Source organism: Molothrus aeneus, chromosome 30, assembly GCF_037042795.1.
Source record: "Molothrus aeneus isolate 106 chromosome 30, BPBGC_Maene_1.0, whole genome shotgun sequence".
Lineage (NCBI taxonomy): Eukaryota > Metazoa > Chordata > Aves > Passeriformes > Icteridae > Molothrus > Molothrus aeneus.
In genome coordinates this window covers 778,068-1,327,922 of record NC_089675.1, presented here as the reverse complement: position 1 = coordinate 1,327,922, position 549,855 = coordinate 778,068, and the positions used below count along the sequence as shown (strand labels likewise).

The following is a 549,855-nucleotide window of genomic DNA, read 5'->3' as shown; positions in this document are numbered from 1 at the left end:
GCTCACGGTGGCACTGTCCCCATGGTGGCACTGTCCCCATGGTGGTGGCACTGTCCCTGCTATGGTGGCACTGTCCCCATGGTGGCACTGTTGTCCCCAGGGCGGTACTGGCAGGTGCTGGACGGGCCGGTGTCACAGCTCACGGTGGACACTCAGGGGGTGGCGCTGGGCTCCTACACCATGGAGGTCACCGTGTACCACGCCCGGGGCCAGCAGAAATTCATCCCCATCGGCCACTGCAGCAGCCAGTTCAGTGTCACCGGTGGGTGACACCGGGGGGACACCGGGGGGCACGGGGGGGGGTGACACGGGGGGCACGGGGTGGGAAATGGGGCTGGGGGTTTGGGGTGGGGGTGCAGGTGACACTGGGTGCGGGTGACATTGGGTGCGGGTGACATTGGGTGCAAGTGACACTGGGTGCCCGTGCTGCAAGTGACAGTGGATTTTGGGGGCTGTAGGTGACACCGAGTGCAGGTGACACCAGGCTTAGGTGACATTGTGTGCTGGCGCTGCAGGTGACACTGGGTTTTGGGGCTGTAGGTGACACTGGGTGTGGGTGACACGGGGTGCAGGTAACACTGCCTGTGGGTGACACTGGGTGCAAGTGACAGAGAGTACAGGTGACACTGGCTATAGGTGACACTGGGCACAGGTGACACTGACTGTAGGTGACAGTGCAGGTGACACTGGCTGTAGGTGACACTGGGCACAGGTGACACCGTGCACAGGTGACACCACACGCCACCACTCCCATCTCCCAGTCACTCCACTGCCCGTCCCCACACTGTCCCCACGCTGTCCCCACCCTCACCGTGTCCCCGTGCTGTCCCCACCCTCACCGTGTCCCCACACTGTCCCCACGCTGTCCCCACCCTTACCGTGTCCCCACACTGTCCCCAACTGTCTCCACCCTCTGCATGTCCCTGTGCTGTCCCCCCTCACACCCTCACCGTGTCCCCACGCTGTCCCCACACTGTCCCCACGCTGTCCCCACCCTCACCGTGTCCCCGTGCTGTCCCCGTGCTGTCCCCACGCTGTCCCCACCCTCACGGCGTCCCCGCGCTGTCCCCGCAGACCAGGTCCCGCTGTCGGTGGAGGTGTCGCAGCTGCAGGACCCGGCGGCGGTGGCGCTGACCGGGGGCGGTCGCTTCGTGCGGAACCGCGCGGTGGCGTTCGCGGTGCGGCTGCACGACCCGAGCCGGTACCTGCGCCACGCCGACATCTCCTACTCGTGGGACTTCGGGGACCAGAGCGGGACCCTCATCTCGCGCAGCGGCACCGTCACCCACACCTATCGCGACATCGGCACCTTCTCGGCCCGCCTGGTGCTCCAGGCCGCCATCCCGCTCAGCCCCTGCGGGCCCAGCACGGCCCCCGCCGCCGCCACCACCGGCACGGGCACCGATCCCGCGGCCACCACCGCCGCCACCCCCGGGGCACAGAGCACGGTGCCGGCGGCCAGCACGGGTAAGGGGAGCGGGAGGAGGGGTCGGTGTCACCGTGGGGTGCGGGACGGGTTGGTGCTGGCACAGCCCTGGTTTGTGGCGCCCTGGTGTCACCCCAGCCCTACAGAGCCACCACAGTCCATAGTGAGTGTCCCCAATGTCCCCTCACCCCAAACTGAGTGTCCCCAATGTCCCCCCAGCCCCACAGAGCCACCACAGTCCATAGTGAGTGTCCCCAGTGTCCCCCGACACAATACTGAGTGTCCCCAGTGTCCCCTCACCCAATACTGAGTGTCCCCAATGTCCCCCCACACCAGACTGAGTGTCCCCAATGTCCCCTCACCCTCCAGAGCCACCACAGTCCATAGTGAGTGTCCCCAATGTCCCCCCACACCAGACTCAGTGTCCTCAATGTCCCTCCACACCCCAGAGCCAGCCCACCCCATAATTTGTGTCCCCAATGTCCCCCCCCCAGCCCACAGAGCCCCCAGATCCCCCCAGCCCGCCTTGTGTCCCCCCAATGTCACCTGAGGGGACGCGGAGCACCCTGGACAATGGAGCTGGGGGGTCCTGGGGGTGACCCCAGCCCGGAATCGGGGGGTCCCGGGGGGTTCCACACCAGAGGTGACCCCAGCCCGGGCTCTGGGGGGGTCCCGGGGGTGACCCCAGCCCCGCTCTCCCCACAGCCCCCGCAGCCTCCGGGGAGCCGGTGGAGACCACGGGGGGCTCGGCAGTGGAACCCTTGGACCCCGTTGTCACCGACCCCTCTGTCCCCGTTGTCACCGATCCCGCTGTCCTCGCTGTCACCGATCCCGCTGTCCTTGCTGTCACCGGTCCCGCCGCCACCGCGCCCTCTGCGGTCGCTGTCACCGAGCTCTCGGTCCCCTCCGCCGCCGCCGGCACCGCGCCCGTCGCCTCCTCCGTGTCCCCCTCTGTCGCCAGCGCGGCCGGGGCCACCTCTGTCCCCTCCGTCCCCTCGGTGGAAGCGACAGCGGCTGCAGGTGGGTGCTGGCCCGGCCCGGGGCTGGGGACACATCGGGGATGTCCCCAAGGGCTCTGCTGTCCCCTTGTCCCCGCCCAGCGTTTCCCGTGTGTCCCTGCAGGTGCGGCGACAGACGGAGGCGCGGGTGATGTCACAGCTGCTGCGGCCACAGCTGGATCGGCCACAGCTGGACCGGCCACAGCTGGATCGGCCCTCGATGCCACCGCTGCGGCCACACTCGCTGCCACCGCAGATGCCACCATAGAAGCCACCGTGGGAGCCACCGCTGTGTCCCTGGCCGCCGCCACAGCTGGCGCCACAGCTGGCGCCACAGCTGGAGCCACATCTGGCACCACAGCCCAGCCCCTGGCCCTGGTGAAGCGCCAGGCGCCGCTTGGGGACGTGCCCTGTGTCCTGTACCGCTACGGCACCTTCGCCACCCAGCTGGAGATCGTCCGTGAGTCGGGGGTCCCGGGGGTCCCGGGGGGGTCCGGGGGGGTCCCCGAGGGTCCAACCGGGGCTTCCCCCCCCGCTGAGCCCCCCTTGCCCCCTCCCCAGAGGGCATCGAGAGCGTGGCCATCGTGCAGGTGGTGCCCGAGGGCGGCAGCGGCAGCAGCGTGGAGCTGACGGTGACGTGCGAGGGAGGGTGAGCGGGGACGGCGGGGACAAGGGAGGGGACGGCACCCCCAAACCCTCAGAATGACCCCAAATCGCCCCAAAAAAATGCCACCCAAAGCGCCAAAAAGCCGGGCCTGAAAATGACCCCAAATCCCCCCAAAAACTGCCCCCAAAGCCCCTCAAAACCGGGCCCGAAAATGACCCCAAATCCCCCCAAAAACTGCCCCCAAACCCCCTCAAAACCGGGCCTGAAAATGACCCCAAATCCCCCCAAAAACTGCCCCCAAACCCCCGACAAAGTTCCCATAAATGACCCCAAGTCCCCAAAAACGACCCTAGAACCCCTCAAAGCAGCTCCAGATCCCCAAAATAATCCCTAATTCCCCCAAAACGGCCCCCAAACCACCCGAAATCCTCAAAACCAACCCCCCCAAAACAGCCCCAAAAATGACCCCAAATCCCCCCCAAAAACGGTCCCAAAACTGCCCCAAATCCCCCTAAATGCCCCCAAAATGGCCCCAAATCCCCAAAAGCGACCCCAAAACTGTCCCAAATCCCCCCCAAAACGGCCACAAAACCCCCCTAAATCCTCAAAACCGATCCCAAATCCTCCCCAAAACTGCCCCCAAAACCGGGCCCAAAAATGACCCCAAATCCCCCTAAATGGCCCCAAATCCCCAAAAACGACCCCAAATCCCCCCAAAACTGCCCATAACCCCCAAAACTGTCCCAAATCCCCCCCAAAGCCCCAAAACCGGTCCCAAAAATGGCCCCAAATCCCCCTAAATGGCCCCAAAACGGCCGAAAAATGGCTCCAAAACGGCCCAAAACCGGCCCCAAAACGGCCCCAAAAACGGCCCCAAATCCCCCCAAAACTGCCCCCAAAACTGTCCCAAAACTGTCCCAAATCCCCCCCAAAGCCTCAAAACCGATCCCAAATCCCCCCCAAAGCCCCAAAAACGGTCCCAAAACCGGCCCCAAATCCCCCAAAACGGCCCCAAAACGGCCCCAAAACGGCCCCAAACCCGGCCCCAAATGCCCCAAACCGACGGCGGCGCGGCCGCAGGGTGCCCTCGGAGGTGTGCACGGTGGTGGCGGACGCCGAGTGTCGCACGGCGGAGGCGGAGTCGTGCTCGGCGGTGTCGCCGTCGCCGCCCGGCTGCGAGCTCGTGCTGCGCCAGGACTTCAACCGCAGCGGCCTCTTCTGCCTCAACGTGTCCCTGGCCAACGGCAACGGGCTGGCCGTGGCCACCACCCGCGTGGCCGTGGGAGGTGCGACACGGGGACAGGGCCAGGGGATGTCCCCAGGGTCCCCTGGGTGGGGCTGGGCGGTTCCTGTTCCGAGGAAGTGGCAGGGACAGGACAGGGGATGTCCACGGGTGTCCCTTGGGTGGGGCTGGGCGGTTCCTGGTCCCGGAGGTGACAGGGACACGGGGACAGGGCCAGGGGATGTCCCCAAGGTCCCCTGGGTGGTTCCTGTTCTGAGGAAGTGGCAGGGACACGGGGACAGGGGCTGGGGATGTCCACGGGTGTCCCTTGGGTGGGGCTGGGCTCTTCCTGTTCTGGGGAGTGGCAGGGACACGGGGACAGGGCCAAGGGATGTCCCCAATGTCCTCTGGGTGGGGCTGGGTGTCCCTGGCCCGGAGGGGTGGCAGGGACAGGGGGAAAAGGGTCCCCAAGGCCCCTTGGGTGGGGTTGGGCTGTTCCTGTTCTGGGGAGTGACAGGGACACGTGGACAGGGCTGGGGGATGTCCCCAATGTCCTCTGGGTGGTTCCGGCTCAGGGGAGTGACAGGGACATGGGGACAGGGTCCTGGGATGTCCTCAATGTCCCCTGGGTGGGGCTGGGATGTTCCTGGTCCCAGAGGTGACAGGGACATGGGGACAGGGTCCTGGGATGTCCTCAATGTCCCCTGGGTGGGGCTGGGATGTTCCTGGTCCCAGAGGTGACAGGGACATGGGGACAGGGTCCTGGGATGTCCTCAATGTCCCCTGGGTGGGGCTGGGATGTTCCTGGTCCCAGAGGTGACAGGGACATGGGGACAGGGGCTGGGATGTCCCCGGGTGTCCCCTGGGTGGGGCTGGGCGGTTCCTGGTCCTGGAGGTGACAGGGACAGGGTCCTGGGATGTCCCCAAGGCCCCCTGGGTGGTTCCAGCTCTGGGGAGTGACAGGGACATGGGGACAGGGGCTGGGATGTCCCCGGGTGTCCCCTGGGTGGGGCTGGGCTCTTCCTGCTCCGGGGAGGTGACAGGGACACGGGGACAGGGTCCCTGAGGGTCCCCTGGGTGGCACTGGGCGGTTCTTGCACCAGGGAGTGACAGGGACAGGGACCAGGGATGTCCCCAAGGTCCCGGGGATGTCCCCAAGCACCCCTGGTGGCACTGAGCTGTCCCAGCCCTGCCGGAGGTGACAGGGGCAGAAGGACAGGGGCAGGGGGATGTCCCCAAGGTCCCCTGGTGGCACTGGGCTGTCCCTGTCCCCAGGAGCTGCCCCGGCCGGCGGTCACACCACGCTGTTCGTGGGACTCGTGCTGGTGGCGGCCGCCCTGGGCACGGCCGCGTACACCTACAGGTGAGGGGACACTGGGGACACGGGGGACACTGGGGACACTGGGGACACTGGGGACACTGGGGGGACATCAGGGACACTGGGGACAATGGGGACACTGGGGACATTGGGGGGACACTGGGGACATTGGGGGGATTGGGGACACTGGGACATTGGGGACACTGGGGGGACATCAGGGACACTGGGGACATTGGGGGGACACTGGGGACACTGGGGGGATTGGGGACACTGGGGACATTGGGGGGACATTGGGGACACTGGGGGGACATCAGGGACACTGGGGACATTGGGGGAATAGGGACACTGGGGGGACACTAGGGACATTGGGGGGATTGGGGATACTGGGGACATTGGGGGGATTGGGGACATTGGGGACACTGGGGGTACATTGGGGGGATTGGGGGGATTGGGGACATCGGGGACACTGGGGGGACATTGGGGACACTCCCTATGGGGTTGGGAGCACTGTAGGGTTGGGGACACTTTTTATGGGGTTATTATGGGGTCGGGGACATCAGGGGCACTCCCAGTGGGGAGGAGGTGACACTGTGGGGTTGGGGACATCGGGGACACTCCCAGTGGGGTTGGGGACATCGGGGACACCCCTCGGCGAGGCGGTGACACCGCGTCCCCCTCCCCAGACGAGTCAAGTCCCCGTTGCTGTCCCCGGCGTCCCCTCCCGGCCGGTCCCGGCCGTGGCTGTCCCCAAATGTCCCCGCGGTGCGGCGGCTGCTGCAGCGCGCCCTGGGGGCGGCCCCGAGCGACGAGAGCAGCCCCCTCCTCCAGGGCCGCTCGGTCTAGGGACCCCCGCCCCAAAAACGGCCCCACAAAACCCCCCCGGAGCTGGGGACGGGGTTGGGGACACGCGCGGTGGCCTTGGTGACACCGGGATTAAAGCTGCCAAGTGCCCGAGGCTCTGGCTCTGTGTGATTTTGGGGGGATTTAGGGGGGTCTGGGTGGATTTTCGGGGGTTTTTGGGTGGTTTTGGGGAGGTCTGAGGGAATCCGGGGGGGTTTGGGGGGATTTTGGGGGGATTTTGGGGTATCTGGGGGAAATCCTGAAGGGGTCTGGGGGGATTTTGGGGTGGTTTTAGGGGGCTCTGAGGAGATCCAGGGAGGTTTTGGAGGGGTCTTGGATGGATTTTGGGGGGTCTGGGTGGATTTTGGGGGGGGTCTGAGGGGATCCGGGGGGAAATTGGGGGGATTTTGGGGCAGTTTTGGGGGGTTTTGGGAGGGTTTTGAGGCGTCCTGTGGGTGTTTTGGGGCTTTTTGGGGGGCACTGGGGGCGGCCCCGAGCGGCGAGAGCAGCCCCCTCCTCCAGGGCCGCTCGGTCCAGGGACCCCCGCCCCAAAAACGGCCCCACAAAACCCCCCCGGAGCTGGGGACGGGGTTGGGGACACGCGCGGTGGCCTTGGTGACACCGGGATTAAAGCTGCCAAGTGCCCGAGGCTCTGGCTCTGTGTGATTTTGGGGGGCTTTGGAGGGGTTTTGGGGGGATTTCGGGGGGTTTGGGGGGATTTTGGGTGGTTTTGGCGTATCTGGGGGTGTCCAGGAGGAGTTTTGGGGTGGTTTGGGGGGGTCTGGGTGGATTTTTGGGGGGGTTTCAGGTGGTTTATGGGGTTCTGAGGGAATCCAGGGGGGTTTGAGGGGATCTTAGGTGGATTTGGGGGTGCCTGGGGGTGTCCTGTGGGGGTTTTGGGGGATTTTGAGGAGGTCGAGAGATAATCTGGGGGGACTCGAGGGGGTTTTAGGGGGCTCTGAAGGGATCCAGGAGGGTCTGGGGGGATTTTGGGTGAGTTTTAGGGGGTCTGGGGTCATCCTGAGTGGATTTCGGGGGGTCTTGGAAGGTTCCAAGGGGGAATTTTGGGGGGATCCTGGGGGGTTTTGGGGTGTCCTGGGGGGGCCCTGAGCTCCCTCCTCCAGGGTCCCTCTGTCCGGAGACCCCCACTGCCAAAAGAGTGACCACACCCCCTAATTTACATATTAATTAAAGATCTCTTTGACCAAATCCTCCATTTTCTTGGTTTCTTAATGGCCACACCCTTGCATGACCACGCCCACACGTTTTACACATATCGATAGCCACGCCCCCTAATTTTAATATAATTAAATATTTATTTTGACCACCCTTCCAATTTCATATATGTTAATGACCGCACACATTCTGTGGCCACACCCCATATTTCCATATCCACAAATGACCACGCCCTCTAGTTTGCATAGTAATGTCATTAATTTTTGATGCGCCCTCTAATTTGCATATCCACCAATGGTCACGCCCCCTCAACTACTACTAGACACGTTTCCTATTTAAATAATCGTCCACGCCCCTTAATTTCCACATGGTTTATACATTATGCATGGACACGCCCACTGATTTACATACAGTTCTATAACCACGCCCTCTAATTACCATTTAAATGAAGTTCGTTTCCGCTCTTAGCCCCGCCCTCTAATTTCCATATCCCATATATGGCCACGCCTCAGTTTTGCCCAACCCTCCATTCTTTGGCCACGCCTCCATTTTTGGGCCACGCCCCCCATTCCGCCGCGCCGCCGCCGCCGCCTTTGCGTCACTTCCGGGGCGGCCCCGCGGCGCGCGCGCAAAGATGGCGACGCCCTATGTGACGGACGAGACCGGTGAGCGCAGGGGGGCCCTGCGGCCCGGGGGGGCTCCGAGGCCCTCCCGGGGCTGCCCCGAGACCCCCGCGACCCCCCCCAAACCCGCGCGGGGCTCGCGGGGGCGGGAGGGGCCTAAAGGGGGGGATGGGGGGGGCGAGACCCCCGTGAGGGGCCTGAGGGGGGGCGGGGACTGGGAGGGAGGGGGGGGCCGAGGGTTTTGGGGAGGGGTCCGTGAGGGGTTTGGGGTCCCCGAGGAGGATTCGTGGTCTCCGTGAGGGGTTTGGGGTTCCCGGGAGGGATTTGGGGTTCTGGGGTTTGGGGTTTTGGGGTCTCTCAGAGGGGAGTTGGATTTGGGGAGGGGGCGGGACCCCCGTGAGGGGCCTGGGTGGGGGGGGGAGTCCGGGGGTTGTGAGGGGAGGGGGACCGAGGGTTTTGGGGAGGGGTCCGTGAAGTTTTTGGGGTCCCTATGAGGGGTTTGGAGTCTGTGAGGGGGGGTCTTGGGACCCCCGTGAGGGTCTCGGGGTCGGGAAGGGCCCAAAGGGGCTTTGGGGGGGGGTCCTGGGACCCCCGTGAGGGGCCTGGGGATGTCCCGGGGTATTTGGGGAGGGGTCTTGGGGATCCCCGTGAGGGGTTTGGGATCCCCGTGAAGGGTTTGGGGTCCCCGTGAGGGTTTTGGGATCCCCGTGAGGGTTTTGGAGTCCCCGTGAGGGGTTTGGGATCTCTGAGGGAGGGTTGGGTTTTGGGGGGGTGTCCCAGGGTCCCCCTGGTGTCCGTGGGTGACCCCAGGGGTGTCCCCAAGGTGTCCCTGCAGTGTCCCCAGGGTGGCCCAGGGAGTCCTCGTGTCTACCCAGTGTCTGTGGGGATGTCCCCGTGGTGTCCGTGGATGTCCCCAGGATGTCCCCACATGCCCACGATGTCTTTGGGGATGTTCCCATGACCCATGGTGTCCCCACAGTGTCCCCATGCTGTCCCTGTGTCCCTGCAGTGTCCCCAAGTTCCCTGTGGTGTCTGTGGGGCTGTCCCCAGCTGTCCCCACAGTGTCCCCAGTGTGTCCCCAGCTGTCCCCACGGTGTCCCAAAGTCCCTGTCGTCTGTGGGGCTGTCCCCACAGTGTCCCTGCACTGTCCCAATGTCCCCATGGTGTCCCCAGCTGTCCCCACAGTGTCCCTGCACTGTCCCCAGCTGTCCCCACAGTGTCCCTGCGCTGTCCCCATGGTGTCCCCAGCTGTCCCCACAGTGTCCCTGCACTGTCCCCAGCTGTCCCCACAGTGTCCCTGCGCTGTCCCCATGGTGTCCCCACGCTGTCCCCAGGCAGGTACATCCCCTCCACGCAGCGCCCGGACGGGACCTGGCGGAAGCAGCGCCGGGTCAAGGAGGGCTACGTGCCCCAGGAGGAGGTGCCCGTGTGAGTGGGGGTCCTGGGGGGGTCTCAGGGTGTGGGGAGGGGTCCCAAAGGGTCCTGGCGGGGTCCCCAGGGTGTGGGGAGGGGTCCCAGAGGGTCCTGGGGGGGTCCCCAGGGTGTGGGGAGGGGTCCCAGGGGCTCCCCAGGGTGTGGGGAGGGGTTGGGTCTCACCCAGGCCTGGCTCTGGGTCCTCCCTTGGTCTCCCCAAACCCCTCCTGTCCCCCCCAGACCCCTCAAATCCCTTCCTGGACCCTCCCAAACCCCTCGAGGACCCCCCAGACTTCTCCTGTCTCCCCCAAACTCCCTCCTGTCCCCCCCATACCCCCCTGGATCCCCCATAACCCCTGCAGGACACCCCCAAACACCTCCAGGACCCCTCAAATCCCCTCCAGGACCCCCCTAAACCCCTCCTGTCCCCCCTAAACCCCTCAAATCCCTTCCTTGATGCCCCCAGACCCATCCACGATCCCCTCAAACCCTTCCAGGAGCTCCCCAGACCCCTCCAAGACCCCCCCCAAACCCATTAAATCCCCTCCAGGACCCCCTCAAACCCCTCCTGGATGCCCCCAGATCCCTCCAGAACCCCCAAACCCCTCTTGTTACTCTCAGACCCCTCCAGGACCCCCCCAGATCCCTCCAGGAACCCCCCCAAACCCCTCCTGTTACCCTCAGGACCCCCCCAAACCCCTCCTGTCACCCCCAAACCCCCTCAGGACCCCCCAGAACCCCCCAGACCCCTCCTGTTACCCTTAAACCCCTTCAGGACCCCCCCAAACCCCTCCTGTTACCCTCAAACCCCCTCAGGACCCCCCCAGATCCCTCCAGGAACCCCCCCAAACCCCTCCTGTTACCCCCACACCTCTCCAGAACCCCCCCAAACCCCTCCTGTTACCCCCAAACCCCCTCAGGACCCCCCAGATCCCTCCAGGACCCCCAGACCCCTCCTGTTATCCCCAAACCCCCTCAGGACCCCCCCAAACCCCTCCTGTCACCCTCAAACCCCCTCAGGACCCCCCCAGACCCCTCCAGGACCCCCCCAGACCCCTCCTGGATGCCCCCAGACCCCTCCAGAACCCCCCCCAACCCCTCCTGTTACCCCCAAACCCCATCAGGACCCCCCCAGACCCCTCCAGGACCCCCCCAGACCCCTCCAAGCCCCTCCCCAAAACCCCCTGACCATTTTTTTTTAATTTTTACTTTGATTTTTTTCCCCTTTTTCCCCCCCCTGTCCCGCCTCCAGCTACGAGAACAAATACGTGAAATTCTTCCGGAGCAAACCCGAGCTCCCGCCGGGTTTAAACCCCGAGCCCGCCCCTTCCCCGCCGGGCCGAGGGACCCCCGGGAGGCCCGAGGGGGGCTGCGACCCCTCCCCAACTTTATCCAAAAGCGCCCGCAGGAACCTGAAACGCAAAGAGAAAAGGAAACAGCAGCAGGAAAAAGATCGGGAAAACCACGGGGACGGACTGAGCCAAGAGCTGGAAAAAATCGGGCTGGGAGGAGGAGGAGACAGCGACAATGGAGGAGGAGGGACAGCGGGAGGGGAGAAAAACGTGGAAAACCCCGGGAATTCCGGCAAGAATTCAGGGAAAAATTCCAGCAAGAATTCCGGGAAAAATCCTGGAGATTCGGGGAAGAATCCGAGCAGCAATTCCGGGAAGAATTCAGCAGATTCTGGGAAGAATTCGAGCAAGAATTCAGCAGATTGCGGGAAGAATTCAGCGAATTCCGGCGAAAACGCCGCGATTCAATCGGGGAATAATTCCGGGAATAATCTGGGCAGCAACGTCGGGAATTCCGGGGGGAATTTGAGGAGCAATCCTGGGAATAATTTAGGGAGTAACCACCGGAATTCCGGTGGGAATTCCGGAAATACCCCGGGCAATAATGCCAACAATTCGGGGAGCGATTCGGGGAACAGCTGCGGGGATAGGGCGGGCACGGATGGCGGCGGGGGCGGCGCGGAGCGGGGCCGGCGCATGAAGAGCCTGCGGAAGAAGCTGCGCCAGGTGCAGGAGCTGCAGCTGCGGCTGGAGCGGGGCGCGCTGCCCGAGCCCAGCCGGGAGCAGCTGGAGAAGCTGGGCCGGAGGAGGGCGCTGGAGGAGGAACTCAGGGCGCTGGAGCTGGACTCGTAATCGGGCTGGGCTTTCTTTGGGGAGGGAGGGGTTTGGGGTTTGGTTTTGATTTTTTTAAAGGTTTTTTTTATTTATTTTGGATTTTTTTTTCGGGGTTTTTTTGGGTTTATTTTGGGTTTTAATTTGTTTTGATTTTTTATTTTGTTTTATTTTATTTTGTTTTATTTTGTTTTTATTTTATTTTATTTTTATTTTATTTTGTTTTTATTTTATTTTTATTTTATTTCCTTTTATTTTATTTTCTTTTTATTTTCTTTTTATTTTACTTCTTTTTATTTTATTTTCTTTTTATTTTCTTTTTATTTTATTTTCTTTTTATTTTATTTTCTTTTTATTTTATTTCTTTTTATTTTATTTCCTTTAATTTTATTTCCTTTTATTTCGTTTTATTTTATTTCCTTTTATTTTCTCTTATTTTATTTTATTTTTATTTTATTTTCTTTTAATTTTATTTCCTTTTTATTTTATTTTCTTTTAATTTTATTTTTTTTTCTTTTCTTTTTATTTTCTTTTGTTTTCTTTTAATTAAATTTTATTTTACTTTATTTCATTTTATTTTACTTTGTTTTATTTGATTTTACTTTATTTCATTTTGTTCCATTTTATTTCATTTTATTTTTGGTTTCATTTTATTTTATTTTTGTTTTATTTTGTTTGGTTTTATTTTATTTTTGTTTTATTTTATTTTACTTTATTTCATTTTGTTCCATTTTATTTCATTTTACTTTATTTTGGTTTCATTTTATTTTATATTGGTTTCATTTTATTTTATTTCACTTTTTTTCATTTTATTTTACTTTATTTTGTTTTACTTTATTTGTTTTCTATTTGATCTTATTTTGTTTTATTTGTTTTACTTTCTTTTGTTTTACTTCATTTATTTGCTTTATTTTACTTTATTTTATTTTGCTTTATTTTCTTTTGTTTAATTTTATTTCATTTATTATTTTATTTTGTTTTATGTTATTTTTCTGTTATTTTCTTTTAAATTTTAATTTTTTTCACTTTTCTTTTTGGTTTATTTTATTTTAATTTAATTTTTATTTTGTTTTATTTTTATTTTTGTTTTTTATTTCTTTTATTCTTTCATTTTATTTTACTGATTTATTTTTGTTTATTTTATTTCTTCTTTTGTTTTTTTTTGGTTTTTTTTTTTTTTGGTTTGGTTTGGTTTTCTTCTTTTCAATTTTTTATTTCAATTTTTTTTCTTTTTTTTTTCTCATTTCATTTCTTTTTCCCCCTTTTTCCCCTAATTTTATTCCATTTGATTTTCTTTTCATCTCCTTCATCCCGACTTCTCTCCCTCTTTTTAATGGGATTTAAAAATGGGGTGAAAAACCACAAAAACGGGGCCGTGCCCCCCCTCCCCCCCGTGCCCCCTCCCCCCTCTCTGTGTCGCCGCCCCCTCCCCAAATTTTCTCTTTTTTGTCTTTTTTTTTTGCTTTCATTTTTCAGAGCGGTGGAGGAATAAAAGAGCAGAGACCCAACGGGGGTCGGGGTCCTTGGGGGGTCCTTGGGGGGGATTTTGGGGGGGATTTGGGGGGTCCTGGGGGGCGTGGATTGAGGGGGAGGGCCAGGAGAGAGCCCAGACTGGGAGAACTGGGAGGAGGAACTGGGGGAACTGGGAAGGGGCACTGGGGGAACTGGTGGGCACTGGGAGGGGAGGAATGGGAGTGCTGGGAGGTGGCACTGGGAGGAACTGGGAGCACTGGGAGGAGGAGCTGGGGGCGCTAGGAGAACTGGGAGGAACTGGGAGCACTGGGAGGAGGAACTGGGAGCGCTGGGCCCCACCGCGGTGTCGGGACGTCGGCATTGCCCCTTTAATAAGCGTTGCCTCTTTAAGAGGCGTATCTCTAGCCATTTAAAGGGCGTGTCTATGCAAATTTAAAGGGCGTTGACAATACTTTAAGGGGCGTGGCCATGTCCACTTAAGGACAGTCTCATGCCAATGAAGGGGCGTGGCCATTGCCTTTTAAGGAGCGCGCCGCTCACGCGTGTTGCCCCACCCCGGAAGTGGGCGTGGCCAGCGCGGCGGCGGGCGGAAAGCGGAAGTGCGGCCGTGAGGGGACCCGGGGGGGGGCGGCGGTGCGACCCCCCCCCACCCCACGCCGGTACCGGCGTGGTGAGTCCCGAACCCCCCCGGAACCACCCCCGAAACCACCCGGAACCAGCCCCGAAACCACCCCCGAACCCTCCCGGTACCGGCGTGGTGAGTCCCGAACCCCCCGAAATCCTCCCGGTACCGGCGTGGTGAGTCCCGGACGCCCCGGAACCACCCCCGAACCCCCCGGTACCGGGACTCCGAGCGTCCGGGGGGTCCCAGGGCCGGTTCAGGGGTCCCGGTTCCGTTCAGGGGGGTCAGGAGGTCCCCGGGACCGGATTTCGGGTTTACCGGGGCCATCGCGGGGGTTGATCGGGGGATCCTCGGGTCCCGGGGCCGTTCTGAGGGTTCCGGGACCATTTTGGAGGGTCCCGGTGCCGTTCCGGGGGTCCCTCCAGGGCTCTCCGCTGTGTCCGGTGCCGGTCCCTGGGGTCCTGACCCCGTTCTCCCCTCGCTGTCCCAGGGATGGCCGTGACCTAAGCCCGGAGCGATGGAGCGGCCCCGGTACCGGGAGGCGGCGCCCGGGGGGAGCGGACCCGGACCCGGGGGAGGCCCCAGCGCCGCCTGGAACGGGACCTGCGGCCGCCCCCCCAATGCCACCGGTGCCACCAGCGCCACCGGTACCGGCACGGCGGGGGGCGAGGACGACGAGAGCGGCGAGCGCGACATTCCTGTCCCCGGGGCTGGCGGCGACCGCGGTCCCGGGAGTGTCCCCAACACCGGCAGTGTCCCCAACTCCACGAATGTCCCCGGTCCTGAGGGTGTCCCCAAATCCGGGAGTGTCCCCAACCCTGAGGGTGTCCCCAACCCCAGGAATGTCCCCAAACCTGGGACCCCCAGGAGTGTCCCCAACCCTGAGGGTGTCCCCAACTCTGGGAGTGTCTCCAGTCCCTGGAGTGTCCCCAACCCCGGGGGTGTCCCCAAATCCGGGAGTGTCCTCACTCCTGAAGGTGTCCCTAACACTGGGAGTGTCCCCAACCCTGAGGGTGTCACCAGCTCTGGTGGCGTCCCTGGTCCTTGGGGTGTCCCTGGTCCCGAGAATGTCCTCGGCTCCAGGAGTGTCCCCAGCCCTGAGGATGTCCCCAGCCCCAGGAGTGTCCCCAGCCACGGCAGTGTCTCCAACCCCGGGAGTGTCCCCAGCCCCGGCAGTGTCCCCAACCCCAGGAATGTCCCCAGCCCCAGCAGTGTCCCCAGCCCCGGCAGTGTCCCCTCCCCCGGGGGTCGCTGCGGCTGCCGGTGCCCCCCGGCCGCTCCCCCGAGCCCCTCCCGGGACCTCCCGTGCGGCCTCGGCTGCCGCCACCGGCGACCCCCGGAGGACCCCGGCGCCCCCCGGCGACAACGCCACGACGACCCCGGCGACGCCGCCAGGGGACAGCGAGGGTCCCTGCGGGTGGCCCGGGCGGGGGTCGCGCTCTGCCTGCGCCTCCTCGGGGCTCTCCTGGCGCTGCTCTTCCTCCTCCTCCTCCTCCTCCGCTCCTTCCTCCGCGGCGCCTCCGCGGGGCTCCGCCGCAGCCGGGAGCTGCTGGGCGAGCGGTTCCGGCGGCGGGCGAGCCGCGGAGGTGGCAGTGGCGACAGCGAGGAGGAGGTGACGCGCTTGGTGACAATGGCCGAGGTGGCCGAGGAGGAGCTGGACCCGTTCCGGGTGCTCGGCGTGGAGCCCACGGCCACGGACACCGAGCTGCGGAGGGCGTACCGGAGGCTGGCGGTGCTGGTGGGTGTCGGGGACGTCCCCCGGCAGGGCTGGGGACGCTTTGGGGACGTTTTGGGGACATCGAGGGCCGTGTCTTGGCAGGTGCACCCCGATAAAAGCCGCGACCCCCGGGCGGAGGCGGCGTTCAAGGTGCTGAGGGCGGGCTGGGAGCGGGTGAGCAGCCCCGAGAGGCGGCGCGAGTACCAGGCGTGAGTTTGGGGCGGAAATCCCAAAGTTTGGGGTGGGAATCCCAGGTTTTGGGGTGGGAATCCCAAATTTTGGGGTGGGAATCCCAGGTTTTGGGGTGAGAATCCCGTATTTTGGGTTGTAAATCTCATATTTTGGGGTGGGAATCCTTGTTTTGGGGTGAGCTGGGAGCGGGTGAGCAGGCCCGAGAGGCAGCGCGAGTAGCAGGCATGAGTTTGGGGTGGAAACACCAAACTTTGGGGTGGGAATCCTGGGGTTTGGGGTGTAAATCCCAGGTTTTGGGGTGGAAATCCCAAATTTTGGGGTGGAAATCCCAGGTTTTGGGGTGGAAATCCCAAATTTTGGGGTGGAAATCCTGGGTTTTGGGGCGGGAATCCCAAATTTTGGGGTGGGGATCCTGGGTGGGGGTTGTGGTTTCGGGGCTGCGGGACCTCCAGTTTTGGGTGCAGAATCCCAGGTTTTGGGGGTAGGAATCCTGGTTTGGGGTGGGAATCCTATTTTTTGGGGTGCCAGTCCCATTTTTCAGGGTGTCAATCCCATATTTTGGGTTCTAATTCCCATATTTTGGGTTGCAGGAAGCAGCTGGCGCAGGGGGAGTGGGCGCTGGGCACGTTCCTGGGGCTGTCATTCCCATTTTTTGGGGTTTTAAATCCCATTTTTTTGGTATAAATCCCATTTTTCAGGGTGCCAATCCCATATTTTGGGTGCCAATCCCATATTTTGGGCTCTAATTCCCCGTTTTTGGGTCGCAGGAAGCAGCTGGCGCAGGGGGAGCTGGCGCGGGCGCTGGGCGCGTTCCTGGGCCGGCTGCAGGAGGAGCTCAGGGACGCCATGGACGCCATGGGCTGCACCCGCTGCGGGGGACGGCACAGGTGGGGACACCGTGGGGACACCGTGGGGACACCATAGACACCAGGGACACAGTGGGACACTGCAGGGACAGTGGGGACAGTGCAGGACACTGTGGGACAGTTGGGACGCCATGGGCTGCACCCGCTGCGGGGGACGGCACAGGTGGGGACACTGTGGGGACAGCGGGGACACTGCAGGGACAATGGGGACACTATGGGACACTGCAGGGACAGTGGGGACAATGGGGACACTGCAGGGACAGTGGGGACAGTGCAGGACACTGTGGGACAGTTGGGACGCCATGGGCTGCACCCGCTGCGGGGGACGCCACAGGTGGGGACACTGTGGGGACACCATGGGGACACCTGGGACAATGGGGACGCTGGGGACAGTGAGGACAGCACTGGGGGGGACATCGTGTCCTGGGGGGCTTGGGTGACACCGTGTCCTGGAAGGTTGGGGTGACGTCGTGTCCTGGGGGTCTCACCGTGTCCCTGGGGGTGTCACAGTGTCCCCAATGTCCCCAGTGTCCCCAATGTCCCCACAGGCGGTTCCAGCTGGACAGGGACCCCTTTGCTGTGCCCTGGGGGTGTCCCCAATGTCCCCAGTGTCCCCAATGTCCCCAGTGTCCCCACAGGTGGTTCCAGCTGGACAGGGACCCTGTGCTGTGCCCTGGGGGTGTCCCCAATGTCCCCATGTCCCCAGTGTCCCCAATGTCCCCACAGGCGGTTCCAGCTGGACAGGGACCCCTTTGCTGTGCCCTGGGGGTGTCCCCAATGTCCCCGTGTCCCCACAGGCGGTTCCAGCTGGACAGGGACCCCTGTGCTGTGCCCTGGGGGTGTCCCCAGTGTCCCCAATGTCCCCACGTCCCCAATGTCCCCAATATCCCCAATGTCCCCGTGTCCCCACAGGCGGTTCCAGCTGGACAGGGACCCGCGCGGTGGCCGCTGGTGTGGCCCGTGCGGGGGGTGGCACGCGGCCGAAGAGGGTGACCTGTGGGCAGAGTCCAGCCTGCTGGGCCTCAAGGTCACCTACCTGGCCCGCATGGACGGCCACATCTACGACGTCACCGGTGAGGGGACACGCGGGGTGGCACACACAGAACGGGGGGTGACAGATCCCAGCGGGTCCCTGCGGTCACCATGGCCAGGGGACACCATGACCAGGGGTCTCTGGTGTCACCATCCCTGGGTCCCTCTGGTGTCGCCATCCCAGGGGTCTCTGGGGACACCATGAACACGAAGGTCTCTCTGATGTCACCATGACCAAGGGGACACCATGATCATCTCTGGGGGTGTCTGGTGTCACCATCCTGGGGACTTCTCTGGTGTCACCATGACCATCCCTGGGGTATCCCTGGTGCCACCATGACCAGGGGACACCATGACCATCCTGGGGACCTCTCTGGTGTCACCATGCCCAAGGGCACACCACGACTATGACTGGTGCCACCATGACCGAGTGTCCCCTGTCTGTCCCCAGAGTGGGCGGGCTGCCAGCGCGTGGCCATCTCCCCGGACAGCCACCGTGTCCCCTACCACCTGTCCTTCGGTGCCAGGACAGCCACGCCGGCCGGACGCCAGCGGTCAGTACTGGGGGGGTGTCCTGGGGTGTCCCCAAGGGTGTCCTGGAGTGTCCAGGGTCTGGATGCCAACGGTCAGTCCTGGGGGAGGAGGTTCCAAAGGTGCCCAGGTGTGCCCAGAGGGGTGCCCAGGTGTGCCCAGGTGTATCCAGCTGTGCCCAGGTACATCCAGCCGTGCCCCAACCCCTTTTTTCTCTCCCCCCAGGGCCCCCCCCAAGGGCAGCCCCCCGTCCCCCGCTGACCTCCAGGATTTCCTGGCCCGCGTTTTCCAGGGAAATCCGGGCCCGGAGGCCGGGGGGGCTTTCCCCGCCCCCCCCGGGGCTGCGGGACCCCCCCAAGGACCCCCCCAGCCCCAGGGGGGTCCCCCCAGGGGGGACACAAAGCACAAGAGGAGGAAGAAGGGGCGGCGGCCGCTGCCGCGCTGAGGAGACCCCCACCCCCCTAAAAAAACAAAAAAACAAAAAAAAAAGGGCTTGGAATAAAAAAAATCTATTTTTTTCCTTTTTTTGGTGTTTTCTAAAGAAAATCGAGTGGTGGTTTTTGTGTTAAAAATAAAACAAAGGGGGGGTGGAAATAGGGGTTGATTTGGGGGTCCCCAAGGCCCCGCAGGTGTCCCCAAAGCCCCGGGAATTCCGGGTCGCGCCACTTCCGGGCCGCGCCGGATAAAGAATGACGTCATTGACGCCCCAGTGGGCGCCGCCATGTTGGGGTTCCGGTGTGGCCTCAGAGCGCGGCGCCATCTTGAGTGTGGGCAGGGCCGCGCTGGCGGCGCTTCAGGCGCCGTTACCGGGGTTGCGGCGGGTTCGGAGCAGCCGGGACGGACCCGTGGGGTGGGGGCGTGTCCGGTTAGTCCGGAGATACGGTCGGGCCTGACGGAGAAGCGGCCACTCCCATCATGGCGGTCGCCACACCCATCATGGCGGTCGCCACACCCATCATGGCGGTCGCCACACCCATCATGGCGGTCGCCACACACATCATGGCGGCCGCCACCTCCATAAATGGCATTATTTTAATTATTCTAATTAGTTTAATTCTTTAATTGTTTAGGTTATTTTAATGATTAATAAAGGGGGGTTGTGGCACGGTAGCTGCGGGAAACAGGGGCTGTTCTGGAGACTCAAAGAGTTAAATAATAAAATCTACCTCTTTGGGAATATCAATAGTTTAATGAAGTGCGATAATTAAAAATAATTAATTACACCCGAGTCCCTCAATGACCCCGCTCCGGTCTCGGCCACACCTCCCGGAAGTCCGCGTTTCCCGCCCTCTCTTTCCATTGGCCGCCGCTCAGCATCTCCCTATTTCCATTGGTTCATCTGCACGTCAGTCAGCATCTCCCCGCCCCCAGCGCCCGACAGGCCAATCACCGGCGGGTACTACCGTCAGCGCTGACCAATGGCGAGCGGCGGGTTTGGGCGGGGCGGCGGAGGACGCGCGGCACTGATTGGTCGGGGCTGCCTGAGGGGCGGGGCCGGCGCGGGGGGTGTCAAGATGGCGGCGGAGCCGGTGGAGCTGCACAAGCTGAAGGTGCCGCTGGGAGCGGGGATGGGGCCGGGAAAACCGCGGGCGAACGGTGGGGACAGCGGGGACAGAGCCCTGCGAGCGGGACAGCCCCGGGGACAGCGGCTGGGACTGAGGGAGCGCACGGGGGAACGGCGGGAAACGGGCCGGGGGCTCTGGGGGGCCATGAGGGGGCTCTGAGGGTCTCTGAGGCCCTTAGGAGGCTCTGAGGGGGATCTGGGGGTGGTTTGAGGGGGATCTGGAGTCCTGAGGGGGGTTATGGGGGGTTGTATAGGGGGCTCTGGGGGTCTGAGGGGTCCTGAGGGGGATCTGGGGGGGCCCTGAGGGGGATCTGGAGAGATCCTGAGTGGGATCTGGAGAGATCCTGAGTGGGATCTGAGTGTCTGAGGGGGCCCTGGGGGGTCTGAGGGGTCCTGAGTGGGATTTGGAGGAATCTCAGGGAATTCCCGAGAGAGTCCTGGGTGGGGGCCCTGAGGGGATCCTGGGAGGAGGGTCCTGAGTGGGATCTGGAGGGGCCTTGAGGGGGCTCTGAGGGGGCCCTGGGAATGGTCTGGGGGGGATCTGGAGTGGGCTCTGGAGGGATCTGAGGGTCCCTGGGGGGGCCCTAGGTGGGGGTCCCTGGGGGGGTTTGAAGGGGGATCTGAGGGGGTCCTGGGTGGGGGTCCTGAGGGTCTGGGGGGGCCCTGGGGGGGTCCAGGGTGGGGAACCTGGGGCGGTTTGAAGAGGGATCTGAGGGGGTCCTGGGTGGGGGTCCTGGGTGGGATCTGGAGGGGCCTTGAGGGGGCTCTGAGGGACTGAGGGGGCCCTGGGAATGGTCTGGGGGGGATCTGGAGGGGGGATCTGGGGGGCCCTGAGGGGGTCCTGGGTGGGGGTCCTGAGGGATCCCATCCCATCCATCCTATAAATCTCATAAATCCCATAAATCCCATCCCATCCATCCCGTCCCATCCATTCTATCCCATCCCCTCCCATCCCATCCCATCCACACCATGGATCCCATCCCATCCCACCCCATGGATCCCATCCTATCCCATCCATCCCATCCCATCCCACCCCATGGATCCCATCCTATCCCATCCATCCCATCCCATCCCCTCCCATCCCACCCCATGGATCCCATCCTATCCCATCCCATCCCATCCCCTCCCATCCCATCCCACCCCATGGATCCCATCCCACCCCATGGATCCCATCCTATCCCATCCATCCCATCCCATCCCATCCCATCCCATCTCCTCCCATCCCCTCCCTTCCCACCCCATGGATCCCATCCCACCCCATGGATCCCATCCATCCCATCCCATCCCATCCACCCCATGGATCCCATCCCATCCACCCCATGGATCCCATCCCATCCCACCCCATGGATCCCATCCATCCCCTCCCATCCCATCCCATCCCATCCCATCCCATCCCATCCCATCCCATCCCATCCATCCCATAAATCCCATCCCATTCCCAGCTGGCCGAGCTGAAGCAGGAGTGCCTGGCGCGGGGGCTGGAAGCCAAAGGCAACAAGCAGGACCTGATCCACCGGCTCCAGGCCTACCTGGAGGAGCACGGTGGGTGCTCCCAAAAATCCCCGACCCCACAGAATTCCCAGCTGGAATTTCCACCCCCCAAAAAAATGAAAAAATCCTCATTTTCCTGCGATTCCCAAGGAATTTTTGCCGCCCTGACCTTTCCTTGCTTTTCTTTCCCAGCTGAGGAGGAGCCCAACGAGGAGGACGTGCTGGGAGAGGAGATTGAGGTGGGCATTTTTGGGATCATCCCGGTTTTCCGGGGGGTTTGGGCTGGGAATGAGGCGGCGTTCCGGAATTGAAATCATTTTCCCATTTTCCCTGCTTTTTTTTGGGGTTAAATCTGTTGGATTTGATGCCCGGGATGCTCCAGATCCCGGATTTTGGGATCTTGGATTTTGGGATTTTGGATTTTGGGTTTGATCCCACCCTGGGATGGAGAGTGCTGGCAAAAGGGGGGATCGGGAGGATTTTGGGAGATTTTGTGGAAATCTGGGGATTTTTCCTTGGGAATGACCACGGGCTGGGGTGGATTTTATGGATTTCCCATGGATTTTCCACGAATTTTATGCATTTCCCATGGATTTCTCATGGATTTTATGGGTTTTTTATGGATTTCCCATGGATTTTGTGAACGTTCCTTGAATTTCCCATGGATTTTCTAGGAGTTTTATGGATTTGCCACGAATTTTGCATGGATTTCATGGGTTTCCTATGGAGGGATTTCCCGTGGGTTTTCCATTAATTTTCCATGGATGTTATGAATTTCCCATGGATTTCCCATGGATTTCCCATGGATTTCCCATGGACTTTATGGGTTTCCCATGGATTTTCCATATTTTCCATGGATTTTCCATATTTCCCATGGATTTTCCATATTTCCCATGGATTTTATGGATTTCCCATGGATTTTCCATATTTCACATGGATTTCCCATGGATTTCCCATGGGTTTCCCATGGGTTTCCCATGGATTTCCCATGGATTTTATGGGTTTCCCATGGATTTCCCATGGATTTCCCATGGGTTTTCCATATTTCCCATGGATTTTATGGATTTCCCATGGATTTTCCATATTTCACATGGATTTTATGGATTTCCCATGGGTTTCCCATGGGTTTCCCATGGATTTCCCATGGATTTTATGGGTTTCCCATGGATTTCCCATGGATTTGCCATGGGTTTTCCATGGGTTTCCCATGGATTTTATGGATTTCCCATGGATTTTATGGGTTTCCCATGGGTTTCCCATGGGTTTCCCATGGATTTCCCATGGATTTTATGGGTTTCCCATGGATTTCCTATGGATTTTATGGATTTCCCATGGATTTTATGGGTTTCCCATGGGTTTCCCATGGATTTCCCACGGATTTGCAGGAGGAGGAGCCCAAGGCGCCGGAGCCGCCGGTGAAGGTGGAGGAGGCGCCGGTGAAGTCGCCGGACGTGTGAGGAGAATTCCTGGCAAAACCTGGGAATGAGGGGCCGGGAGAGGGGGATCAGGGGATTGTTGGGAATGGGGACAGACCCCAAATCCCTCCTGGAGAGGCCTCTGGAGCATCCCTGACCTTTTTCCCAAACTTTTTCCAGGATCCAGGAGAAGAAAGTGGTGAAAATCTCCTCAGAAATCTCCCAGATGGAGGTGAAATCCCCTGGAAAATCCCATTTTTCCCCTGGAAAATCCCAATTTTTTTTTGCTGGAAAATCCCAATTTCCTGGCTGTAAATTCCCAGTTTTCCCCTGGCAATTCCCAGAATTCCCTTTTTATCTTTCCCATTTCCCAGAGGATGCAGAAAAGGGCCGAGAGGTTCAACGTCCCCGTCAGCCTGGAGAGCAAAAAGGCGGCGAGGGCGGCACGGTGAGCCCGGAAATTTGGGAATTCTGGGGGGAAATTTGGGAATTTGGGGGGGAATTTGGGAATTCTGGGGCAGGAATTCAGGAATTCTGGGGGAGAAATTTGGGAATTCTGAGGAGGAAATTTGGGGATTTTGGGAGGAAATTTGGGGATTTTGGGGGGAATTTGGGAATTCTGGGAGAGAAATTCAAGAATTGTGGGGAAGAAATTTGGGAATTCTGGGGCAGAAATTTGGGAATTGTGGGGAAGAAATTTGGGAATTCTGGGGCAGAAATTTGGGAATTTTTTTGGAAAATTTGGGAATATTTGGGGGGAAATTTGGGAATATTTGGGGAGAAATTCAGGAATTCTGGGGGAGAAATTTGGGAATTCTGAGGAAGAAATTTGGGGATTTTGGGGGAGAAATTCAGGAATTGTGGGGCAGAAATTTGGGAATTCTGGGGGAGAAATTTGGGAATTTTTTGGGAAAATTTGGGAATATTTGGGGGGAAATTTGGGAATTCTGGGGGAGAGATTCAGGAATTCTGGGGCAGAAATTTGGGAATTCTGAGGAAGAAATTTGGGAATTTTGGGGGGAAAATTTGGGAATATTTGGGTGGAGAAATTTGGGAATTCATGGTGAGATCCCTGTCGGGGCGGGGCCGGGCTGGAATTCCCAGAGGATTCGGAATCCCTGGAATGTTCCAGGAGCATCCTGGGTGAGATTTTGTTGGGGTTTTGTGGAATTTGCCCTAATTCCCCGAATTCCAGCCCTAATTCCCTGATCCAGCCCTAATTCCCAAAATTCCAGCCCTAATTCCCATTTTTTTTTCATTCCCACAGGTTTGGCTTGGCCACAATTCCCACAAAAGGTGAGGAAAGGGAATTCCCGGAATTCTGGGAATTCCCTGGGATTTCAAATTCCCCTTTTCCCCACATTTCTGGGATTTGGGAATTTTGGGATTTGGTGGGAAAAAAAAAAACCCCAAATGGTCCCGTAAATTCCTGGGATTTCCCATCCCAAAAAACCCCAGGCTTGGGATTTTCCTGGAATTCCTGGGGATTCCCAGTTCCGGGCTGAAATCTGGGAATTTTGGCCAATTCCTGACGGGAATTTTCTTCTTTTTCCCAGGACTCTTGGCAGACTCCAAACCCACGGTGAGGAAATCTGGGATTCCCATGGAATTTTGGGGAATTTGGGTGGAATTTGGGGAATTTAGGTGGATTTTTGAGGGATTGACATGAAATTTTGGAAATTCCCACAGAATTTTGGGAATTTGGGTGGAATTTTGGAAATTCAGTTGGGAATTTTGGTGGAATTTTGGGGAGCTCAGGTGGAATTTTGGGAATTCACTTGGGATTTTTGATGGAATTTTGAGGAATTCCAATGGGAATTTTGGTGGAATTTTGGGGAATTCAGTTGGGAATTTTGGTGGAATTTTGGGGAATTACAATGGGAATTTTGGGAATTCAGTTGGGAATTTTGGTGGAATTTTGGGGAATTTCAATGGGAATTTTGGGAATTCACTTGGGAATTTTGGTGGAATTTTGGGGAATTCAGTTGGGAATTTTGGTGGAATTTTGGGGAATTCCAATGGGAATTTTGGGTTGCAATTCCCCAAAAAAAAACCTGGAGTTTTTCCAGGATCAGCCCCTCTGGAAAAGCCCCCAGAGCTGAGGAATTTTTGGGAATTTTATTCTGGAATTTTCCCCTTTGGAAGCCCCAGGGATCCCAAATCCCAAATTTCCTTTTTCCCAGATAAACCTGGAAAAGCTCAAGGAAAGGGCCCAGAGGTTCGGCCTCAACGTCTCCTCCCTCTCCAAGAAGGTGAGATTTGGGAATTTTGGGAATTCCAGGAATTTTGGGACTTCTGGGAATGCCAGGGCGCCCTCCCCACCTTGGGATTATCCCAAAATTCCCAAATTTTCCAGCCCTGCCGACTCCACCCTTCCCTGGCTTGGGGTTTTTGGGAATTTTGGGGTTTTGGGGATTTTGGGATTTAGGAATTTTGGGGTTTTGGGATTTTTGGGATTTGGGGATTGGGGTTTTTTGGGATTTGGGGTTTTTGGGAATTGGGTGGTTTTGGGAATTGGGGTATTTTGGGATTTGGGGTTTTTGGGAATTTTGGGTTTTTTGGGATTTGGGGATTGGGGTTTTTCAGGGATTTGGGAATTTGGGACTTGGGATTTGGGGTTTTTGGGAGTTGAGGTTTTTGGGAATTGGGTTTTTGGGGATTTTGGTTTTTTACAGGTTTGGGGTTTTTGGGAATTGGGGTTTTTTGGGAATTGGGGTTTTTGGGATTTGGGGTTTTTGGGAGGTGAGGTTTTTGGGAATTGGGTTTTTGGGGATTGGTTTTTTTTGGGAATTTTGATTTTTTGGGGGTTTGGATTTTTCAGGAATTGACATTTTTGGGAATTGGGGTTTTTTGGGAATTTTGGTTTTTTGGGGGTTTGGGGTTTCAGGAATTGGGGTTTTTGGGAATTGGGGTTTTTGGGATTTGGGGTTTTTGGGATTTGGGTTATCCAGGGATCACGGGAATATTTCCCTGCCCTGGAAGGGGCTCGGGAGGGACCCCAGGGATCCATTCCTGACATTCCTGACATTCCCAACATTCCCAACATTCCCAACATTCCCAATCCTGACCCCGTTCCCAGAGTGAGGAGGATGAGAAGCTGAAGAAGAGGAAGGAAAGGTTCGGGATCGTCACCGGGGCCGGCGCCGCCGAGGATTCCGAGGTGGGGCTGGGAATTCCCGGGATTTGGGGTTGGGAATTCCCGGGATTTGGGGTTTGGAATTGCTGAGATTTGGGGTTGGGAATTCCCGGGATTTGGGGTTGAGAATTCCCGGGATTTGGGGCTCGAAATTCCCGGGATTTGGGGTTGGGAATTCCTGGGATTTGGGGTTTGGAATTCCCGGGATTTGGGGTTGAGAATTCCCAAGATTTGGGGCTCGAAATTCCCGGGATTTGGGGTTGGGAATTGCTGAGATTTGGGGCTGGGAATTCCCGGGATTTGGGGCTGCGAATTCCTGGGATTTGGGGCTGGGAATTCCTGGGATTTGGGGCTGGGAATTCCCGGGATTTGGGGCTGGGAATTCCTGGGATTTGGGGTTTGGAATTCCCGGAATTTGGGGCTGGGAATCCCTGGGCTCACCCCAAAACCTCCTCCCAATTCCCAACCCTTGAGAGATCCAAGGATCTGGGGAGGTTTTCCATGGATTTTGGGGGGTTTTCCATGGATTTAGGGCCATTTTCCAGGGATTTGAGGGAATTTTCCGTGCATTTTGGGACTCTTTTCCCAGGGATTTTGGGACTTTTCTTCCAGGGATTTGGGGCTGTTTTTTCCAGGAATTTGGGACCAACTTCCCAGGAATTCAAGGCCATTTTTCCATGAATTTCAGGACAGTTTTCCCAGGGATTTTGGGGCTGTTTTTCCCAGGGATTTGGGGCCATTTTCCCAGGAATTTCAGGGCTCCTTTCCCAGGAATTTTGAGGTCTTTTTCCCAGGAATTCGGGGTTTGGAATTCCCTGTGTTTTGGACCATTTTTCCTCTGGAAACCCCCCCCCAAATCCCAGAATTTTCCCACATTTTGGAATCAGGAATTTCCCCATTCCCACCCCCTTCCCTCTCTTTCTTTTTCCCGGGATTCTCCTCATGGATTTCTGGAATTTTCCCTCTTTTTGGCCCTTCCCAAATCCAGGCAAAGAAGCGGAAAAGGGCGGAAAGGTTCGGGATCGTCTGAGCTGCTCCGGCCTCTCCTCAGGTCAGGATCCCCTTTGCCCTCATTCCCAATTTTCCATGGAATTCCCACCCCAAGGGAATTCCCCCTTTTTTCCCTTGGAGAATTTTGCTCCTCAGTTTTTTAATTTTTCCCCCCAAAAAATCGAAGAGAAAAAGGAGGAGCTGGGCTTGGGAGGGAGGGAATTCCCAAATCTGGGGCACAATTCCCAAAATGTTGGAGTTTTTCATGGATTTGGGGCTCATTTTCCAGGGATTTTGGGGCTGTTTTTCCATGGATTTGGGGCTCATTTTCCAGGGATTTGAGGCTCATTTTCCAGGGATTTTGGAGCCATTTTTCCCGGGATTTGGGGCTGTTTTTCCAGGGATTTTGGGGATGTTTTTCCATGGATTTAGGGCTGTTTTTCCATAGATTTGGGGCTCTTTTTCCATGGATTTGGGGCTCATTTTCCAGAGGTTTTAGAGCCATTTTTCCAAGGGTTTGGGGTTGTTTTTCCAGGCATTTGGGGTTGTTTATCTCAGGATTTTGGGAATGTTTTTCCAAGGATTTGGGGCTCTTTTTCCAGGGATTTGGGTCTCATTTTCCAGGGATTTTGGGGTTGATTTTCCAGGGATTTTGGAGCCATTTTCCCCAGGATTTTGGGGCCATTTTTCCATGGATTTGGGGCTCATTTTCCAGGGATTTTGGGGATGTTTTTCCAGGGATTTTGGGGTTGTTTTTCCCAGGAATTTGGGGCCGTTTTTCCAGGGATTTGGGGTTGTTTTTCCCAGGATTTTGGGAATGTTTTTCCAAGGATTTGGGGCTCATTTTCCAGGGATTTGGGTCTCATTTTCCAGGGATTTTGGGGATGTTTCCCAGGGATTTTGGAGCCATTTTTCCCAGGATTTGGGATTGTTTTTCCCAGGATTTTGGGGCTCATTTTCCCGGGATTTGGGGCTCATTTTCCATGGATTTGGGGAGATCCATGGAGCAGCTCCCATGGGAATCACGGCTATCCCCATCTCTGTGGGATTTTTGGGGAATTTCCCATGGAATCCAAGCAGGAATTCCAGGGATTTCTTGCATTTCCAGGTGGGCCTTGCCTGAACCCTTCCCCTGTTGAAGACTTTGAGCTCCCAGCATTTGGAATTTCGGGAATCTCATCCCGGAGCCGTGGGAGCGGCGGGGCCGGGGCCATTCCCGGAGTTCCGGGGCCATTCCCAGCCCAAGAGATTCTATTTTTTTGGGAATTCTCCTTTTCCATCCTCGGGGAACCTCAGAAATTCCCGGGATGCTCCTTCCCATCCTGAAAATCCTCCGTTTTTTCCCAGTTTTGCCCAGGTTTTGTATTCCCGGTTTTTTCTATTTTCCCGGTTTTTCCCCTCGGAAGGGTCGGGCGCTGCCCCTCGTCCCACATTTCCCAATAAAAATCTTCCCCTTTTCCAAGGAAATTCCCTTTTGTTTGCCAGGGGTTTGCACGTGGGGCTGGAACTGTGGGAATTCCCTCCTTTCCTGGAGTATTCCTGAGGTTTTCCAGGAATTCCTGGTCTTAAATCCAGGTTTTCCTGAGGTTTTCCTGGAATTCCTGCAGTTTTCCTGGTGTTAAATCCAGATTTTCCTGAGGTTTTCCGGGAATTCCTGGTGTTAAATCCAGGTTTGCTCAAGGTTTTCCTGGGATTTTCCAGGAATTCCGAGGTTTTCCCGGTGTTCCTGAGGTTTTCCAGGAATTCCTGCAGTTTTCCCGGTGTTAAATCCAGATTTTCCTGAGATTTTTTCAGGAATTCCCGGTGTTGAATCCAGGTTTTCCCAAGGTTTTCCAGGAATTCCTGGTCTTAAATCCAGGTTTGCTCAAGGTTTTCCTGAGATTTTCCAGGAATTCCTGCAGTTTTCTTGGTGTTATCCAGATTTTCCTGAGGTTTTCCAGGAATTCCTGGTGTTAAATCCAGGTTTTCCTGAGGTTTTCCCGGTGTTGAATCCAGGTTTTCCCGAGGTTTTCCAGGAATTCCTGGTGTTGAATCTCGGTTTTCCCGGTGTTGAATCCCGGTTTTCCCGAGGTTTTCCCTGTGTTGAATCCCAGTTTTTCCGAGGTTTTTTCCAGGAATTCCCGGTGTTGAATCCCGGTTTTCCCGAGGTTTTTTCCAGGAATTCCCGGTGTTGAATCCTGGTTTTCCTGAGGTTTTTTCCCGGAATTCCCGGTGTTAAATCCAGGAATTCCCGGTGTTGAATCCCGGTTTTCCTGAGGTTCTTTCCAGGAATTCCCGGTTTTCCCCTTTCCGTCCCCTCCGCGCCGCTGCCGCTCTCGGTGGCCCCGGGCCAGGCGGGTGGAGCGCGGCCAAGCCCCGCGGCCGCGCTCCCGGCGTTCATGGCGTTCATGGCGTTCATCGCGTTAATTACGTTAATTGCGTTAATTGCGTTCATCGCGTTCATCGCGTTCATTGCGTTCATCGCGTTCATTGCATTAATTGCGTTCATCGCGTTCACTGCGTTCATGGCGTTCATCGCGTTCACTGGGTTCACTGCGTTCATGGCGTTCACTGCGTTCAGAATGGACACTGGGGACACGGGCACTGGGGACAGGGCCAGGATGGACACTGGGGACAGGGCCAGGATGGACATTGGGGACATGGCCAGGATGGACATTGGGGACAGGGCCAGGATGGACATTGGGGACAGGGCCAGGATGGACACTGGGGACAGGGCCGGGATAGACAGTGGGGACACGGCCAGAATGGACACTGGGGACATGGCCAGGATGGACATTGGGGACAGGGCCAGGATGGACACTGAGGACACAGCCAGGATGGACACTGGGGACAGGGCCAGGATGGACACTGGGGACAGGGCCAGGATGGACATTGGGGACACGACCAGAATGGACATTGGGGACACAGCCAGAATGGACATTGGGGACACAGCCAGAATGGACACTGGGGACATGGCCAGGATGGACATTGGGGACACAGCCAGGATGGACATTGGGGACAGGGCCGGTGGCCGCAGGGCCACCAGCCTGACAGGCCTGATTGGAGCCACGTCCTTGTGTCCAGTCCCTGCTTGGACCCTGCGGGGTCCCTGCCCACCCTGTCCCCTCCCCTGCCTCAGTGTCCCCCCCCCTTAGTGACACCTCGCTGTCCCCTCGGCCCTAATTAGCCGGGGACATTCCTGGCATAGCTGCAGCCCCTAATGAGGCTCCATAAAGCAGCCCCGGGCCAGCTCCTAGGGCTGCTTGTAAAATCCCCCCTTAAAATCCCCCCTTAAAATCCTCCCCCATTAAAATCCCCCCTTAAAATCCCCCTTAAAATCTCCCATTAAAATCCCCCCTTAAAATCCTCCCCATTAAAATCCCCCCTTAAAATCCCCCTTAAAATCCCCCCTTAAAATCCTCCCCCATTAAAATCCCCCTTTAAAATCCCCCATTAAAATCCCCCTTAAACCCCCCCATTAAAATCCCCCCTTAAAGTCCCCCCACATTAAAATTCCCCCTTAAAATCCCCCTTAAAATCCCCCCTTAAACTCCCCCTTAAAATCCCCCCTTAAAGTCCTCCCCCTTTAAAATTCCCCTTTAAAAATCCCCCTTAAAAAAATCCCATTAAAATCCTCCCCTTAAAATCCCCCATTACAAATTAAAAATCCCCCCCATTAAAAATCCCCTTTTACAGCCAGGGGCTGTGCCAGGACCCCGAGTGTCCCCAGCCCTGTCCCAAATGTCCCCATGGATCAGCAGTGGTGGCATTGTCCCCGTGCCAGCCTGGGACTGTGTGTGGGGTGTCCCCTGTCCCCTCTGTCCCCCTGGTGTCACCCCAAGGTCCCCTCTGGAACCTTCCTGCCCCACGGAGGTGACAAAGGTGACAATGGGGGGGGGGGGGGACATGGCCTGAAAACCTCGGAACTCTCAGATTATTTCTCTATTTAAAAAAAAAAATTAATTTTAATTTTTTTGGAATTTTTTTTTTTATTCTTTCTTTTTTATATTTTTGCTGTTCAAGTGCTGAGTTCGGCCCCGCCCCCCCCTCCCCCGGGACCCCCCTCGGGACCCCCCCGGAGCGACAGAACGAGGGACAAAAACAACGGACGGACCAACAGAAAAGGAACCTAAGACGTCACGCACAGCCCGAGAGCGGGAAATAATTAGAATAATTAGAATAATTAGAATAATTAGAATATACTCGGGGGGGCCGCCACCCCGCCCCGCCACCCCCTGCCTGTGGCACCGGTCGGTCCCAGGCACTGGGACCAGTTAGAACCAGGTACTGGGACCAGTCAGAGCCGGGCACTGGGACCAGTTAGAGCCGGGTACTGGGACCAGTTAGAGCCGGGTACTGGGACCAGTTAGAGCCGGGTACTGGGACCAGTCAGAGCCGGGTACTGGGACCAGTCAGAGCCGGGTACTGGGACCAGTTAGAGCCGGGTACTGGGACCAGTTAGAGTTGGGCACTGGGACCAGTTAGAGCCGGGTACTGGGACCAGTTAAACCCGGGTACTGGGACCAGTCAGAGTTGGGTACTGGGACCAGTTAGAGCCGGGTACTGGGACCAGTCAGAGTTGGGCACTGGGAGCAGTTAGAGTTGGGCACTGGGACCAGTTAGAGTTGGGCACTGGGACCAGTTAGACCCGGGTACTGGGACCAGTTAGAACCGGGTACTGGGACCAGTTAGAGCTGGGTACTGGGACCAGTTAGAACCGGGTACTGGGACCAGTCAGAGCCGGGCACTGGGACCAGTTAGAGCCGGGTACTGGGACCAGTTAGAGCTGCGCACTGGGACCAGTCAGAGCCGGGTACTGGAACCAGTTAGAGCCGGGTACTGGGACCAGTTAGACCCGGATACTGGGACCAGTTAGAGCCGGGTACTGGAACCAGTTAGAGCCGGGTACTGGGACCAGTCAGAGTTGGGTACTGGGACCAGTTAGAGTTGGGCACTGGGACCAGTCAGAGCTGGGCACTGGGACCAGTTAGAGTTGGGCACTGGGACCAGTTAGAGCCGGGCACTGGGACCAGTTAGAGATGGGTACTGGGACCAGTCAGAGTTGGGTACTGGGACCAGTCAGAGTTGGGTACTGGGACCAGTTAGACCCGGGTACTGGGACCAGTTAGAGCTGGGCATTGGGACCAGTTAGACTCGGATACTGGGACCAGTTAAACCCGGGTACTGGGACCAGTTAGACTCGGATACTGGGACCAGTTAAACCCGGGTACTGGGACCAGTTAGACCCGGATACTGGGACCAGTTAAACCCGGGTACTGGGACCAGTTAGAGCCGGGTACTGGGACCAGTTAGAGATGGGTACTGGGACCAGTTAGAGCCCATACTGGGACCATTCAGTCCCGGGCACTGGGAGCAGTCAGAGCCAGTTACTGGGCCCAGTGCTGCCCCCTGTGGGGACTGGTGCAGTGTCCAGGGATAACTGGTCCCAGTTTCCAGCTCTGACTGCTCCCAGTGCCTGGAGCCGGTGGGTTCCAGTCTCCAGTCCTGAACTGGTCCCAGTGCCTGGGGCTCACTGGTCCCAGTGCCACCCTCCCCATCCTGTCCCCTTTGTGCCCCCTGCCCGTGGCAGCCCCGGCGCCTTGCGGGGTTTTTGGGGTGGGGCCCCGCGGGTTTGGGGCTCCAGGGCCCCTCCCGGTCCCTCCCGGTCCCTCCCAGCGGTTCTGGACCTTTCCTGGTGTGGTGTCCCCTGTCCCCCGCCAGCCCCGGAGCCCCCCAGGCACCGACGGGGGGACCCCGACCCCCGACCCCGGCCTGGCCACCACGAGGGGCTGGGGGTCCCCACGAGGGTCTGGTGACCACCTTGAGGGGCTCTGACCACCATGAGGGACTGGAGGTCCCCACGAGGGTCTGGAGGTCCCTATGAGGGTCTGGGGACCACCACGAGGGGTTGGGGGTCCCCACGAGGGTCTGGTGACCACCTTGAGGGTTTGGTGACCACCACAAGGGCCTGGAGGTCCCCATGAGGGGCTGGTGACCACCACAAGGGGCTGTGACCACCATGAGGGGCTGGAGGTCCCCATGAGGGTCTGGAAGTCCCCATGAGAGTTTGGTGACCACCATGAGGGGCTCTGACCCCCATGAGGGGCTGGAGGTCCCCACGAGGGGCTGTGACCACCACGAGGGGCTGTGACCACCACGAGAGGCTTTGCGGCCACCGGGCCGGGCTCTGCCCCTTTCTGGGGGCTCAGGGGGGGCTGCGGGACCTCTCCCCCTCCCCTTCCTGGCTGTCCCCATCCCCGTCCCCTCGCCCCTGCCCCTGCCGGCGCCACCAGGGCGGTGCCATCCCCGGCGGTGCCATCCCCGGCGGTGCCATCCCCGGCGGTGCCATCCCCGGGCGGTGCCATCCCCGGGCGGTGACACCGGCCTGGCACGAGGGGCCCCTTAAGTGCTGCGGCGCCAGGATGGGGGGGTCCGGGGGTGGGAGGGGGGGTCCGGGGTGGGGTGTGGGGGGGGTCCCTGGGCCCCGTGAGCGCTGCGGGGCTCGGCGGGGCTGTGGCGGAGCCGGCGACAAGTGCTAAAGACCCCGAGTGGCCCCGGTGTCCCCCTAAGTGCTGCGCGGCTGCGGGGCCGGCCGGAGCCCCCCGGGCCGGGGCCGCGTCCCCCTCGCTGCGGCTCCCGGGTTTAAGTGCTGGGGGGGCCGCGGGGGCTGCGGGGGCTTCTCCGCATTCCCGGAGCCTCCTCCGGCCGCGGCCGCAGCGCTCGGGGCCGAGAGGGAAGCGCGGGAGCCGCGGCGGAGACGCGCGGGGAGGTTGGGGGGGGGTTCGTTCTCACGTGAAACAAACACAAACAACAGGAAAAGAAAAACAACAAAAAAAAAAAAACCCAAAAAACAAAAGAATAACAAAAAAAAAAAAAAAAAACCAAAAAAAAGCAAAACCCTCCGAGGGCAGCGCGAGGCGAATGTGCGGCGTAAGCGGAATTTCGGCCCCAGCCGGAGCCTCCCAACAATTCTGGTGTCGCCTCCGGGTGACCCCCGGGCCGCCCTCACCCCCCGGCGGAGCCATGCGGCCCCGGGGCCGGTGCCAGGGCTGGAGGCAAAGCCCGGCCCGAGGCTCCGGCCCCTCCGGCCGCCCTTGCCCGGGGGTCCCCGGGGCTCTCCGGGGCTGGAGCGGCCCCTCCGGAGCCGGGCCCGGCTGCGAGGGGAAGGAGCGGGGCGAGCGCCGGCCGGGAGGGCGATTAATAAATAAATAAATTAAAGAAGGGAGGCGGATTCCTCCCGGTGCCGGGGGTCCCGCGGGGCCGCAGCGAGGTCCGGGGTCACCCCCCTTCGGTGTCACCAGCGGTGTCACCAGCGGTGTCCCCAGCGCCGCTCCAGGAGCACGGGGAGACGCGGGGTGCGCTCGCTCTTCCTCCTCCTCCTCCTCCTCCTCGTCGTCGTCCTCGTCGTGCTGCTGCTCTCCCCGCTGGGGCCGTGTCCCCGCGGTGTCCCCGTGTCGCCACCGCGGCCTGGGGGTCCCCCCCCTCCCCTTTCCCTTCTCCGTCCGGTCGCTTTTATTGCACAATGCGCGTGGGATCGCGGGGTCGCTGCTCCGTGCGGTTCTCCTCCTCCTCCTCCTCCTCCTCCTCCTCCACCTCCTCCTCCTCCTTCTCCTTCTCTCTCCTCCACCATCCAAACCGATTTCAACGCTTGGCCTTTGTCACTTTGCGCTTCCCGCCCCGCCCCGAACCAACAACAAAAAACAACAAAAAAATCAAAAAAAAAAAGCAAAAAAAAAAAGCAAAAAAAAAAATAAAAAAGAGCGGAAAAAATGCTGAGGAGCCCGCGGGGGGCAGCGGGGGCTCGCTGGGATGGGGGAGAGGCAGGCGGGGCAGGAGGGAGGCAGGGCGGCTCTAGGAGCAGCCGCAGCGATCCACGACCATGCCGGGGATCTTGCCGTAGATGATCTGCTGCTTGTCGTTGAAGTAGAGCATGTTGATGGGGGACATCTTGGTGGGCGTGCAGCAGGGCCCGGCCGAGCCGCGCGGGTTCGCCTGCTGCACCAGGTGCGTGTGCGGGTACTTCTGCATGAACATGTACTCGCACTGGCCCGAGCAGTAGTTGGCCTTGTAGCGCTTGGGGGCGATGATCCAGTCCCAGCCGAACGCCTCGAAGTCCACGGTGAGCGGGTAGCGGCAGCAGCGCGACTCCGTGGAGTGCTCGTCGCAGTCCAGCCCCAGGTTCCGCCGAGAGCGCTTGTTGTTCTCCAGGACGCGCAGCTCCATGAAGGGGTGCTGGGGACAGGGACACAGCCGGGAGGGGACACGGACAGGGCGAGGGGACAGGGACAGAGTGAGGAGGGGACAGGGACAGAGCGAGGGGACAGCGGGGAGGGGACATGGACAGAGCAAGGGGACAGGGACAGAGGGAGGGGACACAGACAGAGCGAGGGGACAGGGACACAGCCGGGAGGGGACAGGGACAGAGCGAGGGGACAGGGACAGAGCCAGGAGGGGACAGGGACACAGCCGGGAGGGGACACGGACAGAGCGAGGGGACAGCGGGGAGGGGACAGGGACAGAGCGAGGGGACAGGGACAGAGCCAGGAGGGGACAGGGACAGGGCGAGGGGACAGCCAGGAGGGGACAGCAAGGAGGGGACATGGACAGGGGTGAGGGGGCAGATGTGAGGGGACAGATGTGAGGGGACAGATGTGAGGGGACACGGACAGGGGCGAGGGGACATGGACAGAGCGAGGAGGGGACAGGGACAGCCAGGAGGGGACAGGGACAGGGGTGAGGGGACAGCAAGGAGGGGACAGGGACAGGGGTGAGGGGACAGCAATGGCCAGGAGGGGACGGGGGAACAGCCAGGAGGGGACAGACGTGAGAGGACATGGACAGGGGTGAGGGGACACAAGTGAGGGGACATGGGGACAGCGAGGAGGGGACAGGGGTGAGGGGACAGGGACAACCATGAGGGGACATGGACAGGGGTGAGGGGACACAGGGGACAGCAGGGAGGGGACAGCAGTGAGGGGATGGGGACAGCCAGGAGGAACAAGGACAGCCAGGAAGCGACACAGAGGACAGGGGTGAGGGGACAGGGACAGCCAGGAGGGGACACAGGGGACAACAGGGAGGGGACAGCAGTGAGGGGACAGGGACAGGGGTGAGGACACAGATGTGAGCGGACAGCGGTGAGGGGACAGACATGAGGGGACACAGGGGACAGTGATGAGGGGACAGCGGTGAGGGATACAGGACAGTGGGGAGGGGACACAGGGGACAATGGTGAGGACAATGGTGACACAGCAACCCCGCTGCACACTGCTCCACCCGGCCTGGCTGCGCTTTGCCTGGAGGTGCCACCAGCCCCGTGGAGGTGGCAGTGTCCCCACAGAGCTGCCACCAGCGCCATGGAGCTGCCATCAGTCTATCGAGGTGTCCCCAGCCCCGCAGAACTGTCACTGTCCCCACAGCCTGTGATCATCGTTCCCAAACTGCCACCACCCCTCTGGGGACACCCCAAACCCCCCTGTGTCGCCCTGGGCAGTGCCACCCCCCAATCCTCTGGGGACACCCCAAATCTGGGGGCAGTGCCACCCATCCAGTGCCCCTCTGGGGACACCCTGTGCCCCCCTGGCAGTGCCAGTGCCACCCACCAGCCCCTCTGGGGACACTCTGTGCCCCCCTGGCAGTGCCACCCACCAGCCCCTTTGGGGACACCCTAAATCTGGGGTCAGTGCCACACACCAGCCCCTTTGGGGACACCGTGTGTCCCCCCGGCAGTGCCACCCACCAGCCCCTCTGGGACACTCTGGGGACACCCTGAGACCCCCTGTTTGCGCTCCCCCGGCAGTGCCAGTGCCACCCACCAGCCCCTTTGGGGACACCCCGTGCCCCCCCGGCAGTGCCACCCACCAGCCCCTTTGGGGACACCCCAAATCTGGGGTCAGTGCCACCCACTAGCCCCTTTGGGGACACCCTGTGCCCCCCCGGCAGTGCCACCCACCAGCCCCTCGGCGCCGGGTCCCAGCGAGGTGACCGCCAGGTCGTTGCCGTTGGGGTCGAAGGCGTTGATCTCGATGCCCCAATTGTTGTGGGGCTGCTTGAACCAGTTCTGCAGGACGTGCTTGAAGTCGATGCTCTGCCAGTGGCCGGCGCGCGAGTTGAGCTCGATCTTGAGCGAGCGGATGCGGATGTGGCGGCTGCCCTCGTCCGTGACGGGCTTGAGGCGCAGGATCTGCAGGTACACGGTGGAGGTGTGCTGCACCGGCCGCAGGTACACCCAGAGCTGCGCCTTCACCACCTTGGTGAACATGATCTTGGGGCTGAAGTTGAAGAAGCAGCAGTGCGGGTTGCCCTCGATCTGCACCACCGGGTCGGCTGCGGGGTCAGGAGGGAGAGGAGGGGGTCAGGGGTGGGCTTGGGAGCCCCCAAAGCGGCCACTGGGACAGGCAGGACTCGAAGATGGGTCAAGGATGGGCTTGGGAACCCCCAAACCGTGCACCAGGAGAGCCGGGACTCGAGGATGGGTCAGGGATGGGCTTGGGAGCCCCCAAAGCGCGCACTGGGACAGGCGGGACTCGAGGAGGAAGAGGAGGGGTCAGGGATGGGGTTGGGAACCCCCAAACCGCGCACCAGGAGAGCCGGGACTCGAGGATGGATCAGGGATGGGCTTGGGAGCCCCCAAACCGCGCTCTGGGACAGGCGGGACTCGAGGAGGGAGAGGAGGGGTCAGGGATGGGCTTGAGAGCCCCCAAAGCGCGCACTGGGACAGGCGGGACTCGAGGAGGGGTCAGGGATGGGGTTGGGAGCCCCCAAACTGCACACCAGGACAGGCGGGACTCGCTGTGGGATCACCCCGGCCCCACACCGGGACCCCAGAGCCTCTCAGGGATCCCTCAGACCCAGACCGGGGGTCCCTGAGGTCCCTCCTGGGGATTCCCCAGACCTGCACCGGGACCAGAGACCCCCCAGAGCCACTCCGGGACCCCCGAGCCCCTCTCTGGGACCCCCAATCCTCACTCAGGGACTCGAGAACCTCTCAGGGATCCCCCAGAGCCACTCCGGGACCCCCGAGCCGCACTCTGGGATCCCCCCTGGCCCCGCACTGAGACCTGAGACCCACTCGGGGATCCCCCAGACCCACTCAGGGATCCCCCAGACCCACTCAGGGATCCCCCAGACCCTCTCCAGGATCCCTGAGCCCCTTTCTGGGACCCCCGAGCTGCACTCAAGACCCTCCTGGGAATCCCCCAGACCTGCACCAGGACCCCGGAGCCCCATGATGGGACCCCTGAACCCCTCTCTAGGACCCCCAAACCGCACTCTGGGACCCTTGAGCCACACTCTGAGACCCAAGACCCCCTCTGGGACCCCCCAGCACCACTCTGGGGCCCCCCCTGAACCCCTCTCTGGGACCCCCGAGACCCCCGAGCCACATCCTGGGACCCGAGAGCCTCCCGGGGATCCCCCAGACCTGCACCAGGACCCCTGAACCCCTCTCTGGGACCCCCAAACCGCCCTCTGGACACCCCCAGCCCCACTCCGGGGGTCCCCCCGAGCATCCCCCGGCTCCGGGGGTTCCCCCCCCCGGCCCGGCCCTACATCTGGGTCGAATTGAGGTGGGAATTTGCCCCCCCCCGCCCCGGTCAGGTTTAATCGCGCCCAGCTGCAGCCGGGGCCATTTGTGCGCCGGCCCCGCGGGGGTCGCGACACCGGGAATGTCGCAAATGGGGCTGGGGGGGCGGCGGGGACCCCCCAAATGGGGCTGGGGGGGGCGGCGGGGACCCCCCAAATGGGGCTGGGGGACGGGGGGAGTTTGACAACCGGGGGTGCGGGGCCGGTGGGTGCTGGGGGGACCTGGGGGGTTCCAGGTGGGGATTAGGGGGTTCCAGGTGAGGATTTGGGGGCTCCAGGTGGGGATTTGGGGAGTTCAGGTGGGGATTTGGGGGTTCCAGGTGAGGATTTGGGGGCTCCAGGTGGGGATTTGGGGAGTTCAGGTGGGGATTTTTGGGGTCTCCAGGTGGGGATTGGGGGGCTCCAGGTGGGGATTTGGGGGTTCCAGGTGGGGATTTGGGGGTATCCAGGTGACGATCTGGGGTGGCTCCAGGTGGGGATTTGGGGAGTTCAGGTGAGGATTTGGGGGCTCCAGATGGGAATTTTTGGGGGCTCCAGGTGGGAATCTGGGGGGGGGCTCCAGGTGGGGATTTTTGGGGTCTCCAGGTGAGAATCTGGGGGCTCCAGAGCCACCAAGGCCCCTCTTTGGTGACCCCTCTGTCCCGGGGGTCTCGCTGCCCATCCCGGGGGGGTCCGGCGGGGGCGGGGGGCGGTGCCGGGATGCTCCTGCGGTCTCCGTGGCAACGGGGGATAAAGGATAAAGGTTACCGGGACACCGGGCACAGCTGGGCCCGCGCGGGGCGGGGGCGGCCCCCGGACCCCCCCCCGCTCTTTGTTCCCGCATTCGGGGCCCCCCGAGCGCCGCCCGCGCCCCCCACCCCCCCACGAGGTGCTCGGTGCTGTCCCCGCGTCTGTCCCCGTGTCCCCGCGTCCGTCCCTGTGTCCCTGCGTCCGTCCCTGTGTCCCTGCATCCGTCCGTGTCCCCGCGTCTGTCCCTGTGTCCCCGCGTCCGTCCCTGTGTCCCCGCGTCTGTCCCTGTGTCCCCGCGTCTGTCCCTGTGTCCCTGCATCCGTCCCTGTGTCCCTGCGTCTGTCCCTGTGTCCCCATGTCCGTCCCCATGTCCTTGTGTCGCTGTCCTTGCGTCTGTCCCTGTGTCCCCATGTCCGTCCCCGTGTCCCTGCATCTATCCCCGTGTCCTTGTGTCGCTGTCCCCATGTCCGTCCTTGTGTCCCTGCGTCTGTCCTCGTGTCCCTGTGTCCATCCCTCTGTCCTTGTGTCGCTGTCCCTGCATCTGTCCCTGTGTCCCTGCGTCCGTCCCTCTGTCCTTGTGTCGCTGTCCCCACGTCCGTCCCTGTGTCCCCACGTCCGTCCCTGTGTCCTTGTGTTGCTGTCCCTGCGTCTGTCCCTGTGTCCCTGCGTCCATCCCTGTGTCCCCACGTCTGTCCCTGTGTCCCTGCGTCTGTCCCTGTGTCCTTGTGTCGCTGTCCCCGTGTCCATCCCTGTGTCCCCTCTGTCCTTGTGTCACTGTCCCCACGTCCGTCCCTGTGTCCCCGTGTCCGTCCCTCTGTCCTTGTGTCGCTGTCCCCATGTCCATCCCCATGTCCCCACGTCCGTCCCTCTGTCCTTGTGTCGCTGTCCCCATGTCCATCCCCATGTCCCCACGTCCATCCCTGTGTCCCCTCTGTCCTTGTGTCGCTGTCCCCACGTCCGTCCCTGTGTCCCCACGTCCGTCCCTGTGTCCCCATGTCCGTCCCTCTGTCCTTGTGTCGCTGTCCCCACGTCCGTCCCTGTGTCCCCGTGTCCGTCCCTCTGTCCTTGTGTCGCTGTCCCCATGTCCATCCCCATGTCCCCACGTCCATCCCTGTGTCCCCTCTGTCCTTGTGTCGCTGTCCCCACGTCCGTCCCTGTGTCCCCGTGTCCGTCCCTCTGTCCTTGTGTCGCTGTCCCCTCGTCTCGCTGACCTTGAGCGGCTCCCCCCGGACCCCCCCCCAAAGGGGCCTCATTAAGCTCCCCCCCTGTCCCCGGGGGTCGCGGGGGTCACGGGTGGCCCCTCGGGGTGGTGGGGGGGGGGGGGGTCGGAGCCAATTAACCCTCGCGGCGCCGGGAGGGGCTGGGGGGAACCCGAGAGCTTTATGGCCCATAAAGCGCCTTCCCCTCCTTCTGTTCAGGAACCATAAAAACCCCACAATTGCCCGGGGGGGGGCGAGGAGCGGAGACGGGGGGGAAAAAAAAAAGAAAAAAAAATCAAAATAATAACGGAGAGAAGCCCCCCCCCCCATTTCCCTCCCCTTCCCGGGGCGCATCCGGGCCCGCGGGACCCCCGAGGGAGGGGAGGGGGCTCTGTCCTTTATTTTGGGGGGCCCCCGAGCTGCCAAAGGGGCGGGGAGGGGGGGGCCCCGAGGCCCGGGGAGGAAAACCCCAGCGTGTCGTCAATTTTATGGGTAATAAAATTTCAAAGCCGCCCGAGTGCATTTAATGCCTGGGAAGGAAATTCGGGGAGGGGGCGGCAGCGCCTCACACCTCCCTCCCTTCCGCTGCCCCCCCCGCCGGGAGCAGGTGGAGAAATCCCGGGGGAAACTGAGGCACGGAGGGGGCGGAGCCGAGCCCGGCGCGGCCGAGTCCCCGCGTCCCCTCCCGGGACCCCCGGCTGCGCTGGCCTGGCCCCAGCAGGGCCCTGCTGCCACCCTGCTGTCACCGTCACCCTGCTGTCACCGTCACCCTGCTGTCACCGTCACCCTGTTTGTCACCGTCACCCTGCTGCCACCCTGCTGTCACCGTCACCCTGCTGTCACCGTCACCCTGTTTGTCACCCTGCTGTCACCGTCACCCTGCTGCCACCCTGCTGTCACCATCACCCTGTTTGTCACCGTCACCCTGCTGCCACCCTGCTGTCACCGTCACCCTGTTTGTCACCCTGCTGCCACCCTGCTGTCACTGTCACCCTGTTTGTCACCGTCACCCTGTTTGTCACCCTGCTGCCACCCTGCTGTCACTGTCACCCTGTTTGTCACCGTCACCCTGTTTGTCATCCTGCTGTCACCGTCACCCTGCTGTCACCGTCACCCTGTTTGTCACCGTCACCCTGTTTGTCACCCTGCTGTCACCGTCACCCTGCTGTCACCGTCACCCTGTTTGTCACCGTCACCCTGCTGTCACCCTGCTGTCACCCTGCTGTCACCCTCACCCTGCTGTCACCCTGCTGTGGCCTCGCTGTCACCCTGCTGTCACCCCGGTGTGACCCTGATGTCACCCTGGTGTCACCCTGCTACCCTGTTTGTCACCCTGATGTCACCATCACCCTGCTGTCACCCTGTTTGTCACCCTGGTATCACCCTGCTGTCACCCTGCTGTCACCCTGTTTGTCACCCTGATGTCACCATCACCCTGCTGTCACCCTGTTTGTCACCCTGGTATCACCCTGCTGTCACCCTGCTGTCACCCTGTTTGTCACCCTGATGTCACCATCACCCTGTTTGTCACCCTGTTTGTCATCCTGATTGTCACCCTGTTTGTCACCCTGCTGCCACCCTGTTTGTCAGCCTGTTTGTCACTTTACTGCCACCCTGTTTGTCGCCTTGCTGTCACCCTGCTGCCCTATTGTCACCCTGCTGCCACCCAGGTCACCGTGCCGCCTGCCCCGTGTCCCCAGTTTGCTCCCAGTGCCCAGTGGCGCTGCTGAGCGGTGACAGTGCCCGGTGACACTGCCCAGGTCCCCAGTGCCAGCTCCCAGCACGCTCCCGGTCCCTGCTGCCAACTCCCAGTCCCTGCTCCCAGTTCCAGTCTCAGCTCCCAGTTCCCAGTCCCAGTTCCCAGTCCCCACTTCCAGTCTGAGCTCCCAGTCCCCAGTGCCCTTTCTCAGTCCCCAGTCCCAGTCCCCAGTTCCAGTCCCAGTTCCCAGTCCTAGCTCCCAGTCCCAATCCTAATCCCAGTCCCAGTCTCAGTCCCAGTCCCCACTCCCCACTCCCCAATGTCCTCCCAGTCCCCAGTTCCAGTTCCCAGTCCCTGTCCCACTCTCAGTCCCAGTCCCCAGTGTCCTCCCAGTCCAAGTTCCCAGTCTCAGTTCCCAGTTCCTGGTCCCAGCTCCAGTCCCAGTCCCCAGTGTCAGCACCCAGTCCCCAACCCCAGTGCTCTGTGCCAGCTCCCAGTCCCCAGTCCCAGCTCCCAGTAACAACTCCCAGTAACAACTCCCAGCACTCAGGACCAGCTCCCAGTCCCCAGTCCCAGCTCCCAGTAACAACTCCCAGCACTCAGGACCAGCTCCCAGTCCCCAGTCCCAGTCCCAGTCCCAGTCCCAGTTCCCAGTCCTCTGTCCCCAGTTCGGAGTCCCAGCTCCTGGTCCCCAGTCCCAGCTCCCAGTGCCACCTCCCAGTCCCCAGTCCCAGTTCCCAGTCTCCTGTCCCCGGTACCAACTCCCAGTGCTCAGGGCCAGATCCCAGACCTGAGGTTTCAGTCCCAGCTCCCAGTCCCCAGTGCCACCTCCCCGGTGTCACCAGCCTGTCCCCAGTCCCAGTCCCAGTCCCCAGTGCCACCTCCCCGGTGTCACCAGCCTGTCCCCAGTCCCAGTCCCCAGTGCCACCTCCCCGGTGTCACCAGCCTGTCCCCAGTCCCAGTCCCAGTCCCCAGTGCCACCTCCCCAGTGTCACCAGCCTGTCCCCAGTCCCAGTCCCAGTCCCCAGTGCCACCTCCCCGGTGTCACCAGCCTGTCCCCAGTCCCAGTCCCAGTCCCCAGTGCCACCTCCCCGGTGTCACCAGCCTGTCCCCAGTCCCAGTCCCCAGTGCCGGCTCCGCTCCCCAGCACGGGGCCCCTCTCCCAGTCCCGGTGCCCTCTCCCAGTTCCCGGCGCTGTCCCCTCCTTGTCCCCTCCTTGTCCCCGTCCCCGCGCACACGAAGCGGCCCCGCGGGACCCGCACGGACCGGGGGGGACCTGAAGGGCTCGGAGGGGGCTCGGGGACCCCCGAGAGGGACCCAGGGACCCCCGGGGGAGGCTCAGGGACCCCCGAGAGGACTCGGGGAGCCCCGGGAGGGACTCGGGGAGCGCCGGGGGGGGCTCGGGGAGGACGGGGCGCCCCGCGGGGACAGCGGTGCCGAGTAGCGGGGAGGGCAGCGGGGGAGCGGGAGCGGAGCCGAGCGGAGGGGGGGGGTCCGGGCCGGGGCTGGGGGGCCGGTGGCGGGGAGGGGGGGTGGGGGGGAGTCCTGCGGCGAAGTTTGCAGCGGAACAAAGGGCGGCACTGACTTTCCTGGGCCATGCTGATGACGGTCTCGGTGGTGGCGTGGTACTCGTCCTCCTCCAGGTACTCGTCGTGCTGCAGCGAGTCCCCCTGGAAGTCGTGGAGGTCCAGGAGCTGCTGGAGCGGGGGGGCCTTGGGCAGCAGCTGCTTCACCACCTCCCGGGTGATGTTGGGCGCTTCCTTCAGCCGCAGCTTGCTCAGGATCTGCGACTTGATGCTCTCCAGGCGCAGCTCTTTGCTCTGCCGCCGCCACAGGCACACGGGGCAGGCGGGCTCGGAGGCGGGGGGCTGCTCCACCGACCCCCCCCCCGCCACCGCGGCCACCAGCGAGCCCAGCAGCCACCACAGCGGGGCCATGCCGGGGGGGGACAGCAAAAAATACATCGGGGGCTGCAGGGGGGGATGAGGGGGTGGAAAAAAACCCCCCACAAAACAAAAAAACAAAAAAACAAAAAAAAAAAGAGAAACAAGAGGGAGGGGATTAAAAAAAATTAATTAAAAAATAAAATAAAATAAATAAAAATAAAAGAAGCAAACCCTTCCCCACCGGGCCGCCCCCCCGCCCCGCTTCCACCGCAGCGCGCAAGGGGGGGGAAGGCGGTAACGGCGGCGGGGGCGGGGAAGCCCCGGGGGGGGCCGAAGGGGGGGGGGGGATGAAAAAAAGCGGCGGCAGCGGCGGCCCCGGGGTTTTATACCCCAAGAGAAGTGTGTCGTCAGCGGCCTTGATTGGCTGCGGGCGCACAAAAGAGGTTCTGGCAGGGGCTTGGCACCAGCCGCCGCCGGCCCCCCGAGCCCCGGGAACGGCCCCGCCGCCGCCCGGTGCGCTCGGGCACCCCCCGCCCGCCCCTCGGCTCGGGCTCGGGGGGGGCGGCCCGGGGGCGGCCCCGGCTCCCGGCGAGCGCGGCGGGGATGGACGCGAGCCCGGCAAGTGCGGCCCCCCCGAGACCCCCGGGCTGCCCCCCGAGAGCCCCGGCAGCCCCCGAGCCCCCCCGGGCCGGCCCCGCTGGAACCGGGCACGGGCTCCGCCACCGGAGCGCCCGGGAGGGACCGGGAGAGGTGGAGCCCGGTCTGGGGGTGCCCGACCGGGGGTTGGGGGGCTCGGAGACCCCCGGGGGGCTCCAGGGGATGGGGACCGGGTAAAAGTGCCCGGTGTGGAGCATCCCGGCACCGGGAAGCGCTGCGGGAGCACCGGGAGGTCCCAGGAGGGACCGGGAGCGGCGGAGCCCGGTCTGGGGGTGCCCGGCTGGGACTGGGGGGCTCGGAGACCCCCGGAGGGGCTGAAATTCTGGGGAGGGGGTGCAAAAGTGCCCGGTGTGGAGCATCCCGGCACCGGGAAGCGCCGCGGGAGCACCGCCCCATGGGGGACACGGAGACCCCAGCGCGGCCCGGGGCGCACCGGGACCCCCGGGGCTCACGGGGCTCCCGCCCCCAAGGCGGGGACGCTCGGCGGGGGCACAGGAGGAGCCAGCGGAGAAACGAGGGGACCCCGGCCCTGCGATCACCGTGGGGACCCCCGGCTGACCGGGGACCCCCCCCCTTTACCCGGTGCCCGCCCCATCAGAACCATGGAGAGGGGAAATCCCACCGGGGGGCTCTGGGTGGGGGGTCCCGGTGGGTTTTGGGTTTTGGGTTTTGGGTTTTAGGTTTTGGGGGGGTGGGGAGCGGCCCCGTTGCCCCTCCCCGGTCCCGGCGGGGTCGGTGCCGGTGCCGCAGCCCCGCGGGCAGCGCTCCCCCGTGCGGCCGGGGCGGGAACTGCAGCGGGGGCGCTTTGGGGACACGCGACAGCGACAGCGACACGGGACCCCCGACACCGCCACCGCCGCGGTGTCACCGCTGTCACAGTCCCGGCGCTGTCGCCTCCCGCTTTGTCCCCTCCCCGCCCGTGTCCCCGCGCTCCGCTGTGACCCCGGCGCGCGGGGCCGCGGCACCGAGCGGGTTAAGCGCGGCTGTGACGCGGCCCCGGCCCCGCCCCCGGGCTGGAGCTGTCAGCGGCCCCGGTAACGGCGGCGCGGGCGGGGGGCGGGCCCAGGGTCCCCCAGGGTCCCCCGGGGTCCCCGCGGTGTCCCCAGGGGTGGGGACGCGGCCTTGGGGGGGGTCGCGGTGCGGGGGTGGCGGGGGCGGGGGAAATTGGGGCCGTTTCGGGTCCGTTCCGGAGCGGCCGCGTCGCTCTGAGCCTTCCGGGGGGACAGCGGGGACCCCCCCGGCCCGAGCGGGACAGCGCCACCCCCCCGCGGGGACACTTGGGGACAGCCGCGTGTCCCCGCGGCCACAGCGCCGGGGCCGCCTTTGTGTCCCCACGTGCCCATGTCCCCACACCCCCGTGGCACCCTGTCCCCGCGTCCCCTTGTGCCCACGTGCGCATCACCGCCCTGTCCCCCGTGTCCCCCGTGTCCTCACATCTGCATGTCAGTGTCCCCACATCCTGCTGTCCCCAAATCCCCACGTCTCAGTGTCCCCAAAATCCCACTGTCCATGTCCCCCTGTGCCTGTGGCCCCAGACCCCTGTGTCCCCCTGTCCCCCTGTCCCCATGTCCTCACATCCCCATGTCAAGGTCCCCACATCCCTGTGTCCCCAAACTCCCACTCTCCATGTCCCCTGTGTCCCCCTGTCCCCACATCCCCGTGTCCCCAAAATCCCAATGTCCAAGTCCCCAGTGTCCCCCTGTCGCCACATCCCCGTGTCCCCAAAATCCCAATGTCCATGTCCCCAATGTCCCCCTGTCCCCACATCCCCGTGTCCCCAAACTCCCACTCTCCATGTCCCCAGTGTCCCCCTGTCCCCACATCCCTGTGTCCCCAAACTCCCACTCTCTATGTCCCCCTGTCCCCCTGTCCCCACATCCCCGTGTCCCCAAACTCCCACTCTCCATGTCCCCAGTGTCCCCCTGTCCCCACATCCCTGTGTCCCCAAACTCCCACTCTCCATGTCCCCAGTGTCCCCCTGTCCCCATTATTCGGGGTCACTCCGGACCCTTCCCGAGCGCGCCCCTGACCCCGCGGCTGCCCCCGCCAGGTGTCGCGGGTGTCGCGGCCGTGTCGCGGCGGTGTCGCGGCCATGGCGGGGCTGCTGCCGGCGCTGGTGGCGGTGTCGCAGAAGGCGGCGGAGGTGGCGCGGCGCTGCCGGGCGGAGGAGCCGCTGTTCCGGCTCCTGGTGGCCGAGAAGACGGGCCCGGAGCGCAGCGCCCGCTTCCAGCGCGACTTCAAGACCCTGGCGGATGTCCTGATCCAGGAGCTCATCAAACACGACCTGGGGACACAGGTGGGGACAGCCCGAGGGTGGCCCGAAAGGGGGGGTGGCACCTCCCGGGCTGTCCCCTGAGCCACCCCCCCCCCGGTGTCGCCGCAGTTCCCCGAGCTCCGGGGACACATCCACGGCGAGGAGAGCAGCGAGTTCAGGGACGCGCACGGTGAGCGGGGACAGAGGGGACAGAGGGGACAGGGGACAGGGAGGGCAGTGTGGGGACAGTGTGGGGACAGTGGGGACTGAGTAGGGACAGCGGGGTGGGGACACAGAGGGAACACACGTGGGGATGTGGGGCCAAGGCTGAGGAGGGAGGGAGGGAGTCCCCAAGTCCCAATGTCCCCATGTCCTCATGTCCCCACATTCCCATGGCTGAGTTGGGTGTCCCTGTGTGATTTGGGGTCCCTGGCAGGTGGCACGGTGACAGTGCGGGTCAGTGCCACCCCGGGTGTCCCTGTGCCATGTCCCTGTGTGATTTGGGGTCCTGGCAGGTGGCACGGTGACAGTGCGGGTCAGTGCCACCCCGGGGGACACGGTGCCATGTCCCTGTGTGATTTGGGGTCCCTGGCAGGTGGCACGGTGACAGTGCGGGTCGGTGCCACCCCGGGTGTCCCTGTGCCATGTCCCTGTGTGATTTGGGGTCCCTGGCAGGTGGCACGGTGACAGTGCGGGTCGGTGCCACCCCGGGGGACACGGTGGCCCTGCTGGTGGCCGTGCTGGGCCCCGAGCACACGAGGGCGGCCGAGCTGCTGGCAGAGGCCGTGCACCAGGAGGTGACACTTGGGGACACAGAGCTGGATGGCATCGACCCAGGAGTGTCCCCAGGGGACCTGGGGATCTGGATAGACCCCATTGGTGAGGGGATGGGGTGGGACTGGGGTGGGGACTGGGGTGGGGATGGGGACAGGGATGGGGATGGGGATGGGGACAAGGATGGGGACAGGATGGGGTTGATGGGATGGGATGGAGGGGACAGAAACAGAAACAGGGACGGGGAATGTTGTGGGGTGGGATGGAGATGGGGACGGGGACAGGGATGGGGACAAGGGCAGGGGATGGGACCGGATGGGATGGGACGGGAACAGAAACAGGGACAGGGATGGGGACAGGAACTGTGGAGTGGAATGGGGACAGGGACAGGGACAGGATGGGGTTGATGGGATGGGATGGGATGGGATGGAGGGGACAGAAACAGGGACAGGGATGGGGACAGGGACAAGGACAGGGGATGGGACCGGATGGGATGGGACGGGAACAGAAACAGGGACAGGGACTGTGGAGTGGAATGGGGACAGGGACAGGGACAGGATGGGGTTGATGGGATGGGATGGGATGGGAAGGAGGGGACACAAACAGGGCCAGGGACGGGGCCAGGGCCAGGCCAGGCTGGCACCCCCAGACCCCCTGGCACCCCCAGACTCCACCAACGAGTTCATCGGGGGGCGCGAGGACGTGGCCGCCGTCGACGGCGTCGCCCCCGGGGGGCTGCGCTCGGCCCTGGTGCTCGTGGGGGCCTTCGAGCGCCACAGCGGGGTCCCCGTGCTGGGGGTCATCAACGAGCCCTTCTACCAGAGGGACCCCCAGAGCCACAGGTAGGGCCAGGGCCCGCAGCCGGGACCCCCGGCACCCCTGGGACCCTGAGCCTGCAGCCCTGACAGCCCTGGGGGTCCCTGGCACCCTGTCCCCCACCCCTCAGCATCACTGGCACCCTGTCCCCCACCCCTCAGCATCACTGGCACCCCTGACCTTCGCCCCGGGGTTCCAACTGCCCCAGTCCCCTCACCCTGGGGTCCCCTTTCCCCCCATATTGGGGTCCCCATTCACCCCTTGCCCCGGGGTCCCTGTACCCCCTGATCCCCCACCCTAGGGTCCCCATTCCCCTCACCCCAGGGTCCCCAATCCCTCCAAATTGGGGTCCCAATTCCCCCATTCCCCTCACCCCAGGGTCCCCATTCTCCCCATCCTGGGGTCCCAATTCCCCCCACCCCGGGGGTCCCAATCCCCCATTTCCCCCCATATCAGGGTCTCCATTCCCCCCATATTGGGGTCCCCAATCCCCTCACCCTGGGGTCCCCATTTCCCCCATATTGGGGTTCCAACTCCCCCATTCCCCCCCACCCCAGGGTCCCAGCCCCCCAGGTCCCCCAGCACCCCATTCCCCCCATCCCGGGGTCCCCATTCCCCCATATCGGGGGTCCCAGCTCCCCATTCCCCCCATCCCCGGGTCCCCATTCCCCCCATCCTGGGGTCCCCATTCCCCCCATATCGGGGGTCCCAGCTCCCCATTCCCCCACCCCAGGGTCCCCATTTCCCCCATCCCCGGGTCCCCTTTCCCCCGCCCCAGGGTCCCCATTCCCCCCATATCGGGGTCCCCATTCCCCCCATATCGGGGTCCCCACCCCCCGCACTGTCCCCCTCCCGTCCCCCCATCTCCCCCCCGTGTCCCCCCTCGCTCTCTCCCCGCAGGTGGCAGGGTCGCTACCACTGGGGGGTGGCTCACGGTGACACCCGCCTGTGCTCGCTGTCCCCTCCCGTTCCCCGTGCGCGTCCCCGCGTGGTGCTGAGCCGGGCCGAGAGCGCGGCGGTGCGGGGGGCCCTGGCCTCGCTGGGCGGGGGTCCCCCCCTTTTCGCGGCCGGCGCCGGGTACAAACTGCTCTGCGTGGCGCTGGGGCTGGCGGACGCCTTCGTGCTGTCGCAGGCCACCACCTTCGCCTGGGACTCGTGCGCCCCGCACGCCGTGCTCAGGGCCCTGGGCGGGGGCGTGGTGGCCTTGGCGGGGGCGCTGCGGGCGGGGGGCGGCACCGGGGACCCCCCCGAGCTGCGCTACCACCGGCCCGGAGCGGGCGGGAGCGGCGCCGAGCGCTGGGCGAACCGCGAGGGGCTCGTGGCGTTCGTGCATCCCCCGGTGCTGCGGGCGGTGCTGGGGGCGCTGGGGGGGCTGCGGGAGCTGGGGGGCACAGGGGGCTTGGGGGGCAGTGAGGACACGGGGGGCAATGGGGACACGGGGGGCAGTGAGGACACGGGGGGCAATGGGGACACGGGGGGCAATGGGGACATGGGGGGCAATGGGGACATGGGGGGTTTGTGACACGGGGTGGGGGACAATGTGGGGGGGGGTCGAGGGGCTGGGACCCCGGGGTGGGGGTCAGGAGGGGTTGGGGGACACTGGGATGGGGGATTTGGGGGGCTGGGACCCCGAGTGTGAGGCCAGGGTGACAGGGACCCCTGGGTGTGGGGTCAGGAGGGGCTGGGACCCCAAGGGGGAGGGTCCGGGGTGTTTGGGACCCCAGGGTGAGGGGCTGGGGGTCCCGAGGACCTCGGGGTGCAGGACCAGGGTGACAGGGACCAAGGACAGGGGGACAGCGGGGACAGGGGGACAGCGGGGACAGGGGGACTCCGGGTGTGCGGTCAGGGGTCTCAGGGACCCCCGGGTGCGGGGTCGGTGGGATCTGGGATCCCGGTGCGGGTCAGGGGTCCCAGGGACCCCGGTGCGGGTCGCGCTGGGAGCTCCGAGTCCCGGGTCCCCTGTGTGGGACCCCCGGTGTCCCCAAATGTCCCCAAATGTCCCCCCCCAATAAAGGATCGCTCGCAGCCGTTGTTGTTCTGCCGGGCCGGGGGGGCGGTGCCGGTGCCGGTGCCGGTCCCGGGGCGGTCCCGGGGGGGCGGTGCCGGTGCCGGTCCCGGGGCGGTCCCGGGGCGGTCCCGGGGCTCTCCGGGCTCGCCCCCGTCACATGATCCGGAGCCCTCGGGAAGGGCGGCGGTGAGCGGGACCGGGAGCGGGTGGGGAACGGCACCGGAACCACCGGAAACGGGGGGGAAACGGGGGGGGAACGGGACCGAGACCGAGACCGAGACCGGGACCGGGACCACCGGGAGTGGGGGGGGGAACGGTACCGGGGACCGCCGGGACGGGCGGGACTGGGTGGGGTGAACGGCACCGGAACCGCGGGGAGTTGGGGAAAGTGGTACCGGGACCACCGGGACTGGGGACCGGGACCGGGACCACCGGGAGTGGGGGGGAGCGGTCCCCGGGACCACCGGGAACCGGAAGGGGAACGGCACCGGGAGCGGGGCAGGGGGAGAGCAACCCCGGGAACTCCGGGACCACCGGACCGGGGGATGAAGCAGAACCGGGACCGGGACTTGGGAGGGAGCGGCACCGGGAGTACCGGGACCGGGGGGAGTGAGGGGAGCGGGACCGGGAGCACCGGGCCGGGGTGGAGCGGTACCGGAGCCGGTACCGGTAGCGGGGCGGGGCCCGGCCCGGCGGTTCCGCGGGGAGCGGTACCGGTACCGGAGCCGGTACCGGAGCCGGTGCTGAGCGGCGGCTCCCGCAGCACGGCCGGGCCATGGCGATCGAGGGGGGCATGAAATGCGTGAAGTTCTTGGTTTTCTTCTTCAACTTCATCTTCTGGGTGAGTCCGGGGGGGGGGGGGGCACCGGGGGGGTCCCGGTACCGGCAGAACCGGGGGGGATCCTCCCGGTCACCCCCAATTTGGGGGTCCCGGGCAGTGGCGAGGGGGAGAGGGGAGGTTTGGGTGAAGCCACATCCTGTCCCCAAAGGGGGCACGGGGGACCCCAAAATGAGGGGGGAACCGGGGGAGGGGAACCGGGGGGACCCCCGGGGGGGGCGGGACGGGGCTTTGGGGAAGTCGGGGTGAGGAAAGAGCGGCGGGAGCCAACGGCCGGAGCGGGGGGGGACATTGGGGGACACCGGGGGGGACACTGGGGGACACCGCGGGGACATTGGGGGACACCGCGGGGACATTGAGGGACACGGGGCCCCTTCCCGGCCGGGCGCTGTCCCCACCGCGGCTGAGTCACCCCTGGAGTGGCGGGGCCCGCGGGGGGGGGGGGGGGGGACACGGTGACACGGCGGGACACGGTGCCAACCCCCCCCCCCCCCCCCCCCGCGCTGTTTGTGCGCACCGGGCACGGGGAGGGGTCCGCGGGTGGGGGGGGGGGTAGGGATGGACCCCCCCGGACCCCCCCGGGACCCCCGAGCGGGGTTGGCGGCGCCCCCCCCGCGCTCTCGCGTGGCCGGAAGGCCCAAACTTCCCTGAACTTCCCGCTGTGCCCCCCCCCCGCTGTCCCTTCCCCCGGGGGGGGCCCCGCTGGTGTCCCCCCCCTCCTCATTTTGTCCCCAAATTGGCGCCGAGGTGGAATTTGGGGAGGGGGTTGTGCAGGGGGGGGGGTCCCCGACGCTTTGTGCCCCCCCCGTGTCCCCTGGTGTCCCTCCCCATCTCGGTTTGTCCCCAAATTGCAGCGGAACGGCGCGGGGGGAATTTGGGGAGGGGGCGGTTGTGCGGGGGGGGGGGTCCCCAACTCTCTGTGCCCCCCCCCCCCCGCCGTGTCTCCTGGTGTCCCCCTCCCTGCTCATTCTGTCCCCAAATTGGCGCCGAGGGGGATTTTGGGTGGGGGGGTTCTGCCGTGGGGGGTCCCCAACTCTCTGTGCCCCCCCTGGTGTCCCCCTCCCTGCTCATTTTGTCCCCCAATTGGCGCCGGGGGGGATTTTGGGGGGATTTTGGGGAGGGGGGGGTTCTGCCAGGGGGGGTCCCCAACTCTCTGTGCCCCCCCTGGTGTCGCCCCCTCCTCATTTTGTCCCCAAATTGGCGCCGGGGGGGATTTTGGGGGGATTTTGGGGGGGGGGGGTTCTGCCAGGGGGGGTCCCCAACTCTCCGTGCCCCCCAGGTGTGCGGCGTGGCCCTGGTGGCCATCGGGATCTACGCGCTCGTGGCTCTCGGCAGGGCCCCGGTGGCTCCGGTGGGCGGCCCGGGCTGGACCCCCGCGGCCATCGTGGCCCTGGGCGTCGTCATCTTCTTCACCTCCTTCTTCGGCTGCTGCGGCGCCTGGAGGGAGAGCTACTGCATGGTCACCACGGTGAGGGGGGGCTGCGCCGGGGACAGCCCGGGGACACCCGGGGATACCCTCGGGGACAGCCTGGGACACCCCCGGGGACAGCTTGAGACACCCAGGGACCCCAGCCCCAGCCCCTCATGGTCACCACGGTGAGGGGGGGCTGCGCCGGGGACACCCCGGGGACACCCCAGGGGACAGCCCAGGGACACCCAGGGACACCTTGGGGACCCCCTCAGGGACTCCCCCGAGGGACATCCCCAGGAACACCCACAGGATACCCCCAGGGATCCCCAGGGACCCCAGCCCCAGCCCCTCATGGTCACCACGGTGAGGGGGGGCTGCGCCGGGGACACCCTGGGACACCCCAGGGATACCCAGGAACACCCCAGGGATACCCTCGGGGACACCCCAGGGACCCCCAAGGACCCCTGGGGGACAGACTGGGACACCCCAGGGACACACACACACACACACACACACACACACACACCCCCCAAGGGATCCCCAGGGACACCACAGGGACCTCTGGGGACACACTCGGGGACAGCCTGGGACACCCCAGAGACACCCCCAGGAACACCCCAGGGACCCCCAGGAACAACCCAGGAACACCCCAGGGACTCCCCCCAGGGCCATTCTTGGGGACACCCCAGGGACCCCCAGGAACGCCCCAGGGCCACCCCTGGGGACACCCCAGGACCTCCCCAGGGACACCCACAGGATATCCCCGGGGATCCCCAGGGACCCCAGCCCCTCATGGCCACCACGGTGAGGGGGGCCTGCCCTCAGGACCCCCCCAGGGACACCCCCAGGGACCCCAGCCCCAGGCTGGAATGGGGGAACCCCCCCAAACCCCCCTGTGACCCCCCCGTGCCCCCCCAGTTCGCCGTCCTGCTCAGCCTCATCTTCCTGGTGGAGGTCGCCGCCGCCATCACCTGTTACGTCTTCAAGCACAAGGTGGGGAGGGGGGGAGGGAGGGGGAGGGAGGGGTCCCCTCCCCTTCCCTCCCCTTCCCTCCCCTTCCCTCCCCTTCCCTCCCCTCCCCTCCCCTCCCCTCCCCTCCCCTTCCCTCCCCTTCCCTTCCCTTCCCTTCCCTTCCCTTCCCTTCCCTTCCCTTCCCTCCCCTCCCCTTCCCTTCCCTTCCCTTCCCTCCCCTCCCCTCCCCTCCCCCGGGGGTCCCTGCCCCCTCCGCCCCCCCCGGGGGTCCCTGCCCCCCCCGTGACGCCCCCGGTGCCCCCCAGGTGCACGGGCTGGTGGAGGAGGGGCTGGGGGAGGCCCTCAGGAGCTACGAGCGGGACCCGTCCTTGGCCGCTGCCCTGGATGAGATCCAGCACGAGGTGAGCAGGGTGTGGGCATGGGGGGGGGGTCACGGTTAATTTGGGGAGGGGGCTGCACCAGGACCACCCCCTCCACACCATTCCTGACCCTTTTTCCGCGCAGTTTTCCTGCTGTGGGGTGAACAATTACACGGATTGGGCCAGCGTGGGGCACTTTGGGGCCAACGATTCCGTGCCCAGCTCCTGCTGCCGCCGCCCCGGCCCCGCCTGCAACGTCCACCCCAGCCCGGCCACCGTGTTCAGCGAGGTGAGACCCCCCCCAATTCCTGACCCGGGCCCTGGGGGGGTCCCTGAGCCCCCCTGAGCCCCCCTGTGCCCCCATCCCAGGGCTGCCTGCCCAGCCTCGAGGCCTGGGTCAAGAGGAACGTGCTGGTGCTGGCGGCCGTGGCGCTGGGCATCGCCTTCTTCGAGGTGAGAGACCCCAAAACTGGGGCTGGGAACCCCCACATGGGGGACGAGGCACCCCCCAAATACGGGCTGAGAACCCCCTGAATGGGGGGCTGGGACCACCCTGAATGGGGGGGCTGGGACCACCCTGAATGGGGGCTTGGAGCCCCCCATGTCCCTGTCCCCATTGTCCCTGTCCCCCCATTGTCCCCGTCCCTGTCCCTACTGTCACCATCCCTGTCCCCCATGTCCCTGTCCCCATTGTCCCTGTCCCCCCCAAGTGTCCCTGTCCTCACTGTCACCATCTCTGTGCCCCCATGTCCCTGTCCCCATTGTCCCTGTCCCCCCAAGTGTCCCTGTCCCCACTGTCACCGTCCCTGTGCCCCCATGTCCCTGTCCCCATTGTCCCTGCCCCCATTGTCCCTGTCCCCACTGTCACCATCCCTGTGCCCCCATGTCCTTGTCCCCATTGTCCCTGTCCCCCCCAAGTGTCCCTGTCCCCACTGTCCTCGTCCCTGTCCTCACTGTCACATCCCTGTCCCCCCAGTTGTCACTGTCCCTGTCCCCCCCATTGTCCCTGTCCCCACTGTCCCTGTCCCCATCCCTGTCCCCATTGTCACCGTCCCTGTCCCCACTGTCCCCATCCCTGTTCCCCCCAGTTGTCCCCATTCCTGTCCCCACTGTCCCCATCCCTGTCCCCATTGTCCCCATTCCTGTCCCCGTTGTCCCCATCCCTGTCCCCGTTGTCACCGTCCCTGTCCCCCCAGGTCCTGGGCGTTCTCTTCTCCTGCTGCCTCATGCGGGGGATCCGCAGCGGCTACGAGGTCATGTAGCCCCCCCCCCCAAATTGCTGCCCCCCTCGGGGGTCCTGGGGGGCTCGGGGGGACCCCCGGGTTTGCAATAAAGAGGAAAAGCTTCTGGAGAGCCCAGAGGGACTGGGGGGTCGGGGGGGTCTCGGGTGGGCTTGGGGGGGGTCTCTGGTGAGTGGGGGGGTCCCTTTAGGGGTTGGGGGGTCTTTGGGGTGGGGGTCCCTCCTGGGTGGGACAGGGACCCTCCTGGGGATGGGGGTCTCTTATGGGATTGGGGGGGGTCTATCCTGGAGATTTGGGGTCCCCCACTGACCCCATGGGGTCAAGGGACTGGTCCTGGTGGCTCTGGGGGCTCCAAGTGTCACCTCCATGTCCCCAAATCCTCAGGTGCCACCTCAGTGTCCCCAAATCACCCTGAGCTGAGTGAAAACAGGGATGGGCGAGTTGGGGGGGCTCATTCCCCACCCTTGGGGGATTTATTTGGGTCTGGGGGCTCTCAGCGGCCGCCCTGGGCCAGCCTGGGCAGGATGAGGGCCAGGGCCAGGCCTGTGACACCCCAAGTGCCACCTCAGTGTCCCCAAATCCCCTTTTAACCATGAACAGAGCAAGGACGGGCGAGTTTGGGGCGTTTATTCCCCATTCCTTCGGGCGTTTATTCCCCATCGTTGGCGCGTTTATTCCCCAATCTCAGGGGGTTTAATTTGGGTCTGGGGGCTCTCAGCAGCCACCCTGGGCAGGATGAGGGCCCAAGTGCCAGCTCAATGTCCCCAAATCCCCTTTTAACCATGAACAGAGCAAGGACGGCTGAGTTTGGGGCGCTTATTCCCCATCCTTGGGGCGTTTATTCCCCATCCTTGGGGCGTTTATTCCCCAACCCTTGGGGCGTTTATTCCCCAATCTCAGGGGGTTTAATTTGGGTCTGGGGGCTCTCAATGGCCACCCTGGGTGGCTTGGGCAGGATGAGGGCCAGGGCCAGGTCCCCAAATCCCCTTTTAACCATGAACAGAGCAAGGATGGGCGAGTTTGGGGCATTTATTCCCCAATCCTTGGGGCGTTTATTCCCCATCCTTGGCGCGTTTATTCCCCAATCTCAGGGGGTTTAATTTGGGTCTGGGGGCTCTCAGCAGCCACCCTGGGCAGGATGAGGGCCCAAGTGCCAGCTCAATGTCTCCAAATCCCCTTTTAACCATGAACAGAGCAAGGACGGGTGAGTTTGGGGCGCTTATTCCCCATCCTTGGGGCGTTTATTCCCCATCCTTGGGGCGTTTATTCCCCAACCCTTGGGGCGTTTATTCCCCAATCTCAGGGGGGTTTATTTGGGTCTGGGGGCTCTCAGCGGCCGCCCTGGGTGGCTTGGGCAGGATGAGGGCCAGGGCCAGGTCCCCAAATCCCCTTTTAACCATGAACAGAGCAAGGACGGGCGAGTTTGGGGCGTTTATTCCCCAACCCTTGGGGCGTTTATTCCCCAATCTCAGGGGGTTTAATTTGGGTCTGGGGGCTCTCAGCGGCCGCCCTGGGCCGGCCTGGGCAGGATGAGGGCCAGGGCCAGGTCCACGAGGGCCGAGGGCAGGTAGGAGGCCGGCAGCCAGAGCAGTTTGGCGTCCCAGCCCGCGCTGTAGCGGCTGCGCGGGTGCCGCGCCCGCAGCGCGTGCTCCATGCAGCGCGTCACCTTGGCCAGGTCCGGGTCACACAGCAGCGACAGCAGCAAACGCTGCACGCGCAGGTCTGGGGGGACAAAAAAGGGACAGGGACGGGGGTCAGGGGGGTCTGGGGACAGCTGGGGGCTGTGGGGAGGTGGGGAAGGGGAAACTGAGGCAGGGAAGAGATGCTGAAGTTTGGGAGGTGGAAAAGGGTCAGGATAAGGGAGGTGAGGTAAAAAAGGGCCAGAAAAGGGGAAACTGAGGCAGGGAAGAGATGCTGAAGTTTGGGAGGTGGAAAAGGGTCAGGATAAGGGAAACTGAGGCAGGAATGGGATGATGGATTTTGGGAGGTGGAAAAGGGTCAGGAAAGGGGAAACTGAGGCAGGGATGAGATGCTGAACTTTGGGAGGTGGAAAACGGTCAAGAAAAGGGAGGTGAGGTAAAAAAGGGTCAGAAAAGGGGAAACTGAGGCAGGGGTGAGATGATGGATTTTGGGAGGTGAAAAAGGGTCAGGAAAAGGGAAACTGAGGCAGGGGTTGGATGCTGAATTTTGGGGTCTGTGAGGGGTGGAAAAGGGTCAGGATAAGGGAAACTGAGGCAGGGAAGAGATGCTGAAGTTTGGGGTTTGCGGGAGGTAAGAGAAGGGAAACTGAGGCAGGGAAAAGGGTCAGGACAGGGGAAACTGAGGCAGGGGTGAGATGATGAATTTTGGGGTTCAGGAAAAGGGAAACTGAGGCAGGGTGGGCCACTGCCCTTGGGAAAATGCAGGAAAAGAGAAACTGAGGCACGTGAGATAATGAATTTTGGGGTTTGGGAGGTGTAGGATAAGGGAAACTGAGGCAGGGGTGAGATGCTGCAATTCAAGGATTAGGGGGGTGCAGGAAAAGGGAAACTGAGGCAGGGGTGAGATGCTGCCCTTGGGGGTTCAGGATAAGGGAAACTGAGGCAGGGGTGGCAGCTGCCCTTGGGAGAATGCAGGAAAGGGAAACTGAGGCAGGGGTGGCAGCTGCCCTTGGGAGAATGCAGGAAAGGGAAACTGAGGCAGGGGTGGCAGCTGCCCTTGGGGTGCCAGGCCGTGCCCCGGGGTGCCAGGCTCACACTGGGGCAGGAAGTTCTCCCCGTAGCTGCTGCGCGTGGCCGGCTCCAGGCGCTCCCAGCGCTGCCGCAGCGACGCCTCCAGCGAGTCCAGGTCCGTCACGTTGGTCTTGAAGAACCCCGGCTCCACAATGCTGACCTTGACCCCAAAGTGCCGCATGTCCCGCCTGGGGAGGGGGCGCAGGGCGGTCACAGAGGGGCTACGGGGGGGTCAGAGGGGGAACAGGGGGGTTGCAGGGTGGTCAGGGGTGTTAGGGGGTGGTCAGAGGGGTCAGGGGGTGGTCAGGGGTGTTAGGGGGTGGTCAGAGGGGTCAGGGGGTGGCTGGAGAGGTCATGGCACAACCAGGAGGGCCCAGGCCATGCCCAGGGCTCTCAGTCCATACCCAGGGCTCTCAGTCCATACCCAGAGCTCTCAGTCCCTGCCCAGGGCTCTCAGTCCATGCCCAGGGCTCTCAGTCCCTGCCCAGGGCTCTCAGTCCATGCCCAGGGCTCTCAGTCCATGCCCGGGGCTCTCAGTCCCTGCCCAGGGCTCTCAGTCCATGCCCAGGGCTCTCAGTCCCTGCCCAGGGCTCTCAGTCCATGCCCAGGGCTCTCAGTCCAAACCCAGGGCTCTCAGTCCATGCCCAGGGCTCTCAGTCCATGCCCAGGGCTCTCAGTCCATACCCAGGGCTCTCAGTCCATGCCCAGGGCTCTCAGTCCATGCCCAGGGCTCTCAGTCCATACCCAGGGCTCTCAGTCCATGCCCAGGGCTCTCAGTCCATACCTAGAGCTCTCAGTCCATGCCCGGGGCTCTCAGTCCATACCCAGAGCTCTCAGTCCATACCCAGGGCTCTCAGTCCCTGCCCAGGGCTCTCAGCCCATGCCCAGAGGGCCCAGCCCATACCCAGGGCTCTCAGTCCATACCCAGAGCTCTCAGTCCCTGCCCAGGGTTCTTAGTCCATGCCCAGAGCTCTCAGTCCATACCCAGAGCTCTCAGTCCATGCCCAGGGCTCTCAGTCCCTGCCCAGAGCTCTCAGTCCCTGCCCAGAGCTCTCACTCCATACCCAGGGCTCTCAGTCCATGCCCAGAGGGCCCAGCCCATACCCAGGGCTCTCAGTCCATACCCAGAGCTCTCAGTCCCTGCCCAGGGTTCTCAGTCCATGCCCAGGGTTCTCAGTCCATGCCCAGGGCTCTCAGTCCATGCCCAGAGCTCTCAGCCCATGCCCAGAGGGCCCAGCCCACGCCCAGCCCACCTGAGGCTGTCCGAGAAGGCCTCGATGCAGTATTTGGAGATGCAGTAGCCGCCGCCGTTGGCCGAGATGCGGCCCAGGACGCTGGAGGTGTTGACCACGCGGCCCCGCGCCCGCTTCAGCAGCGGCAGCAGCTGCAGGGTCACCTCGATGGCCCCCAGGGCGTTCACAGCCAGCACCCGGCGGAAATCCTCGATGTCCATCCACTCCGTGGGGCCGATGGGGTTGGCAATGCCCGCGTTGTTCACCAGCCCAAACAGCCCTGGGGGGACACGGAGCATGGGGAGACCCCAAAGTGGCACCCCCAGTGTCCCCTGGCACCCCCAGAGTGTCCCCATGTGGGTCAATGGCCTGCATTCAGCAGCCCAAACAGCCCTGGGGGGACACGGAGCATGGGGAGACCCCAAAGTGGCACCCCCAGTGTCCCCTGGGACCCCCAGAGTGTCCCCATGTGGGTCAATGGCCTGCATTGTTCACCAGCCCCAACAGCCCTGGGGGACATGGAGGGTGGGGAGACCCCAAAGTGGCACCCCCAGAGTGACTCCTGGGACCCCCAGAGTGTCCCCACGTGGGTCAATGGCCCCCAGCCCAAACAGCCCTGGGGGGACACGGAGCATGGGGAGACCCCAAAGTGGCACCCCCAGTGTCCCCTGGCACCCCCAGAGTGTCCCCATGTGGGTCAATGGCCTGCATTCAGCAGCCCAAACAGCCCTGGGGGGACACGGAGCATGGGGAGACCCCAAAGTGGCACCCCCAGTGTCCCCTGGGACCCCCAGAGTGTCCCCATGTGGGTCAATGGCCTGCATTGTTCACCAGCCCCAACAGCCCTGGGGGACATGGAGGGTGGGGAGACCCCAAAGTGGCACCCCCAGAGTGACTCCTGGGACCCCCAGAGTGTCCCCACGTGGGTCAATGGCCCCCAGCCCAAACAGTCCTGGGGGGACACGGAGCATGGGAGACCCCAAAGTGGCACCCCCAGTGTCCCCTGGCACCCCCAGAGTGTCCCCATGTGCCCCACAGCCCCTCCCCATGTCCTTGTCCCCCAGTGTCCCCTGTGTCCCACAGCCCCTCCTCGGGTTCTTGTCACAGCCCCTCCTTGGGGTCTCCACACCCCCCCTGCCCCCGTGTCCCCTGTCCCCTCCTTTGGTTCTTGTCCCTCCACGTCCCCCTTGCCATACAGCCCCTCCCCAAGCCCCCAGACCCTTTTCCCCCCTCTCCCCAATCCCCCACCCCTTTTCCCCCCTCTCCCCAATCCCCCAGCCCCTTTTCCCCCCCTCTTCCCAATCCCCCACCCCTTTTCCCCCTCTCCCCAATCCCCCAGCCCCTTTCCCCCCCTCTCCCCAATCCCCCACCCCTTTTCCCCCCTCTCCCCAATCCCCCAGCCCCTTTTCCCCCCCTCTTCCCAATCCCCCAGCCCCTTTCCCCCCTCTCCCCAATCCCCCACCCCTTTTCCCCCCTCTCCCCCATCCCCTCCCCAATCCCCCTCCCCTTTTTCCTCCCCCCACCCCTCACCTTTCTCCCCCACCTCCCTGTGCACCCACTCGGCGGCGCGGCGGATGCTGTCGGAGCGGGTGACATCGAGCAGGACGGTGCGCAGGTGTCCCCCGGTGCTGTCCCCGCGCAGGCTCTCGGCGCCCTGCGGGGTCAGGCAGGCGGCCAGCACTCGGTAGCCCTGCCGGGCCAGCCGCCGGGCCAGCAGGCGGCCGAAGCCGCTGTCGCAGCCCGTGATGAACACGTGCTTGTCGGTGACCGAGGGCAGCGTGCGCCGGTCCCGCAGCAGCCAGAGCAGGGCCCAGAGCAGGGCCAGGAGCGCCAGGTACAGCAGCATGGCCTGGGGGGACAGGGGACATCAGGGACCCCTGCCAGAGACACCCCTGAGAGAGAGACCCCTACCCTGTGTGTCCCTGCACTGCCACCAGGGCCAGGAGTGCCAGGAACAGCAGCATGGCCTGGGGGGGACCAGGGACATGTGGGACCCCCACCAGGACCCCCGAGAGAGACCCCCACCCTATGTGACCCTGCCAGGGCCAGGTACAGCCGCATGGCCTGGGGGGGACAAGGGACACGTGTGACCCCCGCCAGGACCCCCCGAGGGGCTCAGTGGGACCCCCAGCCCCCCACCCTACCCTGAGCACGGGGGTCTCTCCCCCAACGGGGAGAGCCGGGCCTGGCTCCGGTCACCCGGGCTGGCTCCGGTCACTCGGGCCTGGCTCCGGTCACCCGGGCTGGCTCCGGTCACCCGGGCTGGCTCCGGTCACTCGGGCCTGGCTCCAGTCACCCGGCCTGGCTCCGGTCACCCGGGCTGGCTCCGGTCACTCGGGCCTGGCTCCGGTCACTCGGGACTGACCCGGGCTGGCTCCGCTCACTCGGGCCTGGCTCCTCCTCCTGTGTCCCCACGGCTGCCCGGGGGGTGGGGAGGGGTCCCCCCAAAGCCCCTCCCGGAGGGCCCCCAGCCCCGCCTTGTCCCGCTCCGGCCCGGGCCAGGCCCGGATTAGCGGGGCCGCGTCACGGCCCGGGCACGGGGGGGGCTCCGGGGGGGTCTCCTCGGGCCCGTCCCCCCCACCCGGGGCAGCGGCGACCCCCGAGACCCCCGGGAGCCCCGGGCCGGACCCTGCCCTGGCCGGGACCCCCGGCCCGGCTGTGCCCGGGTAGGGAGGGGACCCGCGGGGGGGGCGTGTGACACCCCCAGGGCCCCGGGCCCCCCTGCGGGACCCCCACGGGGGGAATTGGGGTGGCAGGACCCCCATGGGGGGAATTGGGGGGGCAGGGCCCCCATGGGGGGAATTGGGGGGGCAGGACCCCCATCGGGGGGGGTTTGGGGCGGCAGGACCCCCATGGGGGGAATTGGGGTGGCAGGACCCCCACCGGGGGGTTTGGGTTCTCAGGACCCCCACCGGGGGGGTTTGGGGTGGCAGGATCCCCATAGAGAGGATTTGGGGTGTCAGAAGCCCCATCCGGGCAGTTTGGGGTCTCAGGACCCCCAGCCGGGGGGTTTTGGGTTCTCAGGACCCCCACAGAGAGGATTTGGGGTGTCAGGACCTCCATCCAGAGGGATTTGGGGTCTCAGGACCTCCCTGGGGAGGGAGTGGGGTCTCAGGACCCCCCCCCATTGTTGGTTTGGGGGTTGGAGCCCCTTCCCCACCCTCGGATTTGGGGGGGACACCCGGGATTTGTCCTGTGACCCCTCCAGGACCCCCCAGCCCGGGATTTGAGGGTGACCCCGGGGGTCTGCCCTGTGTCCCCAGAGCCCCCCCGAAAGAGGAGACCCCCGATATGGGGGGGGGGGTGTAGAGAGGGAGGGGGGGGTCCCCAAGTCCATCTGGGGTCCCCAAATATCTCTGGGTTGCAGAGGGGGGGTCCCCATCTCCTTCCTGGGACAGAGGGGGGGTCCCCACGTCCCTCGGGGGTCCCCAAATATCTCTGGGTTGCAGAGGGGGGGTCCCCACGTCCCTCAAGGATGCAGAGGGGGGGTCCCCAAATCCCTCTGGGGGTCCCCAAGTCCCTCGGGGGTCCCCAGATATCTCCGGGGTGCAGAGGGGGGGGGGGTCCCCAAGTGCCTCAAGGATGCACAGGGGGGATCCCCAAGTCCCTCAGAGGGTCCCCAAGTCCCTCCGGGGGTCCCCACGTACCTCGGGGGGCAGAGGGGGGGTCCCCAGTCCCTCGGGGGGTCCCCAAATCCCTCGGGGGGGGCAGAGGAGCTGCGGGCGCTGCTCCGGCCGCGGCCTCGGGGCCGTGTGAGCCGGGGGGGGCGGGGAGCAGGGGAGGGGTCCCGGGGGATTTGGGGCGGGGGGGGGGCGGGGGGGGCAAGGCCGCTCCTCCCCGTGCCTGGCACGGCCAAAGATCCCCGGGGGTGGGGAGGGGGCGTTTGGGCACCTTCTGGGGGAAAATCAGCCCAAAATGGGGGAAATCACCCCAAAATGGGGCCCTGACTCCCCCTCAATGGGGGAAAATCATCCCAAAATGGGCCCTGACCCCCACACAATGGGGGAAAATCAGCCCAAAATGGGCCCTGACCCCCCCAGAATGGGGGAAAATCAGCCCAAAATGGGGGGAAATCACCCCAAAATGGGCCCTGAGCACCCCTTAATGGGGGAAAATCACCCCAAAATGGGCCCTGACTCCCCCTCAATGGGGGAAAATCACCCCAAAATGGGGGGAAATCACCCCAAAATGGGGCCCTGACCCCCGCCCCCCCCTCAATGGGGGAAAATCAGCCCAAAATGGGGGGAAATCACCCCAAAATGGGCCCTGATCCCCCCACAATGGGGAAAAATCACCCCAAAATGGGCCCTGACCCCCCCACTACAGGGAATTAAAGCCCTGACAACCCCAGATTTGGGGGAAATCACCCTAAAATGGGCCCCTGAGCCCCCCTACAATGGGGGAAAATCACCCCAAAACGAACCCTGCCCACCCCCCTAGCAGGGAATTCAATTCTGCCAGCCCCAGATTTGGGGGAAATCGCCCCAAAATGGGGCCCTGACCCCTCCCCCCCACCATGAGGGAATTAAAACCCTTCCCCTTCCCCCCCCCCCACGGGGGCACCCAAAAATGGCCCCTTTGTCCCCAATCAAAGCAGCCTCAGAGCCTCGTTAAGCAGTAAAGAGGATGAGGGGGCTTAGGGGGGGATTTGGGGGAGAGCGGGGGGGGGCTGTGCCAGGGTCCCCCCCTGGCCCGGCCTGACCCCCCCCCCTCCCCTTTATTCCACACCCCCCTTTTATTCCACACCCCCCCTTTTATTCCACACCCCCATTTTATTCCACACCCCCATTTTATTCCACACCCCCATTTTATTCCATCGCTCTCGATGCTGGGGGTGCCAAGGGCAGCGTGGTGGGACCCCCACCCCATTGTTCGGTCCTGGGGGGTCCCGGGGGGGTCCCGGGGGTCCCTCAGGAGCAGGAGGGCTGCAGCTGCCCCTTGTAGACGTACTCGAGGGCGGTGGCGATGGTCCTCATGTCCAGCTCGATGCTCCTGGCCCAGTTCTCCACGTCCCCGATCTCCTGAGGGATGGGGGGGTTTGGGGACTTTGGGGACTTTGGGGATTTTGGGGAGGGGGGGGTGTGGGACACCCATCCTGTTCCACTGAGAGCCTTGGGGTGCTCCCTGGGACCCCCCTGGGTGCTCCTCAGGGCAACACAGGACCCCCTGGGTGCTGCCTGAGACCCCCAAGATGCTCCCCAAGACCCCCAAAATGTTCCTCAAGACCCCCAAGATGTTCCTCAAGATCCCCCAGAACCGCCTGGGTGCTGCCTGAGACCCCCAAGATGCTCCCCAAGACCCCCTGGGACCCCCTGGGTGCTCCTCAAGACACCACAGGACACTCCAGGTGCTCCCCAAGACCCCCAAGATGCTCCCCAAGTCCACCAAAATGTTCCCCAAGACCCCCAAGATGTTCCTCAAGATCCCCCAGAACCCCCTGGGTGCTGCCCAAGAACCCCAAGATGTTCCCCAAGACCCCCAAGATGATCCCCAAAATCCCCAAAATGTTCCCCAAGACCCCCAAGATGTTCCCCAAGACCCCCAAGATGTTCCTCAAAACCCCTAAGGACCCCCTAGGTGCTGCCCAGGACCCCCAAGACGCTCCCCAAGACCCCCAAGATGTTCCTCAAGACCCTCTGGGTGGCCCTTGAGATCCCCTGGGTTTTGCCCGAGACCCCCAAAATGTTCCCCAAGCCCCCCAAGATGTTCCCCAAGACCTCCTGGATGCTCCTCAAGACCCCCCCCTCCATTTGACATCACCCCAAGACCCCCTGGGTGCTGCCCAAGACCTGCTCTGGGCTGGGTTTTGGGGTGGTTTTGGGGTGTCTTTTAGGGTGTTTTTTGGGGTGTATTTTGGGGTGTCTTTGGGGTGTGTTTTGGGCTATGTTTGGGCTGCATTTGGGGTGGGTTGGGCTGTGTTTTGGGGTGTGTTTGGCTGTGTTTGGGGTGTGTTTTGGGGTGATTTTGGGCTGTGTTTTGGGGTGGGTTTGGCTGTGTTTGGGGGTGTTTTTTAGGCTGTGTTTGGGCTGAGGTTTTGGGGTGATTTTGGGCTGTGTTTTGGGGTGTTTTTAGGGGGCTTTGTCCCCACCTTGAGGGCCTGGTTGAAGCTCTCCACCATGGCGATCCACTGGCTGCTCTGGGCTGGGTTTGGGGCTGGGTTTGGGGGTGTATTTTAGGCTCTATTTGGGCTGTGGTTTAGGGTGTTTTTGCAGTGTTTTTGCAGTGTGTTTGGGGTGTGTTTGGGCTGTGTTTTGTGGGTTTTTTGCCCACCTTGAGGGCCTGGTTGAAGCTCTCCACCATGGCGATCCACTGGCCGGTCTGGCGGGCGAACTGCGCCGCCTGCACCTGCAGCGTCTTCACCTCCTGGTCCAGCTTGCGCTGGTTCACGTAGGCCTGGGCCACCCTGGGGGGACAGGGGGGACATGGGGGTCCCCAGAGGGTCTGTGGGGGGCTGGAAGTTCCCAGGTGGGGTTTGGGGTCCCCAGGTGGGGTTTGGGTGCGGATGGTCCCATAAGGAATTGGGGTCTCCAGGAGGGGTACAAGACTTGGGTGGGGGTGGTCCCATAAGGAATTGGGGTCTCCAGGAGGGGTACAAGACTTGGGTGGGGGTGGTCCCATAAGGAATTGGGGGTGTCCAGGAGGACTCTGGGGTTTGGGTGGGGATGGTCCCAGAAGGAATTGGGGGTCCCCAGGAGGGGTCTGGGGTTTGGGGGCCGTGGTCCCATACGGAATGGGGGCCCTGGGGGGGTTTGGGGTCCCTGGGCAGGGTTTGGTGTTTGGGGAGGTGGTGTCCCATAAGGAATTTGGGGTCCCGGAGCTGGCGGGCTCACCCCACGTTCAGGTGATCCACCAGGGCCTCGGTGAGGCGGGTGGCGGCCGCGATGGCGTCCCTGCGGCGCCGCTCTGGGGGGGGACACGCGGGGACAGCGCCGTGAGGGCCGGCGGGACCCCCGCCCGGCCTGATGCAATCCGTGACGTCAGCATCGCCTCGCCTGACGTCAGCGTGATCCCGTTGGACGTCACCGCACGGAGCCGTGACCTCACGGTCCTCCCTCCCCCCCTCAGGGCCCCTCAGGCTTCCCGCCCTTTCCCCCCCTTTTGACGGACAGCCGCGCCAGCCAATGGGGCGCCGCGCTGCGCTGAGCGACAGCTACGGCAGCCAATGGGGCGCGGCGGGCGGGGTTCGTTGCCATGGGGACGGGGGCGGGGCTCACCCTGCAGTTCGCGCCGCTCGCTCTGGCGGGCCTGGTGCTCCTTCAGCAGCCGGGACAGCATGGCGGCCGCCGCGTCACGTGACACAAACACGCACTTTTATAATAACACAGGGCACGTGACCGCCGGGGCGCCCCGCCCCCTTCGCCGTGCGTCACCGGCACGTGACCGAGCCGAGCCACGTGACCTGAGGGGTGGGGCTATAGGGGATCCTATAGGGGATGGGGGGGATTGGGGGGTCCTATAGGGGCTATGGGGGATTAGGGGGGCTGTAGGGGGGACTAGGGGATCTATGGGGGCTATAGGGGGGATTGAGGGGGGCTATAGGGGATCGGGGGGGCTATAGGGGGACTAGGGGATCTATGGGGGCTATAGGGGATTGAGGGGGGCTATAGGGGGGGATTGAGGGGTCCTATGGGGGATTGAGGGGGGCTATAGGGGGTACTAGGGGATTTATGGGGGCTATAGGGGATTGAGGGGGGCGATAGGGGGGGATTGAGGGGTCCTATAGGGGATCGGGGGGGCTATAGGGGGACTAGGGGATCTATGGGGGCTATAGGGGATTGAGGGGGGCTATAGGGGGGGATTGGGGGATCCTATAGGGGCTATGGGGGATTGGGGGATCTATAGGGGACAGAGGAGGAGGAGGAGGAGGAGGATGAGGAAGGCGCAGCCCACACTGGGGGAGGGGCTCGGGCTCGGCCGCCCCCGCTCGGCCGCTCCCAGTCCCTCCCAGTTCATTCCCAGTTCATTCCCAGTTTATCCCAGTCCCTCCCAGTTCATTCCCAGTCCCTCCCAGCTCATTCCCAGTTTATCCCAGTTCATTCCCAGTTCATCCCAGCTCATTCCCAGTTTATCCCAGTCCCTCCCAGTTCATTCCCAGTCCCTCCCAGTCCATCCCAGTTCATTCCCAGTTCCCTCCCAGTCCATCCCAGTCCATCCCAGTTCATTCCCAGTCCCTCCCAGTCCCTCCCAGTTCATTCTCAGTTCCCTCCCAGTCCATCCCAGTTCATTCCCAGTTCCCTCCCAGTTCATTCCCAGTTCCCTCCCAGTTCATTCTCAGTTCCCTCCCAGTCCATCCCAGTTCATTCCCAGTTCCCTCCCAGTCCATCCCAGTTCATTCCCAGTCCCTCCCAGTTCATTCCCAGTTCCCTCCCAGTCCATCCCAGTTCGTTCCCAGTCCATCCCAGTTCATTCCCAGTTCCCTCCCAGTCCCTCCCAGTTCCCTCCCAGTCCATCCCAGTTCATTCCCAGTCCCTCCCAGTCCCTCCCAGTTCCCTCCCAGTTCGTTCCCAGTCCCTCCCAGTTCCCTCCCAGTCCCTCCCAGTTCCCTCCCAGTCCATCCCAGTTCGTTCCCAGTCGCTCCCAGTCCCTCCCAGTTCCCTCCCAGTTCATTCCCAGTCCATCCCAGTTCATTCCCAGTTCGTTTCCAGTCCATCCCAGTTCGTTCCCAGTCGCTCCCAGTGGGTGCCGCAGTTCCGGCCGCAGGAATTCGAGCGGGAACCGCGGCCAAAAATCACCCGGGAGGGGCAAAAAGAAACCCGGGGAAAATAAAATGGGGGAAAAAAAAATAAAATAATCCCGGAATGGGTAAAATAATCCAAAAATGGGGGAAATAACCCGGGAAAAATAACCTGGGAATGGGGGAAATGTCCTGGGAAGGGGGGAAAAATAAAATTTGGGGTGATCATCCTGAAATAAACCCCAAAAATAAATAAATCCAGAAATAAACCCCAAAATAAATCCTGAAAACAAACCCCAAAAATAAATCCTGACAATAAGTCCCGAAAATAAATCCCTGAAATAAACCCCCGAAATAAAACTCCAAAAATAAAAATTAAAATTAAATACATAAAAATAAAACTCCCCCTGAACAAACCCCAGAAATAAAACGCAAAATTAAAAAATTAAAATTAATAAAATTAAATGCCCCCAAAATAAACCCCTGAAATAAACCCCCAAAATAAAACTCTAAAAATAAAAATTAAAATAAAATAAATAAAAATAAAAATTAAAATAAAATAAATAAAAATAAAACTCCCCCCAAACAAACCCCAGAAACAAAACACAACATTAAAATTAAAATTAAAATGAATTAAATTAAAACCCCCCAAAATAAACCCCTGAAATAACCCCCCCAAAATAAAAATAAAATTAAAAAGAAATTAAAACCCCAAAAGAAACCCCTGAAATAAAACTCTAAAAATTAAAATAAAATAAATAAAAATAAAACTCCCCCCAAACGAACCCCAGAAATAAAACCCAACATTAAAATTAAAATAAATAAAATTAAAATCCCCCAAAAGAAACCCCTGAAATAAACCCCCAAAAATAAAAATAAAATTAAAAAGAAATTAAAATAAAACCCCATAAGAAACCCCAAAAATAAAAATGGGAAGAATTGGGATGGGGAGGCCCAAGGGGGGGTTTGGACCCCCCCGATCCCACTCGGACCCCCCCAAAATCCCCCCAAAATCCCGGGGGGGAGGGGCCGGGCAGGTTCACACGGCCCCGGGCGCTCCCAAAAAATCCCAAAAATCCCCCAAATCCCCGGGGGGGCTTTGAGAGGGGCTAAAAATAACCCAGAGCTGGAAAATGGCCCAAAATCCCATTTCCACCCCAAAAATAACCCGGGAGCTGGAAAATGGCCCAAAATCCCATTTCCACCCCAAAAATACTCCCTGCGCTATGGGGTCGGTGTCGGGGCCTGGGTTTGGGGTCAGTCCCAGGGTTTGGGGTCACTCCCTGGATTTGGGGTCACCCCCTGGATTTGGGGTCAGTGCCTGGATTTGGGGTCAGTGCCTGGGTTTGGGGTCACTCCCCGGATTTGGGGTCAGTGCCTGGATTTGGGGTCACTCCCTGGGTTTGGGGTCAGTCCCAGGGTTTGGGGTCAGTCCCAGGGTTTGGGGTCAGTGCCCGGATTTGGGGTCAGTCCCAGGGTTTGGGGTCACCCCGTGGGTTTGGGGTCACCCCGTGGGTTTGGGGTCAGCCCCTGGATTTGGGGTCACTCCAGGAATTTGGGGTCACTCCCCAGTTCCTGGGGCTGGGGTCAGTCCCGGGATTTGGGATCACTCTGGGGACTTGGGGTCACTCTCTGGATTTGGGGTCACTCCTGGTATTTGGGGTCCGCTCCTGGATTTGGATTCAGTCCCGGGATTTGGGGTCACTCCCTGGATTTGGGGTCACTCCTCGGGATTTGGGCTCAGTCCCTGGGTTTGGGGTCTCTCCCCGGGGTTTGGGGTCACTCCAGGAATCTGGGGTCACTCTGTGGGTTTGGGGTCACTCCGGGTATTTGGGGTCACTCTGTGGGTTTGGGGTCACTCCGGGTATTTGGGGTCACTCCGGGTATTTGGGGTCACTCCCGGGATTTGGGGTCACTCTGTGGGTTCGCGGTCCCTCCCGGTATTTGGGGTCACTCTGTGGGTTTGGGGTCAGTCCCGGTATTTGGGGTCCCTCCCGGGATTTGGGGTCACTCTGTGGGTTTGGGGTCACTCCGGGTATTTGGGGTCACTCCGGGTATTTGGGGTCACTCCCGGGATTTGGGGTCACTCTGTGGGTTTGGGGTCAGTCCCGGTATTTGGGGTCCCTCCCGGGATTTGGGGTCACTCTGTGGGTTCGGGGTCCCCTCCCCGCTATTTGGGGTCACTCTGTGGGTTCGCGGTCCCTCCCGCTATTTGGGGTCCCCTCCCCGCTCTTTGGGGTCCGGCCCCGCCCCCTCCCCGCCCCTCCCGGGCTCTCCGGGGCTTCCCCGGTTCCGCGGGGGCGGGGGCGGGGCCGGGGCGGAGCCGCCCCCCGGGAGCTGCGGGGGCTCCGGGCGCTCCGGGCGCTCCTCCCGCGGGCGGCGGCACCGGCAGCGCGGGGATGGCGAGCGGGGGCCGCCGGTGCCTCCCGGGGCCGCTACCGGGGCCGTTCCTGGGGCTACCGGGGCTACCGGGGCCGTTCCTGGGGCTACCGGGGCTCTGCCGGTGGCTGCTGTCGGTGTCCCTGTGGCTACCGGGGCTGTCCCTGCAGCCACCGGGGCTCTGCCGGTGGTTACCGGCGATGTCCCTGTGGTTACCGGCGATGTCCCTGTGGTTACCGGCGATGTTCCTGTGGTTACCGGCGGCCGCCGCGTTCAACCTGGACGGGGCCAGCCCGGTGCTGAAGGACGGGGACCGGGGCAGCCTCTTCGGAGCGGCCGTGGCGCTGCACCGGCAGCTGAGCCCCGAGCCCCGGGCGTGGTGAGCGGGGGAACCGGGAGGACCGGGAGGATCGGGGGGAACCGGGGGGATCGGGGGGATCGGGGGGAACCGGGAGGGACCGGGAGGGATCGGGGGGATCGGGGGGAACCGGGAGGGACCGGGAGGGATCGGGGGGATCGGGGGGATCGGGGGGAACCGGGGGAACCGAGGGGATCGGGGGGAACCGGGAGGGACCGGGAGGATCGGGGGGAACCGGGGGAACCGAGGGGATCGGGGGGAACCGGGAGGATCGGGGGGGACGCGACCCCCGGGATGAGCTGGGAGGGACCCCCGGGAATGGGGGAGAGCCTGGGTGGGGGGGGCGGGTTCGGTTGAGGGGATTTGGGGGGGATTTGGGGAGTTTTAGGGCCGGGGGGTTCCTATGGCCGGGATTTGGGGGATTTTGGGCAGTTCCAGGCTTGGGGGGGATCCTGTTGAGGGGATTTGGGGGGGATTTGGGGGATTTTGGGGTGGGGGAGTTCCTATTGCCGGGATTTGGGGGTTCGGGAGCGCCGAGAGCCGCGGGGCTGAGGGGGGACCGGGACCCCCGGAGCGACCCCAGCGCGAGGGGGCGGTGCCAAAGGGACAGGGACAGAAGGGACAGGGACAGAAGGGACAGACACAGGGACAGGAGGGACAGACACAGGGACAGGAGGGACAGACACAGGGACAGGGACAGAAGGGACAGGGACGGGGACAGAAGGGACAGGGTCAGGGACAGGGACAGGGACAGGGACGGGGACAGACACAGGGACAGGAGGGACAGACACAGGGACAGGGACAGTGTCGCTGCCAGGCCGCCTGCGCGGCCCGGGGTTATTCAGCATTCGCGGGGGATGGGGGCTCTGCTCTGGGGGGCTCGGGGGGGCTCTGGGGGGCGAGCGCTGCCCCGGAGCCCTCGGCTGCAGGGACCCCCCCGGCCGGGCCCCCCCGGGCCGTGCGGCAAACGCCCACCCGCGACTGCCGTGTCCCCGTGTCCGTCTGTCCCCCTGTCCCCATGTCCTCCTTGTCCCTATATCCTCCGTGTCCCCATGTCCTACTACCCCAGTGTCCCCAATGTCCCTGTGTCCCACTACCCCAATGTCCCCATGTCCCCCTGTCCCCCTGTCCCTCTGTCCCCGTGTCCCCGTGTCCCACTACCCCAGTGTCCCCATGTCCCCGTGTCCTCCGTGTCCCCCTGTCCTACTACCCCAGTGTCCCCAATGTCCCCGTGTCCCACTACCCCAATGTCCCCATGTCCCCCTGTCCCCCTGTCCCTCTGTCCCCGTGTCCCCGTGTCCCACTACCCCAGTGTCCCCATGTCCCCCTGTCCTCCGTGTCCCCCTGTCCTACTACCCCAGTGTCCCCAATGTCCCCATATCCCCCTGTCCCCCTGTCCCCCTGTCCCTCTGTCCCCCTGTCCCCATGTCCCACTACCCCAATGTCCCCCTGTCCTCCCCGTGTCCCCCTGTCCCCGTGTCCTCCTGTCCCCATGTCCCATTACCCCAATGTCCCCCTGTCCCCGTGTCCCCCTGTCCCCGTGTCCCCCTGTCCATTCCCCTGTCTCCCCGGTTCTCCCGGGCCGTTACCGGGGGGCTCTCACCCACGGGGACCCCCGGAGCGGGCGGCTCCCATTGCGCTGTCACCCGTCCACCCCCCCTGTCCCCGCCGTGCCCCGCCCGCCCGGTGTCGCCGCGGTGTCGCCGCTGTCGCCGCGGTGTCGCAGCGCTGCCGCCCGCGCCGCGTTCCTGGCACCGAGGGCGGCTTTGGCCGCCGGTGCCCGGTGCAGGTGGTGACGGAACCGGGCTGGGCTCGGTTCCCTGGCTGTCCCCGCTGTCCCCGGTGTCCCCGGGCCGCCCTTGTCGCGCTGTCCCGGCCCCGTGGGGCGCCGGTGTCTCGGTGTGCCCGGTCCTTTTTTGGCCATGTTGCTCCGCGGTTATTTTGAGGGAATTCCGGGTTATTTTTACCGCCGCTCCCTCCCCGCCACCCCCGTGGGCTCCGCCGCGTCCCCCCCCGCGCCACCGCCGCCCCCGGGCTCCCCCCAGGCCCCGCGGCCACCGGGGACGCGCCGGGGACACTGGCGGGGGTCCCGGGGGTGTCCCCCCTCCTGTCCCCTCCGTGTCCCCTCCGTGTCCCCTCAGTGTCCCCACAGCAGCTGCTCGGCCGGGCTGGCACCGCGCCGGGCACGGGGGTGGCACAGCTGCTCCCGGGGGGGGCACGGTGACCCTCGGGGACCCCTCCCCAAATCCTGACGGGGGTCCCGGGGGTGTCTGGGGGGTGTCCGGGCTGTCCCCTCCTGTCCCCTCCTTGTCCCCACAGCAGCTGCTGGGCACGGGGGTGGCACAGCCGCACCCGGGGGATACCGGGGGGCACTCAGTGACGCTCGGGGACCCCTCCCCAAACCCTGACGGGGGTCCCGGGGGTGTCTGGGGGGTGTCCTGGGGTGTCCCCTCCTGTCCCCTCCATGTCCCCACAGCAGGGCACGGGGTGTGCCGGGCACGGGGGTGGCACAGCCGCACCCAGGGTGGGCTTGGGGACCCTCGGGGACCCCTCCCCAAACCCTGACGGGGGTCGCTGCCCTGCCAGGCTGCTCGTGGGAGCCCCCCAGGCCCGGGCACTGCCCGGCCAGGCCGCCAACATCAGCGGGGCTCTGTTCGCCTGCCCGCTGAGCGCCGAGCCCGCGGACTGCTGGAGGGTCCCCATCGATGAGGGAGGTGAGCGGGGGTCCCGGGGGTCCCCGAGGGGGGGGCCGGGCCGGGCTGAGCCCTCACGGTGCCCGCAGAGGATCCCATGAGAGAGAGCAAAGAGAACCAATGGCTGGGGGTCAGCGTCGAGAGCCAAGGGCCCGGCGGCAAAGTCGTGGTGAGCACCGGGGTGGGGACGCCGGGATGGGGACACCGGGGTGGGGACACCGGGGTGGGGACACCGGGATGGGGACACTGGGATAGGGACACTGGAGTGGGGACACCGGGATGGGGACACCAGGGTGGGGACACCGGGGTGGGGACACTGGGATAGGGACACTGGGGTGGGGACACCGGGATGGGGACACTGGGGTGGGGACACCTGGGACATAACTGAACCCATAACTGGGATGGGGACACCGAGATGGGGACACCGGGATGTGGACACCGAGATGGGGACACCGAGATGGGGACACCGGGATGGGGACACCGGGGTGGGGACACTGGGATAGGGACACTGGGGTGGGGACACCGGGATGGGGACACTGGGGTGGGGACACCGGGATGGGGACACCGGGATGGGGACACCAGGGTGGGGACACCGGGGTGGGGACACCGGGATGGGGACAGTTCTATTTGCCCTTTCTACAATTTAAACACTTTTTCTGCTGACCCACCTCCTGCCTGCTGCTTGGCTCTAATCACACTTCGGGCCCGCCTTTTGCGGCTTTTCCCCCAAAACTCTCTAAATTTCTGTGAATTCCCACAACCGCGGGCGCCTCCGGGAGGGGCTCCCGGCTCTCGGTGACCGCCAGGTGTCCCCGCAGACCTGCGCGCACCGCTACGAGCTGCGGCACCGCGTGCGGCAGCCGCTGGAGACGCGGGACGTGATCGGGCGCTGCTTCGTGCTGAGCCAGGACCTGCGGGAGCGGGACGAGCTGGACGGCGGCGAGTGGAAATTCTGCGAGGGGAGAGCGCCGGGACACGAACGGTTCGGGTTCTGCCAGCAGGGCCTGGCGGCCGCCTTCAGCCCCGACCGGCGCTTCGTGCTGCTGGGGGCACCGGGGACCTACAACTGGAAGGGTGAGGGGCGCTGGGACCCCCGCCCTGGGGAGTTTGGGGGGGCTGGGACCCATAACTGGGAGGGTGAGGGGCACTGGGACCCCCGCCCTGGGGAGTTTGGGGGGTCTGGGACCCATAACTGGGAGGGTGAGGGGCGCTGGGACCCCCGCCCAGGGAGGGTTTGGAACCCATAAACTGGGAGGGTGAGGGGCACTGGGACCCCCGCCCTGGGAGGGTTTGGGGGGTGTGGGACCCATAACTGGGGGGATGAAGGGCGCTGGGACCACCCCAGAGGGGTTTGGAACCCATAACTGGGAGGGTGAGGGGCACTGGGACCCCCACCCATGGGGAGTCTGGGGGTCTGGGGGCTGTTCCTGCTGGGGGCACCTGGGACCTACAACTGGAAGGGTGAGGGGCGCTGGGACCCCCGCCCAGGGAGGGTTTGGGGGGTCTGGGGGCTGTTCCTGCTCGGGGCACCCGGGACCCATAACTGGGGGAATGAGGGGCCATGGGACCCCCGCCATGGGGGCGTTTGGGGGTCTGGGGGGTTTGGGACCCAAAACTGGGAGGGTGTGGGGGCTGTGGGTGCTCAGGCCGAGCATGAGGGTCCCTCGGTGTCCCCATTGTCCCCTGGGGAGGGGTCCCAACTCATCCAGACGCCCTTGGAACCCTCAGGTTCCACCCTGGTGTCCCCATTGTCCCCATTGTCCCCCCTGTCCCTGGGTCCCCATTATCCCCACTGTCCCCACTGTCCCCATTGTCCCTGGGTCCCCCAGGCACCGTTCGCCTGGAGCAGCTCCAGCAGAGCTCCCTGGACCCCTCGGTGTCCCCATTGTCCCCATTGTGCCCCTGTGTCCCGGGTCCCCATTGTCCCCATTATCCCCATTGTCCCCACTGTCCCCATTGTCCCCACTGTCCCCATTGTCCCCCAATGTCCCCATTATCCCCATTGCTCCCATTGTCCCCATGTCCCCATTGTCCCCCCATGTCCCTCCTGTCCCCAATGTCCCCACTGTCCCCATTGTCCCCCAATGTCCCCGGGTCCCCGGGTCCCCATTGTCCCCACTGTCCCCAATGTCCCCGCGGGTCCCCCAGGCACGGTTCGCCTGGAGCAGCTCCAGCAGAGCTCCCTGGACCCCTCGGTGTCCCCATTGTCCCCATTGTGCCCCGGGTCCCCATTGTCCCCATTATCCCCATTGTCCCCACTGTCCCCATTGTCCCCAATGTCCCCGCGGGTCCCCCAGGCACCGTTCGCCTGGAGCAGCTCCAGCAGAGCTCCCTGGACCCCTCGGTGTCCCCACTGTCCCCAATGTCCCCGCGGGTCCCCCAGGCACCGTTCGCCTGGAGCAGCTCCAGCAGAGCTCCCTGGACCTGCTGCGCCCGGACGCCGGCCCCTTCGAAGCGGGGGGGGAGAAGGAGCAGGACCCGGCCCTGATCCCCGTGCCCGCCCACAGCTACCTCGGTACGGGGGGTGCGGGTCCCCCTGACGCCCCCGGCCGTGCCCCCTCCCCAGGGCTGCTCTTTGTGACAAACATTGAGAGCGCCGCCCCCGACCTGCGGGTGTTCCGGACCCCCGAGCCCGGAGAGAGGGTGCCCGGCGCGGCCGCGGACGTGGGGCACAATTCCTACCTGGGTTCGTGCGTGCCACGCGTGTGCCAGGCGTGTGCCAGGCGTGTGTCGCCCGTGTGCCACCCGTGTGTGACCCCCCCGTGCCGTGTGTGACACTCCCGTCCCGCTCCCAAAGGGTCCTGTGGGCACATGCATGTGCCAGGCGTGTGCCAGGCATGTCCCATGTGTGACACTCCTGTCCCCGCTCCCAAAGGGTCCTGTGGGCACACGTGTGTGCCAGGCGTGTGTCACCCATGTGTCACCCGTGTCCCATATGTGACACTCCCGTCCTGCTCCTGAAAGGGTCCTGCGGGCACACGCGTGTGCCAGGCGTGTGTCACCCGTGTCCCGTGTGTGACACTCCCGTCCTGCTCCTGAAAGGGTCCTGTGGGCACACGCGTGTGCCAGGCGTGTGCCAGGCGTGTGTCACCCATGTCCCGTGTGTGACACTCCTGTCCCCGCTCCCAAAGGGTCCTGTGGGCACACGCGTGTGCCAGGCGTGTGTCACCCGTGTCCCATGTGTGACACTCCTGTCCCCGCCCCCGGAAGGCTCCTGCGGGCACACGCGTGTGCCAGGCGTGTGTCACCCGTGTCCCATGTGTGACACTCCTGTCCCCGCCCCCGGAAGGCTCCTGCGGGCACACGCGTGTGGCGCTGTCCCCACAGCACTCCTGTCACGCGTGTCCCCGCTCGGGGGGTGGCACCCTGGGCACGCCGAGCATCACCTCTGTCCGGTGGCACCGCGGACGCGGGTGGCACCTGCAGGGATGTGGCAGTGACACGCTCAGGTGTCACCTGTGCAGATGTGACAGACCCAGGTGTCACCTGCATACCCCTGACACACCCAGGTGCCACCTGTGCACCCCTGACACACCCAGGTGTCACCTGTGCAGATGTGACACACTCAGGTGTCACCTGTGCACGCTCGTGTCCCCATGGGGACACAGCTCCTGTCCCCTCCCGTGTCCCCCCCCTGCACACGCACGCGTGTGGCCGCATCACCCCCGCCCGCCCCGCATGGCCCCACCTCTCTCGTGTCACCACCCCCGTGTCACCAATGTCACCACCCCCGTGTCACCAATGTCACCACCCCCGTGTCACCGGCCCTGTCACCACCCCCGTGTCACCGGCCCTGTCACCAAGCCCTCTCCCCATCGCTGTGTCCTCCCCATCGCTGTCCCCGCGTTTCTGTCCCCACAATTCCTGTCCCTTCAAATCATCCCCGTGTCCCCAAACCCCCCCCCATGTCCCCGCCTGTCCCCCCCCAGTGTCCCCCCCGTGTCCCCCCCCGTGTCCCCGCCTGTCCCCGCCTGTCCCCGTTGCTGTTTTTGCATGGGGGGGGGGGGGGTGCATGGATTGTGGGGGAGGGGCTGGAGCCTGGCTGGGGGCTGGGGGGGCTCAGGGGGGGCTTTGGGGGGGGCTCGGGGGGGCTCACGGCCACCCCTGCACGTGGGGGGAGGGGGGGGGGGGCTCTGCTCGGCATTGGCTGCTCTGGCCCCCAAAATCTGCCCGTCCCCCCAAAATCTGCCATTTCCACCCAAAATCTGCCATTTCCACCCCAAAATCTGCCATTTCCACCCCAAAATCTGCCCTTCCCCCCAAAATCTGCCCTTCCCCCCCAAATCTGCCATTTCCACCCAAAATCTGCCATTTCCACCCAAAATCTGCCCTTCCCCCCAAATTCTGCCATTTCCACCCAAATTCTGCCATTTCCACCCAAATTCTGCCATTTCCACCCCAAAATCTGCCCTTCCCCCCAAAATCTGCCATTTCCACCCAAATCTGCCCTTCACCCCAAAATCTGCCATTTCCACCCAAAATTCTGCCATTTCCACCCAAATTCTGCCATTTCCACCCCAAAATCTGCCATTTCCACCCAAAATCTGCCCTTTTCTTCTAAAATTTGCCCCTTTTCTCCAAACAATCTGCCCTTCTGGCAATCCACGGGCTGTCCCCGTGTCCCCTGGGCTGTCCCCGTGTCCCCTGGGTGGTCTCGGTGGTGACAGGGCTGTCCCCGTGTCCCCTGACTGTCCCCGTGTCCCCTGGGCTGTCCCGGTGTCCCCTGACTGTCCCCGTGTCCCACAGGTTTCTCGGTGGTCCCAGGGCTGGGGTGACCGAGCTGTCCCCGTGTCCCCTGGGTGTCCCCTGGGTGTCCCCGTGTCCCCTGACTGTCCCCGTGTCCCCTGACTGTCCCCTGACTGTCCCCTGACTGTCCCCGTGTCCCCTGGGCTGTCCCCGTGTCCCGCAGGTTTCTCAGTGGTCCCAGGGCTGGGGTGACTGAGCTGTCCCCGTGTCCCTGGGTGTCCCCTGGCTGTCCCCTGACTGTCCCCCTGTCCCGCAGGTTTCTCGGTGGTCCCAGGGTCAGGGTGACCGAGCTGTCCCCGTGTCCCCTGGCTGTCCCCGTGTCCCCTGGCTGTCCCCTGACTGTCCCCGTGCCCCGCAGGTTTCTCGGTGGCCGCGGGCCCGGGGCTGACACGGCCGCACGAGCTGAGCTTTGTGTCGGGCGCGCCCCGGGCCAACCACAGCGGGGCCGTTGTGATCCTGCGCACGGACAGCGCCAACCGCCTGGTGCCCGAGGCCGTGCTGGGCGGGCACCAACTCAGCTCCGCCTTCGGCCACGCCCTGGCCCTGCTGGACCTCAACAGCGACGGGTGCGGGGACACCGGGGACACCTGGGGACACCTGGGGCACCTGGGGACACCTGGGGACACCTGGGGCATCTGGGGGACCTGGGGCATCTGGGGCATTTGGGGCATCTGGGGACACCTGGGGCATTTGGGGGACCTGGGGACACCTGGGGCATCTGGGGCACCGGGGGCACCTGGGGACACCTGGGGCATCTGGGGGACCTGGGGACACCTGGGGCATCTGGGGCATTTGGGGCATCTGGGGCACCTGGGGCATCTGGGGCATTTGGGGCATCTGGGGCACCGGGGGCACCTGGAACACCAGGGACACCTGGGGACACCTGGGGACACCTGGGGCATCAGGGACATCTGGAACACCAGGGACACCTGGGGACATCTGGGGCATCAGGGACATCTGGAACACCGGGGGCACCTGGGGCATCTGGGGACATCTGGGGCATCTGGGACACCTGTCACCTTTGTCACCGTGTCACCTGTGTTACCTGTGTCACCTATGTCACCTGTGTGTGTCAGCCCTGGCATCGGGACATGGCCACGTCACCCATGTCACCCGTGTGTCACCCGTGTGTCACCCGTGTCACCTGTGTTACCTGTGTCACCCATGTCACCTGTGTCACCCGGGTCACCTGTGTGTCACCCCTGTGTCACAGGTCGCACCCATGTCACCTGTGTGTGTGTGCCAGCCCTGTCACTTGATGTCACCCATGTCACCTGTGTGTGTGCCAGCCCTGTCACTTGATGTCACCCGTGTCACCTGTGTCCCCGTGGCTGTGGCCCCAAAAATCCCCTTCCCCACCCCCTGAACCCCCCAAATCCCATTCCCCACCCCCTAAACCCCCTCCCCACACCCTAAACCCCCCCAAATCCCATTCCCACCCCCTGAACCCCTTCCCCACCCCGAGGACCCCCCAAATCCCCTTCCCCACCCCTTGAATCTCCCCTAATCCCCTTCCCCACCCCCTAAACCCCCCCAAATCCCCCTCCCCACCCCCTGAACCCCTTCCCCACCCCAGAACCCCCCAAATCCCCTTCCCCACCCCCCGAACCCCCTCCCCACCCGTGTCCGGGCCGATCCATTCCCTTTGCGGGGGGGGGGGGGGTGGTGTGGCGGTGACATCTCCGCGTCCCCCCCGCTGTCCCCAGCTGGACGGACCTGGCCGTGGGCGCCCCCCACTTTTTCGAGCGGCAGGAGGAGCTGGGGGGGGCCGTGTACGTTTACATCAACCCGGGGGGGCTCTGGGCCGGCGCCACCCCCGAGCGCCTGAGCGGCCCCCGCGGCTCCGCCTTCGGCACCGCGCTCTGCTCGGCCGGGGACCTGGACCGGGACGGCTTCGAGGGTGCGGGATCGGGGGGCATTCGGGGCTTTTGGGGGGAATTCGGGGGATTTGGGGAGGTTTGAGGGGATTTAGGGGGGTTTGGGGGTCTGGGGAGGGACCTGGACCGGGACGGCTTCGAGGGTGAGGGATCGGGGGGGATTCGGGACTTTTGGGGGGAATTCGGGGGGTTTCGGGGAGGTTTTTGGGGGGTTTGGGGGTCTGGGGAGGGACCTGGACCGGGACGGCTTCGAGGGTGAGGGGATGGGGGGGGGGCTGGGGAGGGGGTTTTGGGGGGAATTCGGGGGGCTTTTGGGGGCAATTCGGGGGATTTCGGGGAGGTTTGAGGGGATTTGGGGGGTTTGGGGGGAATTCGGGGGAATTCGGGGGGTTTCAGAGAGGTTTGAGGGGATTTAGGGGGGTTTGGGGGCTCTGGGGATGGACCTGGACCGGGACGGCTTCGAGGGTGAGGGATCGGGGGGGATTCGGGGCTTTTGGGGGGAATTCGGGGGAATTCGGGGGGTTTCAGAGAGGTTTGAGGGGAATTCGGGGCTTTTGGGGGGAATTCGGGGGGTTTTGGGGAGGTTTTGGGGGGGTTTGGGGCTCTGGGGAGGGACCTGGACCGGGACGGCTTCGAGGGTGAGGGGATTCGGGGGGGATTCGGGGGCTTTTGGGGGGAATTTGGGGAATTTGGGGAGGTTTTGGGGAGGTTTCGGGGTCTGGGGAGGGACCTGGACCGGGACGGCTTCGAGGGTGAGGGGATTCGGGGGGTATTCGGGGGTTTTGGGGGGAATTCGGGGGAATTCGGGGAGGTTTTTGGGGGGTTTGGGGGTCTGGGGATGGACCTGAACCAGGACGGGTTTGAGGGTGAGGGGATCGGGGGGGATTCGGGGCTTTTGGGGGGAATTCGGGGGAATTTGGGGGGTTTCAGAGAGGTTTAAGGGGATTTGGGGGGGTTTGGGGGTCTGGGGAGGGACCTGGACTGGGACGGCTTCGGGGGTGAGGGGATCGGGGGGGATTCGGGAGTTTTGGGGGGAATTCGGGGGGTTTCGGGGAGGTTTTGGGGGGGTTTGGGGGAGGTTTCGGGGTCTGGGGAGGGACCTGAACCGGGACGGCTTCGAGGGTGAGGGATCGGGGGGCATTCGGGGCTTTTGGGGGGAATTCGGGGAAATTCGGGGGGTTTCAGAGAGGTTTGAGGGGAATTCGGGGCTTTTGGGGGGAATTCGGGGGGTTTCGGGGAGGTTTTTGGGGGGTTTGGGGGTCTGGGGAGGGACCTGGACCGGGACGGCTTCGAGGGTGAGGGATCGGGGGGGGGCTGGGGAGGGGGTTTTGGGGGGAATTCGGGGGAATTCGGGGGGTTTGAGGGGAATTTGGGGAGGTTTTGGGGGGGTTTGAGGGTCTAGGGAGGGACCTGGACCGGGACGGCTTCGAGGGTGCGGGGATCGGGGGGCATTCGGGGGTTTTGGGGGGAATTCGGGGGAATTTGGGGGGTTTCAGAGAGGTTTGAGGGGATGAGGGGGGGTCTGGGGAGAATTCTTGGGGTTTCGGGGAGGTTTGAGGGCATTTAGGGGGGTTTTGGGGAAATTCAGGGGCTGGAGAGGGGATTTGGGGGGTTTTGGGGGGATTTGGGGAGGTTTGGGGGGGATTTCAGGGGGTTTTGGGGGTCCAGGGCCAAACCAAAACCACGTCGGGTTCAAGGGGGCTGCAGGGGGGTTCGGGGGGGATTTGGGGCAGTTTGAGAGGATTTTGGGGGGGATTTGGGGTCTGGGGATGGACCAAACCCAGAATGGCTTTGAGGGTGAGGGGTTTCGGGGCTATTTGGGGGTTTCTGGGGGGATTTCAGGGCCTTTGGGGTCTCCAAGGGCAGGGCCTGGCAGAACCGCAGCCCTCGGCCACAGCAGAATTTGTGGTGCGGGGTTTTTTGGGGGGAGGAAATTCGGGGTTTTGTTGGGGTTTTTTTTGGGGATCCCCAAAACTTTGCCGCATGAACCCCCCCAAGGGCTTCCCTGGGGAGGGATCTGAGCCCCAAAAACCCCCAAATTTGCCCAAATTTCCCCCCCCCCCAGACCTGGCCGTGGGGGCTCCTTTTGACGGCGCGGGCAAAGTCTTCATTTACCACGGCAGCGCCCTGGGCATCGTCACCCGCCCGGCGCAGGTGAGGGGGGCCCGGGGGTCCTCAGGGGGGTCCCGGGGGGTTTGGGGAGGGGTCTGGGCTCAGCCAGAGCCGCCCCCACCCCCAGGTGCTGGATGGGGAGGCCGTGGGGGTCTCGGCCTTTGGGTACTCGCTCTCGGGGGGAATGGACGTGGATGGGAACCTGTACCCCGACCTGCTGGTGGGGTCCCTGTCGGACACCGTGGTGCTCTACAGGTGAGACCCCCGCCCCGTGACCCCCTCCCCACAATTCCTGAGGATCCCCCGCCCCAGAATCCCCTGATCCCTGAGGATCCCAAAGCCTTGGAGCAGCCCCCGGTTCCTGGGACCCCCAAATTCCCCCGATTCCTGAGGATCCCAAAGCCTTGGAGGAGCCCCCGGTTCCTGGGATACCCCCCCGGAATCCCCCAAAATCCCCCAATTTCTGGGGACCCCCGGAATCCCCCAATTCCTGAGGATCCCAAAGCCTTGGAGCAGCCCCCGGTTCCTGGGATACCCCCCTGGAATCCCCCAAAATCCCCCAATTTCTGGGGACCCCCGGAATCCCCCAATTCCTGACAATCCCAAACCCCCAGAGAGGCCCCCCCCCCCATTCCTGGATATCCCCGAAATCCCTGAGCCCCCCCCAAATCCCTGAGCCCCCCAAATCCCTGAACCCCCTCCCCAAATCCCTGAACCCTCCCAAATCCCTGAGCCCCTCCCCAAATCCCTGAACCGCCCCCAAATCCCTGAGCCCCCCAAATCCCTGAGCCCCCCACCCATCAATTCCCCCTCCCAGGGACCCCCAAATCCCCCAGGAGCCCCTCCCCGAATCCCCCCGCCCCTGGGGGGTCCCGCGGGTGCGCTCAGGGTTTGGGGGGGCTCCCCCCGGGACCCCCCTTTCCCCGTCCCCCGTCAGGGCGCGGCCGGTGGTTCACGTGTCCCGGGACGTGGCGGTGCTGCCGCCGCTCATCGACCTGGAGCGGAGCAACTGCCGCGACGGGCCCGGCGTCTGGTGCGTGACAGCGGCACCCCCGTGTCCCCCGGGTCACCCCCGGGTCACCCGTGTCCCCCCCGTGTCCCCCGTGTCCCCCCCGTGTCACCCGTGTCCCCCCCGTGTCACCCCCGGGTCACCCCCGTGTCACCCGTGTCCCCCCCGGGTCACCCCCGGGTCACCCCCGGGTCCACCCCGGGTCACCCTCCGTGTCCCCCGTGTCCCCCTTGGGTCCCCCTCTGTGTCCCCCGGGTCACCCCCGTGTCCCCCGTGTCACCCGGGTCCCCCTCCGTGTTCCCCGTGTCCCCCGGCTCCCCCGTGTCCCCTGGGTCACCCCCGTGTCCCCCCCGGGTCCCCCTCCATGTCCCCCGGCACCCCCGTGTCACCCGGGTCACCCCCGTGTCCCCCCTGGGTCACCCCCGTGTCACCCGGGTCACCCCCGTGTCCCCCCCGGGTCACCCCCGTGTCCCCCCCGGGTCCCCATCGTGTCCCCCTTTGTCCCCCTCCGTGTGCCCCGTGTGCCCCGTGTCCCCCTCCATGTCCCCCGGGTCCCCCGTGTCCCCCCAGTGCCCCCCCGTGTGTCCCCACTCCATGTCCTCCATGTCCCCCTCCGTGTCCCCCCTTTGTCCCCCCAGTGTCTCCCTCCATGTCCCCCGTGTCCCCCTTTGTCCCTCCCGGGTCCCCCCGTGTCCCCCTCCGTGTCCCCCCAGTGTCTCCCTCCATGTCCCCCGTGTCCCCCCGTGTCTCCCTCCGTGTCCCCCGTGTCCCCCTTTGTCCCCCAGTGTCTCCCTCCTTGTCCCCTGTGTCTCAAGTGTCCCCCTTGTGTCCCCATCGTGTTTCCCCCTCCATGTCCCCCTCCATGCCCCCCTTTGTCCCCTCCATGTCCCCCTTTGTCCCCCTTTGTCCCCTCCATGTCCCCCGTGTCTCAAGTCTCCTCTCGTATCGCCCCCGGATCCTCCCCGTGTCCCTCTCCGTGTCCCCCCCATTGTCCCCCTCTTCCCTCCCCGTGTCCCCCGTGTCCCCCTCCGTGTCCCCCGTGTCCCCCCTTTGTCCCCCAGTGTCTCCCTCCATGTCTCCCGTGTCCCCCCGTGTCCCCCTCTGTGTCCCCCGTGTTCCCCTCCATGTCCCCCGTGTCCCCCTTTGTCCCTCCCGGGTCCCCCCGTGTCCCCCGCCACCCGTGTCCTCTCCACGTGTCCCCACCCCCGTGTGTGCCCCCCCTGTGTCCCCCTCCATGTCCCTCCATGTCCCCTGTCCCTGTCCCGTTTTGGGGGTGTCGGGACCCCCCCGGTGACCCCGTCCCCCCCCCCAGCCTGGAGGTCCGGGCGTGTTTCAGCTTCAGCGAGAGCCCGGGCAGGGACAGCGCCCCCCCCCCGCTGGGTGAGTGACCCCCGGGACCCCCAAACCTGGGGGACCCCCCCAGTCCTGTGGATCCCCCCCAATTCCTGGGGACCCCCCCATTCCAGGGACCCCCCAAACCTGGGGGATGCCCCCGTTCCAGGGACACCCCAAGCCCTGGGGGACCCCTCAGTCATGGGTCCCCCCCCCCATCCCTGGGGTCCCCCCTGTTCCTGGGTCCCCCATCCTTTGGGACCCCTCCTCATCTTTGGGCCCCCAAATCCTTTGAGCCCCCCCATCCTTGGGACCCCTCCCCATCCTTGGGACCCCTCCCCATCCTTTGGGCCCCCAAATCCTTTGGACCCCCCCATCCTTGGGACCCCTCCCCATCCTTGGGACCCCTCCCCATCCTTGGGACCCCTCCCCATCATTTCGGGCCCCTCATCTTTTGGGACCCCCCCAAATCTCCGGGCCCCCAAATCCTTTGAGCCCCTCATCCTTGGGACCCTCCTCATCCTTTGGGACCCTCCCCATCTTTGGGACCCCAAATCCTTTGAGCCCCCCATCCTTGGGACCCCTCCCCATCCTTTGGGACCCTCCTCATCCTTTGGGACCCTCCCCATCTTTGGGCCCCCAAATCCTTTGGACTCCCCCATCCTTGGGACCCTCCTCATCCCTTGGGCCCTTCCTCATCCTTCAGACCCCTCCCCATCCTTTGGGATCCCCCATCTTTTGGGACCCCCCCAAATCCTTTGAGCCCCTCATCCTTGGGACCCTCCTCATCCTTTGGGACCCTCCCCATCCTTGGGACCCCTCCCCATCCTTGGGACCCCTCCCCATCATTTGGGGCCCCCCACCTCTGCCCCCCAGAGCTGCAGCTGGCGCTGGAGGCGGACTCGGAGCGGCGCCTTCGGGGGCAGCAGCCCCGGGGCTCCTTCCTGGAGCGGGGCCCGGCCGAGCCCGAGCACCGGATCCGGGCCCGCCTGGAGCTGCCGCGGCCGCGGGAGCGGCGCTGCGTGCCCGCCACCTTCCGGCTGCACGTGCGTGCTTCGGCCTCGGCCTCCTCCTCCTCCTCCTCCTCCTCATCCTTGTCCTCAGCCTCAGCCTCCTCCTCCTCTTCCTCCACCTTCCGGCTGCACGTGCGTGCTTCGGCCTCGGCCTCGGCCTCCTCCTCCTCCTCATCCCTCATCCTCGTCCTTGTCCTCTGCTGCATCCTCATCCTCAGCCTCCTCCTCCGCCACCTTCCGGCTGCACGTGCGTGCTTCGGCCTCGGCCTCCTCAGCCTCATCCTCAGCCTCCTCCTCAGCCTCTGCCGCATCCTCAGCCTCATTCTCCTCCTCATCCTCGTCCTCATCCTCATCCTCATCCTCATCTTCATCCTCATCCTCAGCCTCATCCTTCTCTTCCTCCACCTTCCAGCTGCACGTGCGTGCTTCGGCCTCAGCCTCAGCCTCAGCCTCTTCCTCCTCATCCCTCATCCTCGTCCTTGTCCTTGCTGCATCCTCATCCTCAGCCTCCTCCTCCTCCACCTTCCGCCTGCACGTGTGTGCTTCGGCCTCAGCCTCCTCATCCTCCCCATCCTCTGCTGCATCCTCATCCTCATTCTCCCCCTCATCCTCATCCTCCTCCTCATCCTCCTCCTCAGCCTCCTCCTCCTCTTCCTCCACCTTCCGCCTGCACCTGCGTGCTTCGGCCTTGGCCCCTCTGCCTCTTCCTCATCCTCAGCCTCAGCCTCATCTTCCTCTTTCTCCTCTTCCTCAGCCTCCTCCTCATCCTCACCTTCCTCAGCCTCGCCCTCCTCATCCTCCTCTTCCTCACCATCAGCCCTGTCCCCCATCCCCATCTCCTCCTCCTCCTCCTCCTCCTCTTCATCCCCGTTCCCCCCCTTGTCACCCCCCCCGCCCATTGTTCCCCCAGGTGTCCCCAGCGCCCCCCTGACCTTCCTCCCCTCCTCCTCCTCCTCCTCAGGACGACATCCGGGACAAGCTCCGCCCCATCGCTGTCACCTTGTCCTTCGCCATCGCGGGGACACCGCGGGGGCGGCGCCGGGGGGCCCGGGGGACAGCGCTGCCCCCGCTGAGCCCCGCGCTGAGCCCGCGCCAGCCCAGCACGCTGCGCACCGAGGTGACACTGCCACCCCTGGGTCACCCCTGTGTCACCCTGGGTCACTGTGTCACCCCCTGTGTCACCCCCTGTGTCACCCCCTGTGTCACCCCCTGTGTCACTGTGTCACCCCCTGTCCCCTGTGCCAGCCCAGCACGCTGCGCACCGAGGTGACACTGCCACCCCTGGGTCACCCCTGTGTCACCCTGGGTCACTGTGTCACCCTGTGTCACCCCCTGTGTCACCCCCTGTGTCACCCTGGGTCACTGTGCCACCCCCTGTGTCACCCCCTGTGTCACTGTGTCACCCCCTGTGTCACCCCCTGTGTCACCCTGGGTCACTGTGCCACCCCCTGTGTCACCCCCTGTGTCACCCCCTGTGTCACCCCCTGCGTCACCCTGGGTCACACCCTGTCCCCCACGCCAGCCCAGCACGCTGCGCACCGAGGTGGGGACACGGTGACACTGCCACCCCTGGGTCACCCCTGTGTCACCCTGGGTCACTGTGCCACCCCCTGTGTCACCCCCTGTGTCACCCCCTGTGTCACCCCCTGCGTCACCCTGGGTCACCTCCCGCCCCCGCGCCAGCCCAGCACGCTGCGCACCGAGGTGACACTGCCACCCCTGGGTCACACCTGTGTCACTCTGGGTCACTGGGTCACCCCCTGGGTCACCCACCTGTGTCACTGTGTCTCCTCTGTGTCCCCTCAGTGTCCCCGCAGTGTCCCCGCAGTGTCCCTGCAGTGTCCCCGCAATGTTCCCCCAGTGTCCCTCAGTGTCCCCTCAGTGTCCCCTCAGTGTCCCCTCAGTGTCCCCGCAATGTTCCCCCAGTGTCCCTCAGTGTCCCCTCAGTGTCCCCGCAGTGTCCCTGCAGTGTCCCCGCAATGTTCCCCCAGTGTCCCCTCAGTGTCCCCGCAGTGTCCCCGCAGTGTCCCCTCAGTGTCCCCTCAGTGTCCCTGCAGTGTCCCCTCAGTGTCCCCATGTCCCCTCAGTGTCCCCGCAGTGTCCCTGCAGTGTCCCCTCAGTGTCCCCATGTCCCCGCAGTGTCCCCTCAGTGTCCCCACAGTGTCCCCACAGTGTCCCCGCAGTGTCCCCGCAGTGTCCCCCTGTGTCTCCTCAGCGTCCCTGCAGTGTCCCCGCAGTGTCCCCGCAGTGTCCCCGCAGTGTCCCCTCAGTGTCCCCGCAGTGTCCCCGCAGTGTCCCCGCAGTGTCCCCCTGTGTCTCCTCAGCGTCCCTGCAGTGTCCCCGCAGTGTCCCCGCAGTGTCCCCTCAGTGTCCCCGCAGTGTCCCCGCAGTGTCCCCGCAGTGTCCCCATGTCCCCATGTCCCCCCAGGTGCATTTCCTGCGCCAGGGCTGCGGCGATGACCGAATCTGCCAGAGCCACCTGGAGCTGCACCCGCGATTCTGCGCCCGCCTTGGGGACAGCGACTTCCTGGCCCTGCCCAGGTGAGGGGACAGCGCCACCGGGGGGGGGGTGGCACTGCCACCCTGGGGTCACTGCCCTGGGGAGCCCTGAGAGCCCTGGGGTGTCCCCAAGGGAGTGACAGGGACGAGGGTGGCACTGCCACCTTCACCCTGAGAGCCCTGGGGTGTCCCCAAGGGAGTGACAGGGACGAGGGTGGCACTGCCACCTTCACCCTGAGGGGACTGGGGTGTCCCCAAGGCAGTGACAGGGATGAGGGTGGCACTGCCACCTTCACCCTGAGGGGACTGGGGTGTCCCCAAGGCAGTGACAGGGACGAGGGTGGCACTGCCACCTTCACCCTGAGGGGACTGGGGTGTCCCCAAGGCAGTGACAGGGACGAGGGTGGCACTGCCACCTTCACCCTGAGAGCCCTGGGGTGTCCCCAAGGGAGTGACAGGGACGAGGGTGGCACTGCCACCTTCACCCTGAGCACCCGGGGATGTCCCCAGGGGTCACAGGTGGCACTGCCACCTCTGTGTGAGGGCCCGGGGATGTCCCCAGGGGTCACAGGTGGCACTGCCACCTCTGTGTGAGGGCCCGGGGATGTCCCCAGGGGTCACAGGTGGCACTGCCACCTCTGTGTGAGGGCCCGGGGATGTCCCCAGGGGTCACAGGTGGCACTGCCACCTCACCCTGAGTGCCCGGGGATGTCCCCAGGGGTCACAGGTGGCTGTGCCCGCAGGGACGAGGATGGCGCTGCCATCTTGGCCATCAGTGACCAGAAGGACGTGGCCCTGGAGCTGCAGGTGACCAACGAGCCCTCGGACCCCGCGCAGCCGCACAGGGACGGGGACGACGCCCACCAGGCCCTGCTGGTGGCATCGCTGCCCCCAGAGCTGCCCTACGCCGCCATGCGGGCCGAGGAGAGCGCGGTGAGACGGGGACACGGGGACACTGGGGACAGGGGGGACACGGGGGACACTGGGGACACTGGGGACACTGGGGACACGGGGGACACTGGGGACACTGGGGACACTGGGGACACGGGGGACACTGGGGACACTGGGGATACAGGGGGGACACTGGGGACACTGGGGACACTGGGGACAGGGGGGACACTGGGGACACTGGGGACACAGGGGGGACACTGGGGACACTGGGGACACTGGGGACACGGGGGACACTGGGGACAGGGGGGACACTGGGGACACTGGGGATACAGGGGGGACACTGGGGACACTGGGGACACTGGGGACAGGGGGGACAGGGGGGACACTGGGGACACTGGGGACACTGGGGACACTGGGGGACACGGGGGACACTGGGACACTGGGGACAGGGGGGACACTGGGGACACTGGGGGGACACTGGGGGGACACTGGGGACACGGGGGACTTGGGGGACACTGGGGACACTGGGAACAGGGACAGGGATGGGGACAGGGACATGGAGGGACAGCAGGGGACAGCTGGGGACAGGGGACGGGGACACAGGGGACAGGGATGGGGACAGGAGGGGCGGGGGGGACGGTTCTGGGGCTGACCCTGGGGGGCCTTCAGGGACAACGGGGTCACACTGGGGGTGCCCTCAGAGTTGGGGTCACTCTGGGGTCACTCCGGGGTCACTCTGGGGTCACTCCAGGGTCACTCTGGGTCACTCTGGGGTCACTCTGGGTCACTCTGGTGTCACTCTGGGGTCACTCCGGGGTCACTCTGGGGTCACTCTGGGGTCTCTGGTGTCACTCTGGGTCACTCTGGGGTCACTCTGGGGTCACTGGGGTCACTCTGGGGTCTCTGGGGTCACTCCGGGGTCACTCTGGTGTCACCCCGGTGCCCCAGGGGGGCTCAGCCCTGTCCCCCCCTCCCCAGGACAAGGTTTTGTGCTTGGCCAACGCGAACGGCTCCAGGGTGGAGTGCGAGCTGGGGAACCCCCTCAAACGCGGGGCCCAGGTGGGCGCAGCCCCCTCCCCACCCCCCCCGCCCTCCCCGACCCCCGCCCACCCCCCAGCGCTCACCTGCCCCTCCCCAGGTGCGCTTCTTCCTCATCCTCAGCACCTCGGGCGTCTCCATCCACACCACGGAGCTGCAGGTGCTGCTGGAGCTGTCCACGTGAGCCGGGACCGGGGGCACCGAGACCCCCGGGACTGGGGGATGGAGACCCCGGGTGGGGCTGGAGACCCCCGGGATTGGGGATGGGACCCCCAAAGTGGGGCTGGAGACCCCCAAAGTGGGGCTGGAGACCCCCGGGATTGGGGGCTGGAGACCCCCGGGATTGGGGGATGGAGACCCCCGGAGTGGGGCTGGGGACCCCCAAAGTGGGGATGGAGACCCCCGGGATTGGGGCTGGAGACCCCCAAAGCGGGGATAGAGACCCCCAAAGTGGGGATGGAGACCCCGGGGATTGGGGGATGGAGACCCCCGGGATTGGGGGATGGAGACCCCCAAAGTGGGGATGGAGACCCCCAAAGTGGGGATGGAGACCCCCGGGGTGGGGCTGGGAACCCTCAAAGTGGGGCTGGGGACCCCCGGGATTGGGGATGGAGACCCCCGGGGTTTGGGGATCCCAGGATTGGGGGGATGGAGACCCTCGGGATTGGGGATGGAGACCCCCGGGATTGGGAGGCAGAACCCGGAGATGTTGAGGGTGAGAGCTTGGAGGAATTTGGGGTTTGGAACCCCCAGGATTTGGGGTTTGGAGCCCCCAGGATTTGGGGTTGGAGCCCCCAGGATTTGGGATGGAGACCCCTGGGTTTGGGGGCTGGAATCCCAGGGGATTTGGGATCAGACCCCCAGGATTTGGGATTCAGAGCCCCCAGGATCTGGGGGCTGGAATCCCAGGGGATTTGGGATCAAACCCCAGGATTTGGGTACCAGATCCCTGCAGGATTCGGGGACAAAACCCCGGCAGTTTCACCCCCCGGCCCCCCAACATTCAGGGTCGGGGGGCTGCGATTTGGGGTCCAACCCCCCCCGCACGGCCTTTGGGGTTTTTCCTTTTGGGGTTTCACCCTCCCGACCCCAAATGCCCCCCAGGACCAGCGAGCAGCCGGGGCTGGAGCCGGTGGTCGCCCGCGCCCGCGTGGTCATCGAGCTGCCCCTGGCCGTGACCGGGTCAGTGGGGTCGGGGTTTTGGGGTGCCCAGGGGCGGTTTTGGGGTCGGGACCGCCCCCCCCCTCACAGCAGGGATGTCCCCACAGCGTGGCCGTGCCCCCCAGGCTGTTTTTTGGGGGGCAGGTGCTGGGGGAGAGCGCGGTGAAGAGGGAGAGCCAGGTGGGCAGCGCCGTCCGCTTCGAGGTCACGGTGAGAGACCCCAAAATGGAGACCCCAAAACGGACCCTAAAACAGAGACCCCAAAATGGAGACCCCAAAATTACAGACCCCAAAACAGACCCTAAAACAGAGACCCCAAAATTAAAGACCCCAAAACAGACCCTAAAACAGAGACCCCAAAATTACAGACCCCAAAATTACAGACCCCAAAACGGACCCTAAAGCAGAGACCCCAAAATGGAGACCCCCCAAAATGGGTCCCAAAACGGAGACCACCCCACTGCCCCAGGATCCCAAAACCAAAATGGGGTCGGGTTCCATAAAGGGTTGGTTTTGGGGTCAGGGCTGTTTTTTGGCTCGGGGTTGATTTTGGGGTCGGGGTTGATTTTGGGGTCAGGGTTGATTTTGGGCTCGGGGCTGTTTCTGGGCTCAGGGTTGATTTTGGGTTCAGGGCTGTTTTTTGGGTGCTGTTTATGGGGTCATGGCTCCATGCAGGGGCTGTTCTTGGGGTTGGGGACTATTTTTGGGCTCGGGGCTGTTTTTGGGGTCCTGGCTGTTTCTGGGGTTGGGGCTGTTTTTGGGGTCATGGCTCCATGCAGGGGCTGTTTTTGGGCTTGGGGGCTGTTTTTGGGGTCCTGGCTGGTTTTGGCTATTTTTGGGGTTGGGGGCTGTTTTTGGGCTCAGAGTTGTTTTTGGGGTTGGGTGCTGTTTTTGGGGTCCTGGCTGTTTTTGGGGTTGGGTGCTGTTTTTGGGGTCATGGCTCCATGCAGGGGCCGTTTTTGGGGTTGGGTGCTGTTTTTGGGGTCATGGCTCCATGCAGGGGCTGTTTTTGGGCTCGGGGCTGGTTTTGGGCTCGGGGCTGTTTCTGGGGTCACTCCTGGGGTCCCGCCCGTGCCCCGCAGGTGTCGCAGCGGGGGCCGGTGCTGAGGAGCCCCGGCTCGGCCGCCCTGACCGTGCAGTGGCCGCTGGAGCTGCCCAATGGGAAGTGGCTCCTGTACCCCCTGAGCCTGGAGCTGGGCACCCCCCCCGTGCCCTGCAGCCCCCCGGGCAACCCCCTGCGCCTCGCCCTGGTGAGCCCGGGGGACAGCGGGGACAGCGGGGACAGCGGGGACAGGGGTGGCCAAAGGTGTCCAGGGGTGTCCAAGGGATGGCCAGGGGTGGCCAGGGGTGGCCAAAGGTGTCCAGGGGTGGCCAAAGGTGTCCAGGGGTGGCCAGGGGGTGGCCAGAGATGTCCTGGGGGTGTCCTGGGGGTGTCCAAAGGTGGCCAAAGGTGTCCAAGGGATGTCCAGGGGTGGCCAGGGGTGGCCAAAGGTGTCCAAGGGGTGTCCAGGGGTGGCCAAAGTGTCCAGGGGTGGCCAGGGGTGTCCTGGGGGTGTCCTGGGGTGTCCAAAGGTGGCCGGGGGTGGCCAGGGGTGCCCAGGCAGTGTCCAGGGGTGGCCAAAGGTGGCCAGGGGTGTCCAAAGGTGGCCAGGGGTGGCCGGGGATTGTCAAAGGTGGCCAAAGGTGTCCTGGGGTGTCTGGGAGGGGGGGACAAGGGTGTTCAGGGGTGCTCAGGGGTGTCCAGGGAGTGCCCAAGGATGTCCTGGGGTGCCCAGAGATGTCCAAGGGATGTCCAGGCATGGCCAAAGGTGTCCAGGGGTGTCCAAGGGATGTCCAAGGGTGTCCTGGGGGTGTCCTGGGGGTGTTCTGGGGTGTCCAGGGGGTGTCCAGGGGTAGCCAGGGGTGTCCTGGGGTTGCCAAAGGTGGCCAGAGGTGTCCAAGGGATGTCCAGGGGTGTCCAAAGGTGTCCAGGGGGTGTCCAGGGGGTGTCCTGGGGGTGTCCTGGGGTGTCCAGAGGTGCCCGGGGGTGCCCGGGGGTGCCCGGGGGTCCCTGTCCCACCCCCCCCACGCCCATCTTTGCCCCCCCAGGAGTCACCAGGCCGGGAGGGCCCCCCTGAGGAGCCCCCGGCCCGCTCGTGGTGGGTGCCCGCGGGGAGGAAGAGGAGGAACGTGACCCTGGTGAGGGGGGGCCCTGCCTATGGGGTTTGGGGTCCTCCTCCTTTGGGGGGCCTCTGTTCCCAGGATCCCCCTGTGGTCCCAGTGCCCCATTTTGGGCTGTCCCCATTCCCTGGGTGTCCCCTCCATCCCTCAAAAAGAGAAACCCCCACTCCTGGGGTGTCCCCCCCGCCATCCCTGGGATGTCCCCACACTGTCCCCCTACCCCCAAGGTGTCCCCTCACTGTCCCCTCACTGTCCCAGGACTGTGCTGCCGCCCGTTCCGGTGTCCCCCAATCCCCGGGATGTCCCCACACCCCCGGGGTGTCCCCACGCTGTCCCCTCGCTGTCCCCTCACTGTCCCCTGGCTGTCCCAGGACTGTGCCCGGGGCACGGCGCGCTGCCGCCCGTTCCGGTGCCCGCTGCCGTCGCTGGAGCGCTCGGAGCTGCGGGCGCGGGGCCGCCTCTGGAACGGGACCTTCCTGGAGGTCAGCGAGAGACCCCCGGGGTGGGTGGGGAGGGGGCTCAGCCCGGCCTGGACCCCTCCCCAAATCCCCAATTCCCCAATCCCCAAATCCCAAATTCCCCAAATCCCCAAATCCCCAAATCCCCAAATCCCCAATCCCCAAATCCCCAATTCCCCAATCCCAATTTCCCAATCCCCAATTCCCCAATTCCCCAAATCCCAAATTCCCCAAATCCCCAATTCCCCAATTCCCCAATTCCCCAATCCCCAAATCCCCAATCCCCAAATCCCAATTTCCCAATCCCCAATTCCCCAATTCCCCAAATCCCCAAATCCCCAATCCCCAAATCCCCAGTTTCCCAATCCCCAAATCCCAATTCCCCAAATCCCCAATTCCCCAATCCCCAAATCCCCAATCCCCAATTCCCCAATCCCCAAATCCCCAGTCCCCAAATCCCAAATTCCCCAAATCCCCAATCCCCAAATCCCCAATTCCCCAATCCCCAAATCCCCAATTCCCCAATCCCCAATCCCCAAATCCCAAATTCCCCAAATCCCCAATCCCCAATCCCCAGTTTCCCAATCCCCAAATCCCCAATTCCCCAAATCCCCATCCCAGGAGTTCCTGGACGTGGAGAACCTGGAGCTGATCGTGCGCGCCGGGGTCTCGGTCTCCTCCCCCCGCGGCAACGTCGTCATCAGGGACGCGGTGGCACAGGTGGGGACACCCCTGGGGACACCCCTGGGGACACCCCTGGGGACACCCCTGTACCCTCGGACACCCCTGGGGACACCTGGGGACACCCCTGGGGACACCCTCATGGACACCCCTGGGACCCCCTGGACACCCCCAGGATCTCCCCAGCGCCCCCCCCTCCGATGTCCCCAAGCCCCTCCAGTCCCCCTCGATGTCCCCATGGCCCCATTGATCCCCCGTGACCCCAGTGTCCCCTGGGTGACCCCTGTGACCCCAATGACCCCTGGGTGACCCCTGTGACCCCGCAGATGTCGGTGTCCCTGCACCTGGACCCGGGCGTGGCCGTCACCGCTGTCCCCTGGTGGGTGCTGCCCCTGGCGGTGCTGCTGGGGCTGCTGCTGCTGGCGCTGCTTGTGCTGGGGCTCTGGAAGGTGAGGGACCCCCCTGCTATCGCGATATGGCACGATACGGCACGGCATATCACGATATGGCACCATAGAGTGCGTCATATCGCGATATGGCACCACAGAGCACAGCACGTCGCGATAGGGCACGACACAGTGTGGCATATCACGATATACCCCTTGCTGTCCAGCGCCATATCGTGATATCTCATACTGTCTGGTGCCATATCACAATATATCCTCCACTCTCTGGTGCCATGTCACGATATATCCCATGCCCTCTGGTGCCATATTGCGATGTCCTGTGCTCTCCAGTGCCGTATCGCGATATCTCCCTTGCTGTCCAGTGCCATGTCACGATATCTCATGCTCTCTGGTGCCATGTCATGATATACCCCACACTGCCTGGTGCTGTATTGCGATATCTCACTGTGTCCAGTGTCATATCGTGATATCTCACTGTGTCCGGTGCCATATTGCGATATATCACTCTGTCCAGTGCCATATTGTGATATCTCACTCTGTCCAGTGCCATATTGCGATATATCTCAGTCTGTCCGGTGCCATATCGTGATATATCTCACTCTGTCCGGCGCCATATCGCGATATAGCCCACGGTCTGATGCCATATCGCGATATATCTCGCTGTCGGGTGCCATGTCGCGATATACCCCGCGCTGGCCGCTGCCATGTCGCGATATCTGCGTGCCCTGTCTCCCCCAGCTGGGTTTTTTCCGGCGGGCGGCGGCGGCCCCGCCCCCGGCCGTGCCGCGGTTCCGGGCCGTGCGCATCCCGCGGGAGCAGCGGCCGCAGGCCCGCGAGGGCCACACCGGGACCATCCTGCGGCCACAGTGGGCGGCCGGACCCACAGACAGGGACGGGGACGGCGCCGCGCCCGGGCCTGCCTGACGGACACCGCATGGACAGACGGACACACCTGTGGACAGACGGACACGGCACGGACATGGGGATGGACACGGCATGGACATGGGAGGGACCCACGGACAGGGACGGGGACGGCGCCGCACCCGGACCCGCCTGACGGACACCGCATGGACAGACGGACACACCTGTGGACAGACGGACACGGCACGGACACGGGGATGGACACGGCATGGACATGGGAGGGACTCACGGACAGGGACGGGGACGGCACCACGCCCGGACCCGCCTGATGGACACGGCATGGACAGACGGACACGGCTGGAGAGACGGACACGGCACGGACACGGGGATGGACACCGCATGGACATGGGAGGGACTCACGGACAGGGACGGGGATGGCGCCGCGCCCGGACCCGCCTGACGGACACGGCATGGACAGACGGACATGGCTGGAGAGATGGACACGGCTGGACAGACGGACACAGCACGGCTGGACAGATGGACATGGGAGAGACAGAGACAGCACTGCGCCCAGACCCGTCTGATGGACACCCACGGACAGACAGACATGGCATGGACAGATGGACACGGCATGGACACGGGGATGGACACGGGATGGACACGGGGATGGACAAATGGACATGGGGATGGACAAATGGACATGGGGATGGACATGGGGATGGACAAATGGACACAGGGGTGGACACAGGATGGACAAATGGACACGGGACATGGAGAAATGGACACGGGATGGACAGATGGAAACGGCACAGACACGGGGATGGACATGGGATGGACATGGGGATGGACAAATGGACATAGGGATGGACGTGGGGATGGACAAATGGACACAGGGGTGGACATGGGATGGACAAATGGACACGGGACATGGAGAAATGGACACAGGGATGGACACGGGGGTGGATGCGGGGATGGACAAATGGACACAGGGGTGGACACAGGATGGACACAGGACATGGACAAATGGACACAGAGATGGACCCAATATGGACACAGGGATAGGGACAGGGACAGGGACAGACCACGGACACCCAGATCCACCCAAGGGACATCCAAGGTGGACACAGGGTGGACTCGGGATGGTCACGTGATGCACTCAGGACGTGGGATAAGGGAGAAAGGACACGGACACGGACACAGGACAGGGGACAGGGGACACGGACACAGGACAAGGACAGGGATGATCCCTGGCTGTGCCCCATGGAGGCCCCATGGAGGCCCCGCCATGTCCTGGAGCTCCCAGGATGGGCAGTGGCCGGACAGAGCCATGGCCCCAGGGGTCAGTTCGGCCCCGGGGGTCACTTTGTCCCCACGGGTCACTTTTTGTCCCCAATAAAAGGCGCTGACCCCACATTGACCTCGAGTGCTTCTTCAGTGTCCAGGGATTGCCGCCATGATGGGTGTGGTGGCCATGATGGGTGTGGCAGCCGCCATGATGGTTTATGGCCGCCATGATGGGTGTGGCAGCCGCCATGATGGTTTAAGGCCGCCATGATGGGTGTGGCAGCCGCCATGATTGTTTATGGCCGCCATGGTGGGTGTGGCAGCCGCCATGACGGTTTAAGGCCGCCATGATGGGTGTGGCAGCCGCCATGATGGTTTAAGGCCGCCATTATGGGTGTGGCAGCCGCCATGACGGTTTAAGGCCGCCATTATGGGTGTGGCAGCCGCCATGATGGTTTAAGGCCGCCATTATGGGTATGGCGACCGCCATGATGAGTGAAGGAGGCCGCCATGTTGGTTGTGGCAGCTGCCATGATGGGAGTGGCTACTTCTCCGTCAGGCCCGGCCGTATCTCCCAGACTAACCGGACACGTCCTCACCTCACGAGTCCGGCCCGACCGCTCCGGACCCGCCACAACCCCGGTAACAGCGCCCGAAGCGCCACCAGCGCGGCCCTGCCCATACTCAAGATGGCGCCGCGCTCTGAGGCCTCGCCGGAACCTCCAACATGGCGGCGCCGGTGACGCCATTCTTCTTCCGGCGCGGGCCGGAAGTGGCGCGGCCATGGCGGCCGGGAGCTCCCGGGGCTGGTGAGGCCGGGGGGGGCCTTGGGGACACCGGGAGGGGCCTTGGGGACACGGGGGGGGGGGCTTTGGGGACACCAGAAGGGCTTTGGGGACACCGGGAGGGTCTTGAGGACGCCGGTGGTGGCGGCCTGGGCGGGGAGTCGGGATCGCGCCCGCGCCAGGCCCGGGTTTGGGGCTGGGGGCGCCGTGAGGGCCCCGCGCCCTCCTCGTGTCCTCTCAGTGTCACCTCAGTGTCTCCAGCCCCCTCCTGTCACCCCCGTGCCCCTCAGTGTCCCCAGACCGCCCGTGTCCCCTCTGTGTCCCCATCTTGTCCCCAGTCCCTTCTGGTGTCCCCTCTGCTGTCCCCAAGTGTCTCTCAGTGTCCCCCAGGGTGTGGTGGCACCCAGGGAGGTGACGCTGAGGGTCCTTTGTCCCTTCCCTGTCCCCTCCCCTGTGTCCCCAAGTGTGGTGTCACCCCTGGGGTGACACAGGTGACACTGAGGTGACACTGGGGTGACATTGCTGTGTCCCCAGATGCCACCATGGCCACCAGCCGCTCAGAGGACGAGGAGTCCCTGGCAGGGCCCAAGCGGGGCCCGGCCACCCCCGTAGGGACTGTCCCCAAACGGCGCAGCTCGTCCAGGTAAGGACACTGGGGACAGGGAGGGGACACAGGGGAGACGTGAGAGACGTGAGGGGGGGCTTGGGGACACTCCAGGGGGACCCTGTGCTCGCTCCCAGTCCATCCCAGTCCCTCCCAGTCCCTCCCAGTCCCTCCCAGTCCCTCCCAGTCCATCCCAGTCCCTCCCAGTCCCTCCCAGTCCATCCCAGTCCATCCCAGTCCCTCCCAGTCCCTCCCAGTCCATCCCAGTCCATCCCAGTCCCTCCCAGTCCCTCCCAGTCCATCCCAGTCCTTCCCAGTCCATCCCAGGTTCATCAAGAGGCGCAAGTTCGACCATGAGCTGGTGGAGTCCAGCCTGGCCAAGCCCCCCAGTCAATCCCAGTTAATCCCAGTTAACTCCAGTCTATCCCAGTTTAACCCAGTCCATCCCAGTCAATCCCAGCTCCCTCCCACTGGTTCCCAGTCCCTCCCAGTCCATCCCAGTTTGGTGTTTGGGTTCATCAAGAGGCGCAAGTTCGACCATGAGCTGGTCGAGTCCAGCCTGGCCAAGCCCCCAGTGCCCTCCCAGTTTAACCCAGTCAATCCCAGTTTAACCCAGTCAATCCCAGTGGCTCCTACTCCACTCCCAGTGGTTCCCAGTGGTTCCCAGTGTCTCCCAGTGTCTCCCAGTCCATCCCAGTTTGGTGTTTAGGTTCATCAAGAGGTGGAAATTCAACCATGAGCTGGTCGAGTCCAGCCTGGCCAAGTCCCCAGTCAATCCCAGTTAACTCCAGTGCCCTCCCAGTCCCTCCCAGTTAATCCCAGTTAACTCCAGTCAATCCCAGTCAATCCCAGTGGCTCCCAGTGGCTCCCAGTGGCTCCCAGTCCCTCCCAGTCCATCCCAGTTTGGTGTTTAGGTTCATCAAGAGGCGCAAGTTCGACGATGAGCTGGTCGAGTCCAGCCTGGCCAAGTCCTCGCGGGCCAAGGGGGGTCCCGAGCCCCCCCCCAGACCCGGGGGGGCCGCGGGGCCGGCGGGGGGGGGAGGGGCGGCCACCGAGCCCCCCCCGGGAGAGAGGAAAAAGGTGGGAAAAAGTGGGAATTTGGGGAAAAAAGGGGGGAATTTGGGAAAAAAGGGGGGAATTTGGGGGGAAATGGGGGAATTTGGGAAAAAAGGGGGGAATTTGGGGGGAAATAGGGGGAATTTGGGGGAAAAAGGGGGGATTTTGGGAAAAAAGGGGGGAATTTGGGGAAAAAGGGGGGAACTTGGGGGGGAAATAGGGGAATTTGGGGGGGAAAATGGGAATTTGGGGAAAAAAGGGAATTTGGGAAAAATGTGGGAATTTGGGGGGAAATAGGGGAATTTGGGGGAAAAAGGGGGAATTTGGGGGAAATGGGGGAATTTGGGGGGGAAAATGGGAATTTGGGGAAAAAAAGGGGGGAATTTGGGGGGAAAGGGGGGAATTTGGGGGAAAAATATGGGAATTTGGGGGAAAAATGGGAATTTAGGGGGAAAAATGGGAATTTGGGGGAAAAACATGGGAATTTGGGGGAAAAATGGGAATTTAGGGGGAAAAATGGGAATTTGGGGGAAAAACATGGGAATTTGGGGGAAAAATGGGAATTTAGGGGGAAAAATGGGAATTTGGGGGAAAAACATGGGAATTTGGGGGAAAAATGGGAATTTAGGGGGAAAAATGGGAATTTGGGGGGAAAAATATGGGAATTTGGGGGGAAAAATATGGGAATTTGGGGGGAAATCGGGGAATTTGGGGGGAAATCGGGGGAAAATGGAAATACGGGGGAAAAATATGGGAATTGGGGAAAATGAGAATATGGGAATTTGGGGGGAAAACTATGGGAATTTGGGGGAAAGATATGGAATTATGGGGAAAAAGGGGAGTTGGGGAAAATATGGGAATTTTGGGGGGGGGGAAATATGGGAATTGGGGAAAATGGGGATCTGGGGATTTGGGAAAAATGGGAATATGGGGGGAAAAAGGTGGGGAATTGGGGAAAAGATGGGGATTTGGGGGAAAATGGGGGGAATTGGGGGAAAAGGTGGGGATTTGGGAGATTTGGGGGAAAATGGGGGGAATTGGGGAAAAGATGGGGATTTGGGGGAAAATGGGGGGAATTGGGGGAAAAGGTGGGGATTTGGGAGATTTGGGGGAAAATGGGGGGAATTGGGGGAAAGATGGGGATTTGGGACTGGGGGAAAATGGGGATTTGGGGGAAAAGGGGGATTTGGGATCCCCTCCCTAAAGTCAGCCAGGGACATCCTGGGGACACTCGGGACCCCTCGGGTGCCCCTCAGGTGCCCCCCAGGTGCCCCCCAGGTGTCCCAGCCTGTGCCCCCCTCACTCACTCAGGGACATCCTGGGGACACTCGGGACCCCTCAGGTGCCCCCCAGGTGCCCCCCAGGTGCCACCCACCCCTGTCCCCCCCCCCAGGTGTCCCGGGCCGTGCCCCCCCCGGCCCCCCCCGGGCCCGGCCCCCCCCCGGCGCTGCCCAAGAGGCTCAAGAAGAGCAAACCCAGCCCCGCGCCCCGCGACCTGGGCAGGTGGAAGCCTGCGGATGATCTGCTGCTCATCAACGCCGTGCTGCAGGTGAGACACGCCTGGGGGGGGCTGCCGGGACCCCCGCCCGCCTGGGGGACCCCCCTCGAGTTGGGGAACCCCCCCTTGGTTGGGGGATTCTGGGGGGTTTTGGGGGGAACCCCTGGAACAATCGCTTAGGGCCCAATGGCACCTTGTGGTGCAGGTGAGGGCACACCTGGGGGGATCTGGGGAGGTTTTGCGGGTCTCTCCTCGCCTGGAGGGACTTGGGGGACCCCCTCCTCAATTGGGGGATCCCCACACACCTGGGGAACCCCCCTTAATTGGGACCCCCTTTAATTGGGGGATTTTGAGGGGGAACCCCAAGGAAAGGACCTGGGCAGGTGGGGGCTCATCAGTGCACACATGGGGGGGAGCTTGGGGAGGTTTTGGGGGTCTCTCCTCACCTGGAGGAACTTGGGGGACCCCCTCCTCAATTGGGGGATCCCCACACACCTGGGGAACCCCCTCTTAATTTGGGGACCCCCCCTTTAATTGGGGAATTTTGGGGGGATCCCCAGAACGGTCGCTTAGGGCCCAATGGCACCTTGTGGTGCAGGTGAGGGCACACCTGAGGGGATCTGGGGAGGTTTTGGGGTCTCTCCTCACCTGGAGGGACTTGAGGGACCCCCACCCACCTGGGGAACCCCCTCTTAATTGGGGACCCCCTTTAATTGGGGGGTTTTGGGGGGAACCCCAAAATGGTCACAATGGCTTCTTGCGCTGCAGGTGAGACACACCTGGGGGGCTTTGGGCTGTCCCCCTCCCCTGCAGGATTTCGGAGTGACCCCAGGACCCCTCCCCTCACCCCCTCCCCCCCTCACCTGTTGATTTTTGGGGTTCCCCCCCCCCCCAGACCAACGACCTGACCTCGGTGCACCTGGGGGTGAAGTTCAGCTGCCGCTTCACCCTGCGCGAGATCCAGGAGCGCTGGTACTCGCTGCTCTACGACCCCGTCATCTGCAAGTGAGGGCACTTGGGGGGTCCTGGGGGGCTTCAAGGGGTCCCACAGCTGTGGGGGGGTCCTGGGACTCAGGGGACACAGGTGACAGCAGGGGGACACAGGTGACAGCCCTGTGACACCCATGGGACACCCAGGAGCGCTGGCACTCGCTGCTCTATGATCCCGTCACTTGCAAGTGGGGACAATTTTGGGGGTCCTGGGGCGTCTTTAGGGGTCCTGGGGGGCTCCCACTGGTGTGGGGGAGTCATGGGACTCAGGAGACACAGGTGACACCTGTGTGACACCCATGGGACACCCATGGGACACCCGTGTGACACCCGTGTGACACCCAGGAGCGCTGGCACTCGCTGCTCTACAACCTCATCACTTACAAGTGGGGACAATTTGGGGGGTCCTGGGGGGTCCTGGGGGGCTTCAAGGGGTCCCACATGTGTGGTGGGGGGGTCCTGGGACTCAGGGGACACAGGTGACACCTGTGTGACACCCATGGGACACCCGTGTGACACTCGTGTGACACCCAGGAGCGCTGGCACTCGCTGCTCTACGACCCCCTCACTTGCAAGTGGGGACAATTTGGGGGGTCCTGGGGGGGCTTTGGGGGGTCCTGGGGGGACTTTGGGGGCCTCAGGGCGTCTCACAGGTGTGGCAGAGTCAGGGGACACAGGTGACACCCGTGTGACACCCGTGTGACACCCCTGGGGCACCCCTGGGGCACCCCTGGGGCACCCCTGGGACACCCATGGGACACCCAGGAGCTTTTGCTTTAGGACCCCAGGGGGGTCTCAAGTGTCCCCAAGGGGTCTTGGGTGTCCCCAGGGGGGTCTCAGGGGTTTGGGGACAGTCCCAGAGGTGTCCCCAAGTGTCCCTGTCGTGCCAGGCCATGTGCCAGCTGCACCCTGAGGGTCATAGGGGTGTCCCAATGTCCCCACTGTCCCCATGTCCCCATTGTCCCCACTGTCCCCATGTCCCCACTGTCCCCATGTCCCCATTGTCCCCACTGTCCCAATGTCCCCACTGTCCCCACTGTCCCCATGTCCCCAATGTCCCCATTGTCCCCACTGTCCCCAATGTCCTCGTTGTCCCCAGGCTCTCGTGCCAGGCCATGCGCCAGCTGCACCCTGAGGGTCACAGGGGTGTCCCCAATGTCCCCACTGTCCCCACTGTCCCCATGTCCCCAATGTCCCCATTGTCCCCACTGTCCCCATTGTCCCCATGTCCCCAGGCTCTCGTGCCAGGCCATGCGCCAGCTGCACCCCGAGGCCGTGGCCGCCATCCAGAGCAAGGTCCTGTTCAGCAAGGCCGAGGAGCAGCTGCTGACCCGCGTGCCATCGGTCAGTGTCCCCAAACGTCCCCAAACGTCCCCTAAGGTCACCCCATTGCTGCTGACCCGCGTGCCATCGGTCAGTGTTCCCTAATGTCCCCTAACGTCCCCAAACGTCCCCTAACGTCACCCCATCACGGCTGACCCACGTGTCATTGGTAGGGCCTGTCCCCTAATGTCCCCTTGACATGTCCCTGCTGTCCCCTGACGTGTCCCCAAATGTCCCCAGAGCCCCGTCCTGTCCCTGGACACCTTCCAGGAGCTGCTGCAGGCTGTGTTTGACCCTGCCAGGACCTGTCCCCTGCCCTGTCCCTGTGTCCCCTGCTGTCCCCTGACATGTCCCCAAATGTCCCCAAATGTCCCCAGAGCCCCGTCCTGTCCCTGGACACCTTCCAGGACCTGCTGCAGGCTGTGTTTGACCCTGCCAGGACCTGCCCCTGCCCTGCCCTGTGTTCCCTGCTGTCCCCTGACGTGTCCCCTGACATGTCCCCAAATGTCCCCAAATGTCCCCAGAGCCCCGTCCCCTCGCTGGACACCTTCCAGGAGCTGCTGCAGCGCCACCCCGCCGTGTTTTACCCTGCCAGGACCCCCAAGGCCCTGCAGCTGCACTGGCAGCTCCTGCGCCAGTACCACCTGCTGCAGGACCAGACAGGTGGGGAGGGCTCCTGGGGGGTCCCAGGGGGGTTTGGGGGGTCCTGGAGGGGATTTGGGGGGTCCCAGGGGGGATTTGAGGGGTCCCAGGGGGGATTTGGGGGGTCCCAGGGGGAGTTTTGGGGGTTTTGGGAGGTCCTGGAAGGTTCAGAGACCCCCAAAATGCAGCAGCTCCTGCACCTGTAGCACCTGGGGAGGGGTCCTGGAGGGGATTTGGGGGCTCCTGGGGGGATTAGGGGCTCCTGGAGGGGTTTTGGGGGGTCCCAAGGGGGATTTGAGGGGTCCCAGGGGGAGTTTTGGGGGATTTGGGGGGTCCTGGAAGGTTCAGAGACCCCCAAAGTGCAGCAGCTCCTGCACCTGTAGCACCTGGGGAGGGGTCCTGGGGGGGATTTGGGGGGTCCTGGGGGGATTTGGGGGGTCCTGGGGGGTTTGGGGGGTCCCAGGGGGGAATTGGGGGGTCCCAGGGGGGATTTGAGGGGTCCCAGGGGGAGTTTTGGGGGTTTTGGGAGGTCCTGGAAGGTTCAGGGACCCCCAAAGTGCAGCACAGGTGCTCCTGCACCTTTAGCACCTGGGGAGGGGTCCTGGAGGGGATTTGGGGGGTCCTGGGGGGATTTGGGGGGTCCTGGGGGAATTTGAGGGGTCCTGGAGGGGATTTGGGGGGTCCCAAGGGGGATTTGAGGGGTCCCAGGGGGAGTTTTGGGGGATTTGGGAGGTCCTGGAAGGTTCAGAGACCCCCAAAGTGCAGCAGCTCCTGCACCTGTAGCACCTGGGGAGGGGTCCTGGAGGGGATTTGGGGGGTCCTGGGGGGATTTGGGGGGTCCTGGAGGGGATTTGGGGGGTCCTGGGGGGTTTGGGGGGTCCCAGGGGGGAATTGGGGGGTCCCAGGGGGGATTTGAGGGGTCCCAGGGGGAGTTTTGGGGGTTTTGGGAGGTCCTGGAAGGTTCAGGGACCCCCAAAGTGCAGCACAGGTGCTCCTGCACCTTTAGCACCTGGGGAGGGGTCCTGGAGGGGATTTGGGGGGTCCTGGGGGGATTTGGGGGGTCCTGGGGGAATTTGAGGGGATTTGAGGGGTCCTGGAAGGGTTCTGAGAGGATTTGGGGGGTCCCAGAGGGGATTTGGGGGGTCCTGGAAGGTTCAAGAACCCCCAAAGTGCAGCGGCTCCTGCACCTGTAGCACCTGGGGAGGGGTCCTGGAAGGGTTTTGGGGGGTCCTGGGGGGATTTGGGGTGATTTAGGGGGTCCTGGAAGGGTTTTGGGGGGTCCCAAGGGGGATTTGGGGGGTCCTGGAAGGGTTTTGGGGGTCCTGGAAGGGTTTTGGGGGGTCCCAAGGGGGATTTGGGGGCTCCTGAAGGGGTTTTGGGGGGTTCTGAAGGGGATTTGGGGGCTCCTGAAGGGGTTTTGGGGTGATTTAGGGGGTCCTGGAAGGGTTTTGGGGGGTCCCAGGGGGGATTTGGGGAGGTTTGGGGCGGTCTCAGGGGGATTTGAGGGGTCCTGGAAGGGTTTTTTAGGGTGAATTTGGGAGAATTTGGGGGTCCTGAGGGGGGGGGGGTCCGAGGGGGATTTGGGGGTCCCAGGTGGGATTTTGGGGGGGTTTTGGGGGTCCCTGGGTGGGTTTGGGGGGGTCTGACCCTCCTGGCCCCGCAGTGCAGCCCCTCCCCAAGGGGGATCAGGTGGAATTTGGGGTTTTTTTGGGTTTTTGGGGTTTTTGGGGTTTTTTGGGGGGTCTGACCCCCCTGGCCCCGCAGTGCAGCCCCTCCCCAAGGGGGATCAGGTGGATTTTGGGTTTTTTTTGGGGTTTTTGGGGTTTTTTGGGGGGTCTGACCCCATTGGCCCCGCAGTGCAGCCCCTCCCCAAGGGGGATCAGGTCCTGAATTTCTCTGACGCCGAGGAGCTGCTGGACGATGGCAAACTCAGGTGGGGCTGGGGGGTTTGGGGTTTTTTGGGGTTTTTTGGGGTTTTTTGGGGTTTTTTGGGGTTTTTTGGGGCAAATTTGGGGAAATTTGGGGGGGGTTTGAGGGGTTTTGGGGGGGTTTGGGGGGTATTTTTTGGGGCTCTGAGGGGGATTTTGGGGGGGAATTTGGGGCATCTGGGGGGGCTTAGAGGGGTCTGGGGGTTCTGGGGGGATTTTGGGAGGGTCTGGGGGGGATTTGGGGGAGAATTTGGGGTCGATTCGGGGGGAATTGGGGAAAGTTTGGGGGATCTGGGCAGGCTTTGGGGGGTTTTGGGGGGGGTCTGAGGGGTTTTTGGGGGATTTGGGGTTTTTGGGGGATTTGGGGTTTTTGGGGGGATTTGGGGTTTTGGGGGATTTGGGGTTTTGGGGGAGGGATTTGGGGGTTTTGGGGCATTTGGGGTTTTTGGGGGATTTGGGGTTTTGGGGGATTTGGGGTTTTTGGGGGGGATTTGGGGTTTTTGGGGAGGTTTTTTGGGGTTTTTGGGGGATTTGGGGTTTTTTTTGGGGGATTTGGGGTTTTGGGGGATTTGGGGTTTTTGGGGGATTTGGGGTTTTGGGGGATTTGGGGTTTTTGGGGAGGTTTTTTGGGGTTTTTGGGGTTTTTGGGGTCTCTGGGTCACCTCTCCCCCCCCTGCAGGGACGTGCGGGACGAGGTCCTGGAGCACGGTGAGAGCCCGGAACCTTCCAGAACCTTCCAGAACCCGCCAGGCCTGTCCGTGTGTCTGTCCCAGAGCTGGCCCCGGACCCCTCTGTCTGTCTGTCTGTCTGTCCGTGCAGAGCTGACCCTGTCTGTCTGTCTGTCTGTCTGTCAGATCTGACCCTGTCTCTCTGTTTGTCTGTCTGTCTGTCCGTCCGGCAGAGCTGACCCTGTCTGTCTGTCTGTCTGTCTGTCCGTCCGGCAGAGCTGACCCTGTCTCTCTGTCTCTCTGTCTGTCTGTCTGTCTGTCTGTCAGATCTGACCCTGTCTGTCTCTCTGTCTGTCTGTCTGTCCGTCTGTCAGAGCTGACCCTGTCTCTCTGTCTGTCTGTCTGTCTGTCCGTCCGGCAGAGCTGACCGTTGCTGACCGGCGGCAGAAGCGCGAGATCCGGCAGCTGGAGCAGGAGCTGCACCGCTGGCAGGTGCTGGTGGACTCCATCACAGGTGGGCCTGGCCGTCCGTCCGTCCGTCCGTCTGTCCGTCTGTCTGTCCCCGGCTCCGTCTGTCCGTCCCTGAGTCCCCGTGTCCCTCCCTGGGCCCATTCTTGTGTCCGTCTGTCCATCCTTGGCTCTGGCTCTGTGTCCGTCCCTGGCTCCATCCGTGTGTCCAGCTGCCCGTCCGTCCGTCCATCTGTCCCCGTGTCCCTCTGTCCCCTCACTGTCCCCCCATTGTCCCCTGGCTGTCCCCAGGGATGAGCTCCCCGGATTTCGACAGTCAGACTCTGGCCGTGCTGCGGGGCCGGATGGTTCGGTACCTGATGCGCTCCCGCGAGGTGAGACCCCAAAAACATCCCCAAAACCACCCCAAAACATCCCCAAAAACACCCCAAAAACATCCCCAAAAATACCCCAAAAATACCCCCAAAACATCTGCAAAAATACCCCAAAACATCCCCCAAAATACCCCAAAAATACCCCAAAAACATCTGCAAAAATACCCCAAAGACATCCACAAAACCACCCCAAAACATCCCCAAAAACACCCCAAAAACATCCCCAAAAATACCCCAAAAACATCTGCAAAAATACCCCAAAAACATCCCCCAAAATACCCCAAAACATTCCCCCAAAAACATCCCCAAAAATACCCCAAAAACATCCCCCAAAATACCCCAAAAACATCCCCCAAAATGCCCCAAAAACATCCCCAAAATACCCCAAAAACATCCCCCAAAATGCCCCAAAAACATCCCAAAAATACCCCAAAATACCCCAAAAACATCCTCCAAAATACCCCAAAAACATCCTCCAAAATACCCCAAAAGCATCGTCCAAAATACCCCAAAAACATCCCCAAAATACCCCAAAAACACCCGCAAAATGCTCCAAAAATGTCCCCAAAAATACCCCAAAAACATATACAAAAATACCCCAAAACATCCCCCAAAATACCCCAAAACATCCCCAAAACATCCCCAAAAACACCCCAAAACATCCCCAAAAACACCCCAAGAACATTCCCCAAAATACCCCAAAACATTCCCCCAAAACATCCACAAAAATACCCCAAAATACCCCCAAAACCACCCCAAAGCATCCCCAAAATATCCCTAAATACCCCAAAAACATCCCAAAAATGTCCCCAAAACCCAAAAAACCACCCCGAAAACATCCCCAAAACCCTCAAAATAACCCAAAAAACCCCAAAAACCCCCAAAAAACCCCAAATCCCCCCAGATCTCCCTGGGATCCCTCCAAAAATCCTCAGCAGCTCCCCCTAAAAACCCCACAAAAACCCCAAAAAAACCTCCCCAAATTCCCTGTGAGGACACTCTCAAAACCCCCCAAAAAAACCCAAAAAACCCCAAAAAACCCCAAAAACCCCAAAAACCCCCCAAAAACCCCCAAAACCCCCCAAGAACACCCCAAAACCCCCCAAAAAACCCCAAAAACCCCAAAAAAAACCCCAAAATCCCCCACATCTCCCCAAATCCCCTGGGGATCCCTCCAAAAATCCTCAGCAGCTCCCCCTAAAAACCCCACAAAAACCCCAAAAACCTCCCCAAATTCCCTGTGAGGACACTCTCAAAACCCCAAAAAAACCCCCAAAATACCCCAAAAAACCCCAAAACCCCCCAAAAACCCCAAAAACCCCCCAAAAACCCCCAAAACCCCCCAAGAACACCCCAAAACCCTGCAAAAAACCCCAAAAACCCCCAAAAAAAACCCAAAAAACCCCAAATTCCCCCAGATCTCCCTGGGGATCCCTCCAAAAATCCTCAGCAGCTCCCCCTAAAAACCCCACAAAAACCCAAAAACACTCCCCAAATTCCCTGTGAGGACACTCTCAAAACCCCCCAAAAAACCCCAAAAACCCCCCAAAAAACCCCAAAAAAACCCCAAAAACCCCCCAAAAACCCCCAAAACCCCCCAAGAACACCCCAAAACCCTGCAAAAAACCCCAAAAACCCCCAAAAAAAACCCAAAAAACCCCAAATCCCCCCAGATCTCCCTGGGATCCCTCCAAAAATCCTCAGCAGCTCCCCCTAAAAACCCCACAAAAACCCAAAAACACTCCCCAAATTCCCTGTGAGGACACTCTCAAAACCCCCCAAAAAACCCCAAAAACCCCCCAAAAAACCCCAAAAAAACCCCAAAAACCCCCAAAAAACCCCCAAAACCCCCCAAGAACACCCCAAAACCCTGCAAAAAACCCCAAAAACCCCAAAAAAAAACCCAAAAAACCCCAAATTCCCCCAGATCTCCCTGGGGATCCCTCCAAAAATCCTCAGCAGCTCCCCCTAAAATCCCCACAAAAACCCCAAAAAAACCTCCCCAAATTCCCTGTGAGGACACTCTCAAAACCCCCCAAAAACCCCCCAAAAACCCCAAAAAAACCCCAAAAAACCCCAAAAAACCCCAAATCCCCGCAGATCACCCTGGGCAGAGCCACCAAGGACAACCAGATCGACGTGGACCTGGCTCTGGAGGGCCCGGCCTGGAAGATCTCCCGCAAGCAGGGTGGGTTTGGGGTTTTTGGGCTTTTTTGGGGTTTTTGGGGTTTTTTGGGGTTTTTTTGGGGTTTTTGGGGGGTTTTGAGAGTGTCCTCACAGGGAATTTGGGGAGGTTTTTTGGGGTTTTTGTGGGGTTTTTAGGGGGAGCTGCTGAGGATTTTTGGAGGGATCCCAGGGGATTTGGGTTTTTTGGGGGTTTTTTGGGGTTTTTTGGGGTTTTTTGGGGTGTTTTTTGGGGGTTTTTTGGGTTTTTGGGGTTTTTTGGGGTTTTTTTGGGGTTTTTTGGGTTTTTTGCGGGTTTTTGGGGTTTTTTTGGGGGTTTTTGGGGGGTTTTGAGAGTGTCCTCACAGGGAATTTGGGGAGTTTTTTGGGGTTTTTAGGGGGAGCTGCTGAGGATTTTTGGAGGGATCCCAGGGTGATCTGGGGGCATTTGGGGTTTTTTGGGTTTTTTGGGGTTTTTTGGGGTTTTTTTGGGGTATTTTGGGGTTTTTTTTGGGGTTTTGAGAGTGTCCTCACAGGGAATTTGGGGAGGTTTTTTGGGTTTTTGTGGGGTTTTTAGGGGGAGCTGCTGAGGATTTTTGGAGGGATCCCCAGGGATCTGGGGGGATTTGGGGTTTTTGTGGGTTTTTGGGGGTTTTTTGGGGTTTTTTGGGGGTTTTTGGGGTTTTTTGGGTTATTTTGAGGGTTTTGGGGATGTTTTCAGGGCGGTTTTTTGGGTTTTGGGGACATTTTTTGGGATGTTTTTGGGGTATTTAGGGATATTTTAGGGATGCTTTGGGGTGGTTTTGGGGGTTTTTGGGGTGTTTTTATGGGGTTTTCGAGGGGAGTTGCTGATGTGTTTGGAGGGATCTTGGGGTTTTTTGGGGGCATTTCGGGTTTTTGGGGGGATTTGGGGTTTTTTGGGGGGGCATTTGGGGTTTTTTGGGGGGGGCATTTGGGGTTTTTTGGGGGGGGCATTTGGGATTTTTTGGGGGGGGGATTTGGGGTTTTTTTGGGGGTCCTCACAGGGATTTTGGGGCGTTTTTGGGGTGTTTTTATGGGGTTTTCGAGGGGAGTTGCTGATGTGTTTGGCGGGATCTTGGGGTTTTTTTGGGGGTGATTTGGGGGGGATTTGGGGCTTTTTGGGTTTTTTGGGTGGGTTTTGAGGTCCCCCATGGGTTTGGGGATGTTTTGGGGGGACTCTCCAGGGTTTTTTAGGGGTTTCTGGGTATTTTGGGGTTTTTGAGGGGAGTTCCTGAGGTTTTCCAGAGGATCCCAGGGTCGGACCTTGGGGGAGTTTTTTAGGGAGGATTTGGGGTTTTTGGGGGGTTTTTTATGGGGTTTTTGAGGGGATCCCGGGGTGATCGGGGTTTTTTGGGGTTTTTTGGGGTTTTTTGGGATCCCCCAGGAGGTTTTGGGTTTTTTGGGATGCCCTGAAGGATTTTTTGGAGCCATTTTTGGGGCCCATTTCTATCCAAACCCCTCCCTTTCTCCACCACCAACCCCAAAACCCTCAGGGGTGGTCGGGAACCCTTTGGAATTTTTGGGAATTCCCGGAAATGCCCCGAAATTCCCGGAAATGCCCCGAAATTCCCGGAAATGCCCCGATTTCCCAGGGGTGATCAAGCTGAAGAACAACGGGGAATTCTTCATCGCCAACGAGGGCCGGCGGCCGATCTTCATCGACGGCCGCCCCGTGCTGGGCGGCAGCAAATGGAAACTCAGCAACAACTCCGTGGTCGAGGTGGCATCGGGGGGTCCTGGGGGGATTTGGGGGGTCCTGAAGGGGATTTGGGGGGTCCTGGTAAAAATTTGGGGGGGTTTGGGGGAGATTAGGGGGGGTTTGGGGGAGATTTGGGGGGAATTTGAGGCGTTTTGGGGAGTCCGCGAGGGGTCCTGGGGAGTTCCTAAGGGGTCTGAAGGGGGTTTTGAGGGGGATTTGGGGGTTCTGGAAGGATTTGGGGGTCCCCCAAAAGCTCCTGGGGAGGTTTTGAGGTGCCCTGGGGGGGATTTTGGGGGGGTCCCAGAAGGGTTTTGGGGGGTTTGGGCCGATCTTCATCGACGGCCGCCCCGTGCTGGGGGGCAGCAAATGGAAACTCAGCAACAACTCCGTGGTCGAGGTGGCATCGGGGGGTCCTGGGGGGATTTGGGGGGTCCTGGGGGGATTTGGGGGGTCCTGGTAAAAATTTGGGGGGGTTTGGGGGAGATTTGGGGGGAATTTGAGGCGTTTTGGGGAGTCCACGAGGGGTCCTGGGGGGGTTTTGGGGAGTTCCTCAGGGGTCTGAGGGGGTTTTGAGGGGGATTTGGGGGGTCCTGGAGGGGATTTGGGGGGTCCTGGGGGGGATTTGGGGGGTCCTGGTAAAAATCTGGGGGGTCCTGGAGGGGTTTGGGGCAGATTTGGGGGAGATTTGGGGGAGATTTGAGGCGTTTTGGGGAGTCCGCGAGGGGTTTTGGGGAGCTCCTAAGGGGTCTGAGGGGGGTTTTGAGGGGGATTTGGGGGTTTTGGAAGGATTTGGGGGGTCCTGGAGGGGATTGGGGGGGTCCTGGTAAAAATTTGGGGGGTCCTGGGGGGGTTTGAGGCAGATTTGGGGGAGATTTGGGGGGAATTTGAGGCGTTTTGGGGAGTCCGCGAGGGGTTTTGGGGAGTTCCTAAGGGGTCTGAGGGGGGTTTGAGGGGGATTTGGGGGGTCCTGGAGGGGATTTGGGGGGTCCTGGTAAAAATCTGGGGGGTCCTGGAGGGATTTGGGGCAGATTTGGGGGGAATTTGAGGCGTTTTGGGGAGTTCCTAAGGGGTCTGAGGGGGGTTTTGAGGGGGATTTGGGGGTTCTGGAAGGATTTGGGGGGTCCTGGGGGGCATTGGGGGGGTCCTGGTAAAAATTTGGGGGGTCCTGGGGGGTTTGGGGCAGATTTGGGGGAGATTTGAGGCGTTTTGGGGAGTCTGCGAGGGGTCCTGGGGGGAATTTGGGGAGTTCCTCAGGGGTCTGAGGGGGTTTTGAGGGGGATTTGGGGGGTCTTGGGGGGGATTTGGGGGGTCCTGGGGGGTTTGGGGGAGATTAGGGGGTGTTTGGGGGGAATTTGAGGCATTTTGGGGAGTTCCTAAGGGGTCTGAGGGGGGTTTTGAGGGGGATTTGGGGGTTCTGGAAGGATTTGGGGCGTCCTGGGGGGTTTGGGGAGGGGTCTCTGGGGTTTTGGGGAGGGGTCTCTGGGGTTTTTGGGGTCTCTGGGGTTTTGGGGAGGGGTCTCAGGATTTGGGGAGGGGTCTCTGGGGTTTTGGGGGTCCCGGGGGGGTTTTGGGGAGGGGTCTCTGGGGTTTTTGGGGGTCTGTGGGATTTTGGGGGTCCCGGGGGGGTTTTGGGGAGGGGTCTCTGGGGTTTTGGGGGTCTGTGGGATTTTGGGGGTCCTGGGGGGGGTTTGGGGGTCTCTGGGGTTTTGGGGTTTTGGGGTTTTGGGCAGGGTCTGACGCCCCCCTCCCCCCAGATCGCCAGCCTCCGCTTCGTGTTCCTGATCAACCAGGAGCTGATCGGGATCATCCGCAGCGAGGCCGCGCGCCTGGGCCAGCAGTGACACCAGTACGGACCAGTACGGACCAGTACGGACCAGTACGGAGCAGTGTGGGACTGGGACTGCCCCAGTGACCTCCCAGTCACACCAGTATGGGACTGGGACCCTCCCAGTGACCTCCCAGTAACACCAGTGTGGGACTGGGACTGTCCCAGTGACACCAGTTTGGGGCTGGGAACCTCCCAGTGCTCCCAGTTTGGGACTGGGACTGTCCCAATGACACCAGTTTGGAACTGGGATTGTCCCAGTAACACCAGTTTGGGACTGGGACCCTCCCAGTGACACCAGTGTGGGACTGGGACTGTCCCAGTGACACCAGTTTGGAACTGGGATTGTCCCAGTGCTCCCAGTATGGAACTGGGACTGCCCCAGTGACCTCCCAGTCACACCAGTATGGAACTGGGATCGTCCCAGTGACACCAGTAGGGCACCACTGACACCAATATGGGACTGGGAGCCTCCCAGTAACACCAGGGACACCAGTATGGCACCAGTATGGGACTGGGGGCCTCCCAGTATGACCAGTATAGCACCAGTGTGGGACTGGGACTGCCCCAGTGACCTCCCAGTAACACCAGTGTGGGACTGGGACTGTCCCAGTGACACCAGTTTGGGACTGGGACCCTCCCAGTGCTCCCAGTTTGGGACTGGGACCCTCCCAGTGCTCCCAGTTTGGGACTGGGACCTTCCCAGTAACACCAGTTTGGAACTGGGACCCTCCCAGTGCTCCCAGTTTGGGGCTGGGCTCCCCCCAGTGCTCCCAGTTTGGGGCTGGGCTCCCCCCACCCCAGCCCAATCATCAGGGGCTGAATTTCCTGGAATTGCCCCAAAATTCCCCTCCCAAATCCCAAATTTTGGCTCCTTCCCAAGGGAAGAAAAAAAAAGAAAAAAATTCCCAATTTTTAAAGCTCCAAAGTTTTTATTGGATTCGTTCTCAAGTTTTCGTTCATTGAAAGGGAAAAAATTCCCCAAAAAACAAAAAAATCCCAAAAGAAAACCCCAAACTTGGGAAAAGATGGAAAAAAAAAGGGAAATTGGGGGAAATTGAGGAATCTCCCAAAAATTCCCAAAAATCCCCAAAAATTTGGGGCTGGGATTGGGGTTTGGGGAGGGGGGGAGGAGGAAATTCCTGAAATAAATTCCAGAGAAAATCCAAAAATGCTGGAGTGTCGTGGGGAGAGGGGGACACCACAAATCCCAAAGGGAAAATCCCAAAAAATCCCAAATCCCAAAGGGAAATCCCAGATTCCAAAGGGAAATCCCAAAATCCCAAAGGGGAAACCCCAAATTTTGGGGGAAAATCCCAAATCCCAAAGGGAAATCCCAAATTCCCAAAGGGAAATCCCAAAATCCCAAAGGGGAAACCCCAAATTCCCAAAGGGGAAACCCCAAATTTTGGGGGAAAATCCCAAATCTCAAAGGGAAATCCCAAATTCCAAAGGAAAATCCCAAATTTTGGGGGGAAAATCCCAAATTCCAAAGGAAAATCCCAAATTCCAAAGGGGAGATCCCAAATCCCAGAGGGAAAATTCCCAAATTTTGGGGGGTCAGGAAGGAAGGGACCCCCCCCAGATTTTTGGGAGACCCCAAAATCCCAAATTTTCCCCCCCAAAATCCCAAATTTCCCCCGTTCCCATCCCGGCTCTTCCCTCGCTGCCAGCGCGAGGTCGGGGTTGGGATTTTGGGAATTTTTTTTGGGGGAAAAAAATTCCGGGATTGGGACAAAACCAAACCCCAAAAATCCCAGTGGGAAAAAGACGGGAAGAGGGGGGAAAAAAATGGGGGGAAAATGGGGGGAAAATGGGGGAAAAAATTGAAAAAAGGGGGAAAAAAAAGAGGAAAAAATGGGGGAAAAAAGGGGAAAAAAGGAAAAAATGGGGGAAAAAGGGGGGAAAAAAGGGGGAAAAAGGGGAAAAAGGGGGAATGGCAGCGAGTGGGGTCTGTAAACGTTCCTGGGGTGGATCCCAAATCCCCGTCCCCGGTTTTGGGGCTCTCAGGAATTGGCCCCCTCGGGGCGGCTCCTGCGGGGCCCCGGGCGGCTCCGGGCGGGTTTGGGGTCCCCGGAGGGTTTGGGGCTTTTGGGGTTTTGGGGGGGTTTGGGGCTTTTGGGGTTCTCGGGGGATTTGGGGTTTTTGGGGGATTTGGGGTTTTCAGGGGTTTTGGGCTCTCTGGGGTTTTGGGGGGTTTTGGGGTCTCTGGGGTTTTTGGGGTTCTCGGGGTTTTGGGGGTTCTCGGGGTTTTGGGGGGTTTTGGGGTTTTTGGGGTTCTCGGGGTTTTTGGGGGTCCCCGGGGGGCGCTGGGGGCACGGGCGGGGTCCGGCTGCTCCCGGGGGTTTCCGGCTCCGCTGGGGGGGCTGCGGGAAAAGGGGAAATGATCCCAAATCCCGGGAAATGATCCCAAATCCTGGGAAAGGATCCCAAACCCTGGGAAATGATCCCAAACCCCAAATCCTGGGAAATGATCCCAAACCCTGGGAAATGATCCCAAATCCCAATGCCAGAGAAAAGCCCTGAATTCCCAAATTCTGGGAAGGGTGGGAGAGAAAAGGGGGAGAACCTGGATCCTAAATCCCAGTGCCAGCCCCTCCCAACCCGACCCCGACCCCGACCCCGACCCCACCGTTCTGGGGGCTGGCCCTGGACCCCATTCCCAGCAATCCCAATCCTGAACCCCTGAGCCCAACCCCAGTCCTGATCCCATTCCTCGCATTCCCAAACCCCATCCCAAATCTCAGAACTCATGATCCCAATCCCAAATCCCTTCCCGATCCCATCCCATCCCAATCCCAAATCCCAAATCCCAAATCCCATCCCCATCCCCGCTGTCCCAGCCCCACCTGTGGGGTCGGGGGTGGCTCCGTTGGGGCCGCGCCGCCCTCGGGGGATCCCGGGGCCGATCCCGACGGGAATTCCGGGGCTCCCAGGGGGGATCCCGGGGCTGATCCCATTGTTGATCCCGTTGTGGATCCCATTATTGATCCCAATGTTGATCCCAATGTTGATCCCATTGTGGATCCCATTGCGGATCCCGTTGTTGATCCCAATGTTGATCCCATTGCTGATCCCGTTGTGGATCCCGTTGTTGATCCCATTCCTGGTCCCGTTGCTGATCCCGTTGTGGATCCGGGGCCGGAGCTGCAGCGGGAGCGGCTGGAATAGCTGGGCCTGGGGTGGGAAACTGCGGAGACAGACTGGGAATACTGGGAATACTGGGAACACTGGGAATGCTGGGAATGCTGGGAACACTGGGAATGGGGCTGGGAATGGGACTGGGAATACTGGGAACACTGGGAACACTGGGAATGCTGGGAATGCTGGGAACACTGGGAACACTGGGAATACTGGGAACACTGGGAATGGGGCTGGGAATGGGACTGGGAACACTGGGAATACTGGGAATACTGGGAATACTGGGAATACTGGGAACACTGGGAATACTGGGAATGGGGCTGGGAATGGGACTGGGAATACTGGGAATGGGATTAATGGGACTGGGATCAGTGGGAATGGCACTGGGGGCACTCGGAGCACTGGGGATGGGACTGGGAGCACTGGGAACACTGGGGATGGGGTTAATGGGAGCACTGGGAATGGGGTTAATGGGAATGGGGTTGGGAACTGGGAGCACTGGGGATGGGATTTATGGGACTGGGAACACTGGGAATGGGGTTAATGGGAGCACTGGGAGCACTGAGAGCACTGGGAGCACTGGGATTAATGGGAATGGGACTGGGGGCACTGGGAGCAGTGGGGTTAATGGGAACGGGGTTAATGGGAGCACTGGGAATGGGATTTATGGGAGCACTGGGGGCACTGGGAACACTGGGAGCACTGGGAATGGGATTTATGGGACTGGGAGCAGTGGGAGCAGTGGGAGCAGTGGGGTTAATGGGAACAGGGTTAATGGGAGCACTGGGGATGGGATTTATGGGAGCACTGGGAACACTGGGAATGGGATTTATGGGAGCACTGGGAATGGGATTTATGGGAGCACTGGGAACACTGGGGATGGGATTTATGGGAGCACTGGGGGCACTGGGAACGGGGCCGGGCTCCAAGACCCCAGACCCACCCTGGCCGGATCAGGAGAAATTCCCAAGGGATTTTCCTGGGAGTTTTCCCCGGAATTGCAGCCCCACCTTGCCCGAAGGCCAAGGACATTCCCAAGGGATTTTCCCAGGTTTTTCCCATGGGTTTTTCCCAGTTTTTTCCCGTTTTTTTCCCGGAATTCCAGCCCCACCTTGCCCGAAGGCCGGGGACTCTCCCAGGGCAGATTCCTGAGAGTTTTTCCCATGGGATTTTCCCAGGTTTTTCCCGGTTTTTTCCTGGAATTCCAGCCCCACCTTGCCCGAAGGCCAAGGACATTCCCAGGGCAGTTTTCCCAGGTTTTTCCCAGGTTTTTCCCATGGGATTTTCCCAGGTTTTTCCCAGGTTTTTCCCGGAATTCCAGCCCCACCTTGCCCAAAGGCCAAGGACATTCCCAAGGGATTTTCCCAGGTTTTTCCCATGGGATTTTCCCAGGTTTTTCCCAGGTTTTCCCCAGGTTTTTCCCAGGTTTTCCCGGAATTCCAGCCCCACCTTGCCCGAAGGCCAGGGACATTCCCAGAGCAGATTCCTGAGGGTTTTCCCATGGGATTTTCCCAGGTTTTTCCCGTTTTTTTCCTGGAATTCCAGCCCCACCTTGCCCGAAGGCTGGGGACTCTCCCAGGGCAGTTTTCCCAGGTTTTTCCCAGGTTTTTCCCAGGTTTTTCCCGGTTTTTCCCGGAATTCCAGCCCCACCTTGCCCGAAGGCGCCGATGCTGCCCCTCAGGGCCTCGAGGTCGCAGCCGAAGCGCCCGGCCCGGCCCAGCTCCTCATCGAACTTGCGCTCGCTGACAAAGTGCTGGGAATGGGAAATCCGGGAATTCCCGTGGGAATGGGAAATCCGGGAATTCCCGTGGGAATGGGAAATCCGGGAATCCCCGTGGGAATGGGAAATCCGGGAATTCCCGTGGGAATGGGGTTGGGAAAAGGGGAATTTCCGTGGGAATGGGAAATCCGGGAATCCCCGTGGGAATGGAAATCTGGGAATTCCCGTGGGAATGGGGTTGGGAAAAGGGGAATTCCCGTGGGAATGGGGCTGGGAACAATGGGAATCCCACTGGGAATGGGGCTGGGAACAGTCGGGAATTCCCACTGGGAATGGGGCAGGGAACAATGGGGATTCTCATCAGGAATGGGGCTGGGAACAATGGGGAATTCCCACTGGGAATGGAAATCCAGGAATCCCCGTGGGAATGGGAAATCCGGGAATCCCCGTGGGAATGGGAAATCCGGGAATCCCCGTGGGAATGGGGTTGGGAAAAGGGGAATTCCTGTGGGAATGGGGCTGGGAACAATGGGGATTCTCACTGGGAATGGGGCAGGGAACAATGGGAATTCTCATCAGGAATGGGGCTGGGAACAATGGGAATTCTCATTGGGAATGGGGCAGGGAACAATGGGGATTCTCATCAGGAATGGGGCTGGGAACAATGGGGAATTCCCACTGGGAATGGGGCTGGGAACAATGGGAATTCTCATCAGGAATGGGGCTGGGAACAATGGGAATTCTCATTGGGAATGGGGTTGGGAAAAGGGGAATTTCTATGGGAATGGGGCAGGGAACAATGGGAATCCCATTGGGAATGGGGTGAGTATTCCCATGGGATTGGGGTCAGGAATTCCCAAGGGATTGGGGTTGGAGTTTTAGTGGGATTGGGGTCAGGAATTCCCATGGGAATGGGGCTGAATTCCCATGGGATTTGGGGTCAGGATTTTTATGGGACTGGGGCAGGAATTCCCAGGAGATTGGGTTGGAACCCCCATAGGATGGGGCTGAATTCCAATGGGATTTGGGGCAGGAATCCCCACGGGATCTGGGGCAGGAATCCCCATGGGATTGGGGCAGGAATCCCAATGGGATTTGGGGCAGGAATCCCCATGGGATTGGGGCAGGAATTCCAATGGGATCTGGGGCAGGATTTTTATGGGATCTGGGGCAGGAATCCCAATGGGATCTGGGGCTGAATCCCAATGGGATCTGGGGCTGAATCCCAATGGGATTTAGGGCAGGAATCCCCACGGGATTGGGTCAGGAATCCCAATGGGATTTAGGGCAGGAATCCCAATGGGATCTGGGGCTGAATCCCAATGGGATTTAGGGCAGGAATCCCAATGGGATTTAGGGCAGGAATTCCAATGGGATTTGGGGCTGAATCCCAATGGGATCTGGGGCAGGAATCCCAATGGGATCTGGGGCAGGAATCCCCATGGGATTTAGGGCAGGAATCCCAATGGGATTTAGGGCAGGAATCCCAATGGGATTTGGGGCTGAATCCCAATGGGATTGGGGTCAGGAATCCCCACGGGATTTGGGGCAGGAATCCCAATGGGATTTAGGGCAGGAATCCCAATGGGATTGGGGCAGGAATCCCAATGGGATCTGGGGCTGAATCCCAATGGGATTTAGGGCAGGAATCCCAATGGGATTTAGGGCAGGAATCCCAATGGGATTGGGGTCAGGAATCCCCACGGGATTGGGTCAGGAATCCCAATGGGATTGGGGCAGGAATCCCAATGGGATTGGGGCAGGAATCCCCATGGGATTTAGGGCAGGAATTCCAATGGGATTTAGGGCAGGAATCCCAATGGGATTTAGGGCAGGAATCCCCATGGGATTTAGGGCAGGAATCCCAATGGGATTTAGGGCAGGAATCCCAATGGGATCTGGGGCTGAATCCCAATGGGATCTGGGGCTGAATCCCAATGGGATTTGGGGCAGGAATCCCCATGGGATTTAGGGCAGGAATCCCCATGGGATTTAGGGCAGGAATCCCAATGGGATTTAGGGCAGGAATCCCAATGGGATTTAGGGCAGGAATCCCAATGGGATTTGGGGCAGGAATCCCAATGGGATTTGGGGCAGGAATCCCCATGGGATTGGGGCTGAATCCCAATGGGATTTGGGGCAGGAATCCCCACGGGATTGGGGCAGGAATCCCAATGGGATTGGGGCTGAATCCCAATGGGATTGGGGTCAGGAATCCCCATGGGATTGGGGCAGGAATCCCAATGGGATTGGGGCTGAATCCCAATGGGATTTAGGGCAGGAATCCCAATGGGATTGGGGCAGGAATCCCAATGGGATCTGGGGCTGAATCCCAATGGGATCTGGGGCAGGAATCCCAATGGGATTGGGGCAGGAATCCCCACGGGATTGGGGCAGGAATCCCAATGGGATTGGGGCTGAATCCCAATGGGATTTAGGGCAGGAATCCCAATGGGATTTAGGGCAGGAATCCCCATGGGATTTAGGGCAGGAATCCCAATGGGATTGGGGCAGGAATCCCAATGGGATTTAGGGCAGGAATCCCAATGGGATTGGGTCAGGAATCCCAATGGGATTTAGGGCAGGAATCCCAATGGGATTGGGGCAGGAATCCCAATGGGATTTAGGGCAGGAATCCCAATGGGATTGGGGCAGGAATCCCCATGGGATTTAGGGCAGGAATCCCAATGGGATTGGGGCAGGAATCCCAATGGGATTGGGGCAGGAATCCCAATGGGATTGGGGTCAGGAATCCCAATGGGATTGGGGCAGGAATTCCAATGGGATTGGGGCAGGAATCCCAATGGGATTTAGGGCAGGAATCCCAATGGGATTGGGGCAGGAATCCCAATGGGATCTGGGGCTGAATCCCAATGGGATCTGGGGCTGAATCCCAATGGGATTGGGGCTGAATCCCAATGGGATTGGGGCTGAATCCCAATGGGATTGGGGCAGGAATCCCAGGGTTCCCAGCCCACCTTGATGTCCGCCCTCAGCTCCAGCAGCTGCTCCTCCGACATCCCCGGGGCCGCCTCCGTCAGCTCCCGCAGGGCCTCGGCCCGGCGCTGCCGCAGGGCCAGCAGATCCACTGGGAAAGGGGGAAAAATGGGATAAAAACTGGGATAAAAACTGGGAATTGGGGAAAAAATACCGGGAATTGGGGATAAAATACCGGGAATTGGGGATAAAATACCGGGAATTGGGGAAAAAACATCGGGAATTGGGGAAAAAACAGCAGGAATTGGGGATAAAACATCGGGAGTCCCAGCCCGGCGCTGCCGCAGGGCCAGCAGATCCACTGGGAAAATGGGATAAAAACTGGGAAATTGGGGAATAAACATCGGGAATTTGGGATAAAATACTGAGAACTGGGGAAAAAAACAGCAGAAATTTGGGATAAAACAGCAGAAATTTGGGATAAAACAGCAGAAATTTGGGATAAAATACTGGGAGTCCCAGCCCGGTGCTGCTGCAGGGACAGGAGATCCACTGGGAAAGGGGGGAAATGGGATAAAAACTGGGATAAAAACTTGAAAATTGGGGATAAAATACTAGGAATTAGGGGTCAAACATCGGTTATTTGGGATAAAACATCAGAAATTTGGGATAAAACATCAGGAATTGGGGAATGAAACATTGGGAATCCCAGCCCGGCGCTGCTGCAGGGCCGGGAGATCCACTGGGAAAGGGGGGAAAAAACGGGATAAAAACTGGGAAATTGGGATAAAAACTGGGAAATTTGGGATAAACATTGGGAATTTGGGATAAAATACCAGGAATTAGGGGTAAAACAGCAGAAATTTGGGATAAACAATCATGAATTGGGAATGAAACACCGGGAATCCCAGCCCGGCGCTGCCGCAGGGCCACTGGAAATGGGAATCAAAGTTGGGAATTTTGGGAATTTGGGGAAATCTCCTCACTCGCTTCTGCCTTGACTTTGTCCATCTCGGCCAGCAGAGCCACCTCCCGGTCCATGAGGCTGGAGAGGGGAAAAATGGGGAAAATGGGGGAAAAGTGGGAAAAAATGGGAAAAATGGGGAAGGGAAAGGAAGGGAAAGGAAGGGGAGGGAGCGCTCGGCGGGAATTCCGGGAATCGCCGCCAGGGGGCGCCCGGAGCCGCGGGAAAATCGGGAATCGGGGCAGGAGGAGGAATCGGGGCCCAAATCCCCCAAAATTCCCCCAAAATTCCCCAAATTCCCCCAAAATTCCCCCAAATTCCCCCAAATTGCGGTTTCCCGTCATCCCCCCCAGCCCAAAGCTCCCGGAATTGCCGAATTTGGGGAATTCCTGACCCAAAAGCTCCGAACCCCACCCTGACCCCGCGCAGGGAATTCCCAATCCCAAATTCCTGAAATTCCCAAATTCCTGATCCCAGCCCATCCCGAACCCCCAGAATTCCCATTTTCCCCCATTTTCACTCCCAGAATCCCCATTTTTTCTGGATTTTCCCCATTTTCAGCCCCAGAATTCCCTTTTTTTTCTGGATTTCCCCCATTTTTTCCTCCCAGAATCCCCATTTTTGCCCTATTTTCCCCATATTTCCCTACCAGCTCTGGATCTCTCCCAACACCCCCTTCACCCTGCACAGGGAATTCTCCATCCCAGCCCATCCTGAACCCCCAGAATCCCCAGAATCTCCAATCTCCCCAATTTTCCCCCCCAGAATTCCCATTTTTCCCCATTTTTCCCCATTTTCACTCCAGGAATTCCTATTTTTTCCCCATTTTCCCCATTTTCCCCATATTTCCCTACCAGCTCTGGATCTCTCCCAACACCCCCTTCACCTTGAGCAGGGAATTCTCCATCCCAGCCCATCCCGAACCCCCAGAATCCCCATTTTTCCCCCATTTTTTTGCCCAAGAATTCCTATTTTTGCCCCATTTTTCCCCATTTTTCCTGGATTTTCCCCATTTTTCCCCCCCAGAATCCCCATTTCCCCCCCATTTTTTCTGGATTTTCCCCATTTTTTGCCCCATTTTTTCCCCATTTTCCCCCCATTTTCACTCCCAGAATCCCCATTTTTCCCCCCAGAATCCCCATTTTTTCTGGATTTCCCCCATTTTTTGCCCCATTTTTCCCCATTTCCCCCACATTTCCCTACCAGCTCTGGATCTCCCCGAACACCCCTTTCACCCTGCGCAGGGAATTCTCCACCTCGTCCCTGAGCAGGGCCCTGAACCGCGCCAGGGCCACGGAGCAGCGCTGGAGATCCTTGAGAGAGCGCTCCAGGCTGGGGCCTGCGGGGAAATATGGGGGAATATGGGGGAAATATGGGGGGAATATGGGGGGAATGATGGGGGAAAAATGGGGGAATATGGGGGAAATGATGGGGGAAATGATGGGGAAATATGGGGGAAATAATGGGGGAATGATGGGGAAAATATGGGGGAAAATATGGGGGAAAATATGGGGGGAAATATGGGGAAATGATGGGGGAAATAATGGGGGAAAATGGGGAAATGTGGGGGAATAATGGGGAAAATATGGGGGAAAATATGGGGGAAAATATGGGGGGAAATATGGGGGGAAATATGGGGGAAAATGGGGGAAAATATGGGGGAATAATGGGGAAATATGGGGGAAATGATGGGGGAATAATGGGGAAAGAATGGGGGAAATAATGGGGGGAGAATGGGGGAAATAATGGGGGAATGATGGGGGAAAATATGGGGGAAATATGGGGGAAAATGGGACTGGAAAACATCCCCGAGGGCCCCACAACCTGGACCCCTTTTTTCCTGATTTTCCCCTGATTTTCCCCCATTTTCTCCTGATTTTTCCCCCCAAATTTTCCCCATTTTCCCCCTCCATAATTCCCATTTCCCCAATTTTCCCCCATTTTCCCCCCATTTTCCCCCTCCATAATTCCCATTTTCCCCAATTTTTCCCCATTTTTCCCCATTTTCTCCCATTTTTTCCCCATTTTCCCCCCATTTTCCCCCTCCATAATTCCCATTTTTCCCCATTTTTCCCCATTTTTCCCCATTTTCCCCATTTTTTCCCCATTTCCCCCATTTTTTCCCCATTTTTTCCCCAATTTTTCCCCATTTTTCCCCATTTTCCCCCTCCATAATTCCCTTTTTTTCCCCATTTCCCCCCAATTTTCCCAATTTCCCCATTTTTCCTTACCCAGTTTCCTCCCCCCGGGGGATCCGGGGCCGCTCCGGGGGCTCCGCGCTGGGGTTGGGGCAGGAGAAGCTGAAATTCCCTTGCCCAGGGCTGGCAAATCCCAAATTCCATCAAAATCCATCAGAATCCATCAAAATCCATCAAAATTCCATCAAAATCCATCAAAATTCCATCAAAATTCATCAAATTCCATCAAAATTCCATCAAAATCCATCCCCAGCTCCTGCACTTCCCCCAAAATTCCCACATTTCCCCCAAATTTCCCCCCAAAATTCCCAAATTTCTTCAGAATTCCCAGATTTCCCCAAGAATTCCCAAATTTCCCCCAGAATTCCCAAATTTCCCCAAGAATTCCCAAATTTCCCCCAGAATTCCCAAATTTCTCCCCAAAATTCCCAAATTTCCCCCAGAATTCCCAGAATTCCCAAATTTCCCCAGAATTCCCAGAATTTCCCCCCAGAATTCCCAAATTTCCCCCAGAATTCCCCCAAAAATCCCAGATTTCCCCCAAATAATCCCAAAATTCCCAAATTTCCCCCCAGAATTCCCAGATTTCCCAGCATTCCCAGAATTCCCCCAGAATTCCCAGCATTCCCAGAATTCCCGAATTTCCCAACACTCCCAACATTCCCAGCATTCCCAGATTCCCCAGCATTCCCAGCATTCCCAAATTTCCCCATCATTCATTCCCAGCATTCCCAGATTTCCCCCCAGCATTCCCAGCATTCCCAACATTCCCAGAATTCCCAACATTCCCAGCCTTCATTCCCAGCATTCCCAGATTTTCCCAGCATTCCCAAATTCCCCCAGCATTCCCAGCATTCCCAGAATTCCCGAATTCCCCCAGAATTCCCAGATTTCCCAGCATTCCCAGATTTCCCAGCCATTCCCAGCATTCCCAACATTCCCAGAATTCCCAGATTTCCCCAGCATTCCTGAATTTCCCAGCATTCATTCCCAGCATTCCCAGCATTCCCAGCATTCCCAGATTTCCCCCCAGAATTCCCGAATTTCCCCCCAGAATTCCCGAATTTCCCCAGAATTCCCGAATTTTCCCAGCATTCCCGACCTGCCCCGGGCTCCGGGAGCGACTCCATGGATGGGCAGCGCTGGCCATGGAATCCATTGATGGAAATTCCCGCATTTCCCGGCCTTTCCCAATTTTCCAGCTTTTCCAGCTTTTCCCAATTTCCCAGCTTTTCCAGCTTTTCCAGCTTTTCCGGCTTTTCCGGTTTCTCCTCCTGGCTGGGCTGGGCCTGGGGTTTGGGCTTTTTCTTCTTGTTCTGGGAAAAATTTGGGAGAAATTGGGGAAAAATTGGGGGGGAAATGGGAGCAAAAATGGGGGGAAATTGGGACAAATTGGGGGGAAAATGGGGGAAAATTTGGGAGAAAATTGGGGGGGAAATTGGGGAAAAATTCAGGGAAAATTGGGGGAAAATTGGAGGGAAATTGGGGAAAAATTTGGGGGGAAAATTGGGGGAAAATAGGGGGGAAAATTTGGGAAAAAATTGGGGGAGAATTGGGGGAAAATTGGGGAAAAAATTGGTGAAATTGGGGAGAAAATTAGGAAAAATTTGGGGGGAAATTTGGGGGAAATTGGGGGAAATTTTGGGAAAATTTGGGAGAAAATTGGGACAAATTGGGGAAAAATCGGGGGGGAAATGGGAGCAAAAATGGGGGGAAATTTGGGACAAATTGGGGGGAAAATGGGGGAAAATTTGGGGGAGAAATGGGGGGGAATTGGGGAAAAATTCAGGGAAAATTTGGGGGAAAATTGGGGGAAAATTGGGGAAAATTTGGGGGAAATTGGGGCAAAATGGGGGGAAATTGGGGGGGGAATTGGGGAAAAATTCAGGGAAAATTTGGGACAATTTGGGGGAAACTTGGGGAGAATTTGGAGGAAAAATTGGGGGGAAATTGGGGGGAAAATTCGGGGAAAATTTGGGTGAAAATTAGGGAGAAATTGGGGGAAAAATTGGGGAAATTGGGGAGAAATTGGAGGAAAAATTGGGGAAAATTTGGGGGGAAAATGGGGGGAGAATTGGGGAAAATTGGGGGAAAATTGGAGGAAAATTGGGAAAAATTTGGGGGGAAAATTGGGGGAAAATTTGGGATAAATTGGGGAGAAAATTGGGAAAAATTCGGGGGAAAATTTGGGGAAAATTGGGGGGAAAATTGGAGGAAAATTGGGAAAAATTTGGGGGGAAATATGGGGGGAAATTGGGGAAAATTTGGGAGAAAATTTTGGGGAAATTGGGGAGGAAATTGGGGAAATATTGGAGGAAAATTGGAGGAAATTTGGGGAGAAATATAGGGGAAAATTGGGGAGAAATTGGGGGAAAATTGGGGAGAAAAATGGGGAAAATTTGGGTGGAAATTGGGGGAAAATCTGGGGGAAAATTTGGGATAAATTTGGAGAAAAATTGGGGAAATTGGGGGAAAATCTGGGGGAAATTGGGGAGAATGTGGAGGAAAAACTGGGGAAAATTGGGGAGAAAATTGGAGGAAAATTGGGGGAAAATTGGGGGAAAATTGGGAAAAATTTGGGGGGAAAATTTGGGGGGAAAATTGGGGATTTGTTAATAATTTTGGGGGATTTTTGGGGATTTTTGGGAATTACCTTTTTCTTCCCAGTCACCGTCCATTCCTTGAGCACCTCACTGGCATTGCCTGGGAAAAAATGGGGAAAAAATGGGAAAAATTGGGAAAAATTGGGAAAAATTGGAAAAAATGGGAAAAAAGGGAAAAATTGGGAAAAATTGGGAAAAATTGGGAAGGAGGGAAGGAAAATAAAGAAGAATTCCTAAAATCCCCTCCCAAAAGCCCAAAATTCCCTCTCAGAATTCCCAGATTTTTTGGGAATTCCCAGATTTCTGACCTTCCATGAAGGCCTGCACAGTTTTACCCCAAAATCCCCTCAAAATCCCCCCTAAATCCCCTCAAAATCCCCTCAAAATTCCGTTTCCAAGTGCCCCCAAACCCCTGAATTTCATCCCCAAACCCCAGAATTCTCTCTCAACATTCCCAGAATTCCCAGATTTTTTGGGAATTCCCAGATTTCCCATCCTCCATGAAGACCTGCACGGTTTTACCCCAAAATCCCCTCAAAATCCCCTCAAAATCCCCTCAAAATCCCCTCAAAATCCCCCCAAAATCCCCCCAAAATCCCCTCAAAATCCCCCCAAAATCCCCTGAAAATCCCCCCAAAATCCCCTTTCCAAGCCCCCAAATTCCCTCCTGCTGCCCCCAAACCCCAAAATTCCCTCTCAGAATTCCCAGATTTTTTGGGAATTCCCAGATTTCCCATCCTCCATGAAGACCTGCACGGGTTTTATCCCAAAATCCCCCCAAAATCCCCCCAAAATTCCCTTTCCAAGTGCCCCCAAACCCCCGAATTTCGCCCCCAAACCCCTGAATTCCCTCGGGGCCCTCCCAGAATTCCCAGATTTTGGGGAATTCCCGGATTTTGGGGATCCCCACCCTCCATGAAGGCCTGCACAGGTTTTACCCCAAAATCCCCCCAAAATTCCCTTTTCAAGTGCCCCCAAACCCCCAAATTTTGCCCCCAAACCCCCGAATTTCGCCCCCAAACCCCCGAATTTTGCCCCCAAACCCCTGAATTCCCTCTGGGCATTTCCAGAATTCCCGGATTTTTTGGGAATTGCCAGATTTCCCATCCTCCATGAAGACCTGCACGGTTTTGTCCCCCAAAATCCCCTCAAAATCCCCCCAAAATCCCCTTTCCAAGTGCCCCCAAACCCCTGAATTTCACCCCCAAACCCCCAAATTTCACCCCCAAACCCCCAAATTTCGCCCCCAAACCCCTGAATTCCCTCGGGGCCCTCCCAGAATTCCCAGATTTTGGGGAATTCCCGGATTTTGGGGATCCCCACCCTCCATGAAGGCCTGCACTGCCCTGTCCACGGCGTTGTCGAAGTGCTGCAGCACCAGCACGATGTCGGCGTTGCTGCGGTCGGGAACCACGGCCCGCACGGCCTGCACCTGGGGAAAATGGGAATAAATGGGAAAAACTGGGAAAAACTGGGAATAAACAGGGGAAATCCATGGGAAAATCCATGGGGAGAAACAGGGAATAAACAGGGGGAAATCCATGGGAAAATCCATGGGGAGAAACAGGGAAAATCGGGGAGAAAATACGGGAAAAATCAGGGAAAAATCGGGGGGAAAACAGGGGGAAAACAGGGAAAAAACAGGGGAAAATCCATGGGGAAAAACAGGGAATAAACAGGGAATAAACAGGGAATAAATGGGGAAAATCCAGGGGAAAATCCATGGGAAAATCCATGGGGAGAAACAGGGAAAATCGGGGAGAAAATACAGGAAAAATCAGGGAAAAATCGGGGGGAAAACTGGGGGAAAACAGGGAATAAACAGGGAATAAACAGGGGAAAATCCGTGGGGAAAATCCAGGGGAAAATCCGTGGGAAAACTGGGAATAAACAGGGAAAATCCATGGGAAAATCCATAGGAAATATGGGAAAATCCATGGGGAGAAAATACGGGAAAAATCAGGGAAATATTGGGGGGAAAACAGGGAATAAACAGGGAATAAACAGGGGAAAATCCATGGGAAAAACAGGGAATAAACAGGGGGAAATCCATGGGAAAACTGGGAATAAACAGGGGGAAATCCATGGGAAAATCCATGGGGAGAAACAGGGAATAAACAGGGGGAAATCCAGGGGAAAATCCAGGGGAAAACTGGGAATAAACAGGGGGAAATCCATGGGGAGAAACTGGGAAAATCGGGGAGAAAATACGGGAAAAATCAGGGAAAAATCGGGGGGAAAACAGGGAATAAACAGGGAATAAACAGGGGAAAATCCATGGGAAAACAGGGAATAAACAGGGGGAAATCCAGGGGAAAATCCAGGGGAAAACTGGGAATAAACAGGGGGAAATCCATGGGGAGAAACAGGGAAAATCAGGGAGAAAATACGGGAAAAATCAGGGAAAAATCGGGGGGAAAACTGGGGGAAAACGGGGAATAAACAGGGAATAAACAGGGAATAAACAGGGGAAAATCCGTGGGAAAACTGGGAATAAACAGGGAAAATCCATGGGAAAATCCATAGGAAATATGGGAAAATCCATGGGGAAAATATACGGGAAAAATCAGGGAAATATCGGGGGGAAAACAGGGAATAAACAGGGAATAAACAGGGGAAAATCCATGGGAAAACTGGGAATAAACAGGGGAAAATCCATGGGGAGAAACAGGGAAAATCGGGGAGAAAATACGGGAAAAATCAGGGAAAAATCGGGGGGAAAACAGGGAATAAACTGGGAATAAACAGGGGAAAATCCATGGGGAAAACAGGGAATAAACAGGGAATAAACAGGGGAAAATCCAGGGGAAAAAACAGGGAAAAAACAGGGGAAAATCCAGGGGAAAATCCAGGGGAAAATCCACAGGAAAACTGGGAATAAACAGGGGGAAATCCATGGGAAAACAGGGAAAATCGGGGAGAAAATACGGGAAAAATCAGGGAAATATCGGGGGAAAACAGGGAATAAACAGGGAATAAACAGGGAATAAATGGGGAAAATCCAGGGGAAAATCCAGGGGAAAACTGGGAATAAACAGGGGGAAATCCATGGGAAAATCCATGGGGAGAAACAGGGAAAATCGGGGAGAAAATACGGGAAAAATCAGGGAAAAATCGGGGGGAAAACTGGGGGAAAACAGGGAATAAACAGGGAATAAACAGGGAATAAACAGGGGAAAATCCGTGGGAAAACTGGGAATAAACAGGGAAAATCCATGGGAAAATCCATAGGAAATATGGGAAAATCCATGGGGAGAATATACGGGAAAAATCAGGGAAATATCGGGGGGAAAACAGGGAATAAACAGGGAATAAACAGGGGAAAATCCATGGGGAAAACAGGGAATAAACAGGGAATAAATGGGGAAAATCCAGGGGAAAATCCATGGGAAAATCCATGGGGAAAAACAGGGAATAAACAGGGAATAAACAGGGAATAAACAGGGAATAAATGGGGAAAATCCAGGGGAAAATCCAGGGGAAAATCCATGGAGAGAAACAGGGAAAATCGGGGAGAAAATACGGGAAAAATCAGGGAAAAATCGGGGGGAAAACAGGGAATAAACAGGGAATAAACAGAGGGAAATCCAGGGGAAAACTGGGAATAAACAGGGGGAAAACAGGGAATAAATGGGGAAAATCCATGGGAAAATCCATGGGGAAAATCTGGGAATGGCTGGGAATGGTCAGGAATTGTTGGGAATGTTGGGAATTGCAGGAATGTTTGGAATGTTTGGAATGTTGGGAATGGTCGGGAATGCTGGGAATGCCGGGAATGTTGGGAATGTCGGGAATGCTGGGAATGTCGGGAATGTTGGGAATGTCGGGAATGCTGGGAATGCTGGGAATGGTCAGGAATGCTGGGAATGTTGGGAATGTTGGGAATGTCGGGAATGGTCAGGAATGTTGGGAATGCTGGGAATGCCGGGAATGCCGGGAATGCCGGGAATGTTGGGAATGCCGGGAATGGTCAGGAATTATCAGGAATGGTCAGGAATGCCGGGAATGTCGGGAATGCCGGGAATGCCGGGAATGTCAGGAATGCTGGGAATGCCGGGAATGTCGGGAATGCCGGGAATGCCGGGAATGCCGGGAATGCCGGGAATTCCGCACCTTCTCCCTCATGTTCTCGGAGGCTCCGCCCTGCGCCCGCACGGCCCCGGAGCGAGCGTCAGCCGGGAACGCCGAGGGACCTGGGGGATCGGGAATGCTGGGATGGATCCCAGAAACCCCGGAATGCTGGGAATGGATCCCAGAAACCCCAAAATCCTGGGAATGGATCCCACAAACCCCAAAATCCTGGGAATGCTGGGAATGGATGGATCCCAGAAACCCCAAAATCCTGGGAATGGATGGATCCCAGAAACCCCGGAACGCTGGGAATGGATCCCAGAAACCCCAAATCGCTGGGAATGCTGGGAATGGATCCCAGAAACCCCGGAATGCTGGGAATGGATGGATCCCAGAAACCCCGGAATGCTGGGAATGGATGAATCCCAGAAACCCCAAATCGCTGGGAATGGATCCCAGAAACCCCAAAATCCCGGGAATGCTGGGGATGGATCCCAGAAACCCCAAATCCCTGGGAATGGATCCCACAAACCCCAAAATCCTGGGAATGGATCCCAGAAACCCCAAAATCCTGGGGATGGATCCCAGAAACCCCAAATCCCTGGGAATGCTGGGAATGGATCCCAGAAACCCCAAATCCCTGGGAATGGATCCCACAAACCCCAAAATCCTGGGAATGCTGGGAATGGATCCCAGAAACCCCAAAATCCTGGGAATGCTGGGAATGAATGGATCCCACAAACCCCGGAATGCTGGGAATGGATGGATCCCACAAACCCCGGAATGCTGGGAATGGATCCCAGAAACCCCAAAATCCTGGGAATGGATCCCAGAAACCCCAAATCCCTGGGAATGGATCCCACAAACCCCAAAATCCTGGGAATGCTGGGAATGGATGGATCCCAGAAACCCCGGAATGCTGGGAATGGATGGATCCCACAAATCTGGGAACGCTGGGAACACTGGGAATGGATCCCACAAATCCCAAAATTCCTGGGAATGCTGGGAATGGATCCCACAAACCCCAAAATCCCTGGGAATGGATCCCACAAATCCCAGAATTCCCACAAATCCCAAAATCTCTGGGAACGCTGGGAATGGATTCCACAAATCCCAGAATTCCCACAAATCCCAGAATTCCCACAAATCCCAATCCTGGAATTCCCTGGCAATGCTGAGCCTCAATTCCCATAAATGCCAATCCCAAAATTCCCACAAATCCCAAAATTCCTGGGAATGCTGAGCCCAAATTCCCATAAATCCCAATCCGGGATTCCCACAAACCCCAATCCCAAAATTCCCTGGGAATGCTGAGCCTGAATTCCCAATTTTCTCCCCCTTTTCCCACATATCCCACCCCAAAATTCCCATTTCCACCCAAATCCCACAATTTCCCCCTAAAATCCCAAAATTTTCCCCTCAAAATCCTGGAATTTTCCACCCAAATTCCCAAATTTCTCCCCCCAGATCCCAAATTTCTCCCCCAAAATTCCAATCCCCCTCCAATTCCCAATTTTCCCTCAAAATCCCCAATTTTCCCCTTTTTTATCCCAATTTTCTCCCCTCAAAAATTCTCAATTTCCCCCCAAAAATTCCCAATTTTCCCCCCAAAATCCCCAATTTTTGCCCCCAAAATTCCCAATTTTTCCCCCTTTTTTCCTCCCCCAAATCCCAATTTTTTTTGGGATCATCCTTCAGGTTCCATCTGGCTGAGAAAATGGGAAAATGATCCCAGAAAATCCCAGGATTTTCCCCTGGGAAAGGGCTGGAATTGCCTCTCAATAATGAATGAAAGACAAATAAAGACAAACGAGGCCCTTCCCCCTCTGGAATTCACATTCCAGGGAAATCCTCCCCAGTGCCACAGAAAACCTGGAAAAAACTCCGGGAAAATGGGAAAAAATGGGGAAAATAGGGGGGAAAATATGGGGGAAAAATATGGGGGGAAATGGGGGGGAAATGGGGAAAATATGGGGGGAAAATATAGGGGAAAATGAGGGAAAATTGGGAAAAATATGGGGGAAATAATGGGGGAATAATGGGAAAAATATGGGGGAAATATGGGGAAAAATGGGGGGAATATGGGGGAAAATATGGGGGGGAAATGGGGGAAATATGGGGGAAATGTGGGGGAAAATGGGGGAAAATATGGGGGAAAATATGGGAAAAATGGGGGAAATGTGGGGGAAAATGGGGGAAAATATGGGGAAAATGAGGGGGAAATATGGGGGGAAAATATGGGGAAAATATGGGGAAAATATGGGGGGAAATGGGAAAAAATATGGGGGAAAATATGGGGGAAATATGGGGAAAACATGGGGGAAAAATATGGGGGGAAAATGGGGAAAAATATGGGGAATTTATGGGGGAAAATATGGGGGGGAAAATGGGGAGGAAATGGGAAAAAATATGGGGGGAAATATGGGGAAAATGGGGGGGAAATAGGGAAGAAAATGGGGAAAAATGGGGGAAAATATGGGGGAAAATATGGGGGAAATATGGGGGAAAATGGAAAATATGGGGAAAAATGGGGGGGAAAATGGGGGGGAAATAGGGAAGAAAATGAGGAAAAATTGGGAAAATATGGGGAAAAAATGGGGAAAAATATGGGGGAAAATGAGGGAAATGGGGAAAAATATGGGGGGGGAATGGGGGGAATATGGGGAAAAATATGGGGAAAATGGGGGGGAAATAGGGAAGAAAATGGGGAAAAAATTGGGAAAATATGGGAGGAAATGGGGGAAAATTCGGGAAAATATGGGGGAAATATGGGGGAAAATGGGGGGGAAATGGGGAAAAATATGGGGGGAAAATGGGAGTAAAAATGGGGAAAAAAGGGAAAATCCTTGGAAAAGAATGGGAAAAATATGGGGGAAAAATGGGGAAAATATGGGGGAAAATAGGGAAGAAAATGGGGAAATATGGGGGAAATATGGGGAAAAAATGGGGAAAAATATGGAGGAAAAAAAGGGAAAATCCCTGGAAAAAAAAGGGAAAATTCCCTGGGAATTGTAGGGCTCAAAAAGGGAATTTTTGGGGTTTTTTTGCCTGTAAATTCCTTTTTTTGGGGCAATTCTGGCTGAAAATTGGGGATTTTTAAAGGGAATTTTGGGGGGTTGATCCCAAAAAACCCCTGGAATTTCAGGGATCCCAAAAACCCCAAAATTTCCCATTTTCCCCTGAATTTTCCCCCAAAATCCCAGGAAAATGCCCCAAAACCCCAAATTTCCCCTTTTTCCTTCATTTTTCTCCTTTTTTCTTTCATTTCCCCCTTTGATCCCAATTTTTCCCCATTTTTCCCCCTTTTTATCCCAATTTTCCCCCTTTTATCCCAATTTTTCCTCCTTTTTATCCCAATTTTCCCCTCAATATTTCCCCATTTTTTCCCAATATTTTCCCCTTTTTTCCCCCCATTTTTCCCATTTTCCCCCCATTTTTTCCCATTTTTTCCCATTTTTCCTTCATTTCCCCCCTTCCATCTCCAAATTTTGGGATTTTTTGGGCTGAAATCCCCAATTTTGGGGTTTTTTGGAGCTCTTACCTTTGGGCTGCTGCTTCTTGGACATTTTTGGCTGCAATTCCAGAGGGTTTGGAGCAGAAATTTGGGAATTTTGGGGCTTTTTTGGGAAGATTTCCTGAGGAAAAAAAAAACAGAAAAAAATGAATTAAAAATGCAATTTTCAAAGGGGGAAAAGAATAAAAAATGGGGAAGGGAATAAAGGAGTGAAAATTAAAATGAATGGGATTTAAATGGATGAAAAATGGAATTAAAGGATTTAAAAAATGCTGGAATTACCTAAAAAAACTGGAATTAAAGGATAAAAAATGGAATTAAAAGGTTAAAAAATTGAATTAAAAGGTAAAAAAATGGAATTAAAAGGTAAAAAAATGGAATTAAAGGGTTAAAAAATGGAATTAAAAGGTTAAAAATGGAATTAAAAGGTAAAAAATGTTGGAATTAAAAAGAAAAGGAATTTTTAAAAACTCCTGGAATTAAAAAGAAAAATCCCAGGAATAAAAAGCACAGGAATTCAAACCCCTGGGAATTCAAAAGAAAAGGAATTGAAATAAAGAAATTAAAAAGAATTGGAATGAAACTGGAATTAAAAGTTAATGGATGCATTTATCCCAATTTTATCCCAATTTTATCCCAATTTTATCCCAATTTTCCCCCCAATTTTTTCCATTTTTTCTTCCCATTTTCCCCAATTTTTCCCCATTTTATTCTCCCACATTTTCCCTTTTTTCCCCATTTTATTCTCCCACATTTTTCCCTTTTTTCCCCCCATTTTCCCCTTTTTCCCCCCATTTTCCCCAGTTTTTTCCCATTTTTTCCCATTTTTTTTCCCATTTTTTCCCATTTTTTCCCATTTTTCCCCATTCCAAAGGAAAATTCCCTTGGAAAACCAAACAAAGAAAGGAAACAAAGAAAAAGGAAAAAAGAAAATTCCATTTTTGAATGGAAAACTGGGACATTCCCAACAAGTTTTTGAGCCAGGAAAAGCCAAGATTAATTAGGATTAATTAGGATTAATTAATTAAGAATGGAGCAGGGAAAAAATCTGGGAATTTTCCTTTTTTTAATGGAAAAATGTTGGAAAATTCCCAAAACTGGGGGGATTTGGGAGGCAGGATGAATTAGCAGAGATCCAGGGTTAATTAGGATTAATTAGGATTAATTAGAATTAATTAATGAAGAGATTCAAGCAGGAATTTCCTCCTGGGATGAGGCTGGAAGGGAAGAAAATAAGAAAATTCCATTTTTTTGATAGGAAATACCCAAAATATTCCCAAAAATTGGGGATTTGGGAGCCTGGGAAAACCAGGAATAATTAACAGAGAGCTGGGGTTAATTGGGATTTGTTAATTGGGATTTGTTAATTGGGGTTTTTTGACCTGAAAAGGGAATTTTTGGGATGCCAAGAAAGGGAAAATCTTGGGAATATTCCCAAAAAAACCTTGGAAATATCCTCAAAATAAAACAAAATCCTAAAAACCCTGAAATATCCCCAAAAACTCCTGGAATGTCTCTAAAATAAAGAAATATTCCCAAAATCCCTGGAATATTAAAACCCCCCAGATATTCCCCCCCTTTCCCAGGTTTTTTTTTATTTTCCCAGCTTGAAATTCCCAGGGAATTTTTGACCTTTTCCAGGTGAATTCCATGAATTATTCATCAACTCCAATTAAAGAATTCCCAATTTAGTTCCATCCCCAGCTCAAAATTCCCTTTTATTCCCATTTTTCTAATGGAAAAATTCCCTTTTTTTTTTTTTCCCTGCCTCCAACAGAATTTGGGGGATTTTTCCCCTTTTTTTCCCAACAATTCCTTTGATTTTCCCTTTTTTTTCATGGATTTGGGATTCCCATTATTTAATTATTGAATTATTTCGGGGATATTCTTGAGGTTTTTAGGGATATTTCTTTATTTTAGGGATATTCCAGGGGTTTTTTGGGGGATATTCCAGAGGGTTTTTAGGATATTGATTTATTTTTGGGATATTCTTGAGGGTTTTTAGGATATTTCTTTATTTTATGGATATTTCAGGGTTTTTTTGGGGAATATTTTAGGCCTTTTTGCGACCCCAAAACCTCCCCAGACCCCACAAAAATAAAACCCCTCAGAGTCCCCGAAAATGCCTCAGACCCCACAAAAAGAGCCCCAAAAATCCCCTAAAAGTCTTCAAATGCCCCAAAAACCCCTCAGAGAACAACTCAGACCCCACTAAATCCTCATCGGGACCTCCCAAATCCCCTCAGAGCCCTCAAAAACCCCTCAGACCTCCAAGATCCCCTCAGAAATCCCCTCAGAACCCCCTAAATCTCCTCAGCGCCCCCAAATCACCTCAGAACCCCCTAAATCCCCTCAACGCCCTCAAATCCCCTCAGAAATCCCCTCAGAACCCCCTAAATCCCCTCAACGTCCCCAAATCCCCTCAGAAATCACCTCAGAACCCCCTAAATCCCCTCAGCGTCCCCAAATCCCCTCACAAAACTCCTCAGAACCCCCTAAATCCCCTCAGCGTCCCCAAATCCCCTCACAAAACTCCTCAGAACCCCCTAAATCCTCTCAGTGCCCCCAAATCCCCTCACAAAACTCCTCAGCGCCCCCGAATCCCCTCACAAAACTCCTCAGTGTACCCAAATCCCCTCACAAATCCGCTCAGAACCCCCTAAATCCCCTCACAAATCCGCTCAGAACCCCCTAAATCCCCTCAATGCCCCCAAAACCCCTCACAACCACCTAAATCCCCTCAGCGCCTCCGAATCCCCTCACAAATCCTCCCAGATACCCCAAAACTCCCTCAAACTCCCCCTCACCCCCTCACAAAACCCCCAAATCCCCTCACCAAACCCCTCAGATCCCCCAAATCCCCTCACAAAACTCCTTCAGAACCCCCAAATCCCCTCACAAAACTCCTTCAGACGCCCCCCAAATCCTCTCAGCACCTCCAAATCCCCTCACAAATCCCCTCAGCGCCCCCGAATCTCCTCACAAATCCCCTCAGATCCCCCTAAATCCTCACCAGGATCCCCCAAATCCCCTCAGCGCCCCCGAATCTCCTCACAAAACCCCTCAGATCCCCCAAAACCCCCTCAAGTCCCCCTCATCCCCTCACAAAACCCCTCAAATCCCCTCATGAAACTCCTCAGATGCCCCGAATTCCCTCACAAAACTCCTCAGTGCCCCAAAATCCCCTCACAAAACCCCTCAGATCCCCCCAAACTCCCTCAGCGCCCCCAAATCCCCTCACAAAACTCCTCAGACTCCCCTAAATTCTCACCAGGGCCCCCTAAATCCCCTCAGCGCCCCCAAATCCCCTCACAAAACTCCTCAGAACCTCTCAAATCCCCTCACAAACCCCCTCAGATCCTCCCAAATCCCCTCGCAAAACTCCTCAGCGCCCCCAAATCCCCTCAGAACCCCCTAAATCCTCAGGACCCCTCAAATCCCCTCACAAAACCCCTCAGATCCCCCAAATCCCCTCACAAAACCCCTCAGACCCCCCCAAATCCCCTTAGCGCCCCCAAATCCCCTCACAAACCCCCTGAACTCGCCCTCAACCCCTCACAAATCCCCTCAGCCCCCCTAAATCCCCTCACAAAACCCCTCAGACCCCCCCCAAATCCTCCCCAGCCTCTCTAAATCCCCTCAGGCCCCTCAGCCTCCCCCTCCCATTCACGAGACCCAGCAGTTCTGCCCCCCCCGCCCCATCCCATCCCCTCCGGAGGCCCCTCCGCCCCCTCGGCCGGGCTCCCCCCGCTGCCCCCCGGCCCTCCGGGGCTCCCGGGGGTCCCGCACTCACCGAGGGCTCCCGGGAGGGTTCCGGGGGTCCCTCGCACCCCCCCCCCTCCCCTCCCCCCGCCTCACCCGCGACGTTCCGGGAGGGGGCCGCGGCCCGGCAGAGCCCTCAGAGCGCGCCAGCCAATCAGCGCGCAGATTTTAACCGCTAGCCAATCAGAGCGCGGCGCCCTCAGTGTTTTCACCAATCAGAGAGCGGAAAAGCTTCGTTTGTCCCGCCCCCTCCCGCCGCCATTCAGAGAGAGGAGGGGCGGGGGCGCGAGGGAGCCGCCAGCCAATGGTAGAGCGGTTTTGCCAATAAGCCCCGCCCGCTCATTTCAGATAACCAATCACCTTGATTTATTTCTAAACCACGCCCTTTATGGGTGGAGCGGCGGGCGCCGAACGTGGACGGAAACTGCCGAGAGCGGCGGAAACGCCCGAGCGCGCTCCGGGAACGGCCGAAGCCGCGCGCGGCGCGGAGATCGGGAGGTCACGGGTTCGAATCCTTCACCAGGAACGGCGACATTGAGGGGCGCTCTAAAAGTGGGGGGACACCCCAAAAATGGGGGCGAAGTCGGGGCGAAATGGGGAGACTGAACTGGTGAGACCACCCCTCAATTCGCCCCCAGCCTCAAAAACAACCCCCAAACCCCCTCCTCCATGAGCCCCCCCACTTCCCTCATAACGCCCGGGTTTTTGGGGTTCCCCCCATTTTTGGGGTCCAACTCCCCCAGTTTTTTGGAGTTTAATTCCCCATTTTCCGGATCCAGCTCCCCCCATTTTTAGGGTCTCATTCCTCAGTTTTAGTTCCCCAACCCCCCTCCCAGTTTTTGGGGTCCCATTCCTCATTTCTTAGGTCCTCAAGCCCCTCATTTGTGGGGTCGCAATCCCCCTATTTTTGGGATCCAGCTCCCCCCATTTTTAGTGTCTCATTCCCCACTTTTAGGTCCCCAAGCACCCCATTTTTGGGACCTAACCACCCCCATTTTTAAGGGTTCAATCCGCCCATTTTTTAGCGTTCAATCCCCCATTTTTAGGGTTTAATTCCCCCATTTTTTAGGGTTCAATCCCCCCATTTTTTAAGGTTCAATCCCCCCATTTTTTAGGGTTCAATCCCCCATTTTTCAGGGTTTAATCCCCCCATTTTTTAAGGTTCAATCCCCCCATTTTTTAGGGTTTAATTGCCCATTTTTTAGAGTTCAATCCCCCCATTTTTTAGGGTTTAATTCCCCATTTTTTAGGGTTTAATTGCCCATTTTTTAGAGTTCAATCCCCCCATTTTTTAGGGTTTAATTCCCCATTTTTTAGGGTTTAATTGCCCATTTTTTAGAGTTCAATCCCCCCATTTTTAGGGTTTAATTCCCCATTTTTTGGGGTTTCATTCCCCATTTTCCGGATCCGCCCCCCCCCCCCCATTCCCTCCCCCCTCCTCTCCCTCCCCTCCCTCCCCTCCCTCCCCTCCCCCTCCTCTGACAGCGCCTCCCCCGGGACCCCCGGGCACGCTCGGCTGGCCCGGCCGGGGGCGGGGGGGGGGGACATCAATCCTGGCATGGCAGCGACCGAGGGGGGGGGGCAGAGACATCGGGGGGGGTCCTGTCACATTTAGGGGGGGTCTTGACATATCTGGGGGGGGTCCTGTCACATTTGGGGCGGGTCCTGTCGCATTTAGGGCGGGTCCAGACACATTTAGGGGGGCTCAGACACATCCTGGGGGGGTCCAGACCCATTTGGGGCGGTCCAGACACATTTAGGGGGGCTCAGACACATCCTGGGAGGGGTCCAGACCCATTTGGGGGGGTCCAGACACATCTGAGGGGGCTCAGACCCATTTGGGGGTGGTCCAGACCCATTTGGGGGGGTTCAGACACATTTAGGAGGGGTCCAGACGCATCTCGGAGGGCTCAGACACATCTGGGGGGGCTCAGATACATTTGGGGGGGTTCTGTTCCTTTTGGGGGGTCCAGCCCCTCCAGACCCATTTTGGGGGGGGCGCACATTCATCTCCCAGCCCTTCAGAGCTTTTTGGGGGGGGGCTCAGAGCCTTTTGGGGGGGATCCCTACCCATTTTTGGGGGTCCCTAACCCCTTTTGGAAGGGTTTATCCCCATTTTGGGGGTCTCCATCCCCATTTTGGGGGTGTCCATCCCCATTTTGGGGGTGTCCATCCCCATTTTGGGGTCCCCCCAGCCCAGCCCGTCTCCTTCCCTCCCCTCCCCCCGCTCCCCTGCCCTCGCCCCCCCCCCCGCCATCGATCGGGAGCGAATCCCGGGATTTGGAAATGTCAGGATCGGCCTCGGATCGATCGGGGGGGGGGGGGGGGAGGGACCCTCCTCCTGCCCCTCCCCCCCCAACCCGGCCGGGGGGGGGTTGGGGCGATTTTGGGGCCATTTTGGGGCGATTTGGAGGCGATTTGGGGGGGGATTTTTGGGGGGGATTTTTGGGGGGATTTTGGGGTCCATCCCTTCCCCCCCTGCAATGGGGAACCCCCAAACCCTTCCCATCCTTTGAGGGGGGGTCCAGTCCCGTCCCCCCCCCCGTTACCCCGAAATGGGGCTGGGGGACCCCCGAAATGGGGCTGGGGGGACACAGGGGGGACACATCTGTGCATTTACACACCTGTGCATTTATACACCTGTGCACACTCACCTGTGCACACTCACACTCACACCCGTGCACACTCACACTCACCTGTGCACACTCAGCCCCTCCCCCCCGCTCTGTTCTGTTCAATGTCAGTGCTCGGTGGTCCCGCCCCCCCTGGCCACGGGAATTGGGATTGACAGTGCCTGAATCCCGAATAACCCATCCCGAATAACCCATCCCAAATAACCCATCCCGAATAACCCATCCCAAACAATCCATCCTTAATAACCCATCCTGAAACCCCAAATAACCCATCCTGAATAACCCATCCCAAATAACCCATCCTGAAACCCCAAATAACCCACCCCAAATAACCCATCCTGAAATAACCCATCCCAAACAATCCATTCCAAATAGCCCATCCTAAATAACCCATCCCAAATAGTCCATCCTGAAACCCCAAATAACCCATCCTAAATAACCCATCCCAAACAATCCATCCTGAAATCCCAAATAACCCATCCCAAACAATCCATTCCAAATAACCCATCCCAAATAACCCATCCTGAAATAACCCATCCCAAATAACCCATCCCAAATGAGCCATCCCAAAGAACGAATCCCAAATAACCAATCCTAAATAACCCAAGTGATCAATCCCAGATCCCAAAGAAGGAATTCCTAATAATTAATCCTAAAGAATTAATTTTAAATCCCGAACAAATGGGATTTAACCTGGTCCTGATCGTGAGGGAGGGGGGCAAAAATCCTAAATAAAACCCCCACCCTAATTGGAATTCCCAACACCTCCTGAATCCCAAAGAACCAATCCCAAATAATTAATCCCAAATAATTAATCCTAAATAATTAATCCTAAATAAATAATCTTAAGTACCAAATAAATGGGATTTAACCTGGTCTTGATTGCAGGGGCGGGGGGGGGCAAAAATCCTATTAAAAACCCCGAGCCCCCCCCCGCCCCCGCCCTAATTGGAATTCCCGACACTTCCCGAATCCCAAATCCCAAAGAACCAATCCCGAATCCCAAATTTACGGCTGTAGGATTGAACCCGACCCCATTAATCACCACGGGGAGGGGGGAGAAACCCTAAAAACCCCCCCGGGACCTCCCCGCCCTAACTGGGGCTGCGGGCAGAGCCTGAATCCCAAATCCCAGAGAAGGAATCCCAAAGAATGAATCCTAAAGAATGAATCCTAAAGAATGAATCCTAAATAAATGGGATTTAAATGCGGAGGGGGGGAGGAAATCCTAAAAACCCCCCCCCCACCCTAATTGGGGCTGCAGACACCTCCTGAATCCCAAATCCCAAATAAAGGAATCCCAAGGAATGAATCCTAAATAATGCATCCTAAATAATGAATCCTAAATAACAAATCCTAAATAATTAATCTTAAATCTCAAATAAATGGGATTTAACCGGGTTCTGATTGTGAGGGGGGGAATAAAATCCTAAAATCCCCCCCCGGGAGAGCCTCCCCGCCCTAATTGGGGCTGGATCGACACCTCCTGAATCCCAAATCCCAAATAAAGGAATCCTAAAGAAAGAATCCTAAATAATGAATCCCAAATAACAAATCCCTAATTAACGCGGGATTTAACCCAGCCCTGACCACGGTGGGGGAAATAAATCCTAAAAAAAACCCCCGGGGAGAGCCCCCCCCCCACCCTAATTGGAATTCCCGACACCTCCTGAATCCCAAATAACCCATCCCAAATAACCCATCCCAAATAACCCATCCCAAATCCTAAATAAATTTAAAAAATCCCAAATAAACGGCGCTGTCTGTGGGATTTAACCCGGTCCTGACTGCGGGGTGGGGGGAAAAAATCCTAAACACCCCCCCCCCGCCCTAACTGGGGCTGCGAACAACGCCTGAATCCCAAATCCCAAAGAATGAATCCTAAATAAGGAATCCTAAATGACGAATCCTAAATAAATGGGATTTAACCCAGCCCTGACCGCGCGGATGGGGGGGAAAATAAATCCTAAAAACCCCCCCGGGAGAGCCCCCCCCATCCCGCCCTAATTGGAATTCCCGGCACCTCCCGAATCCCAAATCGCAGGGAATGAATCCCGAGCAAACGAACCCTAAATGACAAATCCTAAATGCCAAATCCTAAATGATGGATCCCAAATTAACGGCGCTGTCCGTGGGTTTAACCCGACCCCATCCATCTCCCGGCCCGAGCGGGGGCGGGAATAAATCCTAAAAAAACCCCCCCGGGAGAGGCCCCCCCCGCCCTAATTGGAGCTGCGGACACCGCCTGAATCCCAAATCCCAGGGAAGGAATCCCAAAGAACGAATCCCAAATGAGGAATCCTAAATGAGGGATCCTAAAGAATGAATCCCAAATTAACGGGATTGAACCGCGGGCGGGGGCGGGAGGGGGGGGATAAATCCTAAAAGCTCCCAAGGGAAACCCCCCCCCCCCGCCCTAATTGGAATTCCCGGCACCTCCCGAATTCCAAATCCCAGAGAATGAATCCCAAAGAATGAATCCTAAATGAGGAATCCTAAATGAGGAATCCTAAATAAATGGGATTTAACCGCGGGTGGGAAATAAATCCTAAAAAACCCCCCCGGGAGAGCCCCCCCCGCCCTAATTGGGGATGGATCGGGGCTTCCGACACCCCCGGAATCCCAAATCCCAAAGAATGAATCCTAAATAAGGAATCCCAAATAAATGGGATTTAACCCGGTCCTGACCGCGGGGTGGGGGGGAAATAAATCCTAAAAAACCCCCCCATCCTAATTGGGGCTGCCGGCACCTCCCGAATCCCAAATCCTGAAGGGAATGAATCCCAAAGAATGAATCCCAAATAAGGAATCCCAAATGAGGAATCCTGAATAAACGGGATTTATCCACGGGAGAGGGCGGAAATCCTAAAAACCCCCCCGGGAGAGCCCCCCCGCCCTAATTGGAGCTGCCGACACCGCCTGAATCCCAAATGCCAGGGAATGAATCCCAAAGAACCCATCCCAAATAACCCATCCCAAATCCTAAATAATGAATCCCAAAGAACCCATCCCAAAGAACCCATCCCAAATAACCAATCCCAAATAACCAATCCCAAATAATGAATCCCAAATAACCCATCCCAAATAACCCATCCCAAATAACCCATCCCAAATAACCCATCCCAAATCCTAAATAACTAATCCCAAATAACCAATCCCAAATGTTTAATCCCGAATCCCAAATAAACGGGATTTAACCCAGCCCTGATGGCGGGCGGGAGGGAAAAATCCTAAAACCAGCGTGGCCCCCCCAGTGTCCCCCCAGTGTCACCCCATTGTCCCCCCAGTTTCACCCCATTGTCCCCTCATTGTCCCCCCATTGTCACCCCCAGTTTCACCCCATTGTCACCCCCAGTTTCACCCCATTGTCCCCTCAGTGCCCTGCCACTGTCCCCCAATGTCCCCCCATGGTCACCCCCCATTGTCCCCCCATTGCCCCCATTGTCACCCCCATTGTCACCCCCCATTGTCCCCTCATTGTCCCCCCATTGTCACCCCCATTGTCCCCCCAGTTTCACCCCATTGTCCCCTCAGTGCCCTGCCACTGTCCCCCAATGTCCCCCCATTGTCACCCCCCATTGTCCCCCCAGTGCCCCCCCAGTGTCCCCCCACTTTCACCCCAATGTCCCCTCATTGTCCCCCAAATATCCCCCCATTATCTCCCTGCTGCCCCCCCATTGTCCCCACAGTGTCCCCTCAATGTCCCCCCATTATCCCCCCCAGTGTCCCCCCATTGTCACCCCCCAGTGTCCCCCCATTGTCCCCCCAGTGTCCCCCCCATTTTCCCCCAAATTGTCGCCCCCATTTCCCCACATTTTCCCCCAGTGTCCCCCCAGTGTCCCCCCAGGGCTGTCACTCGCCCACCCAGTCCGTCACCCCCCCTTGGACCTGTCACCCCTGGATGTGTCACCCCCATGTCCCCCCCCCAGACCTGTCCCCCCCTCATCTGTCACCCCCATGTCCCCCCCCTCCATTTATCACCTCTGGACCTGTCACCCCCCCCTTGGATCTGCCACCCCCATCTCCCCTGTCCCCCATTTGTCACCCCCATTTGTCACCCCCCAAATCTGTCACCCCCCCATATCTGTCACCCCCCTCAGTTCTGTCACCCCCCCCGATTTGTCACCCCTGGATCTGGGGTGTCCTGGGGGGCCGCGGTGGCAGCTGGTGACCGGGCTGGGGACCGGGCTGGTGACAGAGCTGGTGACAGAGCTGGGGACGGCGGTGGTGGCGCTGTCCCCGCGGGGGGGGGACACGCGGCTGTTGCGTTATTCATGGGCTGGGCCCGGCCGCCACCGCTGGGGGGGGGGCAATGTCGCCTGTCCCCAACCCCCCCCCCCGCCACCGAGAGCGTCTGGGGGGGACAGAGGTGGCACAGGGAGGGGGGGACACCATTGTCACTTGTCCCCAAACCCCCCCTGTGGGGGACAGAGGTGGCACAGGGAGGGGGGGACACCATTGTCACTTGTCCCCAAACCCCCCCTGTGGGGGACAGAGGTGGCACAGGGAGAGGGGGACACCATTGTCACTTGTCCCCAAACCCCCCCTGTGTGTCCTGTGGGGGACAGAGGTGGCACAGGGAGCGGGGGACACCATTGTCACTTGTCCCCAAACCCCCCCTGTGGGGGACAGAGGTGGCAAAGGGGAGGGAAACTGAGGCACGGATGGGAGGGACCCACCCGGGAGGGGGTGAGACCCCCCCCACCCCCCCCCAAAGCCGGGTGCCACCAACCGAGGGAGCCCAAAGCTGTCCCCAAATCGGGTGACACAAAATGAGGGACCCCAAAAATGTCCCCAAACCCCTCAAACTCCGGTGCCACCAAATGAGGGACCCCAAAAATGGGACTGAGACCCCGGATCGGGTGACACCAATCGAGGGACCCCAAAACTGTCCCTGAACCCCCCAAACCCCAGCGCCACCGACCGAGGGACCCCAAAAATGGGACTGGGACCCCAAAAATGGGACTGGGGCCCCAAAACTCCGGGGCCACCGACAAAGGGACCCCAAAAATGGGACTGGGACCCCAAAACCGTCCCCAGACCCCCCCCCTCTGTCCCCTCTGTCCCCAACCCCGTCCCCGCCACCTCCCCCCCCCCCTAATTAGCGCTTCCCCCCCCCTCCCCGCTAATTAATTCCCTCATTAAGGCCGAGGCGGCGCGGGGGGGACGCGCGGGGGTGGCAGCGCTGTCCCCTCAATGTCCCCACCCCCCGGGAGGCGACATCGAGCTGGAATCGCGATAGAGCCGCGATTGTCGCGATTGTCCCCAAAGGGGGGACAGGGGAGGGGACAGAAATGGGCGTGGGAGGGGAGAAAATGGGGAAAAATCGGTGGGAAAAATTTTAAAAAAGGGTAAAAAATGGGTGGGGAAAATAGAAAATAAATAAAAATATATGGGAAGCATAGGAATGGGTAAAAAACACGTGAAAAACAGAAAATGGGTAAAAAAATAGGTGGGGAAAATGGAAAATGGGTAAAAAATAGGTGGGAAAATAGAAAATTAATAAAAATATATGGGAAGCATAGGAATGGGTAAAAAATAGGTGGGAAAATAGAAATGGGTAAAAAAAATAAATGGGAAGCACAGGAATGGGTAAAAAATGCATGGAAAAGAAAAAAATAGGTGGGAAAAATAGAGAATGGGGAAAGAAGGCTTGGGAAACAGAAAATTCATAAAAGAGCACATGGGAAACACAGAAAAACACCAAAAAAAATTCCATGTTTGAATGCACGGGAAAGGCAGGAAATGCACCTGAAATAGGCTGAAAATACACCCAAAATACACTGAAAATACACCTGAAATACACTGAAAATACACCTAAAATATACCTGAAATACACCCAAAATGCACTAAAAATACACCCAAAATATACCTGAAATACACCCAAAATACACTGAAAATACACTTGAAAATACACCTGAAATATACTGAAAATACACCTGAAATACACTGAAAATACACCTGAAATACACTGAAAATACACTGAAAATACACTGAAAATACACCTGAAAATACACCTGAAATACACTGAAAATACACCTGAAATACACTGAAAATACACTGAAAATACACCTGAAAATACACCTGAAATACACTGAAAATACACCTGAAATACACTGAAAATACACTGAAAATACACTGAAAATACACTGAAAATACACCTGAAATACACTGAAAATACACCCCAAATACACCCAAAATACACCCAAAATGTGCACACGCACACAGGGATGCACACGCGTGTGTTCAGGGCTGGAACATGCATGGAGCGAGCACACATGGAGCTCACACTCACACTCACACTCACACTCACACACTCAGAGCTCACACCCCCAGGATGTTCACACTCACCCAGAGCTCACACTCACACAATGCACATGGGATGCACGCGTGCACAGAGCTCACACACACGGGATCACACATGTGTACAGAGCTCACACACACACCACACGTGCACAGAGCTCACACACACACACGGGATCACACACGTGTACAGAGCTCACACACACGGGATCACACATGTGTACAGAGCTCACACACACACACACGCGGGATCACACACGTGTGCAGAGCTCACACACGTGCACAGAGCTCACACACAGGATCACACACGTGCACAGAGCTCACACACACACGCGGGATCACACACGTGTACAGAGCTCACACACGTGTACAGAGCTCACACACAGGATCACACACGTGTACAGAGCTCACACACGTGTACAGAGCTCACACACACACGCACACGGGATCACACACGTGTACAGAGCTCACACATGTGCACAGAGCTCACACACAGGATCACACACGTGTACAGAGCTCACACACGTGCACAGAGCTCACACACGTGTACAGAGCTCACACACAGGATCACACACGTGCACAGAGCTCACACACGTGTACAGAGCTCACACGCATGGCCTGAGCTCACACACAGGATCACACATGTGTACAGACCTCACACCCAGAACTCTCACAGGATGCACAGACACGCACAGAGCTCACACTCACACACGGAGCTCACACTCACACAGAGCTCACACTCACACACATGGAGCTCACACTCACACGGAGCTCACACTCACACAGAGCTCACACTCACACACATGGAGCTCACACTCATAGGGCACACACGGAGCTCACACTCACACACACGGAGCTCACACTCACACACCTGCCCGGGCCCTTCACTCTCACACCTGAAATACACCCAAAATACACCTGAAATACACCCAAAATGTGCACACGCACACAGGGATGCACACACGCACATCTGCACATCCACCTTGCACACTCACACCTGCACACACTCACACCTGCACACACTCACACCTGCACACACTCACACCTGCACACGCTCACACCTGGCCAGGCCCTGCACGCTCCCCATGGGCTCCCCCTGCAGACCCCCCCCCCCACACACGCGTGTGCAAACGCCCCCGGCCCCTCCAGCACGGGACCCCCGGTACCAGAGGGGTCCCCGAGCCCCGGGATGGCGCTGGGAGGGCCCCAAACCCCCCCGGTCCCCCGTCCCAGCCCTTGCACACCCAAACCCCCCCCGGTCCCCCACCCCAGCCCTTGCACACCCAAACCCCCCCCGGTCCCCCATCCCAGCCCTTGCACACCCAAACCCCTCCGGTCCCCCACCCCAGCCCTTGCACACCCAAACCCCCCCCGTTCCCCGTCCCAGCCCTTGCACACCCAAACCCCCCCCGTTCCCCGTCCCAGCCCTTGCACACCCAAACCCCCCCCGTTCCCCGTCCCAGCCCTTGCACACCCAAACCCCCCCCGTCCCAGCCCTTGCACACCCAACCCCCCCCGGTCCCCGTCCCGGCCCTTGCACACCCAAACCCCCCCCGGTCCCCCATCCCAGCCCTTGCACACCCAAACCCCTCCGGTCCCCCACCCCAGCCCTTGCACACCCCAACCCCCCCGTCCCCCGTCCCGGCCCTTGCACGCCCCCCTTGCACACTCACCCCCCCCGGGCCCCCCCGCCGCCGGCCCCTCCCCGCCCCCGCCGTGCCCGGGGCCGTCGGGCGGGGCGGGCGGAGCGGGGCTCGCTGCGGGCGCGGCGGCGGCACCGGCCGCAGGTACCGGGGGGGTCCGGCCTGGGGGGGCTCCGGGACCGCGGGGGGACCCCCGGGAGATGCCCCCGGTGCTGCCGCCCGGGGCCGAACCCGCGGGACACAGCGGGGACAATCCCGGGGGGGACAATCCTGGGGACCGATCCCGAGGGGACAATCCCGGGGAGAGAAACCGGGAGGGGACAATTCCCAGGGGAGAATCCCGGGGGACAATCCCGGGGGACAATCCCGGGGGTGCCGCTCCCCGCGCGTCACTCACGGGAACTTGGGGAGAAGTTGCCCCGCGCGTCGTGGCGGGGCCATCGCGGCTCCATCCCCGTTCATTCCCGGCTCCATCCCGGTTCCATCCCGGTTCATTCCCGGCTCCATCCCGGCTCCGGTCGTGGTTCCATCCCGGCTCCATCCCGGTTCATTCCCGGTTCATTCCCGGTTCATTCCCGGTTCATTCTCCGTTCATTCCCGGTTCCATCCCGGTTCCATCCCGGTTCATTCCCGGCTCCATCCCAGCTCCGGTCGTGGTTCTTTCACGGTTCCATCCCGGCTCCATCCCGGTTCCACCCCGCCCCGGTGCCGGTTCCATCCCGGTTCCGGTGGCGGCTCCATCCCGGCTCCGGTTACATCACCAGCTCCCACCCCGGCTCCGGTCCTGGCTGCCGCAGGAGCTCCGCTCTGACTCCGTGTCCGGCTGCGCTCCCAGCCCGTGCCCGCCTCCGCTCCCGGTACCGGCTCCGGCCCCTCCGCCAGCGCCGCTCGCGGCTCCGCCCGCGGCTCCGGCCCCAGCCCCGCCGCCGGTCCCGTCCTCGGCCGCAGCCCCAGCCCCGCTCCCGGTGCCGCCGCCGGCTCCGCCCGCAGCCCCGATCCCGTTCCCGGCCCCTGATCCCATTCCCGGCCCCGTCTCTGCTGTGGGTCCCCTCCCCGGCTCCGCCCGCAGCCCCGGCCCCATTCCCGATCCTATTCCCGGGCTCATCCCGGTTCCTGATCCCATTCCCGATCCCGTTCCTGATCCTATTCCCGGCTCCCCATCCCATTCCCAGCTCCTGATCCCATTCCCAGCCCCTGATCCCATTTCCCATTCCCGGCCCCGTCTCTGCTGTGGGTTCCAGCCCCGGCTCCGCCCGCAGCCCCGGCCCCATTCCCGATCCTATTCCTGACCCCATCCCCGACCCCATTCCCGCTCCCAGTCCCATCCTCGGCTCCATCCCCTCCCTGCGTTTCACCCCCGGCTCCACCCTCACCTGCAGCCGCTGTCCCCATCCCTGTCCCCATCCCTGTCCCTGTTCCCATTCCCAGCCCCATCCCTGTCCCCATCCCTGTCCCCATCCCTGTCCCCATTCCTGTCCCCACCAACTCCAGCCCCATCCCTGCTCTGTCCCCATCCCCATCCCCATCCCCACTGCCATTCCCCCCTCATCCCCATTCCCACTGCCACCAGCAGCCCCATCCCCATCCCCATCCTTGTCCCCATCCCCATCCTTGTCCCATTCCCATCCCTGTCCCCTCCCCATCCCTGTCCCCATCCCCATTCCTGTTCCCATCCCCATTCCTGTCCCCATTTCCAGCCCCATTCCCTGTCCCCATTCCCCATCCCCAGCCCCATCCCTGTCCCCATTCCCTGTCCCCATTCCCCATCCCCAGCCCCATCCCCGTCGCCATCCCCAGCCCCATTCCCTGTCCCCATTCCCCGGCCCCGTCCCCGTCCCCTCCGGCGCTCCGTGCTCTGCGGGCGGCCTCTCGCCGTCTCCTCCGCTCGCCACCATCGCTCCCAAGGGCGACGAGGACCTGCTGGCGCTGGCGGCGTCGCGGCTGAGCCGCAGGAAGCGGGTGGCCGGCGTGGCCATCGGCGTGGCCATGCTGCTGCTGCTGCTCGTGGCCATCCCGCTGCTGGTGCACGGCTCCAAGGCGGCCGCGCACTACGAGATGCTGGGCAGCTGCCGCATGGTCTGCGACCCCTACCCCGAGCTGCCCCCGGCCGCCTCCCCGCCGCCCTTCCCGCCCGCCGCTAAGGGCGAACCGGGCCGCAAGGGCCGCGCCGGTCTCCGCGGGCCGCCGGGGCCGCCGGGGCCGCGGGGACCCCCGGGAGAGCCGGGCCGGCCGGGCCCGCCGGGACCTCCGGGGCCGGGGCCGGGCGGGTACATCCCGTCCTTCTACAGCCCCAAAATCGCTTTTTACGCCGGCCTGAGGAAGCCGCACGAGGGCTACGAGGTGCTGCGCTTCGACGACGTCGTCACCAACGTGGGCAACTACTACGAGCCCTCGAGCGGCAAATTCACCTGCCCCCTGCCCGGCATCTACTTCTTCACCTACCACGTCCTGATGCGCGGCGGGGACGGCACCAGCATGTGGGCCGACCTGATGAAGAACGGGCAGGTAACGGGACCCCCCAGCCCGGGCTGCAGCCCCGGGTTTGCTTTGCAGCCCCGGGTTTGCTTTGCAGTCCCGGGTTTGGTTTTCAGCCCCGGTTTTCATGCCCGGGTTTGCTTTGCAGCCCCGATTTTCATCCCCGGTTTCGGTTTTCACCCCTGATTTTCACCCCCCGCTTTTGAGCCCTCGGTTCTCAGCCTCGGTTTTCTCCCCCTACTTTTCACCCCCGCCCGTTTTCGCCCCCCGGTTTTCACTGCCCGGTTTTCAGCCCCGGTTTTGGTTTTCAGCCCCAATTTTCATCCCCGGTTTCGGTTTTCACCCCCCGGTTTTCGCCCCCCGAGCCCCCAGCCCGGTTTTCAGCCTTCGGTTTTCAGCCCCGGTTTCGGTTTTCACCCCTGGTTTTCACTCTCCCATTTGCACCCCCCGCTTTTGAGCCCTCGGTTCTCAGCCTCGGTTTTCTCCCCCCACTTTTCAGCCCCCCACTTTTCGCCCCCCGAGCCCCCAGCCCGGTTTTCACCTCCTGCTTTTCACTCCCCGGTTTTCATCCCTGGTTTCGGTTTTCACCCCTGATTTTCACTCCCCGGTTTTCAGCCCCGGTTTCGGTTTTCACCCCTGATTTTCTCTCCCCCATTTGCACCCCCCGGTTTCCCCCTCCCTGATTTTCAGCCCTCCCTTCTCAGCCTCGGTTTTCTCCCCTCCAGTTTTCACTCCCCGGGTTCGGTTTTCACCCCTGATTTTCACTCCCTGCTTTGCAGCCCCGCGTTTTCTCCCTCCGGTTTTCAGCTCCGATTTTCAGCCCCCGGTTTTGACCCCTCCAAGCCCCCAGCCCGGTTTTGACCCCCCCAATTTTCACTCCCCGGTTTTCATCCCAGTTTTCACCCCCCGGTTTTCACTCCCCGGTTTCCATTCCCAGTTTTCAGCCCCGGTCTTGGTTTTCACCCTTGATTTTCACTCCCTGCTTTGCAGCCCCGGTTTTCCCCCCCGATTTTGAGACCCCGATTTTCAGCCCCCGGTTTTCACCCCCCGAGCCCCCAGCCCGGTTTTCACCCCCTGTTTTTCACTCCCCGGTTTCCATTCCCAGTTTTCACCCCTGATTTTCACTCCCTGCTTTGCAGCCCCGGTTTTCATCCCTGGTTTTCAGCCTCGGGGCTTTTAGTCCCGGTTTCCACTCCTCGGTTTTCACTCCCTGTTTTTTTAATCCTGGTTTTCACCCTCCAAGCCCCCAGCCCGGTTTTCACCCCCGGTTTTCACCCCCGGTTTTCACCCCCTGGTTTTCACTCCCCTGTTTTCACCCCCGGTTTTCACCCCCGATTTTCACCCCCTGTTTTCACTCCTGGTTTTCACCCCCGATTTTCACCCCCCCAGTTTTCACCCCTGGTTTTCACTCCCCTGTTTTCACCCCTGGTTTTCACCCCCTGGTTTTCACTCCCCTGTTTTCACCCCCGGTTTTCACTCCCCGATTTTCACCCCCCCAGTTTTCAGCCCTGGTTTTCCAGCAGCCTCGGGGTTGTTGTTTTGCCCCACGGCGGTTTTGCTGTTTTGTTTTGGGTGATTTTAGGTTCCCATCCGGGTTCGATCCGTTCGTGATTTCCCATCCTCGGTTCTGCTCCATCCCAAATCCCCACATCCCATTTCTCCCATCCAATCCCCTTCCCCAAATTCCCATCCTGCTTCCCCCATCCCTGATTTCTCCTTCCCAGTTCCTCCCCATTCTCACATCCCATTCCCTCCCAAATTCCCATCCAATCCCCCCCAGCCCCGATTCATCCCCCCCAGCAGCCCCATTCCCATTTTCTCCATCCCAAATCCCATCCCTGATTTCCCATTCCCATTTTCTCCATCCCAAATCCCATCCCTGATTTCCCATTCCCATTTTCTCCATCCCAAATCCCCACATCCCATTTCTCCCATCCAATCCCATTTTAAATTCCCATTCCCTGATTCCCCATCCCCAGTTCTGTTCCTTCCCAGTCCCACTCATCCAATTCCCTCCCAAATTCCCACCCTTTCCCCCCATTCCTGATTCCCCTGATCCCATTTCCCCCATCCAATCCCGCCCAAATTCCCGTTATTTCCCCCATTCCCTATTTTCCCATCCCCATCCCCAGATCCCATTTGCCCCATCCAATCCTGCCCAAATTCCCATTATTTCTCCCCATTCCTGTTTCCCCATTCCCAGATCCCAATTTCCCCTCAATCCTGCCCCAAATTCCCGTATTTCTGCCCCCAAATTCCCACCCTTTCCCCCCCAAATTCCCATATTCCCCCCCCCTCAAATTCCCACCTTTTTCTCCCCAAATTCCCACATTTTCCCCCTCAAATTCCCATATTTTTCCCCCCCAAATTCCCACCCTTTCCCCCCCAAATTCCCACATTTTCCCCCTCAAATTCCCACCCTTTTTCCCCCAAAATCCCCACATTTTTCCCCCAAATTCCCATTCCATTTTTCCCATCCCGGATTCCCGGGGGGGGACAGGAGCTGTGTCCCCCCCGCTCCCTTTGTTCGCTCATCCCAGACTTTTCCCATCCATTTATTCTGGAAAAATCCAAGAAAAACAAACAAGGATTGATGGGGGGGGGGGGTCCCTGGGGGGCTTGGGGGGTTCCGGGCTCGTGCTCAGCGCTGAGGGACCCCCCCCAAACCCCCAGAGCCCCCCTGGGAACGGGGAGGGGGGAAAACTGGGAATGGGAGGGGGGATTTGGGATTGGGGATGGGAAATCAGGGAAAGAATGGGAATTTGGGGAGGATTGGGTGGGATTGGGGAATCAGGGAACGGAGGAAAGAACGGGAAATTGGGGGGGATTTAGGGAGGGATTGGATGGGGGAAATGGGGTTTGGGAATCTGGGAGAGGAGGATGGGGAAAATGTGGGGGAAAAAAGGGAATTTGGGGGGGATTGGGGGGGATTTAGGGTGGGATTGGATGGGGAAATGGGATGGGGGATTGGGGATGGGGATTCTGGGAAAGAAGGGGAGTTTGGGGGGGATTGGAGGGGAAATGGGATTTGGGATTGGGAATAGGGATTCGGGGAAAGAACGGGAATTTGGGGGGCACTGGATGGGAATTTCGGGGATTGGATGCAGGAATTTGGGGCCTCCAGGGGGGACCAGGATTGGGGAATGAGGGAAGGAGCCAGAGGATGGGAACGGGGGGGTTGGACAGAGGGGACAATGAGGGGGGGGTGACAGCCCTGTCCCCCCGTGCAGGCCTTGGGGACAGCTGGGCCTTGGGGACACCCCCACCGTGACCGGGGGGTCCTGCTGGGCTCATTCCCCGTTCCCTCACCTCGGGGGTGCCGGTGACAGCTGGGGCAGGTGACAGCAGGGGCAGGTGACAGCTGTGTCCCCTGCCAGGTGGGGTCAGTGCCAGGTGTCGGTGCCAGGTGGGGTTGGTGACAGCCCTGTCCCCCACTGCCAGGTGGGGTCCCACTGATCTCAATGGGGTCCCCCAATGAGGGGGCAATGGGGTCCCACCTTGCAGGGCGTTGGTGCCAGGTGGGGTGGGTGACACACGGTGTCAGTGCCAGGTGTGGTGGGTGCCAGGGGTGTCAGTACCAGGGGTGTCGGTGCCAGGGGTGTCAGTGCCAGGTGTGGTGGGTGCCCAGGGGTGTTGGTGCCAGGTAGGGTGGGTGACACATGGTGTCGGTGCCAGGTGTGTTGGTGCCAGGGGTGTCAGTGCCATGTGGGGTGGGTGCCAGGTGTGGTCGGTGCCAGGTGTGGTCAGTGCCAGGTGTGTCAGTGCCAGGGGTGTCAGTGCCATGTGGGGTGTCAGTGCCAGGTGTGTCAGTGCCAGGTGTGTCAGTACCAGGGGTGTCAGTAACAGGGGTGTCAGTACCAGGGGTGTCAGTGCCAGGTGTGTCAGTGCCAGGTGTGTCAGTGCCAGGTGTGTCGGTGCCAGGGGTGTCAGTGCCAGGTGTGTCGGTGCCAGGTGTGTCGGTGCCAGGGGTGTCAGTGCCAGGTGTGTCGGTGCCAGGGGTGTCGGTGCCAGGTGTGTCAGTACCAGGGGTGTCAGTGCCAGGTGTGTCAGTACCAGGGGTGTCAGTACCAGGTGTGTCGGTGCCAGGGGTGTCGGTGCCAGGGGTGTCAGTACCAGGGGTGTCGGTGCCAGGTGTGTCAGTACCAGGGGTGTCAGTGCCAGGTGTGTCGGTGCCAGGTGTGTCGGTGCCAGGTGTGTCAGTGCCATGTGGGGTGTCGGTGCCAGGTGTGTCGGTGCCAGGGGTGTCGGTGCCAGGGGTGTCAGTGCCAGGTGTGTCAGTACCAGGGGTGTCAGTGCCATGTGGGGTGTCGGTGCCAGGTGTGTCGGTGCCAGCCCCGTCCCCTCCCCATGGCAGGTCCGTGCCAGCGCCATCGCCCAGGACGCCGACCAGAACTACGACTACGCCAGCAACAGCGTCATCCTGCACCTGGACGTGGGCGACGAGGTGTTCGTCAAACTGGACGGGGGCAAAGTGCACGGCGGCAACACCAACAAATACAGCACCTTCTCGGGCTTCATCATCTACCCCGACTGACCCGGGACCCCCCAAAATAACCGGGACCCCCCAAAAACCGGGACCCCCCAAATACAGCACCTTCTCGGGCTTCATCATCTACCCCGACTGACCCGGGACCCCAAAAACCGGGACCCCCCAAATACAGCACCTTCTCGGGCTTCATCATCTACCCCGACTGACCCGGGACCCCCCAAAAACCGGGACCACCCAAAAACCGGGACCCCCATGTCCAGCACCTTCTCCAGCTTCATCATTGACCCCGAGCGACCCCCGGGGACACCGGGACCCCCCGGGACCCCTGGGGACACCCCTGGAACCGGGACAGCCCCGGGAACCCCCCGGAACCAGGACCCGACTGACCCCAAACTCCAGCACCTTCTCCGGCTCCATCATTGACCCCGAGCGACCCCCGGGGACACCGGGACCCCCCTCAGGACCCCTCCCCCCCCGCCCCGGTAACCGGGACACGCCCCCGACCCGCAGTGACCCCCCCGGGACCCCCCCGGGACGGCCCCGCCCCCGCCGGTGACAGCGGTGACACCCCCGCCCCCCCCCCCGCGTGGCAGCGCCCCCGGGGGTGGCGGGGGGGTCCCAGTTTGTCCCAGTTTGTCCCAGTTTGTCCCAGTTTGTCCCCAATAAAAGGCGCCGGGGTTGGATCGCAGCAGCTCTGCCTCTGCTGGGGGTGGAGGGGACACGGAGGTGGCACAGGGGACACGGAGGTGGCACAGGGGACAGCCGAGGGGGGAGGGGGGGGACGCAGGGGTGACACAAGGGACAGCCAGCGAGGGGGGTGGTGGCACCTCCAGGCCGGCCAGAGATCTCCCCACGGCTTTTGTGTCACCCCCGGTGTCACACATTGTCACCTCCCGCCGTGCCGGCTGTCAGCGGGGACAGGGACAGGGACAGTGACAGGGACAGTGACAGTGACAGGGACAGGGACAGTGACAGGGACAGGGACAGGGACAGGGACAGTGACAGGGACAGGGACAGGGACAGTGACAGGGACAGACACCCCCCGGCTGTGCGGGGACAGCGCCACCCCCTGGGGACACGCTGGGCTGGCGGGGGGGTGGCAGCAGAGCCCGAGCCCGGTGGGACACAGGAACCCCCTGGCCCTGTCCCCAAATTCCAAATTGTCACCAGCGCGGCCCTGTCCCCAAATTGTCACCACCCTGACCCTGGCCTCCAATTGTCACCACCCTGGCCGTGTCCCCAAATTGTCACCACCCTGGCCGTGTCACCAGCCCTGTCCCTGTCCCCAGCTTGTCACCATCCCCACCCCATCCCCATCCCCTCCTGTCCCTGTCCCCATCCCCGTCCCCTCCTGTCCCCATCCCTGTCCCCATCCCCTCCTGTCCCCATCCCCTCCTGTCCCTGTCCCCATCCCTGTCCCCATCCCCTCCTGTCCGTGTCGCTGTCGCCACCTCGCGGCCGCTGCCGGGAGGACGCGGCTCGGGAAGGATTTGGGGAGGGGGCTCAGCCCCCCCAGGACCCCCCAAACACCCCCAGGGTCCCCCCCTGCCCCCCCAGAGGGAGGGACTCCATCCCCAAATGTCCCCAAATGTCCCCAAATGTCCCTGAATGTCCCCAAATGTTCCCAGAGCCCCGGCCAGAGACCCCCCCCCCCCCCAAACCCGGGGGTCTCCCAAACCCGGGACCCCCCCAAAAAAACCCCAGAGCCCCTCGGAGCCGTCTCTGCTTTATTCCAGGAATGGTACAAAACGAGGGGGGTCGGGATTTTGGGGAGGGGGCTGCACCCCCAAATCCCCCGGGCAGGGTTTTGGGGTGGGGGCTGCACCCCTAAATCCCCTGGGCAGGGTTTTGGGGTGGGGGCTGCAGCCCTAAATCCCCCGGGCAGGGTTTTGGGGTGGGGGCTGCACCCCCAAATCCCCCGGGCAGGGTTTTGGGGTGGGGCTGCACCCCCAAATCCCCCGGGCAGGGTTTTGGGGTGGGGGCTACGCCTTGGCCCCCCCCGGGACCCCCTGAGCCGCCGTCAGCTGCTGCAGCTTCTGCGTCATCATCTCCAGCACGGCTGGGGGGACAGGGTCAGGGGCCACCCCAAAAACGGGGGGACCCCAAAACTGGGGAGGGGTCAGGGGGGCATGGGGGGAACCCTGGGAGGGGGGAAAGGGGGACCCTAAAAATGGGGAGGGGTCCCAAAAACAGGGGAGGAAAGAAGGGGGACCCCAAACCCAGGGAAAGGGGGAAAAGGGGGGACCCCAAAACAAGGGGGAGGAAAAGGGGGACCCCAAAACCAGAGGGAGGAAAAGGGGGGACCCCAAAACAAGGGGGAGGAAAAGGGGGGACCCCAAAACAAGGGAGAGGAAAAGGGGGGACCCCAAACCCAGGGAAAGGGGGAAAAGGGGGGACCCCAAAACAAGGGGGAGGAAAAGGGGGGACCCCAAAACAAGGGGGAGGAAAAGGGGGACCCCAAAACCAGGGAAAGGGGGAAAAGGGGGGACCCCAAAACAAGGGGGAGGAAAAGGGGGATCCCAAACCCAGGGAAAGGGGGAAAAGGGGAACCCAGAATCTGGGAGGGGGAAAGGGGAACCCCAAACCCAGGGGAGGGGTTGTGGGTGGGGGGGTCCTGAAAGCGGGGAGGGGTCAGGAGGGAACTGGGACCAAGGAGAGCACCCCAAAAGTGAGGAGGGGGAAAGGGGACCCTGGGACTGGGGGGTCCCCAAAAATGGGGAGGGGGGGAAGGCCAGGGGGTGTTTGGGGAGGTCCTGAGGGTCGTGGGGTATTTTGGGGGGTCATGGGGTATTTGGGAGGGACCAAGGGGGTGTTTGGGTGGTCCTGGGGGTCTCAGAGGTATCTGGGGGTGTCCTGGGGGTGTCTGGGGGTGTTCCAGGGGTGTCTGGGGGGGTCTCAGGGGGTGTTTGGGGCACTCAAGGGGTTTTTGGGGGTGCTGGGGGGGCTATTCGGGAAGGAGCAGGGGATATTTGGGGGGGCTCAGGGGGTGTTTGGGGGTGTTTGGGGGAGTCCTGGGGTATTTGGGGGGCTCAGGGAGTGTTTGGGAAGGGGTCAGGGGGTATCTGGGGGGGCTCAGGGAGTGTTTGGGGGTATTTGGGGTGGCTCTGGGGGTATCTGGGGGTCTCAGGGGGTATCTGGGGGGGCTCAGGGGGTATTCGGGATGGGGCAGGGGGTATTTGGGGGGGCTCAGGGAGTGTTTGGGGGTATTTGGGGGGGCTCAGGGAGTGTTTGGGGGTATTTGGGGGGGCTCATGGGGTATTTGGGGGCCTTGGGGGGGGTCCCAGGGGTATCTGGGGTGGTCCTGGGGGAGTCCTGGGGTGTCTGGGGTGGCTCAGGGGGTGTTTGGGAAGGGGTCAGGGGGTGCTTGGGGTATCTGGGGGTGTTTGGGAAGGAGTCAGGGGGTCTCAGGGGGTCCCAGGGGGTGGCTCTGGGGGTCTCAGGGGGTGTTTGGGGGTCCCAGGGGTCTCAGGGGGTGTTTGGGGGTCCCCAGCCCAGGGGCACCCACCCTGTTTCATGGCGTGCTTCTCCTGCAGGGCCGGTTGGATTTTCTCCATCTGCCGCGTCAGGAATTCGATTTTGCGCTTGAAAAACGCCCGGGCGTCGTCGGCGGACTGGGAACGGGGAAAGGGGAAAAATTGGGGGAAATTGGGGAAAAACTGGGGGGAAATTGGGGGGAAAATTGGGGAAAAATTGGGGGGAAATTGGGGGAAATTGGGGGGAAACTGGGGGAAAATTGGGGGAAAATTGGGGGGAAATTGGGGGGAAATTGGGGGAAATTGGGGGGAAACTGGGGGAAAATTGGGGGAAAATTGGGGGGAAATTTGGGGGGAAAATGGGGGAAAATTGGGGGGAAAATGGGGGAAGATTTGGGGGAAATTGGGGAAAAATTGGGGAAAAATTGGGGGGAAATTGGGGGGAAATTGGGGGGGAAATTTTGGGAAAATTGGGGGAAAATTAGGGGAAAATTGGGGGAAAATGAAGGAAAGTGGGGTGGGAATGGGGGAAATTGGGGGAAAACAGGGAAAATTAGGGGAAATTGAGTGGGAAATGGGAGAAAACAGGGAAAACCAGGGGAAAATGGGGAAAATGAAGAAAAAGGGGAAAATAGGGTAGGGAAGGGGGAAAATGAGGTGGGAATGAGGGAAAATGGGATGGGAATGGGGTGAGAGGAAGAATCAGGGTGGGGATGGGGGGAGAGGGAGAAAATGAGGAAATGGGGGAAACAGGATGGGAAAAGGGGTGAAATAAGGGAAAAAATGGGGGGAAAATGGGTGGGAAATGGGGGGAAAAATGGGTGGGAAATGGGGGGAAAATGGGTGGGAAATGGGGGGAAATAAAGGAAAAAATGGGTGGGAAATGGGGGGAAAAATGGGTGGGAAATGGGGGGAAAAATGGGTGGGAAATGGGGGGAAATAAAGGAAAAAATGGGTGGGAAATGGGGGGAAAAATGGGTGGGAAATGGGGGGAAAAATGGGTGGGAAATGGGGGGAAATAAGGGAAAAAATCGGTGGGAAATGGGGGGAAAAATGGGGAAAAATGGGTGGGAAATGGGGTGGGAAAGTGGGGGGAAATAAGGGAAAAAATGGGTGGGAAATGGGCGAAAATAAAGGAAAAAATGGGGGAAAATGGGTGGGAAATGGGGGAAAAAAAGGAAAAAAATGGGGGGAAAAATGGGTGGGAAATGGGGTGGGAAATGGGGGAAGGGGGAAATGGGATGGACGGGTGGAAATGGGGGTCCCCAGCCCCCCCAAACGCCCCCTCCCCACCTTCTCCACGTAGTACCCGGTGCCCACGTCCACCAGGACTGTCCGTGTGTCCTGGAGCTTGCCTGGCACGTACATCTGGGGGGGTCATGGAAAACGGGGGGCACAGGGGGTACGGGGGGCACACAGGGGGGTACGGGGGGGTACGGGGGGCACACAGGGGGTACAGGGGGGCACACAGGGGGTACAGGGGGGTACAGGGGGGCACAGGGGGGCACACAGGGGGTACGGGGGGCACACAGGGGGCACACAGGGGGTACGGGGGGCACACAGGGGGTACAGGGGGCACACAGGGGGTACAGGGGGCACACAGGGGGCACAGGGGGGTACAGGGGGGCACAGGGGGCACACAGGGGGTACAGGGGGGTACAGGGGGGCACAGGGGGCACACAGGGGGTACAGGGGGCACACAGGGGGTACAGGGGGCACACAGGGGGCACAGGGGGGTACAGGGGGGCACAGGGGGCACACAGGGGGTACAGGGGGCACACAGGGGGTACACAGGGGGCACACAGGGGGTACAGGGGGGCACACAGGGGGTACAGGGGGGTACAGGGGGGCACAGGGGGTACAGGGGGCACACAGGGGGTACAGGGGGCACACAGGAGCAGCCAAAGGATACGGAGCTGGTGAGAGGCACCAGGAGATCTTTGCCTGTGGGACAGGGGGGGTCAGGATCCCTCAAAGAGCCCCAAAATCCCCTCCCCGGGGTCTGCTTGGCTTTGGGGACCCCGCTGGGGTTTGGGAACCACCCCTGGTTTGGGGGTCCCCATCAGGATTTGGGGTTTGGGAATCACCCCTGGTTTGGGGACCCTCATTAGGATTTGGGGCTCCCCATTAGGATTTGGGGTTTAGGAACCACCCCTGGGTTTGGGGTCCCCATTAGGATTTGGGGCTCCCCATAAAGATTTGGGGTTTAGGAATCACCCCTGGGTTTGGGGACCCTCATCAGGATTTGGGGTTTAGGAGCCAACCCTGGGTTTGGGGGTCCCCATTAGAATTTGGGGATCCTCATTAGGATTTGGGGCTCCCCATTAGGATTTGGGGTTTAGGAACCACCCCTGGGTTTGGGGTCCCCATCAGGATTTGGGGTTTGGGAACCACCCCTGGGTTTGGGGTCCCCATCAGGATTTGGGGCTCTCCCCCAGCTCCCTCTGGGTTTGGGGACCCGCCTTGAGTTGGGGACCCCCCCCTCCCCATCAAGATTTGGGGACCCTCCCCATGCTGGGGACCCCCCTTAGGTTTGGGGAACCCCCTCAGAATTTCCCCTCCCCCCCTCAGGATTCCCATCAAGATTTGGGGACCCTCCCCACCTTTGCCCCCCCCCAGTCAGGATTTGGGGGATCTCCCCCATAATTTAGGATCCCCCCCCTCTAATACTTGGGACCCCCCCCCGGATTTTGGGGAAAATTTGGGACACCCCAAATCCAAATTTGCACTCCCGAGAATTCACAGACCTCCCATAGGATTCACAGCTCCCCATCACAATTTGGGGGCTCCCCCCACATTTTAAACCCCCGGATCCAGATTTGGGGGATTTTGGGGAGCCCCCCCATGAGGATTTGGGGTTTTTTTGGGGTTCCCTCACCCTCGTTGCCTTTGTGCAGCACATTCAGGCACTCCTTGGCCTCCACGAACTTGGTCTGCACCACCTTGAGCTGCGCCAGGGACGAGGACAGGAACTCCACCTCCTGCGGGGATTTCGGGGGGTCCCGGGGGTTTGGGGGGGTCCCAGGACTGAGGGGAGACCCCCGGGGTCGGGAATGGTCCCAAAGGGATGAGGAGGAAGCGACGCTTTCTGGGGAGGGGGTCCCTGAAACTGGGGTGGGGGCCAAGGCCTGGGGGGCACCCAGAGCCTCCCCAACCCCAGAGCCCCCCAAATTCCCCTGCAGCCCCTCATGATCTGCCCCAGCTGCGACCCTCAGGACCCCCAAAACACCCCCAAAACTCCCCCAGCCCTCATCCGGCCGGGACCCCCCGACCCCCAGGCCTCAGGACCCCCCTCAGGACCCCCAAAACGCCCCCAACCCCCCCCAAGCCCTCCCAGCCTTGCTCCAGCCGGGACCCCCCGACCCCCAAACCTCCCTCAGGACCCCCAAAACGCCCCCAACCCCCCCCAAGCCCTCCCAGCCTTGCTCCAGCCAGGACCCCCCGACCCCCAAACCCCCCTCAGGACCCTCCCATCCCCGCATCTCCTCCACCCACGCTCCCCCCGCATCCCCTACCGGGACCCCTTCCCTCTCCACGACCCCCAAACCTTCCCCAAGCCCCTTCCCGAGTCCCCCCGGACCTGTTCCAGCTGCCCCTTGAGCAGCTCCAGCTGGGGCAGCCCCAATTCCCCCACGCTCACGGCCTGCGCCATCTTGGAGCGCCCGCCCTCAGCCGGGGCCGCGCCCGCCGCCACAGCGGCCCCTGGCGGCTCGGAGGACCGGGCCCCCCCCAGCCGTGAGGGCGCCCCCTGGCGGCTCGGAGGACCGGGCCCCCCCCAGCCGTGAGGGCGCCCCCTGGCGGCTCGGAGGACCGGGCCGGTGTCCTGAGACAGCGCCCCCTGGCGGCTCGGATTGGGGGGAGCCCAGGAAAAGATTTTTGGGGGGTCCAGGAGAAATTTGGGGGGCCCAGAAAGACTCAGGAGGGGTCAGTGCAGAGGCAGCAGCTTTATTGTTGCAAAACAGCCAAATAAAAACAAATTTTGTTAAAAACGTCGTTAAAATTTGGTTAAAATTAAGGCAATTCCAACCCTCCCCTCTCCCCTTCAGACAGCCCAAAAATCGCCGCGGGGTGTAAGCCCCTAAATTGTCACCAGAGGTAAATGGGGAGACCCCAAAAGTAACAAATGGGGGACTGCAAAGGCCACAGGTGGATCCCAAAAGTGATGGGAAGACCCCAAAACTCCCCCCAGGCAATGGGGGCACTCCACTGCACTGGAGTGCCCCTCACTATAAATATAAATAACGTGGAGGGACCCCAAAGATGCCAAAGGGACCCCAAACCCTCACTCCCGGCAATGGGGGAACCCCAAAGGGACCCCAAATCTTCACTCTAGGGCAGCTCTGGGTAATGGGGGAACCCCAAAGGTACCAAAGGGACCCCAAACCTTCACTCCAAGCAATGGGGGAACCCCAAACCCTCACTGTAAGTAATGGGGGAACCCCAAAGGGACCCTAAACCCTCACTCCAGGCAATGGGGGAACCCCAAAGGGACCCCCAACCCTCACTCCCGGCAATGGGGGAACCCCAAACCCTCACTGTAAGTAATGGGGGAACCCCAAACCCTCACTCCAGGCAATGGGGGAACCCCAAACCCTCACTGTAAGTAATGGGGGAACCCCAAAGGGACCCCAAACCCTCACTCCAGGCAATGGGGAAACCCCAAAGGGACCCCCAACCCTCACTCCCGGCAATGGGGGACCCCCAGAATCACCGAGGGCCCCCCCAGAGCGTGGCCCCCTCAGCAGAGGCTGACCGGGAGCCCGTAGGCCACGGGGGCGGCCCCGATGAGGGATTTGAGGCGCGGGGCCTGGCGGGCCTGGGCCAGCTGGGGCAGCAGGGGGGTCCCGGGGCCGCCCCCCAGCCACCCCCGCAGCAGCGCCTGCGCCAGCCGGTCCAGGTCCCGGTCCGTGACATCCCACAGGTTCCCCAGCACCAGCGGGCTGGAAACGGGCAGGGGAGACCCCAAAATGGGGATGTGAGAGCCCGGGGACAGAGAGAGACACGGCCCAGACAGAGAGAGGCCCCAAAACGGGGCTGTGAGCACAGGGAGAGCCCCCAAAAGTAAAGAGACACCCCAAATCACCAGAGCCCCAAATGCCCCCCCAAACTCAGCACCCAGAGCCCCCCATGAAAACCCAGAGCCCCCAAAACCCTCCAGAGCTCCCTAAACCCCCAAACCCCGAAACCTCCAACCCTCAATCCCCCAAATCCCAGACCCCCAATTCCAATCCCCCAAATCCCAAACCTGCAATCCCAAAACCACCAGCTCCCAATCCCCACCTCCAAACTCCCAATCCCCCAAGTACCAATCCCCAACTCCAACCCCCAAATTCCAAATCCCCAAACTCCAAATCCCCCCCAAACCTCAACCCCCAAACCCCCAATGCCCAATCCCCAAACCCCAATCCCCAAACCTCCAACCCTCAATCCCCCAAACCCCCATTGTCCAAATCCCCAAACCCCAAAGCCCAAACTCCAAATCCCCCAATCCTCAACCCCCAAATCCCCAATCCCCAATTCCAACCCCCAAACCCCCAATCCCCAAACCTCCAACCCTCAATCCCCCAAATCCCAAACCCCCATTGTCCAAACCCCAAATCCCCTCACCCCAAATCCCCAAACCCCAAATTCCAAATCCCCAAACCCCAAACTCCAAATCCCCCCCAAACCTCAACCCCCAAACCCCCAATGCCCAATCCCCAAACCCCAATCCCCAAACCTCCAACCCTCAATCCCCCAAACCCCCATTGTCCAAATCCCCAAACCCCAAAGCCCAAACTCCAAATCCCCCAATCCTCAACCCCCAAATCCCCAATCCCCAATTCCAACCCCCAAACCCCCAATCCCCAAACCTCCAACCCTCAATCCCCCAAATCCCAAACCCCCATTGTCCAAACCCCAAATCCCCTCACCCCAAATCCCCAAACCCCAAATTCCAAATCCCCAAACCCCAAACTCCAAATCCCCCAATCCTCAATCCCCAAACCCCCAACCCTCAATCCCCCAAATCCCAAACCCCCATTGTCCAAACCCCAAATCCCCAAACCCCAAACCCCAAACCCCTCACCCCAGACTCACCACCCGGCCAGGACGAACTTGAGGACGGTGCCCGAGGGCTCGAGCGGCCCCTGCGGGGCCAGGGCGGCGCTGGAGCAGCCGAAGAGCAGAACCACGGCCCGGCAGGGGAGGCGAGCGAGGCTCTGCCCGTCCAGGAGCCGCGCCCCCGCCCCGTGCCCGGCGTAGCTGCAGGAGCAGATCCCAAATCAGCCCCAAACCCAGCCCCAAACCCAGCCGTGCCAGGCTCTGCCCGTCCAGGAGCCACACCCCTGCCCCGTGCCCGGCGTAGCTGCAGGAGCAGATCCCAGATCAGCCAAAATCAGCCCAAAATCAGCCCCAAATCAGTCCCAAACCCAGCCCCAAACCCAGCCCCAAACCCAGCCTCAAATCAGCCCCAAATCAGCCCCAAATCAGCCCCAAACCCAGCCCCAAATCAGCCCCAAACCCAGCCCCAAATCAGCCCAAAATCAGCCTCAAATCAGCCCCAAATCAGCCCAAAATCAGCCCCAAATCTGACCCCAAAATCAGCCCCAAATCTGACCCCAAAATCAGCCCCAAATCAGCCCAAAATCAGCCCCAAATCTGACCCCAAAATCAGCCCCAAATCTGACCCCAAAATCAGCCCCAAATCAGCCCAAAATCAGCCCCAAACCCAGCCCCAAACCCAGCCCCAAACCCAGCCGTGCCAGGCTCTGCCCGGCCAGGAGCCGCGCCCCCGCCCCGTGCCCGGCGTAGCTGCAGGAACAGATCCCAGAACAGCCAAAATCAGCCCCAAATCAGCCCCAAATCTGACCCCAAATCAGCAAGGAACACTCAAAAAAAACCCCTTAAAAATACCCCAAAACCGACCCCAAAATCAGCCCCAAATCTGACCCCAAAATCAGCAAGGAACACTCAAAAAAAAACCCCTTAAAAATACCCCAAAACCGACCCCAAATCTGATCCCAAACCCAGCTGTGCCAGGCTCTGCCCACCCAGGAGCCGCGCCCCTGCCCCGTGCCTGGTGTAGCTGTGGGGATGGACCCCAAAATCAGCCCCAAATCAGCTCCAAACCGACCCCAAAATCAGCCCCAAATCTGACCCCAAAATCAGCAAGGAACACTCAAAAAAACCCCTTAAAAATACCCCAAAACCGACCCCAAAATCAGCCCCAAATCTGCCTCTAATCAGCCCCAAATCAGCCCTAAATTCCTCCTAATCCAACCCCAAATGTCCCTAAAATTCAACCCCAAATCCGGCCCCAAAATCCAACCTCAAATCTGGCCCCAAATCCAGTCCTGAATCAGCCCCAAATCCAACCCCAAATCAGCCCCAAATCCTCCCAATATCCAACCCCAAATCAGTCCCAAATCAGCCCCAAATTCCCCCATATCCAACCCCAAACGTCCCTAAAATTCAACCCCAAATCCGGCCCCAAATCGCCCCAAAATCCAACCTCAAATCTGGCCCCAAATCCAGTCCTGAATCAGCCCCAAATCCAACCCCAAATCAGCCCCAAATCCTCCCAATATCCAACCCCAAATCAGTCCCAAATCAGCCCCAAATTCCCCCATATCCAACCCCAAACGTCCCTAAAATTCAACCCCAAATCCGGCCCCAAATCGCCCCAAAATCCAACCTCAAATCTGGCCCCAAATCCAGTCCTGAATCAGCCCCAAATCCAACCCCAAATCCCCTCAATATCCAACCCCAAATCCCCCCCACATCAGCCCCAAATCCACCCCAAATCGGCCCCAAATTCCCCCATATCCAACCCCAAACGTCCCTAAAATTCAACCCCAAAATCCAACCCCAAATCCCAACCCCAAAGCCCCCCAAAATCCAACCCCAAATCTCCCCCACATCAGCCCCAAATCCACCCCGAATCGGCCCCAAATTCCCCCATATCCAACCCCAAATGTCCCTAAAATTCAACCCCAAATCCCAACCGCAAACCCCCCCAAAATCCAACCCCAAATCCCCCCAAAATCCAACCCCAAATCCCCCCAAAATCCAACCCCAAATCTCCCGCACATCAGCCCCAAATCGGCCCCAAATTCCCCCATATCCAACCCCAAACGTCCCTAAAATTCAACCCCAAAATCCAACCCCAAATCCCCCCAAAATCCAACCCCAAATCCCCCCCACATCAGCCCCAAATCGGCCCCAAATTCCCCCATATCCAACCCCAAACGTCCCTAAAATTCAACCCCAAAATCCAACCCCAAATCCCCCCAAAATCCAACCCCAAATCCCCCCAAAATCCCGCCCCAGACCCGGTTTTAGGGTTTCTCTCACATGTAGAGGTCGCGCTCCCCCAGCGCCTCCTGCAGCTGCTGCGGGGTCGGCGCCGCCCCCGAGACCCCGCGCCAGCCGGGCTCGCTGGGAAATGGGGGAAAAAACGGGGGGAAAAACGGCAAAAACGGGAAAATCGGGATGGGAGAAGGAAAACGGGGGGAAAGGGGGCAGGGTTTGGGGTGCAGGAACCAAAACTGGGGAAAAAGGGGCAGGGTTTGGGGTTCCCAGAGAGGTTTTGGGGTCCTTAGGGGGGGTTGTGGGGATTCTGGGAGGATTTTTGGGGTCCCAGGGATTTTTTGGGATCCCAGAGGTGGTTTTGGGGTCCCAGAGGTGGTTTTGGGGTCTTGGAGGGGAATTTTGGGATTCTGAAGGGATTTTTGGGGTCCTGGAGGGGATTTTTGGGGTTCTAGGGGGGTTTTTGGGGTCCTGGAGGGGATTTTTGGGATCCCAGAGATGTTTTTGGAATTTCAGGGAGGATTTTGGGGTCTCTGGGGGGATGTTGGGGTTCTGGAGAAGATTTTTGGGATCCCATGGGGTTTTTAGGGTCCTGGAGAGGATTTCTGGGATTCTAGGGGTTTTTTTGGGGTCCTGGAGGGGATTTTTGGGGTTCTAGGGGGGTTTTTGGGGTCCTGGAGGGGATTTTTGGGATCCCAGGGGGTTTTTAGGGTCCTGGAGGGGATTTTTGGGATCCCAGGGGGTTTTTAGGGTCCTGGAGGGGATTTTTGGGATCCCAGGGGGTTTTTAGGGTCCTGGAGGGGATTTTTGGGATCCCAGGGGGTTTTTAGGGTCCTGGAGGGGATTTCTGGGATCCCAGGGGTGGTTTTTGGGGTGGCACCTCTCGAACCAGGCCCGGAACCTCTCCTCGGTGCCGCCCAGGTCCCGCTGTGGGTTCAGGACGTAGAAGGCGTTTTTGGGGTTCACGCCCCGGCTCAGCACCGACCCCGAGTGCTGCAGGGGAAACGCCGGGGACTGAGGGACCCCAAAACGGGGGAACGGCTCCCAGGTGTGCCCCCTGTCCCCAGGTGTGTCCCCAATCCCAGGTGTGGCCCCTGTCCCCAGCTGTGTCCCTGTTCCCCAGCTGTGTCCCTGTTCCCCAGGTGTGTCCCCAGTCCCAGGTGTGTCCCCAGGTGTGCCCCCTGTCCCCAGGTGTGTCCCTATTCCCCAGGTGTGTCCCTGTCCCCAGATGTGCCTCCAATTCCAGGTGTGCCCCCAGATGTGTCCCCAGTCCCAGGTGTGCCCCCTGTCCCCAGGTGTGGCCCCTCTCCCCAGCTGTGTCCCTATTCCCCAGCTGTGTCCCTATCCCCAGATGTGCCTCCAATTCCAGGTGTGCCCCCAGATGTGTCCCCAGTCCCAGGTGTGCCCCCTGTCCCCAGGTGTGTCCCCAGGTGTGTCCCTGTTCCCCAGGTGTGTCCCCCGTTCCCAGGTGTGTGTCCCCAATCCCAGGTGTGTCCCAGCTGTCCCCAGGTGTGTGTCCCCAATCCCAGGTGTGTGTCCCCAATCCCAGGTGTGTGTCCCTGTCCCCAGCTGTGTCCCTGTCCCCAGGTGTCCCCAGGTGTGTGTCCCTGTCCCCAGGTGTGTCCCTGTACCTGCCGTGCCAGCCCGTAGCGCAGCAGGAAGCGCAGCCCCAGCAGGTGTGTGTCCCCAATCCCAGGTGTGTGTCCCAGCTGTCCCCAGGTGTGTGTCCCCAATCCCAGGTGTGTGTCCCTGTCCCAGGTGTGTGTCCCAGCTGTCCCCAGGTGTGTGTCCCTGTCCCAGGTGTGTCCCAGCTGTCCCCAGGTGTGTCCCTGTCCCCAGGTGTGTGTCCCTGTCCCCAGGTGTGTGTCCCTGTCCCAGGTGTGTCCCAGCTGTCCCCAGGTGTGTGTCCCTGTCCCCCAGGTGTGTCCCTGTACCTGCCGTGCCAGCCCGTAGCGCAGCAGGAAGCGCAGCCCCGGCAGCCGCGTCACCGGAACGTTCCGGAGGGTCCCGGAGCTCTCCCAGGGGAGCCGCTGCAGGTGCTGGGACAGGGACAGGGACAACGTGAGGGGCATGGAGAGGAGGAGGAGGAGGAGGAAGGGGAGGAAAAGAAGGAAGAGGAGGAGGAAGAAGAGGAAAGAGGAGAAAGGAGGAGGGAAGAGGAGGAGGAAGAGGAAGGAAAAAGGAGGAAGAAGAAGAGGGGGAAGAAGGAAAAGGAGGAGGGAAAAGGAGGAGGGAAAAGGAGAGGAGGGAAAAGGAGGAGAAAGGAAAGTGGGAGTAGGGAGAAGAGGAGGAAGAGAAGGAGGAAGAGGAGGAAAAGGAAGAGAAAGTGGGGAAAAGGAGGAGGAAGAGAAGAAGGGAAAGGGAAGCGGGAGTAGGGGGAAGAGGAGGAGGAGGGAAGGGAGCTGGGGATGAAGGCCGGGCTCTCACCCGGTCCAGCAGCAGCACCAGGGACCCCGCGCTGCCCCCGGGGCCCTCCCGGCGCCGCTCCAGGGCCTCGTCCAGCAGCAGCCGCGCCCGCAGCGGCCGGGCCGGACACAGCGCCAGGGCCAGGGCCCGGACATCGGCCGGGGACAGCACCGACAGCAGCACCTGGGGACGGACAGGGACAGTTCCCACAATCCGGGAGCAGAACCCAAAAATCCGGGAGCAGAACCCAAAAATCCACGATAAGAACCCCAAAATCCATGTTAAGAACCCAAAAATCCGGGATCAGAACCCCAAAATCCATGTTAAGAACCCCAAAATGTGGGATCAGAACCCCAAAATCCACGATAAGAACCCCAAAATCCATGATAAGAACCCCCGCTGGGCACAGGGCCAAGGCCAGAGCCCGGACATCAGCACTGCCAGCAGCACCTGGGGACGGAGGGGGACAGTTCCCAAAATCCGGGAGCAGAACCCAAAAATCTGGGAGCAGAACCCCAAAATCCACGATAAGAACCCCAAAATCCATGTTAAGAACCCCAAAATCCGGGACCAGCACCCCAAAATCCATGTTAAGAACCCCAAAATGTGGGATCAGAACCCCAAAATCCGGGACCAGCACCCCAAAATCCATGATAAGAACCCCAAAATGTGGGATCAGAACCCCAAAATGTGGGATCAGAACCCCAAAATCTGGGATCAGAACCCCCCTGGGCACAGGGCTGCGGCCAGAGCCCGGACATCGGCCGGACACAGCACTGCCAGCAGCACCTGGGGACGGGGAGGGACAGCTCCAGGGGGAATTCCCAAAAAACGGGATCAGAATCCCAAAATCTGGGATCAGCACCCCCAAAATCTGGGATAAGAACCCCAAAATCCAGGATCAGAATCCCAAAAATCCTGGGATCAGCACCTCCAAATTAAAGGCTTACCACCCCAAATCCCAACTCCCAATCCCAAACCCCAGCCCCTAAATGCCAGCTCCCAAATTCCAAACCCCAAATCCCAAATCCGAAACCCCAAACCCCAGCCCCATACCCGGAGCAGGGCGGGCTCGGGGCGCTCCCAGCCGCATTCCTGGAGCTCCTGGAGCAGCTGGGACAATTCCTGCTCATCCAGGGGGCAATTCCCGGGATCCCGGGGCAGCAGCAGCCCCCGCCAGCACCCCAAAACCTCCGAGTCCAGGCTCTGGATCAGGCTCTGGGGAAAGACATGGAATGGGAACGGGATCCCGACCCCAAAAACTCTGGGAATGCCACGGGAAATCCCACAGGAATCCCTAAAGGAATCCCAGCAAAAATCCCAAAGGAAATCCCAGCAGGAATCCTGAAAGGGATCCCAGGGTGGGTTACGGGGTGGGTCAGGCCCCATTCCCAAGGGTTTTCCTGATATTTGGGGATTCAGGAAAGTGGGAATCCCACAGGAATTCCAGTGTGAATCCCACAAAAAATCCTGGGGGGAATCATAGGAAAAATCCCATCCCAAAGGGAATCCTACAGGGAATCCCAGGGCGGGTGGGTCAGGCCCCATTCCCAAGGGTTTTCCTAACATCTGGGGGTTTGGAAAAGTGGGAATCCACAGGAAAAATTCCACAGGGAATCTCAGGGGAAATCCCACAGGAAATCAAGGAAATCCAACAGGAATCCCAGGGAAAATCCCACAGGGAATCAGGAAAATCCCATGGAATCTCAGGGGGATTTTCCAGGGAAAATCCCATCAGGGATCCCAGGGAAAATCCCACAGGGAATTAGGAAAATCCCACAGGGAATCTCAGGGGACTTTTCAGGGAATCCCAGGGCAAATCCCACAGGAATCCCAGGGGAGTTTTTCAGGGGGGCTTTCCAGGGAATCCCGGGGGGGGTTTTGGGGTGTTCCCAGCCCCGATCCCAAGGGTTTTTCCCGGTTTTTGGGGTCCCTGTCCCACCTGCATGCGCAGGTCCAGGCGGGATCGCCGCTCCCACCACTCCCGGCGCTCGGTGCAGGCGTTGGCCTCGCGCTGCTCCCGCTGGATCCGCTCGAATTCCCGCAGGATCCCGCTCAGGGGGGCCTGGAGAGGGACAGGAGGGGTTTGGGATCCCAATCCCTGGAATTGGGAGGGATTTGGGATCCCAATCCCGGGAATTGGGAGGGATTTGGGATCCCAATCCCGGGAATTGGGAGGGATTTGGGATCCCAATCCCGGGAATTGGGAGGGATTTGGGATCCCAATCCCGGGAATTGGGAGGGATTTGGGATCCCAGTCCCTGGAATTGGGAGGGATTTGGGATCCCAGTCCCTGGAATGGGGAGGGATTTGGGATCCCAATCCCTGGAATTGGGAGGGGTTTGGGATCCCAATCCCGGGAATTGGGAGGGATTTAGGATCCCAGTCCCTGGAACTGCACGTGTCTCCATCCCAGGAAAAGGATGAAGAGGAGGATGAGGAGGGTGAGGAAGAAAAGGATGGAGCCAGGATCCCATCCCTGGAACGGTCAGTGCCCCCCACCCCAGGAGAAGGATGAAGATGAAGATGAGGAGGATAAGGAGAAGGATGAAGATGAGGAGCGGGATGAATAGAAGGAGGATGAAGATGAGGATGAAGATGAGAATGAAGACAGGGACAAAGCTGAAGATGATAAGGAAGAACACGAGGATGAAGACGAGGATGACAAGGAGGATGAGGAGAGGGAGAAAGAGGAGGAGAAGGATGAAGATAAGGATGAAGATGAGGATTTGGAGGAGAAGGAGGAGGAGGATAAGGACATGGATGAAGATAAGGATGAGGACGAAGACAAGGATAAGGAAGACGAGGAAGAAGACGAGGATGAAGACGAGGAAGAAGACAAGGAAAAGGAAGAGGAAGAAGACGAGGAAGAAGACGAGGATGAAGATGAGGACGAAGATGACGAAGAAGATGAGGACGAAGATGAGGACGAAGATGAGGACGAAGATGAAGAAGACGAGGACGAAGATGAGGAAGAAGACGAGGAAAAGGAAGACGAGGACGAAGACGAGGACGAAGACGAGGACGAAGACGAGGAAGAGGACAAGGATGAGGACGAGGAAGAGGATGAGGAAGAGGATGAGGAAGAGGACGAGGACGAGGAAGAGGACGAGGAAGAGGACGAGGATGAAGATGAGGACGAGGAAGAGGACGAGGACGAAGACGAGGAAGAGGATGAGGAAGAGGACGAGGACGAGGATGAGGACGAGGAAGAGGACGAGGAAGAGGACGAGGATGAGGACGAGGATGAGGACGAGGATGAAGACGAGGATGAAGACGAGGATGAAGATGAGGACAAGGATGAGGACGAGGAAGAGGACGAAGACGAGGAAGAGGACGAGGATGAGGACGAGGAAAAGGACGAGGAAGAGGACGAGGAAGAGGACGAGGAAGAGGACGAGGAAGAGGACGAGGACGAGGACGAGGACGAGGATGAAGATGAGGAAGAGGAAGAGGACGAGGAGGCCCGCTGTGACCTGGCCGCGCGCGGTGGCGATGCGGACGCTGACGGGCTCCTGGCCGCGCTCCAGCCGGGTCAGCAGCAGCGCGTCCCCGAGGGCGCCGGGCGTGGCACTGACCAGGCACAGCTGGCACACGGTGACACCTGAGGGGACACCCCCAGCTCAGGAGACCCCCCAAAACTCCACCCCCATGGAATCCCCAAAAATGGAAAAAACTCCCAGACCAAAATTCCAACCATTCCCACCCCGTTCGAGGCCACCAAATAACCCAAACTGGGAATTTGGGATTTTAGGCCCAAACTGGGAATTCGGGATCTCCCAGCCTGGAATTCCCAAGCAGGGAATTTGGGATTTTATCCTCAAACTGGAAATTTGAGCTTTCCCAATCCCCAAACTGGAAATTTGGGATCTCCCAATCCCCAGACTGGGAATTTGGCATTTCCCAACCCCTGGATGGGGAATTTGGGATCTCCCAATCCCCAGACTGGGAATTTGGCATTTCCCAACCCCTGGATGGGGAATTTGGGATCTCTCAATCCCCACACTGGGAATTTGGGATCTCCCAATCCCCACGCTGGGAATTTGGGATCTCCCAATCCCCACGCTGGGAATTTGAGATTTTCCCAATGCCCACACTGGGGATTTGGGATCTCCCAGCCCGGAATCCCAGCACTGACCGCTGGGAATCTTCTGGAGCTGCTCCCGGAACCGCTCCCGCTCCGCCGGCCCCAAACCCGCGGAGCTGAACTGGAAAAGCTCCTCGAGCTCGGCCAGGTGGGACTGGGAATCCTGGGAATCCTGGGAATCCTGGGAATCCAGGGAGAGGCCCCGGAGCTGATCCGAGATGTCTCCTCCAGCTGCTGCTGCTGCTGCTTTCCTCTTCTTCCTGTGGGGTCATCCCAAAATTCCTTGGGATGGGGATTTCGGGATGGGGGATATGGGATACAGGAGAGGGATATGGGATTGGGATATGGGATGGGAATATGGGAGATGGGATGGGGATATGGGATGCAGGATATAGGATGGGGATGTGGGATGAGAGATATGGGATGTGGGATGGGAATATGGGAGATGGGATGTGGGTGTGGGATATGGGATATGGGATGTGGGACGTGGGATATAGGATATGGGATGGGGGATAAAGACATAGGATATGGGATGGGGGATATGGGATGGGAATATGGGAGATGCAATGTGGATATGGGATACAGGATATGGGATGGGGATGTGGGATGAGAGATATGGGATGGGATATGGGATATGGGATGGGGACATGGGATCTGGGATAAGCCCCATTCCCTGTTGGGATGCGGGATATGGGACGAGTCCCCTTCCTTATGGGGGAATCCCCAGTGGGAACATTGGGAATGGGGACATTGGGAATGGGGACATTGGGAATGGGAGCCAATGCCCTGGGGATGAAGGGAGGGGACACTGGAAGGGGACAGGGACATTGACACGGGGCACTGGAAGGGGCCATTGGACAGGGACGGGGACACTGGGAAAGGGAGGGGGACACTGGACAGGGACGGGGACACTGGACACGGACACTGGGAAGGGGACAGAGGACAGGGATACTGGAAAAGGGATGGGGACACTGGGAAAGGGACAAGGACACTGGACAGGGACACTGGGAAAGGGACAAGGACACTGGACAGGGACACTGGGCAGGGGACAGAGGACAGGGTGCCACCAGGAGGTGCCACCCTGGGACCCACCGTGCCCTGGCGTGGACGATGGCCAGCAGCTGGTGGCGCATGGTGACACCGAGGGACTCTGCCAGCAGCCCCGCGGTGGCCAGCGGGTCCCTGTCCCCGAGGGCCATGGCCAGCAGCTGGCACAGCTGGGCATAGACTGAGCCCGGGGGGAAGTGACCAACCCAGGCCAGCGCCTCGGCCAGCAGGGAGCGCACAGCGGCCAGAGAGGGGACAGCGGCCAGAGAGGGGGCACCTGGGGGACAGAGGGGACAGTGGTCAGCGGGGACAGAGGGGACAGTGGTCAGTGAGGGGACAGTGGTCAGTGAGGGGGCACCTGGGGGACAGAGGGGACAGTGGTCAGTGGGAACAGAGGGGACAGTGGTCAGTGAGGGGACAGAGGGGACAGTGGTCAGTGAGGGGACAGTGGTCAGTGAGGGGGCACCTGGGCGACAGAGGGGACAGTGGTCAGTGAGGGGACAGAGGGGACAGTGGTCAGTGAGGGGACAGTGGTCAGTGAGGGGGCACCTGGGGGACAGAGGGGACAGTGGTCAGTGAGGGGACAGAGGGGACAGTGGTCAGCGGGGACAGAGGGGACAGTGGTCAGTGAGGGGGCACCTGGGGGACAGAGGGGACAGTGGTCAGTGGGGACAGAGGGGACAGCGGCCAGAGAGGGGGCACCTGGGGGACAGAGGGGACAGCGGTCAGTGGGGACAGTGTCCAGTGAGGGGTCACCCAAGGGGACAGAGGGGACAATGGGGACAGTGGGGACAGTGGTCAGTGAGGGGTCACCTGGGAGGGGACAGAGGGGACAGTGGTCAGTGGGGACAGAAGGGACAGTGTCCAGTGAGGGGTCACCTGGGAGGGGGACAGAGGTCACCGTGGTCAGTGGGGACAGGAGGGGCCAGAACAAGAGGGAAAGAGTTTGAGGGCAAGAAAGGAAAAGTTTGGGAGGAAAAGTTTTGGGGAAGAAGGGAAAATCTGGGGGGAAAGGAAGAAAAATTTGGGGAAAGGAAGAAAAATTTGGGGAAAGGAAGAAAAATTTGGGGAAGGAAAAAGTTCAGGAGAGGGAAGTCCTGAGAAAAAGAAGGAAAACTCCTGGAAAAGGAGGGAAAACTCCTGAGAAAGGAAGGAAAACTCCTGGAAAAGGAAGGAAAACTCCTGGAAAAGTCAGGCCATGCCCAGCTGAGCCCCAAAATCCCAAAACTGCCCCAAAATTCCCCAAATCCTGCAAGTTCCAGGTGCTCACCAGGCTGGGCAGATGGGTGGGGTCCCTCTGGATTTGGGGCATCCCCCTTGTCCCCAATTCCTGGGATTTCCTCGCTGGCCCCACCTGGAAAAGATGGGGCAGGTTTGGGGTTAAAAAAGGCAATTTTGGGGTCACCACCAAGGCGAAACCCCCCCCCCCCCCCAAAAATCCCCCAAACTCACCTGGGGGCAGCGGGGGGAGCTCGAAGCTCATCTCTGCCTCCTCCTCCTCTTCCTCCTCCACGGCCCTCAGGGGGTCCCGCTCCTCAATCCCAGAAAATTCCCAGTTCCTTTTTTCCTCCAGAATTCCACTTTGGGGGTTCCCCCTCTCCTTCTTTTCCCGGGGACCCCCAGCCCGGCGGGGACCCCTGTTCTCCTTCTTTTCCTGAGTTTTTTTGGGTTTTCCCTTCTCCTTCTTTTCCGCATTTTCCATTTTGGGATCTCTCGTTTTTTCCGCGTTTTCCGCTTTGGGGTTTCCCCTTTTCCCCGCGTTTTCCTTTTTGGGATTTCCTGGTTTTTCCGCGTTTTCCACTTTGGGGTTTCCCCTTCTTTCCCTCTTTTCCAGAGCTGTTTGGGGGATGTCGTTTTCCTTCTTTTCCAGATTTTCCACGTGGTTGATTCCCCCTTTTTCCCTCTTTTTGGGGGTCCCCAGCTCCTTTCGGGGCCGCCCCCGCCGGGGCCGAGCCCCAATTCCTGGAGAATTCCCAGGGGATTTTTGGGGCTGAACCCTCCTCTTGGCACAGGAACTTTTCTGGGTGGTTTTGGGAGGATCTGGGGGAATTTGGGGCTCCTCGGGGTCGCTGTCACTGAATGTCACCTGAAAAAGGGAAAGGACAAAGGGGTTCAGCCCAAAATTTTCATCCCAAAATTTTTCCTCACACTCCCACTAAATTTCCCCCACCCCACTAAATTTTCCCACTAAAATTTTCCTTCCTTTGCCAAAATTTCCTATCCCCAAACCTTCTCTCCTCACGATTTCCCCCTCAAATTTCCATCCCAAATTTCCCTCCCAATTTCTGCCCCTCAAAGCTTTGCCCCCCAAATCTCCCATCCCAAATTTCCCTCCCCAAACTTTCCCTCCCTCCTGATTTCCCCCCCCAAACTTCCCTTCCCAAACTTTCCCTTCCTCCTGATTTTCCCCCCCAAATTTCCCATCCCAAATTTCCCTTCCCAAACTTCCCCCCCCTCAAATTTTCCCACCCATCCCTCCCCAAATTTCCCTTCCCAAACTTTGCCTCCTCCCAATTTCCCCATCCCAAATTTCCCATCCCAAATTTCCCTTCCCAAACTTTCCCCTCCTCCCAATTTCCCCATCCCAAATTTCCCTTCCCAAACTTTCCCCCCACCAAAATTTTCCCTCCTCCCGATTTCTCCCCATCCCAAATTTCCCATCCCAAATTTCCTTTCCCCAGACTTTTCCCCCCAGTCAAGCCCAAACTCACCCTGATGCGGGACTTGACCCTTCCTGGGATTTTGGGGGCCCTGCGGAGCCGGGAGCTGCCCCCGGGCGGGGAGGGCTCCTCGCTGAAGATGGTGAAGGGGGTCCTGGGCCCCCCCAGCAGCGCTTTTGGGGGCGCCCCCGATTTGGGGTGGGGGGTGCAGGGCCCCCCCGGCCGCAGGACGATGGGGGGAACCTCGGGGTCCGAGTCCCCAAGGGTGAAAACGTCCCCAGGTTTGGGGGGTTTCACTTTTGGCGTCTTCCCCGCCTTGGCTTTGGGGGCTTTGGCTTTTTGGGGTGCGGATTTGGGGGGAGCTTTGGGGGTTTTGTGGGGTTTGGAGGGGTCGGGCGTGGGTGGGGGACGGGGGGTCCAGGCCTGGGCCAGGACGTCGTCCATGGAGCGACCGAGGGCGGCGGCCGCGCGGCCGAGGGCGGCCACGGCTTTGGCCAGCAGCAGAGTGGCCACGGCCACCCCCAGGCCGGCCACGGGGGGACTCTGGGACCCCAGAAGGGTCAGTCCCCGCTCCAGCTCCTCGTCCCAAACGGGGCGGCACTGGGACGGACTGGCCAGGCTCTGGAGGGCCAGCGTGGAGTAGCCAGCGGCCACCAGCTCAGCCAGCGGGCCCGGGGGGCTGTCCCCAGGAGGGTCCCTGTCCCCAGGAGGGTCCCTGTCCCCAGGAGGGTCCCTGTCCCCAAGGGGGTCCCCATTCCTGATGGTGCCCCCATTGCTGGAGAGGTCCTGCAGACTCCTGTCCCCAAGGATGTCCCTGTCCCCAGGATTGTCCCCATGCCTGATGATGTCCCCATCCCCAGAGGGGTCTGACACACTCCTGTCCCTGTCCCTGATGTCCCCATTCCCAGGAATTCCCTTATCCTTGATGGTGTCCCCATTCCCAGAGGGGTCTGACACACTCCTGTCCCCATTCCTGACCATGTCCCCATTCCCAGAGGGGCCCTGCTGCCTCCTGTCCCCATTCCCAGGAGGAGTCCCCCTGTCCCTGCAGATGTCCCCATTCCCAGAGGGGTCTGACACACTCCTGTCCCCATTCCCAGAGGGGTCTGACACACTCCTGTCCCCATTCCTGACCATGTCCCCATTCCCAGAGGGGTCTGACACATTCCTGTCCCCATCCCCAGAGGGGTCTGACACACTCCTGTCCCTGTCCCTGATGTCCTCATTCCCAGGAATTCCCTTATCCTTGATGTCCCCATCCCCAGAGGGGTCTGACAGATCCCTGTCCCCATTCCTGACCATGTCCCCATTCCCAGACAGGTCTGACAGATCCCTGTCCCCATTCCTGACCATGTCCCCATCCCCAGAGGGGTCTGACAGATCCTTGTCCCCATTCCTGACCATGTCCCCATTCCCAGACGGGTCTGACAGATCCTTGTCCCCATCCCTGACAATGTCCCCTCTGCCAGGAGCCCCCCTGTCCCCGCAGATGTCCCCACGCCCCACGCCCTGCACTCTGCCCCACAGCTCCCGTGCCAGGCGGGTGCCGGCGCTGGCGCACCGGGGCAGCACCTTCCTCACCAGTGCCAGCGCCGGCGCCACCTCCCCGGCCAGCAGCCACGTCCTGGCCTGTGCCAGGAGCCAGCGCAGCCCCAGGGCCACCAGGGCTGGGTCGCAGCAGAAGGAGCAGGGACATCCCGAGGGGTGGTTCAGGAATTCCAGACTTTTCCAGGCTTTTCTTCCCTTCAGCTCCGGCGAGGCCGTGAGGGCGTCCGGCTGCTCCGGGAGCGCGGCCGGAGCCAGGAGGGCCAGGGAGGGACCCTGCAGGAATTCCTCGTCCTCCTCCCCGCCGGGAACGGGGTCAGGAACGGGATCCAGGGGGTTCCTCCTCTCCAGGTGGCCCTTCCGGAGATGGATCTTGGCCCGGCGCTGCCGAGGCTCCCGCCGGGGTTTGGGTTCTGGAATGGGAATTCAGGGAGGATTTGGAGTCATGCAGGGAATGATTCCCAGCAGGGTTTGGGTTCTGGAATGGGAATTCAGGGAATGGTTCCCATTGGGGTTTGGAGTCATGCAGGGAATGGGTCCCAGCAGGGTTTGGGTTCTGGAATGGGAATTCAGGGAATGGTTCCCATTGGGGTTTGGGTTCTGGAATGGGAATTCAGGGAGGATTTGGGGTTTGGAGTCATGCAGGGAATGGGTCCCATTGGGGTTTGGGTTCTGGAATGGGAATTCAGGGAGGATTTGGGGTTTGGAGTCATGCAGGGAATGGGTCCCAGCAGGGTTTGGGTTCTGGAATTCAGGGAGGATTTGGGGTTTGGAGTCATGCAGGGAATGGGTCCCAGCGGGGTTTGGGTTCTGGAATGGGAATTCAGGGAGGATTTGGGGTTTGGAGTCATGCAGGGAATGGGTCCCAGCAGGGTTTGGGTTCTGGAATGGGAATTCAGGGAGGATTTGGGGTTTGGAGTCATGCAGGGAATGGGTCCCAGCGGGGTTTGGGTTCTGGAATGGGAATTCAGGGAGGATTTGGGGTTTGGAGTCATGCAGGGAATGGGTCCCAGCGGGGTTTGGGTTCTGGAATGGGAATTCAGGGAGGATTTGGGGTTTGGAGTCATGCAGGGAATGGGTCCCAGCGGGGTTTGGGTTCTGGAATGGGAATTCAGGAAGGATTTGGGGTTTGGAGTCATGCAGGGAATGGGTCCCAGCGGGGTTTGGGTTCTGGAGGGGAAGGAAGGGAGGTTTGGGGTTCTCTTCCCAAAGGGATTGAACTCTGGAGGGGATAATTTGGGATTTTTCCAGCCCAAAGAGGGGTCTGGGAACCCGGATCCAACAGGTCCCAGATGGGTTTTAACTCTGTGAAGGAAGGAGGGGAAAATTTGGGATTTTCCAGTCCAAAGAAGGGTCCAAAAGTTTGGATCTTGTCCGAGCCTGATCCTTCCCTCGGCCCCAGCTGGGATCCCTGGAATTTCCCCCATTCCCAGACTGGGATCCCTGGAATTTCCCCCATTCCCAGACTGGGATTTCCCCCATTCCCAGACTGGGATTTCCCCATCCCAGTGCTCACCAGTCTGTGGCTGGAGCAGGAACTGGGCGTGCTGGAGGTGGGCCTGGCTCAGCTCCAGCTCCCCCTGCTGCAGCTCCAGCTGGGACTGCAGCACCAGGAACCGCGCGCACCTGCGGGAAAACGAGGCAAAAACGGGAAAAATGGGAAAAAATGGGGGGAAAAATGGGAAAAAAGACCCCTCAGAGCCCACCAGAGCTGGGAGGGAGGTGGGAATGAGCTCCTGCCCTGCCATTCCTAAAGGATCCTCATCCCAATGACCCCAATGATCCCGTTCCCAATCCCAATGACCCCAATGATGCCATTCCCAATCCCAGTGACCCCAATGATCCCATTTCCCAATCCCAATGACCCAAATGATCCCGTTCCCAATCCCAATGACCCCAATGGTGCCATTCCCAATCCCAGTGACCCAAATGATCCCGTTCCCAATCCAAATGATCCCAATGACCACGTTCCCAATCCCAATGACCACGTTCCCAATCCTGTTCCCAATGACCCCAATCCCATTCCCAGTGACCCCAATCCCATTCCCAGTGACCCCAATCCCATATTCCCACTGACCCCAATCCCGTTCCCAATGACCCCAATCCCATTCCCAGTGACCCCAATCCCATTCCCAGTGACCCCAGTGACCCCAATCCCATTTCCAGTGACCCCAATCCCATATTCCCAATGACCCCAATGACCCCAATCCCATTCCCAATGACCCCAATCCCATTCCCAATGACCCCAATCCCATTCCCAGTGCCCCCAGTCCCACACTCCCAGTGCCCCCAGCCCCATCACTGACCTGCGGGCCGCCTGCAGGTGCCCGGCCATGCTCAGCCCCTCAATCCCAATCCCATTCCCAGTGACCCCAGTGACCCCAATCCCATTCCCAGTGCCCCCAGCCCCATCACTGACCTGCGGGCCGCCTGCAGGTGCCCGGCCATGCTCAGCCCCTCAATCCCAATATCCCATTCCCAATGACCCCAATCCCATTCCCAATGACCCCAATCCCATTCCCAGTGCCCCCAGTCCCACACTCCCAGTGCCCCCAGCCCCATCACTGACCTGCGGGCCGCCTGCAGGTGCCCGGCCATGCTCAGCCCCTCGCTGCAGAAGGCCCTGGCCCTGGCCTGCACCTCGCACTGGCCCAGCAGCGTCGCCAGGCGCTGGCAGCAGCCCAGGGCGTCCCCCAGCACCTGCCACTTGTGCACCAGCGCCGGGCCTGGGGACAGCGGGGTGGCACTGGGGACACTGGGACAGCCCCGCCCTGGGGAGGGGCCCCGGGGACACGGAGCCATTCCCAGGGGACACGGAGAGCCTGGACCTTCCCGTGGAGCTCAGCCCGTTCCAAGAGATCCCAACCCTTCCTGAGCGACCCCAACCCATCCCAGAGGCTTCCGGAATCTCCCAGGGACCCCAAACCTATCCCATCCCACCTCATGGACCCCAATCCCATCTCTGGGACCCCAATCCCACCCCAGGGACCCCAATGCCACCCCAGTGACCCCAATCCCATTCCAGGGACCCCAATCCTGTCCCAGGGACCCCAATCCCACCCCAGTGACCCCAATCCCACCCCAGTGACCCCAATGCCATTCCAGGGACCCCAATCCCATTCCAGTGACCCCGATCCCACCCCAGTGACCCCGATCCCACCCCAGTGACCCCAATGCCATTCCAGTGACCCCGATCCCACCCCAGTGACCCCAATGCCACCTCAGGGACCCCACCCCACCCCAGTGACCCCGATCCCACCCCAGTGACCCCAATCTCACCCCAGTGACCCCCATCCCACCCCAGTGACCCCAATCCCACCCCAGTGACCCCAATGCCACCCCAGGGACCCCGATCCCACCCCAGTGACCCCGATCCCACCCCAGTGACCCTGATCCCACCCCAGTGACCCCGATCCCACCCCAGGGACCCCAATGCCCCCCAGCCCAGCCCAGCCCAGCACTGACCGCAGTCGGGGCCAGGCTCGTCGGGCGCGCGGCCGCGGGCGCTGCCCAGGACCTCGCTGCCCATCAGGGACACCAGGACGCTCCTCAGCAGCTTCTGCGCCTCCAGCAGGGCCACCTTGGGGCTGCTCCAGCCTGGAATTCCATGGGATCAGCACGGGGCGTCCCCAGCCCTTCAGCCTCCTCCTCTTCCTCACAGCAAAGCTCCCCCGAGTCCCAACTCGCCCTTCCTCTTCCTCCTCAGCCCAAATCCACTCTTCCTTCTCCTCTCTAAACTCCCTCCTTCTCCTTCTTCCTCATCCCAAACTCTCCCTTCCTCTTCCTCAAGACTCCTCTGTGTTTCCCTCCATCCCTAAATTCCCTTCCTCTTCCTCCTCATCCCTAAACTCCCTCCCCTCTTCCTCATCCTAAACTCTCTCCCTCTTCCTCCTCATCCCAAAACTCCCTCCCTCCTCTTCCTCCTCACTCCAAAACCCCTCCCTCCTTTTTCTCCTCCTCATCCCAAACCCCTCCCTCACTCTGTCCATCCCAAATTCCTTCCTCATCCCAAAACTCGTCTCTCTCCCTCTTCTTCATCCCTAAACTCCCTCCCCTCTTCCTCATCACCCCAAAACTCCCTCCCTCTTCCTCCTCCTCACCCCAAACCCCTCTCTCCCTCTGTCCACCCCAAATTCCCTCCTCATCCCAAACTCTCTTCCTCCTCTTCATCCCAAATTCCCTCCCTCATCCCAAAACTCTTTCCCTCTTCCTCCTCACCCCACTCTCTCCTTCTTCCTCCTCATCCCAAACCTTTTCCCTCTCCCTCCTCACCCCAAAACCCTCTCCCCTCTGATCCCAATGATCCCAATGATTCCGTTCCCAATCCATCCCAGTCCATCCCAAATTCCCTCCCTCATCCCAAAACTTTCCCTCTTCCTCCTCACCCCACTCTCTCCCTCTTCCTCATCATCCCAAACCTTTTCCCTCTTCCTCCTCATCCCAAAACTCTTTCCCTCTCCCTCCTCTCCCCAAAACCCTCTCTCCCTCTGTCCACCCCAAATTCCCTCCCTCATCCCAAACTCTCTTCCTCCTCTTCATCCCAAACTCCCTCCCTCTCCATCCTCACCCCAAAACCCTCTCCCCTCTGATCCCAATGATTCCGTTCCCAATCCATCCCAGTCCATCCCAAATTCCCTCCCTCATCCCAAAACTCTTTCCCTCTTCCTCCTCACCCCAAAACTCTCTCCCTCTTCCTCATCATCCCAAACCTTTTCCCTCTTCCCCCTCATCCCAAAACCCTTTCCCTGTTTCTCCCCACCCCAGACCCCTCCATCCTCTCCCTCCCCACCCCAACCCCTCTGTCCCCGTGTCCCCATCCCAGATTTTCCCCTTTTCCCCACCCTGCTGCCGGATCAGCTCCCGGAGCGGCGCCTCCAGGTGCGCCGGGGGCAGCTCCAGGAACGTGGCCACCACCTGCAGGGCCTGGGCCTGGGCCAGGAACCAGCCCCGGGTGGCCCTCTGGGCCTGGGGCTCCCTCAGGGCCTGCAGCAGCAGGGCCACGCCCTGATCCGCCTGGAAAAACGGGGAAAAACGGGGGAAAATGGGATTTGGGATGATGGAGGGCGATCCCATCCCCATCCCACCCATCCCAGTCCCCTTAATCCATGCCAATCCCATTCCCCCATCCCAGTCCCCTTCCAGCAGCAGGGTCATGCCCTGATCCGCCTGGAAAAACGGGGAAAAAATGGGAAAAAATGGGGAAAAATGGGATTTGGGATCGTGGCGGGTGATCCCATCCCCATCCCACCCATCCCAGTCCTCTTAATCCATCCCAGTCCTTTTATCACATTCCTCCATCCCAGTCCCCTTCCAGCAGCAGGGCCACGCCCTGATCCGCCTGGAAAATGGGAAAAAATGGGGAAAAATGGGAAAAAAAGGGGAAAAAATAGGAAAAAAAAGTGGGGGAAAATGGGGGAAAAATGGGGAAAAAGTGGGGAAAAAGCGGGGAAAAAGTGGGGGGAAAATGGGGGGAAATTGGGAGAAATGGGAGTTGGGATCACAGGGCGCGATCCCATCCCAATCCCACCCCATCCCAGTCCTTTTATCCCATCCCAATTCCCTTCCAGCAGCAGGACCACGCCCTGCCCTACCAGGATTTGGGATCACCAAATCCCCCACCCCAAAACTGCCAATGTTCTGGGTTTTTTTTTTTAGGAAAATCCCCATTTTTTGCCTTTTTCTGGAGGCAGCAGAGGTGGCTGCGCAGCAGGAGCCGGGAATGGCGCAGGAGCAGCCGGGAATCCTCGGAGCCCTCGTCCTCCCCCAGGCACAATTCCAGCTCCTCCAGGAAAACCTGGGAATGCCACGCCTGGATCGGCACCAGCACCCCCAAACCCCGTCCTGGGGGGGGATTTTCCCGGGATTTTTGGGATTTTTCCCAGGATTTCTGGGATTTTCCCCAGGATTTTTGGGATTCCCGCACTTTCCTGAGTATCCCAAACCCTCCCCCCTAACGACTGATTTTCTCAGGATTTTGGGAATCCTGGGATTCTCCCATCCTGAGGGTTATTCCCATATTTCCCTGGGCCTGGAAGGACATTCCCGGGTTTCCCTGGATTTCCCAGGATTTGGGAAGGACGTTCCTGGGTTTCCTGGCTGTACCTGGGCCAGGGCAGGACATTCCCAGGATTCCCAAGTTTCCCTGGATTTGGGCGGGACATTCCCAGGATTCCCAGGATTTGGGCAGGGCATTCCCAGGATTTGGGCAGGACATTCCCGGTTTTCCCAGGATTCCCAGGGCATTCCCGGTTTTCCCGGTTTTCCCAGGATTTGGGAAGGACATTCCCAGAATTCCCAGGACATTCCCAGGATTCCCAGTTTTCTCAGGACATTCCCAGTTTTCCCAGGACATTCCCGGTTTTCCCAGGACATTCCCAGGTTTCCCAGTTTTCCCAGGACATTCCCAGGCCATTCCCAGTTTTCCCAGGCCATTCCCGGTTTCCCCAGGCAATTCCCAGGCCATTCCCGTTTTTCCCAGGACATTCCCGTTTTTCCCAGGCCATTCCCAGCACATTCCCAGGCCATTCCCGTTTTTCCCAGGCCATTCCCAGGCCATTCCCGGTTTTCCCAGTTTTCCCCAGGCCATTCCCGGTTTCCCCAGCACATTCCCAGGCCATTCCCAGTTTCCCCAGGCCATTCCCAGCACATTCCCATTTTCCCCAGGCCATTCCCGTTTTCCCCAGGCCATTCCCAGGCCATTCCCGGTTTTCCCAGTTTCCCCAGGCCATTCCCGTTTTTCCCAGGCCATTCCCAGCACATTCCCAGGCCATTCCCAGTTTCCCCAGTACATTCCCAGGCCATTCCCATTTTCCCCAGGCCATTCCCGGTTTCCCCAGGCCATTCCCAGCACATTCCCAGTTTCCCCATTTTCCCCAGGCCATTCCCTGGATTTCCCTGGCAGTACCTGGGCCTGCCCGGGGCTCTGCAGCTGCAGGAGGACGCGGCTGATCTGGCTCAGGGCTTCGGCCGCCCCCAGGGCGTCCCCGAGCCTCCGGCACAGCGAGAGGAGCAGCAGGAAACTCTCCAGGGCCTGGAGGGGCTGGCGAGGGGGAACCCTCGGGTGAACCCCACAAACCGCCCAGGGGCGCGGCCACAACCGCCCCCTGCTCTTCCTCAGCCCAGATCCTGCCCCCCTTCCTCCTCCTCCTCATCCCGAATCCGCCCTTTCTCCTCCTCATCCTCAAACCCCCCCGTTCCTTCGTCTCCTCTTCGTCCCAAATTCCCTCCCCCTTCCTCTTCACCCCAAACTCTCGCCTTCCTCATCGCCAAGCTTCCTCCCACCTCTCCCTCCTCTTCATCGCTAAATTCCCTCCCTCCTCTTCCTCATCCCAAAACTCTCCTTCCTCCTCTTCCAAAATCCCTCCCTCCTCTTCATCCCAAACTCTTTCCCTCTTCCTCCTCTTCATCCCAAATTCCCTCCCTCTTCCTCTTCATCATCCCAAATTCCCTCCCTCTTCCTCTTCATCATCCCAAATTCCCTCCCTCTTCCTCTTCATCATCCCAAATTCCCTCCCTCTTCATCCCAAACTCTTTCCCATCCTCCTCTTCATCCTCCCAAACTTTTCTCCTCTTCCTCCTCATCCCAAACTCTCTCCTTCCTCCTCTTCATCCCAAATTCTCCTCCTCTTCATCTCAAACTCTTGTCTTTCTCTTCATCCTCCCAAACCTTTTCCCCTCTCCCTCCTCTTCATCCTAAACCCTCTCCCTCTTCGTCTTCATCCCAAATTTCCTGTCCTCCTCTGCATCACCCCAAAACTCTCCCTCCTCTTCATCATCCCAAACTCCCTCTTCATCCCAAATTCCCTCCCTCTTCATCCCAAACTCTTTCCCATCCTCCTCTTCATCATCCCAAACTTTTCTCCTCTTCCTCCTCATCCCAAACTCTCTCTTTCCTCCTCTCCCACATCTCCAAACTCTTCCCCTCGTCCTCTTCATCCCAGAACTCTCTTCTTCCTCCTCTCCATCCCAAATCCCCTCCCTCTTCTTCCTCCTCCTCTTCATCCTAAATCCCCTCCCTCTTCTTCCTCCTCTCCATCCCAAATCCCCTCCCTCTTCTTCCTCCTCTCCATCCCAAATCCCCTCCCTCTTCTTCCTCCTCTCCATCCCAAATCCCCTCCCTCTTCTTCCTCCTCTCCATCCCAAATCCCCTCCCTCTTCTTCCTCCTCTCCATCCCAAATCCCCTCCCTCTTCTTCCTCCTCTCCATCCTAATTCCCCTCCCTCTTCTTCCTCCTCTTCATCCCAAATCCCCTCCCTCTTCTTCCCCCTCTTCATCTCAAACTCTGCCTTCCTCTTCATCCTCCCAAACCTTCCCCCTCTTCCTCCTCATCCCAAACTCCCTCCCTCCTCTTTCCCCCCCAATTCCCTCCCTCCTCATCCCAAACTCTTCCTGCCTTCCTCCTCCTCATCCCAAACTCTCTCCTTCCTCCTCCTCCTCCTCCTCCTCCTCTTCCTCCCGCCCTGCCAGCCCTGCCACAGGGGCTCACCCTGTCCTGGAGCCGGTAGAGCGCGGCCAGGACCCGCAGGGAGCTCAGGGTCTGCTCGGGGCTGCGCACGGAGGGGACTCCGGGACCTTCCAGAAGCTTCTTCCACAGGGAAAAGGCTTCGTCCAAGGGTTTGGACAGAGCTGGGGGCGCACGGGGATCAGGGGGGATCAGGGGGGATCCACCCCAAAAAACAAAATCTGTTCCCAAAGTGGGATAATCCTGGGGGAGTCACTCCCACCCTGCCGGGGGCTTGTGCTTCCCACAAAACCTCGGTAGTGGCGCTGGAAGGGCTCTCCCCACTCCACCAGGGTTCCAAAAATCCCTTCCCAACCTTCCAGGATCCCAAAAAATCCCTTCCCACTCCACCAGGGTTCCAAAAACCCCTTCCCAACCTTCCAGGATCCCAAAAATCCCTTCCCAACCTTCCAGGATCCCAAAAAATCCCTTCCCAATCCACCTGGATCCCAAAAAACCCCTTCCCAATCCATCAGGGTTCCAAAATCCCTTCCCAATCCACCAGGGTCCCAAAAACCCCTTCCCAATCCACCAGGACCCCAAAAAATCCCTTCCCAACCTTCCAGGATCCCACAAAAACCCTTCCCACCCCTCCAGGGTCTTCACCCATCCCACCAAACCTCATCACTCATCCCAAAAATCCCCTTCCCACTCTTCCAGGATCCCAAAAAATCCCTTCCCACCCCTCCAGGACCCTCTTTCATCCCAAAAAATCCCCTTCCCAACCTGCCAGGATCCCATAAAATCAGAAGCCACCCATCCAGGGTCTTCATCCATCCCACAAAACCTCTTCCCTCATCCCAAAAACCCCTTCCCGCCCATCCAGGATCCTCATCCATCCCACAAACCCTCTTCCCTCATCCCAAAATCCCCTTCCCAACCTTCCAGGATCCCATAAAATCTCTTCCCACCCCTCCAGGACCCTCATCCATCCCACAAAACCTCTTCCCTCATCCCAAAATCCCCTTCCCGCCCCGCCAGGACCCCCATTGCCCCCATTGCCCCCCGGTCTCACCGCGGTCGGAGCTGAGGCTGCACCGGATCCCATCGGGCGCCCCCGGCCGCTGCCCCTCGGGCTCCTCCTGATCCCAGCCCGGCCCCGGAGCCCGGCCCCGCCCGCGCCGCTCCCGGGCCACGCTCTGGGAAAGGACAGGGAATGCCAGGAACCCCAAAAATCCCGGGAACGTCGCACCCAGGATTCGCCAAATCCCAAAAATCCCGGGAACGTCGCGCCCAGGATTCGCCAAATCCCAAAAATCCCGGGAACATCGCACCCAGGATTCGCCAAATCCCAAAAATCCCAGGAACGTCGCACCCAGGATTCGCCAAATCCCAAAAATCCCGGGAAAATTGCACCCAGGGAACCCCAGGAATCCCCAAAATCCTGAGGAGGGATTGGGAACTCCAGGATTCCCCAAAATCCTGGGAAAATCGCACCCAGGGAACGCCAGGAATCTCCAAAATCCCAAAAATCCTGGGAACATCGCACCCTGGGAACCCCAGGATTCCCCAAAATCCCAAAAATCCCGGGAAAATCGCACCCTGGGAACCCCAGGATTCCCCAAAATCCTGAGGAGGGATTGGGAACTCCAGGATTCCCCAAAATCCCGGGAAAATTGCACCCCAGGAAGGCTTTGGGGAACCCAGGGAATTCCAGGAATCCCCAAAATCCCAAAAATCCTGGGAAAATTGCACCCAGGGAACTCCAGGATTCCCCAAAATCCCAGGAAAATCATCCCTGGGAAATCCGTGTGTCCCAAAATCCTAAAAATCCTGGGAAGGGTTTGGGACGTGCAGGGAAGTCCAGGATTTTCCCCAAATCCCAGGAAAATTCACCTTTTCCAGGAGGGCCTCGAGGGTGCAGATGTGGAGCCAGAGCAGGGCCTGGGCGTGTTCATCCAGGAGCTGATCCCGGATTTGGGAATTGCAGATTTGGGAATTCTGGGACAACGACTCCAGCAGCCTCAGGGACTCCTGGATGGCATCCAGGGCCGAGCTGTGGGAACAGGGATTCCCAAAATCCCCGGAATCGACCCCAAAACCGTGGGAACAGCTCCCAAAATGCCAGGAATGGGAGAGGGGGATTGGGATGGAGGATTTGGGATAAGGGGAATGGGGTGAGAGGTTGGATGGAGGAATGGGATCAGGACTGGGATCAGGATCAGGACTGGGATGGAGGAATGGGATGGGGGTGAAGAGGGACTGGGATCAGGGGTGGGATCAGGACTGGGATCAGAATCAGGACTGGGATGGAGGATTGGGATCAGGATCAGGGTTGGGATCAGGTTTAGGATGAAGGATTGGGATCAGGATCAGGATCAGGGTTGGGATCAGGATCAGGATCAGGGTTGGGATCAGGATCGGGATCAGGACCCACCAGTCGGTGTGGGCACTGAAGCTGTGGCTGCACAGGGGCTGGATTGGAATCAGCACCAGGATTGGGATCAGGATCAGGATGGGGATCAGGATCAGGGTTAGGATCAGGATCAGGGTTAGGATGGAGGATTGGGATCAGGATCAGGGTTGGGATCAGGATTGGGATCAGGACCCACCAGTCGGTGTGGGCGCTGAAGCTGTGGCTGCACAGGGGCTGGGTTGGGATGGAGGATTGGGATCAGGATCAGGATTGGGATCAGGATCAGGGTTAGGATGGAGGATTGGGATCAGGATCAGGGTTGGGATCAGGATCAGGATCAGGGTTGGGATCAGGATTAGGATGGAGGATTGGGATCAGGATCAGGATCAGGGTTGGGATCAGGACCAGGATCAGGGTTGGGATCAGGACCAGGATCAGGACCAGGACCCACCAGTCGGTGGTGTGGGCGCTGAAGCTGTGGCTGCACAGGGGCTGGGTTGGGATCAGGACCAGGATGGGGATCAGGATCAGGACCAGGACTGGGATCAGGATTGGGATCAGGATCAGGATGGAGGATTGGGATCAGGATCAGGATCAGGATGGAGGATTGGGATCAGGATCAGGATTGGGATCAGGATCAGGGTTAGGATGGAGGATTGGGATCAGGATCAGGGTTGGGATCAGGATCAGGCTCAGCACCCACCAGTCGGTGTGGACACTGAAGCTGTGGCTGCACAGGGGCTGGATTGGGATGGAGCATTGGGATCAGGATCAGGGTTGGGATCAGGATCAGGGTTAGGATCAGGATCAGGGTTAGGATGGAGGATTGGGATCAGGATCAGGATGGGGATCAGGATCAGGGTTAGGATCAGGATCAGGGTTAGGATGGAGGATTGGGATCAGGATCAGGGTTGGGATCAGATTGGGATCAGGACCCACCAGTCGGTGTGGGCGCTGAAGCTGTGGCTGCACAGGGGCTGGGTTGGGATGGAGCATTGGGATCAGGATCAGGATCAGGGTTAGGATGGAGGATTGGGATCAGGATCAGGATTGGGATCAGGATCAGGGTTAGGATGGAGGATTGGGATCAGGATCAGGGTTGGGATCAGGATTGGGATCAGGACCCACCAGTCGGTGTGGGCGCTGAAGCTGTGGCTGCACAGGGGCTGGGTTGGGATGGAGGATTGGGATCAGGATCAGGATTGGGATCAGGATCAGGGTTAGGATGGAGGATTGGGATCAGGATCAGGGTTGGGATCAGGATTGAAATCAGGACCCACCAGTCGGTGTGGGCGCTGAAGCTGTGGCTGCACAGGACCTGTCCCAGCTCCAGCAGCGCCACCGCCCTGGGCAGGCTCCGGCCGGGGTCCGGCGCTCCCGGGGGGTCCCTACCGGGGTCCGGCGCTCCCGGGGGGTCCCGGCCGGGCCGTGGCTCCCGCGGTGCCGGGGGGTCCCAGGCGCCCTCGGGGTCCCAGAGCCCCAGCAGGTCGCACAGGACGTTGTAGCGCTCGGGCCCCGTGGGGCCCCGCAGGGATTTGTAGGCCTGGAGCTCGGCCAGCAGCAGGAGCAGCAGGGTGTCCCCACACAGGGGCCGGCAGTGGCACCGGGACTGGGACTCCAGGGCGTCCCGCAGGGTCCTGGCGTTGGGGTCACGGGAGCAAACAGTGGGGTTGGCATGGGGCGATGGCAGGGGAGGCAGCTCCAACCCATCCCAGGGGGCTCCTGATTCCCCCCTCCCAATCCCATCCCTCCTACTCCATTCTCCCATCCCATCCCATCCCAATCCCATCCCATCCCATCCCTCTTAGCCCATTCCAATCCCATTCCCCCATCCCAGCCCATCCCAATCCCCCCACTCCATTCTCCCCATCCCAATCCCCCCTTCCCGCTCCCTCATTCCAATCCCCCATCCCATTCCCTGATCCCAAACCACTAATCCCAAAACCCCATTCCCTGATCCCATACCCCCATTCCCTCATCCCCAGTTCCCCGATCCCAAATCCCCAAACTTCAAACCCAAATCCCCATTCCCTGATCCCCAATTCCCCGATCCCAAACCCTGATCCCAAATCCCCAAACCCAAATCCCCACTCCCTGATCCCATACCCCGATTCCAAACCCCGATCCCAAATCCCCAAACTCCAAACCCAAATCCCCATTCCCTGATCCCATACCCTCATTCCCTGATCCCCCACCCCATTCCCCAATCCCTGACCCCCGATCCCAAATCACCTCAGCCTCAGCTCCTCCGCTCCCTGCTTGGCCGCCTCCGTCTTGATCCTGGCCCAGAGCGCCACCAGCTCGGCCAGCAGGGAGCCGGGGTGGCCCGGGGTGGGCTGGGAACGTGTCCCCAGTGCCTGGGGATGTGTCCCCAGGGCCAGCAGCCACTGTGCCAGCGCGTCCAGCGCCCGCTCCGGGCGCCCCCGGCAGCGCCAGCTCTCCACCTGCAGCCGGAAGCACCTGTGGAGCTGCCAGAGAGGGGGAGTGCCGGGGTCTTTAGGGGTCCCAGTGTGCCAGGGATCCCAGTGTGCCCAGTGTGCCCAGGGATCCCAGTGTGCCCAGTGTGCCCAGGGATCCCAGTGTGCCCAGGGGTCCCAGTATCCCCAGTGATCCCAGTGTGCCCAGGGATCCCAGTGATCCCAGTGTGCCCAGTGATCCCAGTGTGCCCAGGGGTCCCAGTGTGCCAGTGATCCCAGTGTGCCCAGGGATCCCAGTGATCCCAGTGTGCCCAGGGGTCCCAGTGTGCCCACTATCCCCAGTGATCCCAGTCCTCCCAGTACCCCTCAGTGACCCCATTCCCCATCCCAGCACCCCCAAGTGATCCCAGTGCCCCCAGTGCCCCTGTACTCCACCCCAGCACCCCCAGTAGCCCATCCCAGTACACCCAGTACTCCCAGTACCGCCTTCATCCCAGTGCCTCCAGTACCCCCAATACCCCCATCCCAGTACCCCCAGTACTCGCAATGCCCCCAGTACCCATCCCAGTGCTCCCAGTACCCATCCCAGTGCTCCCAGTACCCATCCCAGTGCTCCCAGTGCCCATCCCAGTACCCATCCCAGTGCCCATCCCAGTGCCCTCCATCCCAGTGCTCCCAGTATCCATCCCAATGCTCCCAGTGCCTATCCCAGTGCTCCCAGTACCCATCCCAGTGCTCCCAGTACCCATCCCAGTGCTCCCAGTGCCCATCCCAGTACCCATCCCAGTGCCCATCCCAGTGCCCTCCATCCCAGTGCTCCCAGTATCCATCCCAATGCTCCCAGTGCCTATCCCAGTGCTCCCAGTACCCATCCCAGTGCTCCCAGTACCCATCCCAGTGCTCCCAGTGCCCATCCCAGTACCCATCCCAGTGCTCCCAGTGCCCTCCATCCCAGTGCTCCCAGTATCCATCCCAATGCTCCCAGTGCCTATCCCAGTGCTCCCAGTGCCCCCAGTGCCCATCCCAGTGCTCCCAGTACCCATCCCAGTGCCCCCAGTGCTCCCAGTGCCCATCCCAGTGCTCCCAGTACCCGCTCTGGGGTGACTCCAGCCCAGCTGTAGCCGTGCTCAGCCAGCACTGCCCGGCACAGGGGCTCGCACACGGCTCCGGCCGCTTCCGGAAGGTTCCGGCTCTGCAGGGCCTGGCCCAGGCGGGAGGTGACCACAGCTGTGCCCGGAGGGGACAAAGTGACCAACGGGACAGGGAGGGGACACTGCAGTGACCACTCCTTGTGAGGAACTGACCCCAACCCCCCCGGACACGGAGTGACCCCGTGGACAGCAGGGATGGGGACACAGAGCCCTGGGGTGGCACTGACCACTGGGGACACAGACACAGAGCCCTGGGGTGGCACTGACCACTGGGGATGGGGACACAGAGCCCTGGGGTGGCACTGACCACTGGGGACACAGGGGATGGGGACACACACAGGAGGTGGCACTGACCACTGGGGACACAGGGGATGGGGACAGGAGGTGGCACTGACCACTGGGGATGGGGACACAGAGCCCTGGGGTGGCACTGACCACTGGGGATGGGGACACAGAGCCCTGGGGTGGCACTGACCACTGGGGACATGGACACAGAGCCCTGGGGTGACACTGACCACTGGGGACACAGGGGATGGGGACACACACAGGAGGTGGCACTGACCACTGGGGACACATGGGGTGGCACTGACCGGTGACATCCAGGAATTTGCCCCTCTCGGCCTCGGGCAGCCCCTGCAGCCCCTCCAGCATCCAGGTGACGCTCTGGACACAGCTCGTGGTCACCTGGGACAGCTCCGGCCACTCCGAGGGCTGTGGGGACACCGCGGGTCAGCCGGGACCCCAGAGCCACAGGGGACACTGCAGGACAACCCCAAATTCCAACCCCACATCCCATGGGAGAAGCTTCCAGAACCCTCTCAGGACCCCTCAACCCCAAATTCCAACCCCACATCCCATGGGAAAGGCTCCCAGAGTGGCTCCACCCCAAAATTCCAGCCCCACATCCCACAGGAGAGGCTCCAAGCCCCGCAGGGATCCGGATCCGTGCCTGGGAGCGCTGGAATATTTCGTGGATGGCGTTGGAGAAGAGCTGGAGGCCTTGGAACAGCAGCTGCTTCACCATCACCTGCTCCCGGGTGGAGTCAGGAGGGACCTGGGAACGGGAACAACGGGATTTGGGAATGGGGAAAATGGGATTTGGGAATGAGGGGGCAGAGCTGGGAATGGGGAAAATGGGATTTGGGAATGAGGTGATGGAGCTGAGAATGGGGTCAGGGAATGGGACTGGGAAAATGAGATTTGGGAATGCTGGGGTAGAGCTGAGAATGGGGAAAGTGGGATTTGGGAATGGGGAAATGGGATTTGGGAATGGTGGGGTGGAGCTGGGAATGGGGTCAGGGAATGGAGCTGGGAATGGGGAAAATGGGATTTGGGAGTCCAGGAGCTTTAGGAGCTTCTGCTGAAGATGAGGATGGACCTAGGAAGGGCAGGGAAAAGGGAAAAGTGGGACTTGGGGTCCAGGAAAAAGGAAAAGTGGGATTTGGGGTCCAGGAAGGGCAGGGAAGGGGAAAAACAGGAAGAAGGGGTTCAGGAGCTCCAGGAGCTGCTGCTGGCATGGAGGAAAGTGGGACTTGGGACTCCCCAGGCTCCAGGAGCTGCTGGCAGGGCTGGGAGCAGCACAGGGTGACCCCGAGGGATCGATCCTGGAGCTCCTCTTCCTCCTCCTCCTCCTCCTCCTCACCTGGGCCAGCAGCCGCCGCAGCGCCCGCCCGTGGCCCTGGCAGAAGCCGCAGATGCCGGGGAGCTCCTGGAGGCCGAGGGGCAGCTCCCGGCTCCTCCTGAGCACCTCCCCGAGCTGCGCCAGCACGAACTGGGAGCTCTCCAGCAGCGCCCGCAGGACCCTTCCGGAACATTCCGCCGCCAGCGCCGCTCCCGCCCGCCTCAGGGCCGGCCCCACGGCACCCGCGCCCTTGGCCAGCAGAGCCCGGCTGAGCTGGATCCCGGCCTCCAGCAGCTCCAGAGGGGCTGCTAGGGAATTCCCGGCTGCCCCCAGGAACGTTCTGGAATCTTCCAGGGCCTCCAGAGCGTCGCGGGGCCGCCGGGCTTTGCAGAGGTGGCGGCAGCGCTCCAGGGTGAGCTCCAGGAAGCACAGGGAATCCTGGAGGCCTGGAGGCTGCGAGGATTCATCCCTCAGAGCGTCCAGCAGGAACTCCTGGAGCTGTCTGGCCACGAAGAGCGGGCACGGAGCCCTCTGAGCCTCGTAGAGAGCGGCGGCGGCCGCGGCGTGCTGGGCGGTCTGCGAGGTGAAGAAGGGCGGCTGGAAGGATTCCCGAGGCGAGGATTCCCCGTGATCCCGCGATTCCAGCAGCAGCAGGAAGCGCAGGGCACGGATCCTGGCGGTCAGCACCGCCCTGCCCTCCTCCCGTGGCCGTTCTGGCCCGGCCAGGGCGGCTGCAGCTTTCCAGAGCACCCCGAAAGCGCCGGAGGTGACGGCGGCCCAGTCGCCGCCGCCGCCGCGCCGCAGCCGCGCCCGCAGCAGCTCGGCCACGCTCCAGGCGCGAGGTCCCGCCCAGGCCGCGGCGTTCCGGAGCACGTGGAACAGGATCTTCTCCAGGTACAGCGCCGGGGGCTCGGGCTGCAGGCTCAGGTAGAGCTGGGCGGCCTCCAGGGCCAGCGCCAGCAGCTGGGAGCCGTGGGCCGGGCGCCCGCCGGGCCGGGCCAGCTCGGCCGCGCAGGAGCGCAGGGCGCGGTCACAGGCACGGACACGGCGGGACAGAGGGGCCGAGGGGGCCCGGAGGCTTTCCTGGGGGAAAAGAGGGGATTGGGGTCAGGGCAGAGACCCTCAGGGGCATTTCCTGGGAAAAGAGGGGATTGGGGTCAGGGCAGAGACCCCTGAGAGGCATTTCCTGGGGGAAAAGAGGGGATTGGGGTCAGGGCAGAGACCCTCAGGGGCATTTCCTGGGAAAAGAGGGGATTGGGGTCAGGGCAGAGACCCTTGAGATGCATTTCCTGGGAAAAGAGGGGATTTGGGTCAGGGCAGAGACCCTTGAGATGCATTTCCTGGGAAAAGAGGGATTTGGGATCAGAGCAGGGGTTGGTTCCTGGGAAAAAAGTGATTTGGGGTCAGAACAGAACCCCTCAGGTATTGTTTCCCAGGGAAAGAGGGGTTTGGGGTCAGGACAGAGCCCCTTGAGGGGCATTTCCTGGGAAAAGAAGGATTTGGGGTCAGGACAGAGCCCCTCAGGGGCATTGAAGGAGGCAGAACCAGCTCCAGTGGGATCCAGAGGTTTTCCTGGGTAAAGGAGTCAGACCCCAGCCCAGAATTCCCCACAGATCTCCCCAGAAGGATCCCAAGGTTGCTGTGAGGACAAGAGGGACCAGATCCCAGATCCCACCAGACCCTGAGGTTTTCCCGAGGAAAAGAGGGGTCAGAGCCCCAGATCCCGAGGTTTTCCTGAAGAAAGGAGGGATCTGAGCCCAGCCCTCCCCTGCTCACCCTGATCTTCTCCAGGCGCTCCTCGATGCCGGCCCAGCCGTCCGTGCTTCCATCCTTTCCGTCTTTCCCATCATTTTCATCCTTCCCGGCCATCCCGGGGGCTTCTCCTGAGGGGCTGGGGGAGGCAAGGGGAAGTGTGGGACCCCCAGAACTCCCAAACCCCCCAGATCCCCAAACCTGCAGAGCTCCCCCAGCCCCACTTCTTTGCCCCCTCAGTGCCCCAGAGCGCCCCCAGCCTCAATTCCTGACACCCCAGGAACCTCCAACCCCATCCTTTCTCCCCCCCCCCAAGCCCCCAGCCCCACTCCCCAGCCCCCTTAAGAGATCAGATCCCCCCCAGCCAAGTCTCACAGCTCCCGCCCCCACTTTCTGACACCCCCAGCCTCATTTCCACCCCCATAGAGGCCCGGACCCCCCCACTCCCTCAGGCCTCCCGCGGCCTCCACCCCCCCTCTCCTCACCCGCAGCTCTACCTCTGCCTCTCCCCCTCCTCGCCGGGCCCCTCCGGCCCTCCCCAGCTCCCTGAGGGCGTCTCAGCCCCCGAAATTCCCCCCCGGGACCCCCAAATTGCTCCAAAATCCCCCCCCGGGCCGCCCCCCGCTCACGCTGCGCTGCTGCTCCGCCGCCTTCCGCCTGTTCAAACCTCGGTCGCAGCCAATCAGCGCGCGGCACCGCCCCCCGGCGTCCAATCAGCGCGCCGGCCCGCGCGCGGGGCAGCACGGGAGTCGTAGTCCGCGCTCGGCCACGCGCGTTTTTTGTGCGCATGCGCGGGGCGCTGTTAGGCATGGGGGGCGTCAGTGCTGCGGGGACCCCCGGGATTTGGGGGACACAGCCCCCAGCCTCTGTCGCCCTCAAACCCCCACATTGCCCCTCAGCCTCTGTCACGCCCTGAAAGGACCCGAAAAAAACCCAGAAATTCCCTAAAAAAGCCCCTAATTTTCAAAGTGCCCTAAAACCCCCACCAAAACCTAAAAATAGCCTCAGAATATCCTTAAAATACACTAAAAATACTCTAGCTATAAAACCAACCCTGAAATACCCCTAAAAATCCCCAAAAGACCTTTAAAATTCCCTAAAAGTACCCTAAATAGTCCCAAAAGAGCTCTAAATGTACCTGAGGTGTAAGCCTAAGCCTAACCCTAGGCAGTAGATGCAGCCGAGGGCTGCATTGGCATTATTTTCAATAATGTCCCATATCATTATTGGGCGAGCTGTATCATCTCCACTGTTAAAAACACCAATTGCTTGTTTTCAACATTTTAAAAGTTTAACAGTAATAAGATGGTTATAAAAATAGTAATACAATTAGAGTAATGATAATTTGGGCAAGTTGAATTAGGACAATATGAGACAATAAAGACGAAGAGTTACGGACGTCCAGGTATCTTTTTCTGGGCAGCATAAGCCCGAAAAAGGACACACATTAACAAAGGATTAACCCTTAAAAACAACAGCCTGTTGCACATTCATGCACTTCATCCATGATGCATAAATTCCATTCAAACACAGGATTCTGTCTGGTCATTGTCAACTTCTTCCTCCAAATCCTAACAGCACCTTCGTGCCAGGAAGAAGTTCGTTTCTTCTGATAAGAGAGCAATAAATTCTTCTTCTCTGAAAGATTTAGGTGTCCTGTGGCTGCTGTCTCACTGCGAGTCCTTTCTTTTTAAAAAAAGTCTCCTACATAGCATTGTTTCTATTTTAACAATTTTTATAACCTAAAACTATATTTAACACACTACTTAAGAAAACTAATACAGCATTTCCTTCTAACACAACACATAGAACACTCATTTTAATATTTGCAAAAAGCCAATCATAAAATACATGCATTTTTCACAGCTTCATTGTCGTTCTGCTGCTTGGATTACCCAGTCCACAAATGTAGTAAATGGTTCAGACAAGTCTTAGCTAATCAGATTTTAGGCTTTTTCAAAACTTCCTGCAGGCTGAATTTGCAAAAAGAGCCATCTTTTTCATGTCATCTAATGCTGGTTTGGGTAAATTCACTCGATTATCACTCTGATCATCAGGAGGGTCACCAGTCAGCTTAGACATGACAAGGGTACGAAGGTCTGCATCGGTACTTTGTCTATAAGTGGCTTGTACCCCTGTGAGCAGTCTTTTCCATTTGAATTCCCACGTTGTGAGGCTGTGAGAATTACACCAGCAGGATTTTTACAGTCATTTGGTGTGTTTGTCCTTCCAGGGTGCTTTCCAGCAGTTGCTTAAAATATGGGCGGCAGATGCCACCGTCCCTTTTTGCTTTTTGCAATTCTTTTATCTCATGAGGTGGGACGGCCACCCGTGTTCTAGGACCACCGGCCGGCTGGCTGAATAGCACAGGCAGAGCGAAAGGATTTAGACTTTCTTCTTTGCAAATCTGGCCTCTGACTTCATGCCAGTCTGTTCATTGAAAATGATCAAAAGATTTTTGTGAGTTTTCTAATTTTGAGATTAATGCTGGCGAATTTTCAGGGTTTAGTATGTCTCATTTTGGGTCGAGAAATCTGTCCCAAACACTGGGGAGACTCTGGAGCTATTTGGGCACAGTTCTTTTTCGAAAATCTTTTGTGCTGGGATCAAAGGGTCGGCATTTTCAGGGGCGAAATAATTCTCTGTCTGTCCTGTATTTATTAAAGCAGCTGTCATATTCCATCCTCCTCCTCCTCGTTGCACGGTTTATGTGCGTGGATGCGGCTGTGCGGACGAATCGTGACACAAAGTAGTCCCGTTCGGTGCTATGAGTGCGGAAGGCGAAAACGCGGAGGGATATCAGGGGTCGGTTGTGCAGCCTCACGCGCTGCGGAGGGATCTGTCGGTGATGCAGCCGTGCCCTCCTCAAGGTCCGGCAGAGGCAGGGACGCGGAAGGATACACGCAAGGCGCTGCAGTTTTCGCCTGCTGTGGTGCCGTGTACAGACGCAGTGGTGGCAGAAGTGGCGTGACAGGGCACAGGGATGCCGGCTGTGGCCGGACAGCGGCACGCAGCGACTCGGAACCGGGACCGGGCTGCACCAAAGCTGCGGCGAAAGCAGTGGGGGGGTGGCGGCGGGGCCGTGGGGTAGAACTGCGCATGCGTACGGCTGATCCCGGAAGCTGCGCTGTGGTTCGATGAGTCGGCGCGGAGTGATATCGCTGTGCGGGGGTTGTAGCAACTGCGCATGCGTGGGTTCCGTCACTACGGCGGCGCGGGCGGTCATCATGGCGGCGGGCGGGCCGGGGCGTGCGGGAGGCGGCGGAGCTGCGGGAACAGGAACGGGGCCGGGGCTGCGGCCGTGGAAGGGAACGCCGGGACGTCCGTGGTTGCAGGAGGCGGCGGAGCCGTGCCATCCAGCAGCTCTGAAGCGGGAGGGTGCGGTGGGGAAGGCACGGCTCGGCCCGCCATGCAGCGGCGGCGGCAGGAGAGGGGAAGCGACCACGGGCGGCGCTGACGGGAGGCTGGGCTGGAGCGCCGCGGCGCCGGCACGGGGTGCCTTGGGTGGCTGGGGCGCCCCGGTAAGACAGTCATTAAAACACCCTAAAAATTATTGAAAAAGCCCTGAAAAAGCCCTAAAGGTATCCTAAAGATTTCCAGAGAATACCTAAAAAGCTCGTGCAAAAAAAAAAACCTAAAATATCCCTAAAAATCACCTGAAAGACCCTAAAAAACTGTTTAAGCCCTACCTGTAACACTGTGGCCTCCAAACATCATCTCTACCTATTAATGGGGGTAACTGCAAAACCCTCAAACACCACCACAATCACCAGCTTGAGTTGGTCTGGGCAGCACCAAATAAAATAAAATAAAAAGCTTTATAAATAGAAAAATTAAAAATTAAATAAAAAATAAAATTTAAAAAAATAAAATAAATGCTCTAAAATTGGGAAAATAAAAAACCAATGAAATAAAATAGAAAATTTAGAAAATAAAAAGCTTTAAAAATAGAAAAATTAAAACTAAAAATTAAAAAAAATTAAAAAATAAATGCTTTAGAAATAGAAAAAATTAAAATTAAATAAAAATGAAATAAAAAAAATAAAATAAATGCTTTAAAAATAGAAAAATCAAAACTAAAAATAAATAAAAAATAAAATTAATAAACTAAATGCTTTAAAAAAAATTAAAACTAAAAATTAAATAAAAAATAAAAAAAGCTTTAAAAATAGATCAAAACGAAAAATTAAATAAAAAATAAAATTAAAACAAATGCTTTAAAAATAAAAAAATCAAAACTAAAAATAAATAAAAAAACAAAATTAAAAAAATAAATGCTTTAAAAATAAAAAAATCAAAACTAAAAATTAAATAAAAAATAAAAAAGCTTTAAAAATAGATCAAAAATAAAAATTAAATAAAAAATAAAATTAAAACAAATGCTTTAAAAATAAAAAAATCAAAACTAAAAATAAATAAAAAACAACATTAAAAAAATAAAATAAATGCTTTAAAAAAAATCAAAACTAAAAATTAAATAAAAAATAAAAAAAGCTTTAAAAATAGATCAAAAATAAAAATTAAATAAAAAATAAAATTAAAACAAATGCTTTCAAAATAAAAAAATGAAAACCAAAAATAAATAAAAAACAAAATTAAAAAAATAAAATAAATGCTTTAAAAATAAAAAAATAAAAATAAAAATTAAATTAAATAAAAAAAATTTAAAAAATTAGAAAAATCAAAAAGTAAAATTAAATAAAAAGTAAAAAATAAAACAAATGCTTTAAAAATAAAAAAATCAAAACTAAAAATTAAATTTAAAAAAAGCTTTAAAAATAGAGAAAGCAAAAATAAAAATGAAATAAAAAATAAAATTAAAAAAATAAATGCTTTAAAAATAAAAAGATTAAAAATAAAAATGAAATAAAAAATAAAATTAAAAAAAAGGAAAATAAAAAATAAAAATTAAATAAAAAGTAAAAAATAAAATAAATGCTTTAAAAATAAAAAAACCTAAAAATTCTATTAAAAAATAAATGCTTTAGAAATAGATAAAGCAAAAATAATAATGAAATAAAAACTAAAAAATAAATAATTTAGAAATAAAAAATGAAAACTAAAAATGAAATAAAAAATAAAATTAAAACAAATAAATGCTTGAAAAATAAAAAAATTAAAAAGAAAACTTAAAAATAAAAATAAAAAATAAAATAAATGCTTTAAAAATAGAAAAATTAAAACTAAAAATGAAATAAAAAATAAAATTAAAACAATAAAAAAGCTTTAAAAATAGAAAAAACGAAAAATAAAAGATTAAAATAAAATAAAAAGCTTTAAAATTAGAAAAATTAAAAATAAAAATTAAATTAAAAAAATTAAAAAATTAAATTAATTAAAAATTCATAAAAAACAAAATAAAATCCATAAAGTGCTGTAAAGTACCGAAAAGTTCCATAAAAGGTAGGGCCGTAAAGCAGGACTGTCGTAAAAGTGCCGTAAAGCAAAACTGTCCTAAAAGATGCAGTTTTGCAACAGTCGCGCTTTACGGCCGCTTTTACGACAGCCGCGCTTTACGGCACTTATTGCGACAGTCGCGCTTTACGGCACCTTTTACGACAGTCGCGCTTTACGGCACCTTTTACGACAGTCGCGCTTTGCGGCACCTTTTGCGACAGTCGCGCTTTACGGCAGTTTTGCGACAGTCGCGCTTTACGGCCGCTTTTACGGCAGCCGCGCTTTGCTGCACCTTTTGCGACAGTCGCGCTTTACGGCACCTTTTGCGACAGTCGCGCTTTACGGCAGTTTTACGACAGTTTTGCTTTACGGCACCATTTGCGACAGTCGCGCTTTACGGCCGCTTTACGACATCCGCGGTTTACGGCAGTTTTACGACAGCCGCGCTTTACGGCCCCTTTTACGACAGTTTGCGCTTTACGGCCGCTTTACGACAGTTTTGCTTTACGGCCGCTTTTACGACAGTCGCGCTTTACGGCACCTTTTACGACAGCCGCGCTTTACGGCACCTTTTACGACAGGTTTGCTTTATGGCCGCTTTGCGACAGTCGCGCTTTACGGCCCCCTTTGCGACAGTCGCGCTTTACGGCAGTTTTACGACAGTCGCCTTTTACCGCAGTTTTACGACAGTCGCGCTTTACGGCACCGCCTTTTACGGCACTTTTACGGCACTTTACAGCACTTTACGATTTTTATTTTGTTTTTCATTTATTTTTAATTAATTTTATTTTTTTAATTTTAGTTTTTATTTTTCGTTGTTCTATTTTTAAACCTTTTTATTTTATTTTTTAATTTTATTTTTCAATTTAATTTTTATTTTTCATTTATTTTTTTTATCTTTTTATTTTTAAAGCATTTTTTAATTTTATTTTTTATTTCATTTTTATTTTGCATTTTTCTATTTTATTTTTTTGATTTATTTTTAAATTTTTTTCATTTAATTTTTATTTTTCATTTTTCTATTTTAAAGCTTTTTATTTTATTTTTAAATTTTTTTTAGTTTTTATTTTTCATTTTTCTATTTTTAAAGCTTTTTTTATTAAAATTTTTTAAAATGTAATTTTTATTTTTCATTTTTCTATTTTTAAAGCTTTTTATTTTATTTTTATAAATTTTTTATTTAATTTTTATTTTTAATTTTTCTATTTTAAAGCTTTTTATTTTATTTTTTAAATTTTATTTTTCATTTAATTTTTATTTTTCATTTTTCTATTTTAAAGCTTTTTGTTTTATTTTTTAATTTTTTTCATTTTATTTTTAATTTTTCTATTTTAAAGCTTTTTATTTTATTTTTTTAATTTTATTTTTTATTTCATTTTTATTTTTCATTTTTTATTTTTAAAGCTTTTTGTTTCATTTTTTATATTTTTATTTAATTTTTATTTTTCATTTTTCTATTTTTAAAGATTATTTTTAAAATTTTTATTTCAGTTTTTTCATTTTTTTCATTCTTTCATTTATTTTTAAAGCTTTTTTTTAATTTTTATTTTTCATTTTTCTATTTTTAAAGCTTTTTATTTATTTTAATAAATTTTTATTTAATTTTTATTTTTAATTTTTCTATTTTAAAGCTTTTTATTTTATTTTATAAATTTTATTTTTCATTTAATTTTTATTTTTCATTTTTCTATTTTAAAGCTTTTTGTTTTATTTTTTAATTTTTTTCATTTTATTTTTAATTTTTCTATTTTAAAGCTTTTTATTTTATTTTTTTAATTTTATTTTTTATTTCATTTTTATTTTTCATTTTTTTATTTTTAAAGCTTTTTGTTTCATTTTTTATATTTTTATTTAATTTTTATTTTTCATTTTTCTATTTTTAAAGCTTTTTATTTTATTTTTTAAATATTATTTTTTATTTCGTTTTTATTTTTCATTTTTCTATTTTTAAAGCATTTTTTGTTTTTTAAATTTTTTTAAATTTAATTTTTATTTTTCATTTTCTATTTTGGAAGCTTTTTATTTTATTTTTAAATTTTTTTTATTTTTCTATTTTTAAAGATTATTTTTAAAATTTTTTATTTCAGTTTTTTCATTTTCATTTTTTCATTTATTTTTAAAGCTTTTTTTAAATTTTTATTTTTAATTTTTCTATTTTTAAAGCTTTTTTTAATTTTTCATTTTTCATTTCATTTTTATTTCAGTTTTTAATTTTATTTTTCATTTATTTTTAAAGCTTATTTTAATTTTTATTTTTCATTTTTCTATTTTTAAAGCATTTATTTTTTTATTTAATTTTTATTTTAATTTTTTTTATTTTTAAAGCTTTTTGTTTCATTTTTAAATTTTTTTATTTCATTTTTATTTTTCATTTTTCTATTTTTAAAGCTTTTTATTTTATTTTTTTATTTTATTTTTATTTAATTTTTATTTTTCATTTTTCTATTTTAAAACTTTTTATTTTTTTAAATATTATTTTTTATTTAGTTTTTATTTTTCACTTTTCTATCTTTAAAGCATTTTTTTAAATTTAATTTTTATTTTTCATTTTTCTATTTTAAAGCTTTTTATTTTATATTTTAAATATTTTTTAATTTAGTTTTTATTTTTTATTTTTTTATTTTTAATGCTTTTTAAAATTTTTTTATTTTTATTTTTTCTATTTTTAAAGCTTTTTATTTTATTTTATTTGCTGCTGCCCAGACCAACTCAAGCCGCTGATTGTGTTTGAGGGTCTTGCATTACGGCACCACCTTTTATGGAACTTTTACAGCACTTTATGGGTTTTATTTTGTTTTTCATGTATTTTTAATTAATTTTATTTTATTTTTTTATTTTTATTTTTTCTATTTTTAAAGCTTTTTATTTTATTTGCTGCTGCCCAGACCAACTCAAGCCGCTGATTGTGTTTGAGGGTCTTGCATTACTGCACAACCTTTTATGGAACTTTTACAGCACTTTATGGTTTTTATTTTGTTTTTCATTAATTTTTAATTAATTTAATTTTAATTTTTATTTTATTTTTATTTTTTCTATTTTTAAAGCTTTTTATTTTATTTGGTGCTGCCCAGACCAGCTCCAGCCACTGATTGTGTTTGAGGGTCTTGCATTACTGCACCACCTTTTATGGAACTTTTACAGCACTTTATGGTTTTAATTTTGTTTTTCATTTATTTTTAATTTAATTTTTTTTTTATTTTAATTTTTTCTATTTTTAAAGCTTTTATTTTATTTTATTTGCTGCTGCCCAGACCAGCTCCAGCCGCTGACTGTGGTGCTGTTTGAGGCTCCCCAGGACGAGGGAAGAGACGAGACTCTGACTCCACCTTTCACAAGGCTGGGATCTGATAAATCACTGAATTTCTGTCACTTTTTAAATGCTGCTTGCAGTGAAAACATTGTCCATAAACCCTCCTCGATGGGCTTCAATTTCTCTGCTCCATTTCTTCCCTCCCACCCCACACTGCTGCTCTAAGATCCCTCAGCAGCTCAGTCTTTGTTTTGTGTTTTGTTTGACGTTTATGCCCACTTGCCCCAAAGCTCTGGGGGTTCTTTTTCAAATATGATATTGATTGTTTTCTTGGTTTAAAAAAAAAAAAACAAACCCTGAAATACACCCACACACACCCACACAAAAGCAGCAGGTCCAAAAGCAGCAGGTCTCCATGGCTCAGCCCTGAGTGGTGAAGGAAGAGCAACAGGAAGGGTGCTTTGGGTGCTGCAGAAAGTCTCTGCAAGGCTTAAAGGAGAATCCCATTCCCACAGATGGCTTTTGGGGTTTTTTTGTTTGTTTTTAATGGGTTATGGTGCTGGGGAAATCTGGAAAGAGTGCAAGTCCCCCATTCCAGTCTGGATGTCTTGCTTTAAGAAATGTGTTCTCTCAGCTCTTGGAGAGCACAGGTTTGGGTTCGTCCTCACACCCTCCAGTCTTGGTGGCTCTGTTGTGTTTTTATTTCCCTTTCCCTGCCCTCAGTGCCCCGATGGCTGCAGGGGATGTGATTCAGGCACTCATCACTGCTCTGCAGCTGCTTTACAGAGCTCCCACTGACTGGGTCTCACCCTCCTCTCACAGCCGTGCTGCACAGGGAGGCACACGGCAGGGCAGGGCTTTTAGCTGTTGTTTTATCTCCTGGTTTGATGTTGAACCCCAAGCCCTGCTCACCACGCCAGGCTGGGCTGCAGGGGAGCACATGGACAGCAACACAGTGGCTGCACCACAATCAATCAATCAATCTGATAGGAAAGGGGTTTAAGGTTCTAACAGTGCCACGGTGACTGAGCTGAGCCCAGCCTGGGCCTAGCTTAATCCCTGATCTGTGTAAAGCCCTCTCCTGTGCTTTCCTGAGGCTGGGACAGCTGCAGAGGTGGCTCTCCATGAGCACAGGATGGCAGCTGTGGGCTGACACTCGCTGAGCTGCCTCCCCAGCATGGGATGGGCTTGTGAGGGGTTTAAAAGAAAAAACATTACCATGTCTTTGTCATCTGCCATGCTCACTTAACATGGCTGTTGGTGCTTTGTAGTATTTTTTAAAATAAAACCCAAATGCTTTCCCTTTACAAGTAAATATGCTATGAAGAGGGCTTCAAAGGAAAGATGATTGGTTACTGTCCAACTGCTGCTAAATTCATTGCTTGGTGGTCCATCTACTGCATTTTTTAATGTCACTGATACCTGACACAGACCATTCCCAAGCTGTTTGATAATTATTTATCAGCCATCTGCATCAGCATCATCTGCATGACCAGTGATGGCCAAAAAGCAGGAAGGAGAGAAAGGGCTTAAGCTGCAGGCAGGAAAGGGAAGGCAGAAACCAAGCAGCAAACAATTGGCACCTGGGCTCCATTGAAGACTAAAAGTGGGAAAAAATGGCTTAATTGAAAAATCTGCCTATTGTGTGTGCAGTCTCCAAGGGGAAACAAACAAACCCATTCAAAGGAAGGGAAAAAAAAAGGCAAAGAATTAAAAAATCCTTGTGCTGTTATGCAGAATTGGGGGGTTTAACTCTTCCCAGTCTCAGGCAGAAATATTTTTATAACCAAACCATCTCCCTTTTTAAAGCATTTGGTTGGACTGAGTAATTTCTTAAGTCCTCCATCATCAGGACCCGTTTGGGTTTGGCAGCTCAAACACCTTGGCAAGGCCAGGACGAGTTCAGTGGTTCTCCCTGTCCTGAAAGAGAGGAGAAAAGGGAAGTTAAGCTCACTGCAGAATCAAATCCTCCTGCATTTCATCTCTTGGCTTGCATTGCTCACCATGGAGTTTTAGCCATAAAAAAAAGGGGAGGTGGCACCAAATCGAATTAAAAAGTGCCCTTTCCCAGTGCTTTTATTCCAGACATTCAAAGGAAGCTCATTTTTCTGCTAGCAGGGAACTGTTTCCTATTTTGATCCGTGTTAACTTGGGGTTTCCCTTGGCACCAAAATCAGGGGGTGAACCCAACCCTTGAAGGGCCCCATAAGATCCCAACTATCCAATCCCCAGCCCCCTCAGCATTGGCTTGCAGAACCTTCTCAGGGTTAATTTAGCAAACTTAAGGGTTTGGCAAGTTCAGGATCAAAACAGCCAAAAAAATTCGTGAAAAAGAAACTGAACTGAGGCTGGCTAAAAGCTGATGACTCATTACAACAGTTCAGTGAAAAGGAGGCAGAATTGACCCTGTGACTTGTTTTTAAAATTTTAAAAGTTTAACAGTAATTAAATGGTTATAAAAATAGTAATACAATTAGAGTAATAATAATTTGGACAAGTTAAATTAGGACAATATGAGACAATAGAGATAAAGAGTTACAGACGTCCAGGTACCTTTTTCTGGGCAGCATAAGCCAGAAAAAGGACCCCCGTTAACAAAGGATTAACCCTTAAAAACAACAGCCTGTTGCATATTCATACACTTCATACATGATGCATAAATCCCATTCAAACACAGGATTCTGTCTGGTCATCATCAGCTTCTTCCTCTGAATCCTAACAGTGCCTTCGAGCCAGGAAGAAGTTCGTTTCTTCTAATAAGAGAGCAATATTATTAGTTATAATATTGCCTTTTCTCTGAAAGATTTAGGTGTCCTGTGGCTGCTATCTCACTGCGAGTCCTTTCTTTAAAAAAAGTCTCCTACATAGCATCGTTTCTATTTTAACATTTTGTTATAACCTAAAACTATATTTAACACACTACTTAAGAGAATTAATACAGCATTACTTCCTAACACAACACGTACAATATTCATTTTAATATTTGCGAAAAGCCACTCACAAAATACGCATTTTTCACATTTTCAATACTCACCAAGCCATCTGGCCAGAGTTCTGTGCCCACCGAGGACACAGCAACCAGCAGGGACCTTCCTCCCATTCTCCAGCACAGGCGGCTTCCCTCCACACGCAGGGAGCTGCAGCCACTCAGGGAACGCCGACTTAGTCACAACAGGAGAGGCACAAGGATAATTTGGAACTCGTGGTGACCTCAATGCCGCCCAGACCCAGGAGAAAGCACTTTTCCGTCAGAAATACCCGAGCGGGGTATTTCCCGTACCGCCCTCCCTTCTCCCTACCCACGGCGCATGAGCACACCGCCGCCATCATTGGAAGGGCAAGTGAGTGCCGCCCTCAGCCGCCATCTTGGGTGTGGCGTAAAAAGTGACCTTTTTTTTTTCTCTCCCCTTTCCAGTTCTCACCCCCTGCACAGGCAGGAAAACTGCCTTGCGATCAAGTACAAAACCTGCCTGGCAAGCCCAGGATGCCAGCAGGCATTGCTCCTGGATTTCCTCTCCGCAATCTTTGGTACCGGCAGAAGCCACTCCCGGCCGAGCCGCCATCTTTGTTGTGGTACCCTTAAGCATCCCCCGCTCCTCACACAGGCATTTCTCTTACCGGCTGCCTCAACCCGGTCCCGACGCCGATCCCGCGCTCTCAGCGCCATTTTCTGCTTCTTTTCCCGGCGGGAGAAAACGGGTTGCGGGGTCAGCGGCACCGGAGCCCCGCGAACCGCGGCAGGGAGCGGCGGCGCCGCCTCTGCCGGAGTCCTGCCGCGGCCGCCATGTTGAGTGTGGCTGGAGCCCGACAGGTGATGGCAGATTGCCGGAGGCACTTGGCACTGTCAAAGTACCTGGAGTTGGCACAGGTGCCAGCTTGGCTCTGGCAGGCATATTTCGCAAAGTGCAATTTCAGCAGGCAGCCGGCCACTCCGGGCCACGGGCACAAACACCGGCCCTTTTCCCTGGCAAACAAAACTCACCAGCCCAGTGATGGCAGATTGCAGGAGGCACTTGGCACTGACTCCGCAGCCTGATTTTGCAGTGCTGGCAGCATGGGCTTGAGAGAATGCAGAATTTCAGGAGCTAGCCGGCCGCTCCGGGCCACAGGCCCCCGAACAACAACGGTCGCCCTTTCCCAGAAGAAGAAAACTCCTCAGTTTTCTGGGGAGTTTTCCACGTTCCTGGTGGCAGTTTGAAGGAGGCACTTGGCACTGTCAAGGGATGGGACAGACCTGGGCTGGGGAGGGGAGAAGGGCAGTGACGGATGGGGCAGGGCTGGGCTCCAAGCTCGAGTAGGGCTGAGAAGGCTGAGGGGAGGAGGTAAGGGTTAGGAGGGTGCACGCCATATCTCCCCGAAAAACACTGCAGTAAAATAAAATAAAATAAAACTCTGGCTGGCCTCGGAGTGTCGCCCGGTGTCGCGGTCCCCGTGTCCCCTCAGGGGTGGCACGGTGTCCCTCAGTGTCACTGCTCCCACGGCCCCGGGAGGAGGCGCCGGAGGCCGCGGGAGGCGACGGCCCCGGGCCGGGTGGAGCTTTTGAGGCTCCCAAAAAACAGAACCCAGAATTCAGGGAATAAAACTTAGTGAATAAAAGCGGTTTGTTTATATTTATATTTATTGAAGGGCCCTCGGGTACATTTCAGGCACACAATGCCCCTTGAGGGGCTACACCCCTTGAGGGGGCTACACCCAAAAATGGACCCTGGGTTTTCACACTTTTATAAGTTTGGTCCATTTGCATATTGGGATTAATGTTCCAATTACAGCTTCAGGTAATTTACCCCAAGTTTTCTGCCTCCAAATCACTTTTGTTTACATTTCTTTGAGGCAGCGAGGTGTCCTTGATTCCCGGCCTGGAGAGGAATTGTTGTGCCTGCCCAGAATGTGAGCGCAGTAACAAACACTGCACGTGGAGTTTAGAGTTCTACGCTAAGGAACTGCAGGATCACAAATATAATAAAAAGTAAATGAATAAAATCTAAACTCCTGAGGTGTCTGGGGTGTCACATCCCAGCTCCGATCCGGTGCCAGCTGCCCCTGGAGGAGGTGACAAAGCCAGGCCTGGGCTGAGGCAGCAAAGCCGGGCTTGAATCTGGGCTTTTCCTCGGATCCCACACGGGAGCTTTTGGGGCTCAGCAGGGTCCGAGGGCTCCCAAACGCCTCTGAAACTCTCGCTGTGCCTTTCCCACCCCAGCCTGGGTGACAATCCCAGGAATGTCACGGAGCTCTCAGGGCGGTCACACTCCGCTGACCGCACCGGGGAGGGGCCGGAGCCCGCTGGACGTTCCCAGGGGATATTCCACAATTCCAGGGCCGGGGAAGCTGCAGCTCCAGGGTTCGCTGGGGTTTACCTCAAATTCCCAGTAAAACCATAAAGCAGCCCCTGGACATGCAAGGTGGTGAGGAGAGGTGAACTTTGGGGGGAAAAAAAAATCCAAAATAAAATAGAAATCTGGCTTTAGTTCCCTTATTCCACACAGAATTTCATAGAGCAGAGGGGATCCAGCCCTGGCACAGGCAGTAATTAAGGACTTGGGTGGGTTATAAATGACATTTTTCTCATTTTCTGCTCCATAGGGGCTGGGGAGAGGTTCTGGATTTCTGGCTGAAGTCCCACAGCTCCCGTTCCCACCTCAAAATCCTCCCATTTAATTTAATTTAGGATCTATTCCCATCCCAAATTTTTTTTGTTTTATTTAGGATCTGTTCCCACCCCAGCATCCTCCCATTTAATTTAGATCCTATTCCCACCCCAACACTCTTGTATTTAACTTAGGATCTGTTCCCACCCCAAAATCCTCCCGTTTAATTTAATTTAAGACCCATTCCCACCCCAAAATCCTCCCATTTTATTTAGGATCTGTTCCCACCCCAAAATCCTCCCGTTTAATTTAATTTAGGATCCTCTCCAACCCCAGCATCCTCGTGTTTAATTTAGGACCTTGGGGTTAAAAAACCCCCCAAATTAATGCCAGCAGAGAGGTTTTTCTGATTAAATTACCCCTGGCCAGCTCCGCAGATCAATTTCAATTTCACTCTGCTTTTTGTTGGGTTTTTTTTTGGTTGGTTTTTTTTTTTTTTTTCTTTTTGAGGAGGGGGAGGGGGGAGAAAATGAGAAAATCAGCCTTGCAAATTCCTGTAATTATCCTTAAAATAAAAAAACCCCTCTGCAGCGGGAGGTCCCTGGAGTGCGGGGAGTAATTCCGGGTTCCTCTGCGAGGTTTGGATGAAATTTGGGAGCGGGGAGGCTCCAATTTTCCCTTTTTTCCCCCATAATTGCATTTGTGGGGCCGCAGATGGTGCCGGCTCCGCAGCCCCGCTGTAAAGAAGATAAATCGAGGTTGAGGAGGGACAGAAGTGACAGCGGCGCTCCCTCCGTGACGAGATCATCCATCAGCTCTAAATGTGTTTTATAAGAGGTTTTTTAAAATAGAATTTAAAATAGATTTTTATATATTTTTAAAATACATATAATATATTTTATTTATTTAATCTACTTAATCTATTTATTCTATTGACTATATTGACTATGTTAAATCTATTTAATATAGTTTAATATAGTTGATCTATTTAATATATTTCATATATTTACTATATTTCATCACTCCCTCCATGATGTCATCCAACAGCTTTAAATGTATTTTATTATAGATTGTTTAATATATTTTAAAATATAGTGAATCTATTGAATCAATTGAATCAATTGAATATATTTTAATATAGTTGATATATTGAATCTATTGAATCTATTTAATATATTTAATATATTTAATATATTTACTCGCTCCCTCCATGGCAAGCATCATCCATCAGCTTTAAATATATTTTATAATCTTTTTGAAAATACATTTTAACATATATTTAATCTGTTTATTATATTTAATCCACTTAATCTATTTTACTACACTTGATATGTTGAATATATTGAATATATTTATTATATTGAATATGTTTAATTGCTCCCTCCTTGATGAGCATCATCCATCAGCCCTTACAAGGCAGCTGGGACAAAAAGGAATTGCCCAGTAAAGGCCACCACGTCCCTGTCACAAAATGCACAAACAGCCACGGGGTCTGTCACTTTTATAAGTTCTGCTCCATTTGCATATTGGAGTTAATTATCCAATTACAGCTTTAGGTTATGCAGTCCCATCCTTGTTTTTCTGTCTTCAGCCCACGTTGTTTGTGCTCTTGGGGCTGGAATTTGGATTATTTGTCCTCGGTCCCCAGCTAGAGAAGGAATAGTTTTGTCTCCCTACTCTGTGTTTTTCATGTTTTATGGGTTTTACAGGTTTTGTGGGTTTTACATGTTTTATGGGTTTTACATGTTTTGTGGGTTTTACATGTTTTACAGGTTTTGTGGGTTTTACATGTTTTGTGGGTTTTACATGTTTTACATGTTTTGTGGGTTTTTCATGTTTTGTGGGTTTTACACGTTTTGTGGGTTTTTCATGTTTTGTGGGTTTTACATGTTTTACAGGTTTTGTTTTGCCAACCCTGCCTTCACCCCCAAGGATGGAATGAAAGGAGCAGCTCCCCACCAGTTTTTGGGGTCACCCTGAACCCCTCAGGTTTGTGGGGTGGCCCCGAACCCCTCAGGTTTGTGGGGTCGCTCCAAACCCCTCAGGTTTGTGGGGTCGCCCCGAGCCCCTCAGGTTTGTGGGGCCACTCCAAACCCCTCAGGTTTGTGGGGTGGCCCCGAACCCCTCAGGTTTGTGGGGTCGCCCCGAACCCCTCAGGTTTGTGGGGTTGCCCCGAGCCCCTCAGGTTTGTGGGGTCGCTCCAAACCCCTCAGGTTTGTGGGGTGGCCCCGAACCCCTCAGGTTTGTGGGGTCGCTCCAAACCCCTCAGGTTTGTGGGGTCGCCCCGAGCCCTCCGCCTGCTGGAAAAGCAGATGCCTTCTGCTGGATCTGCCCTTTGCTGTGTAAAGCTCCTTCCCACTTTGATGTCCCCCATAAATCCCCCATGTGTTTCCAATAAAGGGGTTTTTTATCGCTGGAGCTGTTAAGGCAGCGCTGGGGCCGACTTGGGCTGGCTCTGCTGGGGGAAGTTCCCTGCCCTGGGTTGGGTTTGGGGGTCCTGGGGGTGGGCAAGGGGCTGCAGGGGCCACTGGAGCCCTCCTGGGGCTGGGAGGAGGCTCTGGGGTGGGCCTGGTGCTGGTCCTGCAGCAGGAGGGGCTGGACCCTGGGATGGGATCACCACGGCCCCAAACCCCGTGGGATCACCATGGCCCCAAACCCAGGCTGGGATCCCAAACCCTGAACCCTGGGATGGGATCACCATGACTCCAAACCCCACAGGATCACCACAGCTCCAAGCCCCAACAGCCCCAAACCCCACGGGATCACCACAGCCCCAGACCCAGGCTGGGACCCCAATGGCCCCAAACCCCACGGGATCACCTGGGCTCCCACCCACCTCACCCGGGCTCCCACAAAGTCCACCACGAGTGGGCTACCAGCTGTGTCTCTGTGGCTCCCTGGGCCCTGCCCTGTCAGGAAGCAGGGGTGGAGCAGTTGTGGGGTTTTTAGTCCCCATTTAGGGCTGCTCGTTGCCAGGGCTGGCTAATCCGTGCCCAGCAGCAGCAGAGTTCTGAATCCTGACAGGCCATGGAAGGGTGGTGTGGTCCTGAGGCCTCCCTGCTGCTCCATTCCCCTGGGTCTTTATCAACCTGCCAGGGCCCAGGATCCCATTTATCCTTTATCAACCTGCCAGGGCCCAGGATCCCATTTATCCTTTATCAACCTGCCAGGGCCCAGGATCCTATTTATAACCCAACCCTATTTATAATGAATTGTGTAGGGCCTGGGCAGGGGCCACAGAGAGCAGTGATTTATGGACGTGGAAATAAACCCCACAATGCAGACCCTCCACACTCAGGGAAGAGCCCTCCAGCCACTCCAGCCCCATGGGGTGTTGTTCCAAAAACCCCAGAATGGTTTGGGGTGGAGGCAGCTCCCGAGCTCTTTTTTGGGGTTGGGATGGGAACCCAGAGCTTCCTTTATCAACCTGAAAAAGCCCAAGATTCTATTTTTAACCACAACTGGATTGTGCAGGGGCCACAGAGAGCAGTGATTTATGGACATGGAAAAAAACCCACAATGCAGACCCTCCAGGCTCAGGGAAGAGCCCTCCAGCCCCACAGGGAAGGACCTGGGTGTTGTTCCACAAACCCCAGAACAGTGTGGGGTGGAGGCAGTCCTGGGATCATTTTTGGGGTTGGGATGGGAACCCAGAGCTGCCTGAAAGAGCCCAGAGTCCTATCAATAACCTACCCCAAGTTGTGTAGGGCCTGGGCGGGGGCCACAGAGAGCAGTGATTTATGGACATGGAAAAAAACCCCACAATGCAGACCCTCCACACGGGGCTTTGTTCAAACCCTTCTCAAATATTTATGGGGAGATGGTTCTGGCAGGTGTCACCCCTGCTTTGCTGCTTGGTCCCTGCACGGCGGCGTTCCAGGGCTGGTGGTGGGACACGAGGACGTGGAGGTCCATGGATTGTCCCCTCTTATCCCCCAGTGGCATCTACAGAGTTTGGGCTCCTGAGTCTGGGATGAGCTCTGCTGACCGCTGGGTTCATGGCCAGAGGTTTTGTCTCACCACGCCCAAACCACACTTTGGGGTGGATGTAGGGTGGTGATGGGGGGGTGACACTCCTGGGTTAATTCGATGATCCTGGAGGGATTTTCCAACCTCAGCGATTCCACGATTGTCGCAGACGTCTTTTATGGAAAATCCTTTCCTTAGGATTTTTTCCTCCTGAGAAGCTGAGAGGCCTCAGGAGCAAAATGTAAACAATTTACATTGTTTCCTGTAATATTGTATATTATCTGTAAACAATTTACATTGTTTACAGATGGTTATCTGCTGCTGTGGAATGCAACAGGTCCATCTGGGATTGGTCTCATGTGGTTGTTTCTAATTAATGGCCAATCACAGTCAGCTGGCTCAGACTCTGTCCGAGATAGAAGCCTTTGTTATCATTCTTTGCTCTTCTATTCTTAGCCAGCCTTCTGATGAAACCTTTTCTTCTATTCTTTTAGTATAGTTTTAATGTAATATATACCATAAAATAATAAATCAGCCTTCTGAAACATGGAGTCAGATCCTCGTCTCTTCCCCCGCCCAAGGACCCCTGTGAACGCGGTCACGGGCGCTCCCGTTTGGGAATCAGTCTCTGCCTCTTGCATCTTGCAGCACGTTCCTCTGCCCACCAGGACGCTCCAACACCACCCCTAATCCCTTTCCACCACCAAGAGACACCAATCACCTCCATCTCCCCGCTCCCACCTCCAGCCTCTAATATTTTAATTGAGTGAATTGACCTGGAGTAGTCCATTGAACTCTGCCCGACCTTTTAAACAGCAGGTCAAGGATTTCGCTGCGCAGCGCTGACCTCCTCCCTTATCTGCTAATGCTGCTCCTCTCTCAATAAGCCGCCACCCGCCGACCCTCTGGGCTCGGGCCGCTCTTCTGGCTTCCTCACCAGTGGGCAGCCAGGCTCAGGTGCCCAGCCCTGGGACAGAGACCATGCTGTGGCTGTCCTGCAGCGTCCTCCCTCAGGGAAGGCCACCAGAGCGTCCGGAGCTGTGTCCTTGCCCTCTGCTGCAGGGGAGAAAGCAAAGACGGAGCTGCTGTGAGGGTTCTGTAGAGCTCCGGCCTCATCAGCCATGCTGGGGATATTTCAAGGATTTTTCGTTTCTCTGGAGTTGGGTTTCTCACAGCGTTGGGTGTGCTGGTGAAGCAGAGGGAGGTCACCCCTTTGGAGCAGATTGGGGCGCAGCCAGAAGGCCCTTCCCAAGGAAATGCTTGCTAGAAGAATCTAGAAGAACCATGCTGAGGGTTATAAAAGAAAAATCTAGAAGAATCACGCTGAGCATTATGAAACAGACCTTTTGGCATTGCATGGACCTGGGACATGGGACACCCACAACCACACCAGCTAATGATGGGCTAAACCAGCCTCTGCAGGTCCCTCACGCCCTGCACACCTCATCAGGCCTCTCCTGCGTCCAGGTGATGGACACAGCACCCAGCTGGACCTTTGCTGGGCTTGACATTCTAACCAGGTGACCTCCGAGGTCCCTTCCAACCATTCCAGGTTTGACATTCTAACCAGGTGACCTCCGAGGTCCCTTCCAACCATTCCAGGTTTGACATTCTAACCAGGTGACCTCCGAGGTCCCTTCCAGCCATTCCAGGTTTGACATTCTAACCAGGTGACCTCCGAGGTCCCTTCCAACCATTCCAGGTTTGACATTCTAACCAGGTGACCTCCGAGGTCCCTTCCAACCATTCCAGGTTTGACATTCTAACCAGGTGTCCTCCGAGGTCCCTTCCAACCATTCCACCACTCCAGGTGGCCCTCAGTGGAGGTCAGAGCCTGTTCCTCAGGCAGTGTCCGGCTGCGGCCACGCTCCCTCTGCCACCCATCCCAGCTGGTTTGTCCATCTGCCCGCTGAGCATTATTTTACTTTTACGGGGACGCGCAGGGGCCGGCAAACAACCGCCAAGATTTGTAAACCCATAAAACTCTGCCTGCTCCAATTCTGTCTGGGGTGAGAGCCCGTGTTGGGGAGCAGCCCCGGCTTACCCAGCCCTGCTAAATTAGCGCTGGGCTCTGCATTCCAGAGTATAAATATCTGCCATTGTAGTGCTGAGGAATGCAAGCGTGGTGGTGGTGGAGTCTAAAATTAAAGAGCTGGGGCTGAGGCATCTCGGGTTACCAGAAACAAGACTCCATTGTGCTCCCGTTGGGGCTCGGCCGTGCTGCGGGAAGGGGACTGGGAGCGTTTAGAAACTGCTGGGGTTAAGCACAAGGGGCAAACGAGCCTCTAATGACAAAATTTGGGGACGTCTCTGAGGTTAAAGCCCTGCTCTGGGTTGCGGGGAGCCCCATCAGGCTCCACGAGGAGGAGTCTCAGAATCTCTGAAAATTCACCCCATTTTCCAGGGGGATCCCCTCATCTGTGGGCATCCCATGCCCTTCTTCCGCTGCAGCTCTCCACGGCACTAAGCCAGGTTTAAATTAAGCCAGTTTAAGGCTCGGGGGAAGGGGCTGTGAGACCCCATCCCCGAGCTTGGCCCCACGCAGACGCAGGAGGAGCGCGGCCGTCGCTGCGCTCTGCTTCACACGCGGAGCTCCGACCCCGGCTGGTGTTTCCTGGGGCCGCTTGTGCCAAGGAATTTATTTTGGGCCCCCTGGAAAAAAAAAAAAGAAAAATAAAAACTGGGGAAAAAAAAAGGGTGGGGAGGGATTTTTGTGCTGGGGCTGCACAGATGTTGTTTGACCGCCCAGGGTTCCCCCCTGTGCTGCGGCATCCTCGGGGAAGCTCCACCCTGGTGAGTCCCACGGCTCTGTGGGACCAAATCCTCCGGGAGAAAATCCAGCTTTTCACTTCAGGTGGAAATATTCCATTGGCTGAAAATGAAAAGCAGGGTGAGGAACCAGGCAGGAGTCGGAGGGATGAAAGGAGTAAAAAAAAAAAAAAAAAAAAAAAAAGGCAGATTTGTGGTTATTTGCTGTTTTTTCCACTCTGTTTTTATTGGGATGCAATTCTTTGTGAATGGGGTCAAGCCAACAAAATTATTAATAAAATAAAATTGATTTATTCTAAAATAAAATCAGGTTTGCACTTGCGGTTCCTGGTTCTGAGGAGCTGCTGCAGCCACATGGGACACAGCTCAGCAGGCTGGAATTGGGAATTGGGATTGGGATTGGGAATTGGGATTGGGATTGGAATTGGAATTGGGAATTGGGATTGGAATTGGAATTGGGAATTGGGATTGGGAATTGGGATTGGGATTGGAATTGGGATTGGAATTGGAATTGGGATTGGGATTGGGATTGGGATGTGGAATTGGAATTGGAATTGGAATTGGGAATTGGAATTGGGATTGGGAATTGGGATTGGGATTGGGATTGGGGTGTGGAATTGGGATGCAGAGATCCTCAGGGATCTGCCTTTGCTGAGGGTTGGACTCCACCTCTGGTCCCAAATCCCTGAGGGTTGGTGGCAGCACAACGGGGCCCTCGTGGGTGGGAAAAGGGGGCCCAGCACCTCTTTAAATCCCACCCCACGAGCTGAGGCTTTGATTTTGGTCTCAGCCCCCCCAGGACCGTGAGACCATGAGGCAGAAAAAGCCCAGAAACCCCGGGAAATACGGAGCTGCTTCCTGTGGCCATCACAGCATCCCCTGAGCGATTCATTTATGGCCCCTAAAGCTCCTCTGAGTGGATTTGGCCTCTCCGGATAAATCTCCTCCCTTTCTGCCTTCGCAGGCAGCCCTGGGTCCGTGGCCAGTGCTCCTGAATGGGGAATTTTGGGGGGATTTGGGGGGATTTTGGGGGAAAATTAGGGGGAATTTGGGGAAAATTTGGGGAGAATTTGGGAGAAATTTGGGGGAGAATTTAGGGGAAATTTGGGGGAAATTTGGGGAGAACTTTGGGGGAATTTTTGGGGATTAAACCCGCAGCCAGAGCCAGCCCCAAGCTCCGTGCTGGTGGCTCACCCCCGGATTGTTCTCACATCCATGGGACTATTTTTGTTTTTAATTAAGGGGATGTGTTTGCCCCGGGGCGAGGGGGATCTCAGGGCTGAACTGAGAATTTCCTTGTACAAACGGGGTTGAACAAAGAGCTGCTCTCCCTGCTCCCCTTGCAGGAGCTCCTCGGCACGGACAGGGATTTTATTGGGTAAATAAAGCTGTGAATGGAGCTTCTGCTTTTTTTGGGGGGGGTGAGGAGGGTCCCTGGGGTGCTCTGGGGCTCGGGGATCACCTGTGGGGCTACCCAGGACCACTGAGCACGCTGAGGGTCACATCCTCACACAGAGAGAGGGAGGGAAACTGAGGCAGGCTCAGGGAGGAGCTGGGGTTAATTCCCTTCACACTGAGAAAGGGAAACTGAGGCAGGCTCAGGGATGGGTTAAATTGAAGCGGTGATGCCTTGGGAAGGCTGAACTAGAACAGAGACTGGACAGAGTTAAGGAATAAAGCGGGGATTTATTAAAAGGATCTCCCCAACGGATCCACCTCGGGCAGCGCAAAATCTGAAAAAACATAAAACCGATAAAGCTGAAACCTGAGGCATCGCAAGACGAATCTCAGAACTGCAGCCTAAAGCAGCGCAGAATCCGAAAAAATGCAAAATCTAAAATTCAATGCATGAGTGGGAGTGGGGCCGCTGAGCCCAGGGACCCTCCCCAGCCCCAGCCCCAGCCCAGCCCCAGTTTAGGCCTGGCTGGAGAAGCTCCCGTCAGCCCCGGGGGGTTTTAAGCACAACCAGATGTGGCAGCCGGAGCTGCTGTTAAACCCGGATTTGTTAAACCCGGAGCTGTTAAACCCGGAGCTGCTGTTAAACCCGGATCTGTTAAACCCGGAGCTGTTGTTAAACCCGGAGCTGTTAAACCCGGAGCTGCTGTTAAACCCGGATTTGTTAAACCCGGATCTGTTAAACCCGGAGCTGCTGTTAAACCCGGAGCTGTTTTAAACCCGGATCTGTTAAACCCGGAGCTGTTTTAAACCCGGAGCTGTTGTTAAACCCGGAGCTGTTTTAAACCCGGAGCTGTTTTAAACCCGGAGCTGTTTTAAACCCGGATCTGTTAAACTCGGAGCTGTTAAACCCGGATCTGTTTTAAACCCGGATCTGTTAAACCCGGAGCTGTTAAACTCAGAGCTGTTAAACCCGAAGCTGTTGTTAAACCCGGATCTGTTTTAAACCCGGATCTGTTAAACTCAGAGCTGTTAAACTCAGAGCTGTTTTAAACTCGGATCTGTTTTAAACCCGGATCTGTTAAACTCAGAGCTGTTAAACCCGGAGCTGTTTTAAACTCGGATCTGTTTTAAACCCGGATCTGTTAAACTCAGAGCTGTTAAACCCGAAGCTGTTGTTAAACCCGGATCTGTTTTAAACCCGGATCTGTTAAACTCAGAGCTGTTAAACCCGGAGCTGTTAAATTCCCCTTTGTGCTCCGGGCAGAGCCGGGGGGTCCCGGGGGTCCCCAGCAACCCCCGAGGGCACCAAAGCCTGGGGAGGGGACGGTGCCGCCCCTCGTGTGACAAACGCGGGGTCTGTTCTTGCTAAAACCGGTACTAAGCCTGGAAAATATTCCAGTTTTCAGGGGGGTGGATAATAAAATGATTAAATAAATTTAAAAAAAAAGGAAAATAAAATAATAAAAATCAATAAAATAATAATAAATAACAACAAACCAATAAAATAAAAATCAATGCTGATATAGAAAAAATTAAAAAATAAATATTAAAATAAATAATAAATAATGAATAAATAATAAAATAATAAAGATGTCCCATGTGATCCTTGGGGCAACTCTTTTATTTCTGCAGGGAAATATTCCTCGTGCCACATCCCCCAATTCCTGCTCATTTACCAGTGTCTAGTTTAATCAGAAGTGTGCAATATCACAAAATAGAAAACTTAATTTTTTTAGAATAGTAATATTTATATATTAATATATATTAAATATATAATTATATATTTTATAATATTAAAGATATAATTATACAATTACATATTATATATGTTGTATATATTAATATATAGTAATAATTATAAAACAAGACAGAAGTTTTAAAGCAGTACCTACTCCTTCTTCTTCACCTTCTTCTTCATAAATTTGAGTAGTAGAGTGTAATTAGATAAAAAAGCTCACAATGCAAGCAAAGTAATTTGTTTTTATGCTTATAGTAAAATAATTGAAGTGTCTCTTCTTAATTACAGTTTACCCTTTAAAAACTTTGTAGCAAGAGATAAATTTAATTTAATCACTTGTTAATAAAGCACTGTAAAATCCACAACTTTTTAAAAATATAAATTTATTAATGTAATATAAATAAATGATGTATTATATTACCTTATATGTAATATATTATATAATATATTACTTATATTACATTATATTATATTATATTACATTATATTATATTATATTATATTATATTATATTATATTATATTATATTATATTATATTATATATTAGATCATATATTTATATTAATATGTAATAAATATATAACATTATATTATATTACTCATATAAATATATACATTTTTATACATGTCATATAAATAAAAAATAATAAGCAAAAATACCATCTCTTCCACATTTAATCCCAACCCTAACCAAACAAAAACCCAGAACAAACAAACAAACAAACAAATGCAATACTGGGAGAAAGCAGCAAAGGTCCTGCAAATAAATCAGCAGCTCTCAGTAATTTTATGTAAGATTAATAAATCAGATAAATGGAAATAGCTCGGGCCTTGCAGGGCATAAATCACCCGGCACAGAGCTTTAAAATAATTTGTGGATTGACGTTGTCAGGCTGGAGGAGGGAGCTGGGGCCTGGGAAGAGTTTTAATCACTGCTGGGGGGTGGAGTCGTCAAAACCAAAAATTGTGAACAAAGATCCTCTGATTAGTTAAAATTAGAATTGCAATGATGTTTATTAGGTTTATTACAGCGGTGGGTGGCACGGGGCGGTCCCCAAAATGCACGACAAGGCTCTTTGCCCTCTGTTTAGTCCCTGCCGAAAAGATTTCTGGAATCAAGGTCTGATGTTTGGAGCAGAAGAGCAACAGCAGCTCCCACAGTGTCGTCTCCTCCTCCTCCTCCTTCTCCTTCTCCTTTTCTCCTTCTCCTTCTCCTTCTCCTTCTCCTCCTCCTCCTCCTCCTCCTTCTCCTTTTCTCCTTCTCCTTCTCCTCCTCCTCCTCCTCCTCCTCCTTCTCCTTCTCCTTCTTCTTCTCCTTCTCCTTCTCCTCCTCCTCCTCCTCCTCCTTCTCCTTTTCTCCTTCTCCTTCTCCTCCTCCTCCTCCTCCTCCTCCTCCTTCTCCTTTTCTCCTCCTCCTCCTTGTCTCCTCCTCCTCCTCCTCCTCCTTCTCCTTCTCCTTCTCCTTCTCCTTCTCCTCCTCCTCCTCCTCCTTCTCCTTCTCCTTCTTCTCCTCGTCCTCGTCCTCGTCCTCCTTCTCCTTCTCCTTCTCCTCCTCCTTCTCCTTCTCCTTCTCCTTCTCCTTCTCCTTCTCCTTCTCCTTCTCCTTCTCCTTCTCCTTCTCCTTCTCCTTCTCCTTCTCCTTCTCCTTCTCCTTCTCCTCCTCCTCCTTTTCCTCCTCCTCCTTCCCCTTCCCCTTCCCCTTCCCCTTCCCCTTCCCCTTCCCCTTCCCCTTCCCCTTCTCCTCCTCCTCCTCCTTTTCCTTCTCCTTCTTCTGGACCAAACTTATGAAAATAGGAAAACCCATGACCCCTTGTCAATTTTTTTTTTTTTGAGTTTTGCCTGCCCAAAATCCGCCCGAAGGCCCTTCAATAAACACAAACAAACCGCTTTTTTATTCCCGAAATTCTCTCTGGCCTCTGATTTTAGGGTGGCCCCAAAAAGGCACCCAGAGGGAGGCGTCACCCCTCCGTGAACCAGCAGCAGAAATCCCATGTGCACAGCCCTGGAATTATCATATTTTGGTTTGAAAGGCCAGAGTGAGCCGTGGAATTCCCGCTGCCCTGTGGGAGGAGAGAAACCCCGGAGCTCCTGAGGAGAAAGTGTCAGCACGGATTTCTGCTGATGGCTCCTATTGCTGGTCAAACGGGAATAATTAACGGATTGGGACTTTTGATTAGGGGTTTATTTTTTGGAGGAATCGTGGGGAGTGATTAGTGAAAATAAAACTGACCCCCTCAGTTCCCACCCAGCTTTTCCTTGGTTAATGAGGTGAGGCTGAACTCTCCAGGCAGAGCCAGAAATCCAAATTTCCCAGTTTAATAAAAGGCAGTTTGTACCTAGTGAAACCAGTAAATGTGGTTTTACAGCTGCTTTTATGGCTCTCTGGGATTAGTGCCACCAGATTCTGGTTTGGGGACAGCCAAAGTCAGAGTCCTGTGAGTTCTGGCTCTGCAGAATCTGCTGCTGGAGGCTAATTAATTCATTCATTAATTAATCGAGGTGACTGTGTCATCCAGGAGGGCCCAGGCAGAGATTTCTGCAGCTCCAACACCTGAAAAGGACAGATGGAATTCAAGGACAGGGAATTCTGCCCTTGAATTGAAAAATATTCAATATTCAAATGTTGAATTTTGAAAATTGAAAAATATTCCAATTCTGTCCCTGAAAAGAAAAATATTCCCTAATTACTCAGGGACGTGACAATGTTGGGATGAGGGAATGATGCCACGATGTGAATCCATCAGGGAAAAGCCTGGGCTGGTTAATTAAAACAGATCAGGGGTTCTGAGGGCAAAAGCGAGGCAGCTGCAAGGCATTCTTGGGGAAAATCCACCCAAAAAAGGGGGAATTTTAGGGCTGGAGAACCAGAATTTTTTTTTTTGCCTGGAGCTGCAGCCCAGCTGATCCCAAAGAGCAGAGTTTGCAGGGGATATGGGGTTTTCAGGGGAGGATATTGGGATTTTTTAGGAGTGGATATGGGGGTTTCAGGGGGTGGATATGGGGGTTTCAGGGGGTGGATATTGGGATTTTTTAGGAGTGGGTATGTGGGTTTCAGGGGCTGGATATGGGGTATTTGAGGGGTGGATGTGGGGGTTTCAGGGGGTGGATATGGGGATTTTTTACGGGTGGATATTGGGATTTTTTAGGAGTGGATATGTGGGTTTCAGGGGATGGATTTTGGGATTTTTTAGGAGTGGATATGTGGGTTTCAGGGGGTGGATATTGGGATTTTTTAGGAGTGGGTATGTGGGTTTCACGGGGTGGATATGGGGTATTTGAGGGGTGGATGTGGGGGTTTCAGGGGGTGGATATGGGGATTTTTTACGGGTGGATATTGGGATTTTTTTAGGGGTGGATATTGGGATTTTTTTAGGGGTGGATATGGGGGTTTCAGGGGGTGGATATGGGGTGTTTGAGGGGTGGATATGAGGTGTTTGAGGGGTGGATATGGGGGTTTCAGGGGGTGGATATGGGGTGTTTGAGGGGTGGATATGGGGTGTTTGAGGGGTGGATAATGCCCTGACAAACAGCTTGTCCCATGGCCACGTCCCCGGGACACACGATCCTTGGGGCAACTGCTTTATTTCTGCATGGTAAGCTAATAGCAGGAAAATATTCCAGGCATTTGGGATTTCGGCTCGGCAGCTGAGCAGGAGCCGGCCCCGAGCAGGGCTCCCTGCGGGGCTGGGCTGCAGCCTCGGGGCTGGGGTTGGGGTGCAGGGGCAGCGTGGGGGAAACAGGGGCAGGGGTCTTGGGGTGCAGGGTCAGGGGTGTTTGGGGTGCAGGGTCGGGGGTGTTGGGGTGCAGGGTCGGGGGTGTTTGGGGTGCAGGGTCGGGGGTGTTTGGGGTGCAGGGTCGGGGGTGTTGGGGTGCAGGGCTCAGGGATTTTGAGGTTCAGGGGGTGTTGGGGTGCCAGGGGTTGGGGTGCAGGGAAGACGGGAGATGGGGAGAGGGACATTGGGGAACAGAGGGTTAGGGGGATGGGGACAGGGTGAGGAGTGTTGGGGTGCAGGGGATTGGGGTACACGGATCCTGGGGTGCAGAGGATTGGGGTACACGAATGCCGGGATCCTGGGGTGCAGAGGATTGGGGTACACGGATATTGGGATCCTGGGGTGCAGGGGATTGGGGTACACGGATGCCGGGGTGCTGGGGTGCAGAGGATTGGGGTACACGGATCCGGGGCTCCAGGGGATTGGGGTACACGGATGCCGGGGTGCTGGGGTGCAGAGGATTGGGGTACACGGATCCGGGGCTCCAGGGGATTGGGGTACACGGATGCCGGGGTGCTGGGGTGCAGGGGATTGGGGTACACGGATCCGGGGGTGCAAGGGCTCGGGTTGCGCGGCTGCCGGGACGCTGGCGCTTGCGCTGGGACGCTGGGGGTCGGATCCGGGGTGCGCGGAGCCGCCGCGATCTCTGCCGGCCGCTGCCCCTCGCCATCCCCGCTCCGCCCCGCCGCGCCTCGGGGGCGGGCAGTGGGCGGTGGGCGGTGGGCGGTGGGCGGTGGGCGGTGGGAGGCGGGGGGCAGCCCCAGCCCAGGCCCTGGCCGCGGCCCCGGCCCCGGCCCCGGCCCCAGCCCCAGCCCCAGCCCGGCCCCAGCCCCCGCCGCCCGCCCGGGGCCGCCGCGCCGCCCCGCATTGTCCGGGCGGCAGCGCAGGATGCGGCGCCCGGCTCGGCCTCCCGGGCTGCGCTAAGGGCCCGCCGGCATGAGGAGGTGAGTGGGGGGCCGGGCTGGGCCGGGGGGATGCGGGGCGGCCCGGCCGAGCATCCCCCGCGCTGCCCGGGGCGCGGATCCCGCCCCGCCGCCGCTTTGGGGAGAAAGCGGCCGAGCCGGGCAGCGCGGAGGGGTCAGGGAGGGCTCCGAGGAACCCGAGCGCTGCCGGGGAACGGGGCAGCCCCTTCGGCCATCCCCTCCCTCCCTGCTTCCCCCAGAAAGGGCGCGGGAGCTGCGGGGGACGCGCTGGTGACATGCGGGGAGCGGGGTCCCGGGAGGTGTCGGCCCCGAGGGGAGCCGGGGCGCAGGGGTGACCCAATCCTGAGCCTAACCCTGACTGAAGCCCAGAGAGTGCGCACGGTGCCGTAGATTGTCCGTCTGTCCGTCCATCCATCCATCCATCCATCCATCCATCCATCCATCCATCCCTCCGTCCGTCCGTCCATCCATCATCCATCCATCCCTCCATCCCTCCATCCATCCCTCCGTCCATCCATCCATCCATCCATCCATCCATCCATCCATCCATCCATCCATCATCCATCCATCCATCCATCCATCCATCCATCCATCCATCCATCCCTCCATCCATCCATCCCTCCCTCCGTCCATCCATCCATCCCTCCATCCATCATCCATCCATCCCTCCATCCATCCCTCCATCCATCCATCCCTCCATCCATCCCTCCATCCATCCATCCCTCCATTCATCCCTCCATCCATCCATCCCTCCATCCATCCCTCCATCCATCCATCCCTCCATTCATCCCTCCATCCATCCATCCCTCCATCCATCCCTCCATCCATCCCTCCATCCATCCCTCCGTCCGTCCGTCCATCCATCCATCCCTCCATCCATCATCCATCCCTCCCTCCCTCCTGCCTTGCCCTCCTCCCTCCCTCCCTCCCTCCTTCCCTCACCCCCTGGAACAATGCCGGCTCCCACAGCCGCTGGCGCACGTCAAGCGCACGCCGGAGCGCTCGCCTTCAAAACAGTCGCGGCACTGAGGAGCTGAAGGGGATTTTGAAATGGAAGCTTTGCCCGAAATCTCCTTTTTTTTTTTTTTTTTTTTGGTTGTTTTCTTTTTTTTGTGGTTTTTTTTTTGGAAGTTGGCATTTTTTCACTCAGGGGAAAAGAAGATTTTAAACCCATCAGGAAGGGTTTAAAATCACTTTATGCTGTGTATTCCAGTTTAAATTCTCCTGGGTTTGGAGTCGCCATGTGCTGGTTCACATCACCCCTAGTTTTACCCCGGGATCCCAAAAATTCCCATTATCGTTGAAGGCATCCTGGTTTTGTGACAGATTTCGGGTGTGGAACAGAATTTTGGACAGAACTTGGGTGATTGATGAGGACGTGGCTCTGGGGGAGGCGCGGGGCTCTCTGGTGGCCCAGGATGGATTTCCCGGTGGGAATTGAGGAGGTTCCTGCCAGGGCTCCCCATGTGGGTGCCCTGGCGCCTGTTGGCTCTCGAGGTGCTCCTGAATTAAACATTTCGGCGGGGGCCGAGGCCTGGCAGTTGTTTATCACATTAAACATTTGTTTTAGCTCTCTCCAGCAGAAGTGTGTTGACATTTTCTCTTGGGGGACCGCGGGGATAATGAATGGCACGTACTGTATTGTGTTCCCTGGAAAGCCACGGGATCCTGCAATAACATAAACACCCAGGGCTGGATTCATCCCAGCTCCCCGGGGAATGGGCTCGGTGTTTACATCCACGCAGCTCTCATTTCCATCTGCTGCTGGTTATGAAAATATTAATTACTTATAAGTTGCTACTTGTTATAAATGCAGATTTATTTATTTTATTGCTGACAGCTGTGGTCTCACTCCCTGCTCTGTGTTTTGGCTGTTTTGGGGAGGGGAAGGAGAGAGCCAAGTGGGTTTTGGGGAAAATGAGGGAGCAGCCACAATTCCTGGAGTGGGGAATGGGGGAGCAGCCATCAATCAGCTCTGTCCCCTCATTCCTCTGGAGCAGGGAAGGGGAAACAGCCTCTGGCTGTCCCTGCTCGGAATTCCTGGAGCAGGGAAGGGTTTTGTGCTCCGCGCCTCTTCCCACTCAGAATTCCTGGAGCAGGGAAGGGGTTTCAGCTCCTCCATTTGGGAATTCCTGGAGCAGGGAAGGGGTTTCAGCTCCTCCATTTGGGAATTCCTGGAGCAGGGAAGGGGTTTCAGCTCCTCCATTTGGGAATTCCTGGAGCAGGGAAGGGGTTTCAGCTCCTCCATTTGGGAATTCCTGGAGCAGGGAAGGGGTTTCAGCTCCTCCATTTGGGAATTCCTGGAGCAGGGAAGGGGTTTCAGCTCCTCCATTTGGGAATTCCTGGAGCAGGGAAGGGGTTTCTGTGGCCGCCTTTGTTCTCCCGCCGAGCCCCGCTGCATTCTTGCCTTTTGCCATTATCATTTGGGTTAAACAGAGCGTTGTGTACCATATGGATCATGTTAACAATTGCTTATCTGGAGCCGGTGTTTTCTCCTCTCTCCCTCCTCCCTCCTCCCCTCCCTCCTTCCTATTCCCAGCCCTTTTTCCCCTCCCAAGGCCTGGGCTGGGGCTTTAGCAGCATCTTGGCTTTGGTGCTGGCTGCTCCTGGCGCCCACACCTGTGCTGTGTCCTGTCAAAGTTCCTTAATTTCCAGGGGAAAACGTGGAATAAAGGCTGAGAAATCTCCAGGGCAGATTTCCCCGGATGCTGTGGGATGCGGAGTTCAGTTGTTGAAGAGCCTAGGGATGAGCCCCCACCTGCTGCAGCTCCCTCTCTTCTCTTTATTTGGTAGCTGGGGTCTGACCCTGAGGCTGCTTTGCCTGTTCACACCGACTGACCCAAGCAGGGGCTGTGGTTTTCCCAAACCTCTGCTCCCAGGTCCGTACCAAAGCACCTGCCCAAGCTGCCTGAAGGTTCTGAGCCCTCTCCCCACATCCAACCTCCACTCCCAGCAGCCACGGGAGGAGAAAATCCTAAAGAGGTTTTTTTTGGGGTGGCCAGGGGGTCACTCCATTCTTTTGGCATCCTCCTAGTTGAGGGGATATTCCTGAGGGCAGGAAAGTCCCCATTGCTGGAGCAGCAGCCAGGCAGGGAATAAAGCTCTCCCCAGTGCCAGCCACGGAAATTCCCAGTTCTGAAAACCAATTTATCCCCTTACAAACTTTTGCCACTGTGAGTTGGTTGCCACAACTCCTGGAATGTTGTTTTTTTTTCCTTTGGAGTTGGCTTGGTCATGCCATGGGGGGATTCTCTCCTTTCTTCAGAGTCCTGAGAGGGATCCTGGATCTTTTTCTGCCCCAGGAACGCCATCCTTGGTGTGCAGAGGGTGCTGGGGCTGCAGGACCTGGAAGTCCTGTGAGCCCTGGAGTCCCGTGGAGCTCAGCTCTCCACAGCAAAGTTTATTTTGCTGCGTGCTGAGGGTGCTGTAAAACCTCTCCCGGCCTCGTGTCCCAGCAGCAGCTGCAGTTAAGGTCACTTAAATTGTCCCCACGGCCCAGGGCCTGCCTGGGTCACTTATCAGCAGCCCCAGATCTTTATGGTGGCTCTGATAAAGCCACTGAGGCCTTGGGGGAGAGCTGGAGGATGCCAAGGAGGGCTTTTCCTCCTGAGCACAGCTTGAGGAGGGCAAAGCAGAAATGTTCATGTCACTCTGGTGATGCCAGCGTGGTTGTGGCGAGGCCAGCATGGTTGTGGTGACGCCAGCGTGGTTGTGGTGATGCCAGCGTGGTTGTGGTGACACCAGCGTGGTTGTGGTGACGCCAGCGTGGTTGTGGTGATGCCAGCGTGGTTGTGGTGACACCAGCGTGGTCATGGTGACGCCAGCGTGGTCGTGGTGACGCCAGCGTGGTTGTGGTGATGCCCTGGGGCCCTGCCCTGGTCTGGGAATGCTGGGAGGGGTCCCTGGAGCAGGATTTTGGGGTGTCCCCTCGGGGTGCAATGTCAGAGTGCCCTCTCTGGGCAGGATGTAACCCCTTATCCCCAGGGTGGCGTGCTGGGCTGTCCTCCCTGGATCCAGATGTGGAGGTTTCCTCCCTGGATCCAGATGCTGGGCTGTCCTCCCTGGATCCAGATGTGGAGGTTTCCTCCCTGGATGCAGATGTGGAGGTTTCCTCCCTGGATCCAGATGTGGAGGTTTCCTCCCTGGTCAGGACTTTGAGGTGTCCTCCCTGGACTGGGATGCTGAGATTTCCTCCCTGGATTGAGATCCTGGGGTGTCCTCCCAGGCTGGGATGGCAAAATGGCCCTCTCCAGGTTGGGGTGCCCTCTCCAGGTTGGAAATGCCCTCTCCAGGTTGGAAATGCCCTCTCCAGGTTGGAAATGCCCTCTCCAGGTTGGAAATGCCCTCTCCAGGTTGGGGATGCCCTCTCCAGGTTGGGGTGCCCTCTCCAGGTTGGAAATGCCCTCTCCAGGTTGGGGTGCCCTCTCCAGGTTGGAAATGCCCTCTCCAGGGTGGAAATGCCCTCCTCAGAGTGGGCATCCCACTGCCATGCCAGGCTCCCTGAGCTGTGCTACCCAGGCCAGCCTTTTCCCTCCAGAGAGAAAAGAGCCAGAATTTTGGGGTTGTTTTCTTTTTCCCCTTTTTTCCCCCAGTGAAAACAAATGTCAGGACAGACTGCACTTCAAGCTTGTCTTTCCTACAAAAAAGCAGCCGAGTAATGGCTGGGTGAGGAGGCTCTGCCTGCCCTGCACAAGGCTCTGCTGTGCCACTCCTGAGAGGTGGCAGCAGCTCCAGCCTGGGGGGACTCAGGCACTGGGGAGGTTGCAGCTGGGTCTTCTCCCTGCGATTAAATTGGTGCCTTTTGGGGGCTGCCTAAAACCAGCTTTTTATTTTAGGGGATAACGAGCAGTTTATTTCTATTTGTTGAAGGGCTTTCAGGTAGATTTTGGGCAGGCAAAGCTTCCCCCTCAAGGGGCTACACCCGAAAATGGACTCTGGGTTTTCACACTTTTATAAGTTTGGTCCATTTGCATATTGGGGGTTAATGTTCCAATCACAGCCCCACGTAATGAAGTCATTTACCCCAAGTTTTCTGCCTCCAAATCACTTTTGTTTACATTTCTTTGAGGCAGCGAGGTGTCCTTGATTCCCAGCCTGGAGAGGAATTGTTGTGTCTGCCCCAAATGTGAAGGCAGCAGCTCACACTGCACATGGGGATCAGAGTTCTACACTAAAGAACTGCAGGATCACAAATGTATTAAAAATATAAAATCCGGATTCCCAAGGCATCGAATCTCCCCATTTCCCAAGGAGCAGCAGGACCTTTTTGGGCACTTTTTGTGCAGCAGCAGCTGAGGGATGCTCCCACCAGAACATCCTTTTCCTCCTTTTGCAGAGAATTGCAGAGCACTTTATGGTTACAACGAGCCCCTGGCCGGGTCATAATTAGCATAGACTCCATGATTCACAGAATAATTAAGAAGATTTAGCATAATTAGGATAATTAGCGGACTTCTGATCCACAGAAGGCTGATCAATAATAGTCTTTATCAAGAAACCCATTGCTTTTTGATATCTTAGTTCCCTACAGGTCGAACTGCTTGCTCCTTTAATTAAAACACCATCACCACTGGCTAATTAAGAAGCCACCCTTAGGTGAACAAATCTCCATAACACATTCTACGTGTTCACAACAATAGGTGCAGCAAGAAAAGAGCTATTTCTCATTCTCTCCTCTGACCTTCTCACAGACTTTTCCAGAGGGAATTTGGGAAAGTTCTGTTTCTCTGAGTGGCCAGAGAGCCGCTGCCGCGGCACTTGACTCTGGTGGCCGTGTCCCGCTGCTGCTGGAGCGGGATAATGCGGCTGTAATTGATGGTGAGAGGGCTAATGGCCGCAGAAATGCGTAATTAAAGGCCAGGGGTGAGGCGCAGCGAGGCCGGGCCACGCGCGGGGGTGGCGGAGGTTGAGTGTGCTCCGCAGGGCTCCAGGAGGGTGCCAGGGAGGGGCTCTGCTCCTGCCTCCTTCCCCCTGAGCACAGCTGCCAAAGGCAGAAGTGTTTGGTTCATTGCAGCGGTGCCGCCGTGGCCTCCCTTGTGGTGATGGCCGGGGGCCTTGCCCTGGCCTGGGGTACCGGGGGGGTGTCCCTGGAGCAGGATTTGGGGGTTTTGGGGATTTTGGGGATTTTGGGGTGTGTCCTTGGAGCAGCATTCCTCGTCCCGGAGTTCCCAGGCCATGGATCCTTTCCCAGGCCATGGGGGTCTGTCCTGGCAGTGACAGATGGGCCGGGCTCAGCTGCTGCCAGGAAGGACAGATGGACAGCGGCCCATCGATCACTCGCTGGTGTCCAGCTGCTCTGCACTTGATCTCTGAGTGACCAGAGTGACCGCGGAGCCTGGGACGAGCCCGGGATGGGCACAGCAGAGCCAGCCCAGACCCCTGTGCCATGCGTGCCCTGGCCCTGCCCTGGTGGCGGTGCCATCCTGGGATGTCGCCGCGGCTCCCCGTGGATTTTCCAAACACAAAAATCTTCTGGGGAAAACTCCGTGGTTGCCAAGGCACCCTGCCCAGCTGGGGCTGGGGCGGAGCCTCACGGCCTTGGCTGGTGCTGTGGTGACACTGGTGGGTTGTGACATCCTTGGTGTCACAAGTGGGTTGTGACACCTCTGGTGTCATGGTCAGGTGTGACATCCTTGGTGTCACGGGTGGGTTGTGACACCCCCAGTGTCACAGGTGGGTTGTGACATCTCAGGTGTCATGGTCAGGTTGTGACATCCTTGGTGTCACAGGTGGGTTGTGACACCTCTGGTGTCACGGGTGGGTTTCTTTTAGCAGAACAACAGGACACAGCCTTAAGCTGGCTGCACCACATGAAGCTTCGGTTGGATATTAAGAGAAAGAATTTACTGAAAAAGTGATGAAGTTCTGGAATGTTCTGCCCGGGGAGGTGGTGGAGTCCCCATCCCTGGGTGTGTTTAACAAAGCCTGGATGTGGCACTGGGTGCCAGGGTTGAGTTGAGGTGTTGGGGATGGGTTGGACTCGATGGTCTTGAAGGTCTCTTCCAACCTGGTCATTCTGTGATCCTATGGGATTCTGTGATTCCATGATTCTGTGCTCAGTGGGTTTTGGAAAAAGCCTGAATCCTCCAAGCTCAGCAGAGGAGCAGCCAGCAGCAGCTAAACCGGCATGACAGCGGCGTGAGGACCACGGAGCTGTGGGTGAGCAACCACGGAGCTGTGGGTGACCAACCATGGAGCTGTGGGTGACCAACCACGGAGCTGTGGGTGACCAACCACGGAGCTGTGGGTGACCAACCATGGAGCTGTGGGTGACCAACCACGGAGCTGTGGGTGACCAACCACGGAGCTGTGGGTGACCAACCATGGAGCTGTGGGTGACCAACCATGGAGCTGTGGGTGAGCAACCACGGAGCTGTGGGTGACCAACCATGGAGCTGTGGGTGACCAACCATGGAACTGTGGGTGAACACAAAGCCTGGATGACCATGGAGATGTGGATGAACAGAGCCATGGATGACCATGGACCCTGGATGACCAAGAAGCTGTGGATGACCAAGAAGCTGTGGATGACCATGGACCCTGGATGACCACAGAGCTGAGGATGACCAAGAAGCTGTGGGTGACCATGGACCCTGGATGACCACAGAGCTGAGGATGATCAAGAAGCTGTGGGTGACCATGGACCCTGGATGACCACAGAGCTGTGGCTTTGGCAGCTCAGCCTGGCACCCAAGGGCTGGGATGCTCCTTGGGAATGGTCCAAGGGTGCTCCTTGGACATGGAACTGCCCAAAGGGATGAGATCCACCTGGATCACTCCCTCCATGAGCCAGCCCCTCTTCCTGGGGCTCAGGGGAATCTGACAGCGTTTAAACCCCAGCCTTAGTGCATCCTCAGCCTGGATGTGAATTTGACTGCGTTTAAACCCCAGCTTCAGTGCATCCTCAGCCTGGATGTGAATTTGACAGCATTTAAACCCCAGCTTCAGTGCATCCTCAGCCTGGATGTGAATTTGACTGCGTTTAAACCCCAGCTTTAGTGCATCCTCAGCCTGGATGTGAATTTGACAGCGTTTAAACCCCAGCTTTAGTGCATCCTCAGCCTGGATGTGTTTGCTCTTCTCTGCTTTTTTCCCCTCCAAACCCATTGGAGTCTCCTCCTGATCCCCCCAGGAGTGTGGGGTCATCACAGCCATCAGCAGATGCTGCCTGGAGGGGGGGGGGGGGGGTCGCTCCACTGGGATTTTTTATCCCCAAATTTTTATACCCCAGCATCAGCGCCGTGTGCGTGGGGCTGGGGAGCGAGTGTGAGAGCGTTCCACACGCGCGCGAACGCGGCGTGCCCTGCGCACGAGGGCCGAGGATGAGGAGCGGTGCTGTCCTGGAGCCTCTCCCGGGGGGGACGCAGCGCTCCCCATCCCCACGCTGAGCCGTTGGACACCCTCAGCGGCGCGCCCGCTCAAAACCCCCGAACAAAAGCCCAGTTCAGACTCGCTGCTGAATAGATTAACAAGATTTCCATAATTAGGGCGGGCGGGAACAATGGGATTCTCCCTGCCCAGCCCCCCTGCCCGCCTTTGTCTTGTGCTGGGGATAATGGGCAGCAGCGAGGGTGGGAACCGGCCCGGCCATTTGGTCACTGGACAGTAATTTTCTCACACTGCCAAGGGGAGCATTGAAACATCTGTCCCGCTCCGCCACTCATTCACGTCCCATTTCAACCCTGACAACTCCTCCCTGCCCGCCGCCCTCCCCCTCGCTGGGTTTTCCAGCTTTTGCATGGATTTGGGGTTTTTTTCTTCTCGCCTCTTTAAAGGGGGTGGTTGGCGCCCGGGGCTTGCGAAGCTGCGCCTGTGCCTTCCCCCCGAGCGGCTCTGGGATCCGGGATTGGGATCGGGGCTGGAGGAGCTGTGCCCTTGTGCTGGGCTTCCAACCACACCCTGCTCCAGGCTTTTGGAGAAGCAATTCCATCCCCGGGCCCACCTCTGGGTGATTTTTTAACTGGTGTCGGAGCAGCGGGGTTCATCGCTGCCGTGGGCAGCTGCTCCCGGTCCCAAAAGCCTGGGAACGCCCCTGGGATTTGTTGGTGGTGCTGGTGGCCAGGAGTGCTCAGACACCTCTCTTGGTGTCCCCAAAGCCCTGAGCACTGGGCACTTGCAGCCTGACATTGCTGGGGGACAGAAGCAGCAGCAGCAGCAGCACTGTTCACCTGCTGAGCGGGGATGGAAACTCCCAGTGTTTAAATTCCTTTTAAAAATTAAAATATCAGGGAAAATGCCTTATTCGTCACATGAATCATCATTCTTATTCATCACAGCATCAGCCAAATGCTCATTTTTCCCTTTAGAGCTCCTGGGTACCTTTGCCCCTTGCCCAGCCAGCCCCACAGGCAGCTCCAGGAGGATCCCCTGTGCTCCTTTATCCTTAAGGAGCACTTTGACAAATCCTTCTTAATCTGAGGATGGTCTCATCCCTTCATTATTAGTGACAACAATAATTTCAGGGGGTACCGGGGGGGACCTTGTGCCCCACTCCCTCCCTGCCCACAGCCCTTAAGCCACTCTGCACAATCAGATTATTTATTGGACTCGATGATCTTGAAGGGCCTTGCTGATGATGCTGTGAATATCCGGAGTCAGCTGGAGCAGTTGTTTCACAGCCCGGGGGTGTGCTGGGGTAAGGACAGGGCAGAGCACAGCAGGATCTGGGGACACTCCATGCACAGCTCCCGTTCCACTGCTCTCACCTGTGCTGTGCCGTCCCCACAGGTCTGTCGAAGATGCACTGGTCACCAGAGCATGCCCAGTCCCTGAACCAGTGGCCGGAGCAGCACCTGGACGTCTCCTCCACGACCTCCTCGCCGGCCCACAAGACCGAGCTGTACCCCAGCACCCGCCAGCGCTTCAACTACGCCTGGGCCAACGACGACATCTCGGCGCTGACGGCCTCCAACCTCCTCAAGAGGTACGCCGAGAAGTACTCGGGGGTGCTGGACGCGCCCTACGAGCGCCCGGCGCTCGGCGCCTACGGGGATGGCGCCTTCGGCCCCGTTAACGGGCAGAAGGGGGACGGGGAGCCCTGGCCGGGGGCGCACGGCTCCGATGGCACCTACCCGCTGACCCCCATCCACGATGGCCTGGCTGGTGCCAAGGGCGTGGTGCCACCTGCAGTCCCTGCGGGCAGCGGGGCCATCGGGCTGGGGGGCTCCCCGGTGGTGTCGGCCAACCTCAGCGACCCCGTGTACGCCGGGAACTCGTGCGGGGCGGCTGCTGCCGGCTCCGGGGCACTCGGGGCGTCTCAGGAGTACCCCTCAGGCTATGGTGGCACCTACCTGCCCTCTGGCTACTGCGCCCAGCCAGCGGCAGCGCTGCCGCCCCCGCACCCTCCCGGCCTCCACAGCTCAGGGCTCCTGCAGCCTCCGCACCCCTCGCCCGCCCTGGTGCCAGGCTACGGCTCCTCGGGCCCCATGTACAACTATGCCAGCAGCAGCTACCCGCCCCAGCCGGGCTACGGGGGCATCCACCCACCCCACCCCTCTGCCTCCTACCTGCCCTCCGGCATCGCCGCGCCCACGCCCATCCCGGCCCCGCCGCCCTCCGCCCGCCCGCCGGGGGTCCCTGCCTATGGCTACCAGGGCGCTGGGCTGGGCGCCCTGGCCGTGCCGCCCCTGGGCACCGAGGCGGCGGGCACGCTGAAGAGGAAGGCGTTTGACATCGGTGGGGAAGATGATGGTGAAGGCAGGTACAGGAAATACAGCTACGAGCAGCCAAAGTCCCCCTACCCCCTGTCGGACAACGGCGAGTGCCGGGGCAACGGCTTCAGCAGCAGCGGCGAGTCCCCCCAGGTGGCCTTCAAGCCCGGGAAGAGGCCAGCGGGTGCCGGGAGCGCTGAAGAACACGGCGGCAAGTATGGTGGGCAGCAGATGAAGGGGATGGTGTCGCCGTCCTACGGCGCCAGGGACACTCCCCTGCGGCCGGCAGAGCCCTTCGAGAAGTTCAGCCCCCCCCTCGCCAACGGGGAGCGGGCGGCCGAGCCCGGAGCCCCCTTCCCACTGCGGCTGCCATCCAAAGTGCCGGTGTTCGGCGGCGCCCCGCTGGAGGAGCAGCCCAAGAACATCGACCCGCTGCTCCTGGAGCTGGTCAACACCAAGGTGGTGGAGAGGGGCCCGCCGGTGCAGTGGTCGGACGTTGCCGGGCAGGTGTCGGTGAAGGCGGCCATCGAGGAGGAGCTGCTGTGGCCCATCCTGCGGCCCGGCTCCTACAGCGGCGCGAGCCACCCGCTGCGGACCCTGCTGCTCTTCGGGCCCCGCGGCACTGGGAAGACGCTGCTGAGCCGCTGCATCTCCACCCAGCTGGGCTCCACCCTGCTGAGGCTCAGCGGCACCGCGCTGCTGTCCACCTGGAAGGCCGAAGCCGAGAAGATCCTCCAGACCGTGTTCTTCGTGGCCAACTGCCGGCAGCCCTCCGTGGTGCTCATCACCGAGGCCGAGTCCTTGCTGGCGGCGCGGGCGGGCGAGGACGGCGGCCAGGCCAGCAACCTCAAATCCCAGCTCCTCTCCTACCTGGACAACGTGGCTACCTCATCCGAGCACAACGTGGTGGTCATCGGCACCACGGCGCGGCCCGGCAGCATGGACGAGGCGTCGCACCGGCGCTTCGGCACGCGGCTGTACATCGCGCCGCCGGACGGCGAGGCGCGGCGCCACATCCTGCGCCAGGCCCTGGCCCAGCAGAGCTGCTGCCTGAGCGAGCGCGAGCTGGCGGCCCTGGCGCAGCGCACCGAGAGCTTCTCCGGCGCCGAGCTGCTGCGGCTCTGCCAGCACGCCGGGGCCGCCGCGCGCCGCGCGCTGCCGGGACCCCCCGCCTCCTACCAGGACCTGGAGAAGGCGTTCTGCAAGGTGCGCCCTGCCCTGTCCCAGAAGGAGCTGGACTTGTTCCTGGAGTGGGATAAGATGTACGGCACCAGGCACTGATGGGGGTCGGACCCTGAGGCTGCGGGGACAGACCCCAAGGCCACAGGGACAGACCCCAAGGCCGCAGGGATGGACCCCAAGGCCGCAGGGATGGACCCCAAGGCCGCAGGGACGGACCCCAAGGTTGCAGGGATGGACCCCAAGGCCGCAGGGATGGACCCTAAGGCCACGGAGACAGACCTCGAGGCCACAGGGATGGACCCCGAGGCCATGGGGACAGACCCTGAGGCCATGGGGACAGACCCCGAGGCAATGGGGACAGATCTGGGCCCTGGCTTGGGGTCCTTGGGGGCTCTGGTTCTCTCCGTGGGGTTGGATCCCTGCTCGCAGCGCCGCATACCTCACACCTCTCCTCTTTGGGACTCCTCCAGGGATTGCCCCGCTGTGGCTCGGGGGAGCCTCGCCCACCACTCAGGATAAGCTATTTATTGTTTTCCCGACCCTCCGTGCCCGGAGCGGCCGTGCCAGCGGGGCCGGAGGCGCCCCCGGAGGTTCCCGGCACCGGGATCGGCTCCAGCGCCGGATTCAGGAGCTCCCCCATCCACCCCAAAAGCTTTATTGTCTTTTTTTTTTTTTATTAATTGATTTTATTATTCTCAACAGAAATACCTCGGGTGTCCTTAGAGCCCCTTCTCACCTTGATCAGGGGAAGGGGGAGCTGGGGGAGATGCCCAAAAACCAGGGAATTTCACCCCAAAACAAGGAAGTTGTGCCCCAAATCAGGGGGTTGCACCCCAAACCAATGGGTTACACCCCAAAACCAGGGGGTTTTGGAGTAAAATGCTGTAGATTGTTGAATATCCTAGACTTGGGTTTTTATTTTTGTAAGGTCTGTAGTATTTTTTTGTTTGTTTGTTTGTTTTCTTTTTTAACTACTCAGGAAAAGAATTACCTCAGAAAAACTAAAGAATGTTTTTTTAAAAACACTTTTTATCTTCTCAGAAAAGGAAAAAGGAGATTTTTTAAAGAGTTTTCCGACCTGGGACAGAGCTGCCTCCTGCATTTGCTTCCAAAGGGGGTGAAGAAAGGAAGAAATAAAAGGAAAAATAAACTTGAAGCTGTTACAAAGATGAAATTTGAATGTATTTCAGGTGCTTTCCACATATATTATGCCATAATTTTATTTGAAATTTTGTTTAACATCGTTTATCGTAGCGTTTGGTGGAGTAACGTGTCTTCAATGGAAAGTTTAGTGCTGTAGGTTGGGAGCTGTTGCTGGCACCACTTTTTGGAGCAAATTGGGCAAATCTCCCCCTTCCCATTCCCCCCAGGAAAGCCCAGCAGGGCTGAGCGAGGGGCTTTGCACAGAGCATGAACCCCCAACCCATCCATGGTCCCCTCTTTGCATCATGGTGGGGATTTCCCCATTAAAAAAAAAAAAAATTATTATTTTTAGCGCTCTAAAGGCCTCCCCCTTAGAGCAGCCCCCCTAAACCTCAGGGTCTGCGTGTGCAGAGAGAGCAGATCCCTCTCAGGGGCTCCCCCCAGAGGTGTCTGCCAGGTTTTTTCCCAATTTTTCCTAATTTTCCCAGTTTCCTATTGCATCCAGGGCATTACCTTTTGCCTCCCACCTCCAAAAAGTCGTGCTGGATTCCTGAAGACTTACTATTATTATTATTATTATTATTATCCTATTTGTACACTCTCTGTAACCATTTCTACCTCATTTTGCAACATATTGTACATGAAAGTATTTAATTCATGTCTTATTGATGTCTGAGACAGACAAGCTCTAGGGCTGGGATGGTCTACCTCAAGAAATGCTGTATTTTAAAATGAAAAAAAAAGAAAAAAAAAAGTATTACACAGTATTAAAGAGATTACATGAACAGCTCCTGTCCTTGGGGTGCTGTGGGGAGTCCTGGGCGCTCCTGGAGGGGGGGCCCAGCCGGTTTTGGGGACCCCAGGGGGGTTTGGGGGTGATGTGGGAGGGTGGGCGGGGGTCCAGGGGGGCAGCTGGGGACCCCCGGGCTGGGAGGGGACACGGGGACATCCCTGGGCAGGGGGTTTGGGACCCATCCAGAACAGTCCAGGGGGGTTTGGGACCCTCCAGGCAAATACAAGGTGTGAACTGAGGGGTCCGAGGCAGGAAAACGGGAGGAAGGCTCCTCCTTCCTCATCCTCATCCTCATCCTCTTCACCTTGCGGCAAAGGGCGGCGGGGGCTCCTCTCTGCTGCCAGCAGCCTCCGCCGGGGGGGTTTGGGGAGATCTGGGGAAATCCCAGTTTGGTGTCAGGGAGAGCCAGGGAAATCCAGGGAGAGCCAGGGAATCCAGGGAGAGCCAGGGAATCCAGGGAATCCAGGAAATCCAGGGAGATCCAGGGAATCCAGGGAAACCCAGGGAGATCCAGGGAGAGCCAGGGAGATCCAGGGAAACCCAGGGAAATCCAGGGAGATCCGGGGAATCCAGGGAAATCCAGGGAATCCAGGGAGAGCCAGGGAAATCCAGGGAGAGCCAGGGAAATCCAGGGAGAGCCAGGGAGAGCCAGGGAGATCTGGGGAATCCAGGGAGAGCCAGGGAAACCCAGAGAGATCCAGGGAATCCAGGGAGATCCAGGGAGATCCGGGGAATCCAGGGAGATCCAGGAAATCCAGGGAAACCCAGGGAGATCCAGGGAAACCCAGGGAGATCCAGGGAGAGCCAGGGAGAGCCAGGGAAATCCAGGGAGAGCCAGGGAGAGCCAGGGAAATCCAGGGAGAGCCAGGGAGATCCAGGGAGAGCCAGGGAAACCCAGGGAGAGCCAGGGAGATCCAGGGAAATCCAGGGAGATCCAGGGAGAGCCAGGGAATCCAGGGAAATCCAGGGAGATCCAGGGAGAGCCAGGGAATCCAGGGAGAGCCAGGGAGATCCAGGGAAACCCAGGGAGATCCAGGGAGACCCAGGGAAATCCAGGGAGATCCAGGGAATCCAGGGAGAGCCAGGAAAGCCAGGGAGATCCAGGGAATCCAGGGAGACCCAGGGAAACCCAGGGAGATCCAAGAAAATCACAGTTTGTCATCAGGGAAATCCAGAGAAATTGCAGTTTTTCTTCAGGGAAATCCAGGGAAACCCAGGGAAACCCAGGGAGATCCAGGGAAATCCCAGTTCGCCATCAGGGAGTCCAGGGCAATCCAGTGAAATTCGGGGGATTCGTCCCGAGCGGGGCCGCCCCGGCTCAGCCGCGCTCTGCTCGGCCCCTTTGGGGCGGGACAGGGGCAGGAGGGTCCGGGGCTGTTCGGGTGCTGCTTCCCCCGTCCCTGGGCATGGAGGGAGGGGGGCAGAGGTGTCCCAAGGAGCGGAGCTGTCCCCGTCCCGCCGCTCCAAGGTGGCTCAGGTGGCTGCTCGGTGGCTGCTCGGTGGTTTCCTGCTCGGGTTTGGTTTATTTTAGGTGATTCCTGCCAGAGGTGCTGGCAGGGGGGACACCAGATCCAGAGCCCGGCCGGTGCCAGCTCAGCTCAGCCCCACGGGGGAAGGGCAGGATGATCTCAGGGGGAGGAGGATTTGGGACAGATGGACAAATGTCACTGCCAGCGGTGGCAGTGCCCCCGAGCTCCTCCTGGACAGCGCTACAGCGCTTTGGTCGGCCCCTGCTGGGGATCAGGGGCACGTTTGGTCTGTCCCCATGTCCCTACAGCGCCAAATTTGGGAATTTGGGAATGCCAGGAGGGCTGCCAGGCTGGAGGGACAGGGGCCACCGCTGTAGGATGCGACACGGGACAACAGACCCAGGACGGGGAACTCGTCCTGGAGCTGCTCTGTGAGGTCAGGGGGGTTCCACGTTCCTGGGACGATTCCCCGACGCCCAGGGGAACCCACGCTGGCACCCGGACGATGCTGGCACCGCTGGGCCTCGTCCTGCTCCTGCTGGCCCTGCGCGGCCGCGCCGATGACTCCGTGGCCGCCTCCGTGGGCCGGCACAGCCTGGGCCGCATCGCCGAGCTGCTGGCCGGCCCCGAGTGCCGCCAGCTGCAGGCAGAGCTGAACAGCCTCGAGGAGGAGCCGGACATCCCCGAGCTGGAGGAGCCGGGGGCTCTCTCCGAGGAGGAGGAAGAGGAGGAGGAGGAGGAGAAGAAGCCCGCCCGCCGCCGCCGGGGCAGCCGCAGCAGCCGGGGATGCTCGGAAGCGCTGCGGCACTGGCTGGCGACGGCAGGAGAAGCGACCACCTGGGACCGCCTGGTCCGCGCCCTGCACCACATCGGCCGCTCCGACATCGCCCGGGAGCTGGGCAAAAACCTGAACCAAGACCGGAGCCTGGAGCTGCTCCGGAACGTGGAGGGATACAGGAGGAGCGTGCAGCATCTCAGCTCGGCGCAGCTGCAGCCCGCGGTGCCGCGGGGCAGGAGGGCTCCCCTGGCCGCCGTTCTGCTCTTCCAGCGCCGCCGGCCCCCCCGCTACAGCCGCGGCCTCCTGGGCTGGGTCCGGCCCTTGGTCCTGGGCGTCCTGGGAGCCTTCGTGAGCTCCGTGCTCCTCACGGGCACCGTGATGTATTTCTGCCACTGGAGGAGGCTCCTGGGCACCTGATGCTGGTGTGGCACCGCCAGGAGCTGCTGGAGGGAAAACCAGACCCAGTAAAGCCTCGTGGAGGGGTTGGCATCCAGCCATGGGCTCTGTGTGTTCTCCTGGGCGGGGAAGGGCCTGTGCTGGGCTCATCCAGGGTGAGGTGAGCACCAGGCACCAGCAGCACCCCCAGGTGCTGGGCTGGAGGTGTCCCTGTCCCTGTCCCTGTCCCTGTCCCTGTCCCTGTCCCTGTCCCTGTCCGTGTCCATGTCCCTGTCCCTGTCCCTGTCCCTGTCCCTGTCCCTGTCCGTGTCCATGTCCGTGTCCCTGTCCCTGTCCCTGTCCCTGTCCCTGTCCGTGTCCGTGTCCGTGTCCCTGTCCGTGTCCCTGTCCGTGTCCCTGTCCCTGTCCCTGTCCCTGTCCCTGTCCGTGTCCCTGTCCGTGTCCCTGTCCCTGTCCGTGTCCCTGTCCCTGTCCGTGTCCGTGTCCGTGTCCGTGTCCGTGTCCCTGTCCGTGTCCCTGTCCGTGTCCCTGTCCCTGTCCCTGTCCGTGTCCATGTCCCTGTCCCTGTCCCTGTCCGTGTCCCTGTCCCTGTCCCTGTCCCTGTCCCTGTCCGTGTCCGTGTCCATGTCCCTGTCCCTGTCCGTGTCCGTGTCCCTGTCCGTGTCCCTGTCCGTGTCCCTGTCCCTGTCCCTGTCCATGTCCCTGTCCGTGTCCATGTCCCTGTCCGTGTCCCTGTCCCTGTCCGTGTCCGTGTCCCTGTCCGTGTCCCTGTCCGTGTCCCTGTCCGTGTCCCTGTCCCTGGGTGCCAGAGCTCCCCGTGGCAGGGCTGGAGCTGGGCAGAGCTCCCTCGGCCGCGTCCTCGCTGGGTCCCCCCCAGCAGGAGCCTCCAGGGCTCCCGAGTGCTTGGAGGAGCCACAATTCCTCAATTCCAGGTGAAAAAGGAGCACAGGGCCAGCACTGGGATTCTCTGCTGGGTCATCAGGCTGAGCCAGTACCTGGGGTTAATTGTTCGTGGGTGAGAGATTAATTGTGACACCCATGACCCGACCAAGGGCTGTGGCAGAGGCATTTTGTCATTTTGTGCTGCTTGGGGACATTTGGGATGACAGCTCTGCTGAACCAGAGGTCTGGGGGGGGCTCTGGGTTTGTCCCTTTCTCTGGGTTTAGGTTTTTCTCTTTTTTTGGCCGTGTCACAGCACAGAAGGGAGCCCAAGGAGCTGCTCAGTGCCAGGGGTGGAGGGAGAGGAGGATGGTGATGGATTTCTGTGCATATTCTGTGTTAAACACTCTAAAAGGTCAATTGAGCCAGGATTCTGTGGATGTGGTCAGAGCCAACGGGGCAAATGGAACAAGGCCTTTCTTCCAAATTCAAAATCGAAGTTGGGAAAACTCTGGGTGAACACCAGCTCCTGTGTGAAGCAGGGGGCGTTGGATGGAGTGCTCCCCATAACCACAGGGCTGCTGTGGTTGCAAATTTCCCTGGAAATTGCAAATTTCCCTGGAAGAAAAAGTGAAAAGAGCTGCAGGAATGGGGCAGTGCAAGGGTGGTGGTGGCAGGATGTGTCTCCCAAAGCTGCACTCCCCAAGGCAGGAGCCAGAACACGCCGGGATGGGGCTGGGATGAGCTCTGCGTTGTGCCTGGAGGGGTTTCAAAGCCATGACCCGCCCAAAGAATTCCTCTCACCCCCCCAAATGATTCCTGGGTTCTCCCTCAAGGGCAGGGGTTGGGGTTTGACCCCCACATTTCAGACCAGCCCCACTTTGCAAAGCCACCCCTGGAGTCCTGCCCTGCCCCAGGAGCCGTCTGAGCTGAGGGTTTTGGGCAGTGAGGGGAACAGAACGACAGGGCAGGCAGGAGAAGTTGTTAAAACAAGATGGACATACCTCTTTATTGCAAATTCCAAAGTAAAAAGATGTACAGTACAAAGGAACTCAAAAGTTCAGCCATGGAACTCCCAGCCCGTCCCTCCATCGCCTTCCTCCACCCTCCCCCAGCTGCCTCCTCCTCCTCCTCCTCCTCCTCTCCCCGGGTAAAACACAACAGAGAGGAAAGGCAGGGGCGGGAGGGGAGCACGGGGCCAGCGCCAGCGGCCCGAGCAGGTGTCAGAGGGGAGAAGCGGCCCGCAGGGTGCGGGGCTGTCACAGCAGCATTTGGGTCACCCCCGAGTGCCCCCCGGCGCCTGCCCACAGCTCTGGGACCCTCGGTGCAGCACTCGCGACGCCTCACAACACCCCTGTGAGGTAGGGAATGAGCCACCACAGTCACAGGCGGGGACAACTGGGAATCCTCCCAGTCCCTGCGCCCAGTTCAACCAGTTCAACCAGTGTGTGTGACACGGGGGAGGTGCAGGACGGCACAACCGCGCTCTGGCTTTGCTTGGACCGGCCTCAACTGAGCAGCAAAATTCACATCCTGTTCAACAAACTGGACCAAAACTCATCATTATGTTTCCTACGAAAAGTAATCCCAAAGTGACCTAAAACTGAAACATCAAAAGCAATTCCAAGGTGGTGCCTCGGGCATTCAGCTCTGGGTTAAATCTGCCTTTGGTGAGGCTCGTGCCCAGCTCAGCCCTTCTGGCCAGGAGTGGGGTGGGAAGGGGGGCAGGCAGGTGCTGGGGGGCAGGTGAGGGTCACCTGTGGCCAGCGCCAGCCCCATTGAGGGCGTTTGAGCCCCACTGAGCAGCTGAGCCCGTCCCGTCACTGCAGGGCATGGATCCCTTTGAGGCTTGGTGTGAGGAGGGGAAGCCCAGGGCAGGGGGGGATTCGGGGCCTTTCTTGGGTTTTTTAGGGCAAGGGATGGGGGCTGCAGGTGAGGGGAGGGGGCGTTACAGGTGAGGGGTTAGGGATGGGGGTTATAGGATGAAGGGTTAAAGGTGAGGGGTTAAAGGTGAGGGGTTATAGGATACAGGGTTACAGGTGAGGGGTTCAGGTGAGCAATTACAGGGTGAGCCATCACAGAACAGCATCCTCCTCTGCCAGAGCAGATCCAGCACGGAGCATCCTCACCTGCCTGGGGTCCTCACCTGCCTGGGGTCCTCACCTGCCTGGGGTCCCATCCTCACCTGCCTGGGGTCCCATCCTCACCTGCCTGGGGTCCCATCCTCACCTGCCTGGGGTCCCCATCCTCACCTGCCTGGGGTCCTCACCTGCCTGGGGTCCCATCCTCACCTGCCTGGGGTCCTCACCTGCCTGGGGTCCCATCCTCACCTGCCTGGGTCCCCATCCTCACCTGCCTGGGGTCCTCACCTGCCTGGGGTCCCATCCTCACCTGCCTGGGGTCCCATCCTCACCTGCCTGGGGTCCTCACCTGCCTGGGGCTCCATCCTCACCTGCCTGGGGTCCCCATCCTCACCTGCCTGGGGTCCCATCCTCACCTGCCTGGGGTCCCATCCTCACCTGCCTGGGGTCCTCACCTGCCTGGGGTCCCCATCCTCACCTGCCTGGGGTCCCATCCTCACCTGCCTGGGGTCCTCACCTGCCTGGGGTCCCCATCCTCACCTGCCTGGGGTCCCATCCTCACCTGCCTGGGGCCCTCACCTGCCTGGGGTCCCATCCTCACCTGCCTGGGGCCCTCACCTGCCTCAAAGGGAGCCCCAGGCAGGCACTGACCCCACAGCCCCAGCAGGGCTGAGCCACCTGACACCTTTAACGCCAAAACTTCCAACAGCTCCTCCTGCGCCTCGCTCTGCTCCCCAAAACCACCCTAAAATGCCTTGGGGGGGGAGCCCAGAGGGGCAGGAAAAGGGGAGGAGGGGTGAGAATAACTGGGACACCAAGACAACCTTCCCTTGTACGGTGAAAAGGGAATTTATTTCATTTATTTCAGTTTATTTCATTTTCTTTTGGCTTATAGTAATTGTTAGTCATGTTGGGTAAGACCGGTATGAGCCACCATGCAATTTCTAATACACTAATCTTCACTATTGAGCTTTTACAGCTTGAACAGGTTGTTGGCTTGTCGGGTTTTTGGTTTTTTTTAATTTTATTTTATTTTTGCAGCAGAAAAATCATTCCAACTCAGGTGTGGCCTCTACGGAACACCACGGGGTTACCTGAATTTTTAAATTTTATTTATTTATTTTTTTCCCAACATTGGCTTTTATATTTTCAGAAAAGGTGAAGAGGAAAGTGAATAAAGCAGCTTGGACTGGCATTTCATCAACGGCCTCCCCTCCATACTTTGGGAGTCACAAATTAACCCAAAAGGGAGGATTTTGGAGGAGGGGGAGGGAAGGGAACTCCTTGGTGTGGTTGTGAGTTTTGGCTGCACCTTCCTAACAACACCACCCCCCTTAATTTGCTCCCAAAACCCTGAATCCAGAGTGGGAATTCTGTGAAAAACGCGTCAGAATTTGGAGATTTGGGTGGGACAGATCCCTGAGGCTCCTTGCCCAAAATTTCCTCCAACCCTGGCTTCACCCAGTGAAGACCCAACTCAAACATCTGCCCTGGGGAGGAAACCAAAGGAGAAAAACATCCCCAAACACCCCAAACTCCTTTTTTGTTTGAGCAGAAGAACCAACTGCAGCCAACAGGAAGCTGAAGAACCTCCTCCCTCCCCTTCCTGCTGCATCTCACACTGACAAAAACACTAAAAAAATAATATATATACAGAGTTTGGAGGGACTTTTTTTATTTTAAAGTCATTGAGCAGCTTCATGAGTTGCCAGCACAAACGCCAACGCACCGAGCGTCACCTACAAGACTCAGCCCAGCCTAGGAACAATTATGAAACTCAGCCAAATCTTGCATAGAAGTGGTCGACTTATTGCACATTGGAACCCAAAAATAGACACTTTTGCTGCTGCAAATACCACTTGCAATAAAGCTTTTGTTAAAATCTATTTTAAAGGGGGTTAGGTTTTCGTTCGGAATTTTATTTTTTTTTGTTGTGGGTTTTTGGTTTTTTGGTTTTTTTTCCTTTGGGGGACATTTCCTGGCTATCTAAAATCTAAGGACAACAGAAAAATCTTAAAAAAATAAAAATAACCATGGACAATGGCATAAGCCAGAAGCCATTCTATAATTTTTTTGTAGTTCTTTGTATTTACAAAAAGGCATGCCAATAAAATAAAATGATATATTACAGTATTTATAATATTCTCTTAAAAAGTTCAACCACACTTTTCAGCTATTTTTTTTCCTTTTTTTCCTTTTTTTTTTTTTTTTTTGTGCTGTTTACAACGTAGCCTGTACATATGTATGTAGATTTTATTTTTTTTTTCCCTTGTTGTTATTATTTTTATTATTTTACATCCCATCCTGGGAGCAACGGGGGCGGGACAGACGAGGTCCCTGCTGTGGGGCAGAGCTGGGTGCCCCACAGGACGCCCCGAGGATGCCAAGGTGGCACAGATGGCTGCTGGATGGCTTCCTGCTTGGGTTTGGTTCATTTTGGGTGGTTCCTGGCGTTTTCTGGGTTTATGGGATTATGCAAACTGAGGTTCATCCTCCTCCCACCAAGCTCTGGTGTGTTGGGGTTGGTTTTTTCCCCCCTGCTTTGGGTACCCTTATTTCGGACGTCACCCCTGCAGTGACCCCTGGCTTCTCCTCCCCGGTGCCACCGCCCTGAGGGGACACCCCGACCCCAATGGGGCTGGCCTGGGACGGGCTGAGGACGCCCCAGGAGGGAGCTGGGGCTGAGGAAACAGAAACCAGCCCAGACCTGGCCCGTGATGCTGCTTCTGCTGCAGTGAGAGCAGCCCAGAGCCACCCCAGGGCTGCCGGGGGCAGGTGTGGGAAACGGGGGGGAAGGTGAAGGCACCTGGCCCCTCCTGGGCTGCAGACCCCAAAACCCCTCCTGGCCACGCCCCAGCACCCCATGGGCCAGCTCTGCACCCCCCGAGCAGGAGCCACGACGGCCACGGGGCAACCAAGGCTGGGCCCTGACCCCAAGGCTGGGCCCTGACCCCAAGGGTGGGTCCTGACCCCAAGGCTGGGCCCTGACCCCAAGGGTGGGTCCTGACCCCAAGGCTGGGCCCTGACCCCAAGGGTGGGTCCTGACCCCAAGGCTGGGCCCTGACCCCAAGGGTGGGTCCTGACCCCAAGGCTGGGCCCTGACCCCAAGGGTTGGTCCTGACCCCAAGGGTTGGTCCTGACCCCAAGGCTGGGCCCTGACCCCAAGGGTGGGTCCTGACCCCAAGGCTGGGCCCTGACCCCAAGGGTGGGTCCTGACCCCAAGGGTGGGCCCTGACCCCAAGGGTGGGCCCTGACCCCAAGGGTGGGTCCTGACCCCAAGAGTTGGTCCTGACCCCAAGGCTGGGCCCTGACCCCAAGGGTGGGCCCTGACCCCAAGGGTTGGTCCTGACCCCAAAGGTGACTCCTGACCCCAAAGGTGACTCCTGACCCCAAAGGGTGGGCCCTGACCCCAAAGGTGACTCCTGACCCCAAAGGTGACTCCTGACCCCAAGGGTGATTCCCAACCCCACCCTCCACCCCAGGAGTGCTGTGGGTGAGCTCCCCGAATTCCTACCAGCAGAGGTATCGTGCTGCTTTCTCGTTGTTTTTGAACATTTATCTCTACCAAAAGAAGTGTCTACGCTGCAGGATGGAGGCTGAAGGATAATTAATATTAATGCTAAATATTGCAGGATACAACTGACCTTGCTGGCTGGTTGAAGCCCTAGGTTTTGGATTTACAGTGACATGGATAACAAGCCATTCCCAGATTTATCCTCTCCCCTTTGGTGAGGTCCAGAGCAGCATTTTGGAATTTTGTTCTGTTTCAGTGTGCAAAAAACCATGGCTGTATGGAAAAGAAAGTCAAAGTTGTTAAACAGACACACACAATTCATTCACCTGCTTGTTCTGTTGGGGGATTTTGTGGTTTTAGAGTTACACTGAGGTTTTGTTGGGTTGGTTTTGTTTTTGTTTTCTTCTACTGGCAGGTTTATGGAAGATTCTCTATGAACTGGGAGTACTGGTGCCGGGCAGGAGCATCACTAAGGTTTCTCTCCAAAATACAGTGTGCGGGAGATACTCAGTGGAGTGCCTCGAATTTATGGCTTCACACACCTCTGTGGACAGGTGACTGCGTGTCCCCTGGTTGTGGTTCCTCATGCATGGTCCCTGGTCATGCCGTCATGCAAAAATCTGCAAAATTCTGCAAAATTCGCTTCTAGGCGTTAACGAGCACTTTTTGTTTTCTTGGGGGGGGATCAGCCCGAGCTGGCTCCAGGCTGAAGGTGCCCGACTGCCCCATCTCCCAAACCAAGTAAAGCCCATGTAGAAAGTAGAATGCAAATAATAAATCTCAAATAAACTATGGTAACTCAGTGGGCTTAATGGGTGCTTTGTTTCGTTCTCTTTTTTTTTTTTTTGTTCTACTTGTTTTAACTCTTTTTTTCAATTTTTTTCCTCTTTTTTTTTTGATTTTATTTTGCTGCTTAACTAAACGCAAATCTAGTTTTGCATGAACAAACCCATTGACATTGTGACTCCTGGGTTTTCTTCTGAGAATAATCAACAAAATGGGAAAATAAAATCCATTTGGGGCTGCTTTGGAAAACACATGAATCCCAGCAGCGGGTTTTGTTGCTCTGTGTGTGTTTGTGTGTGTGTGTGTGTGGTTTATTTTGCTTGTTTGTCCTAAGTTGCATTGACTGATGTGGAACATGCAGTATCCACCTGCCCAAACAATAGAAAATCCATTTTTTTTCTTTTTTTTTTTGTGTTTAAATGTTTGTTTACAGGGTCCTTTAAACAGGTGGTAGGTCACTGCTTTAGATGCAACGCTGTCACACAGTAAGCAGACTATGTTTGGTATAAGATCTTCAGGTAAGTGTCTCCACAGCTGTTCTGTATTGATATATTTCAGGAAGTTTGTAAACAATCTTTTTTTTTTTTGTTTTTTTTTTTTTCACTTGCAAATATTTTAATTCGTACAATTCTACTATTTTTTTTGTTGTTAATTTTTTTCCTCTCTCTCTCTCTCTCTCTCTCTGTGTGTGTGTGTGTGTGTGTGTGTGTCTCAAGACTTGGCCGCCCTGCCGTCTTTTTGTCTCTTGGCCTTTTCTCTCCTGCCCTCCTCCGCCCGCTGCTGTTTCTCCTTCTCGGGTTTGGTGACGCTGTCGTAGGACGGCAGGGACGCCGTGGAGGGGGTGCCCTCCTTTTTCTCCCTGTTGGCTCCCCCGTTTTCCAGTTTGGTGGCGGCAGGCCTCCGGCTGATGAAGCCCCGTCGTGCCAAACGAGCCCTGTAAGCCCTCTGGATCACCACCGCCGACACCTCCTCCTGCTTGCGCCGCAGCGTGGTGGTGATGGGCTCATAAGACACTTTGGAAGGGTTGGAAGCCACAAACCTCTCCTCCATCTGCTGTCTCAGGATATCCAGCTCCCCGCTGTCCCCCAGGACACGTTTGGTGAAGGCAAACAGGATGTCCAAACAGTGGATCCTGTCCCCACTTACCATAGGCAGGTCCATGGCGATGAGTTCGATGGTGTTGGGCTTCGGGACGCGCAGGGGATGCTCCAGGGCGTCGGCGAAGTCCGCCAGCTTGCTGTACTCGATGAACTGCGTGGCGTCGGGGTCGAACTTCTCCCAGATCTCGTAGAAGGTCTCGAAGTCGTCCTCGCTGAGCGGGTCCGCGCTCTCCTCCGTCGCCACGCTGAAGTTCTCCAGGATGATGGCGATGTACATGTTGACCACGATCAGGAAGGAGATGATGATGTAGCTCACAAAGAAAAATATCCCCACCGAGGGGTTCCCGCAGTCCCCCTTGAAGCCGCTGCCCGGGTGCTCCTTGTCCAGGTCGCAGTCCGGGGGCCGGTTCAGGATGGGCAGCAGGAGCCCGTCCCAGCCGGCCGAGGTGGTGATCTGGAACAAGCAGATCATGCTGTTGCCAAAGGTCTCAAAGTTGAACATGTCGTCTATGCCGGCCTCGTGCTTGACGTAGGCGAAGTTGGACATGCCGAAGATGGAGAAGATGAACATGACCAGGAAGAGCAGGAGGCCGATGTTGAACAAGGCAGGCAGGGACATCATTAAGGCAAAAAGCAGCGTGCGGATCCCCTTGGCTCCCTTGATCAATCGCAGGATGCGGCCGATGCGAGCCAGGCGGATGACTCGGAACAGAGTGGGTGACACGAAGTACTTCTCAATGATTTCAGCCAGGAACATCCCTAAAGGAGAGAGGCAACACGTGTGACAGGGGACATGCACAGGCTGCCGCTTCCTCTGGGCTCAGCGGTGCACGGGACACGTGGAACTGCGTGGGTGGATTGTTCAGAGGGTGCCTGGGACGGAGGGGTCTCGTGTTCAGGCAGGTAAACGCTCCCGAGGAGCAGGGGAGGGACAGCTCTGATCTCTGCTCCTTGTGAGCAGTGAGGGGACAGCTGGAGCTGTGCCAGGGGAGGGATAGCAGGAGAAGATTCCTCTCCCAGAGGGTTCAGGCAGTGCCCGGGCTCCCCAGGGAATGGGCACAGCCATTGTGAGGTTGTGCGTATTTTGCAGGTTAGATGCTAAAAACCTCAAAACCTGTTGGAGGAAACACGGATTTAACATTCAAACAAACTGCAAACAATGTGGAAAGGCCTGTGCTATGGCAAGAAGCACTGTAGGACAATTTTCAGGGGTTACTGAGCATTAAAATATTCTGATGAAGTGACTGAAACTTCACATTTTTACAGACAGAGCAATTGTCAAGCGGTTTACCCCACACAACTGGAATATCAGAACAGAGGGAAGGGGCATCAGTCAGGGCTTCATAAATAAATTCAGATAAATTCTGCCACAGTGTCTTCCCAAGGCTCAAAGAGAACCTTGAGGTCCTGGTACCTACAGATCCCTTTCAAAGACATGTTCTACCCTAAAAATGCCAAACCAGCCCGGCACTCAGTGACCTCTAAGTGTGGAAGTGGTTTTACAGCAACTTCTGTGAGCCAGAGAGAAGTTTTATAGGAGGATCCACATTTACCCCTGAAAGAGTTTCCTACCAAGGTAGTTGGCATAGAAACCAAGAAAAAAGGAAGGATAAATCAGAGAAATTCCAATGAGCACTTTGTTTGTCTCTCGTGACCAGTGAGCAAAGTACAAACTTACGAGCTTTGTAAGAATGTACAGAAAGCATGCATGCTAAAATAAAAACGGGTTTGAAGCCTTCTGAAAACGCAGTTGTGCTGCCTTGTGTTGTCTCTGTCTCAGCCAGGAGCTCTGAGAGGTGTCACACTTACCCACGATGGACAGAATCACAACCACGAAGTCGAAGATGTTCCACCCGATGGTGAAATAGTAGTGCCTCAAGGCGAACATCTTCAGCACGCACTCACAGGTGAAAAAGATGACAAACACAAAGTTGATCCAGTAAAGGATGTCCTCCATCTGCTTGCTCTGCGTGTCCGTCTCCACCATCATGGTCACCATGTTGAGGCAGATGAGCATCATGATGACGATGTCGAAGGCTTGCTGAGTGACAAAGTCGAAGACGGCTCCTTGGATGCGGTTCTGGGGAGCAGGAGAGACAAGGAACCCAGTCTGAACAACAGTCATGGAAGCGTGGAATGGTTTGGATTGGAAACGTCCTTCAGACGATCCCATTCCACCCCCTGCCCTGTCCAACCTGGCTTTGGATACTCCCAGGGGCACCCACAGCTTCTCTGGACAGCCCATGCCAAGGCTTCACCATCCTCACAGGGAGGAATCTCCTCCTAATTTACCATTAGCCAACAAATTCTTGCACCACTGGTGGAAAGAGGGACAAGGATGTAATTGTGTCAGTATTGAACAGAGCTTTCAAGGCAAACCCTGCCCACGAGCCAGTCTGGTTATGGCAAAAGCAGGAAAATGCCATTATTTATACCCCAACATGCTGCTCCACCCCTGCTAGCAGCACATCCTGCTCTCTGCAGGGCCTTTGCAGTCACAGCTGGGGAGAGCAGCCAGATCCTTGCACTGATGGGCACCTGCAGGAGAACCCAGCCCCTCTGGTGTCCTGGCACCAGGAGCAGGATGCTGGATCCACACAGCCCCTAAAGGACTCAACCCAACCCCCTTTTTTGGCTTTCTGAGGGATCCAGAGCCCTTCAGAAACCAGGGAAATGAGCTCGGTTCTCCACCAGCAAAGCCCCCAAGGCTGGATGATTGCCAAAGGTTCTCCTGCGAGTGCCTGGAGGCTCCTACTCCACATCCAAGGCCTCTCAATCAAGTTAAGTTCTGGGATTTCTTGGTTCAGGTGATGAACTGATTAACACCAACCCCAGGACAAGTGTTTCAACCTTTGCAGGTGACAACTGAGTTACAGTGACAAAACCAGGGTCCAACATGAGTTAAAACTAGGGATGATTTTGGGTTATCCTCTCATGTACTCACCAGAGGTCGGGGAATGGGTTTTTGAGGCTTCTTTGAGCCCAGTTTTTTCATGGCATTGTAGTACTTCTTTTGTTCTTCTGTCATGAAAATATCTTGACCTCCAAAGTAAAGGGGCAAAAGGAAAACTGGTTACAATCAGCTCATGAACCAGAAGGGAAAGGAGTAAAGCCCAGCTCAGGTGAGACCTGCCAGGTGAGAGGGTGGTGGCAGCTACCTCAGACAGAAATAACTCACACTAACACCCAGGGTGCACTGCTCTTAATTAAAAATAAAATTTTACATTTCCTATAAATTGAAATTTATGGTTTTCATTGCACTGCCTCCTTCCCCACCCCTCTCTTCCCTCTGTGGTGAGCAGCTGTGAGGGCATTTCCAGGAGCTGCAACCACGGAAATCCATCCCAAAGTTGAGCTTCATCCTGGGGTATTTTAAAGGGACAATGGTAGAAACCCAAATTCACAACTTTTTTTTTCAAAGAAAAGCAGGATTTGAGACAGAGACAGAGGCAAGGAAGACATCTTGCTTCCAGTCTGTATTTTAGTCAAGGCATAAAAAAAAAACCCCAAAATGCATGAAAATCCAGGGAAAATGTTTAATCTGGCTGTAGTTTAAACCAAGCATGTCATGCTCAGCCATTCCTCTGAGGCACCAAGAGGCCCACAGCTCTAAAAAAGGAGCTTTGTGCCCCAAAATGACTTTATTTTGCAGAAAAACCCACCAGCCTGAAGAGCCAACAGTCTTGGAACAGGTCTGAGCTGGAATCAGCAAACACAGATCACTTATCTTTTTCTTTTGTTGATTGAAGTTGTCAATGATGACACCAATGAACAAGTTCAGGGTGAAAAAGGAGCCAAAGATGATGAAGATAACAAAATAAATGTACATGTAAATGTTGTCCTCGTATTTGGGCTGCTCTTCTTGCTGAAGGGGAGATAAGAAAAACAACAAAGAACATTTCAAAGGCATCGTACAAGCACAGGCAAAATGAGATTGGTTGCGTTTCCAAATCATCAAAGATCAAAAACCGGTTGCAACAAAAAAAAAACCAACCAGAAGAACCTGCCCTTTCTGGGATTTTCTTCAGCATCTTTTAACTCATGAGACCCCCAGAGCAAAGGAAACAACCCCAGCATTAAATACTCGCTACCAACACAATTCTACAACTTTTACTCTCGATTTTAGCAAAGCAAAAGAGCAGACAGAAACAAGGGGAGTTTTGCCAGGTTACCTTTCTGGAATCTACAGCTGCATACATGATGTCCATCCAGCCCTTGAATGTAGCCTGGCAGAGAAAACACAGAGACAGAATTCACCCAAAATATAAGAATGATGCCAGCTCTGTCAGGGACTCCCTGGCACTCTTGATGGCCCTGTATAAGGATCTTTAATATTATTTCAACATTTCTCTTTTCATTTCATCTAAATCACATTAATCAAGCTGAAGGAGTCGAACCTCACGAGGTTCAAGCAGGCTGAGGGTGAGGGGGGGATTTGGGGCCTCTTATTGAGACCCATAAATTAGGAAAGAGAAGAAATATAAAATGGCAAATTCATTCCAGCCCTAACCCCAGTGGATGCTGGATTTCAGAGAGAGGGAAGCCCATAAAATGCACCAGGAGCACTTGGTATTTCCAGCCCCTCAGTTTGGGGTGTCTTAGAGCTCCAGCCCCTCAGTTTGGGGTGGTTTAGGGTGGTTTAGAGCTCCAGCCCCTCAGTTTGGGGTGGTTTAGGGGGGATGCAGCTCCAGCCCCTCAGTTTGGGGTGGTTTAGGGGGGATGCAGCTCCAGCCCCTCAGTTTGGGGTGGTTTAGGGGGGATGCAGCTCCAGCCCCTCAGTTTGGGGTGGTTTAGGGGGGATGCAGCTCCAGCCCCTCAGTTTGGGGTGGTTTAGGGGGGATGAAGCTCCAACCCCTCAGTTTGGGGTGTCTTAGAGCTCCAGCCCCTCAGTTTGGGGTGGTTTAGGGGAGGATGAAGCTCCAGCCCCTCAGTTTGGGGTGGTTTAGGGGAGGATGAAGCTCCAGCCCCTCAGTTTGGGGTATTTTAAAGGGACAATGGTAGAAACCCAAACTTACAACTTGCAGCAGAGCCAGATATCCTGCCCCAACGTTGTCAAAGTTAATTTTCACATTCTTCCATCGGATCTCCGTGGAGTTGGGTGGCATCAGAGCCTCGCATTCTGTCTTGTTGTTAACAACATCTATCTCAAAGCGATGCTCAGCTGTTTCATTAAAGCAGTAATGATATTTCCCGGCAAACAGGTTAACCCCCATAATGCTGAAAATCAGCCAGAAGATAAGGCAGACCAACAAGACATTCATAATGGAAGGGATAGCGCCAACCAAGGCATTGACAACCACCTGTGTTGGAAGGGGTGGGAAAAAGTTTCAGTATAAAACACGAGGCAGGAGACAGCAAGCAAAAGTACAGCTGTTTTTGGGGGGAATGGGGGAGGCCACTGACATTGGGCTGGGCCTTGATCCGTGCAGAAACTGGCAGTGAATTTGTGGCAAGCTTCAACTTCTGCTTCAAAGGCAAGCAGGGAAGCTGTGTTTTCAAAATATGTGTTTGTATTATGATTATTATAATGTATATTGTATTACATCATATTTTGTATATAGTATATATATAGTATGTATTATATATTGTATATAGTATATTATATAATGTCTACTGCATATTATATATTGTATATTGTATGTTAGATATTGCATACTATTGCATATTGTATATCATATATATTATATTATATTATATTATATTATATTATATTATATTATATTATATTATATTATATTATATTACATTATATTACATTATATTACATTATATTACATTATATTACATTATATTATATACATAGTATATAATACGTATATATTTCAAAATAATTTCTCTTTTCAAGCCACATTGTTGGATTTACGGAGTCTGGACTCTTTGTTCTTCAACAAACCAATTATCTTCTGTCATTTTAACTGCCCAAAGGCAGAGGGGGGCTCAGACTGTCGTAACAAACAGGCTCCTGATGGAATTTTCTCAGAGCCAAGTGTGAGGACACTTCAGCTCCTGGATTCCAGAGGTTTTCCCAGCCAGCAGCCCCTGCAGCCATTCCCCACGTTCAAACAAGGCTGTTTTCACTCAGGGCCTGGTCCTGCTCCCTGCACGGGCCCAGGACCAAGCCCAGCATCACTGTGGTCACACTAAAGCACGGACTAACACCGAGATCATACTGTGGACTAAGCAAGGCCAGTCGTGTAGTCCCAGGCAGAGAGCTGAGCATGCAGCCTGGCAGGCTCACCAGCACACAAAAGCCACGGTCCCTCCTCCACAGGGCAGCAAACGCTCGGCAATGAGGATGGGTTTTGTCAGAGCTCATCTCTTCCTAATTTTAGCCCTTCACGGTTTGGGAGCGCCGCGTCCCCGAGCATCCCCGGCCACCGCACGGCCAAATGTAAGCTTTTAATAGAGGCAGGTCAGCAGGATGTTAAATCTTTTATGATGATCTCCTAATTTAGATTCCTTTAATAGATGAACATCAGCTGAACTATCTGCCTTAGTTTTGAAAGGCAGCTCAACCACACACGGGGACTTGGGAGGCCCCGAGGGCGGAACATCGGCCACGGCTCCTCCTGGTCCTTCTGCTCTCCTTGCTGGAAGCCACCACCACCCGTGGCCACCACAGCAGCTTGGACCGGGCTTGGAGGTCTGGGCTGCTGGGAGGTGTCCAGGGGGTGGGACTGGATGGGTTTTAAGGTCCCTCCCAACCCAAAGCAGTCTGAGATAGAAAAACGGAGGGAAAATGAAGACCATAGTGGTCTAGATGGTGAATCCTCCATTCCAGCTGGTAAATGATGTCAGGAATTCATCACTACAGCCAGGAGGGCACAGGTGAGAGCCCCAAAGGGCTGCAGGTGGATGCCTTTGCTCTCGCTCTCCCTTCATCCCAGCAGGATGCTCAGCTGCTGGACCAGCAGCACTTTTTGGGTCACATCCTCCTAGGAATACATTGATTTATTCCATTGATTTATTCCAGCTACCACGTGAAGCAAAAGAAGGGTAATATCCTCCTGCAATATGGTCCTTTCTGGTTCATTGACTCTACAGAGCTTTCCAAAAGGAGGGAAAGGAGGAGCGTGGCTTTTGTGTGCAGACTGACAAGAACACATGCACGTCTCACAGCATCACTATCAAACTCCCCGACCGAGCTCAGAGCAGACCAAGCTCCTGGAAATGCAGATTGCTATGGAGGAGAGAAAAGCAAAGAACTACAGTTTCAGTCTCCTTTGCAAAGGCATTTCAGATCTTTTAAATTGGTCTGGGTGGACGGGGCACTGACACTTGTCTCCAAAACAAAGGAAAGGTAATTGGGCCTAGGGAGCTGACAGGGCTGCAGTCATAACCATCAATTTTCCTGTGGTGAAAATCCCCCACTTGAGGCACGAGAATTTCCTGCCTGTACATCAGAAATCTTCTCCCCCCATGGCTTAAAACTAGCTTTTCGTTTCTCCAGGTTTAGTGCTAGGCCTGTTCTTTGTGATCAAACTTCTGGGTCGGACCCAAACCCAGCCCAGCGAAAGCTCCACCTTTGTGTGAAAGGAAATTTTTCTTCCTTTGTGCCTCTGCTGTGGATTCAAATCTAGAATTAAACTCACGACACAAAGAAATAACAGCAGGAGAAGGTCTTAGAGAGGAAACACCTCCCTTGGATTTGGAGCTCAGGTATTTCTGTTACTTCCCAGGGAGTTTGAGGGGCCTCCTCAGCTCTCTGCTCCTCCTGGGCTGGAATCTGGGCTCAGTTATGCTCCAAAGATCAGGAGGATCCAGGTGGAATTGCCCCACTCAGACCCTGAAATAAAACTGTGACTGCTATTCCCTTCCCTTATTATTTAAAATATGTGATTTTTTCCTCTGGTTATGATCTAACTGGGATTTAGTACAAAACCCCACATTCTTGTTCTAAGAGCACCTGGGAAATCCATTGATATGAAATACCCTTTATTTCAGGTTTTTTACTACTTTTTTTTTTTATGTTCTTAGGAGACTCTTTCAATCCCAAATGGGGAAAAAAGCACCAAAATGTCAGAATATTAGTGGCAAAGCAGCCAGACACTGCAATAATTGAAACACCCAAGGGAGCGGTGCCAATTCGAGCCTGTTTAAGTTCAATGCTTTGCTTGTGCTTTGTTCTGGTTCCACAGTGACAGGACAGGGACCAAAAAAGCATGGAAAAAAGGAAGGGGACAGAAAGGAAAAGCTTCACTACCAGACAAGGCTGCCAGTCACCACCAGACTGGACCGAGAACAACAAGGTGCAACAAGAGGAGTGAAACCAAAGTTTTCAAAGAGCTGAGCTCCCCCCAGTCCCTTCCTGCAGCGACCCACCAGAGGCAGCAGCCTTTTCCCCCTGGTTACTTTTTTAAAAACCCCCTCTCAGACAGAATCTTTCAATCCAATTCCACCAACAGCCAACACCTGGAGACCCTGAGGTGGTTCCAATTCTGCTTCTTTGCACCTGGTGATTCTCCCTAGGTAAAAAAAAAGTTACAGCTGAGAAGCCCCTCGGATGCTCGAGGTCAAAGCCAGGCCAAATGAGAACAGCCAAGTGTCAACATCGGCTACAAATGGGTGGTTTGGGCCAGTAATTAATGTAATGAGGCAGCTGATGCATCTCCCTTTGTTAGAGGGGAGGGTGCAGCGGTGGGCAGGGTGAGGGTACATCCACATAAAGGTGATCAAGTCAGCAGCTGCATCATGATTCTGTTTGGAATTTTCTTTCCACCGGTTTTGATCAGTTCTAGCATGCTTTCAAAAATAAAATGCTCCACGGGCATGCAGAAGGATCAGCTGCTAATGGCATCTTACCCTCATCCCCTCAAATCGGGACAACGCTCTTAAAGGCCTCAAGGCTCTTAGTGTCCTAAGGGATTTTATGGCACCTAGTTCCGAGTAGCCCAGGGCATTAGCTATAAGGCTGACTAAAGAGACCTACACAGAAAATAGAAAAAAAATAGAAAAAGAAACCAGAAAAAAAATAGAGAAAAAAACAAAAAAAAAAAAAGAGAAAGAAAGAAAACAAAACAACAACAACAACAACAAAGAAAAGAAAAAACATAAAAAAAAAGAAATTAAAAAAAAAAAAAAGAAAAAAAGAAAAAAAAAAGGTTCCAGACTGTTAGATTGGATCCCCTAGCCCTGATTGCCCAGCCCAGGAGCCACCTGGGCCGCCCCAAATACCGAAGCCATGACACCAGCTGCCTACTTCACTTGACTGAACCGACCTGGAAGGAAATAATGCAGTTGAGAAAAGACCAAGAGGGGAGAGATCAGTGAGAGAGAGAGAGAGAGAGAGAGAGAGGCAGAGACACACACGGAGAGGGGCTGTTGGAAGGAAGAGCCCAAACGATGACAAAAACCTTACCCTCACCCTTTACCGGCTGCAGGGATCCCGGCGGCGCCCATGAAATTTAAGCCAGACAAATGTTAAAGGTACCTATGAGAAAGAATACAGATAAATACACACACTGCACACCTGGGCCAAGCTCTGCACAGCCGCCGCGGCGCTCTGGGAACGCTGAGCCTCAGCCCAGCTCCTCCTGCCTCAGCGCCCCAGCCTGGGGCAGATGTTGGACCCCATCGGTTGAAGATGTTCTGAAAATGTTACGTGAATAATTTTTTTTTTTTTTTTCCCATGAATGGAAATTTTAAAATGTAGTCATTTTCAACCAAATTGGCTTGAAATAAATAATAGTGAATAATAATTTTAAACCAAATTGGTTTCAAATATATGATTTTCTCTCTGGTTATGAGCTAATTGGGATTTAGCACAAAATTCCACATTCTTGTTTTAAAAGCACCTGGGAAATCCATTGATACGAAATACCCTTTATTTCATTTTTTTACTGCACTTTTTTTTTTTTCTGCATGTTCTTAGGAGACTCTTTCAATCCCAAACGGGGGGAAAAAAGCACCAAAATATCAGAATATTAGTGGCAAAGCAGTGAGACATTGCAATAACTGAAACACCCAAGGGAGTGGTGCCAATTCAAGCCTGTTAAGTTCAATGCTTTGCTTGTACTTTTCAAACCAAATTGGTTTAAAACCAAATCCCCAAATTTCCGGGAAATTTGGTTTTAAACCAATTTTGGGCCGCTGATGAGTGGAAGGACATCACTGCCAGGGTAGGGAAACTTCCTCAAACGCCTCCCATGCAAAACCAGGACACTGGCACACAGGGCAGCTCTGTTTTCTGCCTGCTCTGACAGTGATTCTGTTCTAGAGCTGTTCAAATTCCTGCGCTGAGCTACAGCATTTCTGATCCCTTTTCCAAGGCCTTTCCAACTGGCCCAGTACAGCCCAGTACAGCCCAGTACAGCCCAGTACAGCCCAGGGCTTCCCCGCACGCTCCTGCAGCTGCTGAGGTTGGGACTGGGGGAGAAGCCAGGGAAAACAGGGGTGTGATGGGGGAAAATGGGATGAAACAGGATTGGGATGACGGAAAATGGTCACCGCGCCTGGGGACTCCCAGGAATTGCTTTTCCCAAGGTTTTTTCCACATCCCAAAACCAGCATCTCCTGGTTTCCCAATTTTTTCCCAACCCCAGCTCCAGAATCCTCCATTTTCCTCCAGTCCAGGTGTTTTCTCCCTTTTTCCCCATCTCAATGCTCTCTTCCTCCCATTTTTTCCCAATCCCAGCTCCATCTTCCCTCATCCCAATCCTGTTTTATCCCATTTCCCTGCGTCCCATCCCAAATTTCCCCTGGTTTTCCCCAAATCCCAACCTCATCAGCCACAGGAGTGTGCAGTGAAGGACTGGGATGTACTGGGTCATACTGGGCGACCTGTTGAGCAGCCTGGAGCCGGATTTAGGCTCTAAATCTGAATTTTCAGAGATCCTTAAACCCACCAAGTCCAGACACAACTCGGCCACGTGTAAACAGTGACAGACACGGCACAGCAGCTGCCACTATTCCCATTCTTTGCTACCATTTTCCCTATTTTTTGCTACCATTTTTTCCCATTTTTCTCTACCATCACGCTTCAGACAGATAAAAAAGAGACGTAAACCTTTTTTAAGGAAAAAATAAAAGAAAAAAAAAAAAAGACATCCATGTACAGCAACAAACAAAAGAACACAGGAGCTCCTCCTGGACCAGCTGGGGTTTCAGGTGAATTCTCAGAATAGGACACTTCCTATGTATTATTTTTTTATGGAAGAGATATTAGAATAATAATTAGAATTAATAGAATCAATTAGAAGGATGATCCTTATTCCACACTTATTTCTGGGAAATATCAAATCTGAATTTTAAATGCATAAATGTGTGGGAAAATTGAGATTTTATCTTTTTTTGGGGCACGTGGCTGATGTGCTTTTTCCATCTTCTTATGGGTTTCCCCAGAGGACTTGGAATGAGATGATTTTAAGGTTTCTTCCAACTCAAAACATCCCAGGATTCTACGGTATCTTCCCCAAAAGTAAGTGGCCACAATAGATTGGTTTTTCCACCCCATTTTAAAATTTTTACTGCTTTGAACCATGCCAGGGGTGTCCCAAAGGTTCCAACAAAGCTTTTGTGAGGCAAAATCAGCTCAGCCAGGCCAGGGCAATCCTGGTATGTTAAAATCCTAAATATGAATATAATTAAATATAGAATTGTAATGGTTTTGGAGATGTGGTGTGTTTAAATAACGCTGTAAATGTAACACTGGAAGTGTCCCATCCCTGGAAGTGTCCAAGGCCAGGCTGGACAGGAATGGTTAAAGGTGTCCCAGAGTTTAGGGTCCCTTCCAGCCCAAACCATCGCTTGAACAAAGAATTCTCACTCTCAAGAGATTTTTCCCCTCAGGGTAACACCTTACTCCCGAGCAGGACTCTAAGACCATGCCAGAAAAAGGCTGTTTGAGCTCTTAATAAAGAATCTTTGAGGATTATTCCCTGAGGACATTCCAACAGAAGACACAGCAGGCACCGAGGTCGGACAAAGGGAATCCCAGATTGACTGAAAAGCAGAATCCTCCATTATTACCCAGAAAAAGTCTTCACAAACACACCCGGGAAGCTTTGGGGATGAGGAGGAGGGGAATTGGACAATGCTATAGCAACCTGCAAAATAACATCCAAGAGTGTTGTTAGGATGCAAAGGCTCATTCCCTGCTGCCCTGGCTCGCTCCAGCCCCTTCCACGACACGCCACAAAATTTGGGGTTCAAAAAATGCGATTCAACAGATACGGGACACAAAGCATTGCTGAGGTTTTGCTGAGGGATGTTTTGGCACCTCAAAGTCACATTTCAGATTTTTAAATTTTTTTTTTTTTTTTTTTTTTTTCTCCCAGGGAAAATTGTGCAACTCTTCTGTCCACGACATCAAGGGGAAAGAGGAATTCTAAAATTCCTAAAGCCCTGGGAATTGCAAACCCTTCTGCACCCGTTCCCTCACTGTTCCCTTCCTGCCTGGAAAGTTCCTGATCTTTACTCCACTCCCAGACACAAGGGAAGGAAATTAAACTTGTACCACACCTGCCCATTAAACTGCAATTAAATCGGAATTAAACTGGAATTAAACTTGTACTTTATCTTCAGGCAGCAAGAGAGATCCAGAAAATAAATTTATTTATTCATTTATTTCCAAATGTAAATTTATTTATTTATTTATTTATTTATTTATTTATTTATTTATTTATTTGAAATTTATTTTCTGTCAGAAAATAAAACTTACAACACGCAGGTCGTGTCCAAGGAAAGGTGTTGAGGGGATCAGAGAGGATTAAAAAAAAAAAAAAAATTGAAATTTAAAATTTCAATTTTCCTACAGGAAGCAGAGTTTGAGTCACTTCTGCCCCTGAATTCCAAGCTTAGTTCCTTCCACCTACTCAGGAATATTTCCAGAGTGATAATGGTGCTGAACAGCAACTGAATCATACACAGAGTGTTCCAAAGGAGAAGCCTGGAAAAACTGGGAATTCTTTTTTAACATACTTGCTCTTGGGGCAGCCACTAGAGCCACTGAATCCCAGAAGGATTTGCTGAAACACTTTAAGAGAATCCAAGCACTTGGGATTCCAAATTTCCTGGTTCTGAAATTTCCTATTGAATTACACCATTTTCTACCACTCTGGACAGCAGAAATTCCATTTATTTTAAATTCCGTTTATTTTAAATTCCGTTCATTTTAAATTCCATTCATTTCAAATTCCATTCATTTTAAATTCCATTCATTTTAAATTCGATTTATTTTAAATTCGATTTATTTTAAATTCCGTTTATTTTAAATTCCTTTTATTTTAAATTCCATTCATTTTAAATTCCATTCATTTTAAATTCGATTTATTTTAAATTCCATTTATTTTAAATTCCGTTTATTTTAAATTCCTTTTATTTTAAATTCCTTTTATTTTAAATTCCATTCATTTTAAATTCCATTCATTTTAAATTCGATTTATTTTAAATTCCGTTTATTTTAAATTCCGTTTATTTTAAATTCCTTTTATTTTAAATTCCATTCATTTTAAATTCCATTTATTTTAAATTCCCTCGCTGTGCTTCAGAGCCAAATTTATTGCTAAAACTTCTCTCTATTGTCTTTTTTTCCCTCCTAATTCTACCATTTATTCACCTTTTTTTTTTTATTTCTAAGATTTATCCTCCCTCCCAAGACGTTCTGCAGGGGATTCCAGGGTGGATCTGTCCCTCACTCTCCACTACTCTGAGCTTTTTGTTTGATATCATCCTGCTCTTTCTTTCCTGTCTCTTTTGAACAGAAGATGGGTAACGCTGAACTTGATTGTGCTCAGTCAGCTCTCCAAGGATTGAGATTTTCCCAAATCCAGTGTTCAGGACTGGGGTGCCGGGATGGGGAGGTTCTGCTGCCTCATCACCCCCTCATCATCAACAACGCAAGAGAATGATTACAGAGGGTGCAACTCCCAGGAACATCCCCAAGGAATTCCACATCTGCACAGCTTTCCCACGGTAACACCTCCACAACACGGCCCGGTCTCCTAAAAAATTCCATTTTCAGCACAGGAAAAAAGAGCCAAGGGCTGGAAAATCCTCCTTGGTCCCTGCGGGGCAGAGATCCCACAGCTGCACAGAGAGCTGAAGGGCTCCTTCCCCTTTTTGGGAACTCACAGACGCTGGGGCTGTTAAATGTGGGACCCAGGTGGGATCTGAGGAGGAACCGTCCCAAGCAGGAGGAAGAGGAGAGGATACATACAGCCACGATGAGGAAATCCAGCCAGCACCAGGCGTTGGTGAAGAACTTCACAAATCCATAGGCACACCACTTGAGCAGCATCTCCAGGATGAAAATGTAAGTGAAGACCTTGTCTGCATACTCCAGGATGGTCCGGATGGTTTTCCTCTGCTCGATGTAAATGTCCTCAAAAGCCTGGAAATAACCAGGTGCAAGTGTCATTAAATGGGATTTATTGCACAGCCCAGGAGCTTCAAATTACACTGAAGTGAGTCCAATGTACAGTTATAGATGAGCTAAATATATAGATTTTAAAATTTTTTAATATTAAAAATTAAGTATTAAAAATATATATTTTATATATATATATATAAAAACACATACACACTATATATAAATATATAAAAATAGATAGATATATGGATATAGATATAAAGATATAGATAAAGATATAGATAAAGATATAGATAAAATACATATATTTTATTAATATATATATAAATCAAACATAGAAAACTGATTTTGTTCCAGTCACAGCTTGGACTTTACGGTGTTGGAGAGCTTTTCCAACCTCAGCGATTCTGGGATTTTTTGTTTTTTTCTGTGAAATCAGACATAGATAGAGGCTGACTTTTCCCCAGATCCTCACATTTCTAGTCAAACTAGGATCAGAACCCAGATTTGAAGGCTTTGTTCTTAATTTAAACTAAACAAAAATCACTAATAAAAGCTTGTCTTGTTTTCCAGGTAGGGATTTCCAGGATTTGCTTTTTCCCAAAATTTCCTGTACACCATCAGATGTCCCCAAGCCCAACCCCTCTGAACTGCTGGGGTTTTACTTTTTTTGTTTTTATTTTTAATTTTACTCACCAGAGCCCCACTGCTCAGGAGGATCATGAAGATGATGAAAGTCTCAAACCAATTGTGCTCCACAATTAGGAAACAAGTTTTCCTCAAGGTCCACCACGACTTTCCCAGCCCCTCCTCAATATTGACCTGACAACACTTGCAGCGCTGCATGCAACCTGGAACAGGGACAGGGCACAGTTTCACTCAGGAAACACAAGATTTATGGTAAAAACATTAAATTCTCACTGTCTACAAGCAGCTTTGATGTCACCAATATGAACCATGCTGAGCGAGTTTAAATTTTCGCGTTCTTGAGGATTTTAGGGTTGTTTTGCCACTTCCGTGCCTGGGCACCAGAACTGACATCAATTAGGGAACAGATCAGCTCGTTCTGTTTGGTGAGGTTCACGTTCTTGAGGAGACAAATGGAAAACTTGCTGATAAAATAACCTTGAACCATTTAAAGCATTTTTTGCCTTGGGAATTCCTGTAACGGATCGGCCCTCGACAGACATCGAGGCCAATTACAGGAAAGGAAAAGTACTCAGCATCTGAGTACTCGAGGCATCAGCTGCACAAAAATCATCTTGTTCCACTACAGCTCATCTCTGACTCGTTAGAAATTCCCCCTCTGAGGGTGGGCAGGCCCTGGCACAGGGTGCCCAGAGCAGCTGTGGGTGCCCCTGGATCCCTGGAAGCGGCCAAGGCCAGGCTGGATGGGGCCTGGGGCAATCTGGGATGGTGGGAGATGTCCCTGCACATGGCAGGGGGTAAATCTGGATAAGTTTAAGGTCCCTTCCCACACAAACTACTGAATGATTTATGGTCTACATCCTAGCAGTGGCAGCTGCATCTCTGAGAGCTTCACTTTGCAAATTCCTCTGAACCAGTGCACCAGCATCCAAGAAGGGCCTCGAGATAAGCTGAGGGCCAGCCCTGACCCAGGCTTGTGGAAGAGGTTTCACAGCAGTGTCTGTGAGCCAGAGAGAATTTGATAAGAGGATCCGTGTTTAGCCCTGAAAGAATTTCCTACCAAGGTCACTGACGTAGAAACCAAGAAAGAAAAGGATAAATAAGAGAAACCTGCGATTATTCCAATGAGCACTTTGTTTGTCTCTCGTGACCAATGAGCAAAGCGTAAACTTATGAGTTTCGTGAGAATGTACAAAAAGCACGCGTGCTATAGTAAAAACAGTTTGGAACCTTCTGAAAATGGATTTTTTGCTTTGTTTTGTCTCTGCCTCAGCTGTGACACAGGCCGACCTAGCCCTGAGGTGAGCCCACCCAGGCTGCTCCCCAGAACATCCCAGAGCCTCCTCCTTCTCTCACCCTCTGTGAAACAGGCATCGGGGTCCAGGTACTCCTCCGGTGCCTCCACGGGCACTTCCTCCACCTCAGGCTTTATGTCGATGGTGCTGCCCTCAGAGGAGCTGCTCTCGTCGAGTTTCTGCAGCACAAAACCCCAGCTCAACCAACACCAAACATCAGCCCCAAAAAGCACCAAACTTCACGAGGACTCAGCCGTTTGTTCACGTTTGCTGCCATGGAAGTTGTTTCCTCACTTCCATCACTGAGATCCTGACCCAGCTTATGTCTGATGTTAACAGGACAGGCAGGATTAAATATTTACATTATGAAAGGTGTCCCTGTCCATGGAGGGGCTTGGAACTAGATCATTTTTAAGTTCCTTTCAACTCAAGCAATTCTATTACTACACATAATTTACTATGATAATATATTTTTAATTTTTATATATATATATATATATATATATATATATATATATATATATATATATATATATATATATATATATATTTAGTTAGTATTTTTACATTGGATTTTGTGATTATACATATATTATTTATTTTCTATTTTATTTTACTATGATTATATTTCTTTTACTATAACTATGGTAAATATGTATGGTATATATTTAGAATATATAAATATATACTAAATATAAAATTAAATACAAACATATTTAGTATATATAAATATATAGGATACATAAATATATAGTATACATAAATATATAGCATACATATAGTATATATAAATATATAGTATTTATACTATACTATTTATATATATTTATTATTATTATTTATTATATATTATTTATTAATATTTATATTATACTGTCTATATATTTTATATATAAATATATACTATATATAGTCTATATATTTATATAACAATTCTATGATTGCATACATTTATTTTATATATATTTTTATTATATAATTATTTGTGCCTTTCTACAGAGCTACTAGCACAAGAAATTCCATTTTGAGTGCAAAGACAACGTCCCAACACAAACAAAAGCTGAGTGCTGGAACCACCCAGCTCTCCCTGGCCCTCCCAGTGGGCTGAACGCCCCAAGTGAGTTTGGAGCCCTCCAAACCAACACCCCAAGTGAATTTGGAGCCCTGCAAACCAACGCCCCAAGTGAGTTTGGAGCCCTCCAAACCAACACCCCAAGTGAGTTTGGAGCCCTCCCTCCCAACACCCCAGGTGAGTTTGGAGCCCTCCAAACCAACGCCCCAAGTGAGTTTGGAGCCCTCCAAACCAACGCCCCAAGTGAGTTTGGAGCCCTCCCTCCCAACACCCCGAGTGAGTTTGGAGCCCTCCAAACCAACGCCCCAAGTGAGTTTGGAGCCCTCCAAACCAACGCCCCAAGTGAGTTTGGAGCCCTCCCTCCCAACACCCCAGGTGAGTTTGGAGCCCTCTCTCCCACCTCCTTGCTGCCATCAGGATCCGTGTCGCTGCTGAAATCCTCCGTGTTGAGGTTCTCGAAGTCGGACTCGCCCACGGCGATGGGGACGCGCACGGTGAGGTTGGGGTTGTTGATGAAGGACATGTGGTCCTCGTCGATGATGTATTTCTCCACGCTGCTCCCGATGCCGCTGGTGGTGCCGTTGCCGTTCTTGAGGAAGTCGATGTCGCGGTTGATGTCGGCCCCGGTGTGGTTGGCGATGCAGTTCACCTTCTTGTCGTACAGCTCATCCAAGGGCTTCACCTCGTCGGCCTCCCTCTGCTTGAAGTGGGCCTGCATGAACTCCCTGACCTTGGCCTTGGTCCAGGCAATGCCCTTCTTGATGCGGATCACCGAGATCTGCAGGTTGTTCATCTCCCCGTCGTCGTCCGTGGCTGCCAGGTTGTCTGCGCTGAAGGAGCTCAGCAGCAAGGCCAAGAACAGGTTCAGCACCTGAAAGGGAAGAGCTGATGCTGGACTGACACACAAAGGGGGGGTTCCCAAAGCTGAGCAGAGCTCCCAGCACCCGTGCCCTGCTGATGCTGCAGAGCTGTCTCCAAACACCAGCTCTGGTGGCCCACAAGCTCATCCAGGTGCCCAGGTATGACCTCCTGATGCTGCAAAAAGTTCCCTGAGCAGGGACCCTGGTGCAGCTCTGAGGAGTCCCAGGGGCCCTGCATGGAGCCCCTTGCAGGAGCTGGACTGCAGATGACAGAGAGGGATTTAATCCTCACGGGATTTAAATTCAGCCTTACTTAGTCCCATCTCTGCCCCAAAGAAAAATAGGGAAAATCTTGGCATTTTGAGTGATCACTCCCAGCTCTACTTCCTCACCCACATTTAGTGACCATCCCCAAGGCTTATTTTATCAAAACCCTTTGGCAAGACAGGACCTCTCAGAGAGAGCTCACAACTACTTTGAAGAATTGCAACTGTTCATGTGACTTCATTCTTGCTCACATTTTCCTCCACAGACTTTTCTTCATGAAATTCAAGGCCAGAAGGAAGCATCATGATCTAGTCCAACCTCCCACACAACAGGCCGTGCAGTTTCACAGCCCATTCCTGCACACAACAGCACCTCATGACTGAGCAGTGGGCAGGTTTTAGAAGAAACCTCCATTCCTCATTTTAACACTTCAGGCCACCAAATTATTTTGTTTTCTGGCAATTAAAATGCCAGGTTTTGCTTCTTTTAGCTTCTTTTCCTCCTCAGGTCAGGTGTGTGCACCTTGACTGAGGCTTTTATACCTCCAGCTTTTCTTGCAAAATGCTTCGTTTACAGGTGACTGTTTATGGTCCTCACCAAGCAAAAAATATCTTTAACATTGTGCTACCAAAATCTTCTGATTGATAGATCAAAGGCCAAGAGGGACCTGCACAGGGCAGGAACAGACTCACAAACCATCACTCCCTCATCCTGGGCGTCTCCCCAAGTCCTACCCCATCCAGAGGCAACCAAGAAAGCCCACCAGTAACCATTTACTGACCACTAAATTTCCGATGACCATGACCATCATGAAGACAATCAAGCACATGGCCTGTCCTGCCACTTCCATACAATCCCACATGGTCTCAATCCACTCCCCACACAACACACGGAAGACAATAAGGAAGGAGTGGAAGAAATCGTGCATGTGCCAGCGGGGTAGCTCACAGTCCGGATTGATCTTGCAGACACACTCCTTGTAGCTTTTGCCAAAGAGCTGCATTCCCACCACGGCAAAGATGAACACGATGATGGCCAGCACCAAGGTCAAATTCCCCAAGGCACCCACTGAGTTACCAATGATTTTTATCAGCATGTTCAGAGTGGGCCAGGACTTGGCCAGTTTGAAGACTCTCAGCTACAAAAGAAACAACAAAACAAACAAATCTTAAGCAAAGAGGAAAATAAAGCAGAACTTCCTAAAGAACAACCATCTTGTGTTTCACATAAAGGTGAGTCCATGCTTCTGCTGCTGAGGGTACAGGGAGCAGAGAATGCTTAACCTTTCTGGAAAGTTGGGCTTGAGTATTTTGTACTTTTGTAATCAGATGTTCCCCACACACTGATCTCCCTTCCCAAAGGAAAAGTCACCCTTCCCTGCCCAAATGCAACAAGCTGCTGCTCAGATTTCATAAAGAGCAGTCCTGAAGAAAGAAGAGACCATAAAAAATGGCACCACTCAATCTCTCTCCTCCCCAAACCCAGAAAAAAGTGATCTTCCCTTGTTCTATGTAAAAGGGAAAAATTCCTTACGTGAGGGGAACAGCTGGAACTGTATCAGGGAAGGGATAGGTTGGATATTGGGAAAAGGTTCTTCCCCTGGTTGGGCACTGAGCAGGGTCCCCAGGGAATGGTCACTGCCACAGCTCAAGGGACGTTTGGACAACACTCCCACGGATGCCCAGGGTGGGATTGTTGGGGTGTCTGTGCAGGGCCAGGAGCTGCACTGCATGATCCCTGTGGGTCCCTTCCAACTGAGAACACTCCATGATTCTGTGATTCTAAGCTCCATGAAAATAACATTGAAAAAGAGCTGGAATTTGGAATACCAATCGGAAAGATCGCAGCACGGAAAGTCCCTCCACATCTGCCAGACTCAGCTCCATTAAACTCAGGGAGACGATAAACCCATCAAAGATGTTCCAGCCTTCTTGAAAATAATAGTATGGATCCATTGCAATGAGCTTCAGGAACATTTCTGCTGTGAAAATCCCAGTGAAAACCTGGAGTGGGGAGGAGAGACAGGCAAAGAACACACACAGAGTCATTTTTAACTTATTTTCAGACCTTCAGGCTAAGCCTCGACAATGCAACTAATTCAAAGTCCAAGCCCACATCAACACTCCAGGCATCCCAGCAGGAGCAGACCTGTGGGGAGTATTTAGCAGATTTCCTCACCAGATTTCCTACAGAGAGCACGTGCTCGAACTCGGGGGTCATGGGGTGGTGCTCCATGGCCATGAACAACGTGTTCAGCACGATGCAGATGGTGATGGCCAAGTCAACAAAAGGATCCATGACAATTAAGTTCACAATCTCCTTCAGCTTCATCCAGTATGGGTGGCATTCCCAGATCAGGAAGGTATTGGCAAATTTGTACCAGCAAGGGGGACACTTCCTCTGGGACTCTTCCAGCTCTGCAGGTACAGAACAAAACAAAACAGAGTTCAGGCTTTATCTCTGAGGCCAAAGAATTACAAAACTGTGAACTTTGTGGAAATGGCCATGGAGGTGACACGAGAGAAGAGCTGGGTCGAGTTTGTGGGCAGGCTGGACATCAGGGAGAAATTCTTCATGGAAAGGGTGGTCAGGGAGGGTTGGAGTCCCCATGCCCATGGAATGACAGGATGTGGCACTCAGTGCTCTGGGCTGGGTGACAGGGTGGGCATTGGTCACAAGTCAGACCCAACGACCTTGGAGCTCTTTTCCAACCTCAAGGATTCTTGGCTTCTGGGATTTCATGATTTTACTGAGCTCCACGACTTTTCCTCTGTCCCTACACAACACCTGCACCAGGTCACCAAACCCGCAGTTCTAACCCTGTGCTTCAGCCCCATCAGCATGATTCAATGCAAATTATCCCAAATGAAGGGTTATATTTAACTCAGAACTGATCAAGGTAAAGCAGTTAAAACCAAAGTTACAGATTCCAAACTGCCTTTGCTGCCAGTTTTTAAATAACTGAGATGAATTCTGTGCTGAACACAGACACGGTCTAAAAGAGGAAAGAGGTGACATAATGCTGCAAAGGATTTTCAACAGGAATAACCTGATTAAGACTAACTACATCCATTTACAGAAATCAAACACAGAAATGCTGTGTCCATTGATTTTTTTTTATTTTTTTTTTTTTTACATTGGCTTATCTCAAGTGCTTAAGGAAAAAAATACAAACGAGGAGTTGCCCCCATTTGTTGACTTGCTGGTTCCAGTCAGGCCATGCAGCTGTGCACCCTCACCTTTTATTTTTTATGGGAAGTGAAAGGACCACTGTGCTCTCCTTCCCATTGGTTCTCTGGTTGCTTAGTATTTAGTTGCCTTGGAATTTCTGAAGTTAAAAAGAGGCCCGTGGCACTGGAGCCCGTAGGCGTTTGCGCAGGAGGGGAGCGGCAGCAAAACCCTGCTCTGTTTCTAAGTATATTTAGTTTTCCTACGATTTTATTGCAGGAGACAGCAGGAATTTGAGATCATCAACCGCATGTGGCTGCTGTTCATGAATTCTTGCTGGCTCCTGCATGACATATTGGGAGATCTCATCTCCATGTGCTGTCCATTCCAGAATTCCCACCAGCCACCAGCCCCTTTCTCTTCTGACAGCTGTCACATCGCAGCTCCCAGTGCAGCTCCAAGCCTCCTCTCCCACGGCCTGGAGCAAAGCAAGGTCTCTCCAGTGCCTGGAGATGACAGAAGACAGAACACCCGGACCTGACACTGCCTTACCCCTCTGATCTCCACACTGCATTCTCTTCATTGTAAAGTTACAACTCTTTTGCTGCCTTTACCTCCATCTCTGTGCAATTTGGATGCCAAAACTAAGTAAAATAAAGTCTAATAAATGTTTCTTTACTAATAAAGACACAAAAGAAGCAGATTTAGGGAAAACCATGCATGAATACGTACTGCTCTAAAGCAGGGGGAGCTGAATTCCACTAGAGCAGGTTGCTCCAAGCCTTGCCCAACCTGACCCTGGACACTTCCAGGAATGGGGCAATTTCTCTGGGCATCCCCACCCTCACAGGGAAGAATTCTGTCCCAGTATCCCATCCATCCCAGCTCTCTGCCAGTGGGCAGCCATTCCCTGTGTCCTGTCCCTCCAGCCTTTTCTCCAAAGTCTGTCTCCAACTCTCTTGGAGCCCCTTTAGGCACTGGAAAGGGCTCAAGGGTGTCCTTCTAATCCCTAAATCACACACCTACCCTCAACAAGGGTGTTGGTCAACCCAGTCATGACACTGTTGGTCCGATCCTTCCTTCCATAGGATGCATTCACCTGATCCATCGAGACCAAGAGAGACCCGCCAGGCTTCTTCCTAATTTCAATCTCAGTGGTACCCTGAAAAATTCAGTTGATGATTAATACAGACTCGAGTCTTCTCTCTTACCCACTCTCAGCCCAGAAATGCAGCACTCAGTCTGCATTTCCATATTCTGTATTTTCTATATTCTGTGCATCCCTCTGTCCTTCCCACCTTCCTACAATATGCAAGTGGTCCAACCAAAACCCAAGCCCTTTTTTTCTGTTGGACCAGTGCTCTGCAGCCTTAGACAAAATACGGAGACTGTATTTTAGAGAACGTGTCTAATTACATACGATGTCATTAATTCTCTAAACTAGAACCAAACAGATGGGCGTGCTGGCCAGACCACATTGGTCAGAACCTGCTGGCCAGACCACATTGGTCAGAACCTGCTGGTCAGACCATATTGGCCAGACCATGCTGGTTAGGCCATGCTTGGCTGACCAGACCATGCTCGTTTGACCACACTAGTCAGACCATGCTGGTCAGATCACACTGGACAGACCATACTGACCAGACCATGCTGCTCAGACCATGCTGGTCAGACCATGCTCCTTTGACCACACTGGTCAGACCATGCTGAGCAGATCACGCTGGTCATACCAGACCATGTTCATCTGACCATGGTGGTTGGACCATGCTCATCTGACCAGCCCATGCTGACCAGCCCATGCTGCCCAGACCATGCTGACCAGCCCATGCTGCCCAGCCCACACTGCCCAGCCCATGCTGCTCAGCCCATGCTGACCAGCCCATGCTGCCCAGACCATGCTGACCAGCCCATGCTGACCAGCCCATGCTGACCAGCCCATGCTGCTCAGCCCATGCTGACCAGCCCACGCTGCTCAGACCATGCTGACCAGCCCACGCTGCCCAGCCCACGCTGCTCAGACCATGCTGACCAGCCCATGCTGACCAGCCCATGCTGACCAGCCCACACTGCCCAGCCCATGCTGACCAGACCATGCTGACCAGCCCATGCTGACCAGACCATGCTGACCAGCCCACGCTGCTCAGACCACGCTGCCCAGACCATGCTGACCAGCCCATGCTGACCAGCCCACGCTGCCCAGCCCATGCTGACCAGCCCACGCTGCTCAGACCATGCTGACCAGCCCATGCTGCCCAGACCATGCTGACCAGCCCACGCTGCCCAGCCCACACTGCTCAGACCATGCTGACCAGCCCATGCTGACCAGCCCATGCTGACCAGCCCACACTGCCCAGCCCATGCTGCCCAGCCCATGCTGACCAGCCCACGCTGCCCAGCCCACGCTGCTCAGCCCGCCCCACGCTCAGGCGCTACCTCGGGCAGGATGCGGCCCCCAGGCATGCTGGAGGGCGGCCCCCCGATGAGGGACACGACGCCGTTGCAGTCCACGGTGCTGTTCCTCTTGATGCTGCGGCGCAGCGTGGGGAAGATGCGCGAGGAGCGGCTGCCCTGGCTGTAGCCGCTGTAGCCGCTGTAGCTGCTGCGCCGGTCGCGGCCGCGGATGGGGATGAAGAGCGAGTCCCTCCTGCCCTCGCTCTCCTCCACCGTGCTGTGCTCGTCGTCGGCAAACTCGTTCTCCGAGCCCGGGTCGCGGAAACGCCCCTTGTAGCTGAAGATGCTGCTCTTGCTGTTGTGGCGGGAGAGGAAAGGGGAGCCTGGGATGCTGAGGAGAGACTGGGGGAGGAAGAGGAGGGCAGAGTGAGTGTTGCAGCTCTCTGGCCACACAGAGAAACAGACAACTCTCCCAGGCATGGTTCTGGGAAAGTCTGTGAGAAGATCAGAGGAAAGAATGAGAAACAAATCTTAACTTGCTGCACCTGGAGTTTGTGAACGTGAGGAATGTGTTATGGAGATTTGTTTACCAAAGGGTGGTTTCTTAATTAGGCAATGGTGATGGTGGTTTTGGTTGGAGGACCAATTAGGTCCAGCTGTATCGTAACTGTCTATAACAGTATGGGTTTCTTAATAAAGGAAATGATCAGTTATCTATGTCTATGTCAGTTATCACCCAGCAGGAACCCCTTTGCCATGACACTGCAGTAAGGTGGAAAAATAATAAAGAAAGTCCTCTCAAAATCAGGCCTTCTCTGGCTGATTTTTGAAGTAATCTCTTCTTTCTTTTAGAAGTAATTTCTTCTAAGCCAAGCTAGCATTTTGCAGTTCCCATGTGAAAGCAGTCCTGCTGTGAGCAGTTTGTTAACAAAACCAATCTATTCCTGGGTCAAAAACAACTGGCACCTGTATAAACGGTTTAGATAGAAACTACACTGTTAGACTTAACTCTACACTGTTAATCAGAAAAATGAAAATTATCTCTCACAAACAACCTTCCCTGCACGTACACAGGGAGGGTCTGAGTGACCAATCCATGCAGCATAACAACTTTTGCCCTTGGACACTTCCAGGAATGGAGCAGCCACAGCTTCTCTGAGCAACCTGTGCCAGGAGCTCCCCACCCTCACAGAGAGGGAATTTCTTCCCAGTATCCCATCCAGCCCTGTGCTCTGCACTGGGGAGCCACTGCCCCTTGTCCTGGCACTCCGGGTGCTTGTGAATGGTCCCTGTCCATCTGTTTCCCTCCCTCTCCAGGCCTGCACAACCATCACCCCTCACTCCTTGGCTGCACTGTCAGAGCTGCTCACTCCTGGCTGCTTGAGCTGTTTCAGTGGAGGAGTTACCTGGCTGGATTCCTCAGGAACAATTCCTGCCAGGGGAAACGTGTGTGAGAGTCATCAGCTTGGGCTCTAAGTGTTCTCCTGACCCAACAGAGCTCAGGACAGTGGGCAGAACCCTTGAGGTGCCAACAGGAATCTAATCCAGAATATTATCCTGACCTCAACCACAAACATTAGTGAAGGAACAGAAAAATACCTGGTTCATGATGGAAAACTTCCTTCCCAGCCTGTTATCTGGCAGCCTGAACGCCTTCCTCCTCATGCCATCCTCAGATTCCGACTTGAACACCTTCTCATTGTCACACTTCTCATCTCCTTCCGACAGCTCCTTGTCCTTCCGCTTCTTCCTCCTGTTCCGCCGCTCCTTGGCGCTCTTGGAACTGAGCTTGGAAATCTCCGAGGAGCTCCGGGACATCCTCCCCCCACCATCATCTTCCACAGCATCTTCAGACACCGTCCCTGCCGAGGTGACCATGGCAGCAGCCTGAGGGTGCAGGCAAGGGAAGGAAAAATAAATCACATCTTTCCACCACTGATGCTCCATTTGCTGCTTGAAGAGAGAATTTGGATTAATGCACCCGAGTAAAAGACTCTGGGGCGGGACTGAGAGGTTTATTCTCTCCTTGGAAGAAACTTGGCAGCCAGAATTTGTTAGAATTTTTATAGTCTGCTTGTGCAGGTAGTAAAATCAGCTTCTCTGGAAACCTGGGCCGGGGCCTCACCACCCTTACAGACAGGAATTGTTTTTTTTCCTCACCTGTGCTTCTTCCTGCTGCTTTTTCAATTGTTCCAACATGGCCTTGAATTCTGCCTCCTTCTGCTCTGCCTCCTCCAGGGTCGCCTGGTTCTGCTCCTCGTAGGCCATGGCCACCACAGCCAAAATCAGATTCACCAGGTAGAAGGACCCCACAAAGATCACCAGCACAAAGAAGATCATGTAGGTTTTTCCTGCCGCCCGTAAAGTCTGGAAGCGGAAGAGAATGGCAGAGGGATTAGAAAAGGGAAAGAAAAGCAACTTCAGGCTTCCCTGACACGAGATGCAAGAGCTGATCCCAAGTTTCTTGACCTGAATGTTTCTAAGAAAATCCAGCAGTGCTGAATATTCCAGAGCTCAGCATTTCCCCTGCACATTCCTTAGCCATGAACACAAAAGGTGACATCCGCGCTCCTCCCTTAAGGGAGCATCCAAACTGAAAAGAATTCAGAGGCACAGTGTGAAACTCAATGCTCAGACTCCCTTAAAACGAACCAAATCAAGAAAAAGCGGCTTCAGCAAGGTCCCCAAAGCACCCTCAGGTCAGGAGAAAACTCTGTGCCCTCCAAAGAGCCTGAGCACCCTCTGTGAGCAGAGCTGAATGCTCACAGCCTCCTGCAGCCAGGGCTAAGGCTCCTCCCAAATTAATTCACAGCTCAGCTGGGCCCACCATCCCTTCTGGACTGACAATAATGTCTCCCCTTCCTCCCCCCAAAAAACCTCGCTGTGAAGCTTTACTTGCACTCTTTTGGAGAGAAGGAATAAAACAAAGCTTCTCACATTTCCCTTTCCTGTTTTGCCCCCAGATTCTCCCCGTGCACAACACCAGAGCGAAGTGTTTACTTACTAACTGATACAAGTTTTCCCAAAAGTCCTGAGTCATAAGGCGAAACAAAGCCAGAAAAGCCCAGCTGAAGGTGTCAAAGCTGGTGTAGCCGTAGTTGGGGTTCCGTCCTGCCTTCATGCACGTGTATCCCTCTGGGCATTGGCTGGGGAGGGACAACAGCCAGGTCAGGCCTCTCCCTGCCCACTCTCCCAACAAACAGCAGCTCTTTCCATGTCATTTAAGCTCAGCAGACAAGGAGACAGGATTGCAGGACAGCCCTGCTCTCCCTGTCCCACAGAAATGAGACGCTGCAAGGCGCAGCTTTGCACTAAGCCTGAGCCCAAGGCAGGAGCTTGGGCCAGAAGGGTCTCCAGAGCTGAATGTCGGGGTGGAAAACCAACAGCCCATGGCAAGTTCCCATTTCTGAGCCTCCATCCACCCTTCTCTGATGGGATTCAGAGGGAAATAATGCCACTGGCAACCATTGGTGGCCAGAGCTGCCTCCTGACACGGAAAGTGTCCCTTACATTGCAACAGCAATGGATTCAAAATTAGGTTAAGAAATTTGAAACCTGGTGAAGTAACACCGGAACCAACAGAGGAAGCAACAGGGAATATTCCAAAGGTTTTGCCAGCTTTAGGTAACATGGGGATAACTGATTGTTAATGAAGCTCAAACTGATTGTTAATGAAGCTCAAACTGATTGTTAATGAAGCTCAACACTCACCCTGCATCTGAGCTGTTACCACAGAGCAAAGGGTCGGGGGCGCCAGGAATGATGTAAAAATTTGCTGAAGATGAAAAAGAAGAGGTTACATTCACACACATACATAGTTAGAGGATTCAAGAGACTGTAACACTATGAAAACCTTCACTTAAAAGACCCCCAAAAGCACTGCTGAGAAATTTGTCAGTAAAAATATTTTTTGGACTAATTATTTAGCTAAAAGAGCACATCCAAACCCTTCTAAAGGATGAATTCAACTAGGAACACCTCAACAAGGTCAGATCCAAAAAAAAACCTGAAAAACTTCTGCACACAGGGTTTTTACTGTGAAAACCACACGTAGCATGAGCCATGCTGGAACTCCTGCATCGAGCCAAGCCAGGAGGTTTTAGGGACCCTCAGTGTAGAAATACCTACACATATTGTTGGTGTATTCCTCCCAGTCGAAGCCCCTGGAGCCATTGTCCAGGAAGGTCTCGTTCACATTAATTGGCCAAATCACACACTTGTTCCTTAAATTGCCCATGAACAGCTGGAGCCCGATGAGGGCAAAGACACTGAGACAGAAAACTGTCAGGATCATCACATCCGACAGCTTCTTCACAGACTGGATCAGGGCACCCACGATGGTCTTCAAGCCTGTGGAGAAGGAAACAAGACTGGAAATCACTCCTGTAGAAGGAAAACACACTGAAAACCCAGATGAATACAGTACCTTCGAGTGACTCTACTCTGGGAAAGGTTGTGGCTGTGAATGGTGGAGGTTCCTGGGAACCAGCGTGTGTGCTCGGGATTTCCAGCCAGCGCAGCGCTGGGATGGAGGCAAGGACTGGGCAGAACCAACCAAAATCCCAAAGTTTGCCTCTGAGAGTGCCTGAGCCTCGCAGCAGGACTGCAGAACACGGGGAATCACTTCCCCCCACACACAAGGTTTGTCAAATGAGGATCAAACTGGGATTTGCTGCCACAAGAACCCTCATGGGCACGTTGAGCTCGCTGGCAGAGGCTGCAACAACTCACAGAGATCAAATACCCTGAACTCTCCCCATCTTGGGTCTCTCCTGCTCAACTGAACCATCTCAGCACTTCCCTTCCTTTGCAGGAGCAGAATCTTCCCTTTCAGAGGTGGCTTTGGTTACAGCCAGGGCAGGGCTTCACCCACAGCATTGGATTTACTGAGGCCCCTGGGATCATTAACAGGCTCAGGATCAAAAATAAAATATTCCAAAAGGAATCCTGCTGGTTTCCCACACCAGTCTGGTCCGTGAGAAGCAGAACTCGTGAGTGGGGAGAACTCAGAATTAATTTTTAGGTGACAGGTCTAAACTAACTAGAATTTTGGATGCAGAAACAACACTGAATTAGGCTCCTTTAGTCAGCCTTTCTGGTGTGAAGTAGGATGATTCTGTGGTTTATAAATGAGCAGTGAAGGGAGAAAAGAGAAATAAAATAAAAAAATCACAGCTGGATTTGGGGTCAGTCAGATCCAAGGTTTCAGCTGAGACCACATGAACATTTTGCAATAAACCCTGGAGCAGAAACCTTGGTCCCTTCCAACCTCCTCCTAAAAAACCCTTGTAGACCAACAGAGGTTAGAACCCTCCCAGGAACATAAAGCTTCCAAAACAAAACAGTTGCAGACACATTCCTTGTAAAGGAATTCTACTTTGAAGTGTCATTTACTCCCATCATGGATTTTCCAACCCAGAGCAGGATTTTGCTGCTGTGGCAGACACATCACCCCCAGCACCTCTTGCCATGCTCATCCCACGGCTCTGCTCTGCACATGCACCCACGGGCACCGGCACCTGGGCTCCTGCTTTGGATGCTGCTCTCCCTCAGGTGTGCCAGGAGAGGTTTGGAACCAGGACAGGACTGGCAGCAGGAGAGACCCCAGTCCAGGGACTGGCAACAACTTCCACAAACACAACTCCAGCAACTTCCAGCTGCAGCCACCACCCCGTGCTCCGTGGGTCCAGGTTTCCCTGGATCCTGTGGAACGCGGGTGTGACCCACATGGCAATTATAAAATGGAAGAACTCAAGTGCCAATATGGAAAAATTTCTTGAGACCAGCAGGGTTTCACACAGGTTTTCCACCAAAAAAAGACCAAAGGGATATTTTGGTGGTTCAGTTCATGGGTGTCACAGTTTGCTCCTGTCACACAGATCCATAGAGAGCACGGAACTTTGTCCATGGCATGTCAAATTCTGGTGGTATTTCCCATTTTTATCTTGTCTCAAACACACCTTAATTCCAGTTATTGACAGAAGGTGTAGATGGCACTCAAAACACTAAAATGAGCTTCTCAGTAGCTCAGCAGAGTTAAAATTCCCATTCCATGTGCTGAAGCAGAAGGGAAGCCTCTTTAGATTTTAATACTGAGTATATTCTAAAAATCACCTTTTCCTTGTGAAATGATAATGGTAAAACCCATAAAGAGCACTTTATGCTTTCATATTAAATAACCCAAAAGGCCAATTATTCAAATGCTTTACACTCCTCCTGCTGTCACAAAATGGAGGGGGCCGAGATTTGTGCCGCAGAAACACACCTGGACAACCCTCCCCCAAAAATGGATACAAAACCCCAAAGTTTTTGCCATTTCAGGTGTGTTCAGTGTCCCCAACACCCAAACAGGATCTCCTTGGCTGTGCGTGGCAAATTATCCCTTTTATTCAATGAAAATATGCAGCAAATTGTCCTTCTAATAAAAAAATTACATCAAAAATGTGCTGAACTTAGCAGGGCTCAGCCCAACCCCTGCCGTTTGAAATAAAACTCAGTAAGTTTTGAATTCTATGGAGAGAATGATCCAAAACTGAGCTGTTCTGCTCCCCTCCATGGGAACACAAGGCATGCTGTCACACAGCCAGCAACCAGCTCCTGAAAGCTGCATCACCTCCACATTGCTGGAATCAAGAAAGCAAAACACAGGCAAAACTGGTTTAACATCAGTGCTTCTCCTCTGAGCAAGGCAGAGCTCTCTGGAGCAGGCTGAGAGAACAACCACCCCTCAGACCACTCCTCACAGCAATTCCCAAAGGGCTTTGGCTCTTAAATATCACCAGACATGAAGGAAGGCTCAGTAGGAACATCACTCCAGCACGTTCTCAATGGGTGCAAGGAAAGCAGGTGCCGTGTAGGAGCATCACCACCATCATCATCATCATCATCATCATCATCATGCACAACAGGCAGGTCCCAGCTGATGGGGTTGGCAGTCTGGGATGGGACAAAAGGGATGAGCCCTACAGCTCCACAGGCTGGTCCCTGGCAGCCTGAGCAAGAGCCAGCACTGCAGGATCGGGGAATGCATGAGGCAACAAACCACAAAGGAACTGAGACCAAAACTCATTGAGCAGTTGTTTCAGGTGTCCACCTTGAGACAGGCTTGAAACCAAAAAGCTGGAGATGCCTGAGCGCCTGTAGGACCTGAGCCTTGAGCTTGACCTCAGAATTAGGGGCACTTTTGAGGAACCATGTGCACAGAGCTTTTCTGTCCAAGAATTCAGGATCAGGAAGTGTTCCAGGCCAGGCTGGACAGAGCTGGGATTAAACTGGTCTAGTGGAAGGTGCTCCTGCCCATGGCAGGAGGTAGAACAGGATGAGCTTTAAGGTCCCTCCCAGCCCAAACCAGACTGGAATTCTGGGATTCTCAGCCCAAAATGTCTCCATGGTGTCCCAAAGGAAGGGCCACTGCTCACCCTGTGACACCCAGCTGAGTCACAAGTCCAGAAGCAGCTTTGGGAAGGGTGGTCCTGACAAGTCCAGCTCTGGATGGCACAGGAAATGGGCAAAAAGGTTTTAATCTTAGTTGGGTTTTGCTCTGTTGCTTGATAAAATTATTCCCAAAGCAACTCCAAAACCACTGGCAATAACAGGGCGAGTCCCTGAGCCAGAAAGTGTTCAGCCTGAGGAGGAGCCTGATCCTTTTCCTCTGGAATGAAACTTTAAAGCCTGGCTTCAGTCTCAGAGATCAGTACGAAATGTGCATAAAAAGGGACAGAAAAATATGGAGTAACAGCCTGTTCATCCCAAAATTTGATGGCCCAGGAGCCTTGATTTCAAACTGCTTTGTTCCACAGACTGCAAATCCCATCCAAAGAATCCCAGTGCCATTTCTGAGGAATGAGCAGTGCAGGAGGGGAGGGGAGATACAGAGAGGAGACACACACAAGCCCAGCCTTTAATGCTGAATGGTTCTCACCTGGAATTACAGAGATAGTTTTCAAAGCTCGGAGAACTCTGAAAGTTCTCAATGCTGAGACATTCCCAAGGTCCACAAACTCTGTGACATATCTGCAATGAGGGAGGTCACACACAAAAAACACCATGACAATACACACACCAAAATAAAACAACAACTACAGACAAAGCAATACATCACTCACAGGGGCCTGTACCCGACAGCTAAACACCAACCGGGGCCGCCTTACCTGGAATTACAGAAATAGTTTTCAAAGCTCTCAGAACCCTGAAAGTGCGCAGAGCTGAAACATTGCCTAGGTTTACAAACTCTGTTATATACCTGCAGAATTAAACCAGAGTTAATGGCACCGTTGGGGTCACCTTCCTTTGCACAAATTGTCTGCTTGTAGGAAACAGCTTGTGATTTAAAAATGCTTCAGAACTGGCATTGAAGAGAAAGACAGAGACAAAGGTGCAGGGGTAAAGTGTGGTTTAAGTCTCTCTGCTCCTCAGCCAGGCACTTGGTTGGATACCCATCCTCAGCTGGAATCATGGAATGTCCTGAGCTGGAAGGGACCCCAAGGATCATCCAGGGCAGCTCCTGGCCCTGCACAGACACCCCAGCAATCCCACCCTGGGCATCCCTGGCAGCAGCTCCTGGAGCTCTGGCAGCCTCGGGGCTGTGCCCATTGCCTGGGGAGCCTGGGCAGTGCCCAGCACCCTCTGGCAGAAGAATCTTTCCCTGATTTCCCTCCCCTGGCAGAGCTGCAGTGGTTCCCTGGTGTCCTGTCCCTGGTCACGGGGGGCAGAGATGGGAGCTGCCCCTGGGGATGAAGCTGCAGCCCCCAATGAGTCTCCCCTCAGTCTCTTCTCCAGCTGAACACACCCAGAGCCCTCAGCCACTCCTCCAGAGCCTCCTGACCCTGCTTTGGCCCCTCTCCTACAGCTTCAGATGGTTTTCATACCATGGTGCCCCAAACTTCACACAGTCCTGGAGAGAATTTGGAATTTTGAATGTCTACAGAAGACGACTGTAAAAATGCCAATTATTTGAGGAGATTTGGTGACACCACCCTGGGCAACCTTGGCTAGTGGGAAATGTCCCTGCCCATGGGCCTGGATGAGCTTTAAGGTCCCTTCCACCCCAAACCAATCCATGATTCCATGACTGTACCTCCGATCGGGGGTTTCAGGAATATTTGCTTCACTTCATGTTTTTTAAGAAAACATAATCATCTTCTGCTTTGATTAACATCCTTCCATTTAATTAGCATCCTTCATTTTAATTAGCATCCTCCATTTTTAATCCTTTCTGCTTCAATGTCTGCTTGTGAGCCACAGGAAGGTTTGATTCTCTTTTTCCAAGCAGATAAACCCAAGGTACACAGGGGAGAAGAGGCTTAGTGCAAAGTATATTTTATATATTATATATATTTTATATATTATATATTATATATTTTATATACTATTTTATATATTATATTTTATATTTTACCCCAGCTTAGAGAATATTTCCTCTGTGCCGTGTGGGGAGAAACTTGCTATGAAAAAGCAAAGAAGTGCTCGATATTCAAGATTTTTCCTGCTGCAGAAAGGCCTCAAGGGCTTCAAAAAGCTCTTAGTGTGGTTTAAATAATGCCCTTGACACAAAAGGAATTGTACAGAGCCTACAGGCAAAGCCTGGCCTCTGGAAAGGAAAGGGTTACAATCCCCACTGGGGGATTTGGGACATTCCTTGCAGACCAATGCCTTAAAACTGGTGGGATTTGGTAATTTCTGGAGAAATGAAGGGATTGCAAATGGCCAGGTGGGATTTGGTCTGTGTGCACCCACACCGGGCTCTGGGTGTGTTTCCTGATGTGACTCAGACATGCCCATGATCCTCAGCATCAGCCCAATCCAGCCCAAGAGAAGAAAAACGAGGAAGGAAAACGAAATGTCTCCTTTCTGACACTGCAGCTTCATGGGAAAGGGGTTAATAATGCATTATTAGCAGGTGATTAACGGGTTAATCACAGTCCAGCCTCCAGTCACAGCCCAAGGAAGGAGAGGTAGGGACTGGAATTTGAAGATATTTGGTTCCTATGCTGATCTGGCCCTCGGGTGCATGAACCACCTAAAATCTTGTATCAATCAAGGCAATTTACAGAAAATCCTATTTTTTATTTGCAGTACCAACCCCACTAACTCCGTGCTGCTGCAGTTTAAAGCTGAAATCCCACCAGGCTAAAACTTTCCTTGGAAAAAATCAAGGGGGTTCATTGAAGTTTTCCTTGGTTTTTTTTTTTTTCCTTTATAAACCTACTCTTTTGCTAAGGCCTCGCTCCCTCCCAGGCACAGAAATCCCTGGAAAAACACAACTTACGCCATCATGATGACGCTGAAATCCAGCCAGTTCCAGGGATCCCTCAGGAAGGTGAAGCCATCTATACAGAAACCTCTGGCAATGATTTTCACGAGTGATTCAAACGTATAAATCCCGGTGAATGTGTACCTGGGAGGAGGAAAATGTCATTTTAGTAAGGGGGGAAAAAAAAAAAAAAGGTGAATTGTAAAGACTTTGGTTTAAATAAAAGGCGCCAAAAGATGAAGGGAAAAAAAAACCAAACCACAAAAAATCAAATCAAAACAAAACAAACAAATGAAAAAAAAAACCCACAGAAAAAACCCAAAAAACCCCCCAAAAATCCAAAAAACAAACCAAACCAAAAATAAAAAGACCCACAAAAAACACAAAGAAGGGAAAAAACCCCAAAAAAATGGGGACATGCAGAAAAAAAAAAAAAAAGCACGGGGAGGAACAGGGTCCTCAAAGGAACAAACTCAGCATTTTGGGAGGTTCTTACAAACACATATTTGGTAATTAAATGCAACAATTTCTACTTACTCCACATTCTTTGACCATTCTGGCGGGTTACTAAAAGTCATGAATACACAGTTGGTCAAAATAGTGCACATAATGATCATGCTAAATACTGTGGGACAGAGTCAAGGAGCAAAGGGACACACAGGGACTCTTTAAATCCCCTCAATTCCCCAAAGGTCACTGACTGGAGGAAAATCCAACATTTCCAGGCTATTCCCTGTGGGCTGCTAATATTTCCCAGCAGTACTGGGAAATAAGATTATTTATATTTTTAATTATATTATATTATTTTATATTATTTTTATCTTTATTTATTTATACATTTATATATATATTTATTTGTTTTTATTTATATTTTATTTTAATGTATTGTATTACATAGAATATCTATATACTATATACACTGTATTATAGATAACATTTATACACTATATACTATTTATAACTATATGCTATATATATTTTTTATACTGTATTATATATACTATTTATATGCTATATAACATATACTATATGCTATATAGACTGTATTATATACAATATTAATATACCATATAAATATAAATATAAACTATATACAATGTAAATATAAATATATACAGTGTATTTTTATATATTCTATAATATATACTATTTATATACTATATAACATAGATACTATATGCTGTATAGACTGTATTATATACAATATTTATATACTATATAAATATAAACTATATACACAATGTAAATATAAATATTTACAGTACATTTTTATATATTCTATTGTATCTACTATATATATACTACATAACATATATACTACATAATTATATATACATATATAGTTATATTTATGTATATATATATATAACCATATAACTATATATATAACTATATATAATGATAACTATATATACTATATAATATATATGACTACATAAATAGCATTTTCTGTCACCATTTGGCGAATCTTCTGGGTTATATAAATTTAATATACTTTTAAAATTAGTTTTATATAAATCAATGTTAATATTTTCTGCTATGCCTCAGCAACTCAACCCAGAGGCCTAAAGGAAACCTTGCCCCCAAATCCATCTATTCAGTAACTCCTGAATTAGGAGCAGGGTGGTCAAATCCAGGTATTTGACTTCCAAAATTATTTCAGGAGACCCAAGCAGACCCCAGAGGGTCCAGCAGCAGCTCAAGCTCAGCCTGACAGAAATTCATCCCTCAGCTGCAGATCCAGGGGGAGGAAAGGCCACCAGAAACCACTCAGAGCCAAGGAAAACATTCCCAGGTCAACTCTGACCAGATGGAAAAGCTTTTCCTCCATCTGAGATACAGGAAGGGAGATTCCAGAAGCCTCCGAACCACGTGGATGTGATTCCATTTTAGATCCATTTTCTAAAAATAAATAAATAAAGAGGGTGAAGCAGCTCAGAAGTCAATAAAGTGCATTGTCTTTCTCCTAAGAACACCATCAGGTGGTGCTTCCAAAGCTCTGCAATGGGGCACTCTGGAAGAGCTCTGCCATTAGGAGGATGCTTGAGAGATGCCAAAAGAGCGAGAAATGAGGCAGTGTCTGATTACAGACAAGGTGGCTGTGGTTTGTTCTCCAGATAATCACTCTATTTATTCCTGTGTAACATTCTAGCATTTATTTCATTGTAGTTTAATTCAATTTAACCACTTCAGTAGCTTCTAAAGCCTAACTCTCCTTCACGTGCAGCACAACCTTGAGTTACATCTGTTCCAAAACTCATCCACGTGTGTGAACAGGGAAAATAAAGGAGAATTTCCCTTCATTGGATGTGGCTAAAGAACTGCTTTTACCTCCAGTAAAAATGTGGATTTTTTGCATATTCTGAGGCATTTATATTTGAACTGAGCAAACAACAACAAGAGATTTTCAACAAATGGAAAAGATTAGCAAAAGACAACAGCTAAGAGATTTTCAACAAATCCACAAAGGTAATTCAGTGGTAAAAAGGATATGAATGTATCAAAATTTTAATAGCTATTCTTCTAAACAGATTAAAAGGACTTAAAATGTACAAGGCAGGTGTGGCACTAAATCGGAAGAGTGTTTTCCCTCTGTTTAGTACTACAAAGGTCTGCAGAGAAAAAGAGAGAGAGAGAGAAAGAGAGAGAGTTAATGCAGGAAAATCATAGCAGGAATTGTACCAAGTAGACAGAATTCCAGGGTAAAAAAATAGCATTTTCTGTTGGGTTTTTTTAAAATAATCTCCTTTATGAAGCTCCCATTAGGGTACAACACACCTGAACATCACAGGCATCACCCACCAGGACACCAGGGGTAATTCTACTCCAAAAATCCATTTGATGTGAGACCCCAGGCGGGGCAGAAGCCAAACCTCCCACCCAAGCCCCTCTCTGCTCTCCCATTATTCCCCACTATTCCCTCCTAAGGACGGGAACCCAGCTCCCCAGAGCCTCAGGAGCGGATCTGGCACAGCCCCTGCCTCCCTCCTGCTGGAATCTGAAATGCAAAGAGCTCTTAGAATTTGGGGCTTGTAAGCTGAGATTTAAAATTAAACACAAGATTTGATCTGAGACCTTGGAAAAGGCCTTTAAACTGAAGTGTTAGAGGGGAGAGTGTGGGTTTAAAGTAGAGACATGTTAAGCTAAGGAAAGGAAAGTCTGAAGTTTTCAGAATTTAGGATGTAGGAAAAAATAGAAGTAGTTACAGAGGTAAAGAAGGAGTTTAGAATATAGCACTATAGGTTTGTGTGTTATAACATGATTGGCTAGGAAAGTTTACACTGCAGTATGGCTCTATAAAATGAAATATTTAAGGACTGGGTCAAAAATAGAAATAAATATCTTTGCTAGCAGTGTTTCATTGGTTAATAACCCTTTAAAAGGTCTTGTAACTAAGGGTCTTGTGACTTCCTGAATTCTGCTGTAACAACGGGAGCTGAGCTCACCCTTCTCACTTATGCAAAAAATAAGAAAATAAACTGCATCACTGAAACAACTCAGAGGTCTTGTCTCAAACTTATTCAAAACTCCCCACAAGCGAATTGCCACACTTCCCAAACAACCACAACAAATCCTGCTGTTACAAATCCCTGGAAAGACAGACTGACAGGCAAAGAGGACCAAAATGTGGGGGCAGAGTCTACAGGTCACCCACCATCCCCAGCACAGCAACCTCACTGCTTTTCCCTACAGAGCTAATGAAAATGTGAGGTCCATTTCTTCATTCAGAACCTGTGGAAGGAATTTCAGGTCCATTTCTTCATTCAGAACCTGTGGAAGGAATTTCAGGTCCATTTCTGCATTCAGAGCCTGTGGAAGGAATTTCAGGTTCATGTCTCCATTCAGAACCTCTGGAAGGAATGTAAGGAATTTCAGGTCCATTTCTTCATTCAGAACCTGTGGAAGGAATTTCAGGCCCATTTGTCCATTCAAAGCCTGTGGAAGGAATTTCAGGTCCATTTTTCCATTCAGAACCTCTGGAAGGAATTTCAGGTCCATTTTTCCATTCAGAACCTCTGGAAGGAATTTAAGGAATTTCAGGTCCATTTTTCCATTCAGAACCTCTGGAAGGAATTTCAGGTTCATGTCTCCATTCAGAACTTCTGGAAGGAATTTCAGGTTCATGTCTCCATTCAGAACCTCTGGAAGGAATTTAAGGAATTTCAGGTTCATGTCTCCATTCAGAGCCTGTGGAAGGAATTTCAGGTTCATGTCTCCATTCAGAACCTGTGGAAGGAATTTCAGGCCCATTTGTCCATTCAGAGCCTCTGGAAGGAATTTCAGGTCCATTTCTGCATTCAGAGCCTGTGGAAGGAATTTCAGGTCCATTTTTCCATTCAGAACTTGTGGAAGGAATTTCAGGTTCATGTCTCCATTCAGAGCCTGTGGAAGGAATTTCAGGTCCATTTCTTCATTCAGAACCTGTGGAATGAATTTCAGGCCCATTTCTGCACTCAGAACCTGTGCAATGATCCATGTGGGCATGGGGCAGAATTCTGCTGGTCCATCTCCCTGCAGAGAGCAGCACCAGGAGCATCAGGGGCAAACTGGGTCTGTGGGTGCTTCCCACACCATCCCAACCAGGGGGAACAATGCGATCTGTGTGCACTGGGAAGCCAAAGCCCCTTCCCTGGCCCCATCTATCCCGTTTTTATCCTCCCCAGGACGGCCCCAAAGCACAGCTGGACTCACTCTTGTCTGCAACCCCCATCTGGCACAGCCCTGAGCTCAGAGCCCAACCCCAGGGAATCCACCAGGGCTCTCTGCCAGCACAGGCTTCCCCAGGAGGCTCACTCCTAGGAAATTTGTCATGTTCCTCGTCAATGGAACAATGTGTTTGAGCTCGTTTGGTTCAATTAGACCATTGAGCAGTAAATTATTTGCAAAGGAAATCAAAATCAGATTGTGGTTCAGCACAGAGAGAGGAAGGTTTGTTAGCAGAACCACTAATGCATCCCCACCAAAGCACTTTAAAGACAGCCCTGGACAGCTCTTAAATTGCAGCACCAAGAATTAATGACCAGATCACCTTGGCATGGACAAAGCCCCTAAAAGGCCCAAAGTTTTGCAGAATTGCCGTTACAGAGTGCTCAGGGGACACCCAATTCTAGGAATCAGCTCTGCCCCCGCCCCTGACACCACAAACTTTCCAGGACCCGCATCCCCTTCCTTTTTAAATCTCTTCAGAAAGGATCTCCCAGCTCTCCCACACCCTTTGAGCAATGAACCACCCAGCAGGACCATGCTGGGCAATACATGGGGCAAAGGGAGCTGGAAGAAGACAGGACCTTCCCAAACCCCCCAGAGTGCTGAGAGTCCAATCACTCCTTGGAAATCTCAGGGATGGGGACTCCAAACCTCCCTTGGCAGCCCCTTCCAATGCCTGACCACCCTTTCCATGAAGAAATTTAAGTTTCCATCCCATTGCCTATCAAATGTGAACTCCACGTTCTTCCCTCACCTGTTATGCGACTGCACCCAAGGCAGTTCCTTGTTTTCTCCCTGTGCTCTGCCCAGATTTCTCCTTTTAGACCACAAAACCTGTTGGAATTGTTCCTGCCTGCAAAGGCCATCATCCCTGGGCCTTTCAGCACAGTGAGGTGTCAGAATTCCAATCTGCTCATGGATTACGACACTTCTGAGATCCACCACTCCCCTGTGTACCCTATAAAATCCTGAGTAAATCTCCACTTGCTCTTGTCAATAGAAAGAAAAGCCCAAAAGCCAAGAAGTGTTTGGCAATTTAAACCCTCTCCCAGTTTTCCATTCTGCTGCTGACATATTAAAACTCCATTTCAAAATGGCTGCAAGCTCTTAAAACATTTTCTGGATCCGGGCCAAGAACATCCTTAAGAGCTTTTAAGATGTGCTGAAGCAAAGCTCAAAACTCAGAGGAAGGTGATACCTGGAAAAAGGTATTTTGCAGTCAGTTTTAGAGATGGTTTTGTCTGGTTGGACTCCCCAAAGCCTCCCTTTGTTGTTAGAGCCGTGAAAAAACTCCATCCTCTTTAGTTTCCATCAAGTTCCTCAGGACTCACCAAAACCTTCTTCATAAAAAGAAGGTTTCATAAAAATCAATCTGCAAAGTGATGACTGTGCTTGGGAGAGCAACAGAACCAACTGGGGGACGGCAAGAATCATTCCAGCTCCAGCAAGATTTAAAACATTCCTGCTTCCTGCAGGTTTGCCACTGAGCAGCTCTGTAATGGCTGAGGAGCGAGGGGGAGTGGGCAGGAGATCTCAGAAGCAAACAGCTTCAGGAACAGCCTCAGAACATATGGGAGCACACTCCTGCAGCAGCGACACGATGAGCAGCGACTTCCTGGTGACACCCTGAGCGAGCCACTGGGGCTGCTGGAAAAGGAAATTACAGCAAACCCTGGAGGCTGAAGAATTACAGACACGATCAGTCCTGAGAACAGCCCTGGGGAGAAGGGTTTGAGGTGCCCCAGGAACCCCCCGGGGCTGGGCTGAGCCCCTCTGCCCTGCTCAGGTGAGACCTCACCTGCAGAGCTGCCCCAGCCCTGGCAGGATGTGGAGCTGCTGGAGGGAGCTCCTGATTTTTAAGTTTTAAGGACCCCACAGTCTGCCTGTGCAAGGAAATCCACTCTCCACCTCCTGGCCAGAAACAATTCTCCACCCTTTCCCCCATCAGGAGTGGGCTGCAGTTACTGAGGAGGTGGGAACAGATTCCACACTTGGCACTCCCTGATCCCAGCACTGCATGCCTGGAGCACCAACAGCTCCATCCCACTCTGCCTTCCCTCCAACACCTGGACAGGGCTGCAGAACACTCCCTGCCTGCCAGGGAATCCAATCTCCTTTCTTCACTCTTTCCCTTCCACACTCACTTTTCCTGCTCCTCTGAAGCCAATTGGGGAGACAGAGTGGAAGAAAAAACACCATTAAAGCACTCAGGACCTGGGAAAGGCAATGAGACGCTGGAAATAAGAGTAAAACTCTGGTTTTTGGGATGCTCCTGACTCTCTCCTCTGTTTTGGTGACTTCACTGAAATGCAAACCCAGGAGTGGTGCCGTGACCTTGCAGAGTCACCAGCTCTCCCTGCAGGCACACGGGCCAAGGCTCCTGAGGCACATTCCAGAGCCAGCCGTGCCTCCTGCAGCTGGTCCCTCACATCCCTGCGATTTTCCTGGGGCCAAGGTGACATTCTGGACCCACGGGGCCCGTTTCCAAACCTGGCATGTGACTTGACAAAGCTGCAAGTCACTCCCTTGGCACGAAGGCTCTGGAGGGATCCTCAGGTGCTCCTGTGGCAGCCGTAGGTGACCTCGGGCATCCCAGCCCAGCCTCAGCCCTCACCTGTGTGTGTGTGTGGACACCCCTCCTTTTCCCACTGAAATCCATCCACCTAAGCTTATCCACAGCCCCTCAGCTCACAGAACATCCAGGGGCCTTCTGCTGCCTCATCACTGCAGCCTTTGCAGAAGCCAAGGAGAACCCTCAGCTCATTCTGCAGCAGGGATGGAACTCGAGGGAACTGGAAATGGAGAATGGCCCCAGCCTGGCAAAGGCCACGTCCAGAACAGGGTGAGGAGGTGTTGAGCAGGGATGGGCTGGGCCATGAATGGATCACAAGGAAAGAGAGGTGTAGAGGATGGAGAAACTTCCAAAATGGAAATCCTGGCTGTAGGAATGGAAAAGGAAGATGGCCCTGATGCCCTAATAAGCACTGAAGGATTCAAGGCCATGAGGCTGCTCTGCTCCCAAGGCTGGGGCTGCTCACACAGGGTTTTTCCTGAATTTTGTTTGCATGTGTGAATGAGGAAATTCATGTAGCTGCCTTTTGGATATATGAATTGAAATGGTTTGGGTTTCCATAATAAAAATGGGTAACTATTGCTCCTACCCAGGAACTGGAAAGCCATTACAAGTTGTAAAACAAGAAATCATGAAAAAATTCTTTCTGGTCCTTACACAGAGACAAAAGGGAGCTAAAGCAGCTCCCAGACCCGCTGCCTGTGAGCAAAGGGATTCCAGATCCTCCTCAGAGTCATGATTTACCCCTCACTTCATGACACTCGGGGGCTAGAATGTGTCCAGAGCTGGGAACAAGATCCTGGAGGTCTTTTCCAACGTCAGGGATCCCGGGATTCTGTGACTCCCATACTGCAAACCTGAGCAGAGAAAAGAGCAGCACCTTGGACAAAACCATTGCTGGGCCACAAACCCAGGGCTTGTGCCTCCCTGTGCCACGCTTCTGTTTCCAGGTCACACTGTTTCTCCTTTAAATATCACTTTACAGGTGCTGGGAGGTTCAGCTGCTCTGTTAAAATGCAGTTTCAGTTTCCTTAGACAAACCAAGATCACCGTGTCCTCCTGCAGGGAAAAGCAACCAGCTGATTTGTCCCTGTGCACGCTGCAAAAGCAAAGACCTGTGATGCAAAACCTTCTGGAGAAGGGCGGGGGGGGGGGGGGGGGAAGAAAAAAATCTTGGAAAACTTCCCATGATTCAAGCAGATTCGTAATTCCTGATGATTCAGAGAAGGGCCTTTTTTAATGGCCTTAAAAAAAAAAATTCTTTGTGGAAAGTCACTGACTATTGGAAGCAGCAAGGAGCACTAAGGCAAGGCCACGCTGAGGTGGACACGACAGGAAGGGAGCAGAGGATTCAGGGAGCAGAGGATTCAGGGAGCAGAGGATTCAGGGAGCACAGGATTCAGGGAGCACAGGATTCAGGGAGCAGAGGATTCAGGGAGCAGAGGATTCAGGGAGCAGAGGATTCAGGGAGCACAGGATTCAGGGAGCAGAGGATTCAGGGAGCACAGGATTCAGGGAGCACAGGATTCAGGGAGCACAGGATTCAGGGAGCACAGGATTCAGGGAGCAGAGGACTCAGGGAGCGGAGGATTCAGGGAGCACAGGACTCAGGGAGCAGAGGATTCAGGGTGTGTGGGGAGAGCCAGACCCTGCTCGAGGTCAGCAGGGCTGGGAGGGCTCTGGTCCCATCTCCAGAACCTTCCCTGCATCTCAGCCCGCCAAGGATTCCACACGGCGCTCCCAGAGATGTGACAGATGCCTCCAGAGGGGGAATGCAGCTCATTTCTTCCTCTCAAAATGAAAGGGTTATTAATAGCCTCGTGTTGGGAGGCAAAGGCGGAGGGAGACGGATGCAGCAGGAGGGATAAGGGGGTTCCCTGTGCCTCCTTTTGGGGTGGAACGTTGAGAACCAGGGAGCACTGCCCCCTCCTTCAGCCAGAAAAAAACACAAATCAGCCCAATTCTCCCACTGCCACCACCCCTCCACCTCACAGACACAGAGAGGCTGCAGCACCCTGGCAGTGGGATCACAGACATTTCCCAACACCTCTGATGTGGGAAAAGGGGGTTGAGAGGCCTTGGGAGTTCTCTTGTGAGGGTGGGGAGGGTGGGCACAGGTGCCCAGAGCAGCTGTGGGTGCCCCTGGATCCCTGGCAGTGCCCAGGGCCAGGCTGGGCAGGGCTTGGGGCAGCCTGGGACAGGGGAAGGTGTTCCCTGTGCCTGGCAGGGGCGGCACTGGATGGGCTTTAAGGTCCCTCCCAACCCCAGTCCTGCAATTCCATGACCTGCTCTCATCAGAGCCAGATTGGTTGAATAAAGAGAAAATATTTGTTTAATAAATAAAAGAGTATTCCTGAGGATATTTGTCCTGGTTCAGGGCAAATTTTGGAGCCTAAGCTGCCCTCTTCCCACAGCAGCTCCTGGTAGTGCATCTCCTGGAGGAGCACATCAGCTGGGCACCACCATGCAGGACACAGATCCCCAAATTTCACAGCCCTGCTCTGGCTCAGAACCTGCCCTCAGCACTCTGGACACAAGGATTAATTGACTGATTAATTAATTAAATTAATCAGCGTGAACACAGTAAAGAAGGGTGAGTTACACTCATCACTCCCCACATTCAGCTGATTTCACGTGAATGATGCCCTGCCAGCCTCAGAGTCCCTTCTGAGCGTGGCACAAACGTCTGTCCCAACAAGAACTCTGACCAGACTCTGACCAGACTCACTGGTCACCCATGACACAGATTGCACACGCAGCCAATTCTGAGTCCTGAACAGCCACATCACCCACACAGCTCAACCTGCAGCTCCCCCAGAGGCACAGCTGAGCCTCAGCTGAGATGGTGACTGCCTCAGCTGCCTCAATTAGACTCCTATCAAAGAAAGCAATGAAATTAAACACTAAAGAACTTCGGTTTTGCCTTAGAATAAAATCAGGGACCGTGTTCCTCATTCCATCACCAGCAGATCTCTCCCCTTCATCCCCAGCAGAGTTTGTCCACCACTCCCTCATGACACCATTTCTTCGAACACCTCAGCACCCATAAATGCTTCCTGCCACATCACCTTAGACAAATAAAAATTAAGATGAAAGTGAGTTAATTAGTCTCCTTTTTTGCCATGATTCGGTGACCCAGTGCTTCATAACCATCAACTTCAGACTGAATTCCATGTAAGTGATGAAATACACACTGAAACCTTTACTCTTACCTCTCAATTAAATTCTTCTTATTGCCCTGATGGTTAAAATTGGCACATTAGCACTACTTGAACTATTTTTAGTTTCCAGAGCTTGCTCTCCTAACTCCACCCTTAAAGACTGATGTGATAGAGGCAATCATATCACCTCTATTAAACCCCACAGAAAAACATATAGGAAAACAAACCAACCAAACCATCCCCATCCAAGACTCCCTTCCTTTATCTTCTGTTCAAACCACACCCAAACCTGTAAGCTCCCAAGGAAAAAAAGGCGCTTTAGCAACTCCTTCCTTGCAGACTCACTTTCTGGGTCATATAATAAGGGTCAAAGTCCTCCAGTGGCACAGCAACCAGCCCTTTGGGGATGTCCCCGTAGATGAAAGGCAAATTCTTGCCCGCCTCAAGGTCACTGTTTGGTTTTGGTTTGCTGTCTTCATCGTCGTCCCGGTGGCTGCTGTCCTGCTTGGAGCGCTGCTTCTTCTTCAGCTCCGCGATGTGTTTCTCGATGTTGGCCAGGGACTCCGGAGTGAAGGGTTTAAAACTCTCGGGGCCTGGTGGTGCGAGCAGCCGCGCTGCCATCTTTTCATCCTGCAGCAGCTTCTTTAGAGATGTTGCACCCCGGGCAGGTCAGCTCTGCGGGGAGAAAACACGGGCACGAGGTGAGAACGGCACGGGCAGAGGCACGGGGAGCCCCGCTCGTCACAGCCCCATGGAGGAGATGCCTGGGAACAGAGCTAGATGAAGAATAAAGTAGGAATTTATTACTCAAAAGGCCTCTACAGGATCCCCTCTGGGCAGCACAAGAGCCTGGCCAGGGCTATGCCCAAGATGGCTCACTGGCTCTTGGCTCACTGTCCACCCAGGATGGACTCAGAGTCACGAGATTTCATACAATTAAAAACCTTCATTTATACTTTTCAGGCCCTGAGGCTGTAGGTGATGCCTTGAGAGGTTCCTGGAACAGAGCTAGACACAGTTAAAGAATAAATTCTGGATTTATTAAAAGGATGTCCTCAATGGATCCACCTTGGGCAGCACAAGAGCCTGGCCATGACTCCACCCAAGATGGACACCAGTTTCCACACTTTAATAAGCTTTGGTCCATTTCTATATTGGGTTAATTGTCCAATTCTAGCTCCAGGTTATGCAGTCCCATCCTCACAGATTGCTCTCTTTAATTCCCTGTTGTTTACACTTTTTGGGCCTGAAGCTGCAGCTCTGTCCTTGGTCCTGGGGCTGGAAAAGGACTGCTCTGTCTGACTGAACTGTGAGGAGAACTGGCTAAAACACTTCATATGAAGTTCAGAGTTCTGTACCAATGCAGTACAGAGTCTGGAAAATATGAAAGGTAAAACTGAAGGCCTCAGGGTGAGGAGCAGAGCTGCTGGTTTCATTCCCAAAATGAGCTCCAGGCACGTGCACACCACAGCTGGATGAACCCACCTGCCACTGCCCAAGGTGCCACTTCAATGAGTTCTACAAGCAAGAAGCAGCTTGTAGGATCTCCCCCAGCCCCACTGGTGGCCCCCCCAACTTGGGCCCTCCTGAACACAAACTATTCTGGAAAAAACACTCAGAAAAGCAACTTCATGCTCACAGCAGAGCTGGGAGGAAGTTGGTTCCCCCGAATGCAGCCGCCCACCAGAGCTCTGCAGCTCTGCTCCTCGTGCCAGCTCCAGAACCAGCAGCAGGGATACCAGGAACACCCTGCACTTCTGAGCTGCTGCTACCTCGGCAGCCTGCTCTCACTCCAGAAGAGGCCAAGGGAGAGAGGGATGACAGAAACCCTGCACTGATGCAACAGCACTGCAGTGCTGCAGGCTGGAAGAGAACCCAGCCCCGGCACGGTGCTCAGGGAGGGACCCAAACACCAAATCCAAGAGGAAAGGCACAAAAACCATGAGGATATGGCATAAAAACCGTGAGGATATGGCACAAAAACCCATGAGGATGTGGCACAAAACCCGTGAGGATATGGCACAAAAACTGTGAGGATATGGCACAAAAACCATGAGGATGTGGCACAAAAACCCATGAGGATATGGCACAAAACCTGTGAGGATATGGCACAAAAACTGTGAGGATGTGGCACAAAAACCCATGAGGATATGGCACAAAACCCTGTGAGGATATGGCACAAAAACCCTGAGGATATGGCACAAAAACCCATGAGGATGTGGCACAAAAACCCATGAGGATATGGCACAAAACCTGTGAGGATATGGCACAAAACCCATGAGGATATGGCACAAAACCTGTGAGGATATGGCACAAAAACCATGAGGATGTGGCACAAAACCCTGTGAGGATATGGCACAAAAACCATGAGGATGTGGCACAAAACCCATGAGGATGTGGCACAAAAACCATGAGGATGTGGCACAGAACAAATCTCAGAGCTGCCTGGGATAGGGTCCCTCAAGCAAGGCAAAAGATAAGCAGTAAGGTCAGATCTCTTAAGGCAACACAAACACAGCATCCAAATAAATATTAAAGATCTGGAGAAAAAAATGACTTTCAGATTCCTTGGAAACTGTGACACGGGGTTGGACTGTTAAAATTCAGCTATTTCAGCATGAGGTCAAGCACCCCCAGGCCATGAGGATGGTGCTGGATTCACGTGGGAGGAGCTCAGGGAAGCTGAACTCACCTCTCTGGAGTGCAGCGGGCTTCAGGAACAAATAAAAACCCAATAAATAACGGAGTCCTTGGGAAGAATACCTGGAGGTGCCAGCCCTCAGCACGGCATTTCCAAAGCTGGAACAGCCAGTGCAAACCATTGAGAGGGATCTCAGGTTATCCCTTGCAACTGCTGTGACACAACCTCCACACCCTGATCCTCACATCAATCTGAAACACACACCTAGGGCTCAAATGCTGTCTTCCAGCTCAGTTTTTATTTGGAGATCCAAAAAACCCTGGAGTACAGATCTCCCTCCTTATGTAATTCCAGAGGGCCAGGATTCTCTTCCTATAAACCTGACTGGGTATTTCTGGAGCAATAATAGTAAAGACTCAAAAAAGATGGCAAGAAGGGGAGAGAAGGGCCAGTATCTTGGTCACAATATCTCTGAGACATCACCAAATGGCCTGCTGATATTAAGGAAAATTAATTTATTCTATTCTTGCAGCATTTGCATGCATTTAATTACCAAATTTCCCACATACTGTGAAACTATAGAGCAGCATTGGGGATGTGGTCTAATTGAATGGCACAGATAAATATGTAAGGCCTGAATTTAGAAACCAAAGTAGCTCAGGGACACAGCATAAAAAAGGGAATAAATGAAGGCATGAAGGAATTTGTGCAAAATTACACAACCCACAACTGGAGGCACCGACTCAGCTGACTGCCCACTTAAAGGGAAAAACACAACCAAACCCAACAAACCAACACCACTCCCCAAATCTGGTTCACAGCTGCACATGGCAGCAGCTTCTCCACATTTTGGCATTTTGGAATTGCTTACAGGGCTGCTCCTTGTGTAGAATCAACACACAACAGGGACCTGAGGGTCTCTCTCCTTGGGATGGTCTTGCCTGTCCTGACTTCATCTGTTTTCCCAATAAATGATCCCCCATTAAGGTAATGGGCAAAGTAAGATGTGTGGCTCCACCTCATCTTCATCAAGGAGAAGTAGGAGAGCCTGGTAAAGCTTCTGGAAGCTAAAAACCTTGTAAATGTTATTTTCCAGCCGGGAATGGTCCTGCTGGGATTGATGGATATATCCCAGCATTTATTTTGGCCCTTCCCACACCAGGTTTTTCAACCTGTTAACAACAGAAAGGTTCTGAAAATTGTGACACCTTTTTTTTCCCAGTTTTACCCACGGAGAACTGCACTGGGAACGACACCACGCTGCCAAAACCAGCAGTGCCAGAGACTCAGCATCCAGGGGAGCTGCACAAGAAGTGACTGGGTTAGGGAGCCATGGATCCCTGCACTGGGGATGACACTGCACTGCTGCTCCCAGCCACTGCCAGGGAGCCAGGAACTCATCCTGGGAGCTGGGATCTGGGGGCACACAACACACACGTTGCTCAAATGCCAAAGATTTTCCACCAGAAACTGCTGCACTGAGGTGCCCAATTGCTAAGACTTACTTATTTTTTTTCTACATGTTCCCAGCAGTCCATTTACTGCTACATTATGAAATATTCCAATAAATTATTCAAGCTGATCATCAAAATAAATTAAAAAACACTTTTGAGGCAATTTCCTTGCTTTAATACACTTCTTCCTTTATTAATTACCACGAGTCAGCCATTCACAGTGTGTCTTTGAGGCAGAGAGAACCTTCTGTGTGAATTTTTATAGAACCCACATGGACACAGGTGCCTCTCGATTCCAACATGAGGATTGAGGCAGGAAGGAAAACGTGGTGGTGTAGATGAACAGCACCCTGAAATCCTGCTGCAGGAGAGCCTAAAAGGCTCCAAGCAAACCCAAAATATCCACCCATGGGGAAATCCACGGCTGGAAGTGGCTTTCAGCCTCCAGTCCCCACCTGCAGTGAGTCCTGTGTCCAGAACAGGCCAAGTTTACCAATGGAAAGGGTCAGTGTTGTGACCAGCAGCAGTGAAGGAGGGACCTTTCCTTGAGGAAAGCTCTCATGGCACATTTGAGGCGACAAAGTGGAAGAAAAAGGAAATATTTCCACTCCCAAGCAGCACTTTTTGCTTGGTGCTGGGTGTTTCCCCACCCTGTGTAAAACCTCGTGGGAGTTCCCAGTGCTTGGCTCAACAGGAGAGGTCAAGGGCAGGGAAATGGTATTGAAATGGCCACAAAAGGCCTGAATGCTCATGGTATTGAAATGGCCACGAAAGGCCTGAACTTGGACACACACACACCTCTAAGGGTAAAAAAAATGAACAGAAATGTACAGAGGGAAGAGAAGAAGCAACCAACAGCAACAGAAAAATATCAGAATCATCGAATGGTTGAGTGGTTTGGGTTTGAAGGGACCTTAAAGCCCATTCTGTTCCACCTCCTGCCATGGGCAGGGGCACCTTCTACCACCCCAGGCTGCTCCAAGCCCTGTCTAACCTGGCCACACAGAAAACATTGTTAATTAACAACACTTTAATGAAGAGCGACTACAGACCGATTCCTGCAGGGTCCTCCCTCCCTCCCAGCAGCTGTGTGCCCTCAGTAACATCCCCCAGTAAGTTACAAGAATCAGAACTAGTTAATCCTAGTTAATTAATTAATCCCCAACTCCCTATTCTGTCCTTACTCAAGGCCACCCTGTGTTTATCTCCAAGCTCACACAGAACTTGGAGGTTCACAAACAAAACAACCTGAAGCGCTTCAACTTCCCCCTTTTAAATTCCAACTTCTGAACAAAGAACTGCTCAAAATAGCTTTTGTGCAAGAGTTCAGCCACTAACCCAAACTTAATTCCTTGTTCGGTTCATTCAGCCCATCCATGACCCATAAAACAGGAGTCAGGGAATGGTTTTTTACACTGTAATTTTGGGGGGATTAATTCCTTGTTGTGGAGCACTCAGATGGTTTGAGTACAAAGGGGGCAAATATGAAAGGGGGGGAGAATAAACAGCTCCCTTCTAGTGCTCTGTTAAAAATTCCTGTGTGCTGGAACACAACCCAGCTTTCCCTGTGGAGTGACACTTTTCTCCTCTCCTCATCACCCCCTGAATATCTGGTCAGACAAACACATCCCTCCACTCCTGTCAGCTATTCCTGGCTGTCTTGACATCACCATCCTGCCACGGCTTTCACTCGACAGGCCAGAAACTGGGAACACCACTGGAATGGCCACATTTGCCATCCAACCTCCTGTTTCCAGGGCATTTTCCCACCTGGGTGTCAGAGACCTTACACTGAGGAGCAGCTGAGGAGGCTCAGCCTGGGGAAAATCCCCCCCGAGCCTCCCTTGCTCACTCCCCACCACTCACTGCTCCCCTCTCCAGCAATCAAAGGTTTATTTCCACAACTTTAAGACCACCTGTGTAGCTATTCCTGTAACTTCACCACCACTACCTGGACAATTCAGCAGCAGTGTTATGCAGTACTCAACAAACATTCCTCCCCAAATCACCTCTCAGTAGAGTTCATGACAAACTCCTCACACCTCCTGGCTGGGGCAGAATACCAGAAGCATGGAATGGGACTTTCAGAGGGTAGCAAGAACTCTGAATTTTGAAATGGCTCTGTTCAGGAAGGAGCAAAGTCCCAGCTTTGGCTGCTCATTCTCCTCAAAATCTCCCATTTTCTGGCGTGCTCCACTAGGCAGGAATAACAGTTACAGGACAAGGCTGAGGCAAGGGAAGGCAGAAGTTGCTCTAAATTTGGAACAGCATTTCAAGACAGAATCCCAGAATCAGTGAGGCTGGAAAAGCCCTCCAAGTTCATCAAGTCCATCCTGTGAGCAATCCCCACCTTGCCACCCAGCCCAGAGCACTCAGTGCCATGTCCAGTCATTCTCTGCACACCTCCAGGGATGGGGACCCCACCAATCTCTGGACAGCCCCTTCCAATGCCTGACCACTCCTTCTGAGAAGAAATCCCTCCTGAAAAGGAGAGACTTTTGCCTAAGCCAGGAGAACATGTGAAGTGTTAAAAGCCAGGCTGGAAGCCGAGCTCATGTCAGGGAGGTTTTGTAATGCACTCCTGCAGCAGGAAGCCACTTCCTCCCTACTTGTATTCTCCACCTCTGCACAGCAATGGGATAACGAGGCACAAGAGGGGCAGTCCAAGCACTCCTGGACCCCACCAGATTCCAGCCAATGTCCCAAAAGGACCAGCTCTCCACCCCACCATCACCAACACGAGCCACCACGTGCCTTTCCTCTCTGTGATTCCTGAAATTGCTCCCCTGTGCTTGCTCCCAACGCGTTTTGTTGTTTCACTGCTCCAGCTCTAACCCAGCCCATGGCTCTGAACTCAACAGTAAATTATTGATCCAGTATCTGTCGATGTCAATGGAGTTGCAGCAGCCTGGGGAAGGCGATCGATGCTGAAGGGCCAGCATGTGACAGCAGGAGCCCATGGGGCCACACAGCCTCAGGGCCACCTCTGAGCCATTGAAAAACAGCAACTCTCCATCCACAAGGAAACCCAGACCAGGTCATTCTAACGAAAAACACACTTGGGCAGCCCCACCACCAAGCACAGACACGGCACCAAACGGGAGAAGATGATCCTGTGATTTATGGTTTGAAGCTACTTCATTTCCATTCAATGCTGACTTTGTTTCTGCTTTATTTAACAGAATGAAGGCACAGCCATGCTCCATTTCCTGAGGCACGTGATCGTTCACCCTCTTGCCTATTAGAAACCTCCTCCCACCAAATAGCCACAGGATTATAATTGTTCCACTGAGCAGTACAGTATCTATACCGTGATCTACATCTAAGCCATACATACAAGCTTATATAACTGATTAAATTATCTGTGATGGCTCCAGGTCCTCCACCCTGAGTGAACAACACTGCAGAAGCACCCAAACACGTTAAAATGATCAAAGAAACCTTTGGGCACGTTGTTAGCTCTATATAAAACACCAAAGTGAAGAACAGGGACTTTCTAACCACACAAAGGGTGGAAAACCCCTGCACTGGGGTTTTGGAAGGCCTTAGGACAGACCCAGCAGGGAAAGGTCCCAAGGGAGTGCAGGGGCTTGTTACTCTTGACGGCAGCGAGTCCCCACGCCCAGGGCTATGCAGAGATCCTGAGCAGCTTCACCAACTTTACCTGGCTGCCCCTGAAGAGATCCGGAGGGCGGTGTCGGCCCGAGGGGACAGTAATGGGCACAGGGAGTGTCCCACGGGCCCCTCCAGCCTCACCCACGCCTTCTGCCCCCGGGCACCGCTGGAGGAACCGACCCCAGAGCTTCCCAGAACCTCCGTGACCGACACAGGAGCACAGGGCCATTTCCAGGCCCCGTCCCTCCAAAGCGGGACTGCCCTGGAAAACCAGCACGGTCTCGCCTTCCTCCGTCTCCGCCTCGGAAGGCAGCGGCAGGAGGGGGACAGGGACCCCGCGCCCCCCCGCTCCTCGCAATTAAAGCTCCCCGGTGTGAAAAGAGGACGTCCCGGTCACGGCTGCCGGTGCGGGTGGAATGCTGCAGTGTGCCGGGGCCGGGTGAGCCGGGCACACGCGGCACAAGCTCAGCCGGAGCCGCGGAACCCGCCCCACCTGCGCGGCCCCTCGGGGGGCTCCCGCCGAGCGCTGCGACACGGCACGGGGGGGACAGGGACGATCCCCCCGCAGCCGGGATCACCCTCCACAATTCGGCTCAGGGCCCGGGGGTCCGGATGCGGCTGCCGCCCCTCGCACACACGCTCACTCCCCTTGCCAGACTTTTCCGACTTCACCCCGGCTCATCCGCAGCCGCTGCCGTGGAGCGGCTCCCGGTGTCCCCACCCCCACATCAGCTGGGCATCGGTTTGCACCAGAACGCAGGGGGAGGGGAGGAAGACACCCAGATTTTTTAATAGAAAAACCTCGTGAATGTGCAATTCCCTCCCAGCAGGAAGGGGAAAAAATAATATAAACCAAATCTGCCCTCACCATCCCCCCCAAAATCTGTGGCGGAAGGAAAGAGGGAAGGAAGATGCACAACCACGATGCTGACCCAACATCTGGGTCAGCTGGAACACCAACACTGCCCCATGCATCCCCCTGCCCGTCTCTCCCCACCAAAAAAAACCCTCCTGTCCTCCAAAATCCCCCCTCTCTGGGAGGGGAAGCTCTGCATGCCGAGCGGTGGGAGCAGGGGCTGGTGGAGGGACAGAGCAGCGCTGCAGCGAGGGCCGAGGGGGAAGGGACATCCAGGAGAACTCGGGCTCTCCCTTCCTACCATGCACAGAGCACGGCCCCGAATGTGGGGCGTGGGAGGAGGGTCCCGTGAGCCCCCCAGGCCGTGGGGTGGAGGGGGGATGGAGGCACGGATGCAGGGAGGGATGCAGGAACAGACGGGAGGATGCAAGGACGGGGCCCAGACGGGGCTCCAGGTCCAGGGTGGGCGCAGGGGGTGGTTGCCCCTTCCCAGAGCCAGCCCGCCGGCCGGGGGACGCTGATCCCGGGCCCGGCACCGTCCCCCCCGCTCCCCGCAGGGCCGGGGGCCTCGGGCTGCGGCGGACGGACCCTCCCCGGCCGGGGCAGCGGCTGCCGGAGCCCCGCGGGCAGTGCTGAGCGGGCACCGAACCGGCCCCCGACCCCCTTCCCTGGGTGCGGGGTGCCCGGGCATCCACCGAGGGGATGGCTGAGGAGGGGCAGGGCTCCGGGACCCCCCTCACGCGGCGGATTTGGGGCTGGGGGCTCCCCAGGCCCTCCCCCCCCGCACCGCCCCACAAGCCGCCGCCGGTGTCCCCGGGGCTCTCCGGGCCGCGCTCTGCGGCAGAGCCCCCGGGGGAGCTGTGCCAAGGGCTACGGGGGGGATGGAGCCAGCGGGACAGCAAGCGAGGGGAGCTGCTGCTGGAGCCCGCGGGGGTCTCGGGGGCTGCGACTCACCGTGTCGGGCGGGCTCAGCGCGGCCCCGGCGCGGCGCTGCCGGACTGCGGCGCGGGGGGAGCTGCGGGAGGGACTGCGGGTGTCGCCATCTTGGTGCGCTCCCGGCGCTCCCCCCGCCCGGCCGGCCCGGCCCCCGCCCGCCCCGCGCGCGCCGCAGGGGGGCGCTCCGGAGGCACCGGGAGCGGCGCGGGGGGAGCGGGGAACCCCCGGGCCTGGCCCGGCGTCAGCATCAGCGGCACCCGCGTGTCCATCGTCAGCGGCATCCCTGTGCCCATCACCATCATCAGCATCAGCATCAGCATCCCTGTGCCCATCACCATCAGCGGCACCCGCATGTCCATCGTCAGCGGCATCCCTGTGCCCACTATCATCATCAGCATCAGCATCCCTGTGCCCATCACCATCAGCGGCACCCGTGTGTCCATCGTCAGCGGCATCCCTGTGCCCATTATAATCATCAGCATCAGCATCCCTGTGCCCACTATCATCAGCAGCATCAGCATCCCTGTGCCCATCACCATCAGCGGCACCCGCGTGTCCATCGTCAGCGGCATCCCTGTGCCCATCACCATCATCAGCATCCCTGTGCCCATCACCATCATCAGCATCCCTGTGCCCATCACCATCATCACCGGTATCCCTGTGCCCATCACCATCATCAGCATCCCTGTGCCCATCACCATCATCAGCATCCCTGTGCCCATCACCATCAGCGGCACCCGCGTGTCCATCGTCAGCGGCATCCCTGTGCCCACTATCATCATCAGCATCAGCATCCCTGTGCCCATCACCATCATCAGCATCAGCATCCCTGTGCCCATCACCATCAGCGGTACCCGTGTGTCCATCGTCAGCGGCATCCCTGTGCCCATCACCATCATCAGCATCCCTGTGCCCATCACCATCAGTGGCACCCGTGTGTCCATCGTCAGCGGCATCCCTGTGCCCACTATCATCATCAGCATCAGCATCCCTGTGCCCATCACCATCACCATCACCGGCATCCCTGTGCCCATCACCATCATCACTGGCATCCCTGTGCCCATCACCATCATCAGCATCAGCATCCCTGTGTCCATCACCATCACCGGTATCCCTGTGTCCATCACCAGCATCACCATCCCTGTGCCCATCACCATCATCCCTGTGTCCATCATCATCATCATCATCCGTGTCCACCAAGGTCATCCCTGTGTCCATCATCATCATCATCATTACCCCTGTGTCCATTGTCATCATCATGCCTGAGTCCATCATCATCCCTGTGTCCATCGCCATCATCATCGTCACCCTGTATCCATTACTGCCTGTATTTGGTGCACCACAGAGTAACCAAAGCTTGGACTCCATCTTGGAGCTCTTTTCCATAAACCATTCAGTGATTCCCACTGTTCAATCTGTTTGTAGCTGCCACAAGGTGGAGGCATGAAGATACAACAGAGATCATTAATGGAGCACCTAATTACTCCTGGCTTTAATTTGCTTTATTGCCACCAGAGGGAAGTGGAGACACACTGGTGGCTTTCCCAGGAAAGCAAAACTCCAGCGCACTCCCAGCAGAACTGTTCCAAGGTTATTAGGGACCTTGGATCCTCCTGCCACCGGGAGCAGAGCTGTCACCTGTTAATGGCTGACCCACACTGCCGCCAAATCCTTTGGAAAACTGTCAACTGCAAAGCTGACAAAGTCTTCCAGAATGTGTTTGTGGAGCGGTCAGTGTCGATTCGACCCACATAAAAACCCAAACTCCACATGCTGCATGCAGAACTAATGAATGAATAAATTGTTTTATCTCTGTCCATGATGTCCATCAGTCTGGAAGATCACTGGGAGCCCGTTCTTACCCACCAAAAGATTTAAGGTGTCCTCAAACTGCAAAGACTTCAAACTGCTGTTCAGAGAGAGCACAGAGCTGCTGAGCAAACCCAGCAGCTCCCAGCAGCTGGAAAATCAACTCCCTAACAACTCTGAACCGAAACATTAATCAAAGCCCTGACAAAATTCCTGCAGAGATCCTGAGCTCAGCTGAGGGCAGCACAGGCTGCTTTAAGAGACGCGACTGCACCCGGAACTGAAGGAGGGCACTTGCAGAACTTTGCCTGGGGTTACACACCAAGTTGTGCTGCCCAGCTTGGGAACAAACTGGCAGCTCCTCCCCTGGACTCTGGTCATTGCTTGGCTGCACCTGCACTGTTCAGTCCTCGCCTGTGACCGGACTGAGAAATCAGCTGGAGAAAAGCATCCACCAGAGCAACCCAAGCAGCTGAATGTACTCTGAGAGGACACAAATGCAGCTCTGACTGGGCTCCCGGAGCTCTGCCACACAGGAGAAGCAGTTCTGCTCTGCACAGATCCTCTGCCCACACTGAAAATGCCAGAGGCCACTGCAAGCGCCCTCCTGCTCCGTGCTGGCCTGGCACTGCTGGCCTGGCCCGTCTACCTGCTGTCCTTCCTGGGCATCTGGGAGCCTTTCTGCAGGAAGGTCTTCTTTCCCTTCTTCTTAGAAAAGATTTCTGGAGCTCACGACAAGAAATCAAAGAAGTACAAGCAGGAGCTGTTCCGCAATCTGCCTGACTTCAGGGGCCCCTCCGGGGAGCTGCGCCTGCTGGAGATCGGCACCGGCAGCGGCTCCAACTTCCAGTTCTACCCAGCGGGCTGCAGAGTCACTTGCAGCGACATCAACCCCAACTTCCAGGAGGGCCTCTCCAGAAACATGAAGAAGAACCAGCACCTCCACTACGAGCAGTTCCTGGTGGCTGCGGGAGAGGACCTGCGGCAGGTGCCCAGCGGCTCGGTGGATGCCGTGGTTTGCACCCTGGTGCTCTGCTCCGTGCACAGCGTCAGCAGCACCCTGAGGGAAGTGCTCCGAGTGCTCCGGCCGGTGAGTACCTGCAAAGAGCCTGGCACTACCCTTAACTTCTGCTCTAGAGGTACCGTGAGCAAGGAAAGGGGAAAAAAAACCCAAACCAACCAAAAAAACATTAAAAAAAAACATTTAAAAAACCCCAAAACAAAACGGACAAACAATAAACAAGTGAAAAAGAGTTGGTTCGAGCTTAAAACAGACTTTCAGCCTTTAAAGCAGCATTTTCATAGAACCATGGAATGGTTTGGGTTGAGAGGGACCTTAAAGATCATTTCATTCCAAAAAAACGGTCATGCTAGCAACTAATTGAAACAAAACCACAACAAACTATTGCTAGAATAAAAGAGGGACCAAATAAGTCAGTCCTTTGTGCTTTTTGAATGGGCATTTTGAATCTCTGGACGTTTTCCTTCTTTCATTAACTCCAGCTAACGGAGGGAAGGGAAAAAGGAAAGGGAAAAGGGAAGGGAGGGGGAGTGGGAGCCGCTTGGTGTGACCCCCACACCCGCTGTAAGAAGACTCTGTGTTCCCAGGGAGGAGTTTTCTACTTCTTGGAGCACGTGGCCGCTGAGCATTCCAGCTGGACGTATTTTTGGCAGCAAGTCTGTTACCCGACTTGGAAACTTGTCTTTGCTGGATGCTGCCTCACGAGAGAGCTGTGGAAGAATCTGGAAGAGGCAAAGTTCTCCGAGCTGAAGATACAACACATCAGCGTGGCGATACCCTGGATGCCCATCGAGCCGCACATCGTGGGGTACGGGGTGAAGTAACCCCTGTCCTGCCCCCCTGTCCCCCAAAATTCCTCATCGTGACCCACACACCCTGCCCGGCACAGACTCCTCCACACGTGCCCATATCAGTAACACAGCGAAGGACTTGAACCAGAAACCAAACTGTCAGGTGAGAAGAGAGGGTCAGTTTCCTGAGTGTCTCTGAATCACACCATCAACAAAGCTGGAAAAGCCCTTTTGGATCACAGTCCAACGGTAACTCAGCACCAGCACGGTGTTCACCACTAAACCACGTCCCCAAGTGCCACACCCACGGTTTTTGAACACTTCCAGGGATGGGCACTCCACCACTGCCCCGGGCAGCCTGTGCCAGGGCCTGACAGCTCTTTCCATGAAGAAATCTTTCCTCTTATCTAATTAAACCTCCCCTGGTATACCTTGAGGCTGTTTCCTTCCTGAAGCCCTGGCACTGCTGACCCTGCCTTGCTAGAGCCCAGGGCAGGATCCCAGGACAACAAAAACCAGCCTGGGAAGCAGAAAATAAATGTATTAATGGAAGGGGACTGCTGTCTGTGCCTGGTTGACTCCGGGACAGGGATCCTTCAGGTGCTCCCCAGCTGGCATGTCTCCGGGGCTCCATCGCACCTGCTGCCCCCTCCCCACGCTGCCTCACGGCTGCTGCACCTGATGGAACCTGAACCTCCAAACCTGACCCCTGGCCCAGCTGAGGGTGAGACCCTTGATCCTTGGCCCAGGTGAGGGTGAGACCCCTGAACCTTGGCCCAGGTGAGGGTGAGACCCCTGAACCTTGGCCCAGGTGAGGGTGGGACCCTTGACCCTTGACTCAGGGCTGAAAACCTTGACTCTTTGCAGAGATGAAGCTGAGCCCCCTGACCCTGTGCCCAGGTGAAGCTGAGCCCCCTGTCCCTCTGCCCAGGTAAAGTTTTGCCCCTTGACCCTCTGCCCAGCTGAAGCTGAGCCCCCTGACCCTGTGCCCAGGTGAAGTTTATCCCCGTGACCCTGTGCCCAGGTGAAGTGTATCCCCGTGACCCTGTGCCCAGGTGAAGGCGAACCCCCTGACCCATTGCCCGGCTGAGGGCTCCGTGCCAGCGGTCGCTGAGGCCAGGCCGGCCCCTCCCGCCCCTCACCGGCTCCTCCGTCCGCGCTCCCGCGCCGTCCCCGCCGCCCCAACGGCCCGGTGCCGGTGCCGGTGCCGGTGCCGGTGCCGGTGCCGGTGCCGGTGGCGGTGCCGACGCCGGCCGTTCCCCGCGGGGATCCCCGCGGGGCTCCCCTCAGGCCCCGCAGCCATCTTCGGCCCTCGCCGGCGATGCGGCGGGCGCGGCCCGCGCTGCCGCTGCTGCTGCTGCTGCTCGCGGGGCCCCTGCCCGCGGGGGCGGCCCCCACAGACCCTGCGGACGGTACCGGGACCCGGCGGGGCCGGGCCGGGGCGGAGGGGTCGGGGAAAGGGGCAGCGAGCGGGGAAGAGCCTGAGCGGAGCGGGGCGAGGCGGGGTGGAAGAGTCTCTGGTTTATACAGAAATCTGGTGAATTCCGCAAAGCAGCGGCAACCGAGCGCACCTAACCGCAAATCTGTACACCAGAAATACACCTTAGTCAGATAAATACACTGTGTTTCACATGGGCTGAGAAAGCACTGGGATCTCCAGACACCGGGATCTGTGAGGCAGCGTGTCCTGCGGAACAGAGAGCCCGAGAATGGTTTTGGCTGGAAGGGGGGGACCTTACAGACCACCCAGTGCCATCCCTGCCATGGCAGGGTCACCTTCCACTGTCCCAGTGCTCCAAGCCCCGTCCAGCCTGGCCTCAAACACTGCCAGGGATCCATGGCAGCCACAGCTTCTTTGGGCACCCTGTGCCAGGGCCTGCCCACCCTCACAGGGAGAAATTTCTTCCCAATATCCCTCTAACCTTCCCTCTGGCAGTTGTCCCTTGTCCTGGCACTCCATGCCCATTTATGTGGTCTCTCTCCATTTCTCCTGCAGCTCCTTCAGGCACTGGAAGGCCACAGTTAAGTCAGCCCCAAGCTTTTTTCCTCCAGGCTGAACAATCCCAATTCTCCCAGCCTTTCCTCACAGCAGATCTGCTCCATCCCTCTAAACAACCTGGTGGCCTCATCTCCAACAGGTCCATGTCCTTCCTGTGCTGTGGTGATGCTAGAGATTTAAAAATCCAAACTCAAATTTAAAAAAAACCCAAAAAACCATCAGCAACAAAAAAGACCCACCAAAACCCCCAAACACCCAACCAAACAAAACCCCCGAGACAACAGAAAAAAAAACCAACCCATAAACCCAGAGCACCCACAAACACTGCCCCAAAAGCTGAGCTTTGCCCTCCAGGCTCTCTAAGGAGCCCATTGTATTTTGCAGAGTGTCAGCAGCAGCTGGCGGTGGCCCGGAGCGTGGCGTCCTGGATCGTGGGGGGCCACGAGGCCCCGGAGGGCGCGTGGCCGTGGGTGGTGAGCCTGCAGGTGCTGCGCGGCGGCGTCCGCTTCATGCACCTGTGCGGCGGCGTCCTGCTGAGCCGGAGAGCCGTGCTGACCGCCGGCCACTGCGTGGATGGCAGGACGTACGTACTGGGTGACCCCCGGGCACCACGGCTGAGCCCCCTGGGCACCACGGCTGAGCCCCCTGGGCACCACGGCTGAAACCCCTGGGCACCACGGCTGAAACCCCTGGGTACCATGGCTGAAACCCCTGGGCACCACGGCTGAACACCCTGGGCACCACGGCTGAGCCCCCTGGGTACCACGGCTGAAACCCCTGGGTACCACGGCTGAGCCCCCTGGGCACCACGGCTGAGCCCCCTGGGCACCACGGCTGAGCCCTGGGTACCATGGCTGAAACCCCTGGGCACCATGGCTGAAACCCCTGGGTACCATGGCTGAGCCCCCTGGGCACCACGGCTGAACCCCCTGGGTACCATGGCTGAAACCCCTGGGCACCACGGCTGAACCCCCTGGGCACCACGGCTGAGACCCCTGGGTACCATGGCTGAACCCCCTGGGCACCACGGCTGAACCCCCTGGGCACCACGGCTGAGCCCCCTGGGCACCATGGCTGAAACCCCTGGGTACCATGGCTGAACCCCCTGGGCACCATGGCTGAGCCCCCTGGGCACCACGGCTGAAACCCCTGGGCACCACAGCTGAACCCCCCTGGGCACCATGGCTGAAACCCCTGGGTACCACGGCTAAACCCCTGGGTACCATGACTGAGCCCCCTGGGCACCATGGCTGAACCCTCTGGGCACCATGGCTGAGACCCCTGGGCACCATGGCTGAAACCCCTGGGTACCATGGCTGAGCCCCCTGGGCACCATGGCTGAGACCCCTGGGTACCATGGCTGAACCCCCTGGGCACCATGGCTGAAACCCCTGGGCACCACGGCTGAGCCCCCTGGGCACCACGGCTGAACCCTGGACACCAAGTCTGAGCCCCCTGGGCACCCCAGCCGAGCCCCCTGGACACCATGGCCGAGCCCCCTGGGCACCCCAGCTGAGCCCCCTGGGCACCACGGCTGAACCCTGGACACCAAGTCTGAGCCCCCTGGGCACCCCAGCTGAGCCCCCTGGGCACCATGGCCGAGCCCCCTGGATGGGGGGAAGGAGGCCGAGGGCACCCGAGTTGTGTCCCAGGGTGGCCAAAGGAGCAGAGCAGGGATCGTCCCCCTGGGCTGGGCACTGTGAGGCCCCTCCAGTGCTGTGTCCAGTTCTCCCCTCACAGCAAGGAAGGCATTGAGGGATGGAGCACATCCACAACTAGGAAAAGGGCTGGGGAAGGGGCTGGAGCACTGACTGAAAAGATCTCCAAGACCTTCAAGTCCAACCTCTGCCTGATCCCCCCCTTGTCACCAGGCCACAGCACTGACCCTCTCCCATGCCAGGTTCTCTGGGAAGGTTTTCCCCTTCCCCAGCCCACTCCCCCAAAGTAGTCTGGGTTGCTTTGCTCCACAGATCTCTGATTTTTCTGGTTAATGGAGCTTTCTTAACCACGAAACCTCACCACAAATTGTTGTGATATTTAGATTACAAACACTCCAATTCATCAGTTTTAACACAATTTCCCTTTTTTTTTTTTTTTTTTTTTTGTTGATCAGAACCAACAGTTTGGCACTTAAGAGGTTTTTTTGACAATGTGGTAATAACTCCTCAGAACAGATTTTTAACTGCACTTACAGCAACTCTGGAGCACTTCAGCTCCCAGCACTGGTCTCTTTCCCAGCCTTTACCACAGTTGCACAATCTGCATCTGTCAACATTGACTGTTGACTCAACCATGACCTGGGGGAAAGTGAACTGTAAAAATCTGCAAAACTTGAAATGTTGTCCTTTATCAGGACTTCGTTACATCAACTCCTTGTTTGCGTTTAACAAACATTTATTTGCAATATAATTTCTCTTTAAATTATCAATTTAATTTTTGCCTTAATTTTGGAGGCTAATTTAAATTTTATAGCACTTCCCAGGCCAAATTCAAAGCTCATTTAATAAAGTTCTACCCCTATTTATAAATTTAATATTAACTAGATAGTTATTGTTTTACTTCTAGATAATGGATTTCTGAGGTCTAGGTGGAAGTAGAGTCTTTATGAGCATTGTAGGGGATAAGCCTCCTTCCTTTATCCAAAATATAACCATGTTTTCAGCTTTTTCAGACTATTATCTCCTGGTGGCCTCTGCTGAGATGGGCTGGGGGGGAAAAATCTGGGTTTCAGCTTAAATCCTTAATCTGAATTTTCCTTCACAGCCATAACCACTAATAGCAAAGGGAGCGTTCACGTGGGCAGAGTGGTAACGAGGCAAATTTATTCCGGGAAATATTTACTAAGGAATTTTCAATGTGTATTTCTAAAGGTGCATAAGCAAAAGGAGACAGGGATAGAGGGGATAATGGAAAAAATTTCTCCCTGTGAGGAAGGCCCTGGTATAGGGTGCCCAGAGAAGCTGGGATCCCTGGAAGTGTCCAAGGCAAGGCTGGACAGGGCTTGGAGCAGCCTGGGACAGTGGAAGGTGTCCCTGCCATGGCAGGGGTGGGATGAGATGAGCTTTGAGGTGCCTCCAATCCAACCCCTACCTGGATCCCAGGGCTCTGTGAAAACAAACGGTGAAACTGATGTCAAACCCACCTGAATTCTCATCCTAAAGATGAGCTTTAAGGTGCCTCCAACCCAACCCATACCTGGATCCCAGGGCTCTATGAAAACAAACGGTGAAACCGATGTCCAACGCTGTGAATTCTCTGGCAGGGACCCGTGTTCCTGGCGGGCCGTTCTGGGCGTGCACAACCTGCAGAAGCACAGCCGCCACACGGCGAGGAGGAGGATCAGGAGGATCATGGTGCACTCCGAGTTCAAGAGGGAAACCTTTGAGAACGACGTGGCGGTGTTCGAGCTGAGGTCGGCGGTGCGCTACAGCCTCTTCATCCAGCCCGTGTGCCTGGCCCCGGCTGCCCTGGTGCAGCCCCTGGAGAACAGCTCCGACTGCTACATCAGCGGCTGGGGACGCACCACCGAGAAGGGTACGGGGCTCTGCCTCTGCTGAACCCTCCTGTTAAATCCCCGGGTTTATAAACTCTCCTTGCGCTCGGACCTTAGAGGCCTTTCCCGACCTTTCAAGGGGGAATGGCTCCAAACTGAAAGAGGACAGGTTCAGATTAGATCTTGGGAAGAAATTCCTCCCTGTGAGGGTGGGGAGGCCCTGCCACAGATTGCCCAGTTCAGCTGTGGCTGGCCCTGGATCCCTGTAAGTGCCCAGGGTCAGGCTGGATGGGGCTTGGAGTAACCTGGGATAGTGGAAGGTGTCCCTGCCCATGGCAGGGGGGTGGAACTGGATGATTTTTAAAGTTCCTCCCAACCCAAACCATTCTGTGATTCTCAGTGGATTTGCACAGGTTATGGTGTCCTCACATAATGTCATTTAACTCTGCAGTGAGGATCTGCTCTCAGGAGTTTTCCATCACAAGCAGGTTAGACTCACACAGCTGTAACCACAGGAATAGATTTCCCAGCCTTTCTTCCAAGTATAACATGAAAAAAAAAGGAAAATAAACTCACCCCATTCGTGGTGCAGGTCAGCGTGGGCTGCTGGAAACAGCTATTATATTGAAAAGCAACAATTCTGATGCCACACGTTGTGAACTGAGGGGTTCCCATGGGATTTATGAATGACTACACCCCCTCCAATTCTCTTTACTCCCACTGGGCACAAATTCAATGCCAGTTGGTGTGTGGGAGTTTTGGGGTCAGCTGAGATTGTATGAGCCTGTTTGGTAAGTCACCTCTGACATTTTGAGCAAGGCATGTATATTATCACTGATGCTTCTTCTGAGGAAGAATTGCAAAATCTACATCCAACCCAAGTCTTCAAACCTTTAACCCACTCAAATTCCAATCCATTGGCAACAGGCAGGGTCTGTGTCATATCCATGTCTAAACATGTCCAGGAACACACCTAGGCTGGCAAAACAAAAAAACCCCCACAGTAAAATTGCTACACACCCCAGCATATTTCACCTTTCCGAATTCTGTCTCCTTTCAAGGTAAAATCTCACCTGTGCTAAAAGAAGCCCATGTGGGAATCCTCCCTCCCAGCCTGTGCAACAGCTCTGCAGGCTACGCAGGGCTCATGAACGACAAAGCTCTCTGTGCCGGCGCCTGGGCTGGAGGCACCGACACCTGCCAGGTGAGAGGGGAGTGGTGCCACACGTGCCAGGTGAGAGGGGAGTGGTGCCACCCCTGCCAGGTGAGAGGGGAGTGCTGCCACATGTGCCAGGTGAGAGGGGAGTGGTGCCACATGTGCCAGGTGAGAGGGGAGTGGTGCCACATGTGCCAGCTGAGAGGGGAGTGGTGCCACCCCTGCCAGCTGAGAGGGGAGTGCTGCCACCCCTGCCAGCTGAGAGGGGAGTGGTGCCACACGTGCCAGGTGAGAGGGGAGTGGTGCCACCCCTGCCAGGTGAGAGGGGAGTGGTGCCACCCCTGCCAGCTGAGAGGGGAGTGGTGCCACATGTGCCAGGTGAGAGGGGAGTGGTGCCACATGTGCCAGGTGAGAGGGGAGTGGTGCCACCCCTGCCAGCTGAGAGGGGAGTGGTGCCACATGTGCCAGGTGAGAGGGGAGTGGTGCCACATGTGCCAGCTGAGAGGGGAGTGGTGCCACATGTGCCAGCTGAGAGGGGAGTGGTGCCACATGTGCCAGGTGAGAGGGGAGTGGTGCCACCCCTGCCAGGTGAGAGGGGAGTGGTGCCACCCCTGCCAGGTGAGAGGGGAGTGGTGCCACATGTGCCAGGTGAGAGGGGAGTGCTGCCACCCCTGCCAGGTGAGAGGGGAGTGGTGCCACACGTGCCAGGTGAGAGGGCAGTGGTGCCACATGTGCCAGGTGAGAGGGGAGTGGTGCCACCCCTGCCAGCTGAGAGGGGACAGGGTGCCACACGTGCCAGGTGAGAGGGCAGTGGTGCCACACCTGCCAGGTGAGAGGGGACAGGGTGCCACACCTGCCAGGTGAGAGGGGACAGGGTGCCACACGTGCCAGCTGAGAGGGGAGTGGTGCCACACCTGCCTCAGTGGAACTCCCAAGCCAGAGGCTCAGCAGCATCGTGATTTGTAGCATGATTAATTAAAACAGCAGAAATACTAACTGGAAAACATGTCAAATGCAAAGGAAGCATCATAAAAGGGTTGGGACAGTGATTACAAAGTCAAAACGTACACAAAGAATTTGGTGATATTGGAAAGATGACAGGGATAGGTGAACAAAGAGGAAAGATAAAGAAGGTGGCATATTTATGCCATAAAGGTGTCAGTAAATTATAAATGAGACGAAACACTGGGCACTGTACCATACAGTGTGTGTGAAGCTCATGGATGTCTCACCTGTTCTTATGCTGGGGAGCAGCACTGGACACAGATAAGGCTCAGGGATGTGGTTCAGGGATAGGGCTCTAGGAAGTGGCTCAGGGATGTGGCATGACTTTTGTTCAAATTCTGAGCAATCACCACCTCCTTCTCGGAAAAGGCAGTTCTCAGGTCCAAAGCACTGGCAGAAGCTGCAGCACCAGCTGGGACACAGAGACATTACTAATGAAACCCCATAACGTATCCTAAGTGCTTTGTCTGACACACTTGCTGCCTCTCTCAGCAGTTTTCCCTGAGCAGGTGACACGGCCAAGACACTGGATGTGTGTTCCTTACTGGGTCTCTTGGAGCTCCCACACCGTGTGGACAAATTCCCCCATTAAGTGAGGAGTGGAGGTTTAGGTTTAGGCATGAAAAGGTGCAGAGAGAATCTGAGTTAAAAGATACTCAGATTACCTTTAACTCGGGTAACAGAAGCAGTGCAGGCCTGGGGCTCTGGTCAGTGCAGTCTTGACCAGAATCAGGAGGAATTTCTCCATGGAAAGGATGGTCAGGCATTGCTCAGGAAGGTGGTGGTCACATCCCTGGAGGTGTCCAAGGAACAGCTGGACATGGGTGACAAGCACTCTGGTCTGGTGACAAGATGGGGATCAGGTTACACTCGATGGTCTTGGGGGCCTTTCCAACCTCAGGGATGCTGATTCTGTCTTCCAGCAACACCAAATTGACCTCGAATTGCCCACATGCTACCGTCATTGTGCCTGTCCAGTTCACTGAGCTGCTTAAAATCCATCTAAAAAGCCAGACCGATTAGTGCCCGAGGTGTTTCCTGGAAGGAAACCCTCACCTGCTGCTGCTTTTTGTGGTGTTCCTTTGTAGGGCGACAGCGGGGGCCCCCTGGTGTGCTACCACCCTGACACCGACAAGTTCTACCTGGTGGGCATCGCCAGCTTCGGGGTGGGCTGCGGCCGCCCCCGCTACCCCGGCATCTACGTGCGCCTGTCTCAGTACAGGAAATGGATAAAAGCCAAACTCCTGGTGACGAACGAGGCTTGGAGCCCCCAGAGCAGCACACTCACCCTCCTCCTGGCCCTGGTGCTCGCAGTGCTCGCGCCGGCTCTGTAGAGGGGAACGCAGCGCGTGGAGCTCCGTCCTGCCTGGGAAAGCGTGGGGACACCGGCTCCCTCCTGACTGACAATAAATCCCAGAGCCAAAGGATGTGCACTTACTTTTTTAGGAGTCACGTCTGCCATTGTATTTTTTGTTTCCTGCCTCTGATATCCACACTGACAGGAGAGGAAACAGTAACAGCCTCGGCACTAATGAGGAAAATTGAATATAGAAATGTTATCGACTGGAAACGCTTTCCTCCCACCCTATTTCTGTGCTTTTGCAGCCATCGGAGGGTTAAATACACTCAGTGACGCCACCGGGGTCTGGGGAGGGCAGATGCTCCCTCTGCCGGGTAAAAACCAGCAGAGCACACTAAGCTTTTAATTAACCATTTAATTAACAAAACCTTACCTGTGGCTCAGTTTATTGAAAACTAAGAAGGTAAAAAACCCTGCAGGAAGGTAAAAGCTGTTCTGCACTCATGATTTTTAGCACTGGCAGGTGTGTACAAGTACCATTTAATCCACTAAAATTGACTATTATTTATTCCTGGCTGTCATATGACTTGAACCCACACAGGTATTCCCACCTGGTCACCACCACTGCAGCTTAAAAATAAATAGGGACCAGCAGAATTATAATATTTTAGCGACTTTATTTACCAAGATCAAAATTTGCAACCATTAATTGTTTCAACAAATATTTACAATTCATGGAAAGCATGGACTGTTTGGAACCAACCAGCAGAACAGCAGCAGCTGCTGCATCTCTTACCCTCAGGAATGAGATTTTACTCTTTAAAATCGAGATTTGAAAGTAAATCCAAACTAAGAACTTCATGATGAGTGCTTAAAGAGCGAACTTGTGTTACTGTTTAATATTCCCATGATGAAAATTCATCTGTTCTTTCCAACACACCATTTTAAGAGTATAAAAATTGACTCCTGGTGTGTCTGGCAGGACAGGTGCTTCCCTTGCTGGATACAAGAAGAATTGGCCACCAGGTTTTTACAGTCTTAACACTTGATAGTTTTTGTTTATTATTGTTCCATCTTACAAAAGGAAAAAAGAGAACACAGTGAGGATCAGCTACCACAGAGTTCCCAAAGCAGTTCAGAACTGAAGGTCAAACCCTCTCCCAGGTTACACACACAGCTGAGGAAGGTCCAATTCTCTGAGGTGCACGTTCCAGGCACATTCCAGGCTGTTCAATTCTCCTGAAACTCCACCAAAGAAATGGGAAACACCAACACCTCTCCAGGAGCAGCTCCCTCAGTTTGGGACTTTCCCAACCTTATTTCTGATGGGTCACAAAGCTTTTTTTTCTGACATGATGGCAACCAGGAGTCCCACTGCAGCCTGGCCTAAAGGAAATGCACTGGGGCTCGTGCCCACAACAATCAGAGATTTAGGAACTTCAGGGAAAAAAAAAAAAACAAAACCTTTTTCTAGCCCACTAACCAGGAGACTGCAGAATGCAGATTCCTCATGGCAAAGAGCTCTGCTTGCTACAAGTCCATTAATGGCCAAAGGAGCAAAATCAAAAATACTGACTGACCATGGGATAAGCACTACACATCCAGGGAGGGAGCACAGCTCGGAACTCCATCCAGAGCAGGCGCGACACACACGGAGCTCTCCCGCCTCCAACAGCACAGTCCACAATTGTCAGTGCCATTCCCGCTGGCAGAGCTGGAAGCAGGACTCCATCCCAGCCACGGAAATGGTTCCTTACTCATGCAGGGGCGCTGCAGGCACCTCAGCTCCTGCCCAGCCCACAGCCTGAGCAGCGGGGCCACCCTCGCCCGGGACCGTGTCCCAGCAGAGCCATGGCCTGCCCACCAGGCCCACGGCCAGGCAGTCTGGGGCTCTCCAAGCACAGAGGCTCCCCAGCTAAAGGAGTCCTGATCATGTCAAACTTTTGATTTCCACCTGAAACAAGTTTAAATTGTACAAACTGGACTCTCTGACACGACGAGATCGAATGTGCAGATATTGTCAACTCTGGGGAGTAAAAAGCTCTAATTTCTTTTATTTTTTTCTTCCTTTTTCCCCCCCCAATACTCTTTAGGATCCGTTTTTTTCTGCAAGTTGCCTACAGACATACAAAATTAATTCAAGTATCTCCTACACCAAAGAGGATCTCATTTGACTTTGTACTATCCATAAAAATATATCCTTGAAAATCTGGTTCACAAAATATTTCATTTGGTTACTAAAATGAAAGATATAAACTGTCAAAATACGTATAGAAACTCAATTTCAGGTTTTGTAAAGATCACAATTTAGCTACAAAATATACCAACCATCTCCCTGTTTGCAATATAGTATTTGCTTACAAAGATACCATTACTTTGCAAAATAGCTCCTACCTTACAAAATTAGGCTGGAAATGGTAATTTTGCACTACTTCCAGCAATAAACCAGAGATTAGAACCTCATAACCCTTTGGTATAGATCTTTCATTTTTTACTACATCATTTTTCTTCTATTTGGTTTCATGTTCCAAAGCCCAGGAGAATCCCCAGCCAGGACAAGCACTGAGTGTTTAAATGATCAGCACACAATTTAATTTTCAATGATCAATGTTTCTCATGCCCAGAACTAAGAACAAACTCTTGTGAAATGAACAACTTTGAGAAGTCTCATCTCAGAAATTCTTCAGAACTTTTGTCACCAGTCCTTGCCCCTCACACTGTGCTTTAAAGTCACTGATGTGTTGAATTCTCTAAGAAAACCAACACAATTTTCTGTGCCTCAGACATTTCCAGGACCAGGCCTCTTGCTGCCTTCTGCAGATCCTTCCCCAATCTGATAAACACGGCAAACATGGAAAAAAAAAATCATCCCAACTTTTTAAATTGTCATCTGAGAAAGAGTAAAAACATAATTTATACCTCGAGCAAAGTATCAGCTTTTTTATCATCTGCACCTGTAAAGACCAACTTACAGGCTAAAATAAAAATATTTACAGACAAATAACTGAAGGAAAAAGGCTTGAAAAAGAGTAAGAAATCAAAACATACACTGGTTATAAACGTTACTAATAATGTCAGCTATGGCAAGGATTCTGTTTCACCCATGTTTTTTCTTTGTAACCAAATTTTGCCTCCCTTATGAGAGGCATTCATAGGAATTTTCAAAGAAACTCTCGTCACCTGCCTTGCCACACGTGACTGTCCTTCTGCTGCAGCTGCAATCTTGAATTTAGCAGTTTCCAGTTGTGCCAGCAGGAATTTTGGTGAGGTTTTCTTGTTTCCTCTTTGTACTTTGTCACCAACATGTTGTAAAGAAAATCTATAGAGTCTTTGAGCAGTGAAATCTAGGTAGAAAAGTTTCATTTTTGACCTTTCATCTAGTTTAAAAAATTCAGTATAAAAAAAAAATCTCCTCTGATATTTCACCAGTCCCCAAAGGTTTTTACCTTCTCTTCTTACACACTTTTATGACAGTAAAGATCTTTCAAAGTTTTTAGCTCTTCAATTAGAGTTTTGTTCTGATTTTCCAGGACTGCCACTCGATTTTCCAAACATTTCACGTACTCCTTCTTCTTCCTACGGCACTCCCGGGCAGCTTCTCTGCAACAGAGAAGCAGAGTTCTTGATTTTAGCAGTGAGATCTATTTTCTGAATGTCACAATACTGACCAGCACAGGAGAGCTGGAACTGCAGCGAGGAACAAAACCGAGCCAGAACTGCCCGAGGAGAGCAGGAAATTCAGCAGGATCTGGTAACACAAATGGCAGCCAGTCTGCAGGGGAAACCCAGTTTTGGCTTCTCCACACTGGGAGACTCAAGGGAGCACGTCTGGGTCACAAATTCCCATGTTTGGGTCACAATCTGCCACAAGGCCAGGTGTGCCCAGGTGGGGAAGGAGGCCAAGGGCACCTGGGCTGTGCCAGCCATGGTGTGGCACAGCACCAGGGCAGGGATTGTCCCCCTGTGCTGGACACTGCTGGGGCCCCTCCAGTTCTGGACCCTCAGTGCAAGAGAAATATATGGATGGGCTGGAGCACACCCAGAGCTGGGAATGGAGCTAGGGAAGGGGCTGGAGCACATGGAGAAGGCTCTGGAGAACTCCTGAGGGAACTGGGAAAGGGGCTCAGCCTGTAGAGGAGGAGGCTCAGGGGGAAACTCCTCCCTCTCCACAACTCCCTGACATGAGGGGCAGCCAGGGCCAGGGGGGTCAAGCTCTGTTCCCAGGGAACAGGGACAGGACAAGAGGAAACTGCCTCAAGCTGTGCCAGGGGAGGTTCAGGTTGGACATCAGGAGGAATTTCCTCATGGAAAGGATGGTCAGGCATTGGCAGGGAGGTTTGGAGTCCCCGTCCCTGGAAGTGCCACTCAGTGCTCTGGTGGAGATGCGTCACAGGTTGGGCTTTATGATCCTGGAAGTCTTTTCCAACCCCAGCGACTGTGATTGGACTCCCCCGCCAAGCAGCTGGGGTGCACTCACGTACCTGTTCTTCATCAGCCTGATCTCCCGTTTCAGCTGCGGGTCGTCTGTCTTGCTGCTCTGGGACGTCAGGGTGACGGGGGACGTCATCACCACGGTCTGGGGCAGGGAGGAGGTGGTGGGCGTGGTGCGGATCTGGTACGTCTGCATGTCCCCAGAGGCAGCTAGGGACACAAACGGGGCAGCGTTAGCAGGTGGCACTCACAGCGACACGGGGGCTGTCACCGTGTCCCCGGGGGTACTCACTCTGCACCACCACCTGGTTGCTGGGCACCAGGATCTGCTGCCCGTCCGAGGTCTGGGCGTACTGCAGGATGGTGGCGCCGGGCTGGGAGGCGGCGGCGTTGGCCATGGTCAGGGTCTGCAGCCCCTGCACCGCGTCCGCCCCCGGCCCCGCCAGCTGCAGCCCGTTGGCCGCGATGGCAACTGCAAGGGAAGGCACAGGGACAGGAGGATTTGGAGCTGTACAGCAGAAAATACAGGTAAATCACAGTGTCCTGCAATGGCTTGGGTTGGGAGGGGCCTTAGAGCCCACCCAGTGCCACCCCTGCCGTGGCAGGGACACCTCCCACGAGCCCAGGCTGCTCCAAGGCCTGTCCAGCCTGGCCCTGGGCACTGCCAGGGATGCAGGGGCACCACAGCTGCTCTGGGCACCCTGTGCCAGGGCCTCACCCAATCACAGGATGGAGAGGAGCAGCGTGAAGCACCACGAACACCAAGTGGGAACATCAAAAGAACAAACCCTCATTTTTTGTACCTCTCTGATACCACAGGAGCCTTTTATTATGGCCTATAATACACACACATATATATATCTATATATCTGTGTCTTCACTGATGTATTGGGTTAAATCCAGCAAAGAACACTGCTGTGTGCTCCATATCAACACCCATAAATGTCTTCATATGCAAAATTTAAAATTACAGAGCACTGAGTTTATCTGAAGTCTGTAGATATCAGTTACTGCTATGTACTAATTTATTGACTACTAGATAATAACCAACTTTTGTCCTTCATCTTACTCAAATACTTAATGAAATCTGTATTTTGAGGCAAGTAGAAGAAAAACTGAGGATATTTTGGGTAACATACTGTACTGTCCAGTGCTTGTCTGGTAGATGGGCGTGGGAACGGACATGGAGGCGACAGTGGAGACCCCAGGACTTTCCTCATCTCCTTTTCTATCCCGTGTGTCTTCAGAAGAAAGATCTTTCAAAATTTTTCTGTGAAAAAAGGAGTCTGACATTTGACTGCACTCCTCACTTCAGTAAAATGATACAACTGAGTAAAATTACAGCTGGTGAACATTTTGCCCCTTACAAAATCCTGCTGAGGCCAATCTCCAGTTAGTGGAGTCAAAGTTTCCTCACAGCAATGATGGCTCAGAAAGTTCAGTGCATGAACAAATTCACTGAGTGTTTCAAGGGAAAGGAAACAACCTGGAGGGCAGCAGAATACTGAAAACCATGGCAAGGGGCTGTTGTTTTGGCTTCAAATAAAACCACCAAGTTTTTATTTGAAAAAGTATCCCACCCTTACCGGTAGGATGGACGACGAGCCAAGATGCCTCGAGCCTTCTGTGAGGAGCCAATGCTGTCTGAGGAGTCCTGAGAATCCTCACTCTCAGACAGGGAAGATACCTGGTGAGAAAGGGAACAGGAGCACCACTGATGTACAGGACAAAGACAGAAAGCACCTGGAATCTTGTGTGTAGAAAAGGAGCAGTGGGGTTTGTTGGTGAGAATGTGAAAGTCCAGTGAAAAGAGTATTGAAGGCAGCACCGTATCAGGGAGTAAATATGCAAAGTACTATCTACAATTTTCATTATTCCACTGTGTGCTCATCCAGTTCAAAGTGTAATTTTGTCTCTGATGCTCCTTATAAGTGAACAAAATATTTATTTGCTCTTATCCGCGTGCCAGTAACGGAGTGCAGAGGAATGCAGAGCTCTGGGAAAAGCCTCTCACTGAACTGCAGAGACAGAGCAGCCTATGATCAGCAGGGAAAAAAACCTGCTCATGTTGTACTTTGTTTTTCCCTCCACCAAGGCCACAAAGTTCATAAATTACAGAAAAGGAATGAATCCAGTCAGTGGGGACTGTGCAACCAGGGGGAGGGAAAAAGAAAGAGACTGAACAGAGACACGAGCACCAACGAGCAGCCAATGCAGATGCCTGAGTGTTCTCCTCTCCCTGCTCTGATGCTACAGCAGGGACAGCTGACAGTCCCTGCCAGGTCTGCTCCTCGTGGCTGATCAATTTAGTGTGGTGTGAGGAGTGGGGGACAAGGATCAGGGACAAATCCCTGCGTTTTAGGGCAGCTCCTCCCTCAGCTGCTGCCAGGGCAGTGGCTTCCCAGTGGAACTCCAGGTGCCCAGGGGCTCTGCAGCAGGGACTGAGAGGAGCAGGACCAGGTTCACTGGAGCTCCCTGGGCACCTTCAGGAAGGGACTCTTACAAAAATCACATGGCAAGTGAGTAAGAGACACAAGCAGAGACTTGGGAACCACTGACAGGGAGTTCCAGCACAAGAGAGCACCCAGCAGCTCATTCCCCTTCACACAGCTCCACCTTCCCAAACACTCATCTTAATCCACTACTGAATTATTCTGTTATTCCCCACTCCCCTCCTTTGGGTGTCAGAGCCCACCTGACTGCCAAGACACCAATTACAGAGCTGTGGATTGGATTTTTGTGTGAAGGGAGGTGACATGAAATGCTTTTATTTTGACTCCACAGGTGACTCCCACAAGGAACAATTTCAAGCCCAAACGAGGGAGGGATCCCACAGGGCTGTCCTTGGATTGCTCACTGTCTCTTACAGCAGGGCACAAAGGCAGCTGGGCCAGAGAAGCCTCTGCACATCTTTTCCCATCTTCTCACCTACATAACTGCAGATCCGGGGCATTTCAAGGCATTGTGGAGTTACCTGCACGGTTTGCACCTGAGGGGAGTGGATCACAGAGGAGGACTGAGCTGTCTGAATGACTCCCTGGACCTGCACTTGCTCTCCAGGAAGCTGAACGACTGTGAGGGGAGCAGAACCTCTGAGAGACATCTACAACAGACCAAAAACCATCAGTAAAACCTTTGTGCCACAGGACTCAGGAAGTGCAACACGTGTAGGAAAACCATTAGCAGCTTATTTTAATTCTAATTAACTCACAAAAGTACCTTTAAAGATGCACAGGTTTTAGACATTATTTGCATATGAAAAAGGCTGAAAGGTTCGTTATTTCCTTTGGTTGGAGAAAATCAAATGTGGCATTATGTCACATAATCAAATATGTGATATTGCATAACATATTAAAAACATGAAAATGCTTCAGCTTCCTAGAGGGTTTGTAGTTTTGATGTTGAACTCCCACGAGCCTTTACACTTCAATTCAATTTATATTGTTCACATTTCCATATGTTCTCAAAACAAAAATAATTCAAGTTATACATGTAGATTGTAAGTAAATAACCACTTCTGTAATTAAATTCCTTCAGTACTTTTATTCATCTGAAACACATAAGACGAAGGGATCATTAAAATACACACAGCTGAATTTCCAATGAATGCTACTTTTGTATCACAACTCACAATATTAAGGGACAACCAGAACTTTAGATAAAAACAGATCGGGAAACCAGCCTGGAAACAAACCCCAGGACAGCTGATATTCTCTCCTTTCCTATATCTAAATTTTGCATCAAAATCCCAATTGCCTCAGAGGATAAACAGTGGATGAGCTGCAAAAATTGCTTTCTCCCAGGAAAACCCTCCTGGAAGGATTCACTCCTTCACCAGTTCGAAGGGATTCAGGTTACAGCTCTGCCATGGATGTTACCTTAGAGGAAAAATCTCAATTTTCAAGTTCATATGGTTTATTAGATTAAATATATTCATGTTGGGCTAAAATCCAAGGGTTTCCATGGTGCTGAGCACCCAGGATTGCTGCTACTACAAAAGGAGCTGGAAATGCTTTTTTTAAGAAAAAAAATGAAACCAGGCCCTCATTTTATTCCTGAGCAGCTCCTGTGGAGGACTAACCCCAGATCTGGGCTGCACTTCTGCATTGTACAAACACAAAAAATAGCTTTTAAACACTTGATCATTAATTTTATGTCACCCACCATCAAACAAACTCATTTTTCTTAGCCTCTTTCTGTTTTTTTTTCTTCTCAGAGCATTTCTAAGAATGTCTCTATAGTTTGTAGCACATAAAAGTGGCTCAGAACTCCCTGAAATGTTTGCTGAGATCCAGCCCAGGCTTTACCTGTTGAGCAATATGAGAGAGCTGAGCTGCCTGGAGGGTTGTACCTTGTACAGCTGAGGGCTGGGACGTGACAGAGCTGCTGCTGCTGCTGCCCTTGTGCACCTCTTCCATCATCAGCTGTGAGAAAAGCAGTTCAATCAGGTTAGTAAAGCATTTGCAGAGCAGACAGGTGCCCAGTTCCACCAGCGTTTTACAGCCTCGGTGCCTGATGGTTCTGGTCTCTCTGGGAGGTGTTGGATGAGCTCTCTGCCCTCCAACGTTGCCATTATTAAGGCCCAGCCTGGGTTTTTGTCACTTCCCATCACCACCGCAGCCCTCCTGTGCCTCCTCGAGGGGAGGGACTCGCTGGGACCCTGCCCAGGTGAGCCCCACACGCGGGGTCACCTCCTGAGCCCAGGCTGGCAGTGGAGCAGGTTTGCTCTGTGCTGTAAAGGACACACAATCAATCATGGGCTGGTTTGGGCTGGGAGGGACCTTAAAGCCCATCCAGTGCCACCCCTGCCATGGGCAAGGACACCTTGCACTACTCCAGGCTGCTCCAAGCCTTGTCCAACCCGGCCTTGGGCCCTTCCAGGATGGCACAGCTCCACCTGTGCCAGGGCCTCACCATCCCGTTACAATCCCATTAATACCCAATTCCTAATATCCCATCTAACCCTGCTCTCTTTCAGTTTGAAGGATGATCCAGGAAGAAAATCAAGATTCTTTATACTAAAGAATATCTTTCTCTAAGTAAGATAATTTCCAAAAATATTTTAGCTAAGCCACCAGCCAAACCTATTTTAAACTATCTGAAGGTGTATAAAAACAAACCAGGGACTCAAATCAAAGTGAAGAGAACACAGTTTTGAATTTTAAGAGTCACTCTGTCTTGATGTAATGCAGTCAGCAACACTTCTCTCATGTCTAAGGTTTTATATTTAACTGTTCAACGTCTTGCCAGCATCCCCCCTCGGATTCTGGGGGATTCAGGGATGCACAAATGCAGGTTTCAGCTGGGGTGGTGGGCGGACCAGCCTGGAGCATTAGAAGCTGATGGGTGAGTGTTAAACATTTTGTCACAGAAGGTTTGAAAGTGTTGAAAGGACAGTTGCTATGAGACTGGAAATTACATTTCTTTCTGTGGAAATGTGAGTCACTGATTTTTCCCTGCTGAGCCCAACCACAGCACGCAGCCCAGGGAAGGCTCCTGGGGGGAAGAGTCAACCCAGAGCAGAGTCCGGCTCCTGCTCCCTCCCTGCTCCGAGGGGTCCTGCTGCAGGACCCCCAAAAAGTCACCAAAGCAGGGCTTTGGAGGGAGAAAACTGCTGGAAACTGGTGGCTGGCTGATACAAGAGACTGTGATTGACTGATTGATTGATTGATTGATTGATGGGGCAGCTCTGCTGTGAGGGAAAGCTGGGAGAACTGGGATTGCTCAGCCTGGAAAAGAGAAGCTTCAGGGGACCAGAACTGTGCCTCTCCAGCAGCTGAAGGAGCTGCAGGGAGGATGCAGAGAGAGCACTAACAAGGGAGTGCAGGACATGGGGAACGGCTTCCCAGTGCCAGATGGCAGGGCTGGATGGGATCCTGGGAGAAATTCCTGCCTGGCAGGGTGGGCAGGCCCTGGCACGGGTGCCAGAGAAGCTGAGGCTGCCCCTGCATCCCTGGCAGTGCCCGAGGCCAGGCTGGACAGGTGGAAGGTGATCACCTGTCCCTTAAGGTCTCTTGCAGCCAAAACAAAGCCCTGGTTCTGTGTCCTTTACAGCACAGCCCAAAGCTTCCCCAGCCCGTGATGGAGCTTCCCCTGTGGCTGCAAACATCAACCACTGCAAGATCATGAGCAGAACTAATGATGAACCTGCACTGGACACAACTTTGCCCGTCCTCAACCACAGTTTTGGATTTTATAAAGGAAAATTCTGCACCCTGCAAAGTGTCTCAGGTAACAAAGGCCCCTCAAACCGAAATCCAGACAGCAGCAAAAATGACAATAAATTTCCAGTGCTACAGAAAGCTCTGTTCATTTCTGTAGTGCAAAACCACAGCCTGCCCTCCCTGCTCTCTGCTCTTCGTTTCTCTCTCTTACTGTCCCATGAAAGACTCAGAACAGCCTCCAAGAAACACTGAAACCAATAAAACCACCCCAAAGAAACACCCCAGGGGGAAAGCACAGAGGGTTTTGCTGACCTTTCTTTCACTGCTGTGAAGTTCTGCTTACAGGAATAAAAGATAAAGTATTTCCCATTAGAAATATGAGTTTTGAGTTTAGTTCATCTCTGCTTGCTCTGGAATATTTAATTACCCATTCAACAGCAGTCAATAAAAAGATTTAGCAGGGATTGCAACAAGATGGAAATTCATCCTGCACCTCACAGCCTCTGGGGACGTGAGTGTCACACAAGACTCCCCTGCCTTTAACTTTATTTAGCTGGAAAACCAGGAATTTCCCCCTGGAATGGGAGGAAAAACCTCAATCTGCAGGTCTCAAGCTCTAAGAAGAAGCAGCAAAAAGGATAATACCTGGATAAAACTGCTCTGACAGCTGCATTTAATTTATTTAGCTGAAAGCAGGAGCTCTCTTTGGGGTGAAGGAAGAATTTTGCAGCCACAGAGCACTGACAAGAGAAACAACAGCAAGGCTTTATCATCCAGAGAACGATTATTGTCCCAATCTGTACAAACACCACATTTGTATACCCAGGCAGGTAAGGGTGATGATTTTCACAGTAAACCCGAAGTCTCCGTGCAGCTCCACCTCAGAAGTCATTTAACTGAAAGGATTTTGCAACAGCAGCTCATGAAATTTGCTTTAAGGAACTCCTAAAATTCTGGGCATCATCTCCCTCCAGCCAAGAAAACTCATCCTACCTCAAACCTGAGCCTCAAAACCGCCTTCCTTTGAAACATAAACAGGAATGTCACAGCCCATCGGGACACATTTCATTTCTCAAAGTTCACAGACACCCCCCAAATACCTCAGAGTGCACAGAAACCCACCAGAAACACCTGACATGCTCAAGGAGCATCAATTAAAAAAGGAAACCCATTCCCACAACTTCCACTGATTCCCCAATTCTGGAAATTCCCTAATTAAGTGCTACAGAGAGCACCAGAGGAAGAAACCAAGTTCTGTTTTGCAAACTGAGTAGAGGAAGGGTCTGAATGATGTTTCATCACTGAAATACTGTAAGAGCCAATTGATTGTATTTTTTATAACATCAGAAATCAAGAATATTTGACAAAGAATTCGAGTCTCAAATAGTGACGCGAGTCAAATTCTGACATTTACAAATTGTACAAAGGGATTTCAATTTTCCTAAATGTTTTTTAAGTAATCTAGGGGAATTTGGGGTCCTCAAAATCAGCTGCTTTCAGCAGTGAAAATATTATTTACCTAAATTTGCCATTAAGACCCTTGGAGAAAATTTGCTCACCCGGAAAACTCCTTTTTTTTTCCTCCCAGAAATCAGTAAAAGACAGAGCAAAGGGCAGCACATCCCACCAGATGTGCCAGAGAGCAAGAGAGCAGTCTCGAGTCAAGGTGCCCAGTCACTGCTCCAGATTCCATTCCACAAACACACAAAGTTATTCCTTAAAACTCCAGGAGCACTTTCCTCATAGGATTTCTCCCACTCCCGTAATTCCAGCCTATACAGGAATATCCCCTGACAAGAGCTTCAGGAATAAACGCTGCAGCCTAAAGATGTCAATATTCTATTCGCATCGGGGATATGATGGTTGTGAGAGAAAAACAGCCCAGAGATCATTTAGATCATCATTTTTATCATTTATACCGCCCTGGCTCCACCCGATCCTCACTGAGCACTGAAGTCAAGGCTCAGACACGGGTCTGGGGCAAAATTCATAGAGACCGGGTAGGGACGTCCATTAACGGCGGTTTAGTTAGCGATAAAGCCGAGTTTGTGCCCGGGCAGGGCTCGGAGACCCAGCCACCGCTGCCCGGGACCGGCTGGAGCCGCGGTCGCCCCCAGAGCACCTTTCCCCCATCCCTGAGGGGAGCGGCACCCGGGGCTCCTCGTCACCCCTCCGAAGCCTTTTCCTCGTCCCAGGGGCGAGCGGGCCCGGGCCCGGCAGCAGCCCCAGGCCGCAGGGCAGCGCCTCAGGCCCGGCTGCGGGGGGAACTCCCCGCGGTTTCCGCAGCGGCCGCCGCGCCGAGGCCGCGGCCTGTGCCCGTCCCCTCACGGCCCGCGGGGGCGGACGGGGGGGGGGAAAAGCGGCGGGCGGGCCGAGGGGGACGGGGCGGCCTCCCCAGCCCGCGCTTACCTCAGAGCCCCGCAGGGCCACGCGTGAGGAGCGCCGGAGCCGCCGCCGGGTCCCGGCCCCGGTCCCGGCCCGGCCCCGCCTCAGGGAAGCGGCGCCGGCGGGGGGGGCGGGCCGCGACCATAGAGTGCGCGCCCAGGGGCCCCCGCCATAGAGCCCCAGCGGCGCGGAGCGCGCGGGCGCCGGGCTAGAGCGGCCGCCTGGAGCCGGCCCCGCCCGGGCGCACCACAGAGAGGAGGCGGCAGAGCGCCGCTCACGGGCACGGCGCGGGAACAGCGCCCCTGCCGGTGGGAGCGGCGCGGTGCGGGCGGGAACCCGCGCTCTGGGAGCGGGATCGCCACCGCGGCGGGAAAAGCCCGAAAATCCCGAAAATCCCGAAATTCCCGCGCCCAGCCGTGGGCAAAGGGCAGTGCGGCCGGGTTTCACCGGCACGTCCCGCCCGGAGTGTGGCAGGGCTGTGGCCGCGATTCCTCACGGCCGGGCCGCTGGCACTGAGGGGTTTTAAGGAAGCGGCAGGTGACGGGGTTTGGTCCCTCTCAGGGATATTCCACAGCGATTTTAGGATCACAGTAAGGATTTGGGATCCGGTCGTCGGCCCCCATCACGGGACAGTTCCTCAGCCATCGCTGGGGAGCACAGGAAATTCAGTGTTCCCTGTAAAGCACCAACTGCAGCCAAGCATCTCTAGGAATTCACAGGAATCTGATTTTCACAGGATCCCGGAATTCCTGAGGTTGAAAAATCCCTCCGAGACATCGAGTCCAAGCTTGTCCCCAGCCCAGAGCCCTGAGTGGCACCTCCAATTCCTGACCCCATGGAAAGGGGGAAACTCCTGCTGTGTCCCCCCTGAGGCCATGCCCTCTCCTCTGTCCCTGTTCCCTGCGACGAATCCCGAATCCAAATCCCCCGGCTGTCCCCTCCTGTCAGGAGCCGTGCAGAGGCAGAAATTCCCCCTGATCCCCCTTTTCTCCAGCTGAGCCCCTTTCCAGCTCCCTCAGGATTCTCCAGCCCCTTCTCCAGCTCCACTCCCTGCTCTGATCCCCAAAAATTGATTCCCAAAGCTACAGGTCCAGGAACCAGCCCAGCCCAGCTCCTTCACACCCCCAGAGCTCCAACATTCCTCCATACAACTGACAAAATATAAGGTACTTACAAGTTCTCCCTCTGCCCAGGATCAATTTTAACCCGCGCTTTCTTCCTTAAAAATAAAATTCCTTCATGGAAACAGCGCTGGAAGGACTAAACAAGCAACCAGGCATCAATATTTATTAACACAAGACAAAGGAAACACAATCAATGCGTTAATGGGACACTGTCCAGCCAGGTGTTAAATTTAAAAATGTAACTAATCTAGTTTTAAATAAATAAAACCTTTATACATAATTACAGAATGCCGGAGTGTGGATTGGACAATGAGAACAGAAATAAAAGCAAAAAAAAAAAAAAAAAAGCATCTAGGGCTAAAATTGATCTGGTTTTTATAACCTTATTTTAGGACAGTTAGTAGGACACAGCTGAATTGATTTAAACCAGAAATGAAGTGCAAATTCTAACAAAACGGGACAAATCTGTCCTGTTCCCACAGCGTTTGCTCAGAGAAGATTCAGAAACAGTGAGACAACACACAATACACTTCAGTCCAGTGGGAAGAATTCCCAGTTTTTCAGTTTCACTGCAGCTAAGTTGGAACCCGAGGGGCAAGAAAAGGGAATAATGAGCCCTGTGCAAGCCCAGCAGTCACACCAGGGGGAGAGGCTGATTTTTGGGAGAAGCACCCAGCCCTGCCCACCTGCCAATGTCAGGAGTGAAAGATCTTGCTTTGCTCCCCAAAAACCACGGAAATGCCATCCCCTGCTACAGAGAGAGGAGCGGAATGATCTGTGGAAGGCTCAGTCCTGAGCAGAGCTGGGGGTGGAATTTTGGGGGTTCCAGAGCCCCAGCTCCATCCCTCCTCCTCTCCGGCGCTGTGGGAAATGGATTTACAGAAAACTCTCAAAAGCGCTCAGGGAATTCAGGGAAGCCAAACTGAGCAGCTTCTCCTTGTCCCTGGAATGTCCTCTCATCCCACGGGCACTGTCCTGCAGTTCTCCAGCACACAGAAATGGAACGTGCTGGAAGATCTGGAGCACACGGGGAACTTGCAAGATAAAACCTCAAACCACAGGAAGCTATCAGTACCTATCCAAACCAAAAAATAAGGGAAAAAATAAAAATAAAAAAAGGTCAATCCAGTCACAAATCAAAAATGCCATTTCAGGAATTTCACCTGCCACGTTTGATGGAATTAATACACACGTTGTTTTATTTGTGAAAAATCACGAATAAAAATAAAAGACAATCCTGGGATTGGACTTAAAATCTACTTCAGCGGACAAAAATGTTTGTTGAAACGATTTATCTGAAGCCTTGAGTAAAGAAAAAGGTTCAAGACCACCAGTTTTTCCTGGAAAGGTCACACTGGAGTGAAGCTGCTTGGCCAGGCCTGGGCTGTGCAGGAAACACAAAAATGGTGACAAAGAACATGGAATAACAGGAATTTTCTGGCTGAAAGGGGAGAACACCCTTTATGCACTTCACACCCAAAATAAGCTGCAGGACCAAGTGTTTTAGTCTTTGACCTGCCACTGTCCCCACTTTGTGTTCAATTTGTTAAAACTAAATATATTGTAGATTTTGTGCATATTCTGCAGGTGGAAAACACAGACAAGGTTCCAAAATGTGCCCCTGAAACCAAAGTGTTTGCAAAGAACCTTAAGTCCAGACCTGCCACAGAACTTCCAGTTCCTATTTCCCCACCAAATATTTTTCAAAAATATCATTTGAAGCTTCTGAGTTTTAAAGCTCCTGTTTTCAGTGAGAAGCCACCAGGATGCAGCAGGAGCTTTGCAAGGACACAGCTGGGGTTTGCTTGTGGATCCACTGGACTCTGTTCCAGTAACTGCCACAGGATCTTCCAAGTCCACACCACAAACCTTTTAAAAACTGCCTAAAAACTTTTTTTTGTGAGGTAATCTGGAACATCTGAAAAGTTTATTTACACTGTATACCACATCTGACTCGAAAAACCCTGTTGCAGGATCTGGTAGCAGCTCCCGAAGCTTCCAAAATCATATATTAGCACCCAGAGAAGTGTAATTGCTGTTAAAAGATGAAGAACTTTAAAAAAAAAAAAGAGATAATTTTGAGTCAAAGCTCAAGCACCAGCTCTCTCCCAGCCCTGCTTCCCAGCAGGAAGAGCTTGTACTTGCTGCTTTCAGGTTTCTCTTTCTTCCCATTCCACAGGAGATGTGGAAGGCTGGGACAGCAATTTTCACAATGTTATTTAACAATGTGTTTGCCAGAATTGCTGGATCCTCCAGTAAAATTGTGTCCGACTTAAACCTGGAATTCTCCCGTTCTTTCGGGGAATGCTTTGAGGAAAGCATTTTTTGTTTGCTCCCAGTTTCCACTACAGCCTGCTCACAGTGGCTCTGCTCTGCCTGCAGGGAGCTGAAGGAATCCCAGAGGAATGGCACAAGCAGGGAATTCACCTGTGTGTCAGCCTGAGGAATGGTTTCCATTTCCACACCTGGTGCCCCAGGATGAGGCAGAGGCTGAGCCTCAGCTCCTCCCCTGCACTGCCACTTCTCCCCAGTTCCATGCTGAATTCAGCCTCCTGGAGAAAGATGTGCCTTAAATCCAAAGGGTTCTGCACGCTTCTGGCCAGAATAAAGATGCAAATGAAATCAGAAACCTGGGGAAGGTGGGAGCATCTCACATTGTGTCTAAGCCAATGCCATGATGCTGGGGACCACAAAAGTCACCTGTCCTTAAAAACATCAACCTTCAGCTGCCCTCACTAGCCAAGTTAATTTTCTATCTAAGTGAATTATGTATAATAATATTTACATATTTAAAATATAGGCAAAATTCTTTTTAAATTCCAGAAATCTCTATATGAATAAGTAACTCTGATTCTGTAAGTTATTGATTTGGTCATGGCACAATTGTCAATAAGTTGTGTGATCCCGTGGGAAGAACAGCTCCAGATGCAAAGGAGGTCATGGAGTAGGGAACTGCAGAACTCTGATGACCCTTTTCTTAATAGTTTATTATCTTAACTAAATAAACCCACCCCTTATAGAATCCTAACCCGGGATTAGATAAAAATACAAGTATGTACAACGGGTGAAAAAGTAACACTACTGTAAAGGCCTTGGGGATTTCGTAGCTCACCCACTTTCCCCCTTTGCAGTTCTCTAAAGCTCATGGTTCAGTAAACTGTTACAAACGTTTGCTGTTGCTTCTGCCACTTCCTTCACCCCAGCAGGACTGAAACCCCCAGGACGGGAGGGAGGGAATGTGGCAGCAACCTCAAACTTTAGATCAAGTATTAGTAATTTTCACCAGCTTCGCTTCCATAAGCGCCCTGACCACTCTGTGCTCCCATCACATGTTGTAGGCCACGTAAATGGGGTCCAGCTGATCTGCCAGGAAACTGTCCCGGAGGTGCATCCGTTGCTTCTCGCCTCGGGAATTGATGGGGATGACTCCAGGATCCACCACCACCACCACCCCCACAATCAGGTAATGCTCCTCCAGCACCACGTTGGTAACCAGAGGCACCAAATCCAGAGCCTCCTGCTCACAGCCACACAGCTCCACCACCACCACCAGCAGGTTGGTCCAGGTGAACACAGCACTGAAATGACAGAGGAAAAACAACACAAAACCAAGTTGTCGCCACAAAGATCCAAAGTTTTCAGTTCTTTATCCTTAGGTGGGTATCACCTGCTTTGGGCTACATTTCCAACCTAAGTGCAACATGACTTGGTCCTGATGTGACAAAAATCAGACCTATCTCAGCACTAACTGTATGAGACAGGAACCCAACGCTGCTGCCACTGACTCAGAAATGGCTCTTTACACCCCAGAGAAGGAAATCATCATTTCTGTGTTGAACTAAGAAAACACTGAGTCTGCTCTCATCTGCAGATGGGAAATCAGGTGTATGACCTGCTGGTGGCAGCACAAAAACCCCTGAATTTCCCTACTTTTTTTTTTTTTCAGCTAAAACCCTGCATCTTTGCCTAAACTGCTGCATTTCAGCTGGGCTGGGATGGCTCCCCTGCTCAGGGGTGTTTTACCATTCAGCAATGCTCCTGTGGGTTCGGGACACCGAGGTCTCGATGTCGATGGGGTGGTAGCGCAGCCCCCGCAGCTCCAGGGTCTCATCCAGGGCTCCCACAACGTACAGGGCATCGTGGCGCTCTGGGGACACAGGACAGGAGGGGGAATAAATGGGATTTTGTAAAGAAAAATTGTCTCTTGTATAAGCTAAAGAATCCCAGAATGGTTTGCATTGGAAGGGACCTTAAAGCCCATCCAGTCCCACACCTTCCACTGTCCCAGGCTGCTCCAAGCCCTGTCCAGCCTGGCCTTGGGCACTGCCAGGGATCCAGGGGCATCCACAGCTTCTCTGGGCACCCTGTGCCAGGGCCTCACCCAATCACAGGAAGGAATTCCTTCCCAAAATCCCCTCTAACCCTGCCCTCTGGCAGTTTGAAGCCATTGCCCCTTGTCCTGGCACTCCAAGATGTCCTGTGTCCATCTTTCCTGCAGCTCCTTCAGGCACTGGAAGGCCACAATTAGATCACCCAAAACTGCTCTACTCCAGCCTGAGGGCAGCTCTGCAGGTGGGGTCTCACCTGAGCAGGGCAGAGGGGCAGAAACCCCCCCCCAACTCCTGCTGGGGGCTCAGCCCAGGCTCAGGGGATTCCTGGGGCACGTCCAGCACCTGAAACCCTCCTCCCCAGGGCTGCTCTGTCTGCTCATCCCCAGCCTGGATCAACCCAGGTGCAGCCCTTGGTTAAACCACACAAGAGTCCCAGGGGAATGTCCTGTGAGCTGTGCCCAGGTGCAATCCCTGGTTAATCCACTCAAGATTCCCATGGGAATGCCCAGGCTGCCCGTGCCCCTGCCAGCTGTGCCCTCCTATAGAAATGCCCAAGCTGCCTGTGCCCCTGCCAGCTGTGCCCTCCCACAGAAATACCCAGGCTGCCCATGCCCCTGCCAGCTGTGCCCTCCCACAGAAATACCCAGGCTGCCCATGCCCCTGCCAGCTGTGCCCTCCTATAGAAATGCCCAAGCTGCCTGTGCCCCTGCCAGCTGTGCCCTCCCACAGAAATACCCAGGCTGTCCCTGTCCCTGCCAGCTGTGCCCTCCCATGGGATGCCCAAGCTGTCCCTGTCCCTGCCAGCTGTGCCCTCCCATAGAAATACCCAGGCTGCCCATGCCCCTGCCAGCTGTGCCCTCCCATGGGATGCCCAGGCTGTCCCTGTCCCTGCCAGCTGTGCCCTCCCACGGGATGCCCAGGCTGTCCCTGCCCCAGCCCCACCTCCGCTGGCCGCCGTGAGCTCGGTGCGCCGCACGAAGCCCAGGTACCCCGTGCGCGCCCAGAGCGTCTGCGCGGCGTCGCCGAAGCTCAGGCGGGTGTTGAAGTGGTCGGCCTGCAGGGTCTCGTTGTCGTAGATGGTGTAGTAGCCGCTGGCCGTGTGGGGGCTGTTCACCCAGATCTGTGCAGGGCAGGGAGGGGGGAAAAGGGTCAGATCCCCCCAGGAATGCCCACACGGAGCACCTGCCCAGTGGAGGGGGTAAAGGAACCGCAACAAGAAGGTTCTGGTTTTATCTGCGGTTTTTCAGATCAGAAAAATTCAGCTTGAACTTCCAAATAACGTGCAGAACCTTAAAAATGCACCTTGAGATGTAGTCTTGCAGTAACTGTAACTGAGGATTCACTGAGTAAATAAATTGTGGATTTTTAACACGTCAAGTCCAAAACTGGATAATAATCCATCAACACAGATCAATATACTGGTGTGTAACCAAAGAAAGGAAAGCCAAATGTAAATTATACTATTTGGAAGCCCGTTTGCAAGATTTAGAGTGGAACAAGCTTCTTTTCAAGTGGGTTTTCTTTAAACCTGACAGTGAAACAATACCCAAATTCTGAACGCCACAGCAAGAATTCATCTTTTACAAAGGCCTGTATGACAGCTCTGAAGTGTCCCCCAGCAGAGAAAAGCCCAAGGAGCAGCAGGAAAAGGTCCCCAAGGAGCAAAACCTGCACTTACCTCCCCAAGGTGAGAATCTCCCAGAGGCCCTTTTGTCTCTGGGTTGACAATGACCACTTTGACCCCAGGCAGAATCTGAAGAGCACAAGAAGGAAACGTGCAATTCTTGTTGGATTATCTTCAGCATAATAAAACACACAGGCTGTTCAATCAAGGGAAGATTGCACCCGTGGACATCACAAACAGGGATAAAACAGGCAGGACAGGTACAGCAAGGCAAGATCAGGGTATGGATGTATCCCATGGCTCCAAGGTCACACAGGTAAGATATTCTGACCTCGATTTTGAAGAATTCAGCTAAAAAACTACAGGAAAACCTCTTTCTGTTAAGCTATGAGGGACTAAGAACTACAGTAAATCCCAACTACAGCCTGATTTCAAGAATACCAGAACCCATACTTCTGATATGGTTAATTTACTGCAAAATAGACCAGTTCTCCCAACAGCTCCAGCAAAACACACTTCTAAATCAATGGGTAATTCCTTATAATCAAATTCATGGGGACAATGTAACCAAGTGCCACCCCCTCCCATGGCACAGGACTGTCCTTCCCAGCTACAAAGGCAGTGGGAGGTGGGGACACATGGATTTACCTTCCCAGACTCAGAGAGCAGCAGGCTCTGTGGAGCTCCTCGTTCCACCAGACGGACTCTGAAGTTCAAGAAAAAAACATTGTCAGGGGAAAAAACAGAGCTGAAGTGTCTGGAGTGGTGTGAAAACTCAGCACCACTGCAGGGTTTTATACAGTTCATAAATTGGTTTAAGTGAACTTACAGTACCTGTCATGTCTCAAGGATTTCAGGTCTACATACACCGTGGTGGGGTCTGGCCCTGATGTTCCCTGAGGAGTTAATATTTAAAAAACATTGATGTATTTAGATCAATCAGGGGAACTTCTGCCTGAGCCCAGAAACATTTCCAGAGGTTTCTTGCAGCAGAATTCCTACTCATATTCCCCCCCCACCTCTGCAGCTGCACCCTTCAGTAAGCTGGTGACTTTCTGGAACACCTGTGTGGGGAAGGAGCCTTGGGGAGGGGGGAGACACCACAAGCCCTCTCAGCCTGGAGCAACCAGGCACTGTTTATGTGGGAATAAACAGCTCAGATTCATGTTTCACTTGTTTTGAGCATCCGTGATACGATTTGGCAGCTGGAAATGAGAGAAGCTGCAGAAATCTTGTGCCAGCTGTTCTCTACAGGGCAGATGTTGGGCTTCAGAAATGCGCACAGATGGGGAGTGTGGAACACAACGCACACTCCTGGCACCTGGAACCTGGTGCCAGTGACAACCAGGAGCCCTGGGAAGCCTCACCTGTAAACAGATGGCCACATTGACCCGTGAGCCAAAGGTGGTGCTCACAGCCCGGGACGAGAGCCCGATGTCCTTGAAGAGCTTGGAGAAGGAATGAGTGAGGGACACGCGCGGCCGCTCCTCCGCCACCACCACGCAGGTCCGGACACAGGACAGGTTAATGCCTCGGGCCTGCACACAAACACCAGGCAAAGGGCTGCAGCTGCTCATCTGGCCCCTCTCAACAAGTTACCTTTGCTTCTTATCCCATGAAATCACCCAGGAAATGCGGGACAATCTCAGTCCCCGTGTTCTGAGCTACTCTCCCTCTCTCTGATTCTGTTTGCAATTATGAATTGTGCCTGACCAGAGCCTGGAAATGCAGGCAGAGCAAGACAGGGACTGACAGTGCTCCCTCCTCTGCCCCAGCCCTCAGCAGAGCTGCTCAGCTGAGATTACTGGTATTTATCTATCCCCTCTCAACAAGTTATCTTTGCTTCTTATCCCATGAAATCACCCAGGAAATGCAGGACAATCTCAGTCCCTGTGTTCTGAGCTACTCTCCCTCTCTCTGATTCTGTTTGCAATTATGAATCGTGCCTGACCAGAGCCTGGAAATGCAGGCAGAGCAAGACAGGGACTGACAGTGCTCCCTCCTCTGCCCCAGCCCTCAGCAGAGCTGCTCAGCTGAGATTACACCTCTGAGTCACTGCTTATACAGATGGAAACCAAACCCAAGCAGAATAAAGTCATCCACTGGGATTGCATGGACTCTTCAACAACACTGGCACCTGAATCCATTATTATTTCTATGGTGAATGCTCTGACCAGCACCAGGCAGGAGCTCCTGTGTGCTGCTCACCTGGTGACACAGCCCAGGCACCTGCAGAGCTCTGTGCCAGCAGGAGAACAAGGCTGAGCCTTGATCTCACAGAGCCACAGTCCAGGAAATCCCAGGGAAAAAACCACCTCAGGCATGGCATGGAGCTATTTTTTCCCTTCTCTCATCTCCAAGGAGAACACACCTCCATTGAGCAGCTCTCCTGACATGTGCTTTCCATCATGTGCTGGTGTGAGCCTCCACTGCAGACTGTTACATAAGGAATCTGCTGCAGAGCAGCGCTGGGATGGATGCTCCCTGCTCAGGGCTGCCCTGGCATTCCCTGACAGGTGCTCCCTGCACTGCCACAGCCCCTGCTCCTCCCCAGTCCTCTCCTCTCCCAGGGAGATTTGCTTCTGGAGATTTGTGCAACAGGAAAATCTGTGTTTAACAATTACATCACTTTGCTTTACTCCCAGTTTCCTTAATTTACGTGACGTAACACTCAGGAAATGTTTCTTACCTTTAACATTTCAACTTGGTTTCCAAGTCCCTTTGTACACAGTTCCATGACTGAATAGGAACAGAAAGTGTCCCTTATTTTATACTGGCTGACAGTAGATAACCAGAGAAAAAGATTGGATTCCAGCTCCATAGGAGGAATTAAAATTGACTGATGTCCAGAATACACACTGTGAAGAACATTAAGGGAGAAAACATTTTAGTGAAGCTTGTAGCTATCTTTAAATTAATATTTACTGTATCTGCACATTTTACATTCCTGCTAGTCCAAAGGCAGGTTGTGGGACTGCAGCTGAGGCAAACTGGAGCAGCAACATTTTAAAAATGCAACTTACTGTACAAGAATAACAATTTATCCACACACAAACACACACTGACAGTGAAGGAAGAGAACTGGCTCAACCCCACAGAGAACAAAAACCTCCCTTATTGCAACATGTAATCAAGGAAGAAAGGGAAGAGAAACATTCTGAAGCCAGGAATATTTGGCAGCACAAACACACATAATCAAGATGGGATAACATCTTGCTAATCTGCAGCAAAAGGGAACATGTTGTTGTCAGTTCCAAGACAAATTCCCCCCTTACTGTAAATTAAGTCATTCTGTAATGTCAACACGTCTGTAATTTCACCCATTTCCCACTTCCAACCATCCAAGAGTTAATTTGCCCCTGTCCCCAGGAATTCCTACCTGCAAAGGCACCAGAGCACAAATCCCAGCCCGCAGTAGGGGTCCAGACAAATGGCAATCTGCCGCGAGGAGTAGAGCTCACACTGGAGCTTGATGGCCCTGCACAGGCCACTGACTGCAGCGTGGGACATCTGCAACACAGGGGGGACACTGCTGGGGCCAGGACAGCAGCCAGGGTCCCCCAGAGACAGCAAAGGCAGCTCATGGAGAGCTGGTGGCCAGGCAAGGCCATGGTTTGGTTCCTGAGCTCCCACAGCAGAGGCAGAGACTGCAGAGCCCTGACACCAACAGTGACACCAACAGTGACACCAACAGTGACACCAACAGTGACACCAACAGCTAAACTTGAAGCTGCAGCTGTTTGAGTTCCACCTCAACATGAGCCAGAACTTTCCATGGAGGTGGCAGCACTGGAAGAGCTGCCCAGGGTGGGTTTGGAATCTTCCTCTCTGCAGACATTCCAAACCCACCTGGGCGTGTTCCTGTGCCACCTGCTCTGTCTGACCCTGCCCTGGATGAGGGAATCTCCAGATCCCTCCCAACCCTGACTGTCCTGTGATTCCAAACCCACATGAGCCCTAACAACATCTAAGACTTTCCTTTTCAGTATCTTACCCTCTTTTTTAATGACTGCATCCCTCTGCTGCTCTTGGTGGAGCTCAGAGCTCTGCTGCTCTCCCCAGGGGGAAGCAGCAGCAGAATTCCTGGCTCCACTGCCAGACCTGTTTCCCTCCTCAGCAGAGCTCAGTGAACTGAAGCCCACAGCTTTGTTAGAAGAAAATCAGGGTCTTTGTTTAAGCTACAACTTGGAGGGGGAGCTCAAAGGGAGGTGGCTCAGAGGGGCAGGCAATACGAGACACAAATGCCCATCTCCTAACCCGTTACTATACCTTTACTCCTGTGAGCATGCCTGTTGTGGAAACACTAAAATCTAGATATGCCAACATTTCAGGTGTAGGTGGCTTATAGATCTGGGCCAGCCTCTTCCTGGGCAAGTCATCTGTGCAAGAGAGAAAGAAATGGGTTAATTTGGGTTACTTGACTGGTATTTGAAAGGAGGACACAAATTCAAAACACCAGAGATGGAAGATAAAGCCTTCCATTAAATCTCTTTCCAGAAAAGACAGGCTCGTGTATGGCAAAACTCTTGCCAAAGCTCCCACATAGAAAATTATTTATTCTCAGGAAAAGGGAGAAAATACCAATTTGTCCTTGTCTTCAGCAGACTAAAGCTGTCTCCAGAAATCACTGTAATCATTTCCCATGCACAGCTCAATACAGAAGAGTTCTCAGTGAACAAGGGCACATTTTGGATGGCTTTTGTGCATATTCAAACAAATTTTCAAGAGCCACTCAATGAAATGTGGGACAGTCCCTTTGGAAGTCACCAGCCACCCCTCCACACAGCTCACCTGTGTCAATGATGGTTGGCCAGGTTTTCACATCCACAGCACCAGCTGCCTCTCTGGACTTGAGCAGCCTCATCAAGGTCTGGGTTGTGAGGATGCAGGCGGCTTTGCTGACCTGCAAAGGTGAACACTCACTGAAACAAAGAGGCAGGAGCACGTCCCAGCAGCACTGCCTCTGCAAGAGCTGATGTGTAGGGACTATTTTATCATCTACAGCCAGTTTCTTTCAGCAGACCTGAATTCTTTTCTCTGCCTTTTGCACACTCTGCTCTGCTTCTCCTTCACCAAACCCCCAGTGCAGCCCAGCCTGTGGAGACCCTGGCAGAACCTCTAGAGCAGGTGAGAAGGTGTCACAGCAAGATCCAGCTTTTTTCCCCATGCTGTCCCCTGGTTACTGGGCTTGGGAAGTGACTTAACTGCAGGATGTGGACTTCCCCAGCATTAAGGAGTGTCAAGGAGGGTGAAATTCTGGGTGGCAACACCACGTTGGTGTTCTCAGAAAGCACCTGCAGTCTGTGTGCGAGGAGGGGGTTCTCTCTCTGACATTTTATGAAGGAGAACACTGTCCCTCAGCTCCAAGACGTGCCTCAATCCCTCTCACACAAGCTCTGTTGACTGTGTCACCCCCGGAGCACGAGGCTGGGGCACTCAGTGTCACTCTCAGGAGCCCCAGTCCCTGTGGCACACGTGTCACCCCTGGAGCCCAGGCTGCCACTCACCTCCACGATCATCCTCACTGTGGGCAGCGTTGCCACCAGGCTCTGGGCGTGCGGTGGGCGCACGGTGACGGGGACACAGCCCGAGTACAGGCAGCCGTAGAAGGCCGTGATGAGCTCGATGCCTGCGGGGACACCACAGGGGACACTGGGGAGGGGCCCCTGCAATAACCTCTCTTTGGGGTTATCATAAAGCAGAGCAATGGGGCTCAGGGGCTCAGTCCCTGGGTAGGGACCGGGTGCCCAAGGCCGGCTCGCTCATGCCAAGGCCACGGGGCTGCCATCTAGCAAGCATGGTGATTATCAGCTCTATAGTGATTGCAAGCTCTCAGGATTTCAGCTCTGCTTGCTAGGTAGGGGTGCCCCGGGCTTGAGGCTGCAGCAGACGGAGAGAGAGGAGAAGGAGAAGGCGCAGGCTGTTCCACGGAGATGGCTTTATTTGGGGAGGTCCGTGAAGGGTCTCTGCTCTTCTTCTTTCTCCCCTAATGGGGTACAGTATGCTTCTTTTATAGGGTTGGAAAGGATCCAAGCTTGACCAATGGGTAAGGGGTTAACATGACATTGCCTTATGGGGTTACAGAGATAGGTTAAGGGCGGAGGACAGGGAAACAGGAATTTTCTTTTGCTGTTTCAGCATTCCTATTGTTCATATTCTCCACGGTGCTTTTCCTAAATCTATGGGGTTTACTACACCCCTGGGCACAGCAGGGCACTGCTGCTCCTCCCACAGCACACGTGGGCAACATCAGCAGCCCAGCAGCAAGGGCAGCACAAGGAAGCTGAGAAAGCTTGGGATAGGGGAATGGGGACAATGAAGGAACCACATAGGAAAGCATCTCCATCATAGAGGAAAAGAACATCAAATGACTCCAAAGGCAGTCAGGACACACCAGTGAGCTCCTCTCACTAGCACTGAGTGCCCTTCCTGTATTTCCAGATCCCAAAGCAAGGCCAGGCTGTGTTTCCCCAGTGGGACTCACTCACCAGGAGGATAAAGAAGCACCACATTGTCTCCTGCATTGAGATGGCCTTTGTCACACAGCACTGATGCGATTCTCTCAGCCTTTTTGTGCAGCTGCAGGCAGGTGGCCGTGCACACAGTGGTTCCCTTGAGAGGAGACAAAAATGCTCTGAACAGGGGCTGGCACAACACAAACTGGCTGCTCTGAGATAAACCCAAGCTTGCTGGCTAGCAGGAGGCTACAGCTAAGAGTTATCTCTACCTAAAGGCTGCTGGCGCCCAGTGAGCCACTCATCCACTACAGTACCGAAGGACAGAGATGGAGTTAGATCTGCTCTAGAAAATTCTACCTTCCAGGGAGTCAGTTCAGGTCTTCTTGCACCAGAACCTTGCCAGAATATACTCAACACCATTGATAGGGATGGTGGCACCAAGGGATACACCATTAACTGATACAGGAACCAGTGGGACCTACAAACACGCTCAGTTTTAAAATGAAGTGTCAAACCACGAGAGCCATTTGCTGAAGGGACCTAGAGGGTTAAATGGTCAAGTTTTAAGTTACAAATCTATGGGCAAAATCTGATGCAGAGGTTAAAGAGAGGCACTGCAGAGGGCAAAAGATTTTAAAGACTCTCCAACCAGCACTGGATAGCACATGGACCTTAAACCCAACAAGCCAGCACTGACTGTACCTTGGCATTCAATAAAAGGAAGAGTGGGTGGTCAGGAGTCGCTTGAGCTCTCCACTGCAACACTTCTGTCAGGAACTGGTGCTGGAAGAGACAGGAAGGAATTCAACACCAGCTTCTCCTTCAGTGCTCCCCACTGCTGCTCTGCACACAGGAGGGAAAGCTACTTCCCATTCTCCATTTGTCACAAACACTGATTTACCTTTTTAACTAAATCGTTGTCTTCTATTTGACCCAGATCTCTCCCAGAGGCTTGAGCGATTCTCTTCCCAGCAACCAGGTTCCCCACCATCACAGAGGCAGGGCCCACCCCTGTGGAGAGACAGCAGCACTTTGGGAAGGAGCAGAGCAAAGGCACAGAGAGTCCCTGCAGGATCCCAGTGCTCCTGGGAATGAGCCTCACTGATGGAGTTCAGCAGGCATTGCTGGTGCCTATTCACCAGGAGGGAGAATCCCAGTGAGTTCAAAGGTGGGAATTAAAATTCCTGACTAACACACGCAAAGAGAGGCCTGGAACAAGCCCCAGCCGTGGAGCACAAGACAGGCCCTGGTCCTGCTGGGGCACGTGGGACAGGGAGGAGACATCACCCAGGTCCCTGGGGCTGAGCACTGAGCCCCGGTTCAACAACACCAAACAAAAGAGGTTCAGGTTACCTGGCTGTTTCTGCCTGGGCTTTGGCAAGTTTGTCACACAAGTGTGTGGGCACATGAGGATGTTGCAGGGGTGCAGAGAGCCCTCCAGAAAGTGCTGTTTGGTTTGGGAGATGTGGATCCCCCCCAGCGGAGTTTTTGGCAATGTGTTGGCTGGCACGAGAGCAAGGCAGTAAACACCCACTTGGTGAATGCTGTCAATGGCCTAGAGAAAGGAGAGATGGTCACTGGCATTCCTGGGCACAGCCTGCTGCTGCTGAGGCACTGACACACTGCAAGACAAATCCCTGGGCTTGTGAGTCAATCACTGACATCCCCCTTGACCTCTGTGGCACCAGCGAGTCCTGCAGTGAGCCTGAAGTGCTGGGTACACCCCTGCCTTTACAGCCCATTTCATAGACATCAAATCCATTTTTAAATCCTTCATGACCAAAAATCCCAAAATACCCACGGCTGCCTGATGAATCACACGGTTCTGATCTCGGGATTGCATCCATCTGTCTCCTCTGAACCATCACACTCTGTTCCCTCCTGCCCGCCTCAGCATTCAGGCATCTGAGCCATTATTCAGAGCACCAGGTACTTCCCTGGTTTTCCACCCCAGCTTGCACACTTCACTCCCTGAATGTCATTCCTGGAATGGCACACATGCAGTGCAGGCAGCCCTCAAAGGAACTACTTGCTACTCATTCTTTTAGGACCACACTCATTCAGCTGTTCTGGCCTTTCCCTGCCCACTTGGTCCCTGCTGAAAATGCATCTCCAAAGAAAAGGGTGGCTTTGAAGCCAAACTCTGAGCTCCACATGATCCAGACTAAAAGCAGAACTCCAAAGCTTGAGCAGAGATCTGCTCTGCGGTTCTGAGAGGAGACTGCCAGAGCCCCTCTGCTCTCTGGGACTCATGGAATCCCAGACTGGTCGAGGAATTCCTTCCCAAAATTTAACCTAAATTCCTCTTATTTCAGTTTGAAGCCATTCCTCTTGTCCTGTCACTCCAGCTCCCTCAGGACACAACAGAACAGCCTGGACACAGCTTGTGACCCTGCACAAACACCTTGTGCCAAGAGGGATGCCAAGCTTGTGGCACCTGCACTGGGGCCCTTGGTGGCCTCTGCTCTGCCCACACCCCAAAAGCTGCAGGATTTCTCCTGGCTGTACCTGCAGCACCCGACTCATCCACTGGAAACTGTCCTCCTCAGATGCATCTGGCCTCTGCTCTGCCACCACCACGATCCTCTCGTCGTAGAACACAGACACGGAGAACACAGCAATCCTAAGGAAAAGGGCAGAGCCACGCTCCAGCTTCACTCCTCAGAAACAGGAGGCCGAGGAGAGATTAAAGACAGGACTTGTTCACAGAATTCACACTTGTTAAAATAACCATGGGGCAAAAACAAGAGAAAAAGCATCAGACAATTAACATGGACTCAAAAGGAAAGGCTGGGGAGTATTTAAGGGGTTAATTCCACTTTCTGATGGAATTTCCATATGGCACAGTCCCCTGTTCTCCCAACCTGCTGTCACATTTTTGTTCCAACTTCTGGCAAAGCCCAAATGAAAGGAGATTTAAAGGCACCTACAGGATGGTTTAAAATCTCTCACTAAGTCTCGGAGATATGAGCTCCAGCCCTGCTTGAGGAGCTAGAAAATTGTATCCACAACTGCTAAATAAAAATCAAATATCTTTGGACATTAATGAAACTCTTCTTTGCTGCACCAGTCAGCAGAGACAGAGAATTAATTTCTCCATGTGCCTGACTTATCTTGTTACTTGATTGCTTTCCCTAAAGCACAGACTTGATGAAAAGCCAGGCTGGATGGTGGGAAAAAGATCTGTGTTGGGCAGGATCAGGGCAGTTACTACCTAAATCAAACATTTACTTTAACTGAGCTACCAAAGAGAAATCCAAGAAAGTACTAAAGCTTGTGCTTTGCTGTGTTACATGCAGCAGGTGATGGGGTTTCTTGTGCTGACCTTCCTCTGTAAACTGTTTTTATTGACTCCACGGCCAGTCCTGTGGCCACGATGTCGTCGGCGTTGTGCCTTCTCCCGCTCACGGTCAGCAACCCGTCCATTTTCCCAACCACAAACACCAAACTGCCCTGCAAGACAAGGAGGCAACTGTGAGGAGCTCACAGCGAGCTCTTCTCACACATCCCACCTCCCCAAAAGCTTTTCTCTGAAACGCTGAAGGGCCAGAGCAGTGCAGGCTCTGAGCTGCCTCACGTACGGGTCCGACAAATCCCAGCAAGCCGGAGCGCACGAAGGGCACTTCCCCCACTGGAGAGCCAGAGGAGTTCACAGGGATCACCTGCAACACAAGGGAGGACATTGGAGGCCTGAGGAGAGAAAAACCTTCCCAAACCACCCCAAAATCGTGGAGGAAAACCACCCCAAGAATTTCACATAACGTGAGTGAAGGGAAGAGGAGAAGGGCAGGGAACCCTCACTACAGCCAGGGTGGGAGATGTTTATGGAGGGGATTCTGAGTATCTCTAACCGCAAGGAGATTTCCAGTGCACGTTTATAAAATACAACATTAACACTTCAGTTACAAACCCAAGGGGTTGTCCAAGAGCACCAGTTTGACACAGAAAATGGGGCAGGAAAGATGCATTCTGCTAGACATACCTCGAAAGTATTCTTTGTCACCCCTGCCAGCCCATAGTACATCATTCCTCCTGCTCTGGAGCTCACACAGATTTCACCAATCTCGTCTGTTTTACAGAGCTGGGGTGGCCCATCTGGTTTCACTATACACATCATGCCTAGGACAAATCAGGCTTTGTTAAAAACAGCTCCCAAATTTTGCCCTGTGTGAGAACTGACACGTTTAAAAATCGTGACAGGAATGACTGAGTCTGGCACTGCCCCACCTCTCCCACACCGAGGCTGATGTGGGAGAGAACATTGACCCATTCTGCTCCTAAAACATCCCCAAAAACATCTCCCATCAATCTCCTGCCTGCTTTTACCTCCTGGCATCACGTGCCCGACGTCCTGGACAGTGAGAGCAGAGTTTTTATCCTCGGTGTTGACCCGAATGACACCGAAGCTCAGCCCGTTCATGGACAGGATGGCTCTGCCTGGCAGAGGGGCCCCGGGGACTCCAGGCCTGGGAAGGACACAAAATGAACAAATGCACTCAATCAGGCCCCCAGCTTGGTGTTAGACTCAGATGGAGACGGCACAGCAGCAGAAAGAGGTGTGTTCAGTGTCTCTGCTTTGCAGAATCATTTCAAACTGTGCTGGCAGTAAGGATCCCCACCCAAATTTTCAGTCTCTAAGGAATTGTGTTCCTGGGCACTGCAGCTCCTCTGCCAGCTCCCTTTCTCACCCCATGGCAAACCCCAGCTCCCACCTCTGTCTCTTACAGAAGGCAGCAATAGACAGAAACAGAGTATGAGAGTATCCAAATGATCTCAAATCTCATCTCAGATTCAGAACACCTCCCCAGCTGTGGAAATCAGGACGAGGAAAAGCAGAGCTCAGGCACTGCTGAGCTGTCACACACCTCAGAAATCACTCGGATCTCAGGAGGGAGGTTTAAAGCTCAGCAACTTGAGTACCTGAGCACACAGAGTAAATGTCAGAGGAGTTTATTACGTGCTTAAATCAACTCTGACCAACCCCAAGTGTGAAGAAAGCCCAGGCTGGCTGACTCAATCTGTTACCTCCGGATTGCAACGGTCATCGCTTCGGGGGAGGTGGCACAGGGACAAATCGCCTCTGGTTTGAGCCCATGGCTCTGAAACAAGCTCAGGAAGGCATCACAGGAGGAAACAGACCCTAGGAAGAAAGAAAAGATGCCACTAAGACTTCACAGATATTGATTTCATGCCCATGTACAGGAAGGGTCAGGAGGAGGATTTGGGAAACTGCAGGAGGAAGCACAAGAAGTTGGGCTAGGGAGGTTTAGGTTGGACAGGAAGGAAAATCTCCTCACTCCAAGGATGGTCAGGCATTGGACCAAGCCCATACTGGACATTCAGACAGTGGATTCTGCCCAGGTGGAATCACAATCCCTGCAGGGATTTAAAGGACATGTAGACGTGGCACTTAGGGACAGGGTTTAGTGGTGAACATGGTGCTGGTGAAGAGCTACATTTGATGGTCTTAAAGGTCTTCTCCAGCCTGAACAATTCCCTGATTTTATAAACACTGCTCCCCCTTTCAACTGTCCCTTTTCCTGCTTTGCAGGATCCCTCACGGCCCAAAGGATGGCAACACAACAACCTCGGAACGCCCTTGTCCTGTGCCCAGGCAGCAGCAGGCAGAGCTGTGCCCCAGAGGAGAGCTCCAAGGGAGCTGGTCCTGCTGCCAGGCCCTGCAGAGAGGCTGGGCAGGCTGGGCAGGGCTGGGCCACTCACAGGGGTTGGCGCCGTCGGTGACGATCAGCATGCGCAGCGAGCTCAGGCTCACGTCTCTTTGGTCCCGGTGCGCCATCATGGCCCAGTGCAAGTCCCGACACTTCACCAGAGCGACTTTTGCTGCAAACAACACAAAAACACCACCTCAGGGCAAATCAAAGCTTTCCAAGAGTTATTTTTGTAGAACTCACACGGTGTGAGACCCCCAAATGAGGGAATTCTCAGCTAAGCAAGGAAGCCTTAAATAACTGAGGCTGCAGTAACAGCAAAGCCAGCACACAATGGCATCTGCTGTGGCACTGCCACCACCTGGGCCAGGGTCTGTCACCATCACAGCTCCTCCTCCAAAGGCCATAAATCATTATCACTCTCTGGAAGCCCTCAGGGAGGCCAGGGACCAAGGGCTCCTGCTGCACTCTGCCATTTCCTCGGTTTCATAAAAGAAACTGGCTCCAAGTCACAAGATCCCCATTGTGCTCCCCACCACTGACATGGCATCAGGTCTTTGTGCACAGAAATAAATGGCAAAGTCCCCTGTCCTCCCAAGCTGTCACATTCCTGTTCCAACCTCTGGCAGGTCACCAATGCAAGGAGTTTTACAAGTATGCACACGACTGGGGGCTTAAAATCTTCCACTGAGTGCTACAGACATGAGCTCCAGCCCTGCCTGAGGATCTAGAAAATCACTGCATCTAGAAAATCATATCTAACACTGCAAAATAAAAATCAACTGCCTTTGGATATTAGTGAAACTCTTGGCCCCTGAGATTTGTCATGGAGGAGCAAGAAGGGTTTAAGGCATTTGAGATTTTAATGCCCCTCACTCCTGGATCCTGAGAACTCCAAGCTGAAGTTGTGGATCCCCCCAAGTTACCTTTGTGGGCGTGAACCCTCTGCACCCATGAGAGAGGACAGGTTTTCATCACAGAATAGGGCACGCTGATAGTGTGCAGCTTGTTCATTACATTCTGAAAAACAGGAAAAAGATTGTTAGCAAAGGGATCCCAAAGCTTTCATTGAGTTATTAGAAATAAGAGCCACCCCCAGTGCTCATCAACTTCAGGAGTTGACAGAGGTTTAGTCAGGACGATTCTGTTGTTCCCCCAGAGAACTGGAGATTTGGCAGGAAGAGAAATGATTGTTTTAACAGGTAATGTTCCCAGCCATGGACTCAAATGCTACTGTTACCATAAAATCATGAAATTCTGGAATGGTTTGGGTTGGGAGGGACCTTAAAGCTCATCCAGTGCCACCCTGCCATGAGCAGGGACACCTTCCACCATCCCAGGTGCTCCAAGCCCCATCCAACCTGGCCTTGGGCACTTGCAGGGATCCCAGCTTCTCTGGGCACCCTTTGCCAGGGCCTGTTCACCCTCACAGGGAAGAAATTTTTCCTACTATCCCATGTAATCATTAATCTGTCATTGCAGAGAGCTCTGGAAGCGACTCACCGTTAGAATGCCGTGCCACAGCCCTGCATCCTTCTTAAAATCCAACACATTCACTATCGTTTCACCTGGGAAAAGAAAGGTGAAGCTGTCAAGTGCAACGTGCCAGCACAGCTGTGCCCATCACTAATTCTGGAATCTGCACAAGGATGAGCATCCCTGCCCTGCTCCAGGGGCAGCCCAGGGCCCTGTGTGATTGCACAGTAACAACTGCACGTCCATGCCTGAGCAGGAACACGCCCAGAGAGCTGCAAGGAAATCACATCTGGAAATCCAGCTGCCAGCTGGAAATCACATTCCAGCCTGAGGTGTGCACCAGCAGGACAGGAAGGGTCTGGAGCAGGGCAGGGAAGGGGAGCTCGGCAGTGATGGGAGCCCAAGTGATGGATTCTGAAGGCAAACTTTGCATTTTAAACCTGTGTGAGCTACAGCTCTATAAATAGTTTCACTCGTGGATGTAGGGATTAGCTTAGATTTACAAGGCAGACCAGAATAAACCACAACCCACAGCAAAACCCTCTGGATTACCACCAGCACCTTCCAACCTCCATTTCTGGCTTTCCCAAAAACCCTCATAGGACCAGAACAGCCCCTGCCCCAGAAACTTTGGTATTTACACAATATCAGCAATGAAAGATATTTCTATGGGCCATCAGTGCAGTGAGAGGGGACTCCAGCTTGGTGGAAAATGCTCCATTTTTCATTCATTTGTTCCTCTTTTGGTGCATCAAAACAGACTCAGTAAATTCACAGAAATTATATAAATCCCCCTTTTTATTCCTCTTCATCATGGCAGTGAAAACGATGCCATTTTGGATGGAAAAACACCACAGCTAATTTTTACTTTTGGGGGGAGGGGGGAGAATTAATCTACACTTTCAAATTTTATTTTTATTTTTGGAAGTAAATATTGGTTACTCAGAGGCAGCTGTTGAAGACGTGAGAGGCAACCACTCAACGCTGTCAACCTTTGATGCTCTGTGCCCTCACCCACCTTCAGAGTAGTTGCAGGCCTGGGACAAGGCCTGGCAGTGGGCCAGCATGGCCACACGGGACACGGTGACACCCATGACACTGCCCTCCTTGCTGGTCTTGTACTGCGAGGACAGAGGTTAAAGGGAGTTCAGGAGGAGAGAAATTAAGGAGGTTAAATCACAGGATCCACGTGGAAATAAAAAGTTTTCTCTCTGTGTGAAAGCTTAGACCTGAGGAGATGGTGGTTGTGGTGGCACACATGGAAAATCTCCATGGAGATGGGAGGAAAAAAATGAATGTTGTGTTTATTTCAGTGTCACTGCTGCTCACAACATCTCCTCCTGCCCCTGTAACAAACTGAAAAACCAATCTGTGTTTCAGAGTGGCTAAACCACCACTGAAACTGCTGCAATTCTGTGGGAAATGGATTTGTAAGGAATTTTTAAAATTTGATAGAAAGCTTACATAATTTTAGAGAATTCGAACTGAGAAAGATGCATTGTAGCAGGACCAGGTAGGAAAAAACAGAGGTGATTGGTGTTAGAAGTAACAGCAGCATTTAAGCTGAAAAAGGCTACTGTAATTTATAAGGTATTGTAACCAGAAAACGAGTTAGCTTCTGATAGAATGGCACTGAGGTTTACATTCCTTGTGTCTTGCTACTCATCAAGACTGATAATAGAATAAAATCTTTTAAAACACCTCTCAATTGCCCTGTGTCAATAAAAGCTGAGGAAACCAACACAATCCCTACAAGTTACCTTCTGGCATAGGAACAAAAATCAGCATTACTGCAAGACCAGAGAATTCCAGTGCTGCTGGCTCAAGCACTGGCAGAAATGGGGTTATCAAGCACCACCTCAGAGCTCAGCTGTCTCCATCCCTCACTTTCTTGGAACAAAAACAATTCTCCAACTTATTCCAAGCAGTGCTCAAGGCCACAGAGGGATTCAAACCCAAAATGAGCTTCACAGCAGGATGTCCCCAGTGAAAGGCTTGTTTCAGTGGCAGGGAAGTGGGAATTTGAAGGGAGTGAGGTGAAACTATTCTCCCTCTGGTGATTAGAACATTAAATTCAGCTCACAGAAGGTACTTTCTATTCCCCATTCAGCACTTACCTCAATATATGCTGGCTCAGTTCCTGCTGCTGAGATGTTGGGCTGCCAGTCCTTGGGAGATTTGGAGAGATATTTTGAATCTGTCACAACCCATTTGAGTCTGGGCCAACCTGGAGCCAAAATTAAACGGTACATTAATATCAGTTTATTTATTGAGGGATTTATATTCTGCAAGAATACACTAAACCCCATCATTTGTCCAAGTTCAGTTACACAAGCTAAATTCCAAGCCAAGCCCAGCCACCAGCCAGAAGGTTCCTCTCATTTCTCATCAGGGAGTTCAGTGGGCAACCAGGTACTTCCTCTCCTCAGGGAAGATCCCTGCAGCATTCCTAAATAAAGCTTGTGAATAAAACTGCCTTGGAACCTGCCAAATGCCACTGAAGGGACCTGAGCACAAGCCTGGTTGGGGGGTGGCTCCTTGTGAGCCCCACAAGAGCAGAGCAGCTGTGTCAGACACCACAAACAAATCCTACACGTTTTGCTGATGGGATCAGGAGTTGCCCCTTTACCCTCCAAGTGCCTTCAGAGCCCTGACAGCTCCTTTCAGGTGGTTCAGCTGCAGCAGAAGTACAATCAAAAGCCAGTCTGTAACCAGCTCACCTTTAAACTGCACAATTTCTCCATTCTGGGTTTTTGGGAGCCCTTTCAGACACACTTCAGTGGTGAGGGCCAGAGCAATGCCACAGCTCCCCAGCAGGAAACCAATCTGCTGCCCACCAGCATCCTGAGGGAAGAGGGGAGAAGTCACTCCTGCTCAAAGATGACAAAAGTCAGCTTTCCCTTACTGAAACCCAAGGCTTGACAATGCTTTGGGGACTGGGGGAAGGAATGGCAAGGAAAAGAAGAAAACAACCCATTTCCACACAGGATCACAGAATCACAACTGGAAGGACTTGGGCCACTGGAAGGTGTCCCTGCCCATGGCAAAGGATGGAACTGGATGGTCCCTAAGGTCCCTTCCAACTCAAACCATGCTGTGACCCCATGAAACATGGCGCTGGCAAGATTAGAATGCACTGGATGTGAAATGCAGGGGGAAAAAGAGCTCCTGCCCAGCACCCAGGCATGGAGCTCACCCCATCTCCTGGCATCAAAGGAAGCCCAGATGCTGCAAAGAGGAATTGAGAGGCAAAAAAAGCCAAACATGTAATTACACTGGGATAACGAGACCTCTCCATCCCCTGGAGCCAATTTCTGTTGCACAATGATAAAATGAGGAGGCTCACTCAGAAACTGATTGGGCAAAGACTGGAGAAGTTTTAATTTTGCATTTGGTTGCTATAGCAGTCTGTCACAGTGCAGAGAATGAAATCAAAGCTCTGTGAGTCCCTGAGTGTTCCCTGAGCTCACTGCCACCTGTCAGACCAGCTCCCAGCTCACTGCCACCTCTCCTGCCATAGTGTTTGCCATGACCCCATTGTTTTTGTTACTCTTATGAAATCCCATTGTTTCACACAGCTCTTGACACAGCAATAACATGGCAACAGTGCAAAAATTCTGGTAAGGGTAAAGAAAACACTTTGCTGGGCAAATAATTTACAAAAAGTGCCTCAATGTCTTCAGGAACGCTGAGCACCTCCATGTCCAGCAAAATCAGAGCCTGGCAGAGCTCAGCAAGGCTGGACTGAGTCCTCTCCCATCAACCAGGGGGTAGATCCACACTCTGATCTGTTCTGTATAAATTATTTGCAGTAAGGAAGTGGAGGCTGCATCATTTAGGAGAATTGACCATCTCCAGCTGCTCAGCACAGCTCTGATCAATATGTTTTTCCATTTTTAAATGCCAAGCTCCCGAAAGTCCTCGTTGGTACAGAGCTGCTCAGGCAGCAGCTGGAGGCTGTGAAATGCTGTCAGAGGCTATGGCCTGACTTGGTTTCCATCCCACATCACTCCTCCAAGTTCCATCAACGTTACCTTTCTGGTAAGAGGTACCTCTATAGGCACTGGGATCACCTCAGCCAGGAGACAGCCATAAAATGCCACCATGAACATCACGGGGTCGTTGTTGGGATACACAAGGGCTACCTGCAACCCACAAGTGAACATTTCAAAATCCACATCTAGAGCGACCGAAGCTAGGAAAACTTGGTGTTATTTCCCACTCCTCCTCACACAGAATGCGTGGAATGTGCCTGAGCCCCTCACACAGTCCCCAGGCATGTGAAGGCTCACACACAGCCAAGACACAAGGAGCTGCTCACAGGGGAGGCAGGACCCCTGAAAAATCACAGCAATTTCTGTCCCAAGCAGCCTTGGCCCTGGGGTCAGAGCCTCACTGTGGTGTCAGTGGAAAGCTCCAGCCCCCAAAGCCCTGGTGTTACTCCAGAGAGTCCCAAAGTCCTTACCCTGTCTCCAGGTTTTAACACAGGTTCGTTTTTGGTCCCCAGTTTATTAAGCAGGGTGTAGGCCAGCTTGAGACTTCTGCTCCACAGCTTGCCTGGAAGGCAGAGAACAGAGACTTGCAGAGCTCTGGATCAAGCAGGAACAGCTCCCACCTTGGCTTTTTTTACCACCTACACTTCCACTGCTCTGTCCACAACCCTGGCAAAGCCCAGGAAGGTTTTCACAACCCCGGTGAACCCGGGAGCCCTGTGCTGCTCTCTGGCAGCAGCTGAGCAGGGGAGGGCAGGGGAGGCTCGACTCACCATATGTGAGGGTATAAACTGGTTTTCCTGTCACATCCAGGGCTGTCAGGCAGGGACACTTGGCCTGAGTGGTTCCCCAGCGCTGCAGAGCTGCTTCCAGGGCAGGAGGCCAGTTACAGACCACTCCCAGGGGCTCCCCCTTCACCGGGGTCATCTGCCGGCCCTCGGGCTTGGGCTGGTTGGGGTCAGGCTGGGGAACTGAGAAAATTCAATGTTATTTCCAGAATCTGTTGGCATTTCTAATATAATCCAAGTAAAATAATATTCCCCGTCCTTGCCCGTGTATCGCCCGACAGTTCAGTTTGAAATAAACTGAAAATAAACCTAAAGGAATGAGGAAAAGCATTTAAAAAGCCATTCCATCCCTTTTCCTGGGAAGTCTTGCACAGAACAAGAGACCATGAACAGAGGCTTCTCACGGGATGTTGTTCAAAGGTGTTCAACACATCAGTAAGGAAAAGAACACAGACTGCAGAAAAGAAAACTTTACTTAAGAATAATGCTGGAATAAAATTACCAGTGAGGACAATCCCCTTTGGGAAATTAAAAAAAAGTAGTAAATGAAAGGGGTTTTAAAATCTATTTAATTTTTTTTTTAAGTAATTCACTCAGCAGAACAGTGAATTACTTCAAACACTGGTTTTGTGTCAGACTGCTCATGGAGGCTGCTGCAAAGAGTGAATCTGAGCCAACCTTGAGAGCAACAGCAAAAAGAACTCAACTCCCAGAGTATCCAGTTGTAACAAATGTGCATAAAATCACTATTTGTGCTATTACCTTCCACAATTTCTTCAAAATCATCCACAAAGAATTCTTTCAGGGGTGGTCTTTTAGGTCTTTTCAAGGTGTTCAGCAACTGCTGAATTTTTGTGGAGACTCTGCTGCTCACAGGAACACCTGGAGGGAAAGAGCAATGAGTGCCCATGTCCAGTCCTTCCCATTCACCTGCAGGGGTTTGGGGCTCCACCACCTCCCTGGGCACTTCCAAAGCCTGACCACCCCATCCATGAAGGAATTCCTCCAGAATGCCAACACCACAACTGCAGCTCAGTAACACCTTAATGCAAAACCAAAACCATTCTGATTTTGTGAAGAGGTAAATGAGATAACAGCTGAGGGAGCTGGGGGTGTTTAGCCTGGAGAAAAGGAGACTCAGAGGTGACCTCATCACTCTGTACAACTCCCTGAAAGGTGGCTGTGCTCAGCTGGGGCTGGGCTCTTTCTCCAGGCAGCTCTGACACAGCCAGAGCACACAGCCTCAAGCTGCACCAAGGGAAATACAGGTTGGATATCAGGAAAAAGTTTTTACAGAAATGGAGATAAAGCTCTGGAACAGCTGCCCGGGGAGGTGGTGCAGTCACCATCCCTGGGGTGTTTCACAAAGCCTGGATGTGGTACTGGGGGCCAGGGTTGAGCTGAGGTGCTGGGGCTGGGCTGGGCTCCATGACTGGAAGGGCTCTTCTGTGATTCACAGCGATTCTGTGAATTCTGAGATCACCCAGAGCTGGGAGAACAACTGATGTGATTTAAGGCCTCTCTGGGCCCTGCTGGCAGCCCCGGGTGCCCGAGGGCTCCGTACCATCGGCAGTGTCCATGAGACTGGAGCGGTTGGATCCCTTGTGCATCCCCTTGACAATCCCAGAGGGAGGGAGGTCGATGGCTGCTGGCCGTGGTGAGGGGGTGGAGGTAGTTGCTGTGACATCTGGAGGGACTGAGAAACTTTCTAGAAAAAGAAGAAAGCTGCTAAATACACCTTTTATTATTTCGGTGTCAGTCACCTGTTCCCAATAATCCTAAGGGTTGAATGGTTGGATGTATGGGAACCCTCATTAATGCTAAACACACTGATTCCTAAAGGTTCAGCAGCTCTAGGAGAGGCACAGCATCTGCTCTGGAAACCAAAAACCAAAGGCACAAGGTTGTGTCCATGTCAGGAAAGTGCTTCAGCAAAACAGAATTCCTGTTCTTGGTTTCTAACCTTGAAGCTCAATCTCTTGACATTCAGTACTGTAAAAAAAATAAATAATTCTTTTAAAGTTTGTGATTCACATGAACTCTGAAACATCCAAAGTCCAGAACAAATCCCTCCCTCACCTATGCACTGATCTCTCTTGCTAGAATTCTACTATTTAGCTTTTTTGTGAGTGAGGGCTTTTGAAAACAAAACATGTGGGAATTTGACCAAAGCAGATCAGCAAAAATTGTGTGTTGGGTTTCAATCCCTTCCAGCTGGGTGGTTACAGAGCTGGTCCAGCAGCCACAGAACAAATCCAGTGAATAGCATGAGCTGGGTCTTACTTCTGCTTCAAGCTGCAAGACACTGTCCTGCCTTTCAGCCAAGGCTGCAACTGCATCCTGCAGGAATTCTCCCATGAACTGCCTCTTGAACGAGGGATTTTGCTAATGTGGGGTTTCTTTACACAACCCAGCAGGTTCAGCCATCTGATAGAGGCAAGAATATTCTATTCTGGCTTAACAGCACCAGCAACTGTTGCTTACAAAGGAAAAACCCAAAAATCTGAAACCATGGGTTGGGTTTTACAGATAGTGTGAAGTCAAATCCCAAATAATTCCCACTGACAGGGTTTTGTGGTTGATTCTGTGTTGATTTCCCTTTTTCTAAGGAGGAAAAACCCCTCATTTCTGCATTCCTTTGGAGACACAGTGGCAAGGAATATTTCTCATGCACTGAACTTCTAAAATCACTGGAATGGGCGTGGATTTGTACAATCCAAACATCTGCAGGACTTTTTATTGCTCTCAAGAGAGAGATGTACAGAATTGTGTATGTGAGAGTGCTATTCATTTAAACCAGGTGTTAACAAGGTATGAATGTGGCAAATAGAATCCTGACAAAGATCCAAAGCTTCTATTTTGCATAAGACACTAATTAGATTAGACAGTGGATATTCTGGAAGTAAAAAGCTGTGTTACCTTAATTCATTGTAAAAGGTAATGTGGCCTTCTGCATGCTCCAATTAAAAACAGCCTCTCTGCTTCAAAGACATTCATTATATTGACTACATTTTATGGGCAATCTCCTCAGTTTTCCATTTCAGGAAACAATTTGCATCCCAGCAAATAAACAAACAAAAATAACAGCGATAAAAAGATAAATAAGTGAAAGATAAAATCACCAGCACTTCTAAGCACTGCTTGCCCCAACCCAGTTAAGCAGAAGCAGAGAGCACATGAAATACAGACAATGTCCTACGGTGCAGGAATTTCCTCACCAGCAGCTAAAAAGGACAAACATACACAGAGCAAAAACAAACTTGGCCATTTCATACAGAAGCATCAGCAGCAAGGAGCACCTCAGAGCCTCAGAAAACTGAGCCCGGGGTATCCAGATCTGTAGATTTTGCTCCATCTCCTCAGTACCTGGATGCTCTGGTTATTCCTCAGACAACCACGAAGAGCTGGGCTAAAGCTTTACTCCTCTAACCCTGTTTTTTAATGACAGGCTCATTTGTTCACACACAGAGCTGGAGTTGGTTCCTTTTCTTCCCTGATCTAACGCAAACAATAAACCATGGGGGCTCAGAGCAAAATGAGGATGTTGAACACAGCATTTCCCCACTCCACAGGCACAGACACCCCTAAGGGGCTGGTCAGGACACAGATGAAAAAGCCACTTGCACTGGGCAGCTTTGTACCCACGGGAGCTCCCAAGAGCTGGAGACATAAAGCAACACACGACACAGAGTTGTGCCTCCTGCTCTGTCCACACTGTCCCTGGAGTCTTCCCTGCTTCCAGAAGCTTCTGCTCCCCACTCTCCCTTTTACAACCACCTCAACCTTCTGAAACTCTTCAGGAAAACAACAACGTGAAGGTGCAACTCCAACCAATCCTAGCAAGTGCCATCAACAGCAGCTAAACTCTTGCTCTGAATTTCCCTTCCGCAAGGGACAGCTCCGCCTTTATCAACACAGTCTGCGCTCGAAGCGATTGTTCTGTTGGTACCCAGCTCCTACCTATTCGAGTATTGGCAAATACATCAGCTAGTGACCCACTGGTCCCTTTGCCTTCTCCATGGGAAAGTGTAGAGGATGCTGATGAGGATGTGGATGACCCCTGAACAGATCGGTTGATCCAAGACTCAGCATTCTGTAAGCTCTGGTGCAATGCAGCAGAGAGAGCAGCTTGGCGCCTGAGCGAGCCCTCGTCCTCGGAGGCGGAAGACGTGTCTGTGTGGAAGCAGAAAGAAAATCTAGCTGCTTAGGGAAAAGCACATGGCACTGAACATGCTCTTTCCAATCACATATCAACAGCACAGGCTTTCACAGGAAGATCTGTTTTCCACATTGGCCAAACCAGAGGTTAAAGCAGCAGAATTGTTGGTGGGAACACACTCACCCCTGTTTTGATTCACCTCCTCAGACAACATCCTTCCCCTGGGGTCTCCAAGCCTAGAACTTAACTCTCATTACTTTTCCGTTCACATTCCACAGTATCAGATGCTGTTTTGCCTAACTCTGGTCATTCTGAACTGGAAAGTGAAGGGTCAGGGTCGTTGTCAAACTGCAAAGTCCCAGGAACAAAGAAAACGCAGGAAACAACTGTGCCAAGGCCACAGCAGAAAATGCTTTTGTCTGGGCTCTAAATGGGGCCCTTTCAATTGCAGAAAACAAACAAAAAGCCCAACCCCAAAACAAAACAGAAATCTACAGCAAGGAACTGCTTCCTGTGTGTCCCAGAGCACAGACACCTCGGCTGTCCCAAAATTGTGAACTAATTATTTAATTACCATGAAGCAAGCACTCAGTTCTTGAGATGTTGAGTTGTACAGTGCTAAATACAAACACACAGGTGGCTTCGGCCTAAAATTTAGGTGTTCTTCAAAGTGCTTTTCTGCCTACACTGGAGTGGTAAATCAAAGTACTAAATCATGTTCCACCCCCTTGCCAGAGTGGAACGGAGTGAGGAGCTGAGGCAAAGGCTGACTCCAGCCATGCTTGAGTGCTGACCTCGACTGGTGTGACTCCCCCAGCACAGGAGGTGCTGCAGTCCTGGACAAGTGAGCACAGAGCTGAGACCCAAGCAGACACCAGGAACATGCATCAGCCCCCCAGAGAAAGGAAGGGAAAAAGGAAGTGTGATAAAACAGGAAATCAGGAGGAGGAGGAGGAGGAGGAGGAGGAGTGACGTGGCCTAGCAGAGCAGTTTCAGAGCTATGAATTCACCAGGAGATGTGGATTCATAACATTTTGGATGACTTTGTCAATCCAAATGGCTGCGATGCTTCTGCACAATGAGACACAACATAGAAATCACTGCCAAAAACCACACGGACTGGTTTGTCATCAGTGCATCCAGCTGCTGGAAAAAAGAGGGTTATTGATTTCTGCTGCACATGCATGGTGACAGACACTGTGTCACCAGGGACTCTGCTGCAGCCAGCACGTGGCAGGGGTGAGAGAAGTCCTGCAAGTTGTGCAATCCCACCAGAGCCCTCTGAAACAAACATCACTGCAAACCCTCCTCTTGTGTGCTGAGCATCAACCATTCATGAAACCAAGGTGTGAATTATCCATCAGAAACAGGGAGAAGCGGCCTCAGTCCAGACCTGCTCAGCTCTGGCCAGTCTGAACCACAGAACCATGGGACACCCTGAGCTGGACCCACGAGGACCATCCAAGGACATCCAGGACATCCCAAGGATCCCACCAAGGACATCCAGGACATCCCAAGGATCCCACCAAGGACATCCAGGACATCCCAAGGATCCCACCAAGGACATCCAGGGCATCCCAAGGATCCCACCAAGGACATCCAGGACATCCCAAGGATCCCACCACATGGTTCTTCAAGAACTCCTGGAAGAGAGGTCACTTCCCAGCCCTGAGAGAGGACTGACAGACTCCCTGAAGAGCTGCAACACTGGGAGGGAGCACTGCAGCCCCTGGACAGCCCAGCACAGCCTCGTTGTAATAGAAACAGACAGGATTCGAGGGCTTTTTTATGCAGAAAAGCCGAATTTTTAATGCTACAGTCTATTTTTATATAGTTTTAAAAGTTATTTGGTTTAATTGGCTAGTAACTTTTTTGCTACTCAATTTATTGGTTAGAGGGTGTGTGTGTGTGTATGTGTTAAGGCTTTTTCTTTCCACAGATGTTTACATATTTTCTTTAAGGATTCTTAGGGGTAGAGTTTCCTTCTTTACAGGTGCAAACTGTTTTTTTTAAACAAGAATAGATTGTTATGTACATTGATTTTTATAATTTTTTTTACATGGGAACATAACAGTCTGGCTGTTAGTTTTACTTAGGTGAAGTAGTAGGCTTAAGTTACAATTTTATAAATATATTATAACTGTATATAAATTTAATTAGAATTATTATAATTATTTTATAAATATATTATTTATAATAAAATAAGAAGCAAATAAATAACAAGATACAAATAGATATTTTAAATAAAAATAAAATGTAAATTTTATTTAAAATGTAAATTTTATTTAAAATATATACTTTAAATAAAATATATATCTTAAATAAAAATATAAATTTATATATTTAAATTATAAAAATAATATATATAATATATTTTATATATTATAATATATATTATAATATATATTCAAATTATAAAAATAAAAATATCTATTTAAAATAAAAATAAATAAATATAAATAAAAATAAATAAAACTACAAATTTGTATATTTAAATTATAAAAATTATATATATTATATATATTATACATTATAAATATATATTATAATATATATTTAAATTATAAAAATAAAAATATCTATTTAAAATAAAAATATAAACCTTACAAATAAATAAAAATAAAGAAATATTTTAAAATAAATACAAATAAATAAATATTTTAATTTTTTTTTATAAGGTTTTTAGCTCTATGCCTCACCTGGGGGAGTGCAGGCGTCTGCTGGGGACTGGACGAAGGTGGAGCGGCGCTTGGTGGGCATGGGCAGGGCCATCTTCTGCTCCTTGTGCTTGGCCAGCGCCGCCTGGACCGCTTCCGTGTGGATGTCTGCGAGAGGGAAGTGCCTCAGCACCAGCACAGCACCAAGGGGATGCCTCAGCCCTGCAGCTTCTCTCGTTTTCAAACCCTGGGCTGGGTCAGTGCGTAGCTCTGAGCTCCATGTACAGTGGAGTTAACTGGCTCCACGCTTTTGTTAGGCAAAACAGCCCCTCTGGGCCTGTGATCCAAGGACACCTTCAGGCCCCAGAAGATTGGAACAAAAGTGAATTTCCACCCAGGGAACTCCTGTCCCTGCCCTTACCAGATCGGTAACGTTCATCTCTGGCTCCCCCTGAGCGAGCTCGGTGGAATTTGGATGAGGATGAGGAGGATGATGCTGAGGCTGGAGCTGCAGATGGAACGGGCATCTGAGGTTTGGATTCCTTCTGTACTGCTGGATCAACCCCTGGAAAACAGGGAGGGGGAAATAAAAGGAGCTTTTTTGGACCACACTCTTCCCTTCTCCCATGACAGGGCTGTCATGGATGTCACAAAGCTGGTTTTTCACTCAGTGTCCCAGTGAGCAGCTTGTTATTTACTGTAAAAAAACCCAATAATAAACCAGCAGTAAGAGCCTTTGCTGTTCCCATTAACCACAAACCCAATGAGACCTCCAGTTGTCTGGTTCTGGCTTACAGCATGTCTAGTGTGTGGCTTTATCATCCAGGAAAAGTTTGTTTATCCTGTTAAAACAGGAAGGAAAATAGATAATCTGATAGACAGTATAATTTTACATAATTCAGCAAGAGCAACTCAGAATTGTTGCTACTGGAGATTCAATTCTAAAATGAATCTGTGTGTCAGAGGGAAGTTTTGAAAACCAAAACCCAGAGGTCACCCAGCTGTAATTTCCTCCAGGCTGTCACCTGGAGTCATGCAAAACCAAGAGCAACTGTGTCATCTGTATGTGCTGCTTTGGAATTCTCACAAACTACCAAAGGACCAGAGAAATGGAGAGGAAACCACAAATCCTGAGCTTCCAATCCAGTCACACCGCTTTTGAGGCATGTGGTTTTAGGTAAACAACTTCAGGTGAATGCTTGGAGCTCAGGGACTCCCAATAACAGCAAATCACCCTGGATTTGCAGGAATCTCCACAGGATGGATTACACAATTCCTCAGGCTGGAAAAGCCTCATCGAGTCCAAGCTGTGCTCCATGCCCACCTTGTCACCAGCCCAGAGCACTGAGTGCCACCTGCAGCCCCTCCTTGGACACCTCCAGGGACGGGCACCCCAACCCTCCCTGGGCAGCTCCAATTCCTGACCCCCCTTTCCACGGGGAAATTCCTCCTGATGTCCAACCCAAAGCCCGTGACCCCCACCTGGCTCCCCCCTCTGTCAGGGAGTTGGGCAGTGAAAATTCCCCCCTGAGCCTCCTTTTCTCCAGGCTGAGCCCCCCAGCTCCCTCAGGAGCTCCCCAGCCCCTTCCCCAGCTCTGTGCCCATCTCTGCACATACCCCAGCCCCTCAGTGTCTCTCTTGTAGAAAGATATTTTTTAAATTCCTCATCTTGATCACCAGTTTAACATCTTTGTAGCATTTATCTGCCTTCACCAAACCCAGCCCAGTTTTATTTTGATCCAAAACCAGCACGACTTCACAGACCAAACAGAAAAGCTTCATGTTTTCTGATCACTTGAGTATTTACAAATTCAGGCACCCACTAGATGTCAGCAGCAGATTTAACAGTATTTTAAATGAATTATTAAATTCATATTTAGTTCTCTTTCGTAAGTCTTGTAAAAGCCTCTCATCTCTCCATGGGGCATCACAGGGCAAACATGACATTGCAGTTAGGAAGGGATCAGAGGTGGCTCTAAGTGACATGACACACAGAGAACAAGCTCTTTGTTTCAATATTTTGCTCTGACATAATAACACGTTCCAGTGGCCCCACAAAGCGCTCAGACACGGAGGAGAAAAGAGTGTAAATCACTGATGTTACACAACAAAGCAGCACAAGTGAGCCCAGCCTGGCAGGTGACAGGTGATTTATTTAGAGCTCCCTTCAGAATAATCCTGCTACAGCTGCACTTTCTGCTGGCAGAAACATGACAAATATGACAGAGAGATGAAAAATGAATTATTTTAGATTGGCTTTGAAGGATGCCATGGATTTGTTGACTGTCTTCAGTTTCTAATGAGAATTGACTGCTTTGTGAGCCCTGTGTTTTGGTGAAGGGCCAACGATTTAGAGATTCAGAGACTGCACCATTAGAAGATCAACAAGGATAAATGTTTGCATGAATAACAAGGAGAACAAGTGCCACATGCACAAGGAAGCAGCTGCAAACCTGTAACTCCACTGTCTGCAAACAGAATGGAGCAGCAGTGCTGGGGCTGGACTGGCTATTCCTTGAAGATGTTACTTTTCAAGCTGCATACCCATAAAAACATGGAAATAACCAGCTTGAGCCTCCAGGGTTTCCAGGGCAGCCTGAACACACTCCCAGAACCCAGGGACGCCTGGCCCAACTCCATGGGCTTCATTTGCTGTGCTTGACCCCCATCGTGGAGAAGTCCCTGGAATTAGGGACTTCAGATTTTGGGATCTGCAGATTGCAGAGACTTTAGGAGTTAGCAGCCAGAGGGACCTTAATGGATATTGCACCAGGAAAAAAATGCATCTTTAGGTAACTAACAGTGCTGCCTGAACTCCTGAGGCCATGTGAATGGAGAGCAGATCAAGCAGTGAGAATGTCCCAAACGATCCTGCTGACATGCCCTGACACGTCACCCTCCCTCCCTTCCTCTCATTTCACATCCATGGAATGGAGACACTCCATCAGCCAACACCAGTCCAGTGCTCACAGAAATGGCACAAAATGCCAGCACTAAGTATTTTGTTGTTGTTGTTGTTGTTGTTGTTGTGGACTAAATGAATTTTCTTCTCATTACCAAGGTGACCTGATTCTGAATCCCTCACGCATGACTTCCACGGGGTTTTTACAACAGAGGTTCCCAGACACTGGGGCAGCTGGCTGTGAGATGGATAAAAAGCTGCAGAGCTGGGCCGGAAGGGCAATCAAACCTCTGGGTTAATTGGTGACCTCCATCATGCCAGGCTTCTGCCTGGACCTCAGCTCCACTGGCAGCTCTCAGAGCCCCACAATTAACAGAGCAGAGCCCAGTCTTGCCAAACACTTTTCCCCCCCTCCTAATTAAACATTTTCTGAGACAAATCAAACGTGCACAGTGCCAGGGTTGGGGCCAGGATTGTATCATCTTTAGACTCCAGAATAGTCAGCTGCCAAGAGTTCCTGAACTACCCAAGGATTCCCCATTTCCTCCTCAGGCTCGAGATCTCCACTGGCACAAATGCTAGCCTGAGGACTGTAAAACCTGCTCAACAAATACCTACTTATCAAGAGGGATTAGTCATGTGCATATTAGTTTTTGGTTTCTTTAAGTAACAGAAATAGATTTGATAAATAGGCAGCAACCAAGTCTCTGAGATTCCCATCATATCCTGCTCCAGGGAGCCCTCAGCACTTGGAGAGCTGTTTGTAACAAAATCTCCATTTTGAACGCTAAATTACATTTTTGCTTGCCTTGCTTCCTTCAGCTCGGACAGAATACGCTGTATAAAACCCAATCTCAAAGAGCCCCACCTTGAGATGAATAAACAACCAAATCCAACCTGAGAACCAGCTAGAGAGCAGGAACTGGGCAGTGGTTTGGGGTGGGAGAGTCAGGAAGTTGCCACATGACAACTTTATTTTCCCCCATCAAGCGCCTGAAGGGAGCTGCTGTCATTTCCCCCAGTCCCGTGGTGTTGATGGGCAATAAATGCACTTTGAGCTTTTACTCTTTATCAATTTTTTTTTGGCAGTAGACCAGGCTCAGTAAATTCCAGTAGGTCCATTCAGGACTCCCTGTCATAGCCAGTCACTGCCTGAAATCAGAAGCAGACACATCAGTTTTTAATGGCTGAACATCTCAGCATATCAGTGACAATTATTCTGGGTAAGCCCTAAAATAATGATTAGACACACATTCAGCCATGTCCTTCAGTTTACAATTAAATGTAATTATCCCACACACAACCAGCCGAGCTGCTCTGGATCTCTGAACCAAAGGAAACAATTGTACCCAAAGGAGGTGATTTCAGCTACTCTGACCAAATAAAGTGACAAATTATAAAAATCCTAATGTTTCTCCAACAAGGCATTAAGAAGGACACAGCACAGATATTTTGGAGAATGTTTCCAGAATGGTTCTTGAGGACCTTCATGACTGATCCAGAGCCCTTGAGGAGCCAAGGGAGTGGGAGGTGATTCCAGCCAGAACCAGGACCTACCTTGGGTTTGTGGAACATACGGAGCCAGCAGCTTCGCTCTCTTCTTCTCATACCCCTTCTGTGTGATGTCCCCTAAAAACAAGCAAAGAAACCTCACTTAATCACACTGGAATTTTGCAACTTGAGGTCTGCTTGCTTTTTTTTCAGTACCATTAAGGTTTCACCTGAACACAGCTGAAGAAAACCTGAAACTCAATAAATACGAGCACATTAAGATTTCAAAGCTCCATATTACAGAACTTCTGCAGTTTCCCTTGGGATCAGAGACCTACACTATCCACTATTTAAATGCAATAACTTGGATCACAGCAGCTATCTAAATGGAATATCAAAGCAGTGAAAAACTAAAAAGGGAAACTGGGAGTGCATGAAAATATTCTGTAACCACAAAAAACAACTTATGTGAACAAAGTGGGATAATTCCCAACCCAAAGGGTGAAGGGGAAGTGCAAACTCAGAGCCTCATCTTCAACTAATCAAACAGCAAACAAAGTGAGTCCACTGCAGCAGCTGCTATGGGGATCTCCAAAAACTGAGACAAGGGTGGACATGGTCCAGGTGCTAGGGAATCACCACCCTCACAGGGAGGAATTTCCTCCATATCTATAAATTAAACTTCCCCTCTTTCAGTTTGGGCCCATTCCCCCTGTCCTGTCACTGCAGTCGCTGGTGAATTCTCCTTTTCCAGATTCCCTGTAGCCCTTTCAGACACTGGCAGGAGCTGTGAGGTCTCCACACCACCTTCTCTTCTCCATGCTGAACGTTCCCAACTCTCCCAGCCTGTCTCCATAAGGGAGGTGCTCCAGTCCCTTTTTTATCAACCTCGTGGCCTCCTCTGGACCTTCTCCAACAGCTCCACATCCTTGTTGTGGTGGGGGCCCCAGAAGTGGACAGGAGACTCCAGGTGGGCTGAGCAGAGGGGGAGAATCCCCTCTGGAGTGATTATTATTAGAGTGATTACTCTAGAGACCAGAATAAGCATTTGTAAACTTTTCCCTCTTTTAAAAAACTAATCTGTCTGATCCTGGAGATGCACCATCTGGCTGCTGTCTTTTGTTTTAATTTCTCACATTACATCAGAACCACAAGAAAGACTGGAACCTTGGAGGGATTAAAACAAACAGCCCTGCAGCCTTTCAAGGCTCCTCATAGAGCCTGCCCGGCACTCACAACCTCCCATCTCCCAGAAACGGGGAGCCATCAAACACACAGCACTAAGAAAACAGAATCATTTGCTATCAAGCTAAAATCAAGCCACAGTTACACGAGGACAAGAAGTGAGTGAGCACAAACAGGATGTTTTCTTTGCCTAAACGGAGAGGGAGCAGCCTCAGCCCCAGAGCGGCTCTGGCCGTGGGGTTTGCCCTGAACAGGATCCTCCTGCCAGTCCCCTCCACAGCACAAAAGGGGATTCCAGGCTTCAGGCTCTAAGCCCCCCAACACCACCAGTGGCTGCTAAAACATTGCAGCAAAGTGCCCAGTTTGGTTCCAAAGGGGATTTGTGGAATGCCTGCAAAGGGAATGGACTCCGCTCCTCAAATGCCAGTGGCACTTCAGACACTGAGACCAGGACTTCCAGTGCTGGAGTGGGACTCAGTGGCTTCAGACTGACAGAGGCTTAGATAAGATACTGGGGAGAAACTCCTCGCTGTGAGGGTGCTGAGGCCCTGGCACAGGGTGCCCAGAGAAGCCGGGGCTGCCCGATCTCTGCAAGTGCCCAAGGCCAGGCTGGCAGGGCTTGGAGCAACCTGGGATAGTGGAAGGTGTCCCTGCCATGGCAGGGGGTGGAACAGGATGAGTTTTTCCAACCCAAAGCACTCCATGATTCCATCCTTCTCTGACTCGTGCTGCTCAGGGTAGGGTGTGCATCTGCACACAGAATTTTATCTCACTCCTCCAACATTATGTTTGAGTCAGGGCCCAGCAAGTCCAAACAAATCCAGCAGCTGAAAGGGAGAATGTCCATGATGCACTGAAATGCCAAGCAAAGCAGTAATTTCAGAGCCTGGTTGCAGTGCAGAGCTCAGGTGACACTGACCCTGCTCACCGGACGGGGACGTGCCGAGACAGGGACGTGTCCAGCTGAGCTCCTGTGGGCCCAAGGGCCATGTGCTGAGTGACTGCAGGGGCTTCAATAGCCACCAGCCTTGCCTCCACTTCCAGAGGCAGTTTGCAGAGAATTGTGGAATGTCCTGAGCTGGAAGGGACCCCAAGGATCATCCAGGGCAGCTGCTGGCCCTGCACAGACACCCCAGCAATCCCACCCTGGGCATCCCTGGCAGCAGCTCCTGGAGCTCTGGCAGCCTCGGGGCTGTGCCCATTGCCTGGGGAGCCTGGGCAGTGCCCAGCACCCTCTGGCAGAAGAATCTTTCCCTGATTTCCCTCCCCTGGCAGAGCTGCAGTGGTTCCCTGGTGTCCTGTCCCTGGTCACGGGGGGCAGAGATGGGAGCTGCCCCTGGGGATGAAGCTGCAGCCCCCAATGAGTCTCCCCTCAGTCTCTTCTCCAGCTGAACACACCCAGAGCCCTCAGCCACTCCTCCAGAGCCTCCTGACCCTGCTTTGGCCCCTCTCCTACACCTACAGATGGTTTTGAAACACTGGAGGTGAGGCCAGCCCACCCTGGAGCGGAGTGTGACCATCCCCTCCCTACCTGGCCAGTGACAGTGGCCCTGGCAGCCCCCAGGACAAGGTGACCCTTTGGGCTGCCAGAGCACTCGTGTCCACTCGGGAGGCACCCAGGGCACGGACACTGCAGGAAAGCACAGGTACACAGAAAGGGGAGGGATTTCTCCTTACAAGCCAAGCCACAGGTTTGTTCAGAGCTTGTTACTCCGTGATTAATTTCTCCACAAGATTTAATTGTACTCTTCACATTGGTGGTTACACGCTACATATAATGAAAAATTTGCCACAGAAAATTGGTGGAATTAATAAGGAATACAACATATACAAATAATGTAAGTGCATTATGAACAAATACCAGAACCTTAAGTAGTACTAGCACCCCATTCTGTTTCACATGCTGGGAAACAGAGAATTCTCTCTAATTACTTGTTCCACACTAATATCCCACCAATAAAACAAACCCACCCACACTGGAATGGAAGCAGTATGGTTCCCCAGGCTTGATCTGGAAATCTGAAGCCAAGGTGAGATCCTAGTGAGAAACAAGAAGCTAACTCAGGCCAACACCACCTGCAACCTCAACTGCCACGTGGTGCACGTGATTGATATTATTGTTGTAAAAAGGATTACCTGAGAATAAGCCAATAAAAAAATAAAGCCTAATGCTATCTGGCAAAAGCAGGGAAGTTTCAAGAAGAAAAATTCAAGCAATAAATATAATAAAGCTGATGGGTTCCTCAGACTCCCTGGCACTCCCTCTCTGTCTTCCTAGTGCTGAATTTCCAATTCCATCTGAATTTTTATGTTGTTATAACATAAAAAAATAGATCAACCATTATTTTGACCAACAGATTGACACTGTCAAACACCTGCACAGGATTTGAAAATGTAAAGTCTCAATTTTGAGACCAGTCCTACTGAATTGGAACTGGGCAGCAGGGACTGAAAGGTTTGGGGAAGGAGAAAAATCTGAGTTCTTTCTGGAGCACCATCCATGCACAAACCAAACCATAATTATCTGAAACAAAGCTCCAGCAAGACACAGGGATTGTCCTCCTGGGGAAAACCTCATGTGCAGGCATAGGTGGCAGGTGTAGTCACCTCATGGACGTGATGATTTGAATATTGCAACCACAACTGTCACAACCAAATTGGCACGGCCAGCCTTGGGAACGAATGCGCCTTTGACACACGGCACAGGTGGAACGAAATTATTGAATAAAATTATTGAATAAAACCTCTTTTCTGGTCATGCAGAGTCCAAATTTGGTACCAATCCACTAACACAGATACAAAAGAATCTCTAAGGGAGAAGTTTTCTTTCAGCCTATTCCTTTTCTGCTGATCTACAGGAAATGGAAATGGTGAGATCTGGACACAAACATGGACTTCCTTATGGAATATCATAAATTACAGGCACAGGAAGAGCACCAGGACAAAAGGGCTGCAAACCCTGGAACCATTCACTCCTCTGACATAAACCTGGTCAATCATTAACCCCTTCCATAAATAAAACACTCTGTGACATTTGGGGTGCTGAATTCTCCCAGACAGCTCAAAACCCACCCTGAGAACCACAGCCCCTCTCCGGGCAGATGCAAGACAGGGCACCACAGAGAAACACCAGCAAAGCAAATGAGAGCTGATAATTTGGCTATAAAATGGTGTTTGTTCATTCCCAGGGAAGAAATTAAAACACCAGCAGTGTTGAGACTCTCCTGGCTCCCTCCCAGCCACCACCCATTTCTGTTCCGTTCACTCTGCATTTATCCATATCCGCAGCGAGCTGAGGCTGAGCCTCCCCAGGCTGAGGCCCTGCCCAGGAAATGGGGTTCTGCTCAAAGGGAAGCAGCTCTAGGGGTTTTAGAGGAGAGATGAGAGGGAGCTGAGCTGTTGCTGTGCTGGAGGAAGAGGCTCTTCTTCCTTCCTGCCACCCCTGCTGCAGCGACAGCTCTGGTGCAGCAGCGTCTGCAGCTTTGCCCAGGTAACCAGAGCAGGTGTAAAAAACCCCCCAGCGCCACAATCATCATCTGATTCTCCTCATTTATTGGGAGAAAGCACAGAATCGATCCTCATTGCACAAATCCATCTGGAATGTTCTGATGGTTGTTAGCGCAAGGGAAGGGATGAGCGCGCAATGGCAGCGCCCAGGGAAGCCAGGGAAGGACACCTGAGCAGCCTGGATGTCACACCTGGACTCAAACCCTGCCCTGGAGAAGCCCCGGGAGCCTCACTCCCCACCCGGCCGCTGACGCCAGGCTGCTTTTCAGCAATTAGCGCTGATGATCTGCTCCAACCAGTGGTGCTCAATCAGTGCAAGGTGGTAACACCCGCTAATCCTGCTAGCTCAGACAATGCTCCTCTTTCAACATCCCTGCTCCCCTTCCCCCATGGAATGAGAACACTGAATCATTTACTGTCTAACAAAACCATAATTACTACAGTGGAGAAATTAAGGAAAATGATCACGTAGGGCACAGCATCTCCCCAACAAAGCCTCCAAACACTGGGCTGCAGCAAGGAAAAGATTCCAATTGGAAAGCAGTTTGTGTGCATTTAAAAAAAAATGTTTGTATGCTTTAAAAAATAATCTGTTGATGTTTCCAGCAGTTTGTGCTACCAGGGAATCCTGGTGGTGCTTCTGGTACTTCTGTTAGCCCCAAAACACAGACAGCTGTTCTACTGAAAGCAAACACGACAACAAGACTGTAACAAAAATAATTAAATTATTCTATTATCACTGATTCATCTGGATTTCAGGTCTCACCCCAGTGAATGACCTTGGTGACTTGGCCTTTCTTGCCTACTCCCCTGCTGATGTCCAGGCACAGGACAGGCAACATCTCCCCGTGGTTTTATCATCTCAAACCCGCTCTGAAAGAGCAGAACACGGAGTCTGGGTCTGGAGTACCAGCATCGACACAACGAAGACCAGAAGTGCTGCTGAAAGTCCAGAACGTTCTTTTGCTGCACGTCACCTCCAGATAAGGCCTTTCAAGTGTGACTGAAATCCAAAGTGAGGGCTAAGTGCACTTGTGGCCTGGGCACAACATGGGCACAACATCGGGCCAGCACCTAGTAAGGAATGCTGTCATCACTCACTCATGTACTGAGAGCTGCTCCCCACCTTTCTTGAAGAAGAAATTCCTCCCTGTGAGGGTGGGGAGGGCCTGGCAGAGCTTGCCCAGGGGAGCTGTGGCAGCTCCATCCCTGGAGGGCTGCACAGGCCTTGAAGCCACCTGGGACAGTGGAAAGGTGTCCCTGCCCATAGCAGGGAGTGACACTGGATGGGCTTCAAGTTCCCTTCCAACTCAAGCCAGTCTGGGTTTCTGTGATTTTCCTGGAGAACTGGCAACTTCTAGACATCCCACACCCTCCCCAATGGTTTTACCAAGGGTTAAAACTGAGACATCCTCAATTTCAGGCTTCAGCAAGCCTAAAAACAACATTTAAACCTTTTTTGCTAAGGCTGTGTGCTCAAATAGACTGTGCAATGGCCTTAAACTCCTCCTACCACTCTTAGCTACAACTGCAGCACAAAAACTACATTTGAAACAAGTTTAGACAACTGCCTCGTTCTGTTTGAGGCCAAATGATGATGCAGCTTCAAAGATTCCCTCCTCCTTCCTTTGGGTGAAGCTGTATATCAGGTTTCCTTCTTAGCAAGGTCTATGAACTAACAGTCTTCCAGTAAAACTCTGATTTCTTGAGAGAAACAACACCTTACTCACTGTTCTTGTCACCGAACAACCAGCAGAGGTTTGGGCTCTGTGGTTTCCCTTTAACAGCACCATTGTATTCCCACCAGGAGCATGAATAGGGCACTGAAAACCCAGCAGGGCTCACAAAGCTGTGTTTGTTGGGCACAAGCATTAAACTGCTCCAGCTTCGGTGTTAGAAGTTTCACAGACAGATCAGCTCCAGATTAATTTACACACACAGAACAAGCCGACTTGGCTGCAGCACTGTGGGGGCTCTGTTCTACACTTCCAAAACCCTTTTCTAAGGGCTTAGGAGGGTTGTTTTACCAAATTAAAACTATTTTAATCTCAACATGTATTATTTCAAAAGAATTCCGTTCGAGATGAGGTTTCTGTGGCATGGCTGCCCTGTGTTCAAGGTCTGGGTCATTCCAGGTCACAAGGTGCTCTTCTCCCCAGGTCATTCACTGGGTGCCATAAACCTTAAGGGTCTTTTTTTGTTGTTGTTGTTTTAACTTTAAGCAGTAAATCCAACTCCTGAAACTATTCTGAAGAATCTCTTTATCTTCCAGCAGCATTTCCGAGTTGCAGCAGATGCAGCGTCCTCGGTTCACCCGTCTGGGCCGTGCATTTCCAGCTGTAATCTTCCAGGCCATATGTGATGCATCCCCAAGTGGGTGAGCTAAGGACAGGGCTCAGTCCCCTCTGCACACCTGGGCTGGGGGCATCAGTGACAAGGAGGTGTCACCAGCTCAACCTCAGCCACAAACCCTCCGTCCCCCACACAAGGACACATCTGGTAACTCATCCCGGGCATTTCTGCTGAAAATAGTACTACCCAGGGTCAGCAAAATGAGGTCTCAGGGGCTTTGGGAGCTAGGATTGGAAATAAAAGAACCTCTCATAGGTTTAAGTGTGCTCTGGCTGATTCTCCTCTCACAGCAGACATGAGAACGTGCTCACCAAGACTGTGTGTGGCTCAGGCAGCATCACCATGTCCTGGTATCTCTAGAAAAGTTTATTTAAAGGATTTCCTCAGGTACATTGGTCAAAGCTCTTCTTCTTCACCTCTACAGAAGAACTAAAAACCCAGAAAGACTTTGCCTTTCAGATCCTCAGCTGGAACAAGGGGATGCACGATGCCCTTGTGCATCAGGAGGAATTTCTCCATGGAAAGGGCAGTTAAACACTGAAAGGGGCTGCCCAGGGAGGTGTGGAGTCCCCATCCCTGGAGGTACCCAGAAAATGACTGGACATGGCACTGAGTGCTGGGGACAAGGTGGGGATCAGTCACAGGGTGGATGTGATGACCTCAGAGGGCTTTTCCAGCCTCGGTGATTCTGGGACTCTGTGATCAGCCACACAAATCATGCTGCCAATGCACAGCTAACTCTACCTTTCCAAAGGGTAAAATGTTTTAAAAAAGGCTCCAAAGACTCTTGAAGATAAACTCTTAAAACCTTCAGCTCCCTCAGTTAATTGTGTTAGCCCTGATAACTTGAAACACAAGCTCTGCTCAACTGCCTCCAACCAACACCTACAAAATTAAATCACCAAAGTCAACTTTATGTGAGATATTCTATTGTGAAGTGCAGCCATATAAATGTTATGTTACTCACAAAATTTATGTGCAGCACACGCACACAAACAGTTGAATCCCAAATACAAATAAAAAATCTTACATGTAACTCCATCCTAGGGATAAAAAGTAAAAATCCTTGAAATAGCTACAACTCGCCATTGGGGGAAAATGCATTTTCCCTTCTGAAGGCAACAAACCCAAGGCTTTATCACAAGCAGGATTTTACAAAATCTGTTCAGGATAAATGTTTTCATCTATTTTTAATATGCAGTCAGTGAGAACCATGTGAGTGGAGAGGCAGGAGCACTGCAGAGTTTTAGCAGCAGCCCTGCACCAGAACAAGCTGCAGGAGGGGACACAGACAGTGTCACACATGTACCCAAGAACCTGCTGAGCTGAGTAAAGCAAGACAACTCCCAGAGCATTAAATAACCCAGCTCAAGTGATTCTGCCCTGAATAATTCTTTTTGCTGACTAACCTCCTGCTCACAGAAATTCCCAAGTATTCAAGCCCCGGTGCAAGCGCAGACCTCGCTCTCTCCCACCAGCCTGAAAAGCAAAGTTTCCCAGGAAATGACTAAACTGTGACAGCCCTGTGATTCAGCACTTGATTCAGGCAGGTAGAGCACTGTCACCCTCCAGGTACACACGGAATTGTTGCAGCTGGGAGTGCTGATAACACTGTCCCAGGAGTTGCCTGTCCAGCCCAACAAGGGATTACACACAAACTCTGCCTGTTCTGGCAGTCTGCACTTTTACAAAGGACAGACAAGTGTGGACGAATGATTTTCCAAATCAAGCCTGGTTTTAGCCCAGGAATTAAAACAAAGACGAAAGCATGCTGGCACCCAAAGAGATTAAAAGAGAAGTCACTGTGGGTTTTAATCCTCTGTGTGACTCCTGTCAGACACCTTTTCTTGGCATTCAGGACTCAATATTTAATAATTCTCTTGGCTTCAATTTTTAACATAAGCCAAGTGCCACAGGGACTCCTTGCTGGTAACTCTCCTCCCATCCCGACTCCACAGCAACACCTTGTCCAACCATACCAAAAGGCAGCTTGGATACAGAGCCCACTTCACTCCAGCTGGACCTGAATTTACTTTTCCTAAATAAATCCTGGATTCTTGAATAAGATGCAAGAAGGGGAGAAGAAAGAAATTAAGAGCAATTACTGCCCTATCTAGTGATCAAACACAGCTGCTCACACCAAGCATTCAGCAACTCCGACCTGCCCTTAAACACAGCACAGAACCTAACCCAGTTGGCACCTCACCCTGCACAGTAATTATGTATTTCCAGATGGGATAGAGCTATTCCAAGTCACAGCAATGAGGTCGATGATTATGCATGATGAAACAAAGAAAGAGAACTTGATGGAGGCACTTCCACTTAGAAGATCCCTCCTCAAACAAAACCCAACTGAACAACAGAACCAACACCAAGCACAGTGAACGATCAATCTCAAGAACAAATCTTTCAAAAATCAAGAAGTGAGACACGTATCCCACACCCTCCCTGCCCTGGTTTTCCCTAGGAGCCAGTACCAAGGATGTATTCATAAGGATGTTACTCCCATTCTGTAGAAAAAGCAGCAGACAAAGCGGTGGCTGCTCAAGAGAGTAAAATACATTTTTTTCTCCCAAAGCACTGAAATCTGGAACAGAGCCCCGAGTCACTGCACTCCCAAATGCTCACTCGAGGACAGTCACTATTAAACAGGATTAGTCACCAGAGCAGGATCCCACTACTTAAAGGCAAAGCAATACAATTATTAAACTTTTACCAGCCTCCAATTAGCGTGCGACACCTGTAATTTGACTGGCGGAGACTCCCACCAAATTCCCAACGTGCTCCTGACAGAGGCAGCAGCAGCAGCTCCAGGAGCACACAGAGGTTTCCTACTCATTCCCTTCAAGCCTGACTAGTGGGAACTAAAACACCTTGTTCAATAGCCTTAAACCTGCTCTGCACAGCCCCATCCCAAACAGGATTCTGTGTCCTGGGAATGGGAGGCTGCCCACGGAGCAGGACAGCTCCTCCACGCAGCCACCAGGCCAGCTTTCCTGCACTAAACAGCACAACAACCCATTCAAGCTGGCTGCAAGCCTGGGAAACCAGATTTAAATAGACAGAGCAGAAGAAAAATGTCCTGCACAGCATGGCATGAGCAGCAGATCCCAGGCCCTGCGCTCAGCCCGGGCTGTGTGAAGCCTCCAGTTGTGTTTACATCAGCATCCACAGCTCCTTAAAGAATGGCACTGCTAAGGAAACCCTGCTGGCACGTCACCAGCAGGCCTAAAAAACCCCATTATCCTGTCAGCTGCAACGCTCTTTACAAGAGGGATCACGCGAGAGGCGACTTCTGTTCGGGGCTCTTTGGGCAGAGTCAGGGTCTGCTCCGGCAGAGCTTTGTTCCTGCCGCAGAGCAGGATGTGGCAAGATCCTGGCTCATGGGAGAGCCTTTAAGCTGCGTGGAAGGTCAAAATAACGAGGCAAACTCGAGAGAAAAGAGAAGCCAAACCCACCCCAAAGTCACTGAACTCGGCTGCTGCAGGGGAGAAGAGGCTTTTCTCCCAGCGTACCCTAATTAATAAAGTACATTAATAGTTCTTTAAAATGAATGACGTTCAGTTTTTGCTGCTAAGTGGCCTTTTTATGTAGGAAAAAAAATACCTTTTTACCATAAAGAGAAGGAACAGTCAATTTACTGCCCTTGTTACACAGGATATTGTGATATCAGCCCAATATTTCTGTTGTTCTAATCACTAACATCCTCACACGTGGAATTTTCTTGCCTCCTATCAGTACCTCACCGCCAAACCATATTTTCACAAAACTAGGAGGACATATATCCCTTCCACACTGACACCAGTGGACCTTGAACCAAAATAAACAGGCCTAAAAGTAAAAAAGATCTTATTCACCAGCCACATCCAAATCCACAGCTACTTCTGACAGAGAATTTTCCTCCCTTTGCCTCTCTCAGGGGGCAATATCCCCTCTTCCAATTTAAATAAACTGATTTCTCCAATGTCTCGCTTGTAGAGGGAAGGAAGTATGGAGAAATCAGCAGGATTATTTAAGAGCACACAGTCAGCAACTTGACAAAAAGGAAAAGAACACAAACAAAAGGGGCTCTCACGTGCTGAAAGGCAACCAGACCTGCCCTCATGTCTTGCACTGTTCACTTGAATATCATGAATTTGGAAAAGAAAGAACTTTATGTCCTATAACAGGCAAAAATTCCGTGGTGTATTTGCACTAACAAGGTGCAAACCCTCCAAGATCAAACTTATTGTAAAAACGGGTCCAGAATGATGAAATATTTATATAAACTTCTAACCACATAACAGCAGCATGAACAGATTTCAGCCCTAACCAAGTAAAAGCTGGACATTGTCACCAAAACACTGCTTGGCACTGGAAAAGTAAGAACTGCTGGTTCTGTTTTCTGCTTAAGATTATGGGGAAGTTACTCACAGAACAAGATGAGCTTCTTAAAAGTATTTCAGCAATAAATCAAAACAAATAAACCCCATTTCCATACTGTAAGCGAATCCAAATGTTTTCTCCAGTTGTCCTCACATACACCACCACAGGAAGCAGCCTGATAAATCTGCTAAAAGCCTTAAGAAGCCTAAATTAAATATTCATACTCTGAAAATGATGAAGCCAGCACGAAACCCCGAGTCTCCTTCACCACTGCAGCTCTACAGCCCAGAGCAAGAGATGAAAGATTTCCTGCACTGGGTGATGCTGGGCTGGAATCTCCATGAAGGAGAAGGACCCTGCCTTTGGGAGTTCAGGGCTGAGTTTGCCACATGGGCATTTTCCTGAGATGCTCCCTTTCCTCTCTGTTACCTAACAGAGAACTACCCCCATTTCCTCCAATTTAAGGATCCCTGGTTGGTCAGGTTTTAATAACAACCTGAAAAGATTTGTTGAAAGCTCCTAAAAAATCTTGGAATTGAATGATGACATCAATTACTTAATTTTAATGAGAGTGAGATCATATTTTAATTTTCCATTCTGCATTAAATTCTAAGCAAAGGTGACTGTGCAGTTTCTCTCAGCAATAGCCATTGTTCCTCCAAGGTGGAAGCAGAATTACTTTCAATAACAAACTAAACTTTATTGCCTTATTTCTCATTAGCACTTAATTCTACAGAATTAGCTTGGGTTTATTACTATTCAAAAAGACAGGTAAATCCTCCAACTTACTCATTGAAAACAGAAGCCCAGCTTTGAACTCTCTGGTTCTCACAACAGGAAAAAAATCCTGCCAGCTAAATTCTCTCTAGGCATGGACAGAGAAGGATTTAATACACAACTGTAAAATACCCAAGAAAAACCCCAAGCCTACAAAAAAAGAGACAAAACAAATGCAAGGTAAGACTTGCAGAGGGTATGGAATTCGACCTGTCAGTCACTTGTGGGGACCCTGAGGTGCTCAGTTCCACATCCCCCCCGATGAAAAGGCAGGAGGGAGGCCATGGACGGACACAGGTGCCCAGGGCAAAGCTGCTGCTTCGGCTCCACATGGGACCCTGGCAGAGTTCCTGGACATCTGTGCCCTAATTCCACCTCTGGTCAGGCTGCTCAGGAAGGCAGGGACTTTCCAGGCCCTTCCCTCTCCACCACTGCAGGAGCCCCAGCCCTGCCAAAGCTGGAGATCCCACACAGCCTGGTGGTTTGCCCATCTGAGGATCGCCCTAATTGCAGTCTGGCTCCATCCACGTGGTCTGTCCTGCTCCAGTCTATTCCACGCCATTCCCCACCCCTGGAAGTGCTCAAGGCCAGTCTGGACAGGCCTTGGAGCAAGCAGGGAGAACAGAAGGTGTCCATGGCAGCAGGGTGGAATGAGATGAGCTTCAAGGCCCCTTCCAAAACCATCCCATGATTCCAGTTCACTTCCTACCTGGTCTCTCAACCTCACTTTAATACGAGTTCCTCCACCACAGCCTATGTGACCTTTTCAGCCTCACCACTGAAGAGATGAAAATTCAACATTCCCTTTTATTCCTGCTAGAAATGACAACATAAAAAGTACTTGGACAGGAACCATCTGTTCCTGTGCCTAATGGAGCCATAATCACAGGATAACAACCATTCCACAGAACATTCCACTGTTCATAAAACCAGGGTGTCAATGTAATAATATTAATGGGGAGCTGCTTGTGTCTTTTGGATAAAATATGAAATTCACAGCAGGCTTTGCTTTCAGCTGCAAACACCACAGCCTTTTACAGCAAAGCAAAGCACCACAGACAGCACTCACAATTAGGGGGTGGAGGGGCAGGAAGGGCTAAGGACGTGTTGACAGTAATAATTTAAAATGAGATATTCTGCCAAGAAAGAGAACCTAAAGGATTAACAACCAAATAGAAAATCTGCAATTAAGCAAAAACCTCTGAAAGAGAAGGACTGTGGACACAGCTCCGGGTTGGATCCTTGCCCTCCAATTTGTTCTCCAAGACTTCTCTGCTGACTCTCTGTGTTTCACAGAAGTAAAATTCATGCCACACGTAACAGTCTCTCAAGAGAAATGATGTTTGGGAAATAAAACAACCACTTCTCTCCAACATTGCTTGCACAGGATTATTTCTTTCTTAGCACTGGGATTCTACAAGCACAACACAGAACTGTATAAAAAATGCAGAAACAAAATTAATTCCTTGGAGAATCTGAGATCTTCCCACTGAACAGAGCACTGACCTGCAGTGACAGCCAGTCTGAGCACCCATAAAAACACCTGCAGGCTGCAGTACCTCAGATGGACCCAGGAAACTCTGGAGAGCTATTTCCTCCAGCCCCAATTCTGCTGGAGGAAGACACAACAAAATTCCTCCTAGGACTGCCAGGTCACGGACAGGTGGCCCCCAATTCCACGAAAATACACAACCACACAGAAGCCACAAATGCAGGATGTGCTCACGACCCAACACTGCGGTCACAGCTCTCTGAAGTGTGATACCTGAATCAGTTGTGCTGTGCACAGGGAGGGATTGAATATTTCATGTTAAAAGCTCTAAAAGGAGGAACAAAAAAAAAACCCAAAAAAAACCTGGCCCAGAAGTGCTGCCTGTCAAAATCAACCGCTCAACTGACAGACAGTGCTGAGAAGCCTGGCATGACAGCCATAAATCACTCCAAAATCTTCTTTTCATGCAGAGGAAAAGGAACGGTAAAGATTGGAACATGAAATCTTGCCCAATTTTAATTTGCTTGGTTGCACTTGTTTAAAATTGACGTTTATTTTGATACTTGAGCTTGTCTCTCCTTTTTATTCCTGCATGCAGCAAGCTGAGAATGAGGAATTTATCACATGGAGAAACCAGTACATCCCAGAGGCAGCTAAGCCAGAGCTGAGGCAGCCTGGCCAGTCCTGCCCTGAGGGAAGTCACAGGTGGGCCCAGATGTTCCAGAGGGAACCAGTTCCATGCAGAAGATGCTTGCCCATGGTCTGGTTTCAATGGACAGGGTCAGAGCCCCCCTGTCAGACCCTCAGGAGGAGAATTCAACACAAGATGCTCCAATTCAAACACCACCAGGGCCCCGAGAGCTAATGGACACCGACGTGCAGAAGTGTGGGATCACTTCCACGCCCTCACCTCCCTCCCAGAGAGGCCAAGGAAGGCCCTGGGGATGCAGCAGTGCCTGAACGGACTCGGGTTTCTTTAGTCTCTAACAAAGGCTCGGAGCAATTGGCGCATTGCCCAGCCTCGCTGCCTTCTTCCTCTTCAGATGTGCTTCCATCCACAGATAAGGAGGGGTGGCTTTGAATTCACACCCTGCACAATCAGAGGCAAAGGACAGCACAGGAAACCCGAGTCAGCTTTTCCCCTCGGCGAGGGAACTCCCTGGAACAGCCAGCACAGTCCTCCTGGTTGGCATGCCCGACACAATGTCACAGGAGACAGCAGACAATGTGCTCAGAGCTCCACCATTAACTGGTTTAGTGAGTTGGGACACAGATCTGTCTTCAGCTGCTCGGGGCAGAATGTGCTGAAGGAGCAGAAATGCACCTTTCAACTAAGAATCCATGAAACAGCTTCAAACGTTCTCTCTGAATGGTGGAAAGAATCCAAGGACTGCAGCTTACCCCAGTGTGACAGTACCTCTTGGGGACTTCTTGTCACACTTCACCCACAGAAAACTATTCTGAAATAGCTCTTCCTGACAGCAGAACTATAGAAAAACCAGCTCTGACATTTCCCAGGTCTCTCTACTCCGCTACTTCCCTTCCTTCTCCCTTTCTTGGACTATTTTACAGACTGCTCTCATGGTATCCAGGATTCCACTGCAATACTGTGAATTTCTTTGCACCTGCATCCAAACCCAGGAGCAGCTGGGGTCAGATCCTCCACAACCTGAAGCCAAACTCAGCTCTCAGAGAAGACCATTTTCCCCTTCTCCAGTTCTCCAGCCAGCTCTCTCCTTTTATCCTTCTGCCCAAATCATCTGCTGGAAGAGGAGCCTGCAGCGCTCTGTGTTCACCTCTGTGCTCACACCATTTCACTTGGTCTGTCATTTTAAACATTCCTAGGAAGGTCTTCTGTCATTTTAAACAAGAGAACATAAACACGTAATTACTTTTCTAGGAGAAGAGGCCAAGTTCTGGCATCCTGGAGAACTTTTTTATGACCATCATCCCCTATTTTGAATCTCCCTCCCTTGTGCTTTGCTGAATCCAATTAAATATCTGGAAGGTGAGAAAGAGAAAACGTCACCTTTGCTGCAGACTCAACGTTGGTGAGTGTGAGCCTCCATAAATACATCCCTGAGAGCTTCCAGGACATGAACCTTGATTTCCATTTGTCTTTTCCCATCGGGTTCAACCCCAGGAATCATCACAGGGAAGTGAACGGGTTGAACACCACCAGCTGTGCCACTGCACGCCGAGAGCTGAGCAGGACCCCTGCAGGAACAGGAATCCTGCAGGGAAGGATTGTGGTGTGTAGGACAAATCCCTGTAACCCCCTTGGGCCAGAGGATCCCATTTCCCAGGAGAGAGCCCAAAGGAGAGCAGGCAGTACAGGAGAACAGTGCAAAGCAAACAGAACGTGTTTGACAAGAACCAGAATCCAAACCCCGACTCTGGTACAAACCCCTCGGAATCAGCAGCAGCCACAGGTAACAGGGACATTTCAGGCCTCCCTGTACAGGAGCTACAACAGAGGAATTGGAATCAGAGGAGGCAGGGAGGAGAAAGGTCCAAATGTGGGGTTTTTTTCCTAAAGTCACACCTGGAAAACCAGCTTTGTTCAGATTTATTAAAAATCAGCTTATCCACCATGAAAGAGAGGAGACCCACACCATGAGGTGAGTAATTACCCCCAAAGACACAGGACAGGAATCATAGGAACATCAGGTATGACTTAGCTGGATCCAAATGCTTTTCCTTACAGCTTCCATGCTACAAGCAGCTACTTCTAAAAGCGTTTTACCAAAGCTCTGTCCAATGAACAAGGATTTGATACACAAAAGGCAAAGGGTAATTACAGCTTCCTGTTTGCTCTTGCCAGAGATTTTTTTTGAAGGCCTGCTGCAAAAAGAACTGCCTTGAAAGCCTTGCAAAGGCAACACCAGCTCCAAGGTTATAGATTTTTCTCATTTTGGGGAAATATGAAAGCAAATTAACTCAGGTCTCTGTGCTTCTGGTCAAAATGATTAAAACAATGCTCACAAAATCCTTTAACATTAATGGCAACTGGCCCTACACAATTTTTACGTGCTGCAGTTTTAAAACAGGACTTAACAAGTAAAGTGTATCAAACACAGGAATAACTACACAGAAATGTTTGCTCAAGGTTTCTAGGTGTGGCTGCAGCCAAGACATAATAGGATTATTTATATCTGACTCATTTGCTTCGCCTTCATCCACAATTCTCCCTATTTGGGGCTCACTAATTGACTTCTTTCTGCACCACACGATTTTCTAAAATCAGGACATCTTCAAGGAGGACTTGGAAAATTTAAAGCAGAGAGGAGAAATCCCACAAATGCAGTGGGTTTATATCATCTTCAACCAAACCCGACCATCACCATCATGGAAAAGCTTCCTGAACACGCAGGTGAGACATCCACTCCCTGCTAATCAGACTGCCCACGTCACAGGGTGAGTGACAACATCCCCTCAGCCACCAAGGGCCTGATGTCCCCTGCTCTGTGTCCCAGCTGCTCACCTCACCCTGTGCATCTCCCCCCCTTCCTGCTTGGCAACTCAAAATAACAATACTTCCAACCCCAAATTGCGTAAGAATGGAGGTTTTCATTCCAATTACAATAAGAATTGTTCTTTTTTTAATCCACAAGGGATCACTTAAAGTTTCTGCCCTAAGAATAAACACAGGTCTCAGTGTCTCAAAAAAACATTTACACTTGAGCACTTGAGCACTTGGCCATTCAGAGATCTCCTTTTTGTAACACAAGGGGCTTCAGTCTCATGTTCAGTATTCTGCCAGGATTGACACAAAAGCCCAAAAAAAACTGTCTCAAAATAATTTATAATTTGGTTCTTTCACTGCTAGTGAAATGCAGTGAAAAGTTTGGTATTCTCTTAAGAAATACAGCTTGGATTCCTAAAGGTTTCATCCCGTGCCCTCTCCAGTCTGCCAGAGTTCAGGGCTTTTGGTGGAGGCGCAGCACCTGAGCTCCCCGAGATGGAAAGAGTGAGGTGCCAAGAGGTGAGAGCAGCCTGAGCCAACGCTGCTGCCAAGGGCTCTGTTGTGAAACCTGGGCTGCAGCTCCTGAGGACACACAACACAACAGAGGTGCTTCTCTCCAGCCTGCAGATGCAGCACATCTGAAGCAAACTTCTCCTTTCCCCATCACACACCACGAGCAGCCCTGCAGATGCCATCAGGACCTTGCTCCAACACCCACGGGACACACAGCAATCTCCTGAATGCCAGAAATGGAGCACCTTTAATAGGCATTTTCCACTTGTATTCAATTAAGGGGGAAAAAAAAGGCTGCACAGTTTAATAACTGCAGATCTGTTTATTCTCTACAGAGGATCAGGGACTTTTATCTCCAGCTCTGATCACCTGACTCCCTGACCCCACTCTCCATCCCAGGGTGAATAATCACAGCCTGGAATCTGCCATGTCACTTCCCAGCTCCTCGGAGCAACTCTCCTTGTCCTCACCCCAGTGACAATGCACATTGTGAGCAGGAATGTCACAGCAGGATGGCCCAGAGTGACCTTGGACAACTGTTAACTCTGCTCTTACCTCTGGCTAGAAAAGGAGCACAAAACTTCAAAGCCTCCTCCCTCTCCTGGGGGCTTCTTTTGGCTGGTCAGCTCCTCTCTGGGATCACAGAGAAGCGCACACTCAAAAGGACAGGGAAAAGCTGATGCTAGAGATGCAAGCACCAGGCAAAGCAGGCAGGTGTATCAGGCCACCCCTGATGTACCCTGCTGCTCTCTGGGAGCAAATCACAGCATTTCCAGAAAAGGTGCTTCAAACTGGAATGGCTCCTTGTAGGAGCCAAAATGAACAGCTGATGCACTAAAGGAAACACAAACCTCCTTCAAGCACGTCCTCACCTGACAGCCCTTTCTGGAATCACACACAGGGACAGGGCCTGAAACCAAATCTTCCAGCTCTCAACCTTTTCTTCTGTATCACTCCCTCTTTGATCACATCCTTCCAATTTATGGCCAACCAAGTGTCCCATCAGACCTTACCTTACATTCCAAACCTAGCACTTCCAAAATCTCCCCTGGCTTGTCCTACACACCCAGCCTCAGGTGTGTGTCAGGTGTTCCCCTCTGGGAAGGGGATAAAGCAGAATTTCCTCCAAAAGTTACCTGTGCTGCTCTCAGAGAAATGAATTAATTATAAACCTGTATTAGAGGAACACCGGTGTTGCTATTCCCAAGTAAATTTCTTAATGCAGTGAGCTGAAATCCAGGAATACAAACACTGACTCATCTTTGCAGTTTATGCTTTATCTCCAGTAAAAGGCTCACTTGCCCAACTCCTTTAGGACCAAGCCACAGGAACAACATCCCTCCTAAGAGCAAAAGACAGGAAAAACATCCCAAACAATTCTTTTCCACTGCTGCACTTTAGACCTGATGTTTGACATTAGTCCTGATCCCAGAGGCAAAATGGGAGCTCTCCATGCACTCAGTCACCCAGCTCCCACAGCCATCCTAAATGGAATGCATTATTCCTGCATTAAAACATATGTTTTTCAAGGCAGCCAGCCATCCGGCTGTTCCGAGGGAGATTACAGAAGACCTAATTTTATCAGGCAGGGATACAATTCTCCTGGTTGTTTTTGCTCCCTGGGGACATGGTGAAAGCAAGGTTGCCCGACTGCCGGGGAACAATTCCGAGAGGCTGCGTCGCCGATCGCTCGGGCAGGAACTGGAATCCTGGGTCCATAAAATGTATTCATGGATGCCCTGTAGGCTCTGTGGGCTCCCATCCCCTGTGGAATTCAGAGGCCAGGAAGACCTAGTTTGCATCAGCAATTCTCAAGTCAACAAGAATTAGGAAGAGTTTATGTTGGCAGAGAAGTGCTAAAACTTTTAAGCGTTTTTTTTATTTCCTTTTTCTTTTTATCAGCTTAAGTTACACTAAATAAAACAAGGTGATTGCTCACAGCAAGGAAAGTTATGTTACTCTTACATTACTATCTTTGGTATGAACTCAGTGTAACTTAAACATACGTCCTGCCTATGTTTACTCCGAGTGGTGTTTCACAAACTCTGGGCTTTGAAGTTTGAAAAGAACACAAACCGATGGAAACAGGCACTTTACTCCAAATATCAGGCAAGAGTAACAACCCAGTACGTGATTCAAGATGAGAAATACAGGTGTGAGGCTTCTCCGAGGCTTTTCATGAAATGCAATGGGAAAATTCATGCAGCAGATGGAATGCTGCTGCCTGCAGAGCATCCGTTAGCTATAAATCACTGTTTCCTCACACATGGTGCAAATGTAAGAGTCTTCCATTCTAATTAATAGAACGAGACATCCTGGTCTGATGACTCGTCCCTGATTTCACAAGCTCTCAAAAAAAAATAATGGATTGAATCAGCCTCAACAGAGAGAAATGCTTCAGTTCCTCTCTCTATGAATCCATGTCCAAAAAAGCAACTGAACAACTCACTGAGAGATTCAGGAAATGCTTTTTATAACTGAGACACATGGTTTAAAGAAAACCATCCTAAGAAATTATCTGCACATTGTATTTGAAAGAAATGCAAACAGGAACTCTCCAGCTTCTGCCCATCCCTCGGGAATGCTCACCATGAGTTCACTCTTTGGCTCCTGAACTTGCCACTGAACAAACACGATAAATCCAGCAAACACTAATCAGAGAGGGGGAATCAGGAAGGAACCATCACCCTTTCCACAACATCCCCAGTGAGCCAGAAGCACGGGGGGTGCTCCACGTGCCCTTCCCTGTGGAGCTCCAAGGGTTGCTGCATGTTGGGAAGAGCAGCAGCTCTGTGCAGCTCCTCTGCCACCCATCACATTTCCTACTCAATATTTCATGCCACAGCATTTAAAATAGCAAACTGGAGATCAGTTATCTAGGACACCACAGCAAACTCCAGACGCGGCTTTAGCGCAGCTGTGCCAGGCCAGCGGGCCCGGTGAGCACTGCCAGCTGGAACGGCAAATATCACCCGTCCTGGAACACCAACACTCCTAAAATCCACACTGGGAACCTCTGCTAGCAGGTGTCCCCTCCACCCAGCTGAGGAAACTGGTTCTGACTCCAGCAAAGCTTCACAGGAGCAACCAGGGAGGAGGTGCAGGACTCTCTTTAAAGCCTCTAATTTCCTCCTCTCCCCAAGGCAAAGGGTCAGAGCTGCAGCCTTTCAAAAGAGCCCCAAACTCGCTCTTCATTTCCTAAGTATAAAAGGGACAACGCAAAAATATGCACATTCTTTACCCTTCCTGGGTATTTTTTTTATTATTCCAGCCTGGATGCTCCAAAACCCTTCCTCCCCTTCCCCATGTTTACATGCCTCAATCATGCACCAACAGTAAACCCAACTCCCACTCACAGTAGCCAAAATATTTCATCCAGTATTTGTGTTTAACTCCCTCTCTCCAAACCATTAATCACTTAAATCATTCTGCTTTGACCATCTGCAAAGCAGAAACCTGTGATCATCTTGTGGGCCTCCCGTTTGCTGCACTGGTGACAGATCTGGTACTTTGCTCCTCTTGCTCACGACTGGAGCTGGGTTTCCTTTTCCTGTGCCACAGACACTGCACGGAACCCATGTGCTCCGTGCTTACATCACTTTTTCCTGGGCTGTGAGGCTAAAGAAAATACAATTTCATCCACGGTGAAAGCAGATGAGGGATCTTTCTTGGGATCTCTGTAGAGCCAACCTGATGATCCCTGGGTGAGCACAGCCAGCTGCCTGTAACAGCTCCAGGAGGGTTTCAGGCATTTCAAAGCTCTCAGACTGTACCTGCACACAGAGACTGCCTCAAAGCCCTGCACAGATTTCTCAGCAGATTTGGGACCCATCTGCTGCCAGTCCTGCAGGTAAATTAAGGAAGCAACATTAAAGCTTTCCCAGTGCTGGTTTTGCCTAATGCAAGACTTGTGGGTGAGATGCTGCATAAATGCACAAAAACCACCTGTAAGTCCTGTTAGCTACAGGCTGATCAGATCCAACTTGCTTGTGTTTATAAAGCTCTTCTTCAACCTTTTCTGTGCTTTGCCCACAGTTCCTCCCTGAGTGGGGGAAGAAACTGAAGTGAAACATTTCTGCTCACTCAGCACAATCCATACAGCCAGTCCCTACTCAGACAATTACTTCCTTTGACTCTGTAATTTAAATTCTGTGCTTCAGCTGCTTAATCTATAAAAAAGGCCCTCACCTACTTTGACAGGCGCCTGGCAATCAAAGATTGCAACCTGAAACACACAGTTTTTAAAAGATCAGAGAAATACTCTGATTCCCTGAGAAATTTTCAAGCCAAACAAAATAAAGGCTCTACCCACTTGCTTGAGTCAACATGTTTTCTTCCAGTAAGGTTCTATCCTATTTGGCTGGCCTTAGTCCTGAGTTAAAACCATTTTGCTGATACTCCTTTTTCCATACATGCCACCCTCCTTCTGTTTCCTCTGAAAATCCTCACACAAAGCTTTGCTCTGCAGACAGAGCCTCAACCCTCCAGTGAGACACAATCAGCTTTAAAGGGAACAGACCCAGGTGCAGGGAGCCATTCACAGAAACACCCACCCAAATCACAAAGCAGACAGCAAACGTGTGTTTGGCTAGGAAAGCAAACAGAAAGCAGCTCCTGCCCACTAGGCAGGAGGGAGGAACGCTGTCACAGAGCCCAGAAGTGGCTGAAATGACCTCCAAGGTCTGAGCTGCTCACAGGAGCTCCTGGTTACTACCAGGTGGAACTCCCTGCCCTTCCCTGGAGGGTTGGGCATCTCCAGCTGGGGTTCTCTCCACTGGCACCCCTTTACTAGTGAGAAACACCAGGCACGGCAGAAAGCGCAGCGACACGAAGCCCAGCAGCCAAATCAGCTCCTTATGAGGGGGTTCAAGCCTGCAGACCAGGCTGGGCCCTGCAGTGGGGCTGCCCTGCTGCCACAGGCAGAGCTTCACCTCCAGGAGAGCCCATTCCCCACACTGGGAGTACAGCAGTCACCACCTGCCCTGTGAGGAGCAAACCCTCTGAACCAGCCTCATCAGAGCCTTTGAGGCTGGGTATTCCAGAGCTTCCCAGCTCCATTAACAGCTGGGATGGGCTTGATGTGAGAGGAGCTGCTGCAATGTTTCACCCAAGGTGTAGAAACACCCAAGCCCAGCGGTGAAGTGCTTCAATATTAACATTTTTCACCGAATATGAGATGAATTCAGACATTTACCTCGTGCTGGGCACCCTTCAGCACACACTGGGAGCGTTCTAAGGGACAGCATCACGTGGTGGATCTGAAGTCACCTTCACTCAGGGCTGCAGCTCAAGCCAAAGGTGAGACTGAGCTGCCACACTCACAGAAGTGTGAAAACGGGGGGAAAGTTAAAGTTAAATAAAGTTAATATCCCCAGCACTTTCACTCATCAAACAGAAACAGATGTAAATACAAAGACAGCCCTTCCCATCATTAGTGATGCATAATGTGGGTGTTACTGACAGATGAAGAAAAGCTCCAGAAAGAAAAATATCCCAAAAGTGAAAAAAAGAAGGAAAACATGAGTAATGAGCAGGTTCCAGGTCTCCCACAGCTCCATGACCCAATTCTCAGCTGATATATTGTTGCTTGAAGATTCTTCCTCAGAGGTATCAACACTGATCCCTTCCGTGCGGGAATGGAAGCTCTCCCTAAGTTTAGACTCAGGTTTAAACGCTCTTCACATTGACAGAAGACAATGAATTCTTATGCACACTGAGAAATGAATGAGTTGGTCTCAAATCCATCACGTAGAGTAAGATGCAATTTCTGTTGATTTCTGAACAATTAATGTTTTCTGAAACACGTCCCACCCCTTTGCTCAGACGTTTGCACTGCACCCAGGGATGGGATGACTGCTGCACTGACCACAAGGCTCAGGAAGGAACAACCCAGGGGTGTAATTGGTCCTGTTGCTCCGTCTGCACAGATTGCTCCTCAAGGAACTCTCATGGCTCACCATTGCAAACTCTGATTTCTATTTCCAGCACACATTAAAGTAATCCTGCTCCACTTTGCATCCTGCTTGCTGACACAGCACCTTTCACAACCACAACGCCAGATAAGGTTTGAATGCTACACTTCCCCCTGTTTTGTTATAAATTCTCTACTCTGTGGTGGTTAGTAGTAGCAAATGCCTGGGTGAAATTCACTGCAAGGCTCAGCACGCACACAGTGTTTGTGCTGCCAGGCCCTGGAGTCAGGTGCTCCCCACTTTCACAGCGTCCAGCAAGGACAGAGCCATCTCCAGCTCCTGCTGTCAGGGACCCTGGGCTACTCCCAGCAGCTGCAGTTCCTCTCCTCTCCCAAAAATGAGATGTTCCTATGCAAAAAACCTGACAGAAATATCCACACAGTCAACAGTCAGTGACAATCGAAGCTGCAACAAGGGGGTGGCAAAAAAAAAGGATCAAGTGTTCTTATCTGAGCAACAACTGAGCAGTGGCACATGGAGCCCTGCTGCCATTTTTAATAAAATGCTTCTATTCAATATTGTTTACTGTCAACAGCCCATGGTTATATTCAGCTGAACAATGCACACACAGGCCTCAAAATCCCTCAGCTTAAGCCTCAAACTAGGGCGTGTTTTTCAAGAACTCCACAATGACATTACCTCACTCCCCCTTCCCACAGCTCAGTTATCTCAGCAACAACATCCCCTGAAATATGTTCCCAAGAGTTTGGGGACACAGTCACCCAGAATTCTCTGCACTCGTGGGTTTTTTTGACAGGAAAAAGTGATTTGCACAAACAAATCCCTGATATGCATATTAAGAAACCCAAGTATTAAACCTACAAAGGGGCAGTGGATTTAATATTCAGAGAATTACTTACATAACCCACAAAACTTCACTCTGTAGCACCAAAGTTGAAGCTGTTGGAGCACCTCGTTAAAGATTAGTGGGATGTCACAGCAGCCAGTCCAGCAACAGAGTTCATTTATTTTTAAAATTGCAGTACAATCTATCACAGGGTCAAATCATAACGGGCTTTCAGTGCCACAGGAAACAAACCTCAGAAAATCCAAGCCAACGCTTAAAAGATTTAACGAATTCTTTTAAAAAACCTATTTAATGTTACGTTTTGAGCAACACCACCATTCCTCATTCTTTGTTATCACGGAGTCCCCAAAAGCAAACACTAGATAAAGTTTTATCACTTTAGTTAAATGTCTGCAGAAAGTTTATCTGGAAAAGAGTTAACAAAAGCCCCAGGCAGCCAACATCAGGGGTTTAGCTGTGTTGGGAAAGCAGTGCCATGGCCTTTTCTGCTGGCAAAGCCTCGAGTGCCAGTGTGGGCAGCGGGGGCTGACAGTCCCCAGCTCACCCTGGCAGTGAATTCCTGATCTCCAAAGAGTCAATAAGCCTCTTTTATGTACTGTAGGCTCTGGGATAAACAGAGCAAGGAAAGATGTGCCTGCAACTTGATTTTTCTTAATTTTTAACGCTAAGAGAGACGTGGATGATCCTTGTAGGGTCCCTTGGGACTCAGGATATTCTGATTCTCTGGTTATTCCAGCCATGCAGTGAACCCTCCTGAGAAGCCACTGATTTTGGCATCAAGTTCCGTACCCTGATGAGGGGAGGAAAATTTAAATTATGCAAATCTGAGCTACCTGCTCTGCAACCTTCCCCCTCCGCCTCAGCTTCATCCCTCGCCCTCCGGCTTCACAAGGGAGATTCACAACAAAGCTGTACCGAGAGCAGCATTTTAAACGCTGGGGAACAAAGACAAACCCATGCAAAAAAGGAAACAACAACAACAACAAAAAAAACCCACCCCAGCAAAAAGCGCATGCTCTGAACGGATTATGGCAAAAGAACTTATTCAGAAAGTGGGAATAACACAGGGTTTGCCGTCATTATTGTGCCCGAAGTTCCGGCGACTCCCCCGCCCCATTACTGCCTGTCCCGGGGTCTCTCACTCCCACTCCGCATCCTCGGCTCGGGAGCTACGGAAAAGAGGCCACAAGGAAAAAAACACTCCCGAGGGAGGGAGGGAGGGGGGGTCAGGTCAGCAGCCCCGGCAGGTGAGGGCCCGTCCGGGGCTCTCCCCGCGGTTCCTCGGGGTGCCCCGCACAGAGGATGCTCCCAGCGCTCCTTCCCCTCAGACACAGCCCCAGCCCCGGCCGGGCCCTTCCCTCCTCCCCCGGTCCTCTCACACAGACGCCCGAGCCTCTCGCCGCACCCCCGCCACTCCCGACCCCCTCTCGCACCCCGGCAGCCCCGGCCCCTCAAACGGAGGCTCCGCGGCGCCCCGCGGGCAGGGCCGGGCCGGCCGGCCGGGCTCCGGGCGCTCCCCACTCACCTTCCGAGAGCTCCAGCTCCAGCTCGGCCAGCTGCTCGCGGACCTCGCGGGGCAGCGAGGACACGGCCGCGGGCTCGGCCATGGCGGCGGGCGGGGTCCGGGCGCGGGTCCGGCGGGGCTCAGCGGCCGCGGGGCGCGGGGGGAGCGGGAGCGGCCGCAGCCTCCGCCATGGCTGAGCCCGGCGCCGCCGGCACGTGACCGCGCGGCGCGCGCGCCCCGAGCCCCGCTGCGCCCCCGCGCGGCCCCGCCCCGCGCTGCAGCCGCCCCGAGCCCGAGCCCGGTCCCGGCTCCCGGTCCGGGCACCGAGCCCGGTCCAGTTTCGGGTCCCGGTTCTGGGACCGATCCCGGTTCGACTCCCGGCCTCGGGACCCATCCCGGTGCCGCTCCAGCTCCCGGTCCTGGGACCGATCCCCATCCCCAGTCCTGGTTCTGCTCCCGCTCCTCAGTCCCCGTTCCGCCACCAGCCCACGCTGTCCTGGTTCTGCTGCCAGGCCCTGCCGCCAGTCTCGGTTCTGTTCCCGGTGCCGGTTCCGATCCCCGGTGCCGGGACCCGTTCCACAGCCAGCCCCAGTCCCTGGTTCTGCTCCTGCCACCCGTCCCTGGCCCCGGTGCGGCCCCCAGGCCCGGTCCCCGGTCCCGGTTCTGCTCCAGGGCCCGGCCCCAGCCTTGGTTCTGCTCCCGTTCCTGCCCCTGGGCCCCCTTCACCCCCATTCTCAGGCCCCCACCACCAACCTGCACTAAAAACCATTTCACCCTCCACAGACACAAGTAAGAGCTCATGGATTTGTGGTTTAAGGGTTTTTTTTCTTTTTTTTTTTTGGTTTGTTTTCTTTTTTTTTTTTTTTTTGGTGGGTTTTTTTTCTCTTTTAAATCAGCTTTATTTTTCTAACTGTTATTTCAATTTCCCATAGCACCTTGGCAATGTCAAAAACAAATACAAATACATGTATTATCATTTGAACACTTAAAGCATGAACCTACTTTACACAAATTTTGTTTTGGACATTTTGACAACAGGAATAAACCAGAACAGACAGTCTAAAAGCCAGATAAGTCGCTTTTTTCTCCTTTCCTAACACTTTGAAGAGAGATCGTCAATGCCAAGGGGAAGCTGGATTCATCCGGGAGGAACAAGATGTCTGTAGTAACTCGAGCTCAATATATTATCTGAATATTTTGTATTCTATAAAAATTAGAACAAAACCCATTTATGCACAGTCTGTTTACATTTGAAGTTGCATTTTTTTTTTTTGGAAACTGTATCCATAACTGAAGTTCCATAAAAATAAACATCTGGTTCTTAAATATAAAATTTTAAAGTTGTTACAGGTTAGTTTGCTGATGGATTTTTTTTTTCAGAAATAAGTTGCTTTAACTCCATTTCAAGTCCTCCCAACTGTACATTAAAAACAGACTCAATGAACCTCTTGAAGTGCCTACACTAAAGGCACTGAAGAGAAGAGCCAACTAAAATACTACAACAACCCAAAATTATGTACCATCCTAAAGGAAGCTCAGACTATATGGAATATATACACGCAAAGAAGAGCATGATAAATCATTCAGATTAATGGCAACAATCTTACGTTTCAGAAGGAAATATCAAAATTAGAAACAAAAACTCTATTGCATATCTGTAGTAATCAAGGATTTACAAAAAAACTCATCAGAAGCCATTTCCCCCCGAAGTGCATTTCTGTTGCATCATCTGTAATACAATGGTGCATTTTACAAATTTAAAATATCATCTGTACATACCAGATATCTCAGCCCAGGTAAACTCACCTGGGAACAGTAAAAATCGCAGACAGTTTCAAGACAATTAAGCTGATATTGACAAAGTAGTAAGGCCATAGCTATTTAACTACAGTAAAGCATTGATTAAGTCACTTATTTGCTACTGATCTGCCACAGTATCATCTTTCTCTTCTGGTTAATAGTGGGTTACTTTTTTTTTTTTCCTACAGCTAAAACTGCACCATCATACTGTGCCAGGCTAATTAAAGAAAAACAAAAAAACCAACAAAACAACAAGAGCAGGAATGTAAGATACTATAAAACTAACTTAATGTTAGAAATCAAAAGAAACAAAACTTTTTGCACTTTTAATTTTACTATCACATGCAAAGAATTTCTTCTTTTCACTCCCCAGCAGAAGCACGAGAGGGTGCCCAATCTTTTCCACACGCAGTAATTTGGAAAAGACCTGAACTGGGGAGTGTATTTCTGTCCCTAACAGAAGTCAACAACTCTGAAAACAAGTCACAGTTCCTAAAACTGAAAGTTAGGTGTGATTTGCACCTCCTGGTCTTTAACATCAGCAGAGCAGGACAGTTTGTGTCCGTACACCCAGAGGGAACACGGAGAGCTCTGGGCACTTGGAGAGCACCTGGAGCCAGGTGAGAGGGAGCAGCTCCCGTGGACCCAGGAGCTGTGGGTCTGGTTCCAAACCACCCCTCTGGCCCAGCCTCCCCAGTCTGCCCAGCTGGCAAACTGCTGGGGACAGACACAAAATCCTTCCCAGCCCAGCACGAGAGGAAAAGGCAAAGCCAGTCCCTGCCAGGTCCCAGTGCCGAGGAGAACTCCCACCCCAACACAGCTCCACAGCCTCTGTATCCAACTGGGAATTTCCCCCTGCACAGAAAAGAACAGAAAGGAAAAAAAAAAAAACCAAAAACAAAACCAAACCCCAAACCACAGCTGGAAATGGTGGAAGGGAAATGCTCAGGTGAAATCCTTGCACGCAGGTGTGAAATGAATCATTCCAAGTGCACTAAGCTGAGAGAGGTTTGGATATGCTGGGAAAAGCCAACAGTTACAGCCTGACCTACATCCCCTGCACAGGAGGCACGAGCTGCTGCTGCTGCTGCTGCTGGAAACACCCAGGACCCACAGAGCCCCCTTCCCACACCCCACAAGGAGGAAGATGGAGCCACGGCTGGTCGGGTTTTCCCTCATGTGATCCATGGCAAAGCTCCATTTCACCACTCGGGTCCTCTCAGCACAAGCAAGTCACTGACACTGGATCAAGGAATTCTGAGCCACATCTGCACCAGCCCCTTTTCCCTCAATTCCTCATCCAAACAGGCAAAGCTGTCGGCATCCCAACGCTCCCTCCACCTCCCAGAACACGTCTCCCCTAGACAGCCATGAACCACCCTACACAGGCTTGTTTTGTTCCAGTTTGGCTGCAGGAATTGTTTAGAGCCTTTAAAACGAATTCAACTTTGCATTCACTGCATTTCAGGACTCTGACACTAAATATTTAAACTTCCCTATCGCTCCAACAAGAGTAGCATCATCAAAATAAATGGAGAAGGGTCTGTAAGAATCCCTAACTGTGGATGTGATCAACGATTTTTTTTCACTAAATTAAAAAAAAAACCTCCCAAACCCAGTACAGGTAGTTTCAAAGTGAATAGTGATTTTGGGGTTTATATATACATATATATATATCTATATCTATATATATAAATATATATATGTATACATACTTCAGGACCCGAGGAAATGGCAGGAAGCTGAGCTGGGGAAGGTTGAGGTGGGAGATGAGGAAAAAATCCTTTCCCAGAGGGCGGTGGGGCACTGAAGAGGCTCCCCAGGGAAGGGGTCACAGCTCCAAGCCTGTCTGATCTCAAGAAGCATTTAGACAATGCTCCCAGGCACAGGGTGGGATTTTGGGGGTGTCTGTGCAGGGCCAGGAGTTGGACTCCATGATCCTATGGGTCCCTTCCAACTCAGCCCATTCGATGATTCTCTGACTCTCTCTTTGTAACACGCCTAGAAATGAACAGTTAACTGCATAAATACATTATATTGTGTTATGAATCAACTCAAAGCAATTGCCAAGCTGAATAATAAGTTAGAGAAATGACAACTCTGGCTTTATATATATATTTATAAAAATAGATATGAGTGTTCTCCAAGCAGTTGATAGAGAATCCTACTGAGGCCCAAGTCGCCAAGGGTTATCTGGCTAAGAAATCAGAAGATGAAAAATTTCACAGTTATTTTAACTGCCACTTACATTCATTCTATGGCAACACGAGCATATATTACTAAGATGGTTACGGAATATATCACAATTGAGTTTTCCAGTGTTCACAACTTACAACTTTAAATTTGTACACTTGCTATTCACTAAAAAAAAAAAAAAAGAGGAAAAAATAAAGATGTGATTCTTACTGCTGGAAGCTACTTTTCCCTAACGCTTTATACAGAACTTTGAACCCTGGTATGCTGATTTTGGCAGATTAATGCGCTGAATGTTCCTATTTCGGTCATTAATCACCCTGAAACTTAACCACTTACCGCACAATAGTGTTGCAAATTCAGTCAGCACACAGCTGGCAAGGAGCCACTGCTCCAGAGGGGATTTCCTTAACTCTGCATCTTTAGCTCCACTTGAAACAGTTAAAAAGAGTCAGTTGCTATGACATCAGCTGTAAACAACAAGTTCCCAGGAGTCTAAACCCTGATTTCTGGCAATACAGCAGCCAACAGCCTATTCCAGAGTCAGCACAGAGAAAACCCAGCCACAGCTCTGGTTTGCTGCCCAGTGATCCAGAGATGACAGTGAGTGCCCAGAGTTCCCACCTGCAAGGCAGAATTCAGCACCTGCAGCTGGAATTCCAGGCTCCTTACCTGTGCAGGTAACACCAGGTGCTGTGTAGCCACCCGCCCATCCTACCCTGGGGCTGCCTCAGGAAAACACACCAAGAAAAATGCACTAAAGTCTGTAATAAAGAAATTAAGAGAAAGTAACAAGAGAGGGAAAAAGCAAACAAACAAAACCCCAAACCTAAGGAGTTGCCCTCAAAAGGAGGCGAGGATAAAGAGCATAATAAAGATTCTCACATGCTCCCTTTGCCTCCTTCCACTGCGTCTACGAGACAATTTCTGCTGTCCACACACTCTCATCTACAATCCAGTATCCTGCAAAACTTATACCTTAAAAAGCTTGCTGAATGAAATATTAGTAAGGTCAAGAGTCTCTACTTCAAGCTGGAAACACATGGGTTACACTACAGTAGTACATTCAGTTTTCATCATCAGTGACTACGTGATGACAACAGGTCTGGCTGCACTCGCTCCGCTCATGCTGCTGCAGAGGCCTCTGCAATGCCAGGCCATGGCAGACACACCAGCCCGCAAGCCAAACGTTAAATAGGTTAAAAAAAGTTCTAATTTTACAGAAATGCTTTTTCCAAAAATAATGTTCTCTTATCCTTTTCCTCCTACACCGAGGGACAGGTTAATTGTCAACTCATATCCTTTCACTTTGTCAAAACGCTACTTTCACAATCCCAAAGCTGATTTCAAGCAGGAAACCCTCTGCAAATTAAAAACAAAAAATACAAAAATTATAATCTCTATATTTATAGTGATTGGAATCCTCCAGCATTTGTGAAATCACTTTTAGAGATGAATTTTGGGACCCTCCACAACTTCTCCACACAAGCCACGCTCCAGTTCAATACTCCCCTTCCCGAATCCTTCCCTCCTCAGTCTCTCTGCTGCTCTTTAGTCCACAGCTCAAGTGAAACAGAGAATCATTGGCTGGCCCAGCGTTACTTTGGTGACCGGGGTGGCACGAACTGCTCCTTGCCCGCGCGGCGCGGCGCTCCCTGAGGCGAAGATCTGCGTCCAAACTGGCGCCTCTGTTCCCTGATTTTCCCAGCAGCTCCCCTGGGAGCTCCGCTGCCGCGGAACCCGCAGTAATCCTTCATTCTCCCTTCGGGCCTCTCGTGAGGAGCCCTCTCCGGAGCCTTCTCCGACGTACCATTCTCTTCATTTTTGGCTGGGGCAACGATGTTGGTGCGGTGCTCCCTCAGAGGCTGCACGGGGACTGCAGGTGGCTCCTTTGGGGGCTTCTGGCAAACTTCGGCGTAGCTGAGCTTGCGAGGCTCCTTTGGGAGCAAGGAGAAGAGTGAGGTTTATGCACCACAGCCGCCTCCCAGCCTAGACCAGGCACAAAGCCACGGCACAACAGCAGCAACACGCACAGCGAGCAGAGAGGAGCTCCCAGGTGCACCATCAGCTCATCCTGGAGCACCACCAGGTGCACAACCTGGAGCACCACCAGGTGCACAGCCTGGGGCACCACCAGCTCATCCTGGAGCACCACCAGGTGCACAACCTGGAGCACCACCAGGTGCACAACCTGGAGCACCATCAGCTCATCCTGGAGCACCACCAGGTGCACAACCTGGAGCACCATCAGCTCATCCTGGAGCACCACCAGGTGCACAACCTGGAGCACCATCAGCTCATCCTGGAGCACCACCAGGTGCACAGCCTGGAGCACCACCAGCTCATCCTGGAGCACCACCAGGTGTGCAACCTGGGGCACCACCAGCTGCACAACCTGGGGCACCATCAGCTCATCCTGGAGCACCACCAGGTGTGCAACCTGGGGCACCACCAGGTGTGCAACCTGGGGCACCATCAGCTCATCCTGGAGCACCACCAGCTCATCCTGGAGCACCACCAGCTGCACAACCTGGAGCACCACCAGGTGCACAACCTGGAGCACGCCCCCTGTGTCATTCCCATTCCCTACTCTGGGCCTTACCTGTGTTGACAGAGCAGGAGCTGCACTTGCTTGAGCAGAAGGTGAGGAGGTGTTTGTCCTCGGTGGCTTTGCAGCACTGATGGGACAGACGGATGCCGGCAGAGAAGCCGGGCTGGCCACGTCCTCTGGAGCAGACACTTCTTCTGGTTTGCTCTCTGGCTGAACCATGCTGATAAACCAACAACAATTCAAATTAAAACCTACCAACACTCAGGTTTCAGAGATTATTTCCTTGCTTTCAAGTCACAAGTGCAGAACAGAACAGCACAGCCATCCCCAGCATGATCTGTTCTTTCCATCTGGAGGCCTCTGGAGAAGATACCACCCAACATTACTGCTAGACACTGGTGGGAGATGTTCTCTGCATACCTCAGCACCACAGGCTCAGTCTGGCTTGGGGAGCTCACGCTGGGCACGGGCGGTTGGGCAGTGCTGGGTGTTTGTTCTTCTGGAGCAGGAGCAGGAGCAGGGCAGGGGCACAGGGAGTCTTTGCTTTCCTGCACACAGAGCAAAAGTTGCAAAATACAGAATACTCAAATTGCTCCACAATATGGCACTGTAAGACATCTGAGAAAGTGGGGTACTCCCAAAGGCTGCTCAAGTCCTGATGACAGGAATCTTACTTCTTTTGGATCATCACCTCTAAAGCAATACCTCCTTATATGGGCAAAACAAGCTGTGGGTAAAACCAGAACTAAGGCCAGGTCATCCAGAATGTCAGTGTTCAGTCCTACCAGCTCAAAGAACGGATTCATCTGGTGAGATCCCTTACCCACACTTCACTCAACTGTTCCTACTCCAACAGCCAACATTCCTCCTTTGCTCATTTTATTCCTAAACACCACCGAGTTTATAACTCATAACTGCACCAGCCCTAGCTGCATTCCCACAAAAACCCTTGGGAAATGCACTGTGAGGTCTGGGATTAAAGCAGTGAATACGTGGCTCTAACAAACCAACCCCTTAACAGGGAAAAGGGAGTCACAGCACCCAGATATGCCCATGTGAGAACAGAGACAGGAGCAGGCACCTTCTCTTTGCAGACTCCTTTAACGATGTCAGACATCCTGCTCTCCAGCACAGGCTCTCCCAGAATTTTTGCTGTGCTTCCAGGCAAAGGTGGGAAATTGGATGCAAGCAAGTCAAACTTTGGTGTCTGAGTCTTTGTTTCTGCTGAAGGCTGAGGTCTCTGGAGAGGGAAAACAGAAGTTACTGGAGTTGTGACACAGCAGTGAAAGCCCTGAGCAAGTGTCAGGAACTTCCTAGGAAAACTGTAAGCCCCCAATGTAATCTGAGGATTTAAGGACTCTGCCATTCATTCAATAACTGAGAAGCCAACACTCTGCACTTTGTGTGACTCCCTGCAAAAAGGGAAGCAGAACTTACTGAAACCCGGTCGTCCTCCCGTCTCCTCCGACCTCTGAACACGTTCCTCCTTTAAATACAAGAACAGCAGTCAGTGCATCCAGCCAGTGCAGTGGGCACTGCTCTGCATGGGGGCAGCACAGCTGCCTGCTGAGCCTTCCCCACACATGGCTCTGGGGTGCTCTCCCTCCTCAGGAGGGGCCACAGCTCCAACTTTGGAAGAAGTTGGAAAAGAGTAAATATGGGAACTGCTCCTCTTTCTCAGCTCCCTGCATGAGCATCTGACCGAGCACGGGGACAATTATTTTATATTAATAAACTTATTAGACTGATTTCTCACTGATCTGCCCTTTCAAGTGTCTAAACCCTGAATTACAAAGAGATAAAAACAGTTAATCTTAAAATACTGAGGAGCATCAAATTCCCAACTGAGGATTCACTTATTTACACCAATACAGATGTCAACTTTACTTCAACAGCTGTTTTAATTCTGGAAACAAATCAGTTACTTTAAAATAAAGACACCTCACTGTCTTACTGCCAGCTGTTTGTCAGATTAACTACCAGCTGGAGAGTGAAGCTGGAACCATTCCTGCTCCCAGGTCAGCATTTACTGCTCCTGATTTACTTAAGCACCACTTTTCTCGTGGCTGCTCCTTACAGAAATGTATTTTGTGCTGATGGTTGGTATCTTTGGCTCACACGAGCCAAGTCCCAGCTGCTGTGTGACACACAGGACACAGCCCTTTACCTGCCCCTGCCGACGCCGTAGTCGCCGTTCTGCTCCAGCTGTGCTGTGGGAGAATCCTTCTGGGAATACCCTTGGTCTTGGTGCCCACTTAATGAGCTGTTGTGGCGCTCCATGACAAAATTCCTGGAGCTGGTTCTGCTCAGGTCCCCCATGGGCAGGGCCCCGGCGCCGGGCGGCCCCTCCGGGTGCTCCGAGCTGCTGGACGAGCGGAAATGGGGCTTCACCCTGCAGGGACAGAGCGGGAGCTGTGGGACCCCCGTGCTGAGGAACCACAGCAGAGCAGGAGCTGTGGGACTGCCCCGTGCTGAGAAACCATAGGAGAGCAGGAGCTGTGGGACCCCTGTGCTGAGAAACCACAGCAGAGCAGGAGCTGTGGGACTGCCCCGTGCTGAGGAACCACAGCAGAGCAGGAGCTGTGGGACTGCCCCATGCTGAGGAACCATAGGAGAGCAAGAGCTGTGGGACCCCTGTGCTGAGAAACCATAGGAGAGCAGGAGCTGTAGGACCCCTGTGCTGAGAAACCATAGGAGAGCAAGAGCTGTGGGACCCCTGTGCTGAGAAACCACAGCAGAGCAGGAGCTGTGGGACTGCCCCGTGCTGAGGAACCATAGGAGAGCAGGAGTTGTGGGACCCCCGTGCTGAGGGACCATAGCAGAGCAGGAGGGTAGGACTCCTGTGCTGAGGAACCACAGCAGAGCAGGAGCTGTGGGACCCCCGTGCTCAGGAACCACAGCAGAGCCACCACCACCTGCAGCTGATTCACAGTGACAAGAAAAGCAGGTCAGCAAGCACCAGAACTCCTGTTTGAGATCACTGCCCAAAAGGTACCTGGGAGGGGAAAAAAAGCCCCAAAACCTCAAACAATTAAAAAAAAAATCCCAAAACCCAGGGGTCAGAGAAGAGCCAGAAGAACCCAAAGAGGAATTTTTCCTTTGTCTGAGCCTGCAGCACTGGCACAGGGCATTGGAAATGGAACTGGAGAAATAAGCCAAGGCCAAGGAACAGACTGATCTGGCCACAGGCAAACAAACTGAACTGAGCCACAAGGCCAGGAGTGACTGAACATGGCAGATCAGGCCAGGGCAGCTGAGTCCTTCCATGCACGGCCAGGCTCAGCCTGGCTGCTCCCATTCCCAAACCCCCAGCACTGACTCTGCAGCTCCCAACCCCCAAATGTTCCACCCCGTTATCGATTACTCAGCTTTAAAGCTGTGGTTCCTTTGAGCACAGACACAGCTCTGACTCTCAGGGCTGCTGCAAGTTCAGGCTCAGGGTCTTAAATGCAGAATTCTCCAGAAAAGTTCAGATCCAGCACAATATGGAACAGTTTTCTGGAGCAGCATTTAGGTGTCTTTAACTATTTTCTACTTTTGCTCCTCATTGGTTTTCCATGCAGCACTGATCAAAGACAAGAACCCAAATTCTCTCTCCTTTGGTAAACTCTGCACATCTCATAATTTAAGGGCAGCAGGAGGATTTTGCACGCTTGCTGTTTTTAAACAATCTCATTATAACATTCCATGGAATCAGAAGAAACTCTCCTAGTGCCAGCCAAAGTACAATTCCTCCATCTCCCTTTCCCACAAGAATGTTGCAACAAATCAGCACAAAATAAATACGAGTGGCTTAAACAAATGTTTAGCTACAGAGAAAACTCCAGCAGTTAACTATTAACTGTCTGTAGCACAAAACAAACCAGGTTTAATGGGCCAGGACAGAAACCCAAAAGCAGCAGCTGGATGAACTCTCCAAACAAGCTGCTCTGCAGGGCAAGAGGAGATTTGCTGAATAGAGATGAATTCACACTTCCCAGCTTCAAGAACCAGATTTAAGGGCCCAATAAAGTTTTAGTTTCCCATCAGCAACAACCACAGGGAGGAGGTGGAGCAAAGTCAACTGAATTCTTCCATTTTGTCCAAGTTGTTCTCAAAATGGCATACTCTCAAGTCACCGTTCAGCCCTCAGATCTCATAATCTTAACCGTCATTGAGAAGGCCACAGTCTTGTCTGGGCAGAAGAGCAAAGCAGAAAAGACAAGGAAAAATAAAGGAGGGGGGAAAAAAGAGCAGAGAGGAGGAGAAATCATGTGAGAGCAGAAGGAAGGAAGAGCAGGAGGAAGGACAAGCAGGGAGCACAGGCTGCCCAGCCCCAACCGTGACCTGTTCTCTCTTAGCGCGATACTTGATCATCACTGGGCCGGCAGGACCTGCACGCACTCACCCTAAAGCTGCCACCTCAAGCACTCCAGTCTTACAAACTGAAGCCTTTACACCACCAGGATTTTAAAAGCTTAGGGTTATTATGCAGATGTGATGTACAAGGAGGCATTTCAAGGTGCTAGCACTTGGATACCACAGTTCTTGCACAGCTGCAGCATCTGGACTTCCATGAGGGTCCATATACCTGAGAGCTTTACAGGTTTCAAGATTGTGCACAATTTAAAGCAAAAAAAAAAAAAAAAAAAAGCCAAACCAGCTTTGTCAAGATGTGAGTTTGGAGCTGAGCGGCTGCAACTGGAGCAGCTGCTCCATCTTCCAGGCAGTGACGCTCCCAGTTCCACAGTCTGGGTTAAGACTCTGCTGAGTCACCACAGACCAAAGCTTGAAGTTCCCCTTCTGCCAACAGCCACAGACCTGAGCTGCACCACAAACCCACTCACAGCCCTGGCAGCTGTTGACTGATCTCTCTAACAATACCAACAGCAATTCCCATGATCCCAGCCCAGTGCTGCACACAAACAACTCCCACCCCCACACACAGGTTACAACTCCATTGTGTTCACAGAGCAATTGCTCTGGCAATACAAAGTGTTTCCTCCTCCCCAGTGTTTGTATCTGAGCTAAGTCCTTACAGCTCTCAGGAAAGATGGGGATAAAGCAAATAAATTACAGGAACAGCCCCAGCATCGAGCAGTTGGACGCAGCAATCAGGACAAGCAACTCCCACTGCAGGAACCAGCAGCTCCACAAGCCTGATCCCAGCAGGAAAGGCTTATGTTGTGCTGCAGGAGTTTATAATCTGTGTATAACAAACATAATTACAAGTATGACCTCAGGAGGAAGTTATTTATTTGTCTGCAAAAATTCCTCTGAGGCTTTTAAAGGAGTTACCTTGGTTCTCTCCAGCACTGTGTCTGTTATTTTAGGCTCTTAAGCTGCCACCTTCTACTTCATTTTTTCAGTAAAGTTGAAAAACATTACTCATTTCATAAAATAAAACAAATAATGTGATCCCATCACACTGCATGTGGCATGCAAGGAACACCTGAGGATCTCAGCAGTGCAAGTTTTGCAGGAGCAAACCCCTGGCAGAACTCTCTTACCGATTCCTGTGGAATGGGCGACCTATACTCAGAGAAGCAGCATTTGTTTTATATGATCCTGGTGTGTTAAAGCCATTCACAAATCCACCGTTGGGAAACGGGGCCTGCAACAGACACAACAGTCTCAGTGGCTGAGCTACAAAGAGAACGTTTGCAGATTAATGATCAGCTTCAGCAGTTACTCATGGCTGTAATTTCACACTGGACTACAGCATCTGCTGGGGTGGGAATTCACTGCTCCAGCCAAATCTCCACAGGTTCACAGTCTGCATCTGCTTTAGCAGAGTTCCCCCATTCCTGGAAAAGCTATGGGCTCTTCCAGTAACACAAGCTGCAGAATAATGGAATTTCACACCAAAATTCCTTGAAATACGTGGCAGCCAATGGTGAGACTGGCAGCTCCTCTGACAGTGTTGCTTTATCAAGACATCAGTGTCACAAAACAGAAGGATCTGACCAAGAAACCTGGAACACCCACTCACCCTAGTGATTATTAACCAAATCACCCCCGATGGGCTGGGCTCCCCCCCTTCTCAGCTGTTACTCACCAGTGGTGTCTCAAAGTAAGGTGCAGGATTCGGAGACCACGTCTGAGGCACGATGCTGTAAATGGAGTACTGCTGAGGGCTATATACAGGCTGCATAAACAGGGGGGAGGCAAACTGGGCTTGGGTCTGCACGGGCTGGGGATACACACTGGAATCCACCACCCGGTAACCATTCTTAGCAAAAAACGTGTTGATGGCTTTTATCCTGGCCTGCAAGACAGCAAATCACACCAGGTGTCAGCTGGGAGAAAAGGAGAACGTGGAATCTTTCTTGCCTGCTGGAGGGATGTGAAGGTTCATTACTGTTTATGAATAAAAACTGATAAAATCAGGCCAGCTCGTATTCCCACAGCATGATAAGGGCAAGGACACACGTTGCTTTAGCTGGCTGATCTGTAAAACTGAAGATCAATGTAGGAACTGTCCAGACTCCAATCGTGACAGCTCCCCTCACAGTGCGTGCGCTTTGCTCCAGCCTGCTTTGTGCAGCAGCCAGCTCAAGGCTCACAGTGGCAGGAATCCCTCTCCTGAGCTCTGCAAACCCAGATTCTGGGGCAAGTGGAGAAGGGAAGCCAGCACAGGAATGTATTTCACCACCCCTGGGAACAGTGCTGTGAGTAACCAGCAGCCACTGAACTGTAATTTGTCAGAGCTCCCCATGACCTTGTTCACGTTTCAGCCTCCAGAGCCAGAGTTATGGACAATCCCACTGCTGAGCCCTTGGATCACCCCCCAGAAATGGTCACCATCATCCAAACAGAAACAACACCATGCAATCCCAACAGAAACAGCAGCTAAAGCAGCCTCACCATTACTGGCTTGCCCTGAAAGGTTTTCACTTCTTCCCTTAAGTATTTGAATGCCTGCAGATACAAAAAAAAAAAAAAACAAACAACATTAGAATATCTTGATAAAGTTATACTTCCCAAAGGATGTTCCATGATTTAACACAAATGTGCAGTCATGTGCTTCCCTGTCAGCCCAGCTAAATTCATTAACACTTCAAATTCAGGACTCTAGTGCCAGTCATGGCCAGAGAATGCCAAGGCAAGAGCCAGGCAAGGGAATTATAACCCCACAATCTCCCACCTTTGGTCTTATTAACCAGAATCTGCCAGTAATCTCTTAAAACAACAAAAAGGGGATCAGTAAATAAATATTTCTTTTAGCTACAGGAAGCACAAGTGCACTTTCCCTGAGCAGGGGAAGGATTAAAGCTGGGGTGTCAGAGGAAGGCAGCCTTACCTGCTGGGCGTCTGTGTCGGACTGGAATGTAACGTACCAGTTGTTGTTGTGAGCAAACTCACAGCTTATCACCTTGGGGCAGTTCTCATTCTTGAACAGAGCCTTCACCTCCTGGGGAGACAAGTTCAGGGCCCTTGTACAGTGAACACTAAAGTGACCCAAGTTTATGCTCCAGCTCCTCAGCTGCTGCTCTCCCGTGACCAGGGATGTTTTCTTATTCCCCTGACCAAATTTCCCTCTACCTGCTTCTTAACCCACAAATCCTCCTTCAGCCTCCTGGGCTCCCCAAGATAAAACAGAGCAGCCACAGCTGCTGTGATTTGTAAGAAAATCAAGATCTGTGTAGACCTGGTGATATTTTCATATGAAACAGGTAGGAAAAGTGTGGCTTTAGATCAGCAGAGTCATGGAGACAGCAATGATTCCATGAAATATTTCTAAGTCAAGGCGACCTGACAGCTTTGCAATAATCAGATTGTAAAGAGAGGGACAAGCAGCTGCTCGGAGTTTGCATTAAAAGAACTCATTAAAAATGCTGGTAGACTAACACCATGTATTACAACTTTAAAAAACAAAGAACCAAATCATTCTGTTTGCCAAGTATCGGGAGGAATTTTATTATCCTCCCTCCTCGGGCATAATGAGCTCCGCTCATGCTGGGGCTCAATGAATGAGAAGTGTTTAGTAACATTTCTTGCTGCCAAAACAACTGTCTGACTTCAAGTAAAATTATTGCTGTGACAAAAATTTAGCCTGAATTCCAAACTATGCCCTGGACTGATTTATTTTTGGATCTGAAAAGAAACCAGTTCAAACTTCCTTCCAGAAAAGCCAAGCTAGATCAGCTTTGGTGGAAAAAAAGTTTACTTAAGAAGGTTTAAATACAGTAGTAAATAATGGGAAGGGATAATGACAATAAGTTTTTGTTTTGGATATTTTGACACTGCACCCAAGCGGAAAAAGTTACTGATGTGGTCTAGAAGAAAAATATCCGTGTTTAATCCAATTAAACACCAGCTGACCTTTGCCTGGTGCTCCTTGAAGCCCTGTTGAAAACACCTTCCAAAACCAGTACCAGCTCCTTATTTCCTTTCTCTTGATTTACCTCTATAGGTGTAGTTTCAGGGATCTCACGGAGAATGATAATACATCGTTTGTGGTTTGGTCTGACTTTCTCCCCCCTTTCATCCACTTGTACCATAGGAGAAGCTGAAAATGAAGTATAAAATTTGGACATCTCAGCAGTAGCAGACTCTCTCATGGAACTTGGAACAAAGAATGAGAATTCAGGAGTTTGGAACAGCCTCCTACTCAGTAAAGTTCCTGTCCCCATTTACCAGAACAACAAACCATAACCAGCTCAGAGACTGCAACATCCCTCTGAAGCATGGAATGATTCTTTGTGCTACTGATACAGATACCAAAATCCCAGACTTACATCTCAAAACTTCAAGAATAAGGTCCATGTCCGTTGTCAGCTTCTTAATCCCTTCCATGTTGGCAATTGTCCATATTGGAACAAACTGATCACTGTCCATCTGAGACATCAAGTAGAGATCCTTTGAAAGATTCTCTCTAAAAAGTTAGAAAAATATTATCTAATAAAGATCCTGAACTTAGAGAAAACTCAAAACAAGAGGATAACTACAGGCTTAAATAAATATTGACCAGTACCATTCACAACCAAAACAGCCTCAGATTTTCTCTCCTAGAACAAATCCCAGCAAATCAACACAAAGCAGAGTAAGATAATTTTAAAAACTTAATGAAGTTCTAGTGCCCTACAGCTTGGTCTGCAAAAAGGATCTGCCAAAAAGACTTCTGGTGCCACACAGTGTATGATCTCAACATCTTATGACTGTGAAGCACAAAGTCATCCTCATCCAAGGACACAGCTGCACAGACAGGACTGAAACAGCTGGAAGGTGCCATGGGGCTCCTACAGCACATCAGCAAATCTTGGTTTGTGTTTTTATCAGGGTGATGGTACATATCTAGCCAAGAGGAGGGACATTTGCCAAGGATTTCAATAAAGGGTTTGTACCACTGCACCTACCGGGAGAAGCAGAATTCAAGCTGTTTTCTCAAACATTCTCTAATGTCTTCTGTGGACACAGTGGAGCTGCCATCACCTGAAAGGGACCACATCCACCATCAGCTCCCACTTTCATGGCAACAAGACCAGGCAAGGACACATCTCATTGCAGAATACAAGAATAAATCCCTCTGGGTAGGACCAAGAGGAAAAGCTCATGCAAGATGATTAAAGACCCCCAGACACCACAGTCTCAAAATGTCTCTGATCCCACTTTGCACTTGTTTGGCCACATGTTGAGGCCATACTGGAGTTTCTTGGATACACATGGGCATGTCAGAGTTCTGACTTGGTCACAGCACACTTAGAGCAGCTCCAGGGAGGTTACAGACATCAGCACTTGAACTTTAACACTCACCAGACACTTCATAGATTTGGTATCCCAGATCTTCAGTCGCCAGGACAATTCCATTTGCTGACGCCTCATCAAGTCCTGTGCCATTCCTTGTGGCTTCACAGGATGGGGAATACATCACTTCATACTGCTTGCAGCTGTCCTCTGAGATCTCTATGTTACCTGGCAGCAGGAAAACTCCTGTCAGCTTCAGCATATTTCCCATTTGAAAAATTCTGGCTACCAACATTCAAACAAATACTCAAGAAAGCTGTACCTGAGAGTGTCTAACCTTAGCCTGTACTTCTTAGACTTTGTGTTGGATAGAACTTTTACCTCTCCAATTTCAGGAAGATCTGGTTTGCACCAGGCTCTCAGGGAAAAGTAAATAAAAGTAAATAAAGGATCCTGAAATTGATCCCCAAAGTGGCAGAGAATCTAAAAACCAGTCCATCCACATGAAATTTAAAATATTAAAGTGAGGTTGCTAAAAACGAGGGATGAAAATCGCTTACACTGCCTCAATTGCTTCACTTTGTTATGAAGAGACAAATGAGTTTCTGTCAGGCAAAGCACAAACCCAGCGCTCTCCCCTCACTTCTGCTGACTTACCAGAAACCTTTGACAAGGCCATGCAAGCTGAATGTTCTCTTCTTTATCCCTAACTTTTACTAAACCATTTTGCAGGGAATCTTCTGCATCCTCTGCCATGCTTTGAGTCACCTCAGCTACACCCCAGATCAAGTCTGAGCCAGACAAGTGAAACCAGCTGAATCCTTACTTCTGGACCCTGCCTGTGTGGCAAGGATGGGAATGGGACCGCAGTGGAACAGCCTGAATGGAAAGGAGTTAACCATGGGTACTGCACAGGGTTCCTGTGCAGGAACAGACGTTCCTGACAGTTCTCAGCAGTACCTCAGCTCCCCAGGATTGCAGGTGGCCCTCAGACCTCATTTTCCTGTTCACAGGGTCCAGTGGATGCTCAAGTGCAGCCATGTCATGAATCCATTTCTACACATTCAGCACCCTGCTCCCTCTTAGCGCGTTACTTGGTCATCACCGGGCCCCTGAATCCTGTTCCAGCAGAGCTCAGAGCCCACTGCTGGGACCCAGCACCCTCACAAACCACCTGCTGCTTTCTCATCTTCCTTTATAACACTGCTCCATCAGCACTGACAGCCTCAAGGACAAGAGCCAGAGGTTGCTCCTCACAGCTGAACTCCCCCAGTGTCCCCCAGGAGGGGCCGTATCACGACCCCTGTCCCAACTCCTCACCCTCAGCTGGAGTCCCCTGGGCTGCTGCTGTCTCCTGCCACGTGTGCTCTGTGCCATTGGTGGGGGGCACGGCCTCACCACTGCCCTGAGGCACTTCTTGCCACACTTTAGCGTTGGGGTTCAAGCCAGCACCTTTCGATGTTACCTGCTGAAGAGAGGAGAACGCTTTGGTGAGTGAGAGCAACCCAGAGAAGCCTCAGAAGTCAAGCCAGGAAATACAGGCAAATTTAGTGATTGTCTCTAGAGTTCCACATCTCAAGTGTCTACCCAGCTATTAAGCACCTATGTGATTTTTTTTTATTAATGAAAACAGGAAAATCCTTGGTATTTTCCAAGTATTTCGTTTCTACCTCCATGAGAAGTGTTGCCTTCAACCTCTCTTTATTGACATCCGACAACATCAGCGGAGGCAGCGGCTACTCGGCAAGGACTCTGGGAACTCATAAGCTTTTAAAGACTTGACTGTCATAATGCTCCAGTCCCCTTTCACCAGAAAGGGAAATTTTCCCTCCTCCAGACCCCTTCCTAGAAAGGAAGGTAAAAAAACATATGTCAAGGAGAAGAAACTGTATAACTTAACCGAATTAGTGACATCTGTGCTAACCAAGCATCACCTGTGCTGTGTCAGGATTCCTCCTGAACTTACCCCAGTCCTACCCCATTCCCCAGGAATCTTACACACATCAACAGACACTAATGATTTCCTCAGACTGGTAACCAAGGAGATTAAAGGTTTTGAATTGCCAAGACAAACTTACACACCATCCCAGCCTGCTGGGGAGAGAACAGGATCTGCTCACTTTGGGCCTGGGCAACAAGGACCACAATTAGAGTCAAAGGGTTACAAAGGAAACAGACAAGAAGAACTGCAGGACTCCAGCCTGGCACCTGACACAGAGAAACACTCATTCCCACAGCACAAGATAGAGTCCTTCAAGGTCCCTCTCCCAGAGCTGCTCAAAGGCATTTGAGGTGAGGAATCCAACAATCCAGCAGCAACACAGAGGAAAAACATGGCTTTTGCTCCTTTCATGTAGAGAAATAATAACTATAGTTATAGGGCAGTGAACAAAACTACCCTTTTGCAAAAATTCTCCCCCCAGGATATCCCAACACCCCACAAGCAGCTGTAACAGTTCCTCCAGCCACTGAACGATGCTCCACTTCACTGCTGCAATTTGCTGGACTTTAAAAGGTGAAAGCCATTAATGCAGCTCATATCCACAAACACACAGATAAGCGAGCTGGGCATGTCGGAGGCCAGGCTCCTGGATTCTGAAGTTAAGGAGTGGCTCACTACCAGGCCTCAAACACACAGCACAAGGATAAGGAAGCAGTTGCAATAGCTTTAGAGATAATTCCTCTGCCAAGGTCACACCTCGTGCCAGAGCTGTTTGCTGCAAGGACAAGCCCCAGCTCAGTAACAAGAAGCCTCCAAAAAACTGGAGAAGTTCAAGACAACCATGTGAGAAGCAAAACAAAGACCACGTTTTTTTTGCAAAGCTCTGAGATTCAAACCCCCCACGCACAACTGATTTAATCCACATAGCAACAGAGTCTTCCCCTCCCGCTAATCTTTGCCCAGGAACAGAGCTGGAAACTGGAAATAGTTCAGGGTGAAAGGACACGCGTGTATTTCCCTTTGCAGGTTTCTGTAGCTGTTCCCCAACAAAACCTGCAAAGCAAAACCCAGTAACCTGTTGTAACCACAGGCTGTCACTGCAGTTCAGCAGTTCCAAACTAAGTTCTGCTCAGCTTCTGGTCACTCCTGGGGCAGCATCACCTGCCCACATGGGCTCCTGTTCACGGATCCAGAGCCAGCAGTTCCTTGAACTTACTTCTCAACAAAGCAAAAAGAAACAAGACACATCCAGGAGATGATTCATTCTTTTCTAAAAATAAACTATGCCTCGCTACCTACATCTCTAAGGGTAGCACTGAGCTCAGGCCTAAAGTAATTTGCAGGAATAAATGTGATAAAGTGAAACTGAAACACTTTGTTGTGGTTACTGCATTTCTGGAGGTGATTGGGACTAAAAGCTTTCTGACGAAGTGATGAACACAATGGCTGGGACACACACCTGGAACAGAGCGTGGGCCACTTCCCCTTGTGCTAGAAACACTGAGCTGTAACAGCCCAGCAGGATGCAGCCCTGCTCTCACTCATCTTAACAGCAAAACCCCACAGACTGCAGAGGATAAAAAGTCCCTAATTTACATCAGCTTTTGGGAAATTCATGCTGCGCTCCACGAGCAAAATCGCTCCGTCCTGGCCAGCGGCTCTTCAGAAGAGAAGGCCAAAATATCAATTCTTGCTTATTTAACTGAGGCTACAAACACTGAGCCCGTGGGATTGGCTGCAGCATGATCCTCCCAGCTGCTATCGGGAACTTTCATGACGAGGTTAAAGCTTTACAGAGTGACAAAGGTTGGGAACACTCGCTGGGATCCACGAGCTGACAAAGCTCTCCTCCTCAGCACAGCTTCCCCTCTCGCTCACACTACTTCCAGCAAACGTGGATCAAAGATTCTCCTCCAGCAACTCCTAAAAATTGGCTATTGAAGAAAATTCTCATTCTGAAACATGGCAAAGGATATTTTTCTTATTGTAATTACATCTAAATTACACTCAACCAGATTCAATGAAACTAACAAAACTGCAGGCACTCAAGAGTTTTAAAGCATTAGATTTTAGTATTAAATTATTCTGCAACCAAAATCCTAACTCAGATCTTGTGATAGATTTCCTGGAGTAGACAGATTCTCTGAAACAGAAACAAAGCAAAAAAATCCAAAGAGAATTTAACCAAACTTGTGAGGGGAGAACCTAACCCTTTTCCAGAAATGGAAACGTAAGCAGATGGAAAAACCCCAAGGTCAGCAAAGCTGCGGGAGGCAGCTGAGAGAAGCCTTGTGCTGGCTGGGGCACAGGCAGGTGGGGACCCTGAGGGGCTCAGACACGGTGTGACCGTCCTCCCTGAGGGGACTGATGCAGACTCAGAGGCTGGATAAGGACAGGTTGGTGTCAAACCAACACACAGAACTCCTTCAGAGCTGCTGGCAGGTTTCAGGTAGCAGAGCAGTGCTCTGCTAACTCCCAACCTCACAGTAACTTCAGTGGTCACAGGAACATCCCTCCCACCAGGAGCTGCAGGGTTTTCCATTCAGGAGCCTCCTCCAGCCCTTGGAAAGCCAAGGCACAGCTGTGCTGTCTGAAGGTGGTACCTGGGTCAGAGGAGTGTGAACAGGGGCAGTGTGGGGTCACAGGAAGCCTCACCTGCTCCAGAGGCCCAACAGCACTCAGTGCTTCCCACAGGCCTGGATTTCTAACCAGGAGACAGCATGGGCAGCATTTCACCCACCTGAAACACACAGACTCCCATTTCCCCAATAAATTACAAATATATGGAATTAGGAGCACATACCCATCTGAGTGGAGCCCAGCAGCCATTATCAATTCCATTTCTCTGGATGTATTTATGAATATTCCAATGCACCTAATTATTAATTGTTAACACAGATCCTGGCTTAGAGGGAGAAAAAAGGCCTGCCCCAAACATAAATGTATGAAACAGCACAAGCCTTATACAGCCCTTACACAGCCATCACTGCAGAAATTTGGAACTAAAGGATGTTGAAGGAAACCCAATTCCCCCTCACACACTGTGAAGGGCTGGGCACAATCACCACGTTTACATCTCAAGCACGTCTAAAACAAACACTGACAGCTACAGCAACTCAGCCAATACCCCTCAAAACCTTGGGACTTCCACACATTCTGTGCCTTATTTTCCAGGTATCCCCAAAGATCCTCAGATAAAGCTGCTGGCTGCTCCCAAGCATCCAACTGCAGCATTCCAGGACACCTAGCTCTGAGCTCCAGTTCTCTGTCCTGGCAGTGAAATGAAACTTTCAGAAAGTCCATATGTTCCTCAGGAACTCTAAATTAAATATTATTGAGGCTTCCAGAATGAAGATCACAGAAACTCCCAACACTATCAGAGGAAGATCAGAGTTGAGTTTGTGCTTTAGGACTCCCTAAAAAATCTCAGAGTGCTGATGAGCTCCAGCTCCCACCCCCAGCAGCAGCCATGTGCTCCCTGCTCTGCTCCAGCTCCCGTCCACATCTCCATCCCTGCATTCCAGAACCTGCCTCGTGCACCCGGGGCCTCTCGCCACGCTCAGCCTGGGATGAGGCAGCTGCTCGTGCCTCCCATCAGCCTCAGCAGTTCCTCTTCCAGCAGAACACCGCAACCTCTAATTCTCCAGGCCTGTCACCGTGTTCAGGACAACTTTTAGTCCTCCTCGCGAAGCCAAGGAACATTCAGCTCAGAACTGAGGTGATTCACTTAAAAAACAGAACGTGTTTCCTAAACTGCTTTATTGAGAGGTTCCTAGGCACGGAGCACATGTCGGTGTTTGTGTGTGAGCCCACCAGCACCATCTCCCCCGGCACCCGAACAAAACCCCTGGGCAGAACCCCCCGAGCTGAACCCCTCGTGCAGACACAGCCCAGCGCCCACCCGGCTCCCTCCGTTCCTCCCCCGGGCCCGGCAGCTCCTTGCTCCGCGCACGTTTCGGGACAAAACTCGGTGCAAAGTTTATGGCGGCCACCCGGCTTCGTTCAGCAAAGGCTAAAAGCGCTTGGCCGAACCCGTGAAAGGCCGTGAGCAGCTGAAGCCCCATCCCGGGCCACAGCGGACACGGCGCCCGCCCTCCTCGGTGACCTCCAGGGCCGGGCCGGGCCGCGCTCCTCGTCCCGCCCAGACCCGGCGCGCCGGGGAACGGCAGAACCCCCCCCCGCTCCCGCGCCACAAACCACCCCCAGTGTTTAATTAACGCAATTAACGAGGCGCCGCGCTCGGGGCCGGCCCCGCGGGGCCGCCCCGCGTGTCGAGAGGCCGGGCCGGGCCCGCTCCTGGGAGGCCTCGGGGAGGCCCCGCGTGTCCCGCGTCACCTTCACGACCGGGCCGCGGCGGCACCCGAAGGTCACGGCGGCGCCTCCCCCGCCCCCTGCCCCGGCGGAACCTTCCAGAGCGCCCCCCGACCCCCCCACCCGCCCGCGGCCGCCGCCCCCGGATCTGCTGTGTCAGCCCCGTCCCCTCCCCCGGCGCGGCGTGCGCGGCCTCCCGCCGCCGCCTCCCGCCACATGGCCCGGCGCCGTCACCTCACCTCCACGAACAGCAGCATCGTGCCGCCGCGGCCGGCGGGCCCGCGCTCCCCGGTGCCCGGAGCGGCGATCGGGACACGCGGGCTCCGCCTCCGGCCGCGCCGCCCGGCCCGGCCCGTCCCGCCCGCTCCCCGCCCGCCGCCGCCGCCTCTTCCGGGCGCACCGAGCGCGTCCGGGGCACGGCCGGGACGGACCATTCCCGCGCGGGGCGGGGGGGGTGCGGCTGCCCCGCCGGGCTCCGCCAGAGGGCGCGGTGGCTGCAGCGCCGCGCGGGGAAAGCGGCGTCCCCCGCGGAGGGAGTGGAACGGCCATGAGCCGCCTTGTGGAAAATTCTCGGATTTGGGGTTTTGGGGGTGGTTTCGGTTGGTTGGTTGTTTTTTCTAATTAAAGAACTCATAATGCTTTTTGCTTCCAACAAACCGCACGCACCGGCACGGTCAGACCCCGCTCCGACCCCACCGGCCGCCCCGGTCCCTTTTTTTCCCGATTTTCCCAGTTTTCGGGCCAGCCCCGCGGATCCCGCAGGGACACTGCGGAACAGGGCAGCGCCGGCGCTGCGATCCCGCACGTTCCGCTTCCCTGTCCCCCATCCTGCCGGCGGACCCCGGCCGCCCTCCCCGGGACCCCGGCCGCAGGTGCGGAAAGGGCCGGAGCGGCTGCCAGGGCTCGGCCCGGCCAGGAACGGGTGGGGAAGTGCTGGGAAGGGGCCGTGGCTCCGGTGGGAATGTGACAGGAGCAGGATTTCCTCCAGACAGCACCGATATAGCCGGGGCACGAACCCACGGCAGGCTCCTGCAGAAGGCAGCCCTTGGTTCAGCTCATCTGTTCGGGAAGGGCTTGGCTGAGTCCACTGGAGCCCAAATTGTCCATTCTGTGCCTTGCCCAGGCAACGCTCCCACTGCGGGGATGGCACAGCTGAGCTCAGGCATCAGAAGGGCTGAGCAAGGCCCAAAGTGCCGTGAAAGTCCTGAGAGCCCAAAATCCTGTCCTACACCCCATCTTGGGTGTTGCCCCCAGACAGGAACAATGCTCTGAGGGGATTCCTGGCAGGAAAACACACCTTGAAACCACTTTGCTTCAGAGAAAGACCCACAAAATACATTACAGTGCATTGAGGGGTAACTGGTTGGTTTTGGTAAGAGAATTAAACTCTGTGGTGTGGGTGGAGGATGGAAATTCCAGCCCTCGGGTCCCCTGCCCTGTGAGGGACCTCACCAACGCCATCACCTGCAATTAGGGCTGGGCAGATCCGTGTGGATAAGTCGGAGCCAGGGAATAATCAGGGTCCATTGAGGAGATTAGACACGGAGCACAAGCTGCCCAGCAAACATGGCCCAGCTGGCAGGCCCTTGGCTGTTCCGTGGGTAGCAGCTCCAAGACATGGAGGAGTGAAAGAAAAAGAATCAGAAACAGAAATAAATAAGTTGGAGCAGGATAAATGGGAGGGGACTGTTCACACACTGAATCCTCTCACTGCCAAGAGCTGCCTGACCTCAGTCCACAGGGACAGCACGGGAGCAAACCCCTGTCAGATCAGTGTTTGTCACATCAGGCACTGGTCTGTGCTCTCTGGGACCAGGGACAGGAGCCAAGGGAACAGCTGGAGCTCTGTCAGGGGAGGGTTAGGTTGGATATCAGCAAAGGTTCTTCCCCCTGAGGGGCATCGGGCACTGAAAATCCTCTCCAGGAATGGTAACAGTCCCCCAAGGCTGCCAGAGCTCCAGGAGCGTTTGAACAACACTCTCATAGGTCCATTGTGGGAGCGGGAACTTCTTCCTTCTCATCCCCTTCCCCACACTTGTCCTCTCCAAAGCACTTTGCAACCATTAACTCCTTAATCCTCACTCACGCCCCCGGGAAGGGTAAGCATCGCCCTGGCTCACAAACCTCCCGAGCTCCAAAGCTGCTCCTTAATTTTGCATGTGCCCAAATGGAGCTCCCAAAGCAATGGAGGGATCACAGCAGGGAACAGTTCTTAGCCCCATTTCCAGAGCTGCTGAGCACCTGAGATCCCACAGGAGCTGAGGACTCCTGGACCTAGGCTTTGCTGGGATGTAAATTACCACTAATGCTCAGATTAGAGCATTTCCCAGCAGTTGCTTCTGCCCATTCCATGGAAACACCCAGCTGGTAAGGGCTCAGTGTCACCAGGACACTTCCAGCTCAGGAACACCCCCAGCCTCACTGGCTGGGGTGGAAAACCAGGCCTGCTCCATGGAGTGAGAAAATAATTCCTGCTGGGTGACAATTCCGTGTCAGCCAAGGGAGAAATGCAGGAGTGACACCGCTCGAGCCAGGACATGACCAGGTCCTGTTGTCACCTGTTGGGAGGTGAAACAGCCAGTTCTGTATTTATACCCGGGCAGGTTCTTTCCTGTGAGTCACCAGCTGTGACTGAGGCATGGGCAGCTCCCCTTGAGCCCCATTCAGGCAGCCCAGGAGCTCCCAAAGCCTTCTCCAAACAGCTGGGTTTGGGATGATGGCAGAAACAATTGTTCCTCCTACCCAGGGTGTTCCAGAGCAAAGTGAGCTGGTGGACACACAAATGAGACATCCCAGTCTGACAACAAGCAAAGGGCAAGGCAAGAAGCTCCTTTCCTGCAGCAGTCCCTCAGCCAGCTCCATGGAATCAGAATATGGAGCCATTTCTTTCTTGTTAGAGCCAGATTATCTGATGTGAGCCACTGCCAGTAAAAACTGGGATTTCCTGTCACCAACCTCCCTCTGCTCTATTGACTTTTCCTTGCTTCGGGCGTAGCTTATGGATTTATTCCCCATTCCCCAGCAGAAGGGATCCAGCTGCATTCAAGGGCATCTCCCCTGCTCCTCTAGAGCAGGAGCATCCCAACACTCAGGTCGGGGCAGGAGGAAGATGAGGACCACAGCACAGAGACCTGAACTGTGAGCAGAGCCTTTCCCAGCCCTCAGAGCCAGCAGGACACCCGCTGGTTTCGCAAGAGGAAACTCCACCTCGGGGTAGAGCAGAGGGCACCAGGAATTTGGCCTTAGGAAGCCAGGAGTGAATGTTAAAACCACGAGGCAGAGCGTGCAGGAGCAGTGCTGGGAGAGATTTATGGCTCCTGGGTGTGAGCTGGGGCCTCGAGGTCTGGGCTCTCCCTCGCAGTGCAAAGTGCTGCTCCCTCCACGACTGTGCTCAAACGAGGAGCCAGCTTCCCTTTTCCTGGAGTTTCACTGAGTTACCTCCACTCTGGAGTGGGTGCTCACTTCAGTCCCAGCCAAGTACAAACACCACAAGAAAGGCAGGGTTTGTTTATTGTCCCTGCCTCTGATGAGCTCCCTGCACAGCAAATTTATCTGTTGGTTACCTGGGCATCAACGTGCCCAAGGGGTCCAAGGCCAGTCCCTGGCTCAGGGGGGATGTTCTGTCCCTGTCCCCCACATTTTCCCCTGTGCCTGCAGAGCTGATGCCAACATGGCTCAACCACCTCTTGGCCCCGGTTTTGTCCAAAGCTGCTAAATTTGGTTACCACAGCTCTGCTGCCATCCTCACTATCAGCAAGGATAAATATTTTCAGACACGGAATAAATATTGAGCTGGCTTCACTATCTGTGCCTCAGCTCCTGTTGCCTCCTCCCAGCCGGCCAGGGAGCCTCCAGCAGCGTGGCAGAGCCTGCAGGATCACAGGGTGTTCCCACTACGGGGCTGTGCCGAAGCTGCCAGGGCCTCTTTGGTGGCTCTGACACAAAAGGCTGGGCTCAGCAGCTGCTGGAAACATCTGGCTTTAATTCTTCCTTAAAGCCACAACTTTCATTTGGCCACCAAACCACGGCCCTTTCATCTCTCCAGAGGACCAACCCTGTGGCAGAGCTGACTCTGCCTGTCCTTACCCTGCATTATCCTGCAGGAAGAAGGTCCCAGAAAATTCAGGGCTGTGCTCCTCACAGGGGAGAGGTCTTGGAGAGGGCAGCAGCTCCCAGCTGGCAGGTTCCTGCTCTTCTCTCTCCCTAGAGTTCCTTTAAAGTCATTTCTAGACACACATTTCTCCATCAGCAAGGGGCTCAGAGTCCAGCTTAGATTGCCCCTAAATTCCCTGGGCTGAGAACCCAAATGTGAAGAATCAACAGAGGTGACATGTTGTGCTGAGAAGGCCAAAGGATGTCCTTGGGCTGGAGGGAGAAACTGTGTCTGTTTTGAAATCCCTTCAGCTGAGGGTGCTGAAGGTTTGTGCTGGGCTGGCAGGCTGGGAAGAGGGCTGGGAAAAGGCCTTGGCAGGATCAGAAACACCAGCAGTAGCAGTTTACTCAACAGCACTTGGCTGATAATTCTGCTATCAATAAACCCTAGCAGGGAGATGTTTTGAACACTCAGGGTGTTTTTGTGCAGTAGAAGAGGCCTGGAGTGAGAACTTTGGAGGTTGGAGAGATCAGCTGCCATCACATGATTCCATGTAACCACAGCAAAGTTTTATCCAAAGCCAGGGAAACTCTTGGCTCTGCTTCTGGGCCTGAGCTCAGCAGAGATTGTGCCATTGTATTTTCACAAACTTCCATCCGTGCTAAAGTAACTGATTGGCTTTTCCAGGCAAAACTGAGTCCTGCTGTGGGAGAGGTGCCTTGGGCAGCTCAGAGCCATCACGGGGTCTGATCCCAACATGCCAGGCAGACCCAGCTCCAGGGGCAGCCAGCCCTGAGCAATCCATCTCCTGTGGCAGACCCTGGCTACACCCAAAGCCTTGGCAGGGCTGCAGTGTAGAAACTGTGCTATAATTTCAAATAAACCAGCTCTTCCCATCTGCCTCCTGCCCTGCTGCTGGGCCACACTCTTCAAATGGCCACAGGGTAAAGGTTTTACCCTTTTATTTGACATGATCAAATAAAACAATCCATGCAGGGGACAGCAGGACAACAACAGGCTCACATGGACTCACAGTTGCCTGCCAGGAGCAGGGACCTGCTGTAGCTTGGGTACACAGTGTGGGGGGATTTTTCTGTAGCTCAGGTGGATCTTTTGGTACCCAGGATTTTCCCTTCTTGCTGCACAGGAAACCCTCCGGGGCATCCAGCCAGCGGGAGCTGATCTCCAGAGGCACATTCAGGAGAGCTCAGGTGTCCCTGTCCCACCTTCCCACTGCTCCATCCAGGTCAGACCTCCTGGCAGGGAGGAGGAGCGAGTGAATCACCAGGAAAGGGCAGGAGCAGGAAATGCAGCTGCAAGGCTGACCCAGCATGGCTCCTCCTGGACCTTGGACAGATGGAGCTGGCCAGGAGTTAATGTTTAACTCCTCCAAAGGCCTCGGCTCAGCAAAAGGCCCTGGAGACATCAGGGACATCCTGCTTGGCCAGGAGCTGTGCTGGGATGGTTCTCAGGGCTGCACTCCTGCCTCAAAGGCACTTAAATCAAAAGGTACATTCCAAAAAAGTCCAAAGGGCCTCACAATGTCCTGATAAGCACCAGAAAAGAGATGGAGAAATGACATTAATGGCATTAATTTGTTCATCTGAGCAGCTCTGCCCTGGGCACAGCAGCTCCCACCATCAATAAGGAAAAGCTCGTGAGTTGTTTGGATATGTTGTTACCAAGGATCTTGGCAAAGCCCCAGGACTTCCTGCTCTCCCTTCTTTCCCCATCTCTCATTCATCTTCCCAAGGGCATTTAAATCCAAGCGTGACAGTCTTGGCTAAAAAGGACCACACAGTGCCCCGAGGGCAGGGCAGGACCCAGGACCTTAGTCCTGGCTCGGGTTACTCAACAGCAGTTTTGGATTCCTGTTCCTCGCTTCACCCTTGTAAAGTGGGAATGGTGCTTCCTGAATTCCCAACGCTGCCAGAATCCTGTCTGAGGGCTAATTAGGAAGGTCCAAAAACACCGGATGAGTGGCTGTCAGATGCTCCCTTGCTGAGGACCAGGAACTCAGATTTTCCTGCTCCTCAGGGATGCCAGTGACAGCCAAGAGCTGCCAGGAACGGGCTCAGTAGTTCTGCCCCTGTCCCACAGGGAACACACATCCTGCAGGGAATCCATCCATCCATCCATCCATCCATCCATCCATCCATCCATCCATCCATCCATCCATCCATCCATCCATCCATCCACCCATCCTGTTCATTTCTGGCCTCTGCAATAACCTGACATGGGCGGGAAGGAATCAACCGTGTTCAGCAGGTGGATCCAATGTCTCTCCCAGTCCCCAAGGCTGAGGAAGAAAGGATTCTGTAACCCAAGAAGGAGCAGCAGCTCTGACTGTCCAGGAATAAAAGAGTCTCAGTGAGCAGCTCCTGGCTAAAGTTACCTGCAGGCAGAAAGGGGAGAGCTCAGGGAAGAGCTCGGGCTGTGCCATCAGAGCCACAGGTGTGCAGCCCTGCCTTAGCAAAGCTATGCCACAGAAGTCCCATGATGGTGTTTTTCTGTTACCTTGGTTTTATCACAAAGCAAAAAGGGAATGTACAGACTGACAGAGTATGTTTGGAAATGGAAATAAAATTCCAGTTTAATCACTGATTAAACAAACCAGTGGTGCTCTTGGGAGGGATCACTTGGAGTTTACGGACTGGGTGGGGACCTCAAAACCAAAAAAATTGCCATGAGGGTGTCCCAGGCTTTTTCTGGGGGTTTCTTCACCCTGTTTGCTGGTGCTGGGCTTGGGCTGTGGGAAGCTCAGGAGCCCCAACACTCAGAGTCAGTGCTGGCTCCTCAGGAAATGCCTGAAGGAGACTTGGGTGAAACATCAGAAAGGCAGGGGTGAAGAGAGAAAATGTTGCTTTGGATTCTCTCCTCTGGGTATAAACCTACCAGAGTGGTCCCATTCTGCAGCTCCAAGAGTGACTCCAGATATGCCTGGAAAGCAAGAGGCATTACCAACAGATTAATAATTACACCTGGGGTTGTTTCCCGGAGGAGAATTGTTCCTATCTCACTGACTCATCAACCCGCAATTCACCACCTCTCACCAAGGCACCAGAAACCCCATTTTAGATCAATGCTGAGCTCAGAGCCCTCAGCTGCAACTGGGGAATGAGATCAGAGCTCAGAGGCCTCAGCTGCACCTCAGGAGTGAGATCACAGCACTGTCACTGCCAGTTCTCTGCAGCCGCAGGCTGGTGGGTCCCTTCCAGCTCAGGGGATTCCATGATTCTGTGACATGTTCCCTGCTCATACTCTCGCCCTAACAGCATCTCTTGCTGCCTCCTGAGGTGGGTCCCTGTGCTGGAGATGTCGTGGTCTGACCCAGAAGGATGTTTGTAACACCCTAAATTAAACCCTGGAAACCTCATACACAATTAATTAAGGCAAGGCTGCATCTCCTAAGTGCTGCTCCCTTCCTCCTCATGGCCCATCCCATGGCTCTGTGAGGTGCCTCACGTTCTGGCATGGCCTCATTTGGACACTAATCCCACAGCAGATCCCTCTGGCACATGGGGCTCTCACACATGGGCACAGAGGCTGAGGCTTTGCACTGTCTTTGATGCACAGTCTGATTTTTTATCCATGTTATCTTTCCTCCCTGATTCCAGTCAGCAGTCTGTGGGCTGCTGGAATGCAAGCAGTGAGATCCATTCTTTTATCCTTGATATTTGGACAGTCAAACTTCCAGGTGCTACTGCAGTGCATCCTGTATTCCAAACATTTCCAAAGAACTACTCCATCCTATGTAACCTAAAAATTCTCTCTCTCTCTCTATATATATATCCATTTCTCATTTTGAAAATCTGTAAATCTATTGGAATAAAAGTTTTCCATAAAACCCTGAGTCAAAGCACATCACTGCAGCATTCCAGATGAGGCTGCACATTGGAAAAGCAGGGATGGGTTGCCAGAAGTGCCTCAACATTGGCATCTGGTGTCATTTGAGGTGCCCCATGGTGTTCCTGTCACCAGAAAAAGGGGGGGATGTCAGTGCAGAAGGGACGCCTTCCACTATCCCAGCTTGCTCCAAGCCCCATCCAAGGCCAGGCTGGACGGACCTGCCTCCATCCCACCAGGATCCAACCATGGGAGCTGTAATTTACAGTGTGTGCATTTTCTGGGCTGTAATTCAGACTTTTGACCGGAATGACTAAATTTCACATGCCAATGCTGAGACTGTCATAAAAGTAACATCAACATATTAATTTAATTAGTCACTTCCTGTCTTAATGGCTGCTGCTCTGCAAGCAGCTCCCAAGGAATTTGGGACAGCCCAGAATTTGGGACAACATCAACATCCAAGACCTGCAGCTGGGGAAGGAGCTGGAGCACCAAATACATACTTTTTTGTTTGTTTTTACTCAGGAATTTGGTACTTGACACATTAGGAAGAATAACAAGGAAAGAACTAGAAACACCTAAAGAAACACAATTAATTGTTCAGACAAATCCCTCAAGGAGCTGCAAGTCTGTCCAGGGACAGCACTGGTGTCCTGCTAAGGAACACAGGGATGTTCTAAGTCTCAGGAATGCTGGCTGTCTCATTTGGCTGCTGAAGCCAATTTTTCTTGTTTCCAAACAAATGAAAGCTGCAGGAGACCCAAACACCTGGCACGGGCACAGCTTCCCCCAGCACAGCCCCTCCTGAGCCCTCGGGAGCCACGGTGGGGTCGAACCCCAGCTCCGAGACCACTCATTCCACTCTCACTGTGCCGGTCTTGGGGAGCACCTGTGGCCAGAGGCGAGCGGGGGGACAGAGCCAGGCCAGGGGGACAGAGCAAAGCCAGGGGGACAGAGACAAACCAGGGGGACAGAGCCAGGCCAGGGGGACAGAGCCAGGCCAGGGGGACAGAACCAAGCCTGGGGGACAGAGACAAACCAGGGGGACAGAGCCAGGCCAGGGGGACAGAGCAAAGCCAGGGGGACAGAGACAAACCAGGGGGACAGAGCCAGGCCAGGGAGACAGAACCAAGCCTGGGGGACAGAGCCAGGCCTGGGGGACAGAACCAAGCCTGGGGGACATAACCAAACCAGGGGGACAGAGCCAAACCAGGGGGACAGAGCCAGGCCAGGGGGACAGAGCAAAACCAGGGTGACAGAGACAAACCAGGGGGACAAAGCCAGCCCAGGGGGACAGAGCCAAACCAGGGGAACGGAGCCAGGCCCGGGGCGTGTCCCGAGGGCTCTGGGCGTGGCCGGGGGCGTGGCCGTGCCATGGGGCAAGGGCCAATGGAGCCGGGGGCGTGGCCGGGGCGTGGCCGGAGCCGCTGCCCGTTGCTGCGGCGGGCGCGGAGGTGCAGTCGCCGGTTCGGCCGGGACAGGTGCGTTGGGACCCGTTGTTTCGGCTGCGACAGGTGCGCTGGGATCTCCCGAGTTCCGCCGGGACAGGTACGTGGGGCGGGGCGGGAGGACGGCGCACAGGTGCGCTAGGATCTGCCGGCCGGGCCGGGCCAGGTGTGCCGGGACCCGCCGGCTGGGGCGGGACAGGTGCGGGGGGACCTCTCCCCCCGGTGCGGCCGGGATAAGAACGCGGGGCGGGGGTTGGGAGCCATGGGACCTTCGACAGCGGAGCCGCCCGGAGCTGGAGCCGCCGCGGGGCTCGGCGGGGCCGTGGTGAGTCCGGGCCCCGCTCCGGTGATCCCTCCCGTGATCCCTCCCCGTGCCCGGCCCGGCTGGCCGGGGGCTCGGGGGGCCGCGCCCTCCGCTGCCCGCAGCCTCTCGGCGGGTTCGTGCCCGGGGCTGGAGCGTGGTGCCCGTGGGTGGCCCGTGCCTGTGGCCACTTGTAATGAATAGGCTACTTCAGCATTGGGCAAGCATTATCAATTTTCCTTTCAGAATCTTTCCACATAGAGGGATTTATATTCTGCTGTTAAACTTGTGGATGAAGTTATTAGAGGTAGATTTGATGTGCTGTGCTGGATTGTGGCTCAATCACAGTCCTTCCCTTCCCTAACATCTGGCACACCTCTGGCATCCCTGTCTCCATCTCCTCTGGTCTCTGTGCCACCTTCCACAGAACCTGCTTCCATTGCCGCAGGCAGGACATTCATAGTCTTGTTTAAATCTTAATATGTGTTTTCTGAAATTTCTCTGAGTAAACTACTCTGAGCACTAAAGAGATACTTGAATACACCGAAACTGTAAACGAATGAGAAAGTGCTAAGAATGTGGAATGGCATAAAAATGTGGGAGTACAAGTTTCAAGGCATGTCAGAGTTCTGTTTCATGTCATTTCTAGTGACTGAGATTCCAGATAGGCTGCTTCTCTTTCCAGCTGAATGTCCCAGCAGCAGGTACTGACTTTATAAAGAGATTTTTGCCTAAACAGGCCAGATTAACTCAATGTACCTGTGGCTTTGATGGAGAATGGCAGGGAAACAGAAGAAGTCAATAGGGAGAAGATGCAGCCCTGAACAGGGCTGGTTGGAGATGCAGTGGGATGCTCAGGCATCCAGACCGGGGTTATTTTCCAAACAATTACATTCAGTTTTGTTTCTCAGTGTTTTACTGAGCTGTTCCTTCCGTGTGTCAATGAGCACCTGTTCCGTGTGCCAGGGGAGCTCTGATGAATGCCCCGCTCCTGTTTCCTGGGCACAGCTGACTCTGCTCTGTGAAAGGCCATTTAAACTGCAGCGGGGCCTCAGGTGAGCTCCCTTTGGCTCGAGATTAGTCATAAAACAAAGTTCAAACTGTGGCACGACACGGCTCATTCAGCGTTGGTCTTTAACACGGACAGAATTCTTTCTGTGGGATTTTCCAGCAGTAAATTCTATCTGTAATCTCTCTGTGTGTATTCTGAGGCTCCTGGGGATTGAGAGTGGAAGCTACATTCTGCATCACAGAAATACTGGGTTTATTCGTGTATGGAATATGACTTTTAAAAAGAGAGAAGTTGGAAATGAGATCCTTTGTCTTTGTGGATGGTGATTTGTGCTGTTGTCAAATGCAGAGCACTCTCAGTGCAGCCTGCATGGAGGTTTACAGGGGACTTGGTGATGCAGGAATTTCACAAACTGACCCCACTTTGGGTTTCTCTTGCTGGTTGGAAGGGGCCGTGTGCCTTTCCGAGGCTGAGGCTGCAGGTGGCTGCACCTGTAAAGGCAACATTGATAAGTGGTTTCAGTTGTTTCAACATCCCCACAAAACCAGCGTCATTTGTTCGCAGCAGTAGTTCAACCTGCACGTTTGAAAATGCCACCAAAATCATTCTTCTGATAAAACTTGTCCTGTCATGGTGTGCTGTTCTCTCCGGGACATCAGAGAAATTATGGAATGTGAGAGAAAGGACCATTCTTCCTGACTGCATCTCCCAGTGCAGAGATGTGTTCACCTGCTCCAGGCAGGGAACAGCACTGGAGAGGCTTTTCTGTTCCCAGGGCTCCCATTCCAGCACTGGGAGCTGCCAGACTCTGCCCGTGCCCCTGAATTCTCCTGCACTGAGGTGTTGCAGAATCCCACATCCCTGTCATTTCTGAGCAGGTGCGTTCTGTACCTGTGAGGATTTCAGAAACGTTGTCTTTCCTCCCTTGGATTGGCTGCACCTTGTCTGAAGGTGTTTGTGTGTGACCATTTGTCCAGCAGACCTGGACTCACACTGGATCCAGAGTTCCGTGACTGTGCAAATCCGTTAAAGGAATTAATGGAAAATGCAAGGAAGAGCTCAGCCTGCCTGGAGTTGGCATTGCAGGGTCAGTTCACGCCCTTGCCACAGGCATTGTGTGACATGGGAGCAGGGATAAAATATAAGAGGAAAAAAGGAAAGGCGTTCCCTACAGGCTTTATTTTTGTCTTATCAGAGAACTCTTTAAATTAATCTCCCCTCCTTTCCTCCTCCACGAAAGAAAACTATGTAAAAAATAAATCTGATACAGTCTTGCTGGCTTCTGTGGTGAAAAGCTTGACGAAATCTCTTCCCATTTCCAGGAGGATGGGATAGTTGGAGCTGTTTTTTAGGTAATTAATACTATTTAACTGATATTATGGTAACTACTGCGACAGGAGGGGCACAGCTGCCTCCATGAACACGAGACTTGTTTGAGCTCACAGAGGAAACGCTGCTGTGCTGAGAGTGAACACAAGAGTGAATGAAAAATGTTTGTATAGTAATTACATCCTCTTAGTTTCGTAACTCAAACCCTCTTACATAAATGCCAGCACATTTGGTTTGAAACCGGAACAAGCGAGGGCACTTTGGGGCTTCCTGGAGCTCCTCTGTGTGTGTGACACAGGACTGTCACTCCGGCATCCTCTGTGTCCACAGCTCCCCATTGTGCCCACGGCTTTATCAGGGCACCATCTCAATGGCATCTGCAGAGGAAATTATAACTGTTATCTGCTGCCTTTTTAAAGTCAGGTAATGGATGAGATCCTGAGGGGTTTAGGATTGGTGGCACTGAGATGCTGGGAGCAAATCACTTGGTGGAACTTGTTTTCTGCTCACAGCTCCTATTGCTGACACTGTTCCTTCCTCCTGAGCAGGGATTTGGGCAGATAAGATGGAGCCTTCCCCGTTCAACAGAAGGCAATGGACCTCCCAGTCTTTGAAAATCACTGCCAAAGAGCTTTCCTTGGTCAACAAGAACAAGTCCTCGGCCCTCGCGGAGAGGTTCTCCAAGTAAGTGCTGTGGGGCTGGAGAGCACCAGCTGTGTGTGGGTGACAGCTGCCACCCTGAGCAGGGACTGCTGCTCTCGCAGTTGCTGTGCCCTGCACAGACACCCCAACAATCCCACCCTGTGCCTGAGAGTGTTGTCCAAATGCTCCCGGAGCTCTGGCAGCCTTGGGACTGTGACCATTCCCTGAGGGGCTTTTCCAGTGCCTGAGCACTCTCTGGGGGAAGAACCTTTTCCTGATATCCACCTTAAACCTCTCCTGACTTAGACAGAAAAGGAATATTAAGCTTCCCTTTTCTCTGAGAGATGGATAAAAGGTTAAACTCAAACCATAAATATTGTATACCCTGAGAAAGCTGAGTGCTAATAACCAATGCATTCCCTGCAAAAGCCTTTATTTCCTTAAGGGATTATATAGGCTTCAGCTGGGGTTTTCAATGGAATTTGGGGAACTGAGAGTCTGAGGTTCTTGCTTTAATAGTGTAACAAAGTTTTGGAATATTTGGATCTTAAGTGGGGTGAACTTTATGGAATCTGCAGGAGAGGGATAGTTACACACCCACAGCTCCAGAGTTCCTCTCTGGAGCTCAGGCCCAGGGAGAAGCTGTTTGCTGTCACCACCTTGTTCAGGTAATTTATTCACTCACTGAAGCTTGATTACAAAACCTGGTCATCTTGCTAAATGTTGATAATCCCTTGAAAAAGGCTTACTGGAAGTAATCCAAACTGCTATTCCTTAATCAAGTAGTGTCCCTCTACATAGGCAGGGTCAGTGCCTTGGAAAAACACAGTCCAGCTCTCTGGCTTTGCCACCCTGATGCCCACAGGGAGGAGCGTGACATTTAAGTGCTGTTAATTAAATATTTGTATGTGAAAATGTTTTTCTCCATCCCACATAATCAGTTTTGTCAGGTCAGAGGCACAAAAGGCAAGAGCAGAGATTAGAAAAGTGCCCCATGCTGGGCTGGCTCTCAGAGAGAGGGCTGGGACTCCTCAGTCATCATCTGTTTTCCAGGTGCTACTTGACTTTCATCTGTGCTCCTCTTTGTTTCTTCTTCCAGTATTGACCCCTCTTCCTCCAGCATCACTTTCTCAGCACCTCGTGTTCAAATTTGGACCCTTTATAGTGCAGAGATGTGGGTTAGTGTGTTTGCACTGGTTAAAGAGGAGCAACAGCCTGCAACACACTCACTGCTGTGTCAAAAGCAGAATTCCACAAATCAGGAAAACAGAAACGCCCTTTGCCCAAGCAGATGCTGGGTTCCTTCTCTCTGAAAGGCAGAGCTCTCCTTTAATATGGCAAAATTTGTCACTAATTTTCGTATTTCAAAGGCCAAGTGCAGTCACCTTGTGCAGCGTAGTAAGCAGTGAGGACTGTGGAGGGAGTGCAGATTGCTGGGAGTTCCCTGCAGCTCCTTAAAGGACTTTGATTCATGATCCAGGGTGGCTTATCTCCAGAGGGCTGTGATGGCTCAGCTGCCCAGGAGGCAAATGCTGAATGGGGGCAGCTCCCAGCCCACAGAGTAAAATCCTCTGGCACTTAGGGAGATTTTCGGCATGTGCCAAGCTGGAATTTGTTCTGGTTCAGCAGCTGCTATATAAAGAGCTGAATTATTCCTGCAAGGGGGCACAGCAGACAGCTGGGTGGCGGAAACAATACAGCTATTCCAAGGTAAACTGTCTCTATTTGGGAATCAGAGTGCTTAGGGAATGAAAAGTATTAATGGGTGTTATTATTGTAAACTGGATGACTGAAAATGTGTCTGTCACTTGGCTTTGTGTTATTTGCTGCTGTTTGTCCAGCCTCTCCTTTTAGTTCATCCAGGGAGTGGGGGAAGAAAAATTTCAGCTGTCTTCAGGAGCATTCAGTATTCTGGTTAAAACTGGGGTTTTGTTTGTTTTTCACTCTCTCAAAGGTATCAGAAAGCTGCTGAAGAAGCCACTGCTGAGAAGAAGAGAAGTGTAAGTGTTTTGTATAAGTGTTTGTTTCCTTGGAAAAGCACAGCCTGAAATCAGGATGGATCACCTGCATTAATATTGCTGTGACAGCTGAGTTTTGGAATATCAAAATTGCTGCTGTGTATCCTACAGAAAACCTGGCTTAGACACAGGCTTTGCTTTTGCTTCATGCTTTTTCTCAGTGTGGAGGAAAGGAAAGGAAATGAAGTTTCTTGCCCAAAGCTGTGTTGAATCACCAGTTCTCTCCTAAGCAAAAGGCAAAATGAGTTAACCACAAGCCAGGAGTACCCACCTCCTGTTCTTAGCTGGAGGCACTTGTGTGGTGCCTCTTCCTTTCTTAACTAAATTTAAAAGTGCTTAAAAGGAGCCTCCAAGCCTCCCTGAAATCCAGCATGTGTCTTTGAGAGCTGTAGGATCTTCTCTGAAGGGACTCCCAGGGCTGCAAATGCCCCTGGATGAGGCAGCACCAACCTTTTTGGCTCTGTTACAGCCCCACATTCCTTCCTGTAACCTCCATTGCATTCAGGTGTTCAGAGGTCAGGGAGCCTTGGCTGACAAAGGTTGCAGGGCTTTGTCCTGGTCCCCAGGGTAATTTGTGTTTTAAAGCACTGCCAGTATTTTCAGGATCCATGGGAATGTTGCTGCCTTGATTTCTCTAATGCTTGGGGAGCTGCTGTTTGGGATGTAGGTGGGATAAAATAAGCATTCTAAAAATTACTTTTCAGTCTTAAATTTTCTTCAATGCTTGTGCTTGTGTCTGTCAATCTTCCTGTGATCAGGGAACGGGCAAATCTCAAGCAGGAGGGACGTGTGTTAGGAAGTGTGCTGAGATTCTGGAGGTGTTCCCACAGAAACCCATCACACAATTCTCAATATTTCTGTTCCATTACAACACTTCCCTTACAATTTTAATGCTTTCTTTTCAATGCAGTCAGCAAACACACTGATTTTTTTTTTTTTTGAAGTGTAAGTGGATTCAAGTCAATTTGCAAAGCAGCGTTCAAAATGTGACCAGAAGAGTAATAGGGTGAGAGACTTAAATCCCAATATAGCCACTAATGCTGGTTAATTCCTGTAAGCCTGGCAGCCCTGCTCCACTTGCAATGAGTTTGGAGTGGTCTCCATAAGGGAGAGACAGGAAACATGCAATGGTGGCAGGTATTGGGTTGGAATGGCTCCAGCACGGGCTGGGCTGTTGCTCTGGGGAGAGGGAACTGCTGGCAGCAGCTGGACGGGAGGTGATGCTGCTCCGGGTGTTCCCCTGGGGGTGAGGCAGTGCCAGTGACTCTGGGGGGGTGGGTGTGTGTCCCCAGTGGTGCTTTCAATGGGTTGAGTGAAATAGAACAGAAATCCCAGCAAGTTACTGGTGATTTTTAAACTGGAGCAGAGGGATGCTTGTTGTGGGCGCTTGGCTTGAGCTTTGGCTGCGTGGTGTAAAATCCTGGGCAGGTCTCTGGGAACTGAAGTGTTGCAGAAATAGGTAACTCCAAGGATTTAGTGGTTTCTGAGAGCTAATTTGTAGCTTTTGGAAGGCCTGGTAGTGTTGTCTTCTGAAGACACTGCAGCATTTGGCACACCAGCCACCTCCTATGGCTCTTGTGCTCCCGTTGCCTTGTTCTGGGACTGGAGACCCTCCTCGTGTGGATTTGAGTCCCATTTCCTTCATATGTGGATTCAGGTCTTTTGTGTGGCATTTAACTCCTGGGGTTTGACTCCCTTTTGCCTTATAAGGCCATTCCTGTTTGCTCACTTCCTGCCTTACTCCTGACTTTTCTCTTCTCCCCCCTCCTTCCTTCCCTATCCTGGATGCTTTCTCCATGTGGCACAGCTGTAACTGTTCACAGCTGGCCGGGAGCGGGGATCGGTGCTGAGCTTCCTCCCGCATGGAAAGGAAGTGCTTCGGAGAGCTGCGGTTAACTCCTTGTTCTTTGCAGAACACAGAAAACCTGCCCGCTCACTTGACGAGGGGGAATCTGAGCGTGCTGAAGAAGAAGTGGGAGAATCCGGTGCTGGGAGCGGAGTCAGGGAGGGAAGCGGTCCGGGGCAGCGGCGCCGAGGTGCGGCACAAGGTCGGGACCGGGCGCGCCCCTTCGCCATCGCCGGGGCCCGGAGCTGCCCCCGGGCGGCCGCAGTGCCCCGCTGGTGACAGCGCCGAGCCCCGCGGCCGCTGCCGGGAGGGCGGCACCGCGGAAAACTGCGCGAGAGAGCCCCGCGAAATGGAAAAGCCCGAGGGCAGCGAGAGGTCGGAGTCTCCGGGGAGGATCGAGAAGTACAACGTGCCCCTGAGCAAGCTGAAGATGATGTTCGAGAAGGGTGAAGCCCCTCAGCCCAAGGTAAGGATCTGTCCCTCCCGATCTCGGAGAAACTGAAGCTGCTGCCTCCGCGGCATCGGGAAAATCCCGGGAGGGAGTGGCTCCAGCTATTGACTCTGCAAATATTGTGTTCATTGTTTTAGTGAAAACAGAACATCGTGCTGTTAGTAACTTACTCGAGCCACGCAAGTATGTGCGCGGTGCTCGGAGTTGTGGCAGCTCGTGATTGCTCGTTGGAGTAAAGTGAATTTGCTTTGATAGGGTTCAGTGGTAGAGGGGAAAATAAGTATGGAATTTCTTAGGTTTTGTAAAGCAAGTAGGGATTATTCGTGTCTTGTGTGAAGATTACAATGAGGTGTGCAAGTATGAATTGTATAAAATGCAATATGAATTGTATAAAATGCATATGTAGGTACTTATGTATTTTTTAATATATGAAAAGTAAGAGAGTTTGAAGTGAGCTCAGCAATCGGGACTGTTGCAGTCGAGATAAGAAGTGAGAGTTTTTGATATCTGTATCAGTATGAATCACACAAACTCACACACACATAGAGTGTGAGTTCCCTCCCATCCTTCCCTCGCTCTTCCCTCATCTTTGTGTCTTACAAAATGTTTCTTATCGAAAAAACAAATCTCACTGAGGGAAAACGAAGCCGAGATGGCCAGAGCAGCTCCTGCCCTCACTAGTTTTGACTTGCAAATGCTCAGGGCTCGCATTTTTCTTCCAACTGCTCATGAAATCTGATCCCGCATGTGGACTGCAGCCGGCGTGTCCCGGGGGGAATTGCTTAACTCCAAAATGAGTTGCATATGCTGGGGACTTGCAACACGGTCCCGAGGCCTCGATGCTGGTGGATTTTCCAGTTTTCTCATAGTTTCCTATCCTCCTGGCTTTGTTTTACTGAGACTGGTTTTTCTTGAGGTATTGACTAAAGCAAACACATTTTGGATAAAAGTTGTTTCAATATGTAACAATTTAGGGCTCAGAGGAGCAACTCGGTGTTAAAGGGAATTTTGGGTCTGTGTGAAGTCATTTCACAACTTGAATTTTTGTAGTCTTTGTCATGGTATGAGAGCTGCCCATGACAGACCTTCCCTGAACTCTTGCTGCAGGATTAATCACTCAGAATTCCCCAGGAATTCTGCAGATGGGCTTCGAGTAACTTTATCTCAGCCTGGGGAATAAATTGTTTTGGAGCTGAGCGAATCTGAAACTGGTAGTTTGTCAAGTTTAGCAATTCAAACACTGTTGAAAACTAACTAGAGCCAGTAAACGCCATCCAGAAGGCACAAAACTGCTCAGGTTCGGTTCAAAATCCCTATTCCAAGTTAATCTGTTACGGTAGAAGGGAAAAGGAGGGTTCTGAAGTTCAGATGTGGGGGAGAGGGGCCTGTTTGGAATTCCATTCCTCAGTTCTGGGAATTGATCTGTGCTGGGAGGATTGGGTCAGTGCAGGGAAGGGAGTAGGTGCTGTGGGACCCAGGTGTGGCTCGGTGAGGTGGGAGCCACAACAGCACTGCAGCTCTGCAGTTGCCTCTCCCATTTATTTCCTGTGCTTTTTCCTGAGCAAGGCTTCATGGAACCGTTTTGGTGGAAAATTCCTTTCTGTCACTGAGTCCAACTGTAAATTCAGCTGAGAGATGGCAGTTTTCCTTGGACTTTACTGAAGACTTGATGTGTTGGTGCTGCCAGAGCTTTGCTGGCAAAACCTGTGTGTGAACTAAGCAGCACCACGGCTGGAGGCTCGTGGCAGTGCTGATAAATCATCTCCCATGCTTGCTGGGCAGGGCCTGGATTTCCTGATTCCATCTCCCCCTTTAAACAATCCTACTGTCATTTTCAGGATTATAATTAAAATCTCATCATTTATTCATTCATTCATTCATTCAGATCTTGCTCTGCCTTTGCAATAGATAGGAGGCAGATCTTTTATTGCATTTTCATGGAAACAAACTGCTCTAATCCCATTAGGGGTAGGCCAGGCAGCCTGGATTGGTTCAGCACTAAGCAAAGACTGGAACTGATAAAAGACCTGATGTTCAAAGGATTCTTCCTGTAAGTGATAGTGAAAGCACACCCGGGGGAAGGAGGATCAGATCTGCAACATTTCTGGAAAAGTTGTCTCCAGGCTGGTTTGTGTTTTTCCTTTAAGGCAAAACTTGGCTGTGGGGTGTAGGTGACCTCATGGCAGGGTCATGTTTGGCACAGGTGGTTTGTAATGAAATAGGAGTGACTTTGGTTTGGGTTTGTAGTGAAATAGGTGTGACTTTGGTTTGGGTTTGTAGTGAAATAGGTGTGACTTTGGTTTGGGTTTGTAGTGAAATAGGTGTGACTTTGGTTTGGGTTTGTAGTGAAATAGGTGTGACTTTGGTTTGGGTTTGTAGTGAAATAGGTGTGACTTTGGTTTGGGTTTGTAGTGAAATAGGTGTGACTTTGGTTTGGGTTTGTAGTGAAATAGGTGTGACTTTGGTTTGGGTTTGTAGTGAAATAGGTGTAACTTTGGTTTGGGTTTGTAATGAAACAGGTGTGACTTTGGTTTGGGTTTGTAATGAAACAGGTGTGACTTTGGTTTGGGTTTGTAATGAAACAGGTGTGACTTTGGTTTGGGTTTGTAATGAAACAGGTGTGACTTTGGTTTGGGTTTGTAATGAAATAGGTGTAACTTTGGTTTGGGTTTGTAGTGAAATAGGTGTGACTTTGGTTTGGGTTTTTGCCCAACTCTGTGCCCCAGGTGAAGCTTTACCTGTGCTCACAGCAGAGTTTCTGCACTTGCCCAAGTCTGAGAACTTGGGGCTTTCCACACACCAGGAATATTTTGTCCCCTTTCCAAAGCAGCAGAAGCTGTGCCCTGGGAATTATGGCCCAGCCACAGAGTGACAAATCCCTAAGGGGGCTTCCTCCATGTGAGAGGAGTTACCTTCCATGAGCCATGATCCTGCTGATTCCCTGCAGTTGGTCAGTCCATTGTAATATGGAAAGTCTCTTCTCTTCTCTGTTAAACATTTCCTTTTACTCTTTTTTTTTTTTCAAGATAAAACTGTTGCTATAAAACCTACAGATATTTGTAGGATATATATAGATTTATTGAATATTTGTATGTTTACTGAACTACGCCTGACCCCTAAAGCTTTTGCATTCTGGTTGTTGGGATTTTTACTCTGTGTTCTGCAGCTCACCCACAGAAAAGCTCTTCAGGTGAAGTTGTAACACCTGCAGATGTGAGGTGGCAAAGGGCAGGAGCACTTTATCTGCTGCTGCTGATTTGAACTTTTCCTGATGGACCCTTTGGAGCCCACATTTCTGAGCTGCAAGAAGCCCAGGCTGGTGGGCTAGGGGTGATGTTAAAGGGGACATTGACTGAATGATCATCTAAGAATAGTTTTCATGGAATGAGGGACCTGCAAGTCTTTACAAGTGTGCAGGCACTCCCAGAGCTGAGCCTATTGGTCAGCACAAGACTTGTCAGAGCTAAAGCTCTTTTCCAGTAAGAAAAGTTACCAAAGTCTTAAACCACAGAAATAGAAACTATTTCCTGTGCTAATGGAAAATGAGGTTTTCCAGCTGCATTTCCTTTCCTGGTGAAGTTGCTGATTGTATGGAAAGCAGCCTGATTTTTCATAGTGATTATCTTACACTGCAGTTCTGCAAAAATAAAACTTTGGAATTTCCTTCAGTTTGGTGACCAGCAAATAAGAAAGTCTTTGGAACTGAGGGGGAATGTGTGGTTGGAGCATCTTGCCAAACCTGCCTTTTTCTCTACATTAGCCTCAATCTGAATTTCCAACTGTGATTTAACTCTTCTTAGAGAGACAAAAAAGGTCCAGCACCTTCTAGGATTTTATAGGCTGACTTTCAGCTGTGAATACGTCCTGCCTTGATGGAGTCCAGTTTAAATGTGCTCAACAACTTTTATCAAAGCCGTAGAAATTTCTTTTTGTGCTTTCTTTTGTTGAGATTTAGACTTGGGGAGTTTGTCTCAACAAATAAGAATAAAATCTGATTGAGGCAGCCAGAGCATCTGTGTGGTGCTACCAGGACACCCTGTCCAGCCCTGCAGCAGAGAGTGATTATCCTGGAGATCTGAGAATATTTATCTCTAACACTGCTGCTTAAGCTTCAGCCTTATCAGATGTAATTAGGGAATTATTTGGTACCGAATGCATGAACTGTCCAAATCAAAACAAATAACTCTAGGTAACTTTCATTGCAATCCTATTAATTCCTTTTTCTGTGGCTGAAAATGAATGCAGATTTTGGATAAGTTGTTCCTTGCATCCTTTTTCTGATTTTAAATCTTCACACAATGACCATGACTGTTGGCTTCAACGGAAATTGCATGAAATGCAAAAATCTAGACTGAAGTTTTGTATCTGTAGTGTGAATGACCTAAAAATCTGATCTTTGTGGTCCTTTTAAACCAAGAGAACTTCCAAAGGGCACTGACCGACCTCTTCAAGAAAGCGTTTCCCAGGTGACAGTGGGTCAGGTACTCTGTGATCAAACTTCATATTGGTTAAATAAGATGTTACCCGCTAGCCTTGTTTATTCCAGCAAAGCAGCTTTGCTAGTGACACCTGTGCCTCTGAAGGGATTACCCCGAGCAATCCCCGCGTGCCCAGGCGCTGACGGGAGGGTCTGTCCCCAGCAGGGCCCCCGGGAGCCGCGCCGGGCGGGCGCGGGCAGGCGGCTTTCGGAGAACAGCCCGTCCCCGGAGGACGGCGACGCTGCCCAGGGAGAGAGGAGCCACAGCACAGCAGGTCAGGAAACCTCAGCGCTGGCCTTTGGGCGGGTTGGGTTGGGCTCTGTTGAACAGATAATTCTACTTTACACAAGAGAAATTTCCCTGGAGGTGTCCAAGGAACAGCTGGATGTGGTGCTCGGTGCTCTGGTCGGGGGGACAAGGTGTGGGGATCAGGCACAGGTTGGACTCACTGCTCTTGGAGGGCTTTTCCAATCCCAAGGGTTCTGTGGAGTAACTTCTCCCTTTCCAAAATGGAAGGAAGTCCATCAGCATCCTGTTAAATTACTGAAACCTTGCTGGGAGTTTTAAACCATTCCACTCTTAAGCATGGGAAACCAAGGCACAGGGCATAACCAACAAATTAAGGAATACAGCCCATTCTTTCCTGTGTCTCAATCCTAGAACTAGTTTTAATAGTCAAGGTAATTTAGGAAGCAGTGAACAGACAGTCAATGTTCCTTCTGCCTCCTTCCTTCAATCCTCATCCCTCCTATCCTGACCAGACACAGGGAGCTACTGTGAGCTTTGATTTAAACAAAACTATGCATTTTTATCTGTTTGGAGACCTTTTTCTAGCAAACCATTTGCAATCTTTTGGGGTTTCCAGCAATGGCTGGCACAGCTGCAGCTGTTCCCTTGGGTCTCACTCCTTAGTGATACACACAGTGTCCTCACTGGCATGATCCTGGGGAGAAGGGCAATGTGTTTATTCTCCCCAAAAAGGATCTTAGTGAATGTTCTGGGAGTTATCTGTTATTCATGTTTGGGTTTTTTTTACCAGGGTATCTTGTAGAGACCAGTCCAGGACTCAGCCCAGACAAGGCAGAGACCAGGAAGAACCTGGACATGCCCCGTTTATCAGAGACATCCATAAAGGACAGGCTGGCCAAGTACCAGGCAGCTGTGTCCAAGCAGGGCAGTTCCTCAGGCATCATTCCCATGGTAAGTCTTGGTTTGTGTGGAAGTGAATTTTTGTCCCAGCCTGAGACTGGAAAGCAGCTCTTGAGGAAACCAGGCTGCTTGAGGGTAATGCCATTCTCTTTGAAAATAACTCTGTGCCCATAGGAGTAATTTCTGATGAAGAGTTGCCTCTTCTCTGCAGGAAGAAATAAGTCTATTTGCATCTTCCTGGAATAATGTTGAAAATTTTCCAAGGAATTAATTGCTGGCACCCTGACTGAGGTCCTTCTGAAGCAAGGTTGACATTCTTCTACTTTGAGTGTCTGTAGCTCTCTACGTGTTTGTTGTTTTTGTTTAAAAAAGAAAACTCAATTCTATGTTGTGCAGCAGCTCTAAGCTGTGGGAAACTGAGGCACAGTGAGGTGAGGTCACTTTGTGTCACAAGTGCTCAGAACTTGGATCTCTTGGCCTGCAGCTTTGGGATCTCCAGTCAGTCTTCCTCACTTTTTACCTCCCTTCAGGATTTCTCACCACTCTCTGAATCCAATTAGACTCTTGCAGTGAATGAACCTCTGCCTGTTTTGCAAATATTTGACCAGGAGCTGAACAATTAATGAGGTGTTACAGCTGAGGAAGTTCAGGAATCTCAGTTTTTGTTAAAAACTGCTTAGGTACATTTGCTGGAAGTTTCTGATATTTTTGCTGAATGATGGGAACTTATATTGCTCAAGTAGTACCTTTATTAACCAGAGCAATAGATTTGAAGAGAAAAGGCCTTTTTAAGTTGGAAAACTTGCCCTGGAAATGAAGCCTGAAGTGCTGGTTCTCCCTCAGAGGAGAGCCTGCTTTCCAGGAGTCTCTGTGGAGAACCAAGGGCTTCTTCTGAGCTCAAGTGATTCCTGAATTTCATCTGCACATGGGTCAGATTCCCCAGCTGTGGGAGAAGGGTCAGTAAAACCTTCCCTGCATGAGTGGAAAGTCCTTGCAGCCACTGCAACAAATCTGATTAACCTAATTGCCCATTTCTGCCTCCTGTGCCTTGCCTGGGCTCATTTCCTGATGCCTTTTCCAGTTTGGGGCTTAGAGTGGTGGCTGAGTAACTAAATTCTGTCCTGATGGCAAGAGATTTGCCATTTCTGCAGAGGCTCCTGTTTTCAGCCCCCAGTGCTCTTGGTTTAGTGTCAGTCCAGCCTGATGCTCTCAGGATGCCCCATTTGGGGACAATCTCTTCCCAGTTTGACCTGGCACGTGGATGAGGGCAGTGAGAGGGAGCAGCCAGGGATTCCTGAGGCCAGTGTTTGCAGTGCCACTGTGCCCCTAACCTTGGGATCTTCTCCTTCCCTGCTGCCAAAGCAACCAGGGCTTTTTTGCTATGGAAGTGTATTTGTGTTGCCCTTCTCATACCTGGGCCAGCCAGAAAGCCAGAATCTCCTGGGAACAGCTATTTTAGGGCTATAACAAGGCCTGGAGTAAACCTGATGGACACTTGGTTTGAGTAGGGATGAGGAACAATCGGTTCTGTGTGTTGGAAGGGGAGGGAAAGGTGCTGGACAGCAGATACAGAGATCTAAGCATTAAAATCCCAACATTTGCTATGAACCTCTTGGATGTGGTTGGCTTTGTGGAGATTTGTTTCCCAGTGCAGGAAGATGCTAGTGCTGGCATGTGCCTCTTCCTCTTTCATGTCACAGAGAAGATGCCTTGTGAAAAGCACGAGGCTTCCACTGATCTTGTGTCCTGGGGCAATGAAAGAAACACGAGGTTTCGCTGGATTTTATTGGTTTTAAAGTCTGAAACCTCCTTCTGTGAAAGTCTTCAGTCAGTCGATCAAGAACAAAGATCTCAGGAAAACAGAGTCGGGGTTTTGACTAGAATTGAAGCAAATGTGGGATTTGCTTTTATGTCATATTGTATTTGGCAATTTCACTGTACTTTAGGCAGTGCTTGTATGGAAATACTTGTCATTCCAAGTGAAAAGTTTACCTTTCTTGAAAAGGAAGATGTGCATTGAGCAGGGAATACTTAAATGATTTTAAACAGGGATTTGGAAGAAAAGGGTTGCTCAGGAAAACACTGGCATTACCTCCTTAGAGCACAGTAAGATCCTACAGCCTAATCCTGTTCCCTCACTAGAATATGTCACTTAACAAGTGTCTGTACATTCTAATGGCCCCTCCTTCACTCCACATACTAGAAAAACAGTTCTTAAAACATCTCAAGAAAAACAGAAAGCAAGTATTTTCTTAGGGGAAAAGAACCTGTCACCTTTCCAGTGCTTTGTCCTATAGAGTGAGATTCAAGCCAGTGAGAGTGAACTCAAGAATTACAAATCTGGGCAGAAGGAGAATATGGCACCAGTTGAGGACTCCAGTTCCTGTCAGGATGGGGAGAAGGTAAGATGTCTGTGCTGGTGGAGATCAAGGGCTTCATTTTGAGTGGAACTGGCTGTGGAAGCACAGCTGATACACTGGTTCCATGTTCCACATGCCATCTGGGAATTGAGCAGCTGATGCAGATTAGTTACATGCTGCAAAATTCCTGTTGAAGTTGTTCTTTTTAGACTGTCTGTGAAAGAGAATGTCTAGAGATAAGTTTTCTGGGAGAATTTTTCTGTCTTGGTTGGTTTGTTTTATGGTGGATTTTTTTATAAACTTAAAAATCCCCACCAATTTAAAAAAAATTCATGAGCAGCTTTGTATGACCCAAGTCAAAGGAGTTTGTCACTGTTTCTTCTGCATTTAGTAGCTAAATTTTAGGGTAGCTGAGAATGGCAGCTTGGGCTGGTTCCTGGTTTTGAGCTCCTGCTATAAATTGAGACTCTGTAAACTGGACTTGAGCATTTGTTCCCTGAACTGGGGACAGCAGACGGGATAAAAGTAGCTGAATAATAATTGGGGTACTGTGTATTCCATCCAGGCTGAACACGTGGCAGCTTAATGCCAGGAGGGCTTTTAGAGCTTTTCAGCCTTCCTTGGGCAAGGGGCCAAATCTTTGCTTTCAGCTGTTCCTCAGAGACAGCTGAGCAGCTTCGTGTCTGACTGGTCGAGGCTGCTTCCTGCTCCAAGGTGAGTTAATTAAAAGAGCACCTGTTAAATCAGAATATCTCCCAGCTGTGAATGGAAGGTTTGAATGAAATTTCTTGTGTTCAGCTGTAATTGCAGAGTTACTTGTTGAGGTGTCCAGGTGCAATGAGAACCTGAATAGGGCATTGTTTGGGAGCCAGGATTGTCCTTTGGAAGGGACGCGGTGAACTTGGAAATGAGCCTAATTAAAGCTGCTTGTCGTTAGCGTCAGAAATGGGAATCCTCTGGCAAAAGGAAACAAAAGACACTTCACTCTGTCATTTTTCACACTGCACCCGTGGCACATTCAGTGCCAGACGTGTGTGACTTCAGCAGCCTCAGAACACGTTCATGCTCTGCCCAGGACACTGGGGTCAGCTCTGCTTTCAGCAGACCAGGGATGTTCATATGTGTAACTTTGCCTCCTCCTTACCTCCTTCATTTACAAATTTCAGTTGCTTGCAATGGACTTTTCAATCATTAAGGTGAATTAGTGATGATTTGCAGTTAATCTTGTTAGAGTACTTTAGTTCCTCAGTGTAGCTACTTAAAACTATTTGATTTAATAGCAATAGTGCCAAGTTTAATAAAGAGTTCTACATCAACAGCTTTATCTGTAGCAGGTTTTGTTCATGGTTGCATTTGATGATCTTAAAGGTCTTTTCCATACTAAACAATGCTATGAACAAATACTATCTGTGTAGTATTTGAAACTGGTTTAGATCCAACTCCTCTAGTTTGAAAGTTTTTTTAAAGTTACTGATTTGTTTCTGGAGGAGGATGAACAAGGAAAATCTGACATGTTTGTCCCAACCTTGGAACAGGCTTATGGTTCAAAAAAAGCTTTTTTTTTTTTTTAATTCAGGTGTTCTTTTTAATTTTGGGTGGTTTTTTTTGATTTTTTTTTTCCCCCAAGAGCACAGTCTCTGCTGAATGTCAGAGATTGGCCAAATGTTGGAGGGAGCCATGAGATTTCCAGTAAATGGTGCTGCTGGGGTCAAGGGATTTGTAAGTGAGAAAACCTTGGAGGAACCTCAGCAAATCAACCAAGATTTCTGAGGGTTAATAAAGGTGTTCCAGAAACCAGAAATCTGATGTTTGTATGTGTGAAGCCTGTGAGGGTGTCTGCCTTGTAGCAAGGACTCTCTTGACACTCAGCTGGACCCTCTTGTGCCTCAACACCACTCCCTTCCTGAGCTCCTCAGGTCTCTCCCTTGTCTCAAACTGCCTGGTGCCTTCCTGGGGCCATGACTGTTCAGATCTCAGAAGGTCAGAGGTTCTCATTGTCTCATTTTCTCTTACAGGTTTCTGGAGGTGAGAACAGCTTGTCTTTGCACTCTGGTCTGCTGGAGGATGGCCATGGTGAGCCCTATCAAGTGATTAATTAATAAAAACTGTCTTGTACTAAAAATCTGTCCTGGGCCTAGCACAGACTTTATAATAATTTCTTTCATGTTTAGAAGTTCATTTGCAGCTGTAATTTTAAGACATTTATAACTCCTTTTGCCTTGATTGAACACTTTTAAGTGTAGCTCCCTCACCAGTTAACTGGAACTGAGATCTGATGGCTCTGGTGAGCATAAGCTGCCCAGAGTTTAAATTCATTCTAATTGCCTTTTCTCCCTCAGCTGGACAGTCAGAGAGCGAGGCAGAAGCTCAGAAACCTGTCAGCTCAAAGCAGCAGAACCTTGGTGCTAAAGCAGCTGGGCAGACAGAGGCCTCTCCTCCAAAAGCCGTGAAGGTAACACAGCTCTTCATCCTCACACCTGGTGAAGCTTAAAACCAACTGATGGCCCTGTTTAATACTGAAAAGCCTAAATGTGCTTAAGCATAAAGGTCTGGCAGTAACTGGATCAATACCTGCTCCTTTCTCATCAGAGTGTGGTTGTGAGGACACTTGAATTCATGGTGGAAAAGCACCTCAAAGCAGTCAGGTTTTTTTCCAGAGACTGGGTGGGATTTGTTGTCTCTGTTACAGCCCTGTGCCAGTTCAGTGTGGCAGAGGGGCTTGGGCAGGGGATGGTCTCAGGGCTTGTCTGTGCTCCTGGAGATGGGCCCTGAGGTCCTGGTACTGATCTCCAGAGCCTTTAGCAAGCTGGGACTTGGCTTTGCTCCTCTTCCAGCTGTTCCCAAGGTAACTGCAACTGGTTGTAACTTTATAGTGAGGGCAGTGTGGTGCCTGACTCTATAAAAATCAGGTTTGGCTTTCTGAGTAATGAGTCTTGGATGTTACAGTTTCCTTAGGGAGCGATAAAGCAGATGGAGAACTTTGGTTCAGGGATGTATTTGCTAATCTGATTAGATAACAAATGGCAGCACTGGACATTTTGCTCAGGCTGTGTTTGCCCATCACATGTGTTGTCTGGGGTTGGGATGCTGATTCCCTAGGCTGCCACACACTTCCTGGCTCCCTCCTAAGGAAACAACTGGGCTTTTGTTGTTTTCCCCATCTTTGGGAGGAACAGCCCTGGGCTCAGAGACTGGGGAGATCTGGCTTGCCAGTGTGCAAGGGAGGAATGCCAGTATGGGAAATCTGAGCTGCCACTGAGAGTTGTGTGATCCTAGTCTGTGACACAAAAGCTGCATGTCCTGGTGCTCTCTGCTTCCTCTTGATATTATCAAAACCATTTTAGCCTTTTGCCCAGTTACAGCTTTAGATGCTGCACTCTGTGAGATAGAAGCTTCTGTTTATTCATGCAAGGTTCCTGTTTGTCTCTTCCAGCTTCTGTCTCCTGTTCTTGGTTCCTAACCTCTCCTCCTGCCTTCTGCTTCCCTCCTAATGTGAGCTCAACTCTCAGCTTTCTCTCAAGTCCTTTTTATACTTCTTGGGCCTCATCTTCCTCCTGTAGCTCCTATTTGTAGTATCCTGGAAAGGAATTTCTGTCTCTTCACAGCCCAAAACGCCTCATAGGGCTCATTGTATGCAAGTAAGTCCCTCTCCTTGGATGGGGATGTGATTGCAGAAGCACGTGCCAGCACTGTTGTGTCACCGTGCAAAACTGAGCTTTAGGGAGAAAATGTTTTGATGGGCAAGCAAATTTTTACTGCCTTGCTCCACGTGGCAAGCACGGGGGATTAGATTTTTGTTTGCATCAGTAAATCTCATTTTTTTGAGATTTTGTGTAGTGACTCAAGATGCAGAGTTTTGGCAGCACCTAGAAACTGTGGATTCCTTTTTAAAAGGAATTCTGAATTTTGTTAGTGAAGCTGTTATCATCAGAACCTTAATCTACTGTAACTTCAAGCAATGCCTGGAAAACCTGAAATACATATTAAAATGGAATTAAATTGGCAGCAAACTTTATGGTTGTGACAAAGTGACTTGAGCTGGCTCCATCTTCAGCAATCTGCCCTTACATGCTGGAACTTTCATTCCTAACCATTGTTTCTAGACTGTTATAAATAAATTTCTGTGATGATGTCTTCCTGTGATCTTCCTGCTTTTTCTTTAGCAATCAGATTTTCCGTAAATCTTTTTGTAAGTCTGTAGCAGGTAATTCTTTGCCAAGGAAAAGCCACACTTATAAGTATGTCTGAGCACACTCTGGAGTGGAGGCTGGGCTGCTACATCACTTGTAATCAACATGCAGCCTCAAAATGCCAATGTTGTTATTTAATTTATCCTGTGAAGTTGTTATTTAATTTATCCACCAATCCCTCCCCATTGGCCAGTGTTAATAGATTTCAAGAAGTAAATGGCATCCACTGACCTTTTCTCATGGACAATGTTCTTGCTTCCTTGATGCTGTGTGAAAACAAACCTGTGATCATGGCTGCACAGCAGTGACACTCAACTCCTCAGTGCTCAAGTTTATCCTTGCACTAAACCTTCAGGAAATTCAGTAAGCACATAAGAATTTTAGCTGTTTAACCTCAAAGCTCTGCTCACTTTGAATCTTTGAATCTTGAGCAAGTTTGGGGGGCTGTGAGTCCTGAAACCTGAGTGGGGTTTCTTTGGGATAGAGCTGGAATTGTTTACCAGTGAAGCCAGGAGTGTTTCCTGCTGTTGTACTGGTGCTGAGACTATTTCCTCCTCTTTGAGAGAAAAGATTTAACAAAAATGGAACATTTCAAACCATTGGGCAGCCTGTTTCCCTCCTTTCCTCTCCCACCCTGTACTTTGTGAGGCCAATTCAACTCTTCTGGTGGACAGTGTCCCTGACCATGGCAGGGGATTGGAACTAGATGATCTTCAAGGTCCTTTCCAACCCAAACCATTTCAAGATTCTTTTTTTTCTGCACTATTTTTATTATTTTGGTAAGTCTCACACTGATTGTAATCAACTGGAATGCTTCATCATTCTCCTATCAATAAAAACAGGTTGCAGGAAAGGATGAGACAGCTTTGGGGAACAGGCTCAGTTTTAGTGCTCTCATTGTTCTTTCCCAACCATTGCTCAGCATGTGCTGCTTCAGCTGTGGGATTCACTGGGGTGAGATCTTGGTTCCCTGTCAAGCCACAGCAATCCCATGGGCCTGTTGTAGCCTCTCACTGCCCAGCAGACCCTGCTGCACCATAATTAGAGAAAGTGAACTCTGCAGTTCTTGAGAGTTCAGGAAGCTGTGCATGAACCCACGCCAAGTCCCCAGCACTTGATGTGTTTTCCAGTTAACAAACTTTCTCTTTTCCCTACAGAAATTCCAGTTGCCAATGAAGGAAACCTGTGTTGGGTGTCAGAAGACTGTGTACCCCATGGAAAGGCTCTTTGCCAACCAGCAGGTGTTTCACATCAGCTGCTTCCGCTGTTCCTATTGCAACAGCAAACTCAGGTATGTGCACTGCTCCCTTGGCTGGAAAATTGGGAAGTCAGTTTTCCTGTCACAGCTGAGGAAGGTGCTGCTCAGGCCTAGCTGAGCTGGAAGTCACCATAATCCAGTGATTTGTGTGGGAGAGGTAACACAGGCCTACTTGTGCCAGTGCCTGGTGCACTTGATGCCATTTTTAAACTCTTAATGTAATTTTATGTGGGGAAAAATAGAATGTCCAGCTTTGTAAAGAATTCCTAGAAAGAGCCATGCAAACCCCGAGGGCTGCAAGCTTGTTTTTTGAACATGTGGAAGACTGAAATTGAATCTCTTGTGTAACACAACTGGAACATGCTGGTGTTGGTGGCCCTGAGCTGTAACGTTTGATCTGTTTCCTGAACAGCCTCGGGACTTACGCCTCTCTGCGTGGGAGCATCTACTGCAAGCCTCACTTCAATCAGCTCTTCAAGTCCAAAGGCAATTATGATGAGGGCTTTGGACACAAGCAGCATAAGGAATTGTGGGCAGGTAAAACTGAATGTGAAGAATCCCCGGAGAAAACCGTCCATGGTGTGAATTCACCAGACACTCCACAAAGCCCAGGAGTAGAGGATGCCCCGATTGCAAAAGTAGGAGTTCTGGCAGCAAGTATGGAAGCAAAAGCTTCAGCTGTGCCTGAAAGGGAAGAAAGACCAGCAGAAACAAAAAAGCTCAGAATTGCCTGGCCACCCCCATCTGACCAAAGTATCCAAGGAAGTGCCTTAGATGAGGGCATCAAAGTACTCAAACCCAAGTGGCCTCCAGAAGAAGAGATTTCCAAGCCCGATGTGCAGGAGGATGTGGATCTGGATCTCAAAAAGTTAAGGAGATCTTCCTCGCTGAAGGAGCGAAGTCGCCCCTTTACAGTCGCAGCCTCCTTTAGAACAATATCTGTTAAAGGCCATAAAACCGAGAATTCACCATCTCCTTCCAAGGAAGAGAGAGACACATTGAAAAGGAATGAGGAACTGGAGAGAGAGGTTGTCGTAGAGAAAAAGCAAAAGGAAAAGAAGGTTGAGCATAGGAACATCCAGAACTCCGGGGAGAAAAATGAGGAGGAAGAGCGGGAATTGTTGGGTACCAAAACAGCAGAGCAGAACATTGTAGAGAATGGCCAGATGAATGCAGACACAGATGAGGAAGAACACGCTACAGAGGAGCCAGAAATTCCAAAGGAAGAACTCCTTGAACCAAATTCTCCTAAACATTCCAGCTTAGGCAGTGTTGTGACCGCTAAGGAATCATCTCCAAACCAGAATCGCAAATCCCAAGACGTTGGTTTTTGGGAGGGTGAAGATGTGGAAGATCTATCTGTGGAAGAACAGATCAAAAGGAATCGCTACTATGAAGATGATGATGATGAATAAATTGGCCTTTTACTGGAAAACTTGCTGCAAGGTGCTGGGCCTTTTGAAATGGATATTTTTAGCTTTACCAAACAGCTCTCCTGGATGAAGTGATGCTGCACTGCACATCAGCATTAAGGGAATCTACATACAAATTATCTCAGCTAGAAAACTCTGGAAGCCTGCAAATTCTTTAGGTGCATGGAACAAGTGTCTGGCTGTAGGACAGCTTCAGCAGGTAGTGTCTGTCCCCAGCACGAGAACAGAGCTGTTCTCTCTTATCCCTTTGAGCTTCAATAGGTATTTCACTAACAGTTTATGGAATTCCACTGTACTTGCCGTGCTGGTGTGGGACAGGGCCTCTGGAACACACCACCCCTACCACTCCAAATGCTACTGCAGTGCTTAGGGACCAACTTCAAAGGGACTTTCTGGCCTGCTTTAAAATGGTCACTTAATGCACTTTAATACATGGAAAGGGCACAACTGGGCTTTTTTTTAATAATAAAAGCATCTCTGTGTGTAGTGTCCAACAACTAAAGCATCCTAAACGGAGTGCAATGTGAATTTCTGTCTCAAACCTGCCTGTGATCGGTTGAGGAGTCCCTGCACAACTGGAACGGTGCCCGTTGCTGGACCGTGTGTATTTCAGTGCTATCCCAGGCGCTGTGCAGGCTGTGCAAAAGACAAGTGAACACTTTGGAGCAGCCTGCAGGGCATTACTTCTGCATTTCACACACATTTGAAGTGGAGTTTTTTGTTTGTTTTGTTGTCATTTCTTTTTTTACTTGGAGTTCTTCATCATCATTTTAAACTGCAGATAAGATTTTTAAGGCCTTTTGACAACTCTGAAATCCTACTTTTATCAAGCTGCCATAAACCTTTTCCTTATAGCTGTGAAATTGTGCTGCATTGCAAAAATCTCTGGAATCAGTGACACTTTCAGATTGCCAGTGTTGAAGATCAGAACGTTTTTTAACTTGACTTCATTTATTTTACAATAATAAAATCTTGAATGGGGGGAGGAGGAGGTCCTTTTTTATTATTATTAGCTTTTATTTGTACTGTATTCTCAAGAGAATTAGATCTTAATGATTCTTGAGGTGTAAAATATTCTGCTTTCTTAACAGTTCTGCTAATGACAAAACCTTCAATAAAGTTTGGGTCATTTCCGTTTTAACTGAAGTCTGGATTGATCTTGTTTCACAAAGAGGCAGTGTTTAAAGGGTCAGAGAATTGTCATGCAATCATGGAATGGTTTTGGTCAGAAGGGACCTTAAACCTCATCACATTCCCTCCCCTGCCATGGCAGGGACACCTCCCACTATCCCAGGTTGCTCCAAACCCTGACCAGCCTGGCCTTGGGCATTTCCAGGGATGAGGCATTCTCTGGAAAACCCATTCCAATGACCTACCACGCTTACAGGGAGCAATTCCTTCCCCACATCCCCTCTAACCCTGCCCTCTGGCAGTTGAAAGCCACTGCCCCTTGTTCTGGCACTCCAGGTCTCTCTCCATCTCTCCTGCAGCTCCTTCAGGCACTGGAAGGCCACAATGAGGTCACCCCAAATCATCTCTTTTCTAGGCTCAACAATCCCAATTCTCCCAGCCTTTCCTCACAGCAGAGCTGCTCCATCCCTCTGATTCTCCTGGTGCCTCCCCCGGACTCTCCCTGTGCTGGGCCCCAGGGCTGGGGGCAGCTCTGCAGGTGGGGTCTCACAGGAGCAGCCTCTCCCTTCCCCTGCTTTCCGTGCTGGGGACTCAGCCCAGGCTCGGGGGGTTCCTGGGGCATGTCCAGCACCTCAAACTTGTCCCCAGGGCTGCTCTCCATCTATAAATTTGGAGGGAAAAGATGGGTGAATTCCCGGTGCTCCCACTGGAAGGCAGCCCGGGCTGGCTCTGGTGCCCCACTAGGTGACACTGTGTGTCCGTGGTTTGCTGCTCGACTCAAATGAGCAGTTTCTGCTCTCAGATTGAGGAGGGATTAAAACAGGACTGGCAAAAGGAATAAGGACATGCAGGGATTTTTCACTTCCATTTCTGGCTCCAGGTGGCTCTCAAGGGCAGCTGAGGACAACTGAGGGTTTTTTCCCCCTTTCTATCAGCTGCTTTTAATTTAAGTTGTTGTCACTTGAGCCTGTGAGGGGTTTGGTTGGGAGAGAGTGGGATAAGAGCCAGAAGCAATGCAGTGCACATTCTGCTGCAGCAGAATGAGGAAATGTGTATGACATGGATATTGGGAAGAAGGGAAAAGCCTCCTTCCTAGTTGGAAGGTGTTAGCAGTTCCACAATCTACTGCTCATTTCCCTTTCTTTTAAATTAAGAAGTAAGGCTTGCTTTGTACAAAGGAAAAGCTAAAAAACCTGATGTGCAAACCCAAGCTGCTTTCTGCCACCTTTCTCTGCTCCTCACAAAATCCATTTAGTATCAGATTTCCTCAAATTGCTAAGCAACCAGAGATCTCTCTGACTCTAAATTGTGCTATTTGAAAAGGGAGGGAAGATCATTTGTCGTGGACTTGGATTTATGGAATATGCCAACTGCTTGTTTCTAAGGAAACGCAATTGAATTTTACTGTGTCTTCCCGGTTACATGATACTGAAGCAATACTGGCTGCACTACCAGAGACTTTAATCAAAAAATCATTAATTCTAGTTAAATCTGAGGCATCTGTGAGTCTCTGACATACAGGGGCCCACATCCAGCTGAACATCTTCAAGGAGAAATTAGCACATTGGGTACTTCTAAATAAAGTCATTGATTTAAAAAAAAAAAAGGTGACTAGATCATAAATTACTCTATCCTTGAATCTATTAGTTATCATAGCATTTGAGTGCTTAATGGGCCATTTAATCTATTCTCCACTGGACAGGTGCCAAAAGAGACATTACACTAACCATGGATCGTTTGCTGCCCTGTCTTGCTGCCTTGAGGACTTTTACCAATTAAAAGTCGTCTCTGCTTGTGGAAACCACGAGGCCTCAGCACTGTGCATCGACATCACGGCCGTAACATGGCGGGATTGTTGGGGTGTCCTGGGCAGGGCCAGGAGTCGGACTTTGATGATCCGCGTGGGTCCCTTCCAACTCAGTATATTCTGTGACCCTGCGGTTCTGTCACTTTCTGGCTCTGGCTCTGTAACTCAGTGGTTCTGTGACTTTTTTTTCTGTCACTCCGGTTCCGCTCCCTCAGGGCGCGCTGAGCGGGTGGCGGGGCCGTGCACGCGCTCCTCCCTCACGAGCCCGCGCGCGCCTCACGGGCGGGAACGCGGGGGCGCCGCACTGCGCATGCTCCAAAGTAACGGGCCGCGCGAGGGGTCCCGCGGAACGGAACCCCCGTGAGCAACGGCCTGGCCCCCGTGAGCGGCGGCCGCAGTGAGGGCCGGGCTCAGGTGTGCCGGTGAGCGCCGGGACCTCGTTTTGGCCTCGTTTGGTGGCTGTGGTGACCGCCAGAACTGCGGCCGCCGGCAGGGGCGGAGCGAGGCGACAAAGAGCGCTGCCTCGTCTCTGCTCCGCACCGCCTGTAGCGGACGATGCAACAAGGGGAGCGGTGTATTCGAAGCCCGCCTCTTACGGGCCGTGGCCGGGCGGTGAGAGGCGCGGTCTCGTCCTGCCCCGCCCGGCCGTGTCGGTGGCACCGTGTGGCGGCGGCGGCAGGGCTGAGGCGATGAGGGACGCGGTCTCCCCAAGCACCGCCCCCTCGGGACCGGGGTTGCCGCCCGATTCGCTGCCGCCGTGATGGACAGGGCGGGGCCGGCGCTCGGCCGCGCCCCCGTGTCTGTGGCGGCCGCCCGAGCGCGGCGGCGGCAGGCGGAAGATGGCGGCGGCCGCGGCGGCGGCGCTGCGGGCCTGGTTCTGGAACGAGCGGTTCTGGCTCCCGCACAACGTGACGTGGGCGGACCTGGCCGGCGAGCCGGGCCCGCCGGGCAGCGGGCTGCAGTACCCGCGGGCCGCTCACGTCCTCTCCGCCTTCCCGCTGGCGCTCGGCATCTTCGCCGTGCGGCTGCTCTTCGAGAGGTGAGCGCGGGGCCGCCCCCGGGGCGGCGGGGCCGGGAAGCGCCGGGGTCTGTGAGCACCGGGCCGGGCCAGGCCGGGGGGTGGCTGGGCGGGGGCTCCCCCGCACCCTGCGGGGCCTCCGCGAGGCCCTCCGTGCGTGGAAAGGGGACATTGTGTAATCCCGGGAAGCTGTCGCGGGAGTCGTGTCTGTCGCGACATGCACAAGCCCGTGGGGCTCTACTGCCGTGGGTCTGGATAACGAGAGGCCCCTCAAGTCCGGCAGTGCTGAGGTGGTGCCAAGAAAAATCCCATGTTTTATAGAGGAATTCACTTTTACTCCTGCTCCTGCCCGGGAGAACCTCGTAGGGTGACGGACGGAGCTGGCGGCTGCTGCTCCGCACTTGGCTTCCGTGTGTGCTTTATTGTACTTTCCCTGAGTTCCTGGATGAGGAAATAGGGCTCGTTCACATGGCCTGATGTATTATTAAATACTCGGTGGCTCTCCCTTGTCTCAGGCACGATGGATGTGAGTGCGGATCTTCATCTCTGCCCATCAACAGGTGTAAAACGGGATTCCTCATTTACCTGGGCATCCATAAACGTGAGCTCAGCCCCGGGGCACAGGTAGATCCTGTGTGTGTGTGGTGTGGATCTGCCACAGCCACGCAGTGTGTGGGTGGCAGAGATATTAATTAGTAAAGCGGCTTACTTAGGAAACCCTTAGGTGAAACGGACCAAGACACCCTGTATTGCTGTGCACGTAGTTCATTAAACATTGATTTAATCTTAAATTTCTGCCTTGAAAGGGCAGAAGTTGGCCAGGTTGGATGGACTTGGAGCAGCTTGGATTAGTGAAAGTGTCTCAGCCCATGGCAGGGGGTGGGGCTGGGTGAGCTTTAAGGTCCTTTCCAACCCAAACCATTCCATTATTCCATAGGTATTTTCTAAGCATGAAAAAGGCTGCAGGACTAAAGTGAGTGGGAATTGAGTCAGGTTTTTTTTTTTCTGTGGGTTTTCTGTAAGAAGTGTGAATTTTCCTGAGCTTTCAGAAATTAAGAGGCGGTTGGGATGAAGTAAAAAGATGGCAAATACAGGAGGAAAATGAAGCAGGTCAGCAGAGAGGTGAGGAATTGAGAGGCTGTTTTCTCCATGCTGTCTTTCTGCCCTTAGGAAAAGGCTTCAGAGAACCCAGGAACACACATGGCACTGCCAAAATCCCATCTCAGCTTGGTGTGTGCTGGTCCTGGCCAAACCTTGGTACTTGCCAGGACATAAGGAAAGGAGATAGTGAGACACAATAAAAATGATATTGTGGAGAGGTTCCTAATCCAGGTGTCAGTCTGGGGATGAGGTGCAGAATATTCTCTTTTCCTGGAGCTGTTGTGGAAGATGCACTACACCTGATGGCACACTGCTCCAGGCAGCATTTACTGTGTCCTGATAACGTCTCCCTGGTTTATGAAATTTCTTTTGTGATGTTAATTTAGGGTGGAGTTAAATCATCTGAGCAAAGCTCAGAGGCTGAGGTTTGCTTGCTGAGGGGGTTGTTCCTGATCTCAGCTTTGTCTCAGTGGTGTCCCAAAGTGAAAGCAGATTGTCACAGCCCATCTCAGGCAGTTTCTAGTTTGTTTATTTTAAAAGTTCATATCTTTGAATAAACTCCTTTCTGTTTCTTCCAGCCACTTTGAACATGTCATAAAAGTTCAGCTTTGTCTCAATAAACTCCTGTGGTGCATTTATCCCAATTCAGGCTTTGATTGTGTCAAATGTCTCTCTTGACACACATTTCACAGTTGGACTTGGTGACTCAGAATGAGAATTACAGGCTCGTGCAGCTCTTTTGGTTGAGCTGCTTCTTTTCTCTCTCCTTTTGCAGCTCCTCACTGTGAGGAAGTGCTTTGTGCTACAACGCTGACACGTTTCTGTTAGTTAGAATTCCACTAAAAACTACCTTTTACATCATGGCATTGACAAAATAATAATTCATTTGTCTGTCTGTGGGCAGTTAATGACTGTAGGGGTGAGGCAGGACTCATAGAGGAAGGTGAAGACAGTGGAAAGTGAGAGGGTGAGGATTGGTTAAATCTTAACACAGCAAAATTGAGAGATTATGGAAAGACAAACTCAAAAATGCATATTCAATACATCTCACTTTGGAGATTGTTCTTCCTTTTAAGAGCTGTAATAAGGAGTCACCAGCCAAACTGGAATGTTCATAAAGAAAGATTTTGCCTTTTTGTCAAGCACAACATGCCTGAGAACTATTTGTTCTAACATATGAGTCTGTGCACTTGAAAATCTGTTTTAAAATCAGTGTGTGTTAACAACTAGTGTGAAAGGGTAGGCTGGGGTGTGAGCTGATCCCTGCTGATAAAGGTTTCATAGAAGAATTTATATGATGAGAGTTTCTTGCTGGAAGGTGTTGGCAGTAAGTTGACCTTGGGTATAGTTCGTTGAGGATCATAAAATCATTTAGATTAAAAGGGACCTTTCAAGGCCACCTCACCCAGTCCTCTCCTCAAAGCAAGGCCAGTGTTCTGGCAATTCAGGTCACCCATGGTCTTCTGCTGTTCAGTTTGAAAATCCCCGAGAATGGAAATTCTGCTGTCTGGGCAGCATTTGTGTCTATTTTGGGGCTGTGCAGAACTTTGTCACTGTGGGATTCAGTGCAAAACACATCTGAAAACCTGCTCTGGGACCAAAAATTTGAAGTGTGAGTTCACCTTGCTGAGTTTACCTAAATAGGAGGTCAGCTTGGGATTTCCCTGTCTGAGCAGGGGATTCACCACTCACTTCATATTCCACCTGCAAGTTCATGTGTGAACTTCTGTGCTGCACTTGTGGCATATCCTGCAGGAAAGCAGATTATAAGGACATTTAATACTTGATATTTTTTACATTTTTATGGGGGTCTTGCCAAATGTTTCACAACATCAGGACAGGATTTCTGGCTGGGGGTCTGGACTATGGCGGAAGCTGTGAGCCTTTGGAGCCAAGCTCAAAGGAAATCACTCCTTCCTTTTTTATTTTTTAATTTTTTTTTTAAGCTGTGGGCATTGAAATGTAGTTTAGCATGTCCAGAGACAGGAGCAGAGCTGGGAAGGGTCTGGAGCATGAGAAGAGGCTGAGGGAGGTGGGAAAGTGGCTCAGCGTGGAGGAAAGGAGGCTCAGGGGGAGGAACCTTGTGGCTCTGCACGACTCCTGACAGGAGGGTCCCGTTGGGCACCAGGAGGAATTTCTTCATGGAAAAGGTGGTCAGGCCTTGGAGGGGGCTGCCCAGGGAGGTTTGGAGTCCCCATCCCTGGGGGTGTCCAGGGATGTGGCACTTGGTGCTCCGGGCTGGGGACAAGGAGGGGATCAGGCACAGCTTGGGCTGGATGATCCTGGAGGGATTTTTAACCTCACAGATCCTGGATGGAGACACAGGAAGAACTGGGGCAGACAGGGAAGGCTGGGCCCAGAGTGACTGTGGTTTGTTTAGTGTTTTCTGAGAGCTGGGTGTTCCTTTGGGATCAGTCACAAGCTGATCTGTAATTCCTCAAGGGAAAACTCCACGACCTGGGACTGTTCTTAAACCCAGCCACAGATATTTGTTCCTGAAGCACTCAGTGAGTATTCCTGAGAATAATTACTGTTGGAGCACTTAAAGGCACGATTCTCTTGAATTTTAATCTTTCCTTTTAAACACAAGGAGAAATTGTAACAATTGTGGTTGGAAAAAGCAGCATTTTCTGCTTGGTGGCACTGGGAGGCTCCTAAATATGTGTAATTTTAGCTCTCTCTGAAACAATCTCTCTGTGAAAGCAAAATGGTTTTAATGGTTCAAATGATTTTCAAAATCAGTTTGAGAAACAGGTTCTTCCTCAAAATTACTGATTAAAAGATACTGAATTTTGCTCCTTTTGCCCACCAACAGGAGAGGAACAATTCACGTGTCAGGTAATGCAGACATTTCCCTCTGAACCCTGAGCCCATTCTGACACAAACGTGCAGCAAAACCTGGCCATTTGGATCATGTTTCTATTTGTTTTATTTCAAACCCAGGCTTGTTTCCAGAGTATGTGCTGTAAAATCCAGGAAGAGTTAAATGAGTTTGGAATACACAGAGCACGTGGGATGGATGAGATCCCGAGATCAGGGATCTTTCAGACTGGGGTACTTGCATCTTCCTGTCTGTCCTGAAGGAAACGAGCCACTTTATTTTTCCCCCAAGAAAAAGTTACTTTTGGGAGCTGTGTCACTTGAACTTCCCTTTTTCCTGAGCTATGTGACACCAAGGCCTATTTTGGGAACAAGATGCTTTGTTTTAGGGCTTCATCTCCAGCATTTCTGTCCACAGCAGACTGCTATCAGTCTATTGTTTTATTGCTGAGGAATGAGAATCTCCCTGGGGAGCACATTCAGATCCTTACAAGCCAAGGGCATTAAGATTTAATTTTTCATTCTGGTGTGCACAGTATGTGGTGTCTGTAGTTACCACATGGACTAATAAAAGAAGTTTCTTCACCTGGGAAGCAGTGGGATGGAGATTTCAAAAGCTTTTTCACCAGGTTTTGCAGGTGCTGACAAATCCAGGTCCTTGTGATTCAGGCAGAGGAAGGAAATAAATATCTTGTTTTAATCCAGCTCTTTCTGGGCAATTCTTGCAGGTTTATTGCCAAGCCATGTGCCATAAACCTTGGCATTCAGGACAGTGGACCTCACAGAGCCCAGCCCAATGCAATTTTAGAGAAAGTGTTTACATCCATCACTAAGGTGAGTCACGCTTCAAATTCCTCCTCCATCCTGAAGGGAATGGAGGCCTGGAAGTGTCTCAGGGGGGGCTTTTTGCTTCCACTTTTCTGGATTGAGATGCACATTTCACCCTCTGCTTCCACAAGTGGGCTCGGTCTGGTTTTACTTTGCCTCTGGCCCGTCCTTCTGGTAGCAAAGTAAATTCCCTGTATGGGAGTTCACTCCCCTATGGTTTTGTGCACAGAAGAATCTTCTTTGGGATGCAAATGTTCCCCTGATTGATAGGCCTGAGCTGCTTCCTTCAGCTCCCTGCCTTTGGTCCAAGTTGTACAGTGGGGATTCTTGGTTTAACAAGAAATTTCCCAGCATCTTCCACTTTTGTTGGGAACGTGTTCCTCTTTTTCTTGAGCTCAGTTCTTTTTCTGATTTTATTGGTTTTATTGTGAAAGTCTTCCTCTCATTTTTGCCATTTACTGTAAAGCTGGACAGCAGTTGCCAGTGGAAGGGGATTATTCAGGGAGGTGTTCAGCCAGTGAAGGATGTCCTGATGAAGGGCAGGACATTTAATGGTGGCTGAAGGTGTTTTCTTTGGGTTGTTTCCTTCTTTCCCTTAAGCTCACAGGCCTGCAGATTTACAGAATCCCACTGTACTTTATCCAGCATTGAATAAGTGCAATCGATTTTCATTAAAGATAACAAAATGGAAGGTTTTCTGTTGAGATTTGCTGATGCTGAACCTCATCTACTGGAGCAGATAAAGGGAAACTTCAAAAAACTTGCCTTGTGGGAACATTGAAGTTTTGAGGCATTTGGAATTGAAAAATCCCCAGAATCTGATGCCCTTTGCTGGGAGAACTTTAATGCAGGGGATGTCCTTGAAATTAATGTTTAGAAAACGCAGGAGGTCACAGGCTGTGCAGAATTTGTCTGGCTGATGGAACCTTTAACTGTGCCCGTGTGCTGTGGGGTGTGGGGAGTCAGGCTGGGGGTGGCCCTGGTGCAGGGGAAGGATTTCACTGCTGCTCTGGGCTGGGAGCTCTGCATTCCCCTTGGAGTCAGGTGCTTTCCCCACCATTAAATCCCAGGAAAGTGCTGAGGGATGTGTGGTGGATTGACAGGACAGTCACGGTCTCAATGCTGAAAATCAAATTACTCTGATTTTGATTTTCAGCTGGGTGAACTGATGATTTTTTATTAAATCAACATTCTGCATCGTTTTTGTGGTTGGTATGTAACTCAAATAGTAAAATGTGTTATCATCTTTCAGTGGTAGAGCTTCCTGGCAGAGTTGGTCTGAATTATCTCACTCCTGGGCTATTATAGAGGGAGCTACCAGGTTTGGTTCACTTTGATAAATCCATTTATGTTCATTCAGACAGGTGGAGAACAGGGATATATAATATCTGTATTTGTCATTGAAGTACTTCAGTCTTCAAATATATTTTCATTTATGAATTTTGATAACAGAAATAACACAATTACTACAGTGCCTTTATGGAATATACAAATATCTACTGTGTTAAACCAACTCTTACTTTAAAGTTTCCCTGTCCTTGCTGTGAGTAGCAAACCTTAAACATTTTAAGCTTTGCTGCCGAGTTCTGGGCTGTTTGAATTGATGTGCAGCTTTAACAGGTAGGACAGAACACTTTAACAGCTCCTCCCCCAAATTACCAGACAGAACAGTCACATCCCTTGTCTTAATGTGCTGTCAGCTGATGAAATAGGTGAGGAAATGCTCAACCAAAACCATTCTGAGTAATTAAGTAATTAGTGGCTTATGAAGGTTAACCCTGAATGACCATTTGTGGCAATGGGTTCTTGCTTCCAGACTCTGTGGTCCCTTCCTGGTGTGCTTTTTGTTATCTGTGCATTATTTCTGTCATAGTGCAGGACTCAAAGTAGCTTAAGGAGTGGGAGAAATGACATTTGTTTCATTTTCCTTCAGTCTCCAGATGGAAAAAGGTTAGAAGGCTTGTCCAAGCAGCTGGACTGGGATGTCCGAAAGATCCAGCGCTGGTTTCGGCATCGGAGGAACCAGGACAAACCCACCACCCTCACTAAATTTTGTGAGAGCATGTATGTTTGTGCAGAGGGGCTTCATCTCAGAGCTCTAGATGAGCTGGGGGCAGTGCTCTGCCAGACCAGGGCCAAAATTCCTGTACCAGCAAACAGGGCAGTTAAAGGAGGCTTTGAAATTCTGAAATATTTTGTGGGCATGCCTGAGAGACCAGAACGGGGTACAGGGGTCAGTGCTGGGCGGCTTTAGACACTGGGCCAGGTCCTTTGTGGCACTTGGGAGTGTCCGTGTGTCCGTGTGTCCGTGTGTCTGTGTGTCCATGTGTCTGTGTGTCCATGTGTCTGTGTGTCCGTGTGTCTGTGTGTCCGTGTGTCTGTGTGTCCGTGTGTCCATGTGTCCGTGTGTCTGTGTGTCCGTGTGTCTGTGTGTCCATGTCCTTGTGTCCGTGTGTCTGTGTGTCCATGTCCGTGTGTCCGTGTGTCTGTGTGTCCATGTGTCTGTGTGTCCGTGTGTCTGTGTGTCCGTGTGTCTGTGTGTCCGTGTGTCCGTGTGTCCATGTGTCCGTGTGTCCGTGTGTCCATGTGTCTGTGTGTCCATGTCTGTGTGTCCACGTGTCTGTGTCTTTCTGCCTGTGTGTCCATGTGTCTGTGTGTCCATGTGTCTGTGTGTCCATGTCTGTGTGTCCATGTATCTGTGTGTCCATGTCTGTGTGTCCACGTGTCTGTGTCTTTCTGCCTGTGTGTCCCTGTCTCTGCATTTGTGTCCATGTCCGTGTGTCTGTGTCCATGTCTGTGTGTCCATGTGTCTGTGTCCATGTCTGTGTGTCTGTGTCCATGTCTGTGTGTCTGTGTCCATGTCTGTGTGTCCATGTGTCTGTGTCCATGTCTGTGTGTCTGTGTCCATGTCTGTGCCTGTGTGTCCTTTGCCCTGTCCGTGTGTCCCTGTCCCCCGTCTGTGTGTCCCCATGCCCACACTGGCTCTGAATGCCCTGGGACACTCCTGCAGGCCCCATTCCCATCCAGAGCTCGTTCCCATTCCCACTTTCTGGCTTTCCCAGTCCCAGACACTCCTTGGTTTCCTTCTCTTCTCTTCTCTTCACCCCATTCTTTGTTCCCTGTTCCCTCCAAGCTCCTGCAGTTTTCTCTGTAGTGCAGTAGAACCTCAGCATTTTTTCCTGACTTGTTTCTCCTCTGCTGGTTTCTTTCCTTTCCAGTAACTTTCAATTCCTCCCCCAGTATGGTTTTGTCTACCTAAAGCCACAAGGTAAGAGGGAAAAATGCATACATCAGGATATCTCTGGGTGACAACAGCTTTGCTTGTTGTTATCTTGTTATCTCTTAAATATGGAATGATGCATGTTCACCCTGAGTTTCAAACCTGGCTGTTGATGCAAACCCAAGTGTGGTGTGAAAACTCTGCAATAGGTTTATGTTACCTGAAATGTTTAGAAATGAAGGTGGGTGAAGGCTTTTCAGGTATCAGATTTTGTCAGATTTTCCCCAATTATTGAAATTAATTTCACAAATGCTAACCAAAACTTGATTCTATGTCCTAAGTTTATTTTTTACTTCTTTTTCCAGGTGGAGATTTACATTTTATTTCAGTATATTTTTTTATGGAATCAGGTTTCTCTGGACGGTGAGTTGCTCTGTCACCTACGCTGTTGTTCTGTGGGGTTGCAGTTGAATGATCCCTGATTTGGGCTCCTGGGGGTTCTGTTCAAGACCTTCTTTACACTGTAGGGAAGCTTCTGTACAGATCTGTCATTTTGGAAATAACAGAAAATTATTTGACATGTTACCCCAGAATGTTGGAAAAAAACAAGGTGGGTTTTGGGTTTTCTTTGCTATGGAGAGCTGCTTCTTTTTTTCTCTTTCCCTCTTGAAGGGATACAGGTTCATCTCCTTGACTCTTTATTATTATTATTAGAGCTGTATGATTATTCTAGAAATTTCCATTGCAGCAGACCTCACATTGACAGCACAAATTAGACTTTAAATCACTAGGCTTTTTTACCGTATAAAGGCAGAATAAAGGTGGAATTTCAGTGAGCCAGTGCCAGGTGACTTTAGGTGCTGGGGAGGAAAACACCCAGTACAAACTGGGGTTTTATACAACTTCTTATTTATATATAATAAAGACCTACCTGTTCCCTTTAGGCACCCTGGTTTTGGGACACACGACAGTGCTGGTACAACTACCCTTTCCAGGTATGAGAGAAACACCTCCTAAATTCCAACTTTTTGGACAATTTCAGTTTTTATTTTTGTTATTGATACTGGATTAAAACTCTGCCATTTACTCTTTGTGCCTTTACATCCTGGTTAGGTCTGGCAGCAGCAGGGTTTCCTCAGATACATCTGACTCAGTTACTTTATGTTTATTTGCTGCTGAGATTGTTAAAGTGGGATGGAAAAGGAGGAAGGAAAAAAGTGATTTTAATGTAAATTTTGAATTATTTTATTTATTGTACTTTCTCTCTGTGTTTTCCAGCCTCTAACATCCAGGCTTTATTATTACTATATCTTGGAGCTGGCCTTCTACTGGTCTCTCATGTTTTCTCAGTTTACAGACATTAAACGGAAGGTGAGATGACCCAGAATTGCATTAACAACTCAATAGCTATAATGAAAACAATAATAAGAGATAGGACTAACAAAAAAGGGGAGTGTGCATGGCAGGAAAGCCAAAATGTAGTGATAATTATGTTTTCTTCCTCATTTACACCTTTGTGAGCCCTGAGAAAAAGGGAGGAGCAAGGCTGACCTGGTGTATCCTTGAGTTCCTTTCACCTTCCAGGGGACAGAGCAGCTTCACTCAATACCTCCCAATCCAAAGTTAACAAATCATTGCCTAAAAATAGATTTAACTGAAAGGCTTGCAGAAAATGAGCTGCTCAAAGCAGTACCTTGCTGAAGTTGCTGAGGAAATGGCAAACTCTAAGGAAATAATAACTGGGGTTTTGAAAGGAATTTCTCATCTGTGTGAGGAGCAGATGATGAGTGGTTGCAGTTGCTCAGATCTAATTCTGTCATGCTGCGTTCCAGGATTTGCTTATTGTTGCTGTTGGAGAACAGTCCCCAGTAAATCCTGGCTTATTGCTTCCTTTACATGAGCTGCAAAGCAGCAAATTATCCCAATTTTTGCATTGGCTGTTAAAAAACAAGTTTACCCAGGCTTTTTGTGCTGAAATATGAGCAGGTGGAGCACTGTGGAATACAGTGGAGCTGCAGACAGGGAGTGATGAACAACCTCTGGGACTGTGTTTGTAATATTTCATTTTGACTTTAACAAGTGCATGACATTCCCCACGGCAGCTGGGTGAGGTACAGGGAGCCAGGGGCTGAAGTGCAAACCAGCCCTGAATATTGTGCATTGTAAACATTTTTTTGTTCTTCCTGCTGAGTTTACCTGGTGTTCTGTGCCTGCTCTGCCCTGGCAGGGTTTGGTCACTGACAGCAGTAGCAGCACTTTGAATGTGTCCCAGGAGCTGAGGGGACTTCAGTGTGTCTGAAAACCAGGAGGAGATAAAAATAAGGGTCACCTTGTCCTCTGAATCTCATCTGTGGGGTCTGCAGGTACAGCTCTGTGTGTGCCAGAGAGACTGTGCTGATCCCTGAGCAGGCAGAGCTCTGACTTCAGCAGCACCAAAGCTGAGAGATCTTTCTGGAAGCTGTTGTGGAGATGGTGGGAGTGTGATGAGCTGTGATTGCTGTGGAGTCACAGCCTGAACTGAAGGAATCCTGTGACCCCAGTGACTCAGTTGGGTGGCTCTGTTCCAAAGTTTTGCATTTGTGTGACAACCAAAGAATCTTCATTCCTGGTTTTCCTGTTTCCAGGACTTCCTGATCATGTTCGTCCATCACCTGGCCACGATTGGACTGATCACGTTCTCATACATGAATAACATGGTGCGGGTTGGAACTCTGGTGCTGTGCCTCCATGATGCTTCAGATTTCCTCTTGGAGGTGAATTTCCTCTCAAATCTTGGCATCCCTAATGCTGGTGTGATCTCAGGGGAGCAAGCTGACATTCCTTGTTCTTGATAAACTGCTTTAAATGTGCCATGAAATTCGTGCTGCTGATCCTGCCTTGTCAGCTTTTCCTCCAAACCGCTTGGGTGCTGAGAGTCAAAAAACCATGGAATGGTTTGGGTTGGAAGGAACCTTAAAGATCACCCAGTTCCACTGTCCCAGGTTGCTCCAAGTCCCATCCAGCCTGGCCTTGGACCCTTGCATGGATGGGGCAGCCCCAGCTTCTCTGGGTAACCTGTGCCAGGGCCTCCCCACCCTCTCAGACAGGGTGATTGTATCCTCTGGCAGTTGGAAGCCATTCCCCCTTGTCCTGGCATTCCAGCCCTTGTAAATAGTCCTTCCCATTATCCTTGTAGGACCATGTAAATAACAGTACAAAAATACTAATACAATGTAATAATCCCTCTTTGTTCCAAACTGTGCAAATGTGATTGAGAATCTTTTGCCTCTCTCCAGCCCGGTAATTACAGGAGTGCACAAAGGGAATAACATTTGCATGTTTATTGTCTCTTGTAGGCTGCAAAACTGGCCAATTATGCCAAGTACCAACGTCTGTGTGATGCTTTCTTCATGCTCTTTGGGGTCGTGTTCATCGTGACCCGCCTGGGCATTTACCCTTTCTGGTAAGCACTGGAGCTGGGAGCTCTTGCTTGTTCTCCCAATCCTTTCAGCAGAGCCTTTGTTTTAGGCTTTCCCCAAGCATCCCAGCTGTCCCTCGAGGCAGCCTGAAGCAGCACATGGCCCAGGTGCTGTTTGGGGCAGCAGGTTTGAGTAGGCACATGAAGAAATCTCTCCCCAGTCAGCTGAGGGACTGGGGGAGGATCCCAGAGTCCCATCACAGCTGCCCCTCCCCTGCTGCAGTGATGGCAGAGTCAGCCAGAATTGCTCTGAGAGGCTTGAAGGATTCTCTGCTTCTCTGAAGAAGTTCTAGAAATAATTACAAGTGAGGCACAGTCTCTTGAGGTCATTTTTGTTTGTGTTTGGCTTAGTCATCACTGCAGTTTCTGATTCTTATGACACTTCTGTCCTGTCCTCGTGTCGTGACTATTCAGAGCCTGAAATAGGTCTGAGGTTTCTTGGGAGGTAAAACCCTGGATAATTGGCTTAGAGAGAATCATCCCATAATGAGATTCCCTCTCACCTCAGTAGGTCAGACCTGGAGCAGTGCTTTGGTTAATGAGCTGTTGTCCATTTATTGTGTGTGGTGGCAATTGCTTACAGCATTTTACTGCTTGCATTTATTTCCTAGGCCATGGGCACCTGGCATTCCTATTTTTTCTGGGTGCCTGGTAGGCAGCAACAATCCTTTCATTTTAGCATCAGGGTTGCAGTTAAAGCTCTTGCTTATTTTCCAGTAAATGCACCAAAGGACTCTGGATGAAGAAAAGCTTTAATTCCTATTTCTTCATAGGCTCCTTCCAGGGACAAAATAGAGATTTGTTTTAGCAGCTGCTGTCTGTCGTGAGGGGATGCTCTTACCTCACACCAGTGCTCAGCATCCTGTAAATCTTTAATGTGTTTTCCACTGGCTGTAATGTCACTCCTCAGCTTTGTAGAGGAATCTGGCAAGCTGCAGCAGCACTGCAGACCCTGCACGTGTATTCCCTTCCCTAATTAGTAAAGTAAAACATCAGCAGATCTCTGGAATTGCATTTCATTCTTTCATAAACCTGCTAGGAGTTAAATACTTCTGGAGCTGCCTTTTGGGGGATTTTGGTTCTTGTTTGAAAAGCTTGTTTTGCTTTTCTTGTGTTAAAAGCTGTGTGAAATTAATGTGGTTGTTAAAGGTCTCTCCATACCTCTCTGCATCATAAAATCTAAAGTGTTTATTAAATTGCTGAAGGACTGGTAATAACTCCCAGCAACAAGAACAGCAAAACAGTAATGAAAGAAACACAAGGCTTGGGCCATAAAGCAGGTTTGAGTCTTCCAGCCTGGCTGGAGGAATCTATAAAACTCTGAGGGAAGAGAAGAGCACCCAGGGAGGGAGGGAGCCCTTCTGGGGACAAAATTCCTTCCTGATCCCAGAATCCTTGAGGTTGGAAAAGCCCTCCAAGACCACTGAGTCCAGCTGTGACCAATCCCCAGCGAAACAGTGAGTGCCATGTCCAGCTGTTCCTTGGGCACCTCCAGGGATGGGGACTCCAAAGCTCCCTGGGCAGCCCCTTCCAGTGCCTCACCACCCTTTCCATGAAGAAATTGCTGCCGATGTCCAACCTGAATGTTCCCTGGCACATCCCTCTTGTCCTGTTGTCAGTGGGAGCAGAGCCTGACACCCCCCAGCTGCCCCCTCCTGTCAGGGAGTTGTGCAGAGCCAGAAGGGCCCCCCTGAACCCCCTTTTCCCCAGCTGTTCCAGCTCTGGACACTCTCCAGCCCCTCAATATCTCCCTGCTGTGAGGGCCCAGAGCTGGCCACAGCCTCACAGAGGGACAATCCCTGAGCAGCTCCTGTGCCCAGCCTATTTTTGATATGATTTTTGATCTTTAAATCTGGGTGAAAGCTGCCCAAGCAGGAAGGTGTTAACAGTTGTTTTGGTGACCAGAGCAGCCTGACATCACTTCCTGTGAAGTTTTTATAAATAAATGCTTGTGCTTTGGAGAAGAAAATTGGCAGCAGATCCCGTGTGTGTAACCAAATTGCAGCACATTCACATGTTCTGTTTTGTTGCTCAGTTCAAATGCTCCTAATGAGCTTTACTCAGTCTCCTGACTCTGGCAGGAGCAGAGCAGCAGATGCTCAGTGAGACACAAACTGTTGTGCATCTGGCCTGGCACCTCCAGTCGGAGCTGAGCACAGCTGATCTCAAATGTGTTTCTGGATCTCTTTCAGGATTTTGAACACGACCCTGTTTGAAAGCTGGGAGCTGATCGGTCCCTACCCTTCCTGGTGGCTGTTCAATGGGCTCCTGGTGACCTTGCAGGTCTTGCACGTCATCTGGTCTTACCTCATCATCCGCACGGCCTCCAAGGCCCTGGTGAGGGGCAAGGTAAGGCTGAGGGAGGCTTCTGGCTCATCATTCCTACAAGCCCCATTAAGAAATCGTGAGACATTGAGCTTTTCAGTGAGGGCTGGTGTTGGTTCTTAAGGGACTTGCATCAAGAGTTCACAAAAATGGTGGTTTTTACCTTGATTGCTCTGCACTTGTGAGTTCCCACGTGTGTTCAAAGGCAGGGAGTCTCTCCTGGGCATGCAGGGGGATAACTCCATTTTACAGTACACTCAAATGTCCTAAAATGGCAATTATGACACTTTTGTTGTGCACTCTGGAATTTAAGGTGGTAGCAGGCTCTCTTTTGGACAACAGCATGGACATACAGGATGTTTTCCAACATCAGCTGGTCCTTGGGATGTGCTGGGATTGTGCTGCTTCACTGGCTTCTGTCTGCCAAGTGCAGGCACTGAGCTGAGGGAAAAGGTTCCCAGGGATTCAGTGGGGTTTGCTGGCTGTCAAAAATCACAGAATGGCCTGGCTTGGATGGGACCTTAAAGATCATCCAGGCTGGACAGGGCTTGGAGCAACCTGGGATAGTGGAAATTGTCCCTGCCCATGGCAGGGGGTGGAACAAGGTGAGCTTTGAGGTCCTTCCAACCCAAACCATTGCATGATTCTATGAAACCAGCAAAAAAGCTGATTTAGTAGCACAAATGCTTTTTCCTATCAGATATTGATATTCTGATCTGGGTTTCCCTGATGGCTCTGCATTATTTTGTGTTTGACTTTAGCTGCCTCTACACATGGAATGTGGCCTTGAAAAATATAATTATTCTGGTTGGCTCTGGGGGCAAGCAGGTTTCAGGGTACGAGCTCTTCATCTGTTCCCCACAGCTGCTGCTACAAATGCCTGATTTTCATTCTCTGCAGCTGTTTCTGTATCCTGAGTTCTACACCTTTTCCCTTTCCTTGGTTCTCTCCTGTCCAGGTGACCTAGCCAGAGAAAGGACTCTAAGCTCTGTCTTCTTCATTCTTTTCTCCTTTTCTCTGTGCCAGATTGGAGCTGGACAGTTTCACCCTGTGCATGTAAGTGTGACCTGTGTTTCTGTTTGTTCACTGAAACACGTCTGTGTCGAGGCCCCAAGACAAAAGCAGAGCCCTGGTGCCTTCTCCTTCTCTCCCTGGTCCTGACAGAGTGCTAAAATACTGTTTTTTCCAAAGGTCAGAGCAGTGTCCTGGGGTCTGTTCTCACCTGCTGTCACCTGCCTGCACAACCTTCACTTTGTGCTTTTACACACCCACACACTCCAGTTTCTGTCTTTGCTCCCCATCAGCACCACACTGAGGGGCAGAGGGCAGGAGGAATTCCCTCCTTCTTGTGAAAAGGAGTGAACAGCCACTTCTCCCCCAAGAACAGAAAAAATGTCAAGGGATTTCTGCTTCCTTCCAGTGACCCTTTGAACTTCCAATATAGCAGGAGATTGTGGAAAGATAGCAGAAGTTCTGGCAACAGGCAGAAGCCAGGACATCCAAAAAGCTCCTGGAGATCATTAACTTCACCTGGCTTCCAGCCAGATCTTCCCTGGAGTTCAACCACTTCCTGCTGCTGCAGAGCCCTAACCCTGACTCCAGGAGAGTGAAATCCTGGACTCCTTGGAAAGCTGCAAGCCAGAGTGCTGGCACATGGAGTGACTGAGGCTGCAGAGGGAGGGGAGTGAGGAGCGGCCTTGGGCAGAGCAGGGGCTGCTCTCCAGGCCCAGCTCACACTGGGGAGGTTTGCTCTGGCACCTGCCACCACGCCAGGTGTGTGTTTGCAGCTGGGGCCGGGTTTATGGGCTCTTCCCCTCCCTTCCTGCTGGGAACGTTCAAAATCCCACGTGCAAGTCCAACAGAGCTGGATTTGCAGCAGTCTCTGAACTAAGGCAGGCTCTGTAAGCAGATCTGGGTCCCTGAGCTGAGGCTGCTCCTGTTCTGAACAGGTGTTTGCTGGATCAGACACTGTCTTTGTTCTCCATGCCCTGTCCAAACAGGCTCCTGCTCCTAAATGGTCTCTCCCAGATGAAGCACGGGCTGTGGAAATGGAGGTGCTCTGTTGGAGCAGTGATGTGATAAATAAAGCTGCTTAATTTTTAAAATAGCAAAGCTGCTCCCTGTAGGACAAAATGTTCTCTCTCAAACTGACACATTCCTGGTTTTTGGTTGTTGGACCCACTTGTGATCGTGGCATGAGAAATTTTTGATTCAAAACAAACGGTTTAGAAAAATGGCCTTTAACTGATCTAGAGAGGAGCCCTTGGAAGACAAGAACAACACCAGATCTGTAGAATCATCTGATCTGGTGAGAACAAGAGTGAAGTGCTTTCACAGATACACAGAATATTTGGAAAATGGAGCTCATCTTTGCAAATTGTCTTTTTCGGTGTCTGTGTCTTGCTCCTAATGTGATGACAGGCTCCTTCTTGGGAGCTTGAACTGAGCCAGGCTCAGATGTAGGAGGTAGATGTGAGTGAAGGTGGTTCATCACAGGGACACAACCTTCTAACTGCTGGTTTCTGTCAATTTTTCAACTCCCCTTCTCCTCTCCCACTCCCCAATTCCACTGGCAATGTTTAGGTATCCAAGGATGACCGCAGTGACGTGGAGAGCAGCTCTGAGGAGGAGGATGTGACTTCCAACAGCACAAAAGGAATTTTCAGCACTTCCAGTAACGGTTCCAACCGCCTGAACGGCCACGTGGCCGCTGGCCAGTGGACAGGAGAGGAGTAAGGCCCTGGGCTGGCCTTGAGCAAACACGAACTTCTCTTTCAATATCTAGTTGTGTTGAGCTCCACATTCCCAAGTGATCTTTAATCAAAAACCCCTTCCCCAGAAACCTCCAGCAGACCTGAAACGGGCACAACCCTGACCAGTCAGAGGCTTTGCACGGCACAAGGGATGAAGCCAACGACGGGGGCAAAAACAAAGCTGCAGATTTCACTTCAAGCCATTTTGTACTTCAGAAGGACAAGGAAACACTCCTGAGTTCTGTTGATATTTGCAGAGGTGTCTTTGTTTGTGACAAACTGGCTTTTACTGGGATCAGCTCGAGGCAGAGCAGGTTTGGACCGCAGGGTTCAGTGCCACTCAGCAACGGTTCACTCCCGGCAGCTGCAGCAGCTCTTGATGCTCTCCAGGAGCCACTTCAGAGCACAGAGAACGCAGGTTCCACGTGCCAGCTGCCCTGGGTGAGGCAGAGACCCTGCTCCCAGCTGAGCTTTGAACTGTGCTAACCCAGAACCACTGCTCTGCCTCGCCCCAGGCTGCTGGGGAGGTCCCAGCTGCTCATCTCTGCTGCCACCAGGGACCAGGCCAGCGTCTGCTGCCTCTTTTGGTGCTGCAAACCCCTCTGAAGTCTTGACCAAAGCCTTCTGCAAGGGGGTGGGGGGGGTGGTTTATTGCCCCTGAGATAACCAGCATAATCCAGGCGTTTTAAATTGTTTTCTTCCTGTTGCAAATTGTGGGTTTGAGGACTTCTCTAGACCTACTGGATTCAGTTGGCTAAGCTGGGATCGGAGGGAGGATCAGAACTGGTGGGCTGGGTTTAACTCTCCAAAAAATGAGATGTTTTGGCCCTGTACTCTGAGACAAGTGATTGTTGCTGCTCTGATGTTAGAGCTGTGGAGGAACCCAGGGCTGGAAGAGCAGCCACGCTGTGGGCTTTGCTTCTCTTTTTTTACTCAATGGTACTTGGGGGCAATGGAACGGTCAATCAGGAGCAGAATTTTGGAAACTTCTCAAAGTTGTTACCATTTTATACTGTTGTTTACTCTTATCTCCAATTAAAAGTTGCTTCAGAAACCTGGGGTGATGTGTTTCATCTTGAGGAAATAGAACAGAGGACAGCATGGGTCCCTTGGCTGTCTCTGAGCACCTGGGCTGCTGCCAGGACAGGAGAAACAGCTTTTTGGAAGAACAGAAGTGATGGACTCATGGAATGCATCCCTGCCCATGGAAGGGGGTGGAACAGAGTGACCTTTAAGCCCAGACCAGTTTATGATTTGGGGGACACCACACATCACCACACTGGCCACTTGGATACGGGTTTTATTGCACTCCATGTGCCTCCCCCAGGCCAGGGGAGAGCAGCAAGGTGGGGCTGGGGGCTCCTAGCACAGGCTCAGCTCTCAGGCCCGGGCGTGTTCTCCCGCTGGCGGCGGTGCTGGAGCATCCTCTGCACACGGACGCTGCACAGGTAGCCGGCGTACACCGTCAGCAGCATCATGGAGCCCGAGAAGGCCTTGTAGCCAAAGTCTGCCAGCTGCTTTCTGGACACCATGGCTGCACCTGCGAGAGAGACACACAATGCCAGGATGGTCAGCGTTGGAAAGCACCTGGAGATCATCCAGTCCGACCCCCCGTGTCCAGGCAGGGTCACCCAGAGCAGGTGACACTGGAGAATGTCCAGGTGTCTCCAGAAAGGAGGATTCCCATGACTCCATGGGGAACTGTTCCAGTGCTCTGCCCCCCTCCATGGAAAGTTCTTCCTCATGTTGAGGTGAAACTTCTTGTGGTCTAGTTTATGACTGTTCCTCCTCATCCTTTTTCTGGGCATCATAAAAAAGAGTCTGCCATCATCCTCTGACCCCTTGGAGATATTTATATGTATTAAAAAGGTCCCATCTCAGTCTTCTCCCAGCTCCCACAGTCTCCCCTCAGAGAGATGCTCCAGATCCCTCAACATCTTTGTGGCCTGCACTGAACCATCTCCAGCAGCTCCTTGGCCAGCACTGGATGCTCACTCTGGCCAAGGGGCAGGATCCCCTCCCTGAGCTGCTGGCACGCTCTTCCCCATGCATTCCAGGATCCCACCGGTCCTTGGGGCTATTCCTCCGCAGGTGCAGGATCCTGCACTTGTTGAGCTTCATTAAGTTATTCTAATGAATCATTAAGTTTTTCTTTGCCCCAGCCGATGGAGGCTCTGCTGGACGGCAGCACAGCCTTCGGGTGCATCAGCCACGTTTTGTACCATCACCAGACCCGCTCAGGGTGCTTCCATCCTTTCACCCAGCTCGGTCACGGACACGGTCGGTCCCTGGTGAGCTCAGTGAGCACCGGCCCTCAGGAAGGCGGCGGGGAGCAGGGCCGGGAGCGCGGATTCGCGGGTCCGGTCCATCATCCCATCCCATCCCATCCCATTCCGTCCGGTCCGGTTTCTCCGGACTCACCGCTCCCGTCCCATCCCATCCTGTCCGGCCCGGCCGCTCCAGACTCCCCACTCCCATCCCACTCCACCCCGTCCGGTCCGGTCCCTCTGGACTCCCCGCTCCTGTCCCATCCCATCCGGCCCGGTCCGGTCCGGACTCGCCGCTCCCATTCCACCCCGTCCCATCCCAGTCCGGTCCCTCCGGCCTCACCGCTCCGCTCCCGCTCCGCCGCTCTCCCGGCCCGCGTCACGTGGCGCGGGGCACTCACGTGCCCGGTGTCGTCACAGGTGCGGCGGTCACGTGTGGCCCCGGCGAGCGCGGGAAGCGCGCGCGGTGCCCGCAGCGCCCCCTGGCGGCGGCCCCGCCGCAGTCTCCCCTCAGGGGCCGCTCCCGCCGCCATCGCCGCCGCCTCGGGTCCCCCGGCGAAGCCCGGACGGGCCTCCCTGCACGACGGAACCCGCGGGCCTTCCTCTGAGGTGCGGCTCCGAGGGCCCACAGGGGACAGTCCTTGGCCACGCGTGGATGAGGCCGAGGCTCTCCGGGCCGTGCTGCAGCCCTGAGGCTCAGCGGCGCGGTGCCGTCCCGAACGTCACGGTGGCTTCACAACGGTTCTGGTGACATCCTGAGGGTCCCAGTGCCTCCCCGAGGGTCCTAGTAGTTTCTTGAGGGTCCCAGTGCCATTCCAAGGGTCCCAGTGCCATTCCAAGGGCCCGGGTGCCTGCCCAGGGTCCCAGTGTGCCCCCAGCCCAGAGCTTCCTTTCCAACAGACCTTTCCCAGGTCCCCTCCTGTTCCCCCGGGTCCCCTCCTGTCCCCCCTGAAGCAGCTGCTCCCCTCCCGGAGCTCCTTTCCAGCCTTTGAGCTCTGCTGTCCCAGTCCTGCTCTATCTGGGGCTCCCTCAAGCTCCAAAGCTGTCAGGGTTACTCTTTCTCCCCTCCTCATCCTTCTTTCCCCCAGCAGCAGCTCCCAGGGCTGCGGCACTGGGATGTGCTGAGCCTGCAGAACATAATTCCAAATGGCAAAGGGAAGACTTTTTATAGCTCGGGACATCCAGCTCCAGTGTGGTGTGTTTAAAAGTGAGAGATTGTTGGAGACCTGGGACCCTCAGCAAGGGTCTGTAGTGATTTGGGTGCTTCAGGGTCAAAGAAACATGGACAAGGGGGATGCACAAAGCATTTCCATCACAGAGGAGCTCCCAGCTAAACACAAATCCCTGCTGGATTCTGCTGCAGGTGCTGACAGGAGTTTGCGTGAGGGAGCAGAGCCCAGGGACCCTCTCTCCTGCATGAGCTTCGTATCCAAACACTTGGATTCCTTGAAGCCCTTGAAGACAAAGAGAACTAGAAGTGGTGCCAGCCCTGCAGGAACACGCTGGACTTCCTTTATCCTTCCTCCAAGCTCAATAAAGCTCCTCGGCAGAGGAAGCCGTGTTGGCTCCCCCCACACGACAGTTCTGCTGAATTTAAAGGTCGCAGAGTGCCTGCTGAGAAAACGTGGCTAATAAAAGGCACAGAAACAAGTGCAGTGCCAACAGATTAAATTCCCCTTGTAAGACACTGAGCAGAGGGTTCAGAGCCCTGGAAAGGTCACTCAGTACGGGGCTCCTTTAAAGACACACAGGGACAAGGCGAGTCTGGGAAAAGCAGCTGGGAAGAGATGAATAAAATCTCACAGCGTGTCCTGGGAAGCCCCAAACGTCAGAGGAAGGGAGGCCTGGGGTGTGTGGGGCCCAGTGCAGTCCTGGCCTGGCTCCTGCTGGCCCCAGGTGAGGACTCTGGACCTGGCTCAATGTTGCAATCCCAACCCGCCATAGTCCTACGGCCAAATTTTAATCCTGGAACCGTTGCTGAGACAAAGCAAGTGGGACACTGTGTGATGTTGGGGCTAAACAGGGACCTACAGGGACGTTCTTGCTGTTTCTGGGACAGCACAGGAGGGTGCAGAGCCAGGAGGGAACGGGCAGTGCCCTGTTTTGAGCGCTCAGCAAATCCAGCAGGCACCAACCCGGTGACAGTGATGCACTGGAGAGCATCTCCTATCTCCTCTCCATGTTTATTGTTATTTCAAAGGAACACTGCTAGTCAGAGACCCCTTGGTTCTGGGATTTGAATGGGGAGAACAGGGAGCCTTGCAGCATTCCAGCCTTCCAGCCCAGGTAGGATCAGTGACTGCTGGACACTCTGGCCTGAGCAAACAGCTCAGAGGAGCAGAGGGACATGTGGCACCTGTCCGGACAAGGGGCAAATTTCACAGGCTCAGTGTCAGGCCCAAGACCTCTGTCCTGTCCTGGGATGTTGGATATCTCCATGTACCTGTTGTGGATCATATGCCAATTCCTGCCCCTGTGCCAGAGCGCAGCTTGCAGCATCCCCACATGAGGAAAAGTGTGAGACCCCCTTCCTCCTGTGACAACAGGGGAGCTCCCAGGGCTGGGGCCAGGTCTGATGGGGAGAGCAAAAGCTCTAAACAAACAGACTCCAGTGTGTCCCTGGGTCAGCAGGAGCAGCTGGAGGAAAGCAGCACATGGCTGGGTGGCAAGGAATGCCATTGTCTGTGCTGGTGCTGCTTAGAAAGATGCTCAGTGCCTTTGGAAGTCCTGAGAGCTCCACTCACCAGGTGGAGCCTGGCAGGGGACTGTGCCCTCTCCACCAGACAGGGAATGCAAAAGCAGCAGCAGGTAGGGAAGAGCTGGTGTCACCCATAGGGCCCATGGGGCGAAGAGGGAGGACTTGGAACACTTGTTTTCCCTGCCAGGCAGTGCCCAGCCCTTATCTATCATGATGGCCTGGCAGAGTCCTTCCCAGAGCAGAATCCACTGTGAGGAAGTGGAAGGAGGAAGATGCTCAGCCCTGCTCAGGGCAAACCTTGGCAGCAGCAATTAAATGAGCCCTTCAAAGAGAGGAAGAGGTCAGCAGGTACCTCTGTGGCAGGCTCAGTGTCCAGGGCAGTGTCTGGGGCTGGGGAAGGGAACCTCTGCTCTTCCAGCAGTCTGCAGAGGCTCCCAGGAGACCCAGAGTCCTTCCAAGGCTGTGGCAGCAGATGAGGTTGGTGTGGGCAGGAGCTCTCAGCACATCTCAGCAGGACCTGTGCTCTGCAGGCAGAGCCCCTTACATGTGCTCAGGGTGGTTCTGCAGACACGTGATGAAGTCAGTGACAGGTTTTCCCTCGTAGCAGATCCGATACACAGCAGTGAAGAGGGGGAACCTGTGGGCAGACAAAGAAAGTCACCCCCAGATGGCAGAGTCAGAGCACCTCGACTTCTGTCATGGCATGCAGGACAGAATGGGGGCCAATGGCACTGTGCCCCATCCAGCAGGCCACTCCTGCCCAGCTGGTGGGGGCTTTCCCCTCCTGCTGCTGCTGAAAAGGTCCCAGCTCCACCCCAACAAAGCACGGAGATTCCAGCACTCACTTCTCCACTGCATTCTTGCTCTTGAGGATTCGATGCAGCTCAGCAGATGTCTGGGGACCCTGCAGCTTCTGCCCATTCAGCATCTCCTTCTCCAGCTGCTCGATGGACTGAAACAACACAGCAGTGAGGAGCTGGACCTGCAGCCCTGCTGCTGCACCACGTTCCTGCCCTGGAGCTGGGCTGCAGCGCTAGCCAAGCACAGATGGATCCCACAGTGCTAAGGGGGATCACCTCCCTGCCTGCTCACCAGCTTGATGCAGAGATCACAGAATCATGGAATACCCTGAGTTGGAAGGCACCCACAAGGATCATCCAGTTGAACTCCTGGCCCCCTACAGACACCCCAACAACCCCGCCCTGTGCCTGAGAGTGTTGTCCAAACGTCCCTTGAGCTCTGGCAGCCTTGGGGAACCTGTTCAGTGCCCGACCACCCTTGTGTGAAGAAGTTTTCCTGCTATCCCACCTAAAGCTGCCCTGACCAGCTTTATCCACACACTTTTATCAGTGTCAGCCGCTCCCAGCTCTGCTCACCTTCCCAGTCTTGGCAAAAGCCTCGGCCACCTTGCGGTTGCGGCCCCCGTAGCAGGTGGTGATGAGGTCGGCAACGCCGCAGCTCTCCAGGAAGGTGGAGGAGGTGACAGGGCCCTTACAGAAGAGTTTGGCAAAGCCAATCATCTCCATCAGGCCCAGGCGGATCACGGCAGCCTTGGTGTTGTCACCGTAGCCAAGCCCATCACAGAAACCGGCCCCTACAGCCACCACATTCTGGAAAACAGTGGCAATGCGGAGGGATCTGTTCCCAACAGAGCTTGGGGCTTGGCTGCATCCGTGAGCAGCCTCCGTGATCCCAAGCACTGGCTGCTCTCTGTGCCAGTGCCCACCATCCCTCCTCCCCCCAGCTCCCTGCAGAGCCCCAGGCTCTGCTCACCTTGAGAGCCCCACAGATCTCTACAGTGTCAGCTTCCTGCACCACCGACACACGGAAGTTGGGGGTCTGCATCAGGTCCTTCAGCATCTGCCCGTGCTTCATGTTCTTGCAGCCTGAGGAGACAAAGGGACAAGGAAGAAGATGATGGGGAAGACCCATGAGGTAGGTCCATGCTCTCCTGAAGGTCATTCAGTGAGAGGAACCTATTGCCCAACCAATGTTGCAAAACAGTTGCAGGTCCACACAGAGTCAGGCACAGACTGCCTGACAGATAAGCAATGTTCAACTTTGACATTCCCAGAACACAGGGGACAATCCATGCTGCTATCACGCAAGACAGAAATGACTTTCTGAATGCTCAGTAGGTTAAAGGCATCTTCAAAGGTTGTAAATTTGGGGTTGCAGCTTTCTGTCCTGGTTGTCCCTGCAGGGTCCTGTGGGTCCTGTGTGCTCACAGGGGTTGTGGGCTCTGCTCCACCTCCCAGCCTCCTACCCAGTGTGTTTGCTGTTGTTTAATAAAACAACACTTTGAATGCCACAACTTCTGACCCAGCAAACGGTTCTGTTTGTCTTGGCTCTGTGCACAGTCCCCAGCAGTGTGGAGGGTGTTGGAACTGTTGCCAGATGAACTTCCAACAGCCCTGGCTGGCAATAACATGAGATCCAGGTGGGCATCCTGTGAAGCCCAAGGAAATTAAGGATGGAAAATATTCCTAAAGGGCCTCTTGTTGCCCACCTCTTTAATTTGTGCCAGGCAGCTGCCTGCTGTTCCTGCTCCATGCTGGCAGGAACTTTTAGCTGCACAACCCCATTGTTAATGAAGCGAGTGATCCCAGCACAAACCCTGGGAATGAGCTCAGCCAGCTCCTATGAAGCCTCCTGTCTCCCCAGGGAACAGGGCCAGTTCACTCAAGGCAGCAGGAGTTTGAGCTGCACCATACTCTGCCCTTTGCCTCTTCCTGCTAATCACAAATGGAAGCTGCTAACGAGGAGGGCTCCTTACCAATGGTGGTTTCACAGAACTTCTCTTCTGCCACTTCATTGGCAATATTGGCCCCCATGAGCACGCTCATTTCTATTCCCAGTTTCTCATGGATGATGTCTGAGATCAGCCTCAGCCCATCTGGTCCTTCATCCACACCCTGGGGACAGAGATCACAGCATCAATTACACTGGGATACACTGGGATAGACCTCTAAGGACATTGAGTCCAGCCTTTGACTGAACACCACCTTGCCAACCAGACAATGAGCACCTGCCCCTCCTGGACACCTGCCCTGCACCCCAATCCTGCCATTCCCTGTGCTGCAGTGCTCTGACTGATCCTGATGTGCAGAGCTGTGCCCTGCTCCTCTCAGCACCGAGATCTCCCTTATGCCCTGCTCCTCTCAGCACCGAGATCTCCCTTATGCCCTCACCCTTCTCCACCAACACCTCCAAATCCCCACAAAGACTCTGCCCCCACTTCCCTTCCTCCCCCCACTGCCCATTTCTGTTCCAAAATCCCTGCATTCCCTTAGCAGCCACCCCCAGCCAGGCTGCTTCCAGCTCCCCTGCCCTTGCCCCACACCCTGGCGAGCGCTGCTCCTGCTCACACCTTGATGAGTGACATCCCAATGGCCTCTTTCTTCACGTGGCCCTTGAGCTGGTCACAGACTTTGCCGATGAACTGGTGGGGCACCACGAACAGGAGGACATCAGCCCCTGCACAGGCTTTGAGCAGGTCTGGCTCTGCCACCTGAATAGAGTGTGACTGTTGTTAGGGACTGGGAAGATGGATGGCAAGGAAGGGCCCAAAGTCACCATGCTGAGGTCCCTGCCAGCAGAGGGGCTGGTGGGATGATCCCAGAGCAGAGGGGATGATGCCAGCTCAGAGGCAGCCACATGGCCTCCAGCCCAGCCTGTGGGATGCCAGAGCAGAGTCAAAGGTGGGCAGTGAGAGCAGCCAGGGCTGCAGCTCATCCAAGCACAGATGAAGGTCAGTGGGAGGGCATAACTGAGCCCCGCACAGCCCGGTGCATACCCTGCCTTCACACCCGGGGTTCCAGCAGCCCCCCAGAGCTGCTGGTCTCTCTCCAAAGCCCAGCCATCAGCTCTGCCCCTCGGAGACGCTGCTGGCAGCCCACACTCACCACGTTGGGGGGCAGCTTGTGCCCCGGCAGGTACTTGACGTTCTCGTGCTCCGTGTTGATGATGTCCGTGAGCCGCCGGCCGCCCACCTCCTCCTCCAGCACCCACATGTTCACCTGGCTCTCGAAGCTGCCCAGCCGAGCTGTGTTGCTGCCGGCGATCTTGGCGATGGCCGAGCCCCTGCGAGGGCAGAGGGTGGCCGTGGTTGTGGGCACCGGGGAGCCCAGGGCACCACAGGTCACGCTGTGACCTGCAGGAATGGGGACGGCTGGCACCGGCTGCCGAGGGGGGACAGGGCAGGACAGGGACCGCGCTCTGCTCGCCGAGGGGACCCGGGTGCCCGGCGCTCACCAGTTGCCAGAGCCCACGACGCAAACCTTCTTGCCACCCATGGTGCCGGGAGCGGGGCACTGCGGTTTGGAACCCGCCTCTGCTATTTCAAGGCTGCCCGGAGCAGGGGCGGCCCCGGCCCGCCCCCGGCCCCGCCTCGCCCCGGGGGCCCCGGGCACCCGCTCCGTGCGCGGCAGGTGCAGAGCGCTGCCCTGGAGCGGCTCAGGTCCCCCAGAACCAGGAGCCATAGGATCACGGAGTCATGCAATACCCTGAGCTGGAAGGGACCCCCAAAGACTGGGGAGTCCAAGCCCTGGCCCTGAACAGGACACCCCAACAATCCCACCCTGTGCCTGACAGCGTTGTCCAAACACCCCTTGAGCTCTGGCAGGGTCAGGGTTGTGACCGTTCCCTGGGGAGCCTGTTCAGTGCCTGAGGTCTCTGGGGGAAAATACCTTTTTCCTAATATCCATCCCATCCCCCCTGACACAGCTCCAGCCTTTCCCCAGGGTCCTGACACCGTCCCAGAGAGCAGGGATCAGAGCTGTCCCTCTGCTGCCCCTCGTGAGGAAGCTGCAGACCCCTTGGCAGGGCACTCGCCAAGCTGACTCGTGACTGCTGACCCTTTCTGCAGAAAAGCTTTTCATTGTCCCCCTCTTGCTACAAAGTGCCATTTCCCCCAAAACGAAGGAGCAGGAAGCACCTGGTGCAGCCCCAGGACTCAGCTCCTGCCCCTGCCACAGCCAGCAGCACTTTCCCCTTCACACAGAGGATCCTTCCCTTGCCCCAAGGGCTCCCAGGTCTGCAGCAAAGCAGTTACATTCTATAAACAAGCAGGGTGAAGAGAATAAATCCCTTTCTGCGTAATTTTAAACCTTGCATGTAAACTGTACTTCAGTTTCCTTCAAATTCTGCCCTACTCCCTTGGGCACAATCCAGGCTGCCACAATCCAGCCAAGTGGACACGAGGCAGTTCAGGATTTATTAGCACTGGCCACTGGATTTCCAGTTTTGCTCAAGTTACTTTGTTTACCACAAAAGCACTTTGCAAAGGCTTAGCAGAGAGTCTGCAAGCTGGGAGATCCCCTCCATGAAGGGCTCGCTATAAAAGGCCAAAATATGAAGAACATTTTCTCTCCAGTCACTTAACCCTGCTGGCTTTGAGAAGAAGAAAGCAAGCAGAGATAATGGTGTCCCTTTCCTGGGAGTCACCAGGCTCATCCCCCATGGCAGCTGGGAGAGTGCAAGCTGTCAGCACGGAAGGAGGAGGACAGCTTCCTTCACAGGAGTCTTTTATTAAAACTGGGTGACGTCTACAAGGATACAGTACAAAAAAAAAAATTTGGTCCATGGAAAAAACCGTAATACTCAGTTAAGAAAAGCAGTTACTCTGCAATAGCTACGTTTGCCTATGTAGGACTCAGCATCCCTCCTGTGGGAGTACCCTGAGGAGTCAGGGGCTGCATCTCCAGCACCAAGACCTTCACCCCAGTACCACGGAGGAGCATTTCAGAAGGGCAGAGGAGAGGGGAAGTCGAGAGTCTATTACTCACAGACATGTAGTAACACAGACACAAGGAGTAAGTAGTAGGGCCACCCAGGTGCTCCAACTCACAGCAGCCTCCCCAGCCACACTGAACTGGGTGAGTGCTCATCAGTAACATGATCCTGCAGCTATTCCAAGAGTCAGACCAGCTTTGAGTCCATTTGCATTACAGTCCCGAGCACAAACACTGGGATTGGAGTGAAGAGGAGCTATTTCATTCTCCTAAGCCTGGCCACCAGTACCTCATTCCAAGAGGAGGCATCGGGGCTGCTACTCCTCACAGTGGAGAAAATCTATTTGTACATTCCTGAACCATGCTGGGCCCTATGGCAGCCCCACAGCCTAAAACTTGACTAAAAACCACAGGAGCTTCAGCATGGAAACACCTGCTAACTCACATACGCTTGGAAAAATGTCCTTTTCCAAGGACTGTCCTGTCCTTGGACCCTTGGACCCACACGAAGGAGCCTCTGGTCCCCACAGCAAGTGACACAGGACAACTGTCCTGAAGGAATGAGCCTACAACACTGTCCCTGCAGAATTCCAGGCAGCTGCTCCATCTCCTCTCCCTGCTCCAGGGAACACAAGCAGCCACGTGGTTTGCTGGAAGCCACTGGGAGGTGTTTGAAGTGCAGAGCGCTGCATCACTCCAACGCTTCCACATCCCTGCAGGAAGCCAAGGCCTTGTCTCCCTGTGATCCCAGCCCAGGACAGTCCATCATGGAACACGCAGGGAATGGGGCAGGGGAGAAGGGAGAAGGGAAGAAGCAATTCTCTATACAGTTCAGTAACTTCCTCAAGGAGGAGAGTGACCTATGAGGCAGCCCAGTGCAGCAGCACCCTCTGAGGAGGGGGTGAGGGCAGGGAGGTATGTCAGCTCATGGCATCCTGCCCACGACAGCGCCTGGCACGGGCTGTAAAACGTGGCAGGGAAGAGCCCAGCCACACCTTAAAGCAGAGCCAGGCTTCAGAGCCAGCTCTGAGAGCCCAACCAGATGCTGGTTGGGGAGGAATGGGCTGAGAGAAGGCTCTGAGTCACTCTGGCTACCGGGGACACTACAGGCAGTGCAGAGTCACGGGGACGCTCGTGGAAGCCTTGGGACTGACAAGGCAACAGTCAGGAAGAAAACCAGGTAGAATTGTGTGCTCATTGGAGCCTGTCTGCTCGCCCCAGGTGTCCTGGACTTGCCCCTGCAGGGACAATGCCAGGATGAATAATGTGGGCCTCGCTGCCAGAGTGGGATTCGGTGAGCTGGAACAGTGAGCTCTGCAGCTCTGTCTCCACAAACAGCTGTGATGCTTCTGCCTGGGGAGGAGCAGAGCAGTCTATGTGTTCCGGATGCCCAGGGCCTGCTCCAGTTCCTGCCGTCTCTGCTGCACCTGCAAGAGGAGCAGAGTTGCAGCATTAACGCCCTTGGGTGGTGCAGCACCAAGTTAACACACTGGGAAAGGGAGAGCTCCAACTGGGACCAAGATGCAACGACCACCTCCCCCAGCACTGTGTGGCCCAAGGAGTGCCAGCACAGAGAGGGACCCCAGCCTGGGGACGCTCACCTTGGAGTAGAAGTATCGGCACACGGCTTCCTGCGCCCACGGCTGGAAGTAGAACTCAGCTCTGCGCTCCTCCTCGGGATTCCCAACGACATCAGTCATTGTCTGGGAGCACAAAGGCACAACAGCTCAGGGAGTGCAAAAGCTCTGGCTCTGCTGAGCAAACCCACCCCCTTCCCTTTCCTCACACACATCTCAGTGCACTCAGGTCAGCTTCTTATGCTTGACTCAAATCCCAGCCTCGCTTTCCGAGGAGGAAATTGCTTCCTTCTCTCTGTGGGAGCTCATTCTAATGAGGGAAGCGTGTGAACTGGACCACCTTCCACACAAGACAAAGCTTCTACCTTCAAATCCCGGCACTGGGACTGGAGCCAGTCGTTGATGAAGCCCTGAGGATCTCGGGCAAAGCTCAGCATGAACTCGCGCTGTGTCTTCAGCTGGTTGATGGTCTCAATTGTTTCATGGATCTGCAGGAGACAAACACAGAATTGAACTGCTGAACAGGGGAGAAGTCAGAAACATCAAGGGATCCAACACATGAAGGCAAATTCTTACACTCTAGTTCACTTATACTTACCAGGATGTTCAGCTCCCAGTTTCCTGCTCTCTAAATATTACCAATTTTCCCACAGACTGGTGGCTTTAAAAATTACATTTCCAGGTACAGCCACGTTTGTAAACATGGCTCATCCCACTGCAGCTTCCAAACAACAGAGCACTCCTATTCTGCGTCCAGAGACACATCCCTGCCCAGCAACAAGGAGAGCAGATCTGAAGGAGCTTTTCCTACCTTGTTATCCAGAGCAGCAATTTCCTGTTGACTGGCTGTGGAGAGCAGGAAGGAATTCATCTGAGTTTTCAGGGTATCGTCCACCTCCACGTCAATGTCATAGCAGGCTGTCTTCTTCTGGTCATTTGGGTCAACACTGGGGACATCCACAAGAAGCCAAAATCAGGGAGCAGCTCCAGAAAGAAGGCAAAGTCTGGGACCAGTTCAAGGAAGCAGCAAATGCAGCTCCTCTGGGATGCTGCAGCAAACGGGCTGCAGGCAGGGACAGGGACAAGCCATGCCACTGTCAGCCTCAGCCCCAAAAGCAGCTAAAGCCCACCGATGGCTTTGCAGCAAAAGAAAAGAATGATTGCTCCACTAAGGTTTCTATCCACAGCAAAGGACAGCAGGGATGTGGGAGTGCCTTTGGAAGATGGATGTGGTAATGAAAGAGGCGGCTGCTCTTGCACAAAGGAACAGTGACAGGCAACATGGGAACTGCTGCTGAAAATCAGGACACAGCACATTGTCTTCCCAGCCAGCCTCATCCATCCCTCCCTCCCACTCCTTCCTGGAAACAGGAACAGCCGTGGAGCAGCCTCACCTGATCACATGATTGATGATGATCGGCTCGGGGGGCATCAGCAAGGCATGAAGCCTTTGTGGGATCTCTGAGAACTTCATCCGCTGCGACTCAAATATCTGTGACAGAGACAGGGCTGAGGGAGGAGCAGGGGCTCGCTGCAGCCACCCCTGCGGGGGCTGCCCACGCTGGGAACTGCTCCAGGCGCTGCTGCTCCAGCCCTGCCACTGCTCACCTGCTGCAGGTACTTGTCACAGATGACAAACTCCCGCTCGTGGGGGTCCTGCAGCTTGTGGGTCTTGATGTACTGCCACAGGGCCTGGATGATCACGGGCCGGGTCTGCGTGTGGATGCCCAGCAGCCGAGCCAGGCGCGGATCCAGCTTGAACTGGGGAGGCTGAACAAAGAGCACCGAGAGGTGAGGCAGCCCAGACACAGGTAATGGTGCATGCCCAGCACTGCTGCTCCCAGCATGGAATGGTTTGGGTTGGGAAGGACCTTAAAGAAATCTCATCCCACCCCTGCCATTGGCAGGGGCACCTTCCACTATCCAGGGTTGCTCCAAGCCCTGTCCAACCTGACCTTGGGCACTTCCAGGGATAGCCACAGTTTTCCTGGGCAGTTATGCCAGGGCCTCACCACCCCTAGAGGGAAGATTTTTTCCCTACTGTGCTACCTGGTAATCCAGCATCAGCAGGACAGTGCAGCGCACGTTCACATCCCCTGGCCTCTTCACCTGGAAGCCATCTGTCTCCTGAGTCGTAGCAGTCCTGTGCCACTGGAACGTGAGAGGGAATTCAGAAGCCCCCCAGACATGATTCTCCCTTCTCCTGCTGCTGGGCACCCAAAAGCTTTGCCAGTAAATCCCACCCAACTAGAGAAAACTCCAATTCTTCCTACTTAGAGTTTAAACAAGAGTCAATACATTTGTTCCGACCTTCAGCAAGTGAGAGGAAAAGCCAAAGTGAGAATTCAAGAGCTCCTGGCTCCCAGGAGCCTCAAGGATTCCCACCTCCCAGGTTGTAAATGACACACAAACCCCACCTGCTGAAACACCAACCCACTTTTAGAGGAAACACAGCAAAAAGCAGCTCACCTCTACTAGGTGATTGTCAGGGCCATACAGGTCTTTATCAAGTTCAATGACCAGAGATTTAAAGAAGGACGAAAATTTCCTTTTCTGCTTGGTGGCATCATATTTGGACAGAGCAGACTGCAAGCAACACAGGGAGGAAGAGGGTTAGGGCAGCAAGTCTCAGCACTCAAGCACAGCCACCGTGCACGACAGCTCCTGTAAGTTCTGACCACCTGAATTCACCAACTTGTGCTCAAAAATCGAGTTTCCAAGTGAGAAAGGGAAAGACTGGAGTTAAAGATGAGCTCGCAGGAGTTAAACCCCTCAGCAGTTACGTACAATGCCAGTGCCCTGGTTCTCAGAGCCGGGGACACAAGTGCCACTGAGCTGCTCTCACCAGTGATTCTCACAACTCTAAGAACTTTGGACAACTCATGTCCTGCCATGGGGACACCCATCGGTCTGCAAGCTGGGCTCTCGGTCTCGTCACCATCAGACTCCTTGGAAAACAGAGATGAAGGAGGATATCAAGCCCCAGCTGTGCTCTCAGACACTAGGAAACTGGTTTCATTGCCAACTCCAGATCCACAGTCCCCTCTGAGGCCGGGTACTGCCCACTTACATCCTCCAACAGCCGTCCTTCCACCCGAAGCTCCCAGGAGGCGACGGTTCCTTCGCCATCCTCCGCGTCTGACTTGGCGGGGTTGAAGGTGTTGGAGATAAAAATACGCAGCTTTCGCTTTTGCTAGGAGAAAAAACATCAGCTAATTAATAATCAGTTAATTCTCCTGCACAGGGCCAACTGTGCTGCACAAGCTTTGCTAAAACTGAGCTCAATGTTCTCAGCTGCCTCACATTCCCCCCTCCTGGTGCACACAATGAGGACAGAAGAGCTGCTGGTCCCAGTCCTTGGCACTGTCCAGAGCATGGGATCCCTGATTTGCCACACTCACAGGACACAGCCCTTCAGTGCCCTCCTGCTGCCTGAACTCAGGAGCCTGCAGAGCCTGGATACAAGCCATGGACCCCCCTACCTTGATGGGGCGTTTCAGAGCCTCCTGGATATCCAGGCGCTTCCTCATGATGGTCTGGTCCAGCTTCCTCTCGAAGGCCAGCAGGTCCATGTAGGCCTGGGACTCGGGCACGAGCTCACGGATCTATGGCCAGGCAAGGATGGAAATGCCCATCAGCTCCCCAGGCTGCCTCACCTCCCCCTGAGCCCCTCCCCATGTCCCACTCACCCGCTGTGGGAGGATTTTATCTGCCATCTTCTTCTTCTTGGCACTGACAGGGGCAAGAGGCAAAGTGTGAAAATGGAACAGCTCTGGGCACAGGAACTCAAAAACCTGCAGCTCCCCAGTTACCTAGAGACTTATCCCCAGTTAACTGGTTATCTCAATGCTCCCCACCCCTCTGAGCACTCACAAAGGGAATTACATCTGTTGGGAAAGGGGCTCATCCCTTGGGAAGGAAGACCTGCCACAACGCCCACACCAAGTGACCTTCCTGCCTCAATCAACTTTGGGTTGGCTTTTCCAGGAACAGCATTTTAAATCCAGCATGAATTTCATTCTCACTGGGGCATCCACATCAGGATGCAGGCACGTGACATAGACTCAGCCCTGCCCAGTGCTGTCCTCCAGTGCCAGGGGAAGCACAAGGACCTGACAGGACCTTTCAGCCCCTGAGCGCTGCAGGATGGTTGAGAACTCCAGAATCCGTGAGATTGGAAAAGCCCTTCTAGACCCCTGACTCCAACCTGTGCCCGATCCCCACCCTGTCACCAACCCAGAGCACTCAGTGCCATGCCCATCATTCTTTGAAAACCTCCAGGGATGGGAACTCCACCACCTTCCTGGGCAGCCCCTTCCAAAGCCTGGCAATTTCCATGAAGAAATTCCTCCCGATGCCCACGACAGCCGAGGGGATGTTGCTGGCGCCCCGAGATGCTCCCATTGTCCGGGATGTCCCCGTTACCCCGGGATGTGCACTCTCCCCGTGCCCCCCGTGCCTTACTTGTGGTTGCGGTTGGGCACCGCCTGCGGCTGCACCTGCTGAAGCTGCTGCGGCGCCGGCCGCTTGCGAGCCTGGTCCAGCCCGGCCTGCGCCAGCGCGGGCCGCACGGCTGGGCTCCCACCGTACCCGGGAGGACCCATGGCCGGGCCCTGCGGCGCCAGGCGGCCGCCCGGCAGCATCCCGGGGCGCTGCGGAGAGAACAGAGCCGGTCAGCGCCCGCCGAGCCCGGCCCCGCGCCCCGCCCCGCGCCGCCCCGCCTCACCGGGTAGGCGGCTCCGGGCAGCGGCGAGCGGTACAGGCCCTGCCCCGGCGCCGGGCCCATGCGCACCGCCCCGCCCGGCGCTCCCGGGCCCAGCGCGGCCCCGGGCGCGGCCCCGGCGCCGCCGCCGCTCGCAGGCCCCGACTGGAACCCGGCCCGCGCCGCCATCTTGTCTCGCACAAAGGGAGCGGAACCGGAAAGGGCCCCGCACGGCGCGCGGAGCGCCGGGGAGGAGCCGCCCGCGCCCGCCGCCCGCGGCGCCCCCTGCCGGAGGGGAGGAACGAGCGGCGGGGACGGCGGATTTTGGGGGTGCGGGAAGGGGATCGGAGACGTTGAGGGGTGGGGTTGGGGTGCGGGATGGTCCCAAACGCTGGGAAGGGTTGGGGGTTTCAGCCCCCACTCCCCGGCCGTGATCACAGCCCCTGTTCCCTGGTGCTGGAGCCTCTCTTGCTCTGGGATGTGTTTGGAAGGAGGTGGATGCGCCTTTCCCAGGGATGGAGGGCTCTGATGTGCAGGTGGGGCAGTGACACCCCTCACCTGAGCTGCCCTCTGTAACGTTCAGGAGGAATTTCTCCATGGAAAGGGTATGAGGGGCTGCCCTGGGAGGTGGTGGAGTCGCCATCCCTGGAGGTGTCCAAGGAACAGCTGGACATGGCAGCTCTGGTGGGGATCACTCACAGTTTGGACTTGGTGATCTTTTCCAACCTCAGGGACTCTGGGATCTTAGGGATGAAATTTATGGGGAAAACAAATGGCCACGAATGGGCCCAGTTTGTGCAGGTTCAGGCAGAGGAAAAGGATTCCTGTCTCCCCTGGGGTTCCTCCAGAGCAGGAGGTTGGAGTTAAAGGCCACTTTCTGCAAGTATTAACATTAAGTTCCTTCTCCCTGAAGCAGTTTCCTGTGCTCAGAGAGAAAAGGGACACAAACCCAGTCAGCATTAATCCATGGAAAAAGCCAAGTGCGCAGTCACACCACGAGTATTAATTAAAAAATTAATGATGATCATCTGATGAGCGCTGCCTGCAGCCTGGGGGTCCCAGCACAGGGAGGACGTGGAGCTGCTGGAGCGAGTCAGGAGGAGGCACCAGCATGATCCGAGGGATGGAGCAGCTGAACTGGGAGGAAAGGCTGGGAGAATTGGGATGGTTCAGCCTGGAGAGGCTCGGGGTGACCTCATTGTGCTCTTCCTCCTTTCTCCTGCCCCGAGGGTTTGGTGGAACAGCTTTGGAAATGCCTCCCCTGCACCTGCTGGTGGCTCCATGGAAACTTTGGTGCCCAGCCAGCCTGGCTCTGGCTGCAGGACAGCAGGACAGCAGCACCCGGGCTCTGGCATTGTCCCTCAGCTCCTGTTGCCCCGGCAGCCAGCGAGGGGGGACTGGGAATTCTGGCCCACGAGGGGAGGTGGTGGAATCTCGGGATCTCCACAGAGCCTGAGTGGGATGGATGTCTCCATGGGCTGAGGCTCTGTGGATCCTGAACGGGCTGAAGGTCCCTGGATCCTGGTCAGGGTGAGACTGCCTGGATCCCAAACAGCTTCAGATCCTGAACAGATTGCAGGTCCCCAGACCCCAAACGGCCTGAAGCCCTGCATCACCAGCAGGCCGATGTTCCCAGCCCGCTCCTACTGTCCCACGATGCTCTGATGGACACGGTGGAGGCTTGTGCCTGCAAGGAGCAGCGTTTGCTGCCCATCCCGGCGGTACCTGCTGCGTTCCAGGGGAATTGCAGAGCTGTGCTGCCCCTGGGGCTCAGACACCTCCCCCGAGCCCTCTGGAGCCCTCGGAGCCGAGCTGTGACAGATGGACGGGGTGAGCTGCAGCTCCCGCGGGGATTACGGCTCCCGGAGCCGGGGGTGCCGCAGGGAGGGAGCGGGCACGGCTGGGCTGTGATTAACCGGGTTCATTAACGCCCTCCTGGCCCCGTTCTCCTTCCAATCCCACCCCCTGGCCTTTGCAGCTCCAGCTCCGGCCGGGAAGCGCCAGAGCGGGGTGAGAGTGCTCTCGTTGAGATGCAGAACTGCATTTCTGCCATTTCCAGGAGCCAGGGGACACGGTCGGAGCCAAGGGACCGGGGGGAGGGTGGGTGTGGGTGTGCGTTGGCATTTCAGCCTTCCCTGCCCACTCCCACTCCCTATTATTCGGTCTCCATGGAGTCCTGAGGGCTTTTTTTGGATGCCCACTGTTGGATCTGCTCTGTTGTTACTATTGCTCTTTGTAGCTGGAAATTTTTAGGACGGAAGGTGTGTGTTGTATTTGGGTTGTGCTCCCAGGGTGAAATTCCACCTGGTGACTCCTGCTGGACCTCAGGTGGGTCCCAAACCATGGAGGTGCTGGATCTGTCAGGGATTAAGAGCTCTGTGAGTGTTAATTCTCCTTTCCCTGCTCGAGAGCAGGAATCACCTCCCTCCTCCAGCTCTGTGTCCCTTGGGAGGAATTCCTTGGGAAGGCAGCGAGGCTGGAGCTGGATGAGGCACCAGAGCTCCCAGGAAAGGGAGGCTCAGCTCAGCCTCAGCTCTGACCCAGGGCACACTCTGCTCTGCTCTGGAAATCTGGCCCAAAGCTTTTTCCTCCCCTTCCCTTTCCCTTTTTTCCCCCCTTCCCTTTTGGCTCCATCCCGGGATGAGGCTGTCCCCACCTGCCTCCTCAGGGGAGCATTTCCAGCAGCTCAGCAAGAGAGAAAGGCTCGGCGTGGGGGAGTTATATCATTTATATCATTCTTTATATCATCGTTGTTAAGAGTAGCAGGTATTGATGTACAATGCATCTGTCATCTTATTGTGCTTCCTATGAAAATGTGTGTACATAGTACAGATACCGGAGAGAATTCCACACTTTATACACTTGAAGGCATTCAGAGATCAGTAACAGAAAAAAAATGGCACAAGAACAAGGCCTAAATGCTACTGGATGGGTATCTACACTGGCATGATGCATATAGATATATATATATATATGTACACATATATATATAGTCATATATATTATATATAAGAAATATAAAATGCCGATGACATAACAAAAAAGCGTTTTCTTCCACAGGTGAGCCTCAAGGTCAAATCCCAGCCCCATCTTTAAAAGCTTGAATGGGAAAGAGAAAGAAAGAAAATAAATAAATGAAACGTGATGAAACATTAGGAGAAATCCATAAGAAAATTTATGGATGTGGCCGACCCGTCGTCTTTGGGTGATCGCTGGATACAAAGGACTGACCCCCAGTTCCTAATTTTGGTCAGGAAGCAAATAATAAGAATAAAAATGACAAGAATAAAAAACAAAACTGCAGTTTAGAAAAGAAAAAAAATTACTAAAAAGACTTATTGCAAAAGCTCTTAAAATAAGTAGCACTTGGGCCCGGGGAGGGCTCTGGCCTGGGGGCTAGGAGACGGGCTGGGGGGGCCAGACAGGGACCCCAGAGGGGACTGGTGGACTCTGACAGGCCTGGGGGGCAGTGACCCAGTGGCCACAGACCCCAGCCAGGGCAGGGCTGTGCCAGGGAGGGGCAGCAGAGGTTCTGGGAACCCACAGACACCCCAAACCCCCCGGGGCAGCAGCTTTTGGGGCACAGTGGGACTGGAGCCCCAGAGCCCCCTGTGAACCCCGAGGGGTTGGGGCTCTGGTGCCTGCCCAGCCACGGTGGTGCCAAGAGGGTGTCCCCAGCTGGGGACAGATGGGACCAGGAGTTTCCTTGTGCCCTTCTCCCCGAGGATGGCCGGGTTTGGGGCCACAGGGTTCCCTGCGGACAGGAGGGACCGCGGGGCAGTGCTGGAACTGGCCAGGCTGCCCAGAGCCCAGGAGGGGCGGGCAGGGAGGGACGGTGCCCGGTGTCCCCAGAGCCCAGGTGGCACCTCCCAGCTGAGCCCCCTCCGGTGCTCCCGGGGCTGCTCCCGGGGCAGGGCCAAGGGAGACGTTCTGGGCAGGTGGAGCTGCTGCGTCTTCGTGCTGGGGGCGCCCGGGCTGAGGTCCCGGGGGACAGAGGGGCTCTCCAGGGATTCCCAGGCTGCTGCCCTGTGCCGAGCACACCAGGGGCTCCCCGATGAGCCCCCCAGCAGGCACAGGGGGCCCAGCAGGCGCGGCCAAGGCGTTGGACTAGGATGAGCATGGAGACGATGGAGGACAGACGGACAGGGCTGTGGATGGAGACTGCGGCCGAACGGCTGCTTCTTCTTGGCTTCTGGGTTTTAGTTAAAAAGGCCGAGGGGAGCCAAGGGGGAGCCGGGGCAGGCCCGTGCCCTGGCCCACTGTGCGTGTCGCTCCCGCTCCGCGGGACGGCCGGGCTGGAGCATCCTGGAGTCTCTGAAGGAGCAGGGCAGGCGCAGAGCAGCTGCCGCGGGGGCTGCGCCAGGGTCTGGCGTTGCCCGACCCCACTGCCCGCCCCGAAATCCGAGGCCGTCGCTCTTGTCCGTGTCCCACCGTGCCGAGGAGCAAAGGCCCCCTAGATGTGTCTCTCTGCTGGCGCTGGCAGGGAGAAGGGCAGCTCTCGCAGGGCTTTGGTAGCTCAGGTTGTACATCCAGACGTCGGTTAGCAGGTGAAGTCCTCAAAGGTGCCCCGGGCCGGGTGGTGAGGTAGGATGTTGGCTGCGTACGTCATGCCTGCTGGGTGCCCCCGTATGCTTTCACAGGGATTCTGCAGGATAAACGGGATTTTGGGGCTGCTGCTTTCATCCAGGTTCTTGCAGAGACCCAGTGCCATCCCCCCACAGCATCTCTGCCTGGGCCTTCTGCTCCTTTCCCAGGGGCTCCCCAAAATGGTGACTCCCCACCCCTGAGCTGCAGGAGGGGACAGGCAGAAGGGACAGGCAGGAGGGGACAGGCAGGAGGGGACAAGCAGGAGGGGACAGGCAGGAGGGGACAGGCAGAGGGGACAGGCAGGAGGGGACAGGCAGGAGGGGACAGGCAGAGGGGACAGGCAGAGGGGACAGGCAGGAGGGGACAAGCAGGAGGGGACAGGCAGAGGGGACAGGCAGAGGGGACAGGCAGGAGGGGACAGGCAGGAGGGGACAAGCAGGAGGGGACAGGCAGAGGGGACCCTGCTGTGCCCCACACTCACGTGGCGCTTCACGTCGTCCATGCTCAGCGCAACGCCCTTGTCTGTGTTGTTCCTCTTGTGGTTCTTGCGGCACTTGCCCCGCCGGCACAGCCGGTGCTTTATCACCTGCCAGAGCCACGTGTCAGCCCCGTGGGGCTCAGGGGTGGCCCTTCCCCATGTCCCACACGGGCACAGCCTTGGGATGGAGGAGACACTCACCTCATAGGCGTAGTCAAACAGCTCCAGCACTGTGAGGATGCTGGCCCCAATGAACAGCCCCATCTGCCCTCCAATGTCACCTGCAGAGGAGAGGGAAACCACCAGGGTGGCCTCAGTCCAGAGCTGGGTGGCAGAGGGAGCAGAGAAAGGGGCAGAACTTGTCACCACTGTGACTGGTGCCTGAGGTGCCCTGCTCCACATCTGTGCTCTCAGCTGTTCCCGGTGCCTTGGGAACAGGCCATGGTGACAGGGCCAGCACAAGGCCACCTCGCTGGGGGACTCTGGCTGTCACAGGGCTCCCCAGAGCCACCAAGACTCACCCAGCAAACCCGCCACCTCGTACGCCTTCTTCTGCTCAATCGTCTCATAGTTGAGGGCTTCAAAGAAGATATCCAGCACCAGGATGTTCTCCCTGTGCAGGACAGAAGTGGCATCAGGCTGAGGTTTGGGATGGAGGAACCAGACCCTGCTGCACTGCTGCGGCTGTGGCACCTTACCCGATGTACTGCTCTGACTTGTTGTACTTCTTGGCCAGGTACTTGGCCGAGGCCTTGCTGGGGATCTTGACCATGGAGAGCTCTTTGCCGTAGCGGGTCATGTTGCAGGGCATCTCACAGATGCAGTACTCATTGTCCTTCTCCACCAGGAAATCTGTGCAGGGAGAGAGGGGGATGGCGAGATGGAGAAACCCAAGGGCGCAGCTCCGTCCCACCCCCGGGGCCGGGCAGCCTCACCTAAGGCCGGATCCGCGCACTCCTTGTACTGCTCCGGGGTGCAGTAAGGGGCATCGCCTGGGGAGACACAGAGCAGGTGTTCCAGGTGGGAGCACAGCGGAGGGCAGGGCCGGGCTGCGCCGGGCACGGGGCTCACCTGGCATGTGCACCATGCGGCAGTTGCAGTTCTCCACCAGGTAGCGGGTCTCGCAGTCGATGCGGCACGCCGTGATGCTGTAGGTGTCGTAGAACTCCGAGTCGCCCGCCACGGCCTTGCAGTCGCCCCAGGGAGGCGGCAGGTAGATGAGCTGGGAGGGGAGAGAAGCCGGCAGTGAGGAGAGAACCCCCTGCAGTTCAGGGACAGACACCCTCGTGGCACTGGGCCCCAGGACAGGGCCTCCCCTCCATCCAGCGTGGGGACAGGGACACAGCGAGGAGGCTCTGCTCCCACAGCACAGGGTGGGAGGGGACATCGCACACCTGCCCTGTTCCTACCCGCTGCTCCTGGCAGGACACAAAGGTCTGGAAGCCGGGAGCCACCCCGAAGCCCAGCTGGTCAATCAGAGGGGGCTCGTCCTGGCTGTGGATCTGCACCTTGATCCCGGCTTCGAACGAGGTCTCGTCTGTGGCAGAGAGAAGTGGGGTGAGCACAACACTGTCCCTGCTCCGAGGGGCTGTGCTGAGCCTGCTGGGAGAGGGACCACAGCTTCTGCCTCCCATGCTTCCCCTGGGCCAAGTCATTCATCCATGTGTCCATCTATCTGTCCATCTGTTTGCTGCACCATGTCCTTGCCCCCCCACCCCGACCCCCCTGCTCCACACCCAGGAGCGTGGCAGGGAAAGTATTTGACTCTATTTATAAACAAGTGATGGCTGCGTGTCTAAACGATGGGGAGTTGCCATGGCAAAGAGCAAAGACAAGGAGGAAAAGGGAGAGAAAAGAGCAGAAGTGATGAGAAATGGAAGGAGGGAAGAGAAGGGAGCCTCAGGCATGTGGATCTGTGGTCTGGGGAGGTGGGAAGGGGCTGGGGAGGTGAGTAGGGGCTGGGCAGCACCCCAGGAGCTGCTGGTGGCCGAGTGGGCCTGCTGGGGCAGGGGGTTACCTGTTTCCCCCCACACTGGCAGGTACTCGTCCTGCTGGATGTCCAACATGATCTCCAGGCCGTTGCCAGTGCCCCCCTTCATGGTGATGAGCCGAGGCTTCCCGTCCTGGCCTGCATTGAAGGTGTAGCACTTCCCATAGCGGGTGAAGACCTGCAGGAGAGGACACAGGGCTGAGGCTGAGGCCCCTCTGTGTGCAGCCACAGCACGGAGCCAGGAGAGCATCCCCAGCCCCAAAATCAGCCATCCCAGCCTGGGCATGGTCCGACCTGGGCTCCTGACCCACAGGATCTCTCAGTGTGGGAACTGCCCATCCTGGCCCTGGTAGAGGAGGAGATGTTCCCACAGGGATGGACTCAGAGGAGACACTGCAGATTACAGCCCCAAAGAGCCCACGGCAGCTGTGGCTCCCCAAGGTGGTGGCACTCAGCCTGATGCCTGCACCAGCGCCTCCTCCAAGCCCTTCTCCATCCCTGCAGAGGACAGGGCTGGACAGAATCCTGGACCCCCCATCCCTCCTCAGCTGTTCCAGCTCTTGCCTCCGGCAGCCGGCACGGCCCCAAAACCACGGAGCTGCTGCCAGCCTGGGCAAGGGGCATGTGAGGGCAGTGGGCTCACACCACATGGTGCCCCACAAGCCCTGATGGCACCAGGATGGAGGTGCCAGGCACCTCCTCAACAAGCACAGCCCCGGAGATACGCTCCATGTCCCACCAGAGCAGCTCCACAGCGGGGCCGTCCCCAGCTCTGGCAGATGGAGCTGAAATATCAGCCAGTCCCTGAGCAAGCTGCAAGGGCACCATCACCTGCCCTGCCTGATCCGACACCGAGCAGCTCCGGAGCTGCTCCCCGTGCCGGGCCACCCTGGGGCTACTCACCGGCGCAAAGTCCCCGGGGCCGCAGCGCTGGCCGCGGTAGCTGCAGCTCAGCAGCATGTCCTCCAGCTGGTGGCAAGTGCGGTTAAAAAACCCGTACAAATTTAGGGGCTCGTCCTCCTCCCAGGGTCCCGGCGGGGCCGGGGTGAAGCCCAGCTCCATCCCAGGCTCGTAGTCCACCAGAGGGGCCAGGTAGAGCAGGTCCTCGTGGCTGAGCTGCGAGAGCCGCACACGGTTGATGTTGCAGAAGGTGACGGCGGGGAAGGTCATCTCGGGGCTGTCCTCCTCGCTGAGCAGCGTGACGTGGTGGTACTCCAGGTAGTAGGCGATGCGGTCAGCCACCTGGTAGAGGAAGATGGAGAGGGAGAGGAGGAAGGCCAGCGCCCACAGCGCCTGCCGGGCGCCCAGGCTGCCTTCCACGAAGATATGGCTCAGCCCGTGCAGGGTGCAGCTGCTGGCAAAGGCCACGAAGTCTGTGGTTGCCCCTGCGTCCTCCTCGTCCTCTTCATCCTCCTCCTGCCCATACAGGAACTCATCTGCTTCATCTTCTTCCTTCTCAGTGGCTGCAGCATCTTCTGGCGCTTCCTCACTGGAGAAGGAGATGGTGCAGAATATCTGGAGAGGCATTGCCCAGCCTGGGGGTCCCAGTTGTAGTGTGGAGGTCCTGGCTCTGGTACGGGGGTCTTGGCCCGTGCCCTGCCCCAGCCTGGGGGTCTTCAGTCAGCTCCTCAGTAGAGAGGGGCGGGGGAGAGCAGGGAAGGAGGAAGGGGCAAGTTGTTCAGCGAGGAGAAACGGAGAAGGGAGAAGGAGTGAGACGAGCGGGAGTGAGGGAGAGGAGCAGAGGGATGCTCGGAGCCAGGAGGGTATATCAGGAGCAGGAGGGGAGGAGGAGCGAGGGGCGGTTCCGCGGGCTCCCCGGGCCCCCTGGGACCGGCCGGCTCCGGCTGCCAGGACAGAGCAGAGACATCACCGCCTCCAGAGGCGCCGCGGGAGCTCCCGGGGCTGCCTGGGGGCCGAGGGGCTGCCAGGCTGGGGGCACGCAGTGTGTGCAGGTACCCAGTGCTGTGTCCCCACGCCGTGCCCTCCATCCTGGCGTGCTCCAGCCCTGGCAGCCCGAGCGGCTGCTCCAGCCAGGCCCAGCCCTCCCTGCTGGGTCCCCGGCCGCCTCCAGAGCCGCCGTATGCCAGGCTCTCTGCGCTCATCCCCAGGCCAGCTGGAGCCAGAGGTTTTCCCAAAATGCCCGTGACACTGTGCTGGTTCACTGGTGGTCCAGGTGGGGGGAAGGATGCTGTGCTGTTCTCAGGCTCCTACGATGCTCCTCCTGCCCTGGCAGTGCCCATCCCTGCAGGCTCTTCCCCCTGTGCCGCAGGGCACTGGCGCGTGCACGTGAGAATCCGGCAAATCCAACATTCCCAGTGGTGTGAGGTCTGTCCTCCTCTGAGCAGGGCTGGTCTTGGCAGGATTTGGGTGCTTTCCAGGCAACGAGTCCTTCTGCAGAGCCCAGTCAGTGCTGGGCACGTCACCTCATGTTTTGGATTCCAGTGGGGCACAGGGAGGCCCCTCTTCCTTCAAGGAATGGCTCCAGGCCATGTGCTGCTGAACCAGCTGGGCTGAGGGTCCCAGGGAGCAGCTCTGGTGCAGGATGCTGGGATGGAGCTGCCGGGAGCATGGGTGTCTCCTCCCTGCAGCAGCGCAGCCCCTTCTCGTGGTTTGCTGTTTTCCTGTACTCAGCACTTCATAAAAGCATCCAGAGACCACAGAGCAATCTCCAGCCCCGTCCCGGCACCAGGGGAGAATCTAAATCCGGCAGCACTTGGATGTGCAGGGGCTGGATGGGAGCTTTGGGCTGGTGCCTGGGTGGAGAAGCTCACTCCAAGCCCTCAGTTCAGCTGCTGTGACTCCTTCCCTGTGCACCCTGCGGGGTTCCTGGCCCCTGAGCACATCCTGGCACACATGGACACCACAAACTGGGAGAACAAATCAGTCAGGAACTCAGTAAAAATCTGATCTGACACCAGCACAGTTATCAGAGATTCCTGGGCAGGTGATGCTGGTGGAACAGGCACTGGGGATCCCTGCCAGGGGCAGTGATCCATGATGTGACACTGGGGTGTCCCATCCTGGGGCTTCCCAAGCTCAATATTCCCTTCAATAGGGCCCTTGTGTAAGAGGGACACTGGCAGATGCTACTTGGGGACCTGGGAGAAAGAATGGATGACCTTGGGGATGAGCGCCAGAGCCACGGGATGAAATTTCATCAGGCCAAGATCAAGGTTAAACCTTTTGGGAGCATCCCAGAGAATGTGAGATGAAAACTCTGCCTAGAAAAGAGAGTCAGGAAGGTGAATTGGGTGGCTGGGAGCCACCAGGACACGGGGGCCAGGTCACAGGTGCCCTGTGTCTGTGGTGGGGATGAGCTGCAGCCACAGGGAAGGGCTGTAACAGCATCAGGGCTGCTCCTGGCAGGGGTTTGGAAGAGCTGGGCTGCTCCAGCCCTGTGGGAGCAGGCTGGGAACACACTGGGCTGATCCCACACAGGCTGGCACGGAGGATTCTCGGGACAGGTAGGAGCTGTCCAGGGTTGGGCTGGGATTTCTGCTGCTCCCAGCTCTGGCACTGGGTTCCTGTGCCATGGCTGTTGGGGCGAGAGGAGAAGGGAAGCAGAATGAAGGAATTGCAGATTGAGGGGGGTGTTTAGCCCCTCAGGGCTCGGACAGGTGAGCCGTGCTGCCCGGGGCCAGCGGGCTGTCCCTGGTGGTGCGAGCGAGGGGCGGATCCGCTCCCTCGGCGCGGGGAGGTTTAATGTGTCTTCTTGGGAGCGATTGCAGCAGGGGGAGAGAGAGAGAGAAAGATGCTGTAATGAAAACATTCCATCATCGACTGGGGCCATTAACCTGCTTCGCTCGGCTTAAGCAGCTCGCGGGGTGCGCCGGGGCTGGAGCCCAGCAGCAGGGCCCGGCTCCGGTTACCGCCACCTGTCCCAGCGCCGACACCCGAGCCGGGTGAAGGTGACCGGGGACGGCCGCAGCCTGGGGCACGGCGGCACCAGCCAAGGGGAGCGCGTCCTGACCCCCAGATTGGGGACAAAGTGCGGCCGTGTGTTGCAGGCAGGGGGGTGCCGTCCTGGTTTGTGCAAGTTTTGGAGATGCTGGAGGAGTCCTTGGGCTCGTTCCAGCTCCTCCCTCGCCGGGAGTTATTTTTACCCTTTCTCAGGTAAATCTTTGGCGGGGGCGAGGGACGGGGGATGCTATAATTAGCCGTGACATCAGCCCCCGTGGCGGGTGCTGGGGTGATGCCGCCACACCCGAGCCGGCGCTGGGACCGGGGATGCTCCGTGCCCTCCTCCCCGCCCCAGTGAGAGCTGTGGGATGGGAGGACGAGATGGGTTTTTCCTGCCTCCAGCACCGTGTTTGGCCACTGTCCCGGGGCGGTTCGGCCCCGCTCGCGGCTCTGCGGCTCCTCACGGGCCTGGGAAAGGAGGTTTCCCGGAGCGGGGGAGCACGGAGGCGGCGGGGGGGGAAGCGGGAGCGGGATTTGACGGCAGCAACAGCACATTTCACAGCCTGTCACGCTTTAATGGCAGAGGAGATCAAAGCCGGGATGGAGTTATTCATAGAGATAAACCAATCCCCGAGGAGGCGAGGAGAAAACAACATTGCAAGCTCTGTTATCCCAGGTCTCCGAGCCCCGGGGAGGCTGTCGCCGAAAACGCCCCGGGAGCTGGACCCGCTCGGTTTTGTGACGGGCACTGCCCGTCCCTGCCAAGGACTGGCTGAGCCGGGGCTGAGCTGCCCACGTCATCCCTGGGGGTGCCCGCAGGTCGGAGCTGGCTGCGAGGAAGGGATGGGATGAGGGGTGGGATGAGGCAGCCAAAGCAGCGCGTGGGGGTGGACATTTGGGGCAGACGGAGACCCCACGGCTGGGTTGTCCTGCTCCCACCACGCACCCGGGTGTGTGAATCCAAAGGCAGAAAAATGAGGTTTTCCACGTGTCTTGGCCCAGGGATGTGCTTTGCAGCTCCCGGAGCTGCCAAGATGGTGGTGGAGGCACCGGCAGCGCTGCCACCGCTGCTCCGGGCGGGATGAGCCGCTCTGGGACGGCTCCAGGGCTGCAGATCCCTCCCTGACCTCGGCCAGAGACAGAGCAGAGGCAGCCAAGCAAGGTGGGATTGCCCGGGCAGGCGGGATCTGCGCCGGGACTAATCCTGCACCCCTTATCAGATGCTGCCACCTTGCCTCGGCTCGCTCCGCCAGCCAAGCCGGGCGCAGCTTGTGTTATCCGGCCCTTTATCCCCCAGATTAGACGCTTCACAGTGGATTAGCATGTCACATTCTAATGCAGAAAAATTGATGATTAAAAAGGAGTTTTTCCTCTGTATTATTCCCCACCTCCGCCTCCTCTCCACCCCGTCCCTGCAGGCCCAGCAGCCCCAGCCGCGGGCCCCGCTGATGCCGCGGCGCTGGGCGATGCCAGAGTCGCCCCCTGGATCAAACGGGGTGGGAAACGGGAAGCCGAAGGTGCCTTTTTCACACCATATCCCGACTGCTTCTGGTGGCGGGGTCCGGTACTCCAGGTGCCTGTGCCATTCCAGCCCCGTGTTCCCAGCTGCAGACTCAGCACCTGCAGCACAGGACTTTAATAAAAAGCACATTATGGTGAGTAATGTGCTAAGTGGACTTCATTATAGAGCCAGGGCCTCCCTGGATCCCGTTGTTCCATATGATTTCATATCAGATGAGCCTTATCTCCTCTCCAAACGCTTCCATTTAAACTCTATTAATCTTTCAAAGCTTTCCTGGGCAAGCTCTTCCCAGCCAGCCCTGCCGGCTGCCGGTGCTGCTGCCCTGAGCACTGAGGCCACCTGCAGCCACGCTGGCCCGGGGTTTAGGGGGGCTCAGCCGGGACCCCCCCGCAGCTCCGTGGGCAGTCCAGCGTGTCCCTGGAGCCTTGGCTGTGATCCGCTGTGACGGCTCCGCAGCCGCCGCATCCTCCTCCCCGGGATCTGTTTACGCTCCTATAATTGAACCTGTTTGTAGTGCTGAGAGCTTCCCGGTGATTTCCCCGCTGGCAGTGTCCCTCTGTGCCGTGCAGGGCTCACCAGGACTCCACCAGGACGCGGAGGGTGCTGCCGAGGTGTCGCTAATTCGCGGCATCCGGGATTATTCCCGCCGACCCTGATCCCAGCGCCTTCCCGTGTTTCCTGCCGATCGTGAATCTCCCGTGAGCAGGTTGTGATTTTTTCCGACATCCTTCACAATCGCTCAGCCGGTTCATGCAGGCAGATCCGAGCCGGCAGTTTTATTGGAGGGGGGAAAAGCCCACGGTGTTCCGGTCTGGTTTCCTTGCTGCGCTCGCTCGCTCCGGCTCCGCACGTATCATGCTTTTCAAATCTAATCTAGTCCAAGCAGAGCAGTCACACAGCCCTGGCATGTGGTGCCTCTGGAAGGGTCTCCCTGTCCCTGCCAGGAGAGTGGGGGTTTAAAATCCCTGATAAATCACAGAGTGGGTGGGAACACCCTGCCCCAGCTCCGTCCTTGGGCTGAGAGCGTGGATGCAAACACACCAAACACTCCATACAGAAAAAAAAAAACCCTCCAAAAATAAATAATTGGTTATAATATCCAAGTGTCAGGGCTGTATAAATAAATAAGAGCCAGTGAGGAGCTCCTTGAACCCTGGCTGGAGCAGGAATTGCAGCGCTGCCTCGGGAGCCCTGGCCAAGCTCCACAGGCGATAAAACACAGGTGGCTCTAAACAGCCAGAGATATTAAACTGAGGCAAAAAGGCCATGAGCCAGTTCATTTCCTGGCTCGGGGGATCTGCCCCCTCTAGCATGGCTTCTCCCCACTTGATATCAGGGAGAGAGGGAAAATGGCACCAGGAGGTTCTGGGCAGGTCCTTTGGAACCCTCAGAGAGCACCTTGCTATTGCCCAGCCTAGGGCTGGGAGAAACACCAAAGGGAGGCTGAGGGGAACAGCTTGGAACCCCTCATCTGCTGCTGCTGTCCAGGGCTGTACTTCCAGCCTTGGATCCCTTGGGACACACGTGCCCTGCCCTCAGCTGTGAAATCCTCACCTCCATTGCGGTCAGATACCACTCGAAAGCCTCCTCATCTCCTCCAGCAGCCACAAATGCCATTACAGCTTATTAATAATCATTAATAATTCATTTGTTAATGAGTCTTTATGTGCAAAGGCATTACAAGAGGAACAGGATTGGCCAGAGGTGCAGCTGAGATGCTCTGAGCTCTTGGCACGACACCTCTGGGTGTGTGGTGCCTCCAGCTGTGTGCGGCACCTCTGGGTGTGCAAAGTGCTTTGAGGTGTGACATCTCCACCTGTGCAAGGTGCTTTTTGTGTGTGTGACCCCTCTGGTTGTGTGCAGAGCTTTGGGGGTGTGTGACCCCTCTGGGTGTGCACAGTGCTGCTGTGCAGGGGGAGATGCTGGGACTGGGCACGGCCCCTGGGCAGAGCCAGGGACTAAATGACACTGCCTGAGCCTGACCCTGATCCCACAAGTCCTTCTCCTCTAATCCCACCGTTTCCCAGAGCTCTGAGGTGCTGGATGCGCCATTCGCAGCTCTAATGAAGTGGCTGTGGGGTGCAGGCACGTGGTGGCCTCTCACCGTGCCACTGTGTTCTCATCCCTCTTGTTCCTGATCCTCTTCTGCCCCATCTTGGCCAAGATCAGTGGTGGTGGGCTCAGTGGGGCTGGTCCCACGGCGCCGGGGCCGTGCTGTCGCTGTCCTGCCGCAGAGGGAGAGTGAGGAGCAGCCAGCTTCCCATGAGAGTCCCATCCACGTTTGTGTCAGTGTGGGGTGAGCAGAACCACAGCCCAGAGCTCCCCTGTTCTGCCTGAGCAGGCCTGGGAATGCTTGGGTGAAGCTGGGACAAGGAGGCAGCTGAGGAGCAACGCCTGAGTGTCTCTGCTCCCTGCCCGAGGGCGAAACAGCTCACGGCTGCTTTCCGGATGATTTCCTTTGAGCAAAATACAGTGATACGGGAAAATCTCCGAGCTGCCGAGCAGAGCTGGGGCACTCCCAACCCGCTGCACTTCCCGGGAGAGCCGAGTCACCACCAGCAAACGGCTGCGGTCCCGTGCGTGGCGGCTCCTCTGCTCCGTCACCTCCGATTATCTCGCCCGTGTCCCGCTGGCTTTGCTTCATTCGTCTGGAAAACGGGGCAGCCTCGAGCGTCAAACCCTGCTGCTGGTCGGCCGCGGAGAGAGGCCGATGTGGGGAAGAGTTTGGGCGGAGTTTGCCGGTGATCCAGGTGAGGATGCTCAGCCGGGCCCCTGGGGACACCACCGGGATGCCCGAGGTGAATCAGTGCCCAGAAACAACAGATACGTGCCAGCAGTTTCCAACGCTTATAAGTTATTTAGGAGCCTGTGTGCCGCTTTAAAAAGTGATTTGCATAAATCACTCGAATGTCTTACAGAATTTGTAAATGCACCGGCTCCGCTGGGGACCGTGGTGGGATCTGCTGGGGCTCGGAATGCTGCTGGGAACCAGCCCCAAACCAGGTCTGGGGCCGGTGGCCGTGCCTGGTGCCCACACGCTGTCCCCAAGTTGTTTTTCCAGAGCCAGATGGACCCATGCGGTTTGTTTATTAACTGTCAAAAGCTCCAGGAAATGTCTGGGTATCAGTAATTCCCGCGCCCGGTCTCTCCAGCTGTGTTGGAGATGCTTCTCACTCCGGCTCCGTGATTATCCACTAACGCTGCACGGCGGGGGAGCTCTGCTCGCCGCGGGGCTCCAGCCTTGTGACTGCCGTGGGGGGCTACGGGGGGCCAGGGCTGCGTTTGGGGCAGGGGCTGGGGCCCGGATCCCGCGGGGCTGAGAGCCAAGGGGAGCAGGGGAGCAGCAGCACCCGCGGCTGAGCCCCCCTGAGCCCGCCCTACTGTGCCCACCCCTCCGAGATCCCACGGGGGCTGCAGGACAGCCCAGTGCCCACCAGCAGGGCAGGTTTGACCCACACAAGGGGTTTTTGTCAGGGGGAGAAGCTGCCGTGCTCCTGGGGAGGCAGGAGCAGAGCTCCAGCGACCCCCGGCTGGAGCGAGATGGGCCGTGGGATGAGCAGGGAGCCCAGGGGTGCAGAGAGGTTTTGGAGGTGCAGAGGGGCACACACTGGGGTGCAGCAGAGTCTGAGGGGTGCAGCAGGATCTGGAAGTGTCTAGTGGGGTTCACCAAGGCGCAGTGGGGTCAGAAGGAGGGTGGGGAGGCCCAGTAGGGGCAGTGGGGTGCTATGGGGAGCAGGATCTGTTCTCCATCACGGGAGCTCCTGCAGTGCCCCGGAGATGGGAGGAAGGAGAAGAGGAGGAGTGTGGTTGGGGTTTGCTGGGATTGCTGCAGACCCTTCCCGCTCCCTGCCTGGCTCTGGCTCTGTGCACCCGGTGTTTCCAGGGCAGAGGATGCAGAATCCAATGCAAAAGGCAGAGGCATGATCTCCACGTCAAACTCAATTCTCCCCAGTGCCAGCTCAGCCCTGGAGCCTCATGGAAACGGTCCAGAGGTCTTAATCCTCTCCAGCTCATCCAGGCTGTCCCATGCTCACTGCCCAGGGCTCTGGGCTCAGCCACCGTGCCCCAGAGCAGGACAGGGAGCTTGGGATGGGGCTCTCCCTGGGGTGGGTTCACAGGGTGTGAGAAGGAAAAGCTGCAAATTCACATTGTGCCATCCCGGGCACAGCCACTCCTGCCCCCCTGGCTGCACCAACCACCCAAAAGGGGCTTCCCAAGCAGGGGGCACCTTCCCGAGGTTGTGCAGCCACAATTCCCATCCTGGGGTGTGGAGAGGAAGCTCATCCTCTGCATTTCTCATTTTTCTCCGGGATTTGGAGCCCAGAGATGGGAGCCTCTCCCTTGCTGGGTGAGGCGCCACTGCCGTGGGTGTGCGAGGCCCCGGGGGAACCTCGCGGTGAGGGGAGGAAGGAGCAGGAGCCGAGGGGGGGCCGAGAGCTCCCGCAGCGGAGGGAGGACTCCAGCTCATAAATAATGAAGTAGGAAGAGTGAAACATTGATCTGTGCTGCTAATGAGGGTGCCGGGGAGCGTGGCCCCGAAACGGGGCGACAGCGAGGGCGAGCCCCTCCTGCAAAGGGAAACACGTCTGTCCCCTGCCTGTCCCATCCCTGTGCGGGGCTCTGGGCACAGCCCTGGGCACAAGGAAACCTCAGCCCACGTCCCTCAGGGCCATGTCCTGAGGGGGGGTCAAGACTCGCCCCTCAGCTTTGTGTTTGCCTCTCCAGGCTTTGAGGTCATGCCAGGATTTTGGGAAGGAGATCAGGGCACCTCCCTGTGCATCCTTGTCCCTGTCCTGGGCTGCTGCAGGGGGGAGCTCTGGTGGGCACCAAACACTGCCCTGCTGCTGGAGGGGCTGTGAGGAGCCAGGGCAAAGCTGGGGTGGGCCAATTGTCCCCCCCCGGTCTTTTTAAAGGGTTCACTTTGCAGTTTGGGATGAGTCTGAGCCTGCTCAGCTCCACTGGGGTGTCCCTGTACCCTGCACACAGCTCGGGGGGGACATGGAGGGGGATGAGCAATGCCAGGACCCCGATGTGGCTGGTGATGATGTGGGATGAAGGAGGAGGTGGGAAGAGCTCAAATCATCCCAGGATGGGCTTCTTCCACAGCACCCAGCACGAGCCCCCTGTGCTGGGGGACCCTGTCCTGGCTGCAGGTGATGCTCTGAGCTGACCTGGGCAGCGAGACCAGCCCACAGCCCCCTGGGCTGCTCCGGGTGGGTGCTCTGGGGGGCACACGGGCGGTGCCCCCAGCACAGGGGGGTCTCTGCTCTGGTGCCGCTGCTCCTCCAGCCCGGCAGCGGGACCCGGCAGGAGGCGGCTCCTCCTCTGCCTCGTGTCACCCCAGGTATTTCGGCTCCAGCAGCCCCTCATTTGCATTCGCCGCGGCTGCCCCGAGCCCTCCCTTCTGCCGGGGACAGATAAGGCGGCACCGCGGCGTGTCGGGCCCCGGCGCTGCCGCCGCTCCTGTGCGGCCATCGGCATCGCCCCCGGGACCCCCGCCTGCCCCCGGGACCCCTGGCTGGCCCCACTGACCTCCAGGCTGGCCCCACTGACATCCAGGCTGTCCCCACCGACCTCCAGGCTGCACCCACTGACCTCCAGGCTGTCTCCATCACCCCCTGGTTGTCCCCATCTGCCCCAGGCTGTGGGGTCTGGGCAGCTCCCAAAGTGCCCCTGGCAGATCCCTCTGGATCAGTGAGGGAACGGGGCCAGCCCTGGATGCAGAAGGGTCCCTGGACACTGAAGGGGCTTCCCACAGTGCCGAGGGGACCCAGGGCCCATGAGGGAAGGTGGGGTCCCACCAGGGCAGCGTGGGCTGATGGTGCAAGCCCGGTTCTGGTCCCCAAGCACCCCCAGCCCGGCCACCAGGCCCAGAGCAGCACCGAGCCCAGCTCAGCCCGTGCAGGGAGCAGCAAGGCAGCAGGAATTTGCTGCTGAGACAGAGTGCCAGGAGCCCATCCCAGCCCCACCACACACAGACCTCCCTGTGCCAGACCCCAAGGAGCAACAGAGATGCAGCAGAGAGCCAGCTTCCTCTAATCAAATCCATTAAATCATCCCAACCTGCTTGCAAGGAATAATCCAGGCAGGAATAACAAACCAGCTGCGAGCCTGTTTGGCTTTTGCCGGTTGAAGGGGATGCAGAAGACAGGGATTTGGAACCCAAGAGATGGAGGGAGGCAGCAGGGATGAAGGTCCCTGAGGCTGGTTCGGCGCAGAAAACGCGACCGTGCCCTGGCAGGAGCCGGCATCGGAACCGGGCACGGGCTGGAGCTGGCCCTGCTGTCGGCCCTGCTGGAGGGGATCCAGCCCCCTCTGGGCTGCAACGTGCCTCCATTTAACAAATAAACGCCTCATGGCTGACAACAGACACCTGCTCGTGGAAAGAGCCCATGACGGGAATTTAATGCCGATGATTAAAATCACCCGAACTGCGCCGGGACTGGGCCCTGCACACACCCAGCCGTGCTCAGTGTGGGACCTGAGGGGGACACCCCTGGGCTGGTGACGAGGATGGGGACCCCGAAGAGCACAGGGACAGGGGCTCCACGCCGGAGCTGCTCGGGAGCAGCCACCGAGGCTGCCGAATTGATTAGGCAGCCCCCGAATAGCCGGCACTGTTCCGTCCCCAGCTGGATGGGGCCAGGCAGAGCGGGGATAAAGGCTTTATTGTGTGCTGGATCCACCAGCACAAGAACAACCTCCATGGCAGGGCGCAGCACGGAGCCACTGGGACCTGTGTTCCCAAGGGATTCTGCCATCCGTGCTCTCCCTGCTTCTCCACTGGAGCCTCCTCACCATGGCAGCTTCCAGCCCGGCACAACCCTGCTTTGCAGAGCCCGAACGATCCCGGGGAGCTGTGCCCACGTGGGAGCAGCCCACGGAGCTGTACAGAGCCACACGTGCTCCTGGGGACAGCCTGGGCCTTCAAACCCCAACGGCACCCCCTTAGTGATGGTGCTGCCGGTCCCTTCCGAGCTGGGAGGAGGCAGGAGCAGCTACAGGTGGGCAAACACCCTCCTTGCATGGGGGTAAAGGTGGCACTGGGCAGGGCCCACAGGTCACTCACCACTTTGAAGTCTTCGGGGGTGCACTGCTCCCCACGGAAGAAGCAGGACAGCAGCATCTCCCTGATGTCGTGGCCAGCCCGGTCGTAAAACTCCAGCATGTTGAAAGGTTTGGGCTTGAAGTTTCGGAAGTTGGCCTTGTCCTGCAGGATTTCCAGCTGCTTCTCATCGGCTGTCTGGATGTCTGGGATCTCGTATCTTGGGAGAAAGAGCAGGGAGAGGCTCAGGCCTGGCTGTGGTGGCTGCTCCCACTGGCAAAGGCCACTTGGGGTTCCCAGGAGCGACCCCGGCATGGGCTCAGCACAGCCCCACCTTGCACGTGGCATTTCCAGAGCATCCAACAGCACAAAGGGGCCCAGAGGCCCATGAAAGATGGCAGAAGGATGGATGAGGAGAAGCTGGGCAGTGGCCACCTTCCAAACCCACCTCACTTGTCCCACTGCTGGTCCAGCAGCACCAGCCCTGGTTGAGGCCATCCAGCCACCTGCCCTGAGTCTTTGGTGGTGTCCTGGTGAGGTGGTGGCCTTGCTGGGACAGGGGCTGAATGTTCTGGGTCTCAGCTCTGCTGTCATGCCTGAAAAGCCCTCCCTGGGGCAGGAGTGGGGACAGCAGTGAAGCCTCTTGGCATTGGCATGGGCAGGGAGTGCACCAGGCTCCTGACAGCGGCTTGGCAGCACCGAGGAACCACCACAGCCACAGGTGAGGGGCTTCCCCAGCCCAAGGAGTGGCGCCATGCTGGGGTCAGTGGCTTCACCTGCTGGCAGCCCTGGCCTCGCTGCATGGGATGGCACCCAGACATGGCACTGGAGCCAGATGTGCAGGATCAGCCCCACAGGAACCCAGGGAGGTGGCCCAGGCCCTGCTGCATGTGCTGCACACTGGGGATGGGAGCTGTGTGTGCTGGAGCCATCTGGGGCAGCCCAGCGTGGGAGCCACATGCCCAGGAGCATCAGCAGGACCCGGTGGCTCTCGGCTGCATCCAGACTGACTGAGATGTCACCTGGGGCAGCCTCAAGGCACCAGCACCCACCTGTTATTGAGCAAGGCCAGGAGCTCGCCGGCGTGGTACAGGTCATTCTTGGTCACTCGGCTGAACCGAAACTCGTTGAGGTTGCAGAAGGTGACGGCAGGGAAGGTGAGCCTGGTGGCTGCCACCTCGTCCAGCTTGGTGACGTGGGGGTACAGGAAGTAGTACTGGATGCGGTTGGTGCAGACCAGGGCGAGCAGGGCCAGCGAGCCCAGGAAGCAAAGTGCCCAGACCACGCGCTTCAGTGAGAGCCGCTCGTACGAGAAGATGTGCGAGAGCCCGTGCAGGGTGGAGCTGCTGGCGAAGGCCTGGATGCTCACGGGCTGCCCGCTGTCCACCTCCTCCTCGTCCACTTTCAGGTCCATCATGGTCAGTGCCAGCAGCCCGGGGTGGCCACTCTGCCGAGAAGGGAGCCCGTGGGTGCCTCGTGGGTGCTGTGGGTGCCCAGCCCACGGCGGCCCCGGGCAGGGATGCGCCCGGCAGCGCCCGCCAGGGGCAGATGCTTTGCTGTGCCCTGCTCTTGCCCCCAAGCCTACATATATATATATACACACAGACATGCATATATATATATACATATATACATAAATACATTTATTTGAATGCAGCCTCTTGCATTTCCCCCCCTCCCACCTCCCTGCCCTCCCCATCCCACGGCAGGACTGGGGTGCTCTGCCCACCCCCCCCCCCATCACCATCACCTTATCTCCCCCTCCCCTCCCACCTGCCCCGCTCCCCCTCCACCTCCCACAAATGGCACTGTCGCATCGACAAACAGATGAAGGAATGAAGGATGCAAACCTGGAATCAGGGCCGGCGGCCGTGGCTGGAGCTGGGCTGGTGGTGCTGCCGCTGCGCCGAGGGAGCCGGGCTGGGAACACGGGAGGGAGCGGGAGATGTGCAGGCACCGAGGGTGCTGAGGCACCGAGCCCGGCAGCGGCTGGTGAACCGGAAAAGAAGGGAGGGAATAAAAATAGCCTCGTTGGTACCTTGGTGCAAGCGTGGGAGCGGGGATGCGCCGGGCCCTCGCTCAGCGCCGCGCGGGGGGACCGCAGGCGACCATCGCTGGAGAGGAGGCAGCTGCCGTGTGCGAGGAGATAAGAGGAGGAGAAGGAAGGCGAGCAGGAGGCTGCTTCCCTGCCAAACACATGGATACCTCCCCCTGTGGCTATCTGGGAGCTGGTGATTTCTTCAGATGCATAATCCGCATGAAGTCATTGTCTGAGCGCTGGTGGGGCCGGAGGCCGCGGAGGGGTGAGGGGTGCCGCAGGCCGGTGGGCAGCGAGGAGGAGGAGGAGAAGGAGGAGAAGGAGGAGGAGGAGGAGGAGGAGGAGGAGGAGGAGGAGGAGGAGGAGGAGGAGGGAGAGGCGCAGGAGCGGCGCTCCAGCGATTGCAGGCGCTGGCAGGGGCTGTTGGTGCTGCTGCCGTGTGCATGTGGGTAATGTGTGTGTGCGTGTGCGTGTGCCGCTCCCATCCCCCGCGCCTTCCAGGGATGCTCCGGCTCCCCGCTCCCCGCTCCGCCGGACCCCCCGGCCCCATCCCACAGTCCTGACCCGTCTCTGCCCTGCCGCGGCCTCCCCCGCCCTCCAGGCTTCACCCGTGCTGGCCCCAGCGCCGGGGCGGGTGCTGGGACAGCCCGGGCTTGGTCCTTTTGGGGGGCACCGGTGGCTTCCAGCCCTTTTCTGGCCGCGGGGCACTCGTGTCCTCGAGTGTCCAGCCGGGCTCACGCCGTGCAGCCCTGCTCTGCTGCCTGTGGCCGGTGCTGTCACGCTTGTCACGATGGATGAAGGGACTGACCCTGCTGGGCCCTCGCCTGCTCAGGACACGCCGCCCCTATCCCAGCCCCGTCCCTCTGCTGCTGTCCCCGGGTTGCTCCCGAGGCAGGAGGCACCGGGGGCTCTGCTCCTCCCCGGGGCAGAGCGCGGGGGTCGCACAGCGCTGCCCGGCTGCCCCCAGTGCCAGCACATCACCCACTGCCTCCAGCTGCACCCGTGAGTGCCCCGGGGAGCGGGGTGCCCTCGTCACCCGAGCTGAGCCCCCGCGGCAGCGGCTCCGGGTGCGGAGGCTGCAGCAGGAGCCCGCCCACTGCTCCCAGTAAGGTGGCTGCAGTCAAATGGAAAAGGATGCTTCAATGTCCTTCACTAGTGTGATGTTGGAAAGCGACAGCCAGACCCCAGGGTTGGCACAGGCCGTGTCCCTGCCCAGAGGTGCCTTCCCAGCACGGTGTCCCCACCTGAACCACACAAAGGGGAGCCTGGGCACTCAGGGATACAGCAGGGAGAGGCACATGTACCCATCCCCAAAATCCCACGGCTTGGGCACGCTTGGTTTGGTCCCTTTCTGGAGCATCCTCTCCCCTGCCCCAGCAGGATCCCTGGGTTTTACAGCAGGACCTGCTTGGGAGCCCCTGGGAGCAACAGAGCTGGGGGCCAGGGACACCCCTGAGCCTGTGCCCCCCTTGCCAGGCTCAGGGACAGCCCTGCCTGAGCCTGGGGACGTGGCTGCGAGGCCAGGGAGCAGCATTAGCATTCCCAGTTGGCACCAGCTCTGCCTTTCCCTTCCTGCTCCGTTCTGCATCACTCCTTGCCCAACAGCTGCCTGCTCGATGCTGTCCCTCTATCAGCATCCTGAGGGGAGAAGGATGTGCTGCTGGGATAAGGGAGAAGGACATTTAGAGAGTGGTTGTTCCCCCCTCCTCCTTCTCTTCTTCCAGATGAGAAGTGGCTCTCTGCAGTGGTTTTATTGACAGTAAATCCCCGGCAGCGGGGCTGGGCAGGGAGGGAGGAGGTCTCAGGCTGGAGCAGGTGAGCACGTGGATGTTCTTAGGAGTCCTTGATTTCCAGTGCACAAGAAACCCCAGGGAAGAGGCTCTGCTGCTTCCCCTGGATGGAGAACGTTTCCTGGGGGTCTCGTGGAGCTGTTGGGGCCCCAAACACCCCAAACCCCTTTTCTACAGGAGCCAGGGAGGAGGAGAGCGGGCAGAGGAAACTTCCTTAGTGCTGGCCCCCGTCCAGGGAGAATGCAGCTGCATCCTTGGAATGGAGTGGAGCGTGGGGACTGGGAGCGTTTCCGTGTTGTTTTTTGGGGAAGCCACGTGAGGGTTGTGTTAATTCCTGCTGGGAGAGACAGGAACCAGCCGAGGGCTGTGGGATGGGTGAGGAGGGAACAGCCCCAGGTGATAACTGCACGACACAAAGGCTTCGAGGGGTGGGTTAGTGAGGGGTGGTGGGGTGTGAGCGGCTGTGGTAGAATCCTCCTGTTAAAAATGGGTGCTCAGAGCACGGATTCAGCAACCAGGGCTTCCCTCAGCCTGCCCTCAGATCTAATTAGAATGGAAAAAGTAATTAAGGGAAGGTGCTGCAGAGCTGAGGCTCCCAGCACAGGCTCTGGCAGACAGGCAGGATCCCAGACGTGTCTTGGGAACACCTCGGGAGCTTGGGCCAAGGGATAACTCAAGGCCTGGGGCTCTTTCCTCACCTTCCCAGCAGAGCTTGTCCCTGCTCCACCACACACACCCCAGTTACAGAAACCAGCTCCCGTCCTGCTTCTTGGAAGAGCATCCCCAGGGCAAGGATGGAAAGTGATGCCTTTCCATGCTTTTTTGGGATTGTGTCGTGCTTTTGCTCCCTCCATGGAGGCAGTCCTGGCTTGCAAATTGCTTCTTTACCTGCATCTGCTGCTGTCCAGAGGCAAATTAATTAATAATGGTCAATTAGTCCTGTGGGTGCTGGAGGTGCTGGGCACTGCTGGATCCCTCTCTGGAGCATGAGGCTCTCAGGGTGCCTGGCCCTGCAGTTTGGGACTGTATTTGTGTATTTAAGAGATTTAATTCACAAGTCACCATTGGCACGTGGCAAAGCTGCTGGGGCTGCAGAGGCAGTGCTCAGGTGTTCAGCCCATCCAGGACAAAAATTCCAAAGGACAGGGGGTAAAAATTCCATCCCCCCTCAAACCTGGACTGAGTGATGTGTAAAATATCTTCACAGCCGATCCTGCTAATGGGTTGCAAATTGCTTCCATCAGCTCCAGCATTACAGACTGCCGTCTGAAATTGCTTCCAGGAGCCCATTTTGGGGCCAAATACTTCCTAGCTTGGGGAAATAACCATCAGCATCATTAACGACAGTAAATTGTATTCAAATGAGGCACCGTGGGGCCTTAGTAGGGCTTCTTACATGTGGGACAGCTCCAGCATTAGGGACTCTTGCATCCACACAGAATCCTTTGAATGGAAAAGACTTCCAAGATCATCCTCTGACTGCTGCCCCAGCACTGCCAAGGCCACCACACTGTCCTCAAGCACCACATCTACATGTCTTAAATCCCTCCAGGCATGGTGCCTCCACTGCTGCCCAGGACAGCCTGTGCCAGGGCTTGACAACATTTTCCATGCAGAAATTTTTCCTGTTTCCCAGCTCCAGGTGTCAGGTGCCTGGAGAAAAACCGGTCCTGCATTAAAGATAGGCAAAGAAGGCTCTGCCAGTCCCTGCTGGCCATGCTCTTTGCTTTGTGCTGCTCCTCGAGGCGTTGCCCTGCCCCAGCTCTGAACCACGAGCCTCCACAGAGATCCTGGTAGAGGTCCAGGGTTTCCTAATTCATGAGCACATCGTTAATTATCTGCTGGAAGCCAAAGCCTCAGCATCTTGGTGAGACTAACGAGGCTATTAACAGAGCTGCTTCTTGCCATGCTGGCCTGGGCTAGCCCCGAGCATGCTGCAAAGGCAGAGACAAGCTTTGTATCACATCCTCTGGCACCTGTTTGCCTTCTAAACCACAGCTGACCATTGCTGAGACCTTTCCAAAGGAAACCACCACATCTAAATCCTGGGAACAGAGAACCCAGCACAGCCAGCTTGGTGAATCCGTGGGATTTCTAAATCGAGCGCATCCACGTGGGGGTAGCTGGGGAAGGGTCACAGCCAGCCTGGGTGCTGGGTTGAGCTGCAACGCCCGGAGCTGCTGCTCCTGGGGGTTCCCCCTGCGTTCTCCTGAGTGAAAACAGCAGTGCTGAAACCCAGCAGAGGCTGCTCCAAGCGGCTGGGTCAGCGGGCCCCGTGAGCGGTGTCTCCGAGTGATTTATGCCGTGTTGTGCCGTGCTCTCGCTTGCACCCGCTTGGCTCTCCCGGCGTGAGGAGCAGCCAGTCCATTAAACACTGAGTCATCCTCAGCAGCATTTAATTTTGTGAGGGGCAGCAGTTTGGATAATTAAAGGCCTCCATCGCCAATGCCAGCGGCTGTGGAGAGTAGGGCTGATGGAGAAGGTGAGGACACCCAGCAGCACTGGTTAACCTGCCACAGAGGAGGTTCAGCTCTCCCTCCCTCCCCTCTCCCCCTGCTTTTCGGGATGGGTTTTAACCTTTTCCTGCCTCAGACAAGGGCTTCCTCAGTCAGGTGAGTGTGATGATGCTTTGTGCTATTTCTGCCTGGATTAACCACGTCCTGATGGGATCTCCCATGGGCAGATCTGCTATCTGGAGGCCTTGGCTTATTAAAAGGACAAGCTGTTCGGGGAGCTGGTAATAAAGCCATGAAAGCTTTTACGAACCAGAGTCGAAGGCACTAATATCGCTGTGCTCTGCGTGGGTGAGAAATTAGACAAGAGTTCCTCCGTGCTGATGGGGTTTTTTTCTCCCCCTATTCATCTTTCTCAACAATTATCTTTTATTTTGATATCTTTCTATTTAAACCTTCAGAACTGTGCTCGGGATGAAAAAGAGGTTGAACTGCTTAACAACCGTGCACCTTTCAGTGCAGGGTGGAGGCACGGAGCCATGGGGAAGGTGTCTTGGGCTCTCCCAGGGTTTTGGCAGCAGGAACCATCCCCAAGAGCCAGGCAGCGAACTCCCCAGGCATTGTACCCTGTGGGAGGGCAGGAACACCTCCTCACCAGCAGCCTCAGTAAGAGCCACAACGCTGTGTCTGTGTTGCACCAACACTGCACGCCTGGGGCTGGATAGCTGGGAATTCCTTCTCCTGCTGCTCCTCACCCTTGCATCTGGGTGCCCCTCGCCTGCTTTGGGGCTGAGTGTGTTTTTTGCAGCCCTTTCAGGGTTGTTTCTACTCTTCTTCCATCCCGGAATCAATCAGCCGCATCTTTCCGGAACTGTGGACAGCACCTTAAAAACCAAAGGCGGATGGAAACCCTGTGGAAAATCACCAAGATGGGTGTGTGGCTTCATTAGCTCCAGCAATTAGCATGAGGCAATGCAAAACCACTGGCTCCTGCTCAACCACTGTTCTGAAACACTTCCCCTGTGCACAGATTCCACCTTGAGTGGCTCCTGCTGTCCCCACTTGTTTCACCCAGTGTCCAGAGAAAGCTTCTCCTGGGACACACAGAGCCCTGGGGCCGCTGCCCTGGGCTGAAGGGGCTGAAGATGCTCAGGCTGGATGGACCTGAATGTGGAAACGTGGGGCAGAGATCAAACAAACTCATTCCACAGGATGCAGGGTCAAGCAGGAATCTGTGCTGCCCAAGGCCGTCCCTCCTGGCTCCTTGCTGTCTTCCTGCTCTGATATCTGTATCAGAAGCTGGTTTGGAGCTACCTGAGCAGAAATGCCCCTGTTGGGCCGTGCTGGTGTTCCCAGAGCTGGCACCTTGCTGAAGGCCCAGGCCAGGAGCAGATCATGGCACTCAGGTGTGTGTGCACAGGTGAGGTCCCAGGATGTGCCGTGTGTGGCACAGGACAGCAGGAACCCCCGGCCCCTCCCTGGGTGCAGATCCAGCCCGTCCCCCTGTGCTGCCCCACTCGTCCCACACCATTTCTCCACCTGCACTGCCCTGGCTTTGCTGGTGGCTGTTTGTCCTCCTGTCCTTGTCGCTGCCATAGGCCCCGTCTGGATCACTTTGTCTTTTATTCCCTCTGACACTGGTTGTGGTCACAACAAAACTCATCTCATTACGGAAATGCTGAGGGCAGCTGGAAGGGGAAATGGATCCCTGCATCTGGGAAGTGCCAGGTCGGCTGCAGAGCCGGGCTGGAGGAGGCAGCTCGTGCGCCTCGGGTGTGCCAAAGCCGCTCCAGCAGCTCGGGGGAGTGGGAGCCAAAGGGTTAACGCTGCCGGCATCCTCAAATGGCACCGATGGGAGCAGGAGCCTCTCCATCTCCGAAAGCTGGCAAACAAATTAAAGCAATGTTGCAACTAATGCGTTTCTTTGCAGCAGAGAGGAGGGGAAGAGAGGCTCAAAGGCTGCGGAGACAAAGGCGGTGCAGATGGGTGCTGGGGACCCGCGGGCGCCACGTGCGCTGCTCCCAGCTAAGCTCAGATTTGCTGCCACCGCTCCGTGACAGCGGCTGGAATAACCTGGGGAGGATTTATGAGAACCACAGCAGGGCCAAAGGGGGAGCCTGCCTGGAAAGGGCTGTAGCTGGGAATTACTCTGGCGTTGACGCTTCTCGGTGCTCGTGTCCCATTTCTGCGGGAGGGATTGCGTGGTGCAGGGGGGGAACGTGGCCCTGGATGCTCCAGGCAGAGATCAGAGCATCTTCCTCCCAGCAGCCACCCCGATGCATGGCAGTCCAGCATCTCCCACTTGGCTTCCTGGGCTTTTATTTGCATCGAAGAGAAATTAAACAGAGAGATGCAAATCCCCTTAAACAATTTAGCAAAGCTGATGGCCCCGGTGGAGCTGGGGCTGATGGGTGCCCAAGGGGACAAGGCTGGCTGGCAGAGTTTGGTGTGTGGTGAAAGGGGGAGTTGGGCAGCTGGACCCACAGCCATTGTCCAGGGGCTGCTGCTGCCCCCAGCATGGCCTTGTCCTTGTCCCCTGCTGGCAGAAGTGACACTTTTCTCTGGAAGGAGGGGCTTTGTCCCCTCCTGCTGCAGCCAGGCCCATGCAAGGAGCAGATGGAGCCCATCTTGAACGTGCAGTCTCAGCAAAAGAAAAGCCAATAATCGAGTTAATTACAGACGTTATGTGATCACTGGGGATTCCCAGGGGATGCTGGCAATGGAGCAGCCCTTTGCTCGCCATCCACAGCCAGCAGGGCTGGGACACCTGGACGGGGGCTGAGCTGCCCTCCCTGGGGATGGCTTGTGCACAAACCCTCTCGATGGCCTGACCTGCAGCTCTGTGTCCATCCCTTCTCCTGTGTTTTTCCTGGCTGTGTCCCCCTGGGCAGATCCACAGGGTGGCTGGAACTGCAGAGCAGTGTCTGCTCTTCCCAGGAGCTGTGCCTCTGACTGTGCAAAACGTGACTGTCCCGAGGGCAGAGCATCGCCTGCCTTTGTCTCACTGCTGGGAGAAACTAGGAGAGAAAGTGCAGCAGCTCCTCGGTTTAAAAGTGAATTTTAACTGGGCGTGAAAGACCGCAGATCCCTTACCTGGAGCCTCTGGAGCGGCTCTGCCCTGTCCCCCAGCCCTGCAATGTCTCATCGGTGACACAAGGGACTTTCCAGTGGAAATGCCTGCCCGGAGGCAGCGCTCAGCCCAGGCAGCCCGAGGATGTGGATGTGCTGCTTTGCCCTCTTGGTGCTTCTGCTCTGCTCCCCATCAGCTGAGCTAATAAAGTTTGGACTCCTTAAATCCACAAATGGTTTCAAAGTCGATTGCCCTGGGCTGGCTCGAAGCTCCCGCCCACCCCTCCCCTCGCTCTGCCAGGGAGATAAGGATGGCAGTGGCTTTAATTCCTCACTTATGCATCGACTGCCAATTCTCCTGTCCGCTCACCCTTGATAAATATTGCACAAAGATTTGGCGGCCAGCGTGCCAGAGATAAAGGTCCAGTCCCACCAGATCTCCTTCCTCTGTGCCTTTTGTCTCGTTATGTGTCCAATTTGTTGAACAACCCACCTGCTGCAAGAGGCTCTTCCCATCCCCGCTGCTGCCTCGGATTATTGCTAAACCTCTGCGTGAGCCTCCAGCCTGGGCTGGGAGCTGAGGGCTGGGGAGAGGCGCTGTCATTTCCAGGCCTTGAGCTGTCATTGATCGGGGATCAATAGCGGAGCTGCCTTGGCTCAGCTCTCCAGCCTGGCAGGATCCTCACTGCTGGCGTCATGTGGGGCCGAGGTGCTGCCGTGTCCTCTGTGAGCCCATCCCTGGCAGCAGAGCCCAAACCAGGATTTGGGGACACTCCTGTGCAGCAAACCGACAAAAGAGAGTGTGCCAGGGGTTCTGGCAGGGTTTAGCCTTGCTAAAAATCCCCCTTTGCACCCGGGAGCTGGGTGAGCACGGTGTGGGGTGCGAGGCTGCTGCTGGGGCTGTGTCCCTGGGCTGTGTCCCTGGGCTGTGACACTGGGCTGTGTCACTGGGCTGTGCCTTGCCCCATCTGGGTTTGCTGGAACTGCCTCCCCCAGCTCAGAAACCCCTGAGGGGCTGAAAGTTGCTGTTGGGGGTGCACAAATATCTCAGGGAGATGCAGCGCTGATGGAGCTGCTCAGGGGATGGGGTTGTGGCATGGGGAAGGTGCCCAGCACTGCTGGTCTCTGCAGGACCATGCAGACAACAGCCCTGATGCTGCAGCTCCTGCCCAAGCCTCAAATTTCAGGGCTGCTGGAGGTGAGGGCACAGGCAGAGGCCATTGATTGGGTTGGAGAGGGAGAAACAGGAGGGAAGGTCTCAAAGAAACCTGAGTATGAGTATAGATCTGGTTAGTGGCATGTTGGAGCTGATATCCCCCCTCTGCATCCTCATCCTGAGTGTTGTCTCTCTTATGAGAAGCTCAAATTAAAGAAGAGGCGAGTGCTGCTGAGGTCTGGATGTCTTTGAGCTCAATGTGGCACATAAGTCTGTTATTCCTGCTGGAAGAGCAGCTGTCCCAGGCAGCTTCAGGTGCTATTTAGCTTCCAGGTCTCTGGACTCCGCAGCTTGGCAGCGGCTCTGACAACATGGCTTGATCACTATCGTTTCTAAATCCATGAGAAATGTCATCTGAAGTGCAACAAATAACGGTCTGATTATCTGCTGGATCCTAATGCTACTCCCTGGAGATAACAAGCTGCAATTTTCCCCCTGGGCCATACAATAATCGCCCCAATTACTCCCAAGCAGTGGTTATTAAACTCATGGCACCACTTTAGTTTACAAAGCAAAAATCATTAAGCAGGTGTGTGTGTGTGTGTGTGTGTGTGTGTGTGTGTTTGCTGTTTGGCCGGGAGTGACCGAGGTTGTTCTTGCTTTGTTCTGGGAGAGGAACTCTTGGTGGCTGTGGAAAACCTCCATGGCTTTCCCGCTCTGTGTGGCACAGTTCTGTCAAGAGCCTCCGGATGATCAACCAAATAAAATGCAGTTGGTGTCTGTTAATGCTGGGCTTGGTGTCCCGGAGGATGCAACCTCCATCCAAGTAGAACGTGGAGGGATTTAGGGAGATAGCGTGGTTGGCAGAGCTGGGATGTGATGGGCATTTCAAACACAGCCCAGGCCTGGCAGGAGCGGCCGTGCTGCTGTGCTGGGGCTGGACTGCAGGTGGGAACTGCAGGGTGACACGGGTGTCCCACAGCAGCACAGGCTGTGGGGTGTCACCCACAGCTCCATCAGCGTCCAGGCAGAGGGGACAAGGTCCCCTTACCTTTGTTCCAACACGACCCACGCTGTCAGCGAGGTTTGATATGGCCCTGCACACAGACACACCAGGGCTCGCTCGGACATGGAGCTTCCAGCTGCTCAGGGAGGAGAACAGAGCAAGCAGAGGGAGGGATGACCAGGACAGGGGGGCAGGCTGGTGAATTATGCATGACTCCAGGAGGGGAGCGTTATCTGCACGGACAAAGGCCTGTGCCAGCAGCCCGGCTCCGCTGTACCTGTGCCTTCCTTCGCCCGCGCTTTATCTCCGCTCCCAGCTTGTAATTCAGCCCAAATATCAGAGGAAGCTGGAAGATTAATTTTCTCTGTTTGCATGGCAAAGGAGAGGGGACACGCTCTCACTCCTAACTCCCAGCTGGTTAATCCTCCACCAAGGCCTGCCCAAGGAAAAGACAAGAATTTATCAGTGTTGGCAAGTCGCTGGCGTGGGGAGGGGTGTTTGAGCCCGGGGCCCCCCATGAGCAGGTCGTGGGCACTCACAGCAGGCTTCCTGTGTGGGTAAGGTTTGGGGGGCACTAAGAAAATGCAAACCCTTCCCTCCTCCCCAGCATCCAGGTCCAGAGGAGGGTGTGGGCTTGGGAGAGCCGGAGTCAGAGAGTCCCTCCGGCGTGGGAGCGTTCACGGCTGTGAGTCGCTCAAATATTTAAGAGATGACAACTGTATTAATACAAAAACTAGATAAAGATCCCTTGAGTTTAAAGACAGAACCATCAGCTCAGCTCTTATTTTCCAGCCCTCTCCCTTAGCTTGCTCCCTGGCTTAAATGAAATCATAAATATCGGCCCACAAAGGTCCTTTGTCACCGCACGCAGCTCCCGGCGACAAGAGGTCATTCATTAAAAGCCAGATGAAGGCAATAGAGACTCCCTTTGTTTTTTAAGGAGTACAGGACAAGGCCGTGGCTCCTCTGCTGACATTAATGCACCGTTTACAGTGGCTTTGGCTCATCCCATCCGAGTGATCTTCACTCTGAAGTTGACGAAAGAAACATCCCGGGTTCCCTCAGGTGGGATGTCCCAGATGAATGAACCTGGTTTGTTGTTGGACTGATGGCAAAACCAGGGCCCCTTTGGCCCCCCGCTCACAGACCCTGTGGGCTCATCATCCCCCTCCTCACAGACCCCCTGGGCTCATCCTCCTCCTCCTCCTCCTCCCAGCCCCGTGGGTGATGCTCTGGCCACATTTTGCCCTGCTGAGGGATGGCCCAGGCCCTGCAGCTCCCACCCAGCACATGAGCCTGATGCCATCTGCCGGCCTCTGGCTCTGGCCAGCCAGGAGAAATCAGAAATTAATTCCCTAAAAGGTCCATCTCCCTTTGGCTAAACCCCAGCTGCCCTCCCTGCTCAGCCTGATGGATTTTTTCCTCACACTACTGAACAACTGCTTTTTTTTTTCACACCCCTGCTGTATGAATGCATCAAGAGAAATGCACCTAAGATAATTTTTTTTTCTCCCTTTTTTTTTCCCCTGGAGAAAGGTTGTTGTCTTAAAAGTTTCTAATTCCCCTTGCCTCCCCCTGCCTTTTTATTTTTTGAATGACTGTTTATGAAGACTGTCGTGGTCTAACTGGTTTTGGATTAAAAGGAACTTAATAAAGGTTTCCCCTGAGCACAAAGCTGCACAAATGGGTTTGCAATTGCAGAGTTAATTACAGGAGCTGGGCAGAGCAATCGGTGTTTGCAAAGCTTCACCAGAGGATGAGGCTGGCAGGGAGAGCTTTGGCTTTGCTCTTCGCTCTCACTGTGAGGCACTGGGGCAGGTTTCCTTCCATTTTCCCCAAAAGATGGAGGAATGGGGTCACCAGGGATGCCACTGGGATCGGCACCAAGCCTGGTGACATCCAGGTGACATCCTCGTGTCACATGCCACGGTCACACTCTGGGGTCACACTCTGGGGTCAGCCAGTGCTGCCCAGTGAAGGGTCTGGGGTGGCTGCAGGAGGAGAATGGGCTGGAGACCAACCCAGTGAGGCTGAGGGAGGAGCTGCAGGAGAATTTCTGCTGCCTGAGAATGTGAAGTGCTTCCGCCAGTAATCGCCGGAATCATCAAATTAGCATAAATTCTATTAACGGTTTCCCAGATGAGACATTTCAGGGCTTCTCCCCCCCCCCCCTTTTCCTGACACAAACAAAAAGAGAATATAATTACTTTGCCATAAAGCAGCTCCTGAAAAGGCCCTCAGCCCTTCTGCCTTTCTTCTCCCGTGGAATAAAGCTCCAAATGAAAGGTGCTGCTGACCTCTGTGCTCTCACCATTCATCAACCCAGGAGGAGCAAAGAGACTCCACAATGGTTTTAGAGCCTGGGACTGAGCAGGAACCCATTTGCCAGGTCCACATCATGGCTGGGGGGTTTCTGAGGAGCTTTTTGGGGTGCTCAGACCCTCCTGACTCAGAGGAGGGTTTGGAAGGACGACAGTTGAACACATATGGAGGAAATGTAATTTGTGTAGCACGAGCCCAGCACCTACTGCAGTAACTCACAACAAGCACCGCGGGGGCAATCCTCTAAAATAATGTGCTTTTCTATTGGCACGAGATTGCGGATGACAATTGGAAAGAGAACAGAATTTGCTTATGAGCAAAAGCCTCCTTAATTCTTCAGAACGACACTAAAACAACTCGCCTGCCTATAAATACGGTCTGCCAATAGAGGCATCTTAGCTGTGAAGATTTAATTACAGGCAGGAGCTGCAGGAGGCCGGGGCTGACACCAAAACAGCTGAGCCTCATCTCAAATTGGGGATGTACCTGCACAAGAGGCTCTCGCAGAGCCAGGTGTAACTTTCAACCTCCAGCTTCTTCCCAGACAGAGAAAAATTGGGCTTTTGGGTGATGTCCTGTACTATAAGGTAATATATCAGAGTCAGAACATTTCTCTAGCTTGGCCATGGGCTCAGAGGATGAGTTGTGTTTCTTCTAAGCCTCAGTTCCCCAATAAATGTAGATAATTTTGCCTCTCTTCTTCAAGGAAGCCACAGTAATGCTTACTTTTCCAAAGATCTTGAGGCCTTTTACAATCTATTACGAATTAATTATTATTAAGTTAAAACAAACTATATACCCTAAATAAAGCAACTCCAACAAAGCAGCTGGATGATGAGAGCAATCTGCTTTATGAACTCCCCTTTCCACTGCGCAATTTTCAGCATTTAGTTCCGCTTTCTAATTGCTAATATCCATTCTTCAATTACCCGCTGTTTTGTTTCAGATTTAAAAGATTAAAGCACGTTGTTATTTTATGATTATGTGAATTCCCTTTGTGTAATTGTTAGGTTTGGGTTTTATCTGTTTGCATATTAAACGCCTGCACAGGGAAGACTCGTACGTGGCTTGAAATGGGTTTCGCCTTTGGCACAAGTCGCCGGCTGTTACTCAAATCAACGTTTAAAGACGAAAAGCATCGTATTTCTCAAGTGACAACACTCCATAAACAGCCTGGTGCTGAATTTCAACGCTCCGCGGCTGCACCCAGCCCCTTGTACTGACCCTTTGCAGAACCAGCGCGGGGGGCTTAGGCCCACAAGAGCCCTGTGCCAATGGCTTTGCTGGACATAACAACCAGGTTTGGCCTGAGAAGGGCTTTTCCTGCCCAGAACAGCCCCTCTGGAGGGTGGACAAGGAGCAGGCCGAGGCCTGAGGGGCCCGGCGTTCCCGTTGCTAAGCAACGCGCGGCTCCAGCAGCCAGCAGCAAAGATGGCGCCTGGACCCCTCCACGCCCGGCCCCGCCGAGCAGGCGGGCCCCGCCCTCAGCAGACATGGCGCCGGGCTGGCTTCAGGGGCGCCCTGAGCGCAGCCAATGAGAGGCCGGGAGCGGGAAGCCGGGGCCCGCGGGGATTGGCTGGAGGCGCGGATTCAAACCGGAGCGCGGGGCCGTTGGGGCCGCGCGCGCCGCTGGGGCCAGAGCCGCGGCCCAGGTGAGGGAGCCTGAGGGAAACCTGAGGGGAGCCCGGGGGGCTCGGGTGAGTGCGGGGCCGGGCTGGGAGGAACCGGGGGCTCAGGGGACTGCGGGGAACCCTGAGGGCTGAGGGGAGGCTTGAGGGCTGAGGGGAACGGACCCCGGACACGCCCAGGCCCGTTCCACCCCGGGAGTCGGAGCCCCGGTCCCCCGGCTCTGAGGGCGCTCCACGGGCCGGGCAGGTCCCGGCGGCCTCCCGGCCTCGGTGGGCGCGGGGATGGAGATGCTGGTGCTGGTAATTGAGGCACCGAGCTGGGCGTGCCCCGTGCTGTGAGCTCGCACGACAAGGGCAGAGCTGTTCCACACCTCGCAGTGCAATTAATAGAGAAAGTACCGAGGTATCGGTGTGCCTGTGAGGTCTGCACCTGTGGAACAGGTACCTCAAAGCCGCCTGTGCTGCTGGGTTGTTCCCTGCTGGCACCTCTCCCAGGCCAGCTCATGTCCCAACCCCGGCTGCCCTGCCTGCCCCAGCCACCCCTCGCATTCGTGAAGTCATTTCTGTCTTGCTGAGCTGGAGACTTTCCCCTTCGCTGCCTCTGTTTATGCCGTTGTTGCTGCTGTTTGAGAGAAATGTGCTGACTGCTTGAATTTTAACAGCTATTTGCAGGAGGAGCTGTAAGTTAAAATGCAGCTAAATTTAAAACTGTATTAAAATTCTCCAGAATGTTGCTCCTATTTTTATCTTACAAAGTGCTGAAAACTTGCAGGTTTTTAGTGGCCTACATAGTACCAAGTTATTTGTAGACAGGGCACGGGCTGTGTTCTGCATCCTTTCGGAAGGGAAGGACTTGGGATCCCTCATCTTGCCTTGGGTTCTGTGCTGTGCTGGGGGATAGTGGAAGCACTAAGATGGGCAGATCTGCCTCTCTCTAAGGCTCTGTGATCCATAAACTGTGCAGGGCTGTGGATTTCCATCCCCAATGAGAAAAAGTAGATGCATATATTTCCATAAAACATGAGTTTTGTTGGTGCAGCTTCTCAAACCCGCCTGAAAGCATTACAGCCAGAGACTCTGAGGCTGGTTCCCTTCCCTTTGGGCTGGTTTCTGCTCGGAGGGGGCAGGGAAGGGCTGGGCTGCTTGTTTAGCTGTGGCTTTTTGGCAGGAGGATGGAGATTGCCATGGTGAACCTGCGGGGTCTGTTCGAGCAGCTCACGCGCCAGGCCGAGCTCCTGAGCGAAGGAAATGAATGCCGTGAGTTTTGTTCCTGGAAAATCTGCTGAAGATGCTAAAACCAGGGTGATCTGGGTTTTTCCTTTGTGGAGAAACATCAAGTCCCAGCTGAATTTCTGTGTAGGGCCACGTTCTGCTTGTAGCAGACTGGCTTTGTCTTGTGTTCCAGCTCTTCTGGCTGGTGCAGACAGGAAGGGCTTGGTCTGAGAAATGGAAGAGCTCATGGACATCTCTTGTGTGGCTGGGTTGGCCCAAAGGCTGGGTTCTCCATGTCTCAGGTTGGGCATCAGGAGGAAGAATTTCTTCCTGGAAAGAGCAGTCAGGGATTGGAGGGGTCTGGTCTGCCCAGGGAGGTTTGGAGTGCCCATCCCTGGAGAGGTCCAAGGAATGACTGGAGGTGGCACTCAGTGCTCTGGGCTGGGTGATGAGGTGGGAGTGGGGTCTTTTCCAGCCTCAGGAATCCTGGGTTTCAGTGTGAACAGATACCTGCTGTCAGCTGCTCCTCTGCCTGCCCAGCTAAGGCTTCATGTGTTCTCTCCCCAGAGTTTATTCAGTTAGCCAAGAACTTTGAGGAGAACCGGAGGAAATGGCAGAAACTAGAGCAGGAGCTCGGCAGGTACAAAGATCTCCTGATGAAGACAGAAGCTGAGCGCAGTGCCCTGGACGTGAAGCTGAAACACGCCCGCAATCAGGTGGATGTGGAGATCAAACGGAGGCAAAAAGCTGAAATGGACTGTGAGAAGCTGGTGAGTAATTCCGGTGTTACCCATCAGCTCTCGAGAGTGTGGAGACAAGGCGATTAAACTGCATTGATCAGTGGCAAAGAAGGACTGGCACTCACAGGGAGGAAAGGAAAAATAAAAAGCAAGGAATTGGCTCGGCTCCTCGGAGCAGCCTCCTGCTTTGATCTGGGAAAGGAGACTGGCTGCTGATGGAGCTGAGCTGCCATTACCTGTCTGAGCTGCCATTACCTGCCTGCAGCCATTAGCAGTCCATTGACACCAGTTCTGAGAGCTTATCTCTGGTATCGCAGGCACTCGGTCGGGTCTTACAGTAATTAAACACAGCGTATCCAGCTGCTGATGTTATCTGTGCTCACAGGAGCGGCAAATCCAGCTGATTCGGGAGCTGCTCATGTGTGATGCCTCCGGCAGCATCCAGCTCAGCGAGGAGCAGAAGTCTGTCCTGGCCTTCCTGAACAGGCCACAGCCTTCTGTGGGAAGTGCAGGCAACAAAAGGTAGGGAAGCAGCATTTTATCTGAGGTGTCAGGCATCCATCCAGCTGTCGGCCCCTGTGACACATTCCTCACCCATGTCAACAGTTCCCCTTTTTGTTCCACTTTGAAATACGGCTCTTCTGAGTCAGTGGGATTGTTCTGGAACCGTGACTGACTGAAAGCCAAACTGATACAAGCTCCTTCTAATTTTTGTTTTTTAGGCTGTCTACAATAGATGAATCTGGCTCAATTCTGTCAGACATCAGCTTTGACAAGAGTGATGACTCACTGGTAATGTAACTCCGTTTCTGAAGTTCTCCTCCCCTGTAAAGCCCGAGGGGAGGGGGTTGATCTCCAGAGACCCTTTGTGTTTGGATTACTGGGATATTAACCTGGCTGAGCTGATTTGCATTTCCCGAGTGTGCTGTTGGCTAAAATTTGATGAAAGCCCTGGCCAGGGGCTGTGTGCTATTTACCATTAACCAGCGCTGTGTCCTTCCCCCAGGACTGGGATTCCTCGGTGGTGAAAGCTGTCAGGCTGAAGAGGAGAGAGAAGCGGGTATTGTTCAATTGTTCCCGTCACATAGTTTCCTTTGTTCCCCCTGGCTGCCACAATGCCACCATCTGTCACCTCACAGCCACCTGTCGTGACCTCTGAGCCACTAAACACAGTCAGACCTCGAATGGCTGTGCTGCTGCTGTGGGGGTTTAGATTGAAATTTAGGGCTGATGTCATTGTTTGTGTACTGAAAACGAGTGGACTTCTGGATATCCTGGGTTTTTACAGTCTGGGGTTTGCAAGAAAACACTTGGAGATTATTGCAGCTCCCAGATTAGGGGAAAATGGAAGTTAACATTTTTCTATTTTGTTAAGGAGCTTGTGCTCGTTCTGCAGATTAAAGCATAAGATACAGGTGGGAAAGAGCCTGAAACCATCACCCTAGTGGAGCTGGGAAGAGTCTGGGACCTGCTTAGTTGATGGTTTTTGTGTGTGTAGTTCGTGGGTTTGTTGGGGCTTTTTTGCCCTCCTTTCTTAGGTTGGGTTTCTTTCTTTCTGATGTAAATTATAAAGCTGGCTAGGAAAATTTGAAAGAGGTTCCCTAATTCTTCCTGGGACCTCCAAGGTTGCCACACAACAGAGTTACCCTTGAAGGACTTGTCTGCACACACCACAGATGTGTGAAGTGTTCAGTCCTAGTCATCCTGGGCCAGTGGAATGCCAAGTGAGCAGCATTCCTGCTTTGACACAGGAATGTGCTCTCTTTCAGCGCTCTTCCAGGCAGTTTGCTGAAGGCCCCCCAGCTCCTCAGAAGAAATCCAGATCCATTAGCAACACAGCAGACCAGGTATGGTGGTCACAGCTGGGTTTGTGTACACCTGGCCACAGTTCCTGCCTGTTTCCAGGGCTGCTGGAACTCCCGTGTTCTGTCAGCACTCCTGCCACTGATGTATCTGTCATTCCAGGCTAATGAATCCATAGTAGCAAAGACCACTGTGATGGTCCCCAACGATGGTGGCCCAATTGAAGCCATTTCTACCATCCAGACTGTGCCTTACCCTCGGAGGAGCCGCAGGAAGAGCGGTGGGTGTAACATCCCTGTCTGTCCTGACACAGCTACACAGCTTGTCCTGAAATGTCCCTTATTCCTTCCAGGACCTGGGAGCTGCTTCTAATTTATGATGCCCATGCTTTTGGGGGCAGAGGGTGATTCCAGCCTCTTCCTCTTGTGTCCTCCAGGTCCTTTGCAGCCCTGGAACAGTGAGTCCAGCATAGGCAGTAAGCAGCTGGAGTCCAAGCAGGACACCAATGGCTCCAGCACCCCGCAGCACAACGGGGGAGTGAGGCTGCACGACTTTGTTTCAAAGACGGTGGGTCTAAGGCAGGAGGAGATGGAAAAGCATCTCCTTCCATCTTGGAATCTGTGTGATAAGAAGCTGTGTCAAGGGAGGTTTAGGCTGGATAATAGGAAAAGGTTCTTCTCCCAGAGGGGGGACAGGGGATGGGCATGGCTGCCAGAGCTCCAGAAGAGTTAGGACAATGCTCCCAGGGATGCACAGGGTGGGGTTGTTGGGGTGTCTGTGCAAGGCCAGGAGCTGCACTGATGATCTCTGTGGCTCTCTTCCAATTCAGGCTATTCCATGATTAGTCTCAGGTCAATATGACCTGTACCAGTTACCTGCATGGATCAGAGACCTGTTACCCAGTTTAATTCCCGCTGAGTTACTACACTGCACTAATCTCTCCCATCTGTGTGCTCTGGATCACCAGGTTATCAAGCCAGAATCGTGTGTCCCGTGTGGAAAGAGAGTCAAGTTTGGGAAGATCTCCCTGAAGTGCAGGGACTGCCGGGTGGTGGCTCACCCCGAGTGCCGGGAGCGCTGCCCCCTGCCCTGCATCCCCACGCTGACGGGCACGCCGGTGCGCATCGGGGAGGTGGGTCAGTGCCCGGCGCTGGGGCTGCCACCACAGGGACCACCCTGCCTTGGCGCTTGCCCAGCTCCAAAGCTGCCTTCCCCAGCAGAGCTCCTGTTGCTCAGAGCTGCATAATGACATGCAAATGAGCTCGCTAATGCATCATTGCACAAGCAGGGAGGGGGTGTCGGGGTGTGATGGTAGGAGGGCGTTGAGTGGGGAAGGTGGCAGCTCTGGGCAGGCGATGCAGTGTTGTGCTGATGGATGCGATGTTTCTTCATCAGTCCTGAGAAGAGCAACAATTCTTGTTTTCCGACCATAGATCTTGCTGTGAATTCCTGAGAGAGTATTTTCCATGTCTTGGTGACTGAATCCATCTTTTTTTTTTCCTTTCCTTTCTGCCTTTTAGGGCACCTTGATGGATTTTGTCCCTTCTACTCCTCCAATGATCCCTTCCATCATCGTGCACTGTGTTAATGAGATTGAGCAACGAGGGCTGCATGAGGTAAGAAGAAAATGAGGTGTGAAACAGTGCCAATGAAATGGGTTGTGGTGTTAGAGAAGCAAATTGTTAACCCAAATATCCCTTATTTATGGTGTGCACGGGTGACTCAGGTGTGGGGAGAAGGTGGGGATGGAAGAAAGCCAATTGACCTCCTCCTCTGAGCCAAGCTTTGTGCCAACAGACCGGCATTTACCGCATCTCTGGCTGTGACAAGACTGTGAGGGAGCTGAAGGAGAAGTTTCTCAGAGCAAAGAACATTCCTTTGCTCAGTAAGGTGGACGATATCCACGCCATCTGCGGCCTTCTCAAGGACTTCCTGCGCAGCCTGAAAGAGCCCCTGCTCACTTTCCGGTTAAACAAGACTTTCATGGAAGCTGCAGGTGAGGAGCTGCTGTGTGACATCTCCAGCTCTTTCCTGAGGCTCCGTGGTGGTGGTTTTTGCTGTCAAGTGAACCAGCAGCCTGTGGTGCTCTGTGGAGCCCTTGTGCCCGAGTTCTAGTTGGGCAGGATACAAGATTATTAGCACACCTTGAGAAGTTTCTAGCTTCTTTATTTCTCAGGGTAGCTGTGGCTGTGAGGGGAATGTTGCAGCTTCTGGGAGCACTTTCTTAGGTCTAAATATTATTTTTTTCCTGCTAGAAATCCCAGATGAGGATAACAGCATTGCTGCTATGTACCAAGCAGTTGGAGAACTTCCTCAGGCCAACAGGGACACCTTGGCTTTCCTCATGGTCCACCTGCAGAGGTACATTCTGATGGACGGGGGGTTGGAACTAGGTGATCTCAAAGGTCCCTCCCAACCCAAGCCATTCTGTGATTTGGAAGGGAAAGGTTGCCCCAGTGGTGCCTTTTCTAATTGGGTCTGGTTACTGCTCGTGAGCATGAAGTCTTCATTCTGGAACAAACCTGCTCACTTGGAGGCCAAGTGTGTGTGGGACAGGGGACTTGAATTACAAGTGAATGAGGGAAACTACATTCTTTCCATGTTTCTTTTAATGCAGGGTGGCTCAGAGCCCAGACACTAAAATGGACATCTCCAATTTGGCCAAAGTCTTTGGCCCCACCATAGTCGCCCACGCAGTACCAGATCCTGACCCCATGACTCTGCTGCAAGACACCAAGCGTCAGCCCAAGGTAGGACAAACGTGGGGATTGTCTCTCTTCCAACCCAAACCATTCCATGACTCTGTGATCAGTGACTCACAGGTGTCTCTGTAGGTGGTGGAGCGGCTCCTGCTGCTGCCCATGGACTACTGGAGCCAGCTGATGATGGTGGAGCAGGAGAACATTGACCCAGCACACGTGATTGAGAACACCAACGCCTATTCCACTCCACGGACACCTGAGGTCCAAGGTAACCCTGCCTTCTGCTCTGTTACTAAAAACAGCAACCCTCGATCCACACAGCCTGCAAAGCTCTCAGAGCCAGCCACTTCTCACTTCATGGAGGCAGAGGGAAAAGCAAAGTGTGCCAGGAAATGCCAGATTTGTCTAGTGCTTTTCACAGATGCCAGGGAATGCCTGATGTTCCCTGCATGGCAAAGAAAACTTCAGCTGTCCCCACACTGTGCTGCTCTCTTTTGGCAGTGAGCATCCTGGGACCTCTCACCACCCCAGAGCACCAGCTCTCCAAGACACCCTCGTCCAGCTCCCTGTCCCAGAGGGTCCGCTCCACCTTCAGCAAGACCACGCCCAAGTGAGTGCCAGGGGGTGCTGTCATGCCATGTTTGGGATGACTGCAGGTGATTTTGGGTGCTCAGGGAGAACTGAGACTTTGGGGGCAGCCTGCACTTAGTACTCAGTGAGCCCTCCCTTAATCTGTGCTGTGGGAGCAGCAGGTTTGGGTAACAAACATCCTCTCATGGTAGGGAGAGGAGCATTGGGAGGTGGGTGAAATCTGGGTGGATGTTCCCTGAAAAAGGGAGAGTGTTGAACCTCTGTGTTCAGAATTCCAAACTGATATTCTTGTGTTTCTCTTGAATTAGATTTGGGAGCAAAAGCAAGTCAACAACCCAGTTTGGGCATCAGGGTAACTTCTTTGCCTCTCCTATGCTGAAATGAAGACCTGGGAGTTGGTCTTGTCCTGGCATTTGCACACCAATGCTCACAAGTAGAAGAAATACAGATTGTCTCTGTGGCCCCTGGCAGCTTGTATGAAATAATGTTTTGCCTTTTATCTTTCAGCTTAACTGAGACTTTTAATGGGATTTTATAGTGCAATTTATTTTTATTATCTAATGCTGTGCTGAATGTAGTATTGGTGAAGACAGTAACAAGCAGGATTTGTTCAGTGCTAATCATTAAAAAAAACTCTAGAGAATTGGCATTTTCACTAACATCTGTTTTTCTCCCTGTGTGAAGTAGAGCAGTCACAAAATGAGGGTCAGTTGGTTGGGGTCATTAGGACTCTGTAGGATGTTCTTGGCACAGCAGTGTCTGAACTTTGTCAGAATCCAGGATTTCATGGCACAGTCAGTCCCACCTGGCTGGTGGTGCAGCTGGAATCCTGAGGATGGCAGTGTTGGACTGGGCTGGTGGGCAGAAGCCTCTCTTCAGTGAACTGCCCAAGGGACTGTGGCTGCTCTAAAGGAGCATTTATTTCCTGGTACTGTGTTTGCAGGGGTGAATTCCATAGAGGAGGGTGTAGATGCAAAGCCAAAGGATTCCTGGGCAGCCCAAAGGAATTAGTGCTGCTCTTGCTGGTGAGGGGAGGGAGGGTGGTTCAGTGGGGGTGGGCATTTTGCTTTCCCAGGTCAGAATCTGGGACCTTGCCCAGTGCTCTGTGAAGACACCTGTGCAACACACACGAGTTTATCAAGTGGCTGTTTTTATTGACCTTTGGAAAACTGTCCTGGCTGTGCAGTTAAGTAAATCCTGATGTTTTACACGACCCGCAGATTTGTGTTCTCTGGCTCATGATTTTAACTTGTGTATTTTCACCAGGCATGTGTGGCCTCACTGGAGGCTGAGGGGCTGCTCTCTGCCCCAAGGACTGATCCCAGCCAACTTTGCTGCTGGGGGCAGGATCCTGCCCTGGGCTGTGGCTCCTGGGTCCAGGGGACAAAGGAGGATGACAGGTTTGGTCCCCACTGTTGTGTTGGGAGGTGAAATAGCCCAGGGAAGGTGTGCTGGCCTGGGATGTTTCTCTCTCCCTTGATTGTGAGGCCTGGGGGTGAAGTGTTTGCACACTGGTGCTGAGCCACTGCTGGGGCCCCCGAGCAAGGGGGTGTTTCTGGCCCTGGGTTCTCAGACACACCAGGTGTGCAGGACAGGGGCACTAAGGTGTGTTCTCCTTACCCTGATTCTGGTTCTGGGCACACTTGGTCCTTTCCTGGAGCATCTTTTCCCAGACTGGGTCCTTGCCTGCTCCTCTCTGGAGCAGAAACACGGTCACTGTTGGTGGGACCTCCTGAGGGACATCTGGTCCCTGTGGCACTGCTCTGTGGGGACAGCTTTGGGGACATTGAGGAAGCCACCCCCACTCAGGTACTGCTGGGCACTAAGGTGACCCTGGCAGCGCTTGGGCACGGGAGGCATGGGGGTGCCCACCTGTGCCTGCAGGTAAGGGCACAAATTCCAAGTGGGAAGGGCCTCGGGGATGGAGAGGGAGGACAGTGGGGAGAGGGTGGATCTTTGGTGTTCCATGCTCTGGATGCTTCAGGCTGCAAGAAGACACCAGGAAGGAGAAATCATGCAGAGAAATATTTATTAATCAAAGATTTTTAAAAAACTCAGTTTAGCTCCAGAAACAGGGATGAAAATGTCATTCGTGGTGGGGACCAGTACAAAAAAGCTCCTGGTTTATGTCCAGGCAGGGGCAGGCATGTGTGTGCTTCTGAGGATTAATGCAGATAAAATCATCAGCATTTAATGCATTTGGACGGGCCAGTGAGCATCTGTGTCCTGTACAGAAGGACTTCACCCTCATCATAGCTCCTCACTGATCTTGTGGAGGAATCCACCTCCTGGTTTGTTGCAAATAGTAGAATTCTTATAATTAATGAGTTGATTTCTCGCATTGCCCTAATCAGCATTTGGTTCTGATCAGTGGAAGCTCCAAGGGAGAGATGCAGGTCCACACCTGCAGAAGATTGTGCTCACACCCTCTAAGACAAATTCTCTCTTGTTTTCATTCCCTCTGGAAGCAGCAGCACACAGCAGCGTGTGGAAGGTTTGGGCACTTGGTTACTCATGGGTGGGCCTGGATTTGACGGCTGAGCAATGGGATGGTGTGAGGAGCTTCTAGAGCCACCATGTCCATGTGAGGGACGGGCCTGCTATGCAGAGCCAGGCAGTCCTTTTGCCCTTCTAGCCTTGGGAGAAGTCATGCCAAATTCTCTGTGGGATGGGGTGATCCTCATCATCTAAACCAAGCACCGCAGGTTCCCTGGGCAGGTGCTTGTCGGCCTCTTGGAGGAAGCGGTGGATGTCATTGGCAGCATCGGCGTCACCGTCGTGCTGGTAGGTCTCAGCTATCTTCAACAGCCTGTAGCCACATTCCCTCCTCTGGTCTGTCTGCACAGGGATTTTGTAGCATTCCATGAACTTGGCCTTTGCCTCAGCCTTGCATTTCTCCCGGTAGAGGAAGAAATCTCCCCAGAAGAGATTCAGCGCTTGACGGCATCTGAGGCTCAGGGTGTTGATTTTCCTCTGCAGCTCCTCGTAGATCTTTTCTTCCTGTGCTGGCTTTTTTACACCGATGAACTCTGCCAACTGCAGCTTGACAAGTGTAAGGTCAAGGTCTTGATGTTCCTGAACAATTTGCTGGAGGTCCTTGATGGCTTTACACCGTATCTTATCCCCGTCTTTCTGATTTGCTTTAAGCCAGCGTTGCTTGTAGCAGTTGGCCAAGGCCTGGTAGAGAAGGTGGTAACCTGGGTCCTGCTGCCGGGCTTGCTGGATGACCCGCAATGCTTCCTCTGTTGACAGTGGCATCCAGAACAAAGCTGATAGTTTGAGGACCTCGGGGTCAGGGCTTTTCTCTACACATTCTTTAGCTAAGCCAATTGACTTTTCCTTTTCTACTCTTTCAAGTAGCCTGGCCAAATATATTTTGGCTCTGTAGTTTTCTGGCTGCTCCTTGACAATTCTTTCCAACTGGATTCTGGCTTCTTTTTCAATATCAGGTTGCCATGAGAAATTCCAGGAGGAATAAAGAGCCATTGCAAGCCCAGTACGGAAGGAGCTGTTCTCTGGTTCAAGCATCAAGGCCGTGTTGAAGCACTCCCTTGCCCGTCCCCCATTTCGGGCTCTGATAGCCAGGAGGGACCAGCCTTTGAGGGCCTGGATGTGCGGGATCAGCCGCACGTCCCAAGGAGTTGGGCAGAGCTTCTTGGCTCGTTCCTGGTAGATTTCAGCTTCCTGGTAGGAGCCCTGAAGGAAGTGGATCCAAGCATAATTCCCGTAGATGATCAAAGAGCCAGCAGTCGATGCTGGTAGATGCTTCTCCTCGTTGTGCTGCTCAGCAGCTACGAGGCTCTGCAGAGCTTCCTTACTCTGGTTGTTCAGCTGGTGCAGGTAGGCCTGGAGCCCCAGGAGGCCCACCTGGTTCTGGTGGGCTGTGTGCTTGATCTCAACATCCAGCTTCTGCAGGAGATGCCAAAGACTGAAAGAGTCGACATCCATCTTCCAGGTGAAGTGGCACTGAAGGGTATCCAGCTTCTCCTTCAGCTGCTCCTTGCTATAAAGAGGAAGTGATGAGTTATTAAAGGGTGTGCTCACACAGAGGGAGAAAAGAGGAGGGGAGGTGGAGGAGGAGACTCTCTCCAGTTGCTCAACACACCCCTTGCACTCAGGCTACTAAAGAACCTGCAAATCCATGTTCCAATCAGCCCATTGTTCAGGGAGCTCTCTGTGAGCCTTCCCGTTAAAGAACAGCAAGCCAGGAATGGAGTCACCAGTGCCTGGAGCCAGGGTTGCTCTCTCGCCTAAGGCAAAGGCCCTTGGATGGGCTGAAGAAAGGGAGAGTAGAGCCAGCCCCACCCACAAGTTGAAAGACTGGTTTCTCTCGTTTCACCTTCTGTGAGGAGGAAGCAGGGATTTTGTCTTCAGCTGAAAGGTGAAGAAATTGCTCAAAAAATAGCCCAGCAAGGTAAGGAAGATGTTAGACTGGAGTGTCTCTTCCATGAGGAAAGGCTGAGAGAGCTGAGACTGTTCAGCTCAGAGGAGAGAAGGCTCAGAAGGATCTTAGAACTGTAGAAATACCTAAAGGGAGGGTGCAAAGCAGTGCCAGGCTTTTTTAGTGGTGCCCAGTGCACAAACAAGCCCAGGAAGCTCCATCTGGACATCAGGAAATTTAACTGTGAGAAGAAGAAAGGCCTTGCGCATCTTTCCTGCACAGGTTGTGCAGTCTCTACCCTCAGAGAGACTCCAAAGCTGTCTGGATGCAGCACCTTGGACAAGGTGACTTTGAGAGGCCCTTTCCAGCCTTGTCCCCCCTCAGGCTGTGGGAGCTGTGACAAAAAGGGGATGCTGTGCACTCACCTCGGTTTTCCTGCGGCCATCGTGTCACCGTTGAGGGATGATGGCTTGGCTCTTCCACCCAGCAGCAGATCCTGAGCACAATAGTCTGTAACCTGGAGACTGAGCCTTAAATAAGAAAGCTCTCTCCTGGGTGGAGTCAGATGAAACCACCTGCTGAGGATGAAACGAAACAGGAAGAGCTTAAACCAAAAATGAAAGGATTCTCTTCCTATCTGAAAGTTATCACCTTCCCTTCATAAAATGCTACTGGGGTCTGGATAGACAAGCAAGGGAACACTATGGTCAGAGCAGCAGGGTCTGGACTCCTCCCTGGAGACCTCCCTGCTGAAAAGGACTTGAGTGTTACAACTTTTAGGAAGAACCTGGTGTAAGGTGATGGAGGATCCATCAGAATGGGAGCATGGCATCACGTTGGCATCATCAGTGATGAGCCAAAGGCTCCTTGTGACTCTGCAGAACTTAATCCCCAGGCCTTGTCTGGATCTGCCCTCTCAGTTTTGCTGGAGTTTCTCATCTGCCTGTCACAGAAACTGCCCAAAAAAAAAGGGGATGAGAATTGCATTTGCATGTTTGGTGTGAGGTACAGCAGTGCACCTGGGGAAAATCCCCAAAAATCCTTCCCTAAGGAGCAGGAAGTGCTGAGAGAGCACAGGATGCTGAGCTGGAGATGGCCCCAGGGCTATCAGCAACTCACCAGGCAGCCACTGGTAACCACTGAGCTTTTGGCACGTGACAGAAACCAGTGGAAGTGACAGAAAAAACACAGGTAAAATGCAGGACACGTGGTGTGTCTGGGTGTAACGGGGGATTGCAGCCCTGCGAAGAAAGATTCCAGTGGAGAGAATAGAAGAAAATGCATTTTAAAAAGTAGCCTCAAGTAAACTCTAAAGAGAGAAGGAAGAAACCACCAGCCTTAGAATCACATTCCTCCCAGCAAAGAAGAAAAAAACCCATCACTATTTCCCCCTCAGGATGCTGATGAGTCACTGCAGCAGCGCAAGGGAAGGAGGAGAATTTACTGCTGGAGGAGCAGGGTAGATGCTTTTATCCTCTGTTTATTTTTTTCTGTTGCTGACAACCTTTAATAGAAAATGAGTAATTTGGCTATTAGTGTTAGCACTGCTGGATGAACAATGAGTGGTTGCTCTACCTTGATTAGGCAGAAGCATTAATTAGACAACGGGTAACATCTAATTCTTGAATCTTCACATCAGCATCTTCTTTCAGCATCTTTTTGTGCATCTGAGCTTGACCAAGCTGCTTCTCTCTTGCCTGGGGTGGCCAGGATGGGGCTCTGTGAGTTGGGTGCTGAGCAGATGTTTTGTCTCCCTGGGCTGGGGCGGAACTGGCAGGATGGAGGAGAAAATTCTCTGCTCCAATCCCTCAGGCCTTGACAACAGTTCTTGGCTATTTCTGCTAATATTAGGGCTGGTTTGAGGATGATTACAGTTCTTTGCAACAGCTATTAATATCATACAAAGGTTGGATGGAAGTCAAAAATAACAGCAAATGAGAAAACTACCAACCAGCAGCCAAATAGGAAGTACAGGCAAGGCTTGGTGTTGTGAAAGATAAATGGTGGGAAGGAAAAGCAAAAGAGCTGCAATGAGATGCAGAGGAAAAAATAATACAAATATTTTTGTTGGTGGTTTGAAAACAGTCCTTGGCTTCAAAACATTCTGTTACATCAAAAAACACGGATCGAATTCTGAACTGGTTGAAAGGAAATCCTGGTTTATTTGTCCAGAAAAGCACCTGTTTGTTATAAAGTTCCCTCAGCTGATTCTGGGCCACAAGGAAGGGGCTGTGAACCACCAGGGTGAGCTGCACTGTGGGGCAGGAAAGACAGAACCTGGAAAAGCTGCTCTGCAGAGAGTGCCTGCAGCCTTGGGAAGCTTCAAAAAGCTCCATCTGAGTAGCCAAGGCCAGAACCAAAAACACTTTGAGGTGTGGCTGCAGAATTTCCCTGAGTCAGTCTGAGTCCTGGCTGAGCATCTGTAAATTGTCTCTAACTTCCTTTCTGGCGCTCAGATCCAGGTGAGGCTGCTGTGAGTAAGAGCACAGGTGACAAACAGGGGTTTTCTGTTTGTCACAGTTCCTATTGCCCCCTTTCAGCTCCCACTGGCTGTGCTGCTCCCACGGGAGTACCAATCTCTCCGGGGAAAGGTGGTGGTAACAGCAGACTTTAAACCTTTAAAGCCTTTACCCTTTAATTCTTTCACAGAGGTGTTTAACTCATGGCTTTGTACAAATCCCTGGCTGAAAACCTGAGGTCTCCCCCTGCCTGGAAACTTGGGGAAACAATCCTTTGCTATCAAGGTGTGAAGGCCTGGCACGGGTGCCCAGAGCAGCTGTGGCTGTCCCTGGATCCCTGGAAGTGTCCAAGGCCAGGCTGGATGGGGCTGGAAGGACCCTGCTCTGGTGGGACCATGGCAGGGACGTGGAGCCGGACGATTTTTTAGGTCCCTCCCAACATAAACCTTCCTATGACCTCAATATTTTTGATGAGACCAAAACAGGTAATGCTTCTCTCAAAAAAGGGCTTAGGACCTTTCAAAAATGGCCATTTTCCCCTCCTGTCAGTTGCTGACAGCCTCGGCCGAGCACAGGCGTTGCTGCAGGACTCGGTGCCAGCAGATGGCAGAGGCTCCCCACGGATGGCACTGCCGGGTTCGTGCGGCGCCGTTCTCTCCCCAGCCTGGGAGAAACAGCGATGCTTTTCACCACTTTTAGATTTCTTCCTCGCAGCTGGATTCTTTTTCAACAGTATTCCAAACCCCCTCCCCTTTATTTGGATGAAAATATCTATATTTGGGCAAGAAGTGGCTTCCCGTGGAAGAACACAGAGCAGGACCTTAGAGAGCTGCCTGGGGAGGGTGTTCATCCTCCTGAGCTGAGCAGGGCCCAAGGGAAGGACTGGGCAGCATTTAAAATGAAAAAGGAAATATTTTTAATTTAATACAGGCAGAAACTGTGAAACCAATATTCTTGCCTCAGCACAATATTTGCTCTCCTTGTTTCCAAATGCTTTGGGTGTGCAGCCTCTGTGCACACCCTGGTCCTTCCTCACTCCGGTAGTGGTGCTTGGATCTACTGGTTCCTCTGGACAAAGGTGGCCTGGGCTTTCTGCCTTGCTCACACCCGAGTGCTGGGTGACCACCAGGGCCTGGATTTGCTGCTGGGGGTGACACAGGGAGCTCTGGCTGGAGCTGGCAGGGAATAGCTGCACTCCAGACACTCCTGGTTCCCCCAAGCCCGACAGGGGATGCTGGTGATGCTTTTCTCTCCTGGGCAGCCACTCAAGCAGAAAATGGAGCTGTTGTGCATTTCAAAACCTTCCAAATACCTTCCAGAAGCGCCTTTCTCTCCCGAATGAATCCATCTCCAAAACCATGAGTGCCTGTTTACAGCTGGGTGAGGCACTGAGGTCACTGCAGAGCCTTGATCAGCACGGGAGAAACGATTCCAGGGAGCAGAGCCCCGATGATAGCGAGGGCTTCAGTTAACTGCCCCCAGCCCCAGGGTGTGTCTGGAGGGGCTGGAGGACACTGAGATACCAACGGCCTGCCCAGGGAGGGCAGCTTATCTCCCAGAGCAAAGCCTTCCCTGCTATCAGCACCCCAGAGACACTCAACTGTCTTCCAACTGCTCTGATGGGGCGATAAACCCGGAGCGTTTGCTGCTCCAGGGGCTCATCTGGGGCAGGGAGAGCGGCAGCATCCTGGTGGGGAGCACCGGGAGAGGTTGGGATGTTGAGAGTTCTTAACTCTCCCTTTTGATCCAGCTCCTGCCCTGTGAGGGGCTGCAGCCTTCACCCCATCTGAGAGCGAGGAAAACCTCAGGAAGTTAAAAAAACAGCAGTGAAAATTCAGGAGGAATTTCTTCATGGAAAGGGTGGTCAGGCATTGGGAGGGGCTGGCGTCCTGGAGGTGTCCAGGGAACGTCTGGATGTGGCACTCAGTGCTCTGGTGGGGATCAGGCACAGCTTGGCCTCAGAGGCTTCTCTAACCTGAATCATTCAGGGATTCTGTGTGAAATGCTGGAAGTGGCTCCTGCAGCTCCACTTGGAGCAGCCCCTGAATTCAGACACCCCTCGAGGGTGTCAGTGTTGTGGTTTTGCAGTGGTGGGAACGTCCAGGACCTGCTCAGTCATTCCAGGGGACTGGGAATGGTTCAGCTCAGAGCACAATGAGGGCACAGAGAGAGCAGCCACTCTTTTTTACTCTTTCTTTGTTGTTTACTCTAGAAATGAATTGATGACGAGGTGACCAGGCCCACCAGGAGAGGGTACAAGAGAATCCATGGGATTTTTGGTGTTGTTAATTAATGAAAGCCAGAGCATGAGGGAAAATCAGAATTTCTGCTTCCAGCAGCTGGTCCAAAGGCACGTGGCCCTGCTATCATGGCATGAAAGTAATGAAAAATTGCGGTGTCCAGATTTGATAAGATTGCAGCAGCTCTCACTGGCAATTAATGGAAGAGTTTCTGAGTGTGGAAGGAATCCGTGGATCTCAGTTGTTCTCCAGACAAGGAGCTGATGGAGGGTAATGCCAAGAAGGCTGAAATGTCAAAACTTCAAAGGGTGGTGGATCAAATGAGGGTTATAATTGAGGGAGGAGAGAAATCTCAGAGTAGTAAGGAAAAAGCAGGGTAGAGATGCAGTAGAATTCATAGTACACTTTCAGGTGATTTGGGTAAGATTAAATTCACTCAGCAGATGCCAGAAAGCCAAGAAGGGAACCTTAACCCAGAGAGGGTGGAAAATAGTCAAGGAAGAATGCCAAAGGTTTCTTTTAAAACAGAGGCTGAAGATCAGAGAGAATTATGTGGTGTTGGGATTGGGAAAACAGCGGAACAAGCACTTAAACGCGTTGTTTGTCAGCACCACAGAGAATGAGAAACTGCAACGGTAATTGGGCAAGATCCAACCATCCCAAGCAAAGATAATTGAGCTAATTTACATCTGCAACGATGTTCTGAGCCCTGTGCTCCCAGAAGAGGCTGTAAATACATAAAGTTTTATGGCTTTTGATACTGTTCCACATGGCCCATGAGAAAGAGAGAGAAACGCTTCGGATAAAATCACCCCAGAGCGTATCCAGGACTGCGACAGGCCCTGCCCAGGGGACGATTGTCTGTGGTTCCCTTGCAGAACAGGAGGGAAGAAGTGAAGTGTGTTTTTGAGAGCTTGAAGAATTGGATCAGGAATGGTGGAACAGGTCCTGGATGGGGCAGGAGAATGTTTACTTCTCACCTCTGTTGGTGGAGGCTTCTGTAGATAGCATGGAAAAGAAACTAATTTTAATTGCCATGAAATTCATAATTGCTCTCCCAACCAGGGATGGAGCCTGGGTATTTCTGCAGACAGATCCTGAAAAACCCCTGCTCCCTCAAGTGCTGTGTTGCTCTTGGGCTGCTGCTCTCCGAAATGGCAGCGCTCCCTCCTGAGCAGGATTTTACCTTTGCCAAAGTCCCAAACAAGAGATTACGTGATGTGATTTCCTGCGCGAGCAGGACTGGCTCTAACGACCCACTGAACCTCTCGGCCTTGAAGGTTGAGGTTTGTTTTCTTGAGCTTTAGCTTGGCACCAACCCAGCAAAGCCTTTGTGTCCCAACTTTTATCTAAACACGCGCACAAAGAACGGGGAGAATAAAAACATGCGGTGTCTTCTAGAAAGAGAAAACAAACTCTGTGTCTCTCTCCCTAATTCTGAGTCTTCCTCCATCAGCTTTCAGGAAACAAAGGGACAGAGGTGAGCTCTTTTCTCTAAACTATAATTTCCCCCCAGTGAGACCGCAGCTCCCTGCTCACTCCTCTGTCAAGCGGAGCTGGAGGTGGTTATTTCTCACCCAGGCACCTCTAACAGCCTCATCCATTTTTTTTCTCCTGGCTTTTTCTCCTCTTTTTCAGCTCAGAGCACCTGAAGCTCTGAGAAGGCTGTCAGAGCCTTCCTGAGAGGTTTATTTTTAGCAGCACGAGCACGCTCCAGGCCCTGGGGAATGCCGTGAGTGGCGTAGAAACACTTGAAAATACCAACCCCCCCCTTTTCCACACAAGTGAGCTCTTAAACCTGCCCAGACTTTCTAATGGCTTCATCCAGTCCTTGCGGTCGTATTTCATTCCAGGGGGTTTTATTTGATGTTTCAGCCCTGAGATCTTTCTCCCCGTGTAAATGTTTATCGGGTCCCTGGACTCCGTCTCTCTGAAGCACCGAAATCCTGAAACCTCTTCCCTGAGAGCCTTGGACGAGTCCCGTGGCTCTGGGCTGGCTCTGACCCTGTGAAAGGAGAGCCCCTGATTGTTTTCCCAGCCAATCTTCCTGGGGAGCAGCTCCTGAGCCCCTCGCTCTGAGGCTCTGCCGTGCGGGCACTTCATCATTTCATCCTTTCATCCGGAGCTGGAGCTCAGCAGCCAAGCAGAATTTCCTTTGAGCTGCAGATAAGCAGATCCTGGTGATAGGGAGGCCCTGCTCAAGCTGCCCCTGGGCTTCCAGCTTTGAGAAAAGCCTCGAGGGCTGAAGGGGAAGGAAGTGTTTAATGCTGTGGACATAGGAGATGAAGAGAAAAACAACACCCAGGGATGCATCGGCCTTAAACACATTCCCTGACCAGCCCAGGGTGGGCATCCCAAAGCAGCCACGGAGCTGGCAAATGCTTTCTAAGCTGTGTTTGGTGAGAATTCCTCAGGAACTGGCAACAAAGAGTCAGCTCATTGTGCAGGAAGCCTCAATCAGCCGTGGAGAAAGCGGATCACATATTGAAAAATCAAGTTGTCTTTGTGAACAACATGAATGGTCAGATTACAGAAAGCAAATCCCTGAAAAAAAACCCAACCAATTCCAGGCTCTTCACTGAAGGCTCAGAGTGCAGCTGAGTGCTGAGACATGAAACGTGTCAGGGCATGCACAGCATCGCTTCTTAGAAATCACAGCTCCTCTCAGCATCAGCAGAATTTAAAAATGTAATCATTTCCACCTCCAGAGAGCAGAGGGAAATGGCACCCAGTGTTATCAGAAAGATGGAGCAGGATAGCAGAGTTGTGGTCAAACCCAGCAGAAGATACTTTCAGTCAGACTGGCCCTTGAAAGAAAATCTTAGAAAAATCGATAACAAATCAAGCTCAGCAAAAACCAATAGCAAATCAAGGCCAAACAGACCAAGGACTTCTGGAGAAGTACTCCCTGATTTCACAGATCCATATGTGCCCCAGCAACACAAACTAATGGAGGGCAGAGAAACATGGGCAAAAAGTTGCACCATGGTTGCAAAAGCAAAGATTGGAGGAAAAAAAGTGTGATCCAAGGGTTCCAGGGACACAGGAGAGAGACTGAGTGTGGAAAACCCTCATTTTGGGACCACCTGCCCGAGCAGCTGATGACTGGGCAGAATATCCAGGAACAGACTTGGTCAGAGCGAGACAGAGCAGGACAAGGATCTGCAGCTCAGGGACCTTGAATCCCAGGTCCTGCTGTGCCCTGGTGGGATGGGAGCTCCTCATGGAGGGTCCCTGGTGATGGGCACATCACCCCATAGAGGGGACAGAGGGACAGCCGCGTCCCCGTGCCGGGGAAGGTGTCCCAGCTCTGCCCACGCCTTCCAGGAGCTGCCTCCAGATGGTGCTCCAGCCGATTCTGTGGGATTTGAAAGGATTTGATTGTGCCACGGATGGCTTTTCTGGGCTCAGCGGTAGGGAAGGAGGGTGGCCCGTGCTGAGCTCTTGAAGGGAGCCTTCGGCTGCCTCTGCCAAGCTCTTCCTCGCTGTGAGCAGCTCCTCATTCCCAGCTCATGCACTGGGAGCCCCCGAGGCTGGCCAGGAATGAGTCACAAACACGGTCCCTGTAGGAAAAGAGAATTATGGATTCATAACCTTGACTGTTCTGGCTAGGAAAGGTTTATTTGTGCAGTTTGCTTTATAAATAACCCAGAAAGCTGCAGCTTTGTTTTTCATGGTCTCAGACCCAGCGTGTGGAGGAACCTCATCCAAGCCCTGCTCTGGGAGTCCTGGCCAGGCAGAGCAGTCCCTGTGTTTGTTTAATGACTCAGAATGCAAAACTCACCATGAGATAAGGCCCAGCAGTGGGGTCAGTGACTCTGTGGCTGTGGGGGACAGCACTGAGGACCCTCCTGGCCCTGGGGTCTCACCAATTATCCTCCATCCCTTCTGGGGATCCCACAGAGCCTCCTCGTGACCCTCACTGTGTTGTATCTTGAGGAGAAAAGGGTTAAAAAGAAACTGGAGCGATTTAGTGGAGAAGGGAAAGATTTGAGGTCAAAGAGCAAAATGTTCCCAGAGGGATTCACGAGGAAACCTGTGGAGTCACCAAAGAGAGGACTCCAGGGAGAAGCTGAAATCCTGAGAGGGAAATGAGCCCTGTAGAGGCAAGGTTAAGCCTGGCATTTGAAATCTGTCAGCTGGGATGATGCTGTAGCAATCCTGTTCAGCAGGGCTGAGGGACCAGGGGTGTTGTACCAGGAAAATCATTGCTGGCCAGGCTGGGGGAGGCCTGGCTTCCTGGCACAGGCAGGCAGAGATGCCACAGCCAGAGGGGAGCCACTCCTGAGTGCTGGCCCACAGAAAGCTCCTTGCTGCTCCCATCCCAGCCCTGGAAACAGGACAATCCCCTGTGCTCCTGTGCAGGTGGCTGGGGACAGAGAGCAGCATCAATGAAGAGTTTTTCATTTTGTGGGATTGTTTCCATCTCTCCACCGCACAGTGTTGTTCTCCCTTTCACAGGAACAGCTCCAGCTGCTTTTTTTTATTACAGGACCTGAGTGCAGGAAAGGGGCAAAGACTCCAAGGATGATGCTGAGAGGTCTGGCAGGGATGAGCCAGGGTCTGACAGGAGAGTGCAGAGCCTGCTGGTGAGCAGCTGATGAGCCTGGACACCCTGCCAGCCTCAGGCACTGAAAGCTTTGCAAAGTGAGTGGAAAAAAGGCAGGGAGTGAATAGAAAGGCCGTGCTCAGCACTTGGGGGGATGTTCAGCCTCTTTCTCCCATTGCAAAGGGCCCTTCCCCAGGTGGTTTTGCCTTCCCTCAGCCTGATTTGCAGAGCGCTCAGGATTCCAACAAATCTGTAAAACTGGATCCTTCCCTCGCCCGGCCCACTCTTCCTTCAGCCCTTATCTGCCCTTACCTGTCTCCACTAGGTCGCTTTAAAAGTCCCAGACACTTCCTTCCTTTGTTTGTCTTGGCCTGAAAGGGAAATGTCTTGTGTGTCAAAGGTTTAGTGCAAATTCCTGTCCAAGCTCTTTACTACCTCTGGCCTTGGTAAATTAAACTCCTTCTCCCAACTGGGGATTTGCAGAGTGAATCAAATTCTCTCCCCACATTCCCCCTCTCCTGTCTGCACATGGCATTGAGATGGAGCAGCAAATCAAGGGGTTAAATCCCTCCAGGCTGCTGCAAGTTTGGGATGGAAAAGAAGTTCTGGGTTTCAAATGTGTTTGCACAGAGCTGGAGTTTCTCAAGGGCTGTGCCACTGTCACAGCTCTCCTTTCTCTTTAGGAAAATCACCTGGGCTCAGAGACCCAAAGCAGGACAGAGGGCACGGCCTTGCTGAGCGCTGCCCGACTCTGGGGAAGGATTTCTCCCTGGAAAGGGTGGCCAGGCCTTGGCAGGGGCTGCCCAGGGAGGTTTGGAGTGCCCATCCCTGGAGGTGTCCAAGGAAGGCCCGGAGGTGGCACTCAGGGCTCTGGGAGGGTGACAAGGTGGGCATTGGGCACAGGTTGGGTGGGCACTGGGAGGGTGACAAGGTGGGGATTGGGCACAGGTTGGGTGGGCTCTGGGCTGGTGATAAGGTGGGCATTGGGCACAGATTGGACTCAATGATCCCTCAGAGCTTTTCCAGCCTCAGGGATTCTGGAATTCTGTGACCTCAGCGCTCTTTCCCCAGGGCACACAGAGGGACACTGACAGTTCCTGCCACCCTGGAAGAGTGAAAACCATGGTGAGCCTGAGATGGGAGAGGGAATCTGATCTCCCATTTCCATCCCAGCCCTTTGCCCGCGCTTGGCTGGGAAGCAAAGGAGGAGCTGTCCCTGGGAGGAGCACTGGAGGCAGCAGGTGCAGAAGCAGAGCGTGGGCCTGGGGCTGCCAGGGAGGGCTGGGCTGGGTCACCACAAGCAGGAGCTGCTTCAGTTGGGAGCCCCTTCCTCTGCAGATGAGCACCTTGATGTCAGCTCCCCGTGCTCCCGTGCGGTCGCTCACACCTGACTGCGGCAGGGCCGGGGCTGGCAGCTGCTGAAACCACAGCCTGGGGGAAGCCAGCTCCCCGAGAGAGCAGCCTGTGCTGCAGCAAAACAACCCCTGCCAGGCCCTTCCCACCCCGAGCCCCTGGGCAAACAGGAAACTGCTGCAAGTGTGCAAGGGTGAGGGTGCAGGCCCCAGGAATGGACCCCCGGCCCCAGCTGTGAGCGATTTCCAGGTCAGCACTGGGGTTTGCCTGGCCAGCTGATGCACTGGCATCCCAAGCCAAAGCAGGGCATGAGCTGGGCACTGGCATTGCCTCCCCTGAGCTCTGCCTCCAGAGGAAACGTTAAACTGCTGCAGCACCTGCCCCAGCAGTGCCTCAGGTGCTGGTGCTGCCGTTAGAGGCACCAGGAAAACTGGGGAAGAGCCAAGAGATGGGTTCAGCCCTGGTTTCCTCTATGCCAGGGCCACTCTGCCTGCTAGCAGGGCTTCAGAGTAAGTCACGTTCCCTTTCCTGCCCCACAATGCCCCTTCCAGCTCTGAGCTCCTCCAGGAATGTGGAATAAATCAGAATCCCAGAATAGTTTGGGTTGGAGGGGACTTCAAGCCCATCTCGTCCCGTGTCCCTGCCATGGACAGGGACAGCCCCACCTTGCCCGGTTTACCCCTCTCTGACAGCTCCAAAATGAACCACGATGAGGAAGAGCAGCCTCTCCTGCTGCTCTGTGCCGGGATCTGAGGCTGGAGGGGGCAGGAAGAGAACTCTGATCTCAGCAAGGCACCTCCAGGTTTCTCCACCTCTGTTTTTCCATCCTGGTCCTGTCCTGCACTCCTTCAGCACACGAGAATGCTCAGAGTGTTTCACCACCACTGCTCAAAGCTTTCCATTGTTGAAATTCCCAGAACCTCCCCGGAGCTCCCTTGGTTCAGCACCTGCCTGTTGGTGACATTTAATCCATCTGTGGTGATTTGGGACTGTCACAAAGGCACAGCAGGACCTTGTTGATGGCAATGCGAGAGCAAACAGCCTCTTCTGTGGCTGCTCCTGCTGAGCCCAGCCCGAGATGCTCCTGGCCCTGGCACTCACAGGCTGTGGCAGGAGCCAAGAGCCACCACGGGACACAGGGGGGATGATGGATTGCAAAAGTGGCCGGGAAATTTCTCATACATTTCCTGCAAGGTTTGAAGTCAGTCCTCCCTGTATGACACCTCATCCCTCCTCTTCACAGCTGCTTCTCATTTTCCAACCATAGTCTTCCTGTTTTGTTAGCTTTTTATTTTTATTTTTATTTTTTAATCATTTTTTGGGAAGGTGGGGGTCTGTGTTTAACAGCTGCACACAATTCCCCCCCGGCCATGCCTGCACCCATCACTAAATATAGCCTCAGACAGGCCAAACAAATGAGCAGGGCTGGGGTTAATAATCATAAAATGGAGTTCAGCTGTCTCTGAACTGTGATTTACTGGGACCCAGGCCAGGCAAGATCCTCCTCACGCCCTCGCTGCAGAGTCGTCCACAGGGACCAGCCCCTTCAAAAGGGGAGAAACGGTTGGAAATGCCTTTTCTGCAGCTGGAACTCGAGATGGGAAATGGCTCAAGCAGATTTGCTGCTGGGTGAGGTCTCCGGGGCGGTGCTGGGCTGGATGCTGGTGATGCCTCCTCCATCCTTGGAAGCTCAGAGCTGGGAGAACAGGTGAGTTTAACCTGCCTGTGCTCCCCTCTGGGGCTCCTGAATGAACAGTGGAACGTCCCTGAACCAGGAATCTGTGCCAGGCTTCTCCAGTCACTGAGTGCATCCCACTGGGGTCAGAGGTGTGAGGGGCAGGGATGTCTCATATCCAAAACCTTCTTGGTGTTTGTCACACGGACAGAGACTGGGGACACTGAGCCCTTTTCTGAGCAGCTGGGGCACCCTGAGAGTCCCCCTGGGGTTGGTCACTCTGTTCTCTGCTCAATCCCAACGTTGGTGTGCAGCACCTGCAGAGTTCAAATTGTGCCCTAACTCCCAGCAAAGGCTGGGCCAGGCTGCTGCCTGCAGAGCCTCAAACAGGGGCACAGGGCAGGGCTGTTTGAGGGGCTGGGCCGCCCCAGTTCTGCCCCTTGGGTGCCCTGAGCACCCTCCCTGCAGTGGCTGGCAGGAGGCCACGGTGCCACACGTGTGGCACTGCCACCTCTGCCCCAGACACGCACAGGGCCTGGGTCTCTCCCAAGTGACCTCCCTGCTCCTCAGGGTATTTTTAGCCACCGTTTCTTGCAGCCATAACTCTTCCCCTCCTGCAGAAACAAACCTGCTCCTTCCCTGCCTTCTATGGAGAGATGTGGCTGCAGGCAGCTCCCCTTCCCTGCCTGGGGCATCTGCTGCCCACGCTGCTGCTGCAGCCCTCAGCCACGGCTGCTCTGCTTTGTGTCTGGGCACTGCTGGCAGCTCCCTTCTCCCCGGGCTGGGAGGGGATCTCAGGGCTGTGGGAGCCAAAGCTGGGCTCTTGTCAGCACCTGGGGTGGGTCTGGGCAGGCTCAGGACCCTGGGGCACAGCAGGCTCAGGACCCTGGGGCACAGCAGCACAGCTTGGTCCTTGTGCCCGGACTGGGAGGGAGGAGGCCCTGAAGGAGATGATGGGCGTTGGGGTTTTTCAGCAAAGCTCAAACTGTTACCCAAAGGTTTTCCAAACTCCATCTGCCCCTTTATGCTCCTAAACACCATCTGGGACCTGCTGTGGCCTCGCTGGTGACAGAAATAACAGCCTGGATTTTCCACCTGCTGATCACAGAACAGTTTGGGTTGGAAGGGACCTGAAGGCCCATCCAGTCCCACCCCTGCCATGGGCAGGGACACCTCCCACCTTCCCAGATGAGCTCTCCTGGTCTCTTCACCTTTGAAACACAAATATTTCCATCTTTCACCCTCTTTCTTCCTCCTGGGAGACTTTGGTCAGCCATCTTAATTAGCCAGGATTGCCTCACTTCCTCAGGTCTGGAAATGTCTTTGTTGAGCAGGGCAGTGTCTCTTATCTGCTCCTGGCCTTTGAGCAGCTCTGCTTTTGGCAGCTCCTGCCTCTCCTTACACCTAACGTGCAGATGATGCAAAGGTCCAAGTAGGCAAAAGTTTGGAGCTCATTACAGGAGCTGCCTCAGCCCTGGAGAGGAGTGACCCTGTCCTGGGCACTCAGTCCAGCGTGGCTGGTGGCCAAACTCCCCCCTCAGCACATCTTGCCCATGGCCATTGCCTTTCCTCTCAGATCTTTCCCTGGGATCCTTACTTTTATCTTTTTTTCCCTCCTGTTTCAGAATATCAGGTTCTTTTATCTGAGAACAGTGGCATAAAAATGCCATGAACAATTTTTGTCACCCGTGGGGCTTCTGCAGGCCTGGCATCACTTGGTTTTTAGAGGTGGGAGGAGGATGACCACGGTCCTCCTTTCCCACTGCCATTGTTCCCGTTGGCATGAAAGGATAATTAATGCTTGGGCTGGAAATTGCCAGGACAGGTTGACTGTGATTCTCCAGCCCAGGAGCAGGGCAGGGAGCCCAGCTCCTCTCCCGGGAGAGTTTCTGTGCTCTCTGCACAAAGCAGGGCAGCCTCAGCGGATGAGGTGGAGTCTGTCCCTCTGCAGGGCTCCCGGGAGGATCCTCCTGGCTGCTGGAGATTTTCCTTCCCTCACACAAAACCTGCAGCCAGCCCCACATGAGGCCAAGCCTGTTGTTGGACAGGGCTGGGTGAGGCAGGAAGAGCATCACCGTCTCCTCCTGGGGCTGAACCCTGAAGGTCCTTGAGCAAGGTGAGGCCTACACCCTTGGGAAGGTTTTGGGGGCAGGAATTCCAGGTGGAAGGAGCCACCTCCTGGAAGGGCTCAGGCTTGCAAGCACGGCAGGACAGTCCCTCGGCTTCCTCCCCTCTCTCCTGCTTTCCTTCGGGCACTCATCATCCTCACGAGCTCTTCCCGTTTCTGCTCCCACTGTGAGAGCAAAGCTCAGAGCTCTGGTCCCAACTCCCATCAGATCCAGCAGATGCTGCTGTGTCCCTGTCCCTCAGCATTTCAGATCTGATGCTGCTGTGCCCCTGTCCCTCAGCATTTCAGATCCAGCAGATGCTGCTGTGTCTCTGTCCCTCAGCATTTCAGATCCAGCAGATGCTGCTGTGTCCCTGTCCCTCAGCATTTCAGATCTGATGCTGCTGTGTCCCTGTCCCTCAGCATTTCAGATCTGATGCTGCTGTGTCCCTGTCCCTCAGCATTCCTGCAGACTCAGAATGATGTCTGGAAGAAGCTGGGCCGAGATTTTGCTGTCTTGGGTGGAAGTTCCCATCTAGGGCCAAACCCCAGGACTATCAGATGAGGAAACAGCACTTTTCTGACCCCAAAATCCCAAAGCTCATGTTTGGGAAGCTGAGGTTCAGGAGCTGAGGTCTGTCCCTGGCTGTGCCCTGGGATGGGGCTTGGAACAACGTGATTTAATGGAAGGTGTCCCTGCCCAGGGCAGGGGTGGAACAAGCTGAGCTTTAAGGCCCCTTCCAACCCAAACCATTCCGGGATTTTGTGTCTGGACGCTTTTATTTCTCTCATTTCCCACCTGCTCTCTCAGGCTGCCCCGTTTCCCTTCGTTTCTCACCGAACAGCACAATTTCCCTTCCCACTGGGACCGGGAGCGCTGGGTTAAAGCCGCCGTCATCGGGTGTCAGCGCTGCACGGCCACTTAACCCTCTCCGCGATGGGAAAAACAAAAGGAAGAAGAGGAAGAACCGAATTCTGTGCCGGTGACACTTTCTCCCGGCCAGCAAACAAAAGTTTTACGAGCTGAACCCTCTGGATGCTGCATTCCAGCTTGGTAACATTTCGGTAACACATTGCAAACGTTTGACTCATAGAAACTTGGACGGCTGCAGCCGGGGGAGGGGGAAGAGCGTCACATTCCCATTCCCGGGCAGGGTTTGGTTGTCGGATTTTTTTTTTTTTTTTAAAGAACTGAAACTTCTCTCTGTTTAATGAAAAAAAAAAAAAGTGTTTGAGCCTGACGATTTCCACCGGTGCTCTCATTGTGTTTGGGAGTGAGGGGCTGGGGGGGAGGGCTCTGCTGCCAAGGGAGGGACCCGGGGCAGCTGAACTCGCTTTTCTTCTGCAAGTTTTTTTTTCTTTCTTTCTTCTTCTTCTTTTTTTTTTTTTTTTTTTTTTTTCTCTCTCCCTCTGTGTTCCCAGGGCAGGGTTGGCTTTCTAGGTTTGATAAAGCATTTCCTTCCATTGTCATTCTATACGGCCTCTGGGCCCTGCGCTCAGTCCCTCCCCTTTGCCGTCCCCTCTCTTTCTCTCTCTCTCTCTCTCTCTCTCTCTTCCTGAACTTTAGTGAATCTTGAGATATAAAGAAAGCAGCTGCCTCCCTTAAGCACAGCTTGAACAATGAGACCTCCTCTCCAAGGGCTTTAACTCCTCTGGATGCAAGGACAAAGCCAGGGTGAGTAGCTGCTGGTGGCTCTGCCGGTCCCGCACCGCCGCTCCCGGTGTCCGTTCCCGGTGTCTGTGCCCGGCTCCGGAGGGATCAGGTAGCCCTGGAGCAGATGCTGCGAGTGTGAAACCCCCCAGACCCAGCCCCCACGGCCCGGGGAAGCGCTGGCGCTGTCCCCACGGCCGCTGTCCCCATGGACGCTGTTCCCAGCCAGCTCCTGCCGGAGAGGCTTTGCCCCCCGGCCGTGCCCCGGGATTTGGGTCACCCCGGGCTCCCCGCCGAGCGAGACCGGGCAGAACCTGGCTCTGGGCAAGGTGGGAGGAATCCTGACCTCAGAGGCAAAGAAAAACAAACATGATGCAATCAGGCGTGACTGAGCCGCCCTGCGGGAGGAAGATCTTCCCCGGGGGATGCTGGACTGGGATGTGGGAATCGCCGAAGGGGAGACACCTCGGGCTTCCTGCGGGTCCTGGGCGTGCAGAAGGAGGGCAGGGGCGCAGCGTGTGCCGCGGGGGTCTGGCTTTGCCCCGGGGGTCTGCTTGGATCATTTCATGCGCCAAAAAGCAGGAGGCGAAATCGGGCAGAGCTCGGCGGCAGCCTGGCGCGTGTTAATTAAGGGGATTCGGGTCAAGCGATGAAGCTGCTGCTGGATGGGCATCTCCAGGACGGGATCCCACCCTTTACCCTCCCTGGAAGCTGTAACTGGTTCACACGGGGCCTGTGGTGGGCTGGTGGATGGCACAGCCCGAGTGGGATGAGCCCCGGGCTGAAGAGGGAATCTCGTGCGGCCAAACACAGCCCAGATGTTGTTATCTGGTGGCCCCCCCGCCCCTCAGTTTCTCCTCTTCATCCCGTGTGCCTCCAGTGTCTGCTGGCTGGGATAAAACATGATTCACAGGATCCTGGGCCTCGTAAACAGGGAATGATCAAACAAGGCATAAAAGAACATTTTTATTGCTCGTTAGGGCTTCACTAAGACCGTCTGGGGCTCTGTGTCGGTTCAGGTAGCTGCTGGAGCACAGCGTGTTCTTGTAGTACAAATGCAAAACTTCTCCCATGTTCTGCAGCACAAAACTGCTCAAAACACGACTGGAAGTTCTTTAGGGGACCTGCAGAGCTCGTGGTTTGTGCAAAGTCCTTCGAGAGCCTGTGCAGTTCATCGTGGGGCAACTCAGAGTGGGTTTGATAGAGTTTTGAGTTTTTTCCTCCATAAAATCCCATTTCTGGTTTAACTGGAACCAGTTCCTTCTCCCCCAGGGCAGCTGTGTTTGTTTGTCTCACTTGTTCTTGATCTCAGCTAAAACCAGCAATTTTGGGCAGCTCTCTGGTTTCTCAGACAATGGACAAGGTGTTGTGGGATTTAAGGTGAGTGTGACAGGTTGACCTTAAATCCCATGGACTAAGCTGAAGGACGTGGATAAAATTGGGCTTTAAAGTAGAATGAGGTGGGTGAAATGAGCGTGTCCAGGTTTGTCACTGAACAGAGCTCAGGTCTGTGGCTGGAGGAACCCTCCAAACCCCTTGTGCTCCTGCTGGGATGGGCGTTTCTCCAGCAGGACCTGACCCGTGTTAATGTGAATGTAGGTGAAACCTTTGGGTTTAACAGAGCTTTTCAGAGGCAGAATTCTGCTCCCTCGCTTTTCAGGAGGCAACAAGAACTTCACCACCACTGAAAGTGCCCCCAGCTCTGTGCCCTGGTCCCTCCTGGCAGCCTCCAGGAGCCCATCTGAGCTCCTGGCACTCACACAATGAGGAAATGGGCCAGCATTTCCATATTAGCAATCAACTTTCCAGGGATGTTGCATGGATTTTTCAGAGGGGGGTGGAACAGCACCAGCCACGCTTGGATCCACCAGTCCAGGGCTGAGGTGGTGCAGAAGAAGGACCAGGCATGGTTTGGGAAGCCTCAGATGAGTGTTCAGAGGGCAAACACCCACAGAAGCACAGCAGCTCTGGGTTCAAACCCTGTCCTGATGCTTGGGCCTCGGGTGCTGTCCCTGCCAGGCTCCCCATCCCTGGGAACACTTGGGGTCCCACCTGGGGAAGCTTCTTGGCATCTTGAAGGACCACAGGGATTTTGTCGCTCCCTTCCCGTGGTGAAGCTGAGCTTGGGGTTGTCACAGGTGGGTGGGAAATGGAGACAAAGCACTTGGAAATGCCCACCTGGAGTGGGGTTGAGGTGATAGGAGGTGTCTGACCTGCACAGGGACAGGAGGCCACAGCTGGACTCGATGGTCTTGGGGCTCTTTTCCAACCTAAATCATTCCATGGCCCTATTTCTATCTGCCCCTCAGTCTGTCTCTTCTGGACAGACACAGCTTTGTGTTTGCATCATCAGGACGATGCACTTTAAATAAATTTTAATTAGGCTTGGCTAATTCATCAGGAAGTTTACTTTCAAAGCAAATAAAACCAGTGAGCAGCCATAGAGCCAGGAAACAGGTAAGGTTATTTATTGCCCGAACAAGCCAGGCGGGTAAGGCAACAAAAATCGTGTCTGAGCTCAGCCTTTAGTGGTGGTGGCTGCACCTGATGGTTCTCAGATCACCAGCAAACTACTAAATAATGAGGTTTTGTGTGGTGGCCACACAGAAAGACCCTCGTGGCCACACGCATTCCCCCATCCTCGGAATTGGCTGTGCAGGACATGGCGGGGCTGACGGGGACTCTGGAATAGTTATTGCCTCAGTCTGGAGCTGGATCTGCTTTGCTGTTGTTTTGGCATCTTTCAAATGCAGAACTCACGGGAGAAGAATTCCTCGTGCCTGTAAAACCCATCCTGGGACAAACCTACAGCAGAGCCAGGTGGGATTTGAGGGGCTGCCCTTGCACCCCTGGATTGAGGGGGCAGCAGGAAGAGATGGAGCCTCAGGGGTCACCAGGTGCTGCTTGGGGGATGGAGAGATGCGAACACAATCCCAGGACAGCCTTGGCTTTTCCGTGTCTTTCTTTCTGTGCTCACTTCCATGCTGGGAGGGCAGTTTTTCCAGCCAGACCAGATTTGGAAAAGCCCAGAGCACTGGACACATGGGGAATGAGCAACGCTGGAGCTTTGGGGCTCGGCCTGGGGGACCACAGGATGGACAGAGGGATGGACACAGGGATGGGTGGATGGATGGGTGGGTGGATGGATGGAT

General features: G+C 54.0%; 31 protein-coding genes and 2 long non-coding RNA genes across 55 annotated transcripts in view; 17 read left to right on the top strand and 16 right to left on the bottom strand.

Moving 5' to 3' along the window:
* PMEL (premelanosome protein) overlaps window positions 1-6,526 on the top strand; it is an 11,723-nt gene extending 5,197 nt beyond the window's left edge. The window contains exons 5-12 of the mRNA XM_066567787.1: window positions 101-262; window positions 1,075-1,467; window positions 2,132-2,446; window positions 2,549-2,884; window positions 2,986-3,073; window positions 4,112-4,317; window positions 5,529-5,616; window positions 6,255-6,526. Coding sequence (XP_066423884.1) covers window positions 101-262; window positions 1,075-1,467; window positions 2,132-2,446; window positions 2,549-2,884; window positions 2,986-3,073; window positions 4,112-4,317; window positions 5,529-5,616; window positions 6,255-6,414 — 1,748 coding nt within the window. The 3' untranslated portion in view covers window positions 6,415-6,526. The remainder of the gene's footprint in view (window positions 1-100; window positions 263-1,074; window positions 1,468-2,131; window positions 2,447-2,548; window positions 2,885-2,985; window positions 3,074-4,111; window positions 4,318-5,528; window positions 5,617-6,254) is intronic.
* Window positions 6,527-8,206: 1,680 nt separating this feature from the next.
* PYM1 (PYM homolog 1, exon junction complex associated factor) lies at window positions 8,207-11,937 on the top strand. Of its 2 annotated transcripts, XM_066567817.1 has the most exons (3): window positions 8,207-8,252; window positions 9,545-9,638; window positions 10,876-11,937. In XM_066567817.1, exons 1-3 carry the CDS (start codon window positions 8,222-8,224, stop codon window positions 11,765-11,767), a joined length of 1,017 nt encoding a protein of 338 aa, XP_066423914.1. In that variant the 5' UTR covers window positions 8,207-8,221; the 3' UTR covers window positions 11,768-11,937. The 2 variants fall into 2 exon arrangements, with proteins under 2 accessions (XP_066423914.1, XP_066423913.1); XM_066567816.1 differs by lacking the exon at window positions 8,207-8,252 and having other exon boundaries at window positions 8,966-9,638.
* Window positions 11,938-13,794: 1,857 nt separating this feature from the next.
* On the top strand, window positions 13,795-18,702 carry DNAJC14 (DnaJ heat shock protein family (Hsp40) member C14). 3 transcript variants are annotated; one of them, XM_066567791.1, is made up of 7 exons: window positions 13,795-13,889; window positions 14,332-15,579; window positions 15,661-15,767; window positions 16,518-16,637; window positions 17,529-17,689; window positions 18,100-18,202; window positions 18,405-18,702. In XM_066567791.1, the coding sequence occupies exons 2-7, from the start codon at window positions 14,359-14,361 to the stop codon at window positions 18,622-18,624; spliced, it is 1,932 nt and encodes a 643-aa protein (XP_066423888.1). In that variant the 5' UTR covers window positions 13,795-13,889; window positions 14,332-14,358; the 3' UTR covers window positions 18,625-18,702. The 3 variants fall into 3 exon arrangements, with proteins under 3 accessions (XP_066423888.1, XP_066423887.1, XP_066423889.1); XM_066567790.1 differs by having other exon boundaries at window positions 13,813-13,976; XM_066567792.1 differs by lacking the exon at window positions 13,795-13,889 and adding an exon at window positions 14,000-14,017.
* Window positions 18,703-19,672: 970 nt separating this feature from the next.
* SARNP (SAP domain containing ribonucleoprotein) lies at window positions 19,673-28,232 on the top strand. 2 transcript variants are annotated; one of them, XM_066567852.1, is made up of 12 exons: window positions 19,673-19,729; window positions 21,186-21,285; window positions 21,427-21,473; window positions 22,620-22,687; window positions 22,830-22,881; window positions 23,024-23,097; window positions 23,917-23,945; window positions 24,206-24,231; window positions 24,833-24,901; window positions 25,729-25,809; window positions 26,774-26,836; window positions 27,884-28,232. In XM_066567852.1, the coding sequence occupies exons 1-11, from the start codon at window positions 19,694-19,696 to the stop codon at window positions 26,813-26,815; spliced, it is 624 nt and encodes a 207-aa protein (XP_066423949.1). In that variant the 5' UTR covers window positions 19,673-19,693; the 3' UTR covers window positions 26,816-26,836; window positions 27,884-28,232. The 2 variants fall into 2 exon arrangements, with proteins under 2 accessions (XP_066423949.1, XP_066423950.1); XM_066567853.1 differs by lacking the exon at window positions 24,833-24,901.
* A 6,290-nt stretch (window positions 28,233-34,522) lies between these two features.
* GDF11 (growth differentiation factor 11) lies at window positions 34,523-43,920 on the bottom strand. The gene is made up of 3 exons (XM_066567827.1): window positions 43,550-43,920; window positions 36,707-37,080; window positions 34,523-34,986 (listed from the first exon to the last, which is right to left on the bottom strand). The coding sequence occupies exons 1-3, from the start codon at window positions 43,899-43,901 to the stop codon at window positions 34,606-34,608; spliced, it is 1,107 nt and encodes a 368-aa protein (XP_066423924.1). The 5' UTR covers window positions 43,902-43,920; the 3' UTR covers window positions 34,523-34,605.
* Window positions 43,921-45,521: 1,601 nt separating this feature from the next.
* INPP1 (inositol polyphosphate-1-phosphatase) lies at window positions 45,522-49,873 on the top strand. The gene is made up of 6 exons (XM_066567560.1): window positions 45,522-45,541; window positions 46,558-46,803; window positions 46,891-46,951; window positions 47,437-47,640; window positions 48,203-48,377; window positions 49,252-49,873. The coding sequence occupies exons 2-6, from the start codon at window positions 46,600-46,602 to the stop codon at window positions 49,871-49,873; spliced, it is 1,266 nt and encodes a 421-aa protein (XP_066423657.1). The 5' UTR covers window positions 45,522-45,541; window positions 46,558-46,599.
* Window positions 49,874-50,501: 628 nt separating this feature from the next.
* CD63 (CD63 molecule) lies at window positions 50,502-55,286 on the top strand. Its single transcript, XM_066567849.1, has 8 exons — window positions 50,502-50,545; window positions 51,123-51,200; window positions 52,477-52,665; window positions 53,527-53,601; window positions 53,886-53,981; window positions 54,085-54,228; window positions 54,309-54,392; window positions 55,136-55,286. Exons 2-8 carry the CDS (start codon window positions 51,135-51,137, stop codon window positions 55,199-55,201), a joined length of 720 nt encoding a protein of 239 aa, XP_066423946.1. The 5' UTR covers window positions 50,502-50,545; window positions 51,123-51,134; the 3' UTR covers window positions 55,202-55,286.
* Window positions 55,287-56,533: 1,247 nt separating this feature from the next.
* Window positions 56,534-60,978, bottom strand: RDH5 (retinol dehydrogenase 5). The gene is made up of 4 exons (XM_066567865.1): window positions 60,654-60,978; window positions 59,145-59,403; window positions 57,916-58,079; window positions 56,534-56,902 (listed from the first exon to the last, which is right to left on the bottom strand). The coding sequence occupies exons 1-4, from the start codon at window positions 60,967-60,969 to the stop codon at window positions 56,679-56,681; spliced, it is 963 nt and encodes a 320-aa protein (XP_066423962.1). The 5' UTR covers window positions 60,970-60,978; the 3' UTR covers window positions 56,534-56,678.
* Window positions 60,979-63,911: 2,933 nt separating this feature from the next.
* Window positions 63,912-66,446, bottom strand: BLOC1S1 (biogenesis of lysosomal organelles complex 1 subunit 1). 2 transcript variants are annotated; one of them, XM_066567864.1, is made up of 4 exons: window positions 66,338-66,446; window positions 65,954-66,026; window positions 65,394-65,526; window positions 63,912-64,141 (listed from the first exon to the last, which is right to left on the bottom strand). In XM_066567864.1, exons 1-4 carry the CDS (start codon window positions 66,396-66,398, stop codon window positions 64,034-64,036), a joined length of 375 nt encoding a protein of 124 aa, XP_066423961.1. In that variant the 5' UTR covers window positions 66,399-66,446; the 3' UTR covers window positions 63,912-64,033. The 2 variants fall into 2 exon arrangements, with proteins under 2 accessions (XP_066423961.1, XP_066423960.1); XM_066567863.1 differs by having other exon boundaries at window positions 63,912-64,144; window positions 66,338-66,445.
* A 3,843-nt stretch (window positions 66,447-70,289) lies between these two features.
* ITGA7 (integrin subunit alpha 7) lies at window positions 70,290-96,883 on the top strand. Of its 2 annotated transcripts, XM_066567766.1 has the most exons (25): window positions 70,290-70,555; window positions 73,121-73,248; window positions 73,317-73,396; window positions 74,046-74,301; window positions 75,611-75,742; window positions 78,332-78,539; window positions 79,680-79,873; window positions 81,916-82,004; window positions 82,090-82,217; window positions 82,900-82,995; window positions 84,284-84,351; window positions 85,180-85,349; window positions 86,278-86,433; window positions 87,745-87,857; window positions 88,559-88,748; window positions 89,685-89,765; window positions 89,845-89,924; window positions 90,849-90,926; window positions 91,013-91,115; window positions 91,988-92,155; window positions 92,994-93,083; window positions 93,437-93,547; window positions 94,145-94,243; window positions 94,531-94,653; window positions 95,350-96,883. In XM_066567766.1, the coding sequence occupies exons 1-25, from the start codon at window positions 70,377-70,379 to the stop codon at window positions 95,533-95,535; spliced, it is 3,306 nt and encodes a 1,101-aa protein (XP_066423863.1). In that variant the 5' UTR covers window positions 70,290-70,376; the 3' UTR covers window positions 95,536-96,883. The 2 variants fall into 2 exon arrangements, with proteins under 2 accessions (XP_066423863.1, XP_066423864.1); XM_066567767.1 differs by lacking the exon at window positions 75,611-75,742.
* A 641-nt stretch (window positions 96,884-97,524) lies between these two features.
* MCRS1 (microspherule protein 1) lies at window positions 97,525-113,847 on the top strand. The gene is made up of 14 exons (XM_066567812.1): window positions 97,525-97,565; window positions 98,076-98,184; window positions 99,060-99,225; window positions 100,595-100,750; window positions 101,595-101,704; window positions 102,925-103,033; window positions 103,537-103,675; window positions 105,512-105,587; window positions 106,262-106,290; window positions 106,672-106,764; window positions 107,010-107,092; window positions 109,193-109,280; window positions 110,869-110,996; window positions 112,730-113,847. Exons 2-14 carry the CDS (start codon window positions 98,084-98,086, stop codon window positions 112,814-112,816), a joined length of 1,365 nt encoding a protein of 454 aa, XP_066423909.1. The 5' UTR covers window positions 97,525-97,565; window positions 98,076-98,083; the 3' UTR covers window positions 112,817-113,847.
* LOC136567969 (spermatogenesis-associated serine-rich protein 2-like) lies at window positions 113,710-137,860 on the bottom strand. Of its 3 annotated transcripts, none has more exons than XM_066567796.1 (13): window positions 137,807-137,860; window positions 133,976-134,069; window positions 130,477-130,556; window positions 127,687-127,795; window positions 126,414-126,463; window positions 124,863-125,076; window positions 123,794-123,883; window positions 122,766-122,901; window positions 121,585-121,643; window positions 120,640-120,749; window positions 117,592-117,694; window positions 115,650-115,990; window positions 113,710-115,166 (listed from the first exon to the last, which is right to left on the bottom strand). In XM_066567796.1, the coding sequence occupies exons 2-13, from the start codon at window positions 133,998-134,000 to the stop codon at window positions 114,807-114,809; spliced, it is 1,677 nt and encodes a 558-aa protein (XP_066423893.1). In that variant the 5' UTR covers window positions 134,001-134,069; window positions 137,807-137,860; the 3' UTR covers window positions 113,710-114,806. The 3 variants fall into 3 exon arrangements, with proteins under 3 accessions (XP_066423893.1, XP_066423892.1, XP_066423894.1); XM_066567795.1 differs by lacking the exon at window positions 137,807-137,860 and adding an exon at window positions 137,742-137,789; XM_066567797.1 differs by lacking the exons at window positions 127,687-127,795; window positions 130,477-130,556; window positions 133,976-134,069; window positions 137,807-137,860 and adding an exon at window positions 127,274-127,284.
* A 12,412-nt stretch (window positions 137,861-150,272) lies between these two features.
* C1QL4 (complement C1q like 4) lies at window positions 150,273-155,658 on the top strand. Its single transcript, XM_066567867.1, has 2 exons — window positions 150,273-150,794; window positions 155,119-155,658. The coding sequence occupies exons 1-2, from the start codon at window positions 150,276-150,278 to the stop codon at window positions 155,296-155,298; spliced, it is 699 nt and encodes a 232-aa protein (XP_066423964.1). The 5' UTR covers window positions 150,273-150,275; the 3' UTR covers window positions 155,299-155,658.
* Window positions 155,659-156,963: 1,305 nt separating this feature from the next.
* Window positions 156,964-162,405, bottom strand: PFDN5 (prefoldin subunit 5). The gene is made up of 6 exons (XM_066567858.1): window positions 162,307-162,405; window positions 161,605-161,707; window positions 160,639-160,670; window positions 160,020-160,094; window positions 158,759-158,864; window positions 156,964-157,312 (listed from the first exon to the last, which is right to left on the bottom strand). Exons 1-6 carry the CDS (start codon window positions 162,376-162,378, stop codon window positions 157,236-157,238), a joined length of 465 nt encoding a protein of 154 aa, XP_066423955.1. The 5' UTR covers window positions 162,379-162,405; the 3' UTR covers window positions 156,964-157,235.
* Window positions 162,406-163,464: 1,059 nt separating this feature from the next.
* On the bottom strand, window positions 163,465-199,786 carry ESPL1 (extra spindle pole bodies like 1, separase). Its single transcript, XM_066567559.1, has 33 exons — window positions 199,261-199,786; window positions 197,225-197,381; window positions 196,582-196,696; window positions 194,827-195,888; window positions 194,095-194,238; window positions 193,775-193,895; window positions 193,124-193,260; window positions 191,849-192,084; window positions 191,078-191,253; window positions 190,897-190,990; window positions 189,097-189,256; window positions 188,276-188,399; window positions 187,246-187,442; window positions 185,665-185,799; window positions 184,435-184,554; window positions 183,602-183,773; window positions 182,226-182,357; window positions 181,330-181,486; window positions 180,277-180,386; window positions 177,267-179,173; window positions 176,008-176,641; window positions 175,826-175,909; window positions 174,601-174,832; window positions 173,560-173,768; window positions 172,898-173,025; window positions 171,364-171,486; window positions 170,478-170,639; window positions 169,443-169,604; window positions 168,950-169,054; window positions 167,896-168,008; window positions 167,061-167,144; window positions 164,805-164,969; window positions 163,465-163,666 (listed from the first exon to the last, which is right to left on the bottom strand). Exons 1-33 carry the CDS (start codon window positions 199,784-199,786, stop codon window positions 163,465-163,467), a joined length of 8,385 nt encoding a protein of 2,794 aa, XP_066423656.1.
* Window positions 199,787-205,720: 5,934 nt separating this feature from the next.
* Window positions 205,721-208,979, bottom strand: LOC136568021 (uncharacterized). 2 transcript variants are annotated; one of them, XR_010785168.1, is made up of 3 exons: window positions 208,823-208,979; window positions 208,239-208,365; window positions 205,721-207,124 (listed from the first exon to the last, which is right to left on the bottom strand). It is a non-coding gene; the product is annotated as an uncharacterized lncRNA (long non-coding RNA). The 2 variants fall into 2 exon arrangements; XR_010785167.1 differs by lacking the exon at window positions 208,823-208,979 and having other exon boundaries at window positions 208,239-208,610.
* Window positions 208,980-235,097: 26,118 nt separating this feature from the next.
* Window positions 235,098-239,119, top strand: FIGNL2 (fidgetin like 2). The gene has a single exon (XM_066567788.1). The coding sequence runs from the start codon at window positions 235,098-235,100 to the stop codon at window positions 237,288-237,290; it is 2,193 nt and encodes a 730-aa protein (XP_066423885.1). The 3' UTR covers window positions 237,291-239,119.
* Window positions 239,120-241,101: 1,982 nt separating this feature from the next.
* On the top strand, window positions 241,102-241,791 carry TMDD1 (transmembrane and death domain 1). Its single transcript, XM_066567558.1, has one exon. The coding sequence runs from the start codon at window positions 241,102-241,104 to the stop codon at window positions 241,789-241,791; it is 690 nt and encodes a 229-aa protein (XP_066423655.1).
* Window positions 241,792-243,627: 1,836 nt separating this feature from the next.
* Window positions 243,628-304,457, bottom strand: SCN8A (sodium voltage-gated channel alpha subunit 8). Of its 2 annotated transcripts, none has more exons than XM_066567760.1 (27): window positions 304,353-304,457; window positions 295,178-295,507; window positions 286,887-287,004; window positions 284,930-285,020; window positions 284,408-284,536; window positions 282,291-282,382; window positions 278,269-278,490; window positions 277,852-277,915; window positions 277,145-277,286; window positions 276,301-276,507; window positions 275,740-276,027; window positions 274,183-274,542; window positions 272,776-272,911; window positions 270,760-270,998; window positions 270,411-270,584; window positions 269,363-269,719; window positions 267,855-268,325; window positions 266,444-266,561; window positions 265,136-265,290; window positions 264,287-264,460; window positions 258,934-259,056; window positions 255,147-255,431; window positions 254,304-254,357; window positions 253,859-253,996; window positions 253,076-253,180; window positions 251,941-252,211; window positions 243,628-250,890 (listed from the first exon to the last, which is right to left on the bottom strand). In XM_066567760.1, exons 2-27 carry the CDS (start codon window positions 295,451-295,453, stop codon window positions 249,743-249,745), a joined length of 5,937 nt encoding a protein of 1,978 aa, XP_066423857.1. In that variant the 5' UTR covers window positions 295,454-295,507; window positions 304,353-304,457; the 3' UTR covers window positions 243,628-249,742. The 2 variants fall into 2 exon arrangements, with proteins under 2 accessions (XP_066423857.1, XP_066423856.1); XM_066567759.1 differs by lacking the exon at window positions 282,291-282,382 and adding an exon at window positions 282,062-282,153.
* Window positions 304,458-306,536: 2,079 nt separating this feature from the next.
* LOC136568002 (thiol S-methyltransferase TMT1A-like) lies at window positions 306,537-308,512 on the top strand. Its single transcript, XM_066567844.1, has 2 exons — window positions 306,537-307,233; window positions 307,752-308,512. Exons 1-2 carry the CDS (start codon window positions 306,724-306,726, stop codon window positions 307,986-307,988), a joined length of 747 nt encoding a protein of 248 aa, XP_066423941.1. The 5' UTR covers window positions 306,537-306,723; the 3' UTR covers window positions 307,989-308,512.
* Window positions 308,513-309,276: 764 nt separating this feature from the next.
* TMPRSS12 (transmembrane serine protease 12) lies at window positions 309,277-317,173 on the top strand. The gene is made up of 5 exons (XM_066567839.1): window positions 309,277-309,367; window positions 310,339-310,537; window positions 313,217-313,488; window positions 314,509-314,651; window positions 316,697-317,173. Exons 1-5 carry the CDS (start codon window positions 309,277-309,279, stop codon window positions 316,940-316,942), a joined length of 951 nt encoding a protein of 316 aa, XP_066423936.1. The 3' UTR covers window positions 316,943-317,173.
* Window positions 317,174-317,565: 392 nt separating this feature from the next.
* ATF1 (activating transcription factor 1) lies at window positions 317,566-330,045 on the bottom strand. 2 transcript variants are annotated; one of them, XM_066567843.1, is made up of 8 exons: window positions 329,913-330,045; window positions 325,647-325,763; window positions 324,314-324,442; window positions 322,926-323,026; window positions 322,479-322,609; window positions 321,632-321,811; window positions 321,390-321,549; window positions 317,566-320,508 (listed from the first exon to the last, which is right to left on the bottom strand). In XM_066567843.1, the coding sequence occupies exons 2-8, from the start codon at window positions 325,758-325,760 to the stop codon at window positions 320,364-320,366; spliced, it is 960 nt and encodes a 319-aa protein (XP_066423940.1). In that variant the 5' UTR covers window positions 325,761-325,763; window positions 329,913-330,045; the 3' UTR covers window positions 317,566-320,363. The 2 variants fall into 2 exon arrangements, with proteins under 2 accessions (XP_066423940.1, XP_066423939.1); XM_066567842.1 differs by lacking the exon at window positions 324,314-324,442.
* Window positions 330,046-331,161: 1,116 nt separating this feature from the next.
* DIP2B (disco interacting protein 2 homolog B) lies at window positions 331,162-392,639 on the bottom strand. 3 transcript variants are annotated; one of them, XM_066567761.1, is made up of 38 exons: window positions 392,522-392,639; window positions 366,626-366,697; window positions 362,588-362,731; window positions 362,209-362,334; window positions 359,311-359,523; window positions 356,915-357,058; window positions 356,113-356,232; window positions 355,336-355,533; window positions 355,036-355,127; window positions 354,605-354,715; window positions 353,291-353,414; window positions 352,688-352,797; window positions 351,589-351,691; window positions 350,598-350,662; window positions 350,021-350,114; window positions 349,147-349,266; window positions 348,451-348,565; window positions 347,752-347,891; window positions 347,408-347,544; window positions 347,007-347,087; window positions 346,751-346,878; window positions 345,934-346,048; window positions 344,779-344,980; window positions 344,327-344,436; window positions 344,128-344,208; window positions 343,456-343,579; window positions 342,475-342,596; window positions 341,759-341,870; window positions 341,237-341,346; window positions 340,347-340,477; window positions 339,657-339,825; window positions 338,335-338,505; window positions 337,802-337,863; window positions 337,616-337,673; window positions 337,022-337,096; window positions 336,286-336,463; window positions 335,036-335,159; window positions 331,162-334,590 (listed from the first exon to the last, which is right to left on the bottom strand). In XM_066567761.1, the coding sequence occupies exons 1-38, from the start codon at window positions 392,601-392,603 to the stop codon at window positions 334,338-334,340; spliced, it is 4,716 nt and encodes a 1,571-aa protein (XP_066423858.1). In that variant the 5' UTR covers window positions 392,604-392,639; the 3' UTR covers window positions 331,162-334,337. The 3 variants fall into 3 exon arrangements, with proteins under 3 accessions (XP_066423858.1, XP_066423859.1, XP_066423860.1); XM_066567762.1 differs by having other exon boundaries at window positions 354,623-354,715; XM_066567763.1 differs by lacking the exon at window positions 359,311-359,523.
* An 811-nt stretch (window positions 392,640-393,450) lies between these two features.
* LARP4 (La ribonucleoprotein 4) lies at window positions 393,451-415,299 on the bottom strand. 4 transcript variants are annotated; one of them, XM_066567783.1, is made up of 17 exons: window positions 415,203-415,255; window positions 410,381-410,555; window positions 410,031-410,178; window positions 408,780-408,938; window positions 408,383-408,458; window positions 407,765-407,901; window positions 407,432-407,535; window positions 406,327-406,437; window positions 405,891-405,944; window positions 405,082-405,291; window positions 404,534-404,637; window positions 401,212-401,436; window positions 400,482-400,530; window positions 400,126-400,284; window positions 399,465-399,592; window positions 399,096-399,264; window positions 393,451-398,430 (listed from the first exon to the last, which is right to left on the bottom strand). In XM_066567783.1, exons 2-17 carry the CDS (start codon window positions 410,429-410,431, stop codon window positions 398,092-398,094), a joined length of 2,223 nt encoding a protein of 740 aa, XP_066423880.1. In that variant the 5' UTR covers window positions 410,432-410,555; window positions 415,203-415,255; the 3' UTR covers window positions 393,451-398,091. The 4 variants fall into 4 exon arrangements, with proteins under 4 accessions (XP_066423880.1, XP_066423881.1, XP_066423882.1 ...); XM_066567784.1 differs by lacking the exon at window positions 410,381-410,555 and having other exon boundaries at window positions 415,203-415,299; XM_066567785.1 differs by lacking the exon at window positions 410,381-410,555 and having other exon boundaries at window positions 410,031-410,175; window positions 415,203-415,278.
* Window positions 415,300-424,360: 9,061 nt separating this feature from the next.
* Window positions 424,361-447,961, top strand: LIMA1 (LIM domain and actin binding 1). 3 transcript variants are annotated; one of them, XM_066567781.1, is made up of 11 exons: window positions 424,361-424,453; window positions 427,544-427,679; window positions 429,592-429,637; window positions 431,569-431,967; window positions 436,596-436,704; window positions 437,470-437,630; window positions 439,877-439,981; window positions 441,955-442,012; window positions 442,279-442,391; window positions 445,287-445,420; window positions 445,800-447,961. In XM_066567781.1, exons 2-11 carry the CDS (start codon window positions 427,561-427,563, stop codon window positions 446,800-446,802), a joined length of 2,247 nt encoding a protein of 748 aa, XP_066423878.1. In that variant the 5' UTR covers window positions 424,361-424,453; window positions 427,544-427,560; the 3' UTR covers window positions 446,803-447,961. The 3 variants fall into 3 exon arrangements, with proteins under 3 accessions (XP_066423878.1, XP_066423877.1, XP_066423879.1); XM_066567780.1 differs by having other exon boundaries at window positions 436,593-436,704; XM_066567782.1 differs by lacking the exon at window positions 439,877-439,981 and having other exon boundaries at window positions 436,593-436,704.
* Window positions 447,962-450,594: 2,633 nt separating this feature from the next.
* CERS5 (ceramide synthase 5) lies at window positions 450,595-468,334 on the top strand. 3 transcript variants are annotated; one of them, XR_010785166.1, is made up of 11 exons: window positions 450,598-450,797; window positions 455,426-455,531; window positions 457,459-457,589; window positions 459,111-459,168; window positions 459,690-459,740; window positions 460,024-460,116; window positions 461,370-461,498; window positions 462,081-462,187; window positions 464,395-464,551; window positions 465,486-465,583; window positions 467,111-467,125. XR_010785166.1 is itself a non-coding variant. In XM_066567834.1 (11 exons), the coding sequence occupies exons 1-11, from the start codon at window positions 450,598-450,600 to the stop codon at window positions 467,261-467,263; spliced, it is 1,215 nt and encodes a 404-aa protein (XP_066423931.1). In that variant the 3' UTR covers window positions 467,264-468,334. The 3 variants fall into 3 exon arrangements, 2 of the variants coding, with proteins under 2 accessions (XP_066423930.1, XP_066423931.1); XM_066567834.1 differs by having other exon boundaries at window positions 465,554-465,583; window positions 467,111-468,334; XM_066567833.1 differs by lacking the exon at window positions 465,486-465,583 and having other exon boundaries at window positions 450,595-450,797; window positions 467,111-468,334.
* Window positions 468,335-468,564: 230 nt separating this feature from the next.
* Window positions 468,565-469,988, bottom strand: COX14 (cytochrome c oxidase assembly factor COX14). Its single transcript, XM_066567866.1, has 2 exons — window positions 469,891-469,988; window positions 468,565-468,820 (listed from the first exon to the last, which is right to left on the bottom strand). Exon 2 carries the CDS (start codon window positions 468,810-468,812, stop codon window positions 468,654-468,656), a length of 159 nt encoding a protein of 52 aa, XP_066423963.1. The 5' UTR covers window positions 468,813-468,820; window positions 469,891-469,988; the 3' UTR covers window positions 468,565-468,653.
* Window positions 469,989-471,711: 1,723 nt separating this feature from the next.
* GPD1 (glycerol-3-phosphate dehydrogenase 1) lies at window positions 471,712-476,548 on the bottom strand. The gene is made up of 8 exons (XM_066567832.1): window positions 476,500-476,548; window positions 476,151-476,328; window positions 475,616-475,756; window positions 475,022-475,160; window positions 474,019-474,131; window positions 473,622-473,855; window positions 473,091-473,197; window positions 471,712-472,882 (listed from the first exon to the last, which is right to left on the bottom strand). The coding sequence occupies exons 1-8, from the start codon at window positions 476,538-476,540 to the stop codon at window positions 472,786-472,788; spliced, it is 1,050 nt and encodes a 349-aa protein (XP_066423929.1). The 5' UTR covers window positions 476,541-476,548; the 3' UTR covers window positions 471,712-472,785.
* Window positions 476,549-477,753: 1,205 nt separating this feature from the next.
* Window positions 477,754-484,445, bottom strand: SMARCD1 (SWI/SNF related, matrix associated, actin dependent regulator of chromatin, subfamily d, member 1). Its single transcript, XM_066567804.1, has 13 exons — window positions 484,281-484,445; window positions 484,019-484,206; window positions 483,244-483,286; window positions 483,037-483,159; window positions 482,625-482,747; window positions 482,024-482,140; window positions 481,604-481,705; window positions 481,163-481,324; window positions 480,949-481,046; window positions 480,366-480,501; window positions 479,920-480,042; window positions 479,579-479,680; window positions 477,754-479,404 (listed from the first exon to the last, which is right to left on the bottom strand). Exons 1-13 carry the CDS (start codon window positions 484,443-484,445, stop codon window positions 479,351-479,353), a joined length of 1,536 nt encoding a protein of 511 aa, XP_066423901.1. The 3' UTR covers window positions 477,754-479,350.
* A 1,261-nt stretch (window positions 484,446-485,706) lies between these two features.
* Window positions 485,707-487,559, top strand: LOC136568026 (uncharacterized). Of its 2 annotated transcripts, none has more exons than XR_010785173.1 (2): window positions 485,707-486,086; window positions 487,317-487,559. It is a non-coding gene; the product is annotated as an uncharacterized lncRNA (long non-coding RNA). The 2 variants fall into 2 exon arrangements; XR_010785172.1 differs by lacking the exon at window positions 485,707-486,086 and adding an exon at window positions 486,524-486,634.
* On the bottom strand, window positions 486,967-506,125 carry ASIC1 (acid sensing ion channel subunit 1). Of its 2 annotated transcripts, XM_066567799.1 has the most exons (13): window positions 505,817-506,125; window positions 505,629-505,698; window positions 504,831-505,225; window positions 503,803-503,998; window positions 491,339-491,489; window positions 490,731-490,858; window positions 490,393-490,543; window positions 490,257-490,313; window positions 490,020-490,173; window positions 489,843-489,934; window positions 489,523-489,602; window positions 489,325-489,429; window positions 486,967-488,901 (listed from the first exon to the last, which is right to left on the bottom strand). In XM_066567799.1, the coding sequence occupies exons 3-13, from the start codon at window positions 505,193-505,195 to the stop codon at window positions 488,797-488,799; spliced, it is 1,584 nt and encodes a 527-aa protein (XP_066423896.1). In that variant the 5' UTR covers window positions 505,196-505,225; window positions 505,629-505,698; window positions 505,817-506,125; the 3' UTR covers window positions 486,967-488,796. The 2 variants fall into 2 exon arrangements, with proteins under 2 accessions (XP_066423896.1, XP_066423895.1); XM_066567798.1 differs by lacking the exons at window positions 503,803-503,998; window positions 504,831-505,225; window positions 505,629-505,698; window positions 505,817-506,125 and adding an exon at window positions 492,215-495,800.
* Window positions 506,126-520,412: 14,287 nt separating this feature from the next.
* Window positions 520,413-527,507, top strand: RACGAP1 (Rac GTPase activating protein 1). The gene is made up of 16 exons (XM_066567794.1): window positions 520,413-520,497; window positions 521,020-521,222; window positions 521,578-521,714; window positions 521,915-521,984; window positions 522,199-522,252; window positions 522,962-523,039; window positions 523,158-523,275; window positions 523,432-523,562; window positions 523,963-524,127; window positions 524,516-524,611; window positions 524,793-524,991; window positions 525,251-525,356; window positions 525,613-525,745; window positions 525,830-525,965; window positions 526,199-526,307; window positions 526,597-527,507. Exons 1-16 carry the CDS (start codon window positions 520,413-520,415, stop codon window positions 526,670-526,672), a joined length of 1,896 nt encoding a protein of 631 aa, XP_066423891.1. The 3' UTR covers window positions 526,673-527,507.
* Window positions 527,508-528,300: 793 nt separating this feature from the next.
* On the bottom strand, window positions 528,301-531,151 carry LOC136567979 (interferon-induced protein with tetratricopeptide repeats 2-like). The gene is made up of 2 exons (XM_066567811.1): window positions 531,095-531,151; window positions 528,301-530,291 (listed from the first exon to the last, which is right to left on the bottom strand). The coding sequence occupies exons 1-2, from the start codon at window positions 531,112-531,114 to the stop codon at window positions 528,920-528,922; spliced, it is 1,392 nt and encodes a 463-aa protein (XP_066423908.1). The 5' UTR covers window positions 531,115-531,151; the 3' UTR covers window positions 528,301-528,919.
* Window positions 531,152-549,855: the final 18,704 nt, after the last annotated feature.

Bases quoted from the DNA above. Each gene is read 5' to 3' on its own strand.
- ESPL1 (XM_066567559.1), bottom strand. From the start codon at position 199,786: ATGATGACCGCCCGCGCCGCCGTAGTGACGGAACCCACGCATGCGCAG. The intron at 188,400-189,096 runs GTGAATTTTCCT...GTCCTTTCCCAG, and splicing joins TCGAGGCCCTCCTGGAAAAG to AGCGTGGCCCGGGAGCGGCG. The intron at 175,910-176,007 runs GTGAGTTTGGGG...CATCTTTTCCAG, and splicing joins GCTCCCCCCGCTGCCCCCAG to GTGGGGCCAGCGAGGAAATC.
- LOC136567969 (XM_066567796.1), bottom strand. From the start codon at position 134,000: ATGTCCAAGAAGCAGCAGCCCAAAG. The intron at 127,796-130,476 runs GTGCGGAATTCC...CATTTTCCCCAG, and splicing joins CCGAGAACATGAGGGAGAAG to GTGCAGGCCGTGCGGGCCGT. The intron at 120,750-121,584 runs GTGAGGAGATTT...CCCCTTTCCCAG, and splicing joins CAAAGTCAAGGCAGAAGCGA to TGGATCTGCTGGCCCTGCGG.
- ITGA7 (XM_066567766.1), top strand. From the start codon at position 70,377: ATGTCCCTGTGGTTACCGGCGATGTCCCTGTGGTTACCGGCGATGTTC. The intron at 82,218-82,899 runs GTGAGACCCCCG...GTCCCCCGTCAG, and splicing joins GACACCGTGGTGCTCTACAG to GGCGCGGCCGGTGGTTCACG. The intron at 94,654-95,349 runs GTGAGGGACCCC...TGTCTCCCCCAG, and splicing joins TTGTGCTGGGGCTCTGGAAG to CTGGGTTTTTTCCGGCGGGC.
- CERS5 (XM_066567834.1), top strand. From the start codon at position 450,598: ATGGCGGCGGCCGCGGCGGCGGCGCTGCGGGCCTGGTTCTGGAACGAG. The intron at 455,532-457,458 runs GTGAGTCACGCT...ATTTTCCTTCAG, and splicing joins TGTTTACATCCATCACTAAG to TCTCCAGATGGAAAAAGGTT. The intron at 459,741-460,023 runs GTATGAGAGAAA...TGTGTTTTCCAG, and splicing joins GGTACAACTACCCTTTCCAG to CCTCTAACATCCAGGCTTTA.
- LARP4 (XM_066567783.1), bottom strand. From the start codon at position 410,431: ATGTTGTCGGATGTCAATAAAGAGAGGTTGAAGGCAACACTTCTCATG. The intron at 408,459-408,779 runs GTGAGTGTTAAA...GGTCCCTTTCAG, and splicing joins CCAAATCTATGAAGTGTCTG to GTGATGGCAGCTCCACTGTG. The intron at 407,902-408,382 runs GTAGGTGCAGTG...CTAACTTTTTAG, and splicing joins CTTGAATTCTGCTTCTCCCG to AGAGAATCTTTCAAAGGATC.
- DNAJC14 (XM_066567791.1), top strand. From the start codon at position 14,359: ATGGAGCGGCCCCGGTACCGGGAGGCGGCGCCCGGGGGGAGCGGACCC. The intron at 15,580-15,660 runs GTGGGTGTCGGG...GTGTCTTGGCAG, and splicing joins ACCGGAGGCTGGCGGTGCTG to GTGCACCCCGATAAAAGCCG. The intron at 15,768-16,517 runs GTGAGTTTGGGG...TTTGGGTCGCAG, and splicing joins AGGCGGCGCGAGTACCAGGC to GAAGCAGCTGGCGCAGGGGG.
- CD63 (XM_066567849.1), top strand. From the start codon at position 51,135: ATGGCGATCGAGGGGGGCATGAAATGCGTGAAGTTCTTGGTTTTCTTC. The intron at 51,201-52,476 runs GTGAGTCCGGGG...CGTGCCCCCCAG, and splicing joins TCTTCAACTTCATCTTCTGG to GTGTGCGGCGTGGCCCTGGT. The intron at 54,393-55,135 runs GTGAGAGACCCC...CTGTCCCCCCAG, and splicing joins TGGGCATCGCCTTCTTCGAG to GTCCTGGGCGTTCTCTTCTC.
- RDH5 (XM_066567865.1), bottom strand. From the start codon at position 60,969: ATGCTGCTGTACCTGGCGCTCCTGGCCCTGCTCTGGGCCCTGCTCTGG. The intron at 59,404-60,653 runs GTGAGGGGTGGG...GTGTCCCCCCAG, and splicing joins CAGGGAGGTGGGGGAGAAAG to GGCTGTTTGGGCTGGTGAAC. The intron at 58,080-59,144 runs GTGGGCTGGGCG...CCCCCTCCCCAG, and splicing joins GCCTTCTCGGACAGCCTCAG to GCGGGACATGCGGCACTTTG.
- TMDD1 (XM_066567558.1), top strand. From the start codon at position 241,102: ATGCTGGCACCGCTGGGCCTCGTCCTGCTCCTGCTGGCCCTGCGCGGC.
- INPP1 (XM_066567560.1), top strand. From the start codon at position 46,600: ATGGCGGGGCTGCTGCCGGCGCTGGTGGCGGTGTCGCAGAAGGCGGCG. The intron at 46,804-46,890 runs GTGGGGACAGCC...GTGTCGCCGCAG, and splicing joins AACACGACCTGGGGACACAG to TTCCCCGAGCTCCGGGGACA. The intron at 46,952-47,436 runs GTGAGCGGGGAC...GGTCCCTGGCAG, and splicing joins CGAGTTCAGGGACGCGCACG to GTGGCACGGTGACAGTGCGG.
- TMPRSS12 (XM_066567839.1), top strand. From the start codon at position 309,277: ATGCGGCGGGCGCGGCCCGCGCTGCCGCTGCTGCTGCTGCTGCTCGCG. The intron at 310,538-313,216 runs GTACGTACTGGG...ATTCTCTGGCAG, and splicing joins CACTGCGTGGATGGCAGGAC to GGACCCGTGTTCCTGGCGGG. The intron at 314,652-316,696 runs GTGAGAGGGGAG...GTTCCTTTGTAG, and splicing joins GAGGCACCGACACCTGCCAG to GGCGACAGCGGGGGCCCCCT.
- ASIC1 (XM_066567798.1), bottom strand. From the start codon at position 492,838: ATGCCTCTCCAGATATTCTGCACCATCTCCTTCTCCAGTGAGGAAGCG. The intron at 489,430-489,522 runs GTGAGTGTCTCC...TGGCTCTGGCAG, and splicing joins TGTTTGACTACGCCTATGAG to GTGATAAAGCACCGGCTGTG. The intron at 488,902-489,324 runs GTGAGTGTGGGG...TTTATCCTGCAG, and splicing joins TGGACGACGTGAAGCGCCAC to AATCCCTGTGAAAGCATACG.
- SCN8A (XM_066567760.1), bottom strand. From the start codon at position 295,453: ATGGCAGCGCGGCTGCTCGCACCACCAGGCCCCGAGAGTTTTAAACCC. The intron at 277,287-277,851 runs GTGAGTGTTGAG...GTCCCTCCCCAG, and splicing joins GGTAACAGCTCAGATGCAGG to CCAATGCCCAGAGGGATACA. The intron at 270,999-272,775 runs GTAGGTGTGTGA...CTGTACCTGCAG, and splicing joins GACCAACACCCTTGTTGAGG to AGCTGGAAGAGTCCCAGAGG.
- PYM1 (XM_066567816.1), top strand. From the start codon at position 9,175: ATGGTGTCCCCACAGTGTCCCCATGCTGTCCCTGTGTCCCTGCAGTGT. The intron at 9,639-10,875 runs GTGAGTGGGGGT...TCCCGCCTCCAG, and splicing joins CCCCAGGAGGAGGTGCCCGT to CTACGAGAACAAATACGTGA.
- GDF11 (XM_066567827.1), bottom strand. From the start codon at position 43,901: ATGGCCCCGCTGTGGTGGCTGCTGGGCTCGCTGGTGGCCGCGGTGGCG. The intron at 37,081-43,549 runs GTCAGTGCCGCC...CTGACCCCGCAG, and splicing joins CATCAGCATGGCCCAGGAAA to CCGACCCGGTGGTGCAGATC. The intron at 34,987-36,706 runs GTGGGTGGCACT...CCCTGTCCCCAG, and splicing joins GACCCGGCGCCGAGGGGCTG to CACCCCTTCATGGAGCTGCG.
- GPD1 (XM_066567832.1), bottom strand. From the start codon at position 476,540: ATGGGTGGCAAGAAGGTTTGCGTCGTGGGCTCTGGCAACTG. The intron at 474,132-475,021 runs GTAAGGAGCCCT...TTGTCTCCTCAG, and splicing joins GTTCTGTGAAACCACCATTG to GCTGCAAGAACATGAAGCAC. The intron at 473,198-473,621 runs GTGAGCAGAGCT...GTGTTGTTTCAG, and splicing joins CTTTTGCCAAGACTGGGAAG to TCCATCGAGCAGCTGGAGAA.
- MCRS1 (XM_066567812.1), top strand. From the start codon at position 98,084: ATGGCCACCAGCCGCTCAGAGGACGAGGAGTCCCTGGCAGGGCCCAAG. The intron at 106,291-106,671 runs GTGAGAGCCCGG...TCCGTCCGGCAG, and splicing joins GGACGAGGTCCTGGAGCACG to AGCTGACCGTTGCTGACCGG. The intron at 106,765-107,009 runs GTGGGCCTGGCC...GGCTGTCCCCAG, and splicing joins GCTGGTGGACTCCATCACAG to GGATGAGCTCCCCGGATTTC.
- SMARCD1 (XM_066567804.1), bottom strand. From the start codon at position 484,445: ATGGCGGCGCGGGCCGGGTTCCAGTCGGGGCCTGCGAGCGGCGGCGGC. The intron at 481,325-481,603 runs GTAGCACAGTAG...CTCTTTGTTCAG, and splicing joins TGCTGATGCTGGATTACCAG to CCTCCCCAGTTCAAGCTGGA. The intron at 479,681-479,919 runs GTAGAAGCTTTG...TTGTGCTCCCAG, and splicing joins CCCAGTGCCGGGATTTGAAG to ACAATGACTGATGTCGTTGG.
- FIGNL2 (XM_066567788.1), top strand. From the start codon at position 235,098: ATGCACTGGTCACCAGAGCATGCCCAGTCCCTGAACCAGTGGCCGGAG.
- ATF1 (XM_066567843.1), bottom strand. From the start codon at position 325,760: ATGATGGAAGAGGTGCACAAGGGCAGCAGCAGCAGCAGCTCTGTCACG. The intron at 321,812-322,478 runs GTATGTTACCCA...CTTCCCTTGCAG, and splicing joins GACAAGCACTGGACAGTACA to TTGCCATCGCGGCCAACGGG. The intron at 321,550-321,631 runs GTGAGTACCCCC...TTGTGTCCCTAG, and splicing joins CAACCAGGTGGTGGTGCAGA to CTGCCTCTGGGGACATGCAG.
- LOC136568002 (XM_066567844.1), top strand. From the start codon at position 306,724: ATGCCAGAGGCCACTGCAAGCGCCCTCCTGCTCCGTGCTGGCCTGGCA. The intron at 307,234-307,751 runs GTGAGTACCTGC...CTGTGTTCCCAG, and splicing joins TGCTCCGAGTGCTCCGGCCG to GGAGGAGTTTTCTACTTCTT.
- BLOC1S1 (XM_066567863.1), bottom strand. From the start codon at position 66,398: ATGCTGTCCCGGCTGCTGAAGGAGCACCAGGCCCGCCAGAGCGAGCGG. The intron at 66,027-66,337 runs GTGAGCCCCGCC...GTCCCCCCCCAG, and splicing joins CGAGCGGCGCGAACTGCAGG to AGCGGCGCCGCAGGGACGCC. The intron at 64,145-65,393 runs GTGGGCAAAAAA...CCCATCCCTCAG, and splicing joins GCTTCAACCAGGCCCTCAAG to GAGATCGGGGACGTGGAGAA.
- COX14 (XM_066567866.1), bottom strand. From the start codon at position 468,812: ATGGTGTCCAGAAAGCAGCTGGCAGACTTTGGCTACAAGGCCTTCTCG.
- PFDN5 (XM_066567858.1), bottom strand. From the start codon at position 162,378: ATGGCGCAGGCCGTGAGCGTGGGGGAATTGGGGCTGCCCCAGCTGGAG. The intron at 160,671-161,604 runs GTGAGGGAACCC...CCTGTCCCACAG, and splicing joins GCTGCACAAAGGCAACGAGG to GCAAAGATCTCCTGGTGCCT. The intron at 157,313-158,758 runs GTGGGTGCCCCT...CTGTCCCCCCAG, and splicing joins GAAGCACGCCATGAAACAGG to CCGTGCTGGAGATGATGACG.
- C1QL4 (XM_066567867.1), top strand. From the start codon at position 150,276: ATGCTGCTGCTGCTGCTCGTGGCCATCCCGCTGCTGGTGCACGGCTCC. The intron at 150,795-155,118 runs GTAACGGGACCC...TCCCCATGGCAG, and splicing joins ACCTGATGAAGAACGGGCAG to GTCCGTGCCAGCGCCATCGC.
- LOC136567979 (XM_066567811.1), bottom strand. From the start codon at position 531,114: ATGGCCGCAGGAAAACCGAG. The intron at 530,292-531,094 runs GTGAGTGCACAG...TCCTCTTTATAG, and splicing joins ATGGCCGCAGGAAAACCGAG to CAAGGAGCAGCTGAAGGAGA.
- RACGAP1 (XM_066567794.1), top strand. From the start codon at position 520,413: ATGGAGATTGCCATGGTGAACCTGCGGGGTCTGTTCGAGCAGCTCACG. The intron at 520,498-521,019 runs GTGAGTTTTGTT...TTCTCTCCCCAG, and splicing joins GAGCGAAGGAAATGAATGCC to AGTTTATTCAGTTAGCCAAG. The intron at 523,563-523,962 runs GTGGGTCTAAGG...CTGGATCACCAG, and splicing joins ACGACTTTGTTTCAAAGACG to GTTATCAAGCCAGAATCGTG.
- SARNP (XM_066567852.1), top strand. From the start codon at position 19,694: ATGGCGGCGGAGCCGGTGGAGCTGCACAAGCTGAAG. The intron at 24,232-24,832 runs GTGAGGAAATCT...CCTTTTTCCCAG, and splicing joins TGGCAGACTCCAAACCCACG to ATAAACCTGGAAAAGCTCAA. The intron at 25,810-26,773 runs GTGGGGCTGGGA...TCCCAAATCCAG, and splicing joins GCGCCGCCGAGGATTCCGAG to GCAAAGAAGCGGAAAAGGGC.
- DIP2B (XM_066567761.1), bottom strand. From the start codon at position 392,603: ATGGCCGAGCCCGCGGCCGTGTCCTCGCTGCCCCGCGAGGTCCGCGAG. The intron at 346,879-347,006 runs GTACGTGAGGCA...CTTGTCTTGCAG, and splicing joins TGCTGGGATTTGTCGGACCC to GGCAGTTTGGTGTTTGTGGT. The intron at 344,209-344,326 runs GTAAATCAGTGT...TGTCTCTTCCAG, and splicing joins ACAACGATTTAGTTAAAAAG to CACCAGTTCCTGACAGAAGT.
- LIMA1 (XM_066567780.1), top strand. From the start codon at position 427,561: ATGGAGCCTTCCCCGTTCAACAGAAGGCAATGGACCTCCCAGTCTTTG. The intron at 437,631-439,876 runs GTAAGTCTTGGT...TTTGTCCTATAG, and splicing joins CCTCAGGCATCATTCCCATG to AGTGAGATTCAAGCCAGTGA. The intron at 439,982-441,954 runs GTAAGATGTCTG...TTTCTCTTACAG, and splicing joins CCTGTCAGGATGGGGAGAAG to GTTTCTGGAGGTGAGAACAG.